At 51.9% G+C, this 541,777-nt stretch overlaps 41 protein-coding genes and 2 long non-coding RNA genes across 94 annotated transcripts in view; 27 read left to right on the forward strand and 16 right to left on the reverse strand.

Annotated features, from left to right (window-relative positions):
- Nucleotides 1-2,751, reverse strand: part of LHFPL4 (LHFPL tetraspan subfamily member 4) — a 10,971-nt gene extending 8,220 nt beyond the window's left edge. The window contains exon 1 of the mRNA XM_075762188.1: nucleotides 1,790-2,751. Coding sequence (XP_075618303.1) covers nucleotides 1,790-2,195 — 406 coding nt within the window. The 5' untranslated portion in view covers nucleotides 2,196-2,751. The remainder of the gene's footprint in view (nucleotides 1-1,789) is intronic.
- A 1,282-nt stretch (nucleotides 2,752-4,033) lies between these two features.
- Nucleotides 4,034-37,448, forward strand: MTMR14 (myotubularin related protein 14). 2 transcript variants are annotated; one of them, XM_075762186.1, is made up of 19 exons: nucleotides 4,034-4,217; nucleotides 4,301-4,446; nucleotides 9,940-10,048; nucleotides 11,086-11,161; nucleotides 11,892-11,952; nucleotides 12,503-12,625; nucleotides 13,140-13,213; nucleotides 15,710-15,780; nucleotides 16,366-16,440; nucleotides 18,834-18,900; nucleotides 19,444-19,529; nucleotides 19,831-19,907; nucleotides 20,158-20,194; nucleotides 21,669-21,739; nucleotides 22,377-22,426; nucleotides 22,653-22,791; nucleotides 25,528-25,704; nucleotides 33,623-33,778; nucleotides 37,076-37,448. In XM_075762186.1, the coding sequence occupies exons 1-19, from the start codon at nucleotides 4,065-4,067 to the stop codon at nucleotides 37,254-37,256; spliced, it is 1,929 nt and encodes a 642-aa protein (XP_075618301.1). In that variant the 5' UTR covers nucleotides 4,034-4,064; the 3' UTR covers nucleotides 37,257-37,448. The 2 variants fall into 2 exon arrangements, with proteins under 2 accessions (XP_075618301.1, XP_075618302.1); XM_075762187.1 differs by lacking the exon at nucleotides 33,623-33,778.
- Nucleotides 37,449-37,838: 390 nt separating this feature from the next.
- CPNE9 (copine family member 9) lies at nucleotides 37,839-45,017 on the forward strand. Its single transcript, XM_075762189.1, has 20 exons — nucleotides 37,839-38,020; nucleotides 39,650-39,690; nucleotides 39,798-39,844; nucleotides 40,114-40,217; nucleotides 40,443-40,482; nucleotides 41,080-41,156; nucleotides 41,365-41,428; nucleotides 41,545-41,648; nucleotides 41,728-41,832; nucleotides 42,205-42,246; nucleotides 42,356-42,431; nucleotides 42,502-42,555; nucleotides 42,671-42,732; nucleotides 43,028-43,074; nucleotides 43,164-43,345; nucleotides 43,495-43,622; nucleotides 43,741-43,843; nucleotides 43,921-43,978; nucleotides 44,077-44,150; nucleotides 44,255-45,017. Exons 1-20 carry the CDS (start codon nucleotides 37,944-37,946, stop codon nucleotides 44,405-44,407), a joined length of 1,638 nt encoding a protein of 545 aa, XP_075618304.1. The 5' UTR covers nucleotides 37,839-37,943; the 3' UTR covers nucleotides 44,408-45,017.
- A 635-nt stretch (nucleotides 45,018-45,652) lies between these two features.
- On the forward strand, nucleotides 45,653-58,220 carry BRPF1 (bromodomain and PHD finger containing 1). Of its 7 annotated transcripts, none has more exons than XM_075762227.1 (13): nucleotides 45,653-46,363; nucleotides 47,513-48,472; nucleotides 50,384-50,540; nucleotides 51,617-51,748; nucleotides 52,096-52,242; nucleotides 53,190-53,502; nucleotides 54,351-54,665; nucleotides 55,925-56,212; nucleotides 56,320-56,467; nucleotides 56,985-57,121; nucleotides 57,204-57,322; nucleotides 57,446-57,600; nucleotides 57,667-58,220. In XM_075762227.1, the coding sequence occupies exons 1-13, from the start codon at nucleotides 45,768-45,770 to the stop codon at nucleotides 57,869-57,871; spliced, it is 3,672 nt and encodes a 1,223-aa protein (XP_075618342.1). In that variant the 5' UTR covers nucleotides 45,653-45,767; the 3' UTR covers nucleotides 57,872-58,220. The 7 variants fall into 7 exon arrangements, with proteins under 7 accessions (XP_075618342.1, XP_075618346.1, XP_075618343.1 ...); XM_075762231.1 differs by having other exon boundaries at nucleotides 57,688-58,220; XM_075762228.1 differs by having other exon boundaries at nucleotides 54,354-54,665.
- A 328-nt stretch (nucleotides 58,221-58,548) lies between these two features.
- OGG1 (8-oxoguanine DNA glycosylase) lies at nucleotides 58,549-60,435 on the forward strand. The gene is made up of 7 exons (XM_075762244.1): nucleotides 58,549-58,746; nucleotides 58,833-59,101; nucleotides 59,171-59,350; nucleotides 59,464-59,642; nucleotides 59,714-59,855; nucleotides 59,940-59,989; nucleotides 60,070-60,435. Exons 1-7 carry the CDS (start codon nucleotides 58,637-58,639, stop codon nucleotides 60,244-60,246), a joined length of 1,107 nt encoding a protein of 368 aa, XP_075618359.1. The 5' UTR covers nucleotides 58,549-58,636; the 3' UTR covers nucleotides 60,247-60,435.
- LOC142603171 (calcium/calmodulin-dependent protein kinase type 1-like) lies at nucleotides 60,387-211,592 on the reverse strand. Of its 2 annotated transcripts, XM_075762246.1 has the most exons (13): nucleotides 211,585-211,592; nucleotides 64,174-64,200; nucleotides 63,563-63,676; nucleotides 62,613-62,744; nucleotides 62,309-62,383; nucleotides 62,100-62,238; nucleotides 61,882-62,008; nucleotides 61,707-61,782; nucleotides 61,498-61,610; nucleotides 61,307-61,385; nucleotides 61,116-61,203; nucleotides 60,900-61,026; nucleotides 60,387-60,823 (listed from the first exon to the last, which is right to left on the reverse strand). In XM_075762246.1, the coding sequence occupies exons 3-13, from the start codon at nucleotides 63,646-63,648 to the stop codon at nucleotides 60,768-60,770; spliced, it is 1,098 nt and encodes a 365-aa protein (XP_075618361.1). In that variant the 5' UTR covers nucleotides 63,649-63,676; nucleotides 64,174-64,200; nucleotides 211,585-211,592; the 3' UTR covers nucleotides 60,387-60,767. The 2 variants fall into 2 exon arrangements, with proteins under 2 accessions (XP_075618361.1, XP_075618360.1); XM_075762245.1 differs by lacking the exon at nucleotides 211,585-211,592 and having other exon boundaries at nucleotides 64,174-64,258.
- Nucleotides 64,620-67,785, reverse strand: TADA3 (transcriptional adaptor 3). Its single transcript, XM_075762190.1, has 8 exons — nucleotides 67,316-67,785; nucleotides 66,942-67,192; nucleotides 66,665-66,770; nucleotides 66,322-66,463; nucleotides 66,049-66,152; nucleotides 65,823-65,932; nucleotides 65,503-65,688; nucleotides 64,620-65,412 (listed from the first exon to the last, which is right to left on the reverse strand). Exons 1-8 carry the CDS (start codon nucleotides 67,520-67,522, stop codon nucleotides 65,220-65,222), a joined length of 1,299 nt encoding a protein of 432 aa, XP_075618305.1. The 5' UTR covers nucleotides 67,523-67,785; the 3' UTR covers nucleotides 64,620-65,219.
- ARPC4 (actin related protein 2/3 complex subunit 4) lies at nucleotides 67,906-70,224 on the forward strand. Its single transcript, XM_075762252.1, has 6 exons — nucleotides 67,906-68,214; nucleotides 68,401-68,519; nucleotides 68,963-69,074; nucleotides 69,154-69,249; nucleotides 69,388-69,558; nucleotides 70,012-70,224. Exons 1-6 carry the CDS (start codon nucleotides 67,912-67,914, stop codon nucleotides 70,015-70,017), a joined length of 807 nt encoding a protein of 268 aa, XP_075618367.1. The 5' UTR covers nucleotides 67,906-67,911; the 3' UTR covers nucleotides 70,018-70,224.
- On the forward strand, nucleotides 70,614-74,773 carry TTLL3 (tubulin tyrosine ligase like 3). The gene is given in 11 exon segments (XM_075762257.1): nucleotides 70,614-70,985; nucleotides 71,077-71,180; nucleotides 71,299-71,619; nucleotides 71,770-71,898; nucleotides 71,978-72,092; nucleotides 72,199-72,285; nucleotides 72,512-72,680; nucleotides 72,752-72,950; nucleotides 72,953-73,221; nucleotides 73,301-73,736; nucleotides 73,816-74,773. Coding segments are annotated over 11 exon segments (2,613 nt in total). The 5' UTR covers nucleotides 70,614-70,918; the 3' UTR covers nucleotides 74,533-74,773.
- Nucleotides 74,855-76,941, reverse strand: RPUSD3 (RNA pseudouridine synthase D3). 3 transcript variants are annotated; one of them, XM_075762249.1, is made up of 9 exons: nucleotides 76,793-76,941; nucleotides 76,261-76,328; nucleotides 76,142-76,186; nucleotides 75,970-76,066; nucleotides 75,764-75,841; nucleotides 75,606-75,690; nucleotides 75,406-75,532; nucleotides 75,198-75,337; nucleotides 74,855-75,115 (listed from the first exon to the last, which is right to left on the reverse strand). In XM_075762249.1, exons 1-9 carry the CDS (start codon nucleotides 76,924-76,926, stop codon nucleotides 74,936-74,938), a joined length of 954 nt encoding a protein of 317 aa, XP_075618364.1. In that variant the 5' UTR covers nucleotides 76,927-76,941; the 3' UTR covers nucleotides 74,855-74,935. The 3 variants fall into 3 exon arrangements, with proteins under 3 accessions (XP_075618364.1, XP_075618362.1, XP_075618363.1); XM_075762247.1 differs by having other exon boundaries at nucleotides 75,764-75,871; XM_075762248.1 differs by having other exon boundaries at nucleotides 75,764-75,871; nucleotides 76,741-76,837.
- JAGN1 (jagunal vesicle mediated transporter 1) lies at nucleotides 76,893-78,140 on the forward strand. Of its 2 annotated transcripts, none has more exons than XM_075762253.1 (3): nucleotides 76,893-76,964; nucleotides 77,203-77,300; nucleotides 77,421-78,140. In XM_075762253.1, the coding sequence occupies exons 2-3, from the start codon at nucleotides 77,212-77,214 to the stop codon at nucleotides 77,881-77,883; spliced, it is 552 nt and encodes a 183-aa protein (XP_075618368.1). In that variant the 5' UTR covers nucleotides 76,893-76,964; nucleotides 77,203-77,211; the 3' UTR covers nucleotides 77,884-78,140. The 2 variants fall into 2 exon arrangements, with proteins under 2 accessions (XP_075618368.1, XP_075618369.1); XM_075762254.1 differs by lacking the exon at nucleotides 76,893-76,964 and adding an exon at nucleotides 76,975-76,979.
- Nucleotides 78,210-87,284, forward strand: LOC142603168 (uncharacterized). The gene is made up of 32 exons (XM_075762226.1): nucleotides 78,210-78,363; nucleotides 78,466-78,481; nucleotides 78,887-79,042; nucleotides 79,133-79,239; nucleotides 79,328-79,451; nucleotides 79,528-79,667; nucleotides 79,763-79,831; nucleotides 79,955-80,021; nucleotides 80,102-80,289; nucleotides 80,464-80,511; nucleotides 80,617-80,662; nucleotides 80,782-80,930; nucleotides 81,014-81,082; nucleotides 81,163-81,214; nucleotides 81,291-81,392; nucleotides 82,513-83,336; nucleotides 83,413-83,434; nucleotides 83,522-83,883; nucleotides 84,077-84,188; nucleotides 84,258-84,302; nucleotides 84,481-84,620; nucleotides 84,825-84,884; nucleotides 85,003-85,057; nucleotides 85,172-85,356; nucleotides 85,434-85,484; nucleotides 85,568-85,613; nucleotides 85,722-85,834; nucleotides 85,913-85,981; nucleotides 86,051-86,108; nucleotides 86,255-86,350; nucleotides 86,435-86,473; nucleotides 86,657-87,284. The coding sequence occupies exons 1-32, from the start codon at nucleotides 78,265-78,267 to the stop codon at nucleotides 87,262-87,264; spliced, it is 4,317 nt and encodes a 1,438-aa protein (XP_075618341.1). The 5' UTR covers nucleotides 78,210-78,264; the 3' UTR covers nucleotides 87,265-87,284.
- On the forward strand, nucleotides 88,006-91,426 carry CRELD1 (CRELD disulfide isomerase 1). Of its 2 annotated transcripts, none has more exons than XM_075762193.1 (10): nucleotides 88,006-88,212; nucleotides 88,755-88,837; nucleotides 88,932-89,042; nucleotides 89,117-89,208; nucleotides 89,332-89,508; nucleotides 89,637-89,732; nucleotides 89,848-89,931; nucleotides 90,048-90,143; nucleotides 90,231-90,374; nucleotides 90,480-91,426. In XM_075762193.1, exons 1-10 carry the CDS (start codon nucleotides 88,012-88,014, stop codon nucleotides 90,698-90,700), a joined length of 1,305 nt encoding a protein of 434 aa, XP_075618308.1. In that variant the 5' UTR covers nucleotides 88,006-88,011; the 3' UTR covers nucleotides 90,701-91,426. The 2 variants fall into 2 exon arrangements, with proteins under 2 accessions (XP_075618308.1, XP_075618309.1); XM_075762194.1 differs by having other exon boundaries at nucleotides 89,162-89,208.
- Nucleotides 91,495-96,076, reverse strand: PRRT3 (proline rich transmembrane protein 3). 2 transcript variants are annotated; one of them, XM_075762192.1, is made up of 4 exons: nucleotides 96,040-96,076; nucleotides 94,110-95,247; nucleotides 93,883-94,023; nucleotides 91,495-93,441 (listed from the first exon to the last, which is right to left on the reverse strand). In XM_075762192.1, the coding sequence occupies exons 2-4, from the start codon at nucleotides 95,236-95,238 to the stop codon at nucleotides 91,679-91,681; spliced, it is 3,033 nt and encodes a 1,010-aa protein (XP_075618307.1). In that variant the 5' UTR covers nucleotides 95,239-95,247; nucleotides 96,040-96,076; the 3' UTR covers nucleotides 91,495-91,678. The 2 variants fall into 2 exon arrangements, with proteins under 2 accessions (XP_075618307.1, XP_075618306.1); XM_075762191.1 differs by lacking the exon at nucleotides 96,040-96,076 and having other exon boundaries at nucleotides 94,110-95,554.
- On the reverse strand, nucleotides 100,066-120,804 carry IHO1 (interactor of HORMAD1 1). Its single transcript, XM_075762197.1, has 7 exons — nucleotides 120,649-120,804; nucleotides 113,212-113,371; nucleotides 112,097-112,254; nucleotides 110,153-110,201; nucleotides 109,404-109,491; nucleotides 102,143-102,246; nucleotides 100,066-101,376 (listed from the first exon to the last, which is right to left on the reverse strand). The coding sequence occupies exons 1-7, from the start codon at nucleotides 120,702-120,704 to the stop codon at nucleotides 100,075-100,077; spliced, it is 1,917 nt and encodes a 638-aa protein (XP_075618312.1). The 5' UTR covers nucleotides 120,705-120,804; the 3' UTR covers nucleotides 100,066-100,074.
- On the reverse strand, nucleotides 124,752-129,278 carry KLHDC8B (kelch domain containing 8B). Of its 5 annotated transcripts, none has more exons than XM_075762203.1 (6): nucleotides 129,230-129,278; nucleotides 127,988-128,456; nucleotides 127,008-127,172; nucleotides 126,567-126,791; nucleotides 126,193-126,306; nucleotides 124,752-125,381 (listed from the first exon to the last, which is right to left on the reverse strand). In XM_075762203.1, the coding sequence occupies exons 2-6, from the start codon at nucleotides 128,358-128,360 to the stop codon at nucleotides 125,185-125,187; spliced, it is 1,074 nt and encodes a 357-aa protein (XP_075618318.1). In that variant the 5' UTR covers nucleotides 128,361-128,456; nucleotides 129,230-129,278; the 3' UTR covers nucleotides 124,752-125,184. The 5 variants fall into 5 exon arrangements, with proteins under 5 accessions (XP_075618318.1, XP_075618319.1, XP_075618317.1 ...); XM_075762204.1 differs by having other exon boundaries at nucleotides 125,041-125,381; nucleotides 126,205-126,306; XM_075762202.1 differs by having other exon boundaries at nucleotides 125,041-125,381; nucleotides 126,205-126,306; nucleotides 126,567-126,815.
- Nucleotides 129,819-134,171, reverse strand: LOC142603162 (uncharacterized). 2 transcript variants are annotated; one of them, XM_075762195.1, is made up of 5 exons: nucleotides 133,878-134,159; nucleotides 133,393-133,778; nucleotides 132,601-132,761; nucleotides 132,064-132,196; nucleotides 129,819-130,393 (listed from the first exon to the last, which is right to left on the reverse strand). In XM_075762195.1, the coding sequence occupies exons 1-5, from the start codon at nucleotides 134,026-134,028 to the stop codon at nucleotides 130,262-130,264; spliced, it is 963 nt and encodes a 320-aa protein (XP_075618310.1). In that variant the 5' UTR covers nucleotides 134,029-134,159; the 3' UTR covers nucleotides 129,819-130,261. The 2 variants fall into 2 exon arrangements, with proteins under 2 accessions (XP_075618310.1, XP_075618311.1); XM_075762196.1 differs by having other exon boundaries at nucleotides 130,117-130,468; nucleotides 133,878-134,171.
- On the forward strand, nucleotides 134,313-144,508 carry CCDC71 (coiled-coil domain containing 71). Its single transcript, XM_075762200.1, has 2 exons — nucleotides 134,313-134,403; nucleotides 136,988-144,508. The coding sequence occupies exon 2, from the start codon at nucleotides 137,049-137,051 to the stop codon at nucleotides 138,237-138,239; it is 1,191 nt and encodes a 396-aa protein (XP_075618315.1). The 5' UTR covers nucleotides 134,313-134,403; nucleotides 136,988-137,048; the 3' UTR covers nucleotides 138,240-144,508.
- LOC142603164 (laminin subunit beta-2-like) lies at nucleotides 146,070-161,583 on the forward strand. The gene is made up of 36 exons (XM_075762198.1): nucleotides 146,070-146,190; nucleotides 146,624-146,731; nucleotides 148,358-148,407; nucleotides 148,957-149,132; nucleotides 149,227-149,350; nucleotides 149,460-149,533; nucleotides 149,635-149,823; nucleotides 149,904-149,967; nucleotides 150,045-150,250; nucleotides 150,332-150,452; nucleotides 150,801-150,989; nucleotides 151,112-151,291; nucleotides 151,581-151,693; nucleotides 151,828-151,907; nucleotides 152,172-152,328; nucleotides 152,494-152,646; nucleotides 152,769-152,927; nucleotides 153,029-153,150; nucleotides 153,414-153,534; nucleotides 154,069-154,261; nucleotides 154,468-154,611; nucleotides 155,066-155,297; nucleotides 155,563-155,726; nucleotides 155,818-156,042; nucleotides 156,439-156,653; nucleotides 156,748-156,844; nucleotides 157,324-157,702; nucleotides 157,786-157,970; nucleotides 158,046-158,275; nucleotides 158,370-158,573; nucleotides 159,708-159,852; nucleotides 159,938-160,145; nucleotides 160,236-160,377; nucleotides 160,693-160,869; nucleotides 160,974-161,130; nucleotides 161,309-161,583. Exons 1-36 carry the CDS (start codon nucleotides 146,105-146,107, stop codon nucleotides 161,440-161,442), a joined length of 5,703 nt encoding a protein of 1,900 aa, XP_075618313.1. The 5' UTR covers nucleotides 146,070-146,104; the 3' UTR covers nucleotides 161,443-161,583.
- Nucleotides 161,743-172,259, forward strand: LOC104637071 (laminin subunit beta-2-like). The gene is made up of 33 exons (XM_075762199.1): nucleotides 161,743-161,942; nucleotides 162,119-162,282; nucleotides 162,358-162,493; nucleotides 162,675-162,748; nucleotides 162,861-163,049; nucleotides 163,130-163,193; nucleotides 164,123-164,325; nucleotides 164,413-164,533; nucleotides 164,829-165,017; nucleotides 165,094-165,273; nucleotides 165,350-165,462; nucleotides 165,589-165,668; nucleotides 165,746-165,881; nucleotides 166,061-166,216; nucleotides 166,328-166,455; nucleotides 166,537-166,654; nucleotides 166,770-166,962; nucleotides 167,053-167,196; nucleotides 167,321-167,552; nucleotides 167,628-167,791; nucleotides 167,870-168,094; nucleotides 168,661-168,875; nucleotides 168,957-169,053; nucleotides 169,122-169,494; nucleotides 169,566-169,750; nucleotides 169,827-170,068; nucleotides 170,137-170,340; nucleotides 170,440-170,584; nucleotides 170,962-171,169; nucleotides 171,253-171,394; nucleotides 171,499-171,675; nucleotides 171,753-171,912; nucleotides 171,988-172,259. Exons 1-33 carry the CDS (start codon nucleotides 161,903-161,905, stop codon nucleotides 172,122-172,124), a joined length of 5,334 nt encoding a protein of 1,777 aa, XP_075618314.1. The 5' UTR covers nucleotides 161,743-161,902; the 3' UTR covers nucleotides 172,125-172,259.
- On the forward strand, nucleotides 172,763-194,041 carry USP19 (ubiquitin specific peptidase 19). 15 transcript variants are annotated; one of them, XM_075762215.1, is made up of 27 exons: nucleotides 172,763-172,883; nucleotides 176,887-177,131; nucleotides 178,951-179,007; nucleotides 180,114-180,242; nucleotides 180,807-180,940; nucleotides 181,274-181,681; nucleotides 181,988-182,255; nucleotides 182,389-182,545; nucleotides 182,651-182,722; nucleotides 183,250-183,365; nucleotides 183,725-183,903; nucleotides 184,206-184,407; nucleotides 184,494-184,627; nucleotides 184,796-184,954; nucleotides 185,043-185,153; nucleotides 185,318-185,428; nucleotides 185,590-185,691; nucleotides 185,891-186,031; nucleotides 186,216-186,334; nucleotides 186,550-186,687; nucleotides 186,777-187,141; nucleotides 187,822-187,932; nucleotides 188,305-188,521; nucleotides 188,841-188,993; nucleotides 189,096-189,259; nucleotides 189,339-189,517; nucleotides 193,794-194,041. In XM_075762215.1, exons 2-27 carry the CDS (start codon nucleotides 177,023-177,025, stop codon nucleotides 193,932-193,934), a joined length of 4,176 nt encoding a protein of 1,391 aa, XP_075618330.1. In that variant the 5' UTR covers nucleotides 172,763-172,883; nucleotides 176,887-177,022; the 3' UTR covers nucleotides 193,935-194,041. The 15 variants fall into 15 exon arrangements, with proteins under 15 accessions (XP_075618330.1, XP_075618333.1, XP_075618332.1 ...); XM_075762217.1 differs by lacking the exon at nucleotides 178,951-179,007 and adding an exon at nucleotides 176,616-176,715 and having other exon boundaries at nucleotides 172,767-172,883; nucleotides 183,689-183,903; XM_075762214.1 differs by having other exon boundaries at nucleotides 172,770-172,883; nucleotides 183,689-183,903.
- Nucleotides 194,923-201,257, forward strand: SLC6A8 (solute carrier family 6 member 8). Its single transcript, XM_075762223.1, has 14 exons — nucleotides 194,923-195,243; nucleotides 195,559-195,777; nucleotides 196,188-196,319; nucleotides 197,100-197,373; nucleotides 197,454-197,586; nucleotides 197,869-198,003; nucleotides 198,095-198,198; nucleotides 198,292-198,416; nucleotides 198,504-198,616; nucleotides 198,696-198,833; nucleotides 199,222-199,324; nucleotides 199,414-199,514; nucleotides 199,771-199,941; nucleotides 200,738-201,257. The coding sequence occupies exons 1-14, from the start codon at nucleotides 195,147-195,149 to the stop codon at nucleotides 200,867-200,869; spliced, it is 1,977 nt and encodes a 658-aa protein (XP_075618338.1). The 5' UTR covers nucleotides 194,923-195,146; the 3' UTR covers nucleotides 200,870-201,257.
- On the forward strand, nucleotides 202,151-203,963 carry LOC142603166 (epidermal differentiation-specific protein-like). The gene has a single exon (XM_075762224.1). It carries the CDS (start codon nucleotides 202,695-202,697, stop codon nucleotides 203,790-203,792), a length of 1,098 nt encoding a protein of 365 aa, XP_075618339.1. The 5' UTR covers nucleotides 202,151-202,694; the 3' UTR covers nucleotides 203,793-203,963.
- QARS1 (glutaminyl-tRNA synthetase 1) lies at nucleotides 204,784-210,844 on the forward strand. Its single transcript, XM_075762225.1, has 24 exons — nucleotides 204,784-204,973; nucleotides 205,225-205,372; nucleotides 205,452-205,561; nucleotides 205,645-205,720; nucleotides 206,043-206,107; nucleotides 206,336-206,389; nucleotides 206,585-206,642; nucleotides 206,764-206,835; nucleotides 207,005-207,090; nucleotides 207,306-207,392; nucleotides 207,500-207,599; nucleotides 207,710-207,788; nucleotides 207,912-208,020; nucleotides 208,102-208,232; nucleotides 208,360-208,452; nucleotides 208,625-208,762; nucleotides 208,837-208,924; nucleotides 209,004-209,147; nucleotides 209,219-209,323; nucleotides 209,459-209,551; nucleotides 209,851-209,978; nucleotides 210,143-210,209; nucleotides 210,418-210,543; nucleotides 210,663-210,844. Exons 1-24 carry the CDS (start codon nucleotides 204,824-204,826, stop codon nucleotides 210,711-210,713), a joined length of 2,358 nt encoding a protein of 785 aa, XP_075618340.1. The 5' UTR covers nucleotides 204,784-204,823; the 3' UTR covers nucleotides 210,714-210,844.
- Nucleotides 211,593-211,897: 305 nt separating the features above from the next.
- QRICH1 (glutamine rich 1) lies at nucleotides 211,898-236,260 on the forward strand. 4 transcript variants are annotated; one of them, XM_075762236.1, is made up of 11 exons: nucleotides 211,898-212,037; nucleotides 213,171-213,231; nucleotides 216,701-217,030; nucleotides 225,486-226,505; nucleotides 229,976-230,153; nucleotides 230,778-230,932; nucleotides 231,738-231,852; nucleotides 233,185-233,293; nucleotides 233,613-233,764; nucleotides 234,447-234,537; nucleotides 235,328-236,260. In XM_075762236.1, exons 3-11 carry the CDS (start codon nucleotides 216,722-216,724, stop codon nucleotides 235,518-235,520), a joined length of 2,322 nt encoding a protein of 773 aa, XP_075618351.1. In that variant the 5' UTR covers nucleotides 211,898-212,037; nucleotides 213,171-213,231; nucleotides 216,701-216,721; the 3' UTR covers nucleotides 235,521-236,260. The 4 variants fall into 4 exon arrangements, with proteins under 4 accessions (XP_075618351.1, XP_075618352.1, XP_010300873.1 ...); XM_075762237.1 differs by lacking the exon at nucleotides 213,171-213,231 and having other exon boundaries at nucleotides 211,926-212,037; XM_010302571.2 differs by lacking the exon at nucleotides 211,898-212,037 and having other exon boundaries at nucleotides 212,507-213,231.
- Nucleotides 236,261-243,003: 6,743 nt separating this feature from the next.
- Nucleotides 243,004-255,143, forward strand: IMPDH2 (inosine monophosphate dehydrogenase 2). 2 transcript variants are annotated; one of them, XM_075762240.1, is made up of 15 exons: nucleotides 243,004-243,187; nucleotides 243,295-243,343; nucleotides 243,423-243,524; nucleotides 243,901-243,975; nucleotides 244,439-244,645; nucleotides 246,808-246,895; nucleotides 247,511-247,710; nucleotides 248,806-248,896; nucleotides 249,638-249,733; nucleotides 251,105-251,176; nucleotides 253,413-253,556; nucleotides 253,755-253,899; nucleotides 253,985-254,128; nucleotides 254,497-254,580; nucleotides 254,892-255,143. In XM_075762240.1, exons 1-15 carry the CDS (start codon nucleotides 243,090-243,092, stop codon nucleotides 254,911-254,913), a joined length of 1,617 nt encoding a protein of 538 aa, XP_075618355.1. In that variant the 5' UTR covers nucleotides 243,004-243,089; the 3' UTR covers nucleotides 254,914-255,143. The 2 variants fall into 2 exon arrangements, with proteins under 2 accessions (XP_075618355.1, XP_075618356.1); XM_075762241.1 differs by lacking the exon at nucleotides 251,105-251,176 and having other exon boundaries at nucleotides 243,006-243,187.
- Nucleotides 255,144-255,883: 740 nt separating this feature from the next.
- Nucleotides 255,884-258,243, reverse strand: NDUFAF3 (NADH:ubiquinone oxidoreductase complex assembly factor 3). Its single transcript, XM_075762255.1, has 5 exons — nucleotides 258,133-258,243; nucleotides 257,780-257,972; nucleotides 257,615-257,681; nucleotides 257,115-257,215; nucleotides 255,884-256,989 (listed from the first exon to the last, which is right to left on the reverse strand). Exons 1-5 carry the CDS (start codon nucleotides 258,186-258,188, stop codon nucleotides 256,894-256,896), a joined length of 513 nt encoding a protein of 170 aa, XP_075618370.1. The 5' UTR covers nucleotides 258,189-258,243; the 3' UTR covers nucleotides 255,884-256,893.
- Nucleotides 258,244-262,119: 3,876 nt separating this feature from the next.
- DALRD3 (DALR anticodon binding domain containing 3) lies at nucleotides 262,120-266,876 on the forward strand. The gene is given in 14 exon segments (XM_075762256.1): nucleotides 262,120-262,230; nucleotides 262,232-262,429; nucleotides 262,555-262,835; nucleotides 262,908-263,188; nucleotides 263,445-263,503; nucleotides 263,590-263,712; nucleotides 264,037-264,107; nucleotides 264,675-264,733; nucleotides 265,077-265,159; nucleotides 265,253-265,376; nucleotides 265,489-265,547; nucleotides 265,658-265,771; nucleotides 265,985-266,053; nucleotides 266,286-266,876. Coding segments are annotated over 14 exon segments (1,737 nt in total). The 5' UTR covers nucleotides 262,120-262,134; the 3' UTR covers nucleotides 266,406-266,876.
- Nucleotides 266,877-267,393: 517 nt separating this feature from the next.
- On the reverse strand, nucleotides 267,394-271,812 carry WDR6 (WD repeat domain 6). Its single transcript, XM_075762235.1, has 6 exons — nucleotides 271,731-271,812; nucleotides 269,229-271,647; nucleotides 268,816-268,911; nucleotides 268,500-268,616; nucleotides 268,179-268,297; nucleotides 267,394-268,101 (listed from the first exon to the last, which is right to left on the reverse strand). The coding sequence occupies exons 1-6, from the start codon at nucleotides 271,795-271,797 to the stop codon at nucleotides 267,611-267,613; spliced, it is 3,309 nt and encodes a 1,102-aa protein (XP_075618350.1). The 5' UTR covers nucleotides 271,798-271,812; the 3' UTR covers nucleotides 267,394-267,610.
- Nucleotides 271,813-271,995: 183 nt separating this feature from the next.
- Nucleotides 271,996-290,208, reverse strand: P4HTM (prolyl 4-hydroxylase, transmembrane). The gene is made up of 9 exons (XM_075762243.1): nucleotides 289,885-290,208; nucleotides 289,732-289,813; nucleotides 280,164-280,354; nucleotides 279,040-279,136; nucleotides 276,543-276,705; nucleotides 274,725-274,910; nucleotides 274,221-274,311; nucleotides 273,550-273,673; nucleotides 271,996-272,238 (listed from the first exon to the last, which is right to left on the reverse strand). Exons 1-9 carry the CDS (start codon nucleotides 290,146-290,148, stop codon nucleotides 272,015-272,017), a joined length of 1,422 nt encoding a protein of 473 aa, XP_075618358.1. The 5' UTR covers nucleotides 290,149-290,208; the 3' UTR covers nucleotides 271,996-272,014.
- LOC104634877 (secreted frizzled-related protein 5) lies at nucleotides 282,519-287,477 on the forward strand. Its single transcript, XM_075762258.1, has 4 exons — nucleotides 282,519-282,844; nucleotides 283,563-283,735; nucleotides 284,660-284,749; nucleotides 285,566-287,477. Exons 1-4 carry the CDS (start codon nucleotides 282,519-282,521, stop codon nucleotides 285,898-285,900), a joined length of 924 nt encoding a protein of 307 aa, XP_075618373.1. The 3' UTR covers nucleotides 285,901-287,477.
- A 128-nt stretch (nucleotides 290,209-290,336) lies between the features above and the next one.
- ARIH2 (ariadne RBR E3 ubiquitin protein ligase 2) lies at nucleotides 290,337-325,331 on the reverse strand. Its single transcript, XM_075762239.1, has 15 exons — nucleotides 325,173-325,331; nucleotides 320,812-321,156; nucleotides 307,789-307,856; nucleotides 306,019-306,082; nucleotides 303,533-303,680; nucleotides 302,682-302,803; nucleotides 301,653-301,762; nucleotides 300,521-300,638; nucleotides 299,012-299,062; nucleotides 298,892-298,913; nucleotides 297,228-297,379; nucleotides 296,014-296,157; nucleotides 295,595-295,663; nucleotides 294,554-294,637; nucleotides 290,337-294,079 (listed from the first exon to the last, which is right to left on the reverse strand). Exons 2-15 carry the CDS (start codon nucleotides 321,058-321,060, stop codon nucleotides 294,008-294,010), a joined length of 1,473 nt encoding a protein of 490 aa, XP_075618354.1. The 5' UTR covers nucleotides 321,061-321,156; nucleotides 325,173-325,331; the 3' UTR covers nucleotides 290,337-294,007.
- Nucleotides 325,332-325,337: 6 nt separating this feature from the next.
- SLC25A20 (solute carrier family 25 member 20) lies at nucleotides 325,338-337,343 on the forward strand. Its single transcript, XM_075762250.1, has 9 exons — nucleotides 325,338-325,799; nucleotides 326,470-326,562; nucleotides 328,525-328,652; nucleotides 330,822-330,912; nucleotides 331,895-332,012; nucleotides 333,269-333,341; nucleotides 333,976-334,085; nucleotides 335,527-335,651; nucleotides 336,152-337,343. Exons 1-9 carry the CDS (start codon nucleotides 325,695-325,697, stop codon nucleotides 336,212-336,214), a joined length of 906 nt encoding a protein of 301 aa, XP_075618365.1. The 5' UTR covers nucleotides 325,338-325,694; the 3' UTR covers nucleotides 336,215-337,343.
- A 10,258-nt stretch (nucleotides 337,344-347,601) lies between these two features.
- On the forward strand, nucleotides 347,602-471,663 carry PXK (PX domain containing serine/threonine kinase like). Of its 6 annotated transcripts, none has more exons than XM_075762267.1 (18): nucleotides 434,627-434,861; nucleotides 445,342-445,392; nucleotides 446,043-446,090; nucleotides 450,679-450,865; nucleotides 452,805-452,882; nucleotides 453,053-453,126; nucleotides 454,043-454,117; nucleotides 455,355-455,459; nucleotides 455,605-455,706; nucleotides 456,344-456,505; nucleotides 457,805-457,922; nucleotides 458,364-458,442; nucleotides 460,650-460,698; nucleotides 461,459-461,536; nucleotides 461,969-462,055; nucleotides 462,714-462,783; nucleotides 463,761-463,823; nucleotides 470,552-471,663. In XM_075762267.1, the coding sequence occupies exons 1-18, from the start codon at nucleotides 434,760-434,762 to the stop codon at nucleotides 470,755-470,757; spliced, it is 1,734 nt and encodes a 577-aa protein (XP_075618382.1). In that variant the 5' UTR covers nucleotides 434,627-434,759; the 3' UTR covers nucleotides 470,758-471,663. The 6 variants fall into 6 exon arrangements, with proteins under 6 accessions (XP_075618386.1, XP_075618382.1, XP_075618383.1 ...); XM_075762268.1 differs by having other exon boundaries at nucleotides 463,764-463,823; XM_075762269.1 differs by lacking the exon at nucleotides 470,552-471,663 and adding an exon at nucleotides 467,371-470,543.
- On the reverse strand, nucleotides 353,427-362,013 carry LOC142603176 (uncharacterized). Of its 3 annotated transcripts, none has more exons than XR_012837042.1 (4): nucleotides 361,657-362,013; nucleotides 355,734-356,948; nucleotides 355,582-355,616; nucleotides 353,427-355,093 (listed from the first exon to the last, which is right to left on the reverse strand). It is a non-coding gene; the product is annotated as an uncharacterized LOC142603176 (long non-coding RNA). The 3 variants fall into 3 exon arrangements; XR_012837041.1 differs by having other exon boundaries at nucleotides 355,582-355,619; XR_012837040.1 differs by having other exon boundaries at nucleotides 355,582-356,948.
- PRKAR2A (protein kinase cAMP-dependent type II regulatory subunit alpha) lies at nucleotides 361,980-426,773 on the forward strand. Its single transcript, XM_075762273.1, has 11 exons — nucleotides 361,980-362,523; nucleotides 386,547-386,582; nucleotides 404,100-404,152; nucleotides 405,741-405,824; nucleotides 409,195-409,301; nucleotides 413,211-413,364; nucleotides 416,581-416,682; nucleotides 418,501-418,575; nucleotides 421,163-421,228; nucleotides 421,913-422,051; nucleotides 422,595-426,773. Exons 1-11 carry the CDS (start codon nucleotides 362,271-362,273, stop codon nucleotides 422,726-422,728), a joined length of 1,203 nt encoding a protein of 400 aa, XP_075618388.1. The 5' UTR covers nucleotides 361,980-362,270; the 3' UTR covers nucleotides 422,729-426,773.
- On the forward strand, nucleotides 429,178-432,263 carry RPP14 (ribonuclease P/MRP subunit p14). Of its 2 annotated transcripts, XR_012837039.1 has the most exons (6): nucleotides 429,178-429,331; nucleotides 429,421-429,505; nucleotides 430,241-430,317; nucleotides 430,880-430,958; nucleotides 431,613-431,729; nucleotides 432,052-432,263. XR_012837039.1 is itself a non-coding variant. In XM_075762279.1 (5 exons), exons 1-5 carry the CDS (start codon nucleotides 429,246-429,248, stop codon nucleotides 431,667-431,669), a joined length of 384 nt encoding a protein of 127 aa, XP_075618394.1. In that variant the 5' UTR covers nucleotides 429,178-429,245; the 3' UTR covers nucleotides 431,670-432,263. The 2 variants fall into 2 exon arrangements, 1 of the variants encoding a protein (XP_075618394.1); XM_075762279.1 differs by having other exon boundaries at nucleotides 431,613-432,263.
- HTD2 (hydroxyacyl-thioester dehydratase type 2) lies at nucleotides 431,713-432,263 on the forward strand. The gene has a single exon (XM_010313475.2). The coding sequence runs from the start codon at nucleotides 431,713-431,715 to the stop codon at nucleotides 432,217-432,219; it is 507 nt and encodes a 168-aa protein (XP_010311777.1). The 3' UTR covers nucleotides 432,220-432,263.
- On the reverse strand, nucleotides 471,462-476,901 carry PDHB (pyruvate dehydrogenase E1 subunit beta). The gene is made up of 9 exons (XM_075762274.1): nucleotides 476,351-476,901; nucleotides 476,115-476,222; nucleotides 475,981-476,043; nucleotides 475,862-475,897; nucleotides 475,488-475,773; nucleotides 474,685-474,795; nucleotides 473,972-474,063; nucleotides 473,342-473,483; nucleotides 471,462-472,977 (listed from the first exon to the last, which is right to left on the reverse strand). Exons 1-9 carry the CDS (start codon nucleotides 476,480-476,482, stop codon nucleotides 472,832-472,834), a joined length of 1,116 nt encoding a protein of 371 aa, XP_075618389.1. The 5' UTR covers nucleotides 476,483-476,901; the 3' UTR covers nucleotides 471,462-472,831.
- A 59-nt stretch (nucleotides 476,902-476,960) lies between these two features.
- Nucleotides 476,961-485,107, forward strand: KCTD6 (potassium channel tetramerization domain containing 6). Of its 3 annotated transcripts, XM_075762278.1 has the most exons (5): nucleotides 476,961-477,089; nucleotides 479,256-479,342; nucleotides 479,726-479,868; nucleotides 482,383-482,491; nucleotides 483,699-485,107. In XM_075762278.1, the coding sequence occupies exons 4-5, from the start codon at nucleotides 482,465-482,467 to the stop codon at nucleotides 484,383-484,385; spliced, it is 714 nt and encodes a 237-aa protein (XP_075618393.1). In that variant the 5' UTR covers nucleotides 476,961-477,089; nucleotides 479,256-479,342; nucleotides 479,726-479,868; nucleotides 482,383-482,464; the 3' UTR covers nucleotides 484,386-485,107. The 3 variants fall into 3 exon arrangements, with proteins under 3 accessions (XP_075618393.1, XP_075618392.1, XP_075618391.1); XM_075762277.1 differs by lacking the exon at nucleotides 479,726-479,868; XM_075762276.1 differs by lacking the exons at nucleotides 479,256-479,342; nucleotides 479,726-479,868.
- A 982-nt stretch (nucleotides 485,108-486,089) lies between these two features.
- On the reverse strand, nucleotides 486,090-505,044 carry ACOX2 (acyl-CoA oxidase 2). Of its 4 annotated transcripts, XM_075762265.1 has the most exons (16): nucleotides 504,959-505,044; nucleotides 504,723-504,880; nucleotides 503,682-503,857; nucleotides 502,340-502,502; nucleotides 499,834-499,985; nucleotides 499,212-499,319; nucleotides 498,335-498,454; nucleotides 497,784-497,899; nucleotides 497,205-497,377; nucleotides 495,925-496,087; nucleotides 495,040-495,230; nucleotides 493,715-493,876; nucleotides 492,599-492,704; nucleotides 489,563-489,780; nucleotides 487,722-487,854; nucleotides 486,090-486,826 (listed from the first exon to the last, which is right to left on the reverse strand). In XM_075762265.1, the coding sequence occupies exons 2-16, from the start codon at nucleotides 504,863-504,865 to the stop codon at nucleotides 486,764-486,766; spliced, it is 2,187 nt and encodes a 728-aa protein (XP_075618380.1). In that variant the 5' UTR covers nucleotides 504,866-504,880; nucleotides 504,959-505,044; the 3' UTR covers nucleotides 486,090-486,763. The 4 variants fall into 4 exon arrangements, with proteins under 4 accessions (XP_075618380.1, XP_010296384.2, XP_075618379.1 ...); XM_010298082.2 differs by lacking the exon at nucleotides 504,723-504,880 and having other exon boundaries at nucleotides 503,682-503,854; nucleotides 504,916-505,039; XM_075762264.1 differs by lacking the exon at nucleotides 504,723-504,880 and having other exon boundaries at nucleotides 503,682-503,859; nucleotides 504,916-505,033.
- LOC142603177 (uncharacterized) lies at nucleotides 491,307-507,424 on the forward strand. The gene is made up of 3 exons (XR_012837043.1): nucleotides 491,307-491,573; nucleotides 493,055-493,329; nucleotides 507,351-507,424. It is a non-coding gene; the product is annotated as an uncharacterized LOC142603177 (long non-coding RNA).
- A 49-nt stretch (nucleotides 507,425-507,473) lies between these two features.
- FAM107A (family with sequence similarity 107 member A) lies at nucleotides 507,474-539,085 on the reverse strand. Of its 3 annotated transcripts, none has more exons than XR_012837038.1 (5): nucleotides 524,587-525,205; nucleotides 515,987-516,161; nucleotides 512,043-512,199; nucleotides 509,388-510,834; nucleotides 507,474-508,367 (listed from the first exon to the last, which is right to left on the reverse strand). XR_012837038.1 is itself a non-coding variant. In XM_075762262.1 (5 exons), exons 1-5 carry the CDS (start codon nucleotides 538,903-538,905, stop codon nucleotides 510,727-510,729), a joined length of 528 nt encoding a protein of 175 aa, XP_075618377.1. In that variant the 5' UTR covers nucleotides 538,906-539,085; the 3' UTR covers nucleotides 508,467-510,726. The 3 variants fall into 3 exon arrangements, 2 of the variants coding, with proteins under 2 accessions (XP_075618377.1, XP_010296385.2); XM_075762262.1 differs by lacking the exons at nucleotides 507,474-508,367; nucleotides 524,587-525,205 and adding exons at nucleotides 526,074-526,137; nucleotides 538,882-539,085 and having other exon boundaries at nucleotides 508,467-510,834; XM_010298083.2 differs by lacking the exon at nucleotides 507,474-508,367 and having other exon boundaries at nucleotides 508,467-510,834.
- Nucleotides 539,086-541,777: the final 2,692 nt, after the last annotated feature.

The raw sequence follows: 541,777 nt of genomic DNA on the forward strand, positions 1-541,777 counted from the left end.
TCTTCACACTTTGTATGCAGTGAGGAGTAACACAATGTCATTCCACATGTGGTAAAACTGGAGAGAAAAAGAAGTGAAGGGTCCTGCTACCAGGGGAAGCTCAGCATCTCTTCTCAGGTCCTTTCACTGAAAAGGACAGACTCTCTGTGAGGACAGCTTGGAAGTCTGTGCACAAGCAGATACTTGGGATCCTTATCAATATACGCATCATGTCCCCTTCTGGGGAGGAGTTTGGGTTATTGTATGGTGTCCCTTTGAGGAATGAATCTATGAGGGTGTTGGCGTAGATCTATGGTGGGGTTTCTTTTGTGGAGGGAGCTAAGGAGGATCTATAGGCAGAGCCACTTTGGGGGAGAATGACTGGGCTTGAGCCTGTCATCATTTCTGAGGAGATATCAAGGTAAATGTATGACATCCCTCTGTGAGAAGCGCTGTACTCGGGGTCTCTTTATGCAGAGAGCTGGGGAAGGTCTGTCCTCACAGCCCTGTGATGCTGGAGGGAGGGAGGGGGCCTGGGCACGACATCTATTTAAGGAGGAACTGGAGGGTCTTTCTGTGCACAGGTGCTTTTAGAGGGCTGGGGGAGTCCATGCATGGGCTCCTGCCAGTTATGGGGTCCCTTGAGGGGCTGGGGGTTCCACTAAAGTAGGTATCCCGTGGGGGCGGGCTTGCTCAGGGATGCCCTTGGGGCTTGGTAGACAGGGAGACCAGTCCCTGATGTGGGGTGCCTCGGGGGGTCCGGGTCCCCAGGGGGCAGGTCCCTAGGGTGTCCTAGGGCATCCTTGCAGCTGGTCCTTGACTCTGGGACAGTCCTTGTTGTAGGGTGTCCCAAAGCTAGTCCCTGACTGGGGTGTACGGGGGTGCCCTGAGGCTGGCCCCTGGTCCAGCGTGTCCCAAGGTGCTCCAGGCTGTCCAGGTGCCCCAGGGCTGGTGCGTGTTCCGGGGTACCCTGAGGTGGGTCCCTGATCCAGCTTTTCCACTGTGTCCCAGGGAACCCTGCAGTTCCCTGGGTTCAGATCTTGCCTGGGGAGCCCCAGGTGCCAGTGCCCAGAACAGGTGCCCATTCCTGGTACTCTGTCAATACCAATACCCGGCCTGGGTGTCCCAGGAGTGCCCTGGGGACAGTTCTTGGCTGGGATGCCCCGTGGCCCTACAGTGTTTGTACCCTGCCGAGCTTCTTTGAGCAACCCCGGTGTTCCCTGCAGCCAACCTCTGCCCAGGGAGCCCTGGGTGCCAGTGCCTAGCACTGGCACCTGTTCCTGGTGCTCTATCAGTACTAGTGCCTGGTCTGGGTGTCCCAGGAAGCCCTGCGGTGTCCTGGAGCCGGTTCCTGGCTGGGATGTCCTATGACCCACAGTATTTGTGCCCAGACAAGCTTTCTTGGGCAACCCTGGTGTTCCTTGTGGCCAGGGGCCCTCATACCAGTGTCTGGAGAGCCCTGGGTGCCAGCACCCCAAGCTGGTGCCTGTTCCTGGTACTCTGTCAGTGCTAGTGCCTAGCCTGGGTGTCCCAGGAAGCCCTGGGGCTGGTTCCTGGAACCATGGCCCCGCAGTGCTTGGACCCAGCCCAGCTTCCTTGAGCAACCTTGATGCCTGCGGCCGGGGGCCCTGGCACCGGTGCCTGAGGGGGCTCCCTGGCTGCCAGCATCCGCTGCCCGCTCTTGGCGCTGCTATCCCGGCGAACCCCACATCCCCCACGCCCGTCACCCACCCCAATACCCGGAGAAGGCCCGTCGGGGGGGGGGGGGGGGGGGGGCCGATGCCCATCGGGGACCGGTGCCGGTGGGTACCTGCCAGCAGCTGCATCCAGGCGCAGATCTTGTAGACGGTGGCGGTGTTGCAGAAGAAGAAGAGGGCGAAGCAGGTGATGCAGCCCAGCGTCAGCACCATGGACAGCAGCACGAAGAAGGCCGCCGCCTGGAAGGCGCCCGAGGGGATGGTGCTGAAGTCGGTGAAGGAGCCGCGGCACGACAGCTCCCGGCCCGCCAGCCCGCTGCCCACGCAGTAGTGGAACAGCCCGAAGTAACCGGGCTTGGGCGTGTTGACGCTGTCGCCCACCCAGTAGGGCTGGATGAAGACCACCACGTTGATGATGGCGAAGCAGATGGTGAAGATGGCCCAGAGCACGCCGATGGCGCGCGAGTTCCGCACGTAGTTGTCATGGTAGAGCTTGGAGGCTTCCTGCGAGGGCAGCATCCTGCCGGCCGCCGCGCTGCCGGGAGGGGACGGGGGGGCGGGGAGGGAGGGGGGGGGGGCCCGAAACGGCGGGGAGCCCGCCTGGGGCTGGGGGGGGGGGGGGGTGGGGGGCGGGGGGTGGGGGGCAGCGGCCTAGGCGCGCCCGCGGGCTGCCGGCCCCTGCGCCACCCGCGCCGCCATCTTGGCTGCCGCCTCTGCGCCCCGCGCGCGCCTCCGCCGCGCGCGCGGGCGCGCGCCCCCCCGCCACTGCGGAGCCGAGCCCGCCGCGCGCGCCTCGCGGGGATCGGGCCGCTTCGGCCGCCTTCGGCTCCGCCCGCCGAGGGCTCGGCTGGGTTCGGCTCGCCTCGCGACGGGCTCGGCGACGCTCGGAGCGAGGTTCGGCGGGGTTCGGCCCGCTCCTCGGCGGCTCGGCTAGGTTCGGAACGCGCTCGGCAGCGTTCGGCTCGGTTCGGGCCGCCTCGGCAAAGTTCGGAGCCGGTCGGTGAGGTGGGGCTGAGGCAGCGGCGGGCCCGCTCCGCTACCCCGGCCCACCGGGGCCACTCCCCGGCCCGCCCCCGCGCGGCGGCGGCTGCTCAGCCCCGCTGTGCTGCACAGGGCAGCCCCGGGCACGGCCCCGGTTAATGCCAGCAGATACACGCGTGGGCGCGTTCGGCCGAAGCGGGCCCGCAAGGAGGGCGTTCATGCTCCCGGCCCCGCCGCGACCCCGGGGGAGACCTGCGGGTGGCGGTGGAGCCCCCCCGAGGCGGGCAGCAGGCCTTCCCGACCCGCCCGGTGGGGGGCCGGAGCAAGTAAGTTACCGCCAGCGTGGGCTGCACAGACACTGGGAGCAGCAGGGCCCGATCCAGCACCTCTCGTGTGCCCTGACGGTGTGTACACGGGTGTGCCAGGTCAGGCGGCACCGGCTGTTGGCCCGGCACACGTGTGCTGGTAGGTGCCCTGCGAAGTCCTGCCCTGGCAGCCTCACGCTGGCCCCAAAACACCAGCAGAGACCAGACCAGCTGCGCAGCTACTGCTGAACTCAGCTTTCATGAAACGCTCCGGGGGCCTCGTTCTCTTCCAGGTCTTGTCAAGGTTCGCAGCTGATTTGCAAACCAGACATATGCAGACGAAAAAAACCCCTTAGTATTCCCCTGCAAGAGCAAAGGCGCTGTCTGGCGCGTGCCTCTGGCAGGGTAACGGTGGTGCCCGTTAACCCCGGTACAAACACCGAGCTGGCGCTGCCCGCTCCCATCCCGGGCACGCAAGATACCGCTGCTCCCAAGCACGCAGGGCCGTGCTGCGGGGCCTGCGCTGCCGTTCACCTCACAGCCGCCACTGCGACCGGCTGTGTGCGTGCGGTCACACCCCGCGAGGGCCTTCTTTAATTAACACCCGCTTCGGGGTTCTTTCTGTAGAGCAGCGCCAGCCAGACCCGCTCAGCGGTGCCTGCCAGCGTTTGCCCCGTGTCTCTGCGTACATCAACGTAGTTTATTCAAAGCTTTGGCAACGCGCAGCTCCGGTGCTGGGGAAGCACGGCCCGGCCCTTCCCCCCGCCCCACGCCTGCGGTGCCTTGGCCGTGCCCAGCCCTTGCGCCGGGCCCCGCTTCGGGCTCAACACCGAGAGCCAGGCAGCTCCTCACCCGCTGGGGGCTCAACGGGGGCCGTCCGCTGCCCGGTGCGGGAGAGCAGGGCCGGGGGTCCGCGCCCCCGGGGCGGGGAGAAGGGTCGGTGGCCGCAGAGCGGAGCGGGACCCGCAGGGCGCAGCGAGAGGGAGCGCGTCGCATCCCGATGACGCCCGCGAGCGGAAGGGGCGTGACGCGTACGCGGCGTTGATTGGCCCGGCGGGCGGAAGCGACGGCGGCGGGCGGAAGCGGCGGGCGGGGCGGGGCTATGGGCCGGTTGGCGGTGAGCGGCGCGGGGATGGCGGCGGCCCGCGGCTGCCCCCCGGCGGGCTCCGGGGACCGCGCCCTGGCCGAGCTGCTGCTGGAGTTCTCCCGGGCACAGTACCGCGCCAAGGACGGCGGCGGAGCCGCCGCTGCTAAGGTGAGGGGGCCGAGACTGCTGAGGTGAGGGGGCCGGGGAACCGGTGGCGTGTGCGGCGGGTGCTGACCGGTGGCTGTGCGCAGGTCGAGCGGATCGAGCGGCGGTGCCTGGAGCTCTTCGGCCGCGACTACCGGTACAGCGTGATTCCCAACGCGCACGGCGAGGTCTGCGCCCACTACCCGCGGCACATCGTCCTCCTGGAGCGCGACGCCGGCGCTGGCCGCGACCCGTAAGGCCCCCGGTGCCCCCGGGTCCCCCCCCGCCCGCACCCCGTCCCGCACGGCTCACGGCCGGTGGAGGCGGCTTCGCGCTTTGCCCCGGGGAGATTCCGTGCCTGCCGGGAGCCGCTGCCGCTCCGGGTCTCCCGCCGGCCGAGGGAAGCCCCGCCAGGCTGCGCTGTGGCTAATTATAGCCGGCGGCGTCAGGCGCTGGGCACGCCGCTCCCGGGACACCCCTCGCTGCCTGCCGGGGCTGCGCTTCGTCGCCGAGCTCCCCAAGTCTCCTGGGCTTCCTTGGTGAAAGCTGCTAAGCTAAGTCTGTAACTTGGGGGGGGGGGGGGCAGGAAGGAAGCGGGGTGCTCCGGGGCAGCGCCAGCTCCGCTGCATGCTGTCCTGGAGTAGACCCGAGCACAGCGTTGGATCCCGGTAATTGCTGTGCTGCAGCTCGCCCAGAGGCTCGAGGACCTCCTGGTTGGGAGCAGGACTGTGCGATGCTCTCCCTGTCTTGATGAAGTGCCTGTGGTCTGGCTGGAAGGCCTCCAATTTGAGAAATTTTAGTCTGGAGAGCATCCTGAGGCAGGGTGGCTGATAGGGGCCGGACGGGTGAGGCAACCTGCACAGAAACAGTCTGCCCCCACCATGGTACGTGGGTCAGTGGCGCTGAGGTTTAGTGAGTTAACGGGAAATGCCTGCTTGCAGTTTAGTGCAAGCCTAAACCAAAGCATTTCTGGACTTTGACCCGCAAGCTCAGAATCACGTTGGTCTCGCTTCTTTCTGAGCGTTAGCTGCTCCCTGCGGCTCTAGCCACAGCCTCCCATTTTTTATTTTATTTTCCAAGAAAACACAATGCAATTTTGCTGTCTTAACTGTGTCCGTGACAACAGTAACACATTCAAAAGGACGGTGGTCGCCGTGTTCCCCTCACAGCAGTGATGTGTCTGGCTGCTTTGCCTGAGGAAGGCAAGCCGTCAGCTGGCGTGCTGGCACGTGGGCTGGGTGCTGCAGGAGGGGGTCTTGGGGAAACAGCTGATTGTCAGGTGGGAGAATTTCTGCTTAACAGTTAGACCAGATTAGAAAAGATTAAACCCCTTGCTGGAAAAAAAAAAAGGGGGGGGGGGGGAACTGAAGTCTGAAGCTGTAAATGTAACTGGGACTGTCTTTAGGGAAGAGAAACTGAATGTTTCTGCTTTTCTTGTTCTTGTAAGAGCAAAGGATGTTAAACTTTTCTGATGAGTATTCAAAACAAGTGTACTTACACACAGTGCCCCATTTTCTTCTGGGACTTTTGCAAGCCAGCAGTGGCAATTGAAATTTTAAATATCAATTCTTTCCAAGTCTTGATTTGCTCTCCCAGGGAGTCATGGAAACAGGCTACCCTTCATCATCCCTCTCCTCCTGATTTCTAGGTGATAATCTCTGTAAAAGCTGCTAAATAATTTTAGACAAATCTGGTTTTTAGTTGCATCATTGTACTCTATGGAATGATCATGAAGTGGAGACTGTTGCACTTCTTGTGTTAAAGAACACAAGAACCTCTTCCAGTGAACAGGACATTCTGAGTGTCTTTCTCTGCCTTTCATTTTTCTAATGTTCTTAATCAGCTGGTAAGATCTCCTTGGAGCATGCACAACGCTTCACACCTCTAATAATAAGTTTTTTGGAAGCAGTTCTCACTTATGCAAACTCTGTGCTGCCCCGTGGGTTCTGTTGGTACGGCTACTTCTGAGCTGTGTGGGGAACCAGCAAAAGAAGAGTATTTTTAACCCAGATCAGTTTCCTGATCCCGTTCATTCTGTGGCTGGGCAGCTGGAAGAAAGGATGTTGCTTCATCAAACTTGGCTAACAGTACTCTGAAATCCAGGCAGGTGCAGGAGGTAGTGGGAGGAATTTGGTGTGTGGTTTTGGCTATCAACCAAGGTAACTGTATGTCCCTTGGTCAGGTGCTGCTCGTGTGGAGCCACAGAAAGTAGCAGAACATGTCTGACAGCCAGGAGAACCTTCCCTGTGCTTGGAGAACTCTGACATCCCCCCAGAAGGAGCAGTCAGGAGCTGCAGGGAATGGAAACGGAGGGATGCGCTCAGTTCTTTACTCGCTGTCTTAGAATTACTGTGATGGCGCTTAATGAAAATGTCCAGATCTCCGGCACAGGCCACGACTTTGGTTTCGGTTGCAGATCCTGTTATGTGTCTGCACTCCAAACAAACCTGATTACGGTTGCACGTAATCTAACAATGTGAGAGGAACACTTTGGTTCCAATGCAGTTACGGCTATCCAAAGAGAAGCATCTCTGATTCAAGCCTGTGTGAAATACAGCTGCAAAAAGTTGCTTGCTCTTACAGGAAATGTTTCCCTTGCATGTAAAAAGATGAATTCAGGTTTGAGGTCTGATTTGGCGGGGAGAGCTGAGGGGATTAACACAGAGGTAAGGTTCCCCAGCAGTATCTTCTGGAAAAAAAAACTTACAGAGAAAAAACAAACAAACAAAATCCAACATTAAAAAACTCCTGAAAGTCAAAAAAAATTAGTTAAGATACATGGCATTCCTTCTACCTCTTTCTCCACCTTGTCCCAAGCAGCCTTAATGATGTTCTTTCACGCTGCTGTTGAAGAGTGCTCTGTTTTCTGAACCTTTTTCAGTAGATTTCACTCCTACCTATGCTGCATTGAATCGCCTGTCCCTGTAAGAGTGTTGCACCCATTCTTCAGAGCAGCCTTTCCCCTCACGACAGTAGTCTCAGTACAACTGTGTTTACTTACCGTGTTTATCTCTAGCTTTACAGACGATGGTTCTTGAGAAGATCCGAGAGCCCTGTTTGTGACGCAGCCATGATGAATAGCAGAGCGGGTCTCTCCAGGCTTGCCAGGGAGCAGGCACGGGAACCTGGGAGAGGGGCTCATCCTTCTGTGTCACCAGTGGGGCACTGTGCTTCCTGTTTGCCCCGTGTCCCGGGTTCCTACCAAGGCGCACAGACTTATTCCCCGATGCTGTGATGCCTCCCCGAGGCAGTGCAGTTAGTGTGCTGAGAGGGAAAACCTCTTGACTTGTCTCAGCTCCTGGGGAGGTGCTTCTCTTAGAATTTCTGATCTTCCAGGCATTTGATTTGTAGAATCACGGAATGGTTTGGATTGGAAGGGACCTTAAAGCCCATCTAGTTCCAACCCCCCTGGCACGGGCAGGGACACCCTCCACTAGCCCAGGCTGCCCAAAGCCCCATCCAACCTGGCCTTGAACACTGCCAGGGAGGGGGCATCCACAGCTTCTCTGGGCAACTTGTTCCAGTGCCTCACCACCCTCACAGGGAAGAATTTTTTCCTTATCTAATCTAAATCTACCCTCTTTTAGTTTAAAGCCATTTTTGTTCAATCCCATCTTCTGGACTGAAGCAGTGCCACATACCTATTCTGGTAACACCATGTTAAAGTTCTCGTTTTCCTCTGTATTTGCTTTTACAAAGGAAACATACAGACAGCTGGAGCAGAGTGCAGGATGTGTCTCTTGATTGCGTGCATTCATTTAAAAACAACCCCACAACCAAATCTCAAAGTTTCAAAATAGTTTGGTGTTGGGAATTATACACGAAGGCATCTCTCCTTAAGCTGCTCATGGGCCATTCCTGCGGTGTGTGTTTTTTCACGTGCTCTCAGCAGAGGGAAGCAGGTGGCAGAGCAGAGCTCCTGGCTGTTTGCAGTGACAGCAGTGAGCAGAGTTTTGGTTGCATCGATCGGGCGCATGCTTCTCTTGCCTGCGTGCAATCTTAGGTACTCCCATGTAAAGTATATTGTGTTAGCGTTTTCCTGTTTTTGCACTTAGCACCCTCATGTCTGCAATGTTTAAAGATTAGCTTGGGTTCTTGTTCTTTAAATTCTGGTGTATGTCAAAGCTCTTGGGAGCTGGACAGCTAAAATAGTTGTATATGTAGGGAAACACATGAAAAATCTTAAGCCTCCATTATGAATTCTGAGAATTGAGTCCTTTTTTTAAAAAAAAGAAGTAGGATTTGAAGGTCTTGTTTGCTGTTTCCCTGCTTCCACTGGCACCACCTTGTATAATCTTTTCCATAAACAGATCAATTTCCGTGTTAATAGTAGATTAATTTTTTTAATCCTTCCCAGAATGGCAGCTGCAGGTAGGTTGCTCCACACTCTCGCTGATTCTGAAGCTTAGCAACTTTCTTTTAACTTCCAGCATAAAGGTATTAATTTGTTCTTAGGCCAGCATTGTCCTTCGCCTTTGAGTTCTTCTCCCTGTCCGTTGTAAGTTCTCTCTTTCACCCTAATACACATATCGTTGTGTCCTCACTTCATCTGCTCTGCCGGTCAATCCGTGATAATTTCTTTTGCAGCATAGACTGTCCCCTGGCCATCCTAATCATCTTGCTGTGCCTTTTCAGGCGTGGCTAGGTCACGGAAATCAGATGCCTTATCTAAGATGAGTTCTTTTGCTCTACAAATGCCAGTACTTCTCCATCCCACTGGAGGGTTTCCCATGATCTTATTTGACCTTTTTTTCAGACTTACCCTGCTGATAATGTACTAGCATCCAGACATCAACCAGTTCATCTAGGCTCTTCTATTGAGCTCCGCTACTGGGAGGGGCTAACTGGAAGTTCTTGTTAATCATCTCTGAGTGCACGGCCATGCAGTTGTGTATGTCCAGACTTCATCTGGTTTCTGTCATGTCAGTCTGGATGCTTCTTCAATTCCTTGTGGAAACTCTAGTCCTCCCTGCATTGATGGTTCCACCTGAAGGTCGGTGTAGTTCAGAATTCAGTTTGGATTCCTATCGAATGTAGACTGGTACTTGGACAAATTGCAGCAATTTTAACTTGTTTCCAAAATGTCTCCAACTTGGAACACATTTCTGTTTTAACTTTAACCAGAAAACCAAACAAAATTTAGTTATGCAGGTGCAGCTGATGTTAATCTAACTACTCTGTTCAACCCACTAGCCGATTTACAGACAGTTGTCTAATTACCCAGCAATGCAAATGCTCAAGTGACAAGAACTAAGGTTCGTTGAGTGTTCAAGCTTTAATTCTCTATTTTATTTATTTTTCGTTGCTTGCAAAATTATCACTCTGATAGTGAATTCACTCTGATGGTAGTGCTGAGCTTCTTTTAGATGGAAAGACGGTGGGGAGGAAAGCAGAACATACATTTTTGTAGACACTGGCTTACTCAGGTAGTCCTCCGTTAGTAATCCACATGTTAGTCTGTAGCAGACCGTTCTGACGGTACTCATATTGCCAGCTTCTGAAGATGTTTGCTGTCATGTACTGTGCAGCTGGTCTTTCAAAATAAAGAAAAGGAGACAGAAAAGTGTCTATACCTGTCGTATAGCAGCAGAAGCAATTCTTAAAGAAGCGTCCTCTTGATTGTTAACTTCAGAGCTGGCTTCTAGGTGGAAGGGATGGGGATTACAGCCCAGGGTGTCTGCAGCAGCTTCGCTGAACAACGTGTGAGAAGATGCTCTGTGTACTGAACCGACTCTCTGTCCACTAGGTTTGAGAGCACTGTGCAGGTTGGCAAACTGCAGGACCTTATCAACCGAAGTAAGATGGCGAGGTGTAGAGGACGATTTGTTTGCCCAGTCATTCTGTACAAGGGAAAGGTAAAGCTTCATGGGTTACCTGTCTTAACTTAGAAAATGACCTTTCTCCCTGCCGTTTGAACTGTGCAGCCACGTCTTCAGTCAGTTGTCACCTTTCCAAATGCTATAAAACCTGTTCTCAGGTACAAGCAGGCAGCCTGTAGTAGTAGGTAGCATTTGCTATCTGGGCTGCGTAAGTCATCTGTGGGGGCTTCAGGCTATTTTACCCCACCATGTCATGAGCCTTGCACCAAAGAGCTGACGTTGTCTCCGCATGCATGTTCCTTCTGAGGGACCAAAGATATTTGGTCTTTGAGAGGGGAAGTCAACTATTGTCACTTTCTGCCCCTTACTCTTCCCAGCAGTGAGCTCCTTTGATTAGCTTTTCTCTCTAAAGAGAAGTTTCCGTCATCTGCTCCCTGGGGAGGCAAGATTGCATAAATGGTCATATGAATGTGTGGGCTTGTCTGCAAGGGTATCTATAAGAAAGTGAAATTAGGTTCATTTTTATGTGGATTACTTAAACTGTATTGAAGCCCTGTAGGAATAGTCTCATTTAGAACTTAAGTAGCTTAATTCAGTTCTCTTAGTTCAATTTAGAAACACTGTATGAATAGCAAAATCATACCTGTGACAATTTTAATCTAGCTTGACTGAAGCCATCGTGGGCTGAACCTGCTGACCTTTTTCTGCAGAAGTGAACTGCCTGGAGTCGTACTGGGACCATCCATAATCTTATCCACAGAAAAGTGGAAATAAGGCTCAAGCAGGGTATTAACAGAGCATGGACATTGCTAACTTGGCAAGAATTGACTGTGTTAGTGAATTGGAGAACTGGAGATGAAAATGTGATTTAAAAACTAGCTACAGATAAAGGCACTTGGGGGTTTGATGTGTTTGGAGAACTCGATCTGGACCAGGGTTGCAGGGGGGACTGCTGAGAGGTGGTAGCTGTAGGTACCAACCATCTCTGTGTAACGTGACAGCAAATAGGCCAGAGACCTGAAAAGGGAAAGACTCCTGGAGCATGCATGGTTAATAACAAAATCTTCTTCCAGCATATTTGTAGATCAGCAACGCTGGCCGGCTGGGGAGAGCTCTACGGGCGGACTGGCTACAACTATATCTTCTCAGGTGAGTGAGGAGCCCTCTGTGGCCGGCAGCCTGGCTAGGCTGGGACAGTGTCCTAGGCAGTCGCAAGACCAGGCTCTTCCTGAGAGCAGGTGCAGAGCTGTGGCATGGATCTGCATGTATCAGGCCCCCCTTAATAGAGCAAAGACTGAAATCTCGTCTCCGTTTCCAAGCACCATACTACAGGACAGAGTGCCATACCTCATAAGAAGCAGCAGCCAAAGAATTTGAGGCTGAAAAATGAGGTTTGGGAAGCATGTAGGCAAGTAAGGCAGCCCAAAGGAGTCAGGCTACTGATGCCCAAACATTGGGGGTGGAAATAATGGAAGAAAGATGGTAAGAACTTGCCATTGCTTGGCTAATCATTGGGAATCAAATCGTGCTACTGGTGAGATATACCGGACTCTAGGGAAAGCTTTTCAGGGGAGAATTTGGTGTCTGTAGTGTAAGAGCTGAAGCTTGGCTTAGCAAAGCACTGTGTAGCACTATTGGGGCATCCTTCTGGCTGCCACTCATGGGTTTGATCTACCTAGGTCCTTTGCGATGACAAGGGAAAGGTGGGCTATATTGGAAAATGGGCTCTTCAGGAAGAGGAAATGTGGGGAAGGTATTGAGCACACTTATGTGTGGAGAGAGGACACCAAACCATGGCCTTTCAGGCACGTGCATGTCTTGTCAGGTTGGAGATTGAGTTGGTTTACACAAGTTTTGGATCTTAATGCCTTCTTTGCAGGGGGTTCTGATGATGCTTGGGCAGATGCAGAAGACATTTCAGAGGAAGATTCTGCACTTAGGTTTGTATGGATCACTGGGATAGGGAAAAAGGAGTTTGGAGCAAAGCTGACTGGCTCAGCCACTCAGTTCTGCTCTTTCCTAGGCTGCGCTTTGGGTACAGGCTTGAGACCATCACCAAGCGCAGAGTCTTACTTCCCTTGCTTTTGAAAAAGAGTCTTGAATGCTAATGGCTGGCTGAACTGAAGCCTGTTAATCTATTGCCAGAGGGAAGGGCTGGAGACAAGAATATATAGAGCCAATTAAAAAGGTGTTTGAATTACACAGATCTGTTTACTTCATCAAAAAAGTACGTCTCCAAGCTGGAGAAATTGTTGTGTACCTTATGTGCTGGTTGCAGCACAGTGAGATGTGGGGAGGGACCCTAAGCATGAAGTTTGCAGTATCAGTTCCTTGCAGAGTCTGACTCTGACCTGTGGAGACAAGGCTCGTGCTGTGCTGCTTATAGCTAGAAGCAGTTCAGGGAAGAACTGTGACAGTATTGTGCAGAGAATCAGACTCAATGTGGTCAGTCTTCCGCGCTCATCTTGCTTTGCTTGTTCTGTCGTGCAGAAATGCAGACTCCCAGTTGTTTGACAAGGTCAGAGGGCACGACATCAAGCTGCTTCGATACCTGTCTGTCCGATATATCTGTGACCTGATGGTGGAAAACAAGAAGGTGAAGTTTGGCTTGAAGTGAGTCTGAGTTCATTTGTTTTTCTGCAGGCTTTGGATTGCAGCTAGTGTAGCCCTTACATGGGAATTCTTATTGGGCATGCACTCACCAACCTGGGAGCACTCCCTGGAAGAGTCCTATGGCAGGATCAGTTAGTTGGTCCTGCCGAGGTTTTCAGCCAGAGAAACCTGTATCAACGGGCAAGATACCTGCTTTCATCTGTCTTCTGCAGTCAGAGCAGGTTTTCTCTGTAGAGCTTGCAGTGATGTGACAGTCACCCTTTCAGAAAGAGGAGAGTAAAGGAGCCCTCTGCTTGTGTATAGGAGCAGATAGAGGTATTTCTGCGTTCCAGAGGAAAGCTTTAGTATTTTGGGGCTATACCTGTTTATTTGGATGTGTTGAGTAAGCTCTGCCCCTGCTAATTCCTGAGTCAAGTCATTGTGCAGGGAGATAGGACAGGTAGCTTTTTGGGTGCTGGTGTCTCCATGAAAAATCCTTTACAAACGTCTGCTGTTTTCCTCTTGTCCTGTGCAGTGTGACGTCTTCTGAGAAGGTGGACAAAGCTCAACGTTACGCTGATTTCACGCTTCTCTCCATCCCATATCCAGGTACAGGACTGATGTCCAGAGGGACTCCCAAGGGACAGGTGACAATCCGTTTCTGGGGAATCCGTTTGTGTGTGTGGTGAAATGACTGTGGCTTGCTGAATGATTCCTATGCTCCCTCTGGAGAAAAGCTTTTAAACTGAGAACGGTGCAACGAATGTGGATGCTCTGGCAGTGTGAGTCAGTATTAGGCACTCTCTGAGGTGGCAAAATAATTTCTCAGCAGTTCTAATGAATTCAAGCACAGTGAAAAAAGTCCCAGAGGTGGAGCTAGGGTTAAGATGGCCTTTGTCACCCCCGCAACTCCAAACTACTACTTTATGCAAAATATATGTTTTGCTTTGTGTTATGTAAAACCCCAATTCTTAAGAGTATTTTCTAGTCCTACTGTTCCAGAACAGCACTGTAAGATATTCTCAGTGCTAGGCAGAACTATTAACCTGAGCCTGCAACGTACAACTGAGATGCAGACCACTCCAGCCCGTCTCCCCAGCTATATTAGTCCCTGTGCCTAGCAACCACTGCTGGGTCACTTGCTGCACTCTTAAAGGAGAGCTGAATATTGCTGCCTGCTTGCTGATGTCAGGCTCGGTGATAGGATTGGATGTGAGACTGCTGTGCTTGAGGTCTGTCTGCAAGACCTTGCGCACAAAGAAAGGGAGAGGAGGAGAAAAAAAAAAAAATAAATGAAAAAACCAGTAAAACTGTTGTGGATGATCCAAACCCAAACTTTTCCTTGGTATTACTAGTTGTTGCCCTTAAGCATCTTTTATTTATTTATTTTTAAAGGGTATTTTTCCTTTCATGCAAAAATTAGTGACAATTCAGAGAAGCTGCATTAAGATTTCCATTGAGTTTGCCCTGCAGATTGCAGAGACATACAGAAATAAGAGTATTGCAGGCTTCTGTACCACGTGGCATGGGTACATGTTGCTACCATATGCCTCGCCAAACTTAGACCATGGGAGAGACGGTGTACACAGGTCTTTTGTAGAGTTTGCAAAGAATGAGGAAGAAGTGACTCTATAGAGTTAAACTGTAGAGTTGTTATTGTATGGGGATCTGCATATTGTATGCAATATTCAGCGATGGTGTTTCCTCTTTTGCCTTCTAGGACAGCTGCCATCTTTTAGCAGCTCTTCACTGCTATGCTAGAAGTAAACTTTATAGAACTGGAAATTCTCCCTGCAGATGTTGCCTGATTTCAGCAGTGCTGGTCCGTAGGGGAATGTTGTCATTCTGTTAAATCTAAGGCATACCCATCTAAGGATCAGCAACCCCTCTAGTAACTGGCCAAATGCCGTGATACATTCTTATTGATGTTTCCAGGTTTGCATTGAAAGAATTTCTGTTTTGTAGTTTGTCTTTAAAGTTATTCTGAGATCCTGTTGTTGAGGTGAGCGAGGCAGTGTCCAGACATGACTGTCTAGGGTGCAAAAACTTGGGTTAAAATGGGGTATCTGTAGAAGCTTTTGTGCTCTCCAGTGCAGAGAAACCCTCCTTTCCATTTGACTGGTAGTTGGTATTTGTAGATGCCAATGCTTACTGCCATAATCTCCCATTCTTTGCTTTAAACCATTGTTTAATTGGAGTTAAATCTCAACTGACAGATTGCTTCCTGACTGTGAGTTTTTGAGGGCTAGTCCTGTCCTTGCACAAAGATTATTTTTTTCACCATTGGAGTTACTTGTGACTTGCAGGGTAGGAATCATTGCCTGTGTTCTGTGCCTGGCACAGGGATGTCTTGGTAATGTGGGCACCATGGGGCATACGCAGAACACTGGGAGAGGTGTTTTGTGTAGCCTGCAGGCAGCCGCAGTGCTAATGGTGCTGCTCAGCTGTGACTAAGTGACTGCAGTTTGCTGCAGAGACTTCAAATAGTTGTTTGAGAAGAACAGAGCCAAAGGACAGACTTCAGGAGGGGAGAGCTTGGGGGTAAACCTTGGAAGTGGTTATGTACCTGCTTCCTTCAGATATGGCAATTCGCATGTTTGAAAGAGGAGACTTAAATGTGAGAGAAGTCACAGCTGCCTCTGACAGAGCCCTTTCTTCTTACCTGCAGCAGATGCCCTGTGAAAGTTGGCTTTCCCCAGGGCTCTGCCAACACCTCCTTTGCCGGTTCCTTCTCACTCAGTGTGCCAGGCTGACGCCTCAGATCTGTGCAAAAGCCAGTGGCCCTGGAAAGCAGAGCTCATTGGTGAAACCTCTTGTTTAGAAAAGAATAAAATCAGTCCCTCAAACTTCACATTTGCTGTGTGTTTGGAGTTTGCCCTTTGCTATGTGAGTGTGTTCACTCCTGAGTGCTCTGGGTTGTTGCTGCTGGGAGGCCGCGCTGTACACCGTACTGATGATTACTGCTCTTCTCTTCCCGCAGGCAGTGGTTTTGATTGGTTTGGTGCTCTGGAGCCCAGGGCTGCCAGCACTTCCAGTCCCACGGGGTACTTCAGTTGTTAGACATCAGTTAGCTGAACGGTTGTTCATTATTTCTTTTTCTTGCAGGCTGTGAATTTTTTAAGGAGTACAAAGACCGGGATTATACAGCTGAAGGTCTCATATTTAACTGGAAGCAGGTATGTTACGAAATGGAGAGCTGTGGGCTTTACTGGGCTTAAGTCTTGCCTCAGAGTTCCTGAGAGATGGTGTGTATGTCATGTGCTTATTTCTGATCACAGGGAGGAAACCAGCAGGACAAACAAAGCAGATAGTGAATGTACTAAATTATTCATTGTAAAATTTGTATGTAAAATAAATGAATCATTATCCTGAAGTCCAGGATACTTGACCTCTCTTGGGAGATACGGGTTGCTCCTGTTTTTGCATTTGATATCTTATTGATAGCCTCTGTTCTCAGTTCTGTCTTCGTATTATGTCTCCTTCTGAGGGACGAGACAGTTGAGTGGAGCAGCCCTACAAGATTTAGAAACTAAACATGCCTTGTCCCTGGCTTTCACCCTTGGGAGCACAAAAAAGCTCCTCTTGTCCACTAGTCCTTCTAAGAGGCTATGAGTTCATTCTTATCTCTGCAGGGTTTTGCATTCGAAGATGCTTTGCTGAGGTGCTTTCTTCTAGATTTGGCATTTGTTGTTTTGTTTTTTTCTGGAACTCGCCTCCTTCAAGTCATGGCTTTTCTCTGTTGTTTTGGGTGTTTTTTTCAGGATTACGTAGATGCTCCATTGAGTATCCCAGTCTCTCTGACCCAATCTCTGAGTATTGATTGGAGCGAGTACCAGGTGAGCGAAGCGGGTGTCTCTATGGGAGGTCAGAGATTCAGTCAGGAAGGATCAGTAAAGATTTGAAGTGTGACTGGCTCCTGTTGCAGTAATCTGGCGTGCTTCATACCATCCCAGCAGGAGTGGGGCTGCAAACTTGAGTGTTCAGAATAGCGGTGGAAATTCTCTACCCAAAAGTTTCCTGCCTTGGTGCATCCCAAGGCAGCTGACTGTGACATCAAATCTTTTTCTGTAGCTTGCATAAAGCTCGCAGTCCATTAGGGAGATACGTCAGTAGCAAAGGTAAGGAACAAAGGAACATGCCAGCAAACAGAAAGCAATATTACTTGTCCGCAAGCTTAGCTGGGCATGTGCCTGCAGTGGGCAGGCTTCCTTGGCTGTGGAGAGTCTTGAGAGAGATCAGCCTTCCCTTATGTGAGCTGCAGCCAAGCGCACCTTCTTCATGGGTGTGTACCTGTCCTACGAGAGGAGAGTAGAAAATCATAATTGACCGTAGCGTGTCTCCGTTCCTTATTACTGTGACAGCATCGCAAATGATAATTGAACTCTTCTCTTTGCCCAAGCTTCGAAGTTTACCTTTGTTCATACCAGGGAGCATAACTGTATGCTGCTGATTAGTGTGCTCCATTTCACACATCAGTGGACCTACCAATCCCCCCAGGTTTTGTGCTGATTGACTGTGCTGGAGTGTGTCATGCTCCTCTGCTCTGTGGCTGGAAGCACCACAGAACTAGCAGAGCTCTGCGTGCTGGGCCAATGTTTGTTGGTGAGGCAGAACTAATGGGACCACAGCTTGTTTATGGCTAGAAACTTGTTCACTAGAATACTGAGCAGCCAGTATTTTAAAAAAGAATGTTAAAAATTGAAGAGGGTGTAATAAACAGATGCAGAAATGATCTGAGGACTGGAGAAGGTGCTTCACTTAAAGCTGAAGTTCTTAGTCTGTTTAGCTAATCACAAAGGCGATGAAGGGTTGACTTGATGAATGTATAAGTATGTTTGCAGGGAGAAAATACTAATTCTAAAGCACTCTTCAATCTGGGGAAGAAAAGCTGCACAGGAAGCAGTATCTGCAGTCTGAAATCAGACCTTCAAATAAGGAAAAGCAGTCTTGCATGTTATTTTTGAGAATGATCTATTGCAACATGCTGCTAAAGGAGCGATGAACTGTCACCCCTCATTGAGGTGCTTTTCTGGGCAGAGATGTTACAGCCTGAAGCTTGCACTTGGCATTTGGGGTAATTGAACAAAACTTTCTGGTTTGCGGTCTAGAGAGATCAGACTGGATGATTCCTTCTGGCATAAGCACAAGATTGGGTTGAATTGGGCAGATAAAAGACTTTGGAAGTATGTGCTTTTTCTGCCCCAGGCTGAGTGTGTTCCCCATTTCCCTACTCTTTTGTTGCTGTGCAGGCTTCACGGCAGAGCAATATGTTCTTTGTCTGACAGTAGTCTTAAGTGTGGTTACATGTGCACAGATGCACACATGCGAGCACACAGCAAGCGTTCTATTGCTGGCGGTCAGATGTCACTTACACCGCTAACGCTGTCACAATGAAATATATGTCCCCCTCCTTGCTTTTTTCTTGCCAGTACTATCCTATTTTCCTTGAGCTCATTCTGGTTCTGATCAGACCGCTGAAATGCCCTGCATCTTCTCATGACACAGTGGTCAGGAGTCACATGCTTGAGCTTGTTCTGATGTTTTTCACCTGTATCTCTTGTAGTGCTGGAGGTCTCTGAGTTCAGAGCCCTTCCATGGTGCTGCTGCTATTTGGGCATTACTGCAGAAGTCCAGTGCCTGTCTGGAGCTGCTGGGAGCAGGTCAGCCCTCTGCAGACAGCCTGCTGGGACCATTTGTAAGGGCCAGAGAGTTTTGAGCAAAGTGCTGGGGTTGTGGGAATGGGCTGCTGCCCTTGGCCTGCTCACCCCGTCATGCTACTCTCATCACGTACGCAGCTGTAGCGTGGCTGCTGAGCCATTTGGTGAAGTGCACGTATGCGGGGGGCTGCAGAACTGGGTCAGCACTGCACAGGTGTTTGCTGGCTCACATTAGTCTCTCTGAGCATGGTCTGCTTGGAGCTTTGGGGCTGCAGGCAGGTTCTGTGCCAGCCAGGCAGGCAGGAGAGATGGCCTTTTTTTTTTTTTTTTTTTTTTTTTTTTTTTTTTTTCCCCTCCTGTCTGGTTCCTTGTCCCAGCGTGCCTTTTGTCCCAGAGGATGGGAGGATTGATTAGAGCACCGAGGGAGTCTGTCACTCTGAGGAATGGCCACAGGGCTATTTCTGCTTTGCTCTTGTTCTGGATAGAGAAGCCAAGAGTGTGGTGGGCTCTGAACTGCAGAGCAGCCTTTTGCTGTGGACAGACCCTTCCCATCAATGTTTCTCTTTCTGCAGAGCTGGGACCTTGTGCAACAGACACAGAACTACCTGAAGCTGCTGATCTCCATCATCAATACTGATGGTAAGGCAAACTCCTTGCTCCCAGCAGTCTAACTGGACCAGTCGCTGTCTCCAGAAGAGCAGCTGATGGTATTAGTGCCACTCTATAAAGAGAGCTTCACTTCTCTCCCTTCAAAACAGGGTGATGGTCCTAGCATCTCAGGGCACTAGCTCCCCTTAGAGAGGGACTTGAGACTGAAAAAGGGTTCAGTTGGAGCAGGTTTCTTTCTGATGTGGGGATAGATTGTGATAGTGGGTTGTAACTGGGTAGGGGTATGTTCTGGCTAGCAAAGTGATGTTCATACCTAGTGACTTCATGTCCTGAGCACTGTCAGGACCAGGACAACACATCGGCTGGGGCTCCTGACAACCCAGAACACTCTGAGCAATTTGTGAGCTGCCGTATTCAAGACAAAATGTTCTGGCTTGGTTGCTGAGCTATGCTCTTGAGCCTGGGCTGCGGGGATGGACAGTAGCTTGTCTCTACACATTTGCCATAAAGAAAAGTCATTGCTCTTGTTGCAACATTCTTTTTCTTCCTTCTTCCTACCCTTGCTTGGAACAGACGACAGCGGGCTCCTGGTGCACTGTATATCCGGCTGGGATCGAACTCCTCTCTTCATCTCCTTATTGCGCCTCTCCTTATGGGCTGTGAGTATTTGGCTGACCTGCTCTGCCTCTGGGGGTGATTGCTTGGAGGGTGAGCAACTGTGTCACCAGGAAATTGCGATGGAGTGGTTAATGGTCCTTTTGACTATTTTGGCTTCAGAGAGGGTGTGGATTGGCTTTGATGTGGAGCCCAACATGCTGTCCTCACATTAGGCATGCTGTCACAGGCAGGTAGAGCAAGCTGGGCATCTTAGATCACCATGACTGTTTTCAGTAGATCGTGAATTCCCAAGTCCCAATCCCCAGGGCTGCTGCCTGAAAGCTGTTCTCATTTGCTTTGCAGGATGGACTGATCCACACATCCCTGGAGCCGTCTGAGATTCTCTACCTGACAGTGGCCTATGACTGGTTTCTGTTTGGGTAGGCACACTTAAGTTTTAATCGCATGTGCATCCCTGCACAGCAAGGGAGAAGCCTTCAGGGGGTCATCTTTGGTGTTTGCTCACAACCAAGGGGGGATGTTGGGGCAGTTCCCAGTGAGCTGTGACAAGAGGGACTGATGCCTTTTGTTACCTGGAGGCTCAGGCAGCTGGCTGTTCTTGACAGCTTGTGCTCTTCTACTGATTCTGGCTTCCCATGTGTGACTGAGCTTTCATTGCTCTCTTTCCAGGCACATGTTAGTTGATCGCCTCAGTAAAGGAGAAGAGGTGAGTCTCTGGTCTGGGGCAGTGGCTGAGCACTGCTTTATGTTTTCAGGGTACTTGTTCACAGTAGCAGCGTTCACTGCTTCTGGTAGTATCAGTGGTCTGGCTGGGCTGTAAAAAGATTGTTCAGGGGCTGGAAATACAAGGTAGGAGCCTTGCCACGTCACTTCCCGATGCATAAAGTGTGGGAATGCTTTTATCTCAGGCTACTGTTTGGTTAGTGAGCGCCAGTCCTGCCAGCTCCCCTGCTGTGCCATTAGTGTACAGGTCCCTGCTGAAAGGGCACTAGGACTTGCTGTTCAGCTCGGCAATGAGAAGAGATGCTTAAGGCATGTGTGACTCCTGGGACCCTGGAAATAAAGCTGTATAGTTGTGTGCACTTGTCCTGAGTGCCAGCCCCACTGCCTGGGTGCCGCAGCTGCATGTGGCTTGCATGTCGTTGCAGTCTCAGGGAGCAGCTTGTGCTGGTTCCAGTGTGTGTGTTTGGCAGGGTGTGTCTGTGAGTGCACAGATGGGTCTGGAAGGCAGTTAAGATTAGTGGAACTAATTCTCTTCAAATCTTTCACTGTTTAACAGCAAAAAAAGATTGCTCTGACTCTAGTTGCAGTACACTGCAATATCATTTTTGGATAGAAATCGAGAGGTGGGGAGTATGTCTACTAACCCTGTTGCTATTCCCCCACTCCTCAGACTCTCACAGACTCTCACCTCACGAGGGAATCCCCTGCCTCTGAACAGCAGAGCTGGGACCCTGACCTATTTTCCATCTTTCAGGGGTCCTGGACCCCGGTATTAGTATCATTCCTCCTGTTCGTTCCTTTCCCAGAGCTCTGCTGGCTGGAGCCTGGCAGCTCTGCTCTGCTCTCATGCCTGCTTGGCCAAGGACAGAGTTGGTAGCTGCAACAGGAGAGGGATCGCACGGCTGCCTCTAGCACTCCCTGACCCCGCTGCAGTAGGAGAAGGGCTCAGCTCTGTGCGGGTAGATGGGGTGAATGCCACAGAGTAGAGTGGTGCGTGGCAGGGCGCGAGCTTGGGACCACAGATGCTGCAGGTACTGCCTGCTTCCAGGTGTGATACAGCTGTGGTGCTGAGGTGGAGCATGCGGCTCTGACCCTACTAGTCCTGCTGGGTTTGCTGCTTACCTGGGTGTATAAGCAGCTGCTGGGGGCCATCTCTTTTCTGTTCTGCACTGATGGCATAAGTACCTGCCGTGTGCTTGCGGCATGTGTGCAAGGCATTGATAAGGAGACTTGTCGTACGCATTCCTTTCTGGGCCTCCCCATGGCAGGGAACAGAGGGTCAGTTTAATATGTAAGAAACGGCCCAGGATGGGATGATGGCAGCCCATGGCGCATTGGAGGCTGGTAGCTGCAGATTTCTTGCTATCTCCTTCCTGCCAGCACCTCCCCAGGAAGATAAGAGGCTGCATGGAGCCTCAGGTTCGTTCCTGAACCGCTCTTCTCTCTCCCTTGCTCAGATTTTCTTTTTCTGCTTCAATTTTCTGAAGCACATCACCTCTGAGGAGTTCTCTGCTGTGAAGTCGCAGAGGTAAGGAGCCTGTGCCTGCTGCTGCATGGGCTGCAGAGCCAGGGAGCTTGTTAGTGCTGTTCCTTTGGGGAGATGGAAGCCCTGGTGTCCTGGCCCAGTTTTCTTTAATTTATTCTGCACTCTGAAGGCTGCAAAACGGGGCCGAGGCTTGTGAGGTGCCACGTTGTGCTCTGAAAAACTGTCCATGCTGAAATGTGCTCTCTGCTTAATGACTGTCCGTGGCTGCTTTAGCACGGATGAACCCAGAGATGTGTGCTCTGGCCCAAGCAGGCTGTGCAGCGAGCTCCATCGGGCACTGCTGGGGGGGGAGCGGGGTGGCTGGTTTTTAACAGACCCCTAAACATTAACCCCTTCCTATTTCAGGAGGGGCAGAAAGAAACAAAGCCCACCCTGGAGGCTCTGAATAAGCACATGTCTGCCTGCAGCCTGTTGCCACCCTCTCAAAGCACAGGGGGTGTGGGCTGCAACTGTTAGGCAGGTCGGATACTGCACACCAGCCCTTGCCCCTCCCCTCTGCCCCTGCGCAGCTAATTCCCCACTGCTCTGATAGCTGCTGTGTGCCCCAGAGATCGGGCTACAGCCAGCCTCTCTGCAGCCCTGTACTGTGGCTGAGGTAACTTTGTCTTTTCTTCCCCAGAAGGAAGAGTTTGCCCCCTGGCTTCACCCTGGAAGAGATCTGCATGCTCAGTGAGTGCTGCTTCTGAGCATCAGCACCCCTGGGTGCTGGTTGGTCGCTTGGGGGCTTGGGTTCATAGCATCAAGGTGACTACAAATGGGTATGCTTCCCTTGGGGCCTCCCTTGGGGCCTCAAAAGAATGCAGCCCCAGGGCACGTGGGAAGTGTACTGCTTAAAGGGAGAGAAAGCGAGCGAGACCAAGCTGGTCTTCAGGTAGCTCTGTTTTCTTTTCTCTAGAGCAGAGAGACCGAGGCAGCACCACAAGTCTGAGCAGCGACTTCTCCCTGGGGATGGAAAGTTCCCCTGGAGCAGCTGGGAGCTTCACCTATGAAGCAGTGGAGTTGATGCCAGCAGGAGCACAGGCTCAAGCAGCATGGTGAGGAGATAACCACTCAGTAGGCTGCACAACAAAAGGGGCAGGCTCTGAGCATAGTAGAAAAGATATTTCTGAAATCCCTTGCCCTCCAGGTCTGTTCTCTGTGGTATGGGCTCCTTGTAGTGGAGGGAGGAAGTTGGCTGTCAGAGGTTTTGCTGCAACTTGTGCTACAGAATTTCTGCACCAAAAATTGGAGACCACCCCATGTTAAAGACTGACAGGCTTCTGTGGGGATGCTCCTGAAGTTTGTCCCCTGATGAGAGTAAAGCAGCTTTGTTTCATTTTCACCAGTTTCGCTGTTAAACTTCATCCAGAAAGGATTTCATTACTTCTGAAAGATGGTTCCGAACTACCAGAAAAATGACATTTGGTAGCAGCCTCCCCAGGGAAAAGTGGAGACCCTTTAGCTGCCCTAAAATGAAGCTTAATCAGTTTATAAAAGAGATTACACAGGGGAGTGTCTGCAGTTAGTGGTCTTTGGGCTGTGTGGCCAAGAATCCCATCTAAACTTTAGCTCCTCTAACAGCACGAGGTGTGTGAGCTGAAAGCAGGTTGCTGCCTGCAGCGCTGCTTAGAGATACTTCTGGGGGAGAATATGAAATTCGCAGTGCTCCCTATTGATAGAGGGTCACATAGGACTCGCCTGGGGATGCAGGTGGCTCTCTGGAAGCAGGGACTGGGGAAGGTGTCTGGCAACTCTGCTGCTCTGGGAGGGGTGTTGTGCTTGCTTGTGGAGCTTCTGGTGCTGTTTGGGGATTTCAGAACCTTGCTGTAGGGTTGCCCCTCTCAGTTTAATTTTTCTCTCCTCTCCCTCAGCACATGTGGAGATGCTATTTTATATTGCAATTATTTTAAATTAAATCTGGGTTGTGCTGGAGGCAGTTGGAAGTCCTCTGGGACTGAGCCTGTAGCCATGCTAGTGGCAGCAGCCTTTCTAAAGCACATAGAGAGTCAATTTATAAAATGCTGAAGAGGAGAAGAGAGAATCTTCCTGCAGAATCACAAAATGGAGATGGTGAGTCCTAAACTGTGTTTGTCAGGTGAGCAGCACAGAGTCCTCTTCAACTCACAGAGCCTACCTATCCGCAGCAAAGTGACCACAGCAAATAGAGAATAACTTTCCACTTGCCTGGCTGCAGAGTAGTAAACTGGAAGTATTTATGTTGCTCTGAGTGCTCAGGACATACAGACTAGATCCTGCAGCACAAAACCTACACGTGATTTTCACGAGATGTGAAGTGGCCAGAGCATGCTGGAAGAGATCTGCTGCACTTGTGACTGTCGGGGTTTGATTTTGTGAGGTGTTTTCTAATTCTGGTTTGCTTTCATTCCTGTCGGAGACATCAGGCTGTGTTGGTTAGCTGCTGCTACGGTGGTGGTTCAGGCCCATGCTGAGGGGAAGAGAACTCTGTGAGCCTTGCCATGAGTGCTTAGTGAGGGGACTGAGCATGAGTGTCTTGCTGCAGGCTGTTGTGGCTGTGTAGTCTGGAGAACAGGCAGAGCTTGCTCCTAGCTGGGTGAGCTGGACTGTGCATAGCGTGAGGAGGGGATGTGTTTCATTGTGTTTGTCCTGAAAACAGGTGGCCTCGAGGTCTCCTTGCAGGGAGAGGCATTTGTTTTTCAGCTGTACGAGCCTGTCTCTGCAGGCTGTGCTTGGAGATTTTGGCAGCTATGATAACATGAGATGAATAATGTTTGAGAGAGGCTGTGGTGTGATGTTTGAGGGTGGACACACTTCAAGAAGTGAAGAGAGGATATCGTGCTTCCCACTGTACAAAGAGCCTGTCTTTAGCTGCACTTGCTGACAGTGCTTGAGATCTAAGTCAAAGCTGAGGTGCCCTCCCAGATTCCAGGAAGAACAGCATCTTTTCTCCTTGAGTTTGTTTGCTTTAGACTTTTCCTTGTGTACATAGGGAGGTCTTTGTCGAATTCACTGTGGAGCTGAATGGGGAAAAATTCTTGAGACTCTTCCAGAACAAAAAAAACTGATGTAAGAAAGAAAATCTTCTGAATGAGGAGCAGCAGTGGCATCAGTTAGTCCCAAATATGTGTGCTTGTTTGGCATGTAGCGGGATGGTACTGTGAGCTAAGGCCTGATGTGGCAAAGGACAGTGAATCGTGCCCAAGTCTGAACGTGCTGGCTAGAAGAGAAGCCAGAGTCATTCTGGGCTGTCAGCGCAGACAGGGAGAGGGTTGAAACGCACCTACATCTGGAGTGACTGCCAGCTCTGAGCACACGGTCAGAAGTGTGGTCGGTGGTGCCTGAAGGGAATCACTAAAAGGGAAAATAGCACAGGCATTGTGTCCCTGTCACCCTCATCAGCGTGCACGAACACCCACCTGGGCTGAGCTCCTAGGCTGATACACTCTGTAGAGTTTAGAGCAGATTGAAATGGTCTTTCCCTGCTGGGAGGCCCCTTGCTTGAGACATTTTTACAACTAGACTGAACAAAGCAATCGCTGTATGTGTGTGGGCTGATGTATTCTCCCATCTCTGATTTCCAGGTCATGTGGATGGTGATCTATGGAAGAATGGGCTAAGATAGGTTGAGCTCAGTGTACCCCTGTCACCGAGCAGTTACCTGTGACTCACGGTTCCTTGGGAGGGAGGAGGGCAGGTTCAGTGGGAACAAGAGCTTGTAGCTGCTGGGGTAAAATACGGCATGTTGTGGAAAGGCTTCCTAATTGGAGTATGTGGGAAAACCAGCTTTCTCACCCAAGTTCTCCATCCCACAGGAGGAAGAGCTGTGCATCGTCACCACAAGCCGTGCTCTGGAGCAGGGCACAGCAGTCTGAAGACAGGCTGCCTTCCACAGGGATGGTCGAAGTCAAGTCCTCCAGCTCCTCCTCATCAACCCATTCTGATAACTTCCTGAGGATTGGAAGCAGCCCACTGGAAGTGCCCAGATCCAGGTGAGATGGGATGGAGTAGAGCATTTCTCAGCAAAGCAGGTGTCTGGTAAATGGGAGTGCAGGGCTGTGCTTGTGTGGCTCTGAGAACCTTGGAGCACGTGGGTTTGTATCTACAAACAGGCCTCAGGAGGCCCGTTCCTCTCTAGCCTGACCTTGTGTGAGATGCTGGCCATTAAACAGGAGTGAGGAACTGTGCCGGTAACAGCTGGGTGTCTTCTATTCTGCCTGTCCTCAGCGCATGCCTCAACTCCACGAGCTCTGGCATCTCTGCATCCTGCATGCTTGGAGCTCGCAGCACTTTCTCTGTCAAATGCCTCCACAGGGGTTTGAAATGGCTGTGCTATGTGGGGGAGGAAGCCTTTCAAACCAAGCAGACCTCACTCTGCATCTATCCTGTCCCCCTTTCCGCCTTCTGACCTTCCTGACACCGCAGGGTGGAAAAATTCTGGGTGCTGGTGGCAAGCAGAGGTGGAATCTGCTGGGAGCAAGCTGCAAGCACTGTGCTGGCACAAAGGATTTTGCCCAGAAAGCTCCGTGTTCCTGCTGGGCCACTGGGGAATGGGGACCCTGGGCCTGAGCCTAATCTCATGCCATAACAAAGGATATTCTGGCACCCTTCTGGAGTCTGATGCTGTGGTAGGGCAAAGCAGAGTGGTGAGCGAAGCTAGGGAAGAAAGACCGGAGCCTGTGGAGCAAACACCATGTGTTTAGGCCGACAGGGGATAAAGAGGCTCTTAGATAAGAGGTTGCTGTTAACAGCATCAAACGCTTGTGTAGTCTCTGCAGGTTTTCCGATGAGTCTTTTTCTAGTGATTCCCTTCAGAAACAGCCACCAGCCAAATTTTAGTACTCTCTCATCACATGGAAAATAAAATGACAAACAAGTAAAGCATTGAAAATTCATAAGACTTTCTTACCAAGTTTCTTGGTTCCAGAGAAAAATCACTGTCTGACAGTTTTCATAAATGATGCTAACCATTCTCCCCAAGGAAAGAGATCACTAGGATGGTTTTGAGTTGTTGCGGGGTCCACCTCTACATTTTCTGTAAGATGAAACAAATCTCCCAAGAAGAGAAGAAAATACTGGAGAGAAAACAGCTCGTCTTGAGGACTGCTTTTGTTCACGACAGTGGTGCCACAATTCCTGTGTGTGGTCTCACACCATTCCCAAGACCTAACAGGCTGCTCAGCGCTGGGCTGGTAGCAAGCTTGCAGCAATGCTGTGGAAGAATTGGTTTATAATGCTCCAGCCGGACTCCGCTCTGTGAGAGCGAAGAGGAGAAACAGAGTAGGCAGAAGGGCACAACGAGAAGGGGCTGAGCACACAGTCCCTGTGACTTGTGTTCCAGGGGCTCAGAGTTGGTAAAGCCAGCAATTATCTTTCTTCTGGCTGTGTCTGGATGAGGTGTATGTAAGCTTTTGGATGATTAGTGCAGAACCAGCACTCTGAGGGCTTGAGACAGCAGGCAAGTGTGGTGGGGAAGCTTGTTACTTCCAGGCCAGAGTCCCTGGGGATGGCTTTTGCTTATGCGCAATAAATATTCCTGAGTAGGAGTTGCAGTATTCTGTCACTGTGAGAGGTAAACGTTCTGTGAATTCCACTACAAATATTTTTCTGACCTTTCTACCATGGCACAAAGCCTTTGTAACCCTTCAGCACAGCAAGGTTGCGCCAGTCCACTCCCAATCCCTGTTAACTTCTGTGAACAAGGCAGTGTGAAGGGCTGGGCTAGAAAAAAAATACGTGACGGGAATAGGGGATAAAAAGGGAACAAACCCCTTGGACTGCCTGGAACCAAGGGCACAGGAGAAGAGGATCAGTTGTGAAGCCAAAGCGGTGAAATCAGCTGCACGCAAAGATGGTTAGCCTGCTACACTTGTGCTGGCTGGAGACTGTACACCTGTATGCGCTGATGTCACCTGGGTTTGTCCTGCTCCTCTTGGTGTGCAGGCTGGAGGAAATGAGCCTAGAGACCCTGCAGGGAGTGGGTGGAATTGTCAAGGCAATGTCTGAACTGAGCTTCTCTTTCAAACCAAGTCTTCTGGCACATTTGTGCTCCTTTTCTCCTAGTCCATTGCCAGATCAGCCAGACCGTGCCCTGCCTGCCTTCCCTGGGTAACGCTGCTAGCAGCCCTGCTAGCTAAGGGCTTGAGCAATGCATTACCTTGTGAGACACTGCCATGGCTTGTACTTTTTGGGGCCTGAATGTGATATGTTTTGTCTAGAGAGAGGGGTTATGTCGCTCCACTTGGCTCTGGTCTCCCTGCTTTGACTGTGTTAATCTGAATTTGTCTATTGAGCTCTGTGCAGGTAATGGCTAGCACAGTACCTTCAACCACGATTTCCCATCCTGAAGGAAAGGATGAGTCCCACTTTGGGTGGAGAAGGAATGTATCTGTGATGGAAGGAAGAGGTAAATTCTGTCCCTTCACCCCCTGAAAAATGGTGGGAGTAGGATGGAAAGGCTGGAGCACAGGGACTGATCAGGATGCCCTAAATACCTTTATCTCCACAGTGCTGCTGGCAGGTTAACACCCAAGGCTCTTAAGATGAAGAAACTACTGTACTTGACTTCCTGATCCTCTGATTGTGTGGCCATAGCAACAAAACACTTAACCACTGCAGCAGCAGTTGAGGAAAAATGGTTGCTTGTAAAATGCCAGCAGGCACCCTTCAGGTAGTTGAGGTAAACAGCCCAGTCTGGATGCTGGCAGGCAGGGGAGCTCCGGAGGGAATGCGAAGGCAAGCCAGCAGAGAGAGATGAGCAGGGCCTGGGAGGGGACCTGGAGTGTCCTAAAGGAAGGAGTCAGCTGGTGGGAGCCAAGCCCCTCTCCTGGCAGGACCATGTCAGCAGTCTGCTGTTGCCATTGCCTCGCCAGCCCGTCTTCCAAGTCCTGCTCTGATCCAGAGGTCCTGGGTATCCGTAAATCCCGGGATGGTTCTTGTTAGGCAAAGCGGTACAAAGGCAAATTCCTAGCAGGCTTTCTAGCTTATGGTAAGATCACATTTGCTGAGGGCAAGCATGCATGAAGATACTGCATAGATTATTTGCAGAGTAGGACAAGGTGCTGCTTGTTCTACAAACTGAGAGCTCTGAGTATGGCAGGTAGTGTGCATAGAATCAAACTCCCTGTGTGCGAGTGGGTAGCGGCTTGCAAATCATGGCCTGTGGTTGCATTTGACACTAATAGTCTAAGCATCCCATGACACTGCAGAAAACCCCTGTATCTGTGTCAGGGATTTAGTGTGTGTGCACATAGCACTAATGTGGATTAGCAGCTGGATAATCTTTGATTGAATGTGCTTTTGTTAAGTCAATTAAACAAAACCCAAAGTACTGTGGTCTGAAGAGTTGAGAGCTGCAGGAGTTAAATCATGGAGGATCTGCTTTGCTCAACATCACAGAGAACTCCCTTACTTAAAGGGCTGCAGACGGTTCAGCCGTGGGTCTGGAGGGACTGCAGAGAGAGCAGAGAAGCTGCTGTCCCTTGGCTCTGAGTGTTTTGTTGATAGCAATAAGACTGCATGCGCACCGTGTGTCTTGCTCCTTTCAGCCACCTGGCTTGGAAGCTGTATCTGCGATGTGAGAACTTGGGACAGCAACCACAGCAGGACAGGAATTGTTTACAGGAACGTTTTCTGGAATTATTGCTCGACTATGCCACAAAATGGGCTTGACGTCTGACACATGACTGTGCTGTAATCAAAAGCGGTTGTGCTCGCAGAGGACTGGCTGCTCAGGCTGTTATGGCACTGACACAGCCTGTAGATAACTGCCTGGGATTCAGCCAGGGCTCAGTACAGCTCTCTGCCAAGTACTCCTTGCCAACACTTCCCACGCAAAGGTGGGAAGGACTGCCCTTTGCTCCAGGTTGCCACAGTCTGCCTGTGCGTACAGTACCTACTTAATGCTTCAATTTGAGGCACAGAGCATATGCTGGCAAATGAGCTGCTTCCCAAAGTCCTAGGTGTGTAGAAATATGGCAGGTGAGCGGGGGCCGCGCAGGGCAGGATGAGAACCTCGCTGTTGGCATTTGGCACTCGGCACTCGTCTCAGTTACGTGTTAAGAAAGGGAAGGATCCCTGACTGTTGCTCTGCCTCCGGTATTGGCTCTTCTCTAGTAGGTGAGTGTCCATGTGCTCTGAAATACTCTTGTCTTGTGCAGCATGTTGCATGGGAAGCACTGACCTAATTAAAAGGAACTGTTCCAGGCTAGGAGTTGCCAGTTTATGGCCTGCTAGAGGTCCTTCCTTGTGTGAAGGAACAGCTTGCAGCTCATCTCTGTTTTGCTAATCTAATTTTGTTAATCTTGCACTTTTGAGGGAGTTTCTTCCCACTCGTGGACCTGAAGAGGTGGGTGTGTGAAGCTCACTTTCATTCTCTTTCTGTCTGCCATTAGATGTCTGTGGCAGAGACAGCGACTTGAAGACTTGCTGTATCTCATCTCCCCTAACCATGTCAGCTTTGCTGTAGTCATCCGGCTGCTTCCCAAGACCCTCCGCGCTGCCCTTGTAGCTAGCCAGCCTCTGGCGTGGCTGCAGTGTGGTGTTCTTACAGGCTTGGGGACTGGTCCTGGTGTCCCGGCAGCCCCAGCTTGCTCTGGGGGCCTCACTGAAGCCCTTTTTTGAGCCTCTGCAGCAAGACTTTACCAAGAGCCTTCAGGAGTAGAAATAACAGGAAGACTTTCACCTCTGGCATTGACTGGATTGCACTGGGATACAGTCACCCTAGAGATCTGGTCTTGGTCTCAAGCCAAGCTCAGCTTTTAAGAAGCTCTGCTGCCCTTGCAGTGCCAACACAAGACTTCCCATGCCATGCCCTTCCCTGCCTGTCTTGCCCAGCCTTGGCCCCTGCTGTCTCTCAAGGCTGTTCAAGATGCCTGTTGGTTGTGACACTTCCTCCTTTGAGAAGGCGTTGGGGATAGAGGGGAAGGTCTGTCACAGTGTCTCAGTTCTGCAGGCTGGGCTCAGATATCTAAGCCAGGAGAGAGAGATGACCTGGACTTGTTGCAGAGTCAATCAATTTATTCAATTAATTGACAAGTGTTTATTCTGCTGCCTGGAGGTGAGAGACAGAATTGGTTGCCTGGGACTCCTAGACTCCTGTGCTATTAGGTTAGATATAACTTGACTAATTCCCAGCCGCCTGGAGCAGCCTGAAAGCAAGGAGTGGTGGGGCAGTGGCAGTTCAGCACTGATGGACCCAGTCATGCAATCTCTGGGGTCTGTGCTTTGGGATCAGGTTCCACATTGTTGCAGGTGGATTAAAGACAAGAAACAGGGAGCCTGGGAGCACAGGGCCAGTCACAGAGCCATGTGTCCTACACACCTGCCCTTCTCTGCAGCGTGGCCGGTGCTGAGAAGGAATTGACCTGTTTGTGTGATGTTTCAGCATTGCCAAGCTTGCATGGCTGCTTGACAGGGTCAGGGACCTCAGAATGGGCTAGAGAGCCACCGAGAGTCAGTCTTGCAGGAGGTACATGATCAGCCTATACAATAAAGAATTCAAGAGGCTACTTGATCCACCTCCACGAGGTGGTGTAAGATCAGTCTAATCTTAGCTGACAACCATGGAAGGTAACTGGCAGCTGGAAGCTGAGGCCACACACCCAACACAGGAAACAATTTTCTGCTCACCTTCTTCAGCACAGACTCATCTGACCAGAGTGGTTGATGATGCTGGACAGAGGGACATTTTTACTGTCCCTGATGCCCTGGATCCTGTCTTGTTCCTTCACTGGCCGTGTGGGCAGAGTCTTCCAGGCAGGCTCCTGGTACTACGCTCTCCTTTTGCGAGAACTGCAGAGCTCAGTTCAGTTCTCTTCCCCTGGAGATCCTGCCATAGCCCAAGCCCTCCTCTCCCATCCAGACTTGCCTTCGTCAGAACCTTTGTTTCTGCCTGGCCCCAAACCTATCCTCTGTTCCACAACTCATTACTTTTTCCTGGCAGCAATGATGTCGCTGTCTACTTTCCCTCTGCCAAAGCCCTCTGTAGACCTCTTCCCTGCTTTAGCTCAAATTCTTGTCACTGCGTGTGACACTCCCATTTTTCCTGTCTGGCTGTGCTGTACTCCCAGGGAGGTGACACCCTCCTCTTCCCCCTGTACTGAAGCAGTGTTCCTCTGTGCTTCTCATGTGCTTCTCCCTGGCTTCCTGCACTGTCCCCACTGTGCTTCCAGCATGGCACCATGCTCTGGGCCCAAACGCTCTGCCTGCTCTCCTTCACACTGACTTCCTCGGTGTTATGTTCCAAAGGCAGGGAGAGGGGTAGATGTCACTGAAGAGCTGCTCCCTTTATGAATTCCTTGCATCCTAGGGAAGGTTATCCCTGTCTGATCTCCAAAAGGTCTTTCTAAGAGTACATGCTGCAGTTCTGCTTTCAGTGGCATGCCCTCATTCTGACCGCAGAATTGCATGCTGTAGGAAAAACACTTTTTTGCGAGAAGGGGTTTTCCCAGTGCTTCATGCTTGCAGCACCTCCGTTAACCTCGGTTCATTAAGCAGCCAGAAAACAAGAGCTATACACAGCAGGTGAAGTTCTGCTTTTCCCGTTAACTGCTGGGATGTCCTTCCAGAGCCTGAACTTCCAGACAGTGGTGTTACCCCCGAACTGCAGCTGCGGGAGCATCAGCACTGTGATGGGAAGCTGACATGCAAGGAGCTGTGCGCCTTCCCCTTCCCTGCTTGTGCAGCCAGCTCAGGACTGCATTTCAGACTTCTCCAACTTGGCCGTATTGATCGGGCTAGTTAAATGGCAGGCTTGGAGTTAGATCGAGATTGCGCATAGGTTTCCTGCTGTGCATCTCTCTTCCAGTCTCGCTGAGGTCCTTCTTGCTGTGGGAGATCCTGTCTTTCTAGCTGTTCTCCTGGTCTCTTGGGGAGCAGCTGCAGTGCGCCACTGCTATTCTTAGCTGTGAAGACAGCGTGCAAGTACCTGGCCCGGCAGAGCTGGAGCTGGTGCACTGCTATCTGCCCAGCAGATCTCAGATAAATTATCCAGAAGATCTTGGTAGTGTGTAATTGAGTAGCTCTGCCACAGGCTGTGCTTCCAGCTATGTACAGTCTGCTGTGCAGCAGGGCACAGTAATTGCTTGTTCCCTGGAAGCCAAGAGCTCTGGGTTTGTCTCAAGTGATTGTGCCCTCTTTGAGATTTCGGAGGGACTCCTCAGATTCACTTGTCAGATTTCATGCTTCCTCCCTTCCTGGTGGGAGGCAGCATGCATCAAACAGTTATCCTCCCTTGGCTATTTTTCCTGTCCTAAAGATGTTTTGCCGCCTGGCTTCTGGTGCAATCCATCCTTCAAACATAGGGATGAAAAGATCTTCAGATGCTGGGAGGGGAGGGTGGGTGCCCTGGGGATGTCTTGAGCGGTGACTGTCTCTGTTCAGATCTGGTGTTACTGCCTCAGGAGTGATCTGCTTTCTCACGGCTGCCGGACCAGGGCTCTCTGTCTTCCTCAGCACTAACCAAGTTACAACCTTGATTCTCTGTCAGGCCTTGCTGCTGCCCTGGGCTGTGCTAACAGCTACAACAAGCAACAGGGGGATGCCCCTTCTACAGCACGGCATCCACATCTGTGAGGGATTTGGGGCAAGACGCGCTGTTGCATCTCGCTAATGGGTTTCGCAGTTCTGCATGGCCATCTGCTTCTTCCTGGCTCTGTCCCGTCCGGCTCCCGGTGCGCTCCCGCTGCTTTGTCAGCCCCAGGCGGCTTGGCTCTCCCCTCGCTTTCAAAGGAAAGGCTTGGCCGGGGCCCAGACGGAGCTGCATGTCGCACCCTGGTCCCCGAGTGTCAAAGCTGCTGGCACAGGCGCCGCTGGCCGTCAGCCCAGCGGGTCCCTGGCACCGGCGTTAGTGGAAGGCATGTGGCTGAATGACCTGACTGATCGCGCCGTCTCCCTCTCTCTCTGCCCCAGATCGGCGGACCATTCTCTGCCCGGATCTTCCGTTTCCACAGACTTTGGCAGCTGGCAGATGGTGACAGGGTGTGGCAGTATTCGGGAGCAGGCAATCCTGAGCGCAGACGCCTCTCTCCCTTGCAGCTTCCCGGATGAGTTCCCTAGCACTTGCCTGTAAGTGTCTCACACGCAGGATCTCTCCTCGGGTCTCTCGGCTGGCTGTGAGCGCTGGAACTTTATCACCCTGGCGCTTCTGAAAAAGCCTGGGAGCCCATAACAAGCTGTCCCCTCTTCCCTTCTTTGATGCTTTCCATCCAGATAGTCAGTCACTGAGTGCTCTTTGTGTATGCTGAGCTCAGAAAGAAACCAGCATCTTCTCTGCCTAACGACAGGGGCACTTTGCTTTCTGTAGGAAGAAGAGGCTTTTCTCTCTTCCCTGAAGACACTGAATTTGGGCATAATTGAGTGCATTTGAGGATGCGTGCTTGTCAGGACAGGACTGGTAACCCAGATTTTCTTGCTTTTAGATCTTGCTCATCTCTCTCTCCCTGCTTGGGTCAGATCCTTGCTGCAATAAGAGAGGAGCTTTCCTTCTGTCACCCCCATTCTTGTCTGACCACGCGCAGCATCATTTGCAGGTGCTGCACCTGGCCAGCGCAGAGCAGCAGAGATCCTGCGTCCTGTCGCATCCTGCCATGCAACATGGCTGGGAGGCAAATGTTCCTCCCCAAATAGAAAGCCACCTCTGTGGAAGCTTGAAAGACAGAAGATGCGCTTTAATTGCTGTTAGAGGAGAACCTTGGCTTGTGCCTTCAGGCTTCAAACTCTCAATCTAGAAACTGAAATGGCAGATCAGGGCTGCCGCTAGCTCGCTGTGCTAGAGTTGTGCTGCCAAACGCTTGCGGTCCCTTACCAAGGTCTGAGTACGTGCTTTGGAGGCAGAGGGCAAGTGTCGTGAAAACCAACGTCTCCTGTGAGACAGGCTAGCTGCCCTGGCTCGCCTTCTCCTGTGGCTGTGCGCTGTGCGGCTGAGCAGAGCAGCTGCTCCCTAGTTATGATTAAGCTACAAGACCCATGCATTGGCAGATCGAAGAATTGCGAGGGATGTCGGACATGGCCTGGCTGAGATTTGCCCTCCTCCTTTTACGAGGACACGCTGTGCTGCTTCTGTAGTTGTTCAGAGATCATTGAAGGAGTGGAAGGGACTGAAGGATGGGTGGCTGAAGTTGCAACTGCTTTACTGTGCCCTGAACATGGCTGTGCTTGGCAGCTGCTGATCACCAGCAATTTGTTGCTGCCCTTCTTGGAGTTGGATCTGACGTCAGAATAGGGAATTCAGTAGAGAGAAACGTGATTTGAAGTTGAGCTCAGAATCTGCCTGTGCTGAGACTGTAGGCTCACGTGGTTCGGAGTCTGGCTGCTTGGGACTTCAGTGGGGTTCAAAGGAAGGGGAACAGCGGTGGTGCTTCTCCCTCAGGTGTGCAGCAGATGCTGCGAGTGCTTTGCCCTGCTCAGCTCTTCACTGGAGCTGTGGGGTGCTCGGGGGCTGGGGACCGCTCGACTGCGGGTGTGGGGACCAGGCACTGTTTGGAAGGGATGAAGAGTTCCCAAGGATGTTGTGCTGAGGTTGACCCAGGGCTTCCGCTCTGTGTTCTGCATCAGCTCTGTTTGCTCAGGAGCCCATTGTGGTTTTATCCCAGTTTTTCACAGCCCAGCACAGTACGAGTTTTTGGAAAAATTAAATTCCATTTGAGTTCCCACTTTACATCTCAGCTGGCAGCAGCTCGATGAAGGTACGCTTTTCACAGCCTACTTCTTGTGCTTGTGTGGGGCTTGTCAGGGCTTACTTCGAGCTGGGGCTTTGACAGCCTCCTCTCATCCTGCACCCCAAGCTGCAGACAAGCGGGCAGGCTGTAGGAAGTGTAGTGGGGCAGAGCACCATGGATTTTGGCAAGGAAGCGCGACCTGCCTCCCTGGTTGAACTGCTCAGAGTGAAATTGTGCAGCCAATCTGCAGGGCTCAGTGTTGGGCAGTGGCTACCTGCTTGACCCTGTGCCTTGGAGTGTCTCACACCATGAAAGAAACGTAAAAATCTGAATATCTAAATACAAAATCTGCCCTGTAAAGAGGTGCGAGAGCCAGAAGGTGCGGGACCTAACTGCTGCACGCCCTCGCTTACCTCTGCATGTGACATTTAAGATCGCTGTACTCGGGTGCAAGTAAGTCTTGCTTTCATGTAGCTTATTTTTAATGCTAGCAGGTTTGCGAGTTCCACGTCCTAATTAGGTTGCCAAAAAAGCATCTTTTTAATGTGTTTAGATATGTTGCCTTTTTCCTTTGCCCTCTGGCTTCTCTTTATTATCAGACACTGTAAACAGCGGCCTGGTTGGCTGCCTCGGCATCGCTTGCTGTTTATAGGCCTCCCACCATATCCTCTTGCTGCTGTTTCCGGACCGAAGCTGTTGGCTGTGGGTGGTTAACACTTCCATTCAAATGAGCTGTGCCAATTTATAGCCAGCCCAGGCGCTGGAGAGATTAAAGAGAATTTTTTATGGGGAAGGTTCGCGCTGTGCCCTTGGAGTGACCTTTGAGGAATGTCTTATTCTCTCTGGGAACCACCGGCACATCGCAGAAGCGTGCAGCAAGGACCGTTTCAGGCCGGAGCACTTGGAACAGCTGCCTCTGAACCCTAGTCTTGCTTTCCCTGCTCCCTCAGCTGAAATATAGCCTTCCCTCCTCTCTCTTTGCCCCCCCGCCAGCCCCTAACCAGGTGTGTGGATCAGCCAGAGAGGAGAGCAGGTCCCGGGGGAAGCCATGCCCTACTCTGCACACAGCCCTCCTGCTTGCAGCCGTTCCGGGCAGCGGAAGTAAAACGCTGCTCAGCTCCCCTCTTTCCATGGCTGGAGCACTCCTTGGGGCTTTTGTCACCTTGTCTGCCCCCTCTCATCCCCCCTTTCCCAAAGCCGTCTGTGCTGGCGTAAGCGTGAGAGGCTGGGGCCAGTGAAAGTGAGGGACGGTCGCAAATAGGTTGGAAGCGACTGTCCAGGTATGGCACATGTGGCCAGGCTCCATCTGGGAACGCTGTGCAAGGAGGGGAGGGAGCTGGCACAGGGGCTGACGTCAGCCAGAGCCCGCTTGGCGAAAGCAGCACTTTCTGTATGAACCGTGGCCTCATAAGCACCATGGTGGTGGGAGACACTGGGGGGGCGGGTGGTGAAGGAGACCAAGGGGAGACCAGGAGCCTGGGGCTGCAAGAGGCTCCATGGGAGAGCGTTGGGTTGGGTTGGGCTGGGCAAGGAGGCAGCAGTACCAGCAGCTGTAGTTGGAGCTTTTTGGGGCTGGCGCTGCCTCAGCTACTGGAGCCAGCTGAGCACCCCAGCTGTGCTGCCAGCCTCCTGCCCCACATCAGGAACAAGAGCGGGGATGGGCAGAGGGGTGACTGCAGTTGCTGACCTCCCCTCTCTCTCCTAGGCTGGTGTCGGCGAGCGACCGCGAGTCCCGGCTGGAAGAAGTGCGTTCTGCCTTTCTGGCCAGCTACAGCCGGACCATCGGCCTGAAGGCCGTGCCCCCCAGCCCCTCGGGGGCCATCGGTGGCCTCCTCGAGCAGTTCGTGCGGGGCGTGGGACTGAGAGGCAGCAGCAGCACGCTCTGAGTGTGGCGTTCCTGGGCCGCTGGCCGGAGAACCGGGACCCGGCAGGTCCCCCTGGCCGAGCCGGGAGCCCTTTCCCGGTGTGGGCACTTGCAGCACCCACCCGGCCCGCTGCCGGCCACCCCTGCCTGGGGCTGGGGGAGCGTGGGGGGCTCCGACGAGTCTCTGCAGTAAAGACACCCGAGCTGTGCCCTCTCCCGTCTCCTGTCTGGGCTGCGGGTGGGGGGAGGCGGGCGGCAGGGCTGAGCCGGGGGCGGTGGGAGCTGCTCTGCCGGGGGCGCCGCTCGCTATAAATAGCCCGGCCCACGCTCCGGGAGCGGTGGCACCGAAATAGCACCGAGCCGGGGCCGGGAGGGAGCCCCCGGCGGGGCGGGAGTCGGGGCTGAGCCTTTGCCGCACCGGGCTGGGGAGTGGAGCTGAGTCGTCAGCCCCGGACGGGAGGTCCCGGTGGGGCTGAGCCCCCGCCGCCGCGCCCCCCCACCTCACCCCCCACCCCCCGGGCCCGAGCCGTCGCGGGTCCGGCCAGTCCCCGTTACCGACCCCCCTCCGGTGCCCGGGGCGGCGCTGCCGGCGGGGCCGGGGCCGCCGTGCCCGTGCCCGTACCGTGCCGTGCCGTGCCCGCCCCCGGGCGCGCCCGCCTCGGCGGCGCGGGAGGAGGCGGCGCGGAGCAGCGGCGGCGCCCGGGCGGGGATGGCGTCTCCGGGAGCGCTGGAGCCGGCGGCCGGCAGCGTGCCGGGCACCAAGGTGGAGCTCACCGTGTCCTGCCGGTGAGCCGGGAGCGGGGCGAGGGAGCGGGCGGGGACCGGCGCCCGGACACGGGTGGGTGCGAAACGCGCGGGGATGCGCGGCGAGGTGCCCGTGTCCCGCAGCAACCGCTGCCCGCCGGTCAGCCCCTGGGAGAGGGTGGGCTGCGGGTCCCCCTCGCTTCCCCCTCGCTTCCCCCTCGCTTCCCCCTCGCTTCCCCCTCGCTTCCCCGGGTACCGCTCGGTGCCACCGGTGTGTGCCCAACGCCCTTCTGTCCGGCTGCCACCCGTGGAGAGAGGTCCCGTCCCCTCCGCGGGATCCCGGGGGATGCTGGCACCGGGCACGGCTCCGCGGCACGGCTACTTAGAGGGACCCTTCCCCAGGGCTGGGGTGCGGGACGGCCCCGCTCGGGGCGATGCTGGCGGGACGCAGGGTGCCGGTACCGGCTGCAGGCAGGCTGCCCGGCTCTGCCCGGCTCCGCGAGCCCCGGGCAAGGCAGCAGGGCCGGGAGGGGGTCAGCGTTGGCCCATGACGGGACGGGGGCTGCGGGAGAGGGGCTGCTCGGTGCCTCCGGCTCCTGGCGGGGTCCGCGGGGCAAACGGCGGCTGCTGAGCCAGCCTGTCGGTGGCTAAATATAGCCCGGCCGAGGCACCGCTGCCCTCCTTCCCGTGGCCGGGGGGTCCTGCCCGCAGGGACCGGCCTCCTGGGCAGCAGCGTCCCCTGTGCCGGGGGGGGGTCAGGGAGGGCCTGCGGCCGGCCCCGCAAAGCCCCCCGCCCGGCCGGGCAGCTCTGGCATGGCCCCGAGCTTTGCAAACACCGGCCTGGGCCAGGGGCTGCCGTGCCCCCTCCCTGCGGCCGAGCCCCTGCCCTCCCTGCCAGGCTCTCTGGGCAGCGGGCAGAGGGGCCGCAGGGCCGCGGGGTCCGGCATCTCTGGGCAGGGGCCAGGGTTCGCTCCTGGAGGTGCAGGCAGGCTTTGCCTTCGCAGCTCCCCAAGAGCTCAGCCCCATCCAGGGCTGCTGGGGAGGCCCTGGGGGTCTGTCCTCTGCACCCCCAGCTCTGGGTGCTGGGGCCAGGGAAGCTGGCTGAGCCCCAGAGCCCCCAGCTGTACCCCAGCCCACCCTGTGCAGCTGCCCCAGGGTGCGGGAAGGATCCCAGCGGAGCCAGTTGCAGCCCCCCGGCATTTCCTGGTGTCACACCGCGCAAAGGGTGAGGATCAATCGCTCTGCTGGTGGCTGTGTCGGGGGCGCGGAGCTGGTCCCCGCCGGCTGCCCAGCTCCTGCTCTCACTGTCTCCTTTCTTCTCACTTCTGTGCCCCGCCATTAGCCACGCTCCCGCTGCCGGGGTGCGGCGGGCACTCAGCAGCACGGGGAAAGGTTTCATCCTCTAAATGGGTTTCCTGTCATGTTCAATCATCGTCAGCGCTGGAGACGCTGGTCCCCGCTCGCCCCGCTGTCCCGCCAAACCTTGCGGTGGGAACCAGCACGTGCCCCCCAGGCTGCCGGGGCTCTGGGCCCTGGGTGCCGCCGGTACGGCCTTGCCGTATGGTGCCGTCTGCCGTCCCCTGATCGGGGGGGGGGGGAGGATATAGGGAGTCACCACAGAGCCAGGTGGGTGGCACCCAGGGTGGCTCACGCCTGGCTCTGTTCCCCCAGGAACCTGCTGGACATGGACACCTTCTCCAAATCTGACCCAGGTGGGTGGTGGGACCGGGCAGGGGGCAGGGGCATGGCACGGCACGGGCACGGCAGGGCACGGGCACAGACACAGCACGGCAGCGCAGCTCTGCTCCTCTCTCCGCAGTGGTAGTCCTCTTCGTGCAGGGCTCGGGGAGCAGCGAGTGGAAGGAGGTGAGCACGGCCCCTCTCGCCAGGTCCCTGGGGAGGCTCCCAGCCCCATGCTGGGGGTGCTGCTGCCCCCAGTGCCCCTGTTCCTGGCTAATCCTCGGCTGGGTTAAATGGACCCATATGGCCACCCATGTCCACGCTAATGATCCCTCCACATCCACGCTAATGATCCAGCCCTGCCGGCAGCACTAATCCCCCTGCCGGGATTAGTGCCGGTGCAGCTGCGATGGGGAGGGGTCCTGGGGGAGCTGCCCTCACCACTCTCCCCGCAGTTCGGGCGCACCGAGGTGATCGACAACACCCTGAACCCCGACTTTGTCCGCAAGTTTGTCCTCGACTACTACTTTGAGGAGAAGCAAAACCTCCGCTTCGATGTGTGAGTAGGGCGGCTGGGGAAGGGCTCGGCCCCGTCTCGAGGTGCAACAAAGCACCAAGTCAGTAATAAATAACCATAATAAATAAGGAGAGTAAATAAGAAGAATAAAAAATTATAAGAAATAAGGATACGGTGGCAAAAAGCACAGATGGGTGGGGGAAGCGGGGCTGTGTGCCAGCGCACCCCCACGGGCACCAGTTCAGGGCTCTGCTCTCCCGTCACCAGCTACAACGTGGACTCCAAGAGCTGCTCCATTTTAAAGCAGGTGAGCACAGCCCGTGCCAAGGGACACATGGTGATGCCCCGGTGTGACACCGTGGGGGGGCACCCCAAGGCTGTGCCCCGGGGGCGGGTGCTGTCGGGGGGGCAGGTGCCCCCAGCCTCGGGGGGCTCTAACCCACTCTCCATCTCTCCGTGCCCCGTGGGAACTGGCAGAAGGTAGGTGCCTGCCACGCACCAGCCCCTGCTCTGCCCTGAGAACCCAGCGCTCATGGGGGTGCCTGGTGGGGCAGAATGTGGCCAGGACACACCATGGGGGTAGCTTTTGGGGTGCAGGATGGGTGTAGGGAGGCCCAAGGGGTGCAGGATGGGTACAGGGCACATGGAGTGGCTCTTGGGGGGCACAGGGTAGGTCCAGGGCACATGGAGTGGGGACCTGGGGTGGTCCTGGGGGGTGCAGGATGGGTCCTGGGCTGGGGGGTGGCTTTTGGGGCACAGGGTGGGTTTGGGACACTTGGGGTGGCCCCAAGGAAAGGTGGTGGCAGGTCCTGTGGGTGCGTTGGGAGGATGAGGGGTGGGTGTGGGTGGTGGGGGGCTGGGGCAGGAGCACCTGGGGGCTCATGGCGCTCTGCTCGGGGCACAGGACTTCCTGGGGCAGGCATTCGTGGCGCTGGGGGAAGTGATCGGGTCCCAGCGGGGCCGCCTGGAGAGAGCCCTCACGTGAGTCACACCCCATGGGGGGGGCATGGGGGTCCCACACCGTGTCCCCAGCCACCTGCCCCATGGAATACCCCCCCCCCGCATGTCCCCTGCTGTGGACACCGGCCATGCTGCCAAGCACCAGCTATGGGGCACGAGCCCCAACCCCACCTCCTGTCCCTGTCCCATCCTCCTTGTCCCCAAGCTGACCGGGTGCCTCTGGTCCCAGAGGGGTCCCGGGGAAGCGGTGTGGGACCATCCTGCTGCTGGCCGAGGAGCTGAGCAACTGCCGGGTGAGTGCCCGTGTCCCAGCAGCGGCCAGGTGCTGGCTGCGTGGCCCTGCCGGCGTGGGCGGCTGCTTGGGGCCAGGGGCGAGGAGGCAGCCGGCAGTGACAGTCCCTGTCCCCAGGACATCGTCACGATGCAGCTGTGCGCCAACAAGCTGGACAAGAAGGACTTCTTCGGAAAATCTGACCCCTTCCTCGTCTTCTACCGCAGCAACGAGGACGGCACGTGAGCGTGGGGCCCGGTGGGGTGGGCAGGGTGCCGGCGTCGCCGTATGGTGCGCCCCGACCCTGCCCTGTTCCCGCAGCTTCACCATCTGCCATAAGACAGAGGTGGTGAAGAACACACTCAACCCGGTGTGGCAGCCCTTCACCATCCCTGTGCGCGCCCTCTGCAACGGCGACTACGACCGGTACGGGGACTGGGGCAGCGTGGCAGGGATGAGGTCGGGGTGGCCATGGGGCCAGAGCATCTGCTGTGCAGGATTGGCCCTGCAGCGGCAGGCAGCTCGGAATTGGGTCCTTATTGGGTTGGGTTTTTTTCCTCTTTTGCAACCCAAATTACATAAAGGCATCCCCCTCCTTTCCAGGGCCCCCGCTGTGACCCAAATTTCCCACTTCCCTCCCGGCAGAGGCGCGGGCTGGGCAGGTGGGGTGCCAGGGGCTGCAGGCAGGGTGCTCACTGCAGGGTGGGCTGCGGGGCTGGGTGTCCCCAAACGAGGGGGGCCAGGGGTGGCCATGCCAGCCCGGCCAGCCACTCACCTTCTGCCTACCCTCGCTTTAAGGACGGTGAAGATAGACGTGTACGACTGGGACCGGGATGGGAGGTGAGGCCGTGCCCATGGGGTGGTGGGGGACGTTACGGTGCCGTAAGCACTTCCCCGGGTGCCCCTCACCGGGGTGTCTGGCCACGCCGACCCCGTGCTCCTCCTGCAGCCACGACTTCATCGGGGAGTTTGCCACCAGCTACCGGGAGCTCTCCCGAGCGCAGAGCCAGTTCACGGTGTACGAGGTAGGGCTGGGGGGCCGGGGGGGGCTGGGGAGCACCCCACACTGGGGCCAACCCACCCCTGTGCCCGCAGGTGCTGAACCCCAGGAAGAAATGCAAGAAGAAGAAATATGTGAACTCCGGCACCGTGAGTGGGGCTGGGTGCTCCTGGGGCTCTGCCTGGGGGGGAGCAGGTCTGACCCCCCCAGCTGTGCCAGCCGGGGCGGGGGGGGGAGCCGGGTCTGACTTCCCCGTGCCTGCAGGTGACACTGCTCTCCTTCTCTGTCGAGTCCGAGTTTACCTTCGTTGACTACATCCGGGGCGGGTGAGTGGGGGGCCGGGTGCCCCCCGGCTCCCCGAGACCCCCCCCATGGGCAAGGGTCTCGGGGCGAGGACGGCAGTGATGGCGCAGGTGCAGCCTGGGGGTGACAAGGGGGCGGTGGGGCTGGGGAGAGGCTGCAGGACGGCGGCTCCAGGCTGTGGGGTGCTGGCTGGGGAAGGGGGGGCCAGGCCATGGGTCCCGGGGCGGGGGGTGGAGGGAGGACATGCCACACCATGGGGCTGGAAGACAGTATCCCTGCGCCGTGGGGCCGGCAGCCTCCCTCGCTCTCCTCTCCAAGGACGCAGCTGAATTTCACCGTCGCCATCGACTTCACGGCCTCCAACGGTGAGTGCAGCGGGTGCAAGGGGGGGGTCCCTGTTGGCACGGCTGTGGGGCTGGCTGTGGGGCGGGTGCCGATGGGCGCTGTGCCGCAGGGATGCCGTCACAGCCCACCTCGCTGCACTACGCGAGCCCCTACCAGCTGAGCGCCTACGCCCTGGCGCTCAAGGCGGTGGGGGAGATCATCCAGGACTATGACAGCGACAAGCTCTTCCCCGCCTACGGCTTCGGCGCCAAACTCCCACCCGACGGCAAGATCTCCCACCAGTTCCCCCTGGTGCGCCCTGGGGTGGGGGGGAACACAGAAGTTTGGCAGTGAGGGGGAAGAAGCACCCACCCTGGCTGCATCCTGCCCCGGCGTCCCGCAGCCGGGGGGGGACACCGGGAGCCATGGTCCCCTGCCAAGCACCCACCCCCATCCTCCAGAACAACAACGCGGACAACCCCAGCTGTGCCGGCATCGAGGGCGTGCTGGAGTCCTACCTCCAGAGCCTGCGCACCGTCCAGCTCTACGGCCCCACCAACTTTGCCCCCGTGATCAACCAGGTGGCTGGGTGAGTGTCAGGGGACTCTGTCCCCTTTGCTGTCCCCAAATGCCATTGGTCCCACAGCAGGGCTGGCTGCCCAGCATTGGTGAGGCTGCTGGGGGGACCCCATCCCTTGTCCCCCTAGGGCAGCCGCCCAGGTGACTGACGGCTCGCAGTACCATGTCCTCCTCATCATCACCGACGGCGTCATCTCTGACATGCTGCAGACCAAGGAAGCCATTGTCACTGTGAGTGCACCCGCGTCACCGTGAGTTCACCCCATGCTGGGTGCTGCCCTAGCTGCCACCCTACCTCTGCTCCACAGGCTTCTGCCTTGCCCATGTCCATCATCATCGTGGGAGTGGGTCCGGCTGAGTTTGAGGGTGAGTTGGGGCTTGGGGACACCAGGGAAAGGGGATGGAAACACCATCCCTGGTGGCCGCCCCACCGAGGTCCAATGACACTGGCTGTCACCCCTCAGCCATGGAGGAGCTGGACGGTGACGAGGTACGAGTGTCTTCCCGGGGACGCTATGCCGAGAGGGACATTGTACAGGTAACACCAGCATTGAGCCCAGTCCCACCACAGGTCAGTCCCTCACTGACCCCCGCAGCCACAGGGTTGTTTCCAACCAGGCTGCAAACTTCTTTCCCTCAAAGTTTGTGCCGTTTCGGGATTATGTGGATGACTCAGGAAACCAGGTGCTGAGCATGGCCCGCCTGGCCAAGGACGTGCTGGCTGAGATCCCTGAGCAGCTGCTCTCCTACATGAAGACCCGTGACATCAAGCCTCGTCGGGCAGACCCCCAGTAGCTCCTCCGTGGGGCCGACCGGTGGGGCGAGGATGTGTCACCTTTCTTCTGCCGGTGGCCAGGGCTTCACCATGGAGATGTGGCCCCCCCAAGGGTGATAACCGGCTGCTGCAGCCGGTGAACGGGGCTGGGACCCTCCTCTTCTGGCAGCGAGACCACGGGGCCGGACGTCCCCAGCTGCCCTCTCCTCCTGCCCGGCCGACAGCGATGCTCTGGCATAGCGGGGCCGGCTCGGGACGGTCTATCCTTTGGCCGCGGGCAGGGCCAGCACCCGGGCACTGGCTGTTGGGGGGCCACGGCGTGTCCCCCCCCAGGAGGGCAGTCAGGCTCCCTTCCCCGGGGAGGAGGCTGACCCTGGGGCTGGGTGCATGCCGGGGGTCCCAGCCCCACCAACGCCTTGGGGCAGGGGGCTTCCCCCCGCTCCTGCCTGCACCCCATTCCTGCCTGCACCCCGCTCCTGCCTGCATCCTGCCACTCGGCCGAGCGCCAGCACCCCCGTCCTCCGGCTCTGGTGCCACGGCGCTGTCCTGCCTGCCCCACAGCCTGCCCCACAGCCTGCCCCACAGCCTGCCCCGCTGCCCTCAGCAGGGCCCTGGCCCCACAGCCGGGGGTGCCGCAGGGCTGAGCCCCACAGCTATGGGGTGCTGCAGGGCCTGGCCCCACAGCCGGGGGGTGCCGCAGCCGGGGGGGGGGGGGTGCCGGGGCGGCTCGGCGGGAGGGCAGGCGGGGTCTGTACCGCGTTACCGACTGTAAATAAACTGCTCCAACCGGGCCTGCTGCCGTGCTGGGGCCGGGGGGCAGCGGGGGCCGGGCCGATGGGGGGGGGGGGGGGCCGGGGCGGGGCTGGCGGGCGGTGGCGGCGGTGCCTGTGATTCGGGGCGGCAGATTCGCCTCAGTCGGCGCGACGCGGCCCGGCCTCCGCCGGCCTCCCCGGGGCCTCCCCGCTTTCCCCTCCCCAACTCCCCATCGCCTCCCGTTGCCGCCCGTCGTCCCCGCAGCCATCCCCTCGCCCCGCTCCCCCCGCCCGGCTCGGCCGTGCCGAAAGTGCGGTTGCTAAGGGCGGCGCGGCGCTTTACCCAGCGGCCGCCCCGCGCCAGGCGCCGCCGCAGCCTCCATTGTTGCGGCCCGGCCCGGGCCCGCCGCCGCCGCCGCCGCCCATGGAGCCGCCGCCCGCGCCCGCCCGCTGAGCGCGGCCCCGGGGCCGGTGAGCGCGGCCGGAGGGAGGGAGGGGAGGGAGGGAGGGGAGGGGAGCGCCGCCGGGGCCCGGGGAGGGGGCGGCGGGGCGGGGGGCCCGGCCCGGCCTGGCCTGGCCTCAGCCCCCCCTCAGCCCCTCGGCCCCCCCGGCTCGGGCGGGCGACGCCATGGGCGTAGACTTCGACGTGAAGACCTTCTGCCACAACCTCCGGGCCACCAAACCCCCCTACGAGTGTCCGGTGGGCACCTGCCGCAAGATCTACAAGAGCTACAGCGGGATCGAGTACCACCTCTACCACTATGACCACGACAACCCCCCCCCGCCCCAGCACACCCCCCTGCGCAAGCACAAGAAGAAGGGGCGCCAGGCCCGCGCCGCCAACAAGCAGTCGCCCAGCCCCTCCGAGACCTCCCAGTCGCCGGGCCGAGAGGTGATGACCTACGCTCAGGCCCAACGTATGGTGGAGGTGGACCTGCACGGCCGCGTCCATCGCATCAGCATCTTCGATAACCTCGACGTGGTGTCCGAGGACGAGGAGGTTCCCGAGGAGGTGCCCGAGAATGGGAGCAATAAGGAGAACACGGAGACCCAGAGCGTCCCGCCCAAATCTGGCAAGCACAAGAACAAGGAGAAGCGCAAGGACTCCAACCACCATCACCACAACGCCTCAGCCGGCACCACCCCCAAGCTGCCTGAGGTGGTGTACCGGGAGCTGGAGCAGGACACCCCCGACGCCCCACCTCGCCCCACCTCGTACTACAGGTATTGTCCACGGCGCGATGAGGCTCCCTGGCAGCTCTAGCTCGTGCGCAGGGTCTGGAGGCACAACTGGCCCCGCTCTGTGCAGGTAGCTTGTCCGTGGCTCATGGAAATGGCCTCCATGTGCCTCTCCTGGGTCCCACGGAGCTGGCTGTCCCATGGCTTCAGGCTCTGGGAGCTCTGTCTGGCATCGAACCCTAGTTGTGAGGGGCATGTGCACCTGCAGAGCGCTCGGTTGCTGCTTGGGTGGTTGCCAGTAGTTGGATTGCTGCGCTCTTTCCTGTCTGGGATGGCAGGTACAATTAGAACAAAAAATGAGTGCGTCCTCCTGCCTTCCCCACTGCTCTTCTGAGGTATTCTGGGATAGCTCCAGACCCCCCCCCAGCACCAGGATTTACCCATAAGATGTGTGTGTTTGTGGGCTTAATGTGTCGCTGTTATCCTACGGTTTTTCTATGAGTAGTTTGGTGAGTGCAGTGGCCCAAAATAATACCTCAAGCGGGGAGTTAATACTGAACCAAACTAAGGCTTGTGTGGCCACCCCTGCCATCCTAGTCGCCACTTGCCCTGAGAAACTGGCACCGTGTTCCAGGGACGGGATAATGATGTTATTTTGTGTCAGGGTGTTAGAAAAGAAATCTCCCCCCCCCGAGGTGTCCGCAGTGCCACTCACTGCGATGGCAGGGGATGGTTGCCGTCAGTCGCTGGAGCAGCAGCCTCACGTTCCAGCTCTTTCCTCTCCAAATAACATCCCCTCGCCCACATCTGGGAGCGAAAGGGAAGAGGGTGCAGCTGCCCTCGCTGGAATTAACAAAACGTGGTGCCTCCGTGCCTGGTTGCCGTTGTGTTTTGGGCATGAGGCCACTGTCTCCAGAGCATCTGTCACCTGCTTGGTGGCTCATGCAGGCTCCCATCTTGCACTGATGAGTCTCCAAGGCCCATACCTCGCCCGTTGGAGGAGTGTTATTTTGTCTTTGTGCTCAGGGTGCAGCAGTACCTCCCTTCCTGCCTTGTCCCTGGTTTTTTATTTTGACTTATGGCTTGGCTGTAGTGTTTAAACATTCCCTCAGCCATGGCCTGCGGGAGTTACAGGGCTCAGCAGCTCCAAGACCCCGCTGGCTGTGCCCTCACCCTCCTGTGCTGTCCTTCCAGGTACATCGAGAAGTCTGCAGAGGAGCTGGATGAGGAGGTGGAGTACGACATGGACGAGGAAGATTACATCTGGCTGGACATCATGAACGAGCGGCGGAAGACCGAAGGCGTGAGTCCCATTCCCCAGGAGATCTTTGAGTACCTGATGGACCGGCTGGAGAAGGAGTCCTACTTCGAGAGCCACAACAAGGGGGATCCAAACGCCTTGGTGGATGAGGATGCCGTCTGTTGCATCTGCAATGACGGGGAGTGCCAGAACAGCAATGTCATCCTCTTCTGCGACATGTGCAACCTGGCTGTGCATCAGGAGTGCTACGGGGTGCCCTACATCCCGGAGGGACAGTGGCTCTGCAGACGGTGCCTGCAGTCACCCTCGCGAGCCGTGGACTGCGCCCTCTGCCCAAACAAGGGGGGCGCCTTCAAGCAGACGGATGATGGGCGCTGGGCTCACGTGGTCTGTGCCCTCTGGATCCCAGAGGTGTGCTTTGCCAACACCGTCTTCCTGGAACCCATCGACAGCATCGAGCACATCCCGCCCGCGCGCTGGAAGCTGACCTGTTACATTTGCAAGCAGCGCGGCTCCGGGGCTTGCATCCAGTGTCACAAAGCCAACTGCTACACTGCCTTCCACGTCACCTGCGCCCAGCAGGCCGGGCTGTACATGAAGATGGAGCCTGTCCGGGAGACGGGGGCCAACGGTACCTCCTTCAGTGTGCGCAAAACTGCCTACTGTGACATCCACACGCCGCCAGGCTCTGTGCGCAGGCTTCCTGCCCTCTCCCACAGCGAGGGGGAAGAGGAGGACGAGGAGGAGGAGGAGGAGGGAAAGGGCTGGAGCTCTGAGAAAGTCAAAAAAGCAAAAGCCAAGTCTAGGATCAAGATGAAGAAGGCGCGGAAGATCCTGGCGGAGAAACGAGCCGCAGCGCCCGTGGTTTCTGTGCCCTGCATCCCCCCACACAGGTACAACCCGCCACCCTCCCCTGACTGTGAAGAAATTTCTCCCTTTCTCCGTGCCTTGTGTCTCGCTTTCCGCGTGGGCATTACCTTGTTCGTCTCTTTAGCTTTTCGCACAGGTACTTTTTGCTTTGTTCTCGCAGAGGGCTGTTGGTGGCTTCGTCTGGGAGTCCTGCAGAGAGGCAGGGCGATGCACTGCCCTGCAAAGGTGTCTGGGCCCTCGGCAGGGCAGGAAATAGCTGCTGTTAGTTTAACGGCAGAGAACGAACTTGGCTGGACGCGTCAGGAAGCAGCTGGGGGTTCCCAGTGCTCCTTTCCTGTTGTGCTGACCTCAGGTGCTGGAGTAAATGAGGGAGGGAGGAGGGGGCTGCCCTCCTTTCCACTGAGGTTTATTTTCACGCAGGGCTGGGCTGGGGAAAAGAGGGAAGTGTGGGAGCGATTCAGGCCTGGGAAATGGGCTAACCCCGGCAGTTGTTTTAGCTCTGGAGCAGAGAGGTTTTGTATCGGGATCCCTGTGCCCTGCCAAGCACAGCTCATCCATCCCAGCAACCGCTTACCCCTTGCTGGGCTTCCTCAGGCTTTTGTGCCAGTCGTGGGCAGCAGATCTGCCTCAGTGCTGCCTGTCGGAGCGGGGCCAGGCACAGAAAACCTCTGCACAGCCGCCTGCGAGGGGTGGCGGGAGAGGACCAGGACTTCTGCCTGCCGAGGGGCAGGACTGTCGTGAGGTTGGCTTCACGGCACGAGGGCAGTGCGGGTGCCGTGCGGTCGGAGGGGAGCATGCAGAAGCCGTGGGTTTTGCTCTTTGGGCAGCGTTGTGGTGACTTGTGGAGGCACGTCTCTGCTACATGGTTGCTGGCTTTTTGCCATGGTCTGTTCGTGTCCCAACCTTATGTTACTGCTCGCTCGGGGCTTGCTCTGTAGCAGGAGCCTCTTCTCTCGTGAGTGGATGCGTTGGCAGGCGGTTTGTAGGCTCTTGCTGCTATTGTTGTGCTTGCAGCGAAACCCACACTGAGCTAGAAGCTGTTAACCTCTCCGCAGGCCTTCCTGTTGGGATTAATTATTCTTCAAGGGCTGTTGCCAGAATGCCAGATATCTTCCTGTGGGAGCTGTGCTTGGCCGGTGATGGCACATGAGGCCGCTCTCCCCAGCCTCTTCAGCTGAGGCTGATGCAGGTCGGGTCATCCCCTGCAAAGAGCTGTCACTGCGAAATGTGGAGATGCAGGGACTTTGTCCCTTCAGCTCCCTGCTAGCAGGGCATCCCTGTCCAACCTTTGCTGGACAAGGCTGTCCTGGCCCCTCCAGGCTTTCTGCTGTTGCAGAGAGTAGGAAAATCCCTTTTGTCATTTAGGGTAGTCCTTCATTAGCTCGTATAGGAGCTCTGTTGTGTTCGCGCCTCCTGTCCCCTCATCACGCTTTGCCAGGTCTGGTCAAGTTACGGGCTCCTTTGGGCTCGAGTTTGTCCGGTGATGTTTGGCCAGGGCCTTTGTCACTGAGGGTGGCCCTCAGCCAGGTAAATCATGGTTTTGGGATAGCAGTGCCATAACGCTTGCGGTCTTGGGGACTGTGAGAGCTGTTAAAGGTCCGGCCCTTGATGCAGCTGTGTTGTACCCTGACCGGCGCAGCCTGCCTCAGGCTTTTGCCCAAAAGTTGGCAGGAAGTAGAAAAGAAAAGTCTGTTTTGGAGAGGGAAGGCTGGATATTTCCTGGCATCCTCCACTGTGGCTGACTTGGAGGGGTGGCTGCCCTGCATGACTTGGTGTTACAGACATTCCAGCCATGGGAAAGAGTGTTCTCTGCCCGAGGAGCTTCTCAGCTGCTCTCAGGAGGCCTTGCTGCCGCCTCCCCCCAGCCAGGGCTTCTCCTGCAGCGGCCAGGCTTATCTTGTTGAGGGGGTCTGTGGTTCCTCTCCCTTCTTCAGGCTCAGTAAGATTACAAACCGTTTAACCATCCAGAGGAAGAGCCAGTTCATGCAGAGGCTGCACAGCTACTGGACTCTGAAGAGACAGTCCCGCAATGGTGTCCCTCTGCTCCGCCGCCTTCAGACACACTTGCAGTCACAAAGAAACTGCGACCAGGTAAGGGCTGCTGATTGCGGTGCTGCAGGGAATCCTGGCTGTGCGCGCGTGCTTCCTGCGCCTTCGGAGCTGTGGGCTCAAAGCCTTTGCTGCATGCGGTGCCTGCAGGTGCAGAAGTGGGGCCAGGGGTATGAGCTCCCGGATGAGGAAAGGGCAGCCCCAGCTGCTTTTGCCGCTTCTCCTCTGTTCTCGGCGTTCAGAGATTTGGCCAGGCAGTGACACCGCTGGCAGCCTGCCATGGGAAGGGAATCCTGCCCTCTCATGCTGCTGCGCAGAAGTTAGCTCCTTCCTCATGCCCTTGTTTAGCCGGTGGCGATGGCAAACCTGTCAGAAATGGCTCTGGTCTGAGGCTGCTGTGTCAGCGAGTGTTGAGAGAGATGGCCAGAGATCTCCAGAAACAGGCTGGAAGGAACCAAGGCCTCACTTCCAGTTTCTGAAACCGCTCCAGGAGCGCTCCCTGTGGGTGCTGCTTCCAGCCCACTGTCTGCCTCAGCCCTTAGTCAGCGCTGCACAGATGTGAAATCTCTGGTGCCAGAATTTTTCTTCTGGTTCCCCGTCTGAGCTCTAAATCTTTCTTTCTGAGCCCTTTGAAGGCTGTGACCAGGCAGGGGTTTCTTCTGCCTTTGCCCCCTCTAGTTTTTATTTGCTGGAGAAGAGTTGAGACTGCTTCTGCTCATCTTTGGCTATGGCTTCCCGAAGTGGAAGCAACCAGAGCCATGTTCCCTTTTTCCCCGTTGCCCTCTGCCAGAGCTCTGAGCAGCAGCACAGACCCTGGTATTGTTGATCCGTGCTCTTGGGCAGTCAGTTGTGTTAGGAAGAGTATTTCCAGAGGTTCAGGATGTCCACCTCGTGGCATCCTAAGGGCTTGGTAACCAAGGAGCAGGTATTCAGCTCTGGCCAGAGGTTGGACTCTTTCTGAGTTGCCCGCCTAGATTACAAGGGAGCTGGGACCTCCACTGAACCAGTGGGTCAAGCATGCCAGTTCCCTTTGCCAGGGAGGAATCCCAGCACATGGTCAGGAAGGTGGAGATGGGAACACATCTCCTGTCAGCTCACGGTGTCTGATGTTCCCGCAGAGAGACACTGAGGATAAGAACTGGGCCCTGAAGGAGCAGCTGAAGTCATGGCAGCGCCTCCGCCATGACCTAGAGCGTGCGCGCTTGCTGGTGGAGCTGATACGCAAGCGGGAGAAGCTCAAGAGAGAGACGGTAATGATTGTTTGCCCCTCCTTGGGGAGCTTCTGGGGTGGGCATGAGCATGGGCTCTGTCGAGTGCTGTAGGGTGTGTGCCGGGGTCCCCTCAGCCGTGCTGCACCCTGCCCCAGCGGCTCTGAGCAAAGGTGGCTGCTCTGCAAGGCTGAGGTGGGACGCGCAGGTGCTGGAGCCGGTGTTACACCTCCGCTCCCCAGAGCTGGGGGTGAGGTACAGTCCCTGCCCCTCACGCGAGGAGAGGTGTCGCTGTCCTGCAGGACTGCACTGCTGCTCCCTGGGGACTGTCCCCCCCCCGCCTGGCTGCCAGGCAGGGGGCTCAGCCCCACTCTGTTCCTCTGTTTCAGATCAAAGTGCAGCAGGTGGCACTGGAAATGCAGCTGACCCCCTTCCTCATCCTTCTCCGCAAGACGCTTGAGCAGCTGCAGGAAAAAGACACGGGCAACATCTTCAGTGAGCCGGTCCCTCTGTCTGAGGTAACAGAAATCTACGAAGTAAGAACCCCCTCCCCCAGATTTCTACTTCACTCAAACTTGTCCCGTCCTCGTGCCAAGGGCTGCCCAGGGTGCTCTCTGCTGCGGAAGCTCCCCAGGGCAGCTCCCCTCTGCTCCCTCGCGCACCCTAGCACCACTCCCCCAGCGATGCCCCTCCTGGGTGAGCTGAATGCAGAGCAGCTGAGCTGGTGCCGGCCAGGAGCACAGCGCTCGGCTCTTCCCCTGCGTGTGTGGCTGGCGACTCCCCAGTGTCTGTGAGTGGTTGGGGATTCCCGCTGGGAAAGGCAGAATGCCGGCCCTTGGCGAGCAGCGCGCTCTTACCCATCCTCTCGCGAAGGCTTCTGCTAGGTGCAGGCTGAGCATGGCACAGAAATGGGATTGCCCCCCCCCCCCCAGACTGTCACTGCTGGGGGCAAGGGAAATGATTCCTGAGACCATCATCAAGTCCCCGCCTGGGGGGGTGGGGAAAGGCCATGCTGGCTCCACATGGCTTCGGCAGCAGGTCGGCACAGAGGTGTTTTGGCAGAGCTGGGGAGGAAGGCTGCATGGTCCCACCTGCAGCCATTGCTACCACCTGGACGGTTGTTTTACCTGTCTGCACTCACCCTGAGGAACTGCACTTGCGGCTTCCTCCCCTGGGGAATGCCGTGTAGTGTTCTGGATCCCAGCTGCCTGCAGACAGGAGGAGAGGACGGGATGCTGGCATGTGTGCTGGAGCCTTAAAAATGCTTCGGAGTGCGTATCTAACAGGTTGAGCACAGCACATGGGCTCCCAAGTCCGGAGGCGTTACTGTTCCTCAAGCTGCAAAAGCAGACGGCATTCCCCGATGTGCATTTGGGCAGAACGCAGGGAGCAATACCTGATTCCTCTAATGACTGTTTTCTTGGAGCAGGTAATGCTAACTGAGACTCCCGGGCTCTTAGCTCTGGCTCTTTTCCCCATGCAGGTCCCAGACTACCTGGATCACATCAAGAAGCCCATGGATTTTCAGACAATGAAACAAAACCTGGAAGCCTATCGCTATCTGAATTTCGACGACTTTGAGGAGGATTTCAACCTGATTATCAACAACTGTTTGAAATACAATGCCAAAGACACAATCTTCTACCGGGCAGCCATCCGTCTACGGGAGCAGGGAGGCGCCGTCCTCCGGCAGGCTCGCCGGCAGGCGGAGAAGATGGGCATTGACTTTGAGACAGGCATGCACTTCCCCCACTGTGTAACAGTGGAAGAGGCTCAGGTCCAAGACATCGAGGACGGTGGGTACTCAGGCCCGAGGGCTACTCGGAGGTAAAGCCAGGGCAGAGTCAGGGCACCTGGGGGTCTCTTTGAGCTGCCTCCCACAGGAGGTTCAGTCGGATGCCTGGGCTGTATGTGCCCGCTCCCTGGAGGGGTGGGGGCTTGGCTAGCCAGGTACCTATCGGCCCCATTACGTTGGTTCTCAGCGATGGCTTGTCTGTGTGTCCTGCCAGTCCTTTGGTCCCTCGTCCTCCTCTTGGTCAGAGCAGGGGACTGCCTGGGACGTGGCCTCCCTGGCCAGTGTCAGGGTACTGCCACTTGCCGTGTCCCTAGCACTGGCCAGGAGCTGCTGAGGATCCCGCTGTGCCGCCCGGCTAGAAGGACTGCCTCCCCCTTCTCTCTGTGGCTGTAGTTCTGCTTGTCTCTGCTGGCAGTGGGGAGCACCACCAGGAACTGATGTCCGAGAAGGATCCTTTTAGGGTCCCCCTCTCCCGGCTCCACCATGGATTGGGCTCAGTCAGGGGAAACTTCCCTGCCCTGTAATGCTTCAGGATCCCTTTGTCTCTTGTTTTGCCTGTTACCACCCCTTTTCTTTTTCCTGCTGTGTCCTTGCCCCAGCCGATGGGATCCCTGGTATTCTCCAAGCTGCTGATCAGCCTGCTTTCCCCAGCAGTTCCAACTGGCTTGTTTCCCACAAGGCTTCTTCTCTAGGTCTTTTAGGGTAACTTCCCATGTTCACAGGTGTTTGGTACCATGTCAGCTACTTCCCTTCTGTGGGGAACCTGGATTGCCCTGTGCCCTTCCAGGTAGAGGAGCTCCAAAGAGTTCCCAATTTTTTTCATTCATCTGCTCCCCTTTGTTCCTCCAGAAGACGTGCGGCTGCTGCTCTCGGAGAACCAGAAGCACCTGCCCTTGGAGGAACAGCTAAAGATCCTGCTGGAGCGGCTGGACGAGGTCAATGCTGGCAAGCAGAGCATAGGACGGTCCCGGCGGGCCAAGATGATCAAGAAGGAGATCACAGTCCTACGGCGGAAACTCGCTCACCCGCGGGACCTGGGCCGAGACGGGCTGGAGCGGCACGGCTCCTCTGCCAGGGGAGTCCTGCAGTCACACAACCCCTGCGAGAAGGACCTGCAGACAGACAGCGCTGCAGAAGAAAGCAGCAGCCAGGAGACTGGCAAAGGTACTGGTCCCTCCAGAATACTGCTGGTTCTGGGGAACAGTGGAGAACCACCTCCGGACAGGCTTGGCTGGGGGAAAGGCCGCCCTGCCAGGTGCTTCTGAGGCAGGAGGGCCGCGTGGGCAGCTGCCCGCACACGCCTCGCTCTTCGCTCCTCCTTAGGAGCAGGGCAGATGGCCTCTCGGGGGGCAGTCCCTTATCTCCCGTTCCCCTGCGGGGGTTTCTCGTCTCCCATAGTGCCTCCCGCAGGGGTGGGTGCGGAGTACAATGTCTGCGCCTCCCCGCTCTCCCTCCCGGCGTGCCCATCCGAGGATGGTGCCCCACTGGGTGGTTGGTAGCAAGCCGTGCCAGCCAAACAGGGGAGATTGGCGGCCGAAGGAGGCCACCTCCTGCGTCAGGAACAGCCGCAGCCTGGTGTGCGTCTGCCTCTGGGGAGGGTTGGCAGGTCGCTGGTATTCGCAGCTGCGGTCAGCATTCTCCTGGTGAGCTCGCCTCCCACGTGGGCGAGGAACTGGATGTCATTCCAGAGACTGAGACCGAGAGTCCCAGCTGTGTGATGTGGGGCGTGAGATGGATGGTTTCCTCCTGCCAGGCTCTGCCAGCTCTGCCACGCTGCCCGCTTTCTCTAGGGGCATTACAGAGCAGGCTGCCTTCAGCGTCCCTTCCTGCGTGGGGGCACGGGAGGGACTTGGAGCAGCACTGACGGCAGAGCTCCAAATGTCCTCCCTGGGCTGGGAGCCGAACACGGGCCAGCCGCCAGCTCCCCGGGCTCCTGGATGGAAATGCTGAGCTGGGCTCCATGGAGAGCTCAGGCAGAGCTTCCAGGTGTCACCAGGGGTTTGCCACCACTGCATCCCAGTCCTGTCCCCCTTAAGCGCTGGGAAAAGCAGGCTCTTCTGCAGGCAAGGAGCGTTTTAGGGCCTTTGTCTTTCGGGGGTGTGGTAGAACTGCTCAGCTGCTGCGTGTCATGGGAAAAGTTGCTTGGGGGAAAGGCTGCGTGCCTGCTCTTGACTTCTGTTTCTGTGAGGCTGCTGCCTGTGAAAAACTAGAGCATCTCTGGCTGGTGGAGTGCTCTTTCACACCCTGATCTAGCTTTTGCTGTCAGCAGACCAGATAGTTTGACCCTGAGGGCACAGACATGGCAAAGCTCGGGATGGAGACTCTCACGAGACAGAGTTTCTGAGAAACAGAATGTGCCGCTGCTGTGCGGTCCCTGCCAGGTCCCGTGGGCTGCAGCTGACACCGTCTCCTCTCTCGTCTAGGTCTGGGTCCCAATTCTTCTTCCACCCCAGCACACGAAGTTGGCAGGAGGACCTCAGTGCTCTTCTCCAAGAAGAACCCTAAAACTGCAGGCCCTCCAAAACGTCCGGGACGCCCCCCGAAGAATCGAGACAGTCAGATCGCTCCCGGGCACGGGAACAGCCCCATCGGGCCCCCTCAGCTCCCAATAATGGGGTCCTCCCAGCGGCAGAGGAAGCGAGGGCGAAGCCCGCGCCCCAGCTCCAGCTCAGACAGCGACAGCGATAAGTCCACCGAAGATGCTCCCATGGGTGAGTGCGGCAGCTCCCCCTGCGCAGCTGGGTGGCCGCAGCCCCACCGGGAGCGTGTGGCAGGGTCCTGCGCAGTCGTAACGCTCTTCTGGTGGGGTGTTTTGCAGACCTGCCAGCCAACGGTTTCAGCAGCGGGAACCAGCCGGTGAAGAAGAGCTTCCTGGTGTACCGCAACGACTGCAATCTTCCCCGGAGCAGCTCCGACTCGGAGTCCAGCAGCAGCAGCAGCAGCAGCGCCGCCTCGGACCGTACCAGGTACCGTCTCCAGCCCGGCTCTGATGGTGCCGGTGCTGCCCGGGGTTGCCGGACGAGGAGCCTGTTTGGTGATGCCCATCTTGTTCACCCTCCTGCAGCGCGGCTGCCGTTAGCTAAACCCTAGAAAGCTGTGGGGTTTGTGCCTTTTTTTAATGTAAAACCTAAAGGTGTAAGTGTGCAGCAAAGGGCTAGTAGGGAACATGAACCGGGGAATTCCCTCCTGGCACAGCGGCTGCGCCGGCACGGCCCTTCCAGCAGCCGAGCCAGCTCCGGCAGGTTTCTGCCTGCACCTCTGGTTCGGATCAGAGCGCGTTCTTCCCGGGTGAAACTGGGTGAGGGTCAGGCTGGTGCCCCCCAGAATCACCATCCCGCTTTTTTTCCTGGTATCCCTGCCAAGACCTTCTTGGTGCCGGTTGGAGCCCGCAAGCCCTGGTGTCCCGCCAGCGTGGCCCTCTCAAAAGTGGTTTTTGGAAGTTTAACGTGGCTCCTGCTGACGGCTCTGCTCCTCTCCCCGCAGCACAACACCCTCCAAGCAGGGCAGAGGGAAACCCTCCTTCTCCCGAGTGAACTTCCCGGAGGACAGCAGCGAGGACACGTCGGGGACGGAGAACGAGTCCTACTCCGTGGGCACGGGGCGAGGCGTGGGGCACGGCAGTAAGTACCATGGCCGCGAGCCCGGCTGGCACCATCACCTGGGGGGGCCACGGCTGACTCCCCTCTCCCCTCTTCGGCACAGTGGTGCGCAAGGGCATGGGGCGCGGCGCGGGGTGGCTCTCCGAGGACGAGGATTCCTCCCTGGATGCCCTGGACCTGGTGTGGGCCAAGTGCCGGGGGTACCCCTCCTACCCGGCGCTGGTGAGTACCGCCGGCAGCGCGCTCCCGCCCGCCGTCGGCGCCTCCAAAATCCACGTCCCCCTCCCGCGGGGCGGCACTCGGGGTCCCCGTCACCCTCTCAGCCCTCCCCTGCTCTTCGGGCAGATCATCGACCCCAAGATGCCGCGGGAAGGCATGTTCCACCACGGCGTCCCCATCCCCGTGCCCCCCTTGGAGGTGCTGAAGCTGGGGGAGCAGATGACTCAGGAAGCACGCGAGCACCTCTACCTTGTCCTCTTCTTCGACAACAAGCGCACTTGGTAAGGCCGGGGCGCCGGGGGCTTTGGGGGGGGGGCGTCCGGAGACGGTTGTAACCCTCAAACGAGGTGGCCCCCCGCTCCCCGCAGGCAGTGGTTGCCCCGGACGAAGCTGGTGCCTCTGGGGGTGAACCAGGACCTGGACAAGGAGAAGATGCTGGAGGGCCGCAAGTCCAACATCCGCAAGTCGGTGCAGATCGCCTACCACCGCGCCATGCAGCACCGCAACAAGGTGCAGGGCGAGCAGAGCAGCGACTCCAGCGAGAGCGACTGAGCCGGCCCCCCCACCCCCCCGCCGTATCTCAGGGCAAACGGGGCTCGGGGAACCCACACACACACCCCCACCCCCGTGCAGCTGGTCTGCACCCACCGGGGGACCGGGAGGGGGGGGGCCGGCCCCCCCGTGCCCGCCCTCGCTCTCACGTTCCCGGTGCCCGCTCCCCCAGCCCGCGGCTCCCCGGGATCCTGTTCTGGCCGCTCCCCCACCCCCCCCCCCCCCCCCGCCGTGCTGCCCCGCACCCCCGGGCCCAGCCCCCGGCCGGCCCCGCGCTCGGACGTTGTTTGTATTTATTTTGAAGGAAGAAAAATCTATTGATTCTTAGAAAATAAACCTCCGCTGCGGAGCCGCGGCCGCTGCGGGCGGGGAGCGGCGGGGGGAGGGGGGACGGGCACGTGCGGGCGCTGCCGGGCCGCGCTTATTTCCGGGCCGCGGCCGGAAGTGGGCCAGAGCGTCGCCGGCGGGGAGGGGGTGGGCGCTCTGCCTGCGCGGAGAGGGACTCTATGGTGGGGGAGCGGCGGGGCTGGGGCTGGGGCTGGGGCTGCGCGGCGTGGGGTCCGGTGCGGGGCTGGGGCACGGTGCGGGGGCTGCGGGGGCAGGCCGGGGTCCTGGGCTGGGGCTGTGGGGCGGGGGGTGCCGCGGCAGCAGCAGCTGGGGGCAGAGTGAGGGGGGGGCGGGGGGGGGGGGGGGGGGCCTGGCGGCGCCTGACCCCACCGCGCCCACGGGGCAGAGCCGGCCCCCGCCGCGCCCCCCCCGGCCCCCATGAAGCTGCGGGACACCCCCTCCGCCTGCCCGTCCCTCTGGCGCTCCCTGCCCTGCCCGCCGGCCGAGCTGCGGCTGGACCTGGTGCTGCCGTCGGGACAGACCTTCCGGTGAGCCAGCCCCGGGGGGGGGTGTCCCGGTGTCCCCCGAGCCCGGTGGGGTCAGGGCCGGCCCCGACGTGCCCGTGTGACGGCAGGTGGTGGGAGAGCAGCCCGGGGGCCTGGACGGGCGTGCTGGGGGGCCGCGTCTGGACGCTGAGGCAGGAGGGTGACCGGCTGTGGTACACGGTGTACGAGGGGGAGCGGGAGCAGCAGAGCCGTCCCGCCGGGGCAGCGAAGCCAGACGGTGCCGAGACAGATCGGATCCTGCGCGACTACTTCCAGCTGGACGTGGGGCTGCCGGCCCTGTACCGCAAATGGGGGGCGGCCGACCCCCTCTTCCGCGAGGTGGCCGGTGACTTCCCAGGTGAGGTGGCTCCGTGGGGACCGATCGCAAAGCCCACCCGGCGTCCCCTGACCGTGTTCCCCCCCGCAGGGGTGCGGGTGCTGCGGCAGGACCCCGTCGAGTGCCTCCTCTCCTTCATCTGCACCTCCAACAACCACATCTCCCGCATCACCGCCATGATCGAGCGCCTCTGCCGGGCCTTCGGCCGCCGCCTCTGCTGCCTCGACGCCCGGCCCTTCCACGCCTTCCCCACCCTCTCGGCGCTCGCAGGTCCACCATCATCCCACCGCTGCTATGCCGTGGCCTCCCCCCGTGCCCGCATCGCCACACTGCGGCCAACCCTGTGCCCCCCCCCGCCATGTCACCCTGCTGTGTCCCCGCAGGCGCTGACGCCGAGGCCCGGCTACGGGCGCTGGGTTTTGGGTACCGCGCCAAGTTTGTCAGCGGGAGCGCGAGGGCCATCACTGAGGGGCTCGGCGCCGAGGGGCTGCACCGGCTGCGCACCGTGCCCTACGCCGAGGCCAGGAGGGTGCTGTGCACCCTGCCTGGGGTGGGCGGCAAGGTGGGTGCCAGGGTGGGGGGGGACAGGGAGCGGGGCCGGCAGCGGAGGCTGACGGCACTGCCCGGCGGCAGGTTGCCGACTGCGTCTGCCTGATGGCCCTGGACAAGGCAGAGGCGGTGCCGGTGGACACCCACGTCTGGCGCATTGCGCGGGAGCGGTACGGTGCAGTGCTGGGTGGCCGGAGTCTGACCCCCCGGGCCCACCAGGAGATCGGTGAGGGCAGGGCCGGGTCCTGACATGGGACCCCCTGGGACGGGGACGGTGCCCCCAGTGCTGGCGCTCACCCTCTCTCCGCAGGAGACTTCTTCCGGGGGCTGTGGGGCCCCCGCGCCGGCTGGGCACAGGCGGTGAGTACCCCCCTCCCGGGCACCCCAGGGCTTGGCCCCCACCGCGGCCATGCCCACCCCATCGCCTCTCCCCACGCCAGGTCCTCTTCTGCGCTGACCTCCGCAAGGGCCAGGAGCCGGCCGGCAGCCGGGACCGGGCCAGGGGGGGCCGAGGCCAGGAGAGCCATGGGAATGGGCCCCCCCTAGGGACACCCCCGGAGGGACAGAGCCCCCGGGCAGCTGCTGGGGGCAGATCACGGCACCCGCTCCCAGCCTGAGATGTACAGAGGTGTGGGCAGCTGCCTGTCCCCTGCCCGCTGCATCCTTGGGGGGAGCTGCTGCCCTGGGCAGTGAGGCTGGGGGGGGGTTAGGGGTGTGTCCAGCCCCCCCCCGCCCAGGGCAGAGCCGAGCCAAGCAGTGTTGGCCTCTTGCCTTTATTACAAGCAATAAAATAGAAACATCCATTTGGAAAATTCTCCTTGAACATGCTGGGGGGGGGGTGGGCAGTGCCAGGGCAGGCGTGGGGGGAGGGAGGAGGTGTGGGAGGGGGCCCAGGACACAGCCCTGAGTTGCGGGGGGCTCCTGGGGGCTGCCCCTGCCCTGATGCAGAGCTCTGCTGCCAGCCTGCGGCGGGGGGGCAGCCCCACACACTCGGGGCGAGCAGGGCAGGGTGCCCCCACACCATCCCCCCGCACCAGCACTGCAGGGCCCCCCCCGCACCCCACGCTGTGTCCATGGGAGGGCTGGCACTCCCCCTGCTCCCACCACCCCCCCGGGACGTGGCCGTGCAGGGCCCTGCTCAGTCTGGCAGCAGGCGCTGAGCTCTGCTCGTGGACAGGCGCCCACAGTCCGACCCTGCGGGGAGAAGAGGGGTGAGAGCCCGGTGGCGGCCCTGGGGGGTGCAGGATGGGGGTGAGGGGTGGGGACTCACCGTTGCTGGTGTTGCCCCCCAACCGCTCGCCGGGGCTGGTGGGAGTCGTCTGTCCGGGGCCCTCCTGGCTGGTTCCCAGCTGCAGCTTCCTCATGTGTCTCACCACTGCTGTGGCGTTGAAGGCTTGCTGCCGACCCCACAGCATCCGTCACCCAGTGCGGGGGGGCCCACGCATGCCCTCAGCACCCCACAGCCCCCTCAGCACCCCACGCTCACCTTCCATTTGCTCTTTGCAAAGTTCTTCTTGATCTGCTCGCTCACCGACTGGTGGATGTTCTTGTCCAGGGCTGTGTCCCCAGCAATCCTGGGGTGGGAGAGGGGGGTCGGTGGGGGTCCCCCATGTTCCATGCCTGCTGTGGGGTGAGCCGGGGAGGGGAACAGGCAGGCAGCAGCAGGCTGCTCCTTACCAGGGATGCTGCAGGGCTTGCTCACAGGTGAAGCGCTTGCCAGGGTCCTTCTCCATCAGGTGCTGGATGAAGTCCTTGGCTGGGGCAGGGCACAGAGCAGCCGTGAGCACCGGCACCCAGCACCCCCACCCCAGCTACCGGGACACCGCGCCAGCATCCCAGCTCCCACCACCCCAGTGGTCCCGGCTCACCCGAGTCCGAGATGTCGTCCCAGTAGGGCGAGTCAAACTCGTACTCTGCCCGCAGGATCTGCTCAAAGAGCTTGGCGTCGTTCTCATCATAGAAAGGGGGGTAACCGCAGAGCCTGGGGGAGGTGGCGGGGAGGGGGACGCTGGTTTTGGGCAGCCCTGGGGGGCCAGGCCCCCACAGAGGGGAGGGGGGCAGGAGGGGGGGTACATACAGGATGTAGGCGATGACTCCGATGGACCAGCAATCCACCGCCTTGCTGTAGGGCTTCTGCGCCAGCACCTCGGGGGCTGGGGGGGGGGGGCAGCAGGAATGAGGGGGGACCCCAATACCAGGGGGGGACCCTAACCCCACACCCGTGGTGGTGGCAGCCCGTGGCAAACGCTCACCCACATAGCCGGGGGTGCCGCAGGCCGTGGACATGACGCTGCCGCACCCCTCGATCTTGGACAGCCCGAAATCGCTGATCATGATCTTGGAGTCCTCGTCCAGGCTGTAATAGAGCAGGTTCTCGGGCTGCGGGGAGGGAGGGGTCAAGGAGGGGCGATGCTGGGGTCTCCTCCCCACCACCATGCTGGGGGGGCTGTGTGTGTCCCCCACCACTCACCTTCAGGTCGCGGTGGACAATGCCCATGTCATGCAGGTATTTGACGGCGTCGAGGATCTGCCGGATCAGGGTGCTGGCGTCCCGCTCGGTGTAGAAGCCCTTCTCCACAATGCGGTCAAAGAGTTCCCCCCCTGAGACCCTGCGGGGACGGGCAGTGCCGGTCAGCATGAACCCCCCCGGGCCCCCCTAGACCCCCTGACGTCACTCACAGCTGCATGATGAGGTAGAGGTGGGTGCCGCTCTCGTAGATGTCATCCAAGGCCACGATGTTGGGGTGCTTGATCCTGCAGGGGGGAGGCACGGGGGGGTGAGGAGGCTCCCTAGCTGCCCCCCCACCCCGGCCCCCACCGGACAGGGAGCAGCCGGGCTCGGCCCCGTGGGGCATCACGCGCTGCCGGCTATTTTGGGCGCTGCCGATAACACCCGGTGATGGGTGCTGGCAGTGGGGAGCCGTGCTGGGTGGCGGGGGGGTGCAGAGCAGGACCCCCACCCTGGTGCTGGGACAGCCCCTACTTGTGGAGGACGGTGATCTCGTTCTCGATGCTGGTCTCCTTCCCCTCCAGCGCCTTCTTGGCGATGCACTTGATGGCCACCAGCTTCCGCGTCGCCTTCTCCTCCGCCAGGACCACCTCGGAGAAGGCCCCCCTGGAGGCGGGGGGCAAGGGGTGAGCCAGGCATGGGGTGCTGCTGGCTGGAGCTGCTGATGCCGCACAGCGATTGCCATGGTGACGGGCAGAAAGTCCAGCTATTTATAGGAGAAAAGCCAGCGGGAGCCGCCCGCTGGGATGGCCGGACACGGGCGCTGCCGGGGATGGGGTGCCTGGCATCTCCCGGCACAGCTGCACCGTCCCCTTATCAGGCAGGAAAACACCGTGGTGCTGCCAGCAGCCAGGGCCGAGCCGTGCCGGGGGATGAGCCCCCAGGTGGGTTTTGGCAGCCCTGTGCTGTCCCCCAGCACCCCGGGTGAGCAGGGCCACCCTGACGGGCTCCGTGGGGACCCCAGGGGCCACCTGAAGGCCGAGGTGCCCGGCAGGAGCGGGGCTGAGCTGTCGGCAGTGCCCAGGTGGGGCAGGTGTCGGGCAGCGTGCTCGCGCCCTGCCGGGCCCTAAGCCTTGCTGTAATTAACCCGCTAATCCAGCCTAAGAGCCTTACGGCGCTTCAGGCACCACCGAGCACCCCTCTGCCGGCCGGGGGAACCGCTGTCGGGCACCCTCGGCACGGTGTCCGGCACAGCGGGAGGGCTGCCGGCCCCAGGGAGGTGGCAGTGCAGGCAGCACCGCAAACCCCTGCCTGTACCCGGCAGCGTGGCCCTCGTGTGCCGGCCCCGTGGCAGCCCCCGCCTTGGGCCAATATTTGAGCTGGCGTGGTTCCACGCGGTGGGTTTGGCAAAGCCGGCGGTGGGGGTGGAACGGATCCGGCACCGTGAGTGGGCGGTCACCGGTGTCCCCCTGCCCGCGACTCACGTGCCCAGGACCTCTCGGAAGTCGTAGATGCGCTGAATGTCCTCGGTCCTCTTCTTCCAGCTGGGCCCATCCTGCCCCAGCGGCATGGTGCCCCGTGGGGCCACCCACTCCCACCTGTGACATGAGTGGGGAACAGGGTGTCAGTGTGCTCTGGGGGGGGGGGGGGGGGAGCGGAACGCCGTGGCCGTGGGGTGAGAGGACATTGGGACACGGTGGGGGGGTGACAGGGTGCCAAGGGCAGGTGGTCCGGGGTTGGCATCACGGGGTGATGGGGACAAGCTCGGTGCCTTTGCTCTGGCCCCACGGCCCCCCGTCCCCCCCCATGCAGGAGTCCTGGCGTGGGGTGCCCCACGAGGGACATACACTGGGCCCCTCCCGGGAGGGGACGGGCAAGGGGAGGGGCAGAGGCAGGCGGGGGGGTGGGGGTGTCCCCACCCGCGGGTCCCGTACGCGTGCCAGCTGGCACAGCCGCGCCGGGCGGGACACGCGTGGGAGCAGGGCTGCGCCCCCCCGGGTGGTGAGCCCCTACACCGCCGCCGGTTGGGCTCTCGCGTGGGCACCGGCTCCGCGCGTGGGCACGCCGCCCCCGCCCCGCCCCGCCCCGCCCTTACCGACGGCGCTGCGGCGGCCCCGGCCCCGGCCCCGCGCGGAGCAGCGGCGACTCCTCCCGGCGCGGCGCCGCCGGACAGCCCTGACGTCACGGGGAGGGGAGGGGCCACGAGCAGCCACCGCCAATGAGAGGCCGGCGGGCGGGGCTGGCCGCCGAGGGACACGCGTGACAGCGGGGCACGCGTCCACGCGGGAGGGGCGACGAGCCGGGGTAAACACGTTCGGTGCGGCGGGGGGAGCTGGGCAGGGGAAGTGCGGCCGTTGTGGGGATGCGAGTGTGTCCGTTGGGGACACGCGTGGGGCACCCCCACAGTGGGCTGCAGGACAGCCCCAGCCCTGGCTCGGCCCCCCCCCCCCCCAATCAGGTGGAGACGGCACTGGCAGGACCCCCCCACGGCACGGCTGTCCCCACACCCCACGGCCCCCCTGAGGTCACCACACCACCGCCTGCACCGGGCTGCTTTTATTGCCCGCGCGCGTGGGAGCAGAAACCACCGGTACACGGAGATCCCGGCCGCCCCCCCCCCCCCCCGCCCTGCCGGCCCCTTCCCCTCCCCACACCTCCCAGCCCACTCCGTGGGGAGCTGGGTTTCACTCCGCACTCGCCCGGGGCCGTGGGGGGGGGGACAGGGGACCGTGGGAGCGTGGGAGCCGCACCACAGCAGCCACCACATCCGCCCCCCGCAGCAGCCCGGCTGATGTCACGCTCCCAGAATAACAGGGGGAGCGCAGGGGGGGAACGCCGGAGCGGAAGCCGCCGGCCACGGGCAGGGCTGTTCCCTCGAGGGATCCCGGCACCTCCACGGGCCCCAGCCTGGGTGGGTGACAGCCCCGTGCAGGCAGGGGACAGCGAGGGGACAGCAGCCAGGACCCGTCACTCAGGTGGGGAGGCCCCGAGCAGGCCCAGGGCGTGTGGGGGCTGTACCCCGCTGTCCCACGCGGCAAGCGCAGGCAGGGTGTGGGCACACCGGCACCCCACGGGTGACGAGGGCACAGCCACCACCCCCGGCTGCCAAGGTCCACGGCTGAGGGGGGTCCTCGGTCCCCACTACCCATCCAGCAGCTTGAGGATGCTCTCCCGCTCCTTCAGGGTCTTCCAGGCCTGGTCCTTCTCCTTCTTCGTGGGTGTGCGCTTCTTCTGCCGGGCCGCCATGATCTTGCGGAAGGCATCCATCACCTCGTTGTCGGCCATGCGGACGCGCTGCCGCAGCTCCTGCCGGTGCAGCTCTTCCTTGGCGAGCCTGGGGAAGACAACATGGCGGGGGGAGGGGGGGGGCGTCAGTCGTCCCCCACACAGCCCCCTGCCTGTGCCCATCCCTGCCCACTCTCACCTCAGCAGCTCGTGCTTCTTGGCGCGGTTGTGCGCGCTGAGGGCCTTCAGCTCGGCCTGCCTCTTGCGCAGCTCAGCCAGCACCTCGTCCTCCGAGTCCTCAGCCGGCCGGTCCTCCGATTCCAGCAGGCCCTGGGCCACCAGCTCCTCCTTGATCCGCCCTTCCAGCGACTTGGTGTGGGGGACGCTGCCGGGGTGGAGAGCGGCCGCTGCCCACCACGCGCCCTTTGCTCCCCCCGACTCGCTGGGGCAGGGAAGCCACCAGCGTGTTCATTGTCCCCACTGGCAGCGCCGAGCTCCGCAGCCACCTCAGTTGCTCACCTGAAGGGCTTGTTCTGGCTGCGGGGAGACGTACCGGCGCCGTCGGCTCCCGAGTCCTTGCCGGCGATCTCGGGGATGGGGGAGTCCTCAACGGGGGAGATGATGTTCTCCTGCCGACAGGAGCATGAGGGAGGGTCACTGTGTTGGGCCGTGGTGACGCTGCCCCATGGGGCCACGTCGGCCCCATAGAGCCCGGCTACCGCACAGCCCCACGGAGCCCCCTCACCTCCACGAGGGCCTGCAGGAGACGCTGCGTCAGGGGCCCAAAGGGACACCCGTCCTCTGGCTGCTCGTGCTGGGCCTCTGACTTCTTCAGCAGGGCATCCACATCTGGGAAAAAGCGGGAAGGGGAAAAAAACCAACCCCAAACACGCAGAGGTAAGCAGCGGGGCAGGGCAGGCACCACCCCGGGCACGTGGGGCGAGGGACCAGGGCTCGGCTCTGCCGGGCATGGGTGCTCGCAGCCTCTCTGGGTGAGGGGAGGTGGGGACAGAGGCACCTTTGGTGTCCAGCTCAGTCAGCGGCCCTAGGACACCTTTCTTCTTGTCTGCAGCAGCTGCCGCCCGGGCTCCGTCCTTCTGCTCCTCCAGCAGGTCCTCCTGGGCCCAGCGCTGCGAGTAATGCTTCCCCAGGGGTGGGATCTGCAAGAGCAGGGCTCAGCACAGCTGCCGGTGCCCCCACCTTGCCTCCCACCACCCGCCCGGTGCCGCGGCATCATCCCCATGCGGGAACGCTCACTGTGAGGCATGGGAGGGGACGGAGCGGCTGGGGGCTGGGAGGGACTGGGGAGAGAGGGTAGGGGATGGGGCCAGGGAGGCACCGGGTGCTCGGGAGTTTTTTACCTTGTAATGCTCTGCCTCATCCTCCGGCGGCTTGAGCAGCTCCTCCAGGACTCTGACCTCCTCGTTGGTGAGATCGGCACAGTACGGCTCCACCGATGCCCAGAACCTGCAAGGATGGATGAACTGTGAGAGAGTGCTGCAGGGGGGCCTGCGGGAGCTGACTCGCACCCCCCCCCTTTCCCCCTGGACACCTCTTCCCTTGGGCTGGAGGCAGCCTTAGTGCCAGCTGCTGCAAGGAAGGAGACGGGTGATCGCAACACCCCCAACACCCACACACCTGTTCGGAGCATCGTTTTTGGGAATGCGGGGCACGTCAATGGGATCATCCTGGAACTCGTATTCCTGGATCTTGGGCTGCAGGTTCTTGGACTTGGGCCGGCCGGGGCCAGGCCCTGTCCCGTGGCCCCCTTTGCCCTCCAGCTTCTGCTTCTTGGGCTTCCCGTGCTTGACAGAGGTGCCCACATCGTGGTCCTTGCTCAGCTTCAGGAACCGCCGGTCGCCCTTCTTGTCCTGCCAGTCCGTCAGGATCTGGAAGACAGCAATGCCTCGTCGGGTCCCGCACCCAGCGCTGAGCAGGGACGGACCGGAGGCAGCCCCCTCGGCGGGAAGGGGCAGGACGGGGCAGCCACCCTACGGCTGTGATCCCGGCACCTGGGTCTCAGCCTCCAGGACGCGGAGACGGCGGCTGGCGGAGGAGAGCAGCGTCTCCAGTTCCAGCTGCAGCGTGTCCAGCTCCTCGATGCCGATGCCGTCGTCCTCCGAGCGGGCCAGCACGGCCGTGTACCGGGGGCACACCTTCACGTGGTCCACCGACTTGAAGTCGTGGAACTGCAGCGGGCAGTCCTTCAGCTCGCTCATGGCGGCGGGCACCGGGGGAAGCTACGGGGGAACCGGGGACGGAGGGAAGCTGAGAGGAAAGGGAGCGGAGCTGGGGGCTACGGGGAACCAGGGGGATCACCGGGGCGCTGAGGGGAACAAGGCGGGGGGCGGCACCAGGGCGCTGATGGACACCGAGGGGCGCTGCAGCGGGGCGCTGAGGAGGCTGCGGGAGGCCCGGAGGGCGGAGAGGCGCCGGCGGGGCGGCGGGGGCGGCGGGAGCGCCGCGGGGCCGGGCCGGGCCTAGGCCGCTCGCCCCTTCCGGCCCCCGCAGTCGGTAGGTGCCCCGCCTCTCGCTCCTCCATTGGCCCAGCTGCGCATAGCGCCCTCCGCTCATTGGTCCGACTCGCTCTCCATCTCCCTTTCCTAATATGGAAGCGATGACAGGAGCGTACCAAGTGCGGCGGGGTGCCGGGGGGGGCCGTGAGGGATCCCGCCGCCGCCACGGGCCGCTGCCGCCGCGCCCGCTCTCCAGCGTCGCGGCGTCGCCGTTCATTACCACGGCGTCCCCTGTGTGTGCTGCGGCGAGGCCACTTCGCCGCCGTCCGGGCCCTGGACGCGGGGCGGGAGCGTCCCGCCTCCCCCCCTCCCACCGCAGTGGGAATTTCTGTGCATCCCGGAAGAGAGAACCGGCCACTTCCGCCTGCCGGGACCGGACCGCAGCCGCCACCATGGTAGGGCGGGGGGCGCTCAGCTCGCCGGGCTGGGGGGGGCCGGTAGCGGCGGGCGGGGACCGGCGGCGGGCGGGGATGAAGGGGTCGGTGGTGGCGGGGTGAGCGGGGCCGGGGGGCTGCGGGGCGAGGGGCAAGCGGTGGGGGCCGGGCCGGGCCGCTGATGCCGCCGCCGTTGTGTCCCCGCAGACCGCCACTCTGCGCCCGTACCTGAACGCGGTGCGCGCCACGCTGCAGGCCGCGCTGTGCCTGGAGAACTTCTCCTCGCAGGTGGTGGAGCGGCACAACAAGCCCGAGGTGGAAGTCAGGTACGGGGACGGGGGCGCACCGGGGGAGCCCTGCTCCGGCGAGGCTGCCTATCCCGGGGACCGCTGGCCGGACCCTGCCGGTACCTGCCGGTTCGCCGGGCAGCCGGCAATAAGGGCTTCCCTGTAGCGCTGCTGCCTCTGTTCAGTGCTGACGGGAGGGGGCTGCGTGGCCCGGCAGGCCTCCGCACCCACCGGCTGCTGCCCCTTAGTCACAGGGCTGGTGCCGCGGGGGGAGCTGAGGAACTGCAGGGAGGAGGGAGGCCCTCCTGGGATCTACCCTGGGGGCGGACGCCTTCAGGAGGCAGAAAGCATCGTGTTTCGCATGAAGCAAAACCTCCATATCTCTCTGATCCCCGTGGTTCCCCACTTGTGCTCTTCCCATCCCCATTTCTGGCCAGTAAATGCTTCCTTCTGAGTCAGTCCTGCCCTTCCTCTGCTCACAGGAGCAGCAAAGAGCTGCTGTTGCAGCCGGTGATCATCAGCAGGAACGAGAAGGAGAAGGTCCTCATTGAGGGCTCCATTAATTCTGTGCGCGTCAGTATCGCAGTGAAGCAGGTGAGTTGGGGGCACGGGCCGTGGGCTGGCAGCTCACGCCTGGCGCGGGGGAAGCCTCACTTCCCTTTCCTCTCCCCAGGCCGATGAGATCGAGAAGATCTTGTGCCACAAATTCATGCGCTTCATGATGATGAGGGCTGAGAACTTCTTCATCCTGCGCAGGAAGCCCGTGGAGGTGAGGGGGCAGGGCAGCCCCTCCGGCTCCACTCCTGGCACTGGCAAAGTGGGGGCGTCCCCAGTGCCAAACTGGGGTGTGAGAGGCCGCGTGCTTGGTGGCCTGGGTCCTCATCCTCAGGGTGCTTCTCTTCCCCAGGGCTACGACATCAGCTTCTTGATCACAAACTTCCACACGGAGCAGATGTACAAGCACAAGCTGGTGGACTTTGTCATCCACTTTATGGAGGAGATCGATAAGGAGATCAGCGAGATGAAGCTCTCTGTCAATGCCAGGGCCCGCATCGTGGCAGAGGAGTTCCTCAAGAATGTGAGGCTCTGAACCAGGAGGAGACAGGCCCATTGTTTTGGGAGCGGGGTGTGGGGCTCAAAGCCAGCATGGCCCTCGTGCCCAGAGCCCCCCCATCCCATCTGTGGGGACAGTTGGGACACTCTGCCCAGGGAACTTCTCAGGGATCAAGGGAGGACGACCAGGGGCACTTGCACCTCCTTTGCTCATGAAGTGCCAGCCATGAGACCCCTGGAGCATGCTCAGGCGTGGGCAGCAGCCAGGGGGACGTGTCCCTTCTGGTGCCTGCTGCGATGGGACGTACAGTGCCCGGGTGAGGCAGAGGGAGAAGCTGGGTGTGGATCACCCTGAGCAATGGCTGCCCTCCCCCGGGGCTGGGGAGGGTGACGGGCCAGCCGGGAGGGTGGGTGAGGGCCGGGGGGGGAGCACCCGTGGGCAGGGACTGAAGGCTGTGTCTCTTCTCTCGCCTTTCAGTTTTAGGCCGTGGCGCAGGACCCCATGGCTCCCCGACGCTTGTGCCTGCCGGGCACCGTGCCTGCTCCCGCTGCCCCGCAGACGGCCGGGCCGGGCCCCACCCGCCCCTCGCCGGGCGGCCGTGCTGGGAGCAGCCTCCGCTTGCGGCAGAGCGGCCCCGGTTGCCGCCGTTGTCTCGTCTCGTTTTTTTTTTAAACGGTCTCGTTTGCTGTAGCCGGTGTCTCCTCCCTCCCTCCCTCCCGCCGCACCGGCGGGACCTGGGGCGCTGGCGGGGAGGGGGCGGGGCCTGCGGGGAGGGGGCGGGGCCTGCGGGGAGGGGGCGGGGCCTGCGGGGTGCCATGGCAACGGCAAACAGCGGGGGCGGCCCCGACGGTGCGGGCAGGGCCGGGGGTGCGGGGCGGGTGGGATGCGGATGTCTGGGGGGTATGAAGGGGCTCGAGGGGAGGCTGGGGGGGCACCAAGGAGGCTGGAGGGGTCTGGGTGTGGTGCATGAAAGGGGGGGGGGGGCTGGGGGTTGAGGTTTGGGGGAGGGCCGGTGCAGGGGGCTGGGGGTGTGGGCACAGGGGGGGCTGGTGGAGCCGGTGCGGTGACTAGGTCTGGGGCTCACAGCGGTGCTGGGGTTGGGGGGCTGCATCACGGGCTGGACCCCCACCTCAGTCTGCAGCAGGGCAGGGGAACAGGGGCCCCGCTTGGCACCTGGGGGAGGCAGAGCCACCCGCAGCTCCCCTCGTCCTCAGGCTGCCGTGGGACAGTGCCGCAGGGAGAGCAGCACTGTGGGCACACAGCCCCCTGGCCGGGGGCAGCACTCGGCTGGGGGGGGGCACTGCTGGAGCAGGAGACATCTCAGCTGGGGATAAGGGCACAGCGCGGCATCCTGGGGGGTGCGCGGTGCAGCCGGGACGCTGGAATGAGGCTCGGTGGGTCAGTGAACGCTGCGGCAGGGCCCCCCAGCTCGCTCAGGCAGAGGCAGGCAGGTAGGCAGGCAGGCGCCGCCTTCCCTTCCCTGCCTGCTCTGTGGGACTGGGGACATGGGGCCAGCGGCATCAGCCAGGGCTGTCCTCCCAGGGCAGGCGGCACCCGTCACCACCGGCCGCTGCGGCTGCCACCACCCCTGGCTTGACCCCGATCGGCTCAAGAGGGCCAGGCTGCATGTGGAGAGGGCCATCAAGGTGAGGGGCCCGACCCCCCCACCACACACCTGCATCTATTGCACTTAGGGCTCAGGGGTGGGAGCTGAGCTGGAGGGACCAGGGTGGGGGCAGGCTGAGCTCTCGGCTCCCTCCCCAGGAGAAGAAGATCTTCACGGTGCAGGGCCCCTACCCTGTCATCCGCAGCCTGCTGCGGGCCCGGGGCTGGGTGGAGAGGAAGCTCCCCAGTGCAGGCAGGGCAGGCAGCTGGCTGGAGCAGCATCATGGCAGCCAGGGGAAGCAGCTGCAGGAGGAGGAGGGCAGTGATGGTGGTGGTGCTGAGCAGGAGGAAGCAGTGCTGGACCTGCAGCTGGGGTCGACGTGGCCTTCCCTGGGGACCACAGAGCCCCCACGGCCACCTGAGGAGGAAGAGGAGAAAGAGTGGTGGGATGAGGACCCCGATGGCATCCACGACCTCATGGTTAGCTGGGAGGGCCAAGGTTGAGCTCTGCCACAGCCCCCAGCACCCCTTCCCTGGGACCCTCAGGCACAGGGCCAGCCTGGGGCAGGGGGGTAAAGGTGGGATGGGGGGGTGCTGTCTGTGTCTCACCCCACACCCCCAACCCTGCAGTCCCGCCTGGTGCGAGACCAGGTGCCGCACTTCATCTGGACCAACCGCCTCAGTGCTGTTGACCGCCGGCTGCTGCGGCAGGACCAGGTGGTGAACCACTACGCCCAGGTGGGCGCCTTCACTACCAAGGTGGGAGCCTGGGACCCCCGGAGGAGGGACAGCACATGAGTGTGAGGTCTGTCAGGGGCTGCCACCCTTCTCTAAACAGGAGGGGCTGTGCCTCAGCCTGCGAAACCTGCCCTGGTTTGACCAAGCCGACCCTGACACCTTCTTCCCCCGGTGCTACCGGCTGGGGGCTGCGGATGAGAGGCAAGCCTTCATTGGTGAGCTTGGGGCCGGCGTGACCCCGTGGGGGGCCATTGCTCTCCTGCGCTCCTGGTCCCCCCATGTCCTGCCTGGGACCAGGCAGGGACAATGCCCCACTTGCAGAGGATTTTCGCCTGACAGCAGCTCGCAGCCTGCTCAAAGTGGCTCTCGAGAGGACAGAGGAGCCCCCAAAATCCAGTGAGGGGCCAGGTGAGCATGTGGAGCTGGGTGGGGGGAGTAATGTGTGGAGTTTGGGGTCAGGGATGTGTCTGGTCACTGAGCCTCTGCTTGGGGCCATGGCTCGGGACCCCCCACTCCCTCCTGCCAGCCCACCTGATGGATGGTCTGTCCCCCCAGTCCATCCCTGTGCACCCAAAGCCACTCGTCCCACGGGGAGGCTCTGTGCTGTAGCTCCTTTACCCCATGCCATCCACAGGAGCCCTGGGGCCCTCCTTGACCCCCCAGCTGGTGGAGGAGGCCCTGCAGATCTGCGGGCAGCATCTGAGCAGCCTGGGACACCAGGACATCGACAAGGATCCTCCATCCCCCCGCATGACGGGCACCGACTGGGACCGCTTCCTGCGGGATTACTACTGCGTGGTGCAGTGAGTGCCAAGTGGGATGGGGGGATACCACGGCAGGGCCAGCACTGAGCTCCCCCCCGCGCCCCCTGCAGCGAGGGGGCCAGGCTGGTGCTGAGTGGGGCACAGCGGGAGCGGTGCCAGGCCCTGCTGCAGCGCTTGGCAGGACGGCTGCCCCAGCTCAGCATGGAGGGTGACCGCAACATCTGGATCCTCAAACCCGGTGCCAAATCCCGGGGCAGGGGTAAGGCCAGGGGAAGCGGGGCACGGGCTCCCTGCTGAGGGGCGGTCCCACCACCACCACCACGTCCCTACCAGGCATCGTCTGCACGGCACGGCTGGAGGAGGTGCTGCGGCTGGCGGGGGGCTGCGTGGCACCCTTGGTGCGGGTGGGTGAGTGGGTGGTGCAGAAATACGTGGAGCGGCCGCTGCTCATCTTCGGTACCAAATTTGACATCCGGCAATGGTTCCTGGTGACTGACTGGAACCCGCTGACCATCTGGTTTTACCGTGAGAGCTACCTGCGCTTCTGCTCCCGGTTCTTCTCCCTGCACTGCCTGAACCCGTGAGTGACCCCCACCCTGGCATCCTGTACCCCAGCACCCCGGCACCCCACTGACCCAGCCCCGCTCTCCCCGCCCCAGCGCCAGGCACCTCTGCAACGTCTCCATCCAGAAGCAGTGCAGGCAGGCGCAGGGCCGGCCCCCCCAGCTGCCCCCAGACCAGATCTGGTCCTGCCAGCAGCTCCAGGCGTACCTGGCGCAGGTGGGACGGGCGGGCACCTGGCACCAGGTGATGGTGCCCGGCATGAAGGCAGCTGTGGTGGGTGCCTTGCGCAGTGCTCAAGACCTGGTGGGGTCCCGTAAGGGCAGTTTTGAGCTCTACGGGGCGGATTTTGTCTTTGGGGAGGATTGCCAGCCCTGGCTGCTGGAGATCAACGCCAGCCCCACCATGGCCCCCTCCTCGGCGGTGACCAGCCGGCTGTGTGCCAGCGTCCAGCGGGACACACTGCGCGTGGTGATCGACCGCAGGGATGACCCTGACTGCCCCACTGGTGCCTTTGAGCTCATCTACAAGGAGGTGGGCTGGGGGGGGGGCTGCAGGGCAGGCACCCCCCCAGGGCACCCCGAGCCCCCACTCCCCCCATGTCCCCTTGCAGGCAGCCGTGCCCGTGCCTCTGTACGTGGGGCTGAAGCTGATGGTGGAAGGCTGCTCCCTGAGGAAGCCCCAGCTGTCACGGCATCAGTCCCGGGGCAGGCCCCCGCCCCCAGCCCCGTGTGCCCCCCAGCCCCGTGTGCCCCCCAGCCCCTGGGGCAAAGCCACCCAGGTCCCCCAGCCAGGAGCAGCGCGGGGGGAGCTGGCTCCTCTGGAGCAATGGAGCCACCACCGCCCACCCGGCTCTGCCTCCCTGGCACCACTGCAGCCCCCGGGCTGCCGTGTCAGGAGCCGGGGCCTGCCGCAGCTCCGCCGCCTGCCCGGGCAGCCCCAGGCAGCTCTGCCCCTGCTTGATGTCCGTCCCCTGGCCCGGGTGCCCATCCCGCTGCCCCGGGGAGCCCCTGGCAGCCCCCGGGGACCCGCAGGCCGGCCTCCCGCTCCCCCTCCCGCTGGGGTGCTGTGTCCACCTGGGCTGGCCCCCAGCACCTGGACCCCTGGCCTGGGGCAGCCGAGCCCCACTGCGAGGAAGCGGCACACGGCACCTGCCAGGGGGACGCAGAGGAGCTGTGACACCAAAGGACACCCAGGAGGGGACAGCACCATGCCCATCCCAGCTGGGGCAACACGGCATCACCCAGCTCCCCCCCACCCCAGCCAGACCCGATCGCTGGGTGGGGGCACCCAGCCCACCCCCCGCAGGGGCTGCAAAACATGTCTGTGAGAGGGAGCCCGGCTCTGCCCCTCTGTGTGTGGGAGGGCGCAGGCACAGCCGGGGCTGCACCGGGGCCGCGGGCAGGAACCGGGGCTGCTGTGGCAGCTCCTTGGCCGGGGGCAGAGAGCAGGCAGGAAAAGACACCTCCGCTTCTGCCTGCGTGTGGTTGCGCCTGCCAGACAGAACCGTGCTGGTGGGGACACCGCTGCACCCCCGCACTGGGAACCAGGTCAGGGACGGGGTGGGGGGTGGCAAGGCTGCTGTCACCAGCTTGGGGTGGGGGGCGATGCCAGGGGGACGCATGCTGAGTGTCCCAAGAAAAGACACGGGCACTGAGCCGCCCTGGTGGCAGGTGGGGATTTAATGGTGTGGCAGAGGGGAGCGGGTTGGGGTGGGGGTGCCCCCACGGGTGCTAGGGCTCCCGGTGCTCGGGCAGCCCCAGGAGACGCAGGGTGCGCAAGAAAGGGGGTGGCGGGGGGGTGCAGAGCGGGCCCTGGGGCAGCACCAGCTGCTGCAGGTGGAGGTGGAGCGGGAGGCGGCGGAGCTGCTGTGGGGAGAGCCCCAGCCGGCGCAGCAGCTCCTCATCCAGCACCTGCAAGGGGAAAGGCGTAACTCAGCGGGGTCCCCGGTGGGCTGTGCTGAGCCCCCCGCAAGCACCCACTCTGCCCATGTACCTGTGTGCGGGTCGGGGCGGCCTCGGGGGGCAGGAGGAAGGGCACCCCCAGCACCCTGCCCACGCGGGACGCGTGCTCGTGGTCACCCAGGGCCGGGCACAGCAGCAGCGTCAGGTGCACCGGGAGCTGCTCGGGGAAGGCTGGGGAGGCACAGGGGGGTAGGACTGTGCTGGGGGGGGCACGGGGGGAACACTGGGGGGCCACTCACCTGTCCTGGGCTGGAGCTGGAGCAGGGCGCAGCCCCGTGCGGCACCCAGCACCCGGTAGCGCGTGACAGTGCTCTTAACCTCCTTCCTGGCCAGGCTGCGGCGCCCTGGGACCGGCACTGGCACCACCTACGGCAGCACAGCCCCTCAGCACCCCCCCCGGGGCGACCCCCACACCCCCGGGCCCATGGCACCCACTTACCACGGTGGTGTCACCCTGCTGTTGGCAGCACAGCCCGGTGCGAATCTCACCCTCTGCCTCTGCTGGGACCCCCACAGTGACGGCGCTGTGGGGAGAGGGGATGAGGAGGGGATGGGCTCCCCGCACCGTGCCGGTATGGCGGGGGGCCGGGGACTCACCGGTACGTCACTGGGTACTGGCCCCTCCGGCGGGCGTCGGTGAAGAACTGCTGGAGCTGCTCGGTGGTGCGGTGGCAGCTGGACAGGAGGACGAGGCCAGAGCACTCCCTGCGGGACGTGGCAGCGCTGAGCCCCACGGGGGGGGGGGGGGGGGGCAGGCACCCCCTGACACCCCCCCCCGCCTTCCTGGGCTCTCCCAGCTGTACCTGGCAGGAGCCTTTACCACGTGGAGCTCGGCGGTGAGGCCCAGGCGCCGTCTCAGCGCCGGCAGCAGCGTCACCAGGCTCAGCTCCCCGGGGCGCCCTGGGGACAGGGGGTGTCAGTGCCTGCTGGACCCCCCACCCCAGGCTGGACCCCCAGCTCCTGTCCCACACTCACCCAGGACGGGCAGGCCGGGGGGCTTGCTCAGCGCCAGCAGGGCTCCTGGCGAGGGGATGCCTGGTCAGGATGCAGCCCCCCCACTGCCCCTCCGGCACCCCTTACCCCCCCCCCAGTACCTTCCCGGTGCACCACGGAGGCCTCCAGCAGCCCCAGCGTCTTCTCGGGGCCCAGCAGCCGCCCCCACCTGCGGGGGTGGAGTGGGTGGGGGGCATGGGTGGGACCCACCCCCCACCCCAGCGCCCCCTTCTCCCCAGCCGCCACCCCCACAGGGGTGCCCCCAAGTCTGATCCCACGCCCACTGCCCTGCCTCCCCACGCGTGCCCCTGCGCCCCCAGCCGCTCTCTGCTCGCACATATACAACCCCACGTGTGTCCCCGCTCCCACGTCATAACCTTTCTGCGCCCGCAAGCTCCTGTGCATCCACGCGTATGCGTCCCCACGTGCCCCCACGGCCCCCCTGCACCTACGCGTGTGCATCCCGCGTGCCCCCACAGCCCCCTGTGCACACGTGTGCGCGCCCCTACGGACACGCGCCCCCCCCCGCCTGCCCCCCCCCCCCCGCAGCCCCGCACACCCGCGTGCCGCCCCCCTCTGACCCCGCAGCGCGCGCCCCGTGTCCCACGCGCGTCACAGCGCGCGCGGCGGTACCCCCGCCCGCCATGGCAGCACTGCGCCTGCGCGGAAGCGGGACAGTGGGAGAGTACGGCGCCGCGGCCATAGAGTTGAGCCTCCGGGCGCGCAGAGCGGCCCCCCCGGTATTCAGAGCCGGCGGCCGCGGCCATAGATAGGCGGAAGTGTGGGTAGAGCGTCCCGCTGGCAGGTGAGGCGCGGCGGGGTGCGGCGGACCGGGCCGGCGGGGAGGGCGCCCCGGGGGTGTCACCTGTGGGGGTGCCCGGGAGGCTGTCCCGGGGGGTCGGGTGGAGACTAGGGCAGCCACGGGAAGGGGGTCCTGGGGCTGTCACGGGGACCTGTCACTGGGGGAGGGAGGCCCGGGGGGCCGGAGCTTGCGGCTGCGGGCGGGGGGGGGGTGGCTCCCGCCTGACGCTGTGCCTCCCCAGAATAGCACTATGGCCTCCCGCGGGGGTCCCCGCGCCGCCGGCACCGATGGCAGCGACTTCCAGCACCGGGAGCGTGTGGCCTCGCACTACCAGATGAGGTAGGTGTCCCGCACTGCCAGATGAGGCAGGGGACCGGGCGGCCTCCCCCAGCGCTCCGGAGGGGGGCGGGGGGGCACGTCCCCCCGGCAGGCCCTGACGGCCCCGCGCTCTTTCCCCAGCGTGACCCTCAAGTCGGAGATCAAGAAGCTGATCTACACGCACGTGGGCATCTGGCTGCTGCTCTCGGCCCAGATGTGCGTGGGGCACCTCAAGCTGCTGCCCCACGACCAGGTGGCCATGCCCTACCAGTGGGAGTACCCCTACCTGCTCAGCATCCTGCCCTCCCTCCTGGGCCTCCTCTCCTTCCCCCGCAACAACATCAGCTACCTGGTGCTCTCCATGATCAGCACCGGCCTCTTCTCCGTGGCTCCCCTCATCTATGGGGCCATGGAAATGTTCCCCATGGCGCAGCAGCTCTACCGTCATGGCAAAGCTTACCGCTTCATTTTCGGCTTCTCGGCAGTCTCTGTCATGTACCTGGTGGTGGTGGTGGCCGCCCAGGTGCATGGCTGGCAGCTCTACTACAGCAAGAAGCTGCTGGACTCCTGGTTCACCAGCACACAGGAGAAGAAGAAGAAATGAGTGGGGACGAGTGGGCTCCGTGAGGACTGGAGCTCCGCAGCTGGGCCCCGTGGGGCAGCGCTGAGCGCAGCTCTGGTGGGTGGGAGTCCCCGGGGACCAGGGTGCGTGTCTGAGCCACGCCACAGCTTTGTACTCGCGTGGGAGGGTGGGCGGTGGCTCCCGGGCCGTGGAGGGTCCCCGGGCCCGTCTCCGTGGGGTGCGGGTGCCCCTTCCTCCGTGTGTTGCTGTATGGAAATAAAGCACCCTCCGCGCTCCCACGCGTGTCTGCGCCGCAGGAAGCGCCGCCTGGCCGCGGGGCGGGGGGGCCGCACGTGCTGGCGGAGGAATGCGGCGGGGCCGGCCCGGGGCGGGGCGGGGAGCGGCGGCGGCGGCGGCTCGGCCATGGGGCGCCCGATGCTGCTCGCCGCTGCCGCCGCGCTGCTGCTGCTGCTGCCCGGGGCCGGGGCCGCCGTGACCCGTCTCCGGGTCTCCGCCAACTTCGTGAGCGTCCGGGGGGGCGTCGGGGGGGGGGGGGGGAATGTGAAAAAGAGGCGGCTGGGGGGGGGGGCGGCGCCGCGCTCACCCCCGTCTCTTTGCTTGCAGGAGTGCCGGGCCACCGGTGAGTAGCGGCGGGGCCGGGATCGGGCCAGGGCTGCGAGAGCGGGGCTCCTCCTGGCCGGGGCTACCGGGTGGGTGCAGTGGGATGGTGGGGCTTCCCCCGTCTGTGGCTACCGGGGGGGGGGGGGCTCCGGGGCGTGGGGCTTCCCCCTTCCCAGGACTCCCAGTGTGTGGGGCTTCCCCTTCCGAGAACTCCCGGGGCTCCCGGTGTGCAGAGCTCCTCCTGCCCGGGACTCCCGGTGCCCGAGCGTCGCCCCCGCCGGAGGCTCCGATGTGCAGAGCTTCCTCCCGCCCGGGACCCCTCCTTCCGAGGACTCCCGGTGCAGGGCGCTCCCGGTGCCGGCAGTAGCCGGGACCCCGGTCGCACGGCCGCCACCTCTCTGCTCTTCCCCCCCCCCTGCCGCAGCCGACAGCACGCTGAGCCGCCCCCGCTGCCGCCGGCCGGGCCGGGCCGGGCCCCCGCTGAAGCCGCCCGACCTGGCGCTGAGCACGGCCCGGCTGTGCCCGCCCTCGCAGCCCTGCCAGCCCTGCCTGCGGGTGCGCCTGGCCCTCCCCGCCGCAGGTATGGGCAGGGGCGGCGGGGCCGCGTACCCCTGCATGGGGAGGGCTCGTCCTCCCACCCGCGTCAGCACCCCACGCTGGTTTCTCGCAGAACTCGGTGGTGTCCGTGGGCTGCAGTTCAACTTCCTGGAGCTGGGTTCCAACCGGGCCGGCTGGCTGCAGGTCTGGCGGCGGCACCGGGCACCGGGCAGCTCGCCGGTGAGTCCGGGACCGGACTGCAGGGCCGGGGCCGGACGCTGGGGCCGCGGATGTCCCGCTAACCCCCCCCCCGCCCCGCTCCCCGCAGTGGCAGGTGCAGTTCGACTGCTTCCCGGCAGAGAGCGGGCGGCAGGTCCTCGTCTCCCTCCGCACCATCCCTGACCGAGGCTTGGCCATCACCCGCAGCCACCTGGTCGCCGCCGAACCGCCCGGTGAGGCTGGGAGGGACCCCGGGGGGCGTCCCGGGGGGGGGACGCCGGTGCCGGCTGACCCCTGCCTGCTCCGCAGGGCCCGTCTTCACCCACGCCTGGGTCCCCGAGGCACGGGCCGTCGAGGTGTGGGTGCCCGAGGGCCCTGCCCTCATGGTGCGGCTGTGCCACCAGCTGGCCCTGGAGTGTGAGGAGCTGCCCCGGCCCTTCCACCGGCAGGTAACGGCTCCGAACCCAACCGCCCCCCGCCGGCCACCCCCACCCCGGGCTGGGGGCCGTGCTCCCCGCCAGCTGACGCTACCTCCGTGCTGCAGGTGCTGGTGCCGGAGGGCCACCGTGTCTCACTGCCGTACGAGTTTCTGGTGCCCTGCCTGTGCATCGAGGTGCGTTGCCTTCCCCTGCGGTTGCCGGGCCCCTCTCTCTGCCTGTCTCTGCCCGTGCAGCGAGGGTGACGCAGGAGTGGTGGGGGTGCATCCTGCCCTGACCGTCCGGCTCTGCTCCCCCAGGCCTCCTACCCCCACCATGACAGCCCACGCAGCAAGCGCTGCCCCTTCCGTGACCAGCCGGCTGCCTGTGAGTGCCCATGGGGAGAGGAGACGGGTCCCAGGGGTCCCCCGGCTGTCCCCCCAGCCCAATGACATGGTGTCCTGCAGACGGCCCCGAGCTCTGGTCCTCGGTGCGCTTCCACGACTACAGCACCAGCAGCAAGGACCAGATGGCGATGGTGCTGAGCGCCAGCTGTCCCCTGCGCCCCCGGGCCACCCTGTGCTGGAGGGAGGTGGCAGACAAGACTGCGCCCTGCCATGACATCCCCAACTCCACGGCCAGTGAAGAGGAGCAGGTGAGGGGTCCTGGCTTTGGGGTGTCACGGGACACGAGCCCAGAGGCGTGCAGGGCTGTATCCCTGGCTGGGGCACCCACTGGACCCCAGGGTCCCTCAAGGGCGATGGGTGGTCACTGGGGTACCCGTGGGCTGTGTGGGTGGGAACAGTGATGTGCTCTCTGCCCATACCAGGCATACACCCTGGACAAAGTGGACGTGCACCCCCAGCTCTGCTTCCGGGTAAGCCCCTGTGGGTGGGTGGGTGGGCACCACCTGGGAAGGGGCTGGGGACAGTGGTGGGCGATGGCAGCTCACCGGCCCCTCCGCTGACCCCTGCTCCCCCAGTTCTCCTATGGGAACAGCAGCCACGTGGAGTGTCCCCACCGGCCAGGTGAGCCCCACAGGTGGGGGCAGCCCAGGGCTGAGCACAGCCCTGCCCCAGGGTCCCTTGCACCCCTCATCCCCTCGGGCATCCTGTGAAACACACCCCCCCCCCTCTGGTGGCTGCAGAGACCGCCTGGAACGTCTCAGTGAGTGCCTGGGGGCTGCAGCTGCGCTTGCGCCTCACCTCCAGCGTCCCTGCGGCCTTCAGTGCAGCCCTCTGCCAGCGCCAGGGTGGGCAGTGTGAGCCCGAGGCCCCCCTCTACACCGTCACCCAGGTGAGTGGCACGGGGCGGTGGGGGAACACGGGATGGGACTGACCCATGCTGAGCCACACTGAGCCTGTCCTTGTGCTTTGCAGCCAGAGGGCTCTGCCCCCGGGGAGCTGGCGATGCTGCTGCCGGTGCAGGTCCTGGGCAGCTGTGTGCTGGTAAGGTGACCCCCTTGCTGGCACCCGCACCGTGGCGGGGGACCCCAACCTGGCCCTCTCTCACCCAGCCCCTTCCCCAGGTGTGGCGCTCAGACGTGCGCTTTGCCCGGAAGCAGCTGCTCTGCCCCGACGGTGAGCCAGGGTCCTGGGGGGCTGTGGGGGCCGGGGGGGGGGGGGTGCACACCCCCCCTCACTGCCCCTCTCCCAGTCTCCCGCAGGCACTTTGGGCTGCTGGGGCTGGCACTGGCGCTGGGGCTGGTGGTGACTGTGCTGCTCCTCAACTGCTGTGGAAACTGGAGGCCAGCCGCTGGTGAGGGGCACCTTGAGGGAGCTGTGGGATCGGGGGGCAGTGGCTATCGGGCTGGGATGCTGGGGGGTGACAGCTCCCTGGGCTGCAGGGGGGGTCCCAGGGCAGTGGGTGGTGGTGCAGGGCAGTGGGTGCTTGGATGCTGGGGTGTCCCCAGGGGATGCCAGGGGTGGTCAGGACAGGGCTGTCACCGCTGTGCCCTCCGTCCCACAGGTGCCCCAGGCGGGCGCCCCGTGCTGTTGCTGTATTCGCCAGACTCAGAGGAGCATCTGGGGCTGGTTTGTGCCCTGGCTGAGCGGCTGCGTGCGGGGCTGGGCTGCGACGTGCGCCTGGACCTGTGGGAAGCGGGCAGCGTGGGGCGGGCAGGCACCCTGCCTTGGCTCTACGCCCAGCGCGGCCGTGTGGGCCGCCAGCGCGGCACCGTCCTCCTTCTCTGGAGCCGGGGCAGCGCCCGGCTCTTCCGTCGGTGGCGGGTCGGGGCGGCTGATGGAGTCCCCGGGGACGCCCACGACATCTTTGGGGCGGCCATGACCTGCCTGCACGGGGAGCTGGGGGCGGCGGGCCGTGGCGGCGGCTGGGTGCTGGCCTACTTCAGCCGGCTCTGCAGCCCCCGTGATGTCCCCCGGCCCCTCCGGCCCCTGCCCACCTACCGCCTGCCCCGGCAGCTGCCCAGGCTGCTGGGTGCCCTGCGGGGCAGCCCCCCGCCCCCCCGCCGCTGCCGGGGCAGGGTGCAGGGGCTCCTGCACCGGCTGCTGGAGGTGGGGGCCGGGGAGGGCAGCCCCCCACCCCGGCCCCCCCGAGCGGCTGCTGGCACCTGAGCGCCTGTGCTGGGGCTGAGCTGGGCGTTGCTGCGGGGCCGGCGGGGCTGGGTGCAGCCCCCCCTGCCGTGAGGGCAGGGGTCTGGTCATGGAGGTGCGGGGGTCGGCCGAGTGCGTGGACTGCAGCGGCAGGAGGGGTGCCCGTGGGTGCCCCGGGCAGGGGCCGTGGGTGCTGCAGGGACCTGAGCAGGGATGGCCCCCGGTCATGGGACACGCCACGGGGATCGGGGTGAGCGTCTGGCCGGGCCCCCGGGGCCGAGAGCAGAGGTGCTGTCCCGGGCAAGGGCAGCTTTATTTCCACGCAGGGACCTGCTCCGGAGGAGAGCCGGGACCCTGGGGAGGCCCCTCGGGACGCCGTGGCTGGGTGAGGGGCTGGGGCGGCGCTGAAAGAAGCCGGGGGGGTCCCTGCCCTGCCCGGGGCACGGGGGGCGGCGGGGCTGGGTGCTGGGCGCAGCCCGGCCCCGCTCCTCGCTCCCGCGCTGTCAGCGGGATCTTGTCTGGGGTGGAAGCAATAAAGGCACCGTTTCACCCTGCCCTGCCGTCCGTCTGGTGTGCTGGGGCTCGGCCGGTGTCCCACGGGGCGTGGGGCCGCCCGGTGTTTCCCCCCCCCCCCCCCCGCCCCAGCAGCACGGGAGGGGAAGAGGACGCACCAGGCAGGGCGCAGCCCGTCCGGGCGCGGCTGTCGGACCGCGTCCCGCAGCCGCTGCCGGCTCCCTGGGGCCAGCCTGGGCACCGTGCACACGCATGGGGCAGGAGCAGGTCCCGTACCCGAGCCAGGGGGCCGTCCTGGTCCCCGTGGGGCCCCGAGCTCTGCCGGCGGTGCGGGTGCGGAACCCGTCCGTGGGTCGGTGCGGGAGCGGGGAGGCCCCACCCCGGGGCGGTCGCCAGCGCCGCGCTAGGACCCGGGTGTCCGGGATCGGATCAGGAAGCGGGAGCCGGCGGCGGCGGAGGGGCCCGTGGAGCCGGGAGCGGGGTCGTCGGGAGTGGACTGCGTGGGGCCGGGGCGCCCCACGGCCCCGGCCCCGCCATGCGTGCGCTGGGGTGGCTGCTGCTGCTGCTGCTGCTGCTGCTGGCGGCGGGGGCTGCGGGCGGGCGCGGAGCCCCCCGAGACACCCTGGCCTGCTCCCAGGTGGGTCGGCGTCACCAGCACGCGGGTCACCGGGCACCCCGGCACTGCCACCGGCCTCACCCCTGTCTCCCCCCAGGGTCTCGCCTGCCGCCTCCTGGGTAAGTGCCACTGCCACCGCCATGGCCCCCAGCCCACCCGGGACATGGCACCCCACGTGCATGGCCACCCTCCATCTCCCCCCCCAGACGCCGACGTGCTGTGTGGGATGGAGCTGCCGGGGCCCGGCTGCGGGCTGGCCCTGGCTCAGATGCGTCTGGAGCCAGCACTGCGCTGCACCGAGCCCGCGGCCTGCTCACCCTGCCTGGAGGCACGCTTGCGCCTGGCCCTGCCGCCTGGAACCGGCACTGGCGAGCCCCCCTGCCCCGCGCTGCCAGGCATCTCTGGGGCGGAGGACGGCGATGAGGGCTCACTGGTGGATGAGGCTTCCTCGTCCCAGCCCAACATCACCGGGCTGCTGCTGCTCTCTGGGCACACATACGCCTCCTCCCGCTGCGTGGCCGTGGAGGTCCAGGCGCCCCTGGCCCACACAGTGCCTGGCCGACCCCTGGTACGTAGGTGCGGGGTGCCAGGGATGAGCGTCCCTGCCATCGGCAGTCCCCAGGCGCCATGGTGCATGGGGTTGTGGATGCTGGCACCGGCGCGTCTCTGTGGCACTGCGGTCCTGTCCACCGTGCCCCGGGGAGGTGGGTGCCGGAGGTGCTGGTGCCTCGCCACAGCGCGGTGGTGGTTTTCCTGCCCAGGGCTGGGTGACCTTCCGGTGCTTCGAGGCGCCGCTGGGCTCCGAGCTCCACGTCACAGCATACACCAATTCGCATGGACGCCGGAGGCTGAAGCGGTGGCAGCGGGTGCCAGGTGAGCCCCCGGCATGCCCTGCTGCGGCGACCCCTATCCCCCCTGCCCGCTGACACCCTGTCCCCGCAGACTGCTCGTGGCCCATGGCACAGGCTGGTGTCCCCCAGTGCCAAGGTAGGTGCTGGCGTCCCCCGGCTGCCGCAGTGCCGGGATCCCCCCTATCTTGGTGCATGTCCCCTGGGGAGCTCTGGGTGGTGGGTGCTGGGGGGAGAGGGTGACCCTCGGGGTGCCGTGCCCTGTCCTGCGGTGCCGGGTGGGCAGTGCCTGGTGCCCTCAGCCGCCGGCGGCGCAGTGCCCAGGCTGCAGGTCTCCCCGGGGACGAAGGAGGTGGTCGTGGAGGTGCAGGGGGCCGCGGTGGGGCACAGCTACACCCTCTGGCTCTACCACAACCAGAGCCACAGCGCTGGCGGGTCGGGGCGCGCAGTGACTGCGGTGAGTACAAACCCCTTCCCTGACCCCCTACCCTGGCCAGGCTCTGGCTGCTGCCTCCTGCTCCTCGCCGCCCGGGAAGCTGTATCTTGTGTTACAGGCAGGGTCCTGGGAGAGGGTCCCCCAGGAGCGGGTCCCCCTGGGCTGGGTGACCCTGCCAGGGGGCAATTTGCCACGACGTGACCTACGTCTGCTTCCCTGTGACAGAGTGGCCCCATGAACTACAGCTTGCTGGCTGATGAGGTGCTGCCCTGCCTCTGCCTGCAGGTGGGCGCCCGCCAGGCACAAGCAGAAGGGCTCCAGGCACTGTGAGCCCCCCTCTGGCATCCCAAGGGGGCCAGCTGGGTCACCCCAAATCCTTTTGTTCCCTCTCTTCCCACTCCAGGTCTGGCCGGAGACCCAGGACCCGCCACGGGCCACCCTGTGCCCCTTCTCCCACGGTACCCATGCTGCGGGGCTGGGACGGGCTGGGGTGCTGGAGGGGGGGGCAGGACACCGGGGGACCCGAGGGGACACCACATGGGGTGACAACCTCTCTCCTGGTGCCGCCACAGACACCGAGGCCTGGGAGCGGCTGTGGGCGCGCAGCCGGCTGGTCCTGCATACAGGGGGTCAGGCGCTGAGCTGGTCCCTCTCAGCCCCCTGCGACCTCCCAGCCGAGCTGGTGCCCTGCTGGCAGCCGGCACCCACCAGGCCCTGCCAAGCCCTGCCTGGCCTGCAGCAGCCCGCCGTGGGGCAGGTGAGTGGGGCTCTGTGGGGTGCCGGGGGCATGGGGGAATGCGGGTGGCACTGACGGAGCGTCCCTTCTGCCCACAGGGACCCCAGGAGTTTGGGGGGCTGCGGCCACACCCCAACCTCTGTGTGCAGGTAGGACACTCCTCTGCCCCATGGCTGCCCCACACCTGCCCCACAGGCAGCCCTGGGCACTGCTAACCTGCTCTCTGGGGCAGGTGTGGAGCGGCGGGCAGGTCCGGCTGACCCAGTGCCTGCAGGGCCGTGAGTACTGCCGGGGGAGGAGGGTAGGGGCAACGTGGGGGTCGGGCTGGGGAATGAGCCCCCCGGCCTCCCCTCGCCACACCCCCCAGCCCCCTGGCACATCCCTAGGAGCACTGCCCGGCCACACCGATGACCTCCTGCTGCTGGAGCGTGGGGAGAACGCCTCGCTGTGCGCCCTGGAGCAGGGAGCCTGCACGCCCCTCGCCCGCTTCACCAGCACAGTAAGGGGCAGGGACCCCCGCGTCCCGGCAGCGGTGGTTCCGGCAGCACAGCCGACTCACTCCTTGCTGCCGTTGCAGGGAGCTGGGCACCCCGGGTTGCTGGAGCGGGAGCTGCAGCAGGACGTGGTAGCAGGGCAGTGCAGGCAGGTCAGTGCGGGCAGCCAGCGGGCCGCGGGTATGGATCAGGCAGCGTGTGACATGTCCCTGTCCCTGCAGATCTGGCACCCTGAGAACGGCACCGGTGTCACGCTCTGGGCCTGTCCCCTGCACAAATGTGAGTGTCCCTGGCCACACCAGGGGAGAGGGGGGGGCTGGTACGGGGCCGAGAGAGGGCACCCAGCCCGTGGACCCACTGGGCGGGTGCTGGGGGCTCTCAGTGGGTGCTGGGGACCCTCGGCATGCAATGACCCCTGCCCACAGACCTGCACGCCCGCTGGGCGCTGGTGTGGATGGGGGTGCTGCTGGGGGCCGCCTGCCTCCTGCTCCTGCTCCTGCTGAAGAAGGAGGACGTGAAAGGTGAGCGGTACCCACCTGGGGGCTGTGCCTGGCCTGGGTTCCCCCCCCCCCAGGACCCTGCCTCACGGCCTCTCCTCCCCGCAGGCTGGCTGAAGTCCCTGAGGGCTGACTATGGCTCTGAGGGTGAGTGTGGAGGGACCCTGGGGTTTAGGGGAGGGAGGCAAGGATGTCCATCCCCTTCCCACACAGGTCCCCCCATCAGGGGTCGTCCCCACCTGCTTCCCACCGCGGCTGCCCCATACAGTGGGTATGGGGTGCCCATGATGGGGGTTCAGGCACTGATGGTACCCCCCCCACACCCCCCAGGCCCTCTGCGAGGTCAACGGGCGCTGCTGGTGCATGCGGCGGAGCCGGCGGCAGAACGGGCGGCGTGCGCTTTGACGGCAGCCCTGCGCCCGCTGGGGCTGGTGGTGACGGCAGCACCGGGAGGCGGCAGCGGGGTAGCAGCATGGGGGCCACTGCCCTGGCTGCACGCCCAGCACCGGCGGGCGCTGTGTGACGGTGACACCGTCATCTTCCTCCTCTCCCCGGCGGCTGTGGCTGCTGCGCGCCGATGGGACACCCAGGCCGGGGCCGTGCCGGGGGCCGGGGCTGCTGAAAGCAGCCCCGGCCCCCGGCACGACACCGGCCCCGATGATGTCCCCACTGTAGCACCCTGTGAGGTATTCGCAGCGGCTCTGTCCTGCGCCGTGCCGGCACTGGCAGCAGGCAATGGGTGCTACGTGGTGGCCCGGCTAGAGGCCTTGGTGCCGGCGGTGCCACCAGCACTGCAGGCAGCCCCTGCCTTTGCGCTGCCCAGCGAGATGGGGGGGTTCCTACGGGCACTGGCGGGACCGAGTCGGCAACGGGGCCAGTGGCCGGAGTCGTACGTGGCAGCGGTGGCTGAGGGGCTGCGGCAGGCGGTAGGGGAATAAAGAGGCGATGGTGGCTTTGCCACGCGCGCGTCCATCTTCTGGGGGGGGTGTGGGGGGGTGTGGGGGGGAGGTTGAGTCGGGAGGGGGGACTGGGGTGGAGTGGTGAGGGGTGATGGGGAGGTACGGGGGGGTTTTGGGGCAGGAGGGGGTGGTTGGTTGGTTTGGGGGTGAAGGGGAACTGGACTGATGTGGTTGGAGGGTGGATGGGGAACTGGACCAGTTCATGGGGGTGAGGAGGAAGTGGACCAGTTTGGGATGAGTAAGGGGAACTTGACCAGTTCAGAGATGAGTGGGAACTGGGCCAACTGGGGGATGAGGGCGAACTGGACCAGTTCGGGGGGGTGAGGGGGACTGGACCAGTTTGGCTGGAGGGGGAAGGTGACCCGGATTGGTTTGGCTGGAAGGGTGATGGGGAGCGGCCCAGTCGGGTCGGGGGGTGAGGCGCTCGTCCAGACCAGGCGGGAGGAGGTTCCCGGTGCGTCCCGAGGAACCGCTCCCGCTCCGTACGAGGTCACGTCACCGGCCCGGCCCGGCCCGGCCCGGCCGCGCTTCCCCCAGCCGGGTGCCCTTGTCCGCGGCCCCTTTAAGGCGCGGGGAGGCGGGACCCGGCGGGCGGCGCGGGTTGGTTGGGAGCGGGGGGGGGCGGTGGCGGCGGCGGGCGTGCAGCCATTGGCGGGGGCGGCGGGCGCTGAGTCAGCGAGCGCGGCCCACGTGGTGCGGGCGGGGCGGGGCGGGGCGGGGCGGAGGATGGGGCCGCGGCGGCGCCTGGCGGCCGCGCTGCTGCCGGCCCGGTGGGGGGGGGCTGGGCTGGGGGGGGCCCTGCTGGGGGCCGCCCTCCTCGGGGGGGTCCTGCTGGGGGCCGCCCGCGCCCACCCGGACCGGGACGGAGCCGGGGACGGGGACGAGCCCTGCCGAGCCTGCCGCGGCCTGGCCGACAGCTTCAGCAGGGTGCGGGGCGCGGGGGGGTGATGGGGGCCGCGGCGTGGGGCGGACACGCTGCGTGGGGAGGGTCACGGAGGCGTGATGGGGCCTGGGGGGGGGTATGGGGTGACACAACCCCTGCTGCGGGGGGAGCCGGGGCGAGGGGGGCGGTGACGTGGGGGGGCCCACGGGTGACAGACGGCGTGGGGGGGGGGGGTGGCCCGGCGCTGGGTGATGCAGGCGAGCAGGGACAAAGGGCGCTGTGGTGGGGGTGACACGGCCAGAGGGGGCCAGGGGGAGCACGGGCTGGGGGGGGGACGGACAAGGAGGTGACAGGGCCCCGGAGGGGGCGGCGTGGCCTGGGGGGACATTGGTGAGGTGGGGGCACGCCCCACAGCTTCCCTGGGCCGGGGAGGGGGTGCTGGGGGGGGGCACAGCGGCTGAGCTCTGGGGAGGACAGAGGGTGGCAGATCCCCGGGGGTGCCTGGGGGAAGGAGGGTGCACGGCCCTATGGGGACGGGGTGACTGGGGGGGTCCCACGCCTGCACTGCCCCCTGCCACGTGCCCAGGGCCTGGAGCGGACAGAGCACGAGGGCTTCGGCGGGGGCAACACGGCCTGGGAGGAGGAGAAGCTGGCTAAGTACCAGCACAGGTGGGTGCCCCCCAGCTGGGGGGGGGGGAGGGTCTGAGGGGGTCCAGCTGCCACGGGGGGACACATCCCCACGCTGACCCCCCTGTCCCCATAGCGAGACCCGTCTGCTGGAGGTGCTGGAGGACATCTGCGCCCCCTCGGACTTCGCCTGCCACCAGCTGCTGGAGCGGAGCGAGGAGCACGTGGAGCAGTGGTGGTTCCACGAGTGAGTCTGGGGACGGGGACGTGGGGGGACGGGGGGGATGGCAGGGGGCTGAGTGCCGTGTCCCCCCCCCCCAGGCGGCAGCAGCACCCCGACTTCTTCCGATGGCTGTGCGTGGACAGGCTGGCGCTCTGCTGCCTGCCCGGCACCTATGGCCCTGACTGCCGGCGTGAGTAGCTGTGGCACGAGCGGGGCGCCGGTGGGGTGCCGGTGGTGCCGCCCAGGCTGGAGGGGCCCCCTGGCACACTGCCCCCTGCCCCGGCTGCCAGCCAGCTGGTCTCTCCTCGTGCAGCCTGTGCCGGCGGGCCCCAGCAGCCCTGCAGCGGCAACGGGCGATGCGATGGCGAAGGCACGCGCCGCGGCACCGGCCTGTGCGTCTGCAGCCCAGGCTACGGTGGCCCCTTCTGTGCCGAGTGCGGTGACGGCTACTACGAGGCCTCGCGGAACAAGAGCCACCTGGTATGTGCCGGTAGGTAGGGGTCCGGCCCGGTGGGGAGAGGGGCTGCGTGGCCGGGGGTTTGCCCCAGTGCCGCCCTGGCAGCGGGTGCAGGCAGCTCTCCCCTGCCTGCGCTCATGCCCGCTCGCCCATGCCCACAGAGTGCTACCAGGCGTGCGGGCGCTGCACGGGGCCGGAGGACTCCAGCTGCCTTCGCTGCAAGAGGGGCTGGGTGCTGCACGAGCACCGCTGCATTGGTGAGGGCCGCGGCAGGGTGGGTGGGCAGCAGGCGAGCTCGGGGTGATGGGGTGGGGGGAGGCTGCATTCCTGGAGCCAGGGCTCAGCGGGGCCGTCCTCCTACATGTCCCCCAGATATCGACGAGTGTGGCACAGAGATGGCGCACTGCCGAGCCAACCAGTTCTGTGTCAACACGGAGGGCTCCTACGAGTGCCGAGGTCAGGTGGAGGTGGCGGTGGAGGGAGTTTCCCTGCGAATGGGTCCCCCGTGCTCGGGGCCATCCCGGGCTGCCGCTGGGCTCTGGTGGCAACCCTGGCTCTTCTCCCCATGGCAGACTGCTCCACGGCCTGCATCGGCTGCATGGGCGCCGGGCCGGCTCGCTGCAAGAAATGCAACAAGGGCTACTGGCGGGACGGAGCCAAGTGCCTGGGTGAGTACCTCCTGCGGGCTGGGGGGCAGCTCTGCCCCCTCCCCACTGCCCGAGCCCTGCCCCAGCCCTGCTTCCCCCCCCCATCAGACGTGGACGAGTGCGCCAACACGGAGGAGCCGGTGTGCACGGGAGTGCAGGAGGTGTGTGAGAACACGGAGGGCAGCTACCGCTGCGTCTGCGCCCGCGGCCACGTCCGCCGGGATGGGCACTGCGTGGAGGACAAGCCCCCCGGTACGGCCTGACACGGTGGTGGTGGGGACATGGGCTGCCTGTGGGGGTGTGTGTGGGGGGCTCTCCCTGCTCAGTCGTGCCCCCCCACAAGCGCCGTCCTTGCAGATGCCCCGGAGAAGGGCTTCTTTGACGACGTGACGGAGGATGAGGTGGTGGTGCTGCAGCAGATGTTTTTCGGCGTGATGATCTGTGCTCTCGCCACGCTGGCTGCCAAGGGCGACATGGTCTTCACCGCCATCTTCATCGGTGCTGTGGCTGCCATGGCCGGCTACTGGCTCTCCGACCGCAGCGACCGCGTCCTTGATGGCTTCATGAAGGGCAGATAGCTCTGGGGCTGCCGGGTGCAGGCCAGGGGGGCAGGCTCAGCCTGGGGTGCAGAGTAACCCCTGCCAGCAGGGCTGGCTGCCAAGGCCAGATCCTGCGCACGGTGCTGTGCCCTGCATGCGTCCCCCAGCCCCCCATTAGCGTAGGGTCTCACCCCTCCTGCAGAATGAGCTGGGGGTACCTGATCCCCGGGGGCTCGTGCAGCCCCCTCCGGCCGGAGCGGTGATGCCAGGCAGCACAGCACCGTGGGGAGGGGCACAGCATGCTGCCCCCAGCCCCTCGTGCTCTGGAGGAGAAGCCTTGCACCGTGGCAAGGCCTGGGGGCGGGTTGGGGGGTGCTCTGGCCCCGCTGGGTGCCGGGGGGGGTGATGCTGGCAGAGCTCGGCCCCGCTCCCTGCCTGGCGAGCGTCCCCCAGCCTAGGGGCTGCCAGCCCCGCGGGACCTTGTGTCCCCACCATGAGACCCTTCCCCGTGGGGCAATGGGGAGCCCCCCACCCCCTCCTCCCCACATCCCTGGGCAGAGCCCATCTCTTCCCCTCCCAGGCTGGGGGGGCCGGGAGGCTCCCGTGGGGCAGGGGGTCAGGGGCCCCTCGTGCGGCGCCGTGCCAGTGGGGGGGCCCTGCCGGATGCATGAGTGTGGCTGTTGCATTTGTCCGTGGTTTGTCTGTCGGGGTGTGCCCATCTGTCCGTGTGTCCATATCTCAGGAAATAAAAGCTCTGCACACCCAGCACGGCTGCTTTGGGGCGGGGGGGGGGGGCTGGGGGTGCTGCTCCCCACCGCCGCCTCTGCACGCCAACAGGGCTGCCTCCTCCCAACATAAACTTTTTATTTCTCTGGTTTGGCACAAACAGAGCTGGCCCAGCCCAGCTCCCCCCTCCTGCCTGGCCCTGCAGGGGCGCAGGATCAGACCCCCAGACCCCCATGCTGTGTTCGTCCCCCTGCACCCCCCAGTCTCTGCGTGTCCTCACGTCTCCCTGGCTCAGAGCTCGATGGTGTCGCTGGAGAGGCTGCGGGCATCCACTGCCTTGCCGAGGGCTGGGAAGCTGCGGGGGCTCTCGTGCTCCCAGGCGGGGGGCACGGCGGGCACCAGGAGGGGGGCCCGGCTGGGTGCCTCGTCCAGGGGCAGGCTGTCGGGCGAGGACAGCCCGTGGCGCCAAGGGTTCCAGCTGATCTTCAGCGAGCTGCTCTCCAGTGAGCTGGCTGAGGCGGTGACGGTGACCGTGACGGTGCCGGGAGGCTGCCGGGGGCCGGGCAGCTCTGTCAGCGAGCTGCACCGCACCATGCGCCCCAAACTGGGGGTCTCTGCAGGGGCCAGGGAGCCGTGCAGCGAGGTGCCAGAGCCACGTCGGGACCAGTTGAAGAGGCCGTCGCGCAGGAGGTGCCGACGGCACAGCGCCTGGTCGATGCTGCGGCGCAGGTCGATGGGGGATGGCGGGCGGAAGGCCAGCTCCCCCAGCGAGGGGGACGAGCCCTGCTCGAAGGCGGCGCAGGAGCGGGCAGCCACCACATTGGGGCACTTGGGGCTGAGCCCCGGCATTCCAGTGGTGCCGGCAGCGGCCGCCCAGGCCTCATTGCTGTCCTTGAGCGCCCGCAGGGGCAGCTGCTCTGCCGGGTTGCGAATGAGGCTCTTGGAGATGTCGCTGGCAGGTGCCCGCTCCAGGCCGGTGCCACCGGTGCCACCAGTGCTGCCGCCGGCCCAGTCGTAGCAGTTGTTGGGGTACTCGGGTGCCTCGGCTTTGTGGCCGGTGCAGAAGTACCGCAGCGCCTTGGCCCAGCAGGAGTGGCCGTCAGGGCTCCGGCGGTGGCACCGGCAGCACAGCGGCTCGGCGGCGGCTGCCAGCAGTGCCAGCGCCATGCCCAGCTCACTGACTCGCAGCCAGAGCTGTGCCACCCAGCCGGGCCGGGAGAAGCGCCCAGGGGGACCCAGGACCCCCCGCAGCCACAGGGTGCTGTACAGCTGCAGCCCGCAGACCGGCAACCCTGCCGCCGCCGCCCCCAGCAACGCCCAGACACCCTGCCGTGGTCCTTGCCCCTCCTGGGGCACCCGCAGCACCCGCCAGCACCCCCAGAGCCCCCCCAGCAGCAGCAGGGCCCCAGCCCCACAGCCCAGTGCCTGCAGCCCCAGCCCAGTGGCAGGGCCCAGCCGGGGTGGGAGCAGGTCAGCAGCCCCCAGAACCACGCTCTGCAGGGTGACAGCAACCCCCAGTGCCGGCAGCCCCCGGAGCCGGGCCGGCAGCAGCCGGAGCTGGGCCAGGCGTTGGAGCCGCTGGAGCAGGAGGGCGAAGGCACCAAGCAGCAGTGGGAAGGGGGCCGTGCTGAGCAGCAGCAGGGCCCGGGGGGGCAGGCGGCCCCGTGCCCCGTAGGGGTCCAGCAGCAGGAAGGTGGTCCGCAGCAGGCAGGCGACCAGCAGCAGCCCATGGGCCCCCAAAACATGGGGCAGGTGGGCAGGACGCAGGGTGGCCGCCCCCAACAGCCCGGCCAGGCAGCCCAGCGCCAGCAGCAGGAAGATGGCAGCCACCCCATAGATGTGGGCCTCCCAGGCGAAACCCAGCTGGTGCTGCAGCTCGGCCCAGCGCAGCCCTGTCCTGTTGGACCCCGGCGCCAGGGGTGGCTGGCTGGGCTGCGGCTGCGGCTGCAGCGTGGATGGATCCCGGGGAGCTGGCTGTGGCGTCACCCCTGCCCGCCGCCACGTGGACGAGGGGGTCGTGGTGCCGTGGGTGGGGGGCTGCGTCCCTGGGGTGTCTGCGGGCAGGAAGGAGGGGGATCGTCAGTGGGGAGTGGGGGGGGGTCAATGGCACACAACCCCCACCTGCACCCCCCGTTGGGATGCATCAGCTGTGGCACCCCGGCACCGCAGGGGTGGATGCCTGGTGCTGGCCAGGGCTGTGCCCACCAGCAGCTGCCGGGGGGTCTCTGGCAGGACCTGCAATGCAGAGGGTGGCACCCCCCCCGTCACGTCCCCGACCCCCTGGGCAACCCCCGCCCGCTGGGCACTTAGCACTAATCCCTGTGGGCAGGACTAGATTAGGGCCATCGCTGGGTGCAATCCTGATTGAAGGTGTCACCGCGTCCTGGATGGATGGCCCAAGATAGCTGCCATCCCCCCCGCCAGCCCAGATGCCCCGGGGATGGGCTCCCACAGCATCTACAGAATGGATGGGCTTGGACACAGCCCTGCATCACCTGAGCTCCTGGTCTCGGGCGTCCCTGCGGTGGGATGTGCCGTTGGCTGTGGGGTGGTCTTGGTGGCATTCAGGGTGCTTGCGGGGCCCATGGCGCCCCGGACCCGCTGTGGGGAGCCGACGTCCTCCTCGGGCAGCAGCCCTGCGAGAGAGGGCAGAGCCAGGTGCTGGCACCTTGCAGGGGCTCAGTCCCCACCAAGGGGTCACCCACTCAGTGCTGGCTCCTACCTGTGCCGAGGGTGCTGGAGGGGGCCGTGCTGGACATAGTTGGCGGTGGGGGGCCAGTGCTGAGGGCAGCCCCTGGGGCAGGCTGGGGTCCCCACTGCCCCGTCGGCCTGGGGTCTGTGTGAGTGGCCGTGTCCCCGGTGCTGGCAGTGGCGTGGCTGAGCGGGGCCCTCCGGGTGCTGCGCTGGTGGGCTGGGAGCACCTGGGTCCAGGGCTCAGCCAGCCCCCAGGACGAGGTTGTGGGGGACAGCCGTGGGGCAGAGCTAGGTAGAGCCGGGGAGGGGCTGGGGGGCCCCCCCAGGTCCCGCCGGCTGTCCACTGGCTGTGCGGAGCCAGGGCTGGCGTGGGGACCCTGGGCTGGCCCTGTGCCTGAGGGGTGGGGGACAGGGACTGTGCCCAGTGGGACCGGCTGGCTGCTGGCTGGAGCAAGCTGTGCACCCTGAGGGAGACCCAGGGCTGCCATGGGTTCCCCCGCCACTGGATGTCCCCCTGCGTGGGCATCTGCTGTCCCTGCTGCCGGCAGGGGGGTCAGGGCAATAGTGGACACTGTCGGCCGGGGGCCGGGGGTGCTGCTTGGCCCGGTGGCACTCTGCTCGGCCAGGGACGGGTCCTGCCCTGCCCAGGGTGGCCCTGGGGAGCTCGGTGTCGTGTCCGCGGGCACCTCGGGGCCCGGCGTCCCCAGCACAGAGCTGTGGGGCAGCCAGATCCCCCCCTGGGGGCTGTCCTGGCCTTTGGCCTCGTGTCCTCGCCAAGTGATGAGCGGCTCCTCCGCCACAGCCGGGGCTGCGCCATCATCCCGCCAGGCCCCAGTGCCAGTGCCTGCCATGGTGGTTTCTGTCTCCAGGGCTGTGCCGGTGACATCCCCTGCCTGCAGCGGTGGGGACCAGTGCACGGGGCTGTTGCCCCCCCAGTGCTCACTCCCGGGGGCCCCAGCGCCGCTCGGGTCCCCCGACGCCTCCCAGGTGGGTGACGGGCCCAGCCACTGCTGTCCCCAGGCAGGTCGATGCAGGGGGTCCCGTCCCCGGTGCAGGGTCCAGCCCGGGGACAGCCCCGCCGGCAGCATCCCCTGGGCCCCGGTGGGGACCCGGGTGGCCAGGAGCAGCCCCCAGGTGACGAGCCGTGCTGCAGCCATGGCGAGCACCTGCGGGGGACGGGGGGCTCGGTGAGACAGGACCCGTGGTGGCTGCTCGCGGGTGCTCACGCCACCGGCCGTGGGGCTGCTGTGCCCACGGCAACCCACAGCGTGGGGAGAGACCCAGTGGCTGGGCTGGCCCCGGGCCCTGTCCCCGGAGTCCCTGCCGCCAGTGCCCCCATTCCCGGTCTTCCCCTTCCCAGTGTCCCCGGTGCTGGCAGTCTCCATCCCGGTGTCCCCGGTGCTGGTGGTCGCTGGTGCTTAGTGCTCCCTACCCCCAGCATCCTCGGTGTCCCCGTCCCCGGTATCCCCTCCCTGGTGCTCCATCCCCGGTGTCCCTCCCGGTGTCCCCGCTGCCGGCGGCCCCGCTCCGCCGCGCACCGTTCACCTTGGCGTGTCCGCGGCTGCATCCCGGCGGGGATGCCCGGCCCGGCCCGGCGCGCCCCGCCGCCGCCGCCGCACACGCGGCTCAGCCCCGCCGGGCCGGGGCCGGGAACGGGGCCTGGGTCAGGACCGCCCGGCTGCGGCGGCGGCCCTGCGCTGCGTGTGCGGGAGCCGGCGGGGCTGCACTGCGGGGCCGGGCCGCGGCCGATGCGGGGCCAGAGCGGGGCCGGTGCGGCCGCCGCATTCCGCGGACCCCGCCTGGAGCGTGCGGGGCCGGCCCCGCTGCTCGGCGCTCGGCGCTCGGTGCTCGGTGCCCGGTGCCCGGTGCCCGGGCCGCGGTGCGGCCAGCCCCCTCCCGCCGCCCGCCGCAGCCCGGGAGGCCCCGGTGCCGGAGCCGGCTGCAGCCCCCCCGCTGACCTGCCGGTGCCGGTGCCGGTGCCGGTGCCGGTGCCGGTGCCGGTGCGGGCGGGCCGGGGTCTGCGGAGGAGCGGGCGGCGGCAGCCGGTCACGCGCCGCCCCGAGCCGCGGGCACCCGCGCGGGAACCCGCCCGGCACCGGGAGCGGGGGGGGGGGGGGCGGGGGGGGCGCGGGGCGCCGGGCACGTCTGGGGCCGCCGTGCGGGGCCGGGACCCGCGGGGCCGGGCAGAGGGGCGAGTCCCGTGGGGCTCAGCTGGAGTGGGCTCCCCTGCGACAGGTCCCCCGTGGGGCGGGTCCCACGGGGCAGGAGACAGCAGGGCAGCAGAGGGGATGCTGCCTGCGGGGGCAGGCGGGGCAGGCAACCCCCCCCTCCCGCCCCCGGAGCAGGCAGCCCCCAGTGCGGGGCTGTTGCCGAGGCCGGTCCCACTACGGGCATAGGGCAGGTGGGGTGGGCTGCGGGCACCCCCGGTAGGGTCCCCGGGAAGGTCCGTGGGTGGCTCTGGCACCCTCCTGCCCCACACCTGCCCCACGCCTCCTGCCCACCCTGCATGGGGCACACGGCGCCCTGGCAGCCACTGGGCTATGGGACCCTGCCAAGGTGCAGGTAATTAGCTAATCAGCTAATTGTCCCGCTGGAGAGCTGCCCGCCCTGCCGGGGCTTGGGCTGGCATTGGCATGGCCCCAGCGCCACAAAGTCACACCGGCTCAGGGCTCTGCCCCAGACAGTGATGCACCTGGCTCCTTGCCTGCATCCCAGCTCCCTGCCTGCACCCCGGCTCCCTGCCTGCACCCCGGCTCCCTCAGGCAGTACATGAGCTGCTGCAGCCTTGGCAAACCCCTGTCATCGCCATTGCCCTCCTCTTGCCCAGGCCAGCAGAGGCATGTGGCACCTCGGGTCCCCAGGGCAGCGCTGTGCCGGCAGCAGCAGATAGTGCCCCTTCATGCTCCCATCCATCCCCGGGGCATCGCTGCAGGCACATGGGGTATTTCTGGGCCCTGGTTCACCCCTCCATGCTGCCGGCCTGGGTGTGGGCAGTGGGGCCAGGGGGGCTGCGGCAGCCAGCTGAGCACAGGGGCCGGGGAATTCGGGCAATGCTGGCATGCTGGCCCCCACGAAGCAGGCAGGGCAGGCAGCTAATCTGGGGATTAGCACCAGGGAGGCCGCATGGAGGGGGAGAGCTGGGCAGCGGCAGAGCCCCAGGGGAGCGGCCGGCGAGCCTGCACCGTGCCGGGCACTGCCAGCACCGGGCAGCACCACAGCTGGCTGGTCTCACCCCGCAGACAGGACGGATGTAGTGCTGAGCGTGCAGTGGGGCTGCGGGGAGGGAGCCGGCTGTGCCCCGTACACCGCAGTCTTCAGAGTGCCTTGAGCATGAGGCACGGGTGCAGCAGACACCTCCACGTCCCTGATGCTGTCAGCGGTTTCCTCTGCTGCCAAGTGACTCACTGGCAGATGAAAAGATGAGCGCCCCACTCCCTGCCACCGCAGCGGCTGCCTGCCTGCCCGCACAGCCAGGAACGCCGGGCAGAGGATGCGACCTGTGTTCTCACACCCTTGTGCCCGCAGCCACCTGGGTTTCACTCGCTTTTGCTCACTGTCTTCTGCCTTCTCCCGGGCTCTCCCCCAAGGAAGCAGGATAAAACCACAGTTTAGGAGAAAATTACCCCAATTAAGTGCCCACAAACAGCCTGGCATTCAGCTTTGCATTTTCATGACCACTGCGTGTGTTTTACAGTGCTGCCTCATGGCCCCCACAGCCCCCCTTGGCTGTGCTGCCAGGGCACCCACACCCGGCACGTTCCCCAGGGACCTTTGGTGATGGGTGGGATGAGACCCCACAAACACAGGTGCTGGCAGCCTCACAGCAGCAAAGGCCGGGAGAGACCCCACGCGCAGACTCCCAGGAGGGAGACAGAGACAGCGAGCTCATGGCCATGCACGCCGGGAGCGCAGGCTGGGAGACAGGGAGATGGGACCTGCTCTGCCGGGGTACAGGCACAGTGCCTGTGGGAAGGCTGCTGTGTCCCACAGGATTGCGGTGGCTCCTGGCTGGGGATGCCAGCCCTGGGCCTCTGCGTGGAGCCGGCAGCAGGCACATTCCGTTTTTGTCCGGTGAAGCTGGGAGAGGAGTCGCCATCGTCATGGCCATATTGGGACAAATATTCTTACTGGCAGCAAAAACCCTGGAGGAGACCCCGAGCGGGAAGGGGGGTGTGGGGCTGGTCTGCGGGGGCCGGGGTGGCACCCTGGGGCTTCCCCCCGCTCCCCGAGGGAGGTGGCCGGCGTGGGGCGCAGCACCGCTGGCTGCTGTTGCCGTTACGCCGCCTTTCTCTGGGAGTTTTGTTCGCGATCCTGCTGCGTGCCACTGTGCGCATGTGGTGGGGGGCTGCGGGGGTCCCCAGGGCAGCCCTGCGTTGCACCCCATGGCACAGGCACTCCGTCCTCGGGGTACCAGTGAGGCAGGGCCTGCTCCGGCTCAGCGCGGGGGCTTGCAGCAGACACCTCCAGAGGTCCCTCCAAGCTCAGCCATGCACTGCCGAGCTGGCAGCGACGCAGCCAGGGTGAACGTCCAGGCCGGGGGCTGCACAGGGGCCTGCGGCTGTCCCTGCAGACCCTGAAACCTGCGGGGTGGTGAGCCCCAGGGAGCAGGTTTTGCCTAGCAAAGGCTGTGCTGGGATGCTGGGCAGCGGGTGCAGGAGGGCAACATGAAATGAGTGGCCGCTGCCACCGACAGTCGACACCCAGCCCCTTCGCTGACCGGGGGGTGGGTGGGTGGGTGGAGGGGGGTGTGTGTGTGTGTGTCCCAAGGCTCTGGGGGCTCCCCACCCCCACCCTCGCTGCCTTCTTCTTGCTAATTAATGCCACCGAATCAACTGGAAGGTTGGATGTTTCCTTCTTTAAACATCAGAGAGGAGACAAAAAAACCCTGAATCCTCCCAGTTCCACGATCCAGGAGAGTTAAACAGCTGGAGAGCAGCTGCCTGCTCACCCACTGAAACAGGATCTTGCCTCTCCCAAAAAACCAACTCAAAGACACTGGACTTTGGTGAAGACACAATGAGTTTATTAAAGCCAGGAAAAAGGGATCCCGGTCTTCCCCCTGGGGACGACAAAGCTGGACCGGTTGTATTCGTGGCAATAGATCTGTTTTGTCAACACCTCAGTGCTGCTTTTGCTAGTAACATCTCGGATCAAAAATGAAACGTGATAGAAATGTCTGAAGCAGTGAAAGCTGCCGATAGTCTGAGCTGGTACCCTGGAAAGGGTTGCTCTGCAGGAGCCGGGGCTGCCCAGCAATCTCGGTGCTGTGTACGCCAGGTTAGGTGAGCAAGCTGGTCCCTTCTGACTTGAACATTTTGGAGCGACTCCTTACCAGAGAGGTGCAGGTTCCTGACAGACGAGAAGTGACTTCATCTGCTGAATCTGAATGTCACATCTTTTGGCTTCTGTTTGAGAACCACTGCTCTTGAAAAGTGTGTGTTGGAGAATTCTTTGCTTAGCCAAGAGATACAAATAAAGTAGAAACTAAATAATTTCCTGAATTTTCTGAAGCCAAGAAATTTCAGCCTAAAAGGAGAAGAAAGGCAATAGCCGATGAACCTGAGATGTTGGGATTTGGTTTCCCTCAGCTAAACTCGTCCCTGTCCAAAGCTCACAAACAACTGCTGGGACAAAACTGAATCTTATCAAAATCAGCCAGAACAGCACTCCTACTGCCTAGGGAGCTAAAAAGCTGAACTTTTAGACATACAAACGAACACAGAGACTACGAGTGAGAAACAGAGCAAAGCCTCTGGCCACAGAGATATTATTACAACTATCTAGTTGAAAAGTTTACAGATTCCATCAGCCTTCCAAGCTAGGTGAGAGCTTCCCCTCAGAGCTCACGCAGTCCTCACAATATATCAAAGTGGCAGTAACACTTTCAAACATCCAGGCGTGAGCCTTGTCTCTGACTGAGCGGGTAACACACCTAAACTGTGACCGAGACAGCCAAGCCTGTGCCGAGGACGCCGAACACAAAACAACCCCCCTCAATCAGAATAATCACTATCAAAAACCAAAGAGCAACAGGCTGTATTCTGCTCAGCCAGCGAATTGACAGAATGTGGCTTCTTGGAGGCTGCAGGGCTTCGGAAAGTGGAGCAGCTCATCTGCTTTTCACCTGTTGTGGTACACAGGGAAAATATATTCTCCTGGGGAGAGGAATCCAAGAGATTCCTTTTTACACTGGAAACATTCGCTCTTCTTTTAATTTCCAAACTTCTCTTTCTTTTGTCTGCAAGTTGTTGCAGGCTTTTATTGGAGCATGGCACTGGCGGGAAATTCTTGGTGAGCCTTGGCTGGATCTGCTGACTGGGGGCTGCAGAAACTGGGTCAGAGCTTCCCAAATGGAGAGCAACCGTGTATCTGGGAAAGCAATTTTTTCTGGAGCTTTCCAACTCAATAATCCCATTTGCTTTCCTTTGCTTCAGCCCGCCATCAGCACATCGAGAGAGCTCGCCTTTTCTCATAGCAGGACACGTTTTCTTCCTCCCCATTGCTTTATTCCAAGGGATCCTTCCTGGCCTCTGTTTAGCTTTGCTCCCTACAGCGTTCTCCACCTCACGGTCGGCAGCCCAGTTATTGTTTCTTCGCCCAGGCATATCTTTTCGTACAGAAAGGTGGGAAACTTGAGGCTGCCTCTGTTGTGATGGTGTCATGGGTTCAAATCCTCTGGTGCCTCTCCTGACTGCCTTCCTCAGTGGAGTTGGTAGAGGCACCTCCTGTGGTACAGGACGGTGTTTCTTCTGACTGCTCCCCAAAAAATGGCTGTTAGTGCAGCATATGCAAAGATGCTTAGCAGAGCTCTCTGTTTCCAAACCGTATTTCACCTCCTGCAAAGAAGTGTTTTCTCTGCCACACACCGCTGTAGCAATGGGGCTGACTTTCCCTCCTGAAGCTGCGTTTAGGTTACCCGGCGACGTGCTGTCATCCCCAGCCACCTGGTTCCTCACAGAGGAGTCTCTGCGCTGCTCCCCCACTGCCATGCAGGGTGGCTGAGACCGACCCGAGGAGCTGCAACCCCCCCTGCCCCGGCAGCACGGCCAGCACATGTTCTCCTCACCCAGAGCGCATGGGCCAGGGGAGGTCTGGGAAGAGTTATCTGCCATGTGAGGAGGGAGTCTGGCGCTGGAAATGAGCGTGTGCAGCTCAGCTAAGGCATTAGGGAGCTTCAGGAAGCCTAGTTCCTCACACAGCTTCAGGTGCTGATCACGCAGCTGAGCTGGCAGTGACTCCAGACCCTCCTTCAGCAGCTGGATGCTGGATTTCACATCCAAAAGTTCCACGTCTTTCTGGGGAGACAGCAAGGAGAGCAGAAGCAGGAAGCAACACATTAAAAGGTGCAATAATAGTATTCAAACAAGAAACTTTTAGGTACTATGTGTCAAATTCCTTAAGTTGGGTAGTGATCCAAAGAACAGTACTTTGTATCTCCCTGTGTAATACCCATTCTCAAACAGTCCTACAGAAGGGAGAGGTTTGGGATTGGGGCATACCCCTAACTTAACACATGCCCCAGAGTGCTGCCTTCTCATGCGCTGGTGTGACGCATCCTTGTCAAAAGCAATTCTTGCAGCAGGGTCTTTGGAAAAACCAGACCTGTCCAGGAGGTCTCTGACAGTTCATTCTTTTGTCTCTGACACCCACTTGTTCTTTTTTGACCTCTTTTTTCCTCTCCCTCATCCAGCTGAAGGGACAAGGCACCGCACTTCCACAAGATGCTCTCCCCTCGCAGGTGCGCACTGCACCACCTCCTCCAGCGATGGCACGTGCCAGGTGAGGAAGCAGCGCTCCATGACAGGCCACTGTTGGGCTCCCCTCTTGCTGACCAGGGTTTCATCAGAGCTTACAGCACTGTTAACCAGCACTTGGGTGAACATCAGTCAGCATCTCGCCTAGAATTTGCATTTTAATATGTCTTCCCCCCTTCATTATAACAGAAGCAGTCTACTTTATAATCCACCATTCGAAGGCAATTTAATATTCAGTTAATATTTTGAAGAAGCGGGAGAAATTCAGAACGAAGATTCAGAATAAAAGATTAATTCCAGCACTTACGGCTGCAAGTCTCCTCTCCATCTCCAGCAGCGCCTGCTCCATTTGGCTTTTATCTGTCAGAGCTTTCAGCACCGAGCCACAGTGACTTTGAAGAGCATCTTGCACTAAACAGGGAAATCAATAAAAAACACATTTGGTCTTTCATTTGTAAATGTGAATAAAGTACTATCAATACTATTGCTACTTCCTCCATGGCTTGGCATGAAATACTTCACTGTCCTGTGCAACCATAGTGATTCACCCGCTGAGATCTCCCCGAGCCCCAAGCGATGAACAATAGGGTAGATGTTTAATGCAAAGCACTTGAATTTTATAAGACGCTGAGTATAGGCCAAACCTCATTTACTGTGCTCTATTAATATGACAGCTGGAGATGAAAGGCTACATGATGCTGCAAAACTCGGTTGGCTCAATGCAAGGGAGGCTGAGGCTTGGTTGTCTGCCAACTTCACAACAGGCATGGCCGGGGGAGGGAGACCCCAATATATCTGGGCTACCCTGGTGTAATTGACCCCCTTCTGTCACCAGCTGATGGTAAATGGGAGCTTGAACGTGTGATGGGGAGAACAGTATTGCTGGTAACAGGAGGGAGATGCGAGAGGTTCATGGGTACAAGTGCAACCAGAGACTACATAACAGAAATGCGCAGGAGGCCGGTAACCTAAGGAAAGCTGCTTGAAGGGATAGTGGGATATTATGAAGGAGCGTGCAAAGAATGGGGACTTCCAGTTACTGGGGAACAAGGGGTTTAAATTCGAGCAAGATGTTCTTGGCTTCAGTCAGTCTTGTTGAAAACCTGATAAGATATAAGAATTTTTGTTATATAATTGGACAATAATATAACCCCCTCCCATGCAGCTGCAATTATTCTTATAGCAACCACTGCTGTGCCTAATACACTACAGCATGGGAACGCAGTCTGCAGCGTATGTGGAGGTGAAAAATCCTCAGCAATCTTACAGAAGTCTTCCTTTAAAATCGTAAATTCTGACCCAGAGAAAGAGCTGTTCCCTAAACGTGCCCGGTCTTTCCTGTGAACAGTGCGGGAAGGTGTGTACAGATGGTGGGGCTGGGGTGGAACATTGGCTGGTTGGAACAAAACAGGATGTAAAGCACTCCTGCTAAAACAAAGCGTTGCCAAGCCAATGGGCTGGGATAAACTCTGGAGTCCTGGACTAGCACTTGCACACCCAAGAAAAATCAGACTAAAGACTATGTTCCAACAAGTGGCTGCAAGAGCTCTGCAATTAATTAATCCTCTTTTGCTACAGATCCAATGCGTTTGATTGACTTTGGTGTCGGTGGAGCTGAGAGCCCAGCTGAAAATATTCCTGCACGTGGAGTATTTATCTCAGCTCTTCAGTGCAGCACATCTCACCTCAGAGAGGTGTGCTCGCAGGCTGCGGTGCCGCAGAGCACTCGGAATCTCTCCTCCTCATGCCCTGCTATTTTCATTAAGCTTGCAGGGACTTAATTATCTCGGTGAGCTGTGCCCTTCTGTCAAACTCTAGATGGAATTGGTCAAAGAGTTAAAAACTATTAGGGAGAGACAGGCAGAAAGTGATCATACAGGCTTTGTTTCTGTAAAAACCAGGGACATTTTAAAAAGGTACACTTGGGAAGGAAGAAAGGAAAGAGATCTGAGCAATTATGGGCTTACTAGTTTGTTCTCATATTGTGCAAGGTTTTAAATAGACCTTAAGGGAAAGAGTACTCAAAGACATGGAGGGAAATGGAATGAAATGGAACAAGATTTTATAATAGGTGAATTGTGCCTGACTAATGTAACACACTAGGAGAAGATAGATGACTTATTAAAAGGCAATGCAGTGGCCTTTTCTGTAGATTCAAACAAAGCCTTTCAGTTGTCACGTAATATGAAAAAAGCTGAGAAAAATGAGGTGGATAACCGTCAATTAAAGGGAAAACATCAGCTCTTGAGAGGGGTGGCACAAGGGGACGAGGGGGCTCTGGAAGGTGCTCCTTCTCCAGACCTGCTCAAAATCTGCCATAGTCACCTGGCTGCGAAAGCCAGCTGGCATTTAGGTAATTAGCAGGTGACACAAAGACACAAATGTCAGCATCAGGGGCTACAGGTGAGATGTGCACAGGCTCTGGCTGACGGGAACCGCTGTGCACCCTGGGGTGGCTGGAAGCCCGCATGCAGTCCTAGCCATCTATGTGCAAGGAAAAAAAAAGAGTTTGAACTGGGACACGTGCAGGGAAAAGCTACAAGATAATTAAGTGCTTAGATGATAATCTCCTCTTACGAAAGGAGATTGAAAGCGTTTGGCTTATTCAGCCCCACAAACCAGAGGTGTCTTGTGGCATGGGGCTGGAGGTGCTGCTCAGGTGATGCTGGAGGGACGGGGTGCTTGCCAAGAGCTGTTCCTGGCAGCAGGAACCCCTGGGCCAGGCTGTGTTTTTATCTTTCTTTGCCTTTCTCCGAAGGAGCGGTGCTTGGGCACAGTGCACGTAGCTGTGGTTTGCGAGAAGGAACCCTGCAGTTGCCTCATCCATGCATCTTCCTCACACGCATGAAGTTAAACCACTTCACAGACCTTGGCTCAGGGGAATTTCTCCATTTTTTCAGGATGCCCATCGCCACACGGCTTTGCCTTGTTCTGCATAGGAGTGTGGCTGATTTCTGAGGATTATCTGCACATATTTCAACTAAGAAGCTCTCTGGCTGTTGCAGGCAATTTGGTTGTCCCTGCTCTCTCACTGCTGTTTTTAAGCTTTTAGTCTTTTGCTCTGACAGATTCAGACATTTTTACAAATCACCAGGAGAAAGCTGTGGTTTGCAGAACGTGTTTGTAACGGTGGAGTGAATGTTTGAGTGGGCCCTTTGAGACTTTACATCTCCCTGGTTAGAGCTAAGGGCTACCTGCAATCTGAAAGCAGGTTTTGGGGGAGGAGGAAACTCCTTTCACATCACTTCATCACCTTCCACCTCCGCATAGTCAGGATATAGGAAGGCAAGGATCAGCAAGCTTACCTCAGCTTGCTGCTCTTCCCCATATGCTTAATTTTAGTTCAGAATTATTTTTAAAACTTTCTGATTTCCCTAGTCTGTCTGTTCTTCTACAACATGGTATCCTCAGTCTAAAAATAGCACTGCATCCACTGGGCTTGTGATCTGCACATACGTTTGACTCAGCACAGCATGCTGCAGGCAAGCAACCAACAGCCAGTCTTTTGAACGCATTTCATTTGTCCGTGTAGGAGTATTCTGCAGAAAAAACCCCCTCGGTACAGAGGAGGGGCATTCTCCTTCCCTCTCTGGCTTCCATACCAGAGGAGTGTTCAGACTTGTCAAACACTATTAAATAAAATAAAAATGGGCGTTAATCTAGAGTTAAAAAAAGGCATTGAGATGGCCAAATTTGATCAGATCAAGGACCCTGCTAGTCAAGTCTCTTGCCTTTGAAAATGATGAAGAATGGCTGCTTCAGAGAAAGTTTTCTTCAAATAACCCCCACAGCAGATAGTTATCGAATAACCCGATCATAGAGGGAAAATCTTTACTCGGTTAATGGGTAGCTTATGCACAGACTTGTGCCTCTCTTAAGGTATTTTACTCTAAACAAACCAGTTTTTTACAACCTCGAACACCATTGTGTTTTGGTTTGCTGTACCATTGTCTTCGGATGCTACTGGTTTACATTATATAACATATGGAATGTGAAATCTGGCATGAGATAAAAGGCTGTAGGACCTCCAGGGCCTGCTGAGTGGGCCGCTCTGCCATCCTGTGCTGCAGAGGGTTCCCCACAAATCAGCCTGCACTCGGATACAGCTGCAATCCCAACAGCTGAAAACGACAGTCTGAGCAGCTGAGGGAGGGAGCGTCAGCCTCCAAGCCTAGGAATATTAAACAGCAACTGCTTCTGATGCCTATCTATCATTGCTTGTGCAACTCGTCCTGAGATTAGCACTGACAGCACAGAGGCTTTAAATAAGATTTTGGAGGGAGGTTGGTTCCCCCGCGCCCAGGTTCAGTAGGGGAAATAGAAGGAGGTATAAACCTGGTGAGACACGAGCCGGGAAGAGCTATGGAGCTCAGCAGAGCACTGCGTTTTCTCCCCGGGCAGTAACTGACCTGTGCCAGCGGGTGAGACATTTGGGCTGTCACAGCCGCATCCTGCTCGGACATACCCCGGGTAGTCAGCAGGCGGAAGACATCTGCATGGGGGAACTGTGGGATGAGCTGTCCACAATCTCAGCCTGCTCTATGGCAGATAGTGCCCAAAGCCCTGAAGTGTGACAATGAGGGGTTTCAGCACTCACCACGACAACTGCACAGCCTCTTGCCACCCGTGCCAAGGTGCTTTGGAGTCTGGTTAAGTCCCTCATCTCAACAATTTTCATTGCCAGTTACTGCACAGCTGGTGAGCAGCTGCATGGAAAGGCATGTTTCCTTTATTGGTTTTAAATCTTTCAGCATTTCAGTCGCTACAAACACAGAATGTAAGGGGACTGCCTGGGTGTCGTATCCCGGACCTTACTGCTCACAGTGAACAAGCTCAAATCCCACCATTATAAACATAGCAAATTCCCCTAGAAACCTTGCCAGCAAATACTGGGCCTCGGGAGTCTCAAAGCAAGTCATGTTTGAAAACTGCCCACCAGGCACCAGATTTTGTCAGAGAATTGCATCAGCTTGTACCTCTATAAGGGACATATTGCACATGATTTTGTCACCCTTGCTGACAGGAGCATCAGAGGATTGCCTGTGGAATGCTGGCTGGGAATATGCTCCTCATTTGCAACGAAGTCAAGGTGGTGCAGAAGATACGGCTGTTGTGAGTTGTCACAGCTGGAACTACCAAATATCAGAAAAGCAAAGCAGTTCAGAGAGGGCTGAGCTGTGAAAATTGGGATTTGTATAAAAAAAAATAGAAGATTTTGATGGAAGTGGGGCATATAAATTAAAATGAGAAAAATATAAGAAGAAATGAGTTACAGGAGCTGAAACCAGAAGGAAAGAGTAAATGATGAGCAGGCAAGTGAACCAGAGAAACTCTATATAAGGTGGAAGAACAGAGGACATAGGATCTGCTTGCCTCTTTACATCTCCGTGCACAGCACACGGAGATGCGTGCAAGGAATAGAGCAGCTGTGCCTCAGTGGAAGCTGCTCAGGCAAATGTTATCACCTCCAGTGCCAGACACAGCTCCATCCACTCTGTGGAAGCACATATGGACAACCCTCAAAAGAGAAGATTTTTATTTTTTAATCTTACTGCATAGAGCATGCCAGCCCAACAGCATTTGGAAGTGCTTTGGAAATATATTTTGAAAAATATTTTCTGTTTTGTTCTCGCCCAGTGGCTATGCAGACTCTGCCAAATGTGCTTGCTACCCACTGCTATAAATGAGGCCTGTGATACTTCTTATAATTAAGCTTTTAATGAAGACAGATTTGATTTCAAATTCTACCTCCCTTTGCTTTTCAGAGCTGTTTGAATGTCCTGGTGTACTACTTCTCTCTTTGAAGAGAGCCTCTTCACTGTCTGCATTCCTCTCCTGCATGTAAAATCCTCCACTGCCAATGATTTAACATGTCTCTAGCATGTCACCCACATCCCAAGGTCCTGCATCATCAGCCACTGGCATTCAGTGCTGTATGAGCTCTTTATCACCCGAGTTTAGGAATTTTATACCAGTTTTTCAAGGAAATTGCCTCAGTTGGGATCTTTTCAAGGCACTAGTACAGGTATTTATTTAGTGGGAACTTAATTATCCATCACTGTGATACCAGTCAAATGGCAGTGTTTATCAGCAATTAACCAGTGATAGATGAACCTCCCAGAAATATAAAAAGAACAACATTGTGGAGCGTGTGATGATTTTCATTATATATTCAACATTCTGCAGCATGATACATTACAGAAAGTGCCAATTTTTCTTTTCAATTGCTTTGAAAATCTAGCAGCAGGCACCTCTGGGAGGTTTCTCATTTAATTCCAGGCACATTTATTTAAAATGGGTATGGAGAAGAAACAGGACAGCTGAGCAAATGGTATGGAATGAAGAGGGGGAATCGTGAACAATAGATTTGATTTTCAGTGCCATGACAACAATTTCTGTGCACGAGGTATACGAAATTAGGCAAAGTTCTGCTGCAGAGTGGACAAGTTGAGGCACTTAAGTAATTAGGAGATGGGCAAATGTGTAATAGGAAGCTTGTTGCGCTGGCCAAAGCAGACAGATTCTTGCTTACGTTAAGGTCCCACCAAGAGCACTTGCCAAGCACAGCAAGGGAGTGTTCTTAGTATAACAAGGTTGGTATTTCAAATGTACAGGCTATCACAGCCTCATGCAGAATCCACCAGACTCCCCTCTTCTTGTCTGAGAGGGGCGTGTTGACTTAAAGGGTATCTGTCAAAGCTGTGTGTTGTGGAAGCCTCATTTTACCGCACAGTAAATATTATAGTGCTTTTGTGAAGGTCTGCTGCCTTGAACTCACAAGGTATAACACACTTCACATTTCTTGCGTGTATTGAAGCTGGCCTCTTGTTTTTGCATGGAGCAGAATATATATATATTTTATATAAAAAATAATGCCAGCATTAAAAATTAACGCGCTCTCAAAGGTTCAGATCTAAGCCAAATTAGAAACAATTTCTCGGAAGCACTTTCCCTTAGTAAAGACTGCTGTGACTATCCACTTCAGAGATGGAGCTGTTCAAAAGTATTTTACATTATTAGCTTTTTTTGGGAGGTCACCTTTTTATCATGGCAATAATGTGCTTCACTATGTGCTTCTTACTTAAGAAATGAGCAGTACTAGTTTTGCTCCTATCTAAAGCATAGAGGAGAGATGGAAGACTTCATACTAACACATGAAAATCTGAGAAAGCCCTAAAAACTGAAACTGGATACTCAGGATATAAATATCGAAGTTATTTTTACTGCATATTCCATTAGTGCTCAGATAGTCTAAAAATGATCATACTCCAGGCAGAACACAAAAACATAGAGGTGCATTTATCTATGTGTGCATGGCCTCCAAACATGCAAGACCTAAGTTCTTTGATACAGTACAAGAGAGCAGAGAAAATGAGAATATCACAGAGTAAGAATGGAAAAATAGATGAGTCCATACCATGGATAACTCTTATTTGCTTTTCTCCCTTAGGAAGAGCAGCTGTGAGCGACAAGACTTGCCTGGTTCACCCCAGCTTGGAGACAACACCCTGACATTCAGCAGTTTGACTGTGCCCTCTGCTGTTAACAGAAACACAGAAAGGACTTACGTGTCTTGGAAATGGTTTCCAGGTAAACCAAAAGGGATTTGTTTCTTGAATCAAACATTTCTCCAAACTTGTCCAAGCATGCTTGCAGCTGCAAAAACGAAGGCAAAGGAGAAAATTAATACATTGCCCTTTCTTTGTTTGCAAAAACACAGCCCCAAATGCCACAGAACGACTGCAACTCGTGTAATGGAACAGCCTGAAAATGATTATTTATCTGTTGCTTTAAACAATTTGTCCAGCTGTTGGTTGCAACCCCAAAGGAGATCTGGAATGGCTCAAAAGGCTCATGAAATGTTGCAGAAATCGTAACAGATTTTGAAATAGAGATACTAATCTGTAAAAAAAGCACTAATAATAACATTAATCAAGCCACAAAAGTGTTGGAGGAGACGCCTTCTGACAGTGAGACCACATTGACTTATTCCTGAGAGCAGACTACTTTCTTCAGGCAGAAGGAAAAAAGAATTGATATTTGCAGAGAGCCATTACAGCCTGTTCTTGCTCCCAAGACCCAGAGAAATTCCACTGCTTGGCCCTGAGGCAAGGACCTAAAGACCTTGACCCTAAGGACAGGCCACAAAGACAATGGTATATGCAAAAAATTTGACAATTGTTGGTTTAAAGCATTTGAGTGCTCAAGACAAGCAGTGTAATAATTCAAATATCAGCACAGTAAATGAGAGAAGGTGAATGTTCTGTAGCATTTCTAACTCTTTATTATTCTGCACTCCAAATTTGAATTAACTTACCCCTTGAAGCCTGTCTTTGATACTGGAAATAAAGGTGCTTAAAACCTCACTAAAATGAAAAAAAAAACAACAAGTATAAAACAGACATGTAAGTTACTGAAATGGATAGAAATTGAAAAGTTCACAGTAAAAATGAGACATGAAACACTGCAAGGCATAGGGTAGTGCATGATGTAAGCACAGGAAGGTGCGTAACCCTTTGAAGTCACCTTACTTGTTTTAGGAAAGCATGGATTCTGATATGTGGAGTAAGAAAAAATTTATATCTACACATATATACACACACACACATATATATACACACATCTATATATACACACATATACATATATATATATCATATACATGAAATGATTTTTTTTTTAAACTCTCCCATTTTTTGCCTAGCATTTGTGCCTCTCTCCAAAGTTTTAGTTGGCATTTACGCAACTGTCCATTAGTTGCTGGGGTGTTACCACCGTGCTATCCGCTCCGGAAGGACCCAGCCTTGGTGGAGGTGACGTGCCGGTTGCTGGGATACATGAGTATTGTATTTGGACTTAAATAACTGTGGGAAAAATATGGGAAAAGCTTCAGTAACAACAAAGCCCAAGCCAGGAAGAACAAATACTGCAAATCCTTTTCTCCCGAGATTACGCCTGTGGTTTCTGTTATCCATCCTTTTAAATTGAGCGAGCCTATCAGGAACCAGGCTATATTCATGAGTACCCTATCAAACCAAAATGCAAGGATGGTTGCTAAGCAAAGTGATAACTTATTTCCTCTCTGAAGATTCGGGTCATTTAAAAATCAATCATTTTGTGATCCAAATTGCAATGACCAAAAAAGTGGAGGTCAGGTAAATTCTAGTTATGAGAATTAGACAGGGCTTCTGAAATCTTTCTAGCCTTATGGAAAGGAAGATATTCATTTTATTAGTCAAACTTGCGTGGGATACAAATTGATAAATTATACGTTTATCTTTGTAAAGATAATAATGCTATTTCTATAAACAGACTTCTAATCTGGGAGCGAGTCTGGAGTGTAGGAAGGAGCATAATTCATTTAAAGAAGAAATAAAAGATAATTAAGACTTCAGCCTAACATTTAAAACTATTTGTTCATTTCTCCATAATTCACTTACAAAAATCCTCCTCTTCTCTAATAGTCATTAGAGAATCAAATTCTGCATTATCAGAAGCATAGTGCCCATTGCAGAAGAGAAAGAGATACACAGCCTGATTTGATCAAAGGCTTTTAACGAAAATGTGTTTCACTTTGGATGTTATATTACAAAATATACAGACCTAAGAATTATTTATAGGTGCACTGGGGAGTTTGCCATCTTTCATTTTTGAGCTTGAAACTGTTAGCTTGTTCCTTAAAGTCCTTTAGGATCTACACATACATTTAATTCTTAACATCTGGCAAAAAGCAGATGCAAATTACATTACCAAATTACACTTGTCTGTTACCAAAACCACAATATATTAAAAATATTGTACACAACTAAAATTCTAGAGCTAGGTGCAGATTTATAAAGGTGTAATCATTGCATCTTCCACTGCACACATGTATGATTGGCAATCTCCTCATCTGTCCTAAACATAAAGGCTGTCCTCAGAGTCCCTTTGATCAGTTTATAGTATTTTGAGAAATATGGGGTTTTGCAGAGAATCAATACAGAAAAAACCTGCTGATTAGATGAAGAAGGACAAAGGTAAATTCAGGTTAGAGTTTTGTTTTTCCTTGCAGCTTATAGCTGAGTGTGTTACATGAATCGCATTGCAAAAAAACCCCTATTCTCTTAGCCTGTGACTTTTTCCGATCAGAGATTATCTAAAACCTGAACATATACTTTTCTTGAAGAAATATGTCATGTGTGATTTTTAAGAAGGGAAGAAGGAGTTGCAGGGAATGATAACCACCAGCACAGAAAAAAATTTCCAATTAATGTCTACATACCGATCATGTTTGTCCTTTATTTTGTTCTTATTCACTTCAAAATTTTCCAAGACACTTTTCACTCTTCCTGCACCAAAATTAAGCAACCCTTTTTCTTTTGTATCTTCATCAAATAATTGTGGTTTTGTCTGGTATTTGGTAAAAATACTGGGCTCGCTCTGTTACACAAAAGAAAGAAAAATGTTGAAGTATAAAAATAATCAGAACATTAATTAGCAAAAAACTTCTGCGTACCAAGTGCTTTTCAGACAGAAATCACAGTGATTGGACGTGACAGATTAGATTGGATGAGGTGATTAAGAATTTCACAAGATTATGGCTCACTTAGTGTGCCTAGTTAGATTGATTCCCTGTGGAACTGAGACCCAACCCAAATTCCTCCAGACTCAGGCTTTTCTCTCATCTTGAGGATTTTCAGTTGGTTGAGATCATCAGGTGTGCAGCAAAATGCAGAGGACAGCAGATAGGATCTGGAACTGAAGGACAGTCTAGGGCCACCAAGCTGCCACCACTTTCCTAATCTTTGCTCTCAGGTGTTTTTATTTGGATCCTGTGCTATCTGTTAGCAGTGCAGGAACTATTTTAGTGAGGCCGGTAACATCAGAAAACATGTCCTGTAGGAGAAAGATTTTGAGCGTAGAAGCTCTTCGTTGAAAACCATTTAAGCACCTGCCATAACAACAATATAGGAAGGTAATTTCCAGTCAATGGAAGTAAATACTGAATACCTGTCATTCTTGTACAAAGCTAATGAATAGAAAGAAGCACAGTATTTTTCAAAGAAGGAATAGATGGAATATTTTACCTTAGCTAGGTGGTCTAAAGATATTAGCTTGAGAATAATTTCATATTCTTTTAGTAATTTAAAAATGTGATTAAAGAAAATAATACCTATCCCAATACCATACCCTATTCCCAAGAACTGATCCCCAGTTTTTCAGCCAACCAGGCTGCTATTTTGTCTAGTCACAGTAAATACGGGTATGTATCAAGAAGATAACTTGATTTCAGCAGTTACTAACATTTGCAAAAGTTACCACCTGATTTCAGCATTTTCCATTAACTGTGAACGGTGGCTGTGTGCCTGCAGAGGGCTGAAGGAGAGCAAGACTCACGTCCTGGGAGTTGTGCTGTCCCACTTCTGTGCCCAGCTCCAGCGGCGCCGCTGCTGACTGCACATTCTCCAGGCAGAACTGGGAGCCGAAGAGCAGCTGAGAATCGCTCAAACTTGAGTAGTCACTAGGAGCGCTGCTCCGGATGGAAAACTTATTAGGCCTGAAATGGGGCAGAGCCAGTTGTGAATGAGTCTTGAGCAATTAAAAAGCTAAACAGAATTCCCTACACAACCTGCTGGAACTGTTCAAGCACGGCCCACCCCCATGTGTTCGTTTTCACTCTCCACTCGGAGGGTACCGTTCCTATAGCTGCATAATGTTTAACAGTGTGTGGTTTTGCTACACAAAGCCAACTGGCTTATCTTAAACTGTCGCAGCCGTACGAATACAGAGCAGTAGCTCTGCGTTCACCTTGCAGGGGTGAAGATGCTTCTCCAGACTGAAGCTAGGACTGGCCACCTAACTCTGTTCATCCTACCTGCCTAGTCGGTCAGTCCTAGTTTAAGGAACACCTTGGGGTTTGCTCCTAGCAAGTGTTGGGTCTCTCTCCCTTTTCACCACTCTGGATAATAATTTCTATTGTAAATCAGATGCTGCTCAGCTTATCGGAAAGGCAGTGCCAACAGAGTAAACTGTTCTGACTGATAGTTGACATTTATTGGGCATTTATTCTCCAGACGCCTTAAGTCTGACACACTGGAACAACAAATAAATAGGTAGCATATGGCTACACAAATTGATCTGAATTGTTAGAAATATTTCAAACAAATAACATGCTACTTAAAAGTTCTCTTGTTTCCCCTGAGCCTTGCCCAAATAAAGGCTTTTCCAGCTAGCCTTGACATTGTGCTTTGTTGCTCTGTTTCTACTCCTCTTCAGACACACGGCTTCTACTGCTTTATGGACTAGGATCGTGGCATGGTACCAGCTTCCCTCAGCCAAGGGTTTCCCTGCACAGCTGCACCACTTCTTCTGTCAGAGACTAGCTTCAATTTTTTGCTAGCAAAGATACATACTTTTTTAAATTTTTCAAGTAATCACTATTCTATTGCTCCACATCCACAAGGTCTGATGGAGTGCTTAGGCTAGGTCCAAACATAAGAAAAGCTGGGCCAGATTTCAACTCTCAGTTCTTGCTGGGTTTTAAGATACCAAAATGGAGAGATGTGTTGCTGTCTTTGGAACTAGGAATTACAGATCAAAATTAATGAGAGAGACTCTTGTGCAGGATTTTCCTTCCAAATCAAATCATACAAGTAAAGGAGAAGGAACAGAAGACTAATTCATGTGTATAACAAAAGATGATCACCCCAACATTTATTAGCAGTGACGTGTTTGGTTAATCCCCAGTTTTGGAAGGAGCCCAAACATCATACACACAACAGGGAAGGAATTTAGTAGTAGTACTTGAACTGCTCAGTCTCCCTTTTCATTATATAGTGGTGTCAGTGGCAATATCGTATTAATACTTTTGGCTTTGAGCTCACTGACTACACTGAGCTGCAGGCAAAAATAGATGAGGTATGGGTTGCTGGATTCTCAAAAAGCCTGATTAATCTGTCTGAATTCAAAATGTCCCCCTTGATCTGCCTGCAGACCCCAAATCTACTAAGAAAGAAATTTGAATACAACTTTCACTAGCACTAGCTAAGCTTTGTTTAAAAAAAAAAAAAATTTCTTAATCTACAGCCAGCATGCCAGGGAGAGATGCACTCACGTGGGCTGCTGTGATCCCACAGGGCCAGGATCCCTCCTTGCAATGGGAGTATCACATCTCCTGCACCAGTTTTCTAAATCCTCCTTGTCTTCTAGCTGAAAAAGCTCCCTCTTAGCTTAAGGAAGGGTTTTACTGTCCTGTCAAACCCCCTTTGAAAGTATCCAGTATGACTGGTGAATATCTCATCCCATAACCTGCTCATTTTCTCAGTCCCTTCACATTACTTAATGTCTGAAGTACAAGATTCCTATGACAAAGAGCTTTATGACCAGTATTTTGAGGAGTGTTGAGCTGAGAGAACTTTACAAGCCAAGGGACTTCCCAGGCTCACTCTGCACTATGACTAAAGGTGGCTGTCGGCTGCTCTGGACCCTAATTTTTCTGTTTTAAGTCTACTCTCTCAGTGGTTGGTTTAGGAACGATGGCACTTCTACAAATTAGAGAGGAGATGAAACAGTTGTCTCTTTCGAATACACTCATTCCCCTGAGCAATGCATTTCTTTCTCTCTTGCTTAACACTGCCGGCAATTAATTTACTAACATCCGGGCAAGACATCAGCCTGGCCGCATTCGGCCTAGCAAGATCAGACAACCGTGATCAGATCTGTGATCAGATCCATGATCAGGCAAACTCAGCTCTTCCAACCACCTGGCCGTTCCCTTCAGGACGCCTGAGCTGCAGGGATGCATGCTCCGTCCTAAATATAAACCCTTCCTTATAAACAGCGAGGAAACATCCTAGATATTTAATCCCAGTTAGAAGTCCCTCCTAGGTGATGCAATAGTTTATCTCAGGAATACTTTTAGCTTTCTGCTACCACGAGCTCTCCCTGAGTCGTTCATGCCTTTGTGCCCACAGTGTTCCTAAGGTATTTGCACTAGCATGTGCGTCCAAAGCAATACCAGCTTTAGATATGTAAGACAAGTGCCATTTAAGTTCTTCCCAGTTCCAAAAAACACTAAATCATCCCCTCCTGACCGATGGAATGGTTTCTTTTTCCCACGTAACTTTATGCAAGGTATTACAGTATTGGCAACTCCAACCCTTTCTGTCATATAAGCATGATTTAAAAAATCTGCAGCCCTCTGCATGTCTGGGGAGTCAGCTAGTTCTTCACAGCCTCAGCTTCCCTGTTGTCAGTGGGAATTCCCCCTCCACAAGAGAAGTTAGATCTTGTGGGAGCCTCTTTCATTTTTTTTAAGTTTGGATTTCCACTTCCAAACATTTTAGCACAACCGTATGCAAATGTTCACCTTTCGTTCAAAGGTTCTGCCTTGCCCCCAGCTGACAGCTGTCAGATACAGCACACCAAGAGAAACACAGCATGAGATAAATACCCTCCTCTTGTGTTTCCTAGATGTTTCTAGGGGCATTGACAAGCTAAAAATTCGTAACTATAAATCGTCATAGGCCTTATTAGTCTTTTTTAAAATCAGTAGTTTTTACTCTGTTGTTTGGATCCATCCTTACGTGCCAAGACCAAGGTTTAAGAGTCAGCTGGAAAAGCAAACCAAGTCTTCTACAATTTGCAAAATAACATTTAAACACGGTGCTGCTGTAAGTGATTTTATTTGGTGCTGTCATCCCCACTGAACCTGTGCCAACATCCCTCTTCTTTCCAAGCACTGTGGGTGAAGCTCACTTACGCCTTCCTGACACATTTCTTCAAAGTGCAGTAAAGCCTCTTTGCCGATGAAGAGATCTTCTTCTCCTGGTAGTAATCTTCAGTAGGGTCAGTGCCATAAAGTTCCTCTTCCCCTGATTCCCCTCCAGAAAATCTCCCGACCGCTTTCTGCTCCTCCTCATTTAGTGACCAGGGCTACATCACAACAAATCCAATCGAAATTCTGAGAGCTGCTGTTCACCTGCTCTTCCTCCTGGCTTTAGTCTGTATCTATAGGAACTGTCTCTAGCTCTGCTATGCTGCTTTTGTCTTCACGATTTGCTGCCTGCCAATGTATTCAGCAAATGAGCAAGGATCAGTGTTGGCTTTGGGTGCAGAGGAACTTCAGCATCCAGGGGCCCGAAGGAGTTTAAATCAAAGAGTTTTAGCCGCTATTGCAGCTTGCGGTCATTTCCCATCTCTTCACTGGGAATGGCCACAGCATAAAATTATTTTTCTGCTTTCTGGAACAGCAGGACCTGCTTGCCACAAGTCATTTCCACCATATACTAAAAGGAATTTCTACAAACAGATTTTGGCACTGGCCTTAATGCATTAACCACAAAAAAATCCCTCTTGGTTATTCAGCTCAAACACTGTCTCCAGTTTCCAGATTTCAGGCTCAAAGTCCTTCTGGTCTTGTTTTAATACCTCAAGGTCATTTTTACTTTCTATGAGCCACTTCATTATTCATTCGGCTGTGATTCAATACTGCCCAGAGGCTCCTCACCTTGGAAACCATGTTAGTCCTTTGTCCTGAGCTGGTCGCTGGGGCTCTCAGGGCCTTTTGGATTGGGATTTCTGTGGAGCAGCTCTGCTTACTTACACAAAATGTATCCCTGACCATGTTAAAAATTAGACATCTGGAGACAGGGAGTTCTGCCACCCAGTCTGAGCCATCTTCCAGCCTGCAGTTCCTCATTCCTCCAAGGCTCGGGATTTTTACAGCTGCTCTCTCTGTCTTTGTCCTGGCAGTCTCCTTCATTTTCTGCTTATTCTGAGACCTTCAGGCGACTTCAAAACATGTGGCCCTGCTATGTGGGATGGAGTTTCATGGGATAATGGATTGAATGAGGTTGTTAAATTTGGAAGTTTTTTCTCAACAGCAGAAATAAGCCATAGAGAGTAGTGACCCAAGCAGGCCTTAACTTACAGCATCCCTTTTAAATGCCACTTTAATATTTTCATCATATATTTGTCTTACACACTCTGGCAGGCTTTCTGCTTCTGCTGACTTTGGAAGTAGGTATATAGTAGCTTTTATGCCTTTAGCAAGTTGCTGCTTTTCTCATGAAACAAGAAAATTCTGGTAACTTCAACTTAAAATCCTAATACATTGGTTTCTATTTTTCTAGTTTTTATCGTCTTTCATTTCTTGAACGATGCCTTCTCACTTCCAGTAGTCATCTTTACCATGTCAGTCTCCTACCCGTCCTTCTCCCGTCTGATCTGATAGCTGATACGCATTTGTTCTGAGCTTCAACATGAGGTCTAAATAATCTCTATGCCTCAGGCAAGCATTTAACCCTTTTGGCCATCCAGTTTAATTTCTTTTTAACAAGCTTCCTTATTACTACATCAGTGTAGTAATAAAATTAAACAGTAGTGGATTTTCTGGCTTCTGTTGAGTGATGTTGACTCCAGTTCACTGCTGTCACTCTTAGGGTAGCACTACAAGAGTAACCCCTGAATGTGGGTCTGGTGCTCAGTTCAGCTCAGGATCAAGGCAAGACATGTCTCTTCCCCAGGGAGTTCCCTGGCCGAGGCAGGTGTTTATGGTGTTTGAAAATGGGTTTTCAGCATCACGCCCCAGTGACACCCAGTTGATAAAAGGCTAATTGAAGCATCACTGCTTTTGCGGCTGCTGTTCTCACATACTCTGCAATATTTCTTTGCCTGCCCTTCCAGCTAGGCAGGCAGCAGCGCTGCTCTAACGCGGCACTTTCCCTAATTAAGTCTGGCATTTCAATCCACAAAAATTGTGCCATTTGTCAATACACTTACATTGAGTCTAAGTTTTCTCCACCATATAGCTGTCATTCTATACATGTGACCTCCTCCCACCTTCTTAAATAACTGGCACCCTGATATTAACATTGTCCAACTAGATAATCTGCCTTCTCCTGCGTTTCTAGGATCTCTATTATGTCAGTATTCATACACAAGAACAGGAAAAACAAGGACTTTGGTTCCCCCACCCTATTTCTCAGGCTGCTAGTGGTTACAAAGAAGCACGTGTGTGTCTGAAAGATAGATAATGAATAAAACCCAGAGCAATCCTGGGCTTGTGCAGAACTGCTGCCATGAGGGTTTTGTGTCGCTGGAGTTCTGCATTTCCTAGGGACCTGGTGGCAGCTGCTCTCAGAAGTAACACCCTGACTCAAACTTTCAAATACTCACAGCATGATTCATACCCTGCCTAGATTATATGCTGATTTTATGTTTCATTTTTAAAGCTCCCTGAAAGACAGTATTCCTGGGGTTATATAGCATACCCTGCTGTGGTGAGAAAGGGTTCTAGTAACACAAGTGAGACAGGAAAAAGTAATCAACACCTTTCCCCCTACTTCAAATACACACACACATACACGCGCTCCTATGACTAACTTTCTTTTTCTTTTAGAAAAAGTTAATTCTCCTCCTGAGAATCTTCTCCCGCTTCTTAACTCCTCCAAAAACCCACCTGCATTTCCAGTAATGTTTTATGCCCAATTTGACCCTTTTGAACTCACTTGTAAAAACTGTGGAATGCTGAGGAGTGGGTGTTAAAATCTTGCCTGTATTTTCTTCATGCATTAATAAATGAGTTAAAGGGAAGACTTTGTAGCTGACAGGATACTTTGTAGGAGGAAGGAATTCAAGTGATCCCTTTCCAAACAGGCACCTATACTTCTTCCACTCATTTCCTTTCCTATTGCACGGCTCCACAGAATGATTTATATATTTAAAAATCTATATTATATATTATTATATATAATATTATATATTTTTATATAATCTCTAATTTTCCCCTGCTCAGTCTCTGACCAGAAAGTCACAGGTTTTCATACTACTTAGAAGCAACTTATTGAAAACAAAATTAAAAAAAATAATAAAATCTGCAGGTACCAAGAAGACAATAGAATTATGCAATGCATATTTATAAAGACAAAATCATGACAAATATGTTTTTCCCTCAGTTGGCTCCCCTTTCACCCCTGCATCTGTGCAAAATTCAATTAATTCATATATATATGACAAGTATATTTATAATGGGCAAGAAAACTACTATTATGTTTTCATCCATCATTGTGGTAACATCAGGCCAAAGGGACAGTATGACTAAAACTGTGACTTCGAACAACAGTTAGTTATGTAAGTGGGTTATTTAGCGAACAGAGGCTCAGAGGACCAAATTCATCAATTAGCTTCTCCAGAATCACACAAGGAATAAATCTTGCTCTGTTTCTTCACCATGTGATGCATAAGGTGATACTTGGCTATAAAAAAATGCAGCTTGTCTTACATATTTTCTCTCCAGGTGTTTACATGCAACTAATACTTGTTGTTTCCCTATACATTGTAGATGTGGGGAATTCTAGCTGCTCTTTGACTTCTGCTGGGAAAAAATTAAGCCATGCATACAAATGCAGTATATGGAATAAATTTAGAGTTACATAATGTGTGTAACAATATTGCAAATCACGATTCATTTTATCTATCCTCTGTACAAGACGACAGGGAACACTTAACTTATCTAATTAGACATGTTGCATCAGATAGGCCACAGGACTTCCCCGAATAAACCCTGAATAAACCCGAGAACAGCTTTCAGCCAATGCTGGTTTTTAAATTCCCGGCGATGGTGGATCTATCGTGGTGCCTGGCAGGCTGGGAGCAATGCAGGCACAAACAGGATCACGGAGCCGGCTAATTAACCACCATTAACCAGACCGTAATTAACCATAGATCAATTCTAGATGTGTGTCACCCCATCGCTATCAAACACCCCAAGTGTTTAATTTTATAGACAATTTCCTCACAATCTTTACTCCCCGCCCCGCAGCCCAAGCTCACCCGGTGGCTGTCGGTGTGCTCAGCATCTCCTTGATATTCCAGACGTTAACATTCATTTTTTTTTTTCACAGCTGACCCCCTCGCTGGGAGCTCCCAGCCCTCACCGTGGCCCCAGCGTTCAGGGCCTCCCTTACCCCGTGGCAGCCATGTAGCCACACTCCCTTGCAGGGAGGGGAAAAATGGAGAGAGACGGATAAGCCCTGCTCAGGGGGGAGCGTCCTCCTGTGCCCCCTCGCTGTGGGGAGAGCCTGGCAGGGGGCATGGCCCTGCAGGCCGAGGGCAGGCCTGGCTGACATGGCCGCCCCAGGGCTGGGCCCAGTGGCTCCCCATGGGGCCTCATGGGAGCCTCAGGGCTGGGGGTCTCCATGGTCACCTCGGTGCTGGGGGTTCCTGGCCACAGCCCCTGGGATCAGCCCCAGCTCCAGGCTCTCCCCATGGCACACGGGGGAGCAGACCCCTGGGCACACGGGGGGGCTCAGAGCCCGGCACGCCGAGGGCTGGTCCCACAGGAGCACAGCGGCCATGGCGCCCATTTATTTCTGTGTGGTCTTTCGTGTAAACACCTCTCGCAGAAATGCAGCAACGATTTAATTTCACCCATTAGAAGCATGACAAAAATAACCCATCATCTAAACACTCCCCGGAGAAAGATTCTCAAATATGGTTTTACTGGAATTTTTTCCTTGTACTTCTGTATGCTCTGTCTTCAGGAATGGAAAACAGGCACGCTTACTTGCCTATTTTTTTCTCCTCTAATTCAAAGCAATTGAAATACTGGTTAAAATGTTTGGTTGCTGGTTCTGAAGACACTCTGTAAGCACTAAAGCACTGCAGATGTAAAGTTGATGTAAATTCATGGCTAGATAAGGGGAACTCCTCACATTCCCCTTTATGCTCTTTTGGCTTTAGTATCAAAGGCAGCCTGGAGCTCAGAGGTGTCAAAATAATGGCTTTCTTGATGTATATATCTGGTTTCCTAATCAAATCCCACAGAAATAAAGCTTTCACTTAAAAAAAAAAAAAAAATTCTGGACTTCTACCCATAAAAAACTTCTTGGAGTGACTTTGGTGCATTGCTTTTGCTTGTCACTACAGCGCTAGGGCTGGTATAAATAGCTTGGATTTATCACGGTGGCTTGTTAACTCTCAGCTGCACGATGAGCCTCTAATGGGTTGGTTTTCTAGGACCGGAGTGGGGAATCACAGTCTGGATCGTGTTCCTGCTTCAGGGATGGGATAACGGCTGGGCTGTCCAAGGCAGCCGTGGGTTGGAAGGCAAATCTTCCTCCAGAGAGCTGTGCTGATGGGAACATTAATGTTTATTGCGCCTGTTGAGTAAATAAAAGCCTTGTTCTGCTCCTGAGCTGCCTACATGTCCGTTGTACAGCCCAGTGCATGGTGCTGCTGCCAAAAGCCTTGCTGTGCCTCCAGGTCCTATATGGCCCTGCATCATAAATGGTGATTTTCCATCGTTTTATTGCTCGTAATTGGAAAGTTGACCCAGAACTCCCTTCAGAAGAGACTGTAGAGCCCTGTATCCATTCACAGCACTTCCACTGCCCTTAGGAAAAGATTTGCAGGTGCTCTGTGCACCAGCGATAAGGCTCGGCACGTTATTTTAGGTTATTGTACAGAGCTATTCCTATTTCTGGTCTGGCTTGGGCTTTCTAGTTTGAGTGTCTACCAAGTTTGTGGAATATGATAAATGAGATTTTTGTATTTCCATCTCTCCTGACAACGGAAAGAAATTTCTATAAGGAAACACATTTTTTTAATTATAGGTCTGACAGCTACCTCCACTTCCAGTCTCCCCCATCCATAACACGCTCCGGGGAGATTAGCCACGTTGCCAGGTGCTGGCTGGTAGCTGTCCTTATATCTGAAGTAACAGACTGTGCTTCTAGCATTAGGGGGTGTGGCCAGATACTTGAAGCCTTTCATTTAGTAAAAATTAGCAGAAACTGCCAGGAGATAGACAGCAATATATTTGGTATGTCCCTCAACTTTTTTTTTCTTCATAGTGCATTTCATTAGAAACTCAGGGGAGCTCTTCAGTTAATAACGTGTCTGTCTTCAGGGGTGGTCAGGGCCATCATCCCTTTGCCTGAAGATCTCTCCATCCACCCTGAGATGTCCTCAGCTGTCGTCCTGGCTGTTCTCCTCCTCCCTCATTCGGATGGGATCCTGGTCCTGTGCCCAAAAGTGGAGATGACAGAAAAGAATGAGAAATCCACACTTTTAGGAAAGGTCATGGATTTCTGTTTGCCTCAGGTGGAAGAGCCAAGCCAAACGGCACTGCAGCAGGTCCGATGTGCCAGGCAACAGCGTGCACGAGGCAAGGTGCTGCTGAGAAAGGAGCAAACCCCTTGCAGGGCAGGGACTGCTGGCCTCACTGTTGGAAACACTGCAACAGCGGGGGGGTCCTGAGCTGTGGCTTCCCCCTCCAGCATCTCCAGGCACTCGCAGCAGGCATTGCCCTGAATTTGGTAAAAGCAGTGCTGGGCGCCCTGTCAGCAACAGGGAAAGCTGTGAAGTTGGCACACAGGGATGTCAATTTGCTGGTGACTCAGCGTCTGATTTATCCCATCCATGCGATGCTTGGGCGGGAAAAGCTTATTAATCAGGTCTGTATTTCCAATGCAGCTTTGTGATTTAGGGTCCCCTGTGACTAAAGTTTTGGTGAGAGGTAAGTTGTCATATACCTCAGTGGCTTCTGGAAACGGCTGGCAGGCTGGGGAGAGGTACCCTAGACCGTGGCAGCACCAAGGGTCTGTCACCTCCCAGGATGCTGGGAAGGAAAAGCCCATGAGGGCTGAGCACAGGTCGAGGAGCATTGGGAAAACAGGGCACTGCCGCAATACCCAGAGGAGAAGGCTGGAGCCACATCGTGCTCAGAGGAGGGGGTCCCTTTCTCCAGCCCCCCGGCACAGCTGACTTTTGGCTGCTAGCGCATCCCCTGGCTGCAGAGGTACAGCTCAATCACTAATTCGGGGCTCCCTGTTGATGTTGGCTCTGGCACAGCGGTGGTTTCTATGGAAACTCCAGAGGCAGATGCAGGGATGGCATCAGCCGAGGTACTGCCAGCCCAGGTATCCCAGGATATTCCTCCCAAAATGCAGGTAGATGGCTACATGGCATGTCGGGACGGACCCCGCGGTCACCGTACCGGGAGGGCAGCAGAGGCGATGGGGCAATGACACTGAAAACATCTTGTGAATGCTCTTCTTGAATCATTTCCAACTTTTCTCACGCCACAATGCCCCCGGCAGACGGCACAGCCTGCCCCAGTGGTGTGCCGGATGCTGCCGCACTCTGCCAGGATTCGGCCTCCCGTCTCTCCGGCTCTGCTACCCATCTGACGATCATGCTGGCTGTCTTCTCCGAAAGGTCAGGCATCTGCGCTTGATATTTACCCGGACCTGTGAGATCTTTCTAATATCATATCAGTGAAAGATCGAATCCCTTGCCTGTGTCTGTGACCGCTGCTCTCTGCTTTGGGGTGCGTGACTCTGCATGGAGCAAAGCCCAATGAGGCTCAGGCGAGCCCATGGCACCGGGCAGTTTGGGGTGGTCACGCCCTCACCTGTGCACCCCTGAATGTCACCCACAAACACCACCAGCACAAAGCTTACCTTTCCTTCCTGGTGCCGGTAAGTGGAATATGTGGTGTTCCTGCCTGGGAGAGCACCCAGACACGCTATATCCTTTCAGACAGGGCTGTGGTGCTGGACGGTGCCCCAGCACCTTTAGGCATCTCGTCTCATTTCTCAGCATCCTGGCAGCCCTCACCACGCCCTGCCCTCTCTTGCACCCCGGCGCTCTCTGACAAAGCCTGTCTCCTGCTGCTGCCTCCACCCCCCGCAGCCCCTTTGCTGAGGGCAGCCCCTGCTCAGCTCTCCCTCTCCGAAAGGAGGGATGGATCCTTCCATTGCATCGCCCTGGCAGTGGGGAAAGGAGCAAGAGCGGGTCCCTGCCCCATGGCATCAGGTCCTGCCTGGGATGGGCTCACCAGGCTCTCCCTTGGGAGAGGATTTTCCCAACAGGCTGCAGCACATCCCTGCCCGGAACAGGATAACCAGGGACAACATGACTCCAGCAGGTTAAAATTCCATGTGTTTCATTTATTTGAGGTGCTATGTCACCTCCTAGGCACTGAGCTACAGGGCACCTCTGTGCTACATGAGACATCGACTGGGTCTACGACGACACAGCACTCACTGCTACACACATGGCGCGGATGCGCCGCGGCACGGACAGGGCCGGATGGGGCAGCGTGGCCAGTGACAGTCCTGCCACCACCGCTCTCTCCACACCGCTGGCCGCAGCCCTCCTGTCAGGCAGGATTTTGCCCCGGGCTCTGCCATCACAGTGGTGCAGGAGCCAAGAGGGGTTTCCAAAGCATGACAAGAAACCACGGCTGCTCTGGCACCTGGCATCACCCCAGAGCCGGGTCACCCGCACACACGGGCACGTGCACACCCTGTCCCCGTCTTCAGGCACTTGGTGCTCGGCCGGGGCTGGTCCCCAGGGCCCCATTCATGGCACCTCGCGCAGGCACAGAGCCTCGACGGCGCCGCTGGGGCCCTGGGCTACCCCACCGATGACGAAGAGCAGGCTGGGCGTCGGGCAGCTGGAGCAGGAGCAGCGGCCGGTGGGCATGGGGGGCAGTGGCTCCCACTTCTTCCGTGAGAGGCTGAACCCTTCCACTGAGTCCAGCGGGCAGGACTGGTTCCCTGCAGGAGACGGCATGGCATCAGCCCCCTGCAGCCCTCTGTGCACCCCAGGCTCTGCCTTTCCCCTTTCACGCACTGGGGGTCCCAAATCCCTGGGCTGTGGGTGCTCTGCGATCCCAGAGACAATTAGCAGGGGCAGAAGAGATTTAGCGGCATCCTGACGGGGAGGGCTGTTGGCACTGATGCCACACTGCCGGCTCTTCCCCCATGCTGGCACCCCACGGCCATCACCAGGGGATAAAGGAGGGCAGCTCCAACAGTGGCAGGGCTCAGGAGCAATGCCACGCTGCAGGGATCCGGCCAGCACCGCTCAGCTTCCACAACACCCCCTCTTGCTGCAGAGCAGGAGGTCTGGCTGGCCCCAGGCGAGCTCAGCGGGGTCCGGCAGCCCTCGCTGCAGGGCTGGGAGTGTTGTGGCCAGTGCAGCCCTCCCCACTGCATCCCCGCTGCTGAGTGACAGCACTAACCTTTCCCCAGCTCTCTTGGGAGAGGGATGCGGCGCTGCAGCCCTGTGCGGCAGGGCTGAGCTGGCATGGCTGCGTGAGCCCGGCATGCTGCACATTAGCTGGGGAAAACCTGGCTGGAGGGTGAAATGGGCAAGTGGCTTGGAGGGGGCAGCCTGTGGGGCAGGGCAGCAGGTCCCCCCAGCACATGGGTGGCATAGGAGGGATGCAACAGGCAGAGCTAAGGCCACATCGTTGTGGAGGGTGTTGCGATACTCCTGTAGTTTTGCACAGTTGACCTCCCCGCCACCATACAGGTCACTGATGTGCCACAAAGGATGGGGATGGGAACATGGCCACGTGCCTACCCCTGGCATTACCGAGGCCACCCACAGCCACCACTCTTCCTCCCAGGCAGCCAGCCACGAAGTCAGCTCTCTTCTCCCTCATGCGGATGGCACGGCTTGACTTGCTCCATGCACCTGGGGGTGAGAGGGTGTGAGCATCGTCTGCCGGAGCTCCTCTCTGTGAGGCAGGCATCTCTGGACACTGAGGCCAGGAGACACCCAGGCTAATGGCACCCCAGGAATGCAGGGCAGGATCTGCCATGCCTGCAAGGGGCTGATGCTCAGAACCTGGATGAACCACGTCCCTCGGGCACGGACACCCCTCACCAAGACCCAGGGAGGCATCCTGAACTCACAGGGAAAGTTCCCACCCCACCCAGGGACACAGAGCTCACCTTGTGCAGGGTCGAACATCTCCACAGTGTTGACAAAGTGGGGACGGGAGTAGAAGTTGTGGGGTCCCGGCTGCTGCAGCCCCCCCAGGCTGAAGACGACGCCGTCGGCCATGGCGCAGGCAGCGAAGGCGCGGCGGCTGGGCATGCTGGGGTAGCGCGTCCAGCTCCTCGTCTCCAGGTCGAAGGCCTCAAAGGCGGTGACGGGCAGCTTGCCCTGCCGGCCCCCTGCGCACAGACCAGACCCTGCGGCTGCCGGCATCCCGAGCCGGCACCATCGGTGGGCTCAGCAAGCGGGATGAGGCCCGCTGGCTGCAGGGCCAGTGCGGGAGGGCAGCACGTAGCCACCCTGGAGGGCACCAGGTCACCCCTTGTTCCGGGGAGGCAGCGGAGGGACAGGGCAGGGGCGCGGGGGGATGCTCAGCTCGCCCCAGCAGCACCTACCCAGGATGAAGATCTTGTTGCCCTGCAGGAAGGCGGAGGCGCCATAGCAGGGGGTAGGCATGGAGGGCAGAGGCTGCCAGTGGTCCTTTGCTGGCTCGTAGACACGAACCAGCGCCTGGGGAGAGGTGTCTGCACCCATTCCCCCCAGCGCATAGACGGCCCCGTCTGCAAAAGAGGCGGCAGTGAGGTGGGGACAGCCATGGGCAGTGCAGTGGGGCTGCGAGTCCCCCCCGCGCCCTCCAGGGCAGGCAGCATGGGTGCTCCTGAGCCCCACAGCCAGCTGCCGTTCTGGGGTGGCTGGGGAACGGTGAACATGGCCAGGCCTGAGGCCAGCAATGCCCTGACCCCACTGGGACACCTTCGCCCCCCTCTCCACTCCATCCATCAGGCACAGAGTGGAGCACAAGGCCATTGGCTCTAATTATTCTCGGCACTACCATCTCCCTGGAGACACCATGGCAACACAGCCATGCTGCCAAATCCTGCTCCTGCTATGGCCGGCACCCTTGCCCGCTCCCACTGCTGCTCTGCTGCCCCTCTGCCCTGCCCACCCTGCTGCAGCCCGGAGCCATGCCACGCATCCCCAGCCAAGGAGCAGATGTGGGCACTGTGTACACCACCAACCCTGGCCCCCCCAGCCCATGGGCTGCCAGGCTGTACCAAGGCTCGGAGGCTGCTCAGCAAAGTTTGGGCAGGAATTACAACGTGCTCAGTGCACAGCATGCTGAGCTGAGCTGCAGCAGGTTGCTTGGTTGCCCTGGCACGGCTCCCAACCAGGGCAGCCAGAAAATGCTCCTGTGCTTGGAGAGGCTCTGCACCACCCAGCCCCAGGCTGCAATGGAGCTGCTGGGGCAGGATTATGACCCTGCCATTAAGTGGCAAGTTCGACTGCTGGGTGAAAGCCTCATACTGCATCCCAAGCAGCAGCGGGAATCAAATCCCACCTGAGCATCCCTGGCCCCGGCATCCCCAGCCCTCACCTCTCTGCACGGCTGAGATGCCCATGGAGGGCTGAGCCAGCGCTGCTTTCTTCTCCCACTTGCCCTCATCCACGTGGTAGACCTCGACGGAGGCGAGGGGGCTCTGTGCCACATCCACGCCGCCCACCACCAAGATCTGCTTGCCCAGGACGAGGGCGGCGGCGCCTGCCCGCGGCGTGGGCAGTGGCGGGAGCGCGGTCCAGCGCTGGGCCGGGAGGTCGAGTACCTCAGCGGCGCCCAGGGCTCGCCCGCCGCCCCCGCAACCACCCAGCACGAAGAGCTGCCCGTCGCGGTGCGCTGCGCTGCAGTACACGCGCCGCGTGGGCATGGCGGGGAAGGCGACCCACGCGAAGGCGCCCGCGCCTGCCGCCATGGGCCGGTCAGCCGCCCCGGGGGTCCCCGGTCCCTGGCCCCGCTGTGCCGCCCATCCGGCCTGGCTCGGTGCTGGCCCGGCTCTGCCCACCACCTCCTGCAGGGAGAGCACCCAAGTCAGCACTCGGGCACCCACCACTCCCCCCAGCACCAGCGAGCCAGCGAGCCTTGGTCGTGTGACATCCCCGTGCTCCCCGGGGCTCCCACCTGCACCCACCGGGGCTCCTGCACCCCGAGGCTCCCTGCCCACCCGATCCGGGCCCCCACTCCCCGAGGCTCCCTCCCTGCACCCAGTGGGGCTCCCGCTCCCTAGGGATCCTGAGGCACAGCCTGCACCCCCTGGAACTTCCGCACCCCGGGGCTTTCAGCCCACACCCGTGAGAGCTCCTGCTCCCCGGGGGTCCCGGTGCACGGCCCGTACCCCGACCCCCCCAGGCTCCTGCTGCCCGGGACTCCCGGTGCACAGTCCGGACCCGCCGAGGCACCTGCTCTCAGCGCACAGCCCGCACCCACCGGACTGCTGCTCTGCGCGGCTCCCGCTGCACAGTCCGCACCCACCAGCGCTCCCCGGGCTCCCGCCCGCAGCCCGCACCCACCGGGGCTCCCGGTGCCCAGACCGGACCCCCCCCCCCCCCGAGGATCCTGCTCCCGCACCCACCGGACTGCTGCTCTCCGCGTCTCCCGCTGCACACCCCGCACCCACCAGCGCTCCCTGGGCTCCCGCCCGCAGCCACCGGGGCTCCCGGCGCACCGCCCGCACCCCTCGGGCTCCCGCCCGTATCCCGTCACCCCCGGACCGCCGCGCCCGGGCTCCCCGCGCCGCCCCGCTGCCGGGAGCGGGGCAGGGACCAGGACCGCGGCCGCGCTCACCTCTCCGCCCGCTCCGCTGCTCTCCCCGCCGCTCCGCGCCGCCGCCCGCGCCGGGCCCGCCCGCTGCTGGTGGGGGCGGTGCCGCGCCCTCCCCGGTCCCCCCCCCCCCCCGCCCCCCGCCGGGCCCCGCTCCCCTCCTACCGGCCCTCCCGGGGCCCTCGGTGCCGCTGCCGGCCCGCCGTTCCCCTGCCCCGTTCGCCCCACGGCAGGGAAAGGGGCTGGAGAGACCCCTCGGCGGCAGCCAGCGGCGGAACCCCCGGCTCTGCCCCCCCCCAGCCACACACCGCCAGTGCCGGAGCCACCCCAGCACCGGGCTCAGGGAGCCGAGAAGCCACTGCCCTGCCCTGGAGAGGAGCCCTGCCTGTCACCGCTGTGGGGCTGCCGGGGACAGAGCGTGAGCTCGGCCCCGCTCTGAGCACGACCACGCCAGGGTCTCTCAGCAGCATCAGGAAGGTGTCCACGGGTCCAAACCCACTAGTGTCACCTTCATCCCCACTCGGCCGAGCCCTGCGACGACACATGGGGAAATGCGCTTTCCACCAAACAGCACGGGCAGAGCCAAGGGCAGGCAGGAAACTCACAACAGAAACAAGCTAGAAAGGTTTGCTTTAAAAACAGGCAGAAGTGACACGGCATCGCTAGCTCTGCCAAGGAGAACACCACAGCACAAACAGCACTCGGGTGTGCCGCTGGTAACACTGCGCTGACCCCGGCACCCGCTCCGCACCAGCCACCAGCGTGGGAGCAAGAAGGGAGTGTGAACACTGTGTGGCTGCCTGCGTTGCCCCTGCCCCACCAGCCAGGCGGATGGCTCCCCACCGCGCTGCTGAGGAAAGGAAAACCATCTCCTCCAGGGATCCCGTCACACAAGCTCCCAGGATGCTTCTGCTCAGGTATGGAGGCTCCTGGTAGGACCGAGCGGGTACATCACGCATTGGAGAGGGGACAGCTCGAAGCAGGAGCCCAGCCTGGGACTTGGCCTGCACGCCAGGGGTGTTCCAGTCCAGAGCCCCACAGCCCTGCGAGGCGGCATCACTGTCCATCCCACTGCGGGCTCGGGGCGTCTTTCTCCACGCGGGCCAGGTAGCGGTCGTAGTTCTCCTCACACCTCCTCACGCAGCGCAGGAAATAGTCCTCGTCGGCAATGGCCTCCAGCAGGTCAGTCTGCACCAGGCAAACGTTGTACAGCTCTGAGGTGGGAGCATGCCTGGGGCTGCTGCTGCCCTGCTCCGAAAACACCTGCAGGGAGACAGCAGTGCACAGAAGCGCTCACATCCTCTGCGGGCAGCGGCGCCAGGGCACAAGCGCAGAGCTGGGCAGTGGCGTATGCACCCTGCGGTGCACCCTGCCCTCCTCCTTGGCCAGGTGCCTTCATGTGGGGTCAGTAGCAGAGGGCAGCGGGTCCTGCCTGCACTCCAGCAGCAGAAGGTGAAGTTTCTCCAGATTTCCCCTCCCTCCCACGAAGCCCCTTTGGCTCAGAACCAGCTCATCACAAGACATCGCTGGGCCTTCCCCTAAGGAACGGGCCACACCACGCAGCTGGAAGAAAACGGCTCTGCGGAGCGGCCAGTCCCAGGTAAACCTCTGCCAACAGCTCTTCCTTTGGCTGCCACAGCCTGTCGCACAGGAGGGATCAGGGACTTCACCTTCTGATCTTTACCATGGCTCTGCCGAAGGCCACCTGGTAATCTGTTTCTGTCACTGACAGCAGGGACGCCGCAGAGCTAGTGACGCAAGAGGAGGGGAAGCTGGCGTGCAACCTACCGATCCTGGCTGCAGGACAGCAAAGTCCCGGCAGTGGGGATGAGCCCTGCTGGTGAGATGCTCGGCTGCCGCCCAGACCCCAGTGCGGTCTGCTGCCACCATAACTTGATCCTACCTGTCTGATCCGGTGTGGGGGAGCCCTGGGGCTGGCTGCACAGCTGCCCTGAGACAAGCCATGCAGCCTGACTGACTAGCCGTGCTGGCTACAGATGGCAAAAGAGCGAGCTCCTTGATCAGGGAAACAGCCCGAGGCTGAAATGCAGCAAGTGGAGCTGTGTGAGCCATGCTCCAGCTGCTGCACACACGCAGGCAGCAGCTGCTGCACACAGGGACCTCGGGCTCTCAGCAGAGCCATCCACATTAATTCATGTGAATCAGGCATGGCACAGACCAAAGCCTATTCCTGACAGGTCTGCTCCAGGCAGTGACAAATCCTGCCACCAGCTACAAATCCACTGAGCTGAGAGCTTGTGTGGAAGGGAATATCCAACGAGCATCCCATCCCTTGCTGCTCCCCGGCTGACCATTAACCAGCTTCTGCAGGTTTCCCCCTCCTTGCGCTGCCCCTCCTGGATGGAAACAGGCAGGGGTTCAGGCTGCCTGTGGAGCTGCAGCTCTTGTTTGAGCATTGACAGCTGTCCAACTGCCAGGCGCATTTCTGTCTGCATAACCGTTCCCTTTTCCAAGCGTGCTCCACCACAAACACTGCCCTTTCAATTTGGTGCCACAGACAAGCCACGGCCGCACACCGAGGCTGGCTGGCCTGCCGCCATTGCTGCTGGAAGCGGGGCTGACTCACCCCAGCGGAGCAGAGGCGCTCGGCAGTGAGCGCAGGCAGCCAGCCAGCACCTGCCGTTCTCTGCTGATGGCCCATCTCACCCTCCCCGTGGGCAGCCCCACACATCGTTGCCACCGACACTGGTCACGTGGGGTGCAGTGACACCGCGGCTATGCCTTGATTCCCCCTTTGCAGGCTCACGCTCATGCAAAGGGGACAAAACATGCCTGATGTCATCGAGGACACCCCCCAGTGCAGGCAGCTGGCAATGGAGGGGCCTTCAGCCGCCTACCTGGGGATGAACAATGGTGTCCGCATCATCCAGACGGATGTTGTCATCAATGAAGATGTGGTGAACACCAGGATCGTGGGGGTCGATCCACAAAGGCTTCCCACCCCGGGAAGAGAACTGATTTCTGGCCCACCTGAAACAGCAAGCGGGACAAGGAGCAGTCAGGGGAGGGAGAGCATGACAGCTCTCTGGTAAAGGCTGGTCACGCTGCGCTGCAGGCTCAGGGCAACCCCGTGAGCCAGGGAAGCAGGATGGAGACTGTCCTGTCCCTCTGCCTGCTGCTGCCTCCCGTGAAAGAGAAGCATTTTGTAGCGAGGTGGCAAATCAGGGGGTGTTTGGAGAAAAGTAGGAGGTACACCAGGGGTTGGGACCTGAGGAAAGATGCGAGAGCCCCATCAGGCTGCCCATAGGCAAAATGGGGAGCACGTCAGTAACAAAGACCTCAAAACCAGGAGCTATCCCAGACTGGGAGAAGCTGGGAGAATCACAGGAGAGGAGAAAATGCCCAATCCACTTCCTCAGTGCTCTGTTTCTCACCAGTCAAAGTGGTCTTGGAAGCCTCCAATTCCCTCGAAGGAGCTAAAGTAGTCATAAAGCTTTCTTCCATCTTCCCGGGTGGCCAGCCGCTCTGCTCCCCTTGTCAGCACCACCTCTCGCTTGCTGCAGCGTATCTGGCCAGGGGTGAGGTCCACAGGGAGCTGCAGGAGCACAGAAAGCAGGAGAGGAAAGGTTTCTGAAGCAGACAGGTTGTTTCATGCCTTGACAGAGACAACAAGCAGCAGGGTGGAGACTCCCCACCACCGCAGCGTGGGAGGACAGCACTGGGGAGAAGACGAGAGGAGGTGTAACCCCCAAACCAAAAGTCATCCCCTTCCCTGGGATAGAAAGGAATGACCTCCTAACTGCACTTGCCCCCGTTCCAATCTCTGTTCCCTGTCAACGCTCTGAGGAACAACTGAAGCAGCTTCTGAAGCTCGTTCCCAGCGTTCCTGCCTGGTGTGCTGCCAGGGACAGAGCACGGCTGCGATCAGATCTGAGCCAGGGAGTCCCGCTCTGCTGCAGCGGCCCCTCTCCAGGAGAAGGGATGCTCTGTCCAACGCGGGACACCCCAGGAGGAGAACTTTCCCACGCAGGATCTGCACGCAGACGTGCTCCTCCCTGGCTAACAGCTTCATCTCAAGAAGCTGGCTGTAATTCCCCTCCGCAGAAGCCAGCGCATCTAAAAGCAGGCTGGCTAAGTTGTTTGAGAGCAGCCTGGCGCGGGGAGCTCCGTGCAGGCTGTCTGGCTGCCCTCCTCCAGCACGCCAGGCACCTCGGGGTGCCGCTCACCGCCACATCCCGCAAGGCCGGGAACTGGGGGTGCTGCCCGGCCAGGGCACAGCTGACGGCCCGGAGGGCGCGGGGCAGGTCTGTGCCGAAGGTCCTGAAGACGACGGCGAAGGCTCTCCCCTCCCGGTGCAGGGTGTCCAGGAGGCGGAAGAAGGCGGGCAGGATCAGGTGATAACGCTTGCTCGGTTCCCCCTGCACCGAGAACACGTCGTGCTGCCGGCCCGGCCACTCCAGCAGCTGCAGGTGGCGGGCGTGGAGACCGCCGAAGCACCGGCCCGGGCCGGCCTCGGTGAAGGCGGGGTCCCGGCCGTGGCGGCTGTAGTAGCTGAGGGCGCCGGGACACGGGGGGCGCAGGGAGGGCCGGTCGCTCGCCCACTGCCACTCGCCTGCAAGAGAGGAGGGTGCTCAGCCGCCGCCGCCGCCCCCCGTCGCCCGCTCGGCCCCCGCAGGCCCCGGCCCCCGCAGGCCCCGGCCCCGGCGCTCACCGGCGGCCCCGGCGCGGCCCCAGGTGACGGTGCTGAGGAAGGTGTTGAGCGCCGCCCGCGGGCCCTGCCCCGACACCGCGTCCGCTGCCACCACCGTGTTGTTCAGGTCCACGTGTAGCACCAGCCGCCGCCGCCCGGCCCCGCCGCTCATCGCCCCGGAACCGGCCCCGCCACCGGAATCGGCCCCGGCAGCGCCGCCGTTACCTGGAAACGGCACCGCTTCCGCTCGCGCCGCTTCCGCCGGCCGGCGCCCCCTGCCGGCCGGGGCCTGCGCCGCGGGGCACCGCCCGCCACCGGCGCCCCGACCGCCGTTGCCATGGACACCGCGAACGCGGCGGGGGACGTGGGCGTGGCCTGGGCACCGCGGGTGGGGGCGTGGCCGAACCCCCTTCGTGAGGGTGGGCGTGGCCCCGATCCGCGGAAGAGAGCCGGAAGCGGAAGTGTACGGTGCTTCCGGCGCTCCGCGGGCGGCCATGTTGGAGCGGCGGTAGCAGCGCAGCGGCGGGTGCGGGTCTGGCGGCGGCCGGTAGGTTGGGGCCGCGGCGGTGCCCGGGCCCCGCGCTCCCGGGCGAGGGCGCTGCCGAGCCGCCCGGCGGGGCGGCCCCCGGGCGCTGGAGGCGGAGCCGCGGCGCTGAAGGGCCCCGCCCCGGCCCCCGCCCCCCCGGGCCCGGGAGCCGGCGCGGGCCGAGCGGGGGGGCCGCACCCGCTGTCTGCACCAATCACCTCCCCGCAGCCCCGTAGGGAGGGTACCGGCCCCGGGCGGCTCTCCCCGCCCTGGGGTCCCTCCGGCCGGCGGGCCGAGGGCGCCCGCCGGTCCCTCCTTGCCGGGCCGAGCCTGGGGGGAGGGGGCGTTTGCGAGGGGAGCGAGGGACGGACGCTCGGGAAGGGACATCTCCTCCACCGAACGGTGGAGCAGGAGGAGAGGCTGACCCGGAGGGCTGCCCGCCCCGGCGGCCCCCGCCGAGCCCTCCTTGGGTCTCCCCGCCGGCCTCCATCTGCACAGTCTGCCCCACCTCCGCGCCCTGGCCCTGCCAGCAGCTGTCTTGCCCCTCCGGTGCAGCCGGAGAAGCGCCGCAGAGCCCTTTCCTCGAGCGTCGTGCCTGGACAGCCGGGCCTCTAAACCCGCACTGGCATCGCTCAAGCATTGCGTGAGGGTCCTGCCAGCACTTTGCAGCCGTGCCGGGAGCGCTGCTGGCCTGTGGCCCTGTGGCACTCTAGCCAGGGCATGTCCCCCAGTAGCGTGTCAAGCGAGGGGAACTTGCTGTCGGCTGGACATAGTGTCTGGGGGTGTGCCTGCTTGTGGCCAGCTTTCCTCCTACTACGCCTTTCACAAAACAAGACTGAGCGAATCGATGTTGAGATGTTCTGTTCCTGATGAGATGTCACAGCCTCTCCGTTCAACATCAGAATACCCCGTAAGGTGTCCCAGCTGTTCCTGGGCTTGCTGCAGCCTGAAGATGATCCATTTTGCAGCCTGCTGAGCGCATGTTGTTACTTGTGCTTCTCTGTTGGTTTCTCCCTCTCTACCAGATCAGGATTAAGCTTTACATCCTTGCTGGCTTTGCTGTGCCTGCTACCTACCGCTTGTTCACTTTGGAGGCGGCAAATCTCACCGCTGGCTGATGACGCTGGCCGCAGCTCTGTTGGAGCACTACCCTGCCTGCCTCCCCTCCTCCGTGGGAGATTCCCCGCCTGTCGCGGAACAACTGCATTATCCTCCTCCAAATCCCTCTTCTGCTGTGACGTCTGCAGAACACTTGACTGAGATTAGTCTGTCATGTGGAGGCTCTTACCCCCCTGCCCCCCGCCGCTGACCTGTGCTTCCCGTTCTGCGGCTGCTTTTGGCTTGAGTCTCTTCCCTGCTTGTGCAGCCAGCGGTAGCATGGGCATCAGGCCGGGGCCGGCGCTCCTGGGCTCTGGCATTGCGGTGAAACCGGAGTTCTGGGAGGAACGTCGGACATGAGTAGTTCCTTGCTCTGCCTGCTCAGGCGCTAACTCTTCCATTACAGCTTTCTTGCTTGCACACTGCCCTCTCCGATAGTGTCTCTGACACCTTCCACATTTCCCTGAAAAGGATTTTTCACTGAATCCTACTTATTTTGAGAGGTATCAATGATGCTAAAGATTCTATAACTTCTCGGCGCAGCATCCAGCTGCAGAGCTGGTGAGGTCGCCAGCTCAGCGTGAGAGGATTGGAGTTCTCCCGGGTTCATCACAAAGTCCTGCCTGGACTGCTCTTCAGTGCCTATTTTTTTTATTATTATTTAAAGCAATGACTAGTACTTTTGTACTAGACAGCTGTGTAGTGCCCCAAGCATGATCCCAGTATTGTCCCTCAGGCCATTGTACGTTTGGCCCCGGTGGTGTGTTTCCTTCATGCTGCCCTGCTTGAATTTCCTGCTTCCTCCTCACTTGGCAGTGAGTGCCCTTGGATCAACACCAGTTTGCTGCGACAGCAAGTTGCAGACCGTTGTTCAAACAAGAGAACAGCAAGGAGCGGTATTGCCTTGCCACAGCATTTGGCATCAATGAAGCACAACTGAAGTAGCCTCCAGCTCTGCTATCAGGTCTTCAGGAGGATGATTCCACTTTGGCAGGGACTTAGAATCAATTTTTGAGCAGAATCAGTTAGGAAGCTGGAAAATTGAACGTGACGCTGGGATAGATTTGAGGTGCTCAGGCTGCTTCGTGTTGAGATGGCTGGATCGCGCACAGGGAGAGGGTTCAATGAAGGGCTGCTTTGCCAAGGGAAAATGAGATCTAGTTACCCGAATCTGGGATGTGTCAGATTCAAACTGGAAATGAACTGCAGATTTCACTGAGAAATTGGAACCCTTTCATTGGAACTCTTCATCTTGGGATGGGTTGGTTGGGATTGCCTGAAATCTTTGTTTAGGTTTGAGGATATTTCTGCGAGAGATATTTTAGTTTTACTTCAGAGATAAATCAGTGATGGGATTTTCTTGATGATGCTTCTAACTTGGGTTATGCCCAGAATCTAACCCAATGTTCGAGTAGCCATGCCTGGGCTTAATGGTTTCAGATCCCCGCTTAAAAATGCAAGATGATTTCAGTTGCTGTAAGCTAACTATCTTCTCTCTCCTTTTGAGGTGTCAAGGGTTGTTTTTCCAGTAATTTGGACCTTTTTGAAGTGCCCGCTTGCCTAATGCCATGAATATTGCAGTGAACAATGTGGAAGAAAAAGCTGTCCATTCCTGGTCAAGAATTTCCTCTGCAGGACAGAAAGTGCTGGAGGAAGCCCTCCGAGTCTTCAACCCGATGTCCAAGGACCTTTTGGACACAGAGACCCAGCTGGTGGCCTTCATTCAGGGCCTGAAGGAGGAGGGCTACCAGCCCACAATTCTGAGGAGTAAGGATGTGTATGGGTACAGCTCGTGCACGGCCGACACGCCTAGTCAGACAAAAGAGAGCACAACCACACAACCCAACACCGCTGAGTCTGCTAAGAGTCCGGCTAGAAACACTGCAGCCGTGGCAAAGGTGTCTGCTTCGCCGACCAGTGTTTCGGTGAACTCCTCGAAAGTCTCCGCTCAGCCTGTCCCTAAAGGGGATTCCACAAATCTCCTCTTGAGCTCCTTGAAGCAGACAAGATCCGGCACGTCCAAGGCCACGGCAGTGGGCTTCCCTGCGAGCATGTATCCTGATGTATATCCAGCCATGAGACTGTCAGTGGTTCTGGAAGCTCTGGTGCCGCTGAAAACTACCGCATCCCGTTTGGAGTCTAAGTACACACGAGGGCGTCTTGGGATCTCACCCTCGGACCTTAAACTCCTCAAGGCTTCGAGTCCGTCGAGGCAGTTTTCTTCAGGCAAGAGCACTAAAATAACAGAAGGTAAGGGGTACAAGTGTTTGATAAAGAAAGCACCGGATACTGCCACCCTTGCTTTAAATCTTCTAAAGGGACCAAAGGGTGGAGTGCTGCAGGAGAGCAATGCTTGCAAAGCCTCGGGAGTCCTCAATGGGAGAGTCACAGGCAGCTCTTCCCAGGGCTGCACCACGGCACCGCAGTCCAAGACCTTGAAAATCAAAGATAAGGAACCTCTGGTGGGAAAAACAGAGTGGAAGGACAGCAGCACTTACCGGGAGAGTGTTGGGCAGAAGAGGAGAAGAGCTACGGAGGCAAGAGAAGCACCGCAGAGGAAGAAAGCGAATACCATTCCAGTCCAAAATAGATCTCGACGGGCTCAGAGCACTTTGAACCTGCTGAAATTCCGGGCCATCAAGGTGGGCAACTCGTCTTCTGATGACGAAGTAAGGAGGAGAGCACAGAAGATTCTTAGGGTCAACCTGTCTCCTGTGATCCGAATTCAGCCCTTGTCCCACTCTCACAGCGTCCCCTGAGTTTCTTCACTTTGTCACTTTTTTTTTTGTAAGTAAGTAAATATGAGCCTGGCACCAGACCGTGGAGAAGTTTAAGAGCGACTCTGGATCTCTGGTGCCTGGTGACGATACGTCGACTAACCTGCAGATGGAGCAGCCCGCTCTCGTGCTGTTTCTGCTTGTCTACCACTGCTATGCAGAACTGACTGCAGAAATACAAAAACTTGTTCGGGAACATGGGACAGTGACTCTCGCCTGCGGCGAGCCAAGCAGGTCGGAGGGCTCGCTTCCCACAGGCGCTCTTCTGAACATGGCAGGCTGTGCTCTCGTGCAGGGGGAGAACACGGGACTTTCTCATGACATTGATGCACTGTGATATTGCTCTTTTTCAAGCTGTACATTTACTGGTTTTATTTTGATCAAATTTTATAACTTTATTATCTATATATCTATATATACATATATGTGCATATGGCCCAGGAACTGTGGGAAGATGCACTTCTTCCATCCCTCTGGGATTGGGTTCGATAGCTTTTGTTCCCCCCTCCCCTTCAGCCAGTCTTTTGTTGAAAGGTGCCAGGATTTCTTTGTGACTCAGTGTTGTGACAGTCTGTTCTGGGCTCTCTTGAGCAGCTCAGAGGCAGGCAGAGTTATAGCCACTTGTTCGTCTCCAGAAATGCCAAGCAATTTGGAGAATTACCAGCTGATAGTTGACTATAGTTTTAATCATATTTTTGGTATTACCTCTGCATAAGAGTTACGGGGCTGTTGCCTGTGAGTCTGCCTGATGTCTCTAGGTGCCTCCTCTGTTCGTTGGTAGCAGAAGCTCTGAACTCATGGTAGGGTTTGCCTCCAAAGAGTGATTCCTTCTCAGCACCCAGTATCACTCTGCTCTCCCATGCCCCAGGTGCAAACGTAGAACGTGAACTGTGACTGTTAGAGCTGAAGGGCTGGAGTTGTTAATAAGAACTGCATAAAGTGTCCTGCCCACTATGTAACTGCTTTGCTGTTGCTGGATGTTTCAGGAGCAGGTTCTAAGTGCTGGTGGAGAAGACACAGGCTGTGTTTGAATGTGTTAGATACATCTTGCCAGTCCCAGAGCTCAGTGGGGTATTTGAGCCTGAATTAAAGCAGAAAAGCAGAAGGGATGACAGGATATATGCCAGCAACTTAAACACAGAGCGTTTCTTTCTGTCAGTTTGTGGGGGTGAAGCAGTAGGAGGGGAGATCAGCACCGTGTTGCGATGGGTGACAGCTTTGCTGTGCCGGCTGGGATGTTGTGAGGAGGTGTGTGGCAGGTGGGAAAGCTCCCGGAGCACAGGCTCTGCCCGTCCCCAGGAGGCACTACGGAACCACCGCAGCCGGCTGCATTAGCCTTCCTGAGCCAGGGACACACTGTTGGATGGGAATGCAGACTGTGTGCTGGCGGAGGTCGGGTCTGCTCTCTGCAGGGAGGGATCTGCAAGCTCCAGGAGAAACACCACGTTGGAGCGGTCGGTGCTGCGGCTGTCACCTTGGAGGGGTGGCCTCCGATGATCTCTGTTGGGATACTGCAAAAGCAGAGCCTGGCAGCTTGGGGACAGGGAGCAGCGTCTGGCCAGGCACGGGGCCGGCGCTACGCTGCCGTACATTCACAGCTCTGCAGCAGTGGGCTGATAATCCACTCATTCTCTTACTAGCTCAAAATATCAGTTTCTGACCTAGTAATCTCTGTGGACATTGGCTGAAGGGATGAGCTCCCCAGGGAAGCCCCATCTCCTTACGTTTCAGCCCCTCCCTAGCACTTGGCTGGATTTCAGCGCTTTGTAAAAGGGGTCAGCATCTGATCCCCAGCTCACAGAGGAAAACCGTGGCATGGAGAGCAGAGAGGAGGTTCATGACGGATTGAGAGGACAGGGAAGCTGGGCATCCTGAGGCACAGCCAGGGTTCTCCTTCCTCACCCAGGTAGAGCAGAGTGGAGGTTCTCCCTCGCAGGCTCTGAATCACATGCTCTGGTTCTGTGTGGTTTTACTGTGTGTATCTGAGCTGCTGTCAGAGATCATAACTTGCAGTGTTTGAGACTGACCTGTGAATGCCGCTGGTTGGCTGCAGAGGAGGAGGAGGAAATATTTTCTTCTGCTTCTGTGTTTTAAAATGCCCTGGCAGAGAGTTCCCTGTCCTGACAAGATGCTGGATGAAGAGGGACCCTCCATCACTGTTAATCAGCCAAAAATTGCTTTGTACCTTTTGTTCCCATCCTTCAGACCTTTCTCATTCCCACGCTCTGAAATGCCAGGTCTGGAAGTCTTGCACTGGAGTTTCTCTTTTTGGCTGTTTCCCGAGGAGGACTCTCAACTCCTGCCTGTGGTATCGCTGCCTGACAGGCTGCTCGGCGGCTTCCCCTGTTCCCAGCCCCATATAAGGGCACCAAGAGCTGTCTCTGGAGCCTCTTCTTGCAGCGCAGACATCCCAGCTGAGCGCCTGGCCTCCGGTGGGAAAAACAATTGTGCATCAACAAGGCTGAATTTGGGTCGAGGTTGCTTTTTCTTCAGCCTGAGCGGGAAGCTGAGCACCTGAGGCGAGCTTATCGGGCCACATCCCTCCTCTTCATTGCGTTTCTTCCCCCTGCTGTGCTGCTGCCTGCCTCCCCACTCTTCTCTGTCACCTCTGGTCTTTCACAGCTTGGGTCTTCGCTAGTCAAGGAGTTGGCTTGTACTGTTGCTTAACATATCCAGCAGAACATACTGCCTTAGTGATGTCCTGCCTTTCCAGGCACTGAGCTGAGTTTTGTGAATGCTTGGTGGCAATGGCTTGTCCGGTGTCCTTCCCAGGCCACCAGCAAGAGGTCTTCTGCTCTGTAGGGAGAGGCAAGCGTTAGGAACACTTCTGTGTCGCTGAGGCTCCTGACACTCAGGGACTTGCCCATCATCAGTCCAGTCTCTGCCAGCTCCTCTGCACATCTCTGACAGACCGCGGGGCCCCTGAGCTCCTGGGCAGCACTGGACCTCGATTCTGTGCCCTCCTGATGCCCTCGTCTTTCCCCTTGCAGGCAATTTGGGAACTTGACCAGAAGGATTGCAGCTTGTTATTCACAGAGGGGCTTTACAGCCCCTGGTGCCAATGTTGGCAACTGCTGCCTGCAGCTGTTTCCCAGGGGATCTGGTGCTGGCAGCCGAGGTGCCTGCAGCCTGTTGGTGGTTGGCTCCGCCGTCCTTCGTCTCAAGGCCAGGTGCGGGTGCTTCTGGTGTCCCAGGCCTTCCACGCCGATGTGCAGGAGGCTGCAGAAGGGGCTGTGCTGTGGACACTGCTGTCTGGTGTTTAGGGAAGATGTGAAGGGTTTCATCGACCCAGACCTGCCTAAGACCTGATCTAACAAGAGATCTCCCTCTGGAGGTCCCTTCCACCCCATGTTATTCTGTGACAGCAGAGTAACACTTGCCTTCCAGGGATCTGTGCAGCCATAACTGGCAGGGCACACAGAAGTGTGTTGCCTGGAGTGCTGTGGTCTCTGCTGAGCGTGCTGTATGCGGTTTGTTCAGACCTGTTTCTGTATTAGTCACTTTGAATTCATCCAAGTGCCTAACCTGGCCTATGCTGTTCCTGGGCACCATGACAGCCAAGAGCTTTGGAGACTCTTAGGGATGCTTTTACCGCATGGATTTGTGCCACTGTCACTTCTAGAAATGATTCAGCCAGCTGTCATAGGGCTGATCTTCCGCCTGATTTTGTGGAAATCATTCCTCCCTTTATTCAGCTGCCAAGAAGCAAGAGTTTATGCTTCGCCTCCACCAGTCAAGGTCCTAGAGTTTCCTGTGTGCTTCACATGTCCGTCAGCGAGGTCCGTGGGGAGAGCAGCTTGTCCTGCAGGCAGCTGAAGGGGAAGCTGACATCAGATACCAGTTGAAACCACATTGTTAATTGGTAGAAATGTTTTGAATCTCATGTCCACTGTGATCAGATTTCACCTTCTGCCACTACTTTCAGTTGGAGAAGTTTCTCCTTGGCCTCATCCCTGCAAATCATGTAGCGCGGTGCTTCCAAACTCTTTGCCTCCCCCCCCCCCCGAGCCAGCTGCCATAGCGATCCTTGTACAGAATTTCTTAAGCACTTTTCTGCAAAATAAGAAGGGATTATTTTGTTACTCCTGTTTTGTAGCCCACTAGTGGTATTTCAGTGTGAGGAGGAGGTGTGCTCTGTGGAGCGTTGTGAGTACTTGCATAGCTGGATACTTGTGACTTGTGCTGTGTTCATGGCCAGACCTTGCCAGCATGTTGGGGGCTGCAGCCACTCCAGCGGCTCTCCCCTCCTTGGGTCCAAGCTCCCTGCCCTGTCTGGGAGCTGGGCCTTTGGCCACAGCACACGTGACATGTGGGGATGGTGAGCAGGTTTGTCTCGGCTGCAGCTGGACAGCTTCCTGGGCAGGTTTAGGTGGGAGGATCCTTATTTCGGTTGTGGTTGGCAGGGTCGGTGCCGAGCTGTGTGGAGCCCCTGCCGCTCAGGCAGCTGGGTTGGTTCATGTGGAAGTGACAGTTTCTGTTTCGGTCTTCAAAATGGCACTGGCCCGTTTGCTCCTGTGGTCAGATGGGGATGGCTTTCTGAGAGGTGAGGTGGCCTGAGGGGAGGAACAGCTGTTCTGGGGCACCTCACACCTTCTCGACGGTGCTGCAGCCCTTGGCTTTGCGAGCTGGGTGGGCTGGCACCATCCATGGAGAGGGGCAGCAGGGCAGGTTGCTCCCAGGCCCTTGCATTCAGGGCTCTGTGCTGGAGAGCACCATGCTCGGGTTTCCCTCTCCTCGCAGCCTGCTCCTGCCTGGAGCTGTGTGCCATTAGGAGAGTGCCAGGTGCCTCGCTGGCTGGTGGAGCAGAGACCTTGTCCCAGAAGGCAGGAGAGACAGTCCCGAGTGTCGCGTGAACCCTGTCTGTAGATGTGACTCTGCTAGCGCTCGCAGCTTGGCCAGCTGCTGTCTCCAAAGCCGTGGTGCTGAGGCCAGACCTCTCAGTTTGCTTGGGAAGACTGAGCAAGTCTAGTGAAAAAGCGAGAATCTGGGATTAGAGGAAACCAAAGACACTGGCAGCGCCTGGTTGGCCAGCTTCTGCTTCTGCTGCAGGAGATCTGCAAACAGAGGAGCCAGGTCTATGGCATCCCGCTAGCACTTCCTCTGCTCTGCCCCTGCCCAGCTGAGGGAGCCTGTCCTGCCCTGTCCGGCAGCACCTCGCAGGCACTGGTGCTGCAGGCTCTGGGGCACGGGCGAGGGGGTGCCCTTTTGGAGCAGGTGCCCCTCTGAACCCTTGGTTTCCATCCTTCACCGGTTGCACAAACCGTCCCTGCTCGGGTGGCCAGGGGGAAGGTAACCCACTCCCTGGCCCTCATGGTGTGTGCTGACTTGTACCCTCTGGATGCCCTCACAGGGGACAGCGCTTCCTCCAGTGAGCATCCGAAATACCTTCCCCTGCGGGGACAATTAGGCCTTGCCCCGGAGAGTCCCTTAAAGGCCTTATTATCGTCTGGGACTCTCTCCTTGTTGTCTTAATTAGCCCTTTCTGTTCCTGTTGCTACAGGCAGCCCCTGTGAGAGTCTGGTGATTCCCACAGCCACAGTCAGGCATGCGGTGCTGTTGTAAAAGAGAAGGTGCTGCAAAGCCACCCCCAGAAATACCTCCCCTCCTGCCGCTGCTCTGCCTGGGACCCGATGGGACGTGGTGGGGGAGGCACGGTGTGTGAGGCCGTTCCCTCCTGGTTCCCAGCACAGCGCTCCCAGGGAGTGGCATTTCCCGAGCAGAGGCACAGCAGCCCCTCTGAGGGATGCAGGGGCTCTGGGTGGGCAGTGCCCAGCCCCTCACGCTTGTCTCTGCCTACTGTCGTCTCTAAGACAGCCGTCTCCATGCCGCAGCGTGACCGACCTGCTCCGGCTGGGACCGGTGCTGCCAGCTCAGCCGCGCGCATCCCGTGACGGCCGGGGAACAGCGACTGCAGCCCACGGGAGGGCGAGTAACAAACTTTTGTACGATGAATTTGCAACAACTGACCATCTTGTTCTTGAGTGAACTTTTTACTGTTTCATTTGTTTGTGTAGAATGTTTCCGAAGCTATATTAATATTTAATGTTTAATATGAGGCTGGGCTGCTCCACACTCAGTGTTGTATATTTTGGAATGGCATTGTTTAGTGAAAAGACAGTGTTAGTATTATTCCGCTCTTCGGAGGGAATGGGACAAAAACCAGACTGTCTTTTTTCTTAAATGAAGTGAACTTTTTGTTATGAAGTCCTAGCAGGTGTCCAGCCCTTCAGTAAAATGGTGCTCAGAACCGCCCCGTGTGTCCAGCTTTTGTTTGGGAACCAACAGACTGCTCCTCCTGGCCCCGCGTGAGTTCTGTGGAATGGCGTCTTCCCCTCAGTTCCCCCCAGTGAGGTTTGGGGTTACACAAGCCCCATTAAAGAATGCCTGGCTTGGGATGGGAAATGCTCCCGATGAGCGCCACTAGTGCTGGACTGGTGTAAACTGGCATAAATCCGCATTCCAGGTTAGTTCCTAGAGACGCGCTGGGTCGGCGCTGCGCTGGCAGGCGCTCTGCCAGCTCCTGCCTGCCCACCCTCCAGCTTCTCTCTGGATCTGCCTGTTCTGCAGCCGGGGCTGCGGGGCCGGCTAATTCACCAGAAATGGTGTCGTTCACCTGCGTGCGATCCAGATCCAGTTTGTGCGGCGGGGCTGTCGGTGCGCTGGCCCGGCACTAACAGCGGTGGGACCCTGGCCCCAGGCAGACACCAGCTCCAGTGCTGGCACTCAGTCCTCAGTAAGGGAAATGGTTAAGTGGTTCTCCCGCTTGCTAAGGATGTGCAGGGAAGCGTTGGCCGCCCACTGAGCGCACTGAAGTCATTCCAAGCGGGGCTGGCCAGGCATGAGAGGCTGCCCCGGGAGCTCAGAGGCTCTGCTGAGGCTTGGGGGGGGCCCCTCCTCTGCATGCCCCAAAGCGGTGAGCGCTGCCAGTTCCCTCTGAGCCGTTCGGTCTGCTGCCGACGGCGAAAGTGATCGCTGCTGAAAGGTGCTGGGGGAGCCGAGGCTGTGGGTGCCCGAGGGAGCGGGGGTGCTCAGCAGCTTTGAAACACTGGTGACGGAGGGCTGTGGCAGAGCTGCTGGCAGATCTCCGGCCAGCAGAGCTGCCCCCAGACATTTCATCTCCCCAGGCAGACACAGGCCACCCCCATGACTTTGGCTGTGGGGCGGCTGAGGGGGCTGCAGCTTGGGGTGGGAAGTCGGAGCAGCCTTCAGGGGAGCCAGGAGGTGCCTGAACATGGGCTGGGACACCTCACTTGTCCCTCGGATCCCGCTGAGGATCCCTCCTTCCCGCTTTTACTTGCTTTCCAACGCCTGAGCTCCTGTTACAGTTGCCTTTATCAGACTGCTTTGGATCTCAGAGGGGATAAGGTTTGCTTGGCAAGATCCCTGTGATACAGACGGGCTGGCTAGTGCTAATGGCTCTTTATCAGCTCATCTCCTGCCAGCTCTGCTAGCCCAGGAGGTGGTGGTGTCTGGCCACCACGCTGTGCTGCCAGAGCCTCACCGGGGACAGCCCTGCCCTTTCTCCGGGTTTCCCAGCACCTGCTGTGAGCGGAGCCCTGGGGAGCTGCCAGGCCTCTGCCCACAGCATCCCTTGCCCCGCTGAGATGTGCGGGACCAGCCTGCGCTGTGTCAGGGTGTCCCTGGGGGCACGGCTTTTGGCACCCCCGTGGCCACCAGCCTGGGACTTGTTACTTTGCCCATGACCTTGCTTGCCGGCGGGCCGCCAGAGCACAGCCTTGGTGTGGGGAGCATGCAGCTCCTCTTCCTTCCTTTGGCCTCAGCTAATAAAAGGCACCATCCCTGCGTGACAGCGAGGTCTCTGTTGAGCCCGGCCCCGGTACGTGACCATGCTCCCTGCAGGGCTCTGGGGCTGCCAGCTCAGCGCCTGGCCTGGCTGGTCCGAAGGATCCTGGGCACCACCGACTGGCACGAGGTGAGTGAGGCCATGGCTCAGGGCACGGTGATGCCCACAGTGCCAGCACGGAGGGGGGGGGAGCGGGATCCAGCCAGCACGGGTGCTGGGGAAGCACGGCTGGCTGTCATGCTGCCCTGGGGCTCCCGGTACTGCTGCTGGAGACGTGCCTTGAATAGGCACAGACGGGCCCACGCCGTGCAGGGCGAGTCCCGGGCAGGCTGCCTGTCTCGGCAGCCCCGCGTGCCACATGACCAGGCAAGGCAGCCCTGCGGTGATGCCATGCCAGCTGCTGGCCAACCTGGGCACGAGCCATCACCATGCCACGCGTGGGCCACTGCCGGCTTGTACCTGGCCTCTGCCTCACCTTGGTTAAAGCTCAGTGCGGGCAGGTCCCTCCCCTTGCCTGGCACGGCTGCGGAGGAGGAGACAGGCGCCGGCCGCCCTCTTCCAGGAACAGCAGCCGAGCCCAGCCGGAGTCCAGCGGGGCTGAGCTGGCCGACTCTGCAGCCCACCCGGGCCACTGGCCACCTGCCTGGTGCCCCAGGCCCCACAGGCACAGGTAGGAGCCGGCATGCCTGCGAGGAGCCCTGGGGCATGGCACAGCCCTGGGGCACAGGCCAGGCACCGGCAGCCACTACGAGGTGGCACACAAGGAAGGGGTGTGGGGTCCCTCAGGAGAGATGGGCTGGGTCCCCCCGCTCCCGCCGTGCACTTCCTGGGGCTGGTGCATGCTGGACTTTGCCCGGGGAGCTCTAGCGGTGGGGAGGGCCGAGTTGCTCAGGAGGGACATGCCTAGCTGGCGGCACTGTCGCTGTGCCCAGGCAAGCTCCCGCGGGGCAGATGCCCGGCACGATTCCACCCTGCAGCCTAGCCGTGCTGGTGCCTCCACCGTGGGGCATCCCCAGGTGGGGCAAAAGGCGGTGCCATGGCCTCCCCCACGTAGCCGCACTGGCTGGTTCCCGGAGCATCGGGTGCCCATCCTGTCATGCTGCCCCGCATGCCTCCCTGCAAGCAGCAGCAGCCGCGTTCCTGCCGTGCCGTGCCGGGAGCCTGGGGAACGTGGCGCCGCTGCCTCACCAGCCCACGAGGCACCCTTTTGTTCGCCGGCAGGGCCCGCCGTGCTGCCCGGGGGCCGGGGCGTGCCCGGGCTGCCGACGCCTGGCTGGTCTGGCCTCCGCGGGCGGGCGGGTGGCGGGGGCCTCCAGGCAGAAGGAATCGGCAGTGACATTCCCGTAGCTTGGAGACCGCCGTCCCTTTCAGCGGGCAGCCCATTTGAATAAGAATCGTGCGCGGGTAAGGGGGGCCGCCGGCTGCCGCCATCCCATCGCTGCCCTCGCCCCAGCTCATTTCTGCACGCCCAGCCTGGGAGGGGGGGCAGCAGGTCCCTGTGGTGCCCCCAGCCTCGGCACCGCCAGCCCGCTGGACGCTGCAGGACACCAGGTACCGGGGGCTTGGGGATCCCCTCGCCGGCATGCAGCTCCGCACCGCCTCGCCTGCTGCCTTGGCACGGCTTCGAGCAGGGTGGGTGGCAGGGCAGAGTCGCGGCTCCCCCCACCAGCCTGAGCACCCCTGCCCAGGGCAGGCTCCTGCGAGGGGACAGGAAAGATGTTTTTGGGCAGCGCCGAGGCCAGGCTTTGATCCAGCTCTTGCAAGGCTGGAAGCGGGCGGTACCGGGAGAGGAGGAAGCACAAAAGACAGCTCCAGCCTAAATTTAACATCGGGACCCCGGCCAGCGGCAGGGACGCTTTGCCCAGCCGGCTCCAGCGCTCGTGGCTCCCCTCCCCGGCTGGCCCTGGCCTGGCCCTGGGACCCCCAGGGACACCGGTGACACCCGAAGGGATGGATCCACCCCGAGCAGGGCAGGGTGGGGCACGGCACAACCCGTGTGGGGTTTGGGGGCGCAGGGCATGAACTCAGGTCTGCGTACCACAGCCCTCAGGGCTGTGTGGGGCTGGGGCACGGCTATGGGGGTGGGTACTCGGTGCCACCCCTGGGGACTTTGGGACCCAACTGCCCCACCTGACCCTGCTCCCCAGTGCTGTCTCTGGGGACATACCGGAGCTGGGTGGGTGCACCCCGGGGTGCATGGCTGTGCCGGAGCCGGGAGAAGCCAGGCCCCGGTTGCACTGCACCCCATGCCGTACCCCATGTCCTGCTGCAGCGCCGTCTCTGTGTGTCCCCCCAGGCAGAGCCTGCGACTGCCCATGGACCTCCTGGTACTTGCTCTCCTCCTGGGTAAGCACTGGCCTTTGTGGGGCACCATGTGCACCCATGGGGCTGTGGTGGCCCCAGGACCCCAGCCAGGACGGAGGGTGCTGGGTGGTGGAGGCAGCGGCAATGGCGATGCTCCCTGGCCGGCAGCAGCCAGGGCCTGACGGCCGCAAATCCCAGCGGGGAATCCGGGCTGCACTGAGCCCTGGCGGGATTAGCGAGCGCCTGACCTGGCTCCCAGCTCTCCCCGGCACCGCACAGCGCCTGGGGCTGCCTGGCCCCCCAGGAGCACAGGCAGCCACCCCCTGCCCGGCCTCTCCAGCCCTGCGGCCGCCAGCCCCCCGCTCGCCCCCACTGCCTGCCCGGCCCTGCTCCCTGCCCCCCGGTCACGAGGCCTCGGCACTGCTGCCAGCACCTTTCTGGGTCACAGAGCTTTGTGCTGCATCAGTGGGTCGGGATGCAGGGATGGGACAGCTGGGGGTGGGGTGGGTGCTGTCTGGGGTGTGTGGGGAGATCAGGGGTGCCTGAGGGTCCTGGTGGAGCCCCCAGCCCGTGCCCTTGTGCTCCCTGCAGTGGGGGTGCCAGCGGTGGGGGGCTGGCAGGAGCCTGACCCAAGCCACAGCTGCGCCCGTGGCAGCTGCTACCCGGCCACCGGGAACCTGCTGGTGGGACGAGCCCCCCGCCTGAGTGCCACCTCCACCTGCGGGCTGGACGGGCCCCAGGAGTACTGCATCGTCAGCCACCTCCAGGTGAGCCCGCACGGCCCCGGCACGGCCCCGGCACAGCTGGGCACCGGTGCAGCCTCCAGCTGCCCATCCCTGACGGTGCCGCTGCCTGGCACAGGACTCGGAGAAATGCTTCACCTGCGACTCGCGGGACCCGTCCCTGCCAGAGAGCCACCGCATCGAGAACGTCATCTACCTGAGTGGCCCCCATGGCCAGCGGACCTGGTGGCAGTCAGAGAACGGTGAGATGTGGGTGGCAGCAGGGCTGCCCCCGTGTGCATGTGGCCTGGGGCTGTGTGGCTGGGGGGAATCTGCCACAGCCCTGGCCATCACCCCTCCGTACTCCCCCAGGCGTGGAGCACGTCAGCATCCGCCTGGACCTGGAGGGCGAGTTCCACTTCACCCATCTCATCATGAAGTTCAAGGTGGGTCCCAGCACAGGGGTGCCTGCGATGGGGTGGGACAGGATCGGACAGACCCGTGGGGGCTGTGGGGCTGGCCCCCGTCCCACCTGGGTGTCCCGCAGACCTTCCGCCCAGCAGCCATGCTGGTGGAGCGTTCGGACGACTTTGGGCGCAGCTGGAAGGTCTACCGCTACTTCGCCTACAACTGCTCTAAGCTCTTCCCCGGCGTCCCCGTCCAGCCCTCGGGGCTGGTGGATGAGGTGCTGTGTGACCAGCGCTACTCCGAGATCGAGCCCTCCAGCCATGGGGAGGTGTGTGGGGCCAGGGCAGCGCGGAGGGGGGCCGGGGGGGGCTGGAGGGGCTGGGCTCACCCACTCCTTCCTCTTCCCAGGTCATCTTCAAGGTGCTGGACCCCTCCATCCCTGTGGCGGATCCCTACAGCCCCAACATCCAGGGTGCGTGGCCAGGGGTGCCAGGGTCACGGTACCGGCAGGTGGCGGGGCGGGTGCTGATGGTGCCACCCCCTCCCCAGACCTGCTGCGCGTCACCAACCTGCGGGTGAACTTCACCAAGCTGCACACGCTGGGGGACAACCTGCTGGACACGCGGCAGGAGGTGCTGCACAAGTACTACTACGCCGTGGATGAGCTGGTGCTGCGCGGGAGCTGCTTCTGCCACGGCCATGCCGCCCACTGTGCCCCAGCACCTGGTGCCCCAACGTCCTCCGTCCCTGGCATGGTGAGGTGCATGCAACTGCTGGCACGGCATGGTGCCCCATGGGACCTGTTGGCCACGCTGAGCCGGGTGTTTCCCCCACAGGTCCACGGGCGCTGCGTCTGCAAGCACCACACACAGGGGCTGAACTGCGAGCGCTGCGAGGACTTCTACCATGACCTGCCCTGGCGCCCGGCCGAGGGCTCCAGCACCAACGCCTGCCGCCGTGAGTGTCCCGTGCCGGCACCACACTGTGCCCAGGGGCTTGGGGTGCTGCGTGCTGGGTTGGGGGAAGGGGGGTACTGCATGCCGTGCACGGGGGGTTCAGCATCCCGGGGCCTGTGGCTTGGGGATGGGGGTTGAGGGTCCCACATGCCATGCTTTGGGGTTGGGGGTGCTGCACGTGGGGCTGGGGCTTGGGGGGGTCGGGGTGCTGCAGGCTACAGTTTGGGGGATTTGAGGGGCATCCTGCTGGGGTGTGGGATGGGAGTCCTGCAGGCTGGGGTTTGGCACTGTGGGTGCTGCCTGCTGGGATTGGGGTGCCACATGTTGTGCCACGGTGCCATCCCCGCAGGGTGCGACTGCAATGAGCACTCATGGCAGTGCCACTTCGACATGGCCGTCTTCCTGGCCACGGGGAACACCAGCGGGGCCGTGTGTGATGGCTGCCAGCACAACACCATGGGCCGCCGCTGCCACCTCTGCAAGCCCTTCTACTACCGAGACCCCCGCTCTGACATCCGCGCCCCCACCGCCTGTGCCCGTGAGTGCCCCAGGACCCCAGCCCCACAGCTCGCACTGGCCCCGCGGCTCCCGGTGCCACCAGCCCCGTAGCTCCCAGTGCCGGCAGCCCCAGCTCACCATGGTCTCTCTCCCTCTCGGCAGCGTGCGACTGTGACCCGGTGGGCTCGCTGGAAGGAGGCGCCTGCGACGGGCACACGGATGTGGCGCTGGGCATGATCGCGGGGCAGTGCCGCTGCAAGGAGAACGTGGCCGGTCCCCGCTGCGACCGCTGCCGGCATGGCGCTTATGGCCTCAGCCATGGCGACCCGCAGGGCTGCCAGCGTGAGCTGGGACCCAGGGATGGGCATGGGAGGATGTGGGGTGGAGGGATGGGGATGGGGACAGAGGGATGATGGAGGGATGTGGGATGGAGGGGTGTGGGATGGAGGGATGTGGAGGCAGGGATGTGGATGGAGGGATGTGGGATGGAGGGATGGGGATGAAGGGATGGGGATGGAGGGATGGAGGGTGGAAGGACACAAGATGAGGAGGGAGGGCCATGAAGCCCATAGGCTGCAGTGCCATGTGGCAGCCCCTCACGTGTGGGGGTCCATGCATGTGGGGGGGGCAGCATGTAGGTGTGACCCACGGGGCACGGTGGCGGGCAGCTCCCCCTGCGACCCCATCAGCGGGGACTGCTACTGCAAGCGCTTCGTGGCCGGGCGGTCCTGCAGCCAGTGCGTGGTGAGTGCCCCAACCTGCCCCGCAGCCTGCCCCACACCATGCTCTGTGGCCCTGACTGTCCCCAGCCCCACAGCACCCTCCAGGGCCGGGCTGGCCCCACACCTGCCCCATGCCCCCCCCCCCTCTCGCTGCAGCCTGAGTTCTGGGGCCTGAGCTACGACGTGGGGGGCTGCCGGCCCTGTGCCTGTGACTTCGGGGGAGCCTACAGCAACCGGTGGGGCCAAGCACAGCACCCGGTGGGGCACGGGGACCAGGGGTGGGAGTGGGGACAGGGCTGGGGGTCAAGCACTGAGGAAGGGACAGGGACATCGATGGAGGGACAGGGCTGGGGAGATAGAGGGGGCTGGGATGAAGGGAGGGATGGAGGGGGGATCTCCATCCCCTGAGATGGAGGGATGGGGACAGGGATGGAGAGAGGGATAGACAAGAACAGAGCTGGACAGAAGGATGGACAGAGGGTTGGACCGGTCACCCCCAGGTGCTCCATGGAGGATGGGGCTTGTCCCTGCCGTCCCCACCTCATGGGGCGGCAGTGCGACCAGGTACAGCCCGGCTTCTTCTGCGCCCCCCTTGACTACTACACCTACGAGGCTGAGCAGGCCACTGGTCACGGCCACAGCCACCCCCAGCTCCCAGTGAGTCTCCTGGGGGGGGTCCCTGCACCCCCAGCCTGGGCTTGTGCATGGCTGTCACCGTGCTCCATGCATGGCTGTCATCCTGTCCTGCATGTGACTGTCACCGTGCCCTGTGCACGGCTGTCCCTGTGCATGGCCACCTGTCCCCTGACCCTGTCCCCGCAGGGTGCCGTCCGGGCAGAGGTGCCCCAGGACTGCCTGGAGTACGACACTGGGGAGCCAGGAGGGCGTAAGGGACGCCTGCGGCACCAGCGCAGCCCCCTCCATGTCCCCCAGCCCCGCACCCCCTTGCGCCGCAGCCGCCAGCAGCCCCCCAAGGTGAGCCCCAGGGGAAGCAGGATGGGGCATGGAGCAGGGCATGGCAGGGTGCTATGGGGTGGGGGCGGACGGGGGGGGCAGAGCCAGGGGCCAGGGCTGAGCCATGCCGGTGCCCTGCCCAGCCGGACGTGGAGGAGGTGGTGCGGGATGGCACCGGGCACATGGTGACATGGACGGGCTCGGGGTTTGCCCGGGTGCGGGATGGTGCCGGCCTGACCTTCCGTGTGGACAACGTACCCTACCCCATGGACTACGAGCTGCTGCTGCGCTACGAACCTGAGGTGAGCGTGGCCATGGCCATGGGCCGGCCACGGCGTGTATGGCACGGCATGGCACAGCACGGCACGGCACAGCCCTGACGCCAGCTTGCCTGTCACTGCAGTCAGCCGAGGACTGGGAGGCTGTGGTCGGCGTCAGCTCCCAGGTGTTGCCCACCAGCCCTCGCTGCGGGAACCTGCTGCCCTCCGAGCAGATGTACCGTGAGAGCCTGCCCCACAGCCAGAGGTGGGATGGGGGGGGGATGAGGATGGGGATGGGATGGGGATGAGGTGGGGATGGGGACAGGGAGCAGGACAGGGACAAGGAAAGCCTTGCCATACTCCCAGAACTGAGGGATGGGGATGGGATGGAAACAGGAACAGTCCTGCCACCCAGGTGAGGGATGGGGATGGGGACAGGGACAAGGAAGGTGGCTGGGTGCTGCTGCTGTCCCCTGGCCATCCCCATGGCCCTGGGGTGCCCGTGCCCCGACGCTTGCCTCTGCACAGGTATGTGCTGCTGTCCCGGCCCTTCTGCTTTGAGCCCAGCACCCCCTACGAGGTGACCATGCGGCTTCAACGGGCCGGTGTCACCCAGCGCCACCCCAGCGCCTTCATCCTCATCGACTCGGTGAGGGGGGTCCCGCTACACCACTCCATGCCTGGGGCTCGCAGGAGGGGGGTGATGGGCAGGGACAGGGGACCACGGACTGGGGTGGGTGGTGACATCCACCTGGGGCTGCACGGGGGTGAGGTGGGGATGGGAATGGGAGTGGGAGTGGGAAAGGGGATGGGGATGGGAAAGGGGATGGAAAAGGGGATGGGGAAAGGGAATGGGGATGTTGATGGGGATGGGAAAGGGAGTGGGGATGGAGATAGGAATGGGGATCAGGATGTGAATGAGAATGGAAATATCAATGGGACTGGGGATGTTGATGGAGTTGGGGCTGGTCTAGGGGATGTCAACGGAGATGGAGATGGGGATAAGGATGCCTGTGGGGATGGCAGTTTGGATGGGAATATCAGTGGAGCCGGGGCTGTTGATGGGGCTGGGGCCATTAAGCCCCCAGCAGGGTTGGGGCTGCCCCACAGCAGACGGATCTGGCCCAAGAGCAGGGGCCATGTCCTCCCCCATCTCCTCTCCCCCTCCTGCTGCCCGGCACAGCTGGTGCTCCTGCCGCGGGTGTCAGAGCTGCCGGGATTCCATGGGGTGGAGGCAGCGGCAGCGGCGCGCCGGGAGGAGCTGGAGCGGTACCGGTGCCTGGAGGCGTTTCGCATGGTCCCCCCACCCCCCCTGGCCCAGGCCTGCACCCGCCTGGTCTGCAGCGTCTCAGCCCTTCTGCATGGCGGGGCGCTCCGTGAGTGGGGGGCTCCCTGCCAGGGTCCGGGGACGTGTCGGGGTCCAGTGTGGTGGGTTGGGATGGGGCCGTGTGCACGGTGGGGAGGGGTACCTATGCCAGTGGGTCAGGATGAGGCCATGCCCATGGCAGGGGAGCTGTGGGCAGGGTGTGGGCAGGGTGCGGGCAGGGCAGCCCCAGCCCCACACTGGTTCTGCTGCCCGCAGCCTGCCAGTGCGACCCGCAGGGCTCCCGCAGCAGCGAGTGCCAGGCGCAGGGAGGGCAATGCGAGTGCAAGCCCCATGTCCTCGGCCGGCGCTGTGACCGCTGCGCCCCAGGCAGCTACGGCTTCGGGCCCCTGGGCTGCAGCCGTGAGTAGTGGGATCTGTATCTGCCGGGCATCCCTGTCCCTCCTGTCTGTCTGTCCTTCCGGCCATCAGAGTTCTGCTCACTGCCTGTTCATTTGTCTGTCTGTCCATCTGTCCATGCATGTGTCCCTCTCAGCCCTGCTGTCCTGCAGCCTGTGGGTTGGGTCCCAGTTCCCCCTCAGTCTACCTGTCTTTCCATCCATCCATCCATCCATCCATCCATCCATCCATCCATCCGAGCCCCATGCTCCTGCCTGGGGTGGGCACTGCCCTGTCTGGCCCTCCCTCATCTGCCCATCTGCCCGTCCGTCTGCCTACCCATGCATCCACATGAGCCCCCCACGTGCCCCTGTGGGTTGGGGGATGCCCTGGGTGCTGGTCCCCCGTCTGTCTGTCAGTCTGTCCATCCCTGTGTCCCTGCACCCACGTCCCTGACCCCAGCCGTGCCATCCTGCAGCCTGCGCCTGCTCCCTGGAGGGCTCACTGTCACACCTGTGCGACACGGTGAGCGGGCAGTGCCGGTGCCAGCCCGGTGCCGTGGGCCGGCAGTGTGACCAGTGCCAGCCCGGCCACTGGGGCTTCCCCACCTGCCGGCCCTGCCAGTGCAATGGGCACGCCGAGGAGTGCGACCCCCGGACGGGCAGCTGCCTGCACTGCCGCGACCACACTGCCGGTCGGCACTGCGAGAGGTGAGCCTGATCGGAGGGGAGGGGATGGGGCAACATGGCATGGCGTGGGATGGGATGTGGTGGGATGGGATGCATGAGATGAGATGGGATGGGATGGATGAGATGGGATGGTAGGATGGGATATGATGGAGTGAGATTGGAATGGATAGTGGGATGGGATATGATGGAATGGATATCATGGCGTGGCATGGCATGGACAAGATGGGATGGTGGGATGGGATATGATGGGATGGACCCCCAGGGCGCTCACCGCTCGTTCTCGCAGGTGCCAGGACGGTTACTACGGGGATCCAGTGCTGGGCTCAGGGCAGCAGTGCCGGCCCTGCCCCTGCCCCGGCTACCCTGGCACACGGCACTACCACGGGAGTGCCTGCCACGCTGACGAGGAGACCAACCACATCGTCTGCCTCTGCGCACCTGGATACACTGGTGAGGGGCAGGGCGGGCACCATGCAGCAGGGACCCCCGGCACCGGGGCTGCAGGACCCTGGCACTCATGGCCCCCCTCGCCTCACTGCAGGGCCCCGCTGCGACCGCTGCTCCCCCGGCTACTTTGGGGCACCAGAGATGGAGGGGGGTGTGTGCCGGCCCTGCCAGTGCAACAACAACATCGATGCCAGCGATCCAGGGGCCTGTGACCCCCGCACGGGGCACTGCCTGCGCTGCCTGTACCACACGACCGGGCCCCGCTGTGCCCACTGCCAGCCCGGCTACTACGGCAATGCCCTGCAGCGCAGCTGCCGGCGTGAGCGGGGCGGGGGGCTGTGCCGGGGCTGGGGCTGTGCGAGGGTTTGGGGGTGGGGGGGGGGCTTGGGGTGATGCAAGGGCTCAGGGTGAGGGTGAGGCTTGGGGCTGCGTTGGGGTGTGGGGGGATTGGGGTTGTGTGGGGGGGGTGGGTTGGGCAGGTTTTGGGGGTGTCTGGGGATTTTAGGCTGGGTGGGGTCAGGGCCAGGTGAGGTTTAGGGATGTTGGGGGGGGTTTGGGGCTGTCGTAGGGGTTTGGGGCTGTGCCTGGAATCGGGGCTGGGCAGGGGACAGGAATTGGGGTCGGGGGGTGGTATATGGAGCGCTGGGGCCAGGTGCCAGGAGGTACGGGCAGGGGGTACAGGCTGAGCCCCACATGGCCACCCACCTGCCCGCAGGCTGCGGCTGCGACCCACGGGGAACCCTGGCCTCCCACTGCACCGCTGGTGCCTGCACCTGCGACCGTGGCACAGGCGCCTGTGCCTGCCGGCCCAACGTGGTGGGCAAGAGCTGCAACCGCTGCGCACCCCACTTCTGGAGCCTGGGGGGGCCAGGGGGCTGCGAGCCCTGCGGCTGCCACCCTACACGTGCCCTGCACCCCGCCTGTGATGCGGTGAGACCCCTGGCACCCCAGCACCCCGGCACGGCTGTGCTGCCCTCCCGGCACTGGGTGAGCTGCCTGGCTGAGCACGCCGCTCTTGCTGCAGGTGACGGGGCAGTGCCAGTGCCGGCCCGGCTTCGGGGGCCGTGTCTGCTCCCAGTGCCAGGAGCATCACTGGGGAGACCCCGAGCGGGAATGCCGAGGTGGGGGCACGTCCCAGGGACGGAGGACACAGGAGCTCTGGGGATGTGGGGTGTCCCGGGGAATGGGGGTTCTTGGGGAAACAGGTGGTCATGGAGTGACCCTGGGTACATGGTGGGACTCTATGGACATGGCAGCCCTGGGGACAAGGTGGGACTCTCAGCATGGGGACCCTGGGGACTCTGGGAACTCAGGAGATCCTGGGGACATGGTGAGATCATGGGGACATCATGAGACCTTTTGGGCATGGGGGACCCTGGACCCATAGCAGAATACTGGGGGCATGGAAGACCTTGGGGATATGGTGGGTCTCTGGGGACATGGGGGACTCAGGGCACCTGGAGTACATGGTGGCATTGTGGAGATATAGGAGACCCTGGGTACATGGCGGGGCCCTGGAGATGCAGGGGGACACAGTGGGATGCTGGGGACACGGTGGCACGCTGGGGAGGCTGGGCCATGTTGCCGCTTGTCTCTGCAGCCTGTGAGTGCGAGCCGCTGGGCGCTGAGAGCCTGCAGTGTGAGCAGGCCAGTGGGCAGTGCCGGTGCCGGCCGGGCTTCGGGGGGCTGCGCTGTGACCACTGCCAGCGGGGCTACCAGGACGCCTTTCCCCACTGCTCGCCCTGCCACCCCTGCTTCGGGCGCTGGGACCCGGCCCTGGTCAGCCTGCAGGATGGGCTGCGGCGCCTGGGGGCACAGGCACGGGCGCTGTGGGAGGGGGGCTCTGTGCCCCCGCTCAGCCCCCGTCGCCTGCGGGCACTGGAGGAGGCGCTGGGACGCGTGGAGCGGCTGCTGGGTGAGGGGGGCAGCCCCGGTGGCCCCCTCCTCGATGAGCTGCCCAGGTGGCTGGACAGCACCAGGCAAGTGTATGCGGTGGGCTGGGGAGGGGGGACCCCGCTTTTGTCACCCAAAAAGGCTTAAGACCCCTCTCCTCCCACCAAAGGATGGAGCTAGACGACTTCTGGAAGCAGCTCCAAGAGCTGGAGCGACGTCTGGATCAGCTGGTGCAGGCAGATGTGCGGCACCGTGACCAGCTAGCCGGGCTGAGCCACGAGCTACAGGGTCTCAACCGAACTGCCTCCCACCTCCAAATCCTCCTCAGCACTGTGACGGCAGCCGGATTCCGCGGTAAGAGCATCCAGTGAGGACTGGGGGGGTTCAGTGGCAACCATCCCAACCAAACCCTGACTCTGGCATCTGCAGAGTCTTACCGCAGCATCCTGGTATCGGCGAAGGACTCGCAGCAGGCAGAGGCGTTGGCCAACGGCACAGCCAGCGAGCTGAACGCAGCACAGGCGATGCGGCGGGCGGCCGAGCGGGCGCTGCGGCAGCGGGGCAATGCTTTCCGCCGTGGCATGGCTGCGGCACGGAAATCCTTGCGGGAGGTGCAGAAACGGGTGATGGGACTCAGCGTTGCCAGAATCAATGAGAAGGTGAGAGCGGGACTGGTGGGGGAGCAAATAGGTGCATGGGGGCCTCCCCCCATGCCATGTTGAGCTGCCAGCTCCATCACTGGCATCACCGCAGATTTGTGGGGTACCTGGGGACCGGAGCTGCGAGCAAGCGCCTTGCGGAGGAGCTTTGTGCCAGGACAGCGTGGGGACACGGCGTTGCGGTGGCATGGGCTGCATGGGGGCACTGCCTGTCTCAGCTCAAGCCTTGAGCAGTGCCCGTAACGCCTCGCAGCAGCTGGAGGTTGCGTTGGGGCAGCTGGGTGTTGTGGTGCAGAAGGTAGGGGTGGTGGCTCCATGGCACTTTTTTGGTGTCCCCTTGTGTCCCCTTTGTGTGGCCCGCTTGTGTCCTCTCCATTCCACTTTGGTGTCCTCTTGTACATTCCACTTGTGCCCTTTTCATGCCACTTCGGTGTCCCCTTACATGTGCTTCTTTGTGCCCTTTCCATGTCCCGTTTCCATGTCCCCCTGTACATCCTGCATGCGCCCTTTTGTTGTGGTTTAACCCAGCCGACAGCTAAACCAACCACGCAGCCCTTCGCTCACTGCCCTCCCACCAGTGCGATGGGGGAGAGAATCGCAAAGAAAAAAAAGATAAAACTTGTGAGTTGGGATAAAGACAGAAAAGGAAGATAATAATAATAATAGAATATACCAAACAAGTGATGCGCAGCACAAATGCTCACCACCCAAAGCCGGTGCTCAGCCAGTTCCTGAGCCATGCTGCCTCCCGGCCAACCTCCCAGTTCTATACTGAGCATGACATCATATGGTATGGAATATCCTCTTGGCCAGCTTGGGTCAGCTGTCCTGGCCATGTCCCCTCCCAGCTCCTTGTGCACCCACCCCCCCACACACCTTCTGGCTGGCAGGGCAGTGTGAGCAGCTGACAAGTCCTTGACTGCCTGGCAACAACTAAAATATCAGTGTGTTATCAACATTATTCTTATCCTAAATCCAAAACACAGCACTATGCCAGCTGCTAGGAAGAAAATTAACTGTATCCCTGCCAAAACCAGGGCACCTTTCCGTACCACTTTGATGTCCCCTTCCATGTCCCACTTACGCCCTTTCCATGTCCCCTTGCACATCCCGCTTGTGCCCTTTCCGTGCCCTCTAGCATGTTCCCCCCGCCGTATGTCCCTCTTATGCCCCTTTGCAGATGCCCCTTGTGCCACTTGTTTGCCCTCTTGGGCCACTGCTGCAGCCCCCTGCACACCCTTTTTATATCTCCTTGCACACCCCTTCCATGCCCCCTTGTACTCTGTTTCACACCCCCTCGTGTCCCCTTGCATGGCCCCCGTGCCCCTTTGCACACCCCCTTGCACGCCCCCATCTTGTCCCCATGCATGTCCCCTCGTACCCCCTGCCCACCCCCTGTGCCCCCTCCCCGGGGCTGCCCTGTGCCCCCCAGACGCAGGAGGTGCAGGAGCTGGCGCGGGGGGCGCGGAGCCGGGCGGAGGAGGTGCTGGGGCGCTCGCAGGCTGCCCGCAGCCGTGCGGAGAAGGCGACGGCCCAGCTGCGGGACTTCATCCGCCGCATCAAGGCCTTCCTGGCAGGTAGCGCCGGCACTGGGTGGGCACACGGGCACAGCGGGGCTCAGCGCACCCAGCCTGAGCCCACCCTGCTCCTGTGTCCCCGCAGAGGAGGGAGCCGACCCAGGCAGCATCGAGCTGGTGGCCCGGCAGGTGCTGAACATCTCCCTGCCCAGCAGCCCCGGCCGGATCCAGGAGCTGCTGCGGGAGATGCGGGAGAGTATCGGCCAGCTGGAGGGGGTGGACATGGTGCTCAACAGCACGGCGCAGGGGCTGGCCACGGCACGGGGGCTGCTGGTGCAGGGACAGAACGCCAGGTGAGTGGTGGGGGACATGCTGGGGCAGGCAAGGGGTGGGGATCTGTCCCCCAGCGCTGGCAGGGGCTGGAGCTGCCCATGCCACCGTAGGGAGCGAGCAGAGGGCGTGAGGGATGATCTGGCGGGGACACAGCGGACGCTGGAGGTGGCGCAGGCACAGGCGACAGCGGCGGGGAGTGCCCTGCGGAGCGCCAGGGATGCCATCCAGGCGGCCGACAGCAGAGCCAAGGAGGTGAGTGGCACTGGGACGGTGGGCATGCCGGGGCTGCGGGAGCGGGGCCAATGCTGCCAGCACAGCCGGGGAGCAGGGATGGTGATTGGGCCATGCTGGGGGCAATGGGGTTGGTGCCGTGGGGGCACTGGGAGCAATGGGGTCGGTGCTGTGGGGCACTGGGAGTAACGGGGTCACCAAAGGTAGTGAGACTGGTGCCAGGGGGACATGGAGGGTGTGGGGTGGGTGCCACGGGTTTGCCAAGGCGGTGGGGCTGGTGCCATGGGCATGGCGGGTCGCTATGCATGCCGGCAGCCGGTGTCTGTGCCTGCCCAGGCGGAGCGCAGGCTGCAGGCGCTGGAGGGGAAGGAGTCGCGGGTGCAGCAGCGGCTGCAGGAGCTGGCGCAGCGCGTCACCGCCCTGCAGGAGCAGGGCCGGGATGCCCGCCGCATAGCCCAGCAAGCCAAGGATGGAGCGCAACGTGCCACTGCTGCCTCGGGGACACTCAGCCAGGTGAGCCCTGGCCCTGCTCAGCCACGGTGGGGCACCAAGGGGGTACGGGGTGCTGGGGGTGGGGGGGAACGACAGTCAGCCTCACTGTGTTCTTCTGCCACCAGGACCTGGCGCAGGTGACACAGCGCTACGTGGTGCTGAAGGGCCGGGTGAATGGGCTGGATGGGGCGTCTGGCGGGGCCCTGCAGCGCGTGACACGGCTGACGGCAGAGGCCCGGGACCTCCTGGACAAGGCCAGCAGCAGCCAGAGGAAGCTGGAAGGTGAAGGGGGAGCCTCTACTGGGGGGCATTCCCTACCACCCCGACTCTGCTTGGTCCCCACCTCCCCATGCATGTCTCCCTTTGTCCTCCTGGGCACATCCTGCCTGGTGCCTCAAGGGTGGCACAGGCTGGGGGACACGGTGCGGGGCTGCACCCCAACCATGCCTCCATCCCGCAGAGCTGGAGCAGCACTTCGGGGCCAACGAGCGGGTGATGGCAGCGAAGGCAACGAGACTGCAGGCATTGGAGCAGCGCGTCTGGGGGCTGCTGGAGGAGATCCGGGAGAGGGCCAACGCTTACGCCACCTGCTAGGGACCGGCGGCGGGGTCGGGGGCTGGGATCCGAGGCCCGGTTCTGCCCCGTAGATCCCCCGGTCTCCGCACCCCGGGGGTCCAGTCCGCTCCGCGGGCGCATGTAGCGCGGCCGCGCCTGCAAATAAAGTCCTGAAGAGCGGCTGCCTGTGTCCGGTGTCTGCCTGCCTCCTGCCTGCCTCCTGCCTGCCTCCTGCCTGCCTCCTGCCCGCCAGCCGGCCGCGCCAGCGCTCCCCGCTCCGGCCGGGATCCGCCCCGCGCTTTCCGCGCAGCCCCGAGCGCTGCGCCCGCAGCCCAGCTCGGAAGGGGGGGCGAGAGGGACGGGGACGGGGACGGGAAGGGGAACGGGAACCGGCGGGGCGGGACGGGAACGGGACGGGACGAGACCGCCGGGCACCTGCCGAGCGCCCCCTTTGCGCCCCCTTTGCGCCCCGGTTGCGCGCCCCGGTTGCGCCCCCGCGATGCGGAGCCCCGGCGCCCTCCTGCTGCCGCTGCTGGCCGGTAAGTCCGCGTTTCTCCCCCGCCTTGCCCCCCGCTTCGGGGTCCGGTGCGGGACAGGGTCCGTCCCGGCCCCGCCGCCCTGTTTCCGGGCGGTCGCGGAAGGGGCCCCGGGCGACGGTGGGGGGAGCCCCGGCCCCGGCCCCCCCCAGCGCCCTCAGCCGCCCGCTGCCCTGCAGGGCTGGTGGGGGCCCCGTCCCCCGACACCCCCCAGGGCTGCGCCCGTGGCAGCTGCTACCCGGCCACGGGGGACCTGCTGGTGGGGCGAGCCCCCCGCCTGAGTGCCACCTCCACCTGCGGGCTGCGCCGGCCACAGCCCTACTGCATCGTCAGCCACCTCCAGGTGAGCGGGACTGGGACGGGACAGGGATGGGGGGCACAGGATGGGGACACACACCGCCGAGCCCCTCGTTTGCAGGAGGAGAAGAAGTGCTTCACCTGTGACTCACGGCAACCTTACGATGCCCGCGCCAACGCCAACAGCCACCGCATTGAGAACGTGGTCACCACCTTCGCCCCCCGCCCCAAGAAAGCCTGGTGGCAGTCGGAGAATGGTGAGCAGCGGGCGGGGGCGGCAGGGCGTCCCAAGGGGCTCTCCTTCCCTTCCTCCCACGCCGAGGAAGTGTGACTCAGCCAGCGGCTGTGGACGCGCCCCTGGACCATGGCCGAGTGGGGGGGACGAGCCCTGGGGACCCACGGGTGGGTGCTCCCCGTGGTCACATGTGCCATTCCCAGGCGTGGAGCATGTCAGTATCCAGCTGGACCTGGAGGCCGAGTTCCACTTCACCCACCTCATCATGACCTTCAAGGTGGGTCCTGGCACACGGGTACCCAAAATGGGACAGGATGGGATGATACAGGATGGGATGGGGCCTGCAGGGGCTGTGGGGTCGGCCCCTGTCCCAACTGGGCATCCCGCAGACCTTCCGCCCCGCCGCCATGCTGGTGGAGCGCTCGGCCGACTTTGGGCGCAGCTGGAAGGTCTACCGCTACTTCGCCTACGACTGCGCCGCCTCCTTCCCCCACGTCCCCCGTGGGCCTCCGCGCCACATCGATGACGTCGTCTGTGAGTCCCGCTACTCTGACATCGAGCCCTCTACCGAGGGGGAGGTGAGGTCCCGGCAGTGCTCTGGGAGGGTTGGGGGACCCCCCGCCGATCTCCCCTCACAGCCCTGCTGTCCCCCCTCTAGGTGATCTACCGGGTGCTGGACCCCTCCATCCCCATCCGGGACCCCTACAGCCCCACCATCCAGAGTGAGTCGCCTGCCCCGGGCTCCTGCCTGGCTGCTCTATTTTGAGCGCAGCTATTTTGGCCGCGGTCTCCCTGCTCTGAGCCCCACAGCAGGGTCAGGGCCGGATCCAGTCTCTGGGGTCTTGCGCCCCTCCTGCACCCTGCCCCGTGGGAGCAGCTAAAGGTTGGGCTGCATTGGGGGAAAGCGGAGGAGGACGGCCGTGCCGGAGCCAAGCCCAGTGCCGAGTAGTGTCTGCAGTGTGGGATGGGGTCGGGATGGGCAGAGGAGTCAGGCCAGGCGCAGGACGTAGCGGGTTAATCACCCAAGGCTAAATTTAGGCTGGGAGCAGGAGGGGAGGAATCTGCAGGGCAGGGCTGCTGGGAAGCTGCATTCCCAGGGGAGCCGTCCTGTCCTGCCAGGGCCCCAGGCTGCACCCGCTGGGCACAGCCGTCCCCGGGGCACAGCCCCCAGCAGTGGGTGCCCTGATGCCCAGAAGGAGCCCTAAGCCCAGGGCATGTGCTCTGCACTGGTGGGGGCACAGCCTGCATCTGCTGGGGGGACCTGCAGAGCCCTGGCCCGTGCATAGCTCCAGTGAGAGTCGTGCACAACCACGCGCACGGGAGCTGAACCACCGCAGTTACGTACAGCGCAGCCTGGCCATGTGCAACCACGTACATGTGAGGCAAACCGCACACAGCCCTGTGCCAATAAACCATGCCATAGAAAGCCGTGCACAGCCGAGCCCGACGGTGTGCAGCTCTCTGCGGACACCCCGTGCCGTGCACAGTCCAGCCCAGCTCTGCGCAGGCGAACTGAGCCGTGTCCAGCTCTGCCAAAGCTGCCCACAGCCCCCTGTGGCCATGCAAAGCCCCCAGATGTGCCTGGCAGAGCTGAGCCATGCACAGACAAGCCCGGCCGCCCTGTGCCAGCGCCGGTCTTTCCCCTCCCCAGACCTGCTGCGCGTCACCAACCTGCGGGTGAACCTCACCAAACTGCACACGCTGGGGGACAACCTGCTGGACTCGCGGCGGGAGATCCGGGAGAAGTACTACTACGCACTCTACGAGCTGGTGCTGCGCGGGAACTGCTTCTGTTACGGGCACGCCTCCGAGTGTGCCCCGCTCAGTGGGGTCTCTGCCACCACCGATGGCATGGTAGGGCGAGCCGGCCCCGTGTGCCCTGTCCAAGCCAGATGGCTGCGCTGCCCAGTCCTGCAGCCCCTCATTGTGGCATCCTGGCAGGTGCATGGGCGCTGCGTCTGCAAGCACCACACGCAGGGGCTGAACTGCGAGCGCTGCGAGGACTTCTACCATGACCTGCCCTGGCGCCCGGCTGAGGGCTCCAGCACCAACGCCTGCCGCCGTGAGTGTCCCGTGCCAGCACCGGCTCCTGGCACAGAGATCCCAGTGGCTGGCAGGCTGTGCCTGCCAGGGGTTTTGGGGTGCTGAACGCTGGGATGTGGTTGCGTGGGGACTGGCATCCTGCAGACTGACTCGGGGGGGGGGGGCAGGTTGGGGTAGTCTGGGGAGGTTTGGGGTTGGGGTGCTGCATACCAGGATAAGGGTGTCAGGGCTGGGGAGTTTTGGTACTGTGGGTGCTGCACGCCAGGTGGGGGGGTTGGGGTGCTGCATGCTGTGCTGCAGCGCCGTCCCCGCAGGGTGTGACTGCAACGAGCACTCGCGGCGGTGCCACTTCGACATGGCCGTCTTCCTGGCCACGGGGAACACCAGCGGGGCTGTGTGTGACGGCTGCCAGCACAACACCATGGGCCGCCGCTGCCACCTCTGCAAGCCCTTCTACTATAAGGACCCCAGCAAGGACCTGCGGGACCCTGCAGTGTGCCGAGGTCGGTGCTGAGGGGGCACGTGGTGTGGGGTTGGTCTGGAGGGGGGACAGGGCGCTGACCCTGCCTGCGCCCCCAGCCTGTGACTGCGACCCCGAGGGCTCTCTGAATGGGGGCCTGTGCGACGGCGCCGACGACCCGGCCCGGGGACTGATCGCGGGGCAGTGCCGCTGCAAGGAGCATGTGGCTGGACCCCGATGCGACCGTTGCAAACCCGGCTTCTTTGGTCTCAGCGCTGCCAATCCACAGGGCTGCCAGCGTAGGTACCAGGGCAGCACGTGCCAGGGTTGGGCACATAGTTTGGCCCTGCCAGACACCGCTGGCTCTCCGTGCAGGGTGCCAGTGCGACCCCCGCGGCACAGTGGCCGAAGGCAACCGGTGTGACCCCATCAGCGGCGACTGCTTCTGCAAGCGGCTGGTGACTGGGCACAACTGTGACCAGTGCCTGGTGAGTGGGGCTGTGCCAGGAGCTGTGCACGGTGCTCAGGGCCGGGCATGGAGCTCGGGACCGTGCATGGTGCTTGGGGCCATGACACCGCAGCCGGGTGCTCCCTGACATCCTTGCCCTCTGCAGCCTGAGCACTGGGGCCTGAGCCACGACCTCCCGGGTTGCCGGCCCTGTGACTGCGACGTGGGAGGTGCCCGCGACAACCGGTGAGTCTTTGTGGGGATGCAGGGGGTGAGGGGCATCCCTGCCGGTATCGGGGCTGATGGTGTCACTGGGGTACCAGGTGTGCCATGGAGACAGGACAGTGCCGATGCCGCAGCCACGTGGTGGGACGGCAGTGCAGCCAGGTGGAGCCTGGCTTTTACCGCATCAACCTGGACCATTACACCTATGAGGCTGAGGATGCTCGGCTGCATCAGGTGACGGATGAACGTGTCCCTGGGGGGGAACATCAGGCAGAGCAGGGCACCAGGTGGCTCTTTGCAGGGTCCCTAAGGTGGAAGGCACCGCTCTGCCTCATTGGGGCAGTGGGACAGGGCGGTGCCTGCCAGCTAAGGTAATTTTGGGGGTTCCATCTCACACCTCCCCTTCACCCCAGGGCTCGGTGGTGGAGCGTGAGCCCCTTGTGGACCACACAGCTTCGTGGACGGGGACGGGTTTTGCCCGCGTGCTGGAAGGTGGCTGGCTGGAATTTCATGTGAGCAACGTGCCTTTCTCCACTGAGTATGACGTGATCATCCGCTATGAGCCCCAGGTGAGCACAAGATGGTCAAGCCGGCGGTGGGATGTATCACCAAACTGGGAGGTGGTGGTGTGGCACGCTGGATGGTGAGGCTTTTTGGCACAGTCCCTTCTCTGCTGGCAGCACCCGGAGCCCTGGCAGGAGGTGAGGGTGAGAGTTCTGCGCCCCAGCCCTGTCTCTGCCAGCAGCCCTTGCGGAAACACCATCCCGGCTGACGACCAGCTCTCCACCAGCCTCCCCTCCGGTGCCAGGTGAGTGCCTCGCCAGGACCAGGCTGCACCAGGGCTCACGGGTGATACCCAGCTGCCTGTGCTCTGCTTTGTCCCCCCCAGGTACGTGGTGCTGCCCCAGCCCATCTGCCTGGAGCAGGGTGTCTCCTACACCATTCACGTGGAGCTGAGCTGTGCTGCTGCTCGGCAGGATCCCACCGCCAGCGTGCTCATTGATTCGGTGAGAGGCAGCCGGGCAGCGGGATGGGACACACCAACGCTTTGCGGGAGCAGGATGTGGCCTTAGGGGGCACGGGCAGAGACGGGTGTGACAGCCCGCTGACTTGCCCCCCCAGCTAGTGCTCCTGCCCCGTTACTCCTCGCTGGAGATGTTCATCGCAGGCGACCCCAGCTCCATGGAGCGCCGGGAAACCTTTGAGCGGTACCGCTGTGCCCAGACCTTCCACGCCGCGGGGCCCTCGCCTGTGGCTGAGCCCTGCTCCAGCCTCCTGCACAGCCTCTCGGCCATCCTGCATGACGGGGCGCTGCGTGAGTATGGCCCTGTGCCCCATCCGTGCCCAATGCCCCATCCCATGCCCTGTGGCAGCCGCCGCCACTCACCCTGGTCTCTGCCCGCAGCCTGTCTCTGTGACCCCCAGGGATCTCTCAGCGCTGAGTGCCACCCCCAGGGCGGGCAGTGCCGGTGCAAACCCAATGTCATGGGACGGCGCTGCCACCGCTGCTCCCCGGGAACCTTCGGCTTCGGGCCCGGCGGGTGCCGAGGTGAGTGCCGCAGGGCTGTGCCAACCTGGCCCAGAGAGGAGTCTGGGCACCCCAGGACTGGGGGGGCTGAGGGGGAATGCTCCTGCGTGCCAGGGGCAGACGCCATGGGTGCCGTGCCTTTCAGCGTGCCAGTGCAGCAACGAGGGGTCGGTGAGCACCGTCTGCGACAGCACCACAGGGCAGTGCTCCTGCCGTGAGGGTGCCCACGGCCAGCGCTGCGACCGCTGCCAGCCCGGCCACTGGGGCTTCCCTGCCTGCCAGCCCTGCCAGTGCAACGGGCACGCCGAGGAGTGCGACCCCCGGACGGGCAGCTGCCTGCACTGCCGCGACCACACGGATGGCGAGAGGTGCCAGAGGTAAGCAGGGCACACACCTGGATGGGGGCAGGGTGCTCCTGGCAGCCCCAGCCCCTGCTGACCTCCTGCCCGCAGGTGCATGGCCGGGCACTTTGGGAACCCGGCACTGGGCTCCGGGCAGCACTGCCGGCCCTGCCCCTGCCCCGAGGGGCCCAGCAGCCCCCACCACTTCGCTGCCTCCTGCTACCAGGACAGCCGCTCCCGCCAGGTCGTCTGCCAGTGCAGCCCCGGGTACACAGGTGGGCTTGTACACAGCACGCTTGGTGCCCTTGGGGGTTCCCTGTCCCCGGGCAGTGCCCAACACCCTGTGCTGGCAGGTTCCCGCTGTGATGAGTGTGCCCCCGGGTACTATGGGGACCCGCTGCAGCCCGGTGGGCGCTGCCTGCCCTGCCAGTGCCACAACAACATCGACATGACGGACCCAGAGGCGTGCGACCGGCGGACGGGACGCTGCCTGCGCTGCCTCTACAACACGGCAGGCCCACACTGTGCCGAGTGCCAGCCCGGATACTACGGGGATGCCATGCGGCACAGCTGCAGGCGTGAGTACCCACAGCCACGCCGAGACCTGCCTCCGCGGCCCAGCATGTCCCTGGGGCTATGCATGCCCATGGCTGCCCTTGCTCATGTACAGCGCTCTGGGGTCCCTGCTCTGGGCTGTCTCTTCTGCCCAGCCCTGGCATTGCGTCCCCATCCCCATCATTATCCCGTGCCCAACTTGTCCTGTCCCATCTACATCTTCATCTTGTGCCCATTCCTGTCCCCGTTGCCATCCCATCCCCACTGCTACCCTGGCTCTGTCACCATCCCATCCTCATCCCATCTCTATCCTGACCCTGTCCCATCTCCATCTCATCCCCATCAGTGGTCCCCATGCTGTTTCCATCTCACCTCTATCGTGTTCCCACCCCATCCCTGCCCAATCTCTGTCTCCATCCTGCCTGCACCCTCACCCATCGCCATCCTCATCCCGTCCCTGCCTGTAGCCTCATACCATCTGCATCCCTCATCCCAATCTCATCTGCATCCCGTCCCTGTCCTCATCCCCTCTCAACACCCCCATCCCTGTCCCAATCCCCGTCCCCGCTCATCGTCGGTCTGGTTCCAGGTTGCTCCTGCAATGTGCTGGGCACCGACGCCAGCACCTGTGGGCCCCAGCAGTGCCAGTGCGATGGGCGCAGCGGCCAGTGCCACTGCCTGCCCCACGTGGAGGGCCAGAGCTGCGACCGCTGCAGCCCCAACTTCTGGAACCTGGGCAGCGGGCAGGGGTGCCAGCCCTGCGCCTGCCACCCCCAGCACGCCCTGACACCTGCCTGCAACCAGGTAAGGCAGGGACGAGGCACAGGGGGCTGGGCTGGGGGTGTGCTGCAGCTGTGCAAGCCTTGGCCACACCGTGTCTTTCAGTTCACAGGGCAGTGCTCGTGCCGGCCAGGTTTTGGGGGCCGGACCTGTGCCGACTGCCAGGAGCACCACTGGGGCGACCCGCGGCAGCAGTGCCGAGGTGAGAGCCGGTGCCGGCAGGGGGTCCGCAGCAAGCCCCGCAGCACCCTGACCCCGTTCTCCTCACAGCCTGTGACTGCGACCCCCGTGGCGTGGCCAGCACCCAGTGCCACCGCAGCAGCGGCCACTGTGATTGCCGGCCTGGCATCTCGGGCATCCGCTGCGACCAGTGTGCCCGAGGCTTCACCGGCGCCTTCCCTGCCTGCCAGCCCTGCCACCCCTGCTTTGGGGACTGGGACCGGGTGGTGCAGGACCTGGCTGCCCGCACCCGGACGCTGGCGCAGCGGGCCAGCCTCCTGCAGCACACCGGGGCCGCCGGCGGCTTCCAGGGCACCTTCCGGCGGCTGGAGGAGAGCCTCGCCACCGTGCGTGAGGTGGTGGCTGCCCGCAATGCCACCGCCGCCACTGCTGCCCACCTGACGCAGGCCACGGAGGGGCTGCGGTGAGCACCCAGCGCGGGGCACGGCTCCCAGCGTGGCCCCAGGGGCGGGTTGTCAGCCCCTTCTGTTGCAGGCGGCAGATTGAGGAGGCGACAGAGAGGCTGACGCGGCTGGAAGGGGAGCTGACGGCGACCCAGGATGCCAACTTCAACGCCAGCCACATGCTGAGTGCGGTGGACCGGGGCTCCCGTGCCCTCAACCACAGCCTGCAGGAACTGGAGCAGCGGCTGCATGCCCTCAAGACCTCCAATTTCCTGGGTGAGCCACACAGCAGAGCCGGGCCAGGGTGGTGGGGCCGTAGCCAGGGCTCTGACAGTTCCCCTGCCACCCCCAGGTGCCTACGACAGCATCCGCCAGTCCCACGGGGAGTCGCGAGATGCTGAGCGCTGGGCAGATGCCTCCACCCGTGCTGTGCCCAGCCCTGTCAGCACCTCAGGAACCACCCGACGCCGTGCCGAGCAGCTCCTGGCCAGCCGACGGGATGACTTCAATCGCCAAAATGCGGCCAGCCGGCGGATGCTGATGGACCTGGCGACAAGGGCGCAGGCACTGAGCCTGCACCCGCTCAATGAGAAGGTGGGATGCGGGGAGGGGGCCGGGGGGGCTGGTGCCTGGAGCCGCCCTGAGCCCGTGCTGCCTTGCAGGTCTGCGGTGCGGCAGGCGACGTGCCCTGCGCCGAGAGCCCGTGTGGGGGAGCTGGGTGCCGGGACGAGTATGGGGCACGGCGCTGCGGAGGTCTGAGCTGCGGTGGGGCCGTGTCCACGGCTGACAGCGCGCTGGACCGGGCACGCCATGCCCAGGAGGAGCTGCGGCGGGCCGCCAGTGACGTGGCCCAGCTCTCCCACAAGGTGCGTGGCACACGGGTGCTGGTGGGAGCGGGCAGCACAGCTGCAACCCCCAGCCCTCACACCCTGGGGAAGGTGCTGAGGGTCTCTGCCCCTGCCCAGGTGGCCGAGGCCAAGGGGAAGGCAGATGAGGCCCGGCTGCAGGCGCAGGCAGCCCTGGACAAGGCGAACCAGACCAGGGCCCGTGTGGAGAGCTCCAACAAGGAGCTGCGGGAGCTCATCAGCCACATCAAAGCCTTCCTGAGCCGTGAGTGCCGGCGTGCCGGGGGGGCTGGCTGCCCCTGCCCGGCGCTGTGTGGCTCTGCACCTGCACTGCACCTGTGCCACGCTGCACTGACCCTGCACCGTGTTGCACTGCATGGTCCCCTCATTGCACGTGGGCTGTGCTCCCTCAGCACTGCACCGTCCTGGCACCGCAGCACCACACAGCCCCTGTCCCACGCTGCACTGCACGATCCCTGCCCTGCCCCAACCGTCCCCTGCCCCTCCAACCATCCCCTGCCCCCCTGCCGTGCCCCATACTCCTTCCCCATGGCTCTCCCCTGCCCTCCACCACCCCTCGGTCTGCCTATCCCCTCCACTCTGGGGTGCCGCAGGGGACACACTGACGGTTCCTGCCTGCAGAGGAGGGGGCCGACCCTGAGAGCATTGAGGTGGTAGCCAGCCGGGTGCTGGAGCTGTCGCTCCCTGCCACACCGGCCCAGATCCACCGCCTGGCTGAGGAGATCAAGGCGCGGGTGCACAGCCTGGTCAGTGTGGACGCCATCCTGGAGCAGACGGCCGGTGACGTGCGCCAGGCTGGGCAGCTGCTGCAGGATGCCCAGAGGGCCAGGTGAGCCCAGGGACGTGGGGACACAGCCTTGCTGGGGAGCCCCAGCCCAGGCTGGCACTGAGGCCATGCTGCCCTGGCTGCAGGTCGCGGGCAGAAGGGGTGCGGGGCACGGCTGAGGCGGTGCGTCAGGCGCTGGAGGAGGCACGGCAAGCCCAGGGCATGGCTGCGCAGGCGCTGCACCATGCCGCTGGTGACATCCAGCACAGCGAGAGGACCCTCGGCACGGTAAGGGCCCCGTCCCCATGACCTCAGCCCCACGGGGGCGGGCAGAGCCCCATTCCCACTGTGCAGGCACCCACGTGCCTGTTCCCCGTGCCACTGGTCCCCAGATGCAGGCCCAGACGGTGAGCACAGAGCAGCGGCTGGCAGGTGCCATGGGGCGGATTGGGCTCCTGGAGGGACAGACGGATGCCCTGAAAGTGAAACGTGCCAACAACAGCCTGGCAGCCACGCGCGCCCAGGAGGCGGCCAGTGTCGCGCAGGACCGAGCCGGCGAGGCCAAACAGGTGAGTGAGCAGAGGGGGCATGGGGGGCTGGCGGGGGTCCCGCAGGCGTCCCGCTGACCAGGCCTGCTGCCCGACAGGTGTTGGAGGGGCCACTGCGGGACCGGTACCGGATGGCGCAGGAGCTGGTGCAGCACCGTGCGCAGGGTGCACAGCAGGCGGGCAGCCGAGCGCAGCGACTGCGGGACGAGGCTGCCGGGCTGCTGCGGGATGCCCAGGGCAAGCTGCAGCGGCTGCGAGGTGAGGCTGGGGTAGGGAGTCAGGGGGTGGCGGTGGCGGGGGGCTGGGCTGACCTGTGTTCCCCCATCCCCGCAGCGCTGGAGGAGGCGTACGAGCGGAACGAGCGGGTGCTGGACGCCAAGGCGGCCCAGTTGGGTGGGCTGGAGGCCAGGATGAGGGAGGTGCTGGCCACCATCAACCAGCAGGTCCAGATCTACAACACCTGCCAGTGATCCCCCGCAGGGGCCTGGATCCCCCCCACCCCCCGAGCCCCCAGCCTCTCCCACCCAGCCTTTGCCTGCCCCAGGAGCGGTGGGCAGGGTGGGGGCCGCGGGGCACTCCCCTGTGTGAATAAAGTTACAGAGCAAGCCTGCCTCTCCTCTGCCCCATGCCGTGGGCCACCGTGTCCACCCGGGTGGCCCCACAGTGGCCTCCCGGAGCCGCCGGGGTGGGAGCTGCCTGTTTGCCTGCCCCCGGGTGTGGGACGCTGAGGGCCGGGGGTCACTGTGGGGCTGGGGGACAGTCGGTGGGGCCAGGGGCTGGCTGTGGGGCTGGGGGAACGCTGCAGGGGACACCCTGTGGGACCAGCAACGGGGCCCGGGGACACGGGGCGGGGGGGGCCGGGACACCCGCTGCAGGCCGGGGCCAGGCGGCGCCGCCCGGCCCGTTGCTGTGGGAACGCCCCGGCAGTGCCGGGCCGGGTCGCGCCCTTGCCCGCCCTTGGGGGCGGATCGTCCCTCAGGCGCCGTGATGACGTCACGGCGGGCGTCGTTGCCATGGCGCCGCCGGGCCGGGCGCCGGGAGAGGGAGGGAACGAACCAGCGGTCGGCCCCGTCTCGCGTCACATGACCGCTCCCCCCTTCGTCTTCCTGTGTCACGTGGGCTCGTCCACCGGCTTCCGGAAGTGCGTCACGGGCTCAGGCCTGTCTCCTGAGTCGGCCCGCTCGGAACTTCGGCTCGAAACAAAACAGACCGGAGCGGCGGGCGGGGCCGTGAGTGCGGGACGGGCCGGGGCCGGGCCGGGCCGGGGCGGCGGCGGGGCGGAGAGGGGAGGCCGGGGGCGGTGCGGAGCGAGGACCAGAGCCGCGGCGGCGGGCAGGGCCCGGGGGCGGCGGGCAGGGCCCGGGGGCGGGAGGCAGGAGCCGGGGCGGCGGGGAGCCGGGCGGTGTGGGAGGGGGCAGGGGACGGCGGCGTCGGCGTGAGAGAAGCCTGAGGCGAGAGGGCTTGGGGTGGGGCGGGAGCTGGGGGCGGCGGGGGGCAGGCGGCACTGCCTCGGGGCGCGGCAGCCTGCGGCAGGAGCTGGCGGTGACCTGCTGCCCTGCCTGCGTGGTGGGGGCACCGCTTGGGCCTGGGGCGGTCGGGCGGGGGCACCGTTCCCCGGCCCTTTCCCCTCTCCAAATGCGTCAGGCCGGGCAGCGGCGCAGGAGAGGCTGGGGGCCCACCACCGGCCGCAGTCTGATCAGTCATCTTCCCCGGAGAGTTGTCAGCGCCCGGGGGGAGCCGGGCCTGCCGGGCTCCCTGCACAGCACAGCTATAAGGGCTCGCTGCTGTCACGGCGCCTTGGGGACACGGTGATTTCCACACAGGTTGGAAACGTTACGTGTGGCGGTGCTGGGCGCCTGCCCCAAGCGGCTCTGTGCTTGTCTTGTGTGCGTCAGGCATGCCGAGGAACTGTAGTAAGAGACAAGTTTGAGTCCTGAGATTTCTGATCCCTCTGGGGAACAAAGAGCAGAAAGTGACAAAAGTACTTGTGCACCAGGGGGAGGTGTTTCTGTCAGCTGTGTTTGGGATGTGGAGGAGCCAAAAGTCTGTGGAAGCATGAGGCGGGGGGATAGCCAGGCTCCTCCACAGCTACCCTGGTAAAGGCCTTTGGGCACTGAGCGGGGGGTGCTGCAGACAGGAAAAGGCCCCCTGGTTCTTGCCAAGTGCTCAATGTGTTCCAAATATGTGGGGCAAATTGCGTCTTGTTGCGTACCTTCTGCTGTCATTCCCTGAGCATTTACATTAGCCCAGTCTGGTGCTGCTGTGGGAAGGGGCAGCCCTTCTCCTCAGCCTCTTATTCCCGTTCCTGAGTTCTCCCTTTCCTCTGGCCAGTGAAAGTGTTTATGCAGCCCCAGCGTGAACTGGGTTGGGGAACTGCTCTAGGGTAAGACAAACTTGGCAGAAAGCAGTTTTGCTTTGGTTGGCATCTTGATGCGGTACGCACTGCAGCCATGTGGATGCTCACACCAGCACAAAGGCTGGGAGAGCAGAGGGCAAGGAGGCACCTCCACTCTCAGCAGCACGGCCAGGCTTTCCTGGCTCGGAGAAGGATTGAGTAAGGTTTTGTACAAGCGCCCAGCCCGTCAGGTGTTTCTCCTGAGGTACACCTGGCACCCAGCCAGGGCAGCCTTTCACCATCTCTCCCCTGCAGCGGCTCCTGCAGTGCCGACATTAGTGGTGCCAAAACCTGCGTGCCCCTGCACACCTGTGGGCTGAACATCCTGCCTGGCTGCACATTTCCAGATGGCAGAGAGGGGAAAAAGTCTCAGGGATTAGAATAGGTGAATGGGAATAACCTGTGCTTTGCCTGCACTCCTCCAAAACCCCATGGTGCCTGCAGTGGCCTCGGTCTGGCAGCTGGAATTGGGCAGAGCCCCAGCGCTGCTCAGCTCCTGCCTGCTGTTAGGAAAGAACTGTTGGCAAAGCACCTGAGGGAGCCAAGCCCTCAGTAAGGCATGAGAGCAGCAGGCTTCTCCTGGATGAGTGACAGCAGACATGCGACCCTGGCTCTTCCCCTCACCCCGTCTGGGGAGGACGATGATCCTTTCTCAGCCTTCCAGGACCCTTTTTGGAGCTTGCTGTCACCCTGCCCAGCAGTTACCCCATGCCACCCCTTCAGAGGTACAGGAAGAAGGCGATGGAGCTTGGCCTGGCCCTGTACGAAGCAGTCACTGGTTCTCATCTCCCATTCCTCATGGGGTTTTCACCCTAGAGGCAAAAGAAATTCAGCAAAAAAACACTTTCCTGTGTTTGATGAGCCCAGATTAGCTTTCACAGTGCCAGGAAGTGCTTGTAGCTGACCTGTTATGGTCTTGCGCGGGGACTGAGTGGTAGCGTGTGGCTGGCAGCGGCAGCCTGCTGGCATCAGAGGCCCAGCCTTGCAAACCACGGCCACATTTGCCGTTGCTAGGGACCCTTCCCATTCCCTCTGCAGCCAGAGGCGCTGCTGCATCCCAGGGAGACCCAGCGTGTGTAGCAGGTTGGGGATGGCACTGCTCTCCTCCCGTGTTCTTTTAAGCTCTCCAGGGCTGGTGCCAAGCCCTGCTCAGTGTCCCCATCTCCATGTCATTTCGGGCCCCTCTGCCATGGGTGGTGGGAGTTGCCTGTTGCAGGCAGTCAGTGCTCGAGCTTTTTGTTTGGCTTTGGTGGCTCTTGGTTACGAGAGTGGGTTGGCCTGAAGAGAAACTGTTTGGGCGCAGCGCCTGACACGAGATTGGCTTTGCCAGAGCTGAGGGCAGGCAGGACCGCTTTCCTGTCTGGGTTCCCTTTGCAGTTTGTGGCTATGACTCCATCTTTGGCTACTTGTTGCCCTGAGTGTTTCTAGCACACAAACACCCTGGTGATGTGGGGCGGGCAGCGCAGAGCTGCCAATGTGCTCCCTCCAGCTGAGCATTTCCCTTGGAGCTGCCTCCTGCCCTGGCCATGCCCGAGCAGAGCTGTGAGGTCTGTGCTTGGTACACGGGCGGGGGCAGGATGGGGCGTTCCCGAGGGCACGACTTGCCTCCCACAGAAGGCAACAGGCTTGGTGGAGCTGTGCCAGACCAAGGTGCTGTCAGGCTTAGGCGTCAGCTCTGATGCTCTGTGTCCTCAGATGTGAGCAGGGCCAGAGGACGAGGGATGAGGTGTGAATCAGGGTGCTGGGAGCTGCTGCCGGCACCTGGGGGTGGGCAGGATCCATGTGGCTGGGCCCGCTCCCCCGCAGCAAAGCGCTGCAGATGGGTGAGCACTACCAGGGTCAGGGCATGCTGCTGGGGCAGCAAGGGAGGAAGCTTTCCCAGGTCTCTGCTTTCACCGCATCCACGGAGGCATCTCGAGCAGGACCGTTTTCAGGGGGTTGTTCCAGCTGTCCTCTATCGAAGCTGTGAACACCCGAGGGCAAAACTGGAGAGTGAAACTGAGACCAGCCCTTGGGCCAGCAGCTCCCAAACCCTGTAGGGGAGCTGGCTCTGCCTGGGAGGACATGTCTAAGGGGGCAGGGGTGAGCGCCCTGCCTGCCCTGCCCTCTCCCTGGGGCAGAAGGAGTGGAGGTGTCCTGTTTCCAGGCCAGGCCCTGCTGGCGCTGTCTGTAAACCAGTGGAGAGATGAATATGCAAGGTGCAGTTGTGCTGGTTAAGCTCCCAGCTGGTGGGCGGAGGGGGAGGAACTCTCCTCTTGCCAGGGAGCTCTGCTCTCATCTGTCACAGGAGGCTGTCCTGGGCTTGCTCCTGCTTCTCCCCTTTCTTCCTTCTTAGGGCGTTACTCGCTCCTGTTCCCGCCCTTTTGCATGGGGCACTGTTTGAAATAGCTGCTGGCCCAAGCTGTCAGGCGAGCTGCCCCAGTTGACCCTGGAGGTTCTATTTTGCAGATCAGGGCCTCCTCGGGTCCTCACCCTGGGCTCTGCCTCCGGCTGTTGTTAGTGCCGGCGGCTCCTCCGGGCCGGTGTTGCTGTAGTGGGAGCCATGAGCATGACAATTGCTTTCCAGGTTTTTAATGTGTGCCACATACAGAAGACCCCCGGTTGTATCTTGGGAGCTCTGACAAGCCCGTGCTTTTGGCAGTAAGCATTGTAACAACTGTCATGAGGTAGGTTTCCTCACCAAGAGCTCCGTGGGGCTTCCCGTAAACACTGCAGTGAAGGTCATGTGAGGGCACTGGCCCTGAGAGGGCCTGGTGCTGGGGCAGAGAGCAGATCATGATGCTGTTGGGCCTTCTCCACCCGCTCCTCCTGCCACACTCGCTCTCTCCTCTCTTTAGGCCACTAGTTCCTTGACAGAGAGTTTGACCACAGAGAGTCGCCAAGATAGCTGGGCCAGGAAGAAAACGTCGCACCCCTGACCCAGACTCCATTACCGACCCCGGTGGGCCGTTTGTGTCCTCCAAACGGCTGAAAATGTCCAGCAGCACCAATGCCCCTGGCCAGAGGAGAGTGTCTCGGGGCTTGGACGATGCCACCAACAAGAAGAAGCAGAAGGATCGAGCTAACCAGGAGAGCAGGGAAGGTGAGAGCCCCTTGGCAGTGCTGCGGCGAGCAGGCCCGTGGTTTCTCAGCACCGCAGGGTGGGAGCCTCACAGCCATCTGCTGCAGGATAAGCAGATTTGACTAATCGCTTCCTGCAGCTGATGGTAACCTGTGTGATGTGGGATCCTCTTCGGCACAGTGTCCTCCCTGGACCTGTAACCTCCTTCCTTCAGGCACTACTTAGCCCCAGCTATGTGAGGAAGGTCGGGCCTGTGGCCTTGTTAGCTTAAGCCTGAAGCTGGCCTCAGTGGTTGTTTCTAGACTCTGCTTTTGGCTGGGACTGAGCTGCCCCGATCCAGAGGGAGTGGGACTGAAGCCTGCGGGTGCTTTTGCAGCTGGAGGTGGTGCTGCTTCCCCGTCGGTTTGCCGAGGCCAGATGCTGTAAGGCAGCGACCAGCGCTTGCTGAGTGCTGGGCCTGCGGGTGAGGCTGGTGCTTTCGCTTCTGTGTCAGGGCAAGGTGTGGCACAAGTGAAACAGTTGCTGTGGAGTAATTCCCCCTGTAGCTGCTGTGTATCCAATGATGAAAATGATGCTTCAGGTGCAGGGAATGCCTGTGGGCAGGATGCAGGCAAGAGTTCCTGTGGCCCTGGAAAATTGCTTGATTTCTGTGCCTGCCCCATTATGATTGTTTTAACCTCAAAATCACAGTGTTTTATAGGCCAAGGTAAACGAGTGCTTGCTGAGGTCTGCGCTGGAACAGCCAGCTGCAGTCCCTGATGCGAAATCCCGCGGTGCAGAAGGCACAGAACTGTGCTTTCTCTTAGGTGGGAGGTGTGCCGTATCCCTGGTAAGGCCTGACCCTCCGCGCCTCCTGATGTGGGGGGCTCCTGCCTTGCCAGGGGCTGCGGTGCTGCTGTGCTACCTCTGTCCCCTCTGTGCAGGGGTGGCGAGGGGCTGGAGCAAGCTGTAGATCCTCCAGGCAGTGCCACTGCGGCACTTCTCACACCGCCAGCCCCACCGGTGCCTGCGCACCAGCAACTGCAGTGGTCAGCAGAGGTTTCCTACTGATTTGTAGCCAAGGGAGGCAATGACAGCCCTCTGAGCACTCTAGGGTGGAGACCACACCTCCCATCACCACTGTTTTTCTGCTCCGGGACAAGGTGCTGTTGCTTTGAGCCCCTTGCCTGGCAGAGCTCACTGCCCTGTGGGGGTGGAGCAGACCCTGAGACGCTTCTGTCTGTCGGAGGTAATCCTGCAGGGAGTGGGGATTAGGTGTCAAGTCAGTTTTGTTCCTCAGCCTGGTCTGGAAGGAGGTTTTGGCCATGGACATTGGCAGCTTGCGCAGGAATGGGAATGTTAAAGTGCAGCTGGGCCACGTGGTTCTCCCATTACAGCAGAATTGGTTTGAGCACGCCCAAACATCAGGTTCTCCCTGTCAGATCAAGGCAGGACTCCTCTGTATGGCTGGAGACTGAGGGTCTAGTGTGCTGAGCAGGGCATACAGCCTGGTTACCGCAAGGTCCACACTGAGACATGCCTCAAAGCAGCGCTGTTTGCGTGGTGCAGTAACGTGTTGTTCCCACAGTGGTGCTGGTTAGACTGGGATATGGTGGTGTGGCCCAGAGCAGCTGTCCTGGGGGAACTGACTTGCTGTGGTGCTGCAGGGAGGGCTCCGGGGAAGGGAGAGGTATGAGGAAGCAGAAGAGGGAAACAAGCAGCACATGCAGGATGAAAGGCCTGGACAGAGGTTCAGGGGAGAAGAAGATGATGTGTGAAATTTTGGCCATCAGTGTGCCAGCCCATGCTTTGAGGTGACAGAATGACAGACCTGCCTGCGCTTTGCTTCTCTGCCCACCAGTGTCTCGCCCTGAGCTCAAGCAGGCTGAGACTGCCCAGGAGAAGGACTCAGAGGAGGGTAAGTCGAGGTGTGCGCCAGCTGTCAGTGCATGGCCATGGAGTGCCCGTGCCGAGGGATCTGAAACTCTCACCTCGTCATTGTCGCGTGCTCCAGCATTGAGCAGATCTAACCCAAGTGCTCGTTGCCACAGCGTTTGTCTTATCAGGATGTGGCCTTCCCAGGGGCGGAGGAGGGTGCACGTGGCTGGGAAGGGCTGTCTGCAAGGAAGAGGCCCTGGGCACATGGCAAGCTGCTTCCGACTCAGGTGTCACGGTGCCACTGAGCACAGCCCTGGGATGCCTTGCCACTGGCATCTGTCCTGCTTGTTTCTGAGCTGGGAGTCGTGCTGGATTGGGAAGATCCCAAGCCGTGTCACCCAGTGGGCACTGTTGGCTGGTTTCTGCTTTGGTCCCGGCCTGCTTTGATGACAGAGTAGGGCATCCTTGTGCCACAGAGGGTAGAACAAACCTGACTGGAATCACTTTTTTGCCTTGAAGACTTCAGGACACCATAGGGCCAGACCTGGAGTCTGGCAGGCACCCGGTGGAGGTTCTGCCTGCTGCAGAGTGACAGTGCTGCGCTGTTTTCTCCCTGAGTGCAGCGTTCTTGCACGGCTGGTGGCCCTGCCTGTGTTTCATCTGTGTTAGCAGTGCTCACCTGACAGGGGTACAGTGCTTTGGTGAGTGCAGCTGGGCTGCTTGGTTTGCATATGCAAAGGGGAAGTGGCAATTTCTGATTGTGGTCAGAGTCCACTTGAATCCCCCAGAGTAATTCTGTGGCTTCCTCGCTCCCTGGGAAAGCAGCAATTACTTTGTAGTTGGCAGGAGCCACCCCTTCTTCCCAGCCGCCGCTGCTGCACGTGACGGGGCCAAGAGCAGCGGCTGCCTTTCTGATCTCTCCAGTTCCCACCGGGATTTACCTGCCCTGCCACAACATGTGCTCTTGTTTGTGGCCTGTCTGATGGGAGCAGGTTGCGAGTGTCCCATTCAGTCGGCATGATCTGTGTCCCCTGCGTTGACCTCCTTGAATCGAGTGTGCTTTCAGGCTTGCGTTCCCCAGCCAAGGAGTGGGCACTGCAGGCTCATGCCCCAGCGAGTGGGTGACGTTTCCCTCCCTCTTCCTAGAGCTGCTGCTGGACTGGAAGCAGAATGCTGATGAGATCATTGTCAAGCTGAACTTGGGCAGCGGCGCTCTGAAAGTGGAGGATGTAGATGCTGCTTTCACCGACACGGATTGTGTGGTCAAACTACCAGGTATGGGGAATGGGGCGACTGCTGCAGACATTTCTCTGACGGGGCTTGGCAGAGCTCTGGGCTAGATGTGGGGCTGATCCAGGCAGGCATAAAACCTTTCCTTCAGAGGCAATGCCCTGCTGTCAGCTGGCACAGCTTCAGCCAGCAGGCAGGGCTGATACAAGAGCAGTGTAAAAGAAGAAGGGTGGAAGCTGAGGAGGGCAGGAGCTGGCCTCTGCACTAGGTGAACAAGCACACGCTGTTGTGCTGGTGCATCTCTGTCCTCAGCTCGCTGGGATGACTGAGTCCCAGCCCTGGGTATCCCTTGAAAAAGCGACTGTGCCCCTCGGGGCAGAGAAGCCCAGGGCCTTCCCTCTGGGAAGGAGGCCAGCCAGATGTACAAAGCAAATCCAGGGAAGCTGGCATTACCCTGAAGGCTCCTGGGGTATGGTGGCAGCCTGCCTGAAGCCTCCTTGGCTCTGGATGAGTGCTCCCTTGATCCCTGGGGCAGGTGAAAGGGGGTTGTGCATTAGGTGACAGCTACTTGGAGCGCTGCCTGAGGTGCCGGTTCCCCTCTGCTTGCAGACGGGCGCCAGTGGAGCTGTCAGTTCTACGAGGAGATTGAGAGCTCATGCAGCAAAGTCCAGTGCAAGAAGGGCAATTTTCTACAGCTTGTGCTGCAGAAGAAGATCCCACTGCATACCTGGTCTTCACTTCTGGTGAGGAGGGGAGGATCTGCTTTTTGAGGGAGCTTATGGAGCCTGGGGACCTGGGGTGAGAGTTTTACTCCCTGGTCTTGAGCTGCTGAGGGAGCAATGTAGGGCACATCCTGTGTCCACTTGCTGCCTGAGGGCAGTGAGCCAGCCACCTCTGTCCCAGGGAGAGGAGGGGTGTCATCGTACCCCCGTTCCTGCTTGCCACGTAGCCTCCAGGTTCTGAAGCAGAGCCTTAGCACGTTCTGGGAAGGGGGAGTGAGGGTGAGGGGCTGGCAAAGCACATGAGAGGTGCTGCTGACTGGATACCTTCCCACTGTGCTGCACTGCTTTTCACAGAAGAGAAGGAAAGACGGATCCAAAGAGCTGGCCAAAGGGGCTGCATGCTGGGAGAACGGGAAGGAAAAGGCTGCTTCTGCAGAACTGGCCCCTGAAGAGCCCAGGGCTGAAGGTGCAGAGCTGCCAAGGTCCCGGCGGGAGCCCTCCAACCCCAAGCGTGCTCCGGGAAGAAGCGAGGCCCTGGGAGGAAAAAGCCCAGCCAGCCCAGGGATGCAGAGCGGCCCCAGTGCCAAGCGGGCAGTATACGTCAAAGTGGCTCCCACTGAAGAGGAGCCAAATGCCAGAGTCACTGGGAGCGTGGAGCCCAGCAAAGGGCACAGCGGGAGGGCAGGCAGCCGCCGCAATGGCAGAGCCAACCAGATCGATGCACCGACAGCCATTGCAGACCTTGCACCGCCACTGGAGAAGGTACCCCTGCTCCCTCATGGAGGGGCCCATCCTTGCCAATGAGACGGGCTTTCAGGGTCCTGCAGGTGATGCTGAGGGCTGGTGTGGGTTGGCTGTGGTGGAGGAGAGGGCGATGTGAGGACCCCGTGGTTGCTGGGCTGAGCACGTGCTCTGGTGCTAATGAGGCTGAGCTGAACGTGGAATGTGTGGGGAAAGCGCGCGGTGTGGGGCTGTGCCTGCCTGGCTGACCAGAGTGACAGCGAGTGGGCCAGGGCAGCTCAGGGGTGGCGGTGTCTGTTTTTTTACTCTGTCCCTCTGTCTTGAAAGGCTGTGGTTTTGGCCAAGGAGACTGTTCCCGTGGAGATACCACCTCTTGCGACTACCACAGAGGTCTTTCCCCACCGTGTTGCCACCTGCTTGGAGAAGAGAGTCTTGCAGCCAGGCAGCCCTGCTGAGGCCTTGCGGGGCCGGGACTGCACGTCTGTTCTGGGAGAGACCTCTAAGGCTGTCCCAGTGGCCACTCCTCCCCTGGGCAGAGACGGTGAGAAAAGGGACTGGTCCAAGGACGACGTGGCTCTGGAAGCAGCAGCTGATGGTGAGTGGCTGGAGCCCAGGGGCTGGCCCAGTCGGGAAGGTCCATCTGCTCAGGACCTCTCCTGGGTCAGCCTGCAACGCTGCCTCGGTGTGAAAGGAAGGTAATATCTCTCTCCATGGCTTTCCTCACTCAGAGCCAGAGCCTTTTGTGAGCCTGACCTTCGTCAAGAATGACTCATATGAGAAGGGCAATGACTTGGTGGTGGTACACGTCTACGTGAAAGAGATCCACAAGGAGACGTCCAGGGTGTTGTTCCGGGAGCAGGACTTCACGCTGGTGTTCCAGACAAGGTACACGTGTGTCTCATGATGGTGCCAGGCTGCTGTGGAGCTCCTGGCTGTGTCTGGGCTACTTGTTCGTTCACCTCTTCTCACTTGCTTTCAATTTCTTTGCAGCGACACAAACTTCCTCCGCCTCCATCCTGGCTGTGGGCCCCACACAGTGTTCCGGTGGCAGGTGAAGCTCAGGTACAGCTCCTGTCCTCCCAGCCTGCACCAGGGCAAGGGAGCTGAGAGCGCAGAACTGGAGCAGGAGCCAGTCCCGGCTGGTGGGGCTGCGCAGGGCATGCTCATTTCTGCACCTGGGGGTCTCCCTTACACCAGGCTGCACTAATGCCCCAAGACTGGGCTGCCTTGGCTCAGTCTGGTGGCTCGCAGGGGTGGAAATCCCAGTGCCTCCTGCCTGCGGTCTTCCCCCAGCTGTCCTAGAGCTCTTGGGGACAGAGCTGAACCAGCCTGTATGCATTTTGGGTGGGATGTCCAGTGGGAGGGGGCACGTGGAGCCAAGCAGAATGGATCTGCCAGGAAAGGGGCACTCTGTGCTCAGTGTGGCCAGACTCAAGGGTTTCTGCTCTGCTTTGCCAGGGCCACCTCGGGATTGGTGCTGGCTTGGGTCCCTGCTGCCTGGAGGCCATGACCCTGCCTTGCAGAGGCTTTGGCATGTCTGAGGTTGCTGGGGGGTCTGGGGCACCCCTGACATGCTGCGTGTTTTGCAGGAACCTTATTGAGCCAGACCAGTGCACATACAACTTCACGGTGTCTCGCATCGATGTCTGCCTGAAGAAACGCCAGAGCCAGCGCTGGGGGGGGCTGGAGGCTCCAGCCACACGAGGTCTGCACCCTGCCTTCTCCTTGTCTTGCCTGCCTGCTGCACCCCAGTGGGGCATGGTCCCTCCTCACTGCCGGCAGCGGCCAGATGGTGCCGGATCCTCTGGCGTGGGATTGTGGGGAAGGAGAGCGGCTGAGCGGGTGCAGGCAGGAGGGGTGTGGGGCAGGGTGAGCCCAGCGCTAGGGAAAGGGCACTGCTGTTCCCCTTGCTTACGGGGAAGAGGGGTAGGAGAGAGCCTGTGTGTGAGCATGGACTGAGCAGCTCAGCCCTGCCATGGGCAGAGCGCGGTGCTGCTAACCACAGGCCCACCCTTCCCCCTTTTTAAGGTGCAGTGGGTGGTGCAAAGGTTGCCATGCCTACAGGCCCTACCCCTCTGGACAAGAACCCCCCAGGCAGTAACCAGCACCCCCTGTCCAACAAGGAGGAGGCCCGAGGCAGTGACAAAGAGAAGCCACGTGTGGAAGATGGGGGTCTGGATGGCGTGGCAGCCCGTACGGCCCCAGAGCACGTGGCAGTGAAGCAAGAGCCGCACATCCCCTCGGTGAGTGGGGACACACTGGATTTGATGGGGGTGGGCCCACTTGTCCTTCTCTTGGGACCTCACCTCCTTGTGTTGCTCTGGGGACTGGCAAACTGTCCTGGAGGAGGCGGCAGTGCCTCTCAGTCATAGCTGGCAGGACTGGGGGCAGCGGTTGGCCTGTCTGTCCCAGTCCTGCTGGGAGATGGCATGGTGACTCCAGTCTAGCTGTGTCTGAGGGGTGCCTTGGGCTTTTGGGTTCCCCTGGTAGTCCCAGAGAGACCCCCCCAAGCATAGCACCCTCACACCCACCTCTGCTTTGGCAGCCTAAACCGACATGCATGGTGCCACCAATGACACATAGCCCTGTGAGCACGGAGAGCGTGGAGGATGATGAGGATGAGGATGAGAAGAAGAAAGTGTGCCTGCCTGGCTTCACGGGGCTGGTGAACTTGGGCAACACCTGCTTCATGAACAGCGTCATCCAGTCCCTGTCCAACACCCGGGAGCTGCGCGACTATTTCCATGGTAAGCCCATGCCGGGAGCCTGGCAGAACCCTGCCGCTCAGACGGTGCCGCCAGCGGACACGCTCTCTCTCCTGCATCTCTTACAGATCGATCCTTTGAGTCGGAAATCAACTACAACAACCCGCTGGGGACGGGGGGACGCCTGGCCATTGGCTTTGCCATGCTGCTGCGAGCGCTGTGGAAGGGCACGCACCATGCCTTCCAGCCCTCTAAACTGAAGGTAGGGCCGCAGGCTGTGAGTCCCCAGCACTCCTCTGTGGGCACCTGGCTGCCCTGCCAGTGCCACTGAGAGCTAGTGGGCGTGGGTGGGCGCAGCCAGGCTTTGTGCATGGGACAGGCGGTGCTGCCAGGGGGCTGCTGACCAGCCCTGACGACTCTGCTCCCCCAGGCAATCGTGGCCAGCAAGGCCAGCCAGTTCACTGGCTATGCCCAGCACGACGCTCAGGAGTTCATGGCCTTCCTGCTCGATGGCTTGCATGAGGACCTCAACCGGATCCAGAACAAGCCCTACACGGAGACCGTTGACTCAGATGGGAGGCCTGATGAGGTGAGGGTGTCCCTCCCCAAAACCACCGCGAGAGCAGCCCTGGCCCGGGTGATTGTTTAGCGTAGTGCTGAGTCCTTTCTCCCCGCAGGTGGTAGCTGAGGAGGCCTGGCAGCGACACAAAATGAGAAACGACTCTTTCATTGTGGACCTCTTCCAGGGCCAGTACAAATCCAAGCTGGTGTGCCCAGTGTGTTCCAAGGTAGCGCAGCCCTGGAGGCTCTGTCCCTGTCCTGGCTGTGTGGCAGCAGGCTCCTGACCCTGAGAGAGCACAGGTCACAGGGCACGGCTGGATCTTGGGGCTGCTCCCTCGCTGATCTCAGCCACAACCACTTCCCACAACTGAGTGTGCTGTCACGTCCACAGGTTTCCATCACCTTTGACCCCTTCCTGTACCTCCCCGTGCCCCTCCCGCAGAAGCAGAAGGTGCTGACTGTCTACTACTTTGCAAAGGAGCCGCACAAGAAACCCATCAAGGTAAAGGACACCATCTACTCCAGGGTGGTAGCCTGAGAGGGCTCCCGGAGGTGCCCCTGGCAGCTGGTCACGTGCCAGCAGGCTGAGCTTTGTGTTAAGTGAGGGCTCCCATGCCTTGGTGTGGTGTGACTGATGTGGTGCTTTCACTTTCTTGTTGGTAGTTCCTTGTGAGTATCAGCAAGGAGAACTCCAGTGCCATGGAGGTACTTGACTCAGTGGCCCACAGTGTACACGTGAAACCAGAGAACCTGCGCCTGGCAGAGGTGAGAGTGCTCAAGCAGGGGAACAAGCCATGGACTGCTCTTGTCCATCCTCCTCCGGGGGGGGGTGGTGAGCTGAGCACAGCATCCCTGTGGTGCTGCTATCCTTGCAGCTCACTGTGGGGCTGAGGTCTGTGGCTTTCTCAGGAGAGGAAGCGTGGAGCAGCCCTCGCACAGCCCCACTCCACTGCTTTCCTGGCAGGTGATTAAGAATCGCTTCCACCGTATGTTCCTGCCATCCAACTCGCTGGACACGGTCTCCCCCACGGACCTGCTGCTCTGCTTTGAGGTGCTGTCCCCAGAGCTGGCTAAGGAGCGGGTGGTGGAGCTGCAGGTCCAGCAGGTAAGAGGGGATATCGGGACTACTGGGAGGCATGCGGGGGGAGGCTGAGCCAGCCAGTGGGGCTAAGCAGGAGGGGGAGAGCTGCACACAAGGGTGACTAGCTGCAGCAAGCACGGATGTCCACTGAGGCTGCCTTGTCCAGCCCGAGTGCCCTTCCTTGCCCAATGGGTCCTTTCTCCTGCAGCGTCCACAGGTGCCTAGCGGCCCTGTCGCCAAGTGTGCGGCCTGCCAGAAGAAGCAGCTGCCGGAGGATGAGAAGCTCAGGCGCTGCACGAGGTGCTATCGAGTCGGTTACTGCAACGTGTGAGTTGGCTTGGTGCCTGCTGGGGAGGGAGGGTCTCCTGCACTGAAGGGCTAGATGGGAGGGCTCAGCTGTATGGGATGGGCCTGGCCTTTGGGAGGGAGCCAGCCTGGCTTGTAGCGCTCCCCTCATCCCCAACACACCCCTCCAGCCCTGCCACGCTCCTGCCCAGGTTGGTCACAGGTGCTGGGTTCACCTCTGGCTCTATGTGTTACAGGGCATGTCAGAAAACACACTGGCCAGACCACAAGGCTTTGTGCCGCCCCGAGAACATTGGTTTCCCCTTCCTCATCAGTGTGCCAGAATCCCGTCTCACCTACGCCCGCCTGGCTCAGCTGCTGGAGGGCTACGCAAGGTGAGGGTCCGGGGAAGGGGGGTGCTTCTGCCCCAGAGCTGAGCTCAGCCCTGTGCCTGGCCGGCTCTGACTGCCACCTCCTTGCCCAGGTACTCTGTCAGCGTGTTCCAGCCTCCGTTCCAGCTGGGCCGGATGTCACCGGAGCAGGGGCTGCAGCCTCTGCTCCCGGACAAGCTGGAGCCCCTGGCCAAGAGCAGCTGTGCAGCAGCCACCTCTGCCCCTGAGCCGGGGGATGGGGACAGAGCTTCCAGCTTCCTGCAGGAGCCCCCACTCTCGCCAGCTGTGCCTGAGCTGCACCCAGAGCCAGGGGACACCGGCACAGTCCGGAGCAAGGTTCTGGCAGCAAGAAGTTCCCTCTTGAGTTTGGATTCAGGCTTCTCCGAGCACATGGAGTCGCAGGGCGACAGCTGTTGCGAGAAGGAGCCGTCCTATGAGAGAGCCCTCAAGCCAGAAGGTAAGAGGTGCTGCGGTGCTAACTGCGTCTGTGCCAGGAACCTGGGCAGCCCCAAGACAAAACAGGAGCAATTCTCCCTCCTTGGGATGACCTCCCACCACAGCATCTGTTCTACTCTTGTGAGCTTGGTCCGAAGACCTCAGGGACATACACAGGGTGCTGGGAGCTGTCTTTTGGCAGTGCTGCCCCACCTGAAATGCCTGCCTGCCCACACTCTGCTTTGCCCTGGCAGCACCCATGGGACAGAGCAGAGACCTGACTAGGAAAGAGGCTGGAGAGTTGTGGTGTTGTGGGAGGAGGGGTGGGAAGGCAGAAGCCTCCAAGTCCCGTGGGAGGGCAGAGCCCAGCGTGGACTAACCCCCTCGGGGCTGTGAGCGCAGCGTTTCCCTCACTCTGACTCAGCTGCACGGGAGCAGCCTCGTACTCAGCTGCCTGGCTGTCACGTTTCCAGACACTCGTCTCAGGATGGCAGCAATGTGCAGCGAAGGGGCAAGGCAGGCAGAGGAGCGCAGCTTGCCAGGGGCAGGCGCCTGCTAAAAATAGTCAAGGACACGGGGCACGTGGTTGTGTCCCTGCAACGCCGTAACATGTGAGGTGGGGGTGGGGGCACTGCAAATTCTTGGCCCCTACGCAGGGCAGACAGGCAGTGCCACCACAGATCTGTCCCTGCCTGTCCACAGCTGCCATTCCTGGGTACCAACACACTCCAGACTCGCTGAGTGCCCGTGCCACGCAGTTCTACATCAACAAGATCGATGCTGCCAACCGTGAGCACAAGCTGGAAGATAAAGGTGAGCTCAGAGCCCCGGAAAGGGCTGCCTTCATCCCTGGCAGCCTCTGGCAGGGTGATGGATCTGCCTGGCCAGGGTGCTAGAGGCTGCCTGGCACAAGGTGAACCCAGGTGTGACAATGGCCCCAGGCTGGATGGTGGAAGCTGCATCTGGCATAGGGGAGGGCAGGGCTCTGCTGCACAGAGCTGCCATCTGACACCCTGGGGTGACAAACCTGGCTGTGGAGGTGTCCCATAGGGGCACTTGTCCTCTCCTGGCAGCACTGTGTGACTGCTGTATCGAGCTGGAACAAGCAGGACTGCTCCTAGCCCTGGCAAGGTGGTCTGGCCTAGCCCAGCGGGGCAGGTGTGTGAGGTGTGCGCCCCTTTGCAGGTGACACCCCCCTGGAGCTGACAGATGACTGCTCCCTCGCCCTGGTATGGAAGAACAACGAGCGCCTCAAGGAGTTTGTGTTGGTGGAGTCCAAGGAGCTGGAGTGCGTGGAGGACCCAGGCTCGGCCAGCGAAGCAGCCCGGGCTGGTCACTTCACCCTGGAGCAATGCCTCAATCTCTTCACCAAGCCCGAAGTCCTGGCCCCAGAGGAAGCGTGGTGAGGAAGGTGGCAGGGTGGGTTCCAGCCTGTCAGTTCAGGTGGCTGTGGGGGTTTCCCAGGAGCTGCTGGGCCTGTATGCTGTTTCTTCTCGTGGCCAGGAGCATTGGGCTGACCTTCCCTGTGCACTGGGGAGGGAGGCCAGAAGCCAGCAGGGAGCAATGCCAGTGCTCCGCAGGGCTGTGCTGGCCTGTCTCTGGCAGGGATGGCTGAGACCTCCCACCTCCCCTCTGCCAGCCCCACATGTGGGGGACCTTGGGGCTGGGCTGTGAGACCTGGGGCTCTCCCCATGCTGGTAACGAGCGCACTTTTCCCCCAGGTACTGCCCCAAGTGCAAGCAGCACCGTGAGGCCTCCAAGCAGCTGATGCTGTGGCGCCTGCCCAACGTCCTCATCATCCAGCTCAAGCGCTTCTCATTCCGCAGCTTTATTTGGAGGGACAAGATCAACGACATGGTGGACTTCCCCGTCCGGTGAGAGCTTGGGGGAACGAAGGGCCTGAGCTGGCACTGCTGCTGCCTGGCCTCTCCCTGCCTAAGGCTGACCGCCCTGACTGTCTCCGTGTCTCTCCCCAGGAGCCTGGACCTGAGCAAGTTCTGCATTGGCCGGAAGGGCGAGCAGCAGCTGCCCATGTATGACCTGTATGCTGTGATCAACCACTATGGAGGCATGATTGGGGGGCACTACACAGCGTACGCCCGCCTGCCCAACGACAAGAACAGCCAGCGCAGCGACGTGGGTGAGGATCTACCAGCCTCGCCGCCCGCCTCTCCTGCAGCTGTGGCCTGTCTGCTTGCTTAACCCTTCTCTCCTCTCAGGCTGGCGGCTCTTTGACGACAGTACGGTCACCACTGTGGATGAGAGCCAGGTGGTAACCAGATACGCGTATGTCCTCTTCTACCGCCGGAGGAACTCTCCTGTGGAGAGACCCCTGCCAGGGCAACCCCCAGACCACCGAGCCGAGCACACCCCCTCTGCCGAAGCTGCTGCCAGCCAGGTGAGAGCTTGCGTCTCTTCCGGCACTGTTGGAGCCGGAAGACTCTTAAAACGTGCTTGCACGTCAGGCCTGGCCTGCCTCTGCCAGCACCCACGGAGCCTGGTGCAGCTGCGGTGTGGTGCCTGCCCCTCTTCGACAGGCTGGATGTTGGGGCTTGTCTTCCCCTGTTCTTGCTGTGCTCTTGGGACGGTCCCTGCCCTGAGGGACTACGGGAGGGCTGGTTCCCTCATTAGGGTGGGAGGGCACTGGAGGAAGCAGGAGGGGGCCCTCCGGGGTCTGCACCGAGGAAGGCTGTGCGGTGCAATAGGAGCTGGCTGTGGCAGGAGCGGTGAGGACCTGCCCTCCGCCGCCGCTCTCAAGGCAGGGTGGGGGATGCTTTCTGCTGGGGCCCAGCTCGGGGCCAAGCTAGGTGCAAAAAAGGCAAATGCCAGTGCTGAGCCAGAGGCCTGGCAGCCTTTTTAGGGTGCTGAAGAGAAACCTGCCAGAGCGAGCTCTGCTGCCGGGCTGCCCGGGAGGGGTGGGCCAGCCGGCAGGGTGCTTTCGGCATGCACCGGCAGGGAATGGTTGGGCTGATCTTTGTGCGAACATCAGAAATGAAGGCCCACGTTGGGGCACGGTGCAGCACTTGCCTAGCCAGCCCCTCTGTGTTGCTGTGCTGCAGCCATTCCCTCCGCGCTTGGCACCCCCATGGTCCCATGAGATCTGAGGACGATGCTTATCCCATCTCTAGCACAGCTGCATGCGTGTGCCCTGTGGGGCCCTTCTGGCCTGGTCTCCCAGCCTGTCTGGCTTGTGCAGCTCTCGTCCTGGTGCTGGTGAGGCATCCCGGCTCTGCCCTTTCAGCCGGGGCCAGGAGCTGCCTGTCTCTGGGCCCAGCATGTGTCTGGCATGTTGGTGTCCACCTGCCTTGGGCTGTTCCTATCCTGGGGGGCTGTGCATGCCCTGGAGCAGCCCCGCTTCCTGAGGGTGGCCTGGGCAATAGCAAGGCTGCTCTGCTTGTCCCACGCCGGCAGTGGGGAGCCTTCAGGGGCCCCCACAGCACTGGGGGCTTACTTGTATGCCCCACAGCCCTGGGGTTCACTGGGTCCCCTGGGGCTCACCGGGCCCCCAACAGTGCCAGATCCCCCACAGAAATGGGGCTTGCTGGATCCTGCCAGGGCTCAGCAGGTCCCTGAGAGCCTCAGACCACCCACACCCCTCCCGGGCACTGGGTGCCCTCCAGAGACTGTGCCCGATCGGCCGCCCTGCGGGATCGTCGGCACTGAGACGGGCCGGGCTGTGACTGGCTGCCTGCGGATGGTTGTCCTGGAAGTTGGGCTAGGATTGACCACCGGATCATCCCCACCCACTGAAGCAGACCTGTGACTGGCTGTGCTGCGACTGCGCCTCCTGCTCCTGCTGGCTCTGGATTGGCCGTGGTCTGAAAGATCCTGTTGGGATCAGAAAAGCTGGGCTGGGATTGGCTGCTGCCTGCTCCCTCGCCACCTGGACCCACTACTGCCTGAGCATCGGCTCCACCGGGATCCGGCTGCCTGCTCCACACCCCACGAAGACCCTGCCCGGCAGCTGCCTGCACTCGCTCCCGCAGAACCACCCACCGGACCCTGGCTGCGCCCCACGCACCAGACACCCCGAAGAGCCGCGGGGGCGGGCGCGACCGCGACGGTGCTGCATGGGGAGGCGGGCTGGCTGGGCACGGGGCTGGGCTCGCACGCAGCCGCCTGCCCCGGGGGATGGCGAGGGGTGTTGCCCATTGTGTTCTGCAAGTGCTGACGCAGGTTTCCACATCGCAGGCTTCTCTGATCTGGCAGGAACTGGAGGCTGAAGAACAAGAACTGCAGCTCGAGGCACCCCAAAGGCCTGCAAGAAACTCCTGGAGGCCCCGTGGCCAGAAGCGGAGTCCGGGTACCCCCCAGCACCCAGACGAAGGCTGCGTCAGATACTTCGTCTTGGCCACCACGGCCGCAATTGTCGCTCTCTTCCTGAACGTCTTCTACCCGCTCATTTACCAGACCCGCTGGAGATAGGCACGGGCGCACAGCCAGCTGCAGGAGCAGGGCTGCCGAGGCACACGCCGTCCTAGGACGCTACGTGACGAAGACGTTGGGCGGCAGGACAAACCGCCAGGAAGGACTCACCAAGGGAAGCGTGGGGCCGTCGGCTCCTGCCTGTCTGCTCTGGCATCTCCCGTGCCAGCTGGCAGGGCTGTCTGGCCAGCCCGCTGCCTTGCCAAGGTGCTGCCCAGAACCAGGAGCCCCTCAGCCCTCCCTTGCCCTTGCTGCCCACTGGGAGTGGAGCAGACCTCGTGGGTACCTGCTGCTCAGGAAAGGATGCTGCTGCTGTAGCGCAGCCGGGGCTTGGGAGACCCCTGGGAACAGCAACTGCCTCTGGCTCCTGGGAAAGAAGTGGAGACCTGCCGGGAGGCTGCACAAGGGCAGGATGCCCTGACATGGGTCCTGGTCCAGCCACCTCTCCCAGCTGTGCTGCTGTGGGAGTCTTGTGCTCTCCAGGGCTGGCACAACCCGTGGCTCCTGGGCCAGCCTGTTCCCTCCTGCTGAGCCTCCTGATGCTAGCTGCCTGTGTGCCGGAGCTGGGCGCACCGCACCCCCATGGTGGGGCCAAATGAGCTTGTTACCAAGCCAAATGCTCAGCCCCCACCTCAGCTCCTGGGGAGCCTGGCAAACTGGGCTGAGGGGCCCACGGTGAGCACTTGCCTCCATGGGCTGCCAGCTCCCATCGGCAGCACTGTGGGATGTGTGGGCTGTCCCCACTTAGCCCCAGCTGGTTGTGTCCGGGGCGGTCAGGTCTCTGCTAGGGGAGCGCAGTGCAGCAGCTTGTTTGCAAGGGGAGCGGCTGCCCATGCTGCAGGAGAGGCGTGGGGTCGGGGAGCACAGGTAGGACCTCGCTGTGTTAATAAAGCCAGGTTTTCCAAAGAGACGTGGCATCCCTGTCCTGTGTGATGGGACCCCCACACAGGGGCAGAGACTCTGTGCCGGAGCCTGCTCCAGCACAAGGGCAGATGCTGGTGACCCTCCTGCGCCTGAGGCAGCTGCTTGCAGAATCTCTTCGGCACAGGGACTGTGCCCTGGGCTCTGCAGAGTGCCTGGCACACCCTGTGCAGCAGCGGGCTCAGGGGAGAGCTCTGCCTGCCAGGGAGCACAGGCTGGGCTCCTGCTCCCCAGCCATGGGGCAGGAGCCCCAACGGGACACGTGCAGGGTGTGGGGAGTCCGGCAGGGCCAGCAGTGTGCGGTCCCGCAGGGCCAGGGCACGGGCTGCAGCTCCAGTGGTGTCTGACATTGAGACGTGTTGCCCTTGGCTGAGCGTGGCTCAGACTGCTCTGGCGTGTTTGGGTGTGAGAGGTGACTTCAGAGCCCTGTGACTTCCTTTTCCGTCTCTGCCGTTGTCCCACCAGCTGTGTCCTTGGCTGGCTCAGGAAGGATGCTTGGCAGGAAGGGGGTCGCCTGTGTTTCTGGCCGGCGTTTGAGCTGGACGGGGGGAGCCCAAGGCTCCCCTCACTTCAGTCCCGCACCCCTCTTGCACGTGTGCCACGGTGTCTTCTCCAGCGAGCCTGGCGGGGCTGCGCTGCGGTCATGAGGTGCCTGTCCTGGAACAGTTGCTTCATTGTCTGCAGCGCTGGGGCTCAGCGGCTTCCCCCGCTCACCCACAGCGCTGGCCTCGTGGGGCTGAGTCAGCGCCCGGCGCCGGTGGGGTGACCTCTGCTCCGGCTGGTGCTGGCGCCCTAGGGCTGGGGCCCGTAAGCTGCTGCCTGCACCTGCCTGCCCTCCCTGGAAGTGGGTGGCCAGCAGCGAGGCCCAGGCTAGGCGCTCCTGGCCCTGGAAATCCCCTCAGGTTCTGTGCCATTCCTCAGACCCCGGCAGGTGCTGGCAGCCTGCCCTATGGCTTGCTGCTGCTGCCTGGGCTGGCTGGGCGCCCGTGCTGGGGCACGGGGCTCTGCTCAGACCAGCCCTAGCCACGGCAGCCCTGGGGGTGCGAGTGCTGGGGTGGGGAGAGGCGGCAGTGCTGGGGCTGGGCTGTGTGCCGTGCCCTGGCTCTCCTCTGGTGGGCAAGTGGGGGCTGTGGCCAGGGGCCGCTGCCCTGCTGCTTTCTCCTGGCACCAACTGCTGTTGTCTGGGCCACGCTGCGTGGGGTCCCTACCCTGAGGGTCTGCATCCCCCGTGGCTCCCCGGGAGCAGGGAGGGAGGAGAGCGGTGGGCAGGGCGGTGGTCCCCCTCTCATGCCTGTGGTCTCCCTCTCACACCCACCTTCTGCTTGCAGGGACTGCCCCCGGTGCCGTTCGGATCTGGCCTGGCCCCCGAAGGAGCCCCGGCGCTGGCCGCGGAAGGCCTCCCCGAGCGCTTCGCCAGCCCTGCTGAGCGCCCAGCCCCCTCCTACAGCAGCATGGAAGAAGTCGACTAGGGCATCGCAGGGTGCCTGCTCCGGGGGGTGCGGGCCGGGCTGGGCACCAGGGGGTGGGGGGTGGGGGTCAGGGTTTGTCCTGTGCTCATTAAACTCGCTGAACTCCACTTGCCTTTGCTGCTTACTGTCCCGTGTCCCTCTGGTGCCTGGTGAGCCCCCCCCCCCAGGCCACTGTGTCCCCCAGCTTGCTCTTGGGGTCCTGTGTACCCTGCTGCCCTAGGTGCCCTCATGTTCCCTTGGTTTGCTGGGGTACCTGGTGCCCCCAGTGCACCCTACAGCTCGGTGTCCCCCAGTGCCCCTGGCTGCCTAGTGCCCCCCCGCCCCGGTCCCGTGGCGCTCAGTGCACCAAAGCTCGCCATCCGCGCAAGGCGTCCCGCTATCCCCTGCTGTCCCTCAGTGCTGGGTGTCTCTCGGTAGACCCTGCTGCCGGGTACACCCTATGGCGGCAGGGAGACCCCCCAGTGTGCCCTGGTGCCCACTGCACCCTGTCACCCGGTATCCCCCCGTGCGGTTCTGCCGCTGTAGCGCCCGGTGCGCCCCGGTGCTAGTGTGGTGGGACCGCAAGTCCCGGTGCCCGGTGTCTCGCAGTGTGCCCTGGTACCGATGTGGCGGCACTGCGAGGCTCGGCGACCCCTGATGTGTCGCATCACCCCGTGTCCCCTGGTGCGGGTGCGCCAGGACTGCGAGTCCCGGTGCCGTACGTCCCGGTGCGGGCTGGTGTGGCAGGAGTGCAAGTCCCGTTGCTCTGGTGCCCGGTGTCTCCCGGTGTGCCTTATCGCCTAGTGTCCCTAGCGCCCGGTATCCCCCGGTGACGCCCCCTTCCCCGGTATCCCCCGTCTCCCGGTTCCCCGCCGCGCGCCCTCTGTCCCGCCGCCCCCGCCTCGCCCCGGTGCCGGTGCGGCGGGACTGCAAGTCCCGTCAAGCCGCGGGCGGGCGGCGCGTCCAATGGGGCTCGGGGGGCGGTGCGGCCGGTCGCTGCCTCCGCCGCCGCCCGGTGCCGCGGCGCAGAGAGCCCCGGAGCGGCCGCGCGGCGCCGGCCCCGCAGCCCGGCTCTGAGCCGCCCGCCCGGCCCGGCCCGCCCCGCCGCGCCCCGCCGCCCTCAATGAGGTTCTTCCGACTCACCTTCAAGTGCTTCGTGGATTGCTTCTGAGCCCCCTCCCCACGGCCACGGAGCCGCCCCCGACCCGCCCCCGCTCCCCGGCCCCCCGCGACATGCCCCCCGTCCCCACCGACACGGCCGCCCCGCAGCCGCCCGCCGCCCCGCGACGCGACGCCGCCGCTGACGCCGCCGCTGCCCCTGCGGGCTCCGGTAAGCGGGGAGCGCTGGGGAGGGCTGAGGTTGGGGATGGGGATGGGGGTGTGTGTGTGTGTGGGGGGGGGGGGGTCGCCCACGGCCACGCGCGACCGCGGCGCGCCCCCTCCCGCCGCCGCGGGGTGAGTCACCGCTCTGCATTGTGACGTCACGCGCCGGCCTGACATCTGACGTCACGCCCCCACGCGCGGAGTGGGGCGAGGAGGGGGGGGTAGGCGCGGGGGGACTGAATGCCCCCCCCGCGCCTTTCCCCCCTCCACGCGCCCCCACAGGCGCGCGTGACGGCAGCGTGGGTCCCCCCTGTCTCGGCAGAGGGCCGCGGGGAGGCGGAGGGCACGGAGCCCCCCCCGGCGGGCGAGGAGCGGGCAGTGACGGCACCGCTGGTGGGACCCCCCGGCCCCCCGAAAGCGGCCGCCCCCGAGCGGGAGACATGGACCCGGCAGATGGATTTCATCATGTCCTGCGTGGGTTTCGCCGTGGGGCTAGGCAATGTTTGGCGCTTCCCCTACCTGTGCTACAAGAACGGCGGAGGTGAGCCCCGTGCCTGCCCCACGGCGCGGGGGGGGCGCACAACGGCGTGGGGGGGCACCCCACGGCACGCGGGAGCACCCCATTTTCCACTCCATAGCGTGTGTGGGGATCACCCCATAGTGGGCCAGCCCACCCCGCGCCCCACCGGGACAAGGGGCCACCCGCGGGGCTCGTGGGCCACCCCACGGGTGTCCGGTGTCACCCACCAGCGTGGGGGTCCGTGGGGAGCCCCCCGCCACCTGTCTGCCCTGACCTACATCGGCGGCACAGCGAGGGGAGGGCGCGGAGCCGCTTTCGCCATTCGCTGCGCCCGGGCGGGCGGCACGGGGAGGGAAGGGGGGGCCCGGGGGGGTCCGGGGGGGGCGGCGGTGGCTGAGCCGGCCCCGTGGCCCCCCCCTCCCCGATCCCAGGCGTCTTCCTCATCCCCTACCTGCTCATCGTCTTCGTGGGCGGCATCCCCGTCTTCTTCCTGGAGGTGGCCCTGGGGCAGTTCATGAAGCAGGGGGGCATCGCCGCCTGGAACATCGCCCCCCTCTTCAAGGGTAACGCCGCGCCCTGCCTGCACCCTGCCCGCGCCCTGCCCGTGGCCTCTTGCACCCTGCCCGTGGCCCCTGGCACCCTGCACCCTGCCCGGGGCCCCCGCTGCCCTGCATGGGGCTGGCAGCACCCTGCCGGCACCCTGCCCGGGGCACCTGCTGCCTGCAGCCTGCCGGGGCTGGCGGCACCCTGCCCACGCCCTGCCTGCTCCCGTGCACCTTGCCCGCATCCCACTGCTACTCTGCACCCCAGCCAAGGGTGGCAGCTGCCTGCACCCGTGCCCCGTGGAACCCTGTGCTGCCCTGCCCGGCGGCTCCCTGCCTACGTGCTGCCGGCTTCCCTGCCTGATGCGGCTTCCCTGGGGGCTGCCGGATCCCCGCCTCGGCAGCGTCCTGCCGGCTTCCCTGTGCTGCACCCCCAGCAGCTCCCCCCTGTCCTGTGCCGCGCTGCCGGCTGCTCCCACCTCGTCCTGTCTGGGGCTGCCAGCTCCCCCCGTCCTGTCCCCGCCGGGTCCCCACATCCCCTGGGGCTGCCAGCTCCCCGCATCCCCGCTGGCTCTCCCTGTCCCGTCCTCACCAGCTCCCCCGTCCTGCCCCGCACTGCCAGCTCCCTGCATCCGCACCAGCACCCCGCACCCTGAGCCATGCCCACCAGCACCCCATGTCCTGCCCCATCCCTGCCAGCACCCTCTGTCCCAGGCTGCCGGCTCCCCAACCCCGCTGGCACCCCTGGGGATTGCCGGGTGCCCGTGGGTGCCCGCAGGCTCTGATCTCCCTATGCCGCAGGTCTGGGCCTGGCCTCCATGGTGATCGTCTTCTTCTGCAACTCCTACTACATCATGATCCTGGTATGGGGGCTCTTCTACCTGGTGCACTCGCTGACGGACACCCTGCCCTGGGCCACCTGCGGCCACTCCTGGAACACGGAGCAGTGCACTGAGCTCTTCCACCTCGAGCTCTGCAGCAACGGCAGCGCCAATACCAGCACCAGCACTGGGCCCTTCAACCTCAGCTGTGCCGACCTTGCCAACAAGCGCTCACCCGTCATCGAGTTTTGGGAGTGAGTGTGGGGACTTGGGGGGGAGTCTTGCCTGGGGCTGGGGTGGTCGTGCTGGTGCTCAGCACGGCCCCACTCTGCAGGAACAAGGTGCTGCGGCTTTCGGGGGACCTCAGCGAGCCGGGGGAGATGAACTGGCAGATGATCCTCTGCTTGGTCACCACCTGGGTTGTCGTCTACTTCTGCATCTGGAAGGGTGTCAAGTCAACCGGAAAGGTGATGCTGGGGGGTGGGGGGGGTGGTGTGGTGTGTCAGGGCCACCAGCATGTGGGGATGGGACTGCGGCATGCAGCACTGCTGGCTCCTGCCCTCCCATGCCACAGCCCACAGGGGTGTGGGAACCCCCCCCGTCCCACATCTGTCTGGGAGGTGCCACCAGCTGCTGGGGACATCCCCAAGTCCTGGCCCTGCTGGGATACCAGCGGCATGTGACGGAGAGCCCCAGCCCTGCCCCGTGGCTCGGCCAGAGGGGTCTCACCGGCACCCGCTCCCCTGCAGATCGTCTACTTCACGGCGCTCTTCCCCTACGTGGTCCTCATCCTGCTGCTGGTCCATGGGGTGACGCTGCCCGGGGCGCTGGGTGGCATCGTCTACTACCTGAAGCCCGACTGGTCCAAGCTGGCCGAGGCGCAGGTAAGGGTGGTGGGGAGGGCAGGAGGGGGGTGAGTGCTGGGCACCCCCCAGCACCCTCCTTGCCCCCCCGACGCCCTCCCTTGCGCCCCAGGTCTGGATTGATGCCGGCACCCAGATCTTCTTCTCCTATGCCATCGGGCTGGGTGCCCTGACTGCGCTGGGCAGCTACAACCGCTTCCACAACAACTGCTACAGGTAGGGCCCTGCCAGCTGCAGGACATCCCCTCGGTGTGTCCCGCAGCGTCCCCCCAGTGTCCCCTGGCACCCCCTGACCCACTCTGCCCGCAGGGATGCCTACATCCTGGCCGTGATCAACAGCTCCACCAGCTTCTTCGCGGGCTTTGTTGTCTTCTCCGTGCTGGGCTTCATGGCCTCCGAGCAAGGCGTGGACATCTCCAAGGTGGCTGAGTCCGGTGAGTGTCAGGCGGCGGGTGCCCATTGGCACTGTGTCCCCTGTGTGTCCCCCCCGGGCTAGCAGCGCTGACCCCGCTCTCCTGCAGGCCCTGGGCTGGCTTTCATCGCCTACCCCAAAGCTGTGACGCTGATGCCCTTGTCCCCGCTCTGGGCCACGCTCTTCTTCTTCATGCTCCTCGTGCTGGGGCTGGACAGCCAGGTGCGGTGACAGGCAATGGGATGGGGAGGAGGAGGGGATGGGGTGGCGTGTCCCCACTGAGCCCCGCTGTCTGCCGTAGTTTGTCGGCGTGGAAGGTTTCATCACGGGCATCCTGGACCTGTTCCCCCAGCCGGGGGCTGGCTCGCTGCGCCGCGAGCTCACCGCCGCGCTCTGCTGCGTCATCTGCTGCCTCATCGACCTCTCCATGGTCACGCAGGTGGGGACACAGCAGGGACACTGGCCAGCCGGCCCCACGCCGGGCACCCACGCCTGCCCCGGGACGTCACTTCCCACGGGCCCCCATCGTGGGGTGGGAGCTCCCTGGGGCTGCCTCACCCACGGTAGCGGGGGGGTGTGTGTGGGGGTGTGCCCATGGCGTGGGGGTGCCCGTAGCTGTGGAGGTCTCCGTGCCACGGGGGTGCCCGTGGCGGGTGCCCGTCGTCGTGGGGGTGCTGCGGGAGCAGAGGGTGCCCACGGCATGCGGGGCGTCCGCGCCAGCTGGGGCACCGGTGCTGGCGAGGCTGTGCCTGTGCCGGCGTTGAGGCGCCCGTACCAGCGCGGGGCAGCCGGCACAGCCCCGGTGATGTGCGGTGCCGTCCCGGCAGGGCGGCATGTACGTGTTCCAGCTCTTTGACAACTACTCGGCCAGCGGGATCACGCTGCTGTGGCAGGCTTTCTGGGAGTGCGTGGTCATTGCCTGGGTCTACGGTGAGGCCAGGGGGACGCGGGGGGGGGGGGGAGGACACGAGGGGACACGGGTGGCCCACGGGGCCCGGCTGACGCCCTTCTCCCCGCAGGCGCCGACCGCTTCATGGACGACGTGGCCCGCATGATCGGCTACCGGCCCCTGCCCTTCATGAAGTGGTGCTGGGCCGTGGTGACGCCGCTGGTTTGCGTGGTGAGCGGGGCCGCCCCGCGCGGAGACACGCGCGTGCTCGCGTGTGCATGCGTGTGCCCGGTGCCCCGGCCCGGTGCCACGGGCACGGAGCTCCCCCAGGCGGCTGCTTCAGGCACGGCACCCGTGGGGTGACACGCGTGTCAGGACCACAGAGCGACGTGCGAGTCGGGGACACGGCGTGACACGTGTGGGGGGGGGGTGTCTGGGGCCGCCAGCCCCCTGCCCCGCGGGACCTCACCCCCCTCTCTCCGCCCAGGGCATCTTCGTGTTCCACGTGGTGAACTACAAGCCGCTGACCTACAACAAGACGTATGTGTACCCGTGGTGGGGGGACGCCATCGGCTGGGTCCTGGCCCTCTCCTCCATGCTCTGCATCCCCTGCACTGTCCTCTACAAGCTCCTGCGCTGCAAAGGCTCCCTGCGCGAGGTGAGGGCGACGCGGCGGGGGCCTCCTGCCCCCAACCCATCTCGGCCATCCTTGTCCCTGTCCTCCTCTCGGTCCTGTTCCCATCCCGACCCCATTCAAATCCCAGCGCTGTCCACATTGCCGTCTTGGTCCCGTCCCCAGCCAAATCCCATCTCTGTTCCTATCACTGTCCCATCTGCATCCCAATCCCACCCCTGTCCCCATCCCTGTCTCACTCCCAGCCTCACCTGAATCCCGTCCTTGCTCATATCGCTGTCTCAGTCCCATCCCCATCCGAATCCCATTCCTGTCCCCGTCCCTATCACTCTCACTCCCAGCCACTCCTGTCCCTGTCCCTATCACCATTTCAATCCTGTCCCTATCTCATCCCTGTCCCTGTGCAATCCCTGTCCCTCTCTCAATCCCATTTCAATCCCTTCGCCATCCTAGTCTCACCCCCATCCCCACCCAAGACCCATTCCTGTCCCCACTGCTCTCACGCCCGTCCTGATCCCATCCCTGTCCCCATCGCTGTCTCACTGCCAGCCTCACCCAAATCCCACCCTCACTGACATCACTGTCTTAATCCCATCCCCATCTCCGTCCCATCCCTGTCCCCGTCTCATCCCTGTCTCTCTCTCAATGCCATTTCACTCCCTTCCCCATCCCAACCTCACCTCCATCCCCATCCAAATCCCATCCTTGGTCCCATCCCCACCTCGGTCCTGTCCCCGTGCACTGGGGGCGATGCACCGTGCCGAGTCCAGGGTGGACTCCGGTGCTGCTGTCCCCGGGCGCTGACACGGTGTCCCCGCAGCGCTGGCAGCTCCTGACCACTCCAATCTGGGGCCACCACCACCTGGAGTACCTGACGCCTGAGGCAGAAGCCAAGCTGTTGGCCCCGGAGCCCCCCAAGGAGAAGGCGACGCTCTTCGAGACTGTGATCTGAGCGTGGGGAGGGTCGTGCTGCTCCCGCCCGCCATAGCAATAATGCCAGCACCGCCTCCCACCCACGCTGTCCTGCGCCCCCCCCGCGCCGCCCCGGCCCGCTGGCCTCGCCGCAGGGCGGGTGCACGACGGCGAGGTGGGGGGTCGCTGGGGGCCGCGGGGCCGGGGCGGCCACGGGGAGCAGGAGGGGTCCCCGGCACGGGGGAGCGTGGCAGCCCGGGGGCCAGCGGGGAGGCTGTGGGCTGGGGGAGCAAACGGGACAGCCCTTCCCCAGCCCCCGCCTGCAGCCCCTGCGGCCCCCCCTGCTCACTAACTGCTTCCTGTAGCATTTGTCTGGTGTAACCCCCAACCGCCCCGACATCTGGCAATAAACTGGGAGACCCTGGCAACCCCAGCACTGCAGGCAGGGGAAGAGGGGCAGTGGCAGGGGGGCAGCAGGGGGGGGTGAGATGTGGGGTGGGGTGGCACCTGCCTTCGGGGGACAGGAGTTTGGGGGGGACGGGGCTCAGGGATGGGGGGACAGCTGGGTTCCTCTTTTGGGGGGGGGAGGGGGGATGTGCTGCCGGAGCAGCAGGATCTCCACCCTCCTCCATGACAGGGTGTGGGGTGTCATGGCTGCACCAAACTCAGGTTCCCCTGCGGGACGGGGGCACCCCACGCAGCCAGGGCTGGCCCTGCTCCCCGGCCCCACACCAGCTCCAAGGGGCCCAGAGCTTTTGGGGGTCCTGGCTGTCCCCAGCCCAGCACGGGGGCTGCAGAGGGGTGGGTTGGGGACCAGCCATACCCCACCTGGAGCTGCCCACGTCAGCTCTGGGGTTGCCCGCTCCCTGCGCTGTGCTGTAGCGACAGCCCTGGGCTGGGGGGCTGGGGACAAGAGGATGAGGCAGCCCCTGGGCTCAGCCACGCGGCCAGGAGAAGCCACAGACTCAACCGGCCCCCAACCCCTGGTTGTGCCAGCCAGGGAGGGTGCGTGCCCTGTGCCTGGCACCGGAGGGGGGGGGCAGCTCCGATCTGTGCTGTGGGGGGCCATGCGGTGCCCTGATGAAGTCCCTGGCACACTGTGCTCAGGGTGCTTGCCGGCTGTCCCTGTGCCCTGGCTGGGTGTCAGCATCCTTCCATGCCCAGCACTGGCACCTGTCACCCCAGGTGGTCTGTGGCCGTCTGTCCATGGAGGGACAAGGGGGGACCAGTGACACCCCCTGCCCCGGCCATCCTGGGGCACAGGGCTGGGGCAGCAGTGCCATGCCAGGGGGGCTGTGTCCTGTGCCGGGGGCACCGGGGTGCCAGCTCACCCCACCACGATAACCTCTCACCCTGCTGGGGTGAGCCGGCAGTTCCTGCCCCACCGGCAACGCACACCGTAATTAGCACAGGCAGGGCAGAAGCATCAGTGATAATTGGCGGTGACTCGTTAGCACTGGAGCGCTGTGTGCTCGGGGCGCAGCAGGACTTTCCGGCAGGGCTGGTCTGTGGGGACGGCTGACATCCCAGTGCGCTGGGTGCAGTGAGGCCATGCGGGGCCTGGCTGGCTCCCCGCTGCCGGAGCGGGGCTGGGGCTGGGTGCGGGCGTGGGGGCGAGCACCGTCATCGCCTTCGCTTCGTGCCACAGCACGCCCCGGCCTCACCACCCCCCTCGTAAAAGGCACGGCCGTGGGCCGACGTCGGGGTGCTGCCGGCACAGACAGCGAGAGCACGGGGTCCGGGCAGAGGTAGGCAAAGGAAGCCAGAAGGCAGGGGAGGAAAAGGGGTGCCGGGGGCTGTTTGCTGGCTGGGCTTTCCCCACGGGTTTCCCATAGCACCCACGACCCCACACAAGGGGACTTGACATGAGCTGTGCCCTCGCAGGGGTGGGCGCCTGTGGCACCATGAACCGGATCACGGTGTACGAGCGTGCCAACTTTGAGGGGCTGAGCCGGGAATTCACCTGCGACGTGCCTGACCTGCACGAGCTGGATTTTGGGGACTGCATCGCCTCCCTGAAGGTGGTGGGGCAGCCCTGGATCGCCTACACAGACCCCAAGTATGAGGGGGAGCCACATGCTTTCGAAGAGGGCGAGTACCCCTCCGTGGAGCGGCCCAACAGCTTCTCAGCGCTGCGCCTTGTGCACCACGACCTGGGGGACCCCCAGATCACCCTCTACGAGCGCCCCAACTTCCAAGGCGCCTGCAAGGTGGTGACAGAGGAGACCAACTTGGCGTACGGGTACTTCAACGACCGGGTGGCCTCCCACGTGGTGCAGCGGGGCGTCTGGCTGCTCTACCAGCACCCCGGCCGGGGTGGTTGGCACTGCCTGGCATGGCCCGGCGAGCGTCTCGCCGACTACAAACCCGAGCTGCACTTCCAGGCTCGGTTGTCCCACCTGCGCCCGCTGCGGCCCGGGCAGCCCCTGGTCTCGGCACGTCTCCTCTGGGAGCAGAAGCGGGTGGAGGCAGAACGGGAGGTGCTGGTGGATGAGATCGAGGGGGTGAATGAGACTGAGTCGGAGCAGGTGCTGGCGGCCAGCAGCAGCCGGGAGTATGCCACCACGCTCTGGCAGAGCTTCCACTTCAGCAACGCCACCAGCCTCAAAGCCGGGCTCTCCTTCACGCTGATCGTGGAAGCCTCCAACGTCTTCACTGTGCAAAAAGGACGCAGCGAATCCAGCACCCGCCGGGAACGCGTGGAGGTGCAGCTGCCGGCTAAGGTCCCCCCGCGCACGGCGCTCAGCATCCAGGTGTTGCGGAAGGAGGTGACGCTCTCCGTCCCGGTCCTGCTCACCATCACCCAGAACGAAGCCGTTCGTACAGAGATGGGCGAGTACCGCAGCATCTCGGGTACCAACATCAGCGCCCGCTACAGCTTGAAGCCTCTGCCTGCCGCAGGCAGGGAGCAGGCAGCCACTGAGGGGACGGAGCAGGTGCCCAGCTCCGGGACGGAGCTGTAGCTGTAGCCAGGCACCGGCTCCGTCCCCTCGGTGGTGTGGGACCCCCGGGGACACCGGCGCTGCCTCTCCGACCCGCCCACGGAGGAGCCAGGACCCGCCTTGCCCGGCCGCGTCAGGCGGCTCCGGCCGGCGGGATCTGCCGGTGCCTCCTCCCGCCGCCGGTGGCCAATAAACCCCTTCCCCAGCCGCCCGGGTCTGCTGCTGCTGCTGGGGCCGGGGGGGGGCACTGGGCTGGGACACACCCCCCCCCCCCCCAGGCTGGGGGAGCCAGGGGTACCGGGCTGGGGCAGCTGGGGGGACACGGGGGTGGGGAAGGGGGGGGCGCACTGGGCTGGGGGCGAAGGGACACCGGGCTGGGAGAGCCGGGGGACACCGGGCTGGCCCGGTCCCGCACACACCAGGCTGGGGAAACCGGATATTGGGCCGGCGGGACAGCGGGCCAGGGGCTGGGGCAGCTGCGGGGACGCGGGTCCGGGAGAGCCGGGGCAGCGGGTTGGTGCGGCCGGGGAGCGGGGGGGGGGGAAGCAGCGGGCCGGCCTGGGACGTTGGGCACGTGTGTCCCCACGGGCCCGTCCTCGGGGCTGCCGGGGGAGGCGAGGACGGACACGGGAACACGGCAGGGGGGAGCCTGCCGCCGGGGCTGCGGGAGCCGCCGAGAGGGCGGGGGGGGGACACGGGTGCCGGTCGGAGCGGGCTACGGCGGCCGGGCGAGGACAAAGGGCCGCGGGGCGGTGGGCGCCCGGAGGGGCGGGGCCTGGGACGTGCGGCGCCCCCCGGACCCGCCTCCAGCCACGCCCCCCACGTGGCTGCCGCCGCCGTCGGTCTCTTTAAATGATGCAACCGGCCGCAGGATTGGCCCCGCCCCCTGAGAGTCTATTCGCGGAGCCTGCGCCGAGCTCCCCCATCTCATTGGCCGAGGCGGGCCTCTCTCATTGACGATTGGCTCGACCTGTGCCGACGACACGCCCTCCCTGCTTCGATTGGCTGGGCGTGGCCCCGCCCCCAGGACGGGCGGTCGCGGCGGCAGCAGCATGGCGGCGGCGGCGGCGGGGGCAATGGCGGCGGAGGAGGCGGAGGAAGCGCTGGGGCTCTTCACCGGCATCGGCCTCAGCGAGGCCAAGGCGCGAGAGACACTGCGCAACGGGACGCTCAGCGCGCTGCTCCGCCGGGCCGTGCTGCAGGTGCGCCCGCCGCGGGGCCCCACCCCGGTCCCGGTTCCGGTCTCCTCCCGGTCCCCCGTGCGGCGTCGCCGTCACTCCCGGGGACCCCGCCCCCTCCCCGCGACCCCCTCCCGGCCACGCCTCCTCCCAGCCCCGCCGAGCGGCCTCCGCCCTTGGCACACTCCCCCCCCTTCCCCGCCCCGCCCCGGGGCCGCCGGTTCGCCGGGGCTCAGCCCCGGGCCGGCCCTGACGCTTTCCCGGGGCGGCGGCAGGCTCGGAGCGCGCTGGGCCCGGCTCTGGACAAAGCCACCGGGACGCTACTGTACAATGTGGCCGCCCGCCTCAAGGACCCGAAGCACCTCGGCTTCCTCGTCGGCTACATCGCCCGCAGGGAGATCCTCACCGACCTGCAGCTCGGCGGTACCGTGCGGCCCCGGGACCCCCTCTAGCCCCGGCGGGGAGGGGAGGGCCCTGCTCCTAACCCCCGCTCTGCCCCCAGCCGCCCTGGAGTACGTGCGGAGCCACCCCCTGGAGCCCCTGGACGTGGCAGACTTCGAGCGGGCCTGTGGCGTGGGGGTGTGCGTCACCCCCGAGCAGATCGAGGAGGCGGTGAGCGGGGACGGGCTGGCAGCCCCTGGTGTCACCCTCCGCACCTGCCTCGCTCACCCCCGTGTCCCTGTCCCGCTCCCCAGGTGGAGGCCGTGATCAGCGAGCACCGAGCAGAGCTGCTGGCGGAGCGCTACCACTTCAACATGGGGCTGCTGATGGGTGAGTGTGGGGCACCGGGGCCGCCCCTGCCTGGCGCTCCTGCTCCCCTGGATCCTGAGAGCCAGCCCTTTGCCCAGGGCTGCCCCGGCCCCAGCTGCTGCACTGCTGTGCCGCAGCCCGCCCGACGCAGCGGAGACGTCCTGCCGTGTTCTCTGCGCAGGCAGGGCTGTGGGTGGTGGCTGCCGGTGGTGCCCTGTGCCAGGGACAGCCCTGGTGCAAGGGCTGCCTCCAGCCGCTGGCTGCCGCGTCCTGCATCAGCGGCCCCGGCTCAAGCCCCTGGGGCTGGGCTGTGCCCCTCACTCATGGGGTGCCCTGTCCGCAGGGGAGGCACGTAGCCGGCTGCGGTGGGCGGATGGGAAGACCATCAAGAACGAGGTGGACCTGCAGGTGGGTGTAAGGGTAGCGGGTTGGGTGCTGCTGAGGGTGGTGTCCCCTGTCAGTGCTGTGCCTGGTGTGGGACCTGCTGGCCTGTCCCATGGGAGGGCCCAGTGCTGGGGACAGCATGCCCCATGTAGGTGCAGGCAGGGTGAGGGGGGTGACAGCTGGGCAGGGCCACCTCCAGGCCTTGGAGTACCAGGAGCCTTTTCTACTCCTGGCTCTGTCTCTTTTCCTCAGGTGCTGCATTTGCTGGGGCCAAAGACAGAAGCTGACCTGGAAAAGAAACCAAAGGTGAGGACGAGGGGGAGGCTTGAACTGGAATGGTATTTCCCTCCTGAGTGTCCAGGCAGGATCCCACATAGCTGCTCTGGGCCCAGCTGCCACCATGGGCATGATCTGAGGGAGCGCTGGGGGCAGCAGCCTGGGCTGGAGGGGGGAGATGTGTACTGGAGCTGGGCACTCAAGAAGCTATGCTGGTCCCTGCAGGCTGCAAAGGCCCGGCCGGCCCCAGCAGAGAAACAGAAGGCGGCTGTGGTGGAGAATGGTAAGAGGCCGTCCTCCTGCGGCAGCTTCCCCAGCCCTTCAGTTCCTGGCCGGGACCTGCCTCTGAGCTGGGCCCTGGGAGCTGCGGTCAGGCCCCTGCTCAGCCCCGTCTCTCCCCGCAGGCGAGGTGGGCACGGAGACGCGGTCGCTGCTGGAGCAGCTGCGGGGAGAAGCCCTCAAGTTCCACAAGCCAGGTGAGTGAGAGGAGCCACTGCTGTGTGCAGGACTGCTCCGCCAGCTCTGTGCCCGGTCCCAGCTCTCTGTGCTGCGGGTGACCGGCCCAGCCCCGTGTCCTTCCCTGCTGGCTGCTGGGCTTGGCTCGGTTTGGGTGGTGCTGCAGGCCTGACCATCCTCTGCCCACAGGAGAGAACTACAAGACAGAGGGCTACGTGGTGACGCCCAACACCATGGCTCTGCTGAAGCAGCACCTGGCAATCACGGGCGGGCAGGTGAGGCTGCGTTCCCCAGCCCAGCAGTTCCCTGCGAGGGTGGGTGGGGTGGCTGGGGGGCACATACAGCTCACTGGGGGCACGGCCAGAGGCAGCGCCCACGTGGCATGGGAGGCTCTGTGGGATCATAGGGGATTCACATCAGTGCCCCCGCTGTCGAGGAGTGGAGAGACTCTCTTGCCAAAGGACAGAGGTGTCCTCTTTCCCCCCTGCAGGTGCGGACACGGTTCCCTCCTGAGCCCAACGGGATCCTGCACATCGGCCACGCCAAGGCCATCAACTTCAACTTTGGCTATGCCAAGGTGAGAAGCCCCAAGCTGTGCTGGCAGCTCCCCCTGGCCCCTGCCTCCCCCCGCTGCTTGGCCGCTGGCCAAGGGGAGCAGGTACTCACTGAACCCCCCGTCCCCAGGCCAACGGTGGCATATGCTTCCTGCGCTATGACGACACCAACCCTGAGAAGGAGGAGGAGAAGTACTTCACGGCCATCCGGGAGATGGTGGAGTGGCTGGGTACAGCTCGGGCTGGGGAGGGCAGGATCAGGCCAGGCACTCCTGGGGACACCCCTGCATGCAGGCCCTGGGGGTGCCTCCAACCCGCTCTGTTCCCCCCATCCCCACAGGCTACCAGCCCTGTGCAGTGACCCACGCGTCAGATTACTTTGACCAGCTCTACACCTGGGCCCTGGAGCTCATCCGCAGGTGAGCGTGCTGGGGCGGTGTGGATGCGCCGGGGTGGTGCGGATGTCCCGTGCCATGGCTGGGGCTCCCCATTCCCCAGGGGATGGGCCACTCATGTCTGGTGACGGCATTTCCCCTCCGTAGGGGCCAGGCATATGTCTGCCATCAGAAGGTCGAGGAGATCAAGGGCCACAACCCACCGCCCTCACCGTGGCGGGACCGGCCTGTGGAGGAGTCACTCCTGCTCTTTGAGGTACTCCTGGCTGGGGGCAGGCGCTGCGTGCTTGTGGGGTTTGGGTCTGTGGCTCAGCCGACAGCTTCCCCCGCTCCACAGGACATGCGAAAGGGCAAGTTTGGGGAGGGGGAGGCCACGCTGCGGATGAAGCTGGTGATGGAGGATGGGAAGATGGACCCCGTTGCCTACCGCGTCAAGTTCACTCCACACCACCGCACCGGGGACAAGTGGTAGGGAGGGCCTGCGGTGTCCTGGCACGTGTGGCAGGGGTGGGCCCGCGTCTCGTGCGAGTGGGGAGGTGTTGGGACGGGAGCAGCACTGGGCTGTGCCCCAGGGCTGACTGCGTCTGCCTTGCAGGTGCATCTACCCCACGTATGACTACACACACTGCCTCTGCGACTCCATTGAACACATCACTCACTCCCTCTGCACCAAGGAGTTCCAGGCCAGGTGAGCACTGTGCGCGGCACGGTCCAGGGCTGAGCTGGAACTGTCAGGGCAGCTCTGTGGGGGAGCAGCTGGCTGCATCCCGGCGGCTGCCAAAGTGCCGGGGGACGGTGTGTCCGAGGGGCTGTAGGCGGGTGTGAGGCTGAGCCGGGCTGTGCCTGCGCCTCCCTTGCAGGCGCTCCTCCTACTTCTGGCTGTGCAACGCTCTGGATGTCTACTGCCCTGTGCAGTGGGAGTACGGGCGCCTGAACCTGCTCTACACCGTCGTCTCCAAGAGGAAGATCATCCGGTTGGTGGAGATGGGTGCTGTGAGGTAGGAGTGGGGCCAGCAGCCAGGGTGGGTCTTGCCCAGGGGCACGGCTGGCTGTCACACCTGTGTTTTCTCAGGGACTGGGATGACCCGCGGCTCTTCACGCTGACAGCCCTGCGCCGACGAGGCTTCCCCCCCGAGGCCATCAACAATTTCTGTGCCCGGGTAAGTGCCAGGGACAGGATGGGACAGGGCAGGTCGATGCGTCCCCCGGCCAGCGTGGTGATGGCCGGCTGTCCCGCAGGTCGGTGTGACGGTGGCCCAGGCGACGATGGAGCCGCATCTGCTGGAGGCGTGTGCGCGGGAGGTGCTGAACGAGCAAGCCCCCCGTGCCATGGCTGTCCTGGAGCCCCTAAGGGTCACCATCACCAACTTCCCTGCCCCGAAGGTGAGACTGCCACAGGCTGGGGTGGGACTGGGGGTCCCCAGGGTTAGTGTTCACCCCCTCCTTCTCCCCAGGCACTCGAGGTCCTTGTGCCCAACTTTCCAGCTGATGAGAGCCGGGGTTTCCACAAAGTACCCTTCCAGCCCACCATCTACATCGAGGAGACCGACTTCAGGGAGGTGAGCTGGGCCCGCCGGGCCGTGTTCCTCTCACTGCTGGCAGCTGCGACTTGGGGCAGCGGGAGCCTGGCAGCACTGGGAGGGACGCTAGTGCTGCACAGGGCACAGGAACGTCAGATGTGAACTTTCTTGCAGGAGATGGACAAGGGCTACAAGCGCCTGGCCCCTGGGCAGCCGGTGGGTCTGCGCCACGCTGGCTACGTCATTGCTGTCCAGAACATCATCAAGGTGGGTGGCTCTGGGCACTGGTGACACGAGGTTGGGCTGTGGGATGTCAGGACATGGCTGTGCCCCACCAGGGAAGGGCAGTGATGGTCATCACAGGCTGGGCACTGTGGGCATGGCGTGGGTGCAGGCTGTCTGTGCCTCAGCTCCCTGCAGCCCTGTGCCTCACGTGGCGGGGAGCAGGGTTGCCCTGAGCTGGGGGGGCTGGTGGCTTGGCCCCAGGGCTGCCCTGTGAAATGGGGCTGCTGCCTGACTGCTGCCTGACTCCTGCCTGACAGCTTGTCTCATCTCTTCTTGCCCAGGATGCCAGCGGGCGCGTGATTGAGCTGGAGGTGACCTGCACCAAGTCGGACCTGGCGGAGAAGCCCAAAGCCTTCATCCACTGGGTGTCAGAGCCGCTGGCGTGTGAAGTGCGGCTCTACGAGCGGCTGTGAGTATCTGGTGGCCCGCAGAGGTGTGGGTGCAAGCTCAGCAGTGCTGGAGCGGCAGCGTAGCCGTGCACCAGCAGGCTCTGCTGGGGTCTGCCTGGCTCCTTGGCGGGGAAGATGCTGCTGTGGGGTCCCACGGCTTTGGGATGAGACTCTCTCATGACAGGTTTTTGCACAAAAACCCTGAGGACCCATCAGAGGTGCCCGGTGGCTTTCTCAGTGACCTCAACCCTGTGAGTAGTGGCAGGAGCTGGGGTTATGGGGCCGGGGGAAGCTGAGGATCTCCTGCACCCATGCTGGGAGGCATCCACTTCCATGTGACTCCTATCCCTCCCTGGGCAGGGCTCTGCCATGTCCCGGTGGGAAGACGGGCTGGGGGAATGGGGCTGTAGAGGAGACAGAGGGGCTGGGGGTGCTGACTGAGCTTCCTCCCCCTGCCAGGACTCCTTGCGCGTGGTCCACAACGCCCTGGTCGACAGCTCCGTCCTCTCCGCCCAGCCCTTTGACAAGTTCCAGTTTGAGCGGCTGGGCTACTTCTCTGTGGATCCTGACAGCAAGGAGGGGAAGGTGAGCTATGGGGAGGGCGCAGTGGAGCTCCCCCTGCCCCCCATGGGGCTCCCCCCCCCCGTCGAGGGGCTCCCTTTGCCAGCCATGGGGCTCTGAGCTGACCCTCTGCCTCTCCCCAGATGGTGTTCAACCGGACTGTGACGCTGAAGGAGGACCCTGGCAAAGCCTGAGGGACCTGCCGCTGCCGCCCCGCCATGATGCTGCTTGCTGGGGGTCCCTGCACACCCCCAGTGCCGCCGTGCCTTGGCGCAGCCCCCCCTGGGGCGCCCTACAGCATCGCCTCAATAAACAGAGCATCCCAGCCCTGTCCTGCGCTCTCACTGCCTCCTGTCCCCCCGCTCAGCCTTGGGGTGCCAGGGCGAGGGGGACCGGGGAGGGGGAGGCTCCTGTTCCCGGGGGTTTGGGGTCTGTTCCTGCCCCCCATGCAGGGCTGGTGCCCCCGTGGGAGCTGCAGCTCCCCCCACCCGGGACCGCGAGGCTGGGCTGGGGTTGAGGGTGTCGGGGTGGGATGGAGGAGGGTCCCCAGGGCAGGTGCAGGCAGACCAGGCAGGGTGCAGGCAGGAGGGAGGGTGTGCTGCTGTATACAAACACCGCCCGAGTACCGGCCCCTGTTAAGGTGGACTCGAGTGGGGCGGCCCCTGCCCGGCCCCGGGCTGGGGGGGTCAGGGGGGTGCCCCCGCGGGACCGGCGTGTCCCCCCCTTCCCTCAGCCGCGTGACCGGGGTCTCGGTCCCGCCGCGGGTGGGGGGAGGCCGTGCCCGGCCCCACGGGCCACCTTAAGCGGCAGCGGGGACGGGGAGGGCGCGCTGAGCACATGGGCACGTTAAAGCAGCCCCGGCTCGGGCCCACGGTGCGGGGGACACCGCGCCCCACGGTCCGGCCTGGGGGCAAGGGCAGGGCGCGGACCGCGCCGGTACCGGCCGCGGAAGCCTCAGCGCCCTTCCCGGGGAGCCCCGGCATCGGGGTCTCGCCCACCCGTGGGACGGCGGGGAGCCTCGCCCCAGCTGCTGAGCGGGGGTCGCGGTCGGGCCAGCCCCGCCCGGCGCGGAGCAGCGGGATGGCTGCGAGGGCCCCTCGGCCGGCGGAGCCCCACGGCCGCGCGTGCCGATGGCGTCCCGAGCCCTCACGGTCGCGACCGGGGTCCGTCCCCACTGCCGCCGGTGTCCTCCCCTCCCGCCCCACGTGTGTCTCGGCCCCACGAAGCCCCGGGCCCCCGCGTGTCGTCGTCGTGTTCCCCCCCCCCCTCCCCGCGGAGGGCGCCCCCCGGCGGCCGCCCCCGTGCCTTCCCCGCCGGGACGCGGCCCCTTTAAGACGCGGGGCGGGCCCGGGAGCTGAGCTCTCGCGGGACTTGGGGGCCGCGCTCTCGCGATGCCGGGGCCGTGCGTTGATTGGCTGCGGGGGGTTGAATGTAAGATGGCGCCCAGGGAGCTGTGAGGGGAAAAGACTCGGGGCCGAGGCGGCGGCGGCGCGAGGCGACGGCGGCAGCGGGGCCGGGGTGAGGCGGGGCCGGGACGCGCCGCGGCGCGGTGGGGCCGCCGGGACGGGACGGGGGTGCGCGGCGGCGGGGCCGGGCGGGGCCTCCCGTCGGGCGCAGGGGGAGGCGGCGGCGGCGGCGGCGGTGGTTCCGGGGGCGGCGCGGGCCCGGCGGGGAGGGGGAGGGGGCGGCCCCGCCTGCCGGGCGCGCGCACCCACCCCTCGTCTGTGGGGACGCGCGCAGCCTGGCCGTGCACGCGCGAGGCGCGCCCCCCGCACCCCCACCCTGTACCGGGCGCGTCCCCGCCCCCCCCCCCTTTCCCCCTCCCTCCCCCGTGGGGCGGCCCCTTCCCCGCGCGGGCACGGGAGGCGGCAGCGCGCGCCGGAAGGTGCGGCCTCCGCCTCTGCGCGGCGCGGCCCTCGGCGGCCGCCGTCGCTGGCGAAGCCCCCAACATGGCTCCTGCGGGGGGGGGAGGGCGGGCGGGCGTCTTCGACGTCGTCTCCCGCAGGCCCGGGCGCCCCGCTGGGGAACAAAGGCAGCGGGGAGCGGCCCGGGCAGCGCTGGACTCTCCGCGGGCGGCGGCCGGTCGTGCCGCAGGAGGAAGCCCTGCGGGCCCGTGTCCCCCGCTCGAGCAGGGGAGAGGCTGAGTCGCGGCCGATGATCTCAGGGGCTAAATATGGAGCTTGGTCTCGTCTGGGCTGGGTGGCGGGGCGGTCTGTGTCGTTCCCGTCTGTCCCGGGCCTCGGGACAACGCCGGGCCGCGGCCACTCGGCAGGGAACACCTGCGGGGGGGAGCAGGGGGGATCTCTGGATACGGTCACTGCTGCTGCCTTGTTCTAAGTTCTGTCTTCCAGTAACTCTGGTGTCACCGGCTGCGCTGTGCCTGTCACCGCACGGTGCGAGCGCTCTGTGCCCTGTGACAGATGTGCTCACGCACTCCTTCCCAGTAATGCTTACCAGGCTGAGGGATACAATGGTTAGGAATTGGGCATCTCACAATTCTTCACTAGGAGCTGCTAGCTGCGTGGATGATCATATCTTTCTTTCCTGATTTTTTTTTTTTTCTTAATGGAATACATATTAAAAATAAAATGGCTTTAATAAAGAAAGAGGAACTGGGGATGGAAAGGGCTTCTTTGTTCTGTCTTCTCCAGAACGTTACAAGTCTAAGAGCTCAGGACAAGAGCAGCAGAAATACATGCAACATGGTGACTGGTGAGTCCAGATTGTCCACATGCTGCAAGTTCTGTGTGTGTTTTCAGTAACCTCAGTCTAAGTTTTATGAACTAACCGTATGTGCTCATGATCTTCAAAGAGTTTCTTGAACTTATTTCCTGGAAAAAATGCAGTTATGCTGAACAGGGAGGAATTACCTCCCTTTATTGGAAAAAGCTTATTGCCTGGATGCTTTTTTTTTTTTTTTTTTAAATGCAGTATTAAAAACATGCTGCTGAGATCTTGTGAGGATTGGTGTTAGCTGTTTCTAATGCGTGTCTACAGGATAAATGGAATGCGTAAATTAGTATGTTTTAATAACTAACAGTAAAAGTGGCAACTGCAGCAGCAAGCAGTGTATGTTCCCCTACAGAAGCCTGTTGAATGCACACTTGAGCCTTAAAGAGGTTTTTCTGTCATAAATGCCCGTGGGTTTAGTTTTAATAAATACAATTTCTGGGAGTATGGCGTTACTTTCCTGAATCTTCATCTGGACCTGGTACCTCTGTTGCTGCATAGGGTTCTGTGAAGCGTAGTTTTGAGGAGTTCAATACTTTTAGTTAAATAACCCCAAGTAACCTTCAAAGTGACAGGAACAGCTCTGGGAGGAATTTAATCCAGCCCGCAGTGTTACCTGTGGTGTTTTTAGCTCCTTTCTGATTACCAGAGTTGGAGAGCTGTAGAGAAAAGTGAGGGAAGGGTCCTGCTGCTGTTCCGGAGGAGGAGCAGACACCACATGGCGCAATTGGGACTTCAGGTGCTGCAGTGGCTCAGATGAACGTTTCTCCATTTTAGGTGTTAATTGATCTCAGTGAGGTAACTTCAAGCAAATATAAAGGAAGATTTTTTTAAATTTTTTTTTCCATGCTAGAAGAGAAGAAAAGAGAGCTTCCTTGTGACAGGGAAAGATTTACTAATAGGGGAAGACTGGCCTGGTAGGCTCTTGATTTTTGATGCTTGCTAAAAAGAACTAATTGAGATGAAGCAGCTGAGCAGCATCAAGGATGTGTATCTAAGGAATTCATGCTGTGTTCTGCTTCTGGTGGTTGGAAGAGGTAGGTGATGATTTGGTGGTGGACCTCTTCTTGATCTTTGGGCCTTCTTACGCATCTGGGTTTCTGGTGACTTCTGGTCTCTGCTGCACAGAAGCACAGTGTACCTGTGAGCAGCTCTTGACAGAAGGGTTGCAATTTCAAAAGTAAAAGTGAGGGCTAACAGCTGCTGTTGAAAACAGTGGCCCTGCTGACCTCCTCGCTCTCTCCCTTGACAAGATTAACAGAGGGTGAATAGCTCTTCCCTGAGCCCTTCCAACATAATAAGCACCAATGCAGGAGCCAGAACCTTTGCTGAGAGGTGAGCCCATCCTATTCAGCAGCAGCTAGATGTCAAAGAGCATCTGTAGTGTTGACATCCAAGTTCCTAGCATGGTGTCCTTGAGGCTTATTTCTCAGAAAAGTCTTCCCTCTGAAAGCTGTGTCTCCTAGTGCGCCTCAAAGCGGATGTGCAAAATGGTTGTGCTCTTCTGAAAACCTCACTGTAGTATCGAAGTCAAATATTTGCAAGTTCCAAGTAGAAAATCTGAACAAGTTAATTGCTCAAAATCTGTTTTCCAGCTTCCAAGTGTGTAATGGAGCATCTTACAATTAGATGGGGAAAGGTGAGTGTTGAGCTTACAAGGGTACGTAGTTTGTGCTTGGGTGGCTGCTGAAGGAAACCTCACTCAGCAGCTAAGTGAATAGTCTTACTGGTTCTATCACACACAGCTGGCTTGAAAATGTCAGATCAGAATCTCTGAAAGGCAGGGAGAATTGTGTTTCTGTCCAGCTCTGGGTTCTGTGGGACCTACTGTATGTTGATTTTTACAGAGTTGTTGTATTTACTAAGTGAACACTGTTAGCCGGTGCTTTTTACTAAACACTGATGCGTGTTTTAAGGATATTTTCCATAGTAATCTCATACAGCAACAAATGTTGCTTAATAACTCTGGGAACTGTAGATAGAGCGCAAATTGCCTCGTGTAATGTGTGTTCCCCTTACCTTTGATATTCATTCTTTCTCCTGTGAGCCTGGTCCAATGCACTAGCCATGAACCTCCTCCATGTAAACAAAAACCTCTGTGTGTTTAGATTGCTGTCACGTAAAAGTAAAGAGTGATTAGAATTTGCTCTAGCTCCCACTGGTTTTGCTGGGAATTGGGGTTGGACTTCTGGAATATGCTTGGGTGCCACTGAGAGCCTAGAACCAGCTCTTGTTTTCACACAGGCTGTTGCAGTCTTATGTTCAACCACTTACTTCTGTCTTGGTTCCATTTTGTTAAATCACGGTGAAATTATATATATGGTTCTGCTTTTTGTACCTATTCTCTTTAGAACTACAGTCATAATGTACATATAATGACGTTTGTCCTTTTTTCTGCCTTTCTGCAGCTTGATCTAGTAGGACTGAATTGCCACTTCTAGTTCTAATCTTGTGTTGTTTCACATCTTTTTCCCAACCATCTCAGTATCTGGTAGTGTTATAGCTCAAATCTATTTATCCTTTATCAAGACTAATTAGTGCCTCAGAAACAACCAATATACTCACTGTAGAAACAATTTGTGGGTTTAAACAAAATGAGTCAATAAGGGAAGACTGCTGTCAGAGTATACCCTAGAGCTTTCTAATGTTCTCAGGTGGAGTCATCTTCTTTAGTGTGTTTTTTTTTTTCTTGCTCTCACTTCCTCCCTGATCATCTGATTTCTTTTTCTGTTTCTCTTTTGTCTTCATACATGGCATGTTTCATGTTAACCTCTTCCTATGTTAAAAGGACATCAAGAACTGATGCTGCTGTTGTCTTTGTCATTTCCGGAGCTCTGCTTCTCCATGTGTGTGGTTCCCCATTTGAGGAATCTCTTGATTCCAGCACTCTCCTCTTGCTTGCTGTGTTCGAATCAATAAAGCTGTCCTAGTCCTAATAGCAGTGGGCTGAATGCTGCATCTGATGCTCTTCCGTTGTGCTTCCCATTAGCCTAGAATAGAACTGCATGGCCTGATAAAACATGCTGCTTGGTTCTCTCATCTCTGTTGCTGCAAAGCAGGGCCACAGATATTGATTTCTAAGCTTCTCTCACTAATACTGCATACTGCAAACTAATGAAATGTGTGACTTGATTTTGTCTGTTATGGGACTTGCCTGGTCTGGGTGAAGTACAATGCTAGAAGATTTTACATGGCAGTGAGTTCTTTGAATAGTACCGCAGTTACACCTGGTTATCGTTCAGACTTCCCTGAGCTGCTAAGGGTTAATCTGAGAAATGTGTAGTAGCACAAGATGCCTCATAAAACCAAAGCATCTGTCTCGGGCATCTGGCTGTGCATGTTTGCTAGTTTTCATATGGTACTCTGTATGAGAAATTAGTTACTGAAGTTGGGAATATCCTTGCTCCAAAGGAGTGCTGTAGTTAAGACTTTAACTTTCTCTTTCCTTAAGGAACCCTAAGGACCTTGCAATATGAATAATTCTCTGGAGAACACCATTTCCTTTGAAGAATACATCCGTGTGAAGGCACGAACGATCCCCCAGCACAGGATGAAGGAGTTTCTGGACTCCCTTGCTTCCAAGGGGCCGGAAGCTCTGCAGGAGTTTCAGCAGACGGCCACCACCACAATGGTGTATCAGCAGGGTGGCAACTGCATTTACACAGACAGCACAGAGGTGGCTGGGTCTTTGCTTGAACTTGCTTGTCCTGTGACAACCAGTGTCCAGCAGCAAACTCAGCCAGAGCAGCAAATACAGGTTCAGCAACCCCAGCAAGTCCAGGTAAGTGTCTTAAATCATCCCTAAATGTATATTTGACTTGCTAACCCACGGAGCAGTGTTCAGAGCCAGCTACTGTCTAACCTGACACCACGGGCAAGCACTTAAGAAGTAGGGCCAATTAACTTTATATAGAACAGCACTGTTTCCCTTTCATTTAAAGAATTTGGTAGTAAATTTCTCTCTTGACTGTGCCTCCATTGAGCCCTGCTGTAGGAGGAGTAGAGTACATAGCAATGTAGTGGTGTAACCTGTTGGAGAAATGGTTGACAGTTCTGGTGTGTGCATGACTCCCTGAAGCCTTGCACTCTGCAGCTGCTATAAATACCACCCCCCTCTGCTGGTCTTGCTTTATCTGGTTGTTCAGGGTGGCCCTGGGATCTAACTTGCCTTCGGGTTTTTTAATGAAATCAATGCTCTAAATGATTTTGCTTGAACATTCTAAAAGTTGTAGTTCCTGAACTGGCTTTTAAATTGGGGGAGGTGCAGGGGAGTCATCTTATGATATGAACTGGGGAAGATACCTTTCAGGAAAGGAACTCTAAAAGATGCGTGTGTGTCAAGGTAGATTATCCCTTTGCACAGTGGAAGGAGTCTTCTCCGTTGTTTTTTTTAATAGGTATTACAGTAATTTTTATTAAGTATTAAATGAGCAAATCAGTGGGGGAAAAAACACCAAACATATAACTTTGGATAACTGCTTTGGTCCTCAAACACATTTCATAATTTTAAGAGTTTATAGATGGCAGGGCATTTACTAAGTTTTTCTTATGACACAGCTGAACTCTGTCTACAGCTGTCATTCTGATACACTTCAGATACATTCGTGCTACAGAAGGCAGAAAGATTTGTAAAGTTGTGAGCTCTCTTCTTTTCCAACAAATTAGGATATGGAGACACAAATGACTAGAGATAAGGTAGTGTGAACTTGTTGCAGTGCAGTAGACTTGTACTACCAGCTCACTTGTGTGCTTTTATCCTGCAGCAAAGACAAACTTGCCTCTTTCCCTGGGTAACTGATCTCCAGTCTCTCCATTGAGTAACTGAATGCTTAACTGGGACTTCTGTAACCTGTTGCCCTACAGTAACTTCTGTTGCAAGGCTTTTGAAGAATAAAAGCCTCTAGTCTCAGAGACATGACTTGGATCTCTGCGTGAGTCTATTAAAACTGATCAAGGGTGCTTTTGGTTCTGCCAGCTAGCGCATTTTTTTGGGAGAAGTTTAACTTTCCAGAAGAACAACTAGGAGGGTTGGCTTTTTTGGGTGCCTCAGCCTTGAAGATGTGGAAGGCCCCCAAACAAATTGTAAAAGTCAGAAGGAATCTCTCTCTTTTTTTTCTCTTTTAACCTGCTGCTGCCTCCTTTCAGAACTACTCAAAGTTCAGACTTGACCACTGCAAGTCATCTAGTAACACAGATAGAGAGGGAGGTCACATATCATATGCTCCAGAGAAAAATAATCTCCTGACCTTCTTGAAAATAACCGTAGAGTTGCTGCCAGAGACCTGGTCCTGTTTTTTAAACTGAATGGCCTGCATTCTGAATATGAAAAATATCTGTTGAAAGTCAAGATTTCAGCAGCTTTCCTAAAGAATGTTGTCTACTCTCTCCCCCTTGTTTTAGATGTGACTTTACTTTAAAATATTTGCTTTCACATCTTTCATACAGATGATAATTAATGTTTGTGTTGCCTACTCTGCCGCTTGCTTTAGGATATTACAAACCCTCAGAACACTTAGGTGGCACATCTGTCACTAGATATGGCTGCAGCTTTTGTGCATCAGCAGTGCAACTGGATTCATGTGTGTCTAAGCAGCTAGCTCAGAATTATCTTGAAGGTTTTTTTTTGCAAGGATGGGTTGGAGAGGAATGTCTTTACCCCTTTGCAAAAGTGCTTTTCTGTCAAGATTTCTTAGAGACGTGATTTATGTTAAACCCGTAATTTAGTGTTTACCTGTCTCAAGACTGTCACTGTGGCAGCAGTAGCAGAGCACGGTGTCTGAACAAAGCTGAATTTTGTTGTGACTCTGGGGGTGACAGTGTTCCACTAGAGCAGTGCACCTGATCCAGCTGGCTCGCTTTGCTAAAATACTGCTTGTGTTGTATTATGAGAAATTTTGGTCATCTGCTGAAGCCTCTTAGCTTTTGATCAAACTTATGTCATCTGGTACTTGACTTGATAATCTGTTTAGTTCTTGCTAATCCAGTTGCAAATCAGTGGAAGACCCTTTGAATGACTATGCTTATGTCTGGCAGTGTGACAGTGGTGATGAAGGTGACTAATATGACCGGTCAGATGACCTCATGGTTGCAAGTGCTGATAACAACCTTATGATTGTAAAGCTAGACAGATAGTGCTTGGGTTTCATCCTTGATTTTACTTGCTGTGAACAACCAAAGACAGTGCATAACGGCTTGCTGCTTTTATTTATCCTGGCAAAATAAATTTCCTGTCTGAAGAAGTGGCCACTGTAGGGTTTTCTTGCCTAAAAGATTCAACAGACTGTTGCCAAATGCTTATTTTAAAGGCTGAGTGGATACAATTATTGGGTTATATACTAGTCAGTGCCACAGTACAAGTGTCTTGGAGCTCCTTCCATGCCCAGTATCACAGCAGTGCCATTAGCAATCTTAAAGAGTTTAGTAAGTCAAGTTGTCATACCCTGTGCCACATCAGGGAGCGGCTGGGAAGGGCTGCGTTTGCTCCAGTCAAGAGTTTTACCGGCTCTGCTTTTTGGTTTTGTGCATTGAGGCTATCGAATTGATGATGCCAGCGAGAAGAGGTGTTAGCACTGTGACTTGCTTACTGAATAGGGTATTTCTGCAGGGGTCAGTGAACCTCTTGCGCAAGAAGATTTAACTGAAAGAATATCTGAGGACAGAAAGTGTCTTTGCTACGGATACATACAGTGCATGTGGGGAGGATCCTCAGTTTCAGCTTTTTATTAAGGCAGTGTCTGATGTCTAGGTGGCAAGAGCTGCTTGGACAGGGCTTGAGGGGAGGATGCTACGGGAGAGCAAGATTGCAGAACTTTATAGGGAACAGTTAAATGCCTGTGTAAAATGTCTTTCAGTTGAGGCTTGTGCCTTTCTAATTGCTCAGTTCCTTAGGTGTTTACTGTTCAGCTTTTTCAGTCTTCCCCCAGTCTGTTCTGTGACTTCAAACAACTATAGGAAGCTGGGCATTATTAATGACATAAGGCAGGGAAAGTTGCCCTTCAGTAGCTCAGAAGAAAATCTTATCTCTGGCTCTGCACAGAATACATTTTTCATTCACTTCTGATGGATGCAGCTTCCCCCTGCCGCAGTCTTGGTTCTGAAGCTTAGCCTGGTGGTAGGGCTCCTACTTGCTTACCTTTGAAAAGCATCCCAATAAGATACTTGTGTAGCAGCTAGTATTAATTAGCATTTGCTAGGGCTGAGTGTGCCACTTAGCTCTTGACTGTAACTATTCTTTGGTGTTTTCAAGGTAGCACCTTCTTCTATAATGGCAGTAGGTTCCTCTTTGAGAGGTAAGCTGTTTTGTGTTCCTTGGTTCACGTGTTTTAACTGTCTTAGGCCTAAACCCTGCCCCAGTGTACAGCTTGACAACATAATCTTGATATTGTAACTGTTCAAACACATGCAAGGCCTAATTTGGCCTGTGGAATTCTCTCTCTGATGTTGATGAATGAGCAGAGGAGTGAGAATCTGTCTGGCAGTTGTTCTGAAAAGCTGACTTGTACACTCCCCATAGACCTTGTTTACTTAAATAGATAGCAAAGGACTTCCTGTAAAGTAGTTGAATAACAAGTTCCAACATTTCCTGCTACTTCAGTAATCTGAAGTATACTCAAGATCTGGTTTGTACTTGTATGTATGCTTTCTGGTGTAATGTTAGAAGGAACGCTTTTATTGCAGTGTTAGGTTTTTAATGCTGGAGTCACTTTAGCTTAGGACTGTTGTTGAGGGAAGTGTTACTTTAAGTCTTCTTTCCTTAAATTGGGCTAAAAAATAATTATGAGATTGCTCTCCTGCTTTCACTAACTTTTTGTCCAAGTGTTTGACTTCTGTCAGCTTGCTCAGATGTGGAAGTTTGAGGTCACTTACATTACTTCTGGGGGGGATTTGGAGCATACTTCTCACAGCAAGTTTGCCATCTGCCCCCACTTACCTCTTATAGATTTGGAGCCTGTCATTTGGGATTTCCTTCAGATGAAACTAAGCTGTAAGATGCAGTCTTGTTGTGCCTAGGTGTTTGTCTCCCTTGGCTAGTGGGCAAGACTAGACCTAAGTTTGAAACAGTCTTCTGAAATGTATGGTGTGGACATGTTTGTAGGTCTTCAGTCTTGTGCTGAAAGTCTGCTCTTGTATCCTACTACTTGCTAGTGTAAATGTAGCTTCAGAAACCAGTATGTGTTTGAAGAGAGGCATTTAAGAGCCTGTTGGGTGCTCTAGGACAAGCTAGATATCAGAAAATCCATGCAGGCAAGAGTTGGTATGCATGCTCATTTGGAGTTAGGTAACTCAGTCAGTCTGCAGATGAGATTTTCTTTGCTTGGGAATTCTTTCAACTTAATTGTTTCAGAACTGTAGTTCTGCAATATGAATTCCTTGTTGGGCAGAGAATCCTCACAGGGCAGACATGTTATGAATCCTACTTGAAAGTTTATTGGAGTTAGTCTATCAACCATGAGGGAAAAAAACTTCTGGAAACCAGGCTTCAGCTGTTTGAGCTCGTTACTTATTTTCTCTTTGTGTGTGCTCAGTTCTAGACAGAATATGTTTTTGAGCCTAATGTGACAAGATTTCATTTAAGGGAATCTTAAAAAAAAATTAGTTCTGCCTTCCTGTTACTATGCAGAGCTGACTTCTAAGGCTTTTGATTCTCTAGTCAGCTAGTACTTGGTCCAGCTTCTTGCTATTTTATGGTAAAAAGGCATTTCTCTGTGTGATGGTAGCCTGCTGGGAAGTGATTCTTTTCACGCTGTTAGATCCAAACTTCTGGCAATAAGCAGTTTTTCAGTACTGGTAACTTGGCATGTTCCTCTCTTGCACCAGCATAACCCAGGAATTCCCAGCATAACATGTTCTTGCTTTAATCTTCAGCATAAGGTGAAGATTTAAAGACCTCCCTGTTGGTCTCGGCCAGTAAATTTAAAGCATTCCTCTTTGTACAGAGTCTTTTAAATCAACCGCTGATGATGTTTAGTGTAATTCTCTGTCCGTTTTTTCTCAGATAGCAAGTTAGGCAATGAGGTCAACGTAAGAAGCTCTGGTCTCAGACTGGGTTGAAGTCTGTAATCTGGAATGAATGCTCGTAGCACTCCTGGGTACAACCTCCTTGAAAATAGGGAGGGATCTACTGTGAAATACGGTTGTTAAAATGGATGTGTAATTCACAAGGGATGCATAATGCACGGTAGCTAGAGGTCCAATATCCTTTTAAATAGGAACAGTCTTTAGTCAGAAGCATGATGTCTGCAGTTTGCAGCATGGAGAACTTCCAGTGATTCTGAAGTCTGACTTTTTCATCTTGTTTGAGTCTGGATTCCTTCTTTGGGTGTTAACAATAACACTATGTGAACTCTAAAGCAGTAGCAAGACATCCTAGTTACAGGGGTTAGGATTTAGTCCTGGGGGAGTATAGTAGGGCCTCAGGTCATGATTGCTCATCTACTGAAAGTGATGGAAGTTGCCCGTCACTTTTAGAGACAGTAGGCTCAGGCTTTAAAATGGTTAATGGGTCAAAGCTGTGCCAGGCAACGTTTAGACTGGACGTTAAGAAGCATTTCTTTACCAAGAGAGTGGTCAAACACTGGAACAGGCTTCCTAGAGGGGCAGTCAGTGCCCCAAGCCTGTCCATGTTTGACGGATTCGGACAATGCCCTTGATAACATGCTTTAGCTTATGGTCAGCCTGTTGGACTAGATGATTGTTGTAGGTCCCTTCCAACTGAAATAGTCTATTCTACAAAAGCGTAAGGAAGAAATTACTGTCTTGTCAGGTCTGTTCTTAGACCATGCCACTTCTGCTGACAATGCCTCTTGCTTAAAGGTATTCCATTACCTTTCTAATTGCATTACGTGATAAAATTGTTTCAGCACAGGAGCGGACTTTCAATTCTTACTGCTAGCAAAAAGTCCTTATTTTGTATACATTACAGCAGTAACAGGAACTGTAATGTAAAATTTTGTATAGAAAGAAGGTGGGGGTACTTTTAAGATGTTCTCACTCAACAGGGTAAATTACACGTTTGCCTTTTTCTATGACATGATTTTGAATCCTAGCAGATAAAGCAAATGTTTCTTGTGTGAAACTGAAAATATATCAGTGCAGTAATGCATTTTAGTTTGTCCAGTCTTGGGCCTTTGCCTTGCAGGTAATTTTTTGAATAAGGACTTAAATTAATACTAAGGACTATATTAGTGACTTTTAAAGTCAGATATTTTGGATGATACTTGCCTTAGAGGTGTAATTGAAACTGGCTTTCTTAAACTGAACTCTTAACTGGGATGCGGGGTTGGGCCTGTTTGCCCAAGGCAATACTCATGCTGTAGGGCAGTATGATAAGAGTATCAAATAGAACTGAAGAAGCATCTCGTAGGTGACTTCATCTTTTTCAATTAACTGCCTGATCAAATCACTCATACAGCTTTTTAAACTGTCATGCTGACACAAGGTCACATGTTTCTTGTTATGTTGCAGGAAATTATTATAGAAAGTCCATGTCAACTGGATTACAGTATACGTCATATAGCTCCCAGCAGGAACCTGTAAAATTCCCTATTCTTCCTGGAAATAGAGTTAGTTCTTAACAGGAGGTGACTTATAAAACTGGTCTGCAAGTGGTGCATTTTGCCACCCTACTTTTTTTCCTTAGCAACTCTTAACATTTTTTTAAGACTACTTAGGGGTGGTGTTGGGAAGTGAATTTCTTGTATCTGTGCAACACAGACCTGCGTGGTAGTTCTTTCTGGTTTTGTCAGGCTGGCTAGTGTGACGTCTCTATGCAAACACTACATTAGCTTGACTGACTCTAGAAAGTGAGGTAGAAAAGGGTGAGAGAACATGAGTAGGAAGACATAATTTTGCAACTAAATAAATATGTGTTGGCTTCAAACTTCATATGGCCCTCATAGGTGCCACTAATAAAGCTCTACATCTCTCGGTTGGAGTTGAAAGGAGAGGTTGAGTAATTAATTCCCTCCCTTAAGATATAGTGTGTTAAGGAAGCCTGGAGAAGCAGATGATCGTGGGAACCTGGGATATCACTTCTAGGACAAGGCAAATGCAATAAAGTGGCTGTTTAAATGTGGAGGATAAACAGTGAAGTGTCTGGAGGAGGAGAGCAGACCTCACTTGGTGCCCTGGGAGTGAAGGTACTAGCTGCGTTGGGTTTGAGGCCTGAAGTGTGAAGTTGTTGAGACCCGAACTTTGTGTTGGGGGCTACCTCTGACTCCTAGCTTTAAGTCTGCTCCTGGAGTAGATAGTGTGACAGGCCTTGGACAAATGAGCATTGATATGAGGGGGTGTGATTTCTTTTTAACTCCCTAAAATAAAAGGAATTGTGTTTGAATCCAAGTCTTCACATATTTTGTCCATATTATTCAGCATCGTGTAAGTGCACAAGCTAGAAAATACAACTGAGTAATTTGGACAATAAATGGAATTAAATGGAATAAGTAAATAATGAAAAAAAAATCGGTTTTAATTATTATTGCCAAAGAAATACTTCTGAAGTTTCAAAAACAAACACTGCAGTGTTGCCCCTTAGCACATGACAAAAATTCAGGTTGAACTTGCAGTTTTCTATGTTGACACCAGCTTATGTAGCGTTACTATTAGCAATTGGTTTCAGAATAATATTTCTGAGCTTTACATGGAAAGAGCCAAGTGCTGGTTTCAACTTACCCATATTTCTTACTGCCTGTCACTGGCAAGCAATCCTGTGGCCATTTGGGGGCTGGGGTTGAAAGCAGTAAAACCATCTTTAGAGCGTAGTAAGAATGAGGCAAGCTCCTACATTTTGTAGCAAGATAAACTTAATATCAGAATTATAATGTGTGTGACCTTAAAGTCTTGCTATTGCAAGGCCTGTGCTGAAATAACATTTTAGCAATGCAAATAGCTCTGAAGACTCTTTTGGCTTCCAAGGATGCAATCTGTTGGCTTGAGCCCACAGAGCTTTGAGGATGGAGATGCAGCTCACGCGCTGTTCTGTGTACTGGAAGTGTGATCATGTGCAACACTGAGCAAACACATCATCTACCGTGTTGCCGTTATGAACCAGGCACTTCTAGAGTAACTTGGTTTCATTTTCTTGAGATCTTTACTAGTGGATTCATCTATGGAATCATAAACTGAGCATAAAAGACTTGAAGCATAGACCTCCAGTGAAGGGCCATCTCTGCTGGTGGTCCCCCTGTTGAATCACTGATGCTTGGTGATCTCTAACTGCTGAATTGGTGTCGTTGCAGGTTCAGGTCCAAGTCCAGCAGTCACCGCAGCAGGTCTCCGCCCAGCAGCTCTCTCCACAGCTCACTGTCCATCAGGCTTCAGAGCAACCAATACAGGTCCAAGTGCAGATCCAAGGCCAGGCGCAGCAGCAGGCATCCCAGACAATACAGAGTCAGTCTCTTCAGAGCCCCAGCCCATCTCAGCTGCAGGCAGCTCAAATCCAAGTGCAGCATGTGCAGACTGCCCAACAGATCCAGGCTGCGGAGATACAAGAGGAACACATACAACACCAGCAGATCCAGGCCCAGCTTGTGGCAGGACAGGCCATTACTGGTGGCCAGCAGATACAGATCCAAACAGTTGGGGCACTGTCACCTCCACCTTCTCAACAAGGCTCTCCACGAGAGGGAGAGCGGCGGATCAGCACTGCTAGTGTCCTTCAGCCAGTGAAGAAACGTAAAGTGGATATGCCTATTACTGTATCGTATGCTATTTCAGGGCAGCCAGTTGCCACAGTGCTGGCCATTCCTCAGGGCCAGCAGCAAAGTTACGTCTCTTTAAGGCCAGACTTGTTAACAGTGGACAGCGCCCATCTATACAGTGCCACTGGGACCATCACTAGCCCCACTGGAGAGACTTGGACCATCCCTGTTTACTCTGCTCAACCGCGTGGTGACCTTCAGCAGCAAAACATAACCCACATCGCCATCCCTCAGGAGGCCTACAATGCCGTCCACGTCAGTGGCTCGCCAACGACACTGGCTACTGTGAAGCTGGAAGACGACAAGGATAAGATGGTGGGAAGTACTTCAGTAGTGAAGAACTCTCATGAGGAAGTGGTGCAGACTCTTGCTAATTCGCTCTTTCCAGCGCAGTTTATGAATGGCAACATCCACATTCCAGTGGCAGTGCAGGCTGTGGCAGGGACGTACCAGAATACAGCACAGACAGTGCACATATGGGACCCACAGCAGCAACAGCAGCAGCCCACATCCCAAGAGCAGGGGCAGCAGCAGCAGCAGCTACAAGTCACTTGCTCAGTAAGTTAAAACTGCTTCTCAGTCTCAGTCCGTGGTTAACAACTTGTGAATGTCATGGGGAAGGAGGATGACAGCAGACGGGTTTTCTAGGAAGCAGAGATGCGTCTGTCGCAGTAGCTTCAGCATGACGTAGGGCTTTTGACTCCTGATAGGCGTAGGACTGCAATGTGTTATTGTTGGTACGTAATTATAGAATTCAAAACTTCCCAAAAGAAAGTACAGTCTTGATCTTAATAGTGTAAATTAATAGATACTCATCGTTAATAGATACATGCTCATTGCTAGCTTCTTCATAGCAGGTATTCCAAGGTCTGCAGTCTTCCCCTGAGCTGTTCTAGGGGTTGCAGTGGGCAGGCAGGGATGATTGCAGTGAACCAAGATGTGCAAATATACTAGTCACCTGGTTATCAGTTTGTGTTATGCAGCACATGGAGACCACAGCAGATCTAGTGTCAAAATCTGACTAGTTGTGAGCAAACTTCATGGATCAGGTGTACCTATCTGTAACACCGTGTCCTGCTTCTGGTAAATGCCTGGTGTGTAAGAGCACAGTAATGAGCAGTGGCAAGTAAGCATCTCTTCATAGTGCTTGGCAAACATGGCAGACATTTTTGCTGGTTTTTTAAAGGCTTTGTTGCTAACTTTAAGCCACAGATTATTTTGAATTGGCTTTTAAAACTTGAATAACCAGTGCTATTAATGGCCTCTCTTGTATATGCAAATGGATTTAATTTATCTTTTATTACCAGAAAGTGAAAAGTGATTGATCTGTCAGAGCCTGTTTTTGCTGAATGGAATGAAGGCAAAAATATCCAAGTCTGCTAGCATAAATGTTGTTATAAATTCTTTCCAGTTTATAAATAACACTGTTGGCTTTATAAAGGCGTATATGCCCTCTGAGACCGGGAGGATTACTTTCTGTAGTCGTGTCTGGCTGTTTGACTTGATTATGGGCTATAGCCCACCAAGGTCTTCACTGAAAAGGGTTCCCTACATCTCTAGATAACTTTCAGGTGCTGGATGCCTTTTTTTTGTAAAGCTGTACTTTAAGCTACAGCTTATGGGTCTTGTAATGCACGGGGTTTTGTTTAGTTGGGGTTGTTTTGTTTGGTGGTGTTGTTTTTTTTTTTGTCACATCCAAAGAGCCTTCTGTAGCTCTTCTTTTCCCTGTATTGGTACTTCAGAGATCACTTCATTGTTTTCAGCTACTTGAACAAACGAAGTTGATAAACTTGCCTTTCTGCTAAACAAGATTTTTTTAGACTTATTCTAGGGTCTTGTAAGAATGTGAGCCACATTCTTGGGATCCTTTGTGAGGTATTAACTCAATTTTTTTAATAGTTGCATGTAAAGCTTCTACTAATGCTGTGTATTCCTGTACACAGTGGCCTGTAATTTTTGGGTATCAGACAGTTTTCTGATCCCAGTTCTCTGGAGTACTGAGTGTTGTATAAGCCCCTAAATACAGAGGCAAGTCCAGGAAGGATGCATCCTCCTTCTAAGCGGGCAATAAAGCTACGATAGGTGAATATCAAACTTTTGGGAGTTGTCCCTCTCACAGCTGTGAGACGGAGAAGGGATTTGCCTGCTTTCCCCACACTGTGCTCTGGCATTGTGCTGCTGTGAGAACCAGGCACGCTGCAGCTATTTTACTCTATTTGTGATAAATATAAGTCAGTGAAGAAGCAGCTGCCAGTTCAGCCTGCGTGCCTGCCTTCACACCGAACAAGGTGTCTGGGAGTTCAGGGCAGAAGATTGCCGCTTAGGTTGGGCTGATGGAGGTGGCTGGCTCTGGAAAGCTTTTTGGTGAGTAATGGGGCAGCACTCTGGAGGTGAGTGGAGCCACAGCCCTAGCTTCTACAAAGACAAGGTGTCAATCCACCCTTGGACTCCTGTCCTCCTTAGTACAGAGGCTTGCTTGACAATTTAAAATTTGTTGCCGTCTACCTTGATAAAAGCTGAGCCCTTTTGGTCATAGTCTCCATCTGCAGCTCTTGCAGGCTTTGCCTCTTCAGCTGGTTTTTTTTTGTTACACTAAGTAAGGTGCAGGTATAATGGCTCTATGTCATTTTCATTATGGTCTCTACTACTGTCAGAGCAACTTTCACTGATGAATGACACTTGGCAGTATCAAAGAAAAAGTTACTTCAGTATAACAAAGCCTTGCTTTTTGCAATGGCTCTTAAGAAGGAGAAAGCAAAACTGTTTTGATGTAAGAGTTGCTATCTCTGTGACATTCAGGGTGCCAATGAGAATTTGACTAAGGGCTGTAAAGTTTCAAGTTAATCTCCTTAATTGAAGTAGCCATGAGACTTTTTGTGGCATGGGATTGAGAAGCTGTGGTGAAGAATGCAGAGTGAGTGCAGCTGGAGGGCTTGCTGACCTTTCTGGATAGGTGCCATCAGTTGTCTGTAAAATAAATTTCAGTTTGAGGTAGTAATTCTTGGTGACTTAAGGTCTGCTGCAAAGTAAACTTCCAAAGGGTCTGGAGACTCTTTAGGTCTATAGTAGGTCATACAGTAGTTTTTCACAGAACAGTAGCTAGTCCTTGCTAGCAGTATTCGGTAGTTTGATAGGATAGCATTGCATTGCAACTGAATTAATGTTCTGATGCTGGTGTTCTAGTCTGTTACTACTTTGTACTTCTTACAAATGAATTAATCTTAACAGTTCTTGATGATAAGAGCAGAGCGTATCTATTCTGTCTGCTATCTATTCTGTCTGCCTGTTATGTACTGAATAACGAGGAGAGCCTGCCCTTGATGGACAAGGGTGGGGAAGGGTGCTGTCAGTGTACAACATGTAATCGTACCCAGAGCCTTGCTCAGGGCAGTCTAGGTTTGGAGCAGCAGTGGTTAGTAAAGCTGACGGCACCTTGCTGTTCTTCCCTGCCAGGGGATGGCAGTCTCTCTAGCTGCTGTGTTTCAAGGCCATGTCTGCAAGGGGCCTTGGCCTGCTCTTGTTGTAGTGAAATGATGGACTTTAGGGGTGGTTCTGAGTGACAGGTTAGCTGAAGCCAAGAAAAATTCCTTGGAGCAAATAGGGCTTCAGAATCAATAGTCATCCATTTCACTGTTTGAGGGGAGACCAGAAGTCTGTTGTTGTTTAGCCCTATGAAGATCCTTACCTTTAAACATAACAGCTAGCTTCTTAATTGTATTGCAGCAAGAACAGGTCATGGCTGTTTGCTCTACTGTGATGTTCTGCAGAACATCAAATGCATCAAACTGCAAGTTGTGTGGATTTGCTAAAGGGGTTATAGATATGTCTATTCAAACTAAAGGTGTTCTTGGAAACATGAATACACTTTCACAAGCAGCAATTTGAGTTAGCAAAAGTTGTGTTCCTTGGATTAATTTCTTGTTAGGAGTGTTGCAAAAGGGGCTAGAGGTAGTGTGGCATTACTTGGTATTTGTCAAGCTGTTGCACGTTGAAGTGTATATGTACAACTGAAATGTTTTCTTTCATAGGCTCAAACTGTTCAGGTTGCTGAAGTTGAACCACAGCAACAGCCACAGACTTCACCTGAACTTCTACTTCCAAACTCTCTGAAGCCAGAAGAAGGGCTTGAAGTATGGAAAAGCTGGGCACAGACCAAGAATGCAGAGCTGGAAAAAGAAGCCCAAAATAGGCTAGCACCTATTGGAAGTATGTGTCATGCCAACATGGCCTTTCTTTCCTTTCAAGTAGGATTAGGAGTGACTAAAACATTAGCTGTTTACCGCTCTGGAAAACACCTTTGTTTAACCAGTGATTGTTTTTAAATTTAAACTTTGCTTTACTCTGTGATACTAATTATTGCATTCTCCTACTGCCACAGGACATGTTCCAAGGGAGGTATTAGCTCTATGCTGAGCCAACTTGAGCACCCAGGCTGGTAGCTGTAGAAAAGGGTACTGTGTGACTGTGGTGCATGGATGAACAAAATGGCTGTGAATGCCAGCCAAGCTGGTAGAGTAGTCACGGAGCTGCTGTTTTCCTGTTGCTGCAGGGCAGCATTTCATTGTGGACATGGTAAAAGAAGGCAATAGTCATGCAGTTGGCAGGGCAGAGAGTCTTCCTGTCAGATTCTTGCGTGTTTATCTTTTAGTAGATCTGACAGCCTAAGATCTTGATTTATTTCAGCTTTCTTTATTATACTGGGAGAATGAGATAGTACTAGGCCTGCCAGATAGAATGGGAAAGCTGGAGATGTGGGAAATCATTCCTGAAAGATTGGGAAATAATATGGCTTTATGGCTTAAATAATATGGCTTTGTTTTGTTTTTCCAGGGCGTCAGCTGCTGAGGTTCCAGGAAGATCTCATCTCTTCAGCTGTGGCTGAGCTGAATTATGGTCTATGCTTAATGACAAGAGAAGCTCGAAATGGTGATGGTGAACCCTATGATCCAGATGTGCTCTACTATATCTTCCTCTGTATTCAGAAGGTAGGGGGAGAACAGCTATATGAGCAACAGAGCTGTGCATGTTGTCAGCTTATATAGGGAGGATTCTCCATTATAAAAACAGAGACTGTGGCTTCTATTAAGCTTCCCAACAATTTCATAAGAAAAAAAAGTCTCTTTAAAAAAAAAAAAACCAAAACCAACAGACTAAATGTAATTAGTGCACAGCAGTGTTTTCACCAACTGAATTAAGTTTGTGAAGAATTGTTAATAACTGAGTTGAGTATCATGGTGAGAATAACAAATCCTTTTAGGTTTTTTGGCGGGGGGAGGAGGGTTGGATGATGTTTGAGGAAGTTGTCACTGTCAAAACTTGATCTGGTTGAAGCTTTAACGGCAAGAACTTCACTTTGTGTGATGTGGGAGGTCTGAGCTGGTAATGTAAGCGTGCTTTCTGGAAAAGCTGCAGGAACAGAGCTAAACTCTGGAAGGAGAATTGAGCATCTCTCTCTCCTTAACCTGAAAAAGTAATGTCCAAAGGACGGTCATGTGAAATAACTTGCAGTGAACACAACACAGCTGAAATAAACAGTGAAATCCAACCAGCTTTACTTTCTAAGATGGTTTTTTCTTTCTGTCTTAGCATTCCCATGATAATAACTGAGATTACTTCCCCTGTACTGGCCTTGGTGCAAGGGTCCTCTCTCTTCTAGGTAGAATGTATTAGTCTTCACTGCTATGCTGTAAAATGCTTGACTAACCAGTTATGTGGGCTCTTAGGATAAGGTCTGGTCTGAGGAATATGTTTGCTACCACCGTACTGGACTGTGTTGTGAATTTCTTACAGTATCTCTTTGAAAATGGCCGAGTAGATGACATCTTCTCAGATCTCTACTATATTCGGTTCACTGAATGGCTGCATGAAGTTCTTAAGGACGTACAGCCCCGTGTTTCCCCTCTTGGTAAGAACTTTTATCGAAGAACTTTAAAACTTTCTGGAGTTTGGAATGCTTAAACTGGACTACACCATGAGTGTAGTCCGAATAGAAACCTGTTCGAAGTACTTGAGGTCCCTAGCACAGCTCATACCGGTCAGGGAGAAAAAGGTTGCGTCTGCAGTGAACACTGGGCTTACTGCACATGTCAGGCTCTAGCCCTGATTGTTGTTGAGGATTATTTGTCTATTGTTTGTCACCTGTCAGAAGGCAGATTGTTGAGACTTTGTAGTGTCATGAGATTGGCTTACTTGGAAGCCAGCTGATACTTGGTCTGAATCGCGCTTCCTCATCTGAAGTACTAATACATCTTGCCTCTAATATGTATTGTTACTTTGGGAGATAATACAACACTGTCATGTTGCCATGTAGCCAGATGGGTACGGTCTGCAGGACCAACTAAGTGTCAAAGAAAAAAAAAAAGCATAATTAGAACCTCGAATGCTGCAATCAAATGCAGCTCATCTCAACACTGTGTTTAGAAGACGAAGGCAAGGGGGGGGGGAACAGTTCCAGAAAAGCCAGATTTTGACAGAGTTGTGTATGAGAACTGGACTAAGAATTGCATTGTCAGAGCACAGAAACCTGGCTTCTAATTACTTCATTCCCTTTAATATGGTTAGACATCAGTGAAGAAGCTATTGCTTGTGTTCAGAAAAGTAGCTGATGTTACAGGCTAGATGGCTAAGTAGCACTATGAGTTTTGGAATCCTTTTGTTTTCACTCTGGCTGTTTGATCTGTGCTTTGTCATTCCACTAGCCCCGGAGTTCATACTGCTGTCTGTTTTTCTGTTTATCTGTGTATTTGGAATATAGTATTTCTCTTCTGCACAAAAAAAAAATAGTATCTGAGAATCAAAGGATTACTCATGTGTCCAGATACATCACTTGGCAGTGTGTGCTGACTAAAGCTGTGCACAGGGCCAAGAGCTGATTTGTTACACTGGCCTGCCTGCTCTCCCATATTATTGGATTAGGAGCATCTGCATTGGAGTTGAGCCATTAATTAAAAGCTTTTTAAGTGCATATTTATTTCTCTCTGGGCTGGGATGTATAGGCGTATTGCAGAAGCATACTCTTCTACAGCTACAGGTTGACGTATATATATGAGTGTTTCCTAACTGTACCTGCTATTTAAAAAGTTATTTGCACAGTAGTGAGTCTTGACATCAGTGAGGATCTCCTCCTCCTCCTTCCCTTAAGATTTACATGTTCTCTAACACTTACAGACTATAAAATGTTGCCTGTGTTCCTGCTGTGACTGTCTCCTGGCATGATGCTGACTTCTGATTATTGCAGGTTATGTCCTCTCCAGTCATGTAACAGAAGAGATGCTGTGGGAGTGTAAGCAGCTAGGAGCTCACTCCCCTTCCACCTTGCTCACCACACTGATGTTTTTTAATACAAAGTAAGTACTTAAGTCTTTGGGAATCTTGACAGGGTTGATAGGAAACTGCTGCACTGGATTAGGGTGAAATCATGAATTTTGAATGGTTGCACACAGAGACCTCTTGTAGCCCCATCGGGCAAAGAAGATGCAGTACAACAAGGAGAGGAGCTAGCAGAGGGGAAACTGAGCTTGTGGCTGTTACATGCTTTGCTGCTGGAACAGTCTTTAACTCAGTGTTGGTTTGAGCTTCAGCTGGCTCATGATGAGTAACCTTGCTGTTGTAACGGTATCCTTTACTTGGCCTCTGAATGCCCTGTGTTCTCTTCTTGCTGCTCAGGTACTTCCTGTTGAAAACAGTAGACCAGCACATGAAGCTGGCCTTCTCCAAGGTGTTGAGGCAGACCAAGAAGAACCCTTCTAATCCTAAGGATAAAAGCACGAGTATCCGCTATCTGAAGGCTTCTGGCATACACCAGACAGGACAGAAAGGTAGTGTCTGGAAGTTTTCTTTGGGAGTATTTACTTACTGGGCATGAAGGAAGTGGATGAACCTGGAGATGTCTGCAGGTAGGGCCACAAGAATCCAAGGCTCTGCCAGTTACCCTCAGCCTAGCAGCATGAGTTTTCTGTGTGTTCTGTCTGAGAGCGCATAGTACCTGCAAATAATAAGCCTGGGGACATACCTTACCTGAGGCATATAGGACTCAAGAGCTAAGGATAACTTTTTTGTTACTTTTGGAAGTTTTTTTATGGGCAAAGGGGCTATTGGGTGTAAGTGCTTATGAACAGAGGGAGAAACTTCTTTGGGAGGGCTTCTCTTAACCTTGACTCATGTGAACCTGTATAGATTCTATACATAAGCACAATCTGTCCTCTTAAAAGCACAGACTCAGGATTTAGCTGAGGCATTGCAGTCTCAATAGTGAGATTTCTCTCATTTTGGGCACAGGTAGAGAAGTGGGTTGTGATCTTCAGTAGCCTTGGGATAAAGCAAGCTCTCCATATAATGCTTTGAGCATTTATAACCAGGTGCCTCTGCCCTGGAAGAGCTGTACGTCTCTTGCCAGCTCTGGCACAGTGACAAGGCGCTTCGGAGCGCTGAGGCTGTATGGCGCTGCTCAGTTTGCTGTTCTTAGAGTGTCTGACAGACTTCTGGGGGGCTGGTTTGTAGTTACAGATGACATGTATGCAGAGCAGACTGAGAATCCAGAGAACCCCCTGAGGTGTCCGATAAAGCTGTATGACTTCTACCTCTTCAAATGGTGAGAGCTCTTGTTCGCCTGTATGGTTGCTTGTCTTCTGTGACTGTTAAGCTGCATCTTGTAGCTGGCCTAGTTTTCAGGGCTGTGTTTTATTGCTGGCACAGTTTCTACATTTGCATAAATTTACTTAAACGGGGAGGGGTGTTGATATGAGAGGGTGGGATTTACTCTTGGTGGCATGTACCTTGAACTTCTGCGGTATTTAAAGAGACAAATCCTGATTTGTGAACTGGCTGCTCTTAATCTTGTACTTGCTCTGGAGGTTTGCTGTGTTGGCATGAACTCGCTGTTCTGCCTGTGACTTGCAAGCAAGTCATCTGGAAGCATCCACTACTTGAGATGAGATTAGGGTCCTATTCAAATTAGCTTCTGAACAAAAATGAGGACTTGCTATGGAGATTGGAGGGACCCTCAGAGGACTCGCCTCTAAATTATGATGATTCTGATAATTAACGTAAATGTTCCTCTGCAGAGATGGGTCTGCAGTTAGTCTGGATGTGAAAATACCCCATCCTTGCTTCATTCTGAAAGACCCCAAGGCCATGTGCGTGTTATACTTACCAGTGCAAAATAAAAATTACTTTCTTGTGGTCGTCGCCATGACTTTTTAACCTTGGCGTGGCCTAAAAACTTTGGGACCTCTGTTGCCCCCGGATGTAACACCGTAACTTTGTGTCCCATCAGCCAGATGTTCACTGTCAGGATTTGTGAAGCCTGGGTGAGGACAGTGGCGGTCTCTCCTTCCCTGGACATTCTGTTAGTCTGGTTATTTCTGATCTTCCTCACACAGCCCCCAGAGTGTGAAAGGCCGGAATGACACGTTTTACTTGACACCGGAGCCGGTGGTGGCCCCCAACAGCCCTATCTGGTATTCCATCCAGCCGATCAGCAGAGAGCAGATGGAGCAGATGCTCACCCGGATCCTGGTGATACGAGAGATTCAGGAAGCTATTGCCGTGGCTAATGCCAGCACCATGCACTAAGGCATCCTTCTTGGCTCAGAAGGGGTGGGGCGGGGTGATGGGGGAGGGACAAGCAAAGATAAATTGTACAGACTTTTACACTAAAGGAGATGCCTAAGTTTTTGGTTTTTTATTGGTGTAGTTATGAAGCCCTTTTAGGCTTCTTCTCTTTAAAAGAATCTAAAGGAAAACCTACCCATTGTGTATCCTACCCCACACACCAAACTGTTGGAACCATTTGGAGGCTGCATATCCCCTGCGAGCTGGGAGCTGTGGAAAGCTGCTGGTTGACTCTGGTGTTTTTTTATGATGTAGAAAACATGAACTACAGGATTGGCCTGGATGGCTGGGGGCCTCTGTCTCCTTGGAGCACGTGCAGCCTAGAGGGCACAGAATGATGGATGGACCTGCTCAGCCAGTGGAGGAGAGGCAGGCATCTTCTTTTCTTGTGCTTGGACGTTAATTTGCTGTTATCTTGGAAGGAAGAGGAGAGAGTGAACTGCAATTGTGATTTATACAAAAAACAAACCAACAATTTCTATTCAGACCTTTAAGTGACATTTTTAGATGTTAAAAGTACAAACTTTACCACACTCTTCTTTTTTGGCCTAACATTGAGGCCTTAAACCTTGAGGCTCCTGTGCCTGATGGAATTCTTGTAACATACACTTGTGTATCATATAAAGATACCACCCTGTTTCTCTTATGTATTCTTACTCTAGTTGTTTATTAAGAATGACGAGCACGTCTTTTCAACATGCCATTGAACAATGTGTCTTTATTTGGGGAAGAGTGAGCTGTGAGGGTGGGGGGAGTCATTATACAAAGATCAGTATGCAAACTGGTTGTTTTCATCCCTGTTTGTGCTTTCCAGCTTTACTCCGCTGGACTTCTTTCACCCCTACAAATTAGGAAGGTAGAAGGGGATTAACTTCTGTTGAAGGACCTGAATGTCTGCTTGCTGATGGAAGCTCAGTGTCAGGCTAGGAACATGGAATCTGTGAGACCAGATCAGATTGTCAGTCTGTCCTGATGTTCTGTGGCCAGCCTGTGAGGCTTCACCCCTAGGCAAATTCCCCTCTCCTCACCTTTACAAACGCATCACACCGACGGCATGATGGAGGGGTGTTGGAGGGAAAAGGCCTTCCAGGAGCAGCACATGGCTTACTCCTGCCATTTTAACAGCCTTTTCACAGTTTTTTAACACAGCTGTGTAGCTTCATGATCATAACCCCCAACCCTGTAGCCTTGCCTTGCTGCATCTTAAATGTTGCTGTATTTTATATCATTAACAAGTAGTCTGCTCTTTCGAAGCCAGCGGGTAGCCAACCATGCTTGAAAAGGGAGATCACTAGCCAGGCTTGTTATTTGTGCCACCGGTTTCTTGGATGCAGAGAGATGACTTTGCTTCTTGAACTTGTCTTCCCTGCTTCTCCATCTCATGTCCCTTCCCTGTTCCAAAATATGTAGAGATATATTTAAATATATATTACAGTAAAAGAACTTAAACTTGTGTACAGGCAAGAAATTTTTCTGAAGCTTCTGTTGGCCAGCACCTGTCTGTATTGAGAAGCAAGGTCTGCCCTCTCTTGTTGGTTGTGCAAAGTGTAAAGCTGCACATAGGATGAGAGTAGCCATAATGTTCCCTGCCTTTGTGCTCTTGATCAGTGTTGAGGTGTGTGGTCTTAGAGACTTCAAGCCTCTGATGCTTCATATTGACATTGGTGTTCAGGAGAAAGCAGATGTGATCGAGTTGGTTGTAAGCGTGAGCAGTTTGTTCCCTGCATAGGACTCTGTGCTCAAATAAGTGCAGAGAGGTGAAGTAGCAACACACTGTTGTGTACTAATACCTGTACTCTAAAGTAGACTCTTAGCTCAGTGTCTGCCCTCAGGGTCATCCCAGGGGAACATAGCCTGGGGTTGGTGCCCAGATCCCAGTGGGTAAGTTGGGAAGATGTTGCCCAGGTGGTGTGTGGTGCTGGCAACACCTACCCTCAGCTCAGTTCAGCTCTTGGGGGCCAGCAGTTGCCCCCTGGTAGGGTGGCTGTCGGGATTGCGAATATTGCTTCAGCTGGCAGAAGCCTGTAATCCCTTCACTGTGTCCTAGTGACTGGAATGTCTATCTCTGGCCCTAATTTAAGTATTTAATGACATGGTTAGGAGCAAGCTCCCACTGTTTCAAGCAGCTGGGTATGCTTGTTGCTCAGGATGCCTGACAGGCCTGCAGAGTGAATTTCCCATTCTTTTCCTGTCGTCTGAACAGAGTTACAAAGATGTGAGAGAAACTACAGACACCTGCGCTCTAGTCCCACTATGCGCTCCGCAATACGGCACAGGAAGCTAGCTCCTGCATGCCTGCACCTCAGCATGAGCCTGCTGCTTTGTCCGTCTCCATCGGAAACGGAGTGGGTGTTGAAGTGATCTGCCAGATACCCAGCATACAAGTCACTTTATTAGGTGGCTTTGGGAGTTACCTCTTAGTCTAAAACTTGCCAGAAGCTGGAATAACTGGACAGAATATTAGGGCAGTTCCAGGTTAGGGGTGAACAGGTACTTCAGCTGAGCTTTCTGGGGAAACAATTCCATGTTACTCTTAAAATTCTAGATTGTGCACTTTCCTTACTACCCTTAACTGCAGGATGATCTAAAAATCTTTGTTCTCCTTGATCTCGGAGTATACCCCTTAAGAGCAGTGGAACTTGGCACATGGTGAGCTATGGAGATCTCATGATGATTGGTTTTGTCCTGACAGACTGAAGTGTTTCCATTGTTTTCTCATTGTTTGGGCGTACATAGGAGAGGGATTTGCTGATGCGGAAGTGGACTGCCGTACTGTTCTGTACTGTCTCATCAGAATGTCCACCATGTTAACTTCATTCCCTATTTTTAGAGACAATCGATATACTGTGACTTAAGGATTATTTTCCTGGACGTGGCTTTCTAGTCTGGCTCTCTGGAGCTAGTTTAAAAGGTACAGTATTTCTAGAATATAAATACTATGTTCTTGATAGTGAAGAACATGATCTGCTCCCTTTTAGGGGCTCATAGGAAGACGTGCACAGAGTAGCACAGAAGAGTGCTGTGGCTTAGGGTTGCTATCCAAGTTCTGGGAAATGTTCCCAGTCAAACATGTAAAATAGCTTTTTAACACTTTCCTATAACCAGCTTGACTGCTGCTTAAAGGGCATTCCCCTAGGCTCCGAGAGTGCCAAACTGCTAGCTCTTGTATGTGTGTATATATTAAACAAGAACTCTCCATGCCCTATGCCTTGTATGAGACAGGCTGAAAATGCGTTGATCTCTAAATAAAGCTGAGAAAAGTCAAGCTAGAGACCCTGCATCGTTGGTTTTGAACTATGCCCATCTTGTCTCTGCGCTATGAAAGGAACCATAGAAAGCAGAGCATGACTGACTATTGTAAAGCACCTCATTCTGACATGAGGCTCATGTATTGTCCTCTCTTGACACTAATAGCGTTGCTTTCCTAAAGAAACTTGTAGCCTCTTACACACTTGTCTATGGCACCATTAGATTTTTCATTTACTTTCCAAGAGTTCAAGCATTTCCTCTTAAGTGATAATGGCTGAAGCAGCAGAGAGCAGACTAGAGAGTGGCTCTTCACTCCTGTCTGGAGTGGTGAGGAAAGGGAACAGTCTGAGTAACTTAACAGGGCTCTCATCTGTTGGCTGCTTCACTGCTAGTGATCTCCTGGATTTTAGATAGGAGACAAGGTCTGAAGGAGTTCCTGAACTGTTCTGCCTTGGACCAATGAAAAAAAGAATCTGATCCCTAAGTAAGAATCGTCTTCTGTACTGCTGCTCCTAGGGCAGAAATGAAGGCAGTCTTGTTCTGAACTGCATCAGGGCTACTGTCTGCCTCAGTGTATGTAGAAGGGATTAGGCCATCTTCAGGCCTTCTACGCTGTGATAAGAACAGATCCAGAAGTGGTAGAAAAGAGCCCTCTTGAGCATACGTGGGGTGGAGGACTTGCTCATCTTGCTGGTCCGAGTGTGCTGGACACTGGTTAACTCTGCACAGTCCAACCAAACCGCATTCTCATCCAAGTTTAATAGTGACTGACTTGTAATTAGCATTTGGACTCTTAAATCGCTGTTAAAGTGGGATATAAACTGTCTTCCACCCTATATGGGGTTTTTCTCCCCATCTTCTTGCTGGAGCTGCTCCTCTCAAATACTACAGGGAACTGAACCTTATCCTGATGTTTCAGCCTGTTCTGTTTCACTGGTGCCAATGCATAGGAAAGAGCCCTTCTCGGCTCAAGCATCTTCCTACCTTCAGGAGCATCTCAAATCTTCTTCCAGAAATCTCACTGACGTGCTGCCCCAAAATCTCTGAAGCAATTGCTGTGTCCCCTGCTTGTCAGTTCCCTTTGTCGCGAGGCTGAAGCTTGGCTCTCAGCGCTGCGGTCACCTTCCCTGTCTAACCTTCTGCATGGCAGCCACGTTTGCCTGCTTTTCTGTTCTTGTTTGAGCTCATCAGAATGGGGAGGCAGATTGAACCCACTTACAGCAGCAATAAACCGTGTCTAGAACACGAGAGGGAACTGCAGGAGAGGACGAGGTGGAGAGGATGTCTCAGAAAGGCAGGGTCCCGTTGCAGCCCAGAGCCTCGCTTGATAATGAGTGTGCAGCCTATATGCAAAATACGTCTTGTCTATCCCTCCTGTGTTGACCCTGGTCTAAACAGCACATGTGATTGGCATCCTGCAAAGTGACCTTCAGAACTCTCCAGTAGCTTTGCCCCGTGAGTAACTCACACTACAAATCATTTTAAAGAGATGCACTCAACTATTTTTTTAATTTAATTTTACTCTTATATTCTCTGCTCTTTGTAATCTGCTTGGAAATAAAATGTTTTTCCCTGCAGCCTTTGTTGTAGTCTGTTTGAGAACCATTAAACTTTGTCTGGTGTTTCTGTTGGAACAGAGGCCAACTTGCCTGTTTACCGCTGTGCCCATGCTCTAGCGTAACAGCCGAGATTGGCGCGTGCCTCCCAGGTAGGCTTAGCAAACCTCTGTTAGTGCTGTCCTTATTTAAAATAAAGGATAGAGAGACCTGTTAAACTGATCTTGGTCAGGCACAATGCCTCCCGTTCTGCTGATGCTGTGACGGGTAACGCTGACTGGAGAGCGTGTGTCCTTGGCAGGCAGTGTTTTCCTTTGGAAGGCAGCATTTCTGAACTCGGCCTCCAGGATGAGTTATCTTTGTGCCGCTACTGGTACCGCTCTTGGTGGCGTGAGCCTAGATGCTTCATTTACTGTAAAGGACAGTGGGTTTCTTACAGCTCCATAGCCTAAGCAAACTGCAAACGATGGGAAATCGGTGTCTGGACAGGTGAAATCAACTCTTAGCTGAGAATCGACCCAGGAATTATGCAAAGAAGTAAAAGGGTGAAATGTGATCTTTTATCGCAGACTCAGGGAACAAGAATTGAAACCCAGTGAAGTTCAGAGCACAGCATAATGGCAGGCAGCTCTAGGAAGGAGATTGCATTGATTTTTGGTGTTCACAGCAATAACAACAGGATCGCTACCAATCTCTTGGCTTAAGGTTGTAAGTGGCATTGCAGATCCTTGTCGCTGGCTCTTAACTATGCAAGGGCCCCTAGAAGCCACACATACCCTTCCTCACAGTACAGGGAACATCCCTGCGCTGAGGCATGTGCCTTCCTTTCCTGATAGAAACAAATCCACAATCTGACAGGAAACAACTGTAATTTTTAGAAGCTGCAGCCTCTATTCTGTGCAGATTACTGCTGTTGAGACCAAACAAGCCACCTGAGAGTCCTGCTTCTGTCCATAGTATGGTTCAACCATTTGGGGTTTTTTCCCCCCTGTGTAAAAGTCAACATTAACATCTACCAAAGCCTAGCTTAACTGGTCTCCCTCTAAGCTCTGTGCTGTCTTTTAGAGAACCTTACTCAGACAAAAAACATGTTAACCCAAACTAGAGGCTTGAATGTGACTGACAAACCTCACAGCATACAAGGGCCATTTGCTTCCAAGAGTTTCAGGAGACCTGAACAGACGTCTCTTGTTCACACTTCAAATGTCCTGTAGCTGGGTAACGTGAGTAACACTGGCGTTTTCTTAAAGCTACTTGCTGATCTTTGGATGAGGATTTAATCTACTGCAGTAAGACAGCTGGAGGTACAGGAGCACTGTTCTTTAGTTCCCTGAACTCGTTCAACAGTGGGCTGCCTTGGAGAGCCTGTCATATAGGAGCGGGGTAGAAGGGGTCTGGTTGTCTCATTTCCCTGGTGCTCTGAGGTCAGAACAGGTATAACGTGACAAGCAAACAAACCATCAGAGGTGGAGTTTGTTCTGTAGCCCGTGGTACAGGAACTTTTCTGATGCCCGAATGCTGCTGCAGGGAGGGGAACATCTCCTGGAAACGGCTGGTTCCTGTAACTCTCCTGTAAGGCAGATCTGTGTGTGCCCGTTCCTCTCCTGCAGGCACAGTCCTCCCTGCTCCTGCTCTTCTCAGAAATCCTCCCTCCAGCACTCTGTGGCACCGGCAGGAAGGCGCCAGGCCGAGCCCGCAGCACCGCGCAGCCATCCTCTTTGCGGTGTGTGTACGGCCTGGCCCGGCAACTTTGGGAAGAGGGGGCTTGCGTGAGGCGAACGCCCGCTGGGATCACCTCAGGTCCTCCCCTGTGGGACTGCCACCTCTGCGCGATTCCCTCTCTCCTTTGCGCCCTTCGTTCTCCTCCCAGTGTGAGACTGTTGCCTCGCTCCTGCCTCTTGGCTTTCGTCCTTCTTGCAGATCACTTCCGACCTACAAAGTTGCTTTGGATTCTGCTGGTGTTCCAGCTCTGCATCCACCGCAGATCCAGCGAGCGCGTTCTCGTCTTTCTCCTGAAGCTGTTGGAGTATCTGGCGTTGGACTCAGCACCCAACCCGGCGGGCCCCAGGGGCAGCGTCCCTCTGTGCACGTCATGCACGGCTAGTTTGTTTTAGGCTGTTTCTAAGCACGTGTCACACCGTGCGGGTCGTGCTTGTGTAAGCAAAGCCGGGGAGCGTCACGCAGGACTGCTTTGGGCCATGCCTGGCGTTCAGCTCTCCCCTTGCTGCCTCCTTCCCATGCACTGAACAAAAAAAAGGCCCGTGGTGGCTGGTGACGCTGACCCTCTTTCACCGGGCTGGGCGTTCACGGTGTCGTCGGACTGAGGGCAGGCGGCACTGACAGCGCCTGCGAGCCCCGGGCCCGCAGAGCCCCGGCCCCGGTGTGTCCCCAGGCCGGAGCCCCAGCGCGGGGCAGCCCGGGGCAGCCTCGCCCCGTTTGCTGTGGCGTGGGGGACAGCAACCAGCGGGGCAGCGCCGGGCCGGGCTCCGGGCTGGGCAGGCCCGTCCCGGGCGGGAAGACCGAGGGCGCCCGGGGCCCTCCCGGGCGGGAGGGGGCGAGGCGGTCGCCAGGCCCCTTTCGGCGGCCGCTCTGGGCCGGCCTCTCGCTGGGCGGGCGCCGCCTGAGCCCTCGCGGCCGCCGTCGGGGCGCGCGTGCGCTCGGGGGCGCGCCGGGCGGTGTGGTGTGGTGCGGCGCGGCGGGCACGCGGCGGCGGCGGGCCGGCGCCATGGCGGACTACCTCATCAGCGGCGGCACCGGCTACGTGCCCGACGACGGGCTGACGGCGCAGCAGCTCTTCAGCTGCGGCGATGGGCTCACCTACAAGTGAGTGGGGCCGGGGTTGGGGCCGGGGTTGGGACCGGGGGGGCGCGGGGCCGGGCCGGTGCCGTCGCTGACGCGTCTCCCCTCGTTCCCCCCCCCCTCCCCGCCAGCGATTTCCTCATCCTCCCGGGGTACATCGACTTCACGGCGGACCAGGTGGTGAGTGGCCGGGCCGGGGGAGCGGGCCGGGGGCCGGGGGCCGGTGCCGCCGCTCACCCCCTGCCCGCCTCCCCGCTAGGACCTGACCTCGGCGCTGACCAAGAGGATCACCCTGAAAACCCCGCTGGTCTCCTCCCCCATGGACACGGTCACCGAGGCCGGCATGGCCATCGCCATGGCGGTGAGTGCGGCCCCGCGGGGGCGGGCATGGCCTCTGGCCTCCCCGGTCGGGTCCCCTCCGCCGCCGTTACCGGGATGGCGGGGCGGCGGGGGGGGGGAAGCGCTGTCTGAGGCACACGCGTGTCTGCTCTGGGGTCCCCTGAACGCTGCGGGGAGCCGCCCGCATCCCCGCGGGGTGAAGCCGTGCCTCGTGCTTCCCGGCACCCCCCGAGGCCGCTGCAGGGCAGCCGAGCCCGCAGGCACCCACCCCCTCATCTCCCGCCTTGCCGCGCTGGCTCCCCGAGGGTGGCCGGGGTGCTCCGGCTCTCCGTGCCCAGGTGCTGGATCCGGCCGGCTGGTTTTTGCTGCGATTTAACGGCCGCCTTTTGTGTTACCAGCTGACGGGGGGAATTGGGTTCATCCACCACAACTGCACCCCGGAGTTCCAGGCCAACGAAGTGCGGAAGGTGAAGGTGAGTGGCTGGAATGGCAGCACCGAACCGTGGTCGCAGGGGGCTTCGTGGAGGTGGGCGGTGGGGTTTGGCCCTACTGAAGGCGCCGTGAGAGGAGACTATTAAAGCATGGTGGATCTTGGTGTTTCAGAACAGCAGCGCTGCTGTGGTTGCCTGCACAAACCTCTTTGTGTGTGTGTGTGTTGGGCGCTGTCCCACGTGCAGCCTGGGATTTGAGAACTGCCAGGCCTCCTGGTGTGGGAGTATTCCCCATAATTTCAGGAAGGAGGTTAGCCTGGGAGCTCTTGGGAATCTAACACTACTTGGGTGAGCCTTGGTGCTGGTTTGTGGTCGCCCTGTCGGGTGAGCATATGGCCGGGCTGGGTGGTTGCAGACATTTGTGCAGCAACCACCAGGCACCGCCCTGCTTCTGCTCGGCCTGGCGATGCCACTTAGCCTGGCTGCTGAATCTGCTTCTTTTCAGAAATACGAGCAAGGATTCATCACAGACCCCGTGGTGCTGAGCCCCAACGACCGAGTGCGAGACGTGTTTGAAGCGAAAGCTCGTCACGGATTCTGTGGGATTCCCATCACGGACAATGGGAAGATGGGGGGCAAGCTGGTTGGGATCATCTCATCTCGAGATATTGATTTCCTGAAAGAGTCAGAGCATGACTTGCCTCTTGGCGAGGTGAGAACAGCTTGTGAGCACTCGATGCATGTGAGTGTTGTGTTAGGGAGCAGCGTGGCTTGTGATAACAAGGGTGAGTGTGTGACTGTGAGGATGCTGCACCAGCGAGAGGGAGCGGCTCCGTGTTAGCTCTGCGGGTCTGTCTAAACTGTATTTCCAGAGCAGGGCATCTCGTTCATTTACGCGCTCTCTGCGACGTCTGCAGTGCAGATACAAGACCGGCCGCACTGTTAGCATTCGCATGACTCCTCTTGCGGGGTTATCTTTCAGTGTTGGGGAAGCCATCCTCTCTACAGCTGGTGCTCTCCCCTGGTTCAGTTGTTAATTCCTGGTGCCCTGGCTGCTGCTGTGGTCCCACGTAGCGTGCTGCTGCTGGCCAGGGCTGTAGCAGCTGCGCTGTGCCCAGCAAGCCCTCCAAGTGCTGGTCTTCCTTTTCTGGACTGCCCTTCCCTGTGTGCCTCATCTAGGCTACTTGCTCTTTAAAATAACCCCCTGAACTTGGAGACTGGCAGTTTAGCTTTTATAGCGCTACACTGTCAAACTCCCCTTGTACAGGAGAATGTTCTCTGCGATGTCGATGTTGATTCCTGTTAGTTCTGGCATTCCTGTTAACATGAGCTGTGTAACCATAGATCTGCGGCGCTGTCAGGTTACACCACCGGTGCCTCTCGGCCAGCCTCTGCTCTTGACTCATGACTATTTTTAGCTCTTGCTGACCAAACCTGGTATCACATGCTCATCCCTGTTTGGTTTGAAGTCGCCTATAAATACCTGTAACAAGAATCTTAAACCAGGAGTAGGTTATAAAAGTGCGCATGGCCCTTTGAAGCGATGCTGGCCCATTCAGAGGAGCCTCTCATCCTTTACGTGGATCATTCAGTGCTGCAGAGGTGGAAGCTTGGTGCCGTTGGCGTTTGGCGCTTGCCTCTGTCACCAGGCAACGCTAAGGAAATGAATGTGCTCCTAGATCTCTCCCCACTCGCCGTCCAGCAGTCATCTTGCCGAGTCTTTCATTGCCCCCCAGCTAAACACACAGGTCTCCTGTAGCTTGAGAAGCTTGTGAATCACGTGCGCTTAGGGAGTGTGTCGGAGCCTGTCTGTGATTCCTCAGGCTTTTCCTGAGATGTGGGTTCTGTCACAGAATTTTGGGTGGATGCAGGTGGGGTGAACCTCTTTCCTGATGCAAAACGTCTGTTCTTATGGTATAAATAACTAAAATGTCTCTCTTTTCTTTGTTGTGTGCAACTGATTTACCTTCCTCGAGGGTTAGAGAGTGTTCCCTTTTAGCTTTGCCTGGCTTTCTTGAGTAACCTTTTATGAGAACATCCCACGTGAGCTTTGTGATCGAGAATGCCTTGGGTGGGAAGGGACCTGGGGGTCTCGTCAAGCTGCCTGATTGGGGTGCGCTCGGCTGGGGCAGGTTGTGTGGGGCTGCGTCTGCATCTCTGAGGATGGAGAGCCTCTGTGGGCTGCTCTTCCAGTGTTTGACCACTGTTGTCGTGAAAGCTTTTTTCTGTATACCATGTCAAATATCCTCGTGTTCCAGCTTGTGTCCATTGCCCCTTGCCTTTCCACTGTGTTTTGGTGCTTGTTTGTCAAGAGTGAGCGTGGGTGAGCGTGTTTGTTTGGATTGAAGTGACTCCTTTGCCCCATTGACCTTGCCAGCAGCAGCAGCAGCAGCGGTGGGTTATTCTGAGCAGAGCCCTTCCAGAGCCTGTGTGCTGGGGATTGCTGCCTGGAAATGAGCTTGGGGGTAACGTTTCTGCCAGAACAGCATGGGACTCTGGAAGTGGCTCCAGCCCTTATTTGCCTGCCTTCTATTAAAAGACAAGGCTTTTTGGGTGACATCCCAAACAAAGGTCATCCGAGAGTCGTCCCTTGCTTCTAGGTGCTCTCCCTCAGCTTGCTGAGGCCCTCTGCCATCTCCTGTTTTCACTACACCGATGGGTTTGGGGGCTGATGGCTGCTGCTTGCATGGGGACAGCACACTGGAGGCTGTTCCTGTGTGTTTCTGGAGGCGTGTTGCTGTGCTGTGGGCTCCTTTGTCTGCAGAGCGCTCCCACATGGCCGCTGTGGAGCGTTTCACGTGGGAGGAGGGGTTCACTATTTTCAGATCAGTGCGAAGGAGTTCTTGTGACTTTTTATCTTCTCTCTCCCACTAGATTATGACAAAGCGGGAGGATCTTGTTGTGGCCCCGGCTGGTGTAATGTTGAAAGAAGCGAATGAAATTCTGCAAAGGAGTAAAAAAGGTACCTGCAAACGTCTGCGACGCGAGGGAGAGCTGTGGAAGCGCTGGGCTGGGATCAGTAGTGGGTGAATGTGGACACGCGTCTGTGCGTGGGTGGAACATGGGAGCACTGCGTTCCGGCACGAGGAGAGGACAGTGAGGAGAGAGCGCCCGCAGTCCTCTGCCAGGGTACAGAGTTCACATGCGTTCATCTCAAATCTGTTTGAAGTTGAGGGATTCTTGGCAGCTCAGGAGCTGAAGAGCGCCTGGCTGTCCAGCCACACGTCTTCAATTTTCTATCCTGGCCTTCACATTTTGGTGCTCGGTTCAGCTCTGTTAAGGTTTGGTAGTTTGACTTTTAACAGCGTCGTGGGTCTAATTATTGAAAAAGATGCACTTTCTCTGTGGTCACTGTCAAAATACTGAGTCCTTCTCTAGTCCTGCAAACTCCTTGCTCTGTTTCCCGAGCCAGGGCTGCTGGCACCCGTGGCCAACCAAGGTTTGGTAACATACCTCTCCGAGTCTCCCCCTTGTACCAGCTGCTGCCTGCCTGATGCTCCTGGTCTGCCGCACTGCTTGGGGCTAACGTCTGTCTCCTGCAGAAATCTGCAGTGACGTTCTTTCTGTTTGTTTCAAGGCAAGCTGCCAATTGTTAATGAAGATGACGAGCTGGTGGCTATAATTGCCCGCACCGATCTCAAGAAGAACCGGGACTACCCTCTGGCTTCAAAGGATTCCAAGAAGCAGCTGCTCTGTGGCGCCGCTATCGGGACCCATGAAGATGACAAGTATCGCTTGGACCTCCTGGTGCAGGCCGGCGTGGATGCGGTGGTGCTGGTGAGCCGCCCACAGGCATTGCGTTGTCTGGGGGTCTGGGTGGGCTGGGGATCCTGTTTGAACGAATCCCTCTGACAGAGGGGCAGCAGCACGGCACTTACTGTCTTCGTTACAGGCCCTGTTGTGTTACAATATGGCAGTTTGTTGACCTCTCGGTCTCATTCCAGTTGGAGTCCTCAAATAAGAGGGATTCCTCTTGCTGGGAACGTATTTGACCTTGAGGGAGTATGTAAGGTGCATCGAAGCCCTGAAGACTGAGAAGAGAAACATTGTCAGTTAATACAGAACCTTCTACAAATGGTTCTTGCAGTCTGCCAACATCGTCTCCGATGTTCCTAACTAGTTTTGAATATTTGGCTTCTTACATTTTCCCTTCTTCTGTTTGGTGTTTGTTACTGTGTTGTTCTCTTAACTGCCTGACGTTCAGGAGTGGTCAGCCCAGAGCTGCTCTGCTAGTCTCCCCTTCTGGCCTGTAAGCTTTCGGGCACAACCATCACTGCCTGTATTTGCACGTTGTTTTCTCATCTATTGTTAGCTTGCGAGTTCACTGTGCTCTGAGGGCATGGCTGAGCAGCGTTGCAGCTGGAAATGTTTAACAGGCACCTGTGAGTTGGCCGGGTCACAGAGATTGGCAGGGCCTGAGCCATCAGTGGTCAACATCTGGTATTTCAGCTGCCCTGCTACGCAGCAGGGAGAGATGCATCCCCCTGCCAGCCCTTTGGGGTTTTACAAGGAACATTTACTGTTTCACCTGTAGTTTGAGACAGGGCTGATGGTGTCCTGGTGTTAGAGCCAGACAGTTCTTACCTGCAGCCAGATGTACTGCTTGTTGCCTCCTGTAGCAGCCACAGGATTTAAACGTGAAGGATATTACTGAAATCTTTACGATAAACTGCCTTGCGCAGAGAAGGTACGTTATTGTCTTGGCAGCAGCTTCTCCTCTGGTTCTGTGCCCAATTTGGGGAGTCACTTTGCCCACTTAGCCAGCTTAGCAGAGAGCCCAGTAAGCAGAGTGAAGATCTGAGGCTCTTCTGGAGCTGTATTTGTAATCTTTTGCAGAAATTCTGGTTGAAATTTGTTTTCTTTCTGTTGCAGGATTCCTCTCAGGGGAACTCCATCTTCCAGATCAATATGATAAAATATATTAAGGAGAAATATCCCAATCTACAAGTTATTGGAGGAAATGGTAGGCATGTATTTAAGACTGTTCTTGTCTTTAAATTACATTTGTTTCTTAGACATAGAGGGAGCTGCAGGGACGTGAATCAAAGGGTCATCTTGGTAAATGTCTGTGAACTCACAGTGGTTTCCTCTGGCTTGTGGAAGAGAGGAAGACCACTCTGCAGACACAGGGTGGTACCCTGCTGCTGCCACAGCTGCAAATATTTTGAAACCTTTGTTCTGCAGCACAGTCCACTACAGTCTTCTGTAGCCTGTTACACGTTAGCTTCTTTTACACACCAGTTCAAAATTTTGGATAACAGTAATAATTAATATTACTTAATGTGGAAATCTAATGGAATTTTCCCCTGCCTCTTGACAGCAGAGTTGAGCAGTCCTTGTCTTTACCTGACTGGTGTGTCACTGGTGCCGCTGTTAGCCTGTGCTCTGCCCTCCCTGCCTGGTGTGGCCCAAAGGGCGCTTGGCACCATGTGGTGACCTCTGCTCCCTCAGCCTGCAGGTGTAGGCAGAGTAGCCTAAAGGGCCAGTGTCTTCTGGCCCACTGGGGACAGCTGGGACTGAAACTCACCGCTGCTTTCACAGATAGGCCTGGTAGCAGTGGACAGCCAGGCCTGGCTCTTGACACAGCGTACGTCTGGTGCCCAGGGTAGGGGATGTTTGCAGCCACGGGGGGAAGCACCAGGGCAAAGCAGCGTCGCGTGCAAATCTGCTTGTCTCTCTTCAAACCAGTTTCTGCTCCCCACAGTTGTGACCGCTGCTCAGGCCAAGAACCTCATTGACGCAGGGGTCGATGCCCTGAGAGTCGGGATGGGCAGTGGCTCCATCTGCATCACACAGGAAGGTGAGAGAGATCAGCTAAGTAGGCTGAAGACATCTGTTTAATAGAGATACCCTGCTGAAAAGCAGCAGAGCCGGGATGGATTTCTCCTGTTGTAAGGGCAGGGTCCGACAGCAAGCCGTCTTTCACCCCCTTCGTCCAGGACATTCTCATCACCTGGGTCACACCTCTGGGGTGGCAGCAGCAGCAAAGGCATTTCCCAGTACTGACCGAGACTGAGTAGAGCAGGTGTGGCACACGTGGCTTTGCCCGAGAGGAGCTGCTGGCTTGGTGTGGGATGGGGCTGGCGTGCAGCTCCGCAGGGAGAGGGGCTTACTGGATCCCCAGCGCTGACGGGTGAAGTGCACCAGGCTGTCTGCGCTCCGCTTCCTTCCGGCAGCAGTGTGCATGGTGCTTGAGTATTGGTCTGCTGGGTTCAATGCCTTTCTGCAATTTCCAGGCAGAAATGGGATTTCTGGCCGTTGTCTCTGCAGTTAGAAGGAGCTTGTGTGGGGCAGAGGCCATGTTGCCCTTAGCTAAAAGGCGGAGAGGGGCATCCCCAGGGCCTGGAGAAAGGCTGCCTTGAGGACAGGCTCAGTCCTCGTGTTTTGAACCTGGCAGGTGAGGTGCAGAGGTGGTGCAAGGTGCTGTGGCCCACATACACAGCCCCTCTCTGCTTTGCTCCTTGGTCCTTGCCACGGGAGGCAGCAAGAGGGTAGCTGATGGCTGAAGGTGCTGCATTAGCTCTGCCGATTCCAGCGTGGAGCCTTCAAGCAGCCCTGAGCTGGGCTGCGTTCCTGCTTTGCTGCCATGGGAGTGCTGGCTGCGGGGGGTTCCCAGTCAGGGCAGTCTGTCTCAGGTGACTGTTCTAGGGAGGTTATGGCGTCCTCGGGCTGACGCTTCCATAGCCAGAGCAGAACCAGGTTGCATGTGTCCTACTCTGGCTCTGAGGCAGTGGACCTGCTGAGGCACGCTGTGTTCTGAAGCGGGGTGAATGTCTCCAGAGGGTGTCTCTCCTGGCTGCCGCGTGAGGTGGGGCTGGGTGCTGGTTTTGGGGAAGGAGCAGAGCAGAGGTAGAATGTGGTGCTTGACAGGTTGCAGAACTCTTAGCCGCAGCTCTCCAGGTTTTTGGCCCTTGTAGGACAAGAACTCTGGCTCTTCGGGTTAGGGGGGTCACCTCTCTGGATGGGTGCTGGGGTAGGGTGAGCATGTGCTGTGCACAGCTGGGCCTGGCTGGCTTGGATCTGGCCTCTGGCTTGGCTTGGGCTAGGAAGGGTTTGCAAGGTCAGCTCTGTCCCACACCGTATGCTCTGCCTAGTAGCAGGTCACTGCTGGGGTCCTTTGTTCTGCTGCTGTTCTTCTGTCTCTAAAATGTGTGTGTTTGTTTTTGTTTAGCTGCTCCAAAGATCCCTCCAGACCTAAAGTCCCACAGCCCCAAATGCCCTTCTACTGTCACGGGCACCTATAGTAAGTCACTTGCCCTGTTCCCAACCCTAATTATGTGTCTTGAAGCAGGACCCTGATTTGGCTGCACATGGCCCTACTGCTTGTTTGAGAATAATTTAGCTGTAGATGCACTTGGGGTTTTGTGGCTTTGGATACTGGTTTTGAATTTGAAATGGAAGCTGAGAAGCCATTCTGAATTCCTAAAGCAGGGTCTGAATTGTTAAAGCTGAGGGCACTCAGGCTTGTCCACCCTCTGCTCCAAAATCCAGTTCAGGAGCCTGACTGAGCTTTCTGACTGCATCTGGTGGATCTCTAGCTGGACATGCCCCCGCTGACCCAGTGCTGGGAGGTGATCCCTGAGCAGTCCTTGATCCTGCTCTAAATCTGGCCCCAGTTGTGGGGAAGTTGTGCAATGGCTAAGCTTCACTTGGAGCTAGCTCCCCTGGGGTAGAGGGACTTAACTGCCTACGGCCACCTTGGCAAGCTCTGTACCAGAACCACATCTTTCCCCACTGACGCCTGATCCTCATGTGGAGAGAAGGGGCTCTTAAGCACAGGGTGCAGCTTTGTCTGCTCTGTACTTCTCCGATGCTGCTGGATCAAGCAGCCACCCAAGGCGAGCCTTGGGTTTTGCCCTTTCTCCTAGTTTTGACGCACCTCAAAGGCAAAGAAGTTTCTGTTGAAGATCCTGGAAGGTTTTCTTTAGCAGATGATCTTGTAGGGCCACCCTTTGCTGATACACTAAAACAGACAAACCCTCACTCCGACCGCTCGGTGTGCGCGTGCTCTGAACCCTGCTTTGGAAGCCTGCGCTCTGAAGCTGTGGCGCTGGGCACTGGGACAGTCGGAACAGCGCGATGCTCCCAGGGGCCCCGAGCCAAGCTGTTCCTTAAAGGGCTGGTCTCCATGGTCACTGCTGTGAGGTTTCTGCAGGCCCTGCACTGTCTACGGCACAAGCCTGTAGACACCGGGCTCTAGACCCTCCAAAATCAGGTGCTTCTCTCCAGATCTCCTCCTTGCAGTCTTTTGCAGCTGCAGTGTGGCGTTTAGCAGTGCAGTACCCAGCGAGACCATCTCTTTAAGACTAATGGCATTCATGTTATAGCTGGCAGACTCTCCCTGGCTGGCTGAGCCCTAGCTTAACGGTGAGTTTTGTTCGATTAAAATCAGTTCTTTCATGATCTCAACCTGGAGTCTGGCTTCCCTCTCTCAGCAGCTGCTGCTGAGCGCTGGGAGAGGAGCAACTGCAGACTCCCGGCCTCGGCAAACCTCTGCCAGGGATGTGCGCTGCCAGCGCTGCTGCCAGGCAGGCTAAACCACACTTGGAGTTCATGCTCCAAAGTACTAATCCTGCATGGCTGTAATCTTACTCGGCATATTGGACTAACCATGACTGGAGAAAAGGCTTCCAGTTAATTGTGGGGAGGAGAAGTCTCCCTGAGAGGAGCTTATCTCAGCGTACTTGCATGCCTGCAGCTGGCAAACATGTTACAAGACATGCCCTGTGCTGGTTTTCCCCTCGCAGAACGGGAAGCCTCTAACTGCTAGCGACTGGGAAGAGCAGGTAAATCCAAAGCTAATAACTCCCTTCCCATGGGGCAGCTAAACTTGACAGAATCCTTGCTACATTGCAGGGCAAGAACATAAATTATTTCCTGTAAGCCATCAAATCATCCTGCCTGTTTCCTTTTCCACTGTTGCATGTGTGTTTGTGTGTGTGTTTGTGCAGATGTGTGTGTGTGTGTGTGTGTGTGTGTATATACACATATATATACACACACACATACCAGCTCTCTCCCAGCCAGCTGCCTTTCCATGCGAGAAGCTCATCATACAGCTGCTGGGTATACGGAGAAGGGGTCTCACACTGCTAGGAGGGAGCGAGTGGTGGGACGTGGCTCCGTGCCAGGGATGCTCTGGAGAGGGGCTTTTGGAGTCTGCTCCGCTTCCTTCCCAAGCTCCCCGCACGTCTGCCGTGCACCAGGACGAGTCTCGGCTGGTCTCAGGCATTCGGTCAAAGACCCCAGTCCCAAGGTCACCCACAGCTTTTTGGAGTCAAGGGCCATGAGGGTGTCCCAGCAGGCTTCTCCCAGGCATCCGCTTCTCTGGCAACTCAGCCTAGGGAAGGAGCGTCCAGGGATTTGTGCGTTCCCGAGTGCTGGAGCATGTGTGTGCTGGAAGCCTCAAGGGCCTGCTGGGGAGGGAACGTGCTGCTGCTTGAGAGCTGACCCTTTCTCTGCTCTCTCCCCACCTGTAGTGCTGGCGTGTGGCCGCCCCCAGGCCACGGCGGTGTACAAGGTGTCCGAATACGCCAGGAGATTCGGCGTCCCCGTGATTGCAGACGGAGGGATCCAGACGGTTGGGCACATCGCAAAGGCCCTTGCGCTTGGGGCCTCCACAGGTGAGCAGCGCGTTGGGCGGCTGGGTCGTGCGTCTTGTAGGGAGCCTCCTAGGAAGGGTTTCTGTAGGGTATTTGATTCTGGGCACAATTTGGGGGCAGAGGGGTCCAGCACAGAGCTGTGCCCAGGGACCCTGAGGGTTTTTACAGCCACAGCCTTCCTGCTGCTGACACGCTGCTCTTGATGATCTCTTGTGCCAGTGATGATGGGCTCGCTACTGGCTGCCACCACGGAGGCCCCAGGTGAATACTTCTTCTCAGATGGAATTAGGCTGAAGAAGTACCGCGGCATGGGCTCACTAGATGCCATGGACAAGAACTTGGGCAGCCAGAACCGGTATTTCAGGTAAGAGATGGTGCTTTGGGGCAGCAGATCAAGCTTCTGGGGCTTCTCTGCTTCACAAACTAATTTGATTTGTGCTCCCACGCAGCGAGACAGACAAAATCAAAGTGGCCCAGGGGGTCTCCGGCGCAGTGCAGGACAAGGGCTCTATCCACAAGTTCATTCCATACCTGATCGCTGGGATCCAGCATTCCTGCCAGGATATTGGTGCCAAGAGCCTGACACAAGTCCGGTGAGTGCTTCCCCTTGCTTGTGCTCTGGTTAGGCCGCAGTGCTGCCGTTTGGAGTCTCTGGGCAAGCTGTACCTTTGCTGCGGCGTGTTCTCCATGGCCTGACCTTGGTGTAGTCCTTTTCCCTCATCTCCAGTGGGCACTCTGTCATAGATTTGCCAGCCCCAGGGCTGCAGGAGCATTGTCTCCTATGGCATATTCTGCTGGTTGGGCCTGAAATCTTGGGGTTACCTTACTCTGCCTGGCTCTTGGGAGCACAGCAAAGACGATTCTGGCTGCAGCTGGAGGAACCAGTGTCCCTCGTCCCAGCTGCTCCAGCGCAACTATTCCCTGGCCTCTGGCTGCCACGTGATGTGTCCTTCCTCCTCAGAGCCATGATGTACTCGGGAGAGCTGAAGTTTGAGAAGAGGACGACGTCTGCCCAGGTGGAAGGAGGCGTGCACGGCCTGCACTCGTAAGTGCCGCTGGCAGGACCCCCGTCTCCTTGAGGTGGGCGTTGGTGGGGGAGTGAAGCGCTGCTGTCCTGTGCCTCAGCTGGCAAGCCACCACGCTGCTGCTTCACCTCTTGCTGCACAGCGGGGCTGAACCGCAGCCTGTTGTCTGGCCCAGGCCCGTGCTCCTTGTGCAGCAGGGCACAAGCAGAGGAGCTGCTCCCTGCCCACCACGGCCCAGCAGGCCAGGAGCTGTTCCCGGTTGCGCTTTTGGTCCTTCCCCTGGTCAGGCGGGTCAGTAAAACAGCTCTTGGGTTTGCTGCTCCCCTCACAGGTATGAGAAGCGCCTCTTCTGACAGAGGTCCGTCTGTGTCTGTCATCGTGCCACTCAGCCCTGTGCCACCCTGCGCGGGAGCTGCTCTTACTGCAGAAGTGCCATTGCTATGTGGGCTGCCTGGAGCTCCCTGTGTCCCTTGGCTGCTTCATCACCATCTGAGGGCCCACCCTTCACCCAGGACCGGTGGTCCTGGGCTGGCGCCTTGCACACGTTGGCTATGTTTTACAATAAAAAAGGAGAAGATGTGCATTTGGTGTCAGCCCGAAGCCCCTCTTCCTCTGTACTGCCCTTGTTCTTCCCTGGCGCTCTCTTTGCTTCCTGTACCCTCTGGTACCCTAGAAGGGACATAGCATGTGAGGGGGGAATGGGGAGGGGACAGCCCCTTCACAGGGCTGAGTGGATAATGGAGGGTGGGGTTGTTTTAAAAAAAACAAAAAAAAAAACCTTCCCAAGAGCAGAAAAGTGGCTGCTGGGCAAGAAAGGGAATGGCTTTTATAGGGCCGTTAGCTGCTGCTGGGAGCTGCCCAGCTCTACGGCAGCAGCCAGGCTGGCCAGGACCCTGTGCCCAGTCCAGCTGCTGCAATGGTAAGCATGGAGGTGCACATCCACACACAGCCCCCTGGACCTGCACCCTTCTCCTCCCCTTTGTTTCTTCCCCTAAGCATCCTGTACTGCCCCCCCCCAACCCAGCTGCCCCCTCCCCTTATTGCCCCAGCAGCTGCACCCCCTTGGGCTGGTCGGTGCGGGTGGTGCAGATCACTTGCCCAAGCTTCATGTACTGTTTGTTTGCCAGAAGGCATGTGGACGATGAACTTGAAGGACACCAGTAAGAGCTCACAGGCCTATAAAGGAGCTGGGGGTTGTGGTTCTGCATACCTGGCTGGTGCGAACCTCCCCTGCATGGCCAGGTCTCTGATGCTTGCAACACCAGGTGCCAAAGGTATTTTACAGGTGTATGAGGCCCCCCCCCCCCCCATGCAAATGCCACGCCTGTCAAAGAGTGTGTATTTACCATCAGTATTTTGTATCATCTTTCATGTTGTTGACTGAGGAAAAAAAATATACCAGTCTGCAGCACAGCAATGTGAAATTAGATTTACACATGCTAAAACCAGAGCCTTGAATTACAATGCAATTGTGTCAGTGTCAAACATTCATTAACACAGCTGGCTCATTAAGCAACGATAGCCCACGGTCTGCCTCAGGGCTGGGGACCGCAGCCACATACTCCCTCCTCAGGCCCGTGGAGCTGGCAGGGTTTAGGGAACGAGGCTGGGCTGGATTAGATATGCGTAACCCCTAACCTGTCCCCAGGGGTGGCAGCCACAACTGTGGGCCAGTGCCGAGGGGGGGGCCAGGATGGCCAGTGACCCTCTCCATGTCCCCTGTTTGAGCTGTGAGTCTGCAGGGAGGGGGGTGTGCGCGCCTAGTGCTGAACTGGCACTCACCACAGCTCAAGGCTCTGCAGGGGACACAGATGCTGTGGGACAGGGACAAAACCCCACAGGAGAGCAGACCCACAGCTCCGCAGGGGTGTTGAGCACACACAGCCTGACAGTGCCTTACAGCCCTGCTCTGCTGTGCGTTAACCAACACACAATTGTCTTGTATTTCCAATCTACATATATTTTCCTTCTGGAGCCCCAAACGTGCCCAGGGGGGTGGAACTCACCCCGCCAGCCTCCACCCTGCCCCAGGGCGACAGCTTCCTGCTGCCAAGGCAGAGCAGCAGGTGCAGTGCTGCCAGCAATGCTCGGGCATCGCGCTGTGCCCCACAGCCCCCAGCCCAGCACTGGGCAAGGTGGCCGGGAAGCCAAGGACTTCTGGGCAGAGCCAAGCCCACGCATTTCACGATACCCTCCTGTGAGCAGAGAGCGACCACCCAGCCACAGCCAGGCTCCGACAGTTTAGTCCAAAGCATTTCTCCACCTGGAGAGGTGACGGCTGGGGGCTCCAGGCAGGCAAGAGGACGAGCTACTCAGCCTGTAGCAGGCAGCGCCTACATCCCCGTGTAGGTGCCCCGTGGAGGGATGAGCCCAGCAGCTGCCACGCGCTTTTCACTGGTTAGGAAGTTGAAGGTTGCGCACGCATTTGGCTGTGAAATAGAAAAGCGAGAGCGTGAAGCCCCAGGCCTCGGCCCAGGGGTGACTCCCCGCAGCGACCACCCTCCCCTTCACTGGGGTGCTGCCTGTGTGCACCCCTCTGCACACCCCTCCTCACCGTGTCCTGCACCTCCACAGCGATCCCGCACTCCCGCATCTGCTTCAGCACGGTGGGGTGGAGCCGCTCCACTCTGTCTCCTGTGCCCAGCACCAGGATCTCTGCAACCAGGATGCGACCACAGGCAAGGCTGGGCAGGGCCGGGCTTGGGCCGCAGACCTGCCCTCTCTGCAGGGCCCAACAGCCCCCCCACAGCCGCCCCTGCAGGAGCCCAAAAGAGGGAGAAGCCTGCCCCGCTGTGCCCCTCCAGCTGCTGTTGCATCCCCTGCCCTGCTGTGCCCCCCCCCCCCGCCCCGCTGTGCCCCTCCAGCTGCTGCTGCAGAGCAGGAGGATGCCGAGGATCGGCTCCTTCCCCAACCCGCCCTCAGGGCACTGCGGGGTGGGCTGGGGCAGAGCTGCGCTGGCCCCGAGGGGCAGCCGGGCCCCGCAGCCGGCACAGCTCAGGAGCCAGATGGGGGGGGGGGCTGTGACAGCGCAGGGCCCCCCCCAGCCCCACGTACCTATCTGGGGCTCCAGCAGCCGGAACAGCGACAGACTCTCATGCGAGATGTCCCTGTAGGAGCCAACCTGCGGGGACACCGAGGGCACTGAGCGGGGCAGCCCTCACCCCCTCACCCCCCCCGGGGCGCTCGCCCGCCCCGCTGCCCGCCCCGCCGGGCACTCACGTTCCACTGGAGGATGGCGCGGGGCAGGATGGCGCAGGGCCCCACCACCAGGTCCCCGCTGATGGTGAAGCCGCGGGTGGTATAGCCCTCGATGAACACGGTGTTGGGGGACTCCGGTTCCAGCACCGTCACCCGCGTCCGCTGGTAGAGCTCGTCGTCCGCCGGTGTGAGGCGGTGAGCCCGGCACGGCACCCTGCGGGGACGGGGAGCGGCTCGGACACGTGGGGCCCACGGCCACCCCGCAGCCACCCCCACCCCCCCCCTCGGGCCCCTGGGCCCCCACAGCGATCTCCCCGTCCAGCCCCGTAGTGACAACCACGGCCCGGTGCCCGTGCCCGTGCCCCTGCCCGTACCCGCCCGCCGCCCGCCGCGCCGCCGGACCCAGCAGCCGCAACGCCGCCACCGCCATGGCCGCGCCGCCACCGGAAGCGCAGAGTGGCCCCGCCCCTTCGCCCCGCCCCGCCCCTCTCGCGCCCCCTGGCGGCCGGCGCCGGCACCACTGGCCGGGCTGGGACAGCGGCACCGGGGGCGGGAGCGGGGCCGGCCCGGGGCTGCCACCTCCTGCGGGGGGGGGCGGCGGGGAGGGACACACACACACACACGCAGAGACACCCGGGCCCGCCCCGACCTGGTGCGCCCGGGGCGGGCTGCGGCCAGCGCCGGAGCGAAACCGAAAGCGGCGGCGGGGCGGGGAGCGGCACGGCGGGTGCGGGGCACCGGGGGCACCGCGGGCTGCGCTGCCCCGGCTCTGCCACGGCGGCGCGGGGGGGGGGGGGGTCCCGCCCGGGGGCACCCCGATCCCCGCCGCCGGGAGGGCCGCGGACCCGCCCGGGCTGCTGCGCCGGAGGCTGCGGGGCCGGAGGTGAGAGGGGAGCGGGCGGCTCCCGGTCCCGGGTTCCCGCCACCCCGCGGGCGGCCGGGCCGGGCGGCGGGAGGGAGCGGGACCGGGGCTCGGCTGCGCTCCCGTCCCGCAGCCGCGGGGCGCCCGCCCGGCCCCGCCGGTGCCCCGGGCTCGGCACGGCTCCCCGGCCTCCCTGCTGCGCCCTCGGCACGGCTCCGCCCCGGTCCTGTGCCCCGGGCACGGTGTGCCCCGCCGTGGGGGGCTGCCGCCAGCCGGGGCTGAGCCCCCCCCCCCCCCCCCCGCGCCGCCGCCGTGACTTCCCTGCCCCGAGCACCGCAGGCTGCCGGGTTCCTCGTCCCCCTCCTCCGTGCCACGCTCGGTGGGGCTGGTGGCAGCGGGTGGTAGGGGACCGGGGGCTCGGGGGGTGCCCTGGGGCAGGGGAGCCACGTCCTCCACGCTGTGCCACCCACCCGGGGCCAGCCAGAGCCCCGACACCGCGGGGGTTACCGGAAAACTCCCCAGTGCTGGTGATGGGACCTTTCCCGCCGTCGTGCCGTGCTGTGCCAGGGCGGGGAGGCGTCAGGCATCCCCAGCACCCCACAGACGGGCACCCTCGGTTGACGGCAGGGTCCCGGGTCCCCACCCCCCCCAGCGAGCACCGCGTGAGCACCGCGTGGAGCCCACGGGGTTCCGCACACGGTTTCACTTCCCCCATGGCGGGTGCCCAAGGGCCTCCTCGCCGAGGGCCTGGCAGCAGAGGCGCTGGCAGAGCCAGGGCTGTGCCGTGCTGCCGCCGGGCGCAGGTGCCGGGGCGGGTGCCCTCCCTCGGGGACATCTCGGGTTTCCGGGCCCCGCCAGGGCTGCTGGGCTGGCACCAGATGCTCCAGCCCCACCGGGGCTTTGTTCGGAGCCGTTTCCTTTTGGCTTGGCCGCACCACCCTCCCCATGGCACCTGGCCTGCAGCATGGGGGGAGCCCGCGGCACAACCCCAGCCTCTGCTGGCACCCCCAGCCACAACCGGCCCAGCTGCGGCTCCCACGCAGCTCCTGCCCCGGTCCCTGGCGGTAAGTTGTCCTCTCCCCCTCTTGGCCAGCCGGCCGCCCCAGGGTGGGGGTGGCATGGCGGTGGGCCCCGTGCCCGTCCCTCCGTGGCGCCAGTGCGGGCAACGGAATCCCAAAAGCAGCTGTCCCCGCTGTGCCCAGCTGCCCTGGGGTTTCGTTACCCGCGCTCCCGCCCCTGCCTCGCCCCACGCGCCCCCCCACCCTGCTGCTGCCCCATGCCGGGCCAGGCACAGGGCAAGGCTCCAGTCCCTCCGTGGGGCTGGGGCAGCATGTGGGGGCCATGCTGGGAGAAGGGGGGGGTGCGGGGATGGGGGAATCAAAGGTGCCCAGCCTTGCAGCTCAGTCCCCCGCACCGGGGCTGGGGGCTCTCCAGTGATCTTGTGCCACCGATGGCTAAACATAGCAGCTTGCTTCCTGGGGACTGACCGCTGGGGTGAGCGTGCCGAGCGACAGCCCTGGCTGCCGGCCGCAGTGTGGATGTGGCCACCTGCGGCGGGGCGGCACTGGTCACAAGATGCTGTGTGAGCTTCCTGCCACCACCGGCCCGTGCCGGGCTCTCCCTGGCCCTCCCAGCCCCCCTGGTGTCAGCAGGGGCAAGCGGTGTCCGGGCAGGATCCGTCCCCCAGAGAGAGACGGCTTTGGAATGACACGATCACTCCCGCTGAGCAGGCAGCCAGAGAGCCATCGGGGATGTCGTGTCTGTCCAAAGCTCTTTCGGTGCCACCGAAAAGGGAGCCCTGGCACTCTGGGGATGCGGACAGATCCAGCCTGGATCCCACCGAGCAGCGACACAAGGTCCAAGCGTGCTCCCAGCCCGCGCTGGTGCATGTTCCCCAAGCTGGCGGGGCAGGGGTCCCGGGCAGCTCCTGCCCTGCGGACAGTCAGCAGTTGGTCTGGTGTGAGCAGCGATTCTCAGATCACCTCTTGGCTGTGGGTGGTGCAGGGAGCACCCCACCATGGCACGGCCCTGCACTGCTGAGGGAAGGGGGACTGTAGCCGCTCCCCAGCTGGGGGACACGTCCCCATTCCTGCCCCAGGGCTGTGGGCTTGCACTGGCCATGGGCTGCAGCCCTGGGGCTGCAGAGCTGCCCACAGAGCCTCGAAATGAGTCACTGCATTCCTGGCAGAGCCCATGCAACAGGCCGGGCCGTGCTGCTAGGATCTGCTAGGATCTGCCCTCGCACCGGCCCGCCCCCCCCCCCCCCCCATACCCTGGAGGAACCGGTTTGGGCCCTGCAGGCAGAGCAGCCCCCCCCCCCCCCCCGGCCCTGCAGGGAGGGCAGGAAGGGAAGGGCAGGGAGGGAGGTTGCAAGCTCACTGGGGACACGTGCTCCCCGCTGCCGCAGGGGGGTTCGGTGCTTCCTGGATACCCGCTCCCCACCAAGCAGCCCCAGTGGCATGGGGCCGGGTGCGTGCCAGGCCCTTGCCTCTATCCCCAGGTTGGAGCTGGCTTTGATGGCAGCCTTGGAGGGGAGCGGCAGCCCCCCCGCCTGCCTGCACCGTTCGGGGACCCAGGCAGCAGTGTGGGCCCCCGCTCTGTAAACCTGCGCTTGGGACACCACTGCTACAGACGAGCTCAGCTCTGCAGATGTAACCACAACCGCCATGGCGTGATCTGTTTCCACCTCCTTCCTCCTGTGGCTGATGAGTGGGACGCTTTGCTGGGCAGGAAGGTAGCTCCTCACAGCCATCCTTCTCGCCGGAGCAGCCAGAGCTGGGGCAGCGAGCAGGCTGACAGGAGAGCATGGCGAGGCACGAAGCCGCGGCCACTACTCATCCTTCGCTGTGCAGAGCCCAGCTGCGGCAGCAAACCGCACCTTGCAGGGTCTCTTCCACCCGCCTGTGCCCCCTGCCCTGGGGTCGCTCTGTGCTTGCAGCCAGGCGCACCTTACGCCCTCTGGTCCATCCAAAACCACCTGCCCGGGCTGCCCAGCCCGCTGCTGGAGCCCCACGCTGCCCCCGGCCCCCAGCACCCTGGGGCTGGCCTGGCCTGGCCTGGCAGCTGGGCTGTGCCATGCCAGCTGCTCAGCTGCGCTCGCCGTCCCGGCGGCCCGGTTTCCTCCGCGGTGGCAGTGGCCGCCCAGGTCTGCTGAACCCCGGCACTGCCTCTGGCGCTCCGGCGTGCTGCCCCCTCCTCTCCGGGCTGGAGCAGCCTCTGGTCCCCAACCCAGGGGTGCGGGGGGCCCAGCAGCTGATCACCCCCGTGGCGTCCCCTCAGGGTGCCACCACCGGGCCCTGCGCGGCCAGGCCATGCTGGGGCCCCCCCCCCCCCGAGCCCTTTGCGGAGGGTGGCAGTGCCCGGGCACACACCCCAGGCCCCGGCCCGTCGAGCCCCCCCGCCCCGCCACACCCATCATGGCGGCCCCGCGCTGCCCGCCACGCACATCATGGCTGCCCCGCGCCGTTACCCCCAAGATGGCCGCTCTGCTCCGACCAACCCGCCCGCGCCCAAGATGGCCGCCCGGGAGCACTGCGCGCCGCGCCCAACATGGCGGCCGCCTGCGAGCGCCGGGGAGGGCGAGCGGGCCTCTGATGTCACTTCCAGCCTGCAGCGGCGGAAGCGGCGGCCGGGCTCGCATGGAGACGGGCCAGGGCCGGCCGGGGGTGGCGGCGACTCTGCGGGCGCTGAACGGGGCGCTGGGGCGGCCCGCCGCGCTCTGGGTGAAGGAGAGCGGCGCCCGCAACCTGCGGCACCGGGACTTCCTGGCGCCGCGGGCCGCGCTGAGCGCCGCCTTCCCCGGGGGACAGGTAGGCCGCGGCAGCGCGGGCAGGCCAGGGGCGGGGCCTGCGCGGAGGGGGCGGGACCGGGGGCGGGGCCTGCGCCGGGCCACGTGCGGGCAGGGGACCGACTCCCTCGCCTTGTCGCCCGGCAGGTGCCCGATGACGTCGTGGCGGGCGTGACGTCATTAGGAGGCCCGGGTGTGCTAGCGGTGCGAGGCTGCCAGGAGACGCCGGCGGGGCTGGCGGTGCAGCTGCGGCGTCCCGAGGCTTTCCGGTGCCTGCTGGGGCCCCTGCCCGGCCCGGCCCCGGGGCCGCCGGCGGGGTGGGTGGTGCTGCACTGCCCGGCCCTGCGCAGCCCCGCCGCCCTGCGGCCCCGCCACCTCCGCCCGCTCCTGCTGGCTGACCACCTGGCCCAGCTGCTGCGCACCCAGCGGTGAGTGCCTCGCCCCTGCCCGGCCACCCGGCCGCACGCTGCCAGCGCCGCTCGCCTCTCCCTCTCCTGCAGGGTCGGTGTCCGCCTGGTCCCTGCCCTCGCCGAGGAGGGGAGTCGGGAGGTCCTGCGGCAGCTCCGCGTCGACTGGCCCTCTGGCTCCGGGGGCTCGGACCTGCCTGGCACCATCTCGGCCTTGAAGGAAGCGCTGGGACGGTGCCCCTGCGCTGCAGCCTGCGAGCAGGGGTCAGGCACAGCCGCGCTGCCTGACGATGTCATCTGTAAAGTGCACTTGAAGAGCTTTGTGGAGCAGCAGGGCTTGGTGGGCTACGACCCCAATCTCGATGTCCTTCTTGGTGAGCCTCATGCATGCAGCGTCTCTAGTGTGACAGCAGGAAGGTGATCAGCTGCAAACAGGCCTGATTCCTTTTTTCCCCAACTGTTTTTACAAAATATAGGGGGGGAATTAGATCCAAATTGCCTTCTCCTCTTACTGCCATTCAGCGTGGTTCAAGCCAGGAGTGCTGCCAGCCTGGGGCAGACCCGATGGTGCAGGATGGCAGGGGGTGGCAAACCCTTGTGTCCCACTCTGAGTGTCCTTCCTTCTTTCAGTGACAGAGGGGAAGCTGCGGTCCCTGGCTGAGCTGCAGGAAGCCGTGCTGGAGTGCGCGGTGAGTAACCCTGCTTCTCGCTTTCCAGACGACGTTCTCTCTTCTCACGCGATGGCGTTTGAGCTCTCTGCTGTGCTCTACTGCAGGCTGCAGGCCAGGGGAGCCACTGCAGCATCGTGCACGTGGTGAGCTGCGAGGAGGAATTCCAGCAGCAGCAGCTGGATCTGCTCTGGAGGATTTTGGATCCAGGAGCCCACACAGCTTTGCAGGTGAGGAACCTCCCAGCCTCCTCATTGTGGCCCCCAGCATCCCTGCGCTCAGCCAGCCTCCTTCTGTCCCCACAGCAAATGCTGAGGCCCAGTCTTGTCCCTCTGCGAGGCTTCCCTTTCCCTTGGCGGCCCCTCCACGCTCCTGCCCAGGTGGTGGAGCAGCCTCTCTGCCGTTGGGATTTCGGCACTCAAGAAGGAGGGGCAGGAGAAGACTGTGGGGACGCAGCTGGAACAGGGCTGGTTTTAGCCCGGTTCTCCCACACTGCGTTTTGGTGGAGCTTCTGAGTCTTTGACCCCAGCCCCGGCTTCTCCTCTGTCTTTCAGAAACACCTTGTCTGTGGGCCAGTGAAGGTGACAAACCCCTCATCGCCCATCGGGGCAGACCAGTATTTCCAGTAAGTTGGTGTGTAGCAAGGTGCCTGCTGTGCTGCTTGCCTGCCGAGGCTCCCCAGGGGCACCCACACTGCAGCGCTGAGCAAGCTGGTGGTGCACAGAGAATTCTCTGCAGTCCATCCATTTGGCTTTTCCGTGGCCTCAGGGCAGTTTCGAGAGGACTGGAGGTACAGAATGGAGGCCACAGGGCCCTTCCCAGTCCCAGTGGCCGCCTCCAGCAGTGCTGTCTGGCCCTCTCAGCACTGCCGGGAGGAAAGGCAGCAGCAGGAGCTGGGCGCTGCAGTGGTGCAGGGTGCTATCCCCCTGTCTTCACGCATTAGTGGACAGCCCTGGTGCGGGGGTGGGGGGGGCTTTCTCAACCAAAAGGCAGAGCTTGTGCCCACAGTGGCTTCCTCGCAGCCCTCTCCAGGCAGCAGCACAAGGGGCTGGCTGTGGTGCGGCTGTTCCCACCCAGCTCCTGCAGAGCTCCTGCTTCAGTTTGGCTGGGCCACTGCTGCAGCTGGGATGCTCGCTGGGGTGCTCTCTGGGGTGCTCAGCCCAGGGGTGGTGGCTGTATCTGTTCCTCCCAGGCTCCGAAAGCGCCAGATGTATGAAGCCTCCGTGATGAAGTATGGGGAGCTTGCGCAAGGTGAGGGTTTGCTCTGTGGCTCTACACAGATGCTGTTCCATCCCTGCTTCTGTTGCTCCTATGAGTCTCTCCCCACCTCTGTGTCTGCAGCCCGTGGGGCTCTCCCGGGCAGGGCGTTCCCTCTCCCCTCTGCGATGGAGCCGGGGGAAGGCGTCTAAACCGCCCACGGGGCACCGGCACAGAGCAGCCCCTGCAGATGGGGGCCAGGGCTGGGGAACTGCAGTGGTCCTCAAGCTTCCCATGGAGCCCCCTGGCCCCGGGGGGGGGTCCTGCCTGGGCGCTGGGGGTGGCAGTAGGTGGGAATGGAGCAAGCTGTGCGTGATGCCACCTGCGTTCTCTGCAGATGAGGCCTGGACTGAGGTGATCGATACCCTCACAGTGGCTGCCATCAGGTTTGAGATGCTGAGCACTGCTCATCGCAGTCAGGTAGGTTTGTGCAGCGCCAGGGCAGGCAAGCCGGGGGAACAGCAGAGCGGCTCTGTGCTGAGCAGCCTGGGCTGACCTTTTCCCTGCTCTCAGATCACCCTGGACCTGGAGGACAGCAGCATCTCCACGAAGGGAACCAAGAGTGGTGCCTTCGTGATGTACAACTGTGCCCGGCTGGCCACACTCTTCGACACCTACCAGCGGGCTGTGGAGCGGGGTGAGCGTTAGCCCTGCGACCTTCCTCTAACAGCCACTCCCAGGATATTCCTCGTGCCTGCAGCCACAGGGGCTTCTCCAGGCATGACGACAGTCTCCCACCTCCTTTCCAGGCACGTACCCACCTCTGCCACCAGCGTCAGAACTGAACTTCTCCTGCCTGCAGGAAGAGGTGAGTGCTGAGAGGGGGGACGTGGGGACCTGCACACCCTCAGCTCCAGTGGTGGAAGCTGCTGGCCCAGGAAGATCTGACCCTCTCTGACACGCGTAATCCTTTCACAGGGTGAATGGCTCCTGCTCTTCAACTATCTCCTGCCATTCCCTGAAGTCCTGCAGCAGGCAGCACAGCTGCCTGAACCCACCAAGGGGATCCGGATCACAGCCAACACAGAGACAGTAAGTGCCATGTGCCAGAGCACCCATGGGTGCTGCTCCAACAGTCCCAGCCCAGGGCAAGGCTGCGCGCTGGCAGGGTGCTGCCCACTGGTAAGGGGGTGCCGAGGGAAGAGCCTGCAACACCCCTGGGGCTGCTCCTGCTGTGCTTAGGGTGGGGAAGGGTCCGTGACTGGCCAGACCCCGCCGTGCCAGCAGCAGCTCTCTGTCTTGCAGGTGTGCAAGTTCCTGATCCAGCTCAGCATGGATTTCAGCTCCTACTACAACCGAGTCCACATCCTGGGGGTGAGTTGGATGTCCCAGGCCTGCAGCCCTTCTCGGGGCTGGACTGCAGTTGCGGGGCAGCGTGCTTAGGGCGGGGAACGGGCTCTGGGGTGCCAGCAGTGTGATGCAGCCCCACACCAGCCCCTCAAGGATGTCTGCATAGAGTGCATAGGCAGCAAGCAGTGCCTCTAGGGCCAGCCCGTTGAGGGGCAATATGGCCACCAGCCCCAAGTCGCTGCCTTTCTCCCTGCAGGAGCCGTTCCCTCACCTCTTTGACCAGATGTTTGCCCGCCTCCAGCTGCTGGGAGCTGTGAGGGATGTGTTCCACAGCATGCTGGCGACCCTGCACCTCCCTCCTCTCAGCCAGATCTGAGGCAGCACTGAAGAGCCGTGTCACAGTGCGACAGGCATCAGGACAGCGTCCCACAAGGGGAAGGACAGGGCACGTCCCCCTGGCAGGGTGAGGGGCCACTCTGCTGTCAGGCAGGGAGCTGGGTCACACCTCAGCCCCACGCAGATGCTTCCCTTCCCACTGCCCACACGGTTTGGGGGTTTGGCTACATGCACCCCGCAGCTGTGCCCGAAGTGGGAGATGGGGGCACCTGCCACATCCACACCAGCAGAAGGGAGGACGCCTGTGGCACCCTGCAAGCTGGGCTGGGAGTACTGGGGGAGTCAGCACCAGGGACCAGTCACCACAAAGCCAGGCACCAACCTCGCTTCCCTCAGAACTGTTTATTAAAGGTTGCTCCATGCTGGCAGGGAGCTCCTGCGGCTCAAGGCTACTGCCAGGCCCTTGGCCAGGCCCCGATACAGGGGTCCAATACACTTGTTGCTGGACAAATGCTGTGTGTATGTGTCTGACCCCAACAGAGCACATTGCCCCACACGGAGCTGGGGTCACGCGCAGCTTCTTGTCCTTCCATGTGGTCCGGTTGTGCTGCGTCCTGCTGTTGCGCAGGAACAACCCGCTCAGCCGGAGGCAGCACTGAACGGCTGCTCTGGGGTGGGGGGGAAGCCAGACCTGGGCTGGCACAGCACGTGTGGGTCACTGCCCCTCACCCCGGACCAGCATCCCCACTCGTTTCAGCGGTGCCCAGCACCGCAGGGTCAGGGCTGTCACACAGGGCCCTGCCCCAGGGAGCAGGAGGCTGCAGCCTGCCACGTGCTGCACCAGTGCCTGACTGGTCATGGCCTCCTGCTGCCCTCAAGCTCCCAGGGCTGAGCACAGCGCTCAGCACCCTCCCGAGCTGGTTCCTCTCTGGGACCAGGGCTGGAAAGCCTGGAGCCTCAGGGAGGAGGAACTTCTCCTGGACATGGTGGGCAGACGACCTCAGTCCTCCTTTACTGCCCAAGGAGCTGCAGGCTTGTCCAGGAGGGGTCACATCTGCCTTCTTCCCCAGAGACCACCAGCTTCGAGCACCCTAGATGAGGCTGTGCGGTCCCCGAGGGGGCCAAGCACTCCCATCTCCTCAAGAGGGGACACATCAGCACACAGGCTGGAACAGGGGCTGCGGTGATGGGCAGAGCACCGTCCCCAGGCAGCGGGGGAGTGGGTTGTACTGCCTGCCTGCCCCATTACTGGGGACCCTCTGGTGGAGGGGGCTCAGGGGGGGCCGTGCCGCACAACATCTCCAGCCCCTGCCCGCAGAGCACGCAGTAGTAGCGCAGCTCCCCCCCGGCCTCTGCCACCTCCCAGCAGTCCAGCTCGGCCAGGTCAGGCACATGGAAGAAGGTGGTGCTGAGGGCATCCAGCCCGCCTGGGCCCCGGCGCCACAGCGTCAGGCGCTGGTCCACCGAGGCAGAGAGCAGCAGGTCCGGCCGCAGCACCCGGATCCCCGTCACGTGGGCGGCATGGGCACAGGGCCTGGCCACCCGCTCCAGGACATGCAGGCAAGTCCCTGCCTCAGCCTTGCCCCTGCCCAGGGCCACCTCCAGCAGGCAGACGTGGATGGAGCCATCGTCACTGCCGCTGGCCACGAGGTACTGTCCCTTTGGCGTCTCGCAGACATGGAGGCTGTTCACACCGCAGCTGTGGGCCATGATGGTGAGCAGTGGAGCGCCCAGGGCTGGGAAAAGAGGCTCGGTCAGAAGAGCGACGCTCACCTTGGCTGGAGGGAGCAGAGCTGCCAGCAGTTGCACCCACCCAGGGGCTGCATCTCTCCCTCTGCTCGGTGCAGGGCGTCCGTTGCATCTGCGATGGGGCTGGTGATGTCCCAGAAGGCGACGCTGCCGTCGGTGGCTGCACTGCACAGGAGGTGCCTCCTAGAAGGGAGGTGTTAGGGGAGCCTCTGGCCGCAGCCCTGCGACACACCGTCCCAAGAGTCCCCATCGAGATCCAGGGAAGCGGCAGAACAGCCCCCGCAGACCGATTTCGCCCTTCTCTCCGCCTGCTGAGCTGCCCGCTGCCATCCCTGCGAGGACTCCCCAGAGCCCCACTGGTTGGAGCACAGCATTCAGGGCTCACCTCTCCCCTCCTGCCCGTGCGTGCAGGAATGCCTCCACCTTCAGCACACAGCGCTGGTGATGAAACGACTCCGCCACCAGCACCAGCTTCCGGGCAGTCTCCAGCAGCCCGAAGACCCTGCATTGGACCAGAGAGCAGTCAGCTGTGGGAGAAGGGGGCCCCTGGTGCTTCTGTCCCCACTTCCCACCATGCACCATCCTGCTCGCAGCTCAGGGCTGGCTACCTCCATGGCAGCAGCCTCCCCTGCGAGCCTGCTCGGCTCCCGTTGCCAGCCCCAGCTCTGTCCTCCTTGCCAAGCCCCACAACGGCTCCTCACCGGACCGATCCGTCGCTACACGCGGCAGCCAGGAACTTCCAGGGTGCTGGCAGCTGCTCAGTGCTGGTCCCAGGCACGACCGAGAGGGACATGTACCTGCAGCAAATATGTGACACTCATCGACACCCGGGGAGGCAGGTGGCCCAGCAGAGCAGCCCGAGACGCAGCTCTGAGCACTCAGAGGAGGCAGAAGGAAAGACCAAGCCTTTCCCTACCCCCAAAAGCCCCTTGAGGCCCAGCTGCTGGGCACAGGGCACCAGGGATGTGCGCCTGAAGCCAAGCCGGCTCCTTCTGCCTCGGCTGAGCCCATGGCCACGCAGAGCCAGTATCCCAGCAGAGGCCAGTGCAGTTCCCAGTGCCCTCCTGGACCGCAGTCACCACAAACCCTGCCTCAGGTGGCCCCTGAGCATCACCTCGTCTCCGGGTCCATCTTGACAAGCTTGTGCCTGTTCTTCTTCCGCTCCCAGTGCTCGTCCAGTCGGTGGGAGGCCACGTGGATGACCTGGCAGGCCACGGCGCTCTCGGAGGCCGGGTCCCCAGCACACAGCAGCCGGTAGCACTCCATCTGCGCTCGGCCACCCGCGGAGAAGAGCAGGGCGGACAAGCCCTTATCGCCAGGTCCCGCAGGGCCTGCCAGTGCCAACGCCCTAACACTGGAGATGTGATCGCTGAGCCGAGCGAGGGGCACGGCCGTCCGGGAGTGCTCGCTGAGTGCCAGGACACAGGCCGTCGTGTCCTCACTGCCAGTGACGAAGATGTTAAGGGCGGCGTGGCCGGGCACCTCCACCGCCCCTAGGCGCCGCACGCAGGAGATCTCCCGCCCATGCAGGGATGCCAGGAGCACCTGCTGCTCGCAGGGCTCGGCCTCGCTGCGGTACAGCATCACATCCCCACACTTGACGAAGGCGAAGGCCTCAGCTGAGGGGCTGCTGCAGTAGCTCCAGGAGCGGTGCCCCCCGCCGCAGGGGACGCAGTGGAGGTTCTCACCGGTCTTGCTGCTCCACACTACAAAGTTGTCAGCGTGAAAGCCCAGCACAAGCAGGTCCCCGTCCAGGGTGAAGCGCAGCTCCTCGATCCACTGCAGCCCTTTGCAGGGCCTGTGCTTCCGCAGGACCTCCAGCTGCTGGCCCTGCAGGCGGAGCTGGCGGTAGACACCATCCCGGCCAGTGCTGTAAATGTAGTCCCCGTGGCAGATCACTGAGGTAACCCCCGTCTTCCCGTGGAGGCCAAAGAGCACGGACAGCGGGGCCTCAAGGGGAAGAGCCCCTTTGCACGACAAGCAAGAGGTCTCCAAATTGCTGCCAGAGTCCTCGCCGACTGGGTTGGTGCCGCCATCGGCGATGCCGGTGCTTTCTGCAGCCCACCCTGGGGAGCTGCTGCAAGGGAAGAGGAGGAGGGAGCCCCGGCGGTCCCCGCAGACCAGGAGCCCTCCCTGGGGCAGGAAGGCCGCGCAGGTGTGCCAGCGCTGCTTGCAGGGGGGCAGCAGGTAACGTCCCATGAGCCGCACCCAGGGTGCCTGCCCGGGGCGGTGGGTGACGTCCAGCCAGAGCATCTCCCCGTCGGGGCCGGAGGCCAGGAGGGCGGCGGCGTCGGGGGGCAGGCCGGGGCGGGGGGCCCAGCTCAGCCCACGCACGGCCCCCTCGAACAGCCTCTGCTCGGCGGCGGCCCCGGGGCAGCCCAGAGCGAAGAGGAGGACGTGCCCGTCGCCGCCGGCCAGGGCGCAGAGCGCCTCGGCCCCGCCGGGCAGGGGGGCGGCCGCCAGCACCCCGCGGGGCCCGCCGGCGGCGGGGGGCAGCACCGGCACCCAGCGCCCCGCCGCCGCCTCGTACGCCGCCAGCCCGCCCGACTCGCCCAGCGCCAGCACCCGCCGCGGCCCCGCCAGCAGCACGGCTCTCGGCCGCCCCGGGGCCCCCAGCGCCGCCGCCGCCGCCAGGGCCGCGTCCGGAGCCGCCCGCCGGGGCCGCCAGAGCCGGACGCCGCCGTCGTCGCCGCCCGTGGCGAGGCAGCCGCCGGCGGGGCGCAGGGCCAGGGCGCGCAGGGCCCCGCGGTGTCCCCGCCGCTCCCTCCGCAGGCCGCCGCCGCCGTCCCACTCCAGGCAGGCGCCGTCCTCCCCGGCGCTGACCGGGCGCGGCCCCCACAGCGCCACGGCGGCCACCCGCGCCCCGTGCCCGTAGCACACCAGCAGGCAGGAGCCGTCCCCGTCCCCGTCGCCCAGCTCGCCCACGGCCCAGAGCCGCACGCTGCGGTCCTCGGAGGCGGAGGCGAGCAACCCCCGCGGCGCCGCGTAGCAGAGCGCCAGCACCGCGCCCCGGTGCCCGCGCAGCCGCCGCCGCGGGGTCGCCGCCGCCGCCGCCCGCCACACCGCCACGGTCCCCGCCGCCGTGCCGGCCGCCAGCGCCAGCCGCGCCCAGCCCGTCCCCGCCAGCACGGCGCAGCGCAGCGCCCCGGCCCCGCCGCAGCTCGCCCGCCGCAGCCAGCGCCCGCCGGCCCGCCACTCGTAGAGCGCCACGGCCCCGCCGCCCAGCGCCAGCGCCAGCCGCCCGCCCGCCGCCCACCGCGCCTCCCACACCCGCGCCCCCAGCTCCCGCGCCGCCCCGCCGCCGCACGCCGCCAGCCGCGCCCCGCCGCCCGGCCCGCCGCGCCGCACCGCCAGCACCGCCAGCCAGCGCCCGCCGAAGGCCGCCACCCGCACCACCGCCCCGCCGGCGGGGCCGGGGCCGGGCTCGGCCCGCAGCCCCTGCACGCTGGCCTCACGCAGCGCTCTCCGCCGGCCCGCCGCCGCCGCCGGCCCGCCGCCGCTCAGCCGGAACGCCGCCACCTCCGGGCCCGTGCCTGCGGGACACCGCGTCAGCCGCCAGCCCCGCCGCCGCCGCCCGCCCCCGTCCTGCCCCGTCCCGTGCCGTGCCCGTGCTCACCCGCCAGCAGCACGTCCCCCGCGAACTCCAGCGCCGTCACCGGCGCCACCAGCGCCACCGACTCCATCTTGGCGGCGCCCCCACCACCGCTCATTGGCCGGGCCCCACCGCCCCGCCCCCAGAACACGCAAAGGCGCCGCCCGTCTCTCCACGCTTTATTGGCGCGCGACGCGGCCCCGCCGCGCACGTGGCCCGCGGCCCCGCCCCCCCCGCCCAGCGCGGGAAAAAACCACGTGCGCGCGGCCGGGCCCCTCCGCACCCCCACCCCCCCCCACCCCCCGGCCCTACAGCTCCAGGTGCACCCCGCTGTAGGACTTATCCACTGTCCACTCGCCCGGGGCTCCAGCTCCGGCCCCGGCCCCCGCGTAGCGCTCCATCTCCTGCTGGAACTGCAGCTGCCGCCGGCGGTTGGGGTCCACGTTGATCCAGTTGTTGGCGATCCACTTGGTGCCTTGGGTGACCAGGCAGCCCCCGTGCAGGGCAAAGTCGTCCAGCTCCCCCACCCAGCCTGCGGAGCACAAAGCCCTGTGAGGAGGTGGCGAGGAGTGCTGCAGCACAGGCAGAGCTGGGACCGCATGGGGAGGGGCGGCCGGTCAACACTGACGCCAGCTCTCCTGCCTGCAGCGCCTGCCTGGATTTTAGCCGTGACATCTTACAGGATTTGGCTCCTCCTGACACCCCTCCCTCTTAGTCCTATCCCACTCTAGCACCCACGAGGAGTTCACCAGGGCAGGCTCCCCGAGAGCAAAATGCTCGTTTCCTCCACGTCTCCACTCAGCACAAGGGGCTCTCGCATTCTGCATCACGGCTGCTGTTTTTCTCAGCTCTTCCCAGAAGGGGAGGCTGCCATGGAAGAGATGGGTACTGCTGCTGCTGGGAGGCCCGTGGAAGCCAGAGGCTCGCTGCCATAGCAGACATGGCGTTTCAGCAGTTCTCAATGATCCTCTCTTTACAGAGGTCCCATGGTTTTTCTGTGACAGACTTGCATCAGCAGCCGCCTTCCATTTCGGAACAATTTGCTCATAAAAACATAATAGGGCTCTTCTTACAGGAGACTGATGGTCTTGATATTATCATCCAACAGCCCAAACACTGGTCTTGTGACCTCCTCTGTGGATTTTCTAGAGATGGAAACGCGGGCTGCCCCCAGGGGACCTGGGATGCTATACTCCTTCCTCCCACCGCTGCTCAAAATCTGCCATCGAAACACTCTGGAGTCGTACCCACCAGCAGCCTGGCAGAATCAGGTCAATCCCCCAGCCTGGCTGTCAGGGAAAACCACGCTGCGCTTCATGAGATAAAATAGCCTCAAGGACACATATCATCAGGCCGCAGCTGAGCTATAACGCAGGAGTCAGCCCCAAGCGTGGCAGAGCTTTGCGGGGCAGGGGGGCCATGCCTCCCTGTGCTGCAGAGCTGATGGCCGTGCCTTTGTCTACCTCCCCTCCCCACCCCTTTGGGCAACACCACATCAGTGAAACATTCTGAATTGCAGACCAAGTTCCAGCAGGAGTTTCAGCTCGCACAGTGGGGTGGAAGGCAGCTGGCGATGGCTAGTGCAGCCAAGGGCTTTGTTTGCTAGCTAGTCCCGTCCCCCAAAGACATCAGGAGCCACTGACCTACTGCCTGCAAACAAAGGCCTTTCAGAGTCACGAAGCTCCTCCCCAGCTGGTGACAAGCAGACTCCACAGTTCCCACTAGCAGGCAGCTACCACCCTTTGGCTCTCTTCTGAGCTCCCAGCCACCGCAAGATGATGATGGCTGTCACCTCCTGCAGTCCTACCCTTCCCAAGAACCGAGTCTTGAAACAAGCCTGTACCTTCTCCATCTGACAGGTAGTTGTACCAGAAGACAGCAGTGCCTTGCTGAGGTTTCACTCGCAAATTGCCCTTGTCGCAGTTTTTCCGAGTATCTCGCAGGTCAACGTCGTTCTGGATCAAAGACTGGCAAGAAGCCACAGAGAAGGTGTCGCAAACAGGGCTGGAACGAAGCGCACGCACTGGGCTGCCTCTGCTGCCAGCCATCATCCTGCCCTTTGCCTTAACGCCCCACGGGGACAGCTGAAGGCTGATGCTGGGCAGCAGAAGGCTTTCACAACCCACCCGGAGCAGCCAGTTTCAGCCCCCTGGAGGTCCACAACCTGTTTCTGAGCAGCCACCCATTCCTTAACACGTTGCCCGATGGGAGCACAACATACCTGCCAAGACTTAGTCTGAGGAAACCTGCCCAGACACAAGCGAGCAGGACCTGCGTTATGGCAGCAAGGCCAACAGATCACTCCTCACGCCTCTGGGCGAGCAGAGCTGCAGCTGTCAAAGCCCTGCGCCTCTTCCCTTGGCTTCTGAGGGACACAGCTTCTCTCGTTCTAGCTATGAAGGCTTACATCCACCAACCTCACACCCCAGACCACTTCTGCAGCCACAGTGAATAAAGACGTTCAAAGAAGGACTCAAATTCCCCAGGGGTAACACGTAGGTGAGATTCATTTACCATCTCTTCGTACGTCCTGTTATCAGCTATAGGAAAGACTGTTTCGCCTCCCCCAGTCACGTTGTTCAGGTAGAACAGCACTGTCACATACCTGCAGGACAGAGTGGCTGTCAGGGGACACAAGTGGAACAGAAGACGCAGCGGGGCTGTCCGTACCCTGCCCCTCCACACACATACAGCGGTTCCTCCAAGACATCACAAGATGCTTGACTTACATCATCAGCTTTTCTCCAAGGACAAGACAAGGACAACAAAATCCCCACCCGCAACGGTGAGGGTGAGTTTCCAGCCTCCGGTGTGGATGGCCCAGCAGCTCTGCAGAACCACTCTGCCCTCCCCGTGTGGACCCACAGCATCCGCCCGCCTCCCCCTTCAAACCCTTTCACTCCAGTGATCTCCAGAGCCCACAACCTGAGCACCGAGTCCCACGCGAGGGGAGGTGAAACGCTCTCCACAGCCCTTCTCGAGCGCGTTCCAGATAGATTGTGTCATGGCAGACCTTACCGGCACGAGGTCTCAAAGGGAGCGCTTTCATTGGCGACCAGCTTGGTGTGGCTGCAGGCAGTCTCGGGGAAGACGGGGCCACTGTCCATGTGGGCATGGTAGTGCCCTCCTTGGTCGTACCGCACAACCTGGAGGGGCTCGCTGTGCTCCACAATCTCGGGGGGCAAGCGAGTCAGGCGCATTACCCTGGGGAAGAGGAGAGCAGAGCAGGTGAGGGGAAAGCACTGTCACCCCACTTGGCTGCTACTCCCAAGCACCAAATAAATCCAGAGAAAGATAACCCCCTTCCCCAACGGACCGGAGAGACGGATGGGCTGCAGCAAGCATGCCAAGAGACAAGTGGGTCCTTACAGATCTGTTGGACCATTAGCATCAGCTCAGAAAGTCCTCATCAAGGTTAATTAAAAAAAAAACCAAAACATCTCCAGCAGGGTGCATCTCCAGCAGGACTGCTCTCAGGAAGACTTTGCTTGCTCAGCAAGACCCCTTCTGTGTGTGTCCCTGGAGCCTTCATGTGCCATCTCATCGCTTCTCTGGACTCCTGCACACCACCTACAGACCTCAGGGACAGTTAGCAAAGCACAGGGCCCCTGCTGAGAGTGAACCAGAGACTAGCTCTAGGAATATTCTTGTCACCTAACTCACCTTTCCCTGTTGCCTTTTCAGCAGCCTCTCCCCAGGGCAGAGGGGCACGGGAAGTGATCAAGGAGACCGGAGCCCTCCTGCTCTGGGATTTTTCCGCTGCTACATCTGAGATCATCCCCAAGGCAAGCAGGTACCTCTCGAGACCTGCCAAAGAACACTCAGAGCTCTGAGAATTCAGACCGGTGAAGCCCTCAGGGCAGGCGCAAGGGGAACGCGGCACCCAGGCAGGATGGCAAAGCCCCGCCAGGCACCACGCGGTCCCAAGGAGGACTGTAACAGCCTCCTGCAGCGCTACATCTTCACGTCCTCGGAACAGCGGCCAAGTGAAGAGCGTAAAAGCAGTATGCCGAGGCCTGTGCGCTCTGGCGAGCTGGCACGGAGAAGGTGGCAGTCACAGTCTGCTCTAATCAAGGCAATATGCGACCCCATTCATTCTCCCGCTGGAATGCACTGAAGAAAAGGAGTGGCCAACAGCCGTTTTCAAGCCTTGGGACAGATTTTACCCACCCATGCTCTGGGCGAGGACCAGCACCACAAGAACAAGAGAGTCTCCAGCCAATTATCTGAAACTCACCACGGCTAAACGATTTGGCCTGCGTGCTGGGTTTCAACGCTTCCCAGTACCAAGTCTGAGACGAAGGGAAAGGTAAGAGGTTCTCCCATCTGCTGTGAGCTGCACTGCAATATGTGTGCTTGGAGGATTAAACTAACTCAGCTTACTTGAGGTGAAGTTGTGCTTGTTAAAAAGTCAGCTCTGAACAGCTCAGACAGATTTCAGTGAAATGCATGAGTAACTAAAGCAAATGACAGTAACTCCTGGCACCCAGACAGCGTTGGAAATGGGCAGTTTCTCCTAGTAAGCTCATTAACTAATTAGAGCGAATTATTTCATATAAAGCCAAGTCTTCTTGGTTTTATAGGGCTGTTCCCAAAAGTGAATGGAAATGCTGAAAGGTTTGATTTTTATTTTTCTTTTTCCATGGGACAATACAAATTCTTGTTCTAATGAAAACCTCCTCTCCCCATTTCGTGTCTGCGTTCATTGCTCTCTATACTCCAAAGACTTTCACGCAATTCGGAAGTGTCAATATTAGCAAGTCTGCCACTGCCTCTCCCAGCACAGGTGGTCCTCGTGCCTACAGAAACCCAACCACCTGGCTGCCCAGCCCTTACCTTTGCCGTATGGCTCTCATGACCTGGTGTGCCCCCTCGCCCTGGTACAGCCAGGTGTGCTGGCTGTTGCGCACCAAATCACTCATCTTCACTTTCTGGCTTCCCATGTACTTGTGGAAATCACGGATATTCAATTGTTTGAACTCCTCCAAGCTCAGCACACCTACGGGAAGAAAGGAAAAGCTGGCTGACTGGTGCAGGTAATAGTTCTTGGTCTCCTGTACTCAGGGAAACCACCAGCTGAGGGCACTGCAGAAATTGCCTTCCTCAACCAAACACCGTTCAGGGTCCACCACTGCGCCCACCACGGGCTGCACCCCGTTACTGCTGTGTTGCAGACCCCAGCTACGCTCTTGCCTTTCGCTGAGCAGACGAAAGCAGATATACAGCAACCTACAAAAGTGAACTGTTAGAATCACAGAATCATAGAACGGTTTGGGTTGGAAGGGACTGTAAAGCCCACCTAGTTCCAACCCCCCTGCCACGGGCAGGGACACCCTCCACCGGCCCAGGTTGCCCAAAGCCCCATCCAACCTGGCCTTGAACACTGCCAGGGAGGGGGCATCCACAGCTTCTCTGGGCAACTTGTTCCAGTGCCTCACCACCCTCACAGGGAAGAATTTCTTATATCTAATCTAAATCTACCCTCCTTCAGCTTAAGGCCATTCCCTCTTGTCCTGTCACGACAATAGCTGCCATGTGGGGTCAGAACTGGGACAGGCAAAATACCATTTTGAACTTTAAAAAGTTCCTAAAACACGCAAACCAATCCATCAAAAGAGAGAAGTTACAGTTCTAACATATGCAATGCCACAGCTAAAAAGCCTGTGCCCACCTGAAGCCTTGGCACTCGTTACTTAGATATTTAAACAGGCACCTTTAAGAGCAGAGTGGGACACCTCAGAGCACATTTTCTACAAGACCTTGCAGGGTAATTTAAAAAAGCCAAACCCAAAACAACAAGCGGTACGTTCTTCTGCATTTGTGTAATTGCAAAGCATGAGTGAGAAATACAAGAGCATGATCTTGCGTAAGTAGAAATTACAGAAAAACAAGAGGTAAAAAGCGGTTTCTACTAAAACAAGAATTTCCTGTTCCGACTGAACTAGACTCAGCAAGGGAGGGACTTTTGCTTTTGTCACCTTCAGTAAAATCCTCGCATTTGTTTTTTCGCCTTTCTGGAGAAGGAGGAAGACTTACACTGGGGACCTGGTCACTGGGACCGGAGCGTGCAGAGCACTGCCGTGTGCTGCCTGGCAGCCAGCACGCATGGCGGGCTGCGAGTGGAGCTCGCTCAGGCAGCAAACCCACTGCTGCTGTGGTGCCAGCTCTGCTCCCCGGGCACACAGGACCCTCCGGCAGCAGGAAGGACGTGCCACCAGGGTCAGCCTCGGACAGTTCCTCAGGTGCCAATGGTAGTGACCAAATTCTCCACCGTTATTATTTCTAGAGTCTCCCCGTCCCCACTTCCCCTTACTCCACACAGTGCCACATCCAGGTTGTGACCTGGTCTCTCGGTGTCACGTACCAATCTAACAACAAGGGAAGCAGCTCTCTGGAAGCAAGGTCCTGCCAGGAGCATTGTAACAGGACCTTTCATTTGTTAATGTCCGGAAGAGTGGAAAAGCCACTGACGACCCAGTCATACGCGCCTACCCCTGCCAAGAATGCCACCAGCTTGGAGGAGCGGGGCACAGGGTGCCCTCCGGATATTTAGGCATTCACATGGGTACTGCTTCAACTCCAAAGCAGCTCCTCCTGGGCAGCTCTCAATGCCAGGTCACTAGAAGACAGCGTGCAGAGCCTGTGCATTCACTTAATTTGATTAGGAAACGGAGAGTTGCTTAATTGAGGCCACTCTAATTAGAGCAGCAGAGGTTAGAGTGCAATTCCGGACCAGCAGGAGCCCTTGGGAGACCAGGGGCAGGAGAGGCAGAAGTGGCCTCATGGAATACAGAGAGTTTGCAGCAGCAGAGAGGGGGGTCAGCAACAAAGGCTGACCAACAAGACCACCCTCACCTCTGCTTATTCCGCCCTCCCCTGCCAGGGATGCAGAAGTCTCCCTGAAAACAGGAAGGGAGTGAGGGATGCACCTTAAAACCTGCAGCCCAGCTAACAGGAGCTACATACTCAGAGCCAGAGTGGTCTCTCAGAACGCGGGAGCAGAACCGCACCTCGAAGGTCCCGTTACAGCGGGGCACGAACCAAGGCAGGTCTGACAGGGGAGAGGGAGGGCAGAGTTGTGTTCTGGTCCTGCTTCCGCAAGACCCAAGCCCAGGCGGTGGAACTGGTCTGCTGCTAGGCTGGTGATGGAGGGGCAGGAGTGCTGCGGTGAGAGGCTTACACTGATTTTACTTTTCTGCCAAGGTCTCTAAAGCAGTGTTATTTTCCTTTGAAGAACAAAGCTGGAGAAACAGGCCTGGGCAGGGACACGGCTCTTGCTCTGCCTCACATGGCTGTGCTGAGGGCGAAAGGATTCCCGTAGAGCTGCTCTTACCATTCCCATCAGGATCAGCCTTGACTGCAGTGTACATCTCCCGGATGTTTTCGGGGGTCATCCACCTGCCGTTCCCAAGCCGGGTGTGGGTCAACACCTGAAATTCATAAATGGATCAACACTGGTTTCTTGTACTAACGAAACGCTACAGCTTTGCTGCTCAAGGCCTGGTGGGCTCTCCTCTGCAAAGCACCGGCCAGCCAGGCGTCAGCACGTCTCTGCAGAAAGAAGATTGCAGTGAGAATCATCTGGCAGCCACACGCGGTGCATGGCTGATGAGTGCTGTTATTTCCAGTTTAGGTCATGGCAAATAACTGCTGGGACTCGATTAACCAGTCATGAGAGGAAGGGGGCACAGCTCTTTCCCTTGAAGGGAAAGTAAAGCTACTGATGATAAAAGTATACTGATGAATGCTTTTACTTGTCCAAGATAAGGGCTTGGAACAAAATGCTTCCTTTCCACATGGACAGAGAGATGCAGTATCCCAGAGAGCTCTCAGCAGGCTCTGACCTCCAGAGAAAGGAGCCTTGCCCTGGGTTGTCACCAGCACAGGTCCCCATGCTCGCTGCCCACAGGACAGTGCACACCTCCAGCCCCACCTGAAACAGGAGCCTGGGGAGGGACATCCTTGAACATCCAGCAACTGCCCTGATGCACCCTGCCACACAGGGCAAGGTTGCTGAAAAGCTGTGGACAAGGTCCTCATTGTCCCCCTCTAGGGTCGTTAGTAGGGGTGGCTTTGCTGATGTCTGGTCAACTGAGCACAGCCAGTCCCCACGGGCTGCACAAAGCGATGCCTGCACCACAAACTCACCTCCCTGGGACACCCAGCGAGAGGAGTCCCACGGCACAAGGAACATTTTACCCAGCACATTCAAAACACACATCTCCTGCCAAGGACCACTGCTACCTCCCAACAGCATGACAACTGCTGCACATGTCTCCAGAAACTTCCACGCTGAGGGCCAGCACAAGCCTTGAGATATAAAATTAAGCAAATACTGATCGGTATATACTGGGGCTTGGCCCTACCCAAGCACGTGAGTAATGAAGAGACCATCTGAGGAGGAGACCTGCCAGAGGGTCCCACAGCAAACCCCCCTCAGTCTGTCCCGCACTCTACCTCTTTGAGCTGCAGCTGCCCATCCTGATTGTGGTCCAGGAGATTGAAAATGTCCATCTGGCTGATTTCTATCATTTCCATGGCTTCCTCATAGTCATCTGTTGGTAGGATCTGGCTCTTCTGCAGCCCCTTCAGCTGTGCCAGATGGACGATGACCTTGCACTCCTCCTCTGTCAGGAAGTCAGGAATTTCTGCAGCAAAAGTGTGAGCAGCAACAGAGACTGAGGAACTGTTACAATGAGACCCCATACTGATGGCAGGCCACTTGGAAGATTAAAAAAAAAAAAGGGGGGGGGGGAAATTCAGAAACTGCCTAAGTTTGGGACATTCAAACACATCCACCCTTCTACCAGAATTGCTCTCAAAGAGCGTACACCACACACCTGAGCAGCTGGAGGCGGGTATTTTTACAGCAGCAGTTCCTAAATGTTTGGACCCAGGGGTCAAGCCCTTAAACTCTCTCGCAGATACCACAATGGACAAAGGAGTGAACAAACACCTGCGTATCACTGCGTATTATCACTTCAAAGGTGACATGTGGCTCACAGTCTGGGAACTGCTGCTCTACAGGAAGGGAGGCCAAAAACCTTTACGATGGGCAGTGGTGACGGCCAGGGTTTCGGGCTTCCTTGCTCTTACATGGAGAGGGCGGCACTTTGCACAAAACCAAATGCGTTCGGGGGAACCTGGCACAGAGCTCTGCGATGAAATGCAAACAGCAGGGAGACAACTTCCAAACTTATTCACACTCATTCCCTTGATCCCCCACTAAAAATGGTCTTCAAATGCAATATTAAAGGGGAAGACACTGCACATGGTGGATGCCACGCTCCATACTCAGGGAGCATCCTGGCATCACCAGGTTTTCTTTGCAGCATGACACCAGCAGCAATCAGGCAGTACCAGGAACCCAAGCAAAATTAAATGCAGAGAAATCCACCTTAGCTACAAGGCTAAGAGATATCTGGCTGCATGGTGCACCGGGCACGCACTTGCAAAGCGCTGGCAAGGTCCCGTTGCACAGCACAGTTACGCTGTGGCCCAGCAGGTTGAGAAGATCCTTCTGGCTGATGTCTGTCACTGCTACAGGGATCTGGTTACCACCTGCTGAGACTTTTGAAGGGGGAAAGAAAAACCACCAAAGCAGGACAGGTTTAAGCGCTCCTAGCCCCAAGGTCCAGCTCTCCAAATCGCAGCCCCCTTAGAGCTCCTGCAGGTATGTGCCAAGGACACGTTATATCTCCACTATAGCAGCAATCCTCAAAGGGGTGGAAAAAAAAAAGTTAATTACTTCCATGACCTTAAATCCACCCTATCAACTCAAACTGTCAATAAGCAGCTGGCTTCTTGCTAAGTACAGACCAGAACTAGCCCTGGAGAAAATGAGATGTTCCTGGGAAGCCCCAGAAACACAATGCAGCCGGCTGTATCCGTAACACCCTCCAAGGAAACAATTTCCGCCACAGGCAGCGCAGGGTCCTTGTGCCAGAGGATGCTTCAGAGCTGGAGCTTCCGCTGGCCGGTCTGAACCTCATGGCACGGCACCAGGTCCGAATGAACCATGCACGCTGGCAAGCAACGCCCCCAGTATTTCCAGTTCCCCAAACTGGGCTACAATAATGACAGCTTCTGGAATCTTAATTACGTGTCGGAGGAAGGACAATCCCGCTCTTCAGTGGCAGTGATGGGATTTCGTAATGAAGGAAAGATTCTGTTAACTGGAAAACGCGCTCTGTCACGCAGGCTGCAAGGTGAGGGGGTTTCCAGCTAAGCGCTGCCAATCCCATCTGCAAACAACCTGGCTCCACAGCTGCAAATTAGTTCCTCTCTACCCTCAGCTCTCCGAAACGGTTAACTTCTGGCTGTGAGACCATCCTATCTCTCTGCCCGCTCAACAATAGATCCAGCTAAACAAATGCCTCCTAATTGACTTTGAGCAACACTTGATGGCTTTTAGAAAAAACAAAAGAGAGGAAAACATTGGGGTTTATGAAATAATGACTAATCCTGGAGCAAGAGAAAGGGGATGGGTTGGAGCACTGGTGTCAAACAGAGATTCAATCTTGGCTGAAAGAGCCCCAAGACACATGGGCCAAGTCATTCATCCCTCCCCAACTGCCCTCATTTCCACACCTGCTGATCTAAGCCAAACCCCTGCTAAAATCCAAACAATCGGGGCCGCTGGCAAACGAAAATTAGAGCATTGTCTTCCCCATGAGGGCTCTGAAAGGGCCACACTTAATGAGGATGGATTGACAGAGAGGTGGCTCGTAGGCTATAAAAGGCGTCCCACAGTCGGGAGCAGCTCAGTCCAGGGTGCGCCGCCCGTTCGCCCGCTCCCAGCTTGCTCCGAGCATGGTCACGGCCCACGGCAGGCACCCCTCAAGGCGGGGTGGCCCATGGCTGCTGGGTCTCCTGGTGCGCCTGCTGTTCTGGGGCTCTCCAGGAGCCTTGGCGAGCTACCTGAGGAGATCCTCCAGCTGCACGCCCATTCCACACCGCATGGCCTTGTGCTACGATATCGGCTACTCCCAGATGAGGATTCCCAACCTGCTGGAGCACGAGACCATGCCAGAAGTGATCCAGCAGTCTTCCAGCTGGCTGCCCTTGCTGGCCAGGGAGTGCCACCCAGACGCTAGGATTTTCCTGTGCTCCCTCTTTGCGCCAATCTGCTTGGACAGGTAAGATGTTTTTACAAGTTATTTCAGCTGCAGCAAATAACATTCCCCAAGAGCACAACTGCATTTGCCTCCCGAGAGAAAACGCACGCAGTGTGACCAGTGCGGTCCCCAAGAAGCCGTGCTGCCCCTCTCGGCGAGGGGCAATTGGATCATCCAACAGGGACCTTCCGTCTGAGCATTTCATCTCGCCGAAGTATTATGTTCCCTCCTCCGGATTTTCCTGCTCTCCCACCCCAGGCACCGCTGCCGTCTCCCCTGGCCGCCCCCCTCACCCACCGCAGGAGCCGCTGGCCACCCACCGGCTCCCCTGCAGCCCCCTTCCCAGCTCCCGCCCCGACCACGCAGGGGCTTCCTCAGCCCGACAGTGCCAGCACCAGAGAGAAATCCTCAGTTTTGAGGCACAGCCGTCAAAGAACAGAGCTGCTAAGGAAAACAGGTATCTAATTAGGCAAAGGTAAGCAGCCTTTGCACAACTAGAGAAGATCCCTGGGGGGGGGGGAGGAAGGGCTTCTGGCAGCAGCCTGTATCGAACAGCCTCATCCCTCGCCCCTCCTGTCCTCATTCATTGTTTGCTTCCTGGGCATGAATGTTCAAAACACATCAAAGACCCCAAAATAGCTCTGGTAGTGTGCAACACAGCCCTGTGCAGCAGCCAGGGCTTGACCCTCTGCCTGCTGCCAGGAGTCCAGAGATGCCGCAATCCCCATCCCCTCCCCAGGCTCATCTACCCCTGCCGCAGCCTGTGCGAAGCCGTCAAGAGAAGCTGCGCACCCGTCATGGCTTGTTACGGCTACCCCTGGCCCGAAATCCTCAACTGCAACAAGTTTCCCGCAGATCATGAACTGTGCATCGCGGCAGTCTCCACAGATGAAAATTCCTCAAGCAGGAGAAGTAAGTTTTTTTTTTTCCTTTGTATGTTTTCCCATATGTAACACTGAAAGCTCAAAAGGATGGGCCTATGACTTCTTTCTATTCCTAATATTTCTGGGTTTAAGCTATATTTAAAAAAAAAAAAAAATTCTAGTTTTGTTCTCTCTGGGAACTCCACCATGTCTAGAAAATTAGCATGAAGTTGACTGCAGCTTGTTCCCTCGTCTAGTGTATTCATTAGCTCCCCGGGTGCCATCAGACCGTGCGGGGTTTGGGGCAGGGGGAAGAAATTGCTGTGAAAGCCAAACGCTCAGGCACAGCATGAGAGCTCGTGGTGTGCAGGCTCCAGCGGCGAGATGTGCTTCCAGTGGAGCCAAGGAGCTGCAGCCCTGATCTTCAGCTCTGTCCAGGGTTTAAATAAACATGCAAAAAGAAATGTTTTGCAAGCATTCTCTTTAAACATTAAGAAACACCACAAAGAGGCATGAGCTTCTGCAGACATGCGTTACACAAGAAAAAATTCTCTAAGACTGAAAGGCTAAATTAAACACCCAGATACTGATGAACACTGGGGGACATTCAACAGCAGCTACGGGGAGAACAGACGCCTCATTTCAGCATCACTGGATGGAGTCTGGCCATACCGACGGCTTTACTGTTTCATTTAAACTAGGAGATCTTCATTAAGCATTTTCATTGCTGCTTTAACACGCAGCAACACACACAAGCCTAAACAAAGCATGACAAGCAGCGTCTGCCCCAGCCACAGAAAGAAGAGTTTAACATTTCCCAGCTTGGCAGTCTGAGCTGTCTCTCCAGGGACCGGGTAGCTCGGGAGGAAGCATCACTCAGAAAGAGCAAGCCACCACTCGCAGATCTCAAAATTGCATTATGCCTTTTCTAGTGAAGCTTGACAAGGGTGTTATAACCAAATCTCTGTTGCAGCAGTGCCCCGAGCCAGCTGCAAGGACTGCGAGCTGGAGGAGGCCAGCACTGCCAGGGAGATCCTGGAAAACCTCTGCGCCAATGATTTTGGTGAGTAACCCCCCTCTTCCTCTCAGTTGCTGCCGTTCCCTCCAGCAGCCAAGTAGCGGCACGCACAAAAAATGGCTTTGCCATAACAAACTTACTTGGAGGAACTGCAGCTTTTACAGCAGATCCCAGGGATTTTCAGGTCCAAACTTACCTTGACATAGCAGGAGGGCACAGAAAGTTTTGTTTTCCAGGCAGCACCGAAGGTGAAGACCTGCTTTATTTCTGTGGGCTCCAATTTGGTTTTGGTGTGTGGCTACTAAATACAAGCACTGCTCTGGTGTTCCCTCGGAGACCAACATTTAAACCGATGTCCATAAAAAACTTTAGCAAACTCCACGTTAGCTATTTCAAACTTCCATACTGTTGTTCTAGTAATATGACTCTCCCTCTCCTAGCCCAAGCAGGTGGCAGCACTGGCTCTGCTAAATTAAGTGGCAGGAAGTTTTCAAGGTATTGTTCTGAATTCAGGCACACAACCTTCACAGAAAAAAAAATAAAAGTAATTTGCATGAGACCAGGATGCTGATGCATCCACGTGCTTGTGCCCCTGCCTCCCACAGGGTTTCTGCCCATGCAGCGGTGCTGATACGCCTTCGCCTCTCTCATGAGAAAAGCAGAGTGAGAAGAATGGTGTTCAGTACTGGAAACTAACCTCAAATGAGAACTTTTACAAGTTCACTGCAATTACAAGAGCTTGGATGGATGCGTCACCACATTACAGAAACAGCAAGAAAGCCTTGCGTTGGCTGCGTGTTTAAGGAGGTAAGAGCTATGAAAAGTAAACAGGACTAACAGCAGTTTTTCCAACCCCCACAGCAGTGAAAATCCGAATCCTGAGGAAGAACACAACCACCACCATCTCGGACTTCGACCTGGATCCCTCCAGGGTGGAGGTCCTGAAGCACGGCCCGCTCCTCAGAACCGACATCCCCGCCAGGCTCCAGCAGTGGCTGGACATAGATGCTACCTGCGTCCACAACATCATGAGAGGCACTCACGCAGGGGTCTTCGTTGTAAGCGGCGAAGTGGAGAGTGACAAAGTGGTGGTGAACAAGGCCTACGCCTGGCAGAAGAAGAACAGGAACCTGCACCAGGCGGTGCGGAGGTGGAAACATCACCGCTGCCCTGAACAGGCTGCCCGGAAGGTCTGAAAAATCTCAATTCCAACAGTAAGAAACTGCTCCCTTCCCTATGGCTAGAAAACTCCTTTCCCTGGCAGTCGGTGTTTTGGAGATGTACAGACAATATTTTCGAGTTATTCAAAGCATTCAGAGTCCACAGATAGGGCCTCACTACAGATCCCTGTTTTACTGAGACAGAGCCTAAGGCAGCAGATTTAACACATTCCTCTCGCAAGGCTCTGCAGATCCAGGACTTGCAATGGACGGCTTTGTGTAGGATCCAACGTCACAACAAAACTGAACCGAACTCTGCAGGCGAGCACAAATTAGAAGAGACCTTTAATAACAATTCCTTCTAGTTCTCCTCATCAAAGTTGATAATCATTTCAGCTTCACAATTTGACCCCGAGACATCGATGCAGTCCAAGTGCCTGCTTGCTATTGGTCCAGAGAGATTACATGAAAGTCTCCTTGACTGCAGAGAGATGGTTTTTGATGTAATGGAGCAAACACTTTACTTTTGAACAATCCAAGGTAAATTAAGGGGGAGAGGAACCACCCAGGCAATGCCTGGCCCCTTAAAAAATGAATGCTAAACTCCTCTCTTGAGCAGTCACTCAGGCTGTCCCTTTGGCTTGCTGCGCTGAGAGTTGATGAGCATCCATACAGGTAAAAGAAAATGGCCTTTCTCAAGCAGGAAAGGCACAGAGCAAAGATAGCTGAGGGATTCTGCATGACCCTAGGGAAAACTATTTTTTAACATCTTTGGATCAGAAGATTCTGGTAACTGGGGAACTACCGAAGATATCACAAGAGCCTGGAGCAAGCAGGGCGGGAGATCAGCTGTTTAAAACCTCCGCTTTGGTGTGCAACAGCAGCTTTGCTTGGGATGCGGAGGTGAGCCCCAACCACAGCACAGCAGGAGACACCTGCAGTTCTTACACGGAGGGGGGAAACATAACACATCTGTCTGGCCTTCCCCCTGCACACAAGGAGGACAGAAAAGGTGGCAAAAGTCAGTCTCACCAAGCTCTCTGCAGCTCACTCTCTCATCCAAGTAAGCAGGGACTGTAATTCCCTGCAGGGGTAAACACAGCTACAGCTCTACACTCCAGACCACAGAGCAGAAAACAGCAAATCCCCAGCGAGAAAACAAGTTGGATTTCTACTGCCTAACAAAGCACTGTCTGTGGAAAGTTTTCTACGCTGGATTAAACTCGGGATTGAAATCAGGGGAAAAACGTCTTTTGGGGGAAACATGTTTCTGCCTTGTTCACGACAGCTGCAGTCTCAGTTGTGGAGACAGCCACTCGGTTTGATGGAGGCACATTGCCTCCCTGTGCTCGTAAAGCACACCAACAACCCACGATGAGATCTCTTCACGTTTAGCGTGGGCTGAGACGAGCACTCAGACACTCACACTGAAATCCAGCATCGCCCTGACATTTGTGCAGTGATTACTTCTATTCCCCGAGGCTCTGAAGAAAAACACGGTGAGATTTCCTATTTTTATCCCTCCCCGCTGCCTTGTCTTGCAAACTGCCGCCCAACTCACAGAATCCGCTGCCAGGTGGTCCCTGCAATGGCAGTATCTTCTGAACAGACTGCGTTTGGAAAACACAACAGAATACATAAAAGCTCTGAAGGTTGAAAAGGCTTTGTCTGATATTTGTTTTCCATTAATAGGATTATTTGATTACTAGTGTTTCCTAACTAAAAAGTGCACAGATGGTCTGACTTACAAGCTTTAGAAATGACATCTCGTAGCCAGAGGGGGGAAAAATAGGGCAGGGACTTTTTAATAGCTCCATGAAATACGCTTGGGTTCAACACAGATGACTTACCCACATTTAAAAAACAAACCACAAGTTCCCCTATGGTGCCCAGCGCCATGCTCCAAAGCGCAGAGCTCACATTAAATCATTAACGAGCTGTCTGCTGCTGGAGTCTCAGTACAGCCTGCTCTGCGGAAAGCAAAGATCAGAGACCAGCCACTTCCTTAAATTGGCTCTCACATGCTGCAACACCTTGTGTTAAGTAAAATCCCCAGAAATTCAAGAGTCCTTCTTTGCTAGCAACTTCTGGGTTTGTCTAACACGACCAAGTTAATACACACTTCCACTAATTTAAACAATGGAGATGCAATAAATTAGGTTTTTTTTTAAACCAGTTGATTTAGATTGGTACTGTTTGCATAGATAGAGAAGTCTCTGGAAGTCTTTTAAAGTCAGAGCTGGCTCCTGGCAGGTTCACCCAGGAGATAAGAGCCGTCTTGCGACTTGTGGTTTCTAAATAAGGGACTGCCTATCTGAGGACAAAGGAGAACAGACTCGTGCGGCATCTCAAATGCTGAATGTCCGTCGCTGTCTGTTATATCACCCCCAGGGAGAAAAGCTTCCCTCGGAACCGACGGAGGTGCCGCAGTGAGAAGTTAAAAGTTGTAGGATTAGTGCTGCCAGGACCAATCTGCCTTTTACCAACTTCAGCACCTTCCTGGCAGGCCAGGATCAACTCTTTTACTTGAGCGGTGCCAGTAGGGCAGAGAAGGTGGAAACAGGAGTTTTCCGGAGTGAAAAGCAGAGCGATTGCCCCAGACCGTGGTTCTGGCAATGACATCAGTTTTGTGATGGCCAGGGGGTATCAGCTCCAGGTTGGTGTGTCTGTTTACTGAACATCAGACAGAAATCTACTTAGCAATTTGCAAACCTTGAGTACCACCTATGTAGAAATGACAAAAGAACTTTGTATATTTCTTCCAGCTACTTACTGCATTAAAGGAGTTTAATAAGAAACCTGATTTACAGCCAGGCTTTCAGTGTATATAATCTATCTGGAATCAGAATTCCCCCTCCCTTTGTATATTATTGAGAAAGCATCTAAAGGACTTTCAATGCTATCTTTTCAGAGACAACAGGTTTTCTCTGACTTTGCAGTAGTAGGAATTCTGTAATCATCTGTCCCAAAAAAATTAATTTGTATATTCTCAGTGGATTTCCAGAACACAGAGTGCCATTAGCAAGACTTCACCAGTCGCAGCAAAAATCACAGAAAGGTAAAGAAGGTTTTAAAATATTTGAAAGATGGATGTTGTGTGGTTGTGTATCAGAGCAGCCAGCAAGAAAGATAAATCTAGAACGGGATGCAAAATGGCGGAAGACATTAAATCTATCAATTCTCCTGTTACTCATTTCCTCAGCACTGAAGCACCAACACTAAATTGCTTTATCACCATTTATTACCAAAAGTTTGGGGATCTCTTGTCCCTTCCTAACACTGAGCAGGTTCTTCCAGGTCCTCTTCAGCGATCTGCTGTCTGTTCACGGCATTTTAAAGGGAATCTGAAAAACCTGGAAAGGTTAATCTTCCAAATTCTTCTAAGTGGGCCATCCAGAACAAGTAACCTCTGCGAATACCGTATCAAAATACCTTTAACAAACCCACGCTCTTTTTAACGCAGCCCCAAGGCAAAGCGGCACAGGGAGGAGAAGCGAACACGGGGGAAGTTATTGCCCCCCGAGCGGGTGGGTGTAAGACCGCGGCGGGTGTGAGACAGACCCCCCGGCGGGTGTCAGGCGGTGCCCCCCCGCCCCGCCGGCAGCGGCGGTGGAAGCCGGCCGGGCAGCGCGGGCGGCGGAAACCTCCCAGACCTGCCAGGGGGGACCCCCGGGCACCGCTCCCGCAGCCCCGGCACCGGGTGACGGCCGGGCTCTCATCCCACGAGCCAGCCCCGGGGGAGGCGCCGAGCCGGCTGCCCGTTACCGGTGCAGTCTGGGGGCCGGCGGCTGCGCGGGCCGGTCTCTGCCGCTGCCCCGCCGGTGGGGAAGGATGCCGGGGGCGGGAGGCAGCGGGGCCGGTACTCACCGAAGAGGAGCGGCTTGAGGCTGAGGGTGCGCACGGCGTGGACCCTGCCGGGCACCAGCTCCACCCGCTGCGTGTGGCCCACCTGCGGGGAGAGCAGCGGTGAGCGGCGGCGCGGCCTATGCCCCGGCCCCGGCCCCCCCGGCGCGGCCTTGCCTTGATGCCCTCGAGGCGCGGGAGGGCGCGGGCAGGCGGCGGCGGCGGCGGCGGCGGCGGGGGAGCGGCGGGCGGCCCGCCGGTATCGCCGGCGCTGAGGTGCACGAAGAGCAGCAGCCCCAGCACGTTGAGGACGTAGAGGTGGGCGAAGACCATGAGGACGAGGAAGTAGGGCCGCGAGCAGACGGGCCGCGGGCGGCCCCCCGGCGGGCCGGGCAGCGGGGGACTCTCCGCCCGCGCCGCCGCCGCCGCCGCCGCCGCCATCGCGCCCCCGGCCCGCCAGGCCTCGCGCGTCACCCCGGCAACCGCCCGGCGTGCTGCGTCACCGCGCCGCTGGGGCGGGGCCAGGGGCGTGGGCGTGGCGCCGGCGGGAAGCGGCACGTCCGGCTGCGGGCGCTGCCCTGTCCCGCCCCCCCCCCCCCCCCCCCCCAAGGAAGAGCCGGGACAGCTCCGAAGTTAGAAAGTCACAATTTATTTCAAATAAACCAAGGGCACACCTCTGGCAACCGTCTCCCGGGCGGTTTCCGCCGCCCTTGCCCCTCTCCAGTGCCTGCGAAGAAAAGCGAGGGGCGGCAGCGGTTTGTGGACCCCCCCAGCCCCTGCCGGGGGTACAGCGCAGCGCCCCACCAACACCATCCCACAACTGAACCAGACTGGGGCAAGGAAAGGAATTCCCAGAACAAGTGCCTCATTTAAAAATAAAGTTCTATTTTTTTTTTTCCACCCGCTTAAAAAGTCTAAAATTTAGAGTGCAAGACTATAGTACAGAAACCTCCTGCTGCCCCTGTCCCCGCACAGGCACAGCGCGTCCGCCAGTGCGCAGAGCAGCAGTCATGCAGTTTACGTCATCAGTAGAAAACTTTTTGTTACAGTCTGGGAAGCCTGAGGACTATTAGAGATGAGGCAGCCAATGCACTAACACAAGCGAAGCTGAAATAAGAGTATCGGATGCAAGGATGGAGAGGTGTCAGGGGCGCATAGGAACTGGAGACCAGTGCAAAAAGGAAGAAAAAAAAAAAAAAGAGCAAACATTCCACATCTGTAGCAGTAATGCACCAAAGGGAATCTTGTACCTTGGAATTAACAGCTCCTGAGCCACTCTCTGTTCACTTGTACTCATGTACCCTGCTGACTCAAATAGAGGGGGGGAAAAACTGGCCGTGTCTTTTGGCGTTGAGAAGTCCCATTTCCTTCCTGTCACCTGCCTCCCAAGCAGCATCAGTCACTTTTCACAAGGAGCCAACAGTCCCTGCACTCTGCAGGTTTCATCTTGGAGTCTAGGATTTGTCTGTACGACACCAAGGCAGAAGTCACCCTGCCCAGGCTACAAAAGCAAGTCAGTCCCGTTGTTTTCCCAGAGAATATAGAAACAGGATCTGTACGTGCAAACCAGAACTTTCACCACCTTCAGGAACGGTGTTTTTTTTTTTCTTTTAAAATAAACAGAACTGCTGACAAAGCTCTAGTTTCAGAGAATTTTAAAGAATTAGGGGGCGCACTGTGCAATATTTGTTACTGTTCCTCAGCCAAGCATCTCAGCAGTCTGTTCAGTAAGCTTGGCCACAGCTATATGGTCTAGCTTGTTTACAAACAAGGATTCATAGGAAAGCATTTTGTGGGGGCATGGGAGAGGGAGGGAGAGAGACAAAACCCTGTTTTCATTTAGCTCAAAGTTGGACAGTTATGTAACAGAAGTGGGAGCTCTTTGGGAATAGGAAACTCCACATACCTGTTCTGCAAAGAGGTTAGGTGTTATGACAGGTACCATTTAGACAACAAGAACACCAGCTTTTATCCTAACTAGTACTTTACACATTAAACTGTTCTTTAAAAATGTAAACACCAGTTCTACGTACTGCAAACTGCAGGGTCTCAGCAAGGCTTCCCCCGCACTACCCACCCCCTGTGCCCAGACTTTGACAAAGGGGAGAGGAAGGAAGGGACTGACGTCCAGGATCTATCATGAGGAGGGCACAAAGAGGCTGCTGCTGGGAGCAGAGGAGGGAATGAAGTCAGGAGACAGTGGCTGGAACAGGGACGTACCTACTCCTATGGCTCCAGCCTGAACAGAGCAGGAATACAAGGAGCCGTGGTTACAGAGATCTCTCGCGCAGCAAGCAGCACTGCTCCCAGAACCACGGACTCCCTCCCTGTCCCTGCCCCACTTCCCAGCTCCAGCCACCTCTCTGCAGCCCTGTTCTACCCTCAGCCACTTCTGTTGTAACCCCACTCTGCTGCCAGCAGCTCTTTGGCAGTACGTTCCCCCCGCTCCCTGAGGATGCATCCCATACCAGAGAAGGGAGGGAGGAAGGAAAAGGCCTCTCAGTTTGAAAATTTCTGCTGTGCACAACAAGCACGGCCACAAGATTAGCTCGTATGACAGCTACTCCTCTTTCAAACTGATGCATCGCTCTTGTTAAAATCTGTTCAATTATATGTGCTGCAAATACTTGGCTCACATGCCACAGGTACATGAAAAAGGCTCCAACAGCAGAGTTAGCTTATTCTGACATGCAGGAATTTAGCACTTTCTCCCCCTCTCCAGTTTAATCTTTGTCAAGTGACATTATACAAGAGCAATAGAGTATACAGGGATGCATCAAAGGCAACTCTTCCACGTACAGCATGGAAGAGAATCCCATGAGTTCCCTGCAGAGGTGATTTCCTCAAATCAGAGATTCCAGCTCCACCTTAGTGGCTGCAAACAACATGTTCCTGGTGCCGGTGACATACGTGCCTGTGAAATCTGAACTGTGGCCTGCTTCCTGTAGCAAACAGGCAAGCATCAGCATTTAAGTAACCTTTTTCATGTTAACCCCTATTAAGATGAACTAGGTTTTCATATTTTTATTTTAGTGTATATTTTACATTAGAAAAAAGAATGTTAATAAAAAAGCTCCACATGCTCCTAACAATCAATTTTCTGATAAGTCCCCACCAGTATCAATACCAATATACAAATAAATTAATTTTGCTAGTTAATTTTCTGCCTGGCTTGATGCAGGCTCTGCACAAGCAGCACACCTGTATTCAAGCGCCCGTCCACATTGCCAACGTGTGCCAGGGAGCGTGCTGTACACAATCTCTCCTCCTCATCATGTAGCAGTGTTTAGTCTCACCTTGACGAATGGGATCACATTTTCTCAGCCATGTTACCCAGCAGGCACAAATAATCTTTACCAGGCTGCATGGCACTGGTCTAACATGGATTGTTTCACTCTGCGAAAGCCCCAAGCCTTCATTAACAACTGTATGCTACTATTCCCTCATCACTCACTTTGGCAATACAACACCCTTCCCACAAAAACAAGTAAAGCAAAAATCTATATGGAAGACCTAAAATTCATCAAATGCAGAATCTAACCTGACTCAAGGCATATCCTCCAGTATTAACCTGGTCTCTCCCCTACAATTCCTCTGTTTGCTTTTGTTTGTGTAGCAGGATTTTGCATAGCTGATTTACAAGAAAAGTAGTATCACATGTAATCATGCTAAATCATGGCCACTGCTGGTACTGCTAGGTCAGACACAGCAGCAGCCACTCTTAACACCAGCCACTCTCCTCGTGCAATGCCAATGCTACAGCGCCCTGCAACATTGGGAAATCTAGCTGAGATATTTTGTAGCGTAAACTCCTTCAGGGCCTAGGAGGATTTTTGGGTCAGAGGAAGGGAGAGGGAGAGGGGGAAAAGCCCATTAAATTTACAAGCAGATTAAGGAAAAACACTCCACTGCCAATTTATTTTTAAAAAGGGTTGTGTGTTATTCTAAGGTTTGTCTGTATAATTGTACAACCGTTGAAAATTACATAAATTGTAATGATCTAATACTATTAACAGCCATTCAGAGAAAAACTCCCTCCCCTTCTGAAACCATCAAGGGCAGGAGGGAAATGTCCCAGGAAATATGCCAATCTGAACTCTGGCCTCTAGCCTGGCAGAAACAGAAAGATAAGAGAACAAACTGGACTAAGATGTGGTGTTTGCATGTGTCTGACTTGCAAGGGGAGGGGTGGCTTTGTCCTTGGCCATGTTCTCCCAGAGGCAGTGCCTGTTTATCCCGGTGAAGCTGCCATCACTTCACTCGCTGCTCTCACCCCTGCATTTTGTCACTTCCTCCTGTTTTATGTGTCGTGGAAGTCTTTCAGCAGGGTCCTCCGTCTCTGCTCTGCTATGTGCATCTGATTCTCTAAGTCCTGGTAAAACAGAAGGTAGAAACTGTTAGCATGAATTCTGCAGAGAAGAGTTCATTTTATTTAGGGAGAGACTAAGCTCCAGCCTGAGAAGCACCAACCTTCACCCTTCACACGCACTCTGGATCACCAGATCACAGATCCTTTTCCCTTTGACGTGGGCTCCCTCTGCAGTTACCTGTCTCCTGCTTTGTCTAAAGAGCCATACGCTTAAGGAATCTGCTCTTCACCAGAGAGCTATGTGCAGCTTCCTCCAGAGGTTTGCTGGTCCTGTTTCAGTTTGCAGGACTCACTGCAGCCCTTCCTCCTCTCCCATAAGGCACTGAGCCCTCCACTTCTGCAACATCTGCTGGCTAAAGGTGAGGTTCTGGACCTAGTTTCTCAGAACCCTCACTTGACTGCCTTGGCACTCCTGCAGAAGTGTTAAGCCCAACAAACAAAATTTGCCCAGAAGGCTCAAGCAAGCAGAACACTCACCCCTCTGTCATAGCTGTCTGCTCGCTCCACCTTCCATGAGAGATTTTCAATTTCAGCTTCCAGCTGGGCCTGCTGGTATTCAAACTGCAAAGAGTGAAATTAAAGACAGCAACAAGAAACAAGTTTAGTGGAGCAGTTTCATACCACACACTATACTTGATGAGCAGACAAAGGTGTCCTGCTGACAGCTGTGCTGCCAGAGCAGGTTTGTGCCTCCTCCTTATCCACCTTCAGCTAGACAGCATCACCCCTTCCAGGAGTTTCTTGTGTAAGCACTCCCCAGCCTGCATCACTCAAAATTAACCAGTCAGCCTAAAAACACTGCAAGTGACAAATATCTCCTAACTCAGCTCATTTTGCCATAAGCGGGTCATGCAATGCTCTCGTGAGCAGTTCTGCAGGCAGAGCAGAGGGATTGTTAACCACTGCTGGGAGCAGCAACTTGTTCTGCTGGCACAGTCACATCCAGAAGAGAACATCTGTCCACAACTTCAGAGAATATGTATTATGCTTGGGGAGAGATTGGAGAACAGATTTTACTGGAGAACTGAATCAAAGAAACAACCTCTTCAGTGAATCTAGGGCTATTTTTGGACATGTCCAGACTATGGGATGTACCAAGCCAGCAAGGAACTTACAGCAGGAATAAAAAGCAAAGCTACACCCTGATTCAAGGCTGGAAAAGCTATCCTCCAGCAGCTCTTCACATGAAATATGGCCCACAGCACTGTGATAAGTCTTACCAAGGAACAAACGCACACTTCCAGCCTCAAAACATTCTGGATAAATTGCTTGTTAGTGAAAGTGCAGTGAAGTGCCCTGGGAAAATAATGTAATGTGTCAGAGGACTGAGCTGCTGGTCAACTCGAAGTGAAGAGGAAAGGTGCAAAATCACCTATTATTTGTCCTGTCCTTACCTCAAACTCAGGACTAATATGTCAGACACTGCCAAGCTCTGGAATTCAACCCAGCATGCTGCCAGCTACACCCCAAAAAGGTATCAGACAAAAAAAAAAAAAAGAAAAAAGCAAAATATCTTACCAGTTTCTTTCTGGGACCAGACTCCATGTAGTAGGCATATGGATACGTGTACTGCAGGGTGTAACGACACTGTTGGGGAGGGGGAGGAAGAGAGAGAAAAGAAGGACAAGAGCCTCAGTCTTGGAAGTCAGCACTGTCACATTTGTGTGACCACCACAGGCTAAGCAGCGACCTTCCGAGAAGGACAACTGGACACTTCACGGTGGGATTTCCTACACCTTCCTTGGAAGAACTTGTGCAGTTAAAGTATAACTTCACAGAGGTCACTTCCAGATGATTTTTGGCTAGTTCATGTCCTAAACCAGAGGTAGTGTCCCAAATTCCCACAATCCCTAAATTCCCTTCCTCACTTGGTATGGTGAATTTAGCATTCTGGTGTGTATTCTCTTCTCTGTGCCAAACAAGACAGAACCACCCACCTTTGCAAGTAGTTTTGCAGCATTTTGTAGGTATTGCCAGTCTATCCATGTTCCCAAGTTGTTCATAACTCTTTCTTGGATTTTCTCCTGGATTCGTTGGTATGTCTGTGCCTCCAGCTGTAGGCTTTTATTGTGATTCTCCCACTGCAAGGGGTTGGGGAGATAGGGAAAGAAAAAATGGCATGAGACCAGAGTACTGCTGCTGTAAAAGCACAAGCTCTAGCAAGCAGAAATTGAAGTGGGGCAGGAGTCCAGCAAGGCAAGACATGCTGTGGGAAAGAACAGCAAGGCAGCACCTCCAGGAGCAAGTGGCGGAGGCTGTATCCAACAGACTAAGAGCAGCAAAGAGCAGGGAGCAAACCCAGCTCCTCAGAGACGGAATGCCCTCTGGTCGTACAATAACCTTGTGTCTAATAAGATGGAAAGTAATGGTGATTCCCCTACTTAAAGGGCTTCTATAGAAAAGTCCAGAGTTTAAATTAACATTTAACACGGGCTCAGTGAACTCCAGCATCCATGCGCACATTGTAAACATGGCCATTTCCCAAAGCCTGTTGGTCTGGAGAGCCAGGAATGAACACATTTATTTGACCACAGGACTTGGCTCATAGTGTGAAGAACAAATTCATTTTAACGAGGAAACTGAAGTGCAGCAGCATTGAATCTCTGCCACATTCTCTTCTAGAGATGCTGCTCTAGAATTACACTGCATGGCCAGGTGCATCGAGCCTGCTGTGTGGACAGAGATGCTCTGACCGCAACTTTTAAAAATGTGATTACGTGAAATTTTAGGAAAACTTTGCTACAGCCAATGAAGCTTTGAACATGGCAGAGTTTATTTAGCCTTTGTCTCTATAAAGATATACTGCAAGAAACTGAAGTTCCCTGATCCTGGAAAGAAATGATTGCAGCAATATCTATCTACTGCAGCAGCACTCAGCCTGCAGGAAAACGGTACAGTGGCACACAGGTAATACTGATTTTCTCGAGCATAAGGAAATATAGGAGCAAATATGATTTGCTTTGGGTACGACACTGCTGGTTTGGATGGGACTCACAGGGCAGGATTTTGAGTGAAAAACAACAGGGCCTGAAAATTCTGCACAGATTCTCTTTGGGCAGTTTCTTGCACGGAGATTGCTGGCAATGACCTTTGCACCAGGCAGGGAGCATTAAAAGGCTACAGCAGCTCTGGCCAAGGAGATGTCTCCTACCCTCTCAAAATAGAACAAGTACTTCTTAAGGGCCTCCCTGGCCTGTGCTTGCTGACTCTGGTTTACAATATCAGGATTCTCTTTGTACCGACTGCATTCGTAGTACTCGCTGCCGTGAGTCTTCCAGTCTCCCAGACACATCCAGCAGAAGTCTGCAGAAAACAGAAAAAACCCCACTGTGTGATACAGAGAAAAAAAATTTACGAGAAAGAAAAGCTTCAGGAGACACAGCCCATCTGTTTTCAGATATTTCTGCTAAGCCAAGAAACATACATTTTGTATCATCTTGCATAATGGAACACAATAGCGGACCAAAAATACCAGCCTGTCTTGAAGATTTTCATTGTACGGTCGCCGTGCAACTATGGAAAGTAAATCCTGAAGTGCTGCATCCTGTACACCAAGACCAATGGGCAGAACTGTACTTGTGGTCTGCCCAGGCTGTCACTTTAGATTAAAGAGGAGGCAGGCTGCAGTCTTATTTGTGAGTTGCACCCTCCCTGCCACTGGCGCACTGTCCTGTGCAGACCTCTGGCTGAAAAAAAATATGAACAACCAAATCCAAAAGTGAACTAACTCATGCAAAAGAAAGTCTGCCCTCAGTTCTCTTGAGGATGGAACTGCCCAGGTAACTTCAGATATCAGTGGTTTATGACACTTCGAGTTAGGAGCCACTGAATTGGGAAGCAAGTGGAAGAAAGAAAGCAATAGCAAAACCCACGTGACAGTTTCCTGATTTCAGAGTGAGGCTGTGGGAAGGAAAAAAAAGATGGAGATTAAGTTGCTACAATAGGAATCACTTCTGTGTTACTCATAATAAGAGACTGAAATTTGTATTTCCAGAGTTCACCAGCCTTCTCCAGTGCTAGTCACCATGGTACCTTGGCACTTGCCTGCTCACCCTTGTCACGGATCTCCATCAAAGCACGTCGAGTGCTGCTGAGGACCCCAAAGCAAAGGAAATGAGAAAGGACAGTAATCTTTAATCATCTTCCAAATAAGGTTCTGATATTATAATATTTCCTAGTGGCACACTTAACTTAGAGGGCTGAATACAAACTATCTTGCTCCAAGGCAACAGAAATTAATTCTGTCATGAAAAGATAAGTGCAAGAACAGACTGTCATTTTGTAGGACCACACAATGGGACAAAAACACTCAGGCTGCTAATTGCACAGGAGTGGACTGAGAAGTCCAACAGATAATGTTACGCAGAACAATTCACAGCTCCTGCAGTTTCATCTGGTTGAAGCTCATTATTTCCATCACTAAGCAGAAGGACTTAAGCTGATCTAAGTAAATGGCTCAGTTCTGCCAGTATTTTCAGCTGATGACAAATAAAATTACACGGAAAGTATTGAATACTCTCCTCTGAGATGGATCCCACTGTTAATATTATGGCAGAGACGGACACTTCTCTATACAATGGACACGTCAGGGAGAGGGAGTCAAACCAGCACTGAATCAGAACCCAGATCACAGCCAGTGGAAAAAAAATAAAGTTATTACATACAAGTCTGTAATTAATATCCTGTTTGCCTGTTACTAGGGGGGAAAAAATAATTCAGTCGATGTTCACAATTTGTTTTCATATTACAAAAAAGAGAAGGGAACATCACCACTAACAAACACTGTAGAGAAAATTGCTTCCAAATCCTACTTACCATGCTTGCATTTGGAGCATTGCTGAAAAAGAAGAAACAGGAGGCACTGGTTAGTGGAAAGTGGGGAAAAAAATTCTGCTTAGAATAAGGAAGGTCTGACGTGTTCAGGGAATTGCTCACCATGTGATTGCAGCCTCCATTCTTTTCAATACAGATATTGCACTTGGGACACTGGGGAAACAGAAGCATTTGTTAGATCCATCTGTCTCTAGCAGTCTTCTGGAGAATGACAATACTTGTGTGGCTACTCCCCTCCTGCCCTTTTTTTTTTTTTTAAATATGCATACATATATATGAGAACATTAAGATATATACACCCTGCCTCCCACCAATTCCTGACAGCTCCATTTTAAAAGGAGGCAGAAAGGCAAAGCCAGGGAAGTTACTGAACTGCTTACTCAAGAAAACAACTTTGCTGTTGTTATTCCTTGCAAAACTGAAGGTCTCACAGAGTTACCATTTAGCAGTTGCTCAGGCATAGGGACATAATTAGTTGAGTAGCTTCCACAGCTACTAAGACTACAAGATAATCAGCTCTATATCCTGCCCTCAGCAGCCACTAACAAATGACAACTTAGCTAGCTGCAGAGAATCTGGCTGATCAGTGAGAGCTGCACACTTTGCTCCATCAGTGGTCCACTGATGCCCTGGAGTATCAAACTCAGTTACATTTTTTGGGTTGCAGAGGTACAAAGAAGGAAGTGAGTTTTGCTGCTTTTTATAAATTTTAATGGCAGGCAAAATGCGTGCCAGAACAATGCTCAATATAACAGAACCTTATTTCTACGAAAGAGCATAGCAGAAACAATACCATCACATGTTGACACCTTCTCCAGAGAAAAGAGGGAATTTAACATTTCTAGTCTATCCGAGTACTCATTCTCCTAACACAACTGAAGCTTGTGGCGGATTAGCAGCATCACAATTGTCATTGGCTACAGTAGAACAAATGCCAGCTAAGAACTGTTCTGAAGTCAGGCCACAAAATCCCCAAAAGACATTAAAAGTTCCAATCTGCAGACAGCTAACCTGGAGGATAAAGGTAGTATATCTAACTTGTAAAGACAATTCTATAGGTAGACTAGAATGCACAATATGTAATACTATTTCTTTTTCTTGGGTCTAAATCTACTAGAAGTACTTCAATGTCTAATTTACAGCTTCATCTACCCCATTTTGCTGTCCTTGCCAAATCAAGACTATCTCCCTCACCTTCCAGTTCACAGTACCCCACGCAGTTGTTCAGCTTTAAACACCACTAGTACATTATTTGGTACTGTCTCCACACTTACTACACTTTCTCCTTCCATTTTAAATACACCTCCACTGATCATTTCACAGTAGCCACAATTCTTTTGCCCATGCGGGGGCAGCACACCTGGCTGCCAAAGATATTCACACCAGGTCTGGAATAAGGACCGCCAGGTCCTTACCACAGGAGAGCAGCTGGACTTCCCACACAAAAAGATCCCAATGCATTCAGTTGTGTTATATCACAATCCTCAGGGAGCTGTGAGAATTTGCAGTCTGTGAAAAAGCAGCACACAATGCTACGTATGTATAGAATCATATCTTGCTTCCCAGGCAGGACTAGAGGACAAGAAAAAACAGGCAGGCGCTTGTCCTTACATCTTTAGTGTGAGCACTGATGTAGTTGGCTGTTTCGGAGTCATCTGCACACTTGGTGAGCCATTTCCGAATGGTAGCACAGTCTGTGGGCGCATGGTACATCTGCCGACACTTGAAGCTTAATGGGGGGAGGAGGGAAAGAAAAAAAAAAAAAAAGATACTGATTTCCAAGGAAGTGATTCAAGAATCAAGGTTTTCCTGATGACCAAAATCTGGCAGGCCAAGCAAGGGCAAGGAACACAAACACAGTTGTGTATTACTAGAGTGCAAAGACCAAGGCTGAACTCCAATAAACTCCCACCCTCTTGTGCAGAAGCCGGAGTCAGGATGAGAGTGAACATCGCTGACAAATCACGTGGCTGAGGGCTGACACATCCCTCCCTAGAGCCTACCTATGTCTGCTCTAACACGAATGCAGAAGCCTGGGGCATACCAGTGGCTTCACAAGCAGCCTGACTCCAGTGGTAGATATCAGGCACCTGCATTGGCATGACCTGACCAGCCCCAGGTGAGGAAGAGCCATTTGCACGGAGTAAGCTGGGTCTCTAAACCAGTTGTATCACACTCCACAGACATTCCCAACAGCAGTGATTTTTGAGACCCAGGAGCTAGAGACACTTCAGCAGCCCTGCAAGCTATCTTTTTTCTCTGGTCCCATATACACTTGAAGTCAGACAAGGAACGTTAGCGTTCCTGTTCAGTAGAAATGTATTCTCGCATGAGCCTCAAACAAACCAGACACTCTGGGAGTCAAATACTTGTAGTAAACTTAAAAACCTTAATATCAGCAGATAGCGGTGAGGCCTCCACATCCATTATCAGAATCTCTACCTGTCACTATGTCTGTACCAAAATCTGTAACCTAGCCAAATATGAGAATGGTAGATTGCAAGCCTTTCAGTAGTTAAGCCCCGCATTCCCTGGTTGTCAGAACACTCAACTCCCAAGGAGTTCAAGGAGTGAGGGGACGGCTGACCATTTGCAGGACCCCAAGTGTCCAATTACTCAAGCTAACTCAAGTTACAAAGCACTTGAGATGCTTCTACACACTGAACCTGTTGGCAAGCAAATGGAGTAGCTCTGAGGACAGCATACGCTTTCCCTGTGATCTTTAACCTTCTCTGTTTCTTACCAGAAGACTTCATTGCAACGATTGCACTGCACTCGCCGGGCTTTTGGCTCTTGTACCTGTATGACCATAGGGCAATCTGCACCAGGACACAGCTGCAGCTGATAATGGCTCTGTGAACATACCAGGGTGGTAAGATCAGCAGTGGGTGCAGAAGAGCATTATCTGTTCAAGTTTAACCACTCCTATCCTCAAAAACATATAAGGCAGTTATTTCTGGTTGAAAAAGAGAAAACTGTCACCAGGTCTTGGCTAACAAAGCAGATAAACCTCTTCCACATTAGGAAAGGGAGTATTAGTTAGTTACAGCTTCTCTAGAACAGGGAATTCAAATGGGGGGGTTACAGACCAAGTAAGCACAGCAACAGAACCATTAGACGCCATTAAGATATTAAACAAACAATTTTACTCCATTTGAGCTCTTTCCCCATCCTCTCCTTATGCCCCAGAACGTATTCAGCTGCTCTCCTGTGGTGGTTGTTCTCTCCTAAAGCGTCTCTTATTGAAGAGAGGTGACACCACTCTTTCATACTGCCTCATTGCTTCTTGAGTGTTCCCAGTCTGTTCCAGTTACCAGAATACTCCTGCACATTTAACCTTAACAATTGCTGCTTTAATTAAAAAAAAAACCAAAAAACAACTCACATAAAATGTTATTGAGCAAGCCAATTCAGTCGGGCTACACTAAGATGAGGGACTTATTTTTCAGAACCCAAAATATCTATGCAAGAGTAAGAAGGACTTTAAAACTCAGATAGAAGTTTGAAGTTCTCAGCTGCAACATTCTGAGAATTCTGAAGCACCAGCCAAGGAGTTACCGGGTGACCTTACAACAGAATTTACTTTGGCAACCTGCTAGAGCATTTTGTCAGTAAGGCTGTCCTACAGGAGCAGCCACATCATGTTTATCAGGGACAATTTTTGCTGCAGTTACTGCAGTTCTAATCAAAGATGCAAGACACTTCAAACAAAATTTCTGCAAGTCATTGCTGAATTGACCCAGGGTATTTTCAAAGTGAAAAAAACCAATACCTCCACATAGTCCCTGAAGAGGTAGCGCCTGTATTTGTCTTTCAGCTCTTCACTAGGCAGCAATGGAAACACAAAGTCTTCTGGTGTCCGAAGCAGGCAGTCCTGAGCCATGCAGGAGACCCCTGAGAAGAGAAAGCAACATTTTAGCACAGTGCAAGGAGCACGTTAGCACAGAACTCAGGAGTGAACGCACAGAGAGCATTCAACACAGTTTCCTAGGTGCCATCTGTTGTTGTGGCAAGAGGGACACAACTGTGAAACAAATCTATCAGTGCTGCTGAAAAGCTGAAGCCCAACTGTCTTCACAGACAGATGACAGGGCACACGTGCATCCACAACCAGCAAGTGCTTCAACCAGTATTCACGAGGTCAGATACTTAAAAGTAGAAACTTGCATGTTACTGCCACGCCAGTGTGAAAGACAGGCTAGGAAAAGCCCAAAGCAACTCTGGCAACTACTGGCTTCTACCCAACGGCAAGGGAACAGATGTTTGCATCCACAAGCACTCCAGGGGCAGTGCAACAATACATTATGAGAGACGCAAACTCAAAATGCAGCAGATTTGCAGCTTCTAACTTGCTACAGTCATGCTCTTGAGATCATAAGGGAAGAAAAGCAGGAAATTGATCTATGGACTTGCATGTTTTGTTAGGCAGGAGTAGCAAACCCTGGTGGTTTGCCAACACTATCCAGGGATTCAGGTAAGACCACTAGTTCAAGTTTGTAACAAATACTCATTCCATGCTCCATTTTCTCATTACTGAGATGTTTTAGACCAACTCAGCCAGTCATCACCAGAATGGCCCACATGACAAATACAGACCCAGTACCATATCCGCGTTGAACTCACCAACTCCAACACCATCCTTGACGAGCACTGTACAATGCTGCTCCCAACAGCTGCGACAGAACTGATGCTGACAAGCCAGAGAGAGCAAGTTCTCCTTCCGGACAAACTGCATGCACACTGCGCAGTGATGGGAGGAATGTACCATTGCCTGCAAGAGAGACAAATCAGCATTACAGTGAAAGCATCCCAGCTCTCCCAGAGCATTCTCACCTCACCCACATCACCCTCATTGGGACAATGATCTCAGGTGAGCTCCAGGCCAGAATGGGTTCACAAGCAGCTGGTGTGTTGGGGTACTGCACTGCCCCAACAGTCAGTCCTTCTCATGAACCTCTTTAATCCCAGGGAGCACAGCAGATTGACAGTCACTGAACAGCTCCTGCCTCTAATCTAGTGCTACCCAGGACTCACCTTTACTTTTCTGGTTCTTACTCTTCCCTTGTTTGAAAAATGAGGAAATACATCACCATGTTAGTCCTTCCCTGAATTTACTGATACGCTTTCTTAGCTGGGTCAGACTCTACCACTGTTCCACAGGCCCTGGAGAGCAGCTATAGCTGGAAGCAGGTTTAGCAGTGCCCTTTCACTGGACAATGATTTTGGGTAAGAGGGGAGGCAACTGAAGGTGTAGTGTGTACTGTTTATACAGAGAGGAGAAGGAGTTTGTAGACCATCATCTCACAACTCGTATCTTCTGCCTATGCTACATTTGGCAAAGCAGGCATCAATCCCTCAGCTGAAAAGGATTAGAGGGTTTGTTTCAAGTCAGGCATGATTCTGCTATTGCTTCACCAAACCACTGGGAAGCAGTCTGGATCTCCCCTTGAGTAGCACAGAACTAATCCTTAGACAACAGATCTAGCCTCTAACACATCTGAGCTCACCCTTGGGACCTGAAGAACTAGGTCTAACGCATCAAACTGCTAACATTGTAGAGCCTTGCTTTTATGTTCCTATTTCCTCTTTCACCAAGAAGTCATATGATCACTTTTCATCTTAAACCTTAAACCTAAAACCTAAAAAAAGTCTGAGAAACTTGTGCAAGACAGCTGTCCGTTTCCACGCCTAGCTCTGCAAGCCAGAAACACAGAGGAGCAGCAGCACAATACACAGCCACATGATCAACAGAGCTTGTTTTATAGCATGACCACATGAAAAAGGAAATAAAGCTACTTTGTTCTAAGCAGCCTCGCTTATGGACCAGAACAAGATTCACTAAGTCTGCAACTGTGTTGATCGCCTATATCAAATGCTCAACTTGAACAGCAAGTGCATTGCCTCAAACCTTCGCAAGCCGTCCCTCTTAGCTTACCACTATACTGTCTCCCCATAGGGTCAGTTGCTCTACAGTATGAGCGTCTGCCCTGAAAATATCATCATTCTGCATCAGGAGCCGAAGCACAGAGCAACTTGCCCTAGCACATACTAAAAGACTGTAATGAATTGTCTACCAAAGTTTGTCAAGACTTAAACTAACCTTTGAACTGTAGTATCTTTCTTCCCAAAATGAAATCACCATTGCAGTGGACAGTACTTAAGCGACAGCGGATACAAGATTCAGACAAATCTCAAAATACATGGACTAATTTGCAGGTATGTCAAATAACAAAGATTTTTTTTTCTGGACTCTAGGCAGGTAATTTATTTTGAGTCCATGAAACTTACTCCAGTCAGCTGTTTTTAGCATTTTCACTCTGCTAGTTACAAGTCAGGTCGGATGCCAAATCAGGCTTTTAAAATCTCCCCTCCCCCCCAACCCAAAGAGTTTCTCAGATGTAATACTTTGTCACTCAAAATCTGACACATGGCAATAATGTTCCTGGGTAACTGTGGATTGTACCAAGACACCCACTGTGAATGAAACCTGTAAACATGCAACAGGAAGTTTCTATTTAAGGGGAGGGGGAAGGTATCTAAAGACCTGTGTAGACCTGGCTGCAAAACACAAGCTGTTGGTTCAAGTATCACTACTGACTGGCTTGGCAGCAACACCACTGGGAGATTTGGCTTAAGCATCCATAAGCAAAACAGTGCAGCAAACAGTCATCTCTGGGGGAAAAAAAAAAAAAAAAAAAAATCCCTGTTTCAGCCTCAGACAAGCTCTGTTCACTCTGTACAGCCAGAGCTTCCCTTGGGTGTCTTTTACAGAGACAGCAGAATTGGAAGAGGTAGCCAAGCCCATGCACTCTGCTCCTTCCACTGTGTGCCATCACTCATGCCAAAAAAAAAAAAAAGCTTAATTTTCTTGAGGCAAGTAATTCTTGAATACTACCTGCAAGACAATAGCAAAGCTGCTATTTAAATGTTAGACACCTCTTGAATGTGTTCTGATTTAAAAAGTAAACCCAGCATTGAGTTAGGGCATTGGACCTGAGTTTGCAAAGGGTTAATATGGGACAGACTACGCTATTACTAATGCAATCCTCTGATGAGGTGGGTCAGAGGTGTCTGCCAAGGGAACAGACCAAAATAGTTAGCATACTTACATGTTTGGATGAGGTGGGCTGAACTCGTGCTTCTACTAGCAATTGGGCAGCGTTAGACTTGTGCCTGAAAAGGCAATTGAAGAATGATCAAATCAATTTCTGAATACATTTTGCTTTGTTAAATTGATCCCTCTCACATGAATAATAGGCTCTGTGCAAATGCTAGGCTAGGTTTCAACAAGGAAGGTGGAAATGTATCCTGTGTGAGGCTCCTTCACTTACTGAGCTGAACTCTCATCAACAAAACTTTGATGGTTTCTTCAAAATCAGAAATAGGAACAATACTTCTCCCAGTAATGGATTAATATTTCTCTCATATTCCTTGATGAATATTTTTCTACAACTCTCTCCCTCCCCCAAAAAATTATTTTTGAAGCTAAGATTTTCTATCCACACTCCTAGAGCAGTCCTAAGCCGCTGCCCATTATAACACACTCCAGTGAGGCTCCTGTCTATCTCCTGTTCCTTTGTAAAATCAAGCTATCCTGGTTATGTCTTACTTTGACTCAGTCTACTATCTAGTTAAGTATTTACTCAGTGACATATTATCACCATATAGGCATACGAAGCTGCCTATCAGCAGCTTTAGAATTAAACATGTTTTCTGTTTGTGATTTCCACTGCAGAAGAATGCTTATATCTCAATGAATTCAGAAATCACAGCATCACTGTTGTGACCACGCTGTAAATCCTCCCTCCCCATTAGCACTTTTTAGTTGTACTAAGGAGCTTTCATTTGATAATGCCACTTTGTACGAAGACACAAGTTTGAGGACCAGATCAACTGCAGAACAACTTGCAAAGTCGTAGCTTTAGAAGTACACCCTTCCCCAAACTTGCTCTTGCTTAAATCTTGTTAGTTAACCTGCAGAATCATCCTGAGCCGCCATGTAGGAATCTCACCCTCCGCATTGCCTGGAGAAAAGCTTTCACAGGATGCATGATAACATACGAGCCAGTTACCAAAGATGCTGCAACAATATTCATACGCGAGATGCATTTCCCATATGTTCTCTGGATGAAGTTGCTGGCTACAGGGCCAAAAATGGCAAGGCAGAATGAGTCAGGCTGATACGCTCTCTATTTTCAGACAATGTTCAGTTCTGAGCCAGTATTTTCTGGAGGGGCTGCCAGACAGCAGTGCCTCCTGACACACTTCCCGTATATTTGGGCAGAGTCGAATCCTCCTTTTGAAACCAGCTGGAGGACTTTGTTACAGTGACACTGACCAAGCAAGAAAGGGGCTGCACTTCTCAGTTCCCTCACATGATATTCTCCTGCTCTCCAAATGCTAGTCAGCTTGGGAAAAAAAAATCACTTATGTTCAGAAGGAGCAAAAACTTAAATGTGAATGTACTACTAAAGAATACACCAGCATAGGTTCAGTGCTCCTTTATGATTTAGGGCTCATATGTTCAAAACAGAACATATGTTATTTTTATATTTGTTAAAATAAATAAATATAGATGCAGCACTCTCAATCTGTTCTCTCAAAGTTTAAGCTAAATGCATCTACAGGATTCCCAGCATGACAATAATTCCTCAGACCGAAAGACATTCGCCACCACTACCCTCTCTCTGTTTATAAATTTCTTACAGGCAACGTAGCTTCAACAAAACAGTGTTTTTCCTCTGCTCCCTGGAATGGACTGTGTGGCCTGCTTTCAGGTTCAAAGACACTTGTCAAAAAAACACCTATGGACTAACCAGAGTATTCTTGCAAAGCAAGGGAGAAAAGCACTAAGCAGAGAAAAGACTATTTACACTTACCTTTCCAAAATCTCTGAGATTTGCCAGTGGAAACTAACTAATACTAGCTTTGCAACAGCATGTGATACCTAGGTGGAAAATAAAAATACAAAAAAAGTCAAGTTAGGCATATTTTGAGGCCACACCTCCTCTTAGGACTATGATGATCTTCTAAGACTAGTAAGTTGTACAAACTCAGTACAATATCCCAATGATACTCAATTCCCATTAAACTACTAGACATAATGTTCACAGCTAGTGCATTGGTAATATACAGGTTACAACGAATCATGGATGTACCCAAACTAACTCACATACTTAGTCACAACAGCACAGAAAGGAAGGAATCAAGAATTCTCTAGATTAGCTTAAATGCTCACGGAAGCCCCACGTCCAGTCCCAACTGTGGTTACCATTTGAGAGGCCCAGGCAATCCAGAAACTGGGATCAGGGTCCTTGTTAAGTGTGCAAAGTAGGCACCACGGGGCAGACAGATACCACTTACTGAGCTGGAGAAGCAGTAACAAGCAGCAAACGCAGGCTTGCTGTGACAGCAAAGGGTAGGGGGGAAAACCAAAACATTTTCCTAATCCTTCACTGTAGAGAAGACAGTTATACGCTGGACTGGAATAGGAAGATGGAAAGCTACCGTGACAGGGACTATTTCCATGCAGAGTTGCTTGCATTGCATGGACTCCTGGCAAGCACTAGCACAGCCCGTGCTAGCCTGAGCAACCTCTAGAAATGCAACACAGCATTTAAAGTTATGTTACAAGGGTATAAGCAAACAAGTTCTCCTTTGCTTCTGTGTATTAGGTTATTTCAGAAAAAAACAGACTGGTCTGCTAGGACAAAAAGGCTCATACCGCCCAAGACCTCAGGCATTTGCTGAGCTGCTGGACCTTCAACCTGCCTGTTGACCCCTGCACACCTTTATCAAGCCCATGGAGTTCAAACAAAGCAGGTCTCCTGCAAACAAGATACCTCTTCCAGGGGGATTCAGAAGGCTCCTGACCTCCTCTCTGTGCTAGGAAGCACGTGGGCAAGCCCAGTGGGCTGCACATTCTGCATTCAAACACCCTCTGACATGAAAGGGCTCTACCTCCCACATTCCAAGACAAGCTATCACCATAGCATCTCTCTCTACTATACATATAGAAAACACAACTCCTTCCATCCTAGCTGCAGGAAGAGCTCCTTTCCCCCCCCCCCCGCCCAGAGATGCTGTCAGTCCCAATCATCAGCTGAAAAGTCGTAAGCCTTCTTGAATCCTGCTGTAGGTGAATCACAGGATCTGATGCACTGCTAATACAGATACACAGCAACCCCAACACAACCCTGGAAGGAAAAACAACCAATAGTCACTCCTTCTACAAAACTGACAGACTCTGCACACCTAGGGGCAGCATATTCATTACTCTTCTAAATCTACCCCACTGAAGAGGTGCAGTTTCACAACACAACTGGCCTATTCCTGCCATGTGATACCGGCCTGGCCCTGCACTGGCATTTCCCAGCGCTGGATGGTTGGTTCAGCAAGCTAAACCAGTGTAGCACCAATACACAATGCAGCTGGGGTTTTAAACAGCTCTTATCCACCTCTACTTTTCGATTTGCTCACTTTGCTGGCCATTAAGAAATCCCAATAATAAAAGAGTAACTTTCGATGTTCAAATAATCCTTTTTCTAGAAGAACTGAAACATTAGCTCATGCTGTGCAAGATCTGGTATATCACCTTCCTCAACTTTACCAGCCACGTGGGCGTCAGAAAACAAAGGCTGCCCGGGCATTGCTGCCCTCCCTCCCAGCACAGAAGCCCACGATTAGATGGAGCGTAGCACACAGGGCTGCTGCTGACAACACACACAGTCTGCTCCAGTTTGTATGGATGAAGTGCCACCACCAGCCTTGTTGTTGTCTTAAGCCCCCAACCTGGCAGACCCAGACAGACACCTTTGACTTGCTCATACAAGGAAGACATCTGCATTTCGCATTTGTAAAACAAACAAGCATCAGGAATGTGGTCTCTACAAGACTGGCTTCCTGCAAATGCAAACCACATGCTAATGAATCATGCTCTAAGAGCAATGAAGTTATTTCTCAGTAGCAGTAAGGAAGAACTACCATCCTGACATAAAAAACCAAACCACTAGACTTAAATGGGAAGTTCATCTGTAACATATGAAAATGAGTATTTTTCAGTTGAATTTTCAGAGCCTGAGGTGTAGCATCCGTTGCAGCATCATGACTTCACGAACTCCATGAAGCTACTTGTTCCCAGAGGAGGAACCAAGTACATTCAAGAATGAAGACATATAGAAACACAAATATTAGCATACACATTTCTGAAATCTAACAAACTACCCTAACAGAATCAAATGCTTTCGAGTAAAATTATTCGTCAGGCAAAATCTGGAATTAATGCTCCAGAAAGATGCCAAATTAAGAGATCTAGAAGAATAAAGCTTCTGTGACCATTCCTATTTTGCTCCAACTGCAAGCACTGACTGGACCAGCTGTAGTGATAATTTTATTACTTTCATAATAAAAGCACCCAAGAATAAAACATTTTCAATTCATAATGCCACATTCATGACATAAGTCCCCTCTCATAAAAGACCTGAAGCAGAATTTTTGATACTACCTGATTGGAACACATGCAATCTTGCGAACAAGAAGTCCCAGAGTCACCCAGTTCCCACAACGTACCCAGTCTGCTTGGCACGGAAATACTAGTACTCACACATTAAAGACAGATAACACTCAAACTGTAGGAAAGAGGGATGGGAGAGGAGCAGATAACTGATGGGGCTGGGGCTGTGCCTGCTGAGTGGAGTCTCACTACATGACCATCTACGTCCTGCTCACCAACAGCAAGGCTAGTAATTCAGAAGGCAAACGTGAATACCATCAGGGGCCAACACTACTGGAGAGATTCAAGAAAACAAGCATGAGAAGAAAAAGAAGTGTTTAACAAAAGCCTGCTTCTATTGATTAGCAGCGCTCCCCAGCCTCTCCAATGACTGTACATTCACAATGAGTGAATGATTGTACCAAGTCAGCCAGTTCTTCCACAATAACACCCCAGAATAACTGAAATATTTCTTTGTAAGCAGGAGCTGAAACATGCTGAGCACAGGAAAATACCACTGCAATCAGAAGTTTGGTCCACATGTACGTAATTTGTTACCTTACAGTACTGGAGAAACAAGGTACAGAAGCTGATACTGCTGGCTGAAGTGTTCAGGCAGAAGACATTGATGTCCCCTCCATACGCACCACTGCAGCCTCACAGCTTAGGAAACAAACCTTGGTTGCTGTTCAGGCACACTGTCCGATACAGTATTTCCTCGACAGTAAGAAGTTCCACACAATGAAAGATCTCAAACTTATAAAGCATTTCAGAAAGAGCTATGATTCAGTTCCCAATCAGTCACTGGGTGCCACAAGAATCTCAGGTTATCCAAGAACAGTAATGCCTTGTCTCAGACATAAAACAAATAATAAAAAAGATGCTTTTGATAAATTGACAGTTTTGTTTACACTTTCCTATTCTTGTTTCAGAATTCTAAGACCCAAAAAAGACAGTGAGATAGCCCACTCAGTGTCTTGCTGGCGGCAGGTCATTTCCATAAAGTACTTCCGCAGACCACAGTGGAGAAGGAAATGCATATTCTAGATGCTGCACTTGTATTTTAGTTTTTGTGTGCAACTCTAAGTTGTGCCAATGCTTCTACATAACTTGACTTCTCCAGAACTCTTCTAGCTGTGATTAAATTTATTAAAGTTTAGAAGATGAAAGCTGAAATCAATAGTCATGCTAAAAATTTTCTTTCTTTCTCGCATTCTTATTTCCCCATCTTCTGACCATCAGCATAAAACTTTAAGATCAAAGATTAGCTCCGTCCAAATCTGAACCTGGAAAATTTCTGACTCAAGACCATACTGCTTTCTTCACGATTGGGTAGCAAAGCTGAAGAGAGAGGATCTCATCCAATCTGCCATTTCTAGCTTCACCTTAAAACAGGAATTTGGTCACATCAGAAGCTTCTTCCAATCCTCAATCAGCTTAACTCTGACTTCCCAGGGATAGAAGGCTGCTGACTGCCAGAAATGGGCACCAAATGCTAATGTTTATGACTGTACTGGAAAAGAGGTGCAGTGTCTATGCACATAGAAAGGGTGCCAGGAGGAAGCTGCTCTGCATAAGGGAAAGACTTTACAGGAGTTGTAAAAAAAGTCTGAAAAATTTACATACTGCTGGACAAAATTAGATTCTGAAAGTAGAACAAAGAAGTAACGTCATCACATTAAACACATATCTATTCACATTCTGGAAGAAAGCACAGTATTTTTTCTTCTTACTATTTCTGTCTCCTGGGTTCTTTACTCTCCAAGATAAGCAAAATTCTCACACTTCCTAAGTACGAGAGAGAGTCTGGCATTCTCTAGGACAAGACAATATCACAAGAATTTGCAAAGAAGGTCTGCAGATACCTTGCTGGGTTTGGAGAGCTCCAAGACAACTATGTCTCAACTTGCTTCCCTAGATAAGCTATGTTGTTTGAAGAGCTGAAGTTTCATCTCTCTACAGCAGAAACCCATGTCACTTTGACAGTTGTTAATTCAGACAGAAATGTTTCCTAAAAGCTAAAAAACCATCGTCTTTTGTAGAGCTTATATTTTACAGAAATTTTTCATGCATATTTATGTCACATGCATATCTCATGAGTTCATTTCACTTTTCTCCAAGGGATGGCCTATTTTTTGGGGGTGTGTTTTAATCCTCACTTTTGCAGAGATATGGTATCAGGAATTTAAAACAAGAATCATCACATGATTCTCAAAGAGATTTAATTCAGAGTGAGTTGGAGATATTATGATCTGGTTGGAGCTGACATCCCGTGGCTTTGCACCAAGCTGACAATTCACATCAGATCTGGGTTGCACTGAAATGTCTGGCCAAGATGAACACAAACCTGGCATAAAGAAATGCAGCTTCCATCTCCTGTGTTTCCCTTAATCAAAGGTTTTTATATCAATAGATTTAAGCAAATAAGATTAATCTTGAGAAGCATTGCTTTTAATCCGCAAATACTTTTTGTTAATTCTACGAGGAAAGGATGAACTTGGGAAGATATTAGTTTTTGTGTTGCATCAAAAGTTCTAAAAATACACTCAAATTCTTTACAACCGTAAACACACACAGAGCAAGAGCCTCTGAATTGTTGCTGTTGGTGAGCAACGATGGGCAAAGTAGAGACTGAATTGAGTTCACAGTAGAGAACAATAATACCTTAGAAAGAAACCGTACGCTGTATAGAAAAACAGCTGTATAGAAAAAAAACTTCTTTTTGCTGAAGAAAAAAAATTACTGTCAGATATGCTTTATTTAAGGATACTGGGGTGAAGAAAGTGACCCACAAATAGAAAAAAAAATTACTATTTTACACTCATTTCTCTTGTGGAAAGTAGATCCGACTCCCTCCATGTCCCATTGGAAAAACTACTAAACTGCCCTGGTTTTACTGGAGGATTTCTCAGAAAACTACAGAAATATTAGGAATTAAGAAATAAAAGGGCAACAAAAAAGCTTTTTTTGGACCACATTTTCTCCTTTGCTTTGATCTAACCCTTTTTAAAGCAAACTCCAACATGCAATCCTAGTAGAAAACTCATGATTAACATCACCTGCTGTAAACACCCCAAGTGTTCAAAGTCTTGTAGCAAAGTCCTCCATCTCTGTTACAGGCTTCTGAGCATTAGAAGGCTGTTTTCAAAACTGAACTCAAATTAATTTCATTTATCAGAAGAAAAAAGACAAAGTTACAACAAAATCAGATACCCTGCTTTTTTTCCCTAGGTTCAGTCAAGCTTAAAAAAAAAGTGAGAAAGCCCTACATCTTTAGGTGTCACTCACAGTATTGCTTACAATTTGTCTGATGTTTCAGTCCCTCTCCTGATTACAGAGTGCAGGCTGAACTGGGGAAAGAAATGCAATTTAGAGTCTGTAGCTGCAGTCTCGATACCATGGCAAGGTCTTGACAAACAGCACTACACAAGCTCTGCTTCATCACAAGGTTTTAATCTGTACCCTGTCACTCACCCTCTGGCATGCAAAGACCTGGTGTCAGTCCGCAAGATTAGAAGAATATTTAGGAGGCAGAATGCAATTTGGGAATGACAAACGCTGCCAGTGTTGTACACACAGTTCGTAAAGCCGTCGGTGCACAACCTAGTTGGCCACCTACTGAAGAAAGGGTATCTCAGGTTAAATTCTAACTCCTTCTCTGCATTTACACATTGCTTTAATCCATCCGCTCTCCTACACAGGACAGCAACAATTTCAGCTGCAGCTGCCAACAAGCAGGATCAGTAGGACTCAACTAGGAAATCTCAACATACGTATTTCTCAAGCTGTTAGGCTATTCTTCCTGAGGAGATTCAGAAATAAATTAAAAAAAAAAAAAAAAAAAAAAGACTTAAGCAAGATGGTACGCCAGAAGGCATTATTACAAAATAGCTATAAGATTTCTTCTTTGAAAGATTTAGAGCGAAAGAAATGCAGCAAGAAAGTGGTAAGACAGCACACGGACAGACGATTGACATGAGACTCCCCAGCTGTACTCACTGGAGTTACTCTTTTCAATGTAATGTAGCATCTGAGAGCTTCAGCGCCCAGCGCACGCTGCATTGCATTCCCTGCATGCTGCCAAACCCCCCAGCAACACACCCCACTGCTGCACTCAGCTCAATCCCTGCTCTGGTGCTTTCCTAGCAAAACACAGGAGAAGTAGACAATTCTTTCTGGCTGACATAAAGGAGGGTGTGGAAGACGTACAGGGAAGAAGCAGGTAATAACCTGAATTCGCACAATCATGACCAGTGGCTCAGGACACTGGGCAGCCAACTCAAACTGGAAAGCACTGATGTGTGCACACAACCACAGCAGCACGTACATGCAGAGTGCAGAGCTCAGATAACTTTGCAGTGAGTAATCCCCATTTGATCCCAAATAACATGGTCCTTTACTTGACAATCTCAGCTTCTAAGGGTATTTTTCTTTTGTTATAAAAAAAAGGTGAAGAGGAGGAATATCTTGTACTTGTAAAAGTACACAAGGTAGCTCATTTCTGCTGCACCATCCTTAATAGGCACAGCACACAGATTTGGCAATGGACTTCAGCTGCTTCATGCCACTCCTGTGATCATGTTGTCCAGCTGTAAGCTTCCAACATGAAATAGTTACTAGAAGATTGTTTCAGCATTTTTAATGACTTGTGTCTTGCCTCTGCCTCCCACCAAGATCATACTCATCAACAGCTGGGATCAGATTTTTTTTTTGTTTTTGCTCACTGCAGAGTCATCCTGGCTGTAAGATACACTTAAGGCGTGAATCATGAAGAAATGCGTGGGCTATAATCACCCTCCACATTTGTGGCTCATTTTTCCAATCAAGATGAAAATTTCTGCAGTCCTGGGCCATAAGGGACAAAACTGATTTCTCTCCTCAAATGACATCATGAAGTCGTCACAAGGTCGCAAGGCAGGGGCTCTCCAGCCAGCTAGCTCTCTTATCTTACTGACCAGAAGTCTACAAAAACTTGCTATGCTTAAAAAAAAAAAAAAAAAAAAGACCTTTAGGAGTCAAAACAAAACACACACTGAAGACAGTTATGGACATTTTCATGTCCTCTTGATGTTTAACATACTACTGAAATACAGGCATTGTGAATCTGGTATGCAACAACATAGCTTTCGCATAGCAGAACTTCCAGTACCTTTCTGTTTGGGAACAAAAAGACAAAAAGTGGGTAACTGACAAAGGTACGCCTCAAACGTGTGTGCTTCTAAGGGTGACAGCTTTAGACTAGATGCCCCATGCAACTTTGGCTTGATATTAAAACACAGAACATGGTACAGATATAAACCTGCATGTCCTGACTAATCTAGGGCTTACTGGTACTTCAAAACAGTGCGTTATCATTGCCAAACAGCACCATAGTGGTTCTGCGGAGAAGTCGAATTTGCCTATCAGGGTCTACCATTTATAATAAATAATATTCAAACATTTACTAACTCTTTACTAATATATACTAATACTTACCAATGTTGGTTCTTATGGACACTGAACATTAATTTTTCAAACTCTGTTCTTATGTACATACATTGTAAAATTTCAAGGGGCTTTAATACCTCTCCTGTACTTGAGATACTTAGGTACAGCTAGTCTTTCATGACTGCCATTTTGTTGCATACAAGTTTCATGAATTCGTTATGGCATCAAAAAGGATGACTATGCAACGCTGCAGGTTTGTTCAGAGCAGCACCCCATCCCACATACTTGGCTGTGGTTTGCACAGCGATACAAGGAGGTATGCATGCCAGTGTCTTGACATCTGGCTCTTTATAGACTTTTTGCGATCACACTGAACAGGCATTCTGCGAGCACTGGCTCCTTCGGGTAGAGCTGCTCATACAGGCTTCCCATCTCCACGCACATGACTCTGGATCTGCTAAAGATGGTATTTGAAAAGGACCGCTGCCAGCATTCACCAAGCAGCTCTACAAACTAACTGTTCTGTGTCAGCGCAATTTGAGTGCGTGGAATAGTTTCAGAGGGCTGTGTTTTTATGAGCAAATACTAGTTGTGTTGCATTAAAAGATGTGACATCAATAAGGTGAGCAAGAATATATGAAAACTGGTTTATCTGAATGGATTAATAGATTCAGTACTATGTTATGACATCAAATACTTTTTGCATCTACCAAGTTTTATTCTTCACAGGACAGAGCTAAAACAACACATTGCAAGCTGTTATTGCAAGGAGCAGAGGAGGCAAGCTTTTTGCTATCTGGTAAATATTAGCAGATTACTCACATTAGCAAACTGAAAATTAAAAGTTCTCCAGTTTTACAATTCCTTTGGTTTTAGTGGAAAGATAACATCAGTATCAACTGCCTGTAAAACACCACAGCTGTCTTTCCGTGTTACCTTGCATGTGCAGAACTATCTTAGCTTCCTCATGACTGACAATCAGCTTCTAAAGAGACCTAAAGGCAAGGTACCAGGTTTTTTCGTAACTTATAAAAACAACCATTTTACCTGGTGGTTTAGATCACCAGTTTAAAGAATTTGGTAAAAATTAGAAATATCCATCTCATCACTGCAACAGAGAAACTGCTGCCAGCTATTTGGAACATCACAGATAATCCAGACTTGTACAGAGACCCTCAGCAGAGCCAGGAAGTGTCATTCACAAACAAAAACAATATGACATCATCACGCACTTAATTGCTTGCCAGTGACAAGGTCAACTTTGTTTGTATAACTGTCAAGTATCATACTGTTTGTGTGCATGAACTGATACTGCCACTCCAGGACCCACAATCACTCGATGATTTGGCAGTTATCTTGAAAACAAACTTATTACTATACAATTTTAATTATTTTTGAGAAATACTGGATTTCATGATTATATCTACTTTTTGAAAAGAACTGTTGTAAATTCCTTTGGTGGTCTGCAGGTCATAGATGCCATTCTGATTTCAAAAGCATTGTCCTTAACAAGCGTTGACTGTTGGTCAAGTGACTTTTTGAGGAATTAAAAGTCATCTGCTTCAATTCACAGAACTTTTGGGTCAGAGAATCACAGTTTTGGGTAATATTCATTTGAGATTTTCTTCTGGCATGTTCCAACAGAGAGAGCCTGTCCTAATTTTAGTCAGGGTATTAAATGAACCCTCCACAAACAGGCCTCCAGATTAACAGCACTAACCAAGGAGCAAATATTTTGTCATCTTTTTCCTGCAAAGCAAGGATCTACTCAAAGTTCTTATAAAACCAAAATGAGAAGGAACTTTCAGAGCAGCACCTATGAAGTCCCTCCAGCTTCAGTATGGTTCTGGAATAACGACTATTGTAGTTGCAGGCTGGGCACACAGCACAGCTGGCAGTATCTACTGCTACCTTGTTTGTACTAATGTTTCTATTTAGAATTCCCCACTTGATGAAAAGCAAGTCAGAAGAATTCAAGGTAAAAGTTTCCTGTGACAGTAAGAGATACAAGGACATACATCTACCTACATGCTGAGTTTCATACTTTTATCAAACTTAAGATTTTAACCGATTTTTGTCTATACCTGAGGTAGATAAACAAGTGTTTTGTTGAAGAGGCTGTGTCTTTTGAGGTTGCATGCAAACTTTTAAAAATATGCAGGGTGATCACACCTGACCTGAAGTTAGCCAGGCAATGCAAGGTTTGTTCAGTTGTTTGTGAGAACAAGGTCAGCTGTAACTCATGAGGAATGAAAAAAAGGTACCCAAAAGGGTTTCCAAGGAAGATCACCCTTTACCTCAATGCTTTTAAGAAAACAGGAATTCAACAATCAGCCTGAAATAACTGAATAAAACAGTTTAAAAAAAATTGTTGAAGGTCAATGAGGGGAGCAAATGAAATATTATCTATTTAGATTGTTATTAGCTAATAACAGTGCAGACTGCAAGTATGAGGACGTAAAGCTCTGAATACCTGTTTCTGGTCTTAAAAGCATGTAAACAGTATGTCACAGAAAAAACATGCTCAATACACACCCCTCCCAATTTAACCTTGAGAAAGTGAATCACCTAATGACAATATACAGTGGCAGAACATTCAAACATGGCTTTGAGCCCATTTATTGCATTCATATTTACTTTAGGGAATTGTATTAGTCTATTCATTTCTTGTGATAGTAAATTGCTCAGATACCATGTGTGTGTTGCCTTCAACACTGTACCTCCTGAAGACAGTCTTTAATTCACCTTCATCTTTCCCTGTCAGGGGGAACCATTCTGCCTTAAATACAAGCTAATGCAGAAAAGTACTACATAATCACTAGTTATCACAAAGGAAAGGAGATGAAATCAACAAAACGAACTAGCATGCTCCAAAAGAACAATCACTACTGTCCAAAAAAGCCAAGACATTATGAAAGGTAGTCTTCAAAAGAAAAAAAGTTTTGGAGCTGAAGCAACTTACAGGAAAGAAGTTAACACAGTTCTTAGAAAAGTCTGTCCCTGTTTACTCATACCCATCAAGTCAATGGAAAATAACGATAACAAATAGTACAACATGTTCTATTCAATTTCCTTCTTCTCTATGCTTTTTAATTCAACGCAAATTCTTTCCACTCCTGTTTGTCTCAGAAAACTAACAAAATGACAGGCTTTCTTGGGGGAAGACAGGGGAAGGAAGAAACAGAGTCGCTGAAGTATTGTAAGAAAGGATGCCAGGAAACAAAAAGCACATGCTGCAGATACACAACAGATTTCCAAGAAAAGTACAATTCTTGTACCACTGTTGCTAGAGAAGAGAGTTAATGTGGCACTTCCAAGAGCTAAAGACTTAGCATGTGGCTTACAAGATCACAGTTTTTCAGGTTTCTACCCAAATTTATTTTTATCTTGTCATGCACAAACCAAAATGTGTAGCACTTCATTTTTAAGCAAATATGCAGGCACATTCTTGATATAAAAGGAATCTAAAATGTTCTCTCCTTGGGTCATATTTGGGGCCAGATTTGAGCTAGCAGGTTGGTATTATCTGGTCAACTAAAATACTTGCTCAATGAGACCTTCAGAATTCTTGGAAAATTTATTTTAACTTTGGAAGCCTGATTTTAAAGACTAAATAAGGTATTGCTTTCGTTAATTTAATTCAGGAGAACAATAAGCAGGGGTCACCTTTTTGACGGGTGCTCCATTTGAAGGCAAACAGTAAGGAGCGGCAAAACCATTCTAAATCTGTGCTTAATCTCTAAGAACCAAGAGCAATTGGCAACTGGATCAAAAGCGCTGACCAACTATTCTCACTTGTTCTTTTCTTTTGCCTCCTTTTCTCACAATCTGTAGGGAACAGCAGGCATTCAGAGCTTGAACTGCACATTTGGAAGAAATCAGACACGAGTTTGACAGTCAAGAAAGAGTAAAACTTCATTTTCTGAGGTGGTGAATGCTGGGAACAAGCACAATAGACAGCAAAATCAGCCAGAGATGCAGCAAAAAGTATGAGTGCACTTTAGAGCATATTGTTTACAGGCTTTATGATTACACTATTTCTATGGGACACTGATATGCAAATAAGGATCGAGAGATCCCTCATTTTTTTTTTTTAAATGAAGAGGAATCAAAACCTATTCAACACTGGGTTTTATATGCTGCTGTCACCCATCCTGCTTTCAGAGGTTGTTCCAGAGAAGAACAAGCACTAGGAGACCTGTTACAAAGCAGATATATTGGTAATTTCAACCTAATGTCAACATCTAGAGCTTAGAAAACTCTGCGTTTCTCTGACCTGCACTGGGACCAAAACACACTGACAAGGCAGAGAGGGAACCTCCTCTTATTACTACGGTAATCAGTTGCACAAAGAAATAAAACTTCACAAAAGTCTTACTGAGCATAATACCATGGAGCTGACTTGGAGTGTGACTCTTCTGTGATGAATTAGTCACTACAAGAGCTGGCAAGTTCATTGTACTTTAATTGCTGTCGCTGCAACAGTAGGGTTAATACCTGGCATGACAGCTGATCTATCTCTTTGAAAGTCTATGATTATTCTCACAGAACCAACAAAGAAAGGTGTTTTTGTTAGAATTACAGAATTTTAGCATGTCTTCCTATCTGTCAGTTATCTTCTCAAACACAGATGTACCAATCTGCACCATTTATGATTTAGTTTGTTTCTTTTCTATATATCCTCTTTGCATTGTGCTTATGCAAAGAGTTGTAACTCAGGTATTTTGGTCATGAAGCTCAGCTCTGTAAAAAAAATAATTGTAAGAATCAACATTCAGGGAGGAATATTTTTCAGGCCCCAGAACCAGTATGCAGTTTTAAACATTTGAGTCAGTTCTGAACCAGGGACCTTCAATAACATTATTCCAACCACCCATAACAGTAATATCACCACAGCTTTTATTTCAAACTGTATACTCAGCATTTGCCTTTTCAATAACAAGTCTTATTTTACACCTGTGTTAATGCAGAAACCTTTTCTCACCTTCAACGTGGCAGCCAAGCTGGCCATGTGTTCATTCAGAGTGCTCTCCGACTCCTTGTAAGTCAGGCAGGTGAACTGATATTCCTCTGGATCAAAGGCATCTGCTCCCTGCTGCTCCACGTCGTTAGCTACCCCATCATAATAATCCTCAATATCCCCAGGATCCTCATCCTCTTCCTCCTCCTCGCAATTAGGGTCATAATCCTCTTCATTGCTGTCAGAGCCCTGGCTGTTCATGTCCACGGACATCTTATTGCCCTGTCAAACTGCAGACCAGGAAAGCAATTGCAGCTTTTTTCTCCTCCAAACTTTATCGTTCTTTTGATTTCATCTGAGCTCTGTCTCCTAGGGGTGGAAAAAACAATTTTTTTCTGTTGCCTAAGAAACTGTAAGAGGCGCCACGTCAACATCATACAGGTGATCAAACAGTCAGGAACAGACTGACCCAACGGCTAAAGAAAATTCTGCTGTGCAGGTCCGTGGTTTGGATCCACTGTGACTCATCCTGCAAAGCCAAGTCCGCTCTTACAGGCAAAGTCTAAAACCTTGGAGACTGGTTTATTACACTGCATCCTAGCCCCCAGTGCGGGCCCCGAGACTTTTGACATTTGGAAAGTGGCTCCATAACCTTCACTACAGAGAAGTTGTATCTTTTTAGAGATACAACTACATTTACGACATTAAGTTTTTACCAACAGCCTGAAGTGCTGCAGAAAAGCATCCTATCTGTTTCACCAACAGGAAAAACCACAACCCCCTTAACTATGACCACAGTAGCTAGAAAGGCAACCTGTGATACCCTGAACTAGTCCATATTGCTTCAGAACCACAGCCATTAAGCGGGACTTCAGAAAACAAGACAAGCAAATGGATCTCTCACATTGATCAAATTTAAAAGTCTTCAATACCATCTCAAAAGAAATAGTGAGATTAGTAAATCCCTTTAAGTAGGTTCTGCTGGATGTGACATGGCTTGGGCCTTACATGTGAAGGGGGAGGAAATAAAAGATTCTCTGATTTTATTACTTTATCAATATACACTTACTACCTTCTCAATGTAGAAAGTTATGCTCGAGTGTTGACAGCTGCTATTCAAGAAGAATCAGAACAGCCTTTTTTTTTTTCCCAGATTCTCACTGGTATTAGAAAATTCACTTTACTTACCAGAACTACAGAGCTTCTGCTTGTGTAACTAAACCAGCACGAACTCAAGTTCTAAAAGGTTCAGCAGTACAGCACGTATCAACCTTGAATTATGATCATCTCATATTTAGTCACAAATTTCCATTTAACCAAATAAATTCATTTCAAGAGAGAATATATTAAATACAAAAGACTTAAAACAATGCCACAACCAAATTTTACATATAAAAACATATACATAAAATCAAAGCTATATTTTCCACAAGCAGAATGTGTTGGGTTTCTTACATATTTGCATTACTATGTTAGCTCTGTTACTCAAATATATTCCCACAGTATCACAATTTGTAGCTGCTGGGGAAGCCATAATCAAGATTTGAGAATCCTGACTTTAGAGCACAGGAAATCTCAACCATAAATTTTCATTATTCTTCCTCAAGTTGGTTGTTTTCTGTTTTCAATAACCTGACCGGGCAGCACAGAATAACCAGGAAAAGATGTGATGTACAATTAATTTGAGGGGCTGCAGTGATTTCTGCAGATACAAACCTCCAGTGAGAGAGGATGAAGGCTAGGAGCTAATTATATTATCCCTTGAATTCTGGTCTCCATTCCTTTCATTTGCCTCTTGATTCCTTAGCTATCCACAACATAAGCAGCACACACATATTTTATAGCGCTGCTTCCCATAGAACTTCAGTGGAACAGAGGCACTGCCTCTTCACATGGGAAGGAGACATGTGAAATCTAATTTGACAGACGCAAGGCAAACCTATATTGTCTCTCCCTCTACCCTGAGTTAATCATTCAGTTCTGGGCTTAATCTGTATTGACAATGACATCTTGCATAAAAGTAGCAATGGATCTTTACCTGTTAAACCTTATATTAAAGGAATAACTTATTTGAGAATCTAAAACCATTCCTACAATGATATTAATAGCCTAGTGTGCAACAGCTTTGTTCAGCCAATCTCAGAGCATCACAAAGTCTGAGCAAGTTTCACCAGTCAGGAAACTTCTCAAACTCACTCAGATCATCCCACGCTCTAGAGACAGCAAATGGACCCAGTGTTTTGGTTTTTTTTTTCTTTTCCGTCCTATCTCAACACATAGTGAGTCCAGTCCAAGCAATGAGATGTTTTTAGGTATCCAAGTAGAATAATGGGCCTGCCTGGTACTTCAGCAGTTACACACCAGTCGCCGGGGAGGAGGCTCAGCAGAGCAGTTTCTCTGTGCCACTAACACACTTATTTGAACAAACAGAGGGACTGTTTGCACAGGCAAATGGGATACATCAAGCAGAAAACAGTCTGCAGACTGGATGACTTGTGCGACTCCTGCCACAACATTCTTGGAAAGAGCTCACTTCCAGCGTAACCGAACGTCAGACAGACAGGCACGAAGAAAGGAAGACTAAGGCGCAAGCTCTGTGGACAAAGCAAAGCAGGGTACTAGGAATATGAGGAACAGAACTCGCCTCGCCTAATGATCAGCCTAATGCCGTTACGACCCACTGATGAGCTCTCTGAATACAAACTAAGACAAGACATAGCTAGTACTTGATAATGCTAGTTTTTAAGACAATAAAGATGTTAAGCTCAAAAGAGAGGGTCAAAGAACCAAAGAGTATTTAGATTAAATACTTAACATAATCCCAAAAATCAGATTATAAAATTTTAAACCTTATTTAGATCGCTTTCCTACCCAAGGGAGGATGAAGTCCTCCTTTACCACCTTCATCCAAGATACTCCCTCATCTTCACTACCACTGATAGAATTTAATCCCCTCTCTCCCTGCAGGAGCTCGTAAACACGCACCCCCCACGCTCTGCCGCCTATCAGTTCCACGGAGATGCCCTCTTGCTGATTCCTGCTTGGCAATTCTTATTAACAAGGTCTCTTGAAACAACATGCCTTCAACTATGCCACCATCAGTCTGTCTCTGACCTCACCACCATTAGACACAGTAAATTACATTATCCCACCTTGTATCTTGTCCTACTACATAATTCTTTCCCTATCTCTTGCCCTCTGTATCTGCCTCTGTAGTATTTCTCTAGTAAATGCTTTGTAGGATACTACTACTTTTTCTGTTGATATTTCACAGCCATTTGAGATGGCTTTGTCTTCTTTCACTTCTTTATCGATAATTCTGAAATAGAGAAAGTCTAACTCAAGTCTACCTCCTGAATTACTTATCCATGTAAACTTCAAATGGGCTGACTCTCTCTTCTCTGCAGCCATCTACGACCCCAACTCCACACTTGCTATCACTGTTAATCGCATCTTTGTCGACGTCACTCAAACCTGTAATCTGCAGATCATCCTCAGTTGCTTCTTCACACACGCAGCACGCATACCTTGCCATTTCTTTCTCCACTGAGTATTTTGATAGGATTTTTTCACCCCAAGAGTGAGAAACTAGAAACAACAACCCCCATCCTTTCCACCACAGATGACTCTGCAGAGACCTCCATGCAGCCATATCACACATCCCCCGTGAATCTGCACGCTCTCCTCCCACTTCCCAGTCTTTGTTCAGACTATCACGACTGCCTTGTCCTTCCCAACTCCTCTAAGCCATTTCATTCCCGTACTTTCTAATCCACCACCACTTTTAACAAGTTATTTTACGCATACCTAATCAAGCCTTCCTTCCACTGGAACAGAAAGGAACCCGGTCCATTTAAGTTGCCTCAGGGCCGTTTCTTTTGTAACGTACGGGAGCCTAAATCCTGCGCTTGTCCCACACAGCCAGAAGGGCATATTTGTAGGAGGAAAACCCAGGAAAACCGGGGGAGAGAAGGGAGCTGTGGAGGTGGCTGTCCGAACGGTGGCGGGGCGAGCAGCGAGCCCCAGCACAGCCCACTCGCCGCCCGTACCGAGTGCCGGCCTGAGAGCTCACGGTCTCCTCTGCTCCCCCGGGCTGCCAGACCTCGGCACCGGCTCCAGGGCTGAGCGCCAAACTGAGCCGAAGTTACAGAGAAGCGGCACCGCGTCCCTCACGCCGGACTCGCTCCACCCCGGGACCTGCCGCTCCGCCCGGGCCCGCACCGCCTCCCGCTGAGGGACACGGGCCCGGCAGGCGGCAGCGGCGGCGCTCACCCGGCGCCCCCGGCTCCCCGCCACAGCGGGACGGCGCGGCACAGGCCGCCCCACTGTGAGTCCCCCACCGCCTCTCCCCCCCGCAGCGTGGCCCAAGCGCCCCCCGCACTCACCGGGCGCCGCAGAGCGCGGCCGGGCGGCAGAGGCAGGGAGCGGCGCCCCGGGCTCCTCCTGCCGGGCCGCCACTGCCTGCACGCCGGAAGCACCGGCCTCCGCGTGGCGTCACTTCCGCCAGGCGGGGCCGGAGCCGGAGCCCGGAGCCGCCGCCGGGCTGGGCCGGGCCAGGGGGAGGGGAGACAACGGAACCGCTGGGGGCGGGGGGGGGGCGGGCCGGCGGCGCGGGATCGCCCCAGGGTACCGGTTCAGCACCCTCTGGAGGCGCTGGTGGCCCGGCCTCGGCCGGTGCCAGCGCTCGATGACAGCTCCCGGCACCGCGGCAGAGGAAGGGGCCGCCGCCGCCGCACCACCGCGGGCGGAGGCCGCCACTATCCCGGCCTGCCCCGCGCTCACCTCCCCCAGTATCCCGGCGTGCCGCGCGGCCCGGCACTGGGGTAAAGGTCGCGGGGCGGAGGGGGCGGCACTGGCTCGGTGGGGACGCAGCGCCCCGGCCCCGTTCTTCACCCGCCGCCGCCACCATGGCGAAACAGCCGCAGCCCATCAGCCCCGTGAAGAACTTCTTCGCCGGCGGCTTCGGGGGCGTCTGCCTGGTGTTCGTGGGGCACCCGCTAGACACCATCAAGGTGAGGCGGCAGCGCAGCGCGGGGCCCGGTGCTCGGTGCCGTCCGGTCCGCGGTAGCGGGGACTACGCTTCCCGGCGAGCACTGCGCGGGGAGCAGCAAGGCTTCCCGGCGGGGAGGCGGGCTGGGGCCGGGGACTACATGTCCCGGCGGGCACCGCGGGGGGCGGGGCTTAGCGTGCCGGCGGGCATTGTGGGGCGCCCCCTGCCGGCGTGGCGGCTGCCGGGTCCCGTCAGCGGCCGGTTTGTAGTAAAAATAATAAAACCAGCGTCGGTGTTCCTGGTGTCCCCGGTCACCCCCCGCGGTCCTGGGCCAGAGGGAGGCCGGGGGTGACCGGGACGGTGAAATCAGGGTCCAGAAGGAGAGTACGCCCACGCACTCGGTGTGTCGGGAAGCTGAGCGGTGACACCGCGTTTGCTCTGAGGTGTTGAGGTGGGGTTATTATCCTGATGTCGTCCCAGCAATTAATTAGTTAAATACGTTAGCTGTTAAATGAACTACATTAAAATTCAGTCTCTTCTGTGAAGGACCAAAATGATGTTAATCTCTCCACCAATATCATAAAGTCCGGTCACAAAACTTACGCTGTAACAGTCGTATAGAGGTGTTCTCTGAATCAAAGTTTAGATAGTAATACTTAATAAAACAACATTTTCCTATCCTGTCTTACTAGGTCCGACTGCAAACCCAGCCTAAGCCGCAGCCTGGTCAGCCTCCGCTCTATTCTGGGACCTTTGACTGCTTCAGAAAGACTCTTGTTGGAGAGGTACGGTGTTAGCATGTCATCTGCAACGCCTGCCAAAAATATCAGTTGTGCCCGTACGCTGCAGGAGTGGAATCGTGTGGGAATGTTGCCTCCCAGAGATGATACAATTCTTGGGTTATCAGTTGAATTGATTCTAATTAAAATTGTTAAGCAGATTATAAAACTTGGGGGATACTTAGCATTCACATACTCCAGGTGCATGTCTTGTTTTGTTAAGAAATGCTTTTGGTTCGAAATAGCATGATATTCCTATCTGAAGTTAGAGACTGGAGTGAATGTTGGCAGTTGTTTGCTGGCTTTGTGGTTGTAGTTGGGATCTTGTTGTCTTTGGTATTTGGAATTGTCTTTGGAAATCCCAAAATAGGGATCAAAATGACTTTTGTTGATACAAACAGTACTTTTACTTTCTTCTATAATGTGCTATGCTATCTATGAGATGGCAGAGGAGCATTAATTAACAGGTGTTTTTTTTTCGAGAACAGAGGGTCAATTATAGTAGTTTTGTTCAATCTTCTTCAGAAGGTGGACAGTGGTTTCCACTGCTGAAGCAGCCATATCATGTGATTGAACTGTAGTCTATTTTGTTTTTAGAAAGGCACACAGCCTTGGTTTAAAGACTTTACATGACATAGAATCCAGTTTTCTACTTCATAGGTTTTCTCAGCAGCTCTTTGCCATTTGGAAACAATGGCTATGAAGCCCAGCTGTTTGTTTACTAGTTTGAAGTCTAATTTCTAACTGCTGGATCTTGTTAGGTAACTCTGTTCAATGAAAGATCTGCCTCATATCTGAAATCTGCTTTCATTATGGTATTAACAGGTTGTTATATAACCAAAGGAAATCTTGCTTCCCTAGTCTCTCCCACAAAGCGCTGAAATGCTTTGCTAGCTCTGAATCCCTTGTGATTTTTAACACCCCTGCTGAAGCACGGACGTCAGAGCCGAACCATAATAATAGCCTTGTGATGTGAAGTTCAAAAGTAATGCTGCCTCTCTACTCCCACTCAATACTCATCAGTTTCTATAAAGAAAAGTATTAAACCTCTCTGCCAAGGCCTTTTGTTTCCCACTGCTCATGGGAGGGTTGAGCAGGAGTGTCTGATCTTTGTCAGCCAGATACAATTTCATTACAGAGTCCGTTGTGCTTGTAAGCATACAGACACGTACTGGGGTACACTGATTTATTTGGGGGCGAAGGAGGGGCTGGATGGACCAGCAAATATTTAATTTGTGCATCTAGCCTTCATCTGGAAAGATAACTCTCCTTTTTATTAGAAAAAGTTCAGTTCAAAGTCAAGATACATGAAATAAATGCTACTGCTGGGGTCTGCATTAGATTTTTTCAGCTGCTCAGGCTGATGAAGGGAAACATCAGGAATGTAAAGTTGTATGGTGAAAAAGTTTTGACTTGGGGAAGGAAAGAAAAAAAAAAATTCATTTGAACTCATTCCAAATTGAGTTTGTGTGGGCAGTGATGTAGTTCAGGTTAGTCTCCCTGGCTCTTCCTTTATCTAAAGAATGAATTCAATTCAGCGTTCTCAGACTCAGTGTCAGGATTTTACACTGTTGCATTTGATGACCTGTTAATAAAGCACTTGTACAGTTTTGTATGTATCTAAAAGGGAAGAGTTTTGACGTGATCTATTAGGACTATTATTCAGGTGGCTTTTAACTTAACTTCCTCATACTTGAGATGTAAGTACAGGTTGAACAGCATTGGAACAAAAGGGTATAGGTGGGGCCAGTGTTTTCCAGAAAGGATAGCTTTGCTCTGCAACAGGCCCTGAGCCTCAGCTAAGCACATATGTAATTCCAAATGAACAATAGACCCTGTTATTCCTCTGATTAATTTGACCGTCTGACTGATACTTTCCTGTATTGTAGCCTTTTGCTTCTCAATAAGTTGAAATGTGTGCAAAGTCTATGTAAAACCTAATAATTCCTGTGATAATGTTTCTTACAGGGAGTCCGAGGCTTATATAGAGGAATGGCAGCTCCTATTATCGGAGTGACACCTATGTTTGCTGTGTGCTTCTTTGGATTTGGCTTGGGAAAAAGACTCCAACAGACAAAACCTGATGACATTTTGACGTGAGTTTCTGAGTTAATCAGACAGTTGGGAAAGGCACCCTAAGGCTCTTGCAGCCTGCTGTATTGCTGTACATTGAGTTGTGGTGTAAATTTGTCTCTTCTCCTAGTTATAAATATAGTTCTAAAAAAATAAAACACTGGTGTGTTTTAATGCTTCTGGAAGCGTGGGACTGATGGCACAGGCTAAAAACAGACAGCATGTGGGCAGGTGCTATGCAATTCCCTTTCTACGCAAGAGCGAGCTATTAAGGAACAATTCCGTTTTAGATGAGTACAGTGCGAGTTACATAATGATTGCCTGCCAACGGTTTCGCTCTTAACAGAGACTATGGGAGAAATAAATTCATGGTCAAGCAGTCTTGACAACGTTCACAGTGCTGATTCTCTTTTCCTTGTTAGTTGTGACTCTTGCTGTGTCCTTATGTTAGGATATAATAATAGCCATAGAAATGTTTTATTATTAATTTCTGAAAAGAGGTGTTTATGAGCCGCCCTCCTCTCAGGCATGTCTAACCTGGAAAAGAGATGGGAAGCTATGAAAACTTTGTGTGGTTTTCTACAAGCTAACTTCATGCATGAAGAAAGCCCCCCACCCATAAAGTACTCCCTTGACTTCTTTGCCAAGTTGTGATTTATAGCTCTACAGGAACAGAACTGTAGCTTAGCAACATTTTATTCTATTATTTGTGGAATACGTAGGAGCTCTGTCAGAAAGCAGGAGTCCATTGTGTTGAGCCAAGCGTGGTGGGGTGGGGAGGTGCAGTTTCTGTCAGACCCTTACCTGCGTAGGGGCTGCTGTACAGCACTAGCCGCTGCTGTGACACGGAGTGAGCTCCCTCTGCTCAGAGGGAAGCAGTGCTGAGATGCTGGGGCACTCCATTTTACCGCGGTAGTGTCCTCATGCAGACAAGGCTGAGGGTAAGACAAGGGGAACAATAAGGAGTGGAGAATTCAAGGGAACAAATGGTCTTATTTCCAGCAGTCTTATCACCTCAGTGCCTTGTGTTTTATGCACATCATACCAAAGGGAAGTTTTAAGGAGCAACCTGGAGCAGGGCAGCGTAGTTTTTTGAGTCTTTACACAGAACTCCTCCCTAGCAGAGCTGTGAGAGAGAAAGAGCAAAGGTCAAGAAATACATGGTGGAACTGTCGTTGTGCCCAACTGTGCTGTACCTTGGGTGCAGACTTTACACGGTGAGATACAGTGTGCCTGGGATGTGAGGTCCAAAAAGAAAGGTCAGACTCTTAGCACCATGGTTATGGGTCTAGAGGCAGGCAGGATGGCAGTGGTTCTCTGTGTTGATTTTTTTAAGGAAAGTTTTGGAAGGAAAGAGATGGAAAGAAACTTGAGGAGCCTGTTCTATCTTTTCTGGGGATGAATAATCCCAAAGTGAGTTAGAAAACTCAAAGCTTAGTTTGAGCAGGAGGTGAGTGGTGAGGGATGTCTGGAAGATTTAGTGGGAATTTAAGAGTAAAGAAAGATGTAAGAATTGGAAAAACTGAATAGAATGCCATCTCTTGGGCAAGCGGAGGGAAGTGAGAGGTGTGGAGTTTAATTAAATGGAGATATTGGGTCATCTTGCTTGGGAAGGTAGCAGGATGTTGGATGTAAAAATGAGCTTGTGATGGAGAAACTCAGTCTGTTAAAGGGATATTTGTCATGGAGACTTTGCCGCTTGAAAGCAGGTGCAGTATGTGTGCGATGATGGCAGGTTGATGGGACAGACTTGACAATGGCAGAGGCTGAAGGAGTGAGGGACTGAGAGATTACAGCTCCTGGCTGCACAAGCAGGAATATACGTGGAAGCTGGGGTCACTGAGAAGAGTGTGAGAGACTGGAGGAGGAAAGGACTGTTGAGTATGAAAAAGAATGAGGAATGCTGTAGCAAAAAATGCAGGTACAAGGAATATTAGCAAATACAATGGATGTGAAGAGCTGAGTTATGGTTGCTGTGGGAACCAGGGCTTTCAATCCTAGAGATCTTAAATGTTTAGCTCTAATTATGCACTGATGAGGAGCTTCTGCACTGATCAAAAGCAGTGGATGTATTTCTAGTTCCACCGCCAGCCTTGTGTGGAACAGCGTGATCTGGTGATACAGGGGGTTTTCTGCCCTTCATTTCCTGTGTACTGTGTTGTGTTAGGGTCTCTTCTGTTTCCTCGGGGCAGATATCCTCAGCTGTTTGCTGCTGGCATGTTGTCAGGAGTGTTCACAACAGTAATCATGGCTCCAGGAGAAAGAATCAAGTGCCTTTTACAGGTAAGGCATTGGATGGTGGTGATGGGAATTTAATTTTAGGGGTCTTGTCTTTCCATGCCAGGAACTTCTTTGGTTAGTGCATTTACTCTGTTCTGTTTTTTGACAGGACTGAGACAACTGTCATGTAATGCAACTGTGTCACGAAGAAGCATTATACAAACTCGCCATGACAGTATAAGTTCATACAGCATTCATTGCTCTATTCATTTTACAGAGCACAAGCCTGTGGCATTATATGAGGCATTGGTGGATGCCTCAGTCCATTTCAGAGTATGGAAAAGTCCAGTTTTTCAGAATGAAACTTCTTTTTTTTAAAAAAAAAAAAAAAGCCAAACTACCAGATCATAAGACTCTTTCTAGTATAAAGATTTTCTATTACCTTGACAACTTCCCAATACATAACTAAGGAATGCATTTCAAAATACATGAAATACTTTTCTGATGTTTGGGTGACTGTTAGCTTTACACCTCCTCCAGGGTTTTTAAAGTATTGTGGGAAAATGTAAACCTGAACAAATGAAAATAACATCTTTAGCGGAGGTGGGAAGCTTTGCTCATTTCCAACTCTGTTGAACTCTGTTAGTATGGTGATGGGTGGTCACATATTAGTTCTGACAGAGGTGATATTATCACAGAAGCTTTTATACACATACAAATTGTTTGAATTTCACTATTTGAAGGCTACTTTTTGTCAATGCAAGTGTAGAATTACCGAACTGACTTCAGTTGTTTCAAACTTACAATGGGGAAAAATAAGGGAGAATCTAGCCGCTGCATGGAACGGTAAACATATCCTCAGCTTGAATGGGAGAGCGCTGTTTGAGGAAGTGATGTAGAAGTTTCATACGCAGGAGGGCCTGTGGAACAAGTATGTGCTCTTTCCTCTCTGGAAACACGCATGTGGCTTTCTAACTCTTAACTGAATGATTGTTCACCAGCCAGAAACCTTCACCAGTCAGAAACTATCACTTTAATCCTTCAGATCCAGGCAGCTACGGGTGAAACTAAATACAGTGGCTCTTTGGACTGTGCAAAACAGCTGTACCGCGAGGCTGGGATTCGTGGCGTGTACAAGGGGACAGTGCTCACCCTCATGCGAGGTAACTGATGGAGATGTTCTGATGCTTCTTCTGCATGGGGTACTTTAAGATAAGAAGCCTGACACAGTATCATAGATCTCACTGTCCCTTTAGCCAACTGGAGATGCTGTGTCACCCTTTTTTCTGTTTTTTTTTTTTTTTTCAGTCTGCAGAGCCACTCCAGTGTCTCAAAGGGACTGAGAAATAAACATGAGATTCTCAGTGAGTGAGGAAGAGATTAGATGACAAGGATCAGAGGGATATAGGAAGTAATTAAGATCTGAGAAGCCAAGAGGAATGAGAGACTTCAGGAGAGGAGCAGAGAGAACAAAGAGAAAAGAAAAATACAGAAGTGGGCTTTTTTTTTTCTTTTCTTTTTTCTTTCTTTTTTTTTCCTTCCTTGGGAGAAGGATTGTGGCTGTCTGTGACTGTTGCTGTGTAATGCTGACTGCTTTAAAAGATGTGATTACAGCAGTTACACTTTCTACCCGCTTGAGTGTGGGTTATTTTGGACTGGGATGTCATGACCTCTCTCACAACAACAACAAAGATGTCAACACCCCTCTCACAGTATCTGTCGTGCTAGACACTGAATCCTTTATGTGTTTCAGTACTTTCTCCTTTGAAAAGTGTTAGATTGTTCCCTGCACTGGAGCAATGTTTTCCAAGCATATGCTGAAATTTCTGTGTTTTTATATCTCAGTTTAGGAATTTGTTCTGTGCTCTGCTTCTCCTAGTAGTGTCACAGCTAGCAATGTAACTCTGGTGGCGTCCCTAGCCAGAGGCTGGTTCTCCGGTTCAGGCATGAGCTAAGAGTGGGCTGCGGGAATATCTTTACAAAATGCATCAACTACAAAAAAACCCAAAAAAACAAAAAACCAAACCAGAACAAAATAGAACCATAGAACAAATAGCGTGCAAAAACTCTTGAAGTTCCTGAACTATTCTGATCTGCTTTGCAGTAATTAAGAGAGCTTAGAGCTGTCTCATCATTAGCCTAATGGCCAGTGGGCAGGTTATAGTCTGATTTGAAAGGCTGCTGACAGAAGTGCTCGAGAACAGATATTCTCCCAGTTCTTGCCTTTAGCACCTCTGTCCCTGGGAAAGTTCAGGCTCCTCTGTCTAGAGCAACAGAAGATTTTATTTTGTTTGTAGAGGAGGTTCAGAAAAGGAATCTGAATGTACTTAGTGGTGTTGCTGAGCTGGCACGGGACTGCTGTGCCTCTAGGCTTCATTTCGTTTCCCACTACTCACAGTCTTTGTTGTTTACCCACTAGACGTCCCAGCCAGCGGAATGTACTTCATGACGTACGAATGGCTGAAGAACATTCTGACCCCTGAGGGAAAGAGGTTAGTGAAATCTCACAGTCATCATTTTCTGGACTTCCCATACACTGCTGATTAATCTCCCCAGTTATGAAGAGATTTAGAGCAGTATCCTCAAAACAAATTTTTTAAAAAAAAGGTCACTTGTTTTGTGACTTGAGCTGGTTTGGTCTGGGGTGAACTGACAATTAAAATAGTATTCTGAGTTTCTCTCAGATTCTCATCTTGGATCTTATTAGCCAAGTAAGGAATACTTAAAGTAGGTCTCTTTGCTTCCACCCCTGGGTGTGCACAAGAGCTGGGGGGGGGGGGGGGGGGGGGGTGTTGTTGTTTTGTTGTTTTTTTTTTTTTTGTTGTGTGGGGGTTTTTTGGGGGTGGTTGGTTTTTTGGGGGTTGCGGGGTTGTTTGGTTTTTTTTCTTCGAAAAGATTTGAACCATTAGGGTGGAGTTAGTAGATTTTGCCCCCAGGACTCTGATTCTGGCAGTCTTGCTCAGATACTGCACTGTCTGCGTCTGCAGCATTGTGTTGCCTTCTGGCTGTCAGCCAGGCTGCCTCTTTCGTTGTCACGTTAGTCAAAACAGACGAGTTTTTACTTTTTCCTTTCTTTTATTTTTTTTTCCTTTTTTTCTTTTTCCTCCCACCCTAATCCTACCACAGTGTGAGTGACCTCAGTGTGCCTAGGATCCTTTTTGCTGGGGGCCTGGCTGGGATCTTCAACTGGGCAGTTGCCATTCCACCAGACGTGCTGAAATCCCGTTTCCAGACTGGTGAGTTGCATGCCAGCTTGTCACAGCCACACTCAGTGCGATGCTCCTGGGGATGGGCAAGACCACGATGGAAGATGTCATCTGAGCATGGCATCTGGGAGGCAGCATGTCTTGAGCACTGCTTGAGACAAGAACATGAAAAACCCAAGTGTGTTCCTAACTTTTTAGTTGGTTTCCTTGCAAATTTTTGGCAAACCAGGCTGCACTTCTCTGTTTCTGCTTCCCTGCTAATATGATGATCCTGATTTGAGATACTTGTTTCGAAACCTAAGCATAGAAATCATAATAATAGAACAGCTTGTCATGGCTGTTTTATTACAAATGTAGTTCTTTGAGAGGTTTTGTTATTTCAACGTCATAGTTGTATAAACTGTAGCCTGTGCTATCTGAAATTTATAGTAACTGGATGTGCCTTGCTGGGAGCATCGCTTTTACACTAGCAGATCTGCTCTGAGTTATCTGTGGCCTAGTTATAGTGAGGATGGCCCCAGGTCTTGACCTTTAGGGAAGTCTGACAGGTTTTTTGTTGGTTTCTCTGGGAGTCCTACTCAATGAATATTTTTGTTAAGGCTCCTCGTATTCTCTGTGGACTTAGGTGTCTGCTGTACAGTAACCATTTTTTTGAGTCATGGATCATGATAATCTAGTGCAGGAAACTTCTTTTTCTCTGAATAATGGCTGCCGTGGTTGTTTGATATTGTACCAAGGGCTGAGTGTGAAATACATGACAGCTTTGCATCTCTTTTCTGCTGAGCCAATCCCTGATGCTGCTGTATAGATGATGTGCTTAATGGTGGTTCTGTTTAACTGGGTTGGTTTGTGGAATACTTGTTCAGACAGCTGGCAGAGGCAGTACTTTCCAGAGCCGTGTCAGGAGAAGGAAGAACTTCTTCTTTGAATAAAATAACTCTTTACCAGCAAATCTGTGTAACATCAGCATTAAAAGAGCCTGTGCTTTTCACTTGAAGTTTGTTGCTTTTCTTGGCTGGGGCATGTGATAGGATCATTTTCTGTTTCTTATAAACAAGCCATCGATTTTTATATCTGACCTTCCTGTTTCCTAATTGCAGCTCTTGGGAGAGCTGTGATCAGCGGCACAAGTAACAGCTCAGACGTCCAACCCTGACAAAAGTTATTCTCCTTTCTTCCCTGCCCCCTCAATGTCTTGATTAGGTAAATTCTTTGTGGTGATGGTGAGCACTTACCTTCTGTTTACCGAGTCTTTAGTAAGGTGTCTTTGTTTGTTTGCTTTTGACTGAAATAGATAATTTCCCCAAGCAGATGTTTTCACAATGTAGCTTCAGCAATGCTTGGGTTCTGGTGTCACTGGATAGTATAGCAATATGAACCCGTTGAAAATCCCGGGCTGTTACATATGCCACATCCTTCAGCATTTGTGACTGCCATGCATCTTAGCTAACGTATTTTGTATCCCTTTCAGCTCCTCCAGGAAAATACCCAAATGGCTTTAGAGATGTGCTGAGAGAACTTATCAGAGAGGAAGGAGTTGCATCTCTGTATAAGGGCTTCACAGCTGTAATGATCAGGGCATTTCCGGCTAATGCGGTAAGTAAGCTGCAATTCCAGATGGGCCGCTCACAGTGAATATTTGCAGTCTGTAGAGGAGATGACTGGCTGCTTCTCTTGCACCATTTCAGTGAGACTCTTGTCACTGCAGGTACTTCTGGCTGTTGCTGTCCAGGTTCTAAAAATGCACCTTAACCTAGGGGGAACACCAAATAAACCTTCCTTTGACGCTTTGCATGAAAGCCCTTTGTTAACTCATCCAGATAGCATTTCTGGTCTGATTGTACATCCACCAGTAGAAGACAGAAATGGGTGGATAAGTTTGGACTGGCTTCTTCAATAATGAGCCTAACAGAGTCGAAGGTCTGCCTTTGTGTGGAGGGATGTAGTAGAATTCTTGCATCTGGTTTAAGACCTTTTTTTGTTCTCTTCCTCCTTCCACATCAGCCACGTCAGGTGTTTATAGTGCTGTGTTTCAAAAACCTTGTTTGGAATAGGGTTTTAGAATCCTTATGTGTTCTGTATGTTCTGTTTTCCAGGCATGTTTTCTTGGTTTTGAAGTTGCCATGAAGTTTCTTAACTGGATTGTGCCAGGTCTATGAAGACTAGGAGGTCTTTGGAAATTAGAGAGAAGGAAGACAGTGAAAGTCTGCCTCAAAGGAATAAATGAATGATCACTTGAAGTTTCAGAAATGATTGCTTGCCTAATACCTTTTGGCCTTCCTCACGTTCTTTAGGTGGTGCTATGTGCCGTTCAGAAGTGTAAGCTGAAGCTCTGAGACGGAGTTGATGAGGAGTTAGAGGTGATACACTTTTGTCTTCTGAGCTGATGTACCACAGCAGTACTGCTGCTAACAGACAGCTGTCACTATTACACACACTACCTTAAGTACTTCCTCATGGAAGAAGGGGACACTTCTTAAAATGTAATTCTTTGTTTACTGAAGAAACATGTAGCTATTAATGCTGAAAAACTTCCCTAAAGTAATTGTTTGGCAGTGTGTACTTAACTCTCAGGGCACGAGTTAGCAGCTGCACATACTAGTATCTACAAGCAATGTCAGATAGCGTTCTCATCTCTTGTAGTTTTTTAGTTGTGGCTATTTCTATGTTGACAGTGGCTTTAATCTTATACGCGTGTAATGCAGCAAACACAGAACTAAGCGGAGGGGGCCAGAGCTGTGTTTCAGTGGGTTGAGAGGTATTACAGATACCGTATCAGGTCCTGCACACTGATCTTTTCTGTGGAACTAGGAGGAAATATGAATTATGCTTAACATTTGTACTGAGCTTTAGTGTGGCAGCCAGTGGGGAAATGTGTTTGATTAACCTGAACTTTTCTCTGAAATCCCTTCCTGTCCCACTGAAGATATCTCAAATGCGATTGCAAAAGTACAGTGTGGTTCACAGCAACCCACGATACATTTGATTCATCACATGCTGTGTCCTGGGGTTCAATCCCTGACCTGAGAAAATTAACAGGACTTCCAAGAACTCACTTTCTCTGACACGAGGGGGATACGTGAAGGAGACACTGGCTCTGCAGTCTTGTCTAACTTTATTCTTGCTCCTGTTCCTCAGTTTAATCACTTTCTCTTTATATTATTAAACATAATCACATTTTCATTTGAGAAATGAGTAATGCTAAGAAGCAAAATGCAACTTTAACTTCTTTTGGTTTTGATGTAATGTTACTGGAACTCAATAAAGCTAGCTGCTGCTTGGCTAGAATGTGTGCTTCGGTTCACTTACTTTTTGCATGGTCATGCATGGTTAGTTTTGCAAAAGGTTTCCAATTCTTAATTCTGAGATGGATTGGGAAGTTGTGCCGTGCTGTCTTTAATTGTTAACCCCTCGCCTTTTGGATTCCTGGCTGTCTGACACGAGCTGTGGAAATGAATGTTCTGCACTTCCCATGTTTGTCATACAAGCCCTGTTAGGCGCTGTGTAGCGGCCGCAGCTGTTTAAAGCCAGACACTAAATAACACATCTTGACTGTGGAAGGTCTCCTACCTTTAGGAGACAATCTTCACCTCATCTTCCCACAGGCAGGGTCAGCCCTAAATACCTTCCACCCAAAGGTGCTGCAGAAGCCGTGAATCCCACTTTCCCTCCCAGTTCTTTGGAAGGAGCAGAAGGGAACCTGCCTTCCCCAGAGTCCACCTCTTGTGTGTTACAGGGTGGGTTAGCCCCTGGTGTGGGAAAATCTCAGCTGCTTGGAGCTGCCTCTGTGCCCTTGCTGCCGCCTTACCTGCCGTGGACCTTCCCCGTTCCTCGCTGCTTGGTAACCTGCTGCTGCTCCTGCTCCTCAAAGTCACTGCAGCGATGGACGAATGAAATACTAAAGCATGAACACTGAGTTGATGCTGGTTCAGAGAAGTGATTAAAGGACATTAATCTCTCAGACGGTTTTAAACACAACTCTAGGTTTACTGAGGCTAAATCCAGTGAGTTTCAAGAGGACCAGGTCTGCTTTTATGGCTGGCTGCTTCCTGACCACCAAATGCTCTCCTGTACCGCTTTGGTTCCCTAGCTGCTCTGGCCACCTTTCTGACTTCAATGCTTGGGCTGTGACGTGTAGAAGTTATTTTCAGCTTGAAGCAGTGTTACAAAGCTGAATTTTTTCCTTCCCTTTCACTTACATGTTCCAGAAACACTGACGCTTCTTGGGAGGGACAGACACGCGCAGACTCTGCCGCTCCTCTCTTAAAATTCCAGACACTGGAATTTTTAGGGGCATCCTGCGGAGCTCCTAATCTCGCAGGAAGGCAGGAGGAACTGAAACATAATCATCCTAGTTGTAAAAGCTGCTCTAGGTTGGTTTACGATGCAGTTGCCCAGCAGATGGCTGTCTGGGGCTGTCAGCAGGACGCACAAACCTGCAGGTCCAAAGGCAAGGTCAGACACAAGGAAGCCAGCCCACCAGCAGCTGCTGGCAGGCCACCGCGTCCATTTGTAGCAGCTGCAACTTTCCAAGTCAGGCTGCAAACGTTTTACATCTCTGTCAGGAGAGACAGGCAGCTGGAAGGTAGGAGCCTCTTCTCCCCATCTGTCCTGCTGAGGAAGACTGTGATCCGCCGGGCTTGGAGATGAGCTGTGCGTTGTAGTTAGCCCTCCCTCCTGTCCCAATCCTAATAGTCTGGAGTGCTGCAGTCTGCGAAAAACATTTAATTCTTGGGAACCAAGTCAGGACCTAGTGATGCCCTGGATTCAGTTGCTGGGGTGAAGAGCACGGCTCTTCCCTTAGGGCAGCGTGGAGCCTTAGTCTGTGTGCTGGCCTCCGGCGTGGTGCTCCAGCACTTACCTTGGCTGTGCTGTCACCAGCTCGGGCTCGCCCGGCTCTGGCCTTAAGCAGTGTCTGCTCGAAAGACGGAGAAATCCCTACACTCTCTAATGCTTCAGTTGTTACCAGTAACTGTAAACTATCTCCCTTCTGCAGAGCTATCCCTTTTAATACTTTTTTATAAAAAAAGCATTTTGGATCCTTTTTCCAATTTCAATTATCCCAATTATATTCTCCCTAATCTGAAGTTTTTGCAGAGCTTTGTATTTTGCATGATAAAATTCTGGCTGTTTAACATGCTTCATTTCATTTGGTGCTTTTAGATAAGTAAAATATGGAAGAAGGAAATGAGGAATGAGGAGCTGCTTTCCAAAAACAGTGGTGGGAGGAGAGGAGCTTTGGGAAGGCTGGTCAGACACATCTGCTTGGTCAAAACCTGAAACCCAGGCACCCTGGCAATGTTTAAAAAGCTGCTCATGTCTCTCAAGATTCTGCCATACAAAATTTGCCAAATCCTTGCCACTGGTGTGTGCAGCCTCAGAAAGAGAGTGGGATTTCACCACAGTAGAGTTTCCTGCACACTGAGGACTCTCATGCTTTCAGAAGCTCAGATTTGCATTCAAACATTATTTTCTAATTGCCCAGCTTGTTGTGGGAATCAAGGTAGCAGATGTGCAGGTTAATGGTACAGAGCAGCAGCTGGTAAGCTGGGTCTCCAGCAAAGGATAACAATGACATTTGTCTTTATGCTCCTTGTGCTGATAATATATGTTTTTTTCTATATCAAAATCAGCATAGAGTTCCACAAAATTCTTGTTCTGTACATCTTCCTATCCCACCCTGCTTCGATGCAAGTGATTTTTCCAGTGGTGATTCAAGGTGCTTGGAAGTATTCCAGAAGTAATCCATGATATGTAACTCTTCCATGCTTCCATTTCAAATCTTCCATGCTTGCATTTCTCTGCCCATTGCGTGCAAGCGGCTTTTGTGTACGCTCAGCTTTGCTATATTGACAGCAAGGTCCTTGGAATACCCCTGGCAAGTCAGTCTTGATCAAATTTGGCTAATTAAAGGAAGCTGCCTGTGGGAGGGTTACTACATACAGTAGTACTACAAGTAGACTACTACAGTTTGGAAAGGACACTGCATGGTAGATCTTACAAATGGTGAGTAATGTGAAGAGGATACATTTACATGTATTTCTCACAGTACAAGACATACAGTGTGTCCAGTGAGGTTATCAAGAAATATTCAAAATAAAAATACTTTTTATATATAGTGTACAATTAAGCTATATAGGTTGTTGCCATCGAATGTAAAGTGCTTTAAAAAAATCATAGAAGAAAAGTTCATCAAGACCTACTGAAAACTGATACGGCTACAAAGTCTTGCACAAGAAGTTCCTGAATTGCAGGTTGTTAGGAACTTGGGAGAGTGTGCTAGGGAACTCACACCGAGCGTGAGCGCTTTATTTCTCGTGTTCTTTCCCTAAGCATCTGCTGCTGGCCACTGCCCAGTGCAGGACAGGCAGAAGAAGAAACAGACCTCTGATCTGATCTTTGCTAGTTTGGTTGGTGTTCTTCTGATGATATGATGGGCAAAACCCTGACTAGTTCTGTGGGGTCTGCACACAGGAGGGTGGGCTGGCCATGTACCTTCTCAATAACAATGCACACTAGGACACAGCACCAGTTACGGCTTTGCACATGCCCAGTTGGCCTCTAACAGCTCAGTTCCCCGTTTTACATTGTTCTTACTATCTGCTCCCTCTTAAGTAAGAGGACTCCTATGTCAACAGGCTGTTTGTGCAGGTGAGGGACCAGCCTTGTGCACAGCCTGAGGAAAGTGGCTTTCACCACTATATGGTTCACAGCATGGCAGAGGAGTTGAGGTTGGAAAGCATCCCTGAAGATGGCCCAGTCCAGCCCCCCTGCTCAAAGTAGGGTCCACTAGAGCAGGTTGCCCAGGACTGTGTCTATTTGGGTTTTCAATATCTCCAAGGACAGAAACTCCACAGCCTCTTGGGGCAACCTGCTCTGGTGTGCAGTCACCTTCACAGCAAAATGAGTTCTCTCTTATGTTTAAGCAGAATTTCCTGTATTTCAATTTGTGTCCTGTCACTGGACACCACTGAGAAGAGTCTGGCTCCATTTCCTTCTATAATCCCTCCCGTCAGGTGTCCATACATATTGGTAAGATCCTCCTGGAGCCTTCTCTTCTCCAGGCTGAACAATTCCAGCTCTCTTGGCGTCTCCTCATATTGCAGATGCTCCAATCCCTCCATCATCTTTGCTCTGCTTCGCTGGACTGCTCTGGTATGTCCATGTCTCTCTTGTACTGGGGAGCCCAGGACTGGACCCAGGAGTACAGATGTGGCTTCACCAGGGCTGAGTGAAGGATCATCTCCCGTGACCTGCTGGCTATGCTCTTCCTAAAGCAGCCCAGCAGGCTGGCGGCCGCCCTTGCCACAAGGGCATGTTGGTGGCCCATGCTCAACCTTTTCTCCACCAGGACCCTCATGGCCTTTGCTGCATGGCTTCCCAGCTGGTGAACCCCTCCAGCATCGACTGCTGGATTGGGTTATTCCTCCCCAGGAGCAGGATTTTGTACTTCCCCTTGGCAAACTTCATGCACTTCCTGCTGGTCCAGCTCTCCAGCCTCTCAAGGGCTCCCTGAATGGTGGCACAACCCTCTGGTGTACCAACCACTCTTCCTGGCTTGGAATCATCTGCAAACTTGCTGAGGGTGCACTCTATCCCATCGTCCAGGTTATTAACAAAGATGCTACACAGTACTCACCCTGGGGCACACCACCGGTGACTGGCCTCATCAAAAGTCACCTGAACTTCATAATGCTGATCCCAACCCTCGGAGCCTGGCAGCTCAGCCACTTTTCAGTCCACTAACCCAATTTGTACTTCATCAATTAGTCCAGGGGGATGTCATGTAAGACAGCACCAAAAGCCTTGCCAAAGCCAAGATAAACAACCCCCACTGCTCTCTCCTCATTCACTGGGCCAGTCACCTCACCATTGATGACTTTCCTGCTGGTCTTGGGGGGCTGGAATCACCAAGGCAGTTGCAGAAGAAATACCTCAATAAACCAGTGGCTGACATCTTGGAGCTGGCCTCGAGCAAGTGATCTTTCCCCATGGCCAGAACAGTCCCTTCCAGCGGCTTGCAGCCCCTGGGCAGGAATGCACCTCATGTGCAGCATGGGATGGTTCTTCTCATGACGTCTTGTTTCCAACCATAACGTGTGACCGCGCTGCTTGCTCGTACAGGCCATGGACAAGAACGCCTGCTGAGCCAGTGGCATGAAGCCACGTACGCTGCGGCACTGTGCTGCTGCCGTTGGGTGTGCTCTGCACCGAAGGGCTTCAACAACGCTGCTCAACTGTTCCCGTTGTTTGAAAATAGGCCCAGCTGCCTTGGCAGCTGTTTGCTGGAGACTTTTGCTCCTGACCCAGAGGATGGCAGGGAGACGCCTGCCTTGCAGCCGGGGGCTTCCTGGGGCGGGGGCGTAGGGATTGCTGGGATTCCTGCCTCTTCCCCGCTCTCCGGCATGCATTTCGGGGGATCCGACTGTGTGCGGCTGTGCTCATTCATAACGGCAGGCTGACTGCCGGCTCCGTGGCTGCAGACGTGGCTCCGCCTGAGCCCTGTTCACGCCGCGCTTTGTCTTTCTGCCCGGTAGACCCTGCCTTGGGAAAGCCTCCCAGTGAAGGAGAAGGAACGGGCTGCCTGATGCCAGATGCTTGAAATGGAAAACCATTTCTAATTCAGGGAGATTTGTGTATAAAACTGAGGACATTTTCCATTACCTCAACGTTAGAATAGTTCTGTAAGTATATCTCAAATCTGGTAAAAATGTAAACCTCAAGTAGAAATTGGACAGGCTTTTTACTAACACGTGTCTCTGAATCCAGACGCTTCAGTTTAAGCTCAGACAGTTCAGTTTAAGCTCAGATGGTTCATTTGAAGCAGTTTACAATGCATAGGTTCTCCCTAGGCTTCCTAGAAGCCTGGCTATAAAGATCAGTATCAAAGTTACAGCAATAGGCTATAGATAAGCTCCTCTTCCCTTTGCAGGTGACTGAATGCAGATTTGCTGAAGTACCTGACGCTGTTGCTAACCTTCGGTATTGCCGAGCGAAGCCTGTGATGTTTATCCGTGCAACGAGCTGAATTCCCTTCTTCATCGGAGACCCGAGCTCGGGCTTCTGCAGCAGCGCCACTGCTGCTCTGGGTCTCGGAGAAGTTGCACATGGGCTCTGGTTACCAAAGTAAATTTTGAGCTGCCTGGTTATGGATTCCCCGCTGCTGAAATCCTAGCAGCAACATTTCTGCTTGGTACTATTTCCTAATACTGTTTCCTAATAGTTATTTATTGCTGGCAGCTGCTTGCTCCTTCCTTTCTCCACTCATACCATCAAAAAATTCTAAACTCCAATTTAGCCTTGAATATTTGTCCTGGTAGAGTGAAGGCAAGGAAATCAGTTCTCTGTCCCTTCCCATCTTTAATCCCTACACAGATTTTAGAAGAACCATCTGAAATGCTGAAAAGGTGTAAAATTACAGCGAGTCCCCCTGCTCAGGCTAAGCCCATGTGATTCAGAAAAGCTCCTGACTGCCTGCATGGACAAATCCTAAAAAAATACTTCCCTCTGAAACATAATCCTCCCACTCATCCCCCCCCCGCCCTCCCCGCTCACCCTTGACTCCCCATCAATCACTGCCAGGCAATTATCTGCTTCGTTTAGGAGCCAAAGTTCAGGAACTGGCAGTCGATGGCAGGAGATCACTCGGCGGAGGGAACTCGCTGTTCTCCCAGCCCGGCCACCCATTTCCCGGCAGTGGCAGGCGTGCTTAGCTGCAAGGCACGGCCAGCTTCTGCGGCGTGGTGGAACCCTGGTTCTAACAGCAGAGCCTTCTCCTGGAACGGAGCCTGAAGCTCTGCAGGGCAGCAGGTTGGAGCAGGGTCTCCTCCTGCTCTGCCAGTGCCCTGGGAAACAGGCCGGCATCCGCTGCCACTGGGATGGGGAAGGTGCGTGGATAGAGAGCCCTGGGCAACCTGCCGGTCTCTGTCCTTGCCCACCACCCCAGCAGCTCCAGGTGGAGGAAGCTGGGCTGTCCCAGGTTCCCCCGCCTCCGTTCAGCAAAAGCTGCGTCCGGATGGCAAAGTTAAATTTCTCCTGTGCTGGGGAGGTGCCTGGAGGTGGTTCTGCTTCTGCGACAGGCACCATGGATGAAGCACGGTGACACAGCAGCAGTGTGGAACGTATGTCTCTCCTGAGATGAGCAATTCCTTGTGACACGGATGAGTTCTTGCGTGTGCTGATGATAAATTGTTGGGGCTTTCCCCATTTTCCTACCGACGTGTCCAGCTAAGGGGATGAAGCACCTCTCTGTCCCACATACTGTTTGCTGTAAAGGCACAGAGTCACTCCTGGCATTTGCAGATCAAAGTCTGTTCTTCCAGGATAATCTGTCTACCCGCATTTTCCAACAGTACAGTCTGAAGACATTTCTTTAAGAAATCTGCAAACAAAAGGAAAATTTGCCTTTTTATTTTTGTTTCCTAGTCAACTAGAATTTATTAAGGCTAAGGTTACTCTTTCTGGAAAATATAAAAGCACGCTGTGTCCCTAAGAACTGCCTTAATCAGACCGAGGGTCTCCCAGCCCAAAGCTCTGCTGTACCTCCCCGGGGTGCTGCCCCCGACGCTGCCACCCACAGCCACCAACTGGGATTTACTGGGCTGGAGACTATCTGCGCCTTTGCATTTAAGAGCTCTAGACTGGATTTTCTGTATAATCACCTTTTGGACACCTTCCTGGTTTTGGCCTCTACGATACCCGATGGCAGCAAGTTTAATTGTGCGCTTCTTCGTTTGAGGTTGGCTGAATGATAAGTTCACTGGTGTCACTTAAATCTTGTGAGAAATAATAACAAATTGTTTCCTCTTCACCTTTTCTGAAATAACTTGTGAACTTTCTGGGCCCTGCTCCTTTGGGTCCTTTTCCAAGCTGATGTCTTATTTAACCTCTCCTCGTTCAAAGCCACAATCCTCCTTTCCCCCTTTTTTGTATTTCTACTATTTCTACATACCATTTTTTAATGAAAAGATGATAGTTTCTATACAGCCATATTGATATTTTCTCTTTTACTCTCTATTAATTTCCTCTGGGCACTGGCACAGTTGCTTAATTAAAATTGATATTGATTTCTAAATATGCTGAAAAGTTTCTCTATTGAGTAGTTGGCTGATAGTCTGTTTACCATAGGTTCTTCTATAATTAAAACCCTCTGGTCCATCATTTCTGATAAATTTGAATTATCTGGGGAAAAAACCCACCACCTTTTACTAAATTCACAGAGCATTCTTTGCTGAAGGTGGTGTACACATTGGGAAAGGATGGGGTTTTTAATTTAATCCATGTAGCCTAGCAACATTTACACCACGAATAAACAAGTGCTGTTTTTCTGAGCAAAAGACTGCTCAGCCCTTTATTTATCCTGACTCCGTTGGTAGTAATGGTAATATTGATAATGCCCAGCCCACTGCAGTTAGTGTCTTCCTCTTACTTCATGTCCCATTTATTCACACTTCATCTCACCTGCTAAAGCTTTGCTTAGAATGATGGCAAGATCTTGAAGTGAGGTATCCATGGAAGATGCTCATCTTGATTTTTATGGTTAGTTTTAGTTGTTAAAGGAGCTGTTTATCATATTAGTCATATGGCTGTTCTGGAGTCTCTGAAATGCGATTGCTAGGAAACTTGAAATCTGTTAAATGTTCGCTCACAAGTATTTTCCAAAGGAAGATCTTTGGCAGCTGTGTGTCACTTCTGAAATTTGCCACAATTCAAATGCAAAGGGGAGAATCTTCTCAAAATCCCTGATTTCCGTGGATGTTTGTGTTCAGGAATGTGAGCGCTAACGGCGGTGCCAACCTCACCGGCCTGACCGTGATGATTGATGAAAACGGAAGATCCAACTGCATTACCTACACAGACGCTTTCAATTGGACATCAAAATAACTCTGAGACTCATAAACTCACCGATCCACAGAACGTACGGCCAAAGAGTCGTCACGTAGTGACCCCAGGCCCAGGGCAGCTTTGCCCAAGCCCTGCCCGCATCATTTAATGATGGAGAAGACGAGGAGGAAGGTGCCCCCAGGTTCCGCCCCAGCCCTTCAGTGCCTTTTTTATGTCAAGTGACAACAGAAACCTCTCGTGGCGATGTGATGCAGCACCAGGGACGGCTGCACGTCCCTCATGGGTCATACCTGCAGTTGCCCAGCCTCTGCAAACCCAGCCTGATCTCGGTTTGTCTAAACCCAGTTAATGGATTGTGGCTTGTGCGGACGGAGAAGTGAACACCTCAGGATTCGGCAGCGATATCTGGCTCTAGCAGAACATGGCACTCTCCCAAGGCACCATAAAGGGCTACAAGAGAACAAGGGGGTTACATATTTTGGGGAAAAAAAGACTCATTTTCACATGGAAGCTCACTGCACACAGGATGCAAATCCAAGGGCCTCTCAAACAACCTTAAATACTTGGTAGAATCCAGCTGGGAAGCCCCAATCTCTTGTGCTCTTGCTGGGTTTTACATCTGTTTATTGGTGGGTTTTTTTTCTTTTTTGGGATGTCTTCTTTTGTTATTCTTTATACATTTAATTAATGTAACAGTTGATAAATTGTTACATTTAAGTGGGTTTTTTTGTTGTTTTACTTCAGAGTATCTCAAGTATAAAGGCATTTTTTAATAAGTAAACACCACAAGTAATACACATCTTGCTACAATATGTAACTATCCTAGTGAAAACACTGGTGCTCCTGAATTCCTGTATATTAAAACCAATGGTCCTTACCTCTTGATTTTAACTTTCATAAGATATCAGATTTTTCCATCATATGCCATGAAATTCAACTCACATTAATTCTAAATATAAGGGGTTTTTTATTCCTGATCTTAAGAATTTATTTACTATTTAATATTTTACTTATTCTTGATGACTCCCTTTTTTCCCATGACCTTCTTTGGCCTAAATATTTCTTAAGCGTCTTCTTTTCATAAATAAATAAATAAATAAATAGGTCTCCATTTACTGAAAGGATGGAGCAGTTTTCTTTAATTTCTCTAACTCGTTGTAGCGACCAGAGTATTCATTTCCAAAAGAGTGTTCCCTGAGATTTCATCTGGCAATCAAATACTGCTTCTAAGGTTTGGTCATGATTTTCCTCCTGTTCCAGTAGCTCTTGCCTAATCGGTTTCAATATGAATTTAGACAAGAATGAGCAATCTGTTATTCTATATATGTCATAAGTAAAATATAATCTCATTTCCCTGAGGGCAGTTCTTCTCAGCAGTCTGGGGGCCTGAATTGCTGATACAGCGAGTGCTTGCTGCTTTCTCTATTTTACCTTCTTTATTGAGTCTTTTCCTGTAAAAAAATATGCGGGTCAAAATTCCAACAAGAATGCGACCTTTCCCAAAGTACTGGCCTATTTTAAAGTGCATTTTAAACTATTTGCTTTTGACCATGAGCAGAAGCTGAACCCTGCGATAGGGACAACTGGGAAGCAACTGTGTCCTTTAATACGAGACACTATCACTTCTTATTCTTATGTGCAGCTTCAGTCTGAAAAGACGCTAATAAAGAGTGCATGGCTTCCCTTTGCTTGAGCTGCAGAAAACAGCTGCTGGAGCAGATCTTTCATGTCTAGCACTTGATCAAATACTTTCCTGAAGTAAGATAACAGAAGTGGATTTTTAGTTTTGTCATTTTTGCCTTCATTCTTTAGTTTTTTGATCTTCAAATATCTCAGTTTAAAGCCAACTAATAATTATTTTAGTTTTGGGTTTTTTTTTTTAAAGCTTCAGATGTGCTGCTTGTGGTGGAGACAGTCCCTGCGAGGCAAGGGCTGCCCCATCCCCGGGGTGTGGGGCCAAGGAGGACGGCAGCAGCCACGGAGGACCGCGGGAGCTGCAGGATGCTGAGCAGCAGAGCCTGATCCAGCTCCCCCTGCGTCCTTCCTGCGCCTGGCCATGGACCCGGCCGACCCCCGGCCAGATGCCGACCACAGCCGGGCTCTCGGCTTGCGCTTGGCTGCCGTCCCCGGCAGCTCCCAGCTCCCCTTTCCCGGGGAAGCCACCGGACACACTCCCACTGTGGGCACCCGTCCCCGTCCCCTATTTTGCTCATCACTGAAGCTCTTCTGGAGGATCCTCTCCACCTCATTTAACCTCCTCTTTCCTGAGATCATTGTCTCTGTATGTTTCTGCCATGAGAATAGGCTCTTCCCATTAAACCAACCTTCCCGCAGCTTGCTTTCTAAGCACCAGCACTGTCACTGTGCCACAGTTCATACTTACCAACTCCCAAGAAATTCTCCCATATAACCTTCTGGTTATTCCTCACATATTCAAATCCTCTGTTTTAGCTGCACTTTTGCTACTGCAAGAACATTTTCCATTCTTTCGTCCTTTTTTTCCCTTTCACTTTCCACCCCTCTTGGGTTTCATTCACATTTGCCATAGCTTTTTTTCAGCAGCTAATTATTGGCTTCTCTCTCTGGACTATTCTTCTCTGTGCCTGAGACTTGGATTTTGATCCCAAGCACCTGGAATGCATTTTCCTCTTGTTTAAAACCTCTCTGTAGGTAAAAATAATTTTGCAAACTGAAAGATGATTTAAATCAGCGTTTTTTCTGTAATAGATTTCTCTCCTTTTGACCACTGCTTTGATTTCCACAGTACTTCTTTTAAAGTTCAGCAGCAAGGTCTTGAGAAAATAGCAGTTCATTGCTTCTGAGATAAACTCTTATCTTTTTTATAATTTAATATCTCTGCCACTAAGTGGAAAATTTCTCGGTCAGCCTCTGTGCCTGTTACGTAGCCTAGGAAGCAGCAATAACACTTACCCTATCAGCTCCTAGGACAGCTCAGATTAAACAACTTTGCAATTAAAGTGTTTACATATCACAGTCTTTCCCCTCCTTCCTCACTTCAGGCAATTTCATCAATCAACTCTCTTCCCATTGACTGGTTTTCCTGAACCTCTCCGGCACTGCCACGCAGCTCGGGCTCCCGAGGTTTCTCCTTGGTCTGGCCAAACACCATCCCTCACCGTCAGCGTCCTGAACCGCCTCCCGCGGCGCCAGCCCCAGCCCTCGTCCTGCGAGTCGGGTGGGTCTTTGCTCCTTCCAGACCTTTGTTGTCTCTGCTGTTACGGTTTCATTTCAGCCCAAGGCCAACCCAAATCGCAAGCTTGAAACATCCTTTTCGATTTTCGGGATTCTTTGGCAGCAAATCTTTTGGAACCCCGTGCTGAGCTTTGAAGGGGTTGATGGGTTTAGAGTGTAAATGAAGTGAGTTTACCTTGTGATACAAAGCTAAACAGAAAACAAATAACTAAAATAGCTAAATAAAGGAAAAAAGTCCGTTTCTGAGCCAAGCCCCATTTTGATGCTGCATCCTCAAATCTAGTAACTGCATAAGGGTGTTTTCAGCTATAGAGGGGAAAAGCAAAGCAAGCACGGTCTGACCGGGCTGTCAAATGCACAAAGAAAACCAGGAGGAAACACCATGCTTCCAGCTCTGGTTGGGTTTTGGTACCTGCAACGCCGTTCGTAACGGCCGTGTTCCTTCACACCGGAGAGAGCTCAGCGGGAAGCCGTTGTCAAACGGAAACTGCAGAGCGATCGGGGCAGAATCGCTTCTGATCTGCTCTGGGATGCACTCCGCTGTCAGAAAACGCTACGTTCCCACTTGTCTTTATCTCGAAGAGTTGAAATACTCGGAGGCAGGGAGGAGATTGAGGGAGACAGGCCATAATTACATTCTCCTTTCTCGTATCATTAAGCATGAACAAAGGAACAACTGCAATGGATATCCCCTGCACCGAGGTGCTCCTGCAAACGCACAGAGCTGAACTTCGCCAGCCATCTTCCTGTTTCATCGGCACATTAAAGATTGCTCAGAGTGACAAGGGCAATAAACTCCACAAAATCTGAAGAAGGACCTGACTGAGCTCAGCCAGATGGGAGGCTTGGTTAATAATTCAAAATGATACTTCGAACACTAAATGGTCTTTTAGGTTTCTCTAAGCCGTGGTATAAATCTAGGCTGAATCTTTCTCAACAGGTTTGCGTTAGCTGCGACTCAGGAAAGTCAGTCGCTTTAAGGGGTGTGAAGAAAGTGAGGAAACAGGGTTTTTTCTGCATGTTGCCTCTGGTTTCTTGCTGACTGCAAATTAAACCTTAAGGAACCGACATCGCTGCCGTGCGTTCAAAAGGGAACCCCCCAACACACACAAAAGCAGATAACGTGGAACAGCAGTGCGGAGACCGAGCGGCTTTGAGTTGACATCAGAATCGAAATGTGTGGGTTTGGGATGCAGTCCTGGCTGTCGTTTTTTGGTTTCTCAGTGTGCTGAAGCGAAGGAAAGACAAGCCCCTTCCCCAAGGCAGTCTGAATTCCAGTATAAGGTGAAACATGGCAGATGAATACCTCCAACAGGAGGGAGCATGCGGTACCATGAGGTTTCCACGCCCCAGCCCTCTCCGCAGATGTTTCTGGAGACCACTGCTCAGCTGTGCTGGGGAGATACGGAAACCCACCGACACATCTGTTTGAAACGGTGACAGGGGACAATGCCGGCAGAACGACTGCTGGCAGACTCGATTGAAGACGGGTTGTAAAGAATGCTGATGGAGAAGACAAGAAATGCGTTTGATGCAAAGGAGGAGAAGGAAGACTGAGAAGCTCATAGAAAAGTAGAGTGGTGGAAATGATGAGCCAGGAAAGTGGCAGAGTTTATTCTGGACAAGAGAGAAACAAGATTGCATCCACAGAAGCTAGAAAAAGAGCTGGTGTGGTTGAGCTACAGAATAAAGGAAGGACTGGTTATGTGATTCAGCAGGGAGAGGGTAAGGAAAGGTTGGATCTTTCCTAGATGTGAAAGGAAAATGTGACTCTCAAGGCCACTGATGCAATTACCAGAGTCATTGAGAAAAAGTAGCAAGAGGTCAGGGAAAGCAGCATCCTTTTTCAAGGCTAAATGATGCAAAACCGCACACTCTGAGAAACATTTCTCACAGTTCAGGAATCTTTTGTAAACACAATTAGCCATAGATTTGATTGTGAGAAGAAAGACGGCTGATGTCTTGCGGAAAATGCACAAAGAATGGTTCAGAGGGAGTAAGGCCAATATCAGAAATACAAGGATAAATCAAGTAGTAGGGCTGTAGCTGTCAGTACAGGCAATGTTTATGTAAAACCAGATATGTTAGCGTCGTTGAGACATTGCACTGCAGCATATGGTAAAGTCTCCAGAGGCAAAAGGTAAAACTAGACCCCCTGAAGCAGGCTCTGCTCTTCTGCAAGAATCGGTGTAAGGCTTAAATAAAAACAAAGCACAGCCAGCACACAAAAACAGGCCACAGGCTTGTATTGAGAGATGCTATTTATTCAAGGGCTAATTACAGAGGGCAAGAGGCTTCTTAATCCGTCAGTATAAAGGGAGAAAAGGTTCGTACAAGAAGAATGGACAAATGACAAGGAAATTACCTGTCTTGTGTAAATTCTTCCGCCCTTTACCATCTTCCTGCTTCTCCCATTGCTCTTCAGGTTCTGTGGATAACCAATGTCCACGCATCAAACTTTGAACCCCTTCCTCTCACTAGCAGTTACACAGGTGGCTCTAGTGAAGTCCACACAAGGCGTTTGGTGCAGATTTCCGTGAACACGGTTGTGATAAAGGGTCTACAGGCTCTTGAAAACTTGTCAGCGTTTTCCCCCGGGTTGGGTCTGGTTGCCGGACCGCCTGCGGGCACACTAGTGGGAGGCATTTGCCTATGTAAATTGATCTTTAATCCTCTGCCTACGTGACACTGTGTGCTGTGTGTGACGCAGCGTAATGAAGCACTGGACTATCCTAAAATGAATGTACAGGATTTCGTCCATTCGTAGATGCGTTGTGCAACAAGAGGTGATTATTTCCGATGTTGCAGTATGTTTGCAGGTCCTGATTATACAAACCAAGAACGACGGCCTCAGCACTTGCTCCCTGCAACTAACCAATCCTGCTGACATCGTCTTTCCTGCCATCTTAGTTTAAGACACTATCAGGTAAGCTCCTTTTGGCAGTAACCTTGTCTCACTATCTGCGAAGAACCACGCACACCGCTCACCCTCTCCTACTCCAGACCCAGGCTGTGAGTGCATGGTCCTACACCCGCTAGGTCATCTACCTCTGCTCGTTCATGTCACCCAAAGGCCAGGGCTGCCCTGCTTTTTGGGGGGCAGCTGCTTTGACACCATTTGATCTACCGGCGTCTGCCCGCCCGATGTCGCCGAGGCAACGCAGTCCCTGGGGACGTGGGATGTGTTGCCGTAGCAACGCGATGCTCTCAGCTGCAGCTGCTGCCTCCTTCCATTGATACCACAGAGGGAAAATTTGGGGTTGCTGGAAGCACCGCGTCTTACTGGGGATGAAACGTCGGGGTGGCCAAAGGATCGTGGCAAGGACGGATACAAACGTGTGTTTGTAACTCTCGCTGTAAAGCAGTTGCATATTAAAGGCTCAGGCTGCTGCTGCAGCAGCTTTGCCAGTGCCCGCACTAATGCACTGCACTGAATGAAATTATTTATGTCACATTCCTTTATTGCTCATGATCACATGTTTTGCTTTATAGTTAAATTATGAATAATCTGAGCAGGATACGTTTTAATGATGCTTTCACTCCTATTCTGGATTTATTGATTCAGCAGGTTCTTTCAACACACTGACAGTTGGGCTAATGTAACGAGTATTTTTAAATAACAGAACAGTGAAAGGAAGAGGGAAAATATTTGACCATCCATAGAAACTGATGACAGCTACTTTTCCAGAAAGTGGGGGAAATATTGTATCACTCTCCTCTGACCTTCACAGAAAAAAGTTAAAGGCTGTTGTAGCTCTTTTACAGCAGAAGTTTCCTATTGCTCCAAGGCAAAGATTTATTATTTGTACATTAGTAATTTCCACTAGTTAGCAAGGACAGGACCCCGCTATGTCAGATATCCCCAAACCAAGAGAGAGCTCTTCTAGACCTTCTGAGGTACCGAGGAAAGGCGGGAAAGGGATGGATCATAAAGGCATTGCCAAGAAATGATGGAGTCCACAAGCCCCTTGGAGCTGCAGAGTCATTCCTGGACAGGACCTGTGCCTGGTACGCATCCTTGGACCTGCCCTGCTCTTCTCCTGAAGCTGTAACACACAAATACTAGGGCAACAAATCTTGTAAAGCTTTCATAACATTTTTTTTTTAAATAACTCCCTTTGAAAACAGATTCTATCCATGGAAATGCTCAAAATATGAACCTACGGGGAGCTTCCTGTGTACGGAAGGACTTTCCACTTCATGCTAGGATGGTGGGGCTATGTTTCTAGCGCAGCTCCTGCGTGCACTGCCCCAGCATAAGCTCGTAAGGCCGACTGAAGGAGCGGGAGGAAGCACTGCGAAGGTGGAGTTGCTTACGGAGCAAAGTGTACAGTAACGACGTGATGAATTGCTCACTGCCACCGTTCAAGATTTTGCAAAAGCAAAACATCAAATCTTTTGTAAACTTGGAATTTCTACAGTATAAATAAATAAATATGAAAACAACTCGTCGTCATTGTAAAAGTAGATAAAAACAGTTCTTTATTAAATAGCTTTTAGTGATATAATGGATTGTAATAAAGAGGCTTCTATTATTAAAAAATACTGTTGCATAATTAAAGAAAATTAGAATAATGCCTGACTGCAGAAGTACAATCCTTTATAATATTTGAATATTTATTGAATATTTATTGGTTCACAATTGCTTGTATGCTCTGAGGAAAGGTAATAGAGACTGAAAATATTTTGCAGGTGTTCACAGGATGACTTGAAAAAAGGTTAATATTTTTGAACCGCAAGGCATTGAAAGGGTTTCTGGAGCCATTTGGAAGACAGAAATCTACAGATATCGCTGCATATCACAAAACGGTAAGTGTAGGGAGATCCCTGTGTTTTCACCATCAGCCTCACCTACCGGGCGGCCTGGTATTATCAATAAGAGATCTTAAAAATTATGTACGGAAAAAACCTTTAAAGATTTAGAGATAAATATTGCCAGCACGGCTGCGAGGAATGTAAAGATCTTTCCGTACGGACACTAGATGTCAATGGAGAGACACTTCAAACAGCTGCAACAAAAGGCTGTGCCACTGCATTCCCTAAAACCAGATTCTTCTTTTCCTCTTTTTCTAATACAACTCTTTTGGGCTGATAGCCCTGGAAATTAAAATCACAAAAAACCTCAGGAGAGGCACTGTACATGGAACACCCATCCAATTATTTTCTGATACAGATATGATTTTAGTTGTAGTTGAAGGCAGCAAGCATTTTTCAGCCCTACAAACCAATTACTTTTTTGCTGACACTGACAATGAGGGATCTAACCATGGTGAGGTGGGTTTATAATCCTCTGTCCTGGATGCTGAGACCACCTGTTTCCTTGAATGCAGGCACCCAAGCTGCAGCTAAACACCAAATATTTTCATAAAAGGTAAGAACCTATACTAAATTGGAAAAAATAGCCTAGAAGTAAGAAGTTTCACATCGCCATTATCCTCCCTGGAGATGTATAATCCTCTATCAACATTTTTATAATGTATGCTAAAGCACAGCATGTGAAGAATGACAGAAAAATGCAATTGGAGCTGCTTGCTGATTTTCTCTGAAAACTGAAAACTGGTTAACTGAGCAGCATGCTGTGCTATAAGTTTAATTAAAACAAGTGCTAACAGCTGTAACAGAGCTCACAAAAGGGTTTCCAGAGCAAAACATAAAATGTTGGGGATTTGGTGGATAAAGCTCATTTATTACTGTTGTAATTTACATTTAATACTGCAATTTTAGTACTGAGAATTAGTCAACACACTGTGCTGAGCTGGAAGGACTGGTACAATGTGCTCCTCAGGCAGCATCCATCATAGCACTGCCCCGTGTACAGCGGTTCTCCACGTGCGGTGGATCCGTGGGCACCAAAGGGCAGGGGCAGGGACGTAAACACTGGGAACGGTCAAATGGTTTAATGGCTTTTTTCTTGCAGTTACCATAAAACGAGGCCAAAGAGCAAAGACGCGGTGACTTCTGACTTGGCGAGGGATCAAGTGCTGCAAGAGGAGGGGGAGAGACACAAGCTCAGTCTGGAAGGAGGCTCAAAGTGCCCCAGGGGGGAGATAAGCAAGATGGGGCAAGGGATAAGGTGATGCATTTGGGGTAAACCTCAGAGGTGAAGTTTTGGGAATGGCAATGGTTATTTGACAAAAAGCTAGTAAAGATGTATGATGAAGGGGAAACCGCCCAGGTGTGAGAAAAGGTCAATAACAATCAACGGACGAAGGTGACAACGGAAGATGTGAAACCAGGAGCTGCAGCGATAGCGACAGAGCGATACGTGTCTGGAGCGCTCCACGGCAGGTGGCAGGTAGCGGCAGGTCGGGACCATAGGGAAATGCTGATAACCTGCACTGCGTCAGGCGGAAACGTGAGAAGACAGGGAGGGACGGGACAAGTGTGTACAGACAGTAAAAGCCAATCCCAGATTTGCAAGCAAGGGCTCAAGGAAGAAAGGAATTTCAGAGGTCTTTGTGGGACACACCTCTTAACTGCAACAATCTTTTGTTTGAACAGGGTCTGCTGGAAAACGTAGATAGAAATTGATACTTCGCATTCAGATTAGTCTTTGAACAATGTACAGACAGGTTAATTTGCTGTCTTCTCTTGAAACAAAACTATCTAAAAATCTTTTACCTTTATTCAGCAGCAATGCCCGTGAGCTGTAACCCAGACGTAGCCATTCCAGCAGGGTCAGGGCTATCCAGAGTGACTGGCTACCACGGGACACACACAAAGGTCTGTTCCCACCAGCTCCCTCTGCTCAGAATCCATCCGACCTCACCAGAGAGGTTCTTCATGTAATATTGACAGTGCCAAGGACTGAAAATAAAGTACAACCAAAGCAGGTAAGGTTTTCACTTTCTATTCAAGAGAACCAAATGATTAGCTAAGTTCTTATATGAATATCCCCTGCTTACACATCAGAGCGCAGGTGCTGAGGGCTTCTCTGACATGGAAACCATAAACTTTACATCTGCCATGTAGTGTTGCTCAGGGTAGTTTGAACAACGTGGGCTTGATGGACTGAGGCAGTGGCAGAGTAATATATTTCAACTGACACCAGTATTTATGTACCTTTATTCAAGAGGCTGATTTTTTTGTCCTGTCTTTGTACTAGAGATAGACAGTGCCGTATCATTTATTGAAATACACAGTACTCAAGCTACTCACTCTAAAAGCTAACAGGAAAAATATATACTGAACCTTGCTTACTGCTGTAAAGAGACTGGCTTGTTACAGTACCAAAGCTTTGGTTTCTGAGGTTTAGTACTTTCCTAAGAAGAAAACCAAACAGAAGCAGGAGAAGCAGTTTTATCCTGTGCGATGTTTTGAAGGATCTCTGCATCCTGATAGCTAAGCCCAGGATCACTCTGTCTTTTGTTAGCATTACTTCCTCTCCTAAAACTAAAACACAGAAGTTTTGTGTACATTATTGTTGTGGTTTAACCCCAGCTGGTAAGTAAGCACCACTGCCCTGTGGGGTGGGGAGGAGAACGGAAAAAAACTTGTGGGTTGAGATAAAAGCAGTTTAATAGGATAACAATAATAACAATAAGTAGTAGTAGTAGTAGTAGAAGAAGAAACAGCAGCAGTAGTAGTAATAGTGTTTATATATATACACATATATATAAAAAATAAAAAAAACAAGTGATATATAAATGCAATGGCTCACCACCTGTGGGGAAAACTCTCTGATGCCCAGACTGTTTCCAAGCAGTGATTCCACCTCCCGGCTAGCTTCCCCAGTTCTATACGGAGCGTGGTATGGAATATCCCTTTGGCCAGTCTGGGTCAGCTGTCCTGGCTGTGCTCTCCCAGCTTCTTGTGCACCTGGCAGGGTATGGGAAGCTGAAAAGTCCTTGACTTAGTGTAAGCACTACAACTACCTAGCAAAACTGAAAACATCAATGTGTTATCAACATTATTCTCATATGAAATCCAAAATACAGCGCTATACCAGCTACTAGAAAGAAAATTAACTCTATCCCAGCCGAAACCAGGACAATTATACACAAAGTTATATGATGTACATGCACATTTACAGTGACAGGAGAAAGCAGTAGGTAGAAAAACAAAACCCCCAAATTTTGAACATTAAACAGAAAATTTCAAACATGAACTTCAGCATACGTTTTTTACAATGAGGGTGATCAACCACTGGAGAAACAGACCAAGGGAAGTGGGATTTTTTTCATCTTTTTATGTCTTAAAAGGAAGACTGGATACCTTCAGTTCATTACGATATGGCAGCCAAAAAGCCCCAAGGAAATGCAGTAGAGAACAAAACAGACAGCATCGTTTTTCTGCTGAGTAAAACCGCGGTCAGCCCACATTTTGGGATGTGGAGACCAGACCTGCACACGGTGCTCATGAAAGGCGTAGCAAAGTTGAGAAGGTACAGAAAAGAGCATTTAACGTGGTCCTGGGGGTGATGCAGCTGCCTTTGGAGGAGAGACTGGCAAGACTGTGAGGCCTTCATTTGGAGCAGGCTGAAGCAAGTTAAGATCAAGGTTTGCAAAATCACAAAGTAGCGAATAAAACACATGCAGAACCATCATTCACTGAATCCTGCAATATCGGGGCACTTCGTAAATCTGGGAAGAGTGTTTCAAAGCTCAGGAAAGAGAAGCGCTGCTTTACCTTAGAGATATTTAACTTCTGGAAACTCGCTGCTGTTAGACACCGTGTAAGCACGCTGCACTTGCAGGTCCCAAACCAGATGAGAGAGTTATAAGCAGAAGTCCTTGGACTGGAAACAGAGAGAAATAGCCGGGGATGACTCTGACATCCCTAACAGAACAACTGGAGATGCCAGAGGACTACATGGGGACCAGGCTGCAGACAGTAGCCAGGCTTATGTGCTCTCCTCGGGCAGAATCTCCCCTTGTCCTGCTTGAGACAGCAGACAGGGACAAACCCTGGTCACTGGCTTCAGCACACAGGGGGGATGCGGAAAACATCCTGTCCTGAGGTTTACAGCATTTTGCATAAGATTATCAAACAGTTCTGTTGGTCTTCAACTCTACAGCTCCACGGTGTTGGATGAAGGGGCTTTAAAAATCTGCAGTGAACTGCAGTAGTTACCAGGCAGGAAACACAGGAAAATGGCAAGCAACCCTGATTACTCCATCGCAAATACAAAGTCTGACTTGCTCTGTTTTAATATGCTTTCATACCTATCAGTGTGGTCTTTGAATTATTTAATATTTGCTTATAGCTTCTTAATATGGATAGCAGCGGTATAGGACAAAAATAGTACCTATGGTGTTAAGATGCTCCGGACTCTGATTGCATTAATTTGTAAAGCTTAAAGTGGGCCAGAGCAAAGGTTCCCCAAACTTAACAACCAGCCCCAACAACGGGCAGTAGTAGGCGACAGGACAGACAGCGTTAGAAACAGGGCACCTATCAATGATCCTTTCTCCCACCTGGAACTAACAAATAATTTAAACCCTTGAATTTCAAAGCCACTGCTGAATCTATCCGTCAGTTTGTGCTTTTTTTGTGTCGAAAGCACCTCACAACGCTGAACTCCGGAACTCAGCTGGACAAGGGCAGGATTTCACGGTGTTTGCAGGGGGCCCTAAACCTGGCGTGTAGGGAGGACAGCTTTGGGACATGCCCGGCTTGAGCGAGCTTCCTGGTGTGTCACCTGTAACAACATGCAAGAGCTATGCTCCTGGTAATTAATCTAACCTCCCTTAAACAAGAAATTGTGTTTTTTAATACCAGCCATCAGAATATTTAGTGTTTTCTTGCATTATCCTTGTACTGAATTACTTGCAGGGAATTTGGAGGCAAGGGTAATTAATCCAAGATGTACGTATGTTTATATAGTGTCTGAGCTCTGGCTGGTGCTGACAGGTTTATGAGAAGTAAATTATTACTTGTTATAAAAGGATTTATTTTACTTTTTGGAGAGCCAGTCTGGAGGTTTAATCTGATTATTTTTCCTCAGTGCAGGACTGCACAGACTACTTTGCTTTTTAACTTGCAACTTCTCTGCTCCCGCGAGTGGGGCAAGCACTGAAGCTCCATCAGCGTTTCACTAAGCGTGCATCCAAGTCACGTAGCACTGGGGAGGACGGGCAGAGTGAAGGGAAGAGACCTCAACATTTGGGAGCACGGACACATGATAAATATGGGAATAGCTTTCAGATACTAAGAAAGCGTTAGGAGAAAATATGATTCTGAAAAAAAAACATATTTCAATAGGAATACTGTGAGGACCAGCTTCATCAGTTACACAAGTCTTATCTAATTCCATACTGGGTGCTGAATACGCCATGAAGCCAGTGGAAAGAAATTGCCTTGGTCATGCTGCATGAATTAAAAACCTTATTATAAAGGGGATCAAATTAAGGCTGCAAGTGCATTTCCTATTTTCTTTTCTACCATTCTTTTAATGTGGATGCTTATTATAGTAATAATCAAAAAAATAATGCAAATTCAGGGTGAAAGAAAGCGTATGATGAGCTGTATGTATGCACAGCAGGCAGTATTACAATTAACTTGATTACAGACAAGTCTCTTGCATATATGGGCCATCAATTCTGATGCTCACAAAATAAAAAGGTGTATAAAGAACTGGGATAAACTGTGGTGTATACCAGCTTGAAAATGTGCTTCATGTGACCTTGGATGCTTTTTATTTTGTCCATTGACCTTCGGAAAAAGGCTAAACAGACCTCTGCTGTTTACGTTCCTCTGAAGCCGATTAGTTATTATGTGGGCATATAAATATCAGAAGGCTAACACAATGTAGCTCTTCAGAGATTTAACAATATTTATTGGTAACACATTTTTTCATATAAATAACCAGATTTATATCCACAGGCACAAATGAGAGAAAATTATCAACAAACGTTAAAAGCTAACACAAGAGCTGACTAATGCCAAAAGCAGGCAATTGTCAGGTGGCTGGCTGTCGTGCAAGAGGAGGAACGAAAAATAAGTGCATTCCCTTGGAATTAGATTTTCTCTTTCTTCCTCTGGCCCCACTTGCCGATGCTTTTGATTCTTTTTCTGTTTTTACAGCATTTTTTAAATTTTTTTACCTCTTCACCACCAGTAATATCTTCAGCACCCAACTGGCAGAGGGAAGATCTCATCAGAAATTTTACTAAATTTTGTGGGGGACTAACCAAATATGTTTTTCTCATTGACCAAAGCCATTTCCATGTACCAGTTCTATCAGCAGGTAAAGTACATACACGGAGCAGTGAAATGTGCTCTTGTATTGTTTGAGACCATCAGAAAGGCAATACGGCAGGACTGGTAAATGAAAAAGCAGTATCAATTATCTTTGCAGAAAAGGGATACAGCAATTGCTGTGCCTGCTGTAAAAAAAATCTTCAGATAAACTGATGAGATGTGGCAAATCTACCTCCTCCGCTTCTTTTTACTTCGTTCATTTTACACAGATTCAAGACGTAATCCCACCCCAGGTAAAAATACGGGAGCTGTATTACAAGGAATACATTTTACCAGAGAGGCGGGGTGCTGTAATAAGTGCCACAAGATTTCCAATTGGCCTCCCTCCCTGAGAATAAAGTCAGTAAAAGCGCTGAATGGGTGTTCTGGGATCCGCAGTCGCGCCCTCCTTGCCAACAGCGATGAACAGACTATCTTTGTATGGGAGCATGGCGAGAACCATCTGGACGAGTGAGGGGACCCTTTGGCACATGAGCAAACAAAAACAAAACACACAATAAATTGCCTCAGCCAATTCTGGGCTTCTAAGCGAAATTTTTTATTTTGAGTACAAGTCGATTTCTGCCCTTTTATTGTTGAAACAAAAGAAGAATTAAATAAAAATATTTACACTGACAACATGCAGCGGCGTCACTAAGCCAACATCCCTATTCTCCTCAGCTCCTGTTTGCACAGGTTTATTTTCTTCCAAGACTACTAGCTTTCCAGCAACGTCAAACCTCAAAGGCCGATGGTTCCATGCCACGCAGCCAGTCGTCTACCTGTGTGTCTGCCAGACCTCCCTCGTACACACAGGTAACCGCTTCTGCACAAAGAATACAAGCAAAAGTCGGAATAAAGCACATTTAACAAGATATGAATAGGTATCTCCAAAGCTCACACATGTAAGCAATTAACGTTTCGCTTTTCTGAAACTCTTAATCTTTAATGCTCTCGGGCATTCGGTACTAAGCAGATCGATACCGCTGCCACCATTTCACAGATGATGACACTACGGCTTTATTCAGCTTTTACCAAAAGGTGTGAAGACGCACATGCTGCTTCTCTTGTGCTCGATAATTTTATGAATATTTAATGACCTAGTTCTGACAAGAAACCAGAGGGGTCCGAGGGCCTAAATCTAACCCAAACCAAGAATTAGATCAAGATTCAGGGATCAAACCCCCCCTCCTTCTCCCACTCCTGGGGAGCTCTGAAACACCCTGTGAGGAAAGAGGAGAAATTAGCCAGGGGGGTCACTGACGTGGAAGGGAAGAACCCAGCCCGCGGGAGCTGCTGTGCCAGGCCGCAGGGCCTCTGGGCAGCCCAGGCACACGGCTCTGCACGACCGCCCACCGCTGACCTTTACCCGTCCCCACACCGGCAGCCAGCTTCGGTCCAAAGGTTCCCGAACATCACGCAAACCCGTTACGGCATCTCGGTGATCGGTGTTTAAGGACTCCAGCCCGTTCTGCCCGGGCAGAACCGCAGTCCCCGATCACCTGTCCCACGAGCACCTCCCCGCCGCCCCGGCTGTTCCGCGGAGCCGGTCCCGGGACCCCGCCTCCTGCCGGGCCTCCTCCGGTTGCGCCCCGTGGTGCCGGCGGACACCGGCGGACACCGGCGGACACCGGCTGCCCCCGCCCGCTGCTGCCCGCCCTCCCCAACCGCGCGCGCCGCCGCCACCCTCGTGCCCGGCTGCCCCGCTCGCGCCGCGCCTCGCAGTGACGCACGCACCTCGCCGCTCGGCGCGTGCGCGGCCGTTGGCCCCGCGCCCGCTCCCGCGCCTGCGCGGCCGTTCCCGTCCTCGTTCCTCCTCCCCCCCCCCCGCCCCTCCGGCGCGGCTCGTGTGACCGGAGCGGCGGGAGTCAGTCAGCGTCCGCGGAGGGAGGCCCCGAGGCCGCCACCACCGCAGCCGGCCGCGGAGGGTGGGGGCGGAGGGAGGAGGCGGCGGCCTCCTCCTTGGTAACCGGCACCATGAGCATCGAAATCCCGCCGGGCCTCACGGAGCTGCTGCAGGGCTACACGGTGGAGGTGCTGCGGCACCGTCCGTCCGACCTGCTGAGCTTCGCCGCCGACTACTTCGCCCGCCTGCGGGATGCCCGCGACCAGGAGGCGATCGGCGGTGGCCGCAGGGTGGTCAGCTTCGACGGGGAGCCCATGCAGACCGAGTCCAACGGCGAAGAGGAGCCCGAGCGCGGCGACGAGGACTCGGACTCCGACTTCGAGCGTAAGTACCGGCGGTGAGGGGCGGCGGCGGCGGCGGTGGGAGGGCTGCGAGGGGCAGCCCGTGGCGGCGAGGAAGGGCCGGGAGCGGCGGGGTCCTGTCCCCGGGCGAGGAAGCAGCCCGGAAGGCCGGGCGGGCGCCTCCGCCACCCCGTCCTCGGTGCCGCTGCCCCGGCAGCCGCTGCTCGGGGCTGCGGGACGAGAGTGGGCGGGATGGATTGAATGGGGGAGAGGCTCCGGCTGCGTCCTCTTGCAGCACCGCTGTACCGCGGCGGGTGCTGCCGGGCGCCTTCAGCGGGGTCCGTCCCTCGGTGGCTCTCTGCAGGGTGTCAGCCGTGCGGCGGGGAAGCTGAACGCTTGCAGGAGAACTCTGCTCCCGGCGGGGGGGCGGGAAGCCTCGCTCGCCCTGACGGTAGGCCCGTTGACTCCAGTAAGAAACTCCTTCCCTGGGTGGGGTATCAGAAAGCAGATGTACAGAGCTGCCGTTTAACGGCCAAAATTGCACCTCGGGTCTGACCGGAGTTACCGGAGTGAATTGAGCATACTGCCAAGCATGTGATAGGAAAGATCATGTGTTATTGTGCAATCTCTTCTGTACTTATCTTTACATTTCTGTCTTTAAATCGTTGTGGATAAGTGTTTGGGTTTTGTGTTTGTTTTTTTTTTTTTTTTTTACCGAAGCTGGGAATGTTTGTTGCCGCTGTTGTGTGTTTAAAGTGGTTATTATAAAGCACTGAAATAACTTTTTAATATGTTACTAAATAGGAAAACTGCAAAACCACCTGTATACTCTTGTTTATGCTGTAGTTAAGATAGAAAAGATACTTACCTGATCCAGACAATGAAACGCCACTTGTGATACTTCCATTTTTAGTCCGTAAAAATGTACTCTGTGTATTGTGCAACGCGCAGTGCTTATAACTCAAATTGTAATTGAGCTTCAATGCAAAACGTTATTTCAAATGTTTGTGAATGGTACTTCTTGGCACACACAGAATTTTGGACCCGAGGTTACTGAATACTCTGTCGTTATTAGAAGGTAACTTCAGGGGAGAGGGAAAGGCAAGAAAAGGCATGCTTTCCCTAAACTTTCAGTGCCCTCACTTGGAGATCTTGTGCCCTTGACCTATAACATGAGTAAAGGTTTCTGACTTTTATTGATAGAGGATCCTCTTTTAGACCAATTACTTTATGTTACTTTGTGGATGCAGTGTGTTCTTACATCTGCTCTGCTTAACAGTTTTAAAGAAACAAGAAGAAATTAAACTGTAGAACAAATAATTCTTTTTATTAAGGAAGCATTGAGAGACCAGCTATTGTTACAGCCCTTTCAGGCTGGGAACTTTGCAAAGTAAAACTGAGCTTCTGCTCTTGAAAATATACAACCTAAACAGGACACGCAAGTATACAAGAGGGCAAGAATAAAATGTACAATCAGAATGAATTAAAAAAGCAGTTTGCAATTACTGTCTATATTTGAGTGATTGTTTTTTCTAATGAGAGAGAGGTTCTCTTTAGGGCGTGAAGAAGAAAAGATGAAAGGTGAAGGGTAAAGGGATGGACACTGGTAGTGACTAGATTGAAGTTAAGGGGACGTGCAAGTGTGAGCACAAATTTGTGACAATAATTACAAGTGATTTTGTTTGTCCTGCAACCCAAGTCAGAAATATTTTCAAGCATCTCCAAATCTAAAAGTAATTGTAGATTCTTGAAAAATGCATTATTTTAAAATAAAGTTCTAGATTTAAAAAAATTATATCCAGCTATTTAGTGCAATTTTTACAATGTGCAATATCTCAGTAGTGTTTTCCTTAAAGAACCAAACAAACTAACAAAAACATAAACAAAACCCCCTTCTGCTCCATCAGAGCTTTCAATGTCATCAAAAGCAACTTTTATATTTCTTGATCAGTTTTTTGTTTTAGGGTTTGAAAGATCTTCTCCAGGGAAGTAAGTGTAAAGTTTTCCTGGTCAATGTTGGCAACTGCAGTTGAAAGGATCCTCTGAAGTTAAAGATTTTCAGATAAAAATCTAAAAAAACAATTGGCAAACAACTTTTCAAATACAGCTTTGTGGTGAGGCTGTCCAAAGCAGAAAGGTGGTTCCTTTGCTTCAAGTTTCTGCTCATCATCTTTGTATCTTAGAGAGGAAATTAAATTAACAAGGCTGGTCAGTGTCTGCTAGTCAGAACCCTTGAGGCAAGTGGCACTGTCAGTAATATTGTCTTTCTGCTTATCTGAAAACCCATGCTATTCCCTCCTTGTAGTTTCAAAGACCTGGGAGAGGAAGAGTGCTATGTTCTACTTAACAGCAGATGAGGGTCTCTCTGTAGGGTCAGGGAAACAATGCTTTCTTTTGCTGTTTAACATTGTGGGGTGCAGTCAACCACGGCTATGTGTTTTTGTTTTTTTTTAGATTTCCATTGTAACTGTTGTCACAGGAGGCTTTATTAGTGAGAAAATGTTAAGCTAGAAGTTCTGATATCTCTGTCTTCTATGAATTTTATAGATAGGAAAATACTTTTACCTTGTTGTGGAAGACCAGATCTTGTGTGCTTATGGACTACTCAGCATTTAAAGGACATTTAGAGAAAACACACAAAATGAAAAAGTCTCAGGTAATCTCACTGGACAGGCCCTAGTACTGTTTACTAACATTGCATTTTTTCCTCTTGGACAATTTAGGAAAGACTACAATTAATGTCATTTTATTTTCCTAGGTTAACATTTGTTTACCTTCAAGTTGCAAAACCAGGTCAAATGGATGTTTTGAAAATGTTTCCATGGCTGTTTTTAAATAGAAAGATGAAACCGAGCAGTGGTAGTTTTGTAAAGTCTTATGTTAAGAAAACTTAAAGCTAGTTTAAATAATTAACCTGATTGTATATATTGGGTGTATGGAAGATGTCTGCACAAATATTGTGGTTGTCTTCATGGTTCTACTTCTGGCACAATATTAAATTTGTGTATCAGATGAGTTATCTGTTTTTTTGTATGCTTTGAGTGCATATGATCATAGAAGGGAGAAATAAAACCAGAATGAGCTTGTGGCCTTTGGTGTAAACCATGTGGCCAATGTCTTCACGTAGTCATAGTGACACCAGTGGTTCCTTTTCTGCCATAATGGCACTCCATCAGTGTGTTAAAAGTCACTGAAACTAACTGGACTACAAAAAAGACTTCTATTCTCTTGTGACACTTAAGAAATTACTTCCAGGTTTATGTTTATTCTCTGAACCCCCTGGAGTTTCATCCCTGATTTTAATTGTTTTTGTATATGTGATCAAAGGATGTCAGGATGTGGCTGTTCAGCAGAGACTGGAGTGGAAGGAATGTGTGGAAAGAAAATTATTCTAGTGGGGGGGGTGAGGGGGGAACCTCTAGAAACATTTATCCAGTGAGCTGGGGCAGAGAATTTATACATATGAAGCTTTTCTCAGAACCTTTATTTGATTGGTATAACTGCTAAATTGACCAGTTGATAGAGCTGGGAAAAGATGCAAAGTGACAACCTCAAAAATCAGGCTGAGGACGTAACCAAGGATGGATTTGTATTCTTAAAATGTGTCCTTGGCCAGGACACTTGTAATTTTAACAAAGAAGCTCTGAATGGATGTGTTAAGGCTGTGATATTAAAGCTGCACAATGTCTGTCCACTCTTTGAGACTGAGTCATGGCTTTGGGAAACCTTCTGTTGTGAGCAGCACATCTGAAGGAAGGCAGGCAGCTTTCCTTCCCTGTCAGCTGAGGCAATTGCCCGAAGGTGCAAGGTGCTGCACCGTTAGTTTTCTGACTTATGTCTCCTTGTTTGCAATAGTAATCAGTTAATTGAAAAACCACCCGTGTTTATTCTTGGAGATATTAAATATAACTAACAGTGGAACTAAAATATTTGTGGGATTATATACTAACTTGAGCAACTCAGCTGTTTTAACTAATGACAAGTACTTCAGTGCAAATTAATTTTTTCCTTCCCAGGGTTTCACCTTGATACTGAAGGAAAGATTGTGCACTTTTCAGCTACTCCCTGAGCAAAAGAGACTACTTCTTAATATATTGCTTTTGAAATAATCCTCTTCAGTATGCTTATTGTTATGAAGAAAAATGGTGAATATGAATCTGTATGAACAGGTGAAAAGGTCCTGTTTAGTTCTGCACTGAACTTCTCAATTAAAATTCAAGGATTTGCTAAATGTCATCTTTAAAACAGCAATAGGATATCTGAGCAGGAGGGGTGCAGAAGGGTGTAGAGGAATGCACTTTTACCTCATGAGATCTTGGACATGATACTGAATAAAAGTTCAGTCCATCTTTGAAATCTCTATCTTGTTAATTGTTAACTGAAGTGCTTAATATTAAATTAAAAATGTTTCAGATCACTTACTACTGTTCGTAAGCATCATTTGCTTATGCCTTCTTATTCTGTCCTTGGCTGATACGTCTTGTGGAATTCCTCAGGAATTTCTGTGTTACATTAATCACAAAGCATTTATGGTCTGTCTGTATCAATTTACAGGTTGGGCATAACTCCTTGCTGTTTTCCTGAAATAATTCAAGGAAATTTATTGAATGACGGAAGTCAGATGATGTTAAGACTTTTGAAGGATAGAATAAGGAGAATAGTGGTCCTTCTGAAGAATACTGTTCAAGTTTTCAGATGTAATTTGGATTCCTGGGTTATTGCAAGTGTTCCTGTGAGGTACTATCACCTTTAAAAGTAAAGCACTTTTAACTTTTTAGTAGTACTTTCACTTACCTACTTCCTCCATAATTGTTAATTTACTGGGAATAAAGCACAGTAGGTCTCTCCTCACTCTGATTTTTTTTTTTTTTGTCCATAACATTAAAAGATCCTCTCTTTGTAGAACATCTTTTTTACAGTATTATTGCATTGTGTGATGCAAATTCAGTCCAAAGAATAGCTACTCCTTAAAATCTAGGCAGCACAATGGGCACTTCCATAATCTCATAATTACTAGTGCTACATCTTTTTTTTTTTTCTTTGAAATTTGTTTGGCTGACTCATATGGCTTAATAGTGATTATAACAAAGGTGTTTTGTGCTCTGCTTACGTAGTCCCTAAATTTTTAGAGAGATGGAGGAAGAAGCTCTAGATTATGATCTAACTGTATTAAGTCTTTGAGTTTAGTATGCAAAGAAAAAAAATACACATGCTTTCTTTATAATATGTTTAAAAAGAATGCATGTGTAAGCAAGCCTAGCAACCTAAAGGTGTAGAAGCTTTAGTTTTATTTATGCTTTGATCTCCATCAATAATGTGAAATCAGTTATAAAGCAAAGCATTAGCGAAGCATCCACATTGATAATGTTTTAAGGGGAATATATTTCTACATTTAATTTTCTGATTTTAATAGAAGTTTTAATTTGGCAGCATAGTATCTTGAACGTACTTAACATAAAAAATGCAGAGCGAAAGACTACCGTTGTGCAGCTGCTATACTTGCACGTGTCTCTGCTTTTGCAGAGGCAGTTCTCCCTGACTGAAATCTGAAGGATTAAATAGAGTAACGGCTGTTAGTACTAATGGAACTTCACTGCCTATATTTATCTTGTTCACACAGGGGAACTTTGAAGATAAACTCAGTATTAAGGAAGAATGATTTCACTTCTCTTTAGTTACTTGCATAAAATATCTAAAGCTTTTTTCTGGAGATCTTTTTGCTTCTGTATTTGCTTAGCAAGAAAGACTTGCTTTTCAGTGTTTGTTCTTAAGATTGTACATATTCTATTACAAGATTAGACTAGGACCTTTTTTAACTAAGTGATGTAGTTCTAAGGAAGTCACCATTTGTATCTCAATGAAGCCTGAAAGAAAGTTTCATCAGTAATCTTCAGTACAAATGAAAATTTAATTAAAATACAGATGTAATATGTCATTCTTACCTGAGATAGTAAAAGAACTGAAAGTGTGAAGTGAAGGGATAAAAGCTGTTGGCTGGCTGAGAAACAGAGAATTGTAGATCAGTTGACTGAAACTTGCAAACGTCTCTGGATGTTGCTAAATGTGTATTGATTTACATCAGGAAGGAGGAACTTCTATGTTAATTTTAAAAGATAAAATTCTTGCAATTTTGACATAGTATACTTACAGCATTATTTGTAACACCGGTCATCAGCACCCTTATTATTCCTGTTGCATCTGTTAGTCCTTAAAATCCCTAGAGAAAGATACCCTCTTATTCCAGCTTGCTTTCAGTGGCTGGACATAATCATTGCGCTTTCCTTAAGTAATCTCTACATCCCAGAACGTGAGGAAGCAAGCAGTACTTTTAAAAATGTCTTTTAAATTTATATTTGCGTTCTGTTGCATGCTGGTAACTTTTCACTTAACTGTTAAGCTTGATATTTCCTGAAAGAGCTTTTGATACTAGCTATAACTGTACAGATAAATTAAATTCTAGACTCAGTTTCTGCTCTTTTAGTATCCTGCTGTTACTTTAGGCAAATAGAAACTGCATTACTCTGTGTACTAGCCTCTAAAAAGAGTGTAACTAACTATAAAGGAAGTGGATAACTAGCCTTTGTAAATTATTGCCGAATTCCTAAAAGCTTGTTTTTCCACATTGAAAAAAAAATTAAGAAAGATTGTATGAAACTTCTAAAATTGGATTCTTTTAGCTAGTTCTAAAACTAAGCTAAAGGAAACTATTGTACTACAATACTAGATATGTACTGAATACTAGCTTCTTAACTATGCTATTTTTTTTTTTCATTTAATAAACTAATATTACATTGCTGAGACAGTACTTTCAGTGTTGCCGAGTGCCATCTTCCCCTTTTGCTAATACTGAAGTTCAGTTGTACCCTCTTATCTAAAATAGAACAATGGAGATCCCGGGGAAGAGGAGGAGACAACAGAGAACAAGCTGACTTCAAATTATTCACCAGTCAGTCATTAAAAAGCATTAATGTTTAACAAAGAGCAGTTGCTCATTATTCAAATGCAGACTGGAAGTGTAGCCAAGATGAGCTATGAATGTTTCTCACTGGCTTTAGTAACATTTTCAACTTCATGAATGATCATTCATATTTTTTTGTGAAAGAAGGAGACAATGACAAATTGTAATCTAACAAATGTACTGGTTCCTCTTTTAGAGGGATATTATTCTTGTCTCTGTAACAATCCTTTAGGTTCCTTTGGATATGCTACTGCACTTGCATCTTTGTTGTCTGGCTTTGCATCAGTACTTCTTTGGTATGTAAAAATTGTTTGGTGTTTTTTGGTATATCAAGATTTTTTGATTCACATAGATTTATTTTTTTTTCCTGAGGTGCCATTAGTTGCATGGCAAGTGATGTGGACTCTTCTGCACTCTGCATTTTTAGTATCTTTATGCATCACTGTAATATGAAACAGCCAAGATAAATTGTAAGAACATTGGTTAGAAAAGTAACTAGTGGGGAATTTGAGAAATCTGAGTGCGGACAAAACACTGATATATAAAAGACTTGCACCAAGATACTAATTGTACTAAAGGGTGTGTGCTTATGAGATCCTTTAATGCAAAAGGATCCTTTTCTTTTAAAAGTACAGATGTGAAAAAGGGACTATCAGGAGGAAACTCCAGAAGTCTGTTACACAGAACAAGCAGCTGCTTTGCAGTCATTTCTGTTTTGTCTGTGAGGTTGTGAAAATTGTGGTGATCGTGGCAATGATCTGTGTGCTTTAATGGATAGGATACCTACGAGAGAGAAAAGATTTAGAAGAAAGCAACCCTGTCTTACAGTTATCATACTGCTAGGATTTGGCCTCTGTTTCATAAATATACAATAAGTTGTGTCTAATAAAGCCCAGCATTGTATTAGTAGCAGTTTTGCTACTAGCCCTTTCCATACAGGGGCATTTCTATGTACAATTTGCAAATGATGACTAGTGGCAGTTCTGCTCTGTGTATAGACTGGGAAATTCCCTTTCAGGGAGAAGACATCTCTTGGAACAGCCTGCCTTCAAGGCATGTGGGAGGGACTGCAAGTATTCCTTCTGTAGCACTGCTTTTATGATAATTTAAAAACAGCAGCAACAAAACCAAACTTGTTTTTTATTTTTCTAAAAAATTTGAAGTCACTCTCTGTTCCCTCCTTCTATTTCCTGTTAACTTTCTGAGAGTGGCTTGAAGAACAGCTTTGCTTCTCCTCAGAAATGGTATACAGCCTGCAGGAACTCAATTTCCAACTGGCATGATGTCAGGTTTCATTCTGAGGTCATCTTACAAAAGCCTGGAACCCTGCACTCCTTTTTGGGTGTTGAAGTCCAAACCAAGATGGTCCATGATCAGGAACCTTACCAGCAAAATTGAGCAAGTTGTCACAAAATCTCTCTAAACTGTTGTGTCAACAAGGATTAGGATTGCAAGTTGGAGATGAAGTGGTGGTTTTGGTGAAAAGGTATTCTTCCATTGGTAACTGCTTCTGTCCTTCTCTGAATCGGGGTGGTGTGCAGTGAAGGATTGCAAAGTACTGCTTCTCTTCTTGCAAAGCATTCTGAAAACATGTATGGAGTTTGTTTGGGAGTGAACTGTGTGTTTTTTAGATGAGGATTGAGAAACTGCTCTGTAGTTTTCCTATGTATTTTTGAATAAATTGTAGTGCCAAGTTCCTTGTTCTTGGTGATTGTATATTGACAGACTGTTATAAAGCAGGATGTCACAATGGCCCTTCATTTCCATTTTGGTTCTTCCTCCCTTGGGATAGCATATTGTTTTCTGCTTCCTATTGAGAAAACTATTCCATATAAGAGATTTTAAGAAAAGAAAAATACAAATATTTGTGTGGGTTTTTTCCTGTTGGGGCTCCAGTAAACACTGCCATTTCTGTGGCAACACTTGTGCTAATCCTGATCATTCAGGAAGAATTGCTTCCTCAAGGACACACTAGTGTAAGGAACTGGTCCGTCTCAGGTTGTCATGGATATGGGGAGTACCTCTCTGTGAAAGAAGTCTCATAGACAGCCCTGGAATGAAAATTCAAAGATGATGAGTTTCCTTTTTTTTTTTTTTTTTAAAGTGATTGTTCTGAAACAGTGTTTTTAACATTTAATGTTATCAATGCTTCTGATTAAAATGCATAAGTATTTGTAAGATTCAAAGCTTCTCAGGGATAAGTTATGAAAAATGGCTCATTAAAATAGATTAACATTCAGTCTTCTGTCTTTGATACCTTTGGGGAAGGTTGATGGAAGATTCCACAAGTATTGCTGTTCTAAAATGCTAAAACTTAATACTACTCAGAGTGTTACTTTAAATACTCCAGTTTCTCAAGCATATAGAAATTAAACATCAGTGGATGTAATTTGTATAATGATTTTAATTCTAATCTTGAGATGGAGTAACTTTATCATAAACAGCCATAAACTGGGCTTCAGTTTCTCTTGTATTCTGTATGAGCATCTCTCACGTCCTTGCGAAGTACTTTTAATTTCTCACTGCTGAAAACATTTAATTAACTGTTGTGCCTTGTGTTGGTTTTTTTCATAGCACTATGAAACAATATAACTTTGTATGATGTATACTGTTTTTTGCTAGTGTTGGGATTTTTTAACTTTTCATAGCTTTTATGTGCAGAAACTTAACTTTTCATAGCTAAAAGACTTGCAATGTTACCATTTCTTTTGAAGCAGTATGTAACAGCGACTGTGGGGAGTTTTGTACTAGAAGTTCTGCTACTAAAAAATCAGTTCATCTGGAGGCTGAACTGTGTAGTACTTTCCACCTGCTGCAGCTCACTTTGGTCAGGGAATTTGTTTTTATCGGTTTTACTGTTACTGGCATATTTATGTTAGGATGAGTGCTAACTTGTGCCCTTTTGCAGGGACTTCAATGTTTGTGAGCATTGTAGACACGGTGCTTAGGGACATGGTTTAGTGGTGGACTTGGCAGTGTTAGTTTTATGGTTGGACTCAGTGATCTTAAAGATTTTTTCCAACCTAAATGATTCTATGGTTCTATAAAAGAAGATTTTCCCCTGGTCTGAGGAGAACATGCTGATTTTTACTATTATCCCTTCTTAGAAACAGGACAAATCTATCTGTCTTCACCCTTCCTCTTTCCTTAAAATCCTCTTCCTGTGAAAGTGCACAAGATGGAATTACTGGAAGTGTGTGTGTGGGGAGAGTTGTCTGTCAAAATACTTCTTAACATGGAGATTATTCTTTTTACAGCTTTATGTTTTAACTAAGCTTTGCTGAATGTTGACTTAGTATTGTTAGAAGTGTAAATCTGAAGGAGCAAAGCTGTAAAAGACATTCTTTTGAGATGTGATACGGAAGTTATTTTTGCTCATTACTTTGTATATAACAACCTGAAGATTGCACAGAGAAGAAGTTTTAACTTTTCTAAATTTTAAAACATACATATTTAGAATCTACTCAATTTATATTTCTTGTTTACTGAAAGAAACTGTTACCAAATTATATCTGAATGGCACAAGATTCACTTGTGAATTATTGATCAATATAATTGTACTGGTAAATAAGTAGTACTTCATGTTGTATACATGTAGAATCACAGAGATGTTAGTAATACTTCTGCAGAAGCCATGATACTCTTGTGTACCTTCTTCTTCATCACTTTGTACCACCCCTCAGTCTGCTGGCTGTCATCCTCCGTCAGAGCTGAGGCTGTGCTACCTGCTGTGGTGGCGTGGAAGGGCTGGATGCAATTCACATTTTGTTGTCTCCCCAGTAAAGCATCAGACAAGAGAATTAACCTGAATTGTAGAGTCACTTAAGCTCGTACGGAGGATCCCGCATGCTAGAGATGAGGGGAAGCAGCTACCACTACAGGATAATATCCTGTAAATTGTATGCACCTCTTCTATCACTACTGTAGATAAATCTGTATATGGGTCACAAGTTGTGAGTTGGTGTGAGGTTTTTTGTGTGTTTGGTTTTGCCTTTTTTAACTGGAAAACCAATAACTTCAGTTGCAAGTATATCTAGAACTTTTTATAAGCAGCTGACCAAGGTTTTTTGGCTTTGGTTATTAAAAAATGTGTTATGATGCATGATACAATATTTTCTCCAATTTTTTTTTTTAACATATCACATATGGGGACACTAGTTATTTGAATACACTTCTTATTTCACAAATCAACAACACATCTTTAGTCTTTTTTAAGCACTTAATTAAAAAAAACCTGTGAAAATCAGACTTCAATAAGAATTGAGCCAGCTCTTTAAATTGTTGATCTTTTGAGAAGGACTGGTTTGAGAAAGGTCATTCACGAACTGTTCAGGGAAGAGTGAGTCTTCAGTGGTGATTACATTGACAGGATAGAGTGCTAAGTCCTAAAAACCCGTGATGTAGGTAAGAATGCAGACATTATCATAGAATATCAACTGATAATAGATGCCTTTTGTGACACGGGCTGAGAGAGCTGATATATATGTTGAGGTTTGTCCAGAATGTGGATGCTCGCGGGCTTTTATGTGGCACTAGTAGAATAAGAACTTGGTTAGTATGTTGCAGCAGGGTCATCACTGAAAAAATTTTTCAATGTCCAAGAAAGTACTCAGTTTGTAAATATGGAGAATTTGCCGTTGGTAAGAAATAGCCCAGGCTATTTCTCAACCTCTCCTCTTCCTCCCTTTCTCCCCTTCCCCCTTTAAAAAAACAGCCAAATAAATTAAACCCTGACAGCCCCAAACCTATACAGTAGCTCTGTCAAACTTTATAGTTATCTACCCGGGAAAAGGATGTCTGAAACTAATGTCCCTTCGTGCATCTATCTGCAAATGAAGTTCACTTCTGTTTGCCTTCTTGCCATTGGAATTTAAGTTGGAAGCAAAGTATGAGTTTTAATAAGCTGTTAGAGTATCTTTACAGAATCAGAGAATGGTTGAAGGGACCTCTGGAGTTCGTCTTGTCCAACCCCCCTGCTCAAGCAGGGCCACCTAGAGTGGTTCCCCATGACCATGTCCAGATGGCATGTCCAAAGGATGAAGACTCCAGTACTTCTCTGGGCAACCTGTGCTGTGCTTGGTCACGGTCACCCTCACAGTAAAAAAGTGTTTCCTCATGTTCAGACGGTCCCTTCTGTGTTTCAGTTTGTGCCCATTGACTCTTGTTCTCGGCACGGCTGAAAAGAGCCTGACTCTGTTGTCTTTGCACCCTCCCTTAAGGTATTTGTATATATTTGTAAGAGCTCCCCTGAGCCTTGTCTTCTCAAGGCTAAACAGTCCCAGCTCTTCCAGCCTGTCCTCACAGAAGAGGTGCTCCAGTCCTTTCATCATCTTTGTGGGCCTTTGCTGAACTCTCTCCAGTATGTCCATGTCTCTCTTGTACTAGGGAGCCTGGAACTGGTCACATTACTCCTCAAGCTGTGGCCTTACCAGGGCTGAGTAGAGGGGAAGGACTATCTCCCTCAGCTGGCTGGGAACACTGCCTCTAATGCAGCCCAGGATACCATTAACCACAGGTGCCTTGCCTGGCATATGCAAGTGTACTTATGCCCTGATTTAAATGTGGATGTGTGAGATTAAGCTCTGAATCAGCTTGAAGTGACGCTTGATGCTGGTATTTCTAATTGAAATTCCTCTTGCTCTTTTATAAAGATCAAATCAGATGACAGCACAACCCATTCCAGCTTTGTCTTACGTAAAAATATGCTATGTTTCATCATCCAAATCAGTAATGACAGTAGGAATTGGTAATGAAATTAGAAGCAACCCAACCGAAAAACTATGGGCTTTTATGTGCCTCCTGTTTTAGCTGTAGGATGCTATTCTTGAATCCTACCTATGTACCTATAATTATACAACCCTGAGCTCAGGTTGACCTGGCAAGTATAGCTGTGTTAACATCCATGCTTGGCATCTAAAATGATATGCCCTGTCAGTGTTCCTGCTTGTTTCTGCTGAGCTTCAGATCTTCTCTTCTTCTGTCTTTTTCTTCTAAATTGCTCTCTTTTGTAGAACTAGTTCAGTTATAGTTGTTTCTTACTGTCTGTCACATGCGATACAGTACCTGACTGTGAGAGTGACTCCCATCTGTTTTATCCAAGACTGTAAATAGCTAAGAGGCAAAAGGAAAAGCTTCTTATACTGCATCTCATCCGTAACTGCCCACGTTAATTCCTCCTTTCTGTTCTAGTGCAAACTTGAGCAAACCAGCTGCATATCACTGATGAAAAGCTAGGACAAACCCTGTTTTCCTTTGCACTGATGCAGACTGGAAGTGCTGCGACAACCTGTGGTTATCGATCAGCTGGTTGTGTGCTTAGGTCTGGGACTGAAACCTTGCTCTGTCCTCTGATTTTTTTTTTCCTTTGTTGCCCTTCCACCATAATATATTCTGAAATGGTAGTAGATGTGCAAGTACAGGCTTGAGACTGACTAATGTAGGTATGCCCTGAGCACAGACAATTGTGTCTTCCCCTTCTGTGTAATTCGCTTATTTGCATTGGAAGCTGTACTGAAGCCAAGCGATATCCTTTAAGCCAATTAGCCTATCGGAGAAGGGCACTAGAGTTAAAGCAGTTGGATCACGATGACTTTCTGTTCTTAGGTTGCCTCTACTTGTGTAATTATTGTTGTGACAACATATCTATATCTTCACAAGCTATGGTCTTGGAGCTCCGTTAGATTTGTGGAAAAGTATTTATTATGATACTGTGGCAAAACAGTGGAAGGCAAATTCCCCAAGAAGATGTGTATTTCATGAAAAGCAAGTGTTGCTGTTCTAAGAGTTCCTACGTCCCTTTTACCTACTGATAAGATTTAAATAACTTGCAACATGTATAAGATCAGTTTGGTGTAACGACTAGTTGCTTGTATTGGACAGATAACTTTAGTTTGTGTTTATATATACACACGTGCTTTTCTTCATATGGATTGCTGATCACTGCCCCATTTGTCAGAAGCTTACAGAACAGTACAAGCTGCAAATACGTAGATGATTGGGAAAATGTAATTTTATGTTACCATGGTTTGGCAAGGATTTGAAACAAATGATGATGCTATTAACTTAGTGGGTTTTTTTTCTTTAAAAAAGGGAAGTATATTGTTCGTTCTAGAATAATTAGTCTGACGTTGTAGGAAAGTGTCTTAAATCACTAAGCACACCTGTTAATTAAATTCTTTTATTCAGGTGCTTTTACATGCTTAGCAATGCTTGAGTTTTAGATTTTTATAAATGCTTTGAGCTTTGCTACACAATTTCAGTTGCACTGAAATACAGTTTTCTTTGTCCTATTTTGTGTATGTGTTAAATTTGCTTAAATATCTATCATAATGAAAGACATGAGTGTTCAGTTGTATCAATTTGTTGATTCTCTTCGAAAATTGTGCTGAATATAAACAATATTTTGCTTATAAGTAGTTTAAGGTGCTAGTAAACTGTATTAGGCATGGATGGCATTGTAAAACTGTTTCATAATAGTAAATATTTGATTTTTCAAGATACCTTTTATGTCCTTATACTGCATTATTTAAAGACACTATCAGTCTCAGTAGGACTTTATAATAAGCCTGCCAAGCAGCTGCCAAGTGCAGATAGCCAACATTTACATTCAGTGTTGTGTGATGGTAGCTGTGACATGATTCCAATTAAAAGCTTGGTCTGCACACTGCAGATGTCTTCTGAATATTAATGTGTACTACAGACAGAGCAGATGGAATCTCTTTAAAATACAATGCAGTGAATGTAAAATTAAGATTGGGTTTCTGGTGGAAACTGAAAGGTAGTCAAAATTATTCCTTTTTTATTTGTTTTTAATTGCTAAACCACAAGAATAATTGTCATCATCTTTCTTTACATATAGGAGGAAATCAAGTCTTTATTATGCATCCAAATAAAAACATGGCATTATGCTTTATTGAAGTTGTCTTAAATGCCAAATGTACCTAGAAAAATATTAGGAACGCATGCAACATTTGCTGTGCCTTAAAATATACCTCTGCCTAAAGGACAGATATGAGGCAATAGATAATAGTTGAAATGTAGGATGTCTATGAGTTATTTGAGGAGTTGTTAATTGAGAAGGGCTGTGTAAGTGTATATATAGGTGCATGTATTTAATTGGAATTTGAAAATGTTACTTAGGAAAAGTTCGTGGATAGGAGGAGTGGTATAGAACTGGGAAATGAAGAGAGCAACAAGAATACCAGTGGTGCACTGTAATGTAGTGTGTTGCAAACCCAAAGTTAGCTTTCAGAAAACAGCAGCAATCCAGCTGTGAAAGTGTGTGGATTAATTACTTAAGTATATGCCATGCTTCCATGGTAATTCCTTGAGGATATGGAGTAAAGCCTTGGTAGTAGGAATATATTAAAAGTCTTGGAAATAACAGGGTAAGTGTGGTATTGAAACGGAAAGTAGAAGGGTTTCTATTTGAGTGGGAATTGTAACTTTAATCTTTGCTGCTGCAGTTGTCTGACCCTCTCAGGCAGAATGCAGGTGTGTGAGAAGGGAGTAAGTGGTTATGTACAGGTGGAAGAGGTTATAGAAAAGGCAGTAAGTGGAGGTGTGCAATACATAAATCCAGACTGTTTCACTCACTAGTGTTGTTGCCATAGCTGTGACATGCTTGTCTCCCACCCTGTTCATACTTAATTTTACAATAGCTTATACCTGAGGCTGTGTAAACTCTAAAGCCAGTGCCAGCGATAGCATTTTCCACTTCATCCATATCACTTTAACGAAGACTTTCCCCCAGATTTACATTTGTGTTGTGTTCGGGTATGGCATTTGTATTACCTGGCTAATATTTCTCTCAAAGTCACTGGCCTAGTATAAAAGAGGTTCCTGGCTTCAGACTTCAGTGATGTATGCATACTTTCAGAGAAGTTGGCTGTGTACTATTCCTGAAGATAATATGAATTTGATAGGAGTGTTTTTAAAATCTAGACCACAGTGAGACGTAGAGCAGAATTGCTCGTGAGGTTTGGGAGAGCACAGCAGTGAGCGGGTATGGTCAAAATGAGGAAGAGCTGTGTCTGGACCTCATTTGGCTGGTTTTGATGATGTTATCCCAGACCACAGGTCTGGGGGCCATTTCCCTGGCACTGGTAAATAGTAAGATAGAAGGGAAGAGTCAAGCGACTTGGAAAAGGAAGAGGCTGTCCTTTCTTTGCACCTAGACATGAGGGTGAGTTGCCTGTGTTTCTTACTGATTGGGAAATGCCTCATGGTTCCCTAGATAAGATGCAACTATCTTTTCCTGTATGAAGCATTTATTTTAAGGAAACCTGGAGTTATTTCTCCTTGATGTGACGTTTCTGTTACTCTCTAGTCTCATACTCATCTTTGATCCTTTCTGGCTTTTTCATTTTCAGAGAATCCCTACGAAAGTCACTTCCAAATACGTTCAGGATCTTTACTTTTCATCATCTACTTAATGTCGGGTTTGTAAGCCTAATGTCGTTCTGGCTCTTAAAACTTTTGTGCTATTACTAACGTGGCTCCTTTGGTTCCCTGTCTCTGAAATGCCTTCCTCTATAAGCTTGCTCCTAAACCCCAAGCACATTTCCCTTTTTCATTTTGCTTTGCTGTACCCTCCAGTGTCTTGCCTCATCTGACAATACTTTGAAGATTTGTCAGTTGATTCTTAACTCTTGTAGTTCTTTGCAGCATCCTTCCTTTTCTGTGCAGTGTATAATTTTGTCTTTCTAATCCTTGAAAAAATACCCAAGTCTTTCATTTCAGTCCCTAACAATCTCTGTTGTAGTATCAGCATACGGTTATATCTTTAATCACTGTGAAATGTGTCCTTTCAGCTGAGATTGTACCTTAGCAGTGGGAATTTCTCTGATTTCAAGTCTGTAAAGCAAGTGTATGCCTTATTGCTATCTCTTTGATCTTCATAATATAGATTACTCTCAAAAAATCGACGAAAAAAAGTGCTGTGTTTGGCTAGATCTCCGAAACATATCGGCAAGAAATAGGAGAGAGCTGTGTGGATCATGCCATTGCAATGTCAGATAATACGGAGTGCTGCTTGATAGGCATTCATTCTCCTGTACTTAGGCTTCCATCAGGCTGTATTAACTCCTGAATTCTGAGAGCAGGGTTTATTGTGTAATAGGGTCATGGTCCTTTTTGGTATTGAATTAATATCTGCTGAGAAACATAATCAAAATAGTACCATGCCTGAGCGTTCAAATTCAGTTGTGGAATAAGAGTATTGAAATAGTGATACATTTTTCTAACATACCTTTAATTCAAACCAAACAAAACTCTTAATAGCAGTTTTTAACTAAGATGTTATAACCAGAGGTTCCCGCAAATTTCTTTCACAGAATAAAGTAAAGATTTATGATTTTCTTGAATTTATCAGCTATTTAAAGTCTGCTCATTTCAAAGTGCGTATTAATTTTTATTCTCTCTTTAAAAAAAAAAAGCCAAACCAAAATAGCACAACAGCTTTAATAACTTCGTAAAACATCTTTTTTTTTAACTGACATAGATGCCTTGCTTGTTGACTCAACTTTTTCCTTCAGAAGTATTTATTACATTCTTTCTATCAGAGGGGTTCTAAAAAAAACTCTGAAAGCAAGGATCAGGGGTTCCTGATAGTGTTTTTCCATTTTGTGTCAGTGATTTTTAAATCCAAATAAAAAAAAAAATCAATTAAATTGGAGACCAGGATGTGTTGTTACTTTGTTTTTATGTTTTATTATCTCTTGCTACTGATGAGAGCTATTTTTAAATATTTGGAATGAAAAGGTATCTATGCCTCTATTACCTCTCCTGTAGCAGAGAGGAAAACAGTATTTAATATTAATGTAATTTTTAATATTGTTTTCCAACTTAATAGATGTAAAAGTCTGTCTTACAGAAAAGTATGTGTGTGTACACAGACAATCCTGGACCACAGTTTCCATTTTTCTGCGCTTTTTTTTTTAAATTTTCCATGCTCCCTCTGAAAGAACTCGCTCCCTCCCTAGTGTTCCCTGACCTTTTGTCTTCCTCCAAATATCTGGCATGCTTCAGTTGACACCATCAGAATCTCTCCTGCCTGTCTCTAACCAGGTTCTGAGTTTCCATCCTCTTCTGGGGTGGGGGGTGGGAATAGAAGGTAAAAAAAAAAAATAAAATTGGCACCTGTAAAACTCTTGTCCATTTCTGTTTTGCTTGTCTGAAAGAAACATTGACATGTGGACTGTAAGGTTCCAGAATGGCCTCTGGGGAAAAATTGTGGTAGTCTGTAGCCCCACTCACAGTCCCCACCTTATCAAGCACTGATCTGGAAGGGTTAGTGGAATTTGCCACTGTCCAGCAGGGACATCCTGAAAGAAATCATGGATACGGAACTATTGTATTAGTCATAGTCACAGGGAACCCCATTATTGTACTTTCTTGTTGAAAAACAATTTCAGATTTGCATTTATTAAAGTATGATTGTGTATCTGATGATGAAAGTCTTGTTTCTGCTATAGGATTTCTAGTAATTAAAAAGTAATGCTAAAAAGTTGATACTTGGATCTTTAAATTTTTTCACAGTTGCAATGGTTCATATTATGTAAGTCCATTAACATCTTGGTGTGTAGAAAAACAGTTTGACAGCTGTAGTCTAGCACTTCCTTATCGTAACTTGATACAACATTCCATAGAGACAGTCACGCCTCAGATTTATACTCCACTCTGCTTCTGGTATTTCAGCTTTAATAGTTTATAGTGTCAGCTCACATGTTGTTTGGATAATCTTAATTGACTTGTTAAATAAGAACAGTTTACATTCTGTTTCTCATTTTGTCTCTGTTCACATAGGATGATTTTGTGCCATGATTCGATGGGCAAGTACTCTGGAAATCACGGATTTCTGCTAATTTGTTTTAATAAAGCTGGTATTTTATGCCTATGCTCCGTGAGCTCTGAGTACTATACTACTGAATTTATGCAACCTGTTATAAACTTTGCTCCATCTTTCATCAGGAAACCTTCAAAAAATTGTTGAGTTGCTTTGAGTGTTACATGAAAGATCTTTATTAAATATTTGTGTGCACAATAGCTTAACTTAGTCTGCTGCTATAAATTGTATTCAGTATCAGAAAACAATCAGCATGCGGGGACTTTTTCACCCCCCAATTGTAATTGGGAAGTGTTCACAGGTCCTCATAAAAAGCAAAGGGTTTGTGGAGGAAGAGAAATTAAGTTTTCAAGGTATCCAGTACACAGTGGTAACATCTAGTACTTTAAGCTTTGCCTGGAATGTCAGTTCTTCGTTTGTCCCTGAATTTTTTTCCTGTGACCCTGAACTGATCTTTTGAGTTTTATTTATCCCTTCTGTAAGAATGTAATGTTCTTAGTATGTGTAAGAAGAGGATAGCAATAGCTGGGACAATGATTGTTGTAATTTTTCTGTTTATTTCAAGCTTTAGTGTGTTCTGTAACTTTGCAATGCTTATGAGTAGTACAGAGAAATAACTTATTATTCTGGTAGTAGTGTAACTTTTAAAAAGCTTGCTGGTGTGTTTTACCAGTCACTTTTCAGTACACTGACAAAGAAGGGATCCCACATGCTGTAGGAAAAGCTTTCTTTTTAGATCCGATTTGTAAAATTGGAGAATGATTTTCCTTCCTGTCACTTTTTGGGCTTAAATACTTTAGTTGTTGGTTTGGTTTTGAAAGCAGGGGTGAAAAAAAAAAAAAAGTAATATTTACATCCTTTTTCTTTTAAATACTTTTTCACCTGTGGGGCTGACTTTTAACATCTGCCTATAACCATAGTCAGAACTCTTGTAAGTTAAGCATGGTGAGCCAAAATCTAGCTTCAGATATTTCAAAGAAAATCTCAATGCCAAAGCAAACTGAAGAATATTGGATAAATTCCTGTTTTTTCACTTTTGGAAAGTATTTAAAAAAAAAGAATAGTTATAAAAAAAATCTATATTTGAGGTCAATGGTTCCCAGCATTATTACATACCAGTCTCTGTTTCTGAAATTTATATCCCTAATTTTTCAAGTGAGAAACCCAAATGGAGCCACTAAGAAGTTTTAGAATAGCTGCATGGCAGTAGTCCTGTTTGCTGTTTGAGATAAGGTACATTTGTCAGTTTAACTAACAGAATGTACAGTATTGATTTATTTATACAAATGAATAAAATATTTTTTTATTAAATAAATGAAATGACATACCTTTACATTGAGGAAGAAAGGTTCTGCAGTCTTTTATTAGCAAATATGTATGCGACTAATTTTTGCAGAGTTAGCTGATTGAAGGTAGTATAAAATGTCTTTGAAATTGGGAAGCTGAGCACCTTTATATGTGTTGTCTCTGAGTGTTTCTGGTAAGCATGTGGCATTCATCGATATATGAATGAATGCCCACTCTTCTGTTGTGTATTTTTCTTTTCTTTTTTCCAAGTGCAGGGAAAGGAGAATGATGAGTAAGGTTAAATGATACTGACATGAAGTCGATAACTACTTATTTAATAAGTATTTGAACTAGAGACCAAATAGTTCAAATACTATTTGAACAAGAGACCTGACTGGTTCTAGAAATTGCAGTTGTAAATAAAAAAGAATCCTACAGGCAGAAACCTGTAATTTTTGTCAATCTGAAAGAGCCCTTGTTAAGTGTTCCGATCTAGTGCTTAATTCAGTCTGTGCCTCAGGACAGTATGGAAAATACGCATGCGTTCAGCAGACATCTCTGATTTTTCTTAAACAGCGGAGTAGGATTGCTGTCCTGAGTCTGGCAAAACTGTGGAATGCACAACTTGATCTGCCTTTCCACTGCCGGTGTCACTCGCCTTTGGCTGCCAGGGAGGAAATTGGGCTGTTTTGGTCTCTTCTGGTACAATGGTTTAATTTTCCTCAGTTTCTGTTGTGTTTACCCAATTACTGGGTCTTGGCTCCCATGAGCCAAGTAAAAGCAGGGACTGTGCCAAAGGTATAAGACATTTTGAGCTTGAATACTGCTGTACCTGAGGTTTTGACATAATGGAGAGTTTGCTATACAATCACCTTGCAGGAAAATCTTTTAATCTCGTTATATTTTCTGCAATTAATATGTAACTGGCCTGAGACATGGCCCATTGGTGTGTAGGAGGGAAATTTTGAATGTGGGTGCAAAAAAAAGAATTGTTTCCTGTTTCAAAGCAACAATTTCTTTTTATTGTTGAGGATACCAGCTCTACTGAGTGCTACCAGGTTGGTGTGCTGGTTTCATTGTGGTGTTCTTACACCAGCACAGCCATCAGAGCACACCTCTGCCTACACTGTAAGAGGTTAGTGTTCAGTCTAGGAAATAGGCTGGGTTAACCATAAATGCATTATTCCCTTCCGCCCCATCTAATATTTTGGAATCTGTCCACTGACTAATCTAGGTGTATGTGGGACCTTCATGAGTTGTTCTCTCAGCAGTCCTTGATGCCAGGCTTTTCTCCACGTACTTCTAATGACAAAACACGAGGATGCCGTAGGAGTGGCTATACTGCCTGTGCAATACTGAAAATAGTCATAAACAAAGAGCGCTTTTCATTGGTAAGCCAGAACAAAAGAAAATGCTATCTCCTGTAGTAGGAAACATCAGATTCTATCTCTTTAGCATAAAAATAGTCATCTTCTTACAACATATTAAAGTGAACCTGAAATTTTATACATGTTAAAACTGTCACTGGTGTAAGAAAAGCAAACTATCATTTTAATCTTAAAAGCTTTGTGGAGGCAGAATAATAGTGCTCTCTTAACTGTCCTTAAAAGGTTATGTTTTTTCTCATTTTTAACACTGTGGAAAACTTGATGCCATTTTGATGATACTGAACCCTGCTATGGAATAAAATAATCAAGATTCTAAAAGAAGCTATAGTCTTAGAAATGTGGATTTTTTTCTTATGGTACTCAAAGCATGCCAGAGTTTTCTGTAGTATGTTAGTTCTGTTATTCTTAAACATGAGTAAGAAATGGGTCGAGTAGTTAAAAGGTGAAGAAGAAAGACTGCGTGTTTAAGACAGTGTCTGAAATAAAATCATGCATTTACTTACGGTGTTGATTAAAAGTATCTGAATCCATATATGAGACTAGTTAACCATTTAACTGAAACTGTTATGACCTAGATGAGGTGCTTTTACTGCAAACTTATCAAATAATGTTTTGAATTTAGTATTTCTCTTGTAATAAATAATTTTGTAGTGCAAAATGAACTAATTTAATTTGGTTCTCTTGCTCTTCAATATCTTAGAACTGGTAGGCATTTGTCTGTATCTCTAGATATGAAGTGAGTTTTCCTATTTCTTAAGGTCCAAATTTGCTTGCCAGCTTTGAGTTAGTTACTCAGTTAAACCAGCTCAATAAACTAGAGATAAGAATGAATGTACTGTTGCAGGGCAGATGAATGTCTAGAGCAGTATTCTGTTGCAACTGGTCGCCACAGGCAGGCCCACGTGGGAGAGTTAAGAACAGGGCAAAATGTATGAACGTTTTCAGTTCAGGGAGTTGCATGAGTTTGCTGTTTGTTTAATAAACCAGAATGGATCTCTGTTCCAAATGCTTGTCTCTCCTTAAGGTGATGTAAACTTCTTGCATCCATGGTGTGCTTTGACAAGTGCAATATATGCTGCCCTTATTTGCAGGAAGGGTTGCTGCTGTCAAAAATGGCTTAAAGGTTTGAAAATGACGTTTCTTGAATTCTAAGGTTTATCATTCAGTCTTTTGAACCTCTTCAAGCTTGATGTCTGAAACACTGCATCAATGTTATTTTTTATAAGGATTATGCTGTGTTACAGAAGTTTAGGTCTTGATCTAAATTGTAAAATTCAAAATAATCTTGCTTTTGATCCTTAGCTGCTTGTTAAGCTGAACATTGTCTCCGTGTTGATAGATTTGGCTGAAAACTCTATGGACTTAGCCTGTTCCCCCCCTTCCTTCCTTTTTATTTCCTTTATCATTACAAAAGAATATGCAATAATAATTTTGATCTTGTTTTTCTGGTATTATTCTCAGTTATGTGTTTTAATATAGACACAGGGTAGTTGTAAATGCTCAAAGAAGCTGAGTTCTTGTGTATTTGCTTAAGAAAGCATTGTTGTTCATATTCTGGTGGTGCTGAGATAATCAAAAGTTTCTAACTTCTGAAATGATCATTAAGATTTTGGTAGCATGCATTTAATAAATCTGGCTCTGTCATGCATATGCTCTGATGTGTTATAAAGACTGATCTCATTCTTAAATGTTTAAAGAATGGAATAGAAAGGTCACTGGTTGTATCAGGAAAAATGCAATTATCTGTTGAGGGGGAAGAGGAATGGGAAAGCGTGAAGCATTCAGAATAAAATTACTTTGGTTGTTAGTGGTGCAGGGGAGCATAGTGTTTTGGTTTTGTTCTGGGTGAAGTTGATTGTTTTTTTGCATTGAGACTGAAGCAATTCACAAAGACAGTAACTTGGTGAAAGGGGGAAAGAACACTGTTTACTGAAGGTTGGCTTACTGTCAACATGTATGTGAATAGTGAAAGTCAGGAAGTTCATCCCAAATTAGAGATCAAGTTTAAATACCTTGTATACCTAACAACAGGAACAAAGAAGCAATGAAACAATGGATCCTCCAGTTCAGAATTTTTCAGTTTAAATGTCTACCCTTATGGAAGATAGCCTTGGTCAAGGATAAATGACTGGAGTTAGTACAGGAGCACTGCCTGAACAGTTACAAGGCCAGTGTTGTGCAGGAGTATAGAATGGTTTAGCTATGAAGTTCCATCAGCTTTTGATCCCTATTAAGTAGGTATAGCTAACTTAAAGTGCTTGAATGTTTTGTAATAATGCTAAGTGGGCTGGGTTAAGATTGGATAATCTCTGTAGAGGTATCTTTTTTTTCAGAACTGGGTAAAAAAACCCCCAAAACTGCTTACCCTCGATCGTAGCATGTAATGGCCTTCTGGAAAATAATGTTTTAACTTTGAATAAACAGTCATTGGCTGGCAAGTAAGTGGATGAAAGCTTTATATTGAAGCATTTTTTTAAAAAAGAGATTTATGTGGGTTTTGTGTAGTAAAAATTTATCATGATTATTGAATATGATTACATTGAATTTGTAATAATAGCATTTGTAATTTTCATTTGTTTATTTTGCAGCTCCAGTTGTTAACCGATACAACAGAAGAGTATCAGGTATGATTTCCTTTTAAGAATTTAATGTTTCTGAAAAAGTTTTGACATGTGTGTTTTACTAAAGGAGTTACATTAAAAATTACCTTAGTTTTTGTCCTTGCCTTATTTCTCATACTTCTTGCAGTATTTTTATTTGAAATAATGAGAATTTCTTAATTCACTGTAGAAACTAGTAGGCAACACATTGAGAATAGTTTACAAAACAGTTCTGTGGGTGATTACAGACTATTAAAGCAACTTCAGCAGTAGCAATGATTCTGTCCAGAAAAACTTCCCAGAACTTTTATGCAACGTAGTAATTTTGGCAAAGGCTTGCTTTGCAGTGAATTGAAAAAGTGGCAGCTTCTTTCTGCTGGAACACATCTCCTAATCTTCCATGTTGCTAAGAATTTTATCTCTGGTTAAAATACAGAAATACGGGGCAGTTGGGGGTGTCCCCTCTTTGTATTGTTTTAGCCCCTTGCTTGTACAACCGATATTTAAAGTTGTTGGATTTTTGGCTGTTCACTTGTTCTGGAGACACAGATCATACTTTTCTGTTTGTTTTCTATCTTCACCAATATTAAATGCTTTAATGAGTAGCAGTTATTCCCAACAAATTCTTTTTAAAGTTGCTTTTGAACAGTATCATGTGAACAAAATGGTATGTGTAGATGAGAAGATATTGTATTATTTTTTCATTGAAAGTGCAGTGTGGATTGCTTTGCATATGTTATGTTTTTTCTTCGGATATTGAATTGTAACATTTAGCTGGTCTAGAAAGTCATTATGGTTATGATTTGAAAAATGCCTGTGGAAATGCCAGTGTGTTCAGTGTTTTCTCTCTGGTTTTCATTTCAACTCGACTCAGTTTGTAACTTGCACGTATTATCTGACACGTTCTTTGGCATGATAGTCATGATGGGGCATTGTTGATTACATATATATATTTATATGGTATATAAATATATGAGATAAATACTTGTTTAATTTTATGTACAAAATGTCCTTATACCTATACAGTTCAGTTGCTTTACTACTAGTTGCTTGGGTATGACTGTGTATTTATGCCACTGTGTAAGTAATTGTGAATATAATGAGAACTTAATAACTTTTAAAAATTGACAGTGCTGGTAGTTTTGGTATATTATTACATGAGAAATTTAGGCAAGACAAAACTGTATCTTGAATGATGGAGTTTGATACTCTGATAGTAAATATTGGAAGTCATATATTGTAGAGTATCTTAATCTGGAGAGTCCCGAGACATTTTCACTTCTCTGCTAATTAAACTAATATGGATTAGTTTAATTAGCATTAGTTTAATGGAACCTGTTGACAGAGTAAAATCTTACAAATGAGAAGTTTGTAATCAGGTTTAAATTTAAATAAAGGCTGAATTATTCCCAAAGTTAAAAAAATTGAGCCCTAATCAGAGGGTAGTTGTAATCTTGTTGAATCTTTGCCGAAAGATAATATTCGTGCTCTCATAGTACTGAGCTACTCTTAGTTAAAAAACAGGTTGCTTCATTGAAGGGGTCTAAAGGTTAATGTGAACAACTAAATGGGAAATGTAAAATTGAATTTCTAACTCGTGCAATTAGATTAAGGAGGACTGTTTAGATGCTTAATAACACTGCTGTTCCAAGAAGAGCTAGAATAATTCAGAGTTTACAGTACATGTTAGAATTCTCATGGAGACAAACATTAATAGAATATGTATATTTTACTACTGTGTGTAAATACTCTTCACAATAAAAATATTTTTTTCTTCACTTTATATACACTGACCAGGTCATGATCAGTGTGGTATTTGTTAAAATGCAAAAGAGATGCAAACAGCACCTAGGCATATACAAGCAGACCCCATTTTCTTTCTCTTGGCAGGAAAAGTACAGAAACCTCCTGGCTTGGGAGGGTGGGGGTGTGTTGGTTTTTGTTTTGTTCTGTGTGGTGGCTTTCCCCCCGCTTTCTTTCTTCACTCCTTACCTGCTGTGTCTGTCAAGAAGTTACCCAAATAGGAACAAGGCTGGCTGGGTTCTCCTAGGTTATTGAATCCTGCTGCATAAAATGAGCAACTGAATTGTTGGTTTTGGTGCTCTGAATTGGATTTGATTACCTTGTTAGATGTGTTAGGTTTTAAGAAATTTTTCATTCTGAAATTTTATAGGATTTCTTTTTTCATTATAAAACAAACAAACATTGCATTATGGATTACTCAGTATAGTATCTAAAATATATCTGTTTTTTAACTAATTAGGTAAAGCAGAACAAACCATGGAAAAGAAAAGGTGGCATACACTTGTAATTGCATTTAGTGTACTCTTTTCTGGTCTTCTATTCAGAAGAACTTTCTGCTAGTCTGTATTGAGCCTTGTGAGTCCTACTGGGTATTGTCATGTTTTCAGTGCAGTGTACGTTTGTAAGGGGAATGAAGAGCAGAGCTAAATGGTTTGCTGCTATCAAGATTTACATGCACAAAATTGCAGCTATCCAGTACTCTGGAAGAACAAAATAGTAGAAAAATTTAAAAACTGATACTGGACATAGTGAAGAAAAGAAAATTCAAGGAAGAATTTTTCTTTTCTGTTAAACATTTGGCTGTCTAGGGAATTATGGCACTGCTGTCATTGTTCAGTAGTTCAAGAATGAAAGTTAGAAAAAATACCATTCTAATTAAAGGAAAAGATGATAAAGTAATTGTCTACATTTATACATATGACAGGCTAATTATAATTTTGGTAAGCAATTTGACTAGATGTGTGTTCTTGGAGACTAACAATTGTTTATGACCCTCTCTTATACATAGCAGTTACAGAATCTCTTTTAAACTGCTTGATTAATGTGCTCAATATTAAATCTGGAGTGTTTACTCCTGGTCAGCTGTGATTAGCTGCCTAAAGATAACAGGATGATCATCATTCCCTTGGTGCACTACTGCAAATTCTAAGGATACATAAACCCATAGAAAAAACCCTGTTGTAATGATTACTGAATTTTCATTTAGGTGTTCATTTTTAGTTATCTAAACTTGGGGCTCTTGACTGTACTAGCAAATATTGCTTTCATGATTGTAAATGTTTAGCTGTCATTCTGTAAGACTCACTCAAAATACGAGTTTTCTGACACACAGCAAGAATTGTTCAGGAAGTTTATTTTTGTGCTTTTTGAAAACTTTGAGCAAATTAGTTTACTTCTAGCCTATACAGTACATCAGTAAAACACTCCCAAGAAATCGGGACTTAAGCAAGCTGCTTGACAAATGATAATCTATTAGAAAGGTCAAGCTGGCTGACCTTGTAGTACATTAAAACATATCTTGTTCATATTTTTTTATCCAAAAGAAGAATGAATTTTATTTCTACATTTCTCAAATCATTGACCAAAAGTGATGATACTGCTTTCATATTCCATAAGTGATAATAGCATATTCTCACATACTGCTTCTTTCTCACTGTGCAGTACTGAGAACATAGGGATCAATTCTGCTCAGCTATGCTCCCCGTTTCTGCAGTGTTTGCTATTTACTCATCTCCTAGGCTGATGTGTTCCCTGAGGGGAGGGATGGTGTTGGCTTGCTTGGCATTAAACTCTTCCAGGCGGTTCGACAGCCATAAAGGCTCTGCAGGGAATCCCGTTCGCTTCTTGACCAGAGAAACGTGGCTTTGTGTGCTGGTCAGAGATTCAGCCAGCAAAGCAGCAGCCCGTGGGTGGGATAGTGAGAAACTCCATAGACTGTGCAGGAGGGTCATCTTGGAAAAGGGGGACTTATCTAATCATGTTCATAGAGTTATTTATAGAAGTGCAGAGTGGTAAAGTAGTGTTCTTATGAAGAGAAACAGCCTTTTCCAGGAAATGCTAGGAGGGCGAAAGAAATGAGAGCTTGATGTTCCCCTAGAAATTTATCTAATGAATAGATTTCTTGTGAATAGCATGTTTGGCCACGTAATGTGTTGAGGTTCCATGGCATGCACGCAAACCCCAAGGATTGTGTTGGTCAGTTCTAATTTGTATACAAGCTGGTCACTTAATTAAAATAATCTTCTCTTTGCAAAATCATAAGCTATCCCTATGTAGAAATGAAAAAGAAAAAAACCCAAACAAACCCCAAAACAACCCACTAATTTTGAAATCTCCTAGCTATAGGATGCCATAGACTGTGGTGCCATGGGCAATTTCACTGCTGCTTTAAGTGAATTAGCAATGTCTGAGCCTTCTGCTAGTGTGAATAACTCGTGTTACACGGCTTGCTGACTGACTCAGTCTGCCCAGGCTTGGTTTGGATGGCCTGAAAACCATACAGATTCCTTCCTCCCAAGAGTTGGACTGTGTGTTGAAATTCATACTTGCTTGATTACGTTTCTTGATCTTCCTTCAAGCATAGGGGCTCCTGAGAAACTTTGTTAGTCACTTCCTTTTCTGTAGTGAAAGAGACTGCAGAGAATACCAGTGAATATCTCAGCCCTTGGTTAGTGACTACAGGGTGCAGGGAGGTGGGAGAAATCAGTGATACCTCCTTTATCAAGTAATAATATCAATGCTATTTCAAAGCTAGAGGCAAGAGAGCATTGATATTTGTCCCACTATAACAACTGATATGTAACATTGAGGAGAATTTTGTTCCTGGCAGTATGTGAATGAAAGTTAATTGAGGTTTTGGAACGAAGAGTGTGACGCCTACTACAGTCTCACTTGGGCATAGTTTCTTCTTTTTTAGTTTTAGCATGTTTCAGAAAAGTAAAGTTTTTTGCTAGATTTCTGTATTGCCATTTCTAGACACCTTTGATTCATTCCACAGAACACCCACTCCTCAGCAGATTTGCTGACTTCTTCATGGGAGAGAAAAAAAATCTGGCAAGATATGACACCCATACCATACACGCATGACAGAAGGTTTTAATCTCTTTTCTCCAATTATTTCTACTTATCTGAGTGACCTGATATAATTTATCTCTCTTGCATATACGTCTACTCCCTCCTCAACCTTCTTTTGGTCTCTGTGGAATAGGAATGGGATTATGGTTTTCACATTGAAGCAGAATAATTGAATTATATAATCTCAGGAAGCAATATATGATAGTTATTTCCCTAATGTTTTTATACCAGCAAAGTAACATGACTCTCAGGATCTGGGCATGTTTTCAGGATAATATAAAAGGTAATCAAATGAACAAGACTTGCTTCAGTTAGTCTCTTTGGTAGGACAGCTTTCAGCAGAGACTTGGTTAAGTCAGAAAGATGAAATCTGCTGTCCCTGGAATCAGGTGCTAAGCCCTCTCCTCAGATATGATTGCTGAATAAATGTTTACATATGTAGATGATGATTTTGTTTAAATGTTACTGAATCCTGTTTTCGTGTGTATAGCAAACATTAATATTGTTGGGGATGCTGACATTTAACATTGTCAGTGTCTCCAACAAATGTTGGGTTTGGAATCAGTATTTTTGACGTTTCTCTTGGTCCCCTGACAGTTTCTGGCTTTTTCTTTCCTCATAAATTGAGCTTCCATAAGAGGTCTGTGTGTCAGTTGGTACTTCAGACTCACTGGTGGTTCTCCATTTTGACAATGGGGGACTCCTTACCTTCAACTCTTCGTTCTTCTGGCTCTTACCAAAGATGAGAAATCATCTCATAAAGTAGAGGAGTTGTTAAAGTTTGATATCTCTCTGGGCTTTCTAGTGAGGTACAGTATTTTCTTCACACTCTGGCAAGTTGAGATGTCAGGTTATGATAATATTATGCATAGTAAAATCTTTTTAGTAGCTTTTAGCCTTTTAAAATGACAGCTTTAAAAATAATTTTCTAAGAAAGCTTTTATATTAATTATTGTCATACAGCATGTTAGTATTTGGTAAAGAATACAGTTTTGGCATCCTGTTAAATTAGGACATCTAAATAGTAGCAATGAAGTGAGAAGCAAGACTCTTTATACGAGGTTGTTTTGAGTATTTTCTCTTGCAGGATACTATCCACTACTTCAGTGATAAAATCTCACCACTTCAAATCATCAAGGGAGGAAGACCGAGTGGCTAACTTTCTCTGTGCCATTCTCTTTGCTTTCTACTCACCAGACTATCTGATTATCAGAGGATGAGTTGAAACTCATGATCTGATTTCTTCTCTTGTAGCTATTTAATGAATTTCTATATTGATTATTCACCATCTTACAAAACTGATGGCATAATAACTTCTGCTGAAAGGTTTTCAGGCAGATGATAAATTGTAAGAGACTTTTGACTTCAAAAATTCACATTTTTACAAATGGCACAAACTGCTTTCCCATTTCAACAACCTGATGCTTCTATCATTTTTTGCTAGCCCTAATGATTGCAAAACTGGTATCATAACTAGAGGGAGAATAATTCATTTTGAAAAATGTTGATATGAGCAAAAGCCAAATGTGTGGGATGACAGATGAAAGTGGTGATAAATTGTGTGGGTGCTCTCCTGTAAGAAAGTGCCTGAATCATTATTCGTTAAACAAAACAAAAAAAGAGCTTGTTTTCTCTGTTTGCAATATTGGGACTTATTTAAAAATTCTTGGCATGTAATTGGCATTCAGTGAATAATGAAAAGCTTATTTTTAGAAATTAAACAGTCGTGACTTCACAATTACTTGGATTTCACACAATTATGAATAATTCTGCTTATAATTGCTAGGGTTTTTTAATGACATAAAGAGAAATACAACACTCAGTGAGCATCCTTATTTAAAACTTAAGTCAGTGGATCAGATTTCATCTGACCAGGTATTGCAATCATTGCAAATGTAAGTGAATATAAGTGCTACAGTGGAGTAGAATTGATTCAGTTTTCCTCCTTTTTTGATTTATTCTTTCTAAATAATTGTTCATGCTTATAGTGTTACATAATGATTTAAAAGTTGTTAATCTGAAGTGAAATATTTTAACTCAGATTAGTCCTTTTTTATTAATTGGGAGAATAAGGTATAGCTATGCATGTTTATTAAACAATGAATGCAATAAGGACCAGTTTTTCAAAAATATTCAGGTGGCAAAAGGTGCAGGTGAGTAACTTTCATTAATTCTTTTACATTAAAGGTCTTTTAAAAGCTTACATAAATGCTAATCGGTATCTTTAGATACATAAATACTTTTGAAAATACCAGCCTTCAGCTGATTTTTTTAAAATCAAATTTAATTCTCTCACTTTTTGTTGGATTGGATTTTAATTTTGTTTTTGAGGTGAGATGGAAAAGAGAATTGTGTGGTGTGGTTTTTTTTTTTTTTTTTTTTTTTTTGGAGCCCAAGCGGGTTTTTAACATGGGAATTAAAGCCCAAATGAAAATATTCCCATATGGTTTGTTGTGCACAAGAAACTGAAAGCAAACACACTGGAGGAAACCTCAAAATGCAGGTCACAATACAGGCTGAAAAGGCAGTTTTATACTTCGTACAAAACATGGTGCTGTGATGTGTGTATTTGGAATGACCTTGTGAGTTAGATATGCTTTGCGTTTTTCTTGTGAATAAATAAGACTGTGCTTTATCCTTTTTTAATATAAAGTTTTAGACAAAGTCATAGATGTTATGCTCTTATACTGATTAACGCACTCGTGGCAAGTTAAGGTTGCTGTAACTTCAGATTAAATGTGAAATGGATTGAATGGTCCATGTAGAACAGAAAAGTTTAAATGTACCCGATTTAAATATGAAAGGATATTCCATGTATTTTCAGAAACTTCACTCAGTCATTTTTAACACCAGAAGACCTTGATAAGACTGTGCGTACTCCAAATAATGCAAAGCATGAGCATGCTAAAAACTAGCTGCAGGGAATGTAATGGGTTTAAAGCAATCTCAGTTAGGAATTACTGTGAGCACTTTTATAGTGCTGTCATTTAAAGACAGACTTTATAAATAAAGGCTTGACTTTGGGAGATGGCTTGTGCATGGGTATGTGGCTGCCTGAAACACTCACCTGATTCAGATTACCATGTCTGCAATAATGTTTTTCCCCTGTCTCCAAAATTTGGGATAGGAAGGAGTGTAATCTTCTTCAACTCACTAATCTTCCGTAATGGAAAAACATAGAACTAAGTGCTTATAAATAAAGCACACAACTTCAAACTGATTAAGTTCTGCCTAATACTAGTCTCTTGCCACACTGCTTTAACTGTGTATTTCCTGTAAATGAGATCCACTTGTTCAGTGAGCTGCTAAAGTCAAGAGTTGACTCATCCTGAAGATGAGTTGCATCAAATCAGTTATGCCTTCCCCATTACTAACAATCACCAGGGCATCCGAGTTCCTCAGTAGCTGCACAGAAATGGGGGTACTTGCTGTTTTCTCGTTTTTGGTTTTGTTTTTCCTTCAAGGATTGGACAGTAAGTTTCTGCATTCCCTGCTTTGCCTGCCTGCCAGGATGGGGAGCAGTTGTTTCAAAGCACAGGGACCTGGGGACTTCCACACTGCTGCTCTGCACACAATCATTTTCTGTCAAAACCATGCTGATTTTGTATTGTTCAGTGTTGCTCCAGGTAAATAGGCAATACTTGTCCCATTAGGGGTAATGGGACTTTTAATCTATTTGGACATTCTCTAGAAATCTTTAAAAGTCAGATCTCAGTTGCTGAACTATTAATTTCAGAAATGCCTTCTAACACTTTGGCATCTTCCAATTCTCTGTTATGATAGATGTCAGAAAGGTGTGGGTAATTTTTGTTGCTAAGTATCTACTTTACTCTAACACACAAGTGCTTCAGTGCACTTTTCCCAGGGTGTTGGGGTACTGTTAAAGTATTAGGTACCTTATTGCAGGTTTAGCAATTCACATATCAGAATTGTGAGTATAAAAACAAAAAATGCCTTGGCCTGGAAACTGAAAGAAAATGTCTTATTTCTAGACTGGGAAACACTTTTTTCTGTTTTATTCCTCAGCTAGACTATCGTTCCTATCTACTGTTTGCAACTAAAAGCCTGTACGATACATGCCTTTTTTTTTAAGGTATATATTTGAGCCATTTCTTGGAACTTGTGGTGTTTTGATGTGAGCTGCGTGAAAAATGAACATTCTCCATGCTGTTTGTAACTGAGATAAACACAGTGATACTTTATCAGACATATAAACATTTTTGGTGCTTAATTTCTGGTTTTAGCTGCCTTGGTTATATAACCATTTAGAAATGTGGTAAGATTTATGTGATGGGCTAAAACAGAAGATCATTAAAGCAGAAGGCTTACTTCTACAATTGTGAAGCTGGGTGCTCTGAAATAGTAGTAGCATCATGTTTTCCAGGAGACCTTTTTTATGGATGACTATCTCATCGGTAAGGCTCTCTTAGGCGGCTTGAACAAGGTCAGCAGCATGTTTATCCATTTCAGTCTTCTGATTTCTTAACTTGCAAGAATAAAGCTTGCTTCATTTTAATTTCTCAGGCTGCACCACACAGAATAATTATGTGTAACTCTAAAATACCCTGCTGCTGTTTTAAGATTTTTGTTTAAATGTAGTAAAGGGAGTTGGAAACAGAAGTAGCAAATTTTAAATTACTGTTTACGTTCTCAAGGGTAATATTTTGGGTTTGGTTGTTATCATGTCAGAGATGTGAACTCCTTTGATACTGCCACACGGAAAGCTTTCTTATTTTTAATTAGTCCTCTACCATGATGGAAAGCTTTTTGTTGTTTTTATTTTTCACGCAGACTCACCTCATACTACAAGGTCCAGAGCACACTGGTGTCTGATGGATGCTGGGCTCTACTGCTATCAATAGAGACATGGAAGCCAAAAGTGCAGGAGCCCTAGTTGTGGCTTACTTAGCAGATGATTTCTGTGAAATCAGGTAATCTTGTCCCTTGGCTTCTCCAGCTGTATAGGAGAGAAGCTCCTTGCAGAGTGCTGTATTTTATCTACAGAGTGCTTTCACGATAAGGCCTCTGTAAATTGTAGGATTTCAAATTATGAAAAATTACAGTCTAGGAGTTACGTAGAATTATTGGAGTGTATGCACAAATGTGTATTTAGACACTCTAGAAGCATTTTATTCCATTATTTTTGCCAGTGTTTTATTCTATGAAACAAAGTAGCCTGATGACTTTACTATTATTATTCTCCAGCACCTGGCTTCTGTGAGGTGGGAGGGTATGGCCCTTTAACCACTTGTGAGCACGTAAAGTGGAAGGCTAAGCTAAGCACTTTGCATAAGTCATATTTAAAGGTGTTAAGTAGAAGTTGTGTCTCCTATATAATTCAACAACTGCAACTGCATAAAGCAAATACAACAATAAACAGCCGTCTAGTGCTGCATGCCCCTGCCATGTGTGGGGTGGCTGCAGCAAAGCAAGGCCTGTCAGTAAACTTGGGGCGGTTTCCATGCTAGATACTGTATGCTGCAGAAGGAGTTAAGCAAAACAAAAGAAAAAACTAAACCCTGAACAAAGCCTACCTAGATATAATAATAAAGTAGGAATGCATTGTATCATAAGTTAAAAGTGCTTTATGTTTGTCTTCAAGATCTCATTGAAGCAGTATTGTCTGCATTGTAACGCTTTCATTATATGTACATAAAGATATAAATCTAAAAGAGACTGTGATTATTTATTTTGTTATTCTAGGTCTTTCATCATGAAAGTTCTCATTTACCCCTAGGGAAATGTAATTTTAAATACTTTGCCAGATCTTCCTGTAGTGGAAAAAAAATTAATTTGTGGCTGTATCATTTTAATGGCTGTTCTGCTGTAATGCATTGTCTAAATTGTTTTACTCTATATCTGATGATAAAGCCTTTTAAATAAACACTTAAAACCAGATTTTTATTAATCTATATGAATTTACTAAAAAATATTTGACAAATGCATTCAGATTATATAAAACAAATGTACATATGGAAATAGTTGTCAACCACTTGTCACAATTTTAAAGGACTTATTATATTGCCTGTACTTATGCATCTTGAGAGAAAAGATGTCTGTGCATTTAGATCTGGATTTCCTGCAAAGAAAAACATCATAAAAGGTGGCATTTATAATTGATTAAGCAGTCTGTTCTGAACTCATGACTGAAATGTAGCATGAAGTAGGAGTGCATGATGCTGACATGAGTGTTATCACAAGCCATTGTCACTGGAACTGTTGCATTTCTGTCTTGATATGTTGGAAAGAAAACAAGCTGGAGAAGTCTGATTTAGATAATACTACTACTGGGAAGGACGTAATCAGTCTGAGGGAACGATTATCAAAGGTTTCTAAAGGTAAGGATAGTGAGCACTGTCATACATCATCCAGTTCCTTTCAAGCTCTGCCTGTGACCTCAGTTTTACTACTCTGTTAAGTGGGCCTTGAGAAATATTGGTAATGTCCACATCAGAGATGGATGTTTTCAAGTTGAATAAAGGGTATAAGCAAAGCTTTGGGTAAGCCAGGTGAATTCACCTTTCTGCCCCTAAGTTACCTGTTGCTGTGTATGTGCAACAGTACAGAGAGGCAGTGCAGGGTTTTAGGGCCTTACAGGCGTATCAGTGTCTCAGGCTTCTTTGCCTGACAAAATGATCTGTGCAGCTTCCCAACCTGAGCAGGCTTTGGGACCATGTGCAGAGCTGTGCCTGAACCTATAATCCTTGCTGGACTGAGCTGGTTTGGCACAGCCATACTGAGTGACTTTGTATCTTCATAGTTCATCTGTAACGCAGAATAACTCTGCCTGTGAAAAACCAGGTTGATTTTATTTTAATTTCCTTTTAACTGTAAATGAAATTTGAAGCCATTTCCAGAACTGAAAATCCATTCTTTTCTTTGCCACCTAAATTCATTATTTCTAAATATTTCTCAACTGAAAAATCTTACGTTTGATTTTACATATATGGGCATGCAAGTGGTTATGTCTTTGAATATTCTGCATTGGCATTTGACAAAGATTTGAGGGGGCGTTGTTTGCTTAAGTCCCAATTGTTCTAAGTCATGTCTCAGTTGTCCCAGTCATTCTAAGTCGTGTCTCAGTTATTGTCTTTGAGAACTAAAAACGAAGTCAGGAGGTGATACTGCTGTGGGTACTCCTGCATCTGGAGATTTTCGTGTAGCATGTAAAGTAAAAGAGAAAGCCCAGTATTTTAAGACCCGAGATCTGAGTTTTGGGCTGGCGCAATGATGTTGTTCTTAACTAAAAATTTACACTTGATTTGAGTGAATTGAAGGCTGAAACAGCTGATTTCCCTGCAGATGACTTAAACTGTTCTTCAGGTTTCAGTGTTGCTTTTCATTCTAACTGTCATAAATGTGAAAATTGTTCAGGTGGTGCAAATGGATGCAGGTTCTGTTTCCCACTTGCTGGATCGAGGTATGAATCTGTCGTCTGCTTTGACATGGTGAGATCTTTAACTCAGGAAACAAAATGCAATTTCTAAACCAAAAAGTTCTGAGCTCTCAGCAACACAAGTGAGAGGAAACTTGAAGTTGTTTCCCAAGTGCAGAAAATCACGTTGAGCTGTGCCAGCAAAGACCTATGTATAAGCTCTGTTTAAGCTTCCTAAGTTCATCTTGACTGCATTGTTTTGGAAGTGCCTGCTTTAGCAACTCAGCTGTCAAAGAGGGAATGACAAGCCACTGGAAGTGGTCACCTTTCCAGCTGGCGTAGTGCTCCCAGAAGAGGCTATGCATCTGTCCCTTGAGAGACAGACTTACAGAATGTTTGAAGCTTTGGCAAGCTCAAATGCAAAGAATGTAGCCTTAAATGTAGTGCAGGATTACTGCTCTGAATAAATAACTGGAAAAGTTACTCTGCATGTACTACTCTGGGTGGATTTTCATTAATGGGTCTCGTACCATCAATGGGAGGTAATGCAGCCTTGTAAGTAAAGACGAGTGAATAGGATTTCACTCTGAAGTACAGAAGGTGCTATCCAAAATTGCAAAGAGGATATGAGAGAGCATGTCTTTGCTGCTGCTTCCAATAACAACAGAAATACTAACTAACAATGCATTTACCTTACATAAACCACAGAATTTTCATGTCCAATGTGAATTTTTTTCCTCCTCTTGTGTTTCTGAAGATCTTCAGACCTCAGCCTCTTTGCTACTGTTTTGAAAAAAAAGTAAGGGTGATCTCTTAACTATGGGGATGGTATGCATTTCTCACAAAGGCTTTATTTGCTTATGGGAGCTCAATACTGAACTACTATGCAGATTTGCATAGAGTGCAAGGACTTTGATCTTGACAAAACACATATTTTGCAGAACAATATTATCTTGGGAGCGATTAAAACTTGCATAAACAAAGGTGGTGTTTGTACTGGCAAACTTTTCTTGCTGCTTTTCATTCTCTCCCCACCCCTTGCTTTCCCCTCGCCCATCCACTGCTTATGTCATTGCTGCAGCTAGAAAGATCTTTATTGCTTTCAGATGCTGTCACCTGCATAACAAAGCAGTGATCGAGTTATATCATTTCTGAGTCTTCAGAAGTGTTAACAGATGTGCCTGTTCTTCAAAGCCAAAAAAGGTGCTGTATGAGGAAAAAGCTAAACTAGCTGTAGAAGCTGCAGAAGCTGAGAGAGACCAAATGTAGATGGTAGGATAAAAGCCTGAATTTCTTTTTATCTTAAAGCTGCTTAAAATTGAAAACTATTTGTTGTGTTCCAAAGCTATTTGAACTAGTTGGGTAGATTTGAAAGGAAACTTGGTCTACATGATATATGCTGATATAGCTGTAGTATTGGAAATACGTAATTACGGTGTGTGTTACACTTGTATGTAACTCTGATACATTCATGCTTAGTGTTTGCTCAAGGGTAGAGTTGTGCTGAAAATCTCACATAGGAAAAGTGTGATTTTAGAAGTCACTTCAAATTACATCAAGATATTTGTGAGCTTTAGGTTGCACATTAAGAGAAACTTCTTCCCCAGGATGGGGGTGCAGCAGTGGAGCACGTCAGCCAGAGAGATGTGGAATCTTCACCCAGGGAGGTTCCCAGGTCAGCCCTAATCTAGCATTGCGAATAGCTCCCCTTTAAGGGGTAGGTTGGACTGGATGTCCTTCAGAGAGATCCCTTCCAACTGGTCTTCCAATGAGTCTGAAAAGATGTTACCAACACATTTCTTCAGGATAATCTTGTGAGAATAAGCTTGCCTTGGAGTACCTGTTTTACTGAGTACTGAAATAGATAAAATGTTAATTCAATCACGTGTAAAATTGTGGGGCAAGTATGTTTTCACTCCATCAAGATGAAGGATCAAATGGCTTTTCACTGGAACTGGCTGTGCTGTAACCTGCAAATGATAGACCTTCAGGAGTCCTGAAATCAACTTCCACAGGTTTCTGACAGGGGTTGGCAGAGTTTAGAGTAGTTGCAGAGGTGGTTCTCAGTCAGGAAAACAGAGCAGCAGTGCTGTTTGAACACAGATAACATGAAACATATGGAAGATAAGACTGACACACAGATCTTGACAGGTAATATGTTCACCAGTACAGACTTCCACACGTAATTCACCAATTAAAAATAGTGGAAAGAAAAATTGGATGTATTGTTACATAAACCACAGGATGGTGTTGATGTAACGTTCGCCTTTTCTTTGCATTAGTCTTGGTTTAAAATATTTGGAAAATGCTGTTGGTTGTTATGAGTAGGCTGAAGAGCTTTCTGTGGGCTTTCCAGCATATCACAATATTAATTTAAGCTTGAGGTCAGAATTAATAAATTTTCTCTCCCTGCCTTTTTTTTTAACCATCCCACAACAGATACGTTACATTAAGTGTTACAGCTCTGCCTGCAAGTAAATAAAGTCCTGTCAATCAAAGCTGTCAGTCAAAGTCCAAAATGTCTGCCCTACTGCTTCTACGTGAAAAAAGAGATCCCAGCAGGAGGTTGAAGAATGAAAAATAAAATGGGAAGGCTTTCTACGTGACAGCATGGGAAGAAGTAGTATTTTTGCCACGTTTTTGTGGTATTTCTGTGGTGCCCATTCATGGGCACTACAGAAGTGATTTCCATATGTAAGGGAAGGGCACTAAGTCCTAGTCTGTATCCTTAGCGGTCTTTATGAAGCTGTTTTCACCCTTACTGGGTAAGATGGAATAGGGGAGACTTGCATGTACAAATCCCAACCAAAGCCCTTTGATACTAAAGTTGTAGAGAACTCTGTTGTTTTGATTGCTATATGTATTAAGATAAGGTTTTGCTCTAATACTGTCATTTTAGCTGTGGTAATTAAACTTGTTTTTCCAAGGAAATATTGAAGACAATTTCCTCAATTCCAAAGCATATTCTCAACAATAGCTTCCCTGCGGTTGAGGTGGGAATGAAATCTAATTCATAGCTTAATATTAAGAATTTAAATGATAGAACGATATAATGAAGTACATTGATCTCTGAATTCATAGATACACAGCTTGAATGTGTTTCTATGCAAGGTACTTTTAGAAACACATGTAAGTGCATTTATAGTATGTACTATAGTGCATAATAAAGAATTGACCTCTAGTTACTGGTCAGATATGCTGGTTGCAAAGAATAAAGATGCTTTTTATCTCTAGTTTCACCGCACCGTTTAAACCAAGGAGCCTTTCTTCTAAGAAAATGTTCCTTATTAGAAAATCCAGAGCTTTCACAATAGAGTTTGATCCTTACTGTAAAGTGAAAGGAGGAGGAAAGCTTTCACACTGAAATGCTAATAATGTTCTCTTTGTTAGTGCCTTTGTATTGCATATTAAGTGGATCTTTGCCTATCAGTCCAAGTTCGGCAGCTTTGTAGGCATCTACCTTCCCATAATGCAGTCATCTTTGGACTGTACTTTTTTTCAGCTGGGGAAAAATGCTGTTTATCCTTTATAAAGCGTCTGCCCCAAATGTGGGTGGACCACTCTGTTAAAAAGCATGTATGTGTTGTAGGTGCACTGTTAATATATTGTTTTTATACTGGTAAATGGTGCAAACCAGAAGAGGCAGTGTGACGCTGGTTTATTGTATGAGCAATAACTGCTCTTTAAACACCTAATGATTACTGATTGGGTTTTTACATTGTGATTTCATAATTGGAATGCTTATGTTGCATTCCACTCTCTTCAACCTCTCCAGGAAGAAAAAAAGAATTAAAATCCAATTTGCTAGGAAAGATCTGTACCTTTTAAGCAGAAAAAAAAAAAGTAAGTCTTTCCTAACAAATTATGCTGGAAAGAGTGCATTTTTATAATCCTTATAGTCCTTTTCAAAGCATGATGACAAGGTCGATAGTCCTGTATTCAAATTATTCCTGTGTTCAAATTATTTGCAAGTTGCTGAATGCTAGGCCTTCTAGACTTCCCCCCCCCAAATCTGCTTATTTTTATTTATACTTTCTAAGTCCATTCTGTGGTTAGATGTCGCTGCAGTGAGCTTCTGGGCACTCTGCCAAGGCTTCAGTATTGTCAGGATGCTTGATAAAGTACAAAGAAAAATGCTTGCCTGTGTTTCCTTCTAAAATTTTACAAGTAGTGTATAGCCTCAGAAGTGAGACCACCCTTATTAAAGAGCAGGACTAGATGAAAACAGAGCTGACTCTCACTTTCTCTGATTATCTGTACAGCTGGTTAGAATGTAGAGTTCACTTTGACATGCAAGAACTGCAGATGTCCGCAAATTAACAAGACAGTCTGAGCTAGAGACGTAGGCTTTTGGCAGCCAAAGGTGTCTGTGTTTAATACTGTAAAATTGTATAATGGTGTAACTGGTGAAATAGTGAAGATAAGCCTTTTCTGAAGTATTAAAACCGAACAAAAATGGTTTGAAATTTTAGAAGCTCACCGTTATCATTGCCTCTCTTACAATTGATCCTGTAGTTATGATGATGTTTGGCAGAGCTTTGTTCCTATGCACTACCGTGTATGGTTTCCACAAACGTTCTCATCCTTTTTTAAAAAAATCACTTTGTATATTTTTTAAAGCTGTTTTTATATTGCAACTTGACATTCATCTAATTCAAATGTAGCAAGATAGAGGAGCATATGGGGGAGGGAACTAAACATTTTTTGTCCTAGAGTATACTATGGTCAAGCTGATTGTTCATTTCCCAGATTAGTTTCTGTGTAAAAGTGATTGCTCTGTATTGAAAAAAACCAAACACAAAATGTAGATACTTGCTTGTAAATCTGACTTGAGGTGGAGTCAGTGCCATGTGCCTCCTTGTACTCTTTTTTTTGGTATGTTTTGCTATATACATTGCACTGCAAAGAACAAAGCAATGTAGCTGCAGTATTTTTCTGCTGCATTTTAGAGAAGATGTTTGTAAATGAATCTGAATGGAGGTTGTTATGCTTTAATAAGAATTGAAAGGGGATCTGTGCGCATGCTTTGGAGTACTCACTAGACAAGATTATGTTCTATTGTAAGTTACAGACTTTTTACATGAGAGTTTGAGAACAACTGTGCTGTGCTTGCTCAGAGAATGGACAGGGTTTAAGCCTCTGACACCACAATGTCATAAAAACAAAAGTGACTTTGTTTTTCCTGTAGGAAAAATAAAATATAGAAGAAAGGAATTTAAATTTGATTTGTTTGATGTTCTCATGTACTTGCTTGTTTTTACTAATTTCCTCTCTCCTTTTCTTCTAAGTTTGTGCTGAAGCTTTCAATCCAGATGAAGAGGAAGAAGATACAGAACAAAGGGTAAGAATGAGTGAATTGCATCATGCGTGGTTCTCTCTGCAGCTTGACAGGCAGATGTCTGTACGTCACCTTAGCACTTGTGCATTTTGTTCTGAGAGGCTGTGTGGTATGCTGACATTGACAAAGTGACATTGCTTTGAAATTTAGGGCCACTTTGTCTCATGCACTTTTTAGTCACTGTAGTGTTAATATAATTTTACTTCAAAGGACTTGAGAGCTGTGCTTAAGTCTACCATCTTTAAAATTTGGGATATTTTCCTTTCTTAATTATCTTAAAGGCTTGTGAGGCAATTCCTAGAGCATCCATGCTGTTGTGAAGAATTAGTTAAGCTTTACCACAGCTGTTTCTTTATGGGTGCTTAAAATTCCTCACATGCTTTTTACTGCCTTTCCTGTCAAAGCAGTCCTGCCAGGGTAGGAGAGAGACTTTGTTGAAATATTTCGAGACTGTGGCCACCTGTTGTTCTATTGTTTTTGAAAGTTGGGAATTTCTAGGAATTGCAAGTCCAGATACTGTAATTGTATTTCTTTAGAGATGCTTTTATATGAGCAAATCCCATAGCCTGGCTGGTGAGAGTCAATGTTTTCTCTCTGGACTTCTGATGTTCCATTTCCAGATTCCATCTCAAGGATGCTTACTACATTTCTGCAATGAAAACCTAAGTCTAATTTAATTTCTCTTTAAAAAAGAAGATACTTCATAAATAAGATGCTGTAAAAAGAAAAAAGACTATGAGTGTGTCTGATGATCCAAATGTTTGTAAACCTGGATATGTTTATTCCATCAAAAGTCTTAATTTTCCTGACTGCTGATTCAGTGTTCAATTTTCATTTAAAACTAGGATCTGAGATCTGCTCAACTTTGGACAATGAATTTTTAGAAATGCCTATTAATGTAACTTTTTTTGGAATCCTTGTTATTCCAGAAATATAGTTAACATGGTAAATGTGAGGTAATTAATATTTTTGTATATGTTTTCACAATTAGCCCCTAACAAGCACATATAAAAACATTTTTATGACACAGTGTTGGTTCCTTTAACCTGATGAGATGCTTATAATTTGAAAGAAATAACAAAAAAATCTCTCAAACAGCAAAACTTTTATTTAAGTAACTTGAAAAAAGAAAATATAACAACTAAACCACTTCTTAGATAACTTCTGTTGTTAATGGGCTGAGATACATATGTATCGTATAAATCTTATAAACTACCTGTATGCTAACAATAAGTCAGAGTTTAGAAAGAAAACTGATAACTTTTTCCTCTATACCAAATGCTCAAGCCTTGACTGTATCTGTGGCTGGGTTAAAAGGGAAGGGCAAAGAAAAGGCATCCCTCTACTTGTCTGTTTTGACTCTTATTTTGCATTGTGTTAATTGTCAGCATAATACATTGCTTATGTCTCTCTCTTTCATTCTGTCTTGCATTCTATGTTTATATATAAATACTGTTTATGCAAATAACAAAAAAGAACTGTATACTTTGACACTCTTAAATTGTGTTCTGTTTTTTTACTCTGAAGCGAAGGTTCAGTCTGTTTCTATTTCTTTGTAGTCATGACAGTTTTGGTTTACTTTGTTTTAAAGGTAGTTCATCCAAAAACTGATGAACAGCGATGCAGACTGCAGGAAGCATGTAAAGATATCCTGCTCTTCAAAAACCTAGATCAGGTAATATCATTTTAAGGAAATCTTAACTGGAATTGATGGTTTGTAGGTACAGGTAGTAGCTTGATCTAACAGTCCTGACACTTGTTTGCACTGTGATAGTTCGTGAATTGTTAATTATATGCAAGCTGGACTGGGACATGTGTTTGGAGATCAACAATCAATGAACAATGTGAACAAACATGTCAAATTGTCAGTTAGATCCCTTTCCCTGCAAATTCAATTGTTTTTCTGTTAGAGAAAAGTTTTGAAGTTGTTTTTTGTTTGTTTGTTTTGGGGTGTTCTTTTTTGTTTGTTTGTGGTTGTAATTCTGTTGCTTATGTTGTTGGGTACCATTACACCTGATTTCCTTTTCCCTAGGAAACAGTTAATAATTTTTTTGGCAATTAAAAAAAGAAGTTACTTACACAATTGTGCTATTGAACACTATCCACATTTGCATGACTTCAGATTGCTGTGCCTTTTTTTTAAATGCCAATATGTCAGTAAATTTTCTGTAAATGAATGTAAAGTAATGTTTTTAGGTTGTTCCTATTCTTACTTGTCTTACTTTTATTGCTGAAATTGGTTATTAATTACTCATTGCATTGAATTTTAATGATGAGTGTCTCCATTGCTTGCACTTAGTAATCTTAATTGGTATGAATTTTTTTAATGAGGATCATAGGATAGTTCAGGAACAGACCTTTGGAGATCCTCTAATCCAGCCTCTGAGAGGCCATAGAATAAATGCGTCTCATCCCTGGTCTGGTGTTTCTGTGAAAACGGAAAGGATGGATGTGATAGCTTATGGTTTCAGAAAAGCTGCTCAGCTTTCACTGAAAGCCAGGAACTTCTCCCAGTTCTTGGTTGCTGTACAAACCCTGCGAGTCATTGAACTGCATTCTCAAAATAATTGTTGAAAGCTTTTGATTGCAGCAGACTTGAGGAACTGATGTGCTGTCAAAAAGATTCCTTGAATGGTGTCCTTTCCGAGACTGGCCTTTCACTGTTCTGGGATTCCTGTTGTCATTAAGCATATTTACTTCAGATATTTTAAAGGTTCCTTTTGCAAGTAACCTGATTACGTGCAGTAAAAAATCAAACATTTAATAACATTCAGCAGCTCAAGGGGTATGTACAAAATGTGATCACCATTCGAATTGAGTAAGCCAACTTTTTAGCTTCCAGCAAAATCACCCAGAAGCAAAAATTAATAACCCATTTATAGTCAAAGATGACTTTTTGAAAAACAAATTTGAGCTGAGAAAGTGGGCTTGGAAAAATACTACTACTTGGGAAAAGCTTTCTAAGTAGCTGAGGAGAGAAGTAATGGAAAATATCTTAACTGCAACTGTTTAAGCCTGAGTCTTTAAGATAGCACTCTTAACTCCCTCTGTATAATCTGACTGTTTTGGAAGGCTGGCTGTAGAATACCCACTGAAAGGCAGAATACATGGCTGCTCCTTTTGCTCAGTGTTCATTGTTCTTTAATAATTGTGAGGAACGCTTTCAAATTAAGGCTCAGAATAGGTTCTTTTGCCTCTTAACCTCTAAAGTGTGTCATGTAAAACTGCTAAATACAAGCAAACAAAACTGTATAAGGATTAAATATGACTGTATGACTCAAATGTCCTGGCCAAATTCATCCCTTTTCCACTGGTTGCATTTAGGTGAACTGTGCTGAATTTTGGCCCAGTGACTCAACAGCCCTTTTGAATGTTTTGAACTTGCGTTAATAGTTGCTGTAATACTTGCATCAAACACAAGGGAGTCAGCGTCCTGTAGATCACTTCTAGCAAGGTTCACGTTGAACTTTGGACTAAAATCAATTCAGCTTGTCACAGAGTTTAACCCTGAGGTTTTGAGCATCTCTGATGATAAACTTGATTTATGTTTCAATATAAAGTGCTGAGGGAGTAGATAACTTCTCTCCTGTTAAAAGCTCTGTGTGATGTATAGTGCGTAGGCTCCATGGTGTCTCATAAATGAGTTTGTAGACTCCTAGTTACAACTGAATTTTGTACTGGGTGAGAGCAATGACTATTACCATTACCAGCAAGGCCCCTGAGCATACTCAGTACCCATATTTAATCCAAGAGAGTTTTTTACAGTTCAGGAATCTGACAAAGCTTGTCTTTTTGTTGATAGAAGAGCTCAGGGTTTTTGTTACTTAAGATGTAAGTCTTTGCCTGTTTATCCTCCAAATAAAGCATTGTTGAGTTACAGTATTTTTAAAAAGCTTTTTAAAATGTGTTGCTTGTTTTCTGACAACTGTTACTTAAATGCATGCTGTGAAATATGTGGTTGAAATAAATGGCTTTCATGCAATGATTGTTTGATTAGTTTAAATACCGGGAGAGTTTTTAAAGACAAGAAAATAGGATTCTAGTGGAAAGATAGGCAATATTTTCAATATAGTGGTGCCTACAGATGCTGCAATGATTATCCTCAACTTAAGGAGCGCAGTAAATATTTCAAGTGTATCTAGCAGCATAAAGACTAGTTTGCGTGTTCATGCGGTATATTTTTAGAAACTCAGCTGTGATCTACATCTTCAACTTTTGAACATCTGCCCATTGAAAATGCAATGAAAGTCCATTGTTAATGGACTTTGGAATAACAAAGATGGCAAAGCAGCTCAGGATTGAGGCAAGGTATTTATATGGCATCATCTCTTTTGGCTTTCACAGCTTCCCTGGCTGTGCTGCCTACAAAAATGTTTAGTCGTGGCTCATCAGAGAAACCTAGCTTGAACCTGCTGTGCAGACCAGCATTAACCCATTTTCTGTACGTGCTTCTCATTGGTACCTATCTGATCTTGTCTTGTGCCGGAATTACAGGTTCTCTAAGACCCAGACTATCTAGGGAAATAACTCTGTACAGTCCTGATCATGCCTGGGGCTCTTAGATGATGACAGTGCAAATAAGTTACTAATAAATTGTGGTGCAGTTTCTAGACATACATATGTATCATGAAGTATATGTACTGTTGACATAAATCAATGTGTATCCATTGCAGTGAAGCTGTGTCAGATTATACCAAGTGAGAGCTTGCTGTACATGTGTGCTTTGGAACTGAAATGGTATGCATGTTAAGCTATTTGGACATAAATTTGAGATAATAGCTCTTCTGTAATGGAAGTACCTATGTTTCTCTGCATTATTGAACTTATATTAATATAAGCTGGAAACAAGTGAGGTACTTATTAAATATTGATTTCCATTAGTATCAGTATTACTTGTATTTGCATACTGTAAAAATAATGCAATGCATGTTGCACTTCTATATCCAGATCAAGTCAAATGGACTCATCCTTGTACGGCAATAATGCTAAGGTGTATTTTCTGAGAGATTTTTGATTTTTTTTTTCTTCTCCTGTTTGTTTTCTAGGAGCAGCTGTCTCAGGTCCTTGATGCTATGTTTGAGAGGAAAGTGAAACCTCAGGAACATGTGATTGACCAAGGTGATGATGGAGACAACTTCTATGTCGTTGAGCGGTAAGCAGCTGTGCCTTTGAAATGTAGAGTATGTTTCTTTTCAGTTTCTTTTCAGTTTCTTAGAAATGGCAGGGAATGCTTACTGCAGGAGAGTTTCTGAAGGAAATTTACTTTTTGCGGTCATTGCCTCTTCCTTTGATCTTTCCATTTTTCCCCTTTCGGCCCCCATTGACTTTTGGATCATTTGTTCAGGGACAATCATATTTGACACGGGCAGACATTTCAAACCTGCTGGGTTTTAACACATTCTGTGTAACTGCGTAAAAACTCAAATACCACTTTCTCTGAGGGAAGGGCTGCAGCATGAGCTTGCCTATGATTTGTTCAGCTTAGCTTTTGTGCCCATCAGCACATGCATAGCTTAAACCTAGCCATATTACATGCTGTCTCTAGACCAGGATGTGTGTTTTCTGAAGAAAGGAGGGGGGGAAAAGCAGCAGAAGAAACCATATGGTAAGGGAAGGGGTAGGAGGTTATTTTGGGGAAGGAGAATACAGGAAATGAAAATCCATGGTAGTGGCTACCATGGAACAACTTGGACTTTGTCCAATTAGTTTTGATCCCTGACTTTACAGAGACTTGTGGTTACTTTGCTTCTGTTGGTCATGTGATTTGTATTTGCAGAGTTTAAGGTGCCATTTTGCAATTTCTCATATCAAGCAAATTCACATGATAATTTTGTAGATCATGTATGTGTGCAACAGGGATATAATAGATATGTGTATGCATGCACATTTTGAGTATCTTTTACCCTTTTGCAAGAATTTCTGGCCAATGTTACTTCTAATTGCCATATCTGAAGAAGAATTAAGAACACAGATTTATTTTTTCCTGTAAAACTGTAATATTAAACAGAATATTACGATGAATTATAAATGTCTGTTGGAACACGATCTTAGCAAACTACTTTTTTGACGCACTGTTATCTTCCTTATCAGTGAAATAACAGCACCATTAATATTGTATTAAATGCTTTCAAGGCAGTTTTTCAAGAAAATGTGAATTTGAATTGTCATTTATGCTGTGTTCAGGGAAAATAATTTCTAGGTTAGAAATTATTCATTTTAAATGATCCTTGTTCATTTTAAGGACATCCCCTTCTCTGATTAGTGGAATTACAGAACATAAGGCTACCTCAATTGTATTCTGACCATATGCCTGATCCCCTGCGCTTTGCCATACCATCCCATTAGCCTAAACCAGTGCTCCATTTCTACACTCAGTTATCTCCCTCGACCGCTCTGCCTCAGACCGATCTCATGTCTTTGGCTAGATAAGACAAGTTCCTCCTCTTGCTGTGTTCACTGGGGAGATCAGGCTGTCCCAGAAGAGAGTTCCATCAGAACTTGTGGGAGCCAGAGCCACCAGCTCTGCAAAGACGAGATGTATGTACAGCAGTGGTTCCTAATCTTGAGGAAACTTAAACTCTCAAAAATGTTAGATAACATCAGCCTATTATAATTTGTTTCTGTGTAAGGCTCTTAACCTGTTGGTTACTAAAAAGCTTTTCCTGCTATGAGTTTTAACCTAAAACAAAGTAGTGAAATGGAGCCTTATCTTTTGATATTCAGGTAAATGTTTTTATGGTCTGTGTTCTACAGATATAATGCTATTCCATGATTTTTTTTTTCTGTCAAGAGATAACTGGGTTGGAAGACTTCAGGTTTATAAGTTTTTTGTTTTGTTTTACTCTCGGGGTATAATATGCCAGTAACATAAATATGTTGCCAAAAGTATGTGGCAGAAAGGCTATACAGCGAGGGAAGTTAAATTCAGTGTTGTCTACCAATAGAGCATACCAGCCTTTGCTGTAAACACCAACTCGGCTGCAACTCTTATGCTGGCTATTCAGTTATTAGAAAGAAATCTACAGTTTTCTGTCCCACTCTCCCTTTCCAGTCCTCCTCCACCTCCTACCTCCTCATTTTTTCATGCAAAAGAATAGCAGGATATTGGTGCTTATGGAAAGCGACAATATTTCCACTTGCCTGCAAGTGCAAGTTCAGAGGACTCTGGCTCTTTCAAAGCATCAGTAGGCATGTCTAGTTACTCTGAGATAACCCATTAATGCCTAAATATCCCTGAGAATTAGTTTCTTCTCCTCACTGCCTGAATGAACAGTGACTTTGTGTTGCCAGTGTAACTCTTTAGCTTCTTGTCTAGCAAAACAGGCTTTCTGGCACAGGTCTCTTTTTCCTCAAAGTCTTCTGGTTGTAATACTTCCTTATCAGATCACTTTTGTCTGAGCATCTTTTACTGTGCGCAGAGAGACACCAGGCAGGACAGATGCAACCTGAGGATGCAGCAGCTATGTAGTGCTTACTGCATGGAAGGGAGTGCTCGGACAAATGTGTTCATCACATCAGTATGCTCATCGCTGCTGAGGAGGCACCTGATGAGTCTCTGCTGATTGAGCAGTCATAAGTCAGGAGGGGCAGCATTGGCCTCTGCCTCTTGGAACCGGCTGATCCACAATCTTGCTGAGTTGCTGCCTTCTACTTTTTGTTTTCCTTGGGGTTTTATATTTTTTAATGTCAGTATTTTTCTTTTGAGTCCTTGAGCTCCTAACAATTACCATCTCAACAATTACACTTCAGTCTGTGTTTTTATTCTTATCTTGCAGGGCTTTAGCTCACAGACTGTCTCACAGCTTGGCAACGGTTTTCTCAATAAATCTGAGCCAAGGTCACCCAGTGGTGCCTTACCAATTTAGTCCTTGGGCCATGGACATCTGAATGCTGAACTGAAGGTTATGTGGCTATAGTGATTTGGAAATAAGTGGCACTAGTGAGTGACTTTCAGACTGAGGGATGGGAAGAAGTTGTTGCATTTTGCTTCAGGTGCTCACAAATGGCTCTTCTAGATCAAACTTTTCTCTGGATCTGAAAGGCTTTAATACAGTAGACCCTCAAGTCATTGTGCAAAGCTTCCTGACTTTGATGTATTTTAATTGTTTGATGCATGTAATGTCCACTTTGTGGAATCTCCTATAAATGAAGTTGGCATAAAGCTGTCCTGTAGTACTTTTTAAAAATTTATTTATTTTTATTTTTTAGATGCAGCAGTGTTCAAAGATAACTCTAACAAACCCAGGGCTGTCCATCAGCAATCCTGAAAGACCATCTGCTGCTAATACTAGGCAGGTCTCACCAACGAGCCTGTTCCCATACTTGTTTACTATGCCATTTCTGTTGATTTTCTTTTTTTTCCCTCCCCTAATGTGCCTAATGATGTTCTGGGAGATAATACCATTCCTTCTGACAAAGATCTAAACTCCTGGGGGAAATTATGTGTGTTCAGCTGCTTAAAGCCAGGAAGGTGTTCCCTACCTGCTTTTCTCCAGGGCATGGTATATTTTGTAAAAGTCTCTTAGGCCGGTGTCTAGTCCCTGAATGATCTGTGCTGCCATAGCCAAGAAATAATCAAGCCTGGTCAAGCTATCTTTTTAAATTACTTTTTTAACGCCCCAAGCATAAGAGAATCCTGAGGGCATTAGAGACTCTTGTTCGATTTCTAAGGGCTACCTTTCTGTGTACAGCCTGTTTCTTCTTGATCCAGATTTGTGTCTTGAGCTTTGACTCGCGGAACTTGTACCTGCATCTTCATTAGAGTAGTCCTTTGATTCTTAGTAAATTCTGGGATACTGTTTCCTTAACTTCATTATAATGTAGGAAGCGTGCCTCTTAAAGAGCAGGGTGAGGAGGCCTTTCCAGCTTAAACAGGTTACAGCTCCCTATCAACAACGTGCCAGGAGGCTTCTGGTACTTGAACACTTTCCTCTTGATCTGTTCAGAGATCCTGGCTAGAAGTCAGTAGTTTAGAGAGCTTTCCTTTTCTCCAAGTGAGCTGTAACTGGAAGAAAGGGAATTAAAATGTGTACTAAAAAGCATCTACTCCTTTGTTTTCCAGGGGATTGTATGATATTGTTGTAGCAAAGGACAACCAGTCACGCTGTGTGGGCCGCTATGACAATCATGGCAGTTTTGGGGAACTGGCGTTGATGTACAACACTCCGAGAGCTGCCACCATTGTTGCCACAACAGAAGGAGCCCTCTGGGGACTGGTAAGGAAAGGAAATTGCTCTCATCTGCATAATATTTTAAACACTAACTCACCGTATCCAGTGCTTCTCTTGGTATGTACTCCTTGTGCTAATAGCTATTTTATCATGATCTGTTATCTCACCTCCTGGCATAAGAGATCCATTGTGCAAGTCTTTTTGGCCACCTTTCTAGAACAACTTGTCTGTAAAAATTATATCACTAGTTATATCTGTTCCTTTATTATTCTGCATTTGCTGTAATCATGGCTTTTGTTAGGGAAACAAACCCTGGTTTTGTTTTCATCCTGCAGAGGACAGTGGAGACGTTAACGGACATATTTTATGGGAGGCGGAAATGGTATCTAAATGATGTTCTTTATTTTCAACACCCTTTCCTACCATTTTGTCTGCTTTAAGGGGAATGGGAAGGTGTTAAATATCTTCTTCAAATCACTGACATCCTCAAGAGCTAGCAAAACTGCCCAAAGCTTTGTTTACCTTCAAAATAAACTGTCATGATGTTTCTGGTCCCTTTATGTTACCCTGGAAGAGGTTCTCAGGTCAGCATGACCTATGAGATACCAAACTAAATGATGCTGTTGCTTTGTCTCTAGCCCAGCAGTGTTGAATGTGAAGCTGTAGACACTAGTTTCCTTTTTTAGTTTTTGTCTCTGTACTATTTGGATAGGGTTATTTTCACAGTGCCCCCTTACTCATCTGTGAGGGCTCACATAGTAAGTGGATTGTGTGATCAATGAAGCCTTTGAATCCAGAAGGGTTGTATGCTGTGTGCGCTGGGCTCCTCGGCAACTATCGCTGGGGGTTGACCATGTGTTGTGACCCTGATTATAGGACTGATAAGCTGCTACACGCGGCATGCTTATGCAATCTATGCACTTGCTGGGAAAACTGACTTCTGACTTCCCGTTTCATTGTGAGCTGAAAGAAAAGATTTTGGTAAATCAACCGGGGAGTAATGTCAGAATCTACTTTCTTGAACAAGATAGAACAAAGCAACTACCTACAAACTGAGCTCATTCATAAAAGGAAGAAAATGAGAAGATGGTTCTTTGTTCCGGTTTGGCTTTAAAAAGCACTGCACAAATTGGGTTAATTTGGGGGTTGTTTTTTCTGTGATTCATTCACTTAATTAGCGAGGTGTAGTTGAAGAGGGACCTCTTGCTAGTCATCTGTCCTGTAGATATTTTGTAACTAAGGCTGCATTTCCTGCCTAAAACTTCGGTTATTTCTTCCAGTTATTCTGTCGTTGCTATGTTTTATTGCACTATTTTGTGCCTGATGTAATTTAAACATATTTTTATTAGTCTGCAGAAGTCATTGCTAAAGCTGATGGGTTATCTGCAGTTTAGGAAATGTGGATTACTCCTGCTGCATTGCAGACTTAGGCCAACAAAAGCCTGGAAGGCTCAGGCACAAAGCAGTTATCAAACGTGGGTCTCTTCTGCAACAGAGAAATATCTTCAGCCTTTGCTACTGAACCTGTCTGGGGAAAACCTCATGATCACACACACTTCCTTCACTGCTCTGCCTTTGTTGTTCAAATACTGCTGCTTCTCCTCCCTCACTGATACTCTCAAACAAATGAATTCTGATTTTTTTTTTTAACGCTTTTACAATTACCCTGACCTTCTTCTGCACCTTTCTGGTCCTCCAAACATGTACGTTTGAAGAGACTTCTGCCACTGAAGAATGTCTTTAAAAACAAACAAACAAAACACAGCAAACACCAAAACAAGTTCCCCCATGCTTTATCAACACTTGTTCTTCTTTGGGTAACAGTAATACCATTCTTCCCTTCATCTTTCACCTCCTTCAACTTTTATATGTCACTAGTGTCACCTGTATCATCATTGTTTCAAGTGACAAGTATTTTCAGCCTGCATCCCATAAAACCGTTCACTTTCTTGGAAATATCTCTTTACCTCACAATGTTGCTCGCTGCTAAGGTATCAGTTGATGTTTTCAGAAAATGAGATCCAGAGGAATGGCTCTCAGGACTGGATGTTTCTGCTAATTGTGGTACGTGTAAGCTTAAAAGATTCTCTTTTTTTTTTTTTTTTGTACCATTTTCCTAGCCGAATTTCTGCACCTTTCCTCTGCCTTTTTGTTTTTGATTTTTACACTTACGGCCTCATGTTGTGCAAGGTAAACTCTACAACTCTCACTCCGTTCATAATTTAGTGCTGATCCTAACAGGGACCATGGGCATTATTGTAATGCAAATGCTAACAAAAATACCCGGTGGGCAATTGCCCTTCTGCTTAACCCGGACATGCTGTTCAGTTTCAGCCCTCTTGTGGCCTTTCTCATCGCTGTTTGCCAGTAGTTGAGCCCTGCCTTTTCTGTGTGGGGAAAAAAAAAAAGCATTTTGCTAAGATCTCTGACAGTCAACTCTCAAATATGTCTGCCATTGCAGGTCCTGAGGCAGGAGCTGTGGTTAGCTGGGCGAGCTTGCCTTCACTCGGGCACGTAGTGCCGCCCTGTGGCCACGGAGCCTGCACATTGCTACCTGCTGCCTGGGGAAAAGATCAGAGCAGGAAGGGGTGGGAATCTTGTCCCATACTTGGGCTTCAAAAACAAACCAAACAATTTTTCCATCAGGAAGGTGTTTATGGTACAAGCTGGCAGTTAGGAAGTAGTCGTTACAAAATCTGCCTCTTGGATCCTAGAAGGTGGAGGAATGAATCAAGCCTGTTGCTGTTTGATACTCTGTTCCTGATCTCCTTAAGACCAGTATAAATTCCAAATTATTTTTGACATCTGTGACTCAAGTAGAGAAGAATCCAATTTGGACTTAATACTGCTGTTGCCTTAACAAATAAGTGTTGGAAATGCCAATTTCCAAATGGGTTCAGGAGGAAGAGCATAACTTCTTTATTGTATGTGGAAACATGAAGGATACATTAATAAACAGTCAGACAAACCCCAAAAACGCTACCTGGAAAAACAGTACAAGATAGACTAAAAATGGAATTCTTAAATGCTTATCTGAGAAGGACCAGGTCTTACAGCTCCCTGTTTTTCAATTTGTTATTGCAGCAAGTACTCTCATAAGAGCTGTTACGATCCCCATTGTGATGGACATGGTATCATTTTAACAGCTAGCTGCTCAAACCCAGTGTTTGTTGCAAATACTAGTTCATGTTTGTCAGTTCTTTAAACAGGGAGCATTGTAGTCGAGAGGAATAATGTATTTCTCTGTGCTGTTTCTTGCAGGATCGAGTGACATTCAGAAGAATTATATTGAAAAACAACGCAAAGAAGAGGAAGACATATGAATTATTTATTGAGTCTGTGCCCCTTCTTAAATCCTTGGAGGTAAAGCCTCTCTGACATCCGCATCAAATTCATGCATTAGCATTAGCTCCACAGTCAGTGTTTCTGCTATATCAGAAATCTGTGTCATTTTTGCTTAGAACAAAATTTTAAGAGCTGCTTTGGTATCACGTTTATTGTAATTTGCATTGTTGAAGTTGTACACTGTTTGGTTTTTTTTCATATCCTTTGTTCACAGTGAGCAATTTGCTGTTTTTTATCTCGGTCTGTGTAAAGATTAAAAAAAATGAATCACAAAACAAAAAACATCTCTAAATGTGTCAGAACAGGTATTAAAGTGAAAATTAGAACTCAGGGCTGTGGTTCCCTTTGAGGGTGTGATACTGAAGTAATGATACAATCACTGGGATATTTGGCCTTTATCAGCCATGAATGATTTTAAATTTGAGACAAAGATGTGGGCCGCAGTAGGTCTTGCTTTAACCTTAACCGGTACTCAGGAGGTAAACTAATAGGCTAAAGGGAAGCACTGCTACGTGGGAACAAAACAACCAGGCAGACGTCATGTTGACATGTGTGGTGCATGACTTTAGGAACAATATCTAAATTGTCACTTCTAAGCTATTGATTCAGCCTGGATCTTCAGAGGGCTCTTGGAACCATGCCAAACTGCTCTGAAATTAGTATGTGTCTGTCTGTGCCTTACACCGTAACTTGCCGTTTGTTTTCTCATCATAAGGATATTTTTCAGCATTAATCTTTAGTATTTGAGAAGAGCTTTTAATCCCTTTGAGACAAGATTACAAAATTGCAAAGTGTCATTAGGTGTGAATAGCAACCTCTGATACATATTATTTTGGACATATGTTGGTAGCTGTGGAACGGGTAAATTGCACAACACCTTCTCCCTCAGTGCCTGGCTTAAACTAGTTCCAGCAATGTGACTTTTTTTGAGCACAAAAATGACTCATAAATATTTAAAGTTATAGGAAAAATAACTCATTAGCAGTGGATAGCTTTTTGCATGACACACTGCAGTTGAATCATGCGTGGATCAGAATTAAGTTTCTCAAACATGGTCTAGGTTGAGCTGCATTTGTGGAATGAATGGATTACAATTGAATCATACAAGATATTAATTTTAACTGCAGGATTTTCTTCCTTTTTTAATATGTTTTTTACACTGCTCTGAAGCAATAAAATTGTTCTGTGGTGTTCTGGATGGGCAGTGGTGCACATTGGAGATAAATTTAACTGTTCTTTCTCCCTGTTTATAAAGACTTGGGTGTGTTTCAGTGTGTCAGATTAGTACCTCTTACCCTTGCTGCTGGGCACCCTGTTGCAGTACCTGCTTACAATTTAGGGCCAGTATCCTTTTCATATCCCTTTCCTCTCTCCACTCTAGGAATGAGTTCTGGGACACTCATACACTCCCACATATTCAAGTATATGGTGATTAAAATACTTTGAAAATGTGTTACTGGTGTTTCTTATTGACATTTGTTCTTAGAAAGTTTATGACATTTTTCTGAGTGTTTTCTTCAAATTTCAACTGAATCTTAGAGAAACTGATTTATTTCTTTTTCCATTTTTGGTCTAAACCAGCCAAATCAGTTATCTGTTAACTTTGGGGGTGAGAAAAGCGCATGGATGGGACACCAGACAATTTTATTTTCCTACTGATGATGCTAGTCTTGAAAGCTGTGGTGCAGTACAATGTCATTGTAGGGGTTGTTTTTTTCAATACCCAGATACTGCATGTTTGTGTGTCTACTGAATGCCTCTTCATTTCAGGGCTACAGAGTTTACCAGAGGTGTACTGTGATAGATGATTATGTTTAATTTTCCTCTTTGTTCCAGGCATCAGAGCGAATGAAGATAGTGGATGTTATAGGGGAGAAGGTGTATCAAGATGGGGAACGTATCATTTCTCAGGTACTTGAAGACTAAATTTCTCTTTATCATTCTCCTTTCTCTGCTTCTTTTTTCCTTTTTGGAATTGACTTATAGAAGAATCCTATTACTTGGACCAATTGACATCACTTACTCTTTTAATATTTCCAATTTATTTAACCACTTCTTGAATGGTGGGGAATGGCCAGTATGTCTTTTGCTACAAATTTATTCTACTACTTTATTTTACTACTACTGGGTTTTTCTTCTCTCATCTGTTTGTTTTTAATAAATGGTCTTTGCAAGGTTTCAAGAAGAGTATGCCTTAAGAAGCTGAAATTAAATGTCTGTCTATGCAATTTTCCATGAAAGCCCCCAGCTAGACTTTTCATAGGCACCTAAGGCCAGATTAAAGCATGTAGAGTCACAAGCATGTAGCGAAGTCATCTCTAATTCCTAGGTCTAACTAAACAACGAAACCAAACAATTCAACAGGAGTATGATTTGGATGAAACTAAATGATGTCGTTTGGAGTATTTTACTAGTTAGACCCAACTCAGTTAACTATTCTAAGAAACTACTGGGGTTAATTAAAACCACTGTTTTTCCTGATGCTCTTAAAAGGAGTATTTCAATGGTGGAGTGGTCTAGCTTCAATAGACAGCCTTTAGTTGTTGGTATATGTTTTGTCTGCTGTAGTAAGATTAAGGCTAGAGTGGTGGAACATGAAGCTGGACAAACTCAAGCTAAAGCTGGGGGATTTTTTTGGCTGTGACACAAATAACTTTTTGGAACACTGTTGCTGATGAAACACTGGAATTTTGCATCAAGTTTAGCTTGGGGTTGCTTTGTTTGTTGCAAAAGTGCTCCAGTTCAAGTAGAATTTAATGCAAGAAAGTCCTTGGCTTACATGAAGTTGCAGGTTTTGATCACAACTGTTGTCTGCTTTTATAAACAGAATATGACTCCTTGATAATGTCTTGAATAATTAATTTTAATTGCCTTGAATGTCAGATAACTCTGAATGTAGGAAACCTTAATTTGCTGATAACCAAATACTGCCAAATTACTTCTTTCCAAAAATACCCTCAATTTTGTAAGTTAAATCTTGTTGCTTAAGACCCTGAGAAAACTGAACTGTCAGCAAAATCAAAGTTTATAAATCAGTCTCAAAACTGGGAACCCATGCAATCAGTGATCCAATTATGCAGTTGGTTTTAATCTTTTGTAATAACTGAATTAAGGACAAGGATGTAATTACCTTTAAAAGGAAGATTAATAGTCTGGATAGGTCTGGGTGATGGTAATACGCTGCTAAAGATGATGAAATTTTATGCTTGTAAAAGATGTGATAGCTCTTACATTACAGCAGTTGCATCGATACTATGAACCCCTTTTCTCTTGTGGGTAATTTTACATTTTAATGATCTTTCTGGAATTTGACCCTTCAGTTAAGGGCAGTATGCTTTAAAGCACTTGAAAATTGTTAGTGCCTATGTTACGAGGTTGTTTCCCGCTCAGTTTGTTTTAATTCCTTTAAAAAAAAATAAAATGCTCTTTCAGTACTTACTCTTTCAGAAGTGTGCCGAGTGCATTATTCATGTTGTGATAGATGGCAACAGTGAATGAAAGGCTTTGTGCTCGATGGTCTATGACCATCCCCTGGAAGCTTAGCTAAGGGCCTAATTTCTTCTGTAACTCCATGTTTAAATCTTGCATCATCTTATCCCAGCCCATGTTTCATACTCAAGTCATAATCATCTCTCTCTATCCTCCCCATCACACTCATACTCTCCTTGCCCACTTGACGTAATGTCAGATTTATCTCTCTCCTCACACTGTTTCACAATTGTTTGGGTTTTTTTCTTTTTTGCTGAGCTGCTTCCATTCCTTTATCAGTTCCTTATTCAGACTGTGTCTCTGTGAAACCTTTAGTCCCTTTGCTTCTGATTCACAGCAGGAGGCATGTGCCAGCTCTCCGCTCTGACTTCCAGTCCTATACCACGCCCACAGGGGCTGCCACAGAGAGGGAAACTCCTCTCTGTCATAACTAAAACTTTAAAAATATTAAGTCCTGGCAGAGGTCTCCAGAGCAGGTGTAAATGACGATCTGTTGAAGGTCTGCAATCTATGTTCATGCTCCCCAAATACAACTATTCTGGGTTCTGCTGGTCTCCCACTATTTTACCCTGGATTGACTGAGCTCGTACTTAGTTTAATCAGTCCTTCTTCCTACTGACATCTAGAAATGCGGTCACTAAATCGGTGTTTTATTAAAACTTGCTTCTGGAAATCTTAGGCCCTGCTTAGTTTCACTAACCATGGGATACTTCCATCAGAATCAGAAGATTTGCATTTAAGTGATTTTGTTATATATTGTCAATCTCCTTTTGCTTTTTCCTTTCCACCTGCCCTCTCACTGCATGATGTGTACTACTAGTTCCTTCCCCTGTGGGTTACTCTAGCATATTACCTAACCAGTCACCTTTCAGTGTTAAGACTTTGAGTGTTTGTCAATTCCAGCAGCTTTTTGCACAAGGCCTAGTTCAGAGTGAGTGCTTTAATACCACTTACACATACTTTTACAGTAAACTAAAAAATAATTTGTTTTACCTTTTCCTCTTCACAGGGCGATAAAGCAGATTGTTTTTACATTGTAGAATCTGGTGAAGTAAAAATCTTGATTAAAAGCAAGGTGAGTTCAAATTGGATGATTAGGCTTTAGGTCAATCCTGGATTTGATTAATACAAGTGGTGTGAAAAAGCCTACCCTGACTTATTTTAAGATAGTATTTTATGATATTTATCATCATCACTCGTGTGATGTAGGTTGTAAATCCCCACACCTGTTCTAAGAGGCCAGAAGTCCCTTTACTAAAGCTGGCAAGTCTTTTGCTTGTATCTGCTCCTCTGCAAACTAACCTGATCTACTCTCTCTGGCCTTAAGGGTGGAGATGAATTTTTTTCCTAGGATTATAGCAAACTGCACCTTACAAAACCTGGGGTCTATTATGTCTAGACTTTATAACTAGACTTTGGCATTTGAACAGATCTCTGTACGGTCTGAAGCAGCCTTAGGGAACAACATGTTGTGCATGATCAAACCTGTGTTAGGCTAATATAGTAGCAGTTCCCAAAGCTGTAACAGTAAATATCTGTCAATCTCACAACATGTGGGCTGGCATACGCTTTTCTTATCAAACTTCTAACTGAACAAGCTGTTAAGGTTCTGCCAGTACAGAGCAGAATGTTTGGGACTTGCTAGTTTAAAAGCCTTAAACCAATGAGCTGTTGCACATCTGTAAGATATCTGGGATTAACTGCAGCCTTATACAAAGACAGAACTGTATGCAAATAATTAAAATGTACCATTTGACAGACTATGACAAGTAAAGAAGCTAACCAAGAAGTGGAGATTGCCCGGTGTCACAGAGGGCAGTATTTTGGAGAACTTGCACTTGTTACCAACAAACCCAGAGCAGCCTCTGCCTATGCTGTTGGGGAGGTCAAATGTTTAGGTAAGCAGATGTTCTGTGTTTCTAGTTACCCTTTTCTGGTCTTTGCTTGTTTTGTGGACCACACCTGAGCGAGCAGCTATTCAAAACCTAGCAGCCTTTTGGTAACTGGCGGTCAGACACAAGAAGCTAGGAGCATGGGTTGGAGCGGATCTCCACGTTGAAGCTTGAGTGGCACCGCTGCTTCCTTCCAGCAGATTCTGTTTTTTCTGCTTGTGTGGCCTGTACTCTTTGAAGGGGTAAGTAGCATCAGCTTCTTGTCTACAGCTTGTTTGTCTCACACAGCTTTCGAGTGATCTTTCAGTGCCAGTGTGGTGTGTGTTTGGCTTCTGTATTTATCCTTGAGGTCAGATGTGTATTTCATTAATCCTGTTTCTCCGAATAACAGTACAGAGGGAAAAGAGAATATGATTTCTGTGGCTTCTGTTGAAGCCCCAGACCCGAATGGGTTGGACTGGAGGTCTGTGTTCTGAGTTCAAAAAAATAGGTCGGTGTGTGGTGTCCTTTTTGACAAACGATCTTGTTTTTGCTTGTGTTCCTTTGCAGTCATGGATGTGCAAGCATTTGAGAGGTTGCTTGGACCCTGTATGGACATTATGAAGAGGAATATAACACATTATGAGGAGCAGCTGGTGGCAATGTTTGGCTCTAGCATGGACCTTTTGGATCCAGGAAATTAGGCACAGGGTACCTCAATGCCTTCTTAGTTCAAGACACAGAAAAGCCTCCTATCAGCAACACAACTCACAAGGAAAATGGACACTACGGAACAGTTACTGCTGCTGTCTTCTTGGGCATTTTAGAAACCATAAACGAGTCTCAGCACAGATGGATTGCTCACTCCCTGCCTCCACTTTGCTGCTGATACTTCATTATTAGACCTAGATTAAAGATGATTCTAACCCTATGCTCACTTACTTGGTTCAGAATGGCATCTGTCCAACAGTTCAAGTGCCTGATATGAAACCCAAAGTGTGCAAGGTAGAGAAGCCTCCTTCCTTCTGGTGTTACTGTTGGGATAAACTTTCAGATCAGATTGTGTAGTGGGAGGTCGCCTGCTCTGCAGAGGTACCCTGTGGGGAGTATGAGCCTTTTATGGGCTTGTTACCTTAATTGGATGCTTTCCTTACACAATGTCAAATTTGCTTTTAATTGTAGCATCTGGGTTTGAAGTTAAAATATCAATGGAGCCAATTAATAAGGTGGCACTGAAGTTTTCTTCCACCTGCTGAAAGCAGCAGGTACTATAGCTCTTTAAACCAAGTAAACCGAGCTGGGGACATGGGAGAGTCTGCTTAGCAACAAAATGCAGAAGATGAAGCATTACTATATTTTTAAGTGTTTTCTGAGCGGCAAAGAAAATTGGTTTATTCTATGCTGCCCAAAAAAGTGCAGTGGTTCAGATCAAATGGCCTGAAGGTGTCATAATTGTCATCTCCCCAAATTTGCTCCTTGTTACTGACACAGTACATGTTACTGTGGTGAGATCACAATATATGACCTTCTCTTGCCTACAGAGATCTTTGTACTACTAGATTTCCCAGGGCGCTGTTGTTGACTTGGGTCAGTTTTAAAGCTTTTTAAGGAGGTGAATGTTTTGTAATTTAAATGAAGACTACTTCTGTACTTACTTACAGGAGCTTCCCCCAGTCCTAACATTTCACAGTATTCTAACTTCATTAGGCACTTGGATGCTTCCAAATACCACGTTGATTTGCTAAACTTTTGAAAAGTTGGCAGCATTTGACTTTGTAAAGCAAATGTCTTTGCTAACTACGTAGTTGGTGTGTTTGAGGAGTCTTTTTGGTTTAGGTGATAACTAAGCTAATGATGTTTATCTGAAATACCTGTTAAATTTGCAGCATTTATTAGGTAGATTCTATTTCTATAGCTTTAATGACCTTAATTGGCATCTGCTGAGATTTTATCAGAGTATTATCTAAATAAGAATCAGACCATAAGAAGGACATTTTTATGGTGTACAAACAGAATATTTATATTAAGACATTGAATTTGTAGGTTATAAATCTAGTGACCCTTTGAATTGACATTCTTCTGCAGCTCATGCAAAACTTACTGGTGTTTTATGGGGTTATAAAATTTTAATTGTGGATGCTAGTATAACAGAACCTGCTCTTTTTATTCATGGCCATGTGAGCAAGAACAGAAAGATGCTAATGTTGAATTCCTGCTTCTAGTTATCACAGTGGACATTTCTCTAAGGCACGAGATGCTTAGCTGCAACTCTAAGTTGATTTCTGGACAATTTTCTTCCCTAAATGGATGAGCTCCTCCCAGTTCCTGCAATATGAGTAAGATGGAAACTTTTAAGTTTGAATGGCTGTTGTCCGGTTACTGTAATTGGAGTCATATTTTTATATAATGCAAATGATTTGTAACAGACACCACTGAACTAGGTGTTTCATATTATTAAAGTCCTGGTTGTGATGTCTAGTGGCTGTTCTAACTGCATGTATTTTAGAACAGTGAATTTCCCTTGGTTTACTGGGCTGTTTTTTGTTGTAAATTACAGCCAAAGCAGCAGCAGGTACTTCATTCAAGCTTCCAAGGTTTAACACCAAAGACAAAATCATTCTTTTGATTACAGAATTACAAAAACAACCAAAAAACCCAAAACACACACACACACACAAAAAAAAAACCCCAAACAAAAACAAAGTAAAAACAAGGAGGAAAAAAAAAGAAAAAACCCCGCTCATCAGGTCCTTGCATTGATAACAGATAAAACTTGAAGATACTTTGGGCTCCAAGACAAGAGTCTTCTTGAACCAGCTCATGACTGTTCTGCAAACCAGACATAAACTGGTCTCCAAACAAGTATGAGTTTCTGTGCTGCCTAAACTGTCATGTGAGCTAAAAAGAAACTTCTTGTGAATAATCATCAGCTGGCCTTTTTGTTGTGCCCAGGCAGAATATCCTCTCCTTTAGCTGGAAGAGCCTGGCAGGTTGGGCTGCCTTACAGATGGATTCTGGTTCTTACAGCTCTGCAGGACAGGACAGTATACCTCAGCATATGCAAACATGGGCAATTGTTCTGAAGCTTAACCAAAAAACCAGGCAAGGCTGATGTTAGGTTCTTAGAGTAATGCTGCCTGGAAGGGAGGATTTGATGGCTTCTAGAAGTTAAAGGAAATGATGAGGATGTAAAATCAAAAGATTGGGATCCTGTGTGAGCAAGAACGAGCTTTTGGAGTTCTACCTTTCTCTAGACTGCCTGAAGCAAAGGCATACTGGGCAATGCCATCCTGCATCCATGATCTGTGTGACATCGTTCTGTGGTGTAGAGAGGCAACCTGACCTCGAGCTGAAAGAGAAGGAGCGTGTAAGAAGGCTCGTCCATTTAAAAGCTATAATTTGCAATGTGCCCGATTAGTTTGGTCTGGTTTAACCAACCTGTTCTGTACAATTTTGGAGCATGAAGGTAGTGAGAGAAGCTTGTAGTAAGATACTCAACATTGCCAGGTATCTGGTTAGAGCACCAGCACGTGAGTGGCAATACCAAGACCAGGGAGTGAAGTGAGGCACCTGCTTGTAAAGATCTGCCTGCATCACTGATCTCAGCTCATCCCTTTTCACTTTCAGTGTTCATTGTGATTGTTGTGGAGAATGAGCCCAGGTTTTTTTTTTTTTGTTGTTACTGCTCAGCGTTCAGTAAATCTGCCATGGAGTCTCTGAAATTGGCAGTAGAGAGAGATCTAGTCTTTAATAAAAGAACTCAGCAGCAAAGTGGGCAAAGAGGATAGTGTCTTTGAGACTTAAAGGGGAGAAAAGTCTTGTTTGTGATTCCCTGCTTGTGAATGTTGTGAAGGCAGTGAGAGGAGCTTTCAGTGGTCAAATATCCTGGCATATGGTATTTCTGTTTAATGTCACAGCACAGGTTTCACAATGTAAAAGAATGAAAAAGGGCAAAAGTGCTCTTTTTTTTAGATACAAAAGTGCAAAACTTAAAACTTTAACAACAAAGGGCAATTTTGCACAGAGGGCAAAAAACCGAAACCCCTTTGAATGTCACTTCCATTCTTTCTTTTCCGTTGGCTGAGGGTGGATTCTTGTTCTTGATATGTATTTGTAAACTAGTCTTGCCAAAATACAAACATTTTGGTTTGGGTTTTTTTTTTCCACTCCGGATAATTTTTGTTGTTATGGCTATTGCTGATTACTTTCACTTTTTTCAAACCATATATTTTATTTCAAGAGGCCTTCCTTGTGGATTTCCTCCTGACGGTCTGCAGGACTGCACTGCTATTTCAAGATGCAAGAGAAAGTCACTAACCTCATAGGAGAACACTCAACTCCACTTAGCTGGCTGGAGCTAATAATGCGCTACTAATTTTCCTCTGCTCTGGGGGACAGGAGGGGAATTAAATTCTGCATAAAGTTGCTACCTCAAGGCTCCAAGTGCTTTTAAAGGTCTTTAACCTGGGAGAATTTCATAAGACTTCTTAAAATTGGTCTGTTCTTTTCAGTTAAATGTTTTTTAATTGATTCATTGAGGGACCCTTATTTTAATTCATTTTACATTTATTACTTGATTCTCAAAGGATGAACAGCTGCAAAGTTTGGTTTTGTGCTATAATGTTGAACACGGAAGAAAAAATATCTGCCATATAAAACCATGGTTTTAACAAGTTAAACCACTCTGGGGTTCAGCTTCACTTCTGGTTAATAAAAACCTGACATGTTGTGTCCAGCCTTCCTGTACAATCCTGTGTGTGCTCTTTATTGACTCACTGCAGCTGACACAACCCCCTAGTGCTTTCATCAGGAGTGGACTTCACAGCAGCTAACTGGATTTACTGGAGTGCCTGAGTTAACTGTTGCTTGTGTTATCAGAGCCTTACGGAGAACAGCGCTCGCCCTCTTGCAATAACCAAAAGATTTATACATTACCAGACCACCAAGTTTTGCTGTTTGGTGATTAAAATTTTACTAATATCTTAAAAGTAATACCAATTTCTGTAGATATTATTGCTCCCAATAAAACTGGCTGCTCTGATATGTCTGCCACGCTTTTGTAGAACTGATTTATTGTTTGAGCACTGTGCTAACTGGATCTTGGTTCCTAGGAGAAGCACAATATTCCTGAAGGTCTCTTGCTGGTCTACGCTTACAGCTACTGAATTTTATGTGGCAAGATGCCTTTCTTTTAACCTAACTAACATTGTGGAAGGAAAATTACTTTGGTACATGTGAAATTGCCTGTTCAAATGCTCAGTATTTTGCTTTTGCTGAAGTTTTGTTTCTAAATGCATAGTGGTTTATGTACAGTTTTAAAATTAGGCTGGGGGGAGAGTAGTTCAGAGGGATTGTGGGGCTGATCATGAGAGCGCCTCTGCCAGAATATGGTACTTCTGCTTTGGGCACTTTAACTACTCAAAGACGATGCTGACACCTGAAAGGGACAGAGGGCAGCAGCATGATAAACAAGTATCAGAAAATGTTACATTTTACAGAAGAATAAGGAAAAACTGGGACTTATTTTTTCTTTTCCTATGGAAAGAAGGACTAGGGGAAAGGGGGCAGAGAATATTCAAACAAGGAGGAGTGATCCCATATTGATTAGGACAGGCCTATTAATACAGGGCATAAGCTGCAGCAGGGAAGCTGCTGATTAAGCATTGAAAAAATCTGTCTGGAAGACAGCTGGAATAAACCGCTTGGGGGAGCGTGAAATCTTCCAGCACTATTTGGTTTGTTGTTTTTTTTCTGAATGGTTGTAACCCAGCTCTGCTTAATGCTTACAGTATCTATCTGAGGCAGGGGTGGATTAGATAACCTCTTGGGGCAGGCTTTTCTGAGATATGTTGCTGTTTTCTTACGACTACCTCTTTAAAATCACCAAGGGCTTTAGCTGACACAAATAGGCTGTCTCCAGGCTTTGTGCCACAACAGCAGGAAGGTGAGAACAGCTTGGTGCCTGTAAAAGAGAGAGATGTGCCCTTTGCAGCCCAGCACACAAGTAGGCTGCCAGTGCACGGGGGCTCAGGTCCAAAGCTGGCCAAACACCTGGGGCAGAAAGAAAACCCCAAATCCAAATAGAGGAAAAACATCTTGAACTCTGAAGTTCCTCTGCACAGACTGAGCAGCTTGATGGCAAAGGTGAATGGTGCCTTGTGATTTGGGCCCTAACTCAAGCGTGTCAGATGGGTATTAGGCTATTGCAGTGTTACCCTGCTGGGGTCAATATTAATTCCCGGATAAACTTTTATAGAATCTTACTTCTTTTTTTAAAAAAAAAGTTCTTGTGCCGGGGATGATGTTTTATCCTTTCTTCTCTTTATCTCTGAAAGATGTTTCTCACACCAATCTCAGATCAGCTACAAGGATTCATGCTGGTACTAAAATTGTGGTATTTTATTTCCTCAACTTGGTGTTGACCAGCAAGATGCAAAGACACACTGCCAACCTACTTCTGTGTACTTTTCAAATCTGTTCCAGCTGTGTGTACCACAAAATAGATGTTAGGATAACACAATGCCTGTGGTGCATACGGTGCCATGTGACACGCTCCACCAGGAACTACATTAGGCCCAACATAATTTGTTTAAAGGGGAAGTGAGGGAGCATCTCTGCTAGCCCCCCTCCAGCTGCATGTTTATTGTGGAGCGTTCAATATTTGTCTTTCTGAAGCTAAAAGCTTGCGTGTAGCACTCGGAAACACCATCTGTTCCCATCGATTAATTTCAGACCCACAGACTGCTTGTTGCATTTCTCACCCCGCGAAGGCTAAGCTCGGCATTCCCACAGGCAGGGCTGGGGGCTCTGGGCACAGGCCTGGCCTGAAGGCGCAGGGCTGCGAGGCCAAGCACCGCTCCAAGCAACGGGGCTCCACCGGCTGCTCTCCTCGACCGCATAACTGGGACCTTCCAGCCCGCCCGGCGGAGCGCTGCTGTGCCCGAGGCCAGCGGCTTCCCCCAGGCCGTCCCTCGGGCCCGGCTGAAGCAGTACCAAACGGCGGCCTCGGGACACGGGGGCAGAGCCGGGCCGGGCTTGAGGGGACACGCTCCCACCGGGCGCCTCCCGCCCGCAGACGTTGGCACCGCCCGGTCGCCATGGCGACGCCGAGGCGGGGCTCGGCGGGGAGCTGACCCCGCGAGGCCGCCATAGAAGGCCGGGCGGTTCCGCGCCGCTATTGGCTGGGCGGGGGCGCGTGGCGGGGCGAGGCCTGGAGGGCGAATGGCGCGAGCGGAGCCGCCGGCCGCTACCTTCGAGCGGCGGGTGCTGCGGAGCGCCGCGGAGCACCACTACCTGCGTGTCCGCCTGTGAGTGAGGCAGCCTGCCTGCGTGCGTGTGCGCGTGTGCGTGCGTGCGCGCCCGTGCCCAGCCTGCCCTCTGCTCTGCTTCCCCGCAGGGAGCTGCCGGACGGCGGGGCCCGGCCCAGCGTCGCGCAGTTCAAGCAGCTGGTGGTGTCGGCGCTGAGGGAGCTGCACGGAGAGGTGGGCCGGGGCCGGGGCCGGGCTTCGTCCCTCGACCGGCGGCTTCGGGCTGAGCCCAGGAGAGCCTTGCGAGAGCGGCCGGCGTGCCCCGGGCTTCCGCGGTCGGTTTTCTGTCGGTTCTGCCCCCCCGGGATCGGCCCGTCCGGCCGTAGAGCAGTGGCTGAGCGGGAGCGGTGGCCCGGCTGAGGCAGGCTGGAGGCCTGGGCGGGCGGAGGCAGGCTGAGTGTCTTCGCTTTCCCGCTCTGTTAACCTGTTCCCTGCTCTCCAGCCCGTGTTGTAACGTGCCCCTAACAAAGCGGGGGTTGTACGTTTTGTCTTGGCGTCTGTCGTCAAGGGGCTCCAGCATATCTGGCTCATAGAATTTGAGGTATTGATGCTTTCGCTGTAGTGAAGGTTGAAACTACGGGAACGGAACGGTTTCTTGGGTGGGGAGGTGCACGGTGCTATTCTTGCTGTGTTAACAGTATTGCCGGGTGACTTTCAGCAAGTCACCTCGCCATTGGGTCCCTGCGTCTCCAGCTGTAATGTAGAACTAAAAGTGGCTTCTACCTAAAGAGCTCTGAGAGGAGGGGTGCTGCATAAAATCTAGTGGTGGTGTAGCTGAAACACTCAGCTGAGATTTGAGTGTAACTATAACACCTTTAATAACGTCATGTGCTGGCGCTGAATTTGTTTACTTACAAACCACCGTAAGAGCATAGGATGGTACTTCTTTAATAACGTATTTTTTCATAGGTTGGAGCAGCTTTGCCTGTTGATGTCTTAATATATGAGGAGAAAACTCTGTCTGCCATATTAAGAGTTATTAGCAGGTAAGGTACAGTAGGTACACGCTTCAGGTACTGCCATGAAAATATTTTTCGTAAGAAAACAGAACTCTTAAGCTATGGTTTTTGAAGAATTAAGCTGAACTTGCAAGACATCTGCATCCAGCATGCAGAAAATAAATAAAAATGTGCTAAGATTTGGTAACCTGCATGCCTCAGTACATTATTCCTGCTTTAAAACAGAACAGGAACTAAGCGCCATTGAAGTATGTAGCTTTAAATCTCTTTCTATAATAAAGATGAGAATGGTTACTGGATTTAAATGGTGAAGACAACTGCAGGTGATTTAGGGGAAGAAGAAGCTTAAACACACAGAGAGAACAAGAACAGGTCTGGTAAAGCAAAAGTACGTCTCTCTGTGTGTGTCGTTGCAATAACCCTTCAGGGCAGTGTTGCTACTAGAACTCATTGATGAAATTCCTTGCTGTTAAACTCAGTTAAGATTTCGTTACTCTTTATATAACGTGTTTTTATTTAAGAAGTTTATGCTGTAGGAAAACTGAAAAAAACAAACTTCATGAATACATTTAATTTTCTTTTTACTTAGCGGCCTTGTCAAGCTGTGGAGTGCCTTAACGTTGTTGGGCTTCTACCAGAACAGGAGGTGTGCCTTTCGAGTGCTGCAGGTAAAGCCCTGCGGGGGCTGGATGGCTTCCCCCAAACGTCAGTTCTTGCTCCAAGGTTGCCTGGCTAGCTGGGTACTCTGCCTCTTCATAGAAAGATGGCCTAGATGCAAAAATGTCTTGGTTTGGGTGTGAAATGCTTTTCAATGCAGGTGTGTAGGCCTGTGTGTTTAAGCTATTCTTATCTTATAATGAATCTTGTGAAGTGTGACAGTAGTTGCTGTCTCATTACTTTCTGGTCTCATTCCAGTGAGAAGTCCTGATCTTGTTAAAACATCTGCGAGAAAATAATTTCTGGAAAGTTTTGTTCTTGGTCCACACCTTGGTCCAATCTTTCATTTTCGCTACCCCATTTCTTCCCTTTCTAGAAGTCACTGTCAACTGCCCTCATTTAAAAATGCCTACACAAACATGCACTTCCAGAGCTTATTTTTTCCTGAGGATGCTGCTTAATAAAATGAGTTCCAAGAATTCTTTGTCTCCAAAGCAATGGCTAAACAAAAATCTGCTTGGGCATAGCTCTAAGTTTTTAATCTTTTAGAGAAAAGAGGAATTTAAATATTTTCAACTTTGACTGCATTTGATGGTATTTTGTTTATTTTTTTTTGAATGCTTTAGTTTGTTTCTTGCTTTGTTTTTGTTTCCCACTCAAATTAGACATCTCCATTTCTTCTTGCGTTATCTGGGAACAGCAGAGAACTAGTCTTGGACTGAATGCACGTGTTGATTTGCTTGTACAAAGAAGTAGTTACTTGAGATGTTGCAGCCCTTCAGGTATGGAATTTCTGGAGGAGATTTCCGACAAAGAGCCTTGACAAAGCTAACAGTTATCAACTCACTGCTTGGACGTCCCTTCCCTCAGCATTTACACGTAAAAGTTGGAGACAAAGCTGAGCTTACAAAAGCTTTTACACAGAATGATGTTGTTACTTTTTCTGATTTAACAGGTGACACAAATCCTTTGCATTTAAATGAAGATTTTGCAAAGAAATCTAGGTTTGGGAGAACTATTGTGCATGGAGTTTTGATCAATGGACTTATTTCTGCAGTTCTGGGTACTAAAATGCCCGGTCAAGGTTGTGTGTTCCTTTATCAGGAGATCCGATTTCCAGCTCCTTTGTATACTGGTGAAGAAGTCCTAGCTGCTGCGGAAGTTAAACGACTGAAGGGTTCTATTGCACACATTTCAGTATCATGCAAAGTCAAAGAAAGTGGAAAGACTGTTATGGAAGGGATGGTGAAAGTCATGGTGTCGGATAGTTAGAGCTGTTGATCCTATGCTGCTTTACTATAAAGGCCAGAGATGTACGCTTGGTTTTGACTCTGTCTTTTTACGGGGTATCACTTAATCCAGTAAATTTGCAACAAAAAACCCTCACAATGTTTCAAAGAGAGTGCACAAACTTAATGTTGACAGAACTGCATTAAACTTAGCACTTTTTCATTTTTTGCTGCATACTGCCAAGATGAAACCAACGGAACTAGGCGCTTACTGTGACAAAAGTGGCACATTTAGATGAACCTTTGCTTTCTGCTACAGCAGAAAGTCTGGAGCAGTGGGTTTATATTGAGGCTGTTCTTTTTGGGAAAAATTGCAATGCACACTAGCTAAGTTCAGTTAAAATTTGTTCCCCCTTTACAGAGTAGTTGTATTGCTAACAGGCACTGCACGGAGGGGACAATGCTGTGTTTAACAAGCGGAATAGAAGTGGAGGTATTGACACACATGTACTGCAAGATCTATCATAATCTATGTGGCAGCTGTAGTTGATGTTGGTGTAGTGTGTTCTTTTGTCATGTTCTAGCTAGTAACGTCTGTCTTAGCTCTGCTACAGGTAGTAGTCAGCCTTCACATGAGCAATACACTCTGCCTGATGTGGCTGGAGATGTGGCTCTCGCAATACTTTCAAATTCTTTGGATACCTTACAAAACCTGATTATAAACAAACAAAAAAGTTACCTTTAATGATAAATGGCCCTGAAACTTTGCCTCCCAGAAGCAGAGGGAAGGAGGCTTTTAAAAAGCCATACTGTCACTGCTGATACTTGGTGCCTCCTTATGCTCCTGCGGGCAAGACAGGCAGGGGCAACGTCGAGTAGTACATGGCTTCTCTCGCCTTATTTGACTGTGAACGTGTATTCCCCTTTGCCCACTGAAAGTACCTTGGTTGCTGGTAAAGTAGGATTCTGGTAAATTCACTATTAAATCATCCGGATTAAATTATTTTAGTACCAACATAAGATTATTATACACCAAGAAACTTTTTATCAGGACTGATGGGGACCATCAGGAGGAAAAGGACAGGTTGTCTTCAGTTGGTGGCTCATAATTTTCTGGCAAAGCATCTGTTATTGCCATATCTTCTCTGCAGCAGAAACGCGTTTGTAACTTTTCTTGGCTGCAAATAACCACCAAAGTTGTCTTCTGTTGAAGGAAAGCTTGTGATGGAGGCTACTGGTAAAACAGTTACAGTGTCTGGGTGTGATGTCATGTTCTGAAATGCAACAAACAACAAAATCCAGGTGTTAGGTCAGATGTTTAAGATGTTTGACTTCCCTATGCCCTCTGTTTTCAAAGGGCAGGATATGGCCCGTTCACAACATGGAACCAGTACTTGGGGAGAGCTTTCCTCATCTCCTCTGAGTTGCTTCACTTCCCCTTTCTTCTGCCTTGGGTCACCGTCCGATTGCTGGCTTTTGCCATACAAAACACTGTTTCACTGCAGACGTGCTCCTTCCCTCGTTCCCCTGCCTCTAGATGGGAACTTGTTACGTTAATTTGATTCCTATTAAGAAAAGGAATCAAATCTGCGTCTGACCTCCCAGGTCGCTGTAGAAGTGCTGTGGAAGGATTGCTGTTCAGCCTGAGGTTTAGCTGCCTCACCACAGCACGCAGCCCGTTTTCCTGTTGATGTCGAGCCGCAAGACAGACATGAGACTACTTTCGGTACCTGTTTGAAGCGTACGACAAACTCGAGCTCTGCAGTCTTACAGCTTCCTAAGTGACTCAAATTCCTGTATATGGTGTAAAAGGACGAGGAAACGCAGACAAGTGTTCAGTGGGCAGTAGGGTCCCAACTGCTAAGTAGCATCGAAATAAAGAGTTTTCTACGGTGTTACAAGGAGAGCTAGGTTGTGGAACTCAATTTAACAACTTTAAATCTGTGTTTTGAAAAAAAATTAAAAAATTAACATCTACAAATGGAATGGCAGATACTGGATGCTATTTGATTTTTTTTTTTTATGATCGTTTAGCTACAACAATAACCCCAAAGGTAAAGAGCAGTACGCGCGCCACCCCTTTTACGTCTCTCTCTCTCTCTGCGAGACCCAGCGCTACCCCGGGGCTAATCCCCTTCCTCAGCCCGCGCCGACGCTACCGCAGCCGTTGGTGCCGCCGGAGCGGCGCGGAGCACCGTGCAGGGAAGACCTGGGCAGCGGGGCGGCTCTCGCGGTGCCGAGCCACCGGGCAGTCGCGCGCCCTGCCGGCCGCAGCTCCTCGCCCCGCCGCCGATCCCGGGACACGGACTGCGCCGCGTGCCGCCGGCTCGATCCCGGGGGGGGGGGGGGGGGGGGGCGGCAGCCGCAGCGCGAGGCCGGGCCTGCCCCGAGCGACCGCGCGTGCGGGCGGCGGGCGCCGGTGCGGCAACGGCGCCCCCTGGCGGGCGACGGCAGGCGGTCTGGCGGCGGCGCTAAGGCCCGGCGGCGTCGTCGCGGCGCTGCCGTGTTGACAGCGGCGGCCGCGCCGGGAGCTGCCCCGGGAAGCAGGTTGGCGGTGCCGGGCTCCCCGCTCTCCGCCCCGGTATGGCCTTCATGGAGAAGCCGCCGGCCGGCAAGGTGCTGCTGGACGACACGGTGCCGCTGACAGCGCAGATCGAGGCGAGCCAAAGCCTGCACTCCCACACGGTGAGCGGGCGCCGGTCGGCGGGCAGGCCGGGCCGCGGGGGGCGGTGGGAGCGGCCGGTGCCGCGGGGCGAAGGGGCAGGGGAGCGAGGCGAGGGAACGGGAGGGAGCCCGGGAACGGGGGGCGCCGGGCAGGGTGCCCGGGGCGGTGTCCAGGGTACGCGGGGCCGGGCCGGGGCACGGGCGGTGCGGGGGGGGGGGTGGAAGCGGGGCTGGGCGGGGGCCTGCGGCTCAGCCCGGCAGGAGCGAGGCCGAGGGTGGCGGGAGGCGGGGAGGGCGCTGGGGCAGGGCCGGGGCAGTTGCGGGGGTGGGTGGGCTGGGGCTGGGGCTGTGGAGGGGCCCGGGCAGCTGGTGTGGTGCTGAGGGTGGGGGGGAGGTAGCGGGGCCGAGACCCCAGGAGCGCGGGTTTCAGCTCCCGGGGAGCCCCTCGACGGGCGTGTGGCGGTGCCGCCGTTGCCTGGTGTCCTGCAGCGACCCGGGAGTCGTTCGGGTCCTTCCCCTTTCTGTTGAGCGGGTTTTCCTTCTGCAGCCGGCCACAGCTCCCGGTGATGGACCGTGCGTGGGCTTCGGGTTGTCTGGGACTCCCGTCCGCCCTGAGGGAGGCCTTGTGCCTTCTGGCTGAATAAGTTGTTGTAATTTCTGTTTTTCTCGGGGTCTGTTACAGCGTTTGGAGCTGAGATGGGTTCTGGTGGCCTCATTTCGGTAGCTGAGATGAAGTTATGTTTGAACGAGCTACATTTGCCTCCGGGTACTACTGTGCGACTGTAGTGAAGGCTGTAAAGCTGCGGAGATGTAACTGAGGGTACAGCCCCGCTCCCTTTGTTGTGGGCAGTGATGACACTCAGCAGAATGAGCCCTGCCGTGCTTTTATGTCACAGATTAATTCTTCTGGGATGCCTAGTACACATGTGTGCTGCCTCCACAAGAACTGTACTGTCTTCGAGCATGCAGCAATAGTCCACATTTCATAATCCCGTTTGCAGTTATTTTCCACTTTAAAAACTAGGTTCGCTTATGGTATGACCAAGCGATACTGTGAATCAGAGAGAGAACTGGCTGTCATTGCTGATCCCTGCTTTAGCTGAGAGTGGGAATGTTGGGCTAAAGAGGAGGCCAGGGGTACTCCAGCAGCAGGTACGCTAGCGGGAAGCGTGTTTTAAATGGAGAGAAGGTGTTCCTTCTGCCCCTTGCAGAGCTCTGATTCCTGCGTTGATCTCTCTTCCTGGTTCCTTGCAGCTGGTGAATACTCATAACCTGAATGACAATAATTGTAGGTTTACCACAGGATATACAACTAATCTGTAGATTGTCTTATTAAATGCTCTTCCTATAAGTAATCCGCACTTAAGAAGTGTTTTTTTTTGTGTGAGGAACTCGCATTAACTAATGTTCCTATCTTCTCTGAACAGAAGTTACATATGAGAGATTGTCCAGAAGATCTTGTCAATCTAGCAGGCTATGGCTCTCAATTGTTGCAACTTCTTTTATAAATGAAACTGATGAGGTTTATTTTCTGGCAAGCCTCATGCTTTTTACCTGTTTCAATAGCTGAGGGGTGCATGTGCCAAGTCCTATGAGAAATTGTGAAAGTTCTAATACTCCCCAGTTAGCAGTCCAGATTACAGTTTCATTGTTAACTTGTTTCCATCATGCCTTATTACATTTTTTTGCTAGTGCAAATGACAATAGCTTTTTGTGTTCTTTCCTTTGGTTTGCATGATTCTGGTTAGAAAAGAAAAAGGCACAAAATTCTTTTAGAATGAGCACTTAGAAGTAGTTTTTCTATCCAGACTCTGTGTGTGTTGTCTTGTCTGAGTGTGATAGCAAATGTTGCTCCCCCCCCATCTTTCATCTCTGTATCTGTTACTAATGGATGTTCAGAAAAAAATTCTCTACTGATTTGTTCTGATCTTTTGTTAATAACAGAATTCTGGAGCACGGTGCCTTTTGATTTAAAATCTGTCTCTAAGATACATCTATTCGTAATTGTTTGTTTTACTGCAGAAGCCCTGTTGATAGTTGAAAGATGGCTTGAAGTGTGTGTAGCACAGATGGTTTATATAGAGGCAGTGTGGGATAACAACATACAGGAAGCTATAACACAGACTTGGTTTCTTATTTGATGTAAAGTCAACTATTTTGTCATTTTGGACACTTCATCTTATGTCCCTGGTATCTGAATAATTTGTTTATTGGTGGGTGATGCTGCCCCTGATTTGAACTTTCCTGGTTTAAATAAGCCACACAAATAAATCCTTGTGTTTGAAGAGGTGTGTGAATGAAGCCCCTCTAAGAAATAAGGGTTGAACTGCTTTTGTGGGGCGTTAAGACTGTACTTCACTTTGTTATATTATAGGTGTTAGGAAGGAGGTTGTCGTTAACTGAATGTTTCTTAGGTTTGTTCCTCATCCCACCTCAAAGTGATACCTTCAAAAGATGTAGATCTATACAATTCTTCATCCCAAACTAATGTTTGTTCTAAAGCTGAAATACAAAGGCATCCATGAATGAATTTTCTATTCTTTTGCCAGCAGTATGTATTAAGATTTCATCATGCTGCTTAGTGTTGCAGGAATTGCTTTAAACTCACATTTATAGGTTTGGGTTTTTTTCCCTATAGATCATTGTTTATAGAATCACTCATTTGAAGATGATCTATGCTTAGGTTCGATGCAGCTTTAACATGATTGAACTAGTACTAATGTAAACCTTATACAGGTGCTGAAAATAGCCAGTCTTCTGAATAACCAGCTAAGGAAGAGGTGAAGAATTTCAGGAAAAGCTCTGTGGGCATGGTGAAATACCAAGCAGAAGACCAAAGCTTGTGTCAGATGAATAGTTTGCTTGTCTATTGTTCTAAGCAGCTTCTGTTAATTTAGATTTAATACAACAGACTGGGTAAGTGTAAACTTAATAGCATTGAATTAAGGGCTGTACTTGGCAGAGGCTGAGTTTCTGTTTCCTGGGGATGAAGGTGAAACTAAAAAAACAAAACTGAAAACAAAACCCGAAACTGCTACATACCTACCTGAATTCTCCAGGAACCTAAGAGACAAAGCTAGTATTTAAAACACTCTTTTGAGGGTTTGCACTTTTTGCTTAGTAAGAGCATGTCAACCCCTTAGTAACTGTGGGGTTTAGAGTTAGGAAATCAACTGCAAAATTTTCTGATATGGTCATAAGCTATTTATGTTTCTTTCAAGTCAGAAGAGCTCAGAAGTTCTTACTCGAGTTAGTACATCTCAGCTGGTACATAATCTCCGTGCTTTTGTGTTGCAACAAAGAAATTGTCAGCTGAGGTTTTCTTTCTGCGCGTTTATTTCCAATGATAATTGAAGATGAAAATGATGCCATTTCTTTTGTACAAAAGTTGTTTCCCGGTTGAGTGTGTTACAAGCAGTCTGAGTTTCGTCGAAATGTGCACTTCCATACAAATAATTCTATAGTGCAGTGTTTATGGAGTCCTTTTCATTTTGAAAGCCAAATACATTTATATTGCAGGTGCATTCCAATGGTACCTCGCTTAATAGACTTGAAATTACATGAGCAAACTCTATTGGCTTCATTTTGTCTCCTGATACATGCTTCAATCGCTAGCACTGCGTAAGAAAAGAGTAACTGTCTAACTCCCAGGAGAGTGTTGGGCACCTTTCCATAGGCATGGTTCAGTGTTCTTGGTAGGTATCTGTCTGTACCAACTGTTTTGCAGAAAATGAAGTTGTTTTGTTGCCATTGTGTTCCTTGGATTCAATAGGAGTGGAATTACATCCAGTATATTAAGCCATTTGCAAGTGTTTCATCTTAAAGCCAAATGTTGTGTTCTGAGGCATTTTCAGCACTAAAGCTTTAATAAATTCTGGCTATTGAACTTGCTTCATATTGCAATATTTCATCTGTATATTCACTATATGAGAGTGGCTTTCTTTCTAGGCCTTAAAATAGGATGCTGTTTTCTTCCACAACAATCTAGACATATTCCTTAATAAGAACTGCACATCTGTATGTATAAGTTTTAGAGCACTTTAAAGCAGTAAAACCACCAGCAAGTTATACATATACTTCTAAACATTCCTTAACTCTTTTCTGAAGTGATTTTCCTTTTTCATACATTTCATGTTGAAATCGAAATAGTGAAACAGCCAATTTTGTTACACTACATTGTTGTCTTAAAGGCATTTGGAAATGAACAGCGGAAATAAATCCCTCTTGTAACATACTTCCAGAGTTTTTTGTTTTCCGTAAGCAATGATGAATGTTGACACATAGCTTTTAGATTAGAAAAACGTTGAGAAAGCATTTATATTTTTCCTATATTGTTCTGTGATACAAAAATGGAGCCATATGTTTCTAGAACTTTAGGATTTATTTTAAAAGCTTGTAAAGGACTTTGCACATCTGCTTTATAAGGATTTCAATCTCTACGAGGTTACCTTCAATTTTGGGGAAAAAAAATCATGAAGTTACCTTTAGGGTGGCTTTAGAAAGGCAACTATTAGTGTTCACTTGTTTGGGGTTCTGGAAATGCAGTTCATCCACCGGTTTTAGTGAGTAAGCTTGACCACCTCCCACAGCTTGAGCTCAAAAAAGATAGTTGTTTCATCTCACCTAATTTTAGCTATCCCAACCTTATGGTTTCCATTGGTGGACCTACTAAATTAGTATTGTGTTTGTAGCTCCTGCAAAGATTGCAGTCAAAATATTAGTTGCCATATTACAACTTACTGAATCCATTGCCTTAGAGATCTTGCAGTGTAATTAGAATATTTTTACTGGCTACTGAGTATTTCCTGAAAAACAGTATTTTGCTTTTCTGGTGAAGGCCATGGTGATGCAGGGTACTGAAAAGCTGTTATTTCTCTTGTCTCTTTCCAGAGCTTTTCTTGTTCAGCACGTTACATTGCATGTAAACGTGTGTCCTATTTTTTTTTCCTGCAGTTGTCCTACTTCAGCTTTCACTTGTTGAATGGCTTACTCATTACTACACCAGCGATACAGTGTGTGTGGAACTGTATAATGTCCCTGGACAAACATGTGCATTGTGTAAAATGCAGGTAAACACCACTGCTGCTGCTCATACCTCAGATGGGTTTAACGGCAGGTTGTGCAATAGCAAATAAATACTGTGCCCTGTAGCAAAGTGGTCCCTTAGCCTGAGCAGTTTTCCTGATTTTGTTGCTACTTTTCACATGGAAGATTTTCTAAATAAACGTTTAAAAGAGCTTCTTACTAGAAACTGTTCCAATCCAACTTACTTAAGCAGGGATTGTATTCATGCTTAATTAGGCTTTCCTCTCTTTAATGCTTATAAAATAAAGCCCTTTCAAACTTTTAGTTGATGTGACCTGAAGGTGACCTGGATCTTTATAATGGTTGGCTTTTCAAGCCTGTTGGATTAAACAGATGTACAGCAGAAATCTGTGCAAAATAGACTGACTATCCTGAGCCAGAAATTTAGAGACTGTTTTCTTGGGAAAACAGAATGTATTACCCAATATTGGCGAGACTCTACGTTTTATTATATGAATCTCTAAATTCACCACTTGTTCCTTCCTATTTTGTCTCTGCAAAAGCCTTTCTTTCCTGTTTGCTTTCTGTTTCAAAAACTAGGAAAGATGATAAACAGCAATTGTTAAACATTTGGACATGCTTTGCTATGTAACTTTCACCTAGGAATGTTAACAAAATTATCTGAGCAGCTCTGAGATGCTGATGTTTTAACAAGTGCTGGAATACCAGGAATAATCTTGGTGAATTTGAGGGGAAAACCACCTAATTGTTGGCTCTGCATGAAAACGGGTAAGTTCAGGATAACGTTAATCCCAGGCAGTGATTGTGAAACTGTTATTGGCAAAGGATAGGAGAAAGGCAGCGTGGTTGTCACTGATCCACGTGGGTGTTTGGAAAATACTCTTTTTTTTTCAGAAACTCTATCCAGCACTCTGTAGTGGTAGGAAGACGATTTTAGGAAATGACAGTGGGCAACTGGGGTCATACAGCATTCCCTGCTCCTGACCTCCTCCTCCCAGCACTGGTTTCCGCTTTCTTGACTAATCAGAGCAACCAGGAAATGATCCCATAGGTAAAACTGCTTTGCTTGGCATCTTTAAAAATGTATATCGAACTGCTGCTGGAATGTCAAGGTTGTGGCAGGAACTGGCTTGGCAGTATTGGTGGGAAGAGCGGCGGAGGTACAAACCTTACTTGTGTGGGAGTCTGGAGGGACTCGGGGAGGTGGTCTGGGGGAATGGGTTTATGGCCTGTCTTGTTGGTAGCTCTTGTGTAGTTTGCTGCCCACGGGCAAAATCAGTAGCGGGAGGCTGTCTCTCTTCTGCAAGCTGAGACCTTTCTTTGCCAACTAGCAGCTGTTTGGGCTCCTTTGAAGTTGTTTGGTAAACTGAGTCATAGGAACGATTTTGAGCTATTCATGTAGGAGTGAAAGATGCCATGGGAATTTCTGCATGAGTGTAGCTAACGTAGACCTCACTGAGCCTGGTTGGTGATCCCTAAAATTGTTGGCAGGAGTGAACTCTGGTAATGACTAGCATTTTCTGAACCTTTTCTATCGTATTTTCCTGTGTTAGATGATGCAGCTAAACAGAAATGATTCTGAGTGCGCCTATCTGTTTGCCTTACACTTCATTTATTTCCTATGGGCGCAGTCACAGTCCCACTACCAAATCAGGCTGTCTCAGAAGAAAATTGTTGTAGTTCAGACGTTTTTCCTAAACAGAATTTGGCAGAGTAATAAAGGCTTTTGTGCATTTAGGCTTTTTCCTTGCAGAGTTAAAAGCTCTTCTTTGGTCCTATGGGAAGCATATATCAGTGGTGCTAATTATAATCCCAACACAAGCTTGTTGCCGTGCGGAGGCAATAGGAAGTATCAACTTCTCACTAAAACTCAGCATGCGTGGTCTGCTGATTATGTGTAGCCATGGCAGATACTGGGAATGGGATTGTATTTCTTATCGTGGCTTTTCTACTGTGACTTTCAATCTTGTTATCAACTTTAGGGAAAAACCCCAGAAGACCACTTAGGCTTTTTCACTACTTGTATTGACAAGGTAGTGGCTGAGGTGACCAATTCTTTGTTAGGGTCAGAGCTGATGGAGAGAGAACTAACAACTATGTCTGAAGAGTGATGCTCTCTTGTTTCAGGTTGTTATCTGTGATGTCAAGAGAGGGCTCTATTAGTGCTTTAGGGTGCCAAAGCAGAGCTGGATGGGAAAATGCTCGAATCTGCGTGGAAAAAATAGTTGTGGCCCTAATCTGGTTTTGTAATACAATCTTAGTGTGAGAATGAGCTCTGAGCCCTGAGCTGTTTGTCACCAGGCTCTCCAGAAGAGACGACTGTCGTATTGATCAGAGTGGTTGTATGCAGCAAGGTGCTTCAACGGTTGTGTAATGAATTTGTGTGTTCTGCCTGCCCGAGGGTGTTTTCTTGGGGTGCAATAGAAAAGGTTAATCGCTGGATAAAGAGTAAGTGCTACAAGGGATTGAGCAATAACTCTGCTTCTTTCAAAATCCTAGAAAATGTGAATGACTGAACGTGGTGAATCATCACTGACGTGGTTTTTCAGAGAAACAGCCAATGTTCCTTTGAGACTTGCTGAATAAGCAGTTGCTGCAGTTTTTTGGCTGTGTGTGAAGTAGCCTCTTCCTCCTTCCCAAAATGCAGCAACGATCACAAAACAGGAAAAGCCACATGTTGGTGGTGAATCTGGGTTTCCAGGTGTCCCTTTAAATAGTTCTGTGGCACAGTTTCCAAATATAATTACACTGGTTGGATTGCAATCAGCTCTGTGGATTTTTTTAGTATTTATGAAGATTTGGGTTTCTTGTTTTGCAGGAAAATACCTTAATTATAATTTCAAATAGGTAAGAGAATATGGAGAGAGCATGTCAGGCTGACTTTCTGAAAATGGACACTTTAATTCAAGCATAATAGTTGTGTGCTTTGTTCTGTGACATCTTGTATTTCTGTCATTTCCAGCTAAGCTGCTAGCATGTGAAGTGTTTGAAATCACTTTGGTTTGCATGCTTACTGGTCTTGGATTTGTTCTGAAGGCTAGATAGTTCAAAATTGCTACAGATATTTGACAGCTGTTAATAATAAAAGATATTTTAAGTGAATTTTAGAAAATAGAATAGCATTTTTGCCTGAGGAGCATTGTGCTTTGGAAGAAAACTTTAGTAAATAAATTCTGGATTAGTTAAGGTTGAACACACAAAGTAATGTCATCTGATAAGTGTTGCCTTTGCCTCTTGACTGGAATAGTCGCAATTCTTGATTTTCACTACTTCCTTTTCATGGTGGTAAATGTTAAATGGGAATTTAATTCTACGGAGGGATTCTCTAATATGCCCCACTTTGTTTGCATCCAACGGTATGTTTATATTTTTCAGTGTACAAGCTTTTAATTTCATTTCGTTTGAAAAAGGAGAATTAGTTCTCTGTGGTTCTGAAGGCAACTGCCAAAACCAGCAGACGCTTCTCAGTGCCTGAAAGAAGTTACTAATAAAATGGAGTTTTAACTGTGAAGCTGAATTTATAATACTTCATGGATCAAACACTCAATTAATTGAATTACCTAGTTGGTATGCAGGTACATGCCAGGTACAGTTACTGTTACAGAATGGACAAATTTAGTATATAAACTCAAGGTGTTGGGAATGCCTTTGTTTATTTGGTGTTCTTTCATCATTGTCTATTTGTGATAGTTTGGAATGCAGCATTAATTTTAATATCTGAAAAAAATTGTGCATAGTGCTCTGATCTGTCCTTTGTGTAAGACTCCTGTTGATCTAAGCAAATTAGGTGGCATTTGAAATTGAAAAATTATTCAGCTCTTTACATAAAATACATGTGAAACTTTGTACCAGGGTGAATGAAGTCGTCTGAGCTGAATAACAAATGATTTATCATGTGATGCTTGCTGCACTGCAGGCAGTAACTGGGTGGGTACTCACGCGTTGCTTGGCACAAATGCAAAGAGCTTTTTGCGTGTTCCAGCAGTGTAGAAGTACTGTGAGCCCTGGCTTGAATTCGTATTTGGTTTAGAATTTCTAGGTCTTGCCTTGAATTTTGTAGCTGCAGGTGTGCTGCGTGACTGAGTGCATTCAGTGAGGAAACCTGGGGGATTTAGTGGTACTTTGAGCCGCGGTGGTGGGTCCTGCCACGCCGGCCACGCGTAGCAGGGAACGATGGACGTGCCTAAAAGGTGTCGGGGACGTAGACCTCTCCTGCAGCATCAGGCTGATACAATTGGAAGGGAAGTGTAAAAGCACAGGTACCTGTGTGGCTTCCTCCCCCTCTTCTGACTCTGGGGACTCTCCAGCTCTCTTCAGTGTTGAGACTTGCATTTTCTCAGGCAGCACCTTACTTTTTGGCTCTGCATTTTCATGTTTTTCAATGTAAATTATGTGGCCTTGGGATCATCTGTGTAATAAGACTTTAGAAGAGCTGTGTTTATAGAGCTTTGTGTATGCAAATGGTAAAGGAAGTATCTGTTACTACACTTAGCCCAGATTAATTTCATTTCCTTGCTAATTAAACAATATCTAAAATGGAGATTATAGGCTTTCCAGGAAAAGGACTCGCCTCATTTATGATCTTTGAAATGTCAAAAGTGTTTTTAGAGCTGTTTCCAAACTTAAACAGAGTGGGGGTAAACAAAATCACAGCTTCCTTGAAGTGGTCTGATTAGGTGTACAAAATACTTGGTATCTAATCTTGAGATAATTAGATAAATCTCAAATAATAATATTGCTGTATTGACCAGGTATTTGCCTACAAAAGGTACAATGGAACTTGAAATGAGGAGACTGAAATGAGTTGTACTTTATCAATGTAATTGTGGTAGGAGAATTATTAATTCTTAAAATTTAAAGATGTTTCTCTGAGATTAAGATATATCTGCATAGTTAATAGATAAATAATTAACATTAAGTATGCATTATAAATGATTAATTTATCATCATAAGAAACTGATACGTTCTAGTTACTCAAGCACACCCCAAAGCTTTTGTGGTAACCTTTCTTGTACAAAAATAGAGGTTGGGCAGCTGTAGGTATTTACTGGCATTTTATTCCCTTATGATGGTGACAATAATTCCTGGGGGCTGCTTGTTAGATATTGGAGGTGAGGTGAGCAGAGGTTTTTTCAGCTGTTGTTGGTAGAGATGTGCGATGAGTATGCTCTTAGTATCTTTTTCCTGAACTAAATGAAACTGTTGAAGTGCTGCACAGGTCTGTGAGCTCTTGGTCCTCTCTTTGTCTTCTGCTCCGTGAAGCTGAGCCAGCCAGCTGCTGGTGATGGGTCTGAGCAAACCCAGCTCGGACCTTTGCCTAGGCTCATACAATCTGGATCTGAATTTGCTGTTTCCGAACGTTTCCTAATTGGATAGTGGCCATATTTGGAGAAGTACCTAATAACTTTCTTCACCTCATTAGTTCTCATTTCTAATAACTTTTTCCTTTTATTAGGAATACATAATCCGTGTTCAGAGAGGAGTTTCAGCAGAAAACAGTTGGCAGGTAATTTCTTAAACCATGATTCATGTAACCAGGATGCCTTTTTAGGAAGAATTTGAAAATTGTCTCTTCCTAGCTTTTTAAATCTGAGCTGAAGAGGGAAATGTTGGTTTGGAAATTGAGAACATGAAATGCTTGAATACTTTTGGTCAAAAGCTGAGCGAAAACCAATATTGCTGCCAGCTTCAGAAGGCATGTTGTCTGCTGCTATTGTGAATATTCCAGGAAAAGTGCCTGTCATGTGTTACTACTGTGTTTTGGTACGACCATCACTTTCAAATCTCAAATGCCAGTTTGCCTGCCTTAGCGCTAAAATCACAGCCTTACTGATACATGACCAACACAACCTAGAAGTAGTAATGAAGATGACTATGCAAAGTTGTTGAATCTAATATGGCAAAAATGCTTTGGTTGCAGACACCTTTGCTCATAAATATTTTTTTAAGCTATTTTAAGATAATGTTTAGAAAGGCATTTTCATTCTGATTAAAAACTCTGCTTTGTGGCAAAGTGACATAAATCCAGCAGTTATGCATTTGTAAAAAAATGGTTAAAAGAAGATTATAAATGGGAATTACTTTTCTCTGATGGGATTTTGAAGAGTAAAATGCTAATGGGAAAAGTAATGTTTCCTGATCTCTGTCTTTTTGCAGATTGTGAGGCGATACAGTGACTTCGACTTGCTTAATAATAGCTTGCAGGTAACTTTCACCCTTGATATATAAATATAAAATGTCATTTAAAAGGATATATTTAAAATGGCTTGTGATATTTTTATATATTACAGTGAAGAAAAAAATACAAATTCACATAGCTCTAAGGAGAAATTGTGACTTTAAATGTAACTTGACTGTATACTTTTTCATTCTTATGTTTTCTCTTGTAAAATTGTAATTTCAGCATCAACAGAACCAATTTATATAGAAATGGAGGAAATTGGCAGATACTGAATCTTTTCCCTTCAGTACCGTGACTTGTTCCGGTTTTATGTGTTGTTATTTGTTCCTCCTTTGATTTGAAGAAAGCCAAGGCACATACCAACCTTATAAATTCAGCATTGAAGTGCTATGTGGCTCATTATTTATATTCATCTAAGAGCGCTACCAGATGCTGCTTATCATGTGATGGTTTTCTGTATCACTGGAAAGCGTTCCTTAGTTAAACACTGGACTTACTGTGTGTTTTCTTTTGCTTTTTAGGACAATTATTTCTTTTTTAGTTTGTGTGGGAAAAAGAAGGGTATATGAGTGTGTTTGGGAGAAGAGGGGAAGCAGCAGAGACTAGCATCTACAGGAGTGAAACTTGTTACTTGGGATTTCTACAGTACCATGCAAGCAAGATAAAAAGTGACCACTTCTGTGACTTGAGGATAGATTTTTGTGGCTTTGAATTCCCCCACACCCCCCGTTAAATGTGTGAATTCAAGAGCTTAATACTGCTTCCACTTCCTCTCCCCTTTTCTGTCCCTCCATCAAATCAGCTATCTGCTTGATGAACCTCAGTGAGCAAAACCATGTAAGGATGTTGAATTGTTCACTCTGCTAGGCTGCTGTAACTGATTCCTATGCTAGAAGGTGGATGGGGGAGCAAATTAGTCAACAGATGCAACATGGTTGCGTCGTGGAATTATTTTCTTGAATGTGCAGTAGCACGTAAGAACTTTTGTCGTGACCTAGAAACCTCTTGTGTGATGTGCTGAATAAATGCAGTATAGTGATGCCTCCTGCTCCAAAGAAATCCAAGGTTTAAGATTAGACTAGTCCATCACAGTACATAGTGGTCACTGTAGTCTTAACCATAGTCAAGTTTTGATAGAGATCACAGAGAGGGAATTTTGAGAAAGTTTTAAAAAGAAGAAAGAGTTCACTTTTGCAGCTGCCTATAATAAGCTCCTCTTAACCGTGGGGAATAGAATGTGTTAAGGCATGAAAAAGCTTTGTTGCCTTCTCATTTAACTTTCAAATGAGGCAACTTTAGTAGAAAAGGCAATGGGCCTTTAAGACTTAAAATTCAGAAATGACAGGTACTGAAAGGTTAGGCCTAGGTGGAAAGTCTAGAAAGTGAAGGTAAATAGGTTATGTATGATGTAGTAGAGAAAGAAAAGGCCTTTGTATCTGAGACAGAGGAGAATGATAAAAGCGGAAGATTCAGGAAATTATTTCACAGCAACTTGCAGAGTGGGCTAAGGAGGAATTTGAAACAAGAGAGAGATTTTGCAGATATAAGATAGCAAGATACGGGACAAAAACATCAGCTGCTTGGATGGCTAGAACAGATCAAACAGAATCATCAAGACATACCTTTAACTTGGATAGGAGGATATGCAGAGGGTGGCTAAATTAACAGGTCATGTTCTTTAGCACTTGGTCATCTTCAGTGAAAGCTACTGCTCACCCCCTGATGTTCAAACTCCTGTTTCTGCTTTCCAGAGTCCAGAAAGGCAAAGATGTATCTCTGCTTGAAGGTAACCTTTACTGGCTGGTACAAAGAGCTGCCTTAAGAGCTGTAATTCTTCCCTATGTGCCCAGCAGAAGGGCAGGAAGACTTTTAAGCCTTTATCAAAGATGCACAACTCTGCTTCTGACAAACACTAGTGCTCCTCCAGCCCAGTTCCGTATGCCAGGGCTTGAGAGACAGCAGACAGTAGCTGGTGAGAAGCGTGTTTAAAATTGCTCTCTTCTCCCACTGTCTTGGAGTTTTTTATAAATTGCTCTGTGTGATGCTGGAGCTGAAGTTTTCTGATCCATTAAGACATGCAACGCTCCTCAATTATTTCCATCCAGAACTCTAAGCAACAATATTTCATCACAATATTCAGGTCCCATCACTTGTATTTAAACTCTTTAAACTTTTGTCTTGTGTATATTGAAATTAGAGTAAACAAACAATACTCCAAGCAAAGCACACACACACACACACACACACACCCCCCCCCAGTATAAAGCAACAAGCAATAAGAAAATACCAAACCCCTTTCTTCAAAACTAAATGTTGCTGGAAAAACTGCTGGAGCTTCTTTTGGGTGTAAAGCCTCAAGTTCTTCCAGTTCTTCTGGCATACTTGACCTCTCTGTAGGTTTGAGTGTCTGTGTTTGAACACACAGCTGCAGTTGAGTTGGAATGCAACTTCTCTGCTGTTAATCTGCTACTACCAATGCAATAATAGTAAGGATTGAGAATTTCCAAACTGTCTGGCCTAGGGGATGCAGTCCTACCAAAGACCTTGGAAATAATGAGGAGGTGTATGCCTGTGATCTGCCTCAGAACATTTCGAGCCAGATTCCCTGAGCTCACCGCTGCATACTGGATTGAAAAGCCCCCTCCAGACTGTCCTCCATTTCTTACTCTTCGCTTATTTGACAAAGATGTGTGGAGATCATTGTCTGCACTGCTGTTTTAAGTGAACTACTGGTACAGTATTTGCAGCAAGATATCTGGCTTTTGTGAAGCATTTTATTGCAGCTTTTGAACAGACATTCCTGAGTGGGCTGTGGTTTGAAGATAAGAATGTTAATTCCCAGGTTCTTCTGTGGTGAAGCCCATCCTAGCTCCAGTGCTGAGCTGGGGCCACTGAGAAGTGCTGCTCACCTTTAAAAGCATGCGAGGTCTTTGCAAGGTCAGGACCTCAGCGAGGTGTTCTGTGATAGACAGTGTTCTCACTGTGCTGTGTGTTTTGGCAGAGAGCTACAAAAACTTGGGGGCCAATGTTACTTTCTGCTGAAACATAGCAGATGTGTGGTTTATTGAAATAAATTTTAAAACAAATAATAGTGGTTTGAAAACATCTGAACTAGAGTCCTTTTCTCTCTTATGGTAGCTAAAGAAGGTAAAGTTGATTATGATTTGACGTGCTTTTCAAGTGAGTAATACCAGAAATGGATTTAGGTTTTGTTTAGAAACTTGTTTTTGAATTGAAGTAAGAGTGGTCTGCCAAATGACACTTTTGTATGCCTCTGGTGTTACAGCCAGTAATTCACCAAATTAGTTTTAAGTGGTGTATTATTGCTTTTGGGTTTATTCCTGGATATTTTTTTTTCCCGTTGGGTGTAAAAGAGCATTAAAAATGCTCAGTGGATAGGATGATTTTTATTAACATCTCCTGTAATTCAAGCATAGCTGTAGCTCTTTTTCAGCCCATGATTTGCAGTCAGAAACAGAAGTAGAAGTGCTAAGGTTAGGGGGGACACAACGACTGTGTTCAAAAGGAGGAGGAAAACAAGGAAAGGGATTGCTACTTCTGCCCCAGTTTGTTGAACTAATCCTTTACTTTTTCCACTAGTTAAAATGAAAGCTGTTCAAACACTGAAAGTCCTAGTCTTCTCCCTGGTGAACTGTTTGCTTTAGAAATGAGGTTATTGCATCTGGTGTAATTGATTCCTGCAGTACACATTTCTTAAAGATAACTCCCGTGGAGATTCAGCGTACCCAAGGCAGGTGCTTTGATCTGCAGGGCAACGATGTGTTAACAACATGAAAAATTTATTCTGGCAATTCACATGATGTAATTGAATGTAAACACTGTATGCAACCTAGTTTTGTTTTCTAAAGATGATCTCTTTGATCTGACTTACATAAGACTTTGAATTTCTGTACGTTTTTTTCATCGTCCTATTTCGAAGTATTTCTCTGGTTTTATCTGAAGTTTTGGATCACTTATGTCAACATAAAACAGCTACTGCACACCCACTGGTAGATTGCGGCTATTCCTGGGTTGAAAGATGTATAGCTGTTTAAAAACTGTACAGCAACAAATTCAGAAGAGAAAATGGAAAAGTTGCGCTATATTTGAAATTACAGATTTTAAATACTGACAGTAAGGGCTTTATATTACATATAAAGGCAGTAGAGGCAAAGGAAAGTCATTGATCTGCACTTCATGAAATAAGAAAGCATAAATCTTATCTGGAGAAAATGGTAAGATTTGAATTGTTTTTGTGCTGTGGCAGAGGTATGTCATAGAAAGGATTCGGGTGAAAATTGTAGCCATTTAGTATCTGGAAGTTTTGTGTAGTGATCTTAAATGCATGACTCACTAGCAAAAATTTATCTCCTCTCATTTTCAGTGTCGTTCCATTTACTAATCTCTTCACAGTGGGATACGAGCTGTTGTCTGACTAGCTCACCCTGATAACAGTACTTAGAAAAAACATAAAAGCTTGTATATACACAGTGCAAAAAGACTTATCCAGTAGTTAGCTTGCTGCTGAGAGTCTTTTACTTTCTGGGTTGCTGATTTATAGCCCTGAGGCATTTTAAGAGCAAGATTAGTAATTTTTCCTCTCTTTTTAAGATCTCAACTTTAAGTCTACCTCTTCCTCCAAAAAAATTGATTGGAAATATGGAGCGTGAATTCATAGCTGAAAGACAGAAGGGACTCCAGGCCTATCTCGATGTAATTACTACCCATCACATACTGTCTAACTGTGAACTGGTAAAAAAATTCTTGGACCCAAACAGCTATTCTGTAAACTACACTGGTAAGTGAGGAATTGCAAAACTGCATTACAGTTGCACTTTGTGTGTGTGTATCTTCCATTAATGCTGGCAAGGATTTACACTGAAGCATGGGGGGGCGGAGGGGAGAATAACCTTTAAAATTACCATGCTGTGTATGTGATTATTTACGATAATGTTTCTCCAGCTCTGTGCATGAATCATGCTGCAATTGTCAAATCTAAATATTTGAATTATTTTACAGAGGATTGATAGGGTCAAGATCTATATAAGCACAACTTGGGGGGAGAGGGGTCGGTGAGAGCAATATCTACTTTTTCACAGTTCGTGATAAATGGGGAGGGTTGGGGTTTGGAAATTACTCGTCTACCGGAGTGTGGTGGAGTTAAGTTGTCAGCTCTGTGTTCTGTTAACACAGCCAGTCTTCTGAACACTGTATCTTGCATTTGTTGTGGTTCTGAGGTTTTTCAAATCAACAGGAACAGTTGTGGTCATCTTGTCTAGTTCCCACTATCACTTTGCATTGTGAGACTTCCTAGAACTAATTGTTTGAGCTAGGTTGAGTACTTCTTCAAGGCTTGAATAAATCACACACACTCTCCCCCTAAATACTGGAAAATCACTGCCTCCCTTAAAATGATATCCCACTGATCAGTTCTCTTCATTATTAAATATTTCTTCTTTGAATTTATCTGACTTCAGCTTCACCCATTAGAAATTGTTAAATATTTGTCCTATGGACTGAAAAAAAACTTCCTCTTACTGATGAAACACACTCCACAGATTTAGTTTGTGGGCAGACTGACTCTTTGCAAAATGCAAAGCTTGTTTTCATAAAAACAGAGCCTACTGAAGCAGGAACTTACTGCTTCCTTTTCACTTGTCTTTTTGCTCTCCCTTTATGTAACATTCTTGTGTCTTCAGCTTCAAAGTGCAAAGGACATTTCCCGGATGTTTATGATAAGCTGTGGTGGAGCTGTAAATTATTAGTAACTCTTTAAGGATGCAGTTTGTCTGGCTAATGCTGAGCAAGAAATTTAAATCCTGAAGGAGACACTGTGACTTCTGTGTTAATTTTGAGTGCTTTCATCAAGAATGTTATTTCAGTGAGTTGCTGGGAAGTTAGTAGCAAACAAGTCAGTGCCTGTGGTCTTTGGAGACACCATCATTTTGTAATTTCTTAAATTCTGGAGCAGTAAGGTGATGTTTATTTTACTGTTCCTTCTCTTTTTTTCCTAGCCTATTTTTGGAGAGAGAAGATACAGTGCAGAAAGATCACTGCATCCTTACCTTTTTGCTGTGTTTCTATGCCAAGATAAGCCATGTTAGAGAAAACTCCATGTTGGCATGATTCCCTTTCTCCCCCTGCTGTCACCATTTCTCACTGAGATTTCCCTTCAAACCGCTTCATGAATAAACCAGTTGTGTTCCCAGCTGTGGGAGAATTCAGTAATCAGAAGAGTATTCCTCCCCCCCCAAATGTGTGTTGGATCATGATAGCTAGCAAATTACCTTTGCCTGCACAGAAAAGGACAGAACACACAATGAAACAGAACTGATTAGTGTACATGTAGTAATGGCAATGTAGATGTGCATTAAAGAGATGTAAAAGTTAGCACTTTTACAGGTATAGCTGAAATGTTTCGTGATCTAATCTAGTGTGGGAAATCTTCACTGTGAGCATTGGATTTGGAAATGTAGATCTAGTAGAGATAGAATGCAAACTCAGTAAGCGAAGTTTTTTGAAGGCAGTGCTTTCTGTTTTTCTGTGGATTTGAGTTCGCAGGTTAAAAATGCAAATGCCCTTTAACTGTGTTTTATCTTATTTCCTTTTAAAGTGATTTTGCTGACTTTCAGCCTGAATTCCTGCAGGCTTCCTTCTGGCATTGAACCTTACCTAGCATGTGGATAATCACCTTCAATAGTCTCTTAAAAAATGTTTGTTGTTTTTTTTCTTTCCAGAAATTGCCTTACAGCATGTTTCAATGTTCTTCCGATCAGAGCCAAAGTGGGAAGTGGTAGAACCATTAAAAGATATAGGTAAGAGGAGTATGTATGCATGCATGCAAACTTCTCTGATTTTTTTCTTCCAACTACATGATTTGTCCTAAGATCACAACACTGACTTTGCTTGCAGACCTTGTCTTGCCTGTAAACTGTGTGATTTAGCAGTGTTTTAATTAAAGCTGTTGATGACTCTTCTTTTGTAGGTTGGCGAATACGTAAGAAATATTTCTTAATGAAGATTAAGAATCAACCAAAGGAACGGCTAATGTTAAGCTGGGTATATATACTTTCATCTCGTACTCAAGTCTTTCTTAATGAACCTGGCTTATTTCATTTGCATTGACTACCATACGTGAGTGACGGAGAGACTTAAGAACGTGGGCTTTGAAAGAGCCTTGAAAGCCCTTAGGTGGATATGTGGTGTGGGAACTTCTTATGTTTCTTTCCTCTGGTGGCAAATCCAGTTTCCAAGTTTCTGTGCCTGGTCATTTGTTCCCATTCCTGCACCTCTTCTTCAGTTGTAATGATATGGCTGTGGACCGTAGTATAAATTCGATTACTGAAAATAGCAAGGTGATCCTTTTTAAAGTGGTGGGTTTCCTTACTTGGATCTTTAGTTTTACTGGCAAACTAACAGGTGAGAGAGGCATGAATTGCTCCTTTAAGGTAGACATGTATTGAACCCAAATAGTTTTTGTTGTTACTAAACACTTGCTTGTGTTCCTGTGCTGAAATGTGCTGCCCTCTTAATTATATCAGCATAGCTGTTTGTGAGAGTTCGCTGGAGAACTTCCCTTGCAGTAGGAGGAAAGTTGGGTTTTTTTGTTGGTTTTTTTTTTTTTTTTTTTTCCCCCTAGAGAGGAAGAAGGTGGGGTTATAAGTCTTATCAGCTCACAATGCACACAGTCCCCAAGTTTGGGGTTGGCAGAGTTCATTCAGTGGTAGTAATGCATGTCAGATACAGGGGAGGAAGGAGGGAATGATGCTTATTTACTGTCAGATACTTTCTATTGTGAAACCATGGCCTTAATCAGCCTCTTCAAGTTTCATTCTGTATGTGTAATTTCCTTCCTTGCTCTTCAAAAGATACCTTCAAGCAGCTGTCTTAATTTGTGAGAGCAGAATATAGATCCCATTTTCTTTATGGAATGCAACATCTATTACGATGCCATTCTTTTCCTATTTATTTCCAGGCTGATCTTGGCCCTGATAAATACTTGTCTGACAAAGACTTACAGTATGCTGTGAAACTTCTTTCTTCCTGTTCTGTGAGTATTACTTGAAGACTTTTAAATTGTGCCAGCACAAAAGTGCATGTCAAGGACTGATCTTGCAAAAGCACATGTAGCCTAGTAAACATAGTTTGTAATTTTGGAGTTGCTTTCATTTAAAGATGTGCGAACCTTTTAATTATGTTTCCCACACAGTATGAGGTAACATGATCTCAGCACAAATAATAATCCTTCAGGATTATTACAGGAGCTTCAGAGTTGTTGCTAATTGTTTCTTTTTCCTTCTTGTGCAGAAGTGTGAGATCACGAGCTTTTGTTTCAGCTCCTCAAGACTTTTAGCCTGTTGGATCGTGCTGTCTAGGTGTAATTGCTAACCCATGTGCTGGGGATATTCTCAGGCAGCAGTGCATAAAGCAGTGCAATGAGTGTCATTATTTTTTCAGTTCTTTGAACTTAAGACAGCAATATTTTAGCAGAGGTACAATGGAGGCTGTACAACTTAAGCTCCCGTGCAACGCCACATTATGAATCCTATAGGCCTCTCAGCCTGAAAAACTGGCATTTGCCTCCAGAAGGAGTTTCTCTTTAAGGATGTTAAGCATGTGAGAGACTGGCTGAAAAGGATGGTAAACTAGTAAACCTCTGTGCTGTCTTGGAACTCAGCACATGTACACAGGAGGCAAGGCTGAACGCTAGGCTTTTCAACCCCCAAACCAGACTGAAACTGATGTATTAAAATAGGACACGAAGAAGGGGTCTTTTCCTAACTTGCAACTTCAATTAAAGTATGTGTTGCATGTGTAATTTATTTCCAACTGTGCTGTCTCATTTGGTCTCACAAAGTTGCAGGAAGTTGTTATAGTAATTTTTGAAGACATAAAACTGTTATGACAGATATTAATGCTGAGTTTCCTTATGTGCCTCAGTTATATAAAACCATAAATGATTTTATTAGCTTAACATGACTTAAACCTGCAGTAAAGCTGCTCATGGGGCTGGATCCTTCATTTGTCTAAACTGCCAGTCTGTTTTGTTAAAAGAAGATGGTGGATTTTTTTTTTTATTATTTATGTGGAAATTGAACAATGTCCTTGTGAAGTTTTCTTTGCATTTACTCCAGGCTAAGACTGAATAACTCGAGCAAATGTCACTGACAGAATCCAATTTATTACTTTAAACATACAATTCAGGCAGATCTTTTCTTGTGAATCAAGCAAAAATTAATTATAGAATCTGTCATCTAAAACTTACCTACGGTTTCTTCTTTTGGTAGCATCCCTATATTTACAAAATCACTTTTGCCACTGCCAATGAATCTTCAGCGCTGGTTATTAGACCATTCAGTGAAAAAGGGACGCTAAAGGACCTTATTTATAAGGTAATGTCTCCTTCCTGCCGCCCTCAACTCAAATGGGAGAATGTTTGCTGGAATGACCACAGTATGGCTTACAAAACTGGCTTTTCTAAAAGCCAATTACTGGCTTTTCTGGGCATGATACATGATATGTGTGTTTCTTTTAAAGGCAAAGCCAAAAGACCCATTCCTGAAGAAGTATTGCAATCCTAAAAAAATTCAAGGTCTTGAACTTCAGCAAATAAAAACATATGGAAGACAAATATTAGAGGTATTTTTTCTGTTTGCTTTATTTACCAGCCTTTATTATTTTTTTTGAAGCCAACTGGTTTAACTAGAAAAAGTGGACAAACTATTGAGCACACAAGCTTTATTTCGGCAGCAGACTTCAAAGCTAAATGTAAATTGAGATTAGCTGCTGGGAGTTGAACTTGGATATTTTTACATGAGGCCATCTCTGACAAAAAAAAAAAAAAGGCAGTTGGTATATGTGGAGCTGAAGTGGGAGAGAGGTGATAATGTAGGTTTTTTTTCCTTGCAGGAAAAGAAAAAGAAGTAATTCATAGCCTGCAGAACAGGTGCCATAAATTCATTGTCATTAATGTGTTTTTTTAAAAATTCTTATTCGAAGTATAATATTCAGTAGAATTGTGAATTGTAGTTTCTATGGGCAGTGTCTGTAAGCCTGCTTTGAGGATCAGCATCAAACATTTGTTTTGTGACAAATGTTACCAGTGAAATGGAAATGAATAGTCAGCCAAAGATGATGTAGATAGAAGATCAAGTTGAGCAAGCATTCCAAATAGGGGCCTCATTTATTATGTATCTGCTTTAGTACTGGAGCATTTAAGATCTTGAGATCATCAGAGTATCTTGTGACAATGCTTCTGTCTTGGATTTTTTTTCAGGTGTTAAAATTCTTGCATGAGAAAGGATTTCCTTACGGCCATCTTCACTCTGCCAATGTGATGTTGGATGGGGACACCTGCAAGTTACTGGATCTAGAAAATTCCTTGTTGGGACTTCCATCATTTTATCGATCATACTTTTCACAGTTTCGGAAAATTAATGTAAGATTCCGACAATTAATTCAGCTGATGCTTATGCATCCCTTTATCCTCAACTTCTATTTGTGGAGAACTGACTAGAATAAAAAAAACCTCTCTCGACCCCCTTTCTTTAATCTGAGCTTTTCTCCATCAAATCCCTTTTCTGCTTCCTCTAAATCACTGTCTGGCTGCACAGAAGTTTTGTTGCAGCACACTGAAGGGAGGCTGAGGCCAAAGGTAAGCAGGTAGAAGGGGAATGCAGGTGAGTGTTTTCGTGACAGCAGTGCTGGCACAAATAGAGGTAAACTGCAGTTGTTTTATGATCTCTTTCCACCCTGGTTTTGTATTTCATAGGAACGTGCGTAGTGTACCGCACTCTTTCACTTTTATGTCTATACGAGCACAGCTTACTACTAGGTCTTAGCTGGGAGTAGTAATCAGCCTTGTCTTTGGTGGGTACTGTGAAAATTGATTAGATGCTTGCAGACGTCTAGCTATTAAAAGCTGTTTCTTATTTGTTTGAAGGCAAAATATTATCTTCCTACAAAAATATGAAAACAAATTTGCCCTGTTGCAGCAATACAGTCTTTTAGCCAGTGTCTTGCCCTGCCTTTAAGTGCTCGTTGTAATAAATTCTGTTTGGTATCACGAGACAGCTGCTTGCTGACCTTGTTAAACAAGTTCTACTGTGTTGTCAAAGAAACGATCAAAAGTTCATGGTTAGTCCAAATCTGTTAGTGCCATCAAAGCTCTAAGCCTCTTCCAGTAAGAGGAGCCATTTCTGTTTAAACATGATTTAAAAAATCTTGGAAATATGCTGTCTGGGAGCTTAGCATGTACAAACAGCTTGTACAAACCTAAGGAGCAGTGAAAGAGACTCCCCTAGGTTTGTTTGGTATGCATTTTTGCTGTCTTTTTATCTACCTCTCTGTAAAGTGACAGCTCGTTGTATTAGGAATCTCGTTCTTTGCTGTTTGACTTAGCTCGGAAAATGTGCTTGGTTGTGATTTGTATCAATGTACGGCGCTCTAAACTGCTCTGTGTGAAAAAAGTTTACTACTTCAGGTGTTTTTACAGAACATGACTATACTGCTATCGCATTTGTATCGTCACATCCAGAAAGACAGCAGTAGCTTCTTCAGCTTGAGGCATGAAGATTTCATTTGAGCTGAAGTTATGCAGGTTGTGGTTAGGAACTGTCTTAATCGTTCCTCTTTTTGTTTTTAAATGCAAGACCACTTTTTTGCATGTTTTCAAACCAGTTGTGAAAAACTGATTAGTTTTACCAAGTTGTTTTTTTGTATTTTTGTTTCTCCACAGACTTTAGAAGGTGTTGATGTACACTGCTTTGGACACTTACTGTATGAAATGACATATGGAAGACCCCCAGATACGATTCCAGTAGACAGCTTCCCTCCTGCACCATCAGTGTTTGTTGGTTAGTATGCAATTGCGAAAATGCCAGCCCAAGCTTCCTGGGTACTCTTACCTTTTACCAAAGCTGAAGTGCTGTGAGACATCAGCCTAAGATCTTTGCAGCCTGTGACTGGAAAGAATTAGTTAGTAATTTGTAAACATAGAAAATGTGTTCTTCCTGAAATATATGTAGCATATAAATAAAACTTTTTAACTGAGTGATAAAGCAGTGCGCAGTAAGTAATTAAATGTCTGGATTCCCTTGCCTCATGTCTAACATTCTTGAAAAGTTTGTATGTGTAATAGTAACATTATAATAAAAAACACATGCCACAGAGCTTCATCACTGCTTAGTTGAAGCAATACTTAGGGGAACATCACACAGCAGTGCCAGACATTCATTCTAAATCATTTGCTATCCTGCCGTGCAAAAATGTGTTCATTCTTATTCTTTCTTTGGTAGTGTCTGTGTTGGAATCCATTCTGACCTCTGAAGCTCTGAAGAATGGCATGCCAACTGTTTCACGGCTCTTACAGATGCCGTAAGTCTTGTTTTACTTGTTTTATACTCATAGCCATGTTTTTAATTATATTAGGAGGAAGAACCTTTTTGCTCTTGTTCCTTATTGGAAAGATTTGCTCCTCATTCTGAGGGATGTATAGTGTATCCCAAATGAAGCTTTAAAACTGACAGGTTTTATAGAACCCATCCCTTTTGAATATAATAGATGCTCATTTAACATTTCTTTGTTGCTTGCTGCATTGGAGCTGTTATGAATGCATTTTATTTAGCATGGTGCTATGGTTTAAATCGATCCTGCTATTAAAGTAGTGCAAGCATGATTAAGATAATGTACAGATTGTTTTAAAGGATTTAGAATAAGGAGTCTTTTTGCATGTCCCCTTCAGACCTACTTAAGTAAACTGATAGCAAAATCTACTGATGACTAGCAAAATAGGTGTCTTGCTTTGCTCTGCAGTGACATTTAGCCTGGGTCTGGGTGTGAAATGTTATGTAGAAGTTCTGGCTGGTTTCTTGCAGGGCTGGCTTAGGGGTTCTCTGAAGCACAGACTAACTTTCCTTATGGGCTGTGATGGAGTGAAGTAGTAAGGGCAGGTATGGGGCAAGACTAGGATGCAGAAAGGGAGCAATGTCAGTGCATGACTGAGCTAGAGATCATACCTATCTGCAGTGCCGCCCTTCCTGCAATTAGGAGACAGTATTACCAGGGAAATTATCTGTTGTCACTGTGCTGCGACATGTCACCAGCATGCTAAGTGTAGAACCACAGTTCCTGGTGCGGAGTTCTTTTATTTTTTCTCAATATGAGGTGCCAGAGTCACGACCTCGTAAATGCCAGATTGCCCATACCTAAATCTGGGTCTGATCTCAGAGTATACAGATTGCAGTAAGCTTAGAGCATGCTCCAAGGTTCATGTTTCCTAGTTGGGAAGAGACACTGCAGGCTTGTCTCAGCCTTCAGCTCCTCCTACTCCTCCCTTCCTCTGCTCTTAAAGGAGGTAGGAAGTAGAGCGAAGAATGTAAGCAGGGGAGGAAAAACTGTTAAAAAACCCTCTGTGAATACAGGAATATTACAGGTGTTAAAAGATGTTGAACAAACAATCCATGCCCAGCTGTATCTGATATGTGGGATGTTATACTGCATTCCCTTCATACCAATACTCTTCACAACTGTTCTATGTAGATGTACAATGCCTTTAATGTAATTTAAATATTTATTAAGCTTTATTTTTTATTATGCATTGTAACCATATAATCTATGAGTTTGCTTAATTTTGCAAGGACATTAATCAGAAAGAGTCAGAAAAATGCCCTGTACATAAGAGTGGACATTTGTGGGGATTTTTAAAAGTCTTTAACAATTTGATTTAAACCTGAATTTTTCATGGAATGCTATTATTATAGGCTTGAGTCTAGACTTGGATTTGTTTTCCCTAGTATAGGCCTGTGATAATTTTCCATTAGTGAACAGAAACAAAAAATCTCTGAAATCTTTATCTCTGAGCCAGGCTTGAGATCTCTTTCTGGGACAGTTTTCTAGTATGTTCTCCAGAACAAAGTATCTTCAAATGGACTAACCAGTTTATTTTCAGACTACCATTGCCCTCTAGTGTCTTTGTTTTGGATGGAAAAGGATTAATCATTTATGCTGTTGCTGCTGCTACCATAAAGGGGAGAGCAAAAATATTAGAATACTTGCTTTAGTAGCCTTTGCCAGAGTACACACAAGAATGCAGATATTTTCAAATGTTAAGTTCACTCACTGTTTCACATCTTTTTTTTGTTAATGCTAAAACAACAGTTACGTTCAGAGAATTTTCTTTAAAAGAGCAATGATTTTGTTTAGGTGAAATTTAAAATAAAGTCCCTGGTATTCTGGTCATTAAAGGATCCATATACTTTTAAGGAAAAGGCGTTCTTTTGCCTTTGATAATTGTACTTATTCTATCAGCTTTCTAAATACTTTACACAGTCTTGCTAACTCTGCCATCAGTAGTGGCTACATTCTGAGGGTTAGATACTGCTAATTTTATGGCAGTGCTTGGAAAGTAAAAAGCAGTACATAAAAACCTGTGGGGAAAAAACTCCAACAAACCAACAAGCAGTGGCCTAGGGATGAGGACAGAGAAAGAAAAGGAGAAAGAGGGAGTTAAGTGAACAGTACCGGTAGTGTTCTGCCTGTCTCTTGGGAATAATATTCCTTTTTCTTTTTTTGTCCACTCACAGATTATTCAGTGATGTCCTGCTAACGAATTCAGAGAAACCACAGTTTAAGGTAGAGTTGAACATTGATTTGGTGATGTTTGTGGAAGTGCCAGGCTGTGGGTAAGCTATGCATTAATTGACAAACAGAGTAGAGGAGAGTTGGCTTTATGGTGATTGCCATCAGTATTTGGATTCCTTTGGTGAATTGTACCCAAGAACATTCTGTCACCCCTTGGAAGCTGGGCACAGTGTGACCATGAGCGTTCAAGCTTAATTCCTGTGCCGGAGCTAATTTGCGTGACTGATGATGGCGCTCTGTCTGCGTGGAGGCTCCAAGTAATGCGAGTCCCTTGCAGTGAGAGGAAACAAATTGCCAAGAACTGTGGAAACTGATTTTGCTGGGTGACACCATCAGCATGTTGTTGCCAGCTCCAGTGCTGCAGTGCTGAGACTTCCTGCGAGGTGCTTCTGCTCCCACTGGGGAGCTGCCCCTGAGCACTTCTGCGGGGCACGTGTGGTGCGTCTTGTGTTGTCGGCCTCATGGCAGCTTGTGGATGTGCCCGGAGTATCAAAACAGTTAGCTATCCCTGCCATTAGAGTATCCTTTCCATTATTCAGTGTTTCTTTGTCCGTGTTGTTAGATCTGTCGCTAGGTTTGGAGTGGAAAACATGCATCTAGAGTCTTCTTTTCCCCTTTACTAAGGGAATAGTGTCAGAACTTGGGGCTTTAGATGGGCAACATGATCAGATGAATGGTGAGTTTTTAGCAGTGAAGTTATGTTATCCTTTATCATGTTTTGTGCTATGATTTTTTCCCCATTCTGTATTAGATTCCTACTAAGCTAAAAGAGGCATTGAAAACCTTCAAGGAATGCATAGAAAAACGATTAACAGAAGAACAGAAATTGGTAACGTCTGCATTTCTTTACTGTATTTCTTACAGACATTGTATTTCTTCTTAACACTTTTACATGGGAAAAGTGAGTTTTTACTCACTCACAGTGATTTTGGGTAGTAAAGCCTTTCATCAACAGATTCACTTTCCCCAAAATGCAGTATGAGGAGTTGTAGAACAGCTGTTGGCTGTGTGGTGTTTCACTGTTGTAAGGGGTACAACTTCACAGGCAGCAGCTCATAAATTAAAGGATCATTTTAACTGCAGAACGAGGCTTCATCCTCCTCCAGCAACAGTAAAGATAAAAACTAAAAATGAAAAAAACCTAAACATGTCAGTGACTGCAGGGTGTTTTCTTGCATCCCAAGCATATGCCTTGTCTGAGAACATTTAAGATCTTAATGTGGTCTTTTTCTCTTTTTCTGTTTTTCTCTTCATTTTGAAGATTCACCAGCACAGAAGGCTGACAAGAGCTCAATCTCATCATGGCTCAGAAGAAGAAAAAAAGAAAAGGAAGATCTTGGCACGAAAGGTAAGCAATCTTTAAATGGTTTTCTCACACAGAGAGGTGTGTGGTTTTTTTGAATGTGTAGCACGTGTATGCTGCTCTACTTTGTCCTGTGTTTTTCTGTACTTCTTCCTGATTGTTTTCACTTCTCTCTACTTTGTCCTGTGTTTTTTCTGTACTTCTTCCTGATTGTTTTCACTTCTGTAGCTAAACAACACATTCCGAAGAAGTTTAAGTTATGATGGTAGCTGGCTTGCATATTGGTTTAACCTGTTTGAGGTTGCTGTATGAAAACAGGCTTAGTTAGCACCTCATACACAGATGACAGAGCCTGTGCTACTTCCTGCTGCCCTGTGAGGGTGTTGGAGCTTTTTTTAGTCTGCTCCTGCAGCACGCTGTCTGCATTTCTCTTCCTTTTTGGTGGCTCAGTTTTCTGCCTTTCCCGTGTGGTCAGAGGGCACTGGAGTTGCTCTGCTTGCTTGCCTGGAGATACTGAGTGCAGAACAGCTTTGCTGCTGTTGTCATCATGGCAGCACGTTTTGGGTGGGGAGAGGGATGTTGGGCGTTGATAAACCTTGTGTGATACAGTGGGTAACTGTTAGAAATCTGTGTGTCAGATTAGTCCTTATCACGGAAAACATTTATTCACTCCCGCCTTCTATTTCTTCTGCTTTGTTTAAAGAAGTCAAAACGCTCTGCCTATGAAAGTGGGGAAGAACACTCAGCAAAATACAGCAACTCAAATAACTCAGGTAACTACAGAGAGAAGAACTTGCTTCTACACAGCTATGTCAAGGTCTTTGTTGTTGCTGTCATTTTCTGGCTTAAAAGATCCAAGGTTACCATCAATTTACACGTTAATATTGGACTACCAAAGCCTGATACCACTGTTTTGGGTATTTAATTGAGGGCTTAAAAATATTGTCAGTGTTAGATTTTCAGCTGCCTAATACAAAACAGTGTGTCCTCTCTTGTGCCCCATTCCTCAATAAATAAATAATTAAATTGGTCCTTTCAATCTGTTTGACATTTGAGGGAAATAACAATAACATCCATTATTTGGGCCATTTAATAATGCAGCCTTCAGGGAGAAACTCTGTTGTCATCTGTATTCCTTAGTAAGGTGTTAAGATGAATGAGAAAATTATCTGTTTAATTGCTGCTTCAGTGCCAAATTCTAAACCAACAGAACCTTTGACAGGTCTTCATTTAGTTGAAAGGAATGGTCGGTACTACCAAACAGTTTAACGGAGTTGACTTGCTTGGCTAAAATGTGTCCAAAAGCAGCCTGTTGGGGAATAGTCAGATATTGGACTAACTTGTGGAGTACAGCAACTGACTGAAAATCATCTCTTAGAAGGAGAAATGGGGTGCCATCCATGCAGTGGCACAACTCTTAAGGAGAACAGAATTTGGACGCTGAAATCCAAGAGCCTAAGCAACAGGAAGGAAGTGTTTCCCATTGAGGAATACTGTTGAGTGTGCTGCTTATGTGTTTGGACCTCCTCTGACACTGTGCACTGTAAAGCCTCACTGTTCAGGTTGGGTCTGAGTGACACTGTTCCTATGAATGGGAATCTTTCACAGGATTTCAGTGGAAGCAGGATTGGATCTTCAGTCAATAAAGTTGGCCTGTTTCCAACAATTGGTCTTCTCTGACTGTGTTGAGTTTTAATGTCACAGCTTTACTACTATTACTGTACAGTTACTACACTGTTGTTTTATTTAGCAGGCTCTGGGGCGAGTTCCCCCTTAACATCTCCATCATCTCCCACTCCGCCCTCTACAGCAGGTAAGTTCAAGAGTCATTACAGTGTTTGTCTTTTTCTTTGTTTTTTTATTCCCCCTGGCCCCTCAGCTGTGGGTGTTTATTCCCAAGGATGGTTAAGGGATGGTGGTTTTCAGGGATGGAACGCAGAGATGACATTTATCTTGTCAGCGTATGTGTGGGCATGTGCTCTCTTTTGAAGGCCTTAGAGAACCTTTTAATACTGTTCCCTTTCGTTTAATAACCTTTCTTGAGATGTACATGATATGATTTACCCATTGAGTATAAGTGCTTGCTTCAAAGTCTCTATTACTCCGGTCCTACCAATATTTCTACATTCCAGACATTTTCTGGGCCTCGTATTGCAGTATGCATTTGTTCTGATGTTAATGGTCTGTTGACTCTGAAGTACTGTTTGTTGATCCCTTGTTTCCATGTATTGTCTCTTTACACCTGTATTGTTGTGATGTAGTTTCAGGATTTTTGGGTGTGACAAATTCAATGGCTTAGGCTGCATAAATCTCCCCTGTTCTGCTACAGCCCGTTGATAACACCAGTAGAACTGGTAGAAACAGGTCAGAGACTGATTTGGGTAAAAACCAGTATTATTTTTGGCCAGTTCTGTTTTCCAATTTGCTGTGTAGCTGTGCGAACAGTTTTGCTGATGTTTAGGACAGGTGTGGGAAGTGGTGAAGAATCTGCTTGAGTGGGCAACAGAAATGCTCGTGAAACTTTGATTAGAAATCTGAATATTGAGTGATAGTGGATGTGCTTCAGTCTGAAAGGCTCGAAGAGGAGCACTGGCGAACATTAACAGCAAAAGGTGTTAATGGAATACATTTCTAGAAGGGAAGCAGTCCATAGCTTTGCTGCTTGTTAAATGACTCATGCCATATGATTTCTAGTCCCAGGAACTCTTTACGCAGCACAGCTCGTTAACTAAAGCGATGCAATCAAATTTGTGTTTGCTGTGGATGGTCTTTCAAAGGACACTGCAGTCTGTGTGATGTAATTCAAATCGGTCATTTCTCCTTCAAGTTGAGGGTATGTTGAAGTGTGTATTTTATGAACAAACTTCTCCCAGTTAGTCTAAACAAGAGAATTACTGTTATTGTGTTGCACAATGATAGCGCTGTTCTCTGACTCTTAGCTGGAGGGTTTATTTCAAGTTGTGTATGCTTTAATAAGGAAGTAGCTGAAAATGCAAAATAAAACCTTATGCCTCCAAAACGGATGTTTACAAAACACTTTTTTCCCTCTTGCAATAAAACTGCCTTTTACTTATGTTTTTCACATGTTGGAACTTGGTTGAAGGCTTTTTCAAGTTTTGAGCCTGTGGTGCAGGTTTATGTGCAGATGTGGCTCAAATGGCCCAAGTTTGTGCTCAAAACTTGTTGTTCGACCCACATTGTCACTGCATGTCGGTCATCCTGCTGCCAGTGTGCTCATGGTGACTGGTGGCGATCAGCCCCGTCTGACACGGTGCACGTGGCCCTACCTCCATTCAAACTGGAAGGTGCTTTAGTGTGCCGGTGGCTTTGATGCGTTTGATCGGGTGTAAAGGCAAACACCACCATTTCAGGATTGCTTTTGTGGGTAGAATTCATAGCAGAAACTTCAGATAGTAGTTCTAAGAGAAAGCTAGCGTGCCTGCTTTTGTGTGGTTTTTTTTTTTTTTTTTTTCACCACCAATGTTGTACTTTCATCTATTCTAAGCAAGTCTGCTATAACTAACTTGATGAAAGACTCACTGGCCCCATGGTAGGACATTCTTTGTGACAACTGATGCATCCATAGTTTGTATCTCTCTCTTCCAGTTTCCTTGTACTTACAAAGGATATTTACCTCTAAACCAAAATTGCTTGTGGGTATCAGTGTGGTGAGATGACTGTCAGAAGGGGAATGAGGCTTTCAGTCTGTCTCTGGTTGTGTTCGAATCGTGGTATGTCAAAGCATCTTGCTGATACGATGCCATGGCAAAACGAAGGCTAACATGGAAAAGCGTACCCGACAGCTCTTGCCCTTCTCCTGGCCTGAACCAACCACATTAGTGTAGTGTGTGGGTAAGTGCCCAGAGGCACTTCCCCAGAGGGGAACAGGCTCCAGGCTGACATGCTCCAGGGAAGCTCTCACACATTGAGAGGTGCTTTGTCTCTGAACAAAGGCCTTGTGAGACTTAGCTTGCAGTAGAGAGCTTGGTATAGTCAAAAAACATACTGATTGCTGGCTTCAGCTGGCTTCATAATGGTGGCTGCAGCTGAATGCATGACCTGCTCTAGGGGAAAGGTGTCTACTAGAAACATAGGCTCTCGTGGGCTTTTCTCATTGACTAGAATGTTTTGGGCTGGTTTTGTTGCAGATACTCAGATAAGTAACATCTTTGAAATACATTATGTAGATCATGGCAAGTGATTCTAATGTAACTTCCTGCGATTCTGATGTTCTTCCTTGAATGTTTGACTCTTTTTCTCCACTTGCACAATTCTTTGCTTTCTTGAAAATCTGTTAATTTTCTTTGTGGCTGTGAGCTGTGGCTAGGATCAGAAGGGATGCAGAGCACTGTGGTATGGGTTATTTAAAACTTCACTGCATCTTCTCTAAATCCAATAAGCCCATAAAATACCAGCAAGCTCTCTTACAATAGAGAAAAGTTTATAGGGCACCATTTTTGCTTCCCTGCGGGAATAAAGTGAAAGAGTTGTACTTAACTTTAGCTATCTTCTTCTGTGCCAGTTGTTCTGAATCCTTCAGTATGACACATGTTTCATAGACACCCATATGGTGCATCTTTTCTGCCCTTCACCTGTCTGTAAGACAATTTGAATGCTTTAGTAAGTGCTCTTCTTGAGTGTCTCTGATCCATGCAGCGCAAGTGAAAATACAGGTGTTAATATGACAGGAAGTGTTCCTTGAACGGAATGGATTTCATCTTCTATGGCTAATCTTCCTGCAGATTTCTTGCTATATCTCTCTTTAATACTGTAAAGCTTGAATTATGGCATGTGCAACTGAAAGCATGTGTGTTCTATTTGTTCATCAAGTATAATAATGCTTATAGCATGGAAAATCATTGTTCGTTATTCAGAATCAAAGTATTGTATATGTAATATGAAATAGTCAATCTGCTATCCGTATATTTGTCAGTGAATAAGAATGTATTGATTTTTGTACTAACTTTTCAGCTAACAGTATCTGTTTTTCTTACTTTGACACGAGAACCGGATGATTAACTTGTGTCCTCTCTCTTTCTCTGCTGTCTTCAATAGAGCATGCATCATTTTGAACGTGAATTTTCCGAAAAGTAAGCTAATGCTGATTTATCTCTTTAAAGATGCTCTGTTTCTGTATGGGAAAGTTGAATGCAAATTTTGAACTCGCTTAGTATTGGGAGGGCATGGAAGAAAGAGATCTAAACATTCTATGGATTATTTTAATGAAATACAGCATCTTTAAAAACTCTATCACTAAAATGATTTTCTTTGTTTGCATCCCATTCTCAGCCAAGTTTTTAATGCTGTTTGTACAATTATTGTCACTTTAAATTCATAATTAAGTTTTTGTTTTAATTCAGGCATCAAGTTTACAGCATCTGATTTACTTCCTATTCCTTTTAACACACTCTCTTAACAAAAATGTCCCTGTAAAAACCCCTTGGTAAGTTCTTGTTTGAGTGTTTTATTCTTAAAATTGCATGAATGAGTGAAATGTGTGTTTGTAGGCAACTTCCTCCAACATATGTATTGGAAAGGTCTAGTTATAGCTGAGCACTTAGATGTTTTTTCTAGTAAATACAGAAAAGATTTCACTGTTGGACAGAACAATTTAATCTGTAGATGTAGTTGCATAGGAGTACACCAGTATGAACTAAGATTTCCTTTGTACCACTCATGTCATGAAGGGAAGGACAGCTTGGTTTTGATTGACTCTTTGAAATTAATTGATTCTAAGATTTTTTTCAGAACCATGCTCTTAATTAATGGGTTCAATATGTAATGCTCACAGCTAGTCAGATACCATCCTAAAAACTGTGTGTGTTTATGATTTAAGGCAAAGCTTAGATGTAAGAGTATCATGGCCTGTAATCAGTCTCCCAACTGTATGATGTTGTGAGCAGCTCAGTTTCAATGATAGTTAGTCCTGAGGAATTTAACAACTTTCCAGGAAGGAAGGTGGCCTCTGTCCCTATTCCCCTGTCTTTTTTGCCCCCATTGTAAAATAACCAAACCAAAATTTGAATATAACACGTGGAATCTTGACTGATTAATACTTAGTGATCCCAGCACTTTGTGGCTTTTTTGTCCCTCTCTCTGCCAAATGTGTGCCTTCTTTCACTGCATATGTTACCGTTGTATATGTATTCCATACAGAATCCTGGCCACTGTTTTCATGGTCATTCCCTATTGTATCTTGTGCAATTGCTTGCATAGCCTCTTCAACCTCACCTTGCAATTCCAGCCAAAAATTGTGTCTTTGTTCTCTGCAGTTCTTGCATCTCTTTCAAGCCATTTCATTAATGATTGGCTGCTCTTGGCTCTTTTACGGCAGTTCATCCTATCAATTTGGTGATAGTATTGGTGCACCAGTCCTACAGTGTTCTGCTCTAACCACTTTAACCACAAAAGTGTTACTTGAGCTGTTCTTGGTCTTGTTCTTCCTTTGGCAAAGTGTCAAGATTTGCTTTGCTGACCTTTGCTGGCAGTCTGTACACACATGAGAAACAGGAGGACTCTCACCTAGGGGGTGGTTTTCCAGTATTTCTAATAATAAATGGACTTACAGCTTTGGCTAGTGTAAAAAGTAGATTTGGGTAAGTTAGATGGCCAAGGCATCAATATGTAATTTATTTCAGTTTGTGCTAACATTGTGTAATGTTTTGATTACTTAAGAGCAGTTGATCCACATGCAACAGGCACGTTAAGTTGCTCCAGTTGATCTCTGATATTTCTGCTAGGACTTGAGTATTTCCTCTGGAAAGGAGGAGAGTGAAGATGAGCCCAATATGTGCTTCCATCTTCTGTTGTCACAGGTGGTTTTCATGCCAATGAGAACTTCTCCCAAAGAGTTGGAAGTGCTATAATCACAGCATGTATTAATGTACACTGGCAAAATTGGATGCTTTGTGTGAATACTCTGCATTTTGAGCTTGCTCCCATACAGGAAAAGTCTTTCTTCAAAGACTGGTATAAATAGAAAATGAGAGAGCTTTGAGTTACAACTTTCATCTAGTATAACAACTGCTTTTTTTAATTACAGCAGTTACGTTTTTTACTATTACTTGTTAGTCTGAGAGCAAGTGTTAGTAAGGAATTGAGAGGGAAGTGGAGCACAGAGAACTCTGCCTGCTTTTTGTTTTCCGTAGCTGAGCTTTATCCTTCATTGAATACCTCTCGAGTTCGTGTGGCATAATGTCCTGTAACTGCTTGGTATTTGCTTACTTCATAGCAAGCAGTTCTACTTCAGTAACCATGGTCTCTTGGTTGGCCTCATGTTGCCTTGTGTTGTATCATAGTTCTTGCCTCTCACCAGTACATTCCTCTTTGTAGGTTAGAGCTGCTGAAAGTAAGTGTTATACTATAGGTGCCATCTGTCTCTCTAGTCTTACTATGGAATAACTTATGAACTAGGTGATCATAAGTTAAAATTCACTGTTGAATAGTCTGAAGGCATTAATCATTATGCCCCTGCTCATTCCAGGATATATGAGACAAGACAGGCCCATCATTCCCCAATAGCTGGTGATGTGCTGCAAATGCCACCTTCACGTGGATGTCTTGTGGAACAGCAAGTGGTCACCTCTGAAGCCCTTTGCTCTTATTCCAGCATGGATCTGATTATAGTTGTGTAGAAATGATGGTGCAATGTGCAGCAGCAGAGTTGCACAAGATCAGGGGGTTTGGGAGAGCTGCTTAGGGCAAATAAGGCCACCTGCCTGGATCCGAGCTGCCGTGAAGCACCTCCAGGCAGGCCCTCACTGCCAGGCTAGCTGCCCGCAGGCTCTGGCTTCCCAGGAAGTCAGGACGTGAGGCTGAGGCAGGATGAGAAGCATGAGAAGGACGTGAGGGGGTAGAAAGCAAGGGACAGGGTGCAAAGGTGACTGGGGGGAGCACGGGAGGCAGGCAGGCGGTGTGAGTGCCGGTGGCGGTGACTCATTCACCCTGTGAAACAAGTGTTTGTTAAAACGTGTTGGGAGAAAGTCTGTGACAATACCCTGGAAGTGTAAAACGCTTTCAGAAAACTCTATCTGCAGTTAGTACTATAAAAATGGAATGTAATCTGACCAAGCAGTCACCACAGATACTACAGCAATGTGGTGCTTTGTAAGAATGTGAAGTTAGTCATGTAAATAAGAACAGGTAGCAAGATTTGCTTCCAGTCTTTGTTACTGTTCATGACCCAAAGAGCAAACTGCTTCACTGGGGACAAACAAGAGAAGCTGAAGCTGGGAAGTCCTGTTAAGTGATCTCCATTTGCCTCACTGCAAGATCACATTTGAGTCATGTTTTGCATCCCGAATACTCAGGCACTTCAGGCTTTGTTTCAGAGGTGTCTCAGACGACACAACTCACCTGCAGATAGAGGAGTTTGATCACTTTGGCATTATTTTCATCTGTTCTGTTCTTCACACTCCACTGGCATTCAAGGAATGATGTGACTAGTGGAGGACTGACCAAGTCCAGCTAAGTGGCCGCAGTCCTCTGCGGCAGGACCTTCTTGACGTAATCAAACTACATCTTTTCTCCTCAACTCAACAGGAGCATCATCAATACCCCCAGCACCGCCACCGCCGCCCCTGCCACCAGCAGCTCCTCCTCCGAGTACAGAGGTGCCAACACAGCCAAACCCGCAGGCCGATGTCAGTGCAAGCCGAGGAGCCTTACTCAGCTCCATTCAAAACTTTCAGAAAGGAACTCTGAAGAAGACACAAACTTGCGACTACAGTGCTCCCAGGATCAGCTGAGGCCGCTGGTCACGCCAGGATTGAATTCCCTCTCCCCCTCCTGTGCCGTCCAGAAATGAGGCCCTCCTGACCGGCAACCGATCCACCAGCATAGTGGCTAATCACGCTGCAGCTCCGTTTACCCCTATTTCAGCTTTCCTTGAGTAGCAGCACTACCCTGTCTGATTTGTGGTGCCATGCGAAGTACTCCGTTCTTTACTTGGTTTCAAGAACTTTGTTCTCTAGCTACAGTTTCAGGGGTAAAGCAACTTCTATATAGCTGAATAAAAATCTGAAAGTAGGAATGACTATGATCATGGTGAATTAATGCATTTTTTTTCAAGCTCTGTTCCACTCCCTTTTTTTTTTTTCCCCAAATTACAGGAATGTAGTTTTAGTCTGCTCAGTTTTTCAATGCTTTTCATGCAATTGTAATTCATCTTAATTCCTGCTGCACTGAATCAGCAAGTTTTGCTTTAGAAAATCTGCCACCCTCCCCCCAACCCTTGAAGCATACTGCACAGGTGAGGGAACTGGAGAATTAAATCTTATTCCCACCATATTTGCTGGTGGAGTAAAAGTGCTGTTTCATTAAACTCGTTTAAATGGACATCCTACCTGTAACTCTAAGGGAAAGTGTTTTCATATGAGGAAACAGTTGAAATGGGAGTTAATAGGGCACTGGGATATTATTCTTGATTTAGTTAAATGAAAGTTACTTCAAGTTAATTCTACAGCTTAAACTTTATTGAAAGATAATTTTTGATTTAAAACCTTAAACAAATTGCACTTTAAAGGATTATAGATAATCCATTTTTTAAATTCAAGTACATCAGTGTTTGTTACTATGCAGAGAATGTCTGTACAAAGTTTCATGTAACCTGTGATATTCAGTCATTTTTATTAAAATGTTAATGGAATTCCTTCGGCTGCGTGGTGGTGGGTATATTCAGCTAGGATTTCCCCTGCAAGCCAGACTTCTAAGAACATAACAGCACTCCTGCTAAAAGGAAATACCCCGAAAGGTATTCCTGGCTCTCAACTGAAATAGGACCCGAGCTCTCTGTCCGCTTGCAGTGGTAGGTATCTCCTCTCCAGCAGCTCAGGGAAAGGCAGCCTGGCGTGGGGCACTGAGCAAGCCACGCTGCAAAGGCTGCTCCAGGCAGCTTTCACACCGTACCAGAGGCTGCTGGACAAAGCTGAACCCTGCCTGTCGGGACTAGCCCCTCAGCTAAACCCTGACGCACACTGATCCGCCTAAAGGCTGCGGCGACTGTTTATCAGCTCTTCAAACACAATCTGTGCTGCCGCTGCACATTCAGTGTGTCTGAATAAAATAACTTATTTTGTACTGTAAGAACTATAATTTGAGCATGCTGTTGTTAGCCCATGTGATGAGTTAAAAAAATACATAAAGCAAAGCATCCGGGCAAGTATTTTTTATCACTGTATGTAGCAGCCAGTGAAGAAAAATCAGGTAATGTTTCCCATCACATCCTGAAGAGGATCAGGATCTTCATTCTTCTTGTGCAGAAGCTTTCCTGCCTGAGCAGAGAGCTCTTCAAACTGAATGTTAGCCATCTCTTAGCCCATACTGCAAGCTTCCAAAGCTGCTTTGTGCAGATAGCTGCACTTAACTTGAACTGAAAAGCGAGGCTTCACTCCCTGGAGTTTGATCATTCACCTTTAATAAGCCTTGTGACCATGGGCTCCTAGAGAGCCATACGGCATTCTAGGGCTGGACTTCAGCTCACTGCAGTTCTTCACTCCACCACCACTACAGCCAGTTTAACACAGCTTGGCTGATAACTACAAGCCAAGCACAAATGGAGGATTTTTTTTCCTCACTCTGAATTTTGAATCAGCTTTCTCTACACAGAATAGCACTAACCCACCTGTACTGTGAACAAACAAGCATTACCACATTGCTGCTTATACGAAGTGTGGCTTACAGGGTAACCCCATATAAATATTCTGGGAGGTTGCTATACTTTCCCCACTGTACAAAAGTTCATGTAGTTATACAACAAAGTTATGCATACATCTTGCCCTACACAACTATTTAAAGCAGAACTATAAAACATGTATTTACAACTTAGATATTTAAAGTTTTCTTCACTGCGAATATTATATCCTTCACTTGAGGTATGCAGTTATCTTCTAAAATTTTTGCATAAGGCATAGGAACATCTGCACCAGTAACACGTACAGCTGGAGCATCCAAGTAGTTAAAGGCAGATCCTGAAACAGAAGACAGCTGTCAGGTTGCCATGCACAACTGTTGTCTCTCAATTCAATTTCTGAATCTTAATCTATTAAACAATTTTGTTCCTGTAGCTCTAATAGTCCAGAGAGCTGTTCCTGCTCCTTTATCTTCATGTACTATGGTTTAGACAAAAAGTTTCCATCCTGCTTCTCACATAGTCAAGTTCCTGGGATAAGAATTACAACATATTACGAGCTGGATCCACCCTGTGAAAATCTTTAGGGCGAGACAGCTAGGATCAAGCTCCTCAAACCCTAACTTTGCCTTCATCTGGCTTTATCAAGAAGTTGTCAGGATTTAGACTAGGGAATGAGATCAACACATTGCAAAACTTGGTACCTTCCATGATCCTGGCACAGATTTCAGCTCCTACTCCAAATTGCGGCCAACCTCCTTCTACAGTTACAAGATGGTTTGTCTTTACAACACTGGCTTCCACTGTTTCAATATCCATTGGTCGAATGGTACGCAGATTTATAACCTGAAAAAAAACCCCCAAAAACCAGACTCAGTGAGTTTTGTCCTTCAGCACTTTCATCTACTCTGACTTTCAAGACAAGAAGTGAGTTTTGTCCTTCAGCACTTTCATCTACTCTGACTTTCAAGACAAGACTTAATAAGATTTCTGACATTTTATCCTGGCAGAGACTGTGTGGAACAGTTTCTGGTGGCTCCTGGAAAATCCCAGGTAGTTGACTCTTGCTGTATCGAGATACTGATACATACTGTCATCGTTCTGCTTACCATGCAGCTGGGTCAATCTGAAAATCGTTTGCGGTTCTGCCTTAATTTTGTGATGAACGGTCAGATGCAGGAACATGAAATGAATGTGCTTGGCTGACTGTTAAGGCATTTACCAGGGAAAGAAGCCTGTAGTTATTACACTGAAGTTTTGCAGAGCCTGAATGAGAAGACGCTCTGCTTTTTTTTCCCCGCTCCAGGGAAAGAGCCAACAGAAACCCCACGCACCTCACACTCTACACCTTCTTTGGCAAGTACAGCAGCTGCTTCCAAACAGTGTCCAACGGGTCTTGAGTGTGAAACTAATGTAACATGAGTTCCTAGAACAGAAACAAGTGTTCAAAAAGAAGAAAACAACTTAAAATTTAAAGCTTTTCTCTAGACCTCAGGCTCCTTCAAGGGTTCTCTTCTAAAATCTAAGTTCCTTATGTTAATTTGAAATGCTAAGTATTCTATGCCCAACCATAGCATGGTAGTGGAAGGACTATGCTAAGATACAAACTTTACCCTTTAATTCAGGGAACTGAAGAGATAAGATAATATAGTTTTCAGATTATCCTTTTCAAACATTCATAAAATTCAGTGGTAAATTATGAACAAATGGGCTGAAATACTACAGTGATCTCTTGCATTTTTGACAAAAATTACATACTAAGGTGAGGAAAAAAGTTTTTCAGACATCATATATTCCATCTCTATACTACGGAACAAATCTTTTAGAAAGGCGCAGTTTTAGATGAGATACAGAGAATCGAATGATTTTTCTTTATATGGGCAACAGAACAATTAAGTATACTACAGGTTAAAATAACATTGGAACACTTAAGACTTGAAATACTTTTTGTGCCCCAAGCCAGCAGTATTCTGAATGGCAAAAAAGACTAAAAAAAAGTCCCCAAGCAGTTCAGTTAATAAGGAAACAAACTCTATTCTCAGCTTACCTTGCCTTTCTATTTTAGCTTTTCCAATTGGAACAATGAAATCCTTTGACTGTGCCTGTTCAGACATCTCAAAGGGCACACCATAGAGTAATTCATTTTCCAGCATCACAACTAAAAGAAAACACACTTGGATTACTGTGTATGTCTGCAGGCAGAGGACTGTACTGATGATTAACGGTACTGCAGCAGACTAGCTCAGGATACTGAGCCCCTCCAGGCAACAAGGACTTGAGTATGTTTGCAGAAACAATTAAATAAAAATCAGTGTCTTTGTTGCAATGCTGAATTATTTTTAAAATTGTCTACAATTAGGCTTAAATGAGATCAGATATTTAACTTTCAGCACATGATGTTTAGTTTTAGAAGGGTCTTAGATTTTGCATGCATGTTTGTGAGAAATAAAGACAAAGGTTGCCCTGCTTTTAATTAGCGACACTCTGAATATACCATGTGAATTTTGTGATCTGTAACAATGAGTTACATAGACGCTGCACATACAGAACTCCTCCTGACCCATCTTCATTGTTTTTAACCCCTTTACAATAGATTGATAAATGCTTCTAAGTTTCCTGATTGCTGCCAACAGCACAAAATTAGTCTACTGCTAGCGAGGCAAGTGACTGTTGAGGAAAGAATAAATACTTCTGTGCCTTTGTAAATACCCTAAAGCTGCAGTAAAGCAACCTTAAGTGTTTTAGGGTTTATCAATCTTTTTTTGTTTGTTTTAAATGGGGCAGGAGGAGAAAACAGACATTCCTTTCAGGATGGAGTGCTAGGTATTGCCATGATCTGCCTGTGTTCACCTGGATTATCATCCCGGATTGACGCTTTCAGCAGACCTTTGGCATCTTCCGAGCTCCAAGGACTAACAACTTTCAGTCCGGGGCAGTGCCCGTACCAAGCTGCGAAGCACTGCGAGTGCTGAGCCGCGACTCCAGCCGATGCCCCGTTGGGGCCCCGGAACACAATGGGAACAGCGATTGCTCCGGCAGACATGTAACAGGTCTTGGCAGCGGAGTTTATAACCTGATCAATGGCTTGCATGGAGAAGTTGAACGTCATGAATTCACACACTGGTCTCAACCCCGCCTATTGAATATATTAAAATATATCTTGGTATGTTTTTACACAAAAGTACTTTAAATGTTTGATTTGGAAGGAATGCAAATGCACAAACCATAGCAGCACCGACAGCGATTCCCGTGAAGCCCATCTGGAAGAGAAGGAAACCAGGGGTAAGCACCGGGGAGCGGCTGGTGATGGGATCGCCAGGGTAGGAGACAGGGGCAGCCATACCTCTGATATCGGGGTGTCGATCACCCTCTTGTCCCCGTACTTCTTCCAGAGGCCCCTGGAGATCTGCAGGGCAGGAGAGAGGAGTCAGGGCCCGCCTGAGGCCCTTTCCCGGACCGGTAACGGCAGCCACCCACCTTGTAGGCGCCATCGTACTGGGCCACCTCCTCGCCCAGCAGGAAGACGCGCTCGTCCCGCTCCAGCTCCTCATCCAGCGCCTGGTTTAGCGCGTCCCGCACCGTCACCTGCGGGGAGTCACCGCATCGCACCTCACCGCCCGCCCCGGGGCCGGACACTTCCCCCGGAGGGAATGAGCCCGTTTCCCCGAACCCCCCCGTGTTCGGGGCACCCCTCCCCGCGGCGGCCTCGCTACCTGTATGGCGGCGGGCGCGGAGAGGCGGATCCCCCTGCGCTGCTGGAGCAGCCGCCCGGCGGCGCGGCCCTGCGGCGGGAGGCGGGCGCCCAGCGAGGCCAGGTGCCGCAGTGCCGCCGCAGACGCCGCCATCTTGGCCGTGTCCTCTAGTGCGGAGGGAGCGCTATGTCGCGCGCCGCCGGTGACGACGAGGCCCCGCCCCCTCGCGCCCTGCCGGCGGCCTCGCTCCGCCCTCCCCGAGCTCTCGCGAGAGCCGGCGCGCGCGACAGCGGGAGGCGCGAGCTTTGCACGCCACTTCCGGTTCCCCGCAGCAGCAGCAGCGGCGGCGGCGGCCGAGTCCGCTGGGGACAACCGTGCGCCCGCCCTGCGTTGACGGGGAGGCGCATGGCCCGGGCTCAAGCGCCCCCCCCCGCGGCCACGGCTTCGCCTTTTGGCGACGGGGCTGCCCGGGCTGGGCCCCTCCCAACCCCCTCGGTGACGCTGCGGCCGGGCGCGGGGCCGCAGGGCCGAGGCGGCCGCCGGGCGCGCCCACCCGGCTGGCGGCCCTGAGGCGAACGGGGGCGGCGCTGAGGCGCTGGGCGGCCCGGCGGCACCCGTCCCTCCCCCATACGCTCGGGGCGGGGCTCGAGTAAGACACACCCTCGCCCCGCCCCCGCCCATACCGGCGGCTGAACTCCGGGCTCGCGCTCAGTTGTCCCCGCCGCCGCCGGGCTCTGCCTCAGCGTCGGGAGCTGCGCCCGTGAGTGCCGGGCCGGGCTGGGCCGGGCCGCTTCGGGGCTGGGGGGGGGCGCGGGGCCGAGCGCCCGGGGCTTGCCCTGGTTCGGGGGGGAGCGCTTCGGGCCCGTGTGGGGCGGGGTGCCCGCATCCTCTGTGGGGGAGCGCGTTAAGGCGGGATGGCCGCGTCTCGGGTGGGGGTGAGGAGCAGGGTACGGGGCTGGGCTGCCGGGACCTTTTCGGTACTGGAGGAGGGCTGCGGGGCAGGATGCCGGGGCCCCGGTGTTAGCTTGGGGGTGGGACAGCTGGTGCCTGGGTCCTGTCCTCCGGTGGGCTGGGGGAAGGAGCGGAGAGGGTCCCGGGCTGGGAGCTGGGATGCCCGGGTCATCTCTGGCGGGGAGGGACTGGGGTACGTGGGTCTCACCCCATGTAGGGAAGGAAGTGGGTCCTCCTGCCCCACCCGGGAGAGGAGGCAGAACTGGGGCACTGATTTGGAGTGGGGGTGAGGGTCTGGGCTCTTGGGTCACTTGCAGGGGGGGAGGCAAAATGTCTGGGCTCATTTCCAGCATCTTTGCTGAATCATTGTGATCCTGGGGAGAGTTCTTCCACCGTGAGCTCTCTGGCTCCTCTGTGATGGAAACCGGCACTTCCCGGCTCCTGCTGCAGGCCTGAGCCCCACTCCGGCCTGGGCTCACAGGAAGGATTTCTGCCCCTGTCTTGCTGCTGCTCCTTGGTCCATGCACCTGCCAAGCTCTGTTGGTGTGCGCAGGGAGGCTTGGTGTTTCTGACACCTGCTTTCCTCCAAAACTGTTCGGACACGTTTCACATACAGACAACTACCAGTTAGTTTCACAGAAGCAATGTACCTGGGTAAAACCCAACTGTTGTCACGGGTGCTGAAAGCCTGGGTGCCTGGCGTTCCTTCAGCAGCACAGGGCCAGTGGGACCAGGCTGGATACGTGTGTTGTCTTCTGGCTTTCCTGAGAGGAGGGCCAAAGTAGTAGCATGATGGGGGCATTTCAAACAAGTAGCAGTGAAAATAAAAGTTTGGAACCTGGGCTTAAACTGGGATGTCTCAGGGGAGAGAAGGAAACTTCAGGAGCTTGGAATTTATAGTGAAGCAATTAGACATAAAGGAGTGAAAATGCTGAGTGGCTAGTGTGAGTGTTTTTCCCTCCTGCCTGAGGTGAAGACTAAGTATTAGTAAAAAGCAACCAAAGAAAAGCAAGACCTAAGTTAATTTTTAATAAACTGCATTAGTCATTAGAAACTTGACATGTGTAGAAAGTGATGGATACTCTCTTTAGTGAAGTTGATCTGTTGAATTACCAGAAGATTTGGTAATTGGTTGTTTTAAGAGCTTACTTCCTCCTCGCTCCCTTGGTTAGGGTAGCCTGGTGCTGGATCCTCGTGGATTTGCTCTGCAGACTATCGTCTCGCTGTACAGTTTGGTGAAGTACAGTCATCACTGGTGCTAGCTTAGTTTTTGTCAGTTCAGGTGAGTCACCGATAATGATTTACAATAAAAACTTGCCTTTCAAATGTTATGACTGGCTGGGGAGTAGAGAGGTTGTGCATGTACGGTGTAGCGGTGCTGAGGGCAGGAGTTTCTTTTTCTCATCTTTGGAGATCTGAAAGTGAGAGGCAGCAAGCTCACTAAGTGGGTGAGTAGCTTGAAATACCAAGTATATTTATCTGTATAAGTAGAGTTCTAGCTTTGCTCTTTCTAATTTCTAAGTTGCCATTTGTAGAATTCCTGTATTGACCTAGAAATCGAAGGTAACTATTGAGGTTAAATAGTTTGTGTGGAGTTGAACAGCTTGTGTTGTAATGTTGATACCAAACTGTCCATTAAAGGCTAGTACCAAAAGTAAATAATTTAATTCTTTTATTGGAAAAACTAGGTGAAAACCATCAAATCAGGTGGTGTGTGCCTCTTGGCTTTTAACCGTTAGGCGTATTTCTGCTCCTCCTTCAAGTAACTGCATGACACTGGGGCAGTGGTTTTCTCCAGGTGCAGAGTGTAGCCCGTGGCTGTGACCAAATGCAGCGCGCATGGTCCCAGCAGTGCGGACACTTGGCAGCACTGCTGGCATCCCCGGCCCGTCCTGAGCCCACGTGTGTGTGCGTGCGCCTGTGTTCACAGACGCAGATGTTCAGCTGACTGTCATTTGCTTTCTCTGAATTTCAGCTTGCAAAATGGTTGCATGTTAGCTGCTCTGTTCTGGGAGAAGTCCTGCTGAAGTTAATGGGACTACCTGTTGCAGTAGTGTTTCTGGTAAATAACCTTGTAATCCGCTGAGTTGTAATATATGAAGTAAGAGTGAGCGTTTTATAAATGCAGATATCCCATTTAGTGTATTAAATATAAAATGATGACTTGAGTGCTTTTCTTCAAAGGTACTTGCTTCTCATTGTGCTTTTCTAGTTTTGGATGTGCTTGGTGTTGGGCTACGGTGGCAGCAGCCGTGATGACTGTGTTAATGCTGTGTATCTTCTCCCCGTTCACAGAAGCAGCTTAATGAAAGCAGGACTGTGGTTTGACACAATCAGTGCACTTCTGCTCTCACCACAGAATGACATCCTGTTTTGCTTAAATGGTGTCACCAGTTTGTCTGGCTGAATTTCATCTTAAATGAGTATTTCTTATGGTTATTAAAGGCAGGCTGTCTTGGGATGCGGCTGCATGTCGTCTGTTACCTGCTGTCTGGACACAAGGAGCCACGTTAGTGAGGCTGTCCCTGGGTGCAGTGGTAATTGTGTGACACAGGGACGAGAGCTGGCTTGAGGCTGCCCATCCCGAGGTATGGATGGCATGAGTGTCTGCCCACCCCCACTGATGCATCACTGGATTTCATTGAGGAAGAATTTAAAGCATCGTTGAAAGGGTGCATGTCATGAAGGGTGTGTGTCCCCACCCTTGTTGTGATGTGGTTTTGCTAGTCCTTATCGCAGGTTGTACCTGAACAGAACTATTTTTGCCTGTGAAGTTGTCTAGAAATTCAGAGCTCCCAGGCTGATGAGGGAAGCAGCAGGTAGTTGTGATCACGCTCAAGCATTTTAGGATGGCCTCCTGGAATCATTCTGTCGCGTTGTGCATCTTGCTGCAGCACTGGCTTTGCCAGGGAGGTTTGTGCGTGCCTAGTGACTCTGGGTCCTTACACAAAGGGCAGTGAGACTTCTCAATGCCACTTATATGTTGAGGGCTGGGTTTGTTTCAGCTAATTGCTCTTGTAAATTATTCACTCTGGTGTTACATAGTAGTGCAGTGATCAAAGATTAGTCCATGCCCCTGTACAGACAGGCAGTGTCATCTGTTTCTTTTCCTGATAAAGAAAGTCTTGATTCATCTCTAGTGTGGACTTAGGTACTGGCCAGAATTACATAGTATCTGTCCATCAGTTTAAATAACTCTGATGGAGAGCTGTCTGTCTTTGAAATATTCTGAATGTATAATTCCAGTTAATTTGATTAAGACTGCAGATCTCTTCTACCCCGATTACTAGTGAAGTTTCTGTCTGGCTGCACCATTTCATTTTTAAGTGAATGTTTTCCTTGAATATCAGAACCCTGTACCAGTCTCTTTCTATGGTTTTAATGCATCTGCATGTAATATTGCTGTTGTACTTGACCAGAATAACACCTATAAGGGCTGGAATTTCAAAGGTCTGGGCTGTTGATAAGAGTTAGTGAGCTGTATTTGAATGACAATTCCAAATAAAGAAAACTTGAATGAATTCACTTCTTGATTTGTGAGCAGTTAAAATAATAATTACAGAGGTTGGCAAAAGAGCTGGCATTCCAGGTTTATCTGCTGTCAGAGGGGTGTGCTTTAATGTACTTTCTTGAGGCATACTCTGTCTCTAATTTGTAAAAATAGGATCCTGGTATGACTAGTTCTGTATCTTAGTATTCTTTAATCTTCTCTTGTCTGACCTTACGATTTTCGTATACTGATTTTATTTCTTCTACTCTGTAGTACATCTGAGATGCAGCTGAGGCTGTGCTCATGCTGCTGGCCCCTGAAGGCCTGACACTGGACGCTGTTGTGCCCAGGCTGTGGTTTGGGCAGGGTAGCAGAGCCCAGAGAGATGGGATGTGCTGCCTTGTTCTGTGGTGAATGAGACCGCCCTCCTTTGCTAGGAACGAGAGGGGCGAGTAATCCTTTTGGTTGGGAATTAACTGTGAACCTTCGGCTGTTTTAGAATGTAGGGCTCTGGCTCAGCTAAATCTTCATGCTGCTTCTAGCTGGGTGAGTGTGTGTTGAAATTTGCTAGTAAAAAGCATGGGAGCAGAAATCTTGGTAACTGTGTGGTCTTTGAGATGTAAAAATAAACAAAGCTGAGAAGCTGTACCCTACTTAAAACAGACTGACCTAAATTTTCAGCAGTTCTAGCAGAGTGACAGGCTCTGGGTAGGGATAAAAGCTTTCTGACGACTGGCTTCCCTGTCCAGGCATTGCTTGACATGGTCAATGGGCCACTTTTGGAAAATCTCCACTGGTGTCTGGGATCATTACTTCCCCCTCTTCGGGTTGCACAACCTGGGCTGTGGGTTTCCCTTGCTGCACTCACGTGAAAAGGGTCCCCTTATTATGCAAGTCAGCAGCTCAGCATCTTCTGGGAAGTTATGGCATGAACCACTTCTCCAGTTGCTTTTGTTAGAGCATTGTTGAAAACATGTTTGATGTCCTCTGGCTCGTCCCTAAAGAGATTTGAGAGTGTGTGTCTGTGAAGTCCATTTGTACTCTTTGTCTGTACATTAATGTTCTTGCTATCAATTCCAGTTCTCCACTACTGAATTATTAATTCTGCAGTGAGATTTTTTTTTTTCCTTCTTACTCTTCATTGACTTTCATGCTTGATTTATTCGTCTGTGCAGTTTGAAACTGGAGCATAGGAATTTTGACTAATATTAATGGATCACGTGTATGACCTCAGTGGTGGCTAAATAAACTTTTTTTAATTGGGAAAAGCACATCTCTCAAAGTACTCACAGTTTCTCAGGTGAAAGGTAGTCCATTTGTGAATGTACATTATCCTCAGAGGCACATTGCTTGTTTTTTAACACAACTGGGGTGGTCAGACAGCTAGTGGAGTGATTACCCGTGTGCTCTGGAGGCAGTCCTGTGGGTAGCGTGAAGGGAGGAGGGAAAAGCTCGTTTGTAGATTCTCCTGCTAATGTGGTTTTGTAACTGAACGCTCTCCTGGCGGAGAGCCTGCCTTTGATTAGAAAGCATTCCTCTCAGTTGTTCTTGTAGGTACTGATGGTCTGCCATGTTTTGTTCTTTGTGTTTTTGTGTGTGCTTTCTCCTGCAGGGAGATAATAAGAGGTAAATTGCGTATCCTTTCAGCAGCCTTCTGTTAAACTTGGAATACCACGGTTCAAGCAATTGAACAGATGGATAATGGAGACTGGGGATATATGGTAAGTGAGCCTGTGTGAGTGTGCGCTGTGTGGTACAACTGGGCTTTCAAGGTCCTGCAGTAAGAATCCTTCCAGATCTGTCTTGTGCAGATCCAGAGCTTCAGTCATGTGAAAAGAAAACCTGTGCATGTTACGACAACTTACTTAGATTCTGTGGAGTGCATCATCTCACATGCTATTTGTGGGGAGAGCGCAGACTTGTCTTTTCTAGGTACAATCAGTGAGTGCTTAACTGATGTCTTAAGCTCACTGTTACTGTTTTTCTAACACACAAAGGCTGAAGGTGCTCTCTACATATAATTTCAAGGACTTTATAGTTTTATTTATAAAGAAAAATATTTTTCCTTGCAAACCCTGTTTCAAACTAGACAAATGCATCTTATTTTTATCCTCTCCTCTTTCGCTAAACATTCTGCTGCCGTGCATATGTCTCTTTTCTCTGGCTGGCCTCAGTCCTGGTTGGTAGGGTTGGTGGCCAGATGGGATTTATGTTCCTTTCTCTCTTGCTTCCTCATGTGCTATCTGGAAGCTGATGCAGACTGGTTTGTGCTCTGCTGCTCCTCTTCTATGTGGCATGCTAATTTGCTAATAAATATTTCTTTTTAGAGGTAAAAGCTGAAAGTTCTTTTTTGTTTGCTTGTCTTAATGATGCCTCTTAACCAGTGCATGGATTATTTTGATGGTGAGTTCTTGGTCTTGTGTCTAAACTTGCACTGTTATCCTCTTTTGAGGGAGAGAGAGGGTCTTAAGACTTGTTCAGCTGATTTTTTTGGGTTTTGTTGTTTGTTTGTTCTAGAATGAGAGACAGATTGTGAAAGCAAGGAACACTGATGGGCCTCATTCAGACTAACTTGTTCTTCAGGAAATCTCTCTGTTCTCATTTGCCCATCTGTAGAATAGGAAAAAACTTGTTGCCCAAATGCAAAACTTGCTTCTGTGACAGTAGCTCGGTTGTTCAGATTTCTAAAGCATTCTGGAAATGTGCGTTCTGAATGTTAAGTATTATCCTGTCTAGTTGCCAGTTGTGCCTTGTTGCTAGGTGGCTTGGATTTGTTTGGGTTTAAACACTGCTTAAAGGCTTCGAATGGGAGAAGCGTGATTCTCTCCAGAGCCTGCAATTTTCAACCAGTATTTGCCATGTGTGTCAGTGAGGTGACTGAATCTTCTTATGGTGGCTTGATAAACTCTGCAATTTCTCTCTTTCTAGATGACTGATCCAGTCACGCTAAATGTGGGTGGACACATGTACACGACATCCCTCACAACTCTAACGAGATATCCTGACTCGATGCTTGGGGCCATGTTCAGGGGAGACTTCCCCACTGCCAGGGACTCTCAGGGCAATTACTTTATTGACAGAGATGGACCACTTTTCCGTTATGTTCTTAACTTTTTAAGGACCTCAGAGCTCACTTTGCCACTGGACTTCAAGGAGTTCGACCTACTGCGGAAGGAAGCGGACTTCTATCAGATTGAACCGCTAATTCAGTGTCTTAATGACCCCAAGCCGCTGTATCCCGTGGATACCTTTGAGGAGGTGGTGGAGCTGTCCAGCACTCGGAAGCTTTCCAAGTACTCCAACCCGGTGGCCGTAATCATCACGCAGCTCACTATCACGACGAAAGTCCATTCCTTACTCGAAGGCATTTCAAACCACTTCACAAAGTGGAATAAGCATATGATGGACACCAGGGACTGTCAGGTTTCCTTCACTTTTGGGCCGTGCGATTACCACCAGGAAGTGTCGCTCAGAGTCCATCTGATGGAGTACATCACAAAGCAAGGCTTCACGATCAGGAATACCAGAGTTCATCATATGAGCGAGCGTGCCAATGAAAACACAGTGGAGCATAACTGGACTTTCTGTAGACTGGCGCGAAAAACAGATGACTGATTCTGACTCCACAGGAGCCACTTCAGTGATTAGGAACTTAATTGGACAGTAAACCCGAGAGAGTCTGGATTTTGTCTAAAGCAACAATGTGCGCTTTTTTTTTTTTATACGACTATTTATTGTTTATCAGTAAGGACTGGAGGAGTTTCGTTCTCTAGCAGCTCTGTCCTTTTGTCCTGTTCAGAAAAAAACATGCATGTGCCTGTTCAGTCAAGACACCTTTTTGTTTGAAAGAGGGAGTCCGAAGAAATTAGTACAATAGGGTATTTTGTGTCATTAACACAATTCTCTGACGCAACTTAAAGTGCTAAAATTACCTCCGTTTAAATGGTTTCTAATCCATCTAATGCTATGATACTGGGAGCAAGAAACAAAAAAAATTAAGATGCAGTTGGCGAAAAGCTGCTATCATGTAGACTAATTTAGTTTCTAAATCAATAAACAGTATTGTAATATTCTAGGAAAACAAATCCCACCCTTTAAAAGTACTTGATAAGTACAGTTTCTTACAGTTATGACAACTGTTTCTTTCTATGCATATAAATCAAGCAACCAAATATTATCTGTAGCCATGGAAATATGATTAGAAATATTTATATTGGATTCTAAAGGCAAAATGTCCCTGTGGTAGAATTCATATTTTTAATGCCTGGTGCAATATTATTCCCAAGTGTAATGCCTGCCAGCAAGAAGCTAATAAAAATGTGAAATACAGAATACTATTTTGTAGTTGTTTTGTCTTCTAGAATTCTAATACTTAAAAACCCCCAAACCAACCAAACAAAAAACCCACCCCAAACCTGTTTTGCTGTTCTGCAGAGTAGTTCAGATGCGCTGGTAGGGCTCCATTCTCCTCCATTACTGATGCACTTTTTTTCTTTTTTGTCTTAATCAGTTGATTCAACTGTCCTCATTATAGAAAAAGCTTGTGTTTTCAAAACTGCGTTATGACTAACAGAAGGATGGCAAGTATTTGTACCGGCTAAAGGCATAGGGATGGAGGGAACACAGAGTCTAGATACTTGTAGCTGCTAAATAGCGTTGTCTCGTTTATCAGCAATTTATCTAGTGACTGTATTTATAATTTTAACTGCGGAGTGCTGTTTCTGATGATGTTTGAGTCAAGGCACTCAAGTTCTGTGGTTTTACTCAATTTTGATTAGCCATTTCTGCTTATCGTGGGCACTTTTCATAGTTATTAATAGAATTTCTGGTTGTGATCTAACTTGAGTGCTGTTGGGAATAAGAGGGTTGATAGCCGTTTTGATGAACGGATCACGTTCTTCCATGAAATTCTTGTCACAAGTATTTCTTACCACAGCTGCTTTGCTCTTTGGGATGTAAGAGGGGTCTGGATTTCTATGGGGTTTTTGAAGGTGGGAGCTTTCCATCTCATCTCTCTCATGTATTTGTCATATTTTGTCTCCCCCTCGTCATACATTGTAGGGGTTTTGACTTTTGTAATAGAGGTAGTAAAGCTTTATTCTTCCTGTAAGGGGGGAAAGAAAAGCTGAACTGATAAAGCTCAGGAAAAGTGGTTGTTTCTTTCCTGCAACATGTGGTAAGAAATATCTGTGTTAACTGGCATTGAATTATAATCACAAGATGTTCTTTGCAACACTTCATTTGCTAGCAAATTAATGACTGGCCTGGATCAGTCTGCCCTTTCCATAATTATGAAGTATAATAATTAGAGAAGCAGTATTCCACATAATACACTTTATTGGAGCCCAAGATTTATAGGAGGACAGTACGAGCGGCTCTATTAATGGGAAAGTAAATTCTGCAGACTGGAGTTGGTATTGGCTTTGTCTGAATCTCCATTAGCCAGGAATACTCCACTGCTGAGCAAGTGTTTTAATTGTCCAAACAGACGTACTTTCTAATATACCTCTTGATCTAAGAGAACAAGATGTTCCTAGAAACCAAGGACCGTCATTTTACCTCCCTTGGGTGTTTCACTAAGATGTTTGTTTTGGTTTGTGGGGTTTTTTTTGAAGGCACTGTACAGTTATAACACACTGAGAGGGAGCTCATAATGTGATTTTTATTTTTTTTTTTCCTTAATCATCATACAGTGGATTTAGAAAAATAATAGGAAAGCCAACTGGCATAGTTTGATGCTATCAGGACAATTCAAGTTAGAAACCAGCAAACCCTAGGCTGTTTCTGACTATCGCCTCGTAGCAGCAGGTACCACTCAGCATTGTTGGGCTGATTAAATGCAAATGGCTGGCTAAGAATCTTGTTTCATACTTGTTTCAACTTCAAGTAAGCAACTGATTATTAATTCTGATTAGTCATTACTGATGCTTCATAAATGTACTGCTGCACAAAGAACAGGAGGAAATATGTGGCCTTCACTTAAATCACGGTCTTCATAATTTTGATAGTGTGTTGTGAAGAAGTGGCTTCAAATACCTCTCATAGGCTGGGCTCATCTGTTCGGAAGAAGATGGAAGGGGATTAATGGTAATTAAGAAGAAGAAAAAGGCTGTAATTTTTTTCTTAAGAATGATCTCTGAAATATGGAAAGCTAGACTGTTTAAAAAACCCCCACCCAAAATGAAACCAAACAGCCAGCTACTTCAGCTATGTGCAAGATCTCTTTCCCTACGGTATGTGCTGTCCTTCATAACCAGCACACAATATTCATCCCAAATGGAACAGCATACCTTTTAACTTAAAAAAAAAAATTAAAAAAAATGCTTGAATTTGAATGTTTGCTGAAGGCAAATTTTGTGTTCAGCTGTAGAATTTCAAAGGGTTGCTGATTACCACAGTAAAAATCTCACTTAAGGCAAAATGAGTTTTCAAACAGAGCAATAGCTATTTACATCATGCAGAATTTCACATTACTCCACAATATGGATGAATTAAGAAGTGAAAGTAAAGTGCTAAAGACCATGAAGGATGAAATTGCCTTGTTTAACATTTATACTCTTTCTGGTTAAACATATTATTAAAAAAATTAAGTATTGCACTAGTAAAAGTAGCAGTGTATGCAAAATATGCTGCAATTAGGTAAACTATGAAAACAGATTTTTGTTTTAGCTTATTTTGTACAATATTACCAAAACCATGTTGGTGGCACGTGGCAGTCCGGCTTCCTAGTACAAGCTCCACTACTCTGGGGGCTGTAACTCATCGTTAGATTAAATGTCGGAGCTAAGACTATAGGCGGCATAATTGGAGTATCACAGGTCATTGTTCAAAGTGAGATACTAAGAATTAAAGGCTCCACTTTTTATCTGTATTGCTTTTATTAGAAGAAAAGCAGACAATTTCTGCTCTGGCTAATGCAGAAGCTGCCTGGCTGTAATCCAGCGCCCATACCTGCTTGTTCGTTGGTGACTTCTGAGCCCACTCGTAAAGCCGTTGGTAAACCTGCCCGTCGTAACTGCCGAGCGCAGAATTCAGGTTCTTATCTGTGAAGTCAAACGCGTCCACTAATGGCACAGCATCCTTCCTAAGGAGTAGATGAATGACACGGATATTACTGAAGCGGGTATTGCTTTGTAAGGGAGGAAAATAAGTCAGAGGAAAACTTGAAAGTCAGTTGTCCAGGTTCCTCAGTCTGAAACGCTTGTGCCAGTTTTTCCCCTTGTGCACGCTGTGGGGAAGATCCTGCTTGTGTTGATTCCTTGTGTTGAGGCATGTTCTACTAATGCCCTGAGCAGTCTGTATTGTTGAACCGCTATTTGCAGGGTCTCGTAATCACCTGGCGTCCACCTGTAATTCCCTAATTTAGGACTCAATCTCATGTCAGATTTTTTCTCAGCAAACTCTGCCAGTTCTTGCTTTTGGGTTTTTTTTGTGTGTTTTGCTTTTCTTATGTGTTTGTCTTACAAAATAGAATAAGGAATAAGGTTGCTATTAGATTGATGTGAAATCTTTGCTGATCTCCAACCTTCATCTACTCTTGAGTATTTGCATTACCTCATCATGGAGTGGCAAGGTTTTCTACTCTCTTTGTGTCTGTAAGAACAGAGCAACCCTGAACCACACCAAGGGTCCATCTAGTCCAGTGGCCAGCCTGAGAGCAGTCAGCAGGAGGTAGCTAGAGCATGAGGACAAGTGTGTAATGACAGCGTCTTCTCCTAAGCAGGAGATGGTTTCTTTTTCCTCGTCCTCCCATTGTCCTGAGTATTGGAAGTTCTGCTGTCCTTCCCCCACACCTGAGGTGTGAGCGGTTTGCTCAAATGTTGGCATCTGCATTACCAGTTTGTTTTGGGGAAGGAAGGACTGTTTGGGGGTTTGGGAAAGGCTGGGGTTTTGTTACAGACTGGGAGGTGTTGGTATCCTTTCTCCTAATTGTAAATAACTGACTTTAATTAGACAGGTAAACACCCACTCCATTCTTGAATCCTGTTAACTAGGCTTGGGTTAACCCAGAGAAGCTGCAATGAATTCCAGAGACAACAATGTGGTAAGCTTTTTGAAAACGTTATGTTAAGCTTATTGTTTAACTTGAATCCTGTGAGCAGTTCTGAAAATGCTGCTGTTTGGCTCAGTCCCGTTCAGCTCTTGGTCATGGTGTATTCTTGCTTCTTAAGGTGACTTAAGTAGCATTTTACACACAGTAGTAACTTGCTTCTCTGCACCAACAATGCTGAGTATGGAAAGATGAACCCTTTGTAGAAAAACCTTTGCGAGTGTTGTGGTAAGTTAAAAACTTAGCATGTCTCAGAAGTCACTTAGTAATAGACGGTGTCGAGCAGGTGCATCTGAACTAGCTGTAGGCAGGATTGTTTGGGTACCAGTTGCAAGTCAGCCATGGCAACAGAGTAGGCTGTATTAGCTGCGGCTTAAGCAGATTCTGCAGTGTATGATCTGTTTCTGTGGCTGCCTCCTGCCAGTGCTGCTCTGACTACCTATTTTCCTGCATTCGCTCTACTGCAAATGGGAGGTTTTGATTTATAATTTAAGATTTCATGTTACAGAATCTTAATTTAGAGATTGCAGAGGAGCTGGACACTTAGGTCTGGTTTGCTGTGAAAACAAGCTCTGTGTAGATGTTTCAATCAATTTCTAGTGCTGCTAGGCAATGAAAATAGAAACTGAGTGAGGTGAATTGACTTTGGAGATGTTGCCATAGGTACAGCAGCACCAGTTTATGTCTGTCGCAGGGACAAACTGAATAGCTGTATGTTTCCTCTCACGCTTGAGCAGCTTACCGAATGACAGCCAGGAGGTCCAGGTACGATGCCGTGACCATGTCCATTTGAGCTCCGGATATGTATCCGTCATGCAAGAAGACTCCTGTGTTCGAGAAGATCCCGTGTAATGCAAAGAGGTCACAAAGATGTTTCATAATCTTCTGGATGCCAGCCTTGGTCTCAAGTTTTTCCACAGTTTCTGCAAAGTTTTTCACAGTGATGTAGTGGCAGTGAGCCTGGGAAACAAACGCAATCAACAGTGAATGCACCTCAAAACACTTTTAGTAGGCCAAATGACTCAAACGTTCTTGCAAAGAATATAAATCCTTTTCATTTCCCTGGCACTTTTCCAGTCTGTATTCTTTGTTTGCTGGTTGACCAGGCCTTTTGCATTCATGTCCTACAGCAACAGTACAGAGAGAATTGGGGGTGTAAACAGTCAACACTGCGGTATTTGTAAACTCTAGAAAACCGCTGCAGAAATCATGGTAGTACTTATTCTAAATATTTCTGATGAATGCCCCAAAGAGTTTGTGTGATGGAAACACATTGGAATGTGCTTGTGTGAATCTTGGTTATACACCAACAGGAGAAAACTCTTGTTGAAGACCTTGGGCTCAGGGAGTGTCTATAGGGCTTCAGCTCTGAAAACATCTGTTGTCACAGAAGAACAACCAAACGTACCTCTCGCTTTTGTGGTTTTAAGTAAACTGATAATTTCTGGCTCAGACAGCGGTAGAGTGTCTCACAAGTTACAGAAATATTAGCTGAGGTCCAGAGCAAACGAAGTAGACCGACTGCCTGTTCGTGGGGGTGACTCTGGCTATGCTGACATTACTGCGGGTGGTTGGTGGTGTTGGTATGTGCGTGGGTTCGCTCCCCCGTGGTACAGTTCTCCTCCCGGCTGTGGGTGTAAGCACGGCACACCTGTGCTGCAGCTCTTCCTGCCGGCACAGTCGAGCAGCGTGGAGGCCAGCGTGGACTGTAGAACCTGCTTGAGAAGCTGGGTGTCTACTCAAGCAATTAATCTGTGTGGAGTCTGTACGCAGCGTCTGAGCCACTCGGCTGAGAGCTGGCGGGTGTCAGTGCACATAGCTGCTGTGCCAGTTGTCTGGGTGAGTCTCCAGGGAAGGCGTGGAATAAGAAGTAAATACATAAGTGCCCCAAGAAGGCAGCAGGCTATCAAGGTTTTAAATTTACAGGGGAAACTCAAGGGTTTTGGGTGACTCTTCCTCTCCCTGAAGTACCTAAGAAGCTTTGGGGACCCAGATCCCATTTTCTGAAGAGTCTAGAAGCACAATTGCCACTGACAATACCACAGCCAGCCCCCTGCATATGTTAAGCTCTTTGGAAACAGTTTATTTCTGACTAGTCCCGTGTCTAGGTGCTCCTTCTCACCTGTCAGAGAGAGCTGGATTCCAGCTCCTCCTCTGACACATGGTCTTCCCTGCTCTTCAGTCCAGAGACCTTGGCCACCAATTGAGTGGGTGCAGGATGGAACAGCTTGTTCAGGTTTGTGCGTGGGTAGTGCTGGTCAGAGCCTGTTCTAGAGGTAATCTCTGAATAGGAACATTTTGCTTCAGTTTCATTCCACTAAAAATATATTTACATTTAAACAATTATTGGGAAAGTATTTAAAAAAAAAAAAAGTCACTTTGTTTATAGGAGCTCTCCTTTATTTTTGAGGCAATTACAGTTTTTCTGCTCTTTCAAGCTTACAGCTTTGAATCCTTGCTGCTTCCACTGAGTCTGTGTAATTGAAAACGGGGGGTGACGCACGGCAGAGAGGTGACGCCAAAACATGCTGCTGCTGAGATCACGTCTTTGCTTCCTTACTCAGAGAGTTCTTGTTTTGAAGGATTGTAACCGTGCTTACCAGTATGAGCGGATCAACGCTTCCAATGGTTTTGGAAGGATCTTGGCTGTTGCTGAGAAAGCGTTTGACTCATCAAGGACTTCACCTAATTGACTGACTACAAGGGGGCTGTTCCCTACTATGAAATCACCGAGATGGTATCGCCACAGTTAGGTGCGTGAGGCGTTCCTTTTTCCCTGTCAGGGGCTTCTTGCTAAGTCCGTTTTGGTTTGGGTTGGCTCTGGCTGAACGGTAGATTACAGCAAGATGTTTTCCATTAGCAACTGAATGAAGTTAAAATAAGCCATGGACCTGTTTCAAAGTGTTCCTTCCCTCAGTTTAGGAAGGAAGGAAAGAAGGACTTCACCATAATTGTAGAGGAATTGTGCTTAATTGCATAGTAAAAAAAGGATTTTGTTTTTTGGAGATACTGAAGTGTATTAGTGGTTTTGGTTTTCATTTAAATTTAGGGCTTTTCTCCCCTCTTACTTTCTTTTCTGCTCAGTTCTGTATTAACCCCTGTTTTGGGGAACGAATGCTGCTGTCCCGATCCTATTTCAGCTGAAGGCATGCTGGTTGCCTAATCCATATGAACTGGGAGTTGGTTTTGTGTCTGCTATTAATTTGACTTTGCTGATTTGATTTTTCTTTCAGCAGTAATTAACATTGCACTTATCCCTGCTTTTCCCCGCAGTTACCTTTCCTTGTGGGAACGGTAGATAAGAAATACCAGGCACACTTCACCCTTGCTGTGACTCCACCAGCTTTGAGTAGGGCGGCTTTGGGGAGGCTTTCATCTGGGAGCCAGAAACGCTGGATTCTTACCAAAAAATGAGTGTTAGCTGGAGATGGTGGCATCTAGTTGGGAGGAGATGGGAAGTCTGATTCTGCTGGTAGTGGCAGCATAACCATGAATGTTTTTTTGGTTTGGGTTTTTTTTTCCCCCTCCCTTTCATTTCTAGTCCCTCTAGTCTTTTTCTACCTGGCCTATTCAGACAGCAAGTTCTTCAGATCAGGAGTTGCTTCTTACTATGTTTTTTCTACCATGCAGGCCACAGCGATGCCCTGATCTTTGTGGTGTCCCTTAGATGCTCACAGAAAACAATAAAGAGCACTGAGACTTCAAGCTAATTGTGCTGTTTCTGTTGCATATTGTATCATAAAGACAAACATCAAATAAGCAGATAAATTTTACTAACCTTTGCAGCCTGCACCAGCTGCACTGTGCACTGGTTCCACGCGTCGTGCTTTTTGACTCCTGACTGAATCAAGTCCTGTAGTTTTGCTGCTGTGCTGCTTATGAGTCTGGAAAATTGAAAAAGCATATTGCATATGAATATAACAGCCCACATGCGCTCATTTCATACTCGGGCTCATGTGTCATTGTATGGCAAAATGGCATTTCTGACATTTGAATTTATCTACACTCAGTATGAGTGAACTTGGATAATGCAAAATCTAAGTACAAATTGGGAAAAGCAGCCAGACCACCCTGGTACTGAAGGATTTCTGCCTTCTTAGCTTCCAGGGTAGTTTACCAGGGGGTCTGCTGAATTTTTCTTGGGTTGTGTGTGTGTAAGGAGAGTTTGCAAAGCAAAATAAAGCGGTGGTAATATCGGACGGATATTACATTATGTTTCTGTTTTTCTACACAGGGATCCAAATCCTGCCCCCATCGACACCGAAGCTTTCGGAAGAATGGCTCTGGTTTTACGCTGATTGGAATGACAGCAGGGCTGTCCATCTGTTTACCTGGTTTTCAGAGGTGACTCCTATATGGCCCATAAACGTGCACATTACACTAACGAGACCACTCATGACACTGTTTTTATTTGTGTTGAGTAGTTGAGTGTGTAGTTGAAAGGCTACAGACAGAATGAGAGGCTGTGTTTGCTGTGGTGTTAATTGAAAACAAACATCAGTTTTTCAGGTATGTGAAATTTTAACTTTTTGGATAGAATCGCACAGGGTCCAGTTGCCTACAGGTTTTACTGGATGGCAACATAGTGATGTGGTCCGGGATACACTTAAATAGTGCCATCAGCTCGGTATAGAATCAGCTCTATGGAATATAGCTGTTAGGTAGCACGTGGCTTAAAAACTTCTGATGTTCTGAATATGAAAGCTTCCTGTTGAACAATTGACATGGCTGTTAATCCTGTGTGAGTCTTCCTTTTCTCTTTCGGGAGCAGATGGTGTCAGTTCTTGTGTAACTCATGTTATTTTACCTCCCTTTAAAGCAAGGCAGAAGCTGAGCTCTTAACACATTTCTGATGTCAGAGAGAGAAACTCTGTCTCTCATCCTCCGTACTGACCTGAATGCCATGTGTTGATAGGCCTCAGTGTAAATATCTGGACTGAGAAAATCCAACTTGTTCTTGGCTGGACACTTCCCGGGTTTCACTGCAGCCAGATAAGTGACAGATGGTGGAACGGGCTGGCCAGTGCTGGCTGCCATGAAGCATTTGATCAGGAACCTGGGAAGAGGGTAGCAGTCAGAGCAGGCTATGGTTGTGATCCCCACACAGCAAATGGTCATGCAAAAAGTAAAGTGGGCTTGGGTGAGGAGCTGCATGGTGTGACCCATCCATCGGTGGTCCAGAATGGACTTGAACAAGTAATGGCCGTTCATTTTGCATGTTATGCACAATAACCTCATCAGTGATGAGTCTCAGAGGTAGCCTGTCTACCATATTTAATGCTACAGCAATCTGAAGTGATGAATTTTTAGGCAGAAACTTGCTGTGGCTATTAGCAGTCTCAGCAGCACGGTGATAAGCTACGTTATCAACTTTGCAGCCTGAGTCTTAATGCTCTGGGAGTCTTAATGGTGGTCTGGTCTTACCCTGTGATCCCCAACACACGGTCACCTTATGTTAACAAACATGAGAGCCTTTCTTGGAGCTAAACATGTGTCCAAAGAGCATTCCCCACTCACTTTACTGGTTTTTGGCACCTTTGGTATGACCTAACCTAGACTGACGAGGTCTGGAAGTGAAAGGTTACAGCATTTCTCGTGACCTTGCCATTGATCTTGCAAGAAGAGGCAGTCATGAGTGCAGAAGTTTGTGCATGCAAGCACAGAGCTTTGTGGTAGCACCTCTGTCCCTGGGAAGTGCACTGGTTTTCTCCTTCTAGTAAAAGCACATGTTATTAAAAGTTCAAGCAGCTGTGGTTTCTTTCTCTTGTATTTCATCTACTCCAGATAATCACCAGTCTGTGTGTTCAGAGGAAAGCGGTGTTCTTGGAGCATGACTCATCTGCTTTCAGTATCCAACAACTCTGCCTTCTCTGAATCAACCTCTCTTTACCAATATCACGTTACATCAGTTGCTTAAAAAAAAAAAATAGCAAAACTTGTATAGCAATGCTCTTGCTGTGCTACTAGACAAAGAGGAAAATGAGGTTATGCAGAACAGCACCTGCGTACATCCCCAAACCAAAAATAGAAGAGAGAATCCGATTCCCACACACCTCCATGCCTGTTAGACAGAAGACATGAATAGTTTATGTCCTAAGTTGTATTTTTAGAAGGTGCTGTGAGAAAGCAGTAGCTGGTTTTACTGGTTTTGGAGAAGAACTGGTAGAGGTTGAGTAAATGAGGGAGCAGGCTTTTAGATGAACAAATTTGAATTGTTACCTGGCAGTTTGCAGGAGCAAAATGGTGTTTTCCCCTTCATAAATACAAGAGGCAAGTATTTTTGTATACAAGGAAGGGAGTCCACTCAGCAAGGAGTAGCCGTGTCCCCCGCATGCCCGGAGGCAGATCTCCACTGCTGCAGTGCAGTACTGAGTAATAGTGGCTTTAAAGCCTGAAGAAAGTGCGTGGAGCTGTTTAAAAAAAAAAAAAAAGGCAGGGTTAATGGTGAAAGTGTTCTAAAGCAGTTCTCCAGTAAGTTTCCTTTCTTAATTTTGTGCAATTTCTGGGCATGAAATCCCTGTTGGATCCTCCTTTGGGTGCTGGTGCAGCACCCAGCTGCTCCCCGAACCTGGCCTTCGGTTTCTGCGTGGCATGCTGCACACCCGCGTGCCCAGCACACTGTGGTCGGTTTATGCATTTTTGGGTTCTTCTCAACCAGCAGTGGCTTTGGCTGCCCTTGTTTCAGAGCGTGTTTTCATTTCAGGCCTCCAGTTGCAAAATCTTATGGTCTATCTAAAAAGTCACATTTTTGTTCTGGCTCAGAAGTGAATATTTGCATGTGCATTTGTAGGTGAAGTTGCGAAATAACGCTTTGCACCACCAGCTACTTGGAACAGGGTTTTTGTAAACACACATGCTTTTCAAGGACTTTTCACTCTGCAATAGTTCCCAAAGCCAAAAATTTGGGACAGTAAAGCAAACGCTGTTGTTGACTGGCTGTGGACCTAGGGCAAGCCATTTGATCTCTTAGTGCTGCCTCTTTCTCCAGTTACCTAGTGGTGAGAGGAATGCTTGTCCAGTTTGCTAAAATACTTTGGTATTCAGAGACGAGAAGTGCAACCTAGGTGCAAACCAGCTGTAGGAGCGAATCCTGCTGCAGCTCACCTCTGGCAGCCTGTCGAAGTTGTTCTTCTGGATCTCGCTGTACCCCTTTTTGAATAGCTCCTGCAGGTAGTCGTTGGTGAGATGAAAGGCATAGGCTGCTGCCAACTGGGGCAGCAATTTCTCTTGCTGGGTCTGGTAGTCAAGGATTTTTGCTTCTTGTTCCCTGTTGGAAGACAGCTGATGAAGTAGGGAAAGTGCAGACACAGACATAGCTACTGTTAGTTTACCTATTGCATAATGAAAACCGGCATTTTTCATTACCAAGAAGCAGTATGTGAACAGGACTGAGCTGATGTCGTGGCAGCAAACCTGCCCAGCTTGCTAAGCTGTTAGAGAAAAACAAGCCCAACTCGGAAAAAAAAGTGATTTTTCTGCCGTGTTGGTGAACCAGCCTACCAGAGGGGAAAAGTCTCCATGTGATCGGTCCGTGCAGAGGGGGAACGGGGACTGCAGGAGAGGAAGAGGATGAAGCCTTTGAGGACAGCAAGTTGTTTGGTATTGTAAGGGGGGCGGTGGCACTGCACCCTGAAAAACTGCTTTTCGAACTGGATCTTTGCGACCCTGGGTGTAGATAGGTTTCTCTGAAAATATTTGAGTCTAAATTATTTTAAGCTTTCTGAGCTTTTTAAAGATGTTCTTTATTGCTTTTGCTGTGGTTAGTACACCCAGGACTTCGAATGATGGAATTGGTTATTATAGCAGTTCAGCATGCTGTGCTCTTGTGTTTGGTTTGTGTTTGAACCAAACCACGTTCTCATTAGGATCTTCTTGCTTTTGAAAGGATATTTAAGCAGAAATTTTTGAAATCCATTCAAATGAAAATACCTATTTTAAAATTACAGGGATTCTTACCAGAGTAATAAAATTCAGTGTAGTAAAGTGTGGATATTGGAATTGGGGATGTTGGAAGGTATTTTAGTGTCACGCCAGCTAGTAGGATGCAATGGAATAAGAATTCAGCAACTTGTCTGCTTCGTCTGGATTCTGCTGAGTTACAGGATTACATGGGAAGGCCAGTTTTAAGAAAAATAAGTTGCCTGTATGAAGCACTGAGCTATTTAAACTGTGAAACTTATCTCAGAAAGAACTGTAAACATTCTCTTGTACTTTGACGTTTGTTAATGTAAGTAACGGGGGAGCGTGTTTGTAATACCCTATCTGGGCCAGGAAATAAGCCGGTGATGTGCTGAAAGATAAGATGAAGAGCAGAAATACAGACTGGCGTGGGGGAAGATGGTGTACGGTCCCCTTCCCACCGCTGCGGACTTGCGTGGCATTACCCAGGCTTTAACTTGGACTGCCGGCGAACCGCAGAGTATCGGATGGCAATGGTGCAAGCTTTCATGAGAGGTATTAGAACTTCGTCTGAAATGAGGGAAATGCGCACTGTAGTCATTGTGAAATAATTAATCTTCTGTGATCCCCATCTTACATAGGTGCCATCTGGTTGAACCTGGAGTACAGAGAGGATGTTAGAATCTTCGATACTTCAGTACTAGGATGGCTGTATAACCTCTATGCATAGAATAAAAAATGGACATTGAAATCCTTAATCGAATGCAAACCTAAGTATTTTTATGTATGATGGATGAAACATATCCATCTGAAGAGACAAACTCTTAGTGCTCCTGGCTCAGATAGGTTCTGCCTGCCCCGTGATCCCCATCCTCTGAATGTGGAATTCCTGACACCGAGTTTCATTTAGGATTCAAGTAACTTCTGCCCTTGCTAAAACTGCAGAGACTCGCAGACAACCTCAAAGGAAGATTTTTGTGCTAAATTCAAGCAGGTCCCTGTCATCTCTCTGGCTGTGCAATGAGAGTCTGATGGGCGCTCCTGTGATGTGAGTCTGTACGTACCTCGCAAAACTTGTTCAGCATGTTCTCCCTGGGGACACGCACATTCTGCAGCATGAGGTACCCATTGTCAATGTGCTCAAAATTCATCTTGGGACCAATGTCTCCTGCAGTTATGCCTGCAGCGGGAGAAAACATGGCCTGCTTACTTCCACTTGAACTTTTTTCTCCCCATTTTGCAGCAGGCTGGGGATCTCAAAGAAGGGCGCGTTCAGCTCTGCTTCTACCCCAGCATGGGTGATCTTGCCTGAGGGATGAAACAGGCGTTTGAATGCCTCATGGTTTTTCTGTGATCCGTCTGTTACTGGCGTTGGCTGGGGTCAGAACTGAGGTGTTAATGTAGAGGTGGTCAGAGTAGCCCGGGGTTCTGGTTGAGAAGAGGGCTTAGGATGCAATAAATCTTCCTTTAGGTGAACAGGTTGGGGTTAATGATAGCTATGCCTTGGGTATTTGCCGTGGGGCTCACTCTCCCTGGGCCCAATGCTTTAGAAAACATTTAAAGACAAAAAAGGCAGAGCACCTGCATGAGTGCTGTGATGTCTGGAGTCATTTACCTGGGCAGAGTGAATGGTCCTGAAGGCTGCGTATCTGCACGATGAAGGGGTGCACACCGTAGCACTTCTCGTGGACGTACAGCTGAGCAAAGACCACTGTGTGGGTTGCTGACCTTCCCACTATGAGAAGAAAAACAGCCCCATTCCCTTAAGACAACATACAGTACAAAGACTTCCCCAGTTAATAGCAGTTGGTGCTAATTGTGCGTTAGGTCTCGCTAACGTATGGGTCAGCGTAGGTGTGATCCACAGATGCTGGAAGCTGGAGACTGCCTAAATCTGTGCTCTGAGCTTGCTCTTGGCTCTCAGAAGTTGTCATCCTTCTGCCTCTGTTGCTGCTCGTGAGGCTTGGATGAACAGTTTGCATCAGCAGATGAGAAAAAATAAGTAGCTTAAGTTCTTGCTGTGCTGAGAGAGTGGGATGTGCTGTGGCTGTGAGAGTCACGCCAGCTATGTGCTGTGAAATACCTTCCTGAAGGGAGCCATGAATTGCACACTTGAATCCTTTATGCTGAGGCTGGCTGATGACTTGAATCCTTTATGCTGATCCTTTACGTTGATGACCTCCCTGCAGTTTTTGGTCATCTGAATATTAATTACAAAGAAGAGAAGAATGATTTCTGCAGAGGCAGGAGTTTCCCTGAGCGAAGTTCTCCAGCCCTGCCGCCCAAGGGCTTTTGATAGATGATGGTGGCACTGTTCTGGCCTTTGAACTTTTACAAAACCCTTTGGTCTCTCACTTTCCTCTCCATGTGTGCATCTCTTACTGAAGTCCTCTGCTAGCACCCGGGCCCTCAAACACAGAGCTTGAGCAGGGCAGACCGAGTAACTGAAGGAGGCAAATGAGGGAAACCAAAATATTTTGTGTGGTACTTACTGTCTCCAGGCCACCACTTCATGGCAGAGATCTTTGGCGTGTTCAGTATAAACTCCTGTGTAGTGATATCAAAGACTGCTGTTGTTTCCAAACCCTGAAGATAAGTTCCTTAAAGACAAAATAAAATAATTAAAAAAAATAATCTCCTGGAGTATCACAAGGATGGAGAGAATGGAGGATCCCTCAAGGCTGGTGTGGGTACTACCAGGGTTTTGTGGTTTACCCTCCTGATGAGAACTGTGGGACGATGCCTGCACCAACCCCACACCATCTCCTGCAAAGATCTCTTGAGCCACATGGTACTCGGGCAAGCTGCCTGGTTCATGGTGACAACCATCAACCTGGACAAGCTGCTTGGCTGATTCCCTCCACCGATGGTGACGGCCTGGTATCTAACCATGAGCTTTCACCCTCGCTCGTTATTTTTTCCACGCTGGCGAAACCAAAGCCCGCGCATCTCCAGCTTGCAGAGGAATGCTGAGGACATCAACCTCTAACATGTTGGGGGCATGTTCCCCCTGTGCCCCAGTGAAGCGTGGGCAGCTCCAACTCAAGTTCCTCTGAGAACCTGGGCCAGAGCCTTTTGTCCTACAGAAACACTGAGTTTTCTTTGCAGCCTTACCGTGCCCCAGTTCGGTCTGGGCATAACTGCCAATGAGCTGATACTGAGTGGCGAGAGGCATCCATTTGGCGATCTGTTTGTCGGAGCCCAGCACTGAAATACTTCTCATGAAGACGCGGTGAAGGAGAAACGCAATGTCTCCTGACACTGCCCTGTGGAGAAGGTACAAGGGGTATTTTTACATGGATGACGTTCCAGGGATGCAACGACTGAGGCAGTGATGCTGCAGTGGTCACCAGACAGTACCACCTGCTGCCTTTTGATTTCTTCATCATCATACCTTACCCAATGTCCAGCACCCAGGCAGTATTGCAGGGTAAATGCTCTTCCAAGCTGCTTTTGTTCCTTCTTTCATAACATAGTTATGAAATGTTGCTAGCTCATTATTTCACTTGCTGTTGGAGGAATGATCTGTTCTGAATAGCAGATGCTGAGCTCCTAAAAACACAGCCCAGCTCCAAAGCTCCTGTGGCTCTGATAGCCCATGAGCCCTTTGTATCTTTATTTTACTTCATAGGATTTTTTTTTTTTTCCTGATTATATAAGTCAAATTTTAAGGCTGAGCTAAAGAAAACCCCACCACCCTACCCTAAAACCCCCAGACCCTGGCAATTTGCTGTGTAGACTGAATTACGTATGTAGGCATCTGAGACCTGGATTTCCTGAACTCTCCCATTCCCATTCTGGGGAGATACCTCGGTACGTTGGGTTTGTTGCTGTACTATTCCCTGGGTGTTTGCTGTCACTCACTGTCAGTGAACCATACTGGGGTTCGTGGAGATTTGACCTGACTTGAGATGTTTGGATGTTTTTTCTTGTGGAAAAATTTAAATACATCCTTGTAACCTCTGGTTTATTGTCTGGTCAGGTCCTTCAGCATCTCCATCTCCTCATACATCCTAAAAAGCACTATTCCAGAAGCTGTGTATGGGAACTTGGGTACAGTAAGTATGGTGCAAATCAGAAACTCATTTGTTTTAAGGTTGGGGTTTTTTTTTTTTGTGTGTGTGTGCAAGAAATCCCAAGAAAATATGAGGAATATAGTCCCTCTTCCTGGGATTCCTCAGAACACGGTTGAATCACAGATAAAAGTACACCTAGAAATAAGTGGCTGCGCTGTTCTCGGTAGCTTTGTATGGCTGTTAGTGCATTGCTTTACTGCAGTGCTCTAGTGAGCATCTCATTCCAGATAGATAGCTTTTATTTTTAACAAATGACTGTGCCCTTTCTTTTATACTGGCCCTGAGAGAGAATCAGTCATGCTGAAAAAGTGGGGGGAATAATACGAACGAAGACATTAAAGGGAAATTGCTTTGATTAACAGAGAAAAGACTTAATGAACCCTTGGCAGCCCATCCAGAAATAATGTTACTTTAACTGCGATTTAAAAAAGCTGGCTTTTAAATCTGTGCAAGTGATTCACTGTGTCTGGCACCAGGAGGCACCAGGGCTTTGTCAGTAAGAGCTTGGTGCTCACCTGGTGTTTCATCAGAGGAGAGCTGTCCTGCTCTCAACCCAGCAAAACCTGGCAGCACAGGGCTGGCCCTGCCGAAGCCCTTGGCATCGGGCAGGGGGCTGGTAAAAGCAAACCTAGGTGGGAGAGGCGGTTGAGTTTTGTCAGGTTTTTAAAAATCCCCTGGGATTTCTTTTTTTCTTCTGAGGGAGGAGTGGAGAGCTGCTTTTTTGTTGTGAATATAATGATCGGGTCCGAGAGTCCTGCTCACTGTAGGCGGTGAAAAGCTTAGCATAAAAATTATAACCCTTCATAGGATTAAATATTGGAAAGTGACTTTGCGTGTCAGCAGTGATTTGTAAGGTGCAGGCATCGCCCTTTTGAATGATGCTTTTGAACTTGCACTCCTTACTAGGTATGTAACCCCACCAAGCTAACAGTGTGCACCGGCCAACAGCAAACTGGTACTTTTATTTAGCAAAGGGGGAAAGAAAGAAGGATAAGCAATTAAAATTGAAATGTGGAGCTTAACTCCATGCAAAGTGTTAAGGAATTTTTTTTAAGGAAAGGATTGTGAAAAATATTTTATTCCATTTACCTACAAACTATTTATTTCCTTTTTCTTTTTTAAAATACAATATGGATTTTCTAGATAAATTAAAAATGACATTTTCTCTTTCTGGAAGTCAGTAGCATAACTGAAACAGCACCACTCTTAATTCTGGTTGTACATTTAAAAATGTCTGAGGGGTGGTATGAGAGCTGTAGCACAAGTCGGGAGCTTGCTGAAGTGGAAATAGCACGTTGGGGATGTGAACTGCTGTGATCTATCACTCTGTACCCATGTGCTGCTCTTTGAGAAGTTCCCTGCTGTTTATCATCATTTTCCCTTTGCCTGAGCGTGCTGCTAAAGTAAAAACCTGCAGCACGTTTGTATCAAAACCTTTTCTGGGAAACTGTTGGCCTCTCCCAGCCTTTGCTAAAAATGATTCTTGTTGGTATACAAAACTTTTAACAAAATTAGTTGTACATTAAAAAAAAAAGAAAAATCACCTGTAAATGTACTTAAATTCAGGTCCATTCTCATTCCATCCCATCTCGTGCATCTTTTTCTGGAGATGAACAGCCTTTCTGACTGCTGCTTCGTACCTCTCATTCTGGCTCTGGAAGTACTGGTTTTCTCTGCTAAATACAGGGTCACGTTCGATGGCTTCGACTGCAACACAACACAGAGGAGTTGGTTCTCCTGGAGCTGGGGAGCTGCAGGCGGTGCCTCGAGCCCTGCTCCGACGGCGCAGGCAGGTCTGGGGGCGTGCGTACCGACGCTGTGACTTTTTAGGGTGACTGCAGGCAGGTTTTATTTTGCCAGTGCCTAACTCTGAGAAGCGGTGGGTGTGGGGAAGGAGGAGGAGAGGGGTGGCGAGTGGGCTGAGAGGGGTCTGTTAACTGGGAATAGTGACCCTGCGGGGTCAGGCACCGTCCCTGGTCAGGGCGTCGGAGGTGACTTTCTGCCTCTGACAGAAAATGCCGTGGATCCCTCTGTCTCCGATGCCTGTTCCCGGGCTGTGACGGCAGCAAGAGCCGCGGTTAGCCGGGTTTTGCCCAGAGGGTGGTTAACAGCCGGAGCTGCCGGGTGTCCCACTCGGCACCAGCACTTTGGCTCGGGACTTCGCTGGCCTTTCACAGCGTTGCAAAGCGACTCTGGGGTTTGCTCTTTCTGTGTCAGCCTGAACGCTCTCGCTGCTCCCTTTTTGCCTTGAAACCTTTAAGTCCGTGCACGTTTAAGGTTTTACTGAACTCCAGTTCCACTCTGCAGCATGCGATCCCAGTGGCCTGTGCCGTTTTCATTTGGTAAGGTTATAATATGGGAATAGTTACAGAGGCAAAAGAACTTGGTTTTTTTTTTTTGGTTTTTTTTTTTTTTTTAAATCTGTCTCTTCTGAGCATGCAGTCATTTCTCACCACACCCATCGCAAGCGGGAGCAGCTCAGCCTGCCCGAGCCAACCCACACAAGGAATTCCCCACCTGGATGAGCCTGATGTGCCGAGGAGGGTCGTTGGCTGTGGTTCAGCAGTGCTGGCCCCCGCGCGCGTCCCCCTCGCACGGAGATGCCCACCCCCGTCACCCTGTGTTCCAGTTTAACCAGTCTTGCCAGAGAGACTGGGGATGGGAGCAGGGAAGGGGAAAAGCTTCAGACAGCGGGAGTGGCTGCGGAGGAGTCGTGTTGATTTACGCTAGCAGAGACTCCAACTCCACGCGCCCATGGGAGAGACGGGCGATAAGCAAATACCTGGGGAGCACAAAACCCACCATGCAAAGGAGGGGCAGAAACAGCGGGGACACAGGCGTGCCCCATACCAGCCCGCAGCCACGGACCTCGTAAGCCTCACTCACCCACCGCCCTGCGCATCCGAGTGTGCTCCGCACCGCCATCCAGCCAGGCTGTGAGCTTTTCCACGCTGAAGGAGGCCGTTTGCCTCTCGCTAGCGAGGTCGGGATTCACGCTGCCGAGGACCGAGCCCTGCGAGTACTTGCCGGTCTCTAGCAGAGCCATGCTGGAGGCTGAGCTGCTCCGGGAAGGGATGGGGCTCGTTAGGTGCTGACCACCCCTTCAGTGGGTGGTTGGTAAAGGTGTTGGGCGCAGCGAGGAATGGTTAGGTTCAGCAGGTTGGCCAAGATGTGCCTGCATGGGCAGCCTGGGGCATGGCTCCCTGCACCGCAGCTGCAGCTGTTGCAGGGCACTGTGCTCAGCAGAATAGCTGTAGGAGTGTACTTTGTACATAAATAGGTACATTCCCATGTTAGTTTAAAAAAAAAACAAAACACCACACAAACAGGGGTTGCGTGAATGTTTAGGCACTGTCTTGTCCTTATTGGAATGATATGGACAATGAAAATTTAGGGCACTCTTAAGAGCTCAAAATGCAGGTTTTATGATTATTATAATTTTTTGTTTTAACCACAAAATCTTTTTCTTTGACCAGTCTGTCCCCGATATTTTATGAGACGTTACTGCTGGAATATCCCACAAGTGTGTGTTAATGTTTAAGGGAGTTTCTGGCCCTGGCCTCCCCCCCCGCTGGGTGCTGCTGCCTACCCCCCGGGTGCCGGCTCAGAGGCTCCCGGACCTGCACTCGCAGCAGCTCTGCCCGTGCTCCCTCCGTCCTGCTTCCCACGGGGCTCGGCTTTACGTTAACTCCTAACCTTGTAATTCCCGTGTTAGCAGGATTTGTCGCAGGATACTAATTAAAAAAAAAAAAAAAAAAAAAAAATGGTATGTGGAAAATAAAGCAGATTTTTCCCTTGCAGGGGCTGCCTGCCGTCCTGAACTATTTTTAATACTCTAAGAAATGTAAACTCTGGAAACTCTTGCAAATATGGTGGGTTTTTTCCTTGTTTTTCTGATACTCAGACCTTTAGTTCAGCGTGTCTTACTGTTTTGGGAGGGAGAAAAGCCTCAAAGCAGCGTGTTTTGGAGTAACCCAGGCCTGCCCTTCAGCCGTCCCAGGAAGTGCCAGACTCTGCGGTGGAGCTCGGGGATGGCTCAGCCGCCAGCTCCCTCTTCCGTGAGGCTGCATAAGAAAAAAATCTGTCTGTCCGCTACGTGCAAACACAAGTCCCCACGTACCTTGTCCCAGGCGTCCTTCAGGAGCCGTCTGGCTGCTGCCTACCTGCCTGGGCTGTGCTCCCGGTGTCCCCGCTGCATGGACCTTGTCCCTGGGGCCAACGGAGCTCGACTCGGCCCGCGGGTGTTTCTGCGTGTGCGCAGGGGCGTGCTGGAGCTGGCCTCTGCCGGCAGCGGCCTCTGCGCCTGCTGGGCGTAAAACCCTGCAGCTCCCAGCGCAGAAAGGGCGGGAGCCTCCTCTGCATTTAAAAAATATGTCATTTTTCCGATCTCACTTCAGGCTATTTGTGTGTTGGAGGCTGCGCTTCCACTTCTATCACCAAAGTGGCACCATGCCTTTGTCCCAGTATATTTTTTTTGTGTGTGTGTGTGTGTGTCTGCTCAGAATGGAGCAGAGCACCCTTTGGGCTCTCGCTACTCCTTGCCTGCAGATTTGACTTGCTCAAGGTTTTCCCAGCTCGGTCACGGCACTGCCCTCAGCCCTTCCTGCAGTTTGGGGTGCAAGCCAGGAGTCCTGGGGTGTGCCTCGCAGGCTGCGCTGTGCTGGGGGGGAGGAGGTTGCCCGGGGCGTGCGTGCTGCCTTCATCTCTGGCTGTCCCGAGTCTGTCCCTGCTGCAGTCTGTCCCGGTGTCCAGCGAGCGGGAGCTGGCAGCTCACGCTCCCTGGCTACATCAGTATGAGCCAGGCGGGAGAGGAGTCCCTCCTGCCTGCAGTTCACCGATGCCTCTCTGCTGCTGCTTCAGACCTGCTTGTCTCACACTGGAAACTGCTTTGTGAGGGAAAGAGGTGAAGCAGGTGGGGTTCACCGGACCATGGAGTTGCTTTAACATAGGTAGTTAAACAAAGGATGAGAAATGGGATGTGGTTTTGCAAAACTATAATTTTAAGCTTAAGCCTGAGTGAACCAAGCCCAGCAGTCACGAGGAACAGCAATAAATCAAAACAGCTGACTGTGATGCAATGAGTGTGCTCATGGGCAGTGGATGGTGTGTTAGGGATGAGTCTGGCAGATTAAAGATGCTGCGTGGCTCTGTCACCCTCCCAGAGCAATAGGGTGTCCTATGGATGTGCTGCTTGGCATCCCGTTCTGTACTGCACAGCATCACATCCTACGGTGACTCAGGGTTGCCAGTACTTGGGAGGCAGCAGCATCTTTCTGAGGTGATCCACGGGCTTTCTCTATTTGCTCTGCTGTTTTCTTCTGCTGGAGTCAGAACCGCTCACCCTTGTGCTTCCCAAGTGCCGTTTGTGGTTCAGCTAGTGGGTTTGGGTCTCCTGAAGGAAGATTGAGGGATGAGAGGTTGGAAGAAGCCTGTCCCTGAACCTGTTTGCAACCTGATGTTCATGCAGGCTCACGTTCGGGCAGGCTCAGGTGCTGCCCGCGTAGGTCATTGCCGGTCTGTGTTTGGGAAGTGTGAGCTGGAGTGCCACTGGAGCTGCACACCCAGCAGCGTTCCCGTGCACCTCAGCTCCTCGTGCCTGCACGGTGCCCAGAGAGCTCATGGGCTGTGGTGGGAACCGACAAAATCCACAAGATCACCTGGTCATGGTGTGTTGGACCACACCACAATTGTTATGTTGCTGATGATTGCTGAGGTGTGGGATTAGTGTAAGCAGTCTTTGGGCACAGCCCATTGAAACCTTGCTGGTTGGGGCTGTGAAAGGGTGATAAAGCATTTTACAAAGTCCTGCCTGAGTTCCCTGGTCTCGTGTCTCACCAAAGGCCATGCTCTCCAGCAAAGATGTTTCCCTTTGTGTGGTTTGTGCCAGGAAATGAAGTACGTGACCTGCCATGGTACGATAACAAGCGAGCCATTATTATAAGCGGCAACAGGGTGGGAAGACCTTTTGGAAACCTGACCTGAAGAACAGGTTTAGTCAACGAACCCTCATCCCAAATGATGAGCTGACGGCCCACATCAGTGCCGCAAGGTGCGGAGGGTCGGGAAGGCCATGTACCTCCCAGTGTGGCAACCCCGGCAGACACCCGGTGCCAGAGAAACCCACCCAAGCACCGTCTCTGCCTTGTTCTGAGCGGGGAGTTGGTGTCTCTGCAGTTAAGGATATCTCTAGTGAGACAGAGAAGTCCTTCCCGTTTGCTGTGCTGCATTCAGTTTCAGTCCTGGCTCTCGGGGAGCACGCTGTGTGTGGCCTGCACATGTGAAGCATCCTCCATCCTCTCTTTTTATCTGCTCCATCTGTGGTCTTTGGTTGCTGCTAAAACACTTTAAAAATGTTTAAAAATAACCAAGTGAGCTCACTAGTGTGGGGATTGCCTTTCAGTTCAAAATTAAATCCAAGGGCAATGCGTGTCCTTGGCTTTGTGGGTCTTACCCTGCCAGGCAGGTGGGCACCTGTGGCCAGGTAGAAATCAAACATATGGGAAGTTTCAGTGCACAAAGCCTGATTCCACGATTTTTGTGCCCTTAAACTTTCAGGAAATTGTGATGAAGTCTAGGAATAAGCAATGAATGCAGCGTTGAGTACGGATGATGAAAACAGCTCGTTGGTGAGTAAGTTAACACAGCACTAACAAAGGAGTTGCTGTCAGACTTCACTGATTTTTATGTTCACTCAGTTTATTTGGCTGTTGTCTGCTTGTATCCTCAGAGCTTTTTCGGTTCCTTGTGGAAAAGAGCAAAATATACAATTATCATTTAGCTTATTTCTTCAGCAGTGTCCACATTAAACAGTGTGAGTTAATTAAGTAGAGTTGCATAACATATATTTTTATAAAAATGTATAAACACCAACACAGAATATAGACTATACACCACACAGGCACATACACAGTGCAAAAAATCATCTTCCATCAATACTCTGATAATCTGTATCTTCTGGATATACCACATTTATTCAGGAATGTGTTTTAGGGTCATAGGGAGGAATTCATTTCAAAGAAAAAGAGACACAAAGATACCCCAAAATCTTCCTGGTGATGCTTACACTGATGTTTTTTCAGGTGCCACCTCCATGCTGCTGTGCCATGAAGCACCAGAACATCGGTGAAGTTGTACAGACTCTCGGTCTGAGCCCAGCCAGGGAGGCGGTTATCAGTTCGCAGGGGTGAGAAGAGCTGTGTTGGAAAACGCTGTGATTTTTAAGCCAAGGCTTGAACAGTAAAATCATCATTTCCCGTGTGCTGTCACGGAGGGCTGGAGCCTGCAGCTTTTTCTGGGGACGAAGTGCCGTGTGCCCCGCTGCATGCCACGGGGCTGCTACAGCCCATCCCGGCCCCATGGCAGCTCCCGGTGCCGGCTGCTGCGGCTGGTTTGGTTGGTTGGTGTGCCGACGTGCGGCTGGGTCCCGACTCACAGCCCACGGGGTGCTGGTGGGCAGCCGGGTCAGGGCTTTCTGCTGTGTCTGCACTGCTGGAAGGGTTTCTTGTGGGTCTGTTAGCTCAGCCTGAGTTAGGACAGTATGACCTGGCCCTCTGTTTCCCTTCTGGACACCCGCTGAAAATGATCCAGACGCCCCTAAGCAATCACGGACCGCATTGGTGTGCAGCCCCACTCTGTGCTTGGTGGACACTGCATCAAAGGGAGGCGCCTTGATTCCCCCCCCCGATAATATTTGCATACTCAAGAAGACTGCAGCAAAATATTTTCAACCTTTTCATTGCTGATCTGAGCACTCGGCTTACCCAGACCTCACTGGATGGCTCCCACCCAAGGACTTGCAAAAATGCCCCTGTCCCAGCCCGGGTGAGCTGGTAACACTGATTTCACTGGTTCATATGGAGTGACAGATTGCCTCTCCTGGAGTGTATTTCCATCTGTGGCAAAATTACAAGTTAATTTGCTGAATCTTTTTTTTGAGCTCTTTGATCAAGGTTACTTAATCTGTGCCGAAACCCCTCACGAAACCCCAGCACAGTAATTCTGGCTTGTTATTTAAATGATGTTATCTATAGAGTATCATACAGCATGCTTTACAGCTGTGTACAAGCATCCTTAGCAACACTTTTTTTTCTTGGAGAAATTGGGCGCTTTTTTTCCCCCCTGAAAAAATGGTCGATGCTGCTTCTTCCTCGTGGTTTTAATCACAACCTATGTGAAAAGTTTCACAGTTAGAAAGGACATAATAGATCCTTTCAGAACTTGTTTGACCCATAGTGACCATATGCACTGGATTTCTGAAATAAAAACTTGTGAGATGAGCAAGGGGCTTAAAAACTACTGCAGAGACAGTGCTGTGAGATGGGGCTGAAGGACTGAAGCTGAGTTAGGCGCTTTTGTAGTCCAATCTGTCGCAGAAGCCCCATAGCTGTGTCACTGCTCTTGACGCGTGCTGTGGCTCAGAGGTTTTACTCAAGCTGCCAGGTTGAGCAACAGCCCTCTGAAATGGAACACCCCACTGGACCAGGGACAGTAGGGAATAGATTAGTAACTTTTAAAATATGTGATAAATGCCCAGTTTCCCTTAATTTACGTACTGAAGATGTGGACAGTAGGTATTGTTTAACCAGGTATTACCTTCCCAGCTGACTGGGTCCGTGGAAGCTTGCCACTCAAGAGCCAGTGTTCCAAGGCAGTTGGTGAGTTATGCTGTTTAGGCTTTGTATCAGGGCTGATGTGAGAGCAAGAAGCTGAGATCTTCCTGAAGGAGCAATTTTAGCTCTGGATGTGGCCACCTCAGGGCACAGGTGCCCCATAAATGTGGTAGGGTCTGTCCACGCATGGTGCAAACGCACCATCTGTCCTGGCTTTGCTATACCAGCAACAGGAAGATCTTTAACTTTGCAAGGTGGCAACTGAAATGAGGCAGCTCTGACCGCTGGAAAAGGGGATGAGAACTACTGACAAATAGTTTTGCATCGCTACCTACGTGCCCCGTAGCCCCTGGTGCCTACAGACGTCAGCTGTGTGCAGGTTGAACAGAGCAGCAGCCTGACACCAGTATGACATTACCCCATCACCACGTGGGCTGAAGCTCGGTAATCCAGGGGCAAAGAGCAGTTTGTCTGTGTGTTACATCCACAGGGATCTGCTGTCTGGTCACTGCACGCTTCCATGAACACCCACGCTGAAAACACCCAGCCATTGCTTTCTGCACAGAGTGTTTGCCTCCCACTTGGGGTGTTCATGGTATAGTCCGATGTATTTTTCTGCCTGAGCATGGAAGTGTCTAAATAGCTATTTCAAATGGGTTTGAAATGCAGTTTAAAGGTGCTCATGAAGAACAGTTGCACCCGCCTGTGCTGCATTGGTATGGGCACACAGAGGTTGATTTTTCTGCTAGTACGGGTGAGCTGCTGGGACACGCACCCTCAGCCAGGCTTGGCTCGCACACTGGTCCAATACCAGTGACCCTTGGGAAAGCCATTACGGTCACCTGGGCTGTTCTCAGTAATACGCAGATTGTCCCTTTTAGTTATGTGCCAGGTTTCCAGGAGGTTCCCAGAGCTGCAGCTGCCCTCCTGTCACCCCCTGCCTGGTGAGCCTGCCTCCAGGAAGAAGCAGGGGTCCCCCCAAACCATCTCTCCACAGACTTCCCTGGCTTAAACGGTCGCTGTGTCTCAAGGGTTAACCGAGAGTTAGCTGGAGGTTAGCGTGCACCCACAGTCTGGGGGGAAAATAACAATGTCTTTCTGCATCTCCTCATGTGAGTGCTTCTTCGGTGAATACTGCACCTTTTCCGCAGTGATACCTTCCTGGGCTGGGAAAACCTTTTTTGTGCCTTCTGCTGCAGCAAGTGTTAATAACCGTAAGTAGCCCCAACGACACAGCTGTGAATGTCCACCATGTACAGAGATGTCAGCGTGTATATGTTAGCGCTGGCCTTGGTAGGATCCCTGTTGAGTTTTGGCAGAAGCTACGCTGCTTTCTCGTCCCCAGTCACCGTTGACGTTCTTCTCAGGTTTTCCTTGACTTTAATGAACTCTGGTGCATGGTCTTCCTGCTTCTCCTGCTCTTTCTCCAACTGTAAGAAAGAAGAGTCACCATTATCTGTGCATGCTAAAGGACCAAAGTGTGTTAGCGACGTTAAAACAGTGGGCTTCCTTATTGCTGGGTGTCCACTTATTATTGCCAAAGCTGAATGAGTGTGTAGTGTACATGTTGGTGCTCTCTTTTTCCAAACCATTACACCAGAGCCATGTTCACCCCGAGTCTTTTTCTTCTGGCCAATTGAAACACTATTTATTTTTTTTCCTCCAGGGAGGAACATCTCCAGCAAAAAAGCGGGAGAGTGCTTCACTTCAGACCTGGCATGGAGGAGGGAGGAGGAGATTTAAATCCTTCCTGGCAAAGGAGGCCTGTGAGCCTGGGAAAAGCTCTCAGCATAAAGTTATCATCTAAGGGAGGGTAGGTCATTGTACTGCCTCACTTTTATACATGAAGTCTTTATGGATCTGTCCCTAAACCACCGTATTTCATATTCCTTGTTCTTCTCTGACAGTGCTGGGCTTTGATTTTCAAGTAATCTTGGCTTGGCTGGTATTATTGCAAGGCAAGAGTTGTGTCATTAACTGAATAAGCTAGTTTCATCCATTTGCAGTGCAATTACTGGCAAGTAGGATGGGAAATAACTTTCTTTTCAGCGACAACAAGCTGGCATCCTGCTTGCACTGGTTTGGGTAAGAGGGCAGGTGCAGACAGCATCTGGGGCATGGCTGTGCTGCTGACAAGTGCCCACGCTGAATATTGCTCTCCCCAGGCATATTTTTGGCCAGAGTACATTCCAGTAACTGCTCCTAAAAGCAGCTTGAGTGTGATTGCAGCAGGGTTTGCACCTCCCAACACTTCTGCATCCTCTCACCCTGCACCCCAGGATCCTGAGCACCCCTGGGGTGGGTGCTGCAACAGCCCCCATGCAATTTGGGGTGCTCTGAACTGGAAAGCACGCCCCAAGGACACCACGCGGGACCTGGAGGAGACCCAGGGACAGTGGTGCGTGGCAGGGGTCCTGGGTGAGGTGGTATGAACGAGGTGAATCCCACTGTGATTCCTTCACTGAGGGTGCTGCCGCTGCATGGGGCAGCAGAGAAGGATGTACTGTGGCTCCTGTTTTATGAAGGAGTAGCAACATTATACCTTGGGGTGAGCCTCAGCCCACCCATCTCCCCTGTGGTCTGTGCCTTGAGCGAGTTGGTTAGGATAACCCGGGGATGACCCAAAACTCATTTCTACCTGATCCAGCCTCTGGTGCCTCTTTAACAGCTCTTTTTCAAAAGGAGACTGCAATTTCTTTGCCTCTTCCTCTTCCTTCTTCTGTCTGATGAGCTGGTTTCGCCGTCGGTGCTCAAGTACCCGCTGCAGCTCTGGCTTGCTCTCCACACCCAAGCCTCTGTAAAAAAGCAGATAAATCAGGGCCGGAGCGCCTACACCCTGGGGTGTAACCACTGCCAGCCTGGCAACCCCAAAACTCTTCTCAATCCTAAATGGAAACATGGGAGACCTGGTCCACAAACCAGTCCTGGTCCACAAACCCATCCACAAGGCTTTGAGGGTGTTACTGGGAGCACCTTACTGCTGGGATGGTGCCTCGGGCTGCTGACCTCGGCTGGGCACAGCATTTGCTGTCCGTGTGTGGGGCTTGTGGTGCTGGAGGTTTTGCTAATCCTGTTACATTGAGGTGCTGCAACATTCTGGGTTGGGTATGGATATGGGACCTTCGGCTGGCTCCTGCTGTTACTAGTTTGAATTATGTCAGTGACAGATTCAGCTGTGTTGAGGGCATTTTAAATAATGACGATTTTTTTTCCACCAGCAGGGGTAGTCATTGATCTGCAATAATTGTCCTGGCAGTGCCTTTCCTCCCAGTTGCATCCCAGCTTTGCTTCAGAGCTGAGGGCTAGCGATCCCCCTTTTGACATGGAGAGTTTGGGTCAAGAGGCCAAAATGAAATGTCCTTTTTCCTGGAAGTCAGAGCGCAGGCGCCCGGCTCCCCTTCAGCTGCACAAAGCATCTCAGGTGACGTGGGGCTGCTCCGAGCCCTGTTCTGTGAGGGGTGGATTGACGGGAAAGGGGACATGGCAAGGAGGTGTAGGCAAGGCATAAATACGTGGTAAAGAGATGAAAGAAGTTCTCCAAACACAATTCAGAAACCTAACACTTGCCATGCCATGCCTGAATTTAGACACTAAGATTTACCTCCTGCAGCTGACCCCGGCCACCTTCCCACCAGCTTCTGCCCCCCGGAAGCATGGGAGTAGTTATGGATGTGGAGAGCTATGTGTGAATGTGGAACAAGTCCAGATGTGCTCCTGTGTGGTTGTGGGATGGTTCCTGCCCTTCCAGGATAGTGGTCTGACCAACTCGTCTCCTCTGTGTCGAAAGGAATCTGCCTTGATAAAATCCATCAGCTTCCTGGCTTAAATCACTAAGTCACTCTTTGCCCCACTGAGTCTTTGTCAGAGAGAGAGGCGAAAACCTGAAGCTCCTGAGAAGTTGAACATTTGCTGAATTTCGGGAGGCTTTATTGCAACCGCACAGAGTTCTGTGTCACTGAAGAACAGATTATGAAGAAGAGGTTGAGGCCGCATTTACGCAAGCTATCTTCTGCAATAGGCGCTGGAATGTAAGTCATCTTGCAAGAAAATACGGAACTAGAAGTAGTTGATGGAAGTTGTATTTTTGAGGAGAATGAGTTGAAGACCTCATAGCTGTCACACACGGGAAGGAGTGGGGCCTGACCACTTTTGTGGGCTGGGTTTAACACTCATGTAAATCAATGGGCTGAGAGTATTTACAAGTCTCGTCGTAAAACGTGGAGTGTTTGGTGTTTCTCTGAGTGAAGGTCTGTTTTGAGGCGAGGAGGGGACCTCCCCATGTCTGTGCTAAGGGCTTGCCCAGGGCATGGCAGGCTGTCATGTGCTGTTAATGCAAAGCTCATCCTCAGCACCGGGAGGGTTCTGTTGACCGAAGGCTGGTTGGTTTCTGCTCGCTAAGGTTGTTTGAAAGCAGAGACATCAAACCCTGTGGACTACCGAGCTTCTTTGGCAGGGTGGTGGACACTGAGGTGGTATCCCACTTCATCAGAAATTGAACTGGGAGGCAGGAGAGGGAAATGGTCTCCAGATGCAGCAAACCTCTGTGCTATCACAAAATGGCTGGGGACCAGTGCTTGCATCCTTCCAGTGCCACATTTCACAATGATTGCTGTTGTTTTTTTCTGGTTTTTGCTTTATGATGGGACAAAGTTCATGGCAGCATTGGTGAAGGTAGCCGTAGCATTGGCCCCAGAGCTTCCATGATGCTTTTTCAAGTCAGGAAGAACTCAGATGTTGTAGAGATGCTTTTCCCGAGGCTTGAGAGAGAGAAAACCTGCCTTGGCTTGCTGGAGACACAGCTTGCAATGTTGCCTGTGGATTCGTTACTACTCTTTGATTTAATCAGCCTGTGTTGTTAGTACCCAGAGGTGTTGACTAAGGTAAGGGTTTTGTTACACAAGCTGCTGATTTGAGTTGCTTCGCCCTGCTGCTTAAGGGGAAAAACCAACAGCAAAGCAGAAACAGGAGCAAGTTGTAGATCCTTCTCGCTTCCCCTCTCCCCTCTCTCACCCTAGAGTAATGTAGCAGGAAGCAAAACTGGTGGATTCGAGTGACAAGAAACCAGCAGCGATAGATTACTGTTTGCAGTAGGGTTTGTTTCACAGATTTGCTGAAAAATATTTGGGAGGCCAGAGCCAAAGCAGGTTTAAATTGATGCCTGAGCTGTACAGAACTAAAATGAGAGTGGTCAGAAATTGGAGAATGGCTACAATGGGGCTGCCCCTGATGATATCTGATGGCACATGTGGATATATCACCGTGGCAGGCATAGGGTTTGAGTACAAAGTGATGATGCACTTGTCTTTGCCAATTTGAAGTTCAGCTGAGCCTGGTGCCATGAGGTTTGTACCCTGTCTGCCACTGTTTGTCTCTGCTACCTCCGTTGCAGGCATTTCTTGATGCTCTGGTCCCTCATGGTTAGACTGGATTAATGTTCTGCGAGATCAAAGCCAATGCTGGTGGGTGAGCCTTTAGACTGAGCAGTGTCGCTAGGCAGGATATGGTCACTCTCAAACCAGCGAGTTTTAAAAGTATCTGGCTGGTATAGTTACCCCTGCCTCGATGCTGGAGAATGGCCTGGGCACGGTCCCTGTAATTCTTCTGATTCTGTGAAAATCAAATCAAACCCAAGCCCAGCCAGTGCCGGTATTGATTAATGCACCCTGCTGGCAGGCTCGATTGTTTGCCGAATTAATATATGTGTCTGGTTCTTGTAATGACTGTAGTCCTTTTGAACAGAGGCTGTGCTCCTTTTAATTAGATGATCAAAGTGCTATCATGACAGAATATTTCAGGGTATTCAGAAAATGTCAATATAAAGCCAGCAGATTTCTTGCTGTTCTAAAAAAGCTCTGAACTGAATATGCTTTTATTGCACTGATGTTCAGACAGCTGCCGCAAAGGAATGATGTGGTTATCGGTTCTCAGTCCCTCGTGTCATTATCCTGATGTTGTATCTGTACCCCCAAAGAGTTAAACTGGGGTGATAGGGTAGGAAATCAGGAATGTGAATTCTAGCCTATCTTTACTAATTTGATTTTTAGGGAGACAGTGATTAGCCTTTTCCTTGTACAGAAAATCTCACACTGATGCTATCCCAGCTTTCAATGGCTCTGTCCAGCCTGCACCTCTTACTGCCTCTGGGTTGATCTTAAAGCACACAGGAATGCTGTACGGTGCTGGGGATTTGGCAAGTCAGCAGTGGAGATAGAAAAACCAGGACCAGGGAGAAAACATGCGTGGCACACCGAGAAAGGGGCTGTAGGGATGCCTCACATCTTCCAGTGCTTGTGGCTCAAGGTGGGTGGCAATAGTGAGCAGCTCCGAAAAGTGCTAGCCGATGCTTTGGGGTGGCAGAGCAGGGGGCTTTTCATTCTGCTTTTGTTTTAAAAGAAACTGTCACGTCAGAGAAAAGAGGAAAGGGCTACAGCAAGTTTTACTCTGGGTTTGTTTGCAAGTGGAGGGATTTATCATGCCCTTCCAACTCGCAGGCTGTCGCTGGCACTTGTGCCTCGGCTGCTGAGCTCCGATGGCTCAGCTCCTCTCGGACCACGCTAGCAGCAGGCTGTGGCCTCCTCTTACCTTTTGTGGTTCATCAGCAGCTCTCTGTGCAGCTCTTGGTGGCTCTTTGAGGCTTTTACAGGATTTAGGAGCTTTTTAGGTTTGATGAGGTCTGGGTTTCCATCTATGTAGTCTGGGTGAGTCAGGATATTCCCACCATCAGGTCGCTCCCGCTGTATTTCAGTGTACATCGATGCTGGAAGAAAAGAGAGGTGTTTGCATGAGAAGCCTCACCCCGCTGTGGTGTGGGAACAGAGGAGAAGAGATGGTGCCTGCCCCAGCTGCTCGACACTCGTGTCAGTGTCTGCGTGCACGTGCTTCCACGTGCTGGTGCAGGTTTTTTAGAGGTTTGAAAAAAATTTGCCTTGTTGATGAGACACATATTAATTAGATCACTTAAATCACTTGCCAGCCGCTCGCTTCAGCGGATGCAGCATTTAGTGCCAAGGATTAATTAATGCAAGATAGGTCTAACTAAAGCTGGAAACAGCCATTGTTGTGGACTGTGCTGAGCTGCTGCTTCGGTCGTCCTGCCCGAGGATGTCGGTCCCTTAGCACAAGGGAATGCTGTGGGATTTGAGGGGCTTCTGAAATACAAGCCTGAGGAAGTGCTGCTGCATCTGAAATGTCTTGTCAAGGAAAGATTTTGTTGATATCCTGCTGGCGCAATAATCAAGATTGAGCCCGATGCCAAGAAAAGCATAATTTGCCCATACAGTATGTGATCATGCTGTAATAATTTGTATGTTCTGGATGTAAGAACAAGATCCCACTGTTTTAGAAGCGATGGCAGCTTGGATTTCAGGCAAACCACAGGGCATGTTCACTGTTGGTATTTTCTAAGTGCTCTGCATTTCTCCTTTACAAAAAACCCTATACAAAGTGAGTGCAAAACACAAGTTATAAGACAAACTGCATGCGGCGGGCTGTGTCTTTAAATGCAGAGCACAGTGGGGCTGCCTACAATTATTCAGTGTATGGTCTAATCAAAGGCTCAGAAGGAGCAATTTATTCCTGGCTATTCACTTGAACAATTTGGAAGTTTACCAGTAGGAACAAAAAGTCCCAGGAAAAGGGTGTAGGCAGCTCCGTGTCTGTAAGAGTCTCATTACGGTATTTTTGTGGGCCTAGTGTGAAGTTATTTGGGTTGGTGGAGCAGCAAGGAAAACAGTTGTTCGGTAATGTTGCCTCTCTCTCTCATTGCAATCTCATGTATAAAAGGAATAAAACCCTTTTAAAAGAGAAATCAATAAAAAAAGGCAAGAGAAAGCAGGCTAGGTCATTCTTTCATAGTAAGTACTTATCAAATGTAAAGTGGATTGCAATCAAACAGAATTGTGGAAGGAATAATACTACTGAAGAAATGATTCAATATCAAACAACTTCTCATTGAATGTTAATGTGGCCAGTGCCCTACTGCTTTGGGAACAAAGAAAAACAAATCAGAGCCCATTACATGAGTGTAATTGTGGTGAATAGTTCAGTACATATTTAAAGGGCAGTTGGAAGCTGGAACCAGTGATTTCTTGTATCAAGTTATTTTGCTCTAGGATCCTACATCAATGCTGGTAGAAGGGAGGGTGGTGTGGTTTGATGGCGAGTGCCAGGCTGACTCAAACTGCTGCGGGGCCGGACTCCACAGGGTTGTAACTGTGGGCTCAATGCTGCCTTCCAGAGAGATGCAGGGACTGAAGAACAGCCAAGGGTTAAGGCAGCACAATTTCATGGCTAGTTTTTGTTAAATGAAAGCCAGGTTTTGAACAATGAGAAAACATGTCAGGTTTTGTTTTTTTTTCTTCTTCTACTTCTTCCCTTTTTTGGTCTTTTTTCACAGGAGCAGAGGCAGACAAAAGTTGAGGAAGGAAGGTACAAAAGCAAAGGTTTGTTTTGGCATGAATGAAATGGATGAATTCCCATTTCAAATGGCAAAGCAATGTCTTCATTCTTCAAACAAAAAAGTCTCTCCATGGAGTAACTTAAATAAAATGCCAGGTGTTTTTAATGAAAACACCAGTTTTGGACAGCTATACTAACAGCCTCAGTGTCACTGCGTTATCCTGTCACCCTTTTCCCACTCTTCCTGTGCCGTCGTTTAGACCAGAGCTGCTTGCTTGTGTGCTGGGTACCAAACCCCGTCGCATGGCAGGAGAAGGGCTGGGGCGCATTGATCTTGGATTTGTCCATGTTTAATCCACCTCTAGTGCTCTGCTAGGGGATAATGCAGCAAGGAGCGAGTGTGGAAGGATTACATGGCCAGCCAAGTCTCAGTGACCAGCCTGGATGCTGTGAATGGCTGTAACGCATGACTTTGGTGGGGTTTTGCTATACCAAGTAGCTCTTGGGCCCTGCTACTATGCTGTACTAGCTCTTGGGGCACTGGTGCAGCACTGTTACTTATAAAGTACTGTTTTCCCCCTGGCTCCATGATGTATGGGTTTCCTTTCACATCTCAGGAGTGGGAGTCCCTTCTTCGCTCCCTCCAAGACCCAGATCCCAGGAGATTCGCTTGGGGCAGGCTGTCCCCACATCCGCATAGAGCTAATAAAGCCCAGCAGTGTACAAGGCTATTGCATGGTGTCATCCAGCCCTTCGGTTTGGTCTTGTAGTGTTTCCACCCTCCCAGATACCCTGGATGATCAGAGAAGGGTCCCTCCCTGCCTTGGGGGACACCCTGCTTATGCAGTATTTTGGGGGAGCACCGCGGGGAGCCTGAAGATTTTGAATCGCTTAATGTGGTTATTTCCAGATTGCAGCAATCTAACGTTGCATGGCTGAGGCTTGCAAAGAAGCAGCAATTTATCAACCTATTTACTTGAAGGCAGATGGGAATCTTTGTCCTGAAACTAGTAGAAATGAAGAAATTACTGAGGAGTGGGAGGAACTGAAGCTGACTGGAAGCATTTCTGGCCAGGCAGCTGTTAAATCAGCATGCAAAAGTCCTCACAATGAGTTCAATTTGCCTGAACAGTACTGCAGGGGCCAGGACACAGCAGGTAGCTCTGAGCTTGGTTTTCACTGTGCTAGATGTGCCTAGGGGTGTGCAGACACCGACCTCGAGGGTTTGGCTTCCAGTGGGTGTCCGAACTACTGCCCCAGGGCAAAGTCAAAGCCCTCACCTTGTCCCTGACCGGAACTGGAAGAAGCCTTGAACCTCACTACAAGAACAGCACTTTAAACCTTCAGAACACCTTAGTCTGGAACAATTCAAGGAATGTCTATTTGCAATGAGCAGAAAAAGAGAAAACGAGAATATAAAAATATTGGCACGCCTGAAACAAAGCTTGGGGTTATGCTGGGAGTAAGGACAGGGCATCCTGTCTCCTGCAGGTTGGCAGATAGGGACCCAGTGCAAAATGTTTCTCATGGAGTAGATCTATCATCTTCAAGACCTGATGTAATTCATGTCCGTGTAAGGGGAGACAGACTGCTATCAGGCTGCTTTTTGTCATTATTTATAGTGCTGGTGGTATAAATCAAGGCAGGTCTCTGCAGTGGATTTACAGCAGGATGTCTGTTTTTGCATGATTCAGCTGTAGATCAATGAACAAGGCTCTGCTCTGGCACCTCCTTGGCCACCATCATAAATCAGCAAAAGGTGTTAGACATTTTTATATTGTTCTTGGCAAGATATAAACAAAAAAATACATGTGCATTTTAATACCCTCTGCTGTACTCAGAAAGACAGTGTGACCTTTTAAATAGATCTGGACCTTTTAAGTAGCTGTGTTTGCTTCGGCATACTCGGTCTTTTGCTTGCTTTTAAATATTTTCCCTTTCATCATTTCTAGAAGCCTGAGGCTTTCTAGGAAAGGTATGTTTCTAAGTGACTTTTCTATAAGTAAAAAGTAAGATTGCCTGGATGAGGAGGCCAGGGCCACTGGCAGATACTTGGACTTCATGCGTGGTGTTCTCTTCTCTCCCAACCACAGCTGTGAAACCAGCTCCCAGTCTCGATTAGTTTTCTAGGAGATCCCACAGAGAATATTCAGCATCTTTGAGATGGCCCAGAGACAGACCACCCTCCTGCCCCGGGGTGTGGGACTGGCTGGAGGAGAAAAACAACATTTTAATATCTTGGTCTGTTCTGCAAGACCCAAATTCCTGCTCAGACCGCCTGGAAATGCTTATAAATCCCCCAGCTCCTGGGAGACTTGTGATAAAATCATCAGTCTGCAGTCCTGGGGGAAATTGTTTCCACTCCTGATTATGCTCAGCCCCAATCTTTTGGGGAGCAGGATATCAGGCAGTTTTGGTGCAACATCAAATGCCTTTGAAAACCTGAAAGTTGTAAATAATAGATTAAATATACCCGACTAGGAGTGTAAAATATGGTGTGCTGCTTGGGGTGCTGAGTGGCTTTTGTGCACCCCAGGGCAAGGAGAAAGGTTTTAGCCTGCTCCTGGAGAGGAGGAGGAGGAGGAAGACTGGCTCATGCCCCGGGACAGGCATCAGGCACGGGGGCTCAGCCGTGGCCAGAGCTGAACTACGCTTCCCTTTGCTACTGCTGCTGCTTTTTGGTTTTCCCCTGCTCAGAAGAGATGTCCTTCATAGAGCATTTATTTAGGATGAAGCGACTTGTCTCTCCATGGTGGGTTGCCCTGTGAGCTCCTCTGCATCGGGACCGCGCGCTGCGTGCTGCTCCTTGTGCTGCTGCTGGCAGCCTGCTTCACCGTCCTGTCGGGATGGAAATAATCCCCAGGAATGTTAAGGGGATTAACAGCCCTGGAAAGGGCAGGTAACCCGAGGGTGCAGCTTTCCTTACAGCTGCCTGCCTGGCTCCAGCCGTTCTTCACAAGGGGTAAAAAAAAAAAAAAAAAAAAAGAGATTGGAAAGAAAATTCATCCATAGCTGTTGGGTTTAGAAAGGTGCGGGATGGAAGTCTGGGCTCCTACCCAGCACCTCTCGACTTGTGACTGTATAGGAGAACGGAGGGTGCAGCAGGACACCAGTGTTCAGCTGCTTTTTGCAGGATTTCACGTGAAACACCTCCTCCCCCTTGACTTTTGTTTTGCCAAGCTCTCCTCGATGTCCTGCCCCTCTGCGACGTGCTCGCCTTTCCCTGCACATCCCTCGGCCCTTTTCCACGCCAGCTGCAAACCCAGTTTCTCTTCTTTCAGCACTGCGGCAGCCCCGCTCCGCAGCGTGCCCTGCCCCATGCAACGCAGCCCCGTTGGTTCTCAGCATCCGTAACTCGCAAAGCTCTTCTGCAGCACAGGTCAGTGTTTAGCTTTAGCTGAAATCTATAAAGCAAACATAATTTGCAGTCTTTTATTTCTGCTGTGTCATTTGAGAACTGATTTGCCGACTAGAGCATCTTGGGACAGGTTTGTCAATAGGGGCAAATGATGACCAAAGCACTCTTGTTAAAAATATTGTGTGGGAATCGCTTTCTGAGCAGAGAATGAGCCTCTTTGAAATGCCATCCATGTAAAAACAGGCAGAAGGCGTTATTCTGGGAAAGGGATCTGAACTCAGAGGACATTGCTATTTGTAATTCTGTGAGGAAACCCTGTTACTTGGTAGAAGGGATGAGAGTGGGCAAAAACCTGAGGATGCCCAGAGTCAGAGCCCTGGATCTGGGTTTGTAAAACCACTGACCCAAGGGACCGTTTCCTGGGCAGAAATGACCACTTAAAACTGTGGCTACGGAGAAGAACCTCTGGTTTTCTGGATGCCTGGGGTTTATTCATGAACATGTCATTTTTAAGAAACCAACAGATAAATGAAAGGCTGCTGAAAAGCTGGTCATACACATCCTGCAAGTAAGGTGGCTGCAAAACCAACACACTCAGCCCGGGTCAGCACAGCTAGTTTAAAGGTACTTACACCAGTAACCCGAGCCTGGGAAATAATGTTTCTGACACATTTAACCGCAATCACGGGGGGAATGTTGGCTTTTCTGGGCTACGGCCCCTGATGGCATCCATTCCCCGGGGAGCCCTCCTTTCCCCAGGATGAGGGTGCCATCCCTCACACTCCTCCTCCTCGGGAAGGCTGAGAGGAGCCTGTCCTCACCCCCCTGCAAGGGTTTGCACGTGCAGGTGGAGATGCATGGGATCTTTAAACTAGCCTGAGTTCCTTTTAAGCACCGGTACATGCACACTTCTACCTCTTAAACAGAAATTAACTTTTTTTTTTTTTTCATTGTAGAGCATGAACTTTCAGTCAATGCACTTCCACTGTCTGAACTGGCGCTGGAGTTTAGCCCTACAGCTTTTCCCATGAGACTGTAATGGCAGAAGCGGTCGTGCTGTTTGTTAAGTCCTACAAGGAATTAAGCTGAAAGTTTGTCTTTTGTTCTGGATTCTTGAATTCATGGCATTTGCTAATTTGCATGATTTTCCTAACATCAATGAATTGTATTTTAGGAACACAGAATAGCTGGAGTCGGCATCATGGGGCAGGGAAACAATTGCGTGTCGGTCTCCATGAGCTCTGAAGGTTTGCATGGCAAGAGCAGCTTTTGGGTGTGTGACCGTGTTGGGGAGGACCTGCTGCCAGGAGGATGAGCGAAGCTGGACACTTGCTTTTGAAAGCCACTTTCTGTGTGGTCAGTAGGTTCAGGGCAGAACAAGGCACCCAGGTGCTGGCTTTAGTGGGTGAGATGCAGGTGCTGCCCAATGCGGAGGCGAAGCTTTGGGCTCGCAGTGACTGGAAGCCCATTGGCAAGCAAGTCTCTGCAGCTGAGCCCACAAAATGCACCTGAACACCCCAACTAATCCGCGTGTGGCTGCTATGCAGCCGAGCACACAACAAAATACCTGTCGTTCCTTCGCATTAGCTTAATGACTGTTGTGGCTTACTGCCTTGGTGATGGATAATGTTAATGATAATGATGATGATGATGATAATAATAATAATAGTAACGCAAGCCAAAGATTAGCAGATGCTAATTGTTACCCTCCCTGGGCGAGATGGTACCAGCTCCCATCATCACCGTGATTTTCCTCTCCTCTGGTTCCTGCTGTGCCGGCAGCTTGGGAGCATCTCGTACCAATGGATCTGGCACATTCCCCCTTGCTTGTCACCAGGCGACCGTATCACTGACAAATGATACACGTGCTCCGGAAAGGAGGCAAAGAGCCTTTGTCTGCTTTTAATCTATAGTTTTAAATAATTAAGCAAGGCTAATTCTGGTATTTATAATGCAATAGGGTGAATGTAACTCGATGTGGCCACTGTCAAAGCAGTTCCCAGCTATTGGGTGGCTGCCTTGGGGCAGCAGGCACGTACGCCCCGAGTCCTCTTGCCTTCGCTCAGCCCTGACGTTCAGGAATAAACCCCATGAGGTCGTGGGGCTGGAAAGGGAAAGAAAACCCTAATGGAAATGTAGAACAGGGCAGGGGGACATGGCCCTGCAGCTCCCAGCCCCACTGCCACAAGTCACCCTTCCTGCCTCTGCCTCTCTGCTGAGCACATGCAGGGGATGGGGCTCCCACCAGTACAGCCAGTGCTCCCCACCAGTGCAGCCACTGCTCTCCTCTAGTGCAGCGAATGCTCCCCACCACTGCTCCCCACCAGTACAGCCAGTGTTCTCTGACCAGTATAGCCTGTGCTGCCCACCACCATACCCAGCCTCCCCAGTCTAACCGGTGCCCCCAGTCCTGCCCACCCTTGCTGAGTGCCGTGCTAGCCCTGCAGCCCGTGGGGCCAGGACCCCCCCCCCTTTACACCAGCACCGGCAGCCGCCTAAGGGGGGCACAGAGCGGGCACTGAGCTGAGCCCGGGCTGCTCACACGCCACCAGCTGCCATCACCCCAAACGTAAAGGACCCTGGATGTCACCACAGTCACCTGCTGAGCTTTGCACCCATGCACACGTATTTGGAAGAGAGAAATCCCGGCAGGTTTGGGGCTAGCTGAGCTGTCTGGTGTGCAGAAGTTACTGGTACCCTAATGCTGGAAATGCTTGTGCAGTCAGACAGCAGCAAGCTCCCCTCTGCCTGCAGGCAGGCAGGATTGGGTGTGCTGGTTAATCATTTCATTTAATTACCTTGGACTGTGATAAGCAAAGATAACAAGGCTGGGATCCCACTCTTTTAATTCCCAAGGTACGTCAGCCCCGTGCCTTTTACAAGTGGCAAGTGGAGTGGCTTGTTTAGTTTTGTTAAGCAGCGACAGACGCTTAGCAGTCTTTCTCAGTAATCCCAAACTTAGTTTTAATATCTCATCAAATATTTTATCTGTGCTTTTGCCTGCCTACGATGGAGACGCACGTCAATCATTAATGAATGTTTTAAGGTAGCTTAAAGGTATTTTGTTGAACAGAGAGGAAATCCTCCCAGATTGATTTGCAGGGATTGTATTAGCAAGTGCCCCCTGTCCAGCCCAAAGCCTCTCCAAGAAGGTTTGAATTGCAGCCTGGGTTTGCTTGGGGAGATTCTTGTGGAACACGGGTCTGTTTTGAAAGGCAGAAGCTGAAGGGCAGCTTCTAAACCAGCTACTAAAGTATTAAAGTAACATGATATCTCAAATAAAATTTAAAGCAGAGTCCAAAGTCACCTGTGTGTAAACAGGTATGCAGTGCAGACTAATCCCACGGGGGCTCAGCAGCCTGTCCCCACAGGGGGAGCTGGCAGAGACGTGGGGACCCCCGGGGCTGCTCGGGGGCCCTGGGCTTACCTGATTTCCGCAGAGTGGCCCTGGGGAGCCCGGGGGGCAGGTGCTGCCCCGTGCCCCATGACATGGGGCTGTGGGGGCTGAGGTTGCCGCTTCTGCCTGGCTGCGCTCGTGCCTGCATGACTTTTTGGCCGGGTCCGACGAAGCTGCCTGGCTCCTGCCAGGTCTCTCTGACGGGAGCGGGGACGGAGTGTCACGTGGAGGCGGCTGCCGCACTGGCGCTCCCTCCCTGTTGCTCTTGTCACCCCACAGGGACCCCACCGAGGGACGGAGCTTGGCCAGCCGCAGCCAGTGGCCTTGCCCACTCCTCAGTGCTGGTCTCAAAGGTCTGTCTGCCGCCCTGCAAACTTGCTGCCTTTGCTCTTCGTTGCCAGATGATATTTTCCCAGGACAGAGGAACAAGCTAATTGTTTTTATCCCCCAAAGCAAACAGCTCTGTGTGTGCCCGGGCGCCCGAGCATCCCACTCAGTGCGGCCGCTGCTGCCGGCAGAGAGGTCGCGTCCCTGCTCCACGGAGGACTATTTCTCCTAAGCATGCCTTAACCGTTCTCTCGGAGAAATCAGATCGCCCCAGAGGAAGCCGCACGCCCACTCTCTTTAGCAACCACTGCAACAGCCAAGCCCGGCACCAGGGCAACCGCTCGAGTTATCGTGATTATTCCCTGGCGTGTTGCAACACCCCATCATCTACCAACTGCTGCACGGTCCTGGGGGAGCAGCTGCTGCACCCTGTGGGTAAGGGCTGCAGGAGGGAGAAGCAGCCCCTGCACGGGGGTCACTGGGCATCCTGGTGGCACCAGGGCTGTGTGATGCTGCTGCATTGCTGCCCCGGGCTCCTGCTGCCCCAGGTCTCATCCAGCTGAGATGCAGCCCCTGCCTGGATTAGGTCCCTCATCCCCATCCTCGCTGTGCCTGGAGGTACCGTGTTGGCCGTCCCTGAATTGTCACGGCCTGGGAAACCAGAGGCTGCAAAACTGAGGGAGGAGAAGGAGTTAAACCACCCCGGCAGCTCCTTTGGCTCTTAGATGGGCGCTGTGTGTCTGGCTCTGTCCAGATCACCCTGTGCCAGCCTGCAGATGCCCGTTGTTTCGGTCCCAGGAGGTGGGCAGGGATGGGGTGAAACCATTTCCACCCAGAAAAAAGGGGGTAAGGTAAGCTGGGGGGCACCCCTGAGGTGCAGGTCCCAGCCACATTTCCACGCCCCTGCACCCATGGGTGCACATACACGCACAGCCACGTCTTGGCCTGACGCTCCCGTCCCCCTGAAGGAATGGAGAAATGGGCCAGGCTGCTGCAGGCATGAGGCTGCTTATTCGCTTATTTTCACCTGTCCACATTTTGCTCCTCTCCACATCCCAGCATTGTATCCCCCATCCCAGCCATGTTTTCCAGCCAAGGGCTCAGCAGTGCTGGGTGAGAGCACAAGCCCCAGCCTCTCCCAGCTCGCCCTGCAAAGCCTCCGTAGGGCAGCGTGGGATGCTGGCACTCACCTGAGCCGCTGCTCCCGGGCTTCCCACTTCCACTTGCACACTTGGGCTGAAGGGAATATTCTTTCTGGAAGAAAAGAGAGAGAAATGGAAAAGGACTCCACAGATATTGCTCTGTTACAGGAGATGAAATGTAGGAAGAGCTGCCATTAAAAAAATATTACTTTTTTTTTTTTTAGCCTCCTGACCAGGAGCTGTTACATTTAATTGATGTGTAGCCTCAAGTGCAGGAGATGAGAGGCAGGCTGGTCCACATTCCCCTGTGTGTGGTATGTGTGTACGTGTATTTGTGTGTGCATGGTCAGCCTGGCCCAACCAGCCGTGGGTTAGACACGGAAAGGTTTTGAAGGTCCTGTACAGCTCTTTCCCCTAGACCAAGGCTGTGGCAGAGGAGAGGGATTTAAGTCAGGAGGCTGTACAGTTTGTCTGCTCAAACTGCAACCTGCCTTGCAGCCCACATGTGCCCCATGAGCTTTTCATGGCCGCGTGGATTGCTCTCACACCACCCATTGCCCCATAGCCTGGCTGCTCATTGCACACTCCAAAAAACCATTTGTCTCAACTTCGAACTGAAAAAGAGATGGATGCACATCTGTACTACTCCTCTTGGGTCGCCTTTGAACAGGCTGTGAGTTTGCTGGAGAGGTGTCAAAGGGGGGAAGGAGCATCAGCTTGAATCTGCTTTGAGTTCCTGAATAAGTGTGGTTATGGCTGGTAGATGTGGGAGTGGAAAAGGGCTGTGATCCACCAGCACCTGCTTTTGACTAAGTAAAACAAATTGGAAAAAGGACAGCTAAATTTTCTGGACATATTTCTGTCTGATGCGGCCTAGTGCCTGACCAGCTGCACATCTGGGCTCCTCTCTGCAGGGAGGTGAGTTTGTGGGGTGCTTAGGGCCTCCCATCCTGAACCAAAGGACTTTTCATGGCCAAGCTGTTTTTCCAGGAGTTCCTTGCACAACGATTCTCTTTGCTATCTAAATTAGTAAGCAATCTTGCCCTGTGCTCCCGAGTATCTGGGATTAACAAAAAGCCTTTGTATTCCCCCTGCAGCTCCCTGAAGGTTATTGTGTGAAGGCGGTTGATTGCTGGGTGATATTTATCTGGAGTGGCTCCTGCAGACAAGGAGTTGCGTCATTCACCAACTGTTTCTTATGAAGTGGCTTTCACGTCCCAGGAGAAGGTGACATGGGGAGCTCATCCTGGCGTCACTCATTGCGTCTCCTGTGCCCCGCACGGCCCCGTGCTGCTGTGAATGCTGCGGGGGTTTTGCAGGTGGGGGTCTTGTTTGGAGGTGTCACCCCCAGGGTAGCGAGCCCAGGGGAGTCCCTGTGCCAGGAGCTGGCAGAAGAGCCGGGTGGCTCTGGCATGGCTCTGGCACGGTTCTGGCACAGCTCCGGCACAGCTCACGGGCACATGTGGCCACAGAGGGCTCATTTCTTGGGACTTGGACTCTGCCCTGCTGAGGAAGTGATATGGTATTTTTATTCAACGTGCATGTAAAGAGAAAATGACACTGTGCTGAATGTGTCACTGTTGGGTGGCTGTATGGTTGATTAATGAATGCTGGGAAGGGGAAGATGGCTCTGGGGGAGCCCACAGCCATGTCCTCCTTCCTAGGGCAGTGCATTAGATTGACTTTTAGCTGCTGAGTTACTTTGCTAGTGATGTTTTCTGTCATTTCTCTCACCAGTTGCTGCAGCACCAGGAGCTTTCTTGTGTGGACACGTCTCCTGTGTATTAAAAACCCCCACACATGTCAAGTGAGTACCCAACACAAATAATACTGGCTTTTCCATGGTTGTGTAATACAGCCAGCCCGACATGAATGCAATGACAGTGAGATAACGCCACTGCTGAGACAGGCTTGCTGTCCGTCTGGCCGCAGCGCTGAGGAGCCTTGATGCAAGCTGTGAATTACAGAGCAGACAGCTCTGCCTAGCCCTGCCTGCCTGTATCTTTATTAAATCTCCGCTCTCAGCACAGGGTTGGGAGTGCAGCATCTCTGCCAGTCGTGGCCAGGCTCCCGATCTGCAGACAAAATTCTGGCCCTGCTGAAGTCACCCGGGGCTGGGAATTGAAGGCAGACAGTGCTTCACCTTCTGCTGCAGGGACGTCTTGGAGGCTGGTTAAACATTTCCTCTGCTGGGTTAATGCTAGACATTGGCTGAGGTGCTGCCTGCAATGGCGGGGACCGGCCGGGGAGCCCAGCCCTCCCTCCTGCTCCATGTGCCCCGGCCCCCAGCGCAAACTTCATGTAATCCTCCTACAACCTAAGAAGTCGTGCTGGTTGCACTGTGACAGTGACCTTGATGATGGCAAAGCCAAGGGCAGGGGACGTGTTGGCTGGTCCGTGATACCCCGTCACCTCTACGGTGGAAACACAGTCCTGCTAATCTCCGCTCGAGCCATTAGTGTGTTTGCAGAGCAGGACGGCTGCTCACACCTCCCTGGCTCACAGGGGGTGTTAATGATTACCCAGATGATAAAGACTTTTGCCTGCTCCCCACAGGACAAAGCAGGGGACGGGACTCTGTCCCTAACACGGCTGGGCACGGGGATGGGCACTCCAGGAGTTGGAGGGCTTCGTTTGTCACAGTGACAGCTCAGACAGAGAGGATGTATCACAGTCAATGGGTAGGAAATGCCTGCTCTTTCCCAAAACCTCCTATTTCCATGTGAAAATCACTTCTGCATGCAGTGTGACTGCATCTTGCCAGGAATAAAATGTAGAAATACAATCTAGCATCGGACAGTAACACTGTGCCCCTCTGCAGGTGAGCAGGACAGATGCAAGTGTGCCAGCGGCGTGATGGAGGAGCTGCCCCAAGCCTGCCTGGTGCTTCCACCATGGCAGCAGCAACCAGCCTGCAATGGCCCTGGCCAGGGAATTTCCCAGCAAGAGAGGGAGGATCCTGGAGACGCTGCTGATGGGAGCAGGTACCACTTCCAACCTGCAGGCCAGCTCCTGCCTGGGATCCCCAGCCTGCTTCGGCCATGTCAGTGAGGACACCTACCACTTTAGCTGGAATTAGCCTGGCTGCTATTTGGGGTTAAACACAACAAAGAAACATAAAGTATAAATAGTAAGTAGTCTCATGTTGTACTTTCGGTGTTCTACGTTACTCTGAAACATCCTGGGCATCATTATATCCCAGCAGGACTGTTCCTGGCCCCAACTCCGATGCACAGCGAAGAGTTCCTGCAGCAAATGTCTGGAGGCAGTTTTGCAGGTTTAGGCTGCTTTGAACCACCAGCTCTAAGCAAGCATCCTCCTCCACGGCTCCCTGCTCATGGAGTGCAATGCTCCTCCTCCAGCTTAAAGCCAGCCTCCCTGTATAAACCATTAATCAGTGTTACTTGTCCTACACGTGGGCGCTTTAATATTTACTTGCAGCAAAATTGATAGCCAGTAATTTGGGACTATGTTTGTGCTTTGATGAAAGCAGTTAGGGAAATGAGCCGTCAGAGCGGTCAGAGTGTGAGCCACAGAAAGGGCGAGGAGGATGGCTTCAGGCAGGTTCAGATCAATACAGGTGCCATTAAGGTGCAGTATCGTAGCATCTATAATGCATTACAGCCAAAGCCTGAGCTAATAAATTAGGCAAGAAATTGCTGCAATCAGATCATGGTGATAAAGAGGTATTAATGTGGGCAAAATGCCACCCAGGCTGAGAACCGATGTGAATCTCTCACAGACCTGGTTTTGGAAGGGAGGCACCATTAGCAGGGCTGGAAGTTGCCCAACCTATTTGGGTGTAGATGGGCTCAGAGAAAGGTACTTTGTCTATAAGTTGCTGTAGCAGCTGCTGACATCAGTGTTCAGTGAATGAACACAGCCATTGAGTAAAATAGTCTTATTTCTTAACCCAGAGGCTTTAAAAGAAGTTGTCACAACCTGGAACAAGGCACTGACGGCTGGCAGATCGAAGCCAGCATTTCCGTGTGTGATGAAGCCACAAAACATGTGATTTAGAGGTTAGCCAAATTGTACTGTACCACTGCTTTCAATTAGCCCCAAACACCCTCTTGCTGCTCCCAGTGCTCTGTGTGAAAACATCTCTTATGTGATCCTGGATGCTGAGATGCCATCTAAGCTGTTGCCTGCACTGCCTTTGTCATTGCTGAATTCTGGGCTATCTGTGCTCATTTGCAGCAGCTGGGACTGATCCAGAGACCTCAGTGAAATCATCCACTGGAAGAAACTTTGGAGGATTAGTAAGACTTTTTCCCATCTGTGATGTCAATGCACAAAAATCTGTCAGCTCGATTGTTTTGCTGCAAAGTTTTGCCTTGTAAGGTACTGAGGCTTATTTGACTCAGCAAGCCGGTGCACGTGTTTGCCGAGATGACACCATTTTCTTGCTAAGGAGAAACACAGAGAAAATCAGCAGCATGTCCCTAATATCACTCCTAATTCCTTGCTGGCTTTGGCCAGAGAGAGTGCTGCAGTTTGGATGAATTTCCAGAATTTCTTGAGGGCTAGGAAAGGCAGTACACCACCATCCTCCCTCCGGAGCTGGCAGACCGGGCTCTGCCTTCCCGGTGGTCGTCACGACGTAGCTGCTATCAGGGCTGTTGCAAGAAATGGTGGGTTTCTCTCTCTTGCAGGGGCAGAGCAATGCTGGGTTTGGGAGGGTTACTCCCCAGCAGGGAGCTTGACCGTGCACATTCCTCTGCTCCCAGCTCATTATGGGACACTGTTATTTTGGCAGGTTTTGCAATCGGGACTGGCAGGCACCCAGGATTCGGTGTCCAGGCACATCCCGGCGCTACTGAGCCAGCAGCTATGAAATCTGCTGCCGCCGCGCTGCCTTTGTCACGGGAAGGGGTCTTAGTGGGGGGGAGCAGAGGGTGGCACCTGGCCAAACCCCGCACCGACCCCTCCGAACCACCACGGCATCCAGCCCAGCACCCAGCCCCATCGCTCCCTGTGCCGGGCTGCCCACCGCCCTGCTCCCCTTGTCCAGCCCTCCGTGCACACCCGCCCGGGGCTGAGCAGGTGTTTCAAGTGAAGCCGTGAGCTTGTATTACTCCTGGTCCCTGGCCACAACCATAGCTGATTTTGCTATCATATTGCAAAGGGCTTTAAGAAATATCAAGTTATTGGTGTAACATTTCATGTCTGGTCTTTAGACCTCTACAAATCTGCAGCATTTTTTCGGCTAAGGTGGAGCTGAGGGTGGATGCTTACAGCCACTATCACGAGGGCGACCAGCAGCGTCGGGGATATACTGATAACAGCAATTTGTAAATTTAGGCTTGCAGAAGGAGGTCGGGCTCTTGGTCTGGGTATGGGGTCAGGCTCATGTTACCGCAGGTCTCGTGCCGCTCTCAGGGAGCACCAGCCAGGTGGCCACTTTGCTGCCTGGTCGAGTGGAAAATTGCAAATGCTTCAAATAGCGCTGTGTGTTATTTTATTTATAAACAAAACACAATTTGACACAGATGAGTGCTGCGCTGACCTCTGCCTGTCTTTGCCCCCTCCTTTCTCAAATCCTCATGGTGGGGCTGGCCTCAGAAGGCAAGCACAGCCCTCCTGCAGCCGGGAAAACTGGCAAATTGAATCCGATTTCACAGACTGCCCAGAAAAAAGTGCAAAAAAGAGCAAAAGCAGGGAAGCAGCAGCATGGGGACAGGAGGTCACTGTAGCTACCAGCCCCAGGACAGGGACCTCCGCTGAACTCCCTGCCAAGGCCCGAGCAAATGCTGCTCCCCAGCTGCACAGTGCCCCGCGGCTGGGGAGATGGAGCACGACGTGCCAGACCTCAGCTGAAAATTTCCTGCAGATCAATGAGAGCCATCAGTGCCAGGGCTCAGCCCTACAGCAGCCAGTGTGCAAGGGTCGTTGGTCAGCATTCAAGCTGACTGCGAAGCCCGATGTCCCCCTGTGAAGGGCACGGGGAGGCTCTCGGCAGCTCCCCAGCACAAATCAGAGCACCGCATCCATCAGCGTGATGCCAATGGACCTGCTGTTCTCCCTTGGTCCTAAGGAAATCCTCACCTGCAGTTCACTGCTTTTTAATTTGGTCCCATGCTACGTGCAGAACACATAACGCTGTTGCATGCCAGGACAGAGCCAAATTCTCGCCCTGCTATCTGTTGGCAATACCTGAATCGCCTACCTCAATGTTGTTAGCAGCAGTTAAGCTTTTGCTATGGATAAACCAATTTTTACTTGTTTCAGGAGCTTATTTTTGCCCTGTGCTGTAGGTATGGTACCACTGATGATGTGAAAGACTGCTCCACTATTTCTGGGGAAGCTGCTGACTGCATGGGAAGAGCATCAGTCACTGGCACAAAAGGGCTCCAGCAGTTTTGGACAGAATTGCTGTCATGCTGCCGAGAGACCATTAAGACACTCTATAGTGGCTTGAAGAATGGCATTTTGCAAAAATGGAGTCTTATGCCACATGAATAATAGGGACAATATTTATATCTGGCCCTGTGCCATGCTGTCCTAGAGCCACCAGGCTGCAGCGGCATCATTACTCCATTTCACAGCTAGGGACTATCTGTTAGGCGCCAAGGACGGTGCTGCCATCAGCGATCTGCTCTTCTAATGACACCTTGTTGTGCTCTTTACCTGGCCGAGGTCACTAGAATTGGTCCTTGGTTTGGAGAAATGGGGTTTGGGAAAAATAATGGCAGGAATGCCCCTGCAGCCCCAGGCACTGCCGGTAGCCGGCTGGCAAGGCAGAGCGGGGTCAGTCGTCTGTTCCCTGCGGGCAGCGTGTGCCAGTGGCAGTCAGCCGGGTCCTGTGTGGGGGGACCCCAAGGGAGGGGGCCAAAAAGGAGGAGGTTTGGCTGTTATCTGGGATGAGATCCCACTCGCCAGGCTGCCCGCCACCACAGGCTGCAAACGGAGGAGGCAGCGGAGGAAGAGGTGAAGCGTCCCTGTTACCGCAGGGTTCATGAGGAGGCAGCAGGCGCCGCACAAATAAGCCCCCCCTGGAGCAGAGCAAAGCAGTGAAGTCTTTAATTGCTTTAATCCATTTTTATTTGAGGACTGCTGAGCCATCCCAGACCTGGCAGCTGTTGCATTTCCCATGTGGTAATCCTTCCTGGTCTCCCCACGAGTGCATCGTGCATCTCCCTTCAGTCTGAGCGCTCCCCCACGGCTCCCTCGCAGCCCCAGATGCTGCAGGCAACGTGTGCCGGTGCTGGCCAGCCTCTGCCCTTCCTCGGGAGACGCTGGCAGCACGCTCCTCTGCATGGTGCCCAGCATCTTCAACCACAGATCAAACCCCTGTATCACAGCTTCTCGTGCACGAATTGGCGAGATGTGCTCCGTTGCCTTACTGGCGTGGGGGGCTGCATGTCCTGTGCTTGTGTGCGCACCCCTATGCTGCTTCAGGGCCAAGTCAGCTGTCTAGAGAGTCGGTATGGATATCATGGCACCTGGTTTTGCACCATGATGAAGGGTGCAGCGCATAGGCTGCAGAAGCAGCAGTGCAGGCTGGGGAAGGTAGAGCCTTAAACGGGGGCAGCTGTGTCCAAATTAGTTCCCTGCCTGCACTGAGCCCATATAAGCCTTCTCAGGACCAAACCACCACCCTCTCTGGGGGAAGGGAGTGAGTTATGTTGGGTGTTGGAGCTGGTTTACTTGTTTTGTCTGGGTACTTATGATGAAGAGGTAAGAAATAAACCTGTGATCTCTTTCTGGGATCTAGAGCAACCTGCTGTAATGAGTTTGGCTTCTAGGGGCTGGGGTGTTACACCATTTTATTTTACTTTCTTTGAAAGCTACAAAAGTCTGGAGCAGTGTCTCTGCTTAATCAGAGTCCCCAGATGTCACTATGTGTAGGATTTTAAAGGGCTGAAGAAGAGGAAGGCAAGAAGAGGCAGGATAAAGTCACCTCAGAAGGCTTCTATGGGGGTTTTGGGACCTCTCCCATTCTGGGCTGTGCTGTGTCAGACAGATGACAGGACTTACAGGTGTTTGCTGTCTCATCAGCCTGAGCTGTTATTTTCTTGGTGTATGTTATTTTTGCCCAGAAATGGGCTTTTCATCAATGATCTCACTCTCTTGAGGCACTTAGGACTTTTCTTGTATGCAAAGTAATCAGTTCTTGTTCCTGTCCCACTGAACTGATGCTCGCTGCAGGTAGCATACAGCAAATCCTTTTCCCTGAGCCATGCAATGCTCCAGGACACTGAAATGTTGTGGTTCCTGGTTGTCATCTGATTTTTGGATTTGCTCCCAGGGCCAGTGCCACCAAACAACCGGTGGCATTCAGTGACTGTCAGTGGGACTTGTTCTGCTCATGGGCCTTGGCACCCGCAACCCCTCTTGCTGAAAGCAGAGCGGCAGCCCTGGCTGGTGAGGGGGGATGTCTGCTGTTCCAGCAGCAGAGCAGGCGGGGTCCCTTTGGGGGGCTCTTGTGCTGCCCGGGCACAGGGATGCTTTGAAAGAGCTGGCAGGGACACCGGCTACCGGCTTTCTGAAATAGCTGTCAGGGAAAGCCAGGAAAATCCTGCTGTGCCTGCTGGTCTGCAGAGCACGATGGGGCAGTGGTGTCCCAGCCCACTGCATCCCTATGGTGTCCCCTCTCATGTGAGAGGGGCTGCTGGACCACGGAGCCTCTCCTGGGTGTCACAAGCTGTTTCATCCCTCTTTCTCCTTCTGTGGTTGAGCTCTTCCATCCCTTCTGGGAGAAATTTCAGCCTTATTCCTCATCTTGTTTTGAAGTGGTTTCAATTCCAGCTGCTGCTTGTGCCAGCAGCTGAAGGGAAGATGCTGGTGATGACAGGTCCTGGGGCTGCCTCCTTTGGCCTCGTGTGATCGGTGTCCCTGTACCAGGACAGCCACCATGCTGGTCCCTTCATGGCAGCTTCTTCCCTGTGCTCTGCTGCACCAGCATGAAACAGCCCTTTTCTTTCTCATTATAAACCTCTTCTCTGCCAGCCACAGACACAGCTCCTCTTGTTTGCCTTACTCATTCCTGTGCTTTCCAAAACAAGGGTACAGGATTTTTGTAGTCGGGATAAGAGTTTCTAAGCTCTTGAATGGCAAGAACCAGCTTTTTGGTCAATCTATGTCTTCCATTTAATAATATAGACTTTTAAAAATTTTCCTTTAAATGTCACCTTGGCATTTTGGAGCTCTGCTCCCTGTTGGACCATGGCTTTTGCAGCTGGTCCTAGTCAAGAAAAGTGATGGTGCTGAGCGTGGTGGACGCTGCCATAGCTGGAGTTATCCTGCATGTGCGGACTTGGTGCTGGGGCGATGCCAAGCAGGATATGTGCATGTGGTGCTGAACTGTCAGGGTTAGTCCCATGGGAGGGATGCCTGCTTGCAGGTGTTCACCTGTGTGGGGGCATCTGGGGAAGGGAGTCCCTTGCTCAGTGTTAAGTGATGCTGGGAAAATGATTGCTGCTTCCCGCCTCCTTCAGGATGGGTGGAAAATTCGGAAAATCACAACTTCTAGCTCTTATTCTCTCCCTGTCCTGTAAGCAGCAAACAAATGCCTCTTTAAAAATGAGACCATTCTCTTGGCAGCCAAGATAACTGACTTCTACAGAGATGCTTAGTAGGAACATGACTCTGTTATTATGACCTGAGAGGTGGTGGAAAGGCAGTGGCATTTATCTACTTGTTTGAGAGCCTCCTCCTGCTAATGGGGGGGCAGAGCAAAAGAATTATTCCCCCTTCCACCCTTTTGCAGAGGAATTTTTTTAGGCCTTGCTTTTTATTCTGTAAGGCTGAAGCGTTGATTTTCGTAGCCTTCACCTCTGCTATTGTGTGAATAACGTGTGTGTTTGGTGAGAAAACTCCATGAAGTGCAGCTAAGTGTGTCGGTGGAGGAGGTTTGCAGAAGCCAAAGTCTATCTGAAATGGGACTCTGCTCTGGGCAAGCTGTGCTGGGACAGCTGGGGAACATCATGAATGTCCTGGGCCACCTCCCTGGTGCCCTGAAGAGAAGGGTGGATGAAAGACCAGAGAGGGGGTCCAAGGTGAGCTGCGACACAGGTGAAAGCACTTCTCTGGCCAGGCTGTGTGATAACCTACCAGTGAGGTGAGTTGTGTTCACGGGGAAATCCCACCAGCAGCTCCCAGAAATGCTGGTCCTGTCTTTCTGCAACACTCAGAGGAGTTTTAAAGGATGCTCTCGAAGCCCTAGTTTTCAGCATGGGCAGCCAGGTACTGTGGCTGGCCTGAACAAGCAGAGCCTCTCTCCCTGGCGCTGGCGTGCTGCCTTTTGTTGTTTTAAACCAGCCGCAGAGCAAAGCTCCCCGCTCGGCAAAGCTAATCTCTGCTCATCTGACATTAGTGTAAACTGACACTCTTGGGAATTTGGGGACAGAAAACTTTCCCTGGGGAAACAGCCGCTATGCAAACCCTGCCTTGAGAAAAGCAGCGGAGAGGTGCAGGTGCCTGGAAACAACCCTGTCTGCTGCCCAGGGGGCTGGGAGCATCCGCCCAGGCACCTTGGGGAGCTGCTGCTGAGGAGGCTGCGCTTGCAGGTTGATTCGCTGTGGTGAGAGGGATGTTAGCCGCATTCCTGTGCCCGGTGGAGCTGGTGCTCTGCAGAGCAGAGGAATCGGTGGGGAATTGGCCCCGGCTCCACAGCACCCCTGAGCCAGCCCCATCCAAGTCCTTGCCTTGAAGCGGAGGGTGCCCTGGCAGGGGACTGTATCCTGCTGGAGCCCTGCTGTTGGTTTGTACCCACGGGACAGCAGTGATACCAGAACAGGTTTTTTGGGAGCAGCTGCAGCCTTTGAAAGTAGAAATGTCCTTGGAGCCACACTGGCAGCCTTTCCGGTCCCTTTTGTTGTGGAACTGGGGATTGCCTTGTGCTCCACAATCCACTACTGTAATCCCCTTGGAGTGCTGCTCTGGTCTAAGCTTAAAAGGGGTGCAGCTGAGACTGCTAATGCAGGCAGTGCTGGCGAGGGGTGCTGAGCCTTCCTCCTGCTCTGTGCTCCCGTGTGGGTCCCCTCTGGGATGTAGCTGGTGGATGGGGTTGTGCCTGGCAGAGCCCCTGAGCCAGGCTGGTTCTTCACGGGCTGGGGGAAGGAGTTTTCCTGCCCATCACCTGGACCCAACCTGCTCCTTGGAGGGCTGGAGCCTGCTGTTCATGCCCACCCTGGAAATGCAGCAGAAGGAGCTGTGTCTCTTCCATCCCCCAGCAGCTTCAGCCCAAGGGTAAAGCACTGACCCGGGAGCTACCACACGTGTCCCCACTTGGTGCTAGCCGTGCAGTGCCACAGGCTTTTGTTAACCTGGGCAATGTTTGGGAGGCTGAAATGGGAGTGAATCTCTGACCTTTTGGCACCTGTGAAAGTAAAACTGGCTCAGAGTGTTTTGGGGGCTACCAGCAAGCTGAGGGAGAGCTGGTGTGATGGGAAAGCCTGAGCTCCCGGGAGCGTTTCAAAGCCAGGCCATTCAGTGCCAGGCTGTGGTGGGATTGTGGTGTTTCGGAAAGAGGGAGCAATGGGGAAAGCTGTCCCAAAGCCATGCAGTCTGGGGGTCGGGAGGCTGGCATAGATCACTCTGAATGCAGCAGGGCTCAACTGCATGGCGCTGAGCCAAGCCTGACCTAACCAGCTTATTTCCCTGCTTTCAGTAATGCCCGTACCAAACGCACCAAGGCCTGAAGGTCACAGCCACATGAGCAAAGGTCTGGGGATTAGCTGCAGGCAGAGCACAGCTCCTCCCGGGTGTGCCGTCGCAGCCATGAGCTGCGTCCCACCAGCCTGCCCATGGTTCCCCTGTGTGCGGGAGCCAGCGTGGCATCGGCACCTCGGATGGGTGCCAGAGAAATAGAGAGCTGGCTGGGAGCAGCACCTCCTGTACCCGGCACTTCTCCGAGGGGAACATAAGTAAATGTTTGCTCATCCCACATTGGCCCCAATTTTCCTTCTGGGTTTTGGTAGCACTGGCCAGTGGCTTGCTTTAATGCATGTTTCCCCTGCAACAGTGTCTAGCTCTGGTTTTGGAATAAAGCCCAGCAGATTTGCAAACTTCTGCAAGGCACCTGGTTTGGATGTGCCCACACCTCTGTGAGCCACAGAGACTGTGCTCAGCTGAGCACACAGGGTCCCTCCTGGGGCAAAGGGTCACAACTGTCCCTACTGCAGCAGAAGTTACTGACCTAGCGTGGTGCACAAACACCTCTGTCTTAGAGCTGGGAGACAAGTTCCAGAAGCCTAATACTGGATCAGGGCATCACAACTGAATAGTGGTGATGTACCTCTAGGCGCTGATGTCATCAGACATGAAAGCAAAATGACATCTAACAGCATCCTCAGCACAACCATCTCTAGCTGTCTCCATATGGCTCTCTGACTCTGAATCCTTAAAGCCTTGTTTCCTTTCGGAGCTGTTGTGGGTGCTCTCCCGGGGGATTTGGAGGAGAGGGAGATGCATATGGGTGCGGTGGGACCTGGCCTGGCTCCTCCCTGTCCCGGGAGGGAGCTGGCAGCAGTTCACAGGCCAGGAAACCCTTGGGGCTCGCTCTGCGCCACATCTGTGGGAGACAGCTCGCAGGCTGCTGGACGTGCTTGGAGCAAGCCTGATGCTTCTCCCTAAAAGCCAAACTTTTCCTGTCATAATGCAATGCTCTGATCCCCTTCCCGCTGTCCTGAGAGCCCCGGCAGCCCCTGATGCTGAGCCCATCAGGTGGAATTACTTAATCTGGCCCTGATGGGTGACACCACACCCGGGAGCGGGTCCCTTCCCTCTAATCCCTCGCTGCCATCAGCTGCCTTAGCACACGCAGGGCAAAACAAGCAACACGTGAGCAGATGGTGCCTTCTCCATCATCCCGCCACCGCTTCAGCAGCCCTGAATAAAACTGCCCTGTTACCTTTTTCCCGTGAGCCGTCCCCATGGTCCAATGTGTCGGCTGTGCCCTGCTCACCCGGGGTGCGGGACCGGCCGGCTCCCCGTGGTCGCTGTCCCCGTTACTCCCGGGGGGATGTGTAGCCGTGCAGCTCCCAGCTCCTCGGCGGCCGCTGCAGGGAGACGTGGGTGAAATCCAGCCTGTCTGCAGCGGGGTCGGGCGGGAAATCTTGCTTTTCCTCCCTTCTCCCAGCACGTGGAGAACTCATTTTCTTCGTGCACCTAACAGCTGGCTCGCGCCCAGGCTCTGCCCCGGCACAAAGGCAGCTTTCATGCTGCGGATGCCCGGTTTCTAAGCTGGGATCCGCGTTTTGAGAGGCTGTGGAAGATTACAGTAATTGCACTTGACAGGGCAAGATGTCACAGGACGCGGATTCGCCTGGCTGCGGGGCCCCGGCACCCATCGGTCCTCGCCTGTGGCATCCTTCCTAGCTGCTGCTTTGGTGCTTTGCCAAAATAAATCTGTACCCCAAAAGTAAGTCAGGATTACTGCTCTGCCTCCTGTCTGTATCCTGGCCCTTGGCTCCTGTTGCAGCACCGGATTTTGCAAACTTTGCTCCTGAGAATGCCCCGGGCTGCCTGTTTGCTGCTGGAGCCCACCGTGGCCCCCGGGTGAGGCCAGGTTACCTGGAGCTGTGTCCTGGGGGGCCGGGCAGGTCAGGGCTTGTGTTTGGCGAAGTCTCTGGGGGATGCAGCACAGTGAAAACCAGCCAGGTAGGTGCCTGTCTCTGCAGGAATACAGCTTTTAAAACACCAAGGCACTATAAAAAACTCATTTGGATATCGCTGTCCCTGCACCCGCTGCCCTTTCCAGCTCTTTTTAAAAAATGAGCAAGTTAAATTTGGTTCCTGAAGCCATATTTCTACCCCCAACACCCAGACTTCTGGACTTTTGAAAAGCTCCAATTTATTTATCAGGACGCAGTAACTTTGGCAGGAATGTCTCTTCAACACACTGGCTGCTGGTTAAGGTCCCTGCACAGGATTTGCACTTTCAGCTCTCCCTATTTATTGAAAATAGTGGTGTACCTTAGTAACCACTCAGCGATAGATTTAAAGCTGGTTTTAACGGTCTGTAGCATGCTGAAACATAAATGTCCTTTGTTTTGGCTTTAAACCAGATGTCTAATGTGCATAGCAAAAGGCTAGGAAGACTTTCCTGTGGCTGAGAAACGGGCCGGTTGTTTTCTGGGCTGCAGCTGATGCTGCGCGCTGGTTTACCCCATGCAGCCGCCTGTACAGCTCTTAGGCTGTTTTCAGTTTGGCTTACGAGCGACTCCAGATCCTTTGAGGGGGCTTAAAATAGTTGGCATATTTATGCTGGCAGTGCGGCAGGGCTGTGCGATGTGAGGGCTGTTGTGTCTGTTAAGTTGTGTTATTTCTCGCTGCTGCCATAGGTAGGGATGATTCAGCGCTTGGGATTAACTGCTGCTGCTGCAGCGGGTTTGGGGATCGATTTATGGCAGAGGCTTCCCTCGGTGCGGTCAGGTGCACGTTAAGAGCGCAGGAGGGTAAGCTGGGATAAAATGCTACAGCTACTGGGGAATTCCTCGGTAGTGGCTGTTTGGGGGTTTTATTTCAGTTTTGCCTTTGGGAGTTCTTACAGGTGTTATACAATTTATTTTGGGATTTTTCCTTCATTAGGGAAAACCAGTTGCCTCGCGGGTTTTAGGTGGTGGTGCTGGGTTTTGGATCCAGGGTTTCATCCCTAAGGTGGCCAGCGCAGGACAGGCTGTGTCTTTTCCTGGCCTTATCCTGCCAATGTTCCTCACTTCTGCTCCCCTGGGGTGACCTGGGGGCTCAGATAATCGATGTGAACCCCCTGTCAGAAGCTGTGCTGGGGCAAACCCTGCTGTTAGAGGCAGACAGGCTGTGCAGGACAGCCTGCTACCCTGCACGGCTCCAAGCCCTCCAGCAGCAATGCTCCACCCTCACGTTCTGCAAAACTCCTGGTCTGCTTTAAAGAATGGCGAAACCCAGATACAATCATAGGAAATTAAAGTCTGTATATGATGCAAATTTGTCCCTGTCCGTGATAACAGATAAGCCTGGGCCATCACCCATGAAGCTTATCTGATCTCAGCAATGCTTGCACTCGGGGAGGTTTTGGGTACAGACGGTGCATCGGTGAATGCACCCAGACACGAGCCGGGGGTAGATACTCCCCCAGGACCTCCCCGGTGTTGGGCAGCAGCATGGGAATCACCCTGGACGGAGGTCTGCGGGGCTTTGCTGGCCTTTGGGCAGGGATCTCTCCTCTCCCGGCAGTGTCGGTTGGCCTCAGGTTGGGGTGCAGCTCCCAGAGCAAAGCGGGTGTGTGGGTGCCTGCAGCGGGGTGCCAGCTCAGGTGTGTTGAATCTCTCCAGACTGATGCTGGCTCTGGCTCTCCTGGTAAAAGGCTCCCACCTATTGGTTATGCTGCAAAACTTCAGCTGCCTGAGAGACTTGCACATCCCTCCCTCCCTCCCTCCCTCCCTCTTTGAGGGCAAAGTTGGGTTGGGACATCCCTGGCATTATCCTGACCTTTGATGGGGATGTGCCATGGAGGCTTTAGCTTGGATTTAAACCAGGGAATATGCAAATGGGTGGGGGAAATGTTTTGGTCTGCAAATATTAACCTACATTACTGCCAGCCACCCCTGTGGCCTTCTGGCCTTGTTGGGGCTGTAGGAGACAGTGGAGGGTTGGCAGGAGCTCCAGGGGGAAACCACCAAGGCCTGAGCATCCCCAGGGATGACTTTGCCCTGTGCTGTGTGGGGAGGGGGAGCACTCATGTGCAGTGCCGTGGGATGGGTGATGGTCATGCCTGACGGGTGGCAGAGGACGTGGCGTCTGTGCCTGCAGGGAAAAGCATGGATTAT

This window comes from Balearica regulorum, chromosome 10 (genome assembly GCF_011004875.1).
Source record: "Balearica regulorum gibbericeps isolate bBalReg1 chromosome 10, bBalReg1.pri, whole genome shotgun sequence".
NCBI classification, from domain to species: Eukaryota; Metazoa; Chordata; class Aves; order Gruiformes; family Gruidae; genus Balearica; species Balearica regulorum.

Coding starts and splice junctions, on each gene's coding strand:
- MTMR14 (XM_075762186.1), top strand. CDS start 4,065: ATGGGCCGGTTGGCGGTGAGCGGCGCGGGGATGGCGGCGGCCCGCGGC. Junction 19,908..20,157: donor TATGACTGGTTTCTGTTTGG/GTAGGCACACTT, acceptor CTCTCTTTCCAG/GCACATGTTAGTTGATCGCC. Junction 21,740..22,376: donor TCTGCTGTGAAGTCGCAGAG/GTAAGGAGCCTG, acceptor TTTCTTCCCCAG/AAGGAAGAGTTTGCCCCCTG.
- CPNE9 (XM_075762189.1), top strand. CDS start 37,944: ATGGCGTCTCCGGGAGCGCTGGAGCCGGCGGCCGGCAGCGTGCCGGGC. Junction 39,691..39,797: donor CTTCTCCAAATCTGACCCAG/GTGGGTGGTGGG, acceptor CTCTCTCCGCAG/TGGTAGTCCTCTTCGTGCAG. Junction 41,833..42,204: donor TGCAACGGCGACTACGACCG/GTACGGGGACTG, acceptor CCTCGCTTTAAG/GACGGTGAAGATAGACGTGT.
- BRPF1 (XM_075762227.1), top strand. CDS start 45,768: ATGGGCGTAGACTTCGACGTGAAGACCTTCTGCCACAACCTCCGGGCC. Junction 54,666..55,924: donor CAGCCAGGAGACTGGCAAAG/GTACTGGTCCCT, acceptor TCTCTCGTCTAG/GTCTGGGTCCCAATTCTTCT. Junction 56,213..56,319: donor CACCGAAGATGCTCCCATGG/GTGAGTGCGGCA, acceptor GGTGTTTTGCAG/ACCTGCCAGCCAACGGTTTC.
- OGG1 (XM_075762244.1), top strand. CDS start 58,637: ATGAAGCTGCGGGACACCCCCTCCGCCTGCCCGTCCCTCTGGCGCTCC. Junction 58,747..58,832: donor CCGTCGGGACAGACCTTCCG/GTGAGCCAGCCC, acceptor GTGTGACGGCAG/GTGGTGGGAGAGCAGCCCGG. Junction 59,351..59,463: donor CACCCTCTCGGCGCTCGCAG/GTCCACCATCAT, acceptor GTGTCCCCGCAG/GCGCTGACGCCGAGGCCCGG.
- LOC142603171 (XM_075762246.1), bottom strand. CDS start 63,648: ATGCCGCTGGGGCAGGATGGGCCCAGCTGGAAGAAGAGGACCGAGGAC. Junction 62,009..62,099: donor TTGTCCACCGCGACCTGAAG/GTGAGTGGTGGG, acceptor CCCTCCCCGCAG/CCCGAGAACCTGCTCTATTA. Junction 61,027..61,115: donor TTGCAAAGAGCAAATGGAAG/GTGAGCGTGGGG, acceptor TGGGGTCGGCAG/CAAGCCTTCAACGCCACAGC.
- TADA3 (XM_075762190.1), bottom strand. CDS start 67,522: ATGAGCGAGCTGAAGGACTGCCCGCTGCAGTTCCACGACTTCAAGTCG. Junction 66,771..66,941: donor AAAAACGATGCTCCGAACAG/GTGTGTGGGTGT, acceptor CCATCCTTGCAG/GTTCTGGGCATCGGTGGAGC. Junction 65,933..66,048: donor TCCTGCAGGCCCTCGTGGAG/GTGAGGGGGCTC, acceptor TCCTGTCGGCAG/GAGAACATCATCTCCCCCGT.
- ARPC4 (XM_075762252.1), top strand. CDS start 67,912: ATGGAAGCGATGACAGGAGCGTACCAAGTGCGGCGGGGTGCCGGGGGG. Junction 68,215..68,400: donor GGACCGCAGCCGCCACCATG/GTAGGGCGGGGG, acceptor GTGTCCCCGCAG/ACCGCCACTCTGCGCCCGTA. Junction 69,075..69,153: donor TCAGTATCGCAGTGAAGCAG/GTGAGTTGGGGG, acceptor TCCTCTCCCCAG/GCCGATGAGATCGAGAAGAT.
- RPUSD3 (XM_075762247.1), bottom strand. CDS start 76,926: ATGGCCGCGGCCGCCGGCTCTGAATACCGGGGGGGCCGCTCTGCGCGC. Junction 76,329..76,792: donor TGCTGCCATGGCGGGCGGGG/GTACCGCCGCGC, acceptor CCACCCCCGCAG/GTGGGGGCGGCTGCTGGGCC. Junction 76,187..76,260: donor CTCCGTGGTGCACCGGGAAG/GTACTGGGGGGG, acceptor TCCCCTCGCCAG/GAGCCCTGCTGGCGCTGAGC.
- JAGN1 (XM_075762253.1), top strand. CDS start 77,212: ATGGCCTCCCGCGGGGGTCCCCGCGCCGCCGGCACCGATGGCAGCGAC. Junction 77,301..77,420: donor GCCTCGCACTACCAGATGAG/GTAGGTGTCCCG, acceptor CTCTTTCCCCAG/CGTGACCCTCAAGTCGGAGA.
- LOC142603168 (XM_075762226.1), top strand. CDS start 78,265: ATGGGGCGCCCGATGCTGCTCGCCGCTGCCGCCGCGCTGCTGCTGCTG. Junction 81,393..82,512: donor AAACTGGAGGCCAGCCGCTG/GTGAGGGGCACC, acceptor ATTTCCACGCAG/GGACCTGCTCCGGAGGAGAG. Junction 86,351..86,434: donor GAAGAAGGAGGACGTGAAAG/GTGAGCGGTACC, acceptor TCCTCCCCGCAG/GCTGGCTGAAGTCCCTGAGG.
- CRELD1 (XM_075762193.1), top strand. CDS start 88,012: ATGGGGCCGCGGCGGCGCCTGGCGGCCGCGCTGCTGCCGGCCCGGTGG. Junction 89,043..89,116: donor GAGCAGTGGTGGTTCCACGA/GTGAGTCTGGGG, acceptor CCCCCCCCCCAG/GCGGCAGCAGCACCCCGACT. Junction 89,509..89,636: donor GAGCCACCTGGTATGTGCCG/GTAGGTAGGGGT, acceptor CCATGCCCACAG/AGTGCTACCAGGCGTGCGGG.
- PRRT3 (XM_075762191.1), bottom strand. CDS start 95,466: ATGGAGACTGCCAGCACCGGGGACACTGGGAAGGGGAAGACCGGGAAT. Junction 94,024..94,109: donor CTCCAGCACCCTCGGCACAG/GTAGGAGCCAGC, acceptor CCTCTCTCGCAG/GGCTGCTGCCCGAGGAGGAC. Junction 93,442..93,882: donor GCCCGAGACCAGGAGCTCAG/GTGATGCAGGGC, acceptor TCCTGCCCGCAG/ACACCCCAGGGACGCAGCCC.
- IHO1 (XM_075762197.1), bottom strand. CDS start 120,704: ATGAATGTTAACGTCTGGAATATCAAGGAGATGCTGAGCACACCGACA. Junction 109,492..110,152: donor TCAAAGACAGGCTTCAAGGG/GTAAGTTAATTC, acceptor TCGTTTTTGCAG/CTGCAAGCATGCTTGGACAA. Junction 102,247..109,403: donor GGAAACCATTTCCAAGACAC/GTAAGTCCTTTC, acceptor TTCCCTGTTTAG/TGCAAGATGCTCTTCAAAGT.
- KLHDC8B (XM_075762201.1), bottom strand. CDS start 128,360: ATGGCGGCAGGCGCGGGCGCCTTCGCGTGGGTCGCCTTCCCCGCCATG. Junction 126,307..126,566: donor GATGTTCGACCCTGCACAAG/GTGAGCTCTGTG, acceptor TCTCACCCCCAG/GTGCATGGAGCAAGTCAAGC. Junction 125,382..126,192: donor TGGCCTCGGTAATGCCAGGG/GTAGGCACGTGG, acceptor CGTCTCCTGCAG/GGAACCAGTCCTGCCCGCTG.
- LOC142603162 (XM_075762196.1), bottom strand. CDS start 134,028: ATGAGCGGCGGGGCCGGGCGGCGGCGGCTGGTGCTACACGTGGACCTG. Junction 133,779..133,877: donor GGGCCGCGCCGGGGCCGCCG/GTGAGCGCCGGG, acceptor CCTCTCTTGCAG/GCGAGTGGCAGTGGGCGAGC. Junction 132,197..132,600: donor TTCCAAGACCACTTTGACTG/GTGAGAAACAGA, acceptor TTGCTGTTTCAG/GTGGGCCAGAAATCAGTTCT.
- CCDC71 (XM_075762200.1), top strand. CDS start 137,049: ATGAATATTGCAGTGAACAATGTGGAAGAAAAAGCTGTCCATTCCTGG.
- LOC142603164 (XM_075762198.1), top strand. CDS start 146,105: ATGCTCCCTGCAGGGCTCTGGGGCTGCCAGCTCAGCGCCTGGCCTGGC. Junction 153,535..154,068: donor CCTTCATCCTCATCGACTCG/GTGAGGGGGGTC, acceptor TGCCCGGCACAG/CTGGTGCTCCTGCCGCGGGT. Junction 157,703..157,785: donor AGGTGGCTGGACAGCACCAG/GCAAGTGTATGC, acceptor CTCCCACCAAAG/GATGGAGCTAGACGACTTCT.
- LOC104637071 (XM_075762199.1), top strand. CDS start 161,903: ATGCGGAGCCCCGGCGCCCTCCTGCTGCCGCTGCTGGCCG. Junction 164,326..164,412: donor CTGCCACCACCGATGGCATG/GTAGGGCGAGCC, acceptor GCATCCTGGCAG/GTGCATGGGCGCTGCGTCTG. Junction 166,217..166,327: donor TCATCCGCTATGAGCCCCAG/GTGAGCACAAGA, acceptor CTCTGCTGGCAG/CACCCGGAGCCCTGGCAGGA.
- USP19 (XM_075762207.1), top strand. CDS start 177,023: ATGTCCAGCAGCACCAATGCCCCTGGCCAGAGGAGAGTGTCTCGGGGC. Junction 177,132..178,950: donor TAACCAGGAGAGCAGGGAAG/GTGAGAGCCCCT, acceptor TCTGCCCACCAG/TGTCTCGCCCTGAGCTCAAG. Junction 189,518..191,310: donor CCGAAGCTGCTGCCAGCCAG/GTGAGAGCTTGC, acceptor TCCACATCGCAG/GCTTCTCTGATCTGGCAGGA.
- SLC6A8 (XM_075762223.1), top strand. CDS start 195,147: ATGCCCCCCGTCCCCACCGACACGGCCGCCCCGCAGCCGCCCGCCGCC. Junction 197,374..197,453: donor CCCGTCATCGAGTTTTGGGA/GTGAGTGTGGGG, acceptor CCCACTCTGCAG/GAACAAGGTGCTGCGGCTTT. Junction 199,942..200,737: donor GCAAAGGCTCCCTGCGCGAG/GTGAGGGCGACG, acceptor GTGTCCCCGCAG/CGCTGGCAGCTCCTGACCAC.
- LOC142603166 (XM_075762224.1), top strand. CDS start 202,695: ATGAGCTGTGCCCTCGCAGGGGTGGGCGCCTGTGGCACCATGAACCGG.
- QARS1 (XM_075762225.1), top strand. CDS start 204,824: ATGGCGGCGGCGGCGGCGGGGGCAATGGCGGCGGAGGAGGCGGAGGAA. Junction 207,789..207,911: donor GCCCTGGAGCTCATCCGCAG/GTGAGCGTGCTG, acceptor TCCCCTCCGTAG/GGGCCAGGCATATGTCTGCC. Junction 210,210..210,417: donor TTCTCAGTGACCTCAACCCT/GTGAGTAGTGGC, acceptor TCCCCCTGCCAG/GACTCCTTGCGCGTGGTCCA.
- QRICH1 (XM_075762236.1), top strand. CDS start 216,722: ATGAATAATTCTCTGGAGAACACCATTTCCTTTGAAGAATACATCCGT. Junction 226,506..229,975: donor AGCTACAAGTCACTTGCTCA/GTAAGTTAAAAC, acceptor TTTCTTTCATAG/GCTCAAACTGTTCAGGTTGC. Junction 230,154..230,777: donor TAGGCTAGCACCTATTGGAA/GTATGTGTCATG, acceptor TTGTTTTTCCAG/GGCGTCAGCTGCTGAGGTTC.
- IMPDH2 (XM_075762240.1), top strand. CDS start 243,090: ATGGCGGACTACCTCATCAGCGGCGGCACCGGCTACGTGCCCGACGAC. Junction 243,344..243,422: donor ACTTCACGGCGGACCAGGTG/GTGAGTGGCCGG, acceptor CCTCCCCGCTAG/GACCTGACCTCGGCGCTGAC. Junction 243,976..244,438: donor ACGAAGTGCGGAAGGTGAAG/GTGAGTGGCTGG, acceptor GCTTCTTTTCAG/AAATACGAGCAAGGATTCAT.
- NDUFAF3 (XM_075762255.1), bottom strand. CDS start 258,188: ATGGCGGTGGCGGCGTTGCGGCTGCTGGGTCCGGCGGCGCGGCGGGCG. Junction 257,973..258,132: donor GCGCGGCGGGCGGCGGGCGG/GTACGGGCAGGG, acceptor CCGTCCCCGCAG/GGTGCCGTGCCGGGCTCACC. Junction 257,216..257,614: donor GCTGCTGGAGCCCCAGATAG/GTACGTGGGGCT, acceptor TCCTGGTTGCAG/AGATCCTGGTGCTGGGCACA.
- WDR6 (XM_075762235.1), bottom strand. CDS start 271,797: ATGGAGTCGGTGGCGCTGGTGGCGCCGGTGACGGCGCTGGAGTTCGCG. Junction 268,912..269,228: donor AAGATGGACCCGGAGACGAG/GTGATGCTCAGG, acceptor TATTTGCTGCAG/GTACATGTCCCTCTCGGTCG. Junction 268,617..268,815: donor TGTAGCGACGGATCGGTCCG/GTGAGGAGCCGT, acceptor GGTCCAATGCAG/GGTCTTCGGGCTGCTGGAGA.
- LOC104634877 (XM_075762258.1), top strand. CDS start 282,519: ATGGTCACGGCCCACGGCAGGCACCCCTCAAGGCGGGGTGGCCCATGG. Junction 283,736..284,659: donor AAATTCCTCAAGCAGGAGAA/GTAAGTTTTTTT, acceptor TCTCTGTTGCAG/CAGTGCCCCGAGCCAGCTGC. Junction 284,750..285,565: donor CCTCTGCGCCAATGATTTTG/GTGAGTAACCCC, acceptor CAACCCCCACAG/CAGTGAAAATCCGAATCCTG.
- P4HTM (XM_075762243.1), bottom strand. CDS start 290,148: ATGGCGGCGGCGGCGGCGGCGGCGGCGCGGGCGGAGAGTCCCCCGCTG. Junction 274,312..274,724: donor CCCTTTGAGACCTCGTGCCG/GTAAGGTCTGCC, acceptor TCTGTCCTGCAG/GTATGTGACAGTGCTGTTCT. Junction 272,239..273,549: donor CTACCTGTCAGATGGAGAAG/GTACAGGCTTGT, acceptor TGTGCTCCGCAG/GCTGGGTGGGGGAGCTGGAC.
- ARIH2 (XM_075762239.1), bottom strand. CDS start 321,060: ATGTCCGTGGACATGAACAGCCAGGGCTCTGACAGCAATGAAGAGGAT. Junction 299,063..300,520: donor TCAGTGCTCACACTAAAGAT/GTAAGGACAAGC, acceptor CTGTTTCCCCAG/TGTCCCAAGTGCAATATCTG. Junction 297,380..298,891: donor ATGCTCCAAATGCAAGCATG/GTAAGTAGGATT, acceptor TGTTTTCTGCAG/ACTTCTGCTGGATGTGTCTG.
- SLC25A20 (XM_075762250.1), top strand. CDS start 325,695: ATGGCGAAACAGCCGCAGCCCATCAGCCCCGTGAAGAACTTCTTCGCC. Junction 326,563..328,524: donor GAAAGACTCTTGTTGGAGAG/GTACGGTGTTAG, acceptor TGTTTCTTACAG/GGAGTCCGAGGCTTATATAG. Junction 328,653..330,821: donor AAACCTGATGACATTTTGAC/GTGAGTTTCTGA, acceptor TCCTCGGGGCAG/ATATCCTCAGCTGTTTGCTG.
- PRKAR2A (XM_075762273.1), top strand. CDS start 362,271: ATGAGCATCGAAATCCCGCCGGGCCTCACGGAGCTGCTGCAGGGCTAC. Junction 409,302..413,210: donor AACTTCTATGTCGTTGAGCG/GTAAGCAGCTGT, acceptor TTTGTTTTCCAG/GGGATTGTATGATATTGTTG. Junction 421,229..421,912: donor AAATCTTGATTAAAAGCAAG/GTGAGTTCAAAT, acceptor ACCATTTGACAG/ACTATGACAAGTAAAGAAGC.
- RPP14 (XM_075762279.1), top strand. CDS start 429,246: ATGGCGCGAGCGGAGCCGCCGGCCGCTACCTTCGAGCGGCGGGTGCTG. Junction 430,318..430,879: donor ATATTAAGAGTTATTAGCAG/GTAAGGTACAGT, acceptor CTTTTTACTTAG/CGGCCTTGTCAAGCTGTGGA. Junction 430,959..431,612: donor GTGCCTTTCGAGTGCTGCAG/GTAAAGCCCTGC, acceptor CACTCAAATTAG/ACATCTCCATTTCTTCTTGC.
- HTD2 (XM_010313475.2), top strand. CDS start 431,713: ATGTTGCAGCCCTTCAGGTATGGAATTTCTGGAGGAGATTTCCGACAA.
- PXK (XM_075762267.1), top strand. CDS start 434,760: ATGGCCTTCATGGAGAAGCCGCCGGCCGGCAAGGTGCTGCTGGACGAC. Junction 455,707..456,343: donor ATGGAAGACAAATATTAGAG/GTATTTTTTCTG, acceptor ATTTTTTTTCAG/GTGTTAAAATTCTTGCATGA. Junction 456,506..457,804: donor CACAGTTTCGGAAAATTAAT/GTAAGATTCCGA, acceptor GTTTCTCCACAG/ACTTTAGAAGGTGTTGATGT.
- PDHB (XM_075762274.1), bottom strand. CDS start 476,482: ATGGCGGCGTCTGCGGCGGCACTGCGGCACCTGGCCTCGCTGGGCGCC. Junction 476,044..476,114: donor AGTACGATGGCGCCTACAAG/GTGGGTGGCTGC, acceptor CCTGCCCTGCAG/ATCTCCAGGGGCCTCTGGAA. Junction 474,064..474,684: donor AGCTAAAATAGAAAGGCAAG/GTAAGCTGAGAA, acceptor TTTCTGTTCTAG/GAACTCATGTTACATTAGTT.
- KCTD6 (XM_075762278.1), top strand. CDS start 482,465: ATGGATAATGGAGACTGGGGATATATG. Junction 482,492..483,698: donor ATGGAGACTGGGGATATATG/GTAAGTGAGCCT, acceptor CTCTCTTTCTAG/ATGACTGATCCAGTCACGCT.
- ACOX2 (XM_075762265.1), bottom strand. CDS start 504,865: ATGCAGCCTCACGGAAGAGGGAGCTGGCGGCTGAGCCATCCCCGAGCT. Junction 502,503..503,681: donor TCGGATGCGCAGGGCGGTGG/GTGAGTGAGGCT, acceptor GTTGTGTTGCAG/TCGAAGCCATCGAACGTGAC. Junction 499,986..502,339: donor GAATTTAAGTACATTTACAG/GTGATTTTTCTT, acceptor CCTTCTCCACAG/GGCAGTGTCAGGAGACATTG.
- FAM107A (XM_010298083.2), bottom strand. CDS start 524,704: ATGCAGGCACGAGCGCAGCCAGGCAGAAGCGGCAACCTCAGCCCCCAC. Junction 512,200..515,986: donor CTGCTGATGAACCACAAAAG/GTAAGAGGAGGC, acceptor GCTTTTTTACAG/AGGCTTGGGTGTGGAGAGCA. Junction 510,835..512,042: donor GGCACCAGAGGCTGGATCAG/GTAGAAATGAGT, acceptor TCTTTCTTACAG/TTGGAGAAAGAGCAGGAGAA.